The 576,716-nt window shown below is 47.7% G+C and overlaps 4 protein-coding genes and 2 long non-coding RNA genes across 13 annotated transcripts; 2 read left to right on the forward strand and 4 right to left on the reverse strand.

The window, feature by feature from the left end:
- Positions 1 to 20,482: 20,482 nt before the first annotated feature.
- On the reverse strand, positions 20,483 to 454,675 carry KSR2 (kinase suppressor of ras 2). Of its 5 annotated transcripts, none has more exons than XM_042909856.1 (20): positions 454,273 to 454,665; positions 364,629 to 364,769; positions 360,359 to 360,509; positions 281,246 to 281,759; positions 199,103 to 199,287; positions 136,863 to 136,932; positions 133,604 to 133,687; positions 115,153 to 115,220; positions 112,167 to 112,285; positions 102,682 to 102,847; positions 94,809 to 94,850; positions 94,074 to 94,146; positions 90,271 to 90,319; positions 87,983 to 88,350; positions 41,961 to 42,057; positions 40,797 to 40,930; positions 35,026 to 35,157; positions 30,141 to 30,270; positions 29,009 to 29,142; positions 20,483 to 23,429 (listed from the first exon to the last, which is right to left on the reverse strand). In XM_042909856.1, exons 1-20 carry the CDS (start codon positions 454,450 to 454,452, stop codon positions 23,423 to 23,425), a joined length of 2,844 nt encoding a protein of 947 aa, XP_042765790.1. In that variant the 5' UTR covers positions 454,453 to 454,665; the 3' UTR covers positions 20,483 to 23,422. The 5 variants fall into 5 exon arrangements, with proteins under 5 accessions (XP_042765790.1, XP_042765788.1, XP_042765789.1 ...); XM_042909854.1 differs by having other exon boundaries at positions 112,167 to 112,291; positions 454,273 to 454,664; XM_042909855.1 differs by lacking the exon at positions 20,483 to 23,429 and having other exon boundaries at positions 29,005 to 29,142; positions 112,167 to 112,291.
- Positions 281,473 to 285,973, forward strand: LOC122203242. Its single transcript, XR_006195102.1, has 3 exons — positions 281,473 to 281,548; positions 283,099 to 283,841; positions 285,178 to 285,973. It is a non-coding gene; the product is annotated as an uncharacterized LOC122203242 (long non-coding RNA).
- A 22,881-nt stretch (positions 454,676 to 477,556) lies between the features above and the next one.
- Positions 477,557 to 486,379, reverse strand: LOC122203184. Its single transcript, XR_006195079.1, has 3 exons — positions 486,018 to 486,379; positions 484,506 to 484,598; positions 477,557 to 478,172 (listed from the first exon to the last, which is right to left on the reverse strand). It is a non-coding gene; the product is annotated as an uncharacterized LOC122203184 (long non-coding RNA).
- A 98-nt stretch (positions 486,380 to 486,477) lies between these two features.
- Positions 486,478 to 498,248, forward strand: RFC5 (replication factor C subunit 5). Its single transcript, XM_042909737.1, has 11 exons — positions 486,478 to 486,643; positions 488,187 to 488,251; positions 488,521 to 488,657; positions 489,821 to 489,900; positions 491,002 to 491,075; positions 492,850 to 493,009; positions 493,749 to 493,830; positions 494,226 to 494,355; positions 495,130 to 495,207; positions 496,245 to 496,299; positions 497,360 to 498,248. Exons 1-11 carry the CDS (start codon positions 486,579 to 486,581, stop codon positions 497,454 to 497,456), a joined length of 1,023 nt encoding a protein of 340 aa, XP_042765671.1. The 5' UTR covers positions 486,478 to 486,578; the 3' UTR covers positions 497,457 to 498,248.
- An 836-nt stretch (positions 498,249 to 499,084) lies between these two features.
- WSB2 (WD repeat and SOCS box containing 2) lies at positions 499,085 to 520,440 on the reverse strand. 3 transcript variants are annotated; one of them, XM_042909735.1, is made up of 9 exons: positions 520,350 to 520,440; positions 514,281 to 514,449; positions 507,145 to 507,389; positions 506,855 to 506,986; positions 503,494 to 503,594; positions 501,880 to 502,052; positions 501,015 to 501,125; positions 500,784 to 500,891; positions 499,085 to 500,107 (listed from the first exon to the last, which is right to left on the reverse strand). In XM_042909735.1, the coding sequence occupies exons 1-9, from the start codon at positions 520,360 to 520,362 to the stop codon at positions 499,945 to 499,947; spliced, it is 1,215 nt and encodes a 404-aa protein (XP_042765669.1). In that variant the 5' UTR covers positions 520,363 to 520,440; the 3' UTR covers positions 499,085 to 499,944. The 3 variants fall into 3 exon arrangements, with proteins under 3 accessions (XP_042765669.1, XP_042765670.1, XP_042765668.1); XM_042909736.1 differs by lacking the exon at positions 520,350 to 520,440 and adding an exon at positions 508,246 to 508,391 and having other exon boundaries at positions 514,281 to 514,350; XM_042909734.1 differs by lacking the exon at positions 520,350 to 520,440 and having other exon boundaries at positions 514,281 to 514,483.
- Positions 520,441 to 522,682: 2,242 nt separating this feature from the next.
- On the reverse strand, positions 522,683 to 558,525 carry VSIG10 (V-set and immunoglobulin domain containing 10). 2 transcript variants are annotated; one of them, XM_042910549.1, is made up of 9 exons: positions 558,101 to 558,525; positions 551,918 to 552,199; positions 541,300 to 541,602; positions 539,384 to 539,644; positions 531,619 to 531,912; positions 529,108 to 529,218; positions 528,255 to 528,267; positions 526,611 to 526,828; positions 522,683 to 525,411 (listed from the first exon to the last, which is right to left on the reverse strand). In XM_042910549.1, exons 1-9 carry the CDS (start codon positions 558,177 to 558,179, stop codon positions 525,359 to 525,361), a joined length of 1,614 nt encoding a protein of 537 aa, XP_042766483.1. In that variant the 5' UTR covers positions 558,180 to 558,525; the 3' UTR covers positions 522,683 to 525,358. The 2 variants fall into 2 exon arrangements, with proteins under 2 accessions (XP_042766483.1, XP_042766482.1); XM_042910548.1 differs by having other exon boundaries at positions 522,685 to 525,411; positions 528,255 to 528,270.
- Between the last annotated feature and the right edge of the window lie 18,191 nt (positions 558,526 to 576,716).

A 576,716-nucleotide genomic window follows, 5' to 3' on the forward strand; every position in this document is an offset into this window, starting at 1 on the left:
AATCATGGAACGGACTGCCTTGTGAGTGAATGAGCTCCCCGTCAGTGAAAGTCATCTCCAGCGAGATGTAAAGGGGACTCCAGAAATTGGGAGAGGGTTCTGGGAAAGCTAGGTGATTTCTACGCCTTCTTCAGACCTAATTTTGGACATCACTTTCTCCTGGAAGCTTTTCCTGAGACCATCTCCCCCCCCACACCCCCCCACCCTGCCCCCGGCCAGGCAGAGGCGCTTTGCCTGAGTTCTAGTGCCCTGGGCTTCCCCCTGTGCAAGCCCACGGCGCCAGAATTGCCTGTTCACTTGCCCAATTAAGCCACAAGTCTGAGCTCCACCTCCTCTGTCTGTCCACTCTGTTACCCACCCAGTGCCGCCGATGCACCCATCAGCCGTCCCCTGTCTGGGATCTCACAGTGACTTCTCGTCCCAGTCCCCCCCCCCATGCTGCGCCCTCTTGCGGGCTGCAAGGCAGGGACGGGCACACAGTAGGTCTGTAGAGCAGCACCAGTCAGCACAAATACACCGTGAGCCACAGACCTAGCTGTCAATTCTCTGGTAGCCACATTCAAGAGGTGAACAGAAATAGGTGAAATGAATTATAACGTACTTTAACCCAGGAAGGTCGAAAAGGATCGTGTCAATGTGTAACGAACATAAACAAGTACGGATGAGATAGTGCACGTTCTTCCTGATTTTTTGAACATCTTAGAAATCTGGTGGGTATTTCACGCTTACATCTCAATTCAGACTTGCCACATTTCAAGGGCTCAAGGGCCACGCGTGGCCGGCTGTTCCTGCCTTGGGCAGGTCTGGAAAGTTTTGCTGACAGAATGAAGATAGGAGGGGGGATATTCTTAGCTTAGTGGGTAAGGTGTCCCTATGGGTTGCCATGTCATTCTTTTTTTGTTTTGTTTTGTTTTTACTCATCTCTCTCTTTTGCTTTGCTGGGCAGTTCTCTATGTCCTGTCTTTCTGTCCTTCAAGCCCAGCTCCGTGTTGAGCTGAAAATGAACCAGCTTTTCTAGAACTCTCTCCCAATTTCTGGACCGACTCCCCTTTACAACATCCGGCTAGAACACTCTGACAGGGAACTCATTCACTCACAAGGCAGTCCACTTGGTGATTTCTTACTGCTTCTTACTAGAATGTTCTCTTTACTTCTGACACTGGGTCTCCCGGCAGAAGAGGTGGTGCGGTCTGGTGGTTTGAACTCAGGGGGCTGAGTGCCAATCCTGGCTCGGTCACATAGTTGCATGACCCTGAGCCTCAGTTTCCTCCTCTGTAAAGGGGGGCCGATACCACTTTTAGACGACATATCATCACTGTTCAGAAGGACTTTCTGCCATGACGGACATGTGGACCCTAAGGTGGTAGCGTCTGTCCACACGTGGCTATCACGCACTTGAAATGTGGCGGGTGTGCCAGAGGAATCGACTTTTGGATTTTACCTGATTAATTACATTTGAATTTAAATAGCTATATGTGGCTGCTGGCTACCACATCAGAGAGCACAGCTTCCCCGGTGTCACGGGAGGATCGATTGGCTATAAAGCCCCAAGTGTAGACCAGGACTTCCCCACCTGGTGCCTAGTGTGTCTGTCCAGTGTGTCTATAAAGACTGTGGCAGCCCCTCTTGAGTAATCGCACATTCCGATAGTGAGTGTAAGGAAATCATCCAAGGCCGGGAAAGAAGCATCTGAGGGGGGTAAGGATGCAAAGGGGGCAAAAATCCCTCAACTCTCAGAAGAGCCTACTCTCCCGACATATTGGGGGACTGTAGGGTTGCTTACACTGTGACAAATGGAGACAGAGAGATGCCTCCCACCTAGAAGGAGCATTGACATTTGTCTGGGTGGCTCGTCCTAAAATTGCTTCCTGTGTGAGTGGTTTACATGTATTATCTCATTTAATAGTCACAGCAACCCTACAGTCTCCACGGCATGGAGACTGGTATTGTCTCCAATGATGTGAATGGTGAAACTGAGGCTCAGAGAGGTCATGCCGTCTGCCCAAAGTCACACAGCCAGTGAGGCACAGAGCTGGGATTCCAATGTTAAGTCTATGAAGCCCTTGCTCGTTCTCCATAGTGTAACACTATTCTCTGTCCAACCCTCGAAATGTCTCTACGGCTTCTCAGTAACTTTGCATCAGTCTTGACTTTCATCCTATAAGGTCATGTCATATCCCTATCTGGCAACGATGAAAAAAACTGGGCCGCCAATAGGCTCAACAAGTTACTTAATAAAATACTAGTTTAAGGGCATCTTTTTAATAAAATTGACTCAGAAATCATTTTGTACAATTTTCTTTTATATTTAAAAATAAGCCCTGAGTCATATTTTGCTCTGTTCAGAGCTTTCTAATTTACTTAGAACATAATTGTCTCCATCTTCATGGTTCTGGATGTTTTGCAATAAATACCTCTTTACGAGGCAAAATGGCATTGAGACCTGACTTGACATCGCATGGATTTTGAGCAGAGTTCTGGGCTAGAGACCAGGTCGCTCAGGTTTGTTTAGTTTGTAAGCGACGAGAGTGATTTTGAGCTTTGGAAGAATAAAGAGGAAGGGGGAGAATTAGTTAGAATACGGAGCATCTGGACAGTCCCAGGAATCAAGGAAATGACATCTGGGGATGTCAGCAGCAGAAATTCCCTGACCTTCTTTGAGTGAAAGATCTAGCTCCTAATACTACCCAATCACCCCTGCAAGTCCCAGGTCAGAATTCTAAATTCTCAGGAAAATAAATCTGATTGGTCCAGCATGGGTCACGTGTTTACCCCTAAACCAATAAGCGACCACGGGTGGACAGAATCATGCAGCGCTGCTGTAGAAACGAATGCTGGGATGCATACACCTGCAAGGAGGAGACAAGGTAGGCAGCCTCAAGAGAGGGACTGACGTCAGGGAAAGAATCTTCTTCCCAAGCACATTCCTTTGTGGCTTGATGTCCTCTCACTGTCCCATCTTGAACAGACTTGTCTTCTCCTTCCCTAGAGAGGGCTGACAATTCTGTAATGCAGGAGTCAGCAAACAATTTCTGTAAAGGGCCAGATAGTAAATATTTTTGGCTTCACAGACCATACCTTGGCCATGGCTATATTCCAATAAAACATTATTTATAGAGACTGAAATTTGAATTCCATAAAACTTCCATATGTCATGGAATGAATATTCTTCTGACTTTTTTTCCTCCCAACCATTTAAAATACAAGAATCAGGGACTCCTGGGTGGCTCAGTTGGTTGGGTGTCCGACTTCGGCTCAGGTCATGATCTTGTGGTTCGTGGGGTCGAGCCCCGTGTTGGGCTCTGTGCTGACAGCTCAGAGCCCAGAGCCTGCTTTGGATTCTGTGTCTCCTTCTCTCTCTGCCCTTCCCCACTCACGCTCTGTCTCTCTGTCTCTCTCTCTCTCTCAAAAACAAATAAACATTAAAAAAATAAAATAAATAAAATGAAATACAAGAATCAGCCTGGAAAAAAAAATAAAATATAAGAATCAGTCTGTACAGAAATAAGTGGCAGGCCAGACGGGGCTTGGGTGGGGGCTATAGTTTGCCAACTCCTGCTGTAGTGAAAAACAACACTAGGTCTTTCGATCTAAATTTTTACCTTGAGACACAGAAATCAGTAACAGAGCCAAATATTTCGAATATGTGGCAAGTGAAAACGAAAGCAGCCTTTTAAAAGGACTTAATTTAAAATGTAATAAAGTAATTGCAAATGGCATCAGCGAGTGATACTGATCGATCTACCTCTTCCCCCTGGTCAGCGTCCAGGGGACATCGTGTTTCATATCTGCCTCCTTGTCGAAGTGGCGTCAGCAATTAGCAATTTCTGGTTTCCTGAAGAACTTCTAGCCGTCGTTTCTGAAGTGGGATCTGACTTTCCTTCTTTAAAAGAATCTCATTGGGATCGGAAAATGTCGCAGAGAACAAAGAACCAGGGCAGAGCCGGTTCCGGCCGGGATCCCAAAGTGGGCCGGGACTCCATAGCCCGTCTTTCTTGTACCAAACTGATCTCTTGGGTTTGAGGACTGGGGAGAGTCAGCACAAACTCCAAACACACATAGGTTCCAAGGACAGTGTAAGAACAATGGCTATTACCAGCCTTTCTTGGATTGGGAGCTAGGCTCCCTGCTAAATGGCTCACATGGATCTCTCCCTGTAGTCTTGGCTTCCAGCTAGGAAGGTGGGTGCGATTCTTAGGGTGCATGTCCCTGTATGACGCCTAAGGAAACTGAAGCTCAGAATTTGCATAAGGTCTTAGTCTGGGTTCTCCCAGAACCTGAGATGGGGAGACTCACGCAAACCATTTATTAAGGAAGTGTTCCCAGCGGGGATGGGCAACAGAGGGCGCAATCGAGGAGCCATTTCAGGGGAGGTCCCAGCCTCAGCCTGTCGCTGTTGTGTAAGGTGCACCTCGGAAGTCGTCCTCCTTCAAGGGTTCCCACTGACTTCAGTCACTGCTAAGGGCTGCCCCCGGGGTGGGGGAGGCGGAAGCACCTCCTGCACCCTGAGGACGGTCTTCCCAAGTCACAGGAGCAGCCTTAGAAGCAAGGCACACGGAGGAGGGGGAGGGGCGCGCATAAGCGGCAACCACTCAGGGCCCAGGTCCCTGAGCGGGAGAGCTGGTTCAAAGCCCTGGCTTCCAACTCCAGAGCCTGGAACTGTAACATTAAGCTGGTGGTGCCCCTGGACATTGTATATGGAATCCTGCTGGTCTGTGCCAAAGTGTTCACTGGGCTTTGGGGAAATGAGAAAAATACGAGGGCGTTTGAATTTTTATTCCTCACATTATGGTCACCCTATTTATTTATTTATTCAGGTAATAAGCTAGCCTTTCTTTTTAGAAACAGTGGTGGCAGTAAACTGCAGGTGTTTTTGGATTTTGCTGTTTTCTTTTTTCTTTTCCTTCTTTCTTTCTTTCTGCTTCTTTTTTGATGTATTTACTTGGTAAAATAAAAAGCTGAGACAATGTATCAATTTCCCTAAAGATTTTTTTTTTTCCTTTTCATTTCATGGTCCAGGAAATATAAGCCAGTAGGCTATATGGTCTGTAAAGGGTCTAAGAATATACTTTGAGCTTTTTCCATGGGTGAGAGCGATGTTTCTCAAAGCATTCCATGAACCCTCTAAGACACAGTGAACAGAGGCGCCTGGGTGGCTCAGTCGGTTGAGCGTCTGACTTCGGCTCAGGTCATGATCTCGCAGTTCGGTGAGTTCGAGCCCCACATCGGGCTCTGTGCTGACGGCTCGGAGCCTGGAGCCTGCTTTGGATTCTGGGTCTCCCTCTCTCTCTGCCCCTGTCCTGCTCCCACTCTGTCTCTGTCTCTCTCTCAAAAATAAATAAACATTAAAAAAAAAATAAGATACAGTGAACAACATGTTCTGGGGATAGATCAGTTGAGAAACCTATATCCTCTAGTACCCCCTGGGAGAGTTTACAAGGTACATGAGCATATTAAAGTTTCTGACAAGTCCTGCATTAAAGAAATGTACTTAACATTGTTTCACCCAGTGCCCTTTTGCTTTTTGATTACACTAGCCTGCCATGAACATATTTCGGGAAAATTCCATATACCAGCTAAAGCCACGGTTCCTGGAGCCTAAGAATGTGTTTTTCCTTGTTTGACTTGCTGAAGTGGCATTTCATATGTACGTAACCCCCCAGGAGAGCTTCCTGAGTTATAAACGGTGTAGGGAAAACAATGACCCAATTGTCAGACGTGGTAATTTAGAGCCCTTGGAAGGCCAAGAACATTTATGACATGCATAGAGCTGGATGCTGGCAAGTCCCAGCCCGCCTGCCTGCCTGCAGCCCCAGAACCAGCCGCCCACTCCAGAAGCAATGATCCTGGATTGTTCAGACAAGCAGCGACCTTCAGGCACGTCTTGGTAACACACATGCAGAAGTCAGATAAGGCTTGCCCCTATCCAGCCCCAAGTGGAGGGAAGGGGTGGGGGGAGGGAGCGGGGGTGAGTGAGTGTGTGGGGATCAAGGGTTGTGTGGGCACGTGGGATAAGCAGTGGGAATTTGAGTATTCTAAAAGTGGGCGAGCAGGCGCGCGTGCATGCCCACGTGCGCGCGCCTGTGTGTATGTGTGTGCGGGCGCCTGTGTGTGTGTGCGCGCCTTGCGGGTGCTTATGCGCACACGTTTTCCTGTGAGCATGCGGGAGTCAGCTCTGCAAGGTAAAGCAGGGGCTTGAGAGGGGGACCGCCCCTGGAATCGTAGGCCAGTGAGAACACGGTCTGAGCCCGGGGGGGACGCCGGAGCCCTGCCTCTGCCCACTTCCACCCCTTCTGGAGCTCGAGCCACCTGCACAGGCCATATCTGCTCCATCCCCAACTTGGCGCTGCTGCCTGGACCTCCGGGAGCATCTCGGAAGATGTAGGAAAGGCCCAGGGGGCGTCCTCCCCGCACAGGGCTTGTTTCAGGAGGGAGGGAGGCTCACCCCAGGGCTGTGTGGGATTCATGACCACATCAACAGACTGGCGACCCCCAGATCCCCACCCCTCGTCAGGCCCAGCCCCCAGACCTCACCCTGGCAATCGAGGCCCTCCACAAATGTCCCCCCTCCAAGTCCCAACCCTATTTCCCAGAATGTCCCAAACTAAAACATGCCCCAAGGGCTCACCCTGTGCTAAACACTTTAAGGGTTTCACGAGTCGGGGAGTATTCATAAGGATCTCAAGAGGCACGGTCACGATCTCCATTTCGCAGAGGAGCACAAGGAGCCTGGGAGAGGCAAAGTGCCTTACCCGAGGCCGCAGGGCTGCTAAGTGGTTTACAGCGCAGACTCCAGCGCAAATCCAGGGGTTCCCCACCTGCCTATGCATCCAGATGCTCCTGGCTGGGGCGGCCGTGCGTGGGCGTGGCAGGCTCCCTGAGTGGCTGGCTTCAGTTTGTTCTCCAAGTGTGGCTGTGACTGGAGAACCAGGTTCCGGGCTTACCGGGGGGCCCTTCTGGCTGTGCAGCCTTGAGTAACTTTCCCCCTTCCTGAGCCAGCTTCCACAAGTAGGGAATGGGGGTGACGACTCCCACTTGCAAGGACTGTGACGTGGCAAGTTGATGTCTGAGTGAACGACTGTTAGCGCACGTTGGGGGCAGCCCCGGAACTAGGCCGGCCACACGGAAGGTGTTTAGTAACTGCAACTTGCATTTGAATCTGTCTTTTAATAATTTACGGAGCTTGGAAATGAAAGTGGTTGAATTGCCTTTTTCCAGGAAAGGTTTTTTTTTTAATTTTTTTAAACATTTATTTATTTTTGAAGGACAGAGAGACAGAGCACGAGTCGGGGAGGGGCAGAGAGAGAGACACACACACACACACACACACACACACAGAATCCGAAGCAGGCTTCAGGCTCTGAACTGTCAGCACAGAGCCCTGCGCGAGGCTTGAACCCTGAGATCAGGACCTGAGCCGAAGTCGGACGCTTCACCGACTGAGCCACCCAGGCGCCCCTAGGAAAGTTTTCTTAAATGCTCTGCCTGAGACCCAGCCAGCGCACCCTTCGCTGCCCTAATCGTGGCAACACTGAGAGCAGGGTTTCCTAACCTTGACACTACCGATAATTCTATGTCGTGGGCGGGGTTTCTGTCGGGTGCCCTGCAGGATGCTGGCCACCATCTCTGGCCTCTGGCCATTACCTGCCACTAGCATCCTCCAGCGGGCCACTGCCAGATGTCCCCAGGGGGCCACATTGGCCCGGGCTGAGAACCAGTGACTCATTGCAATTGCTTGAACGCATTGCAATCTGTCTTTGCTGGAGCCCATCCACCACTGCAGTTCAGAACACGGGCCCCAGACTCAAACTGTCTAGGTTTGGGACCCGGCTCCACACTCACCACTGTACAATTGAGGGCAAGTCGCTGAGCCTCAGCTGCTCCATCTGTATGAGGGGGGCAGGGAAGTGTTTGCTTCATAGGACGACGGTGACCATGGTATCAGATGGCAAATGTAACTTGCTTAGCGTCGTTGTCTGGGAACGAGCTGATGGCAGATGGGAGAAGAGGGGGGGGCTCTGGAGGGTCTTCATGTGGGCGAAGGTGAGGAGGAACCCAGGGGCCAGAAGGGCGGGAGAGCCCTTGTCCCTGCCACCTGGGCAGCCGGGTGGCCCTCCTCTGTGCCTTGTTTCTGGCTCCCAGGTACTTGCCCCGCAGCTTGTGCACGGAGGTTAATGAGCTGTTCAGTTCCGTTGACTTGAAAGGCCTCCTTCACTCAGTTCAACACCTGCTGTGCCTGATTAATGGTGGCCCTGCGGCCACAGAGGACCACAAGCCAGAACCGGGACAATCAATTAGTTCCAGGCCCCCGGAAGACTCTGGCTCCTTCTCTTCTGCCTGAAATAGGAGCGGTGGGGATGGAAGGTTCTGGTCTTGTCCCACACCTCCTCCCCACGTCAACACTGTCCCAGGCTAAATGTCAGAACTGGGCTTGAAATAACTAAGGTCTATCGGTTGTTTATGCCGGGAACGGTGTTCAATGTTTTACCTGCTTTCAGTTCGATCTCTGAAGTGAGAGCAGTTATCATCCAATTTCACAAATAAACCTGGGCTCTGAGAATCAGCATCCCTGGGCAGCCAGGCCACACAGCCTGTCTGAGTAGTACAGCCCAGGACTGAAGGTCAGAGGCTGCGTGAGGTTTTCACTTTGTGGAGCCTCAGTCTCCCCATCTGTAAAAATGGGGCACCCCAGACCCACCACCCTCTTCGATGGTGGTGAGTGGGAAGAAGTCACGCTTTGAAGGTTCGAGCGCCAGATCCCAGCTGCGATTCTCCGAGAAAGATCTTGGGGCATGGCGGGGGTGGGGGGGTCGGCTGGAACCCGGGTCAATGCTCAGCAGAGATTGGGCATTCTGGAGGGCGGAGACTCGGGATAGGGTTTGCTCTGCAGTCCCTACGGCTGATCCCACAGCATAGCCAGACTAGTAATAAGTACTAACACCTGGAAGTGCTTACTAGGGGTCGGCTCTGCTCCAAATACTCGTGTTAACTCACATAAGCCTCACAACGCTGGGAGGCAGGTGCTAGAGGGACAATCATCGTACTTATTCTACAGCTGGGGAAGTGGAGGTTCAGAGACGTTAAGCGGCCTGCCTGTAGCCTCACAGCTTGCATGTGGTAGCTAGAACTTGACTCCGGGTCCGTCGACGTGCTCTCCCTCCTGGAGCGTGTTCCTGGAAGAACTTTCTAGGTTGGATGAGGCCAGCTCTGCTCTCCCTCTCTTGGCAGCAGGGGCCCCCGGGGAGGCAGCTGGGAATTCAAACCCGAGTTGTCCCACAGCTTGTATCCCCGGCTCTCAATTCCTTCTGCTGCTGCAGGAGTTGAATGTTCCCTGCCCCACTCAGAAGAGATCTTGTTTGGCAAAAGCGCTTTGTCAAGTGTGCTTTAGCAGTCCCAGGTACCGAGGAGCTGCTGTGCTGTGCGTGTGTGCAACACAGCATAAGCTTTGGGTTCTCACCTCGGGTTGGGCCAATTAGTTCAGCCCCTGGCACCCAGCTTCCTCATCTCGCAAATGGAATTGGGACGTTGTAGGGATCGGTGAGACATAGCTAAGTACTTTCTGGCTTGGGCACAGAGCTCAATACGCAGAGCCCTAGTTGTATGTGCCTACGCATACGTGTACCTGTGTGTGCGTGTACGTGTGTATCTGTTTATTAACCCCACCATATTCACCCTGGGGGAGAAAACTCATCTCTGTCTGGCTGGAACAATACTGGGCCAGGCTACGATAATTTGCATTACGGCCCAGCAAACATTCACTTCCCTCCCCCACTCCCCTCCTCCTCTGGGTGAAGTTCGCCGCCCCGTCCTGTTGAGAAGCTGGGTCATAGGACTTGCTTGCGCTTTTCTGCGCTGGTGTCCTGCTGTAGGATGAACGTGCCCCAGGAAACTTCTCCTTCAGCCCGGGTCCTGAAACTGGGAGACAGGTGAAGCACACTTGAAGTTGACCAGAAGCCTACAGAGGAGACTTAGTTAAGCCTTCCAAGACCTACAGACCCAGGAGCATGAGAATAAATGCTAGTTGTTGTAAGCCATGGAGTTTTGGGGAAATTTGTTACATACCATCACTGTGGCAATAGCTGACTAATATACTGTGTCACGTCTCAAGATTCCTTCTGTACAACAAACAACAACAGAATTCATATCTGTTTTAGCGGCAGTGTGATGCAGATTCTCAAATTCTTTATTGGCATAAATAATTCAGACAATTGGATTCTCACTAAACATTGCACTAAACACAAGAAACAATAGGCTTGCCGGTGCAGAGGCTCACAACTTGTCCAACAGCCCAAATTAGAAATACTTTTTTGAGAAGTGTAGAAAACTTTATAAATGATTCTGTACAAATATACACAGTGGACCCTCCATCCATCTGGCCTTCCTTTCCTGGATGGCATCTGAATTGACTGTTCTTTCCCAGCAGCGAGATGTTGGCAATGAGTAAGAGAGAGACAGAGACTGAGACAGACAAAGATAGAAAGGGAAGAAAAGAAGTGGCCCCAAAAGGAAAACATGAAACCAACTTCTTACATTAACCCATTCAGCAACAGTCCGCACAAACATGGAGAAAACAATATGGGCCATTGGTCCGTGTTGGTCTGTACAAGAATTCATCTTATATATATATATATATATATGTATATATATATACACACATATATATATAATATATATATAATATATATGTATAATATTTATAGGTATATATACTTTTTGTATAGAAAAGGTAACATCATAGTTTACATAGAGAGAAAGCCTTTTTACAACTGAGAATTTTCCTAAGGTCAATAACTTTGATAGTAATCAACCAAATGAATCATGCGGTAAAGTTCACAGAGAGGACCCCGGTGCAAGGTCAAAGCACAGGGAGAGAGAAACGAGGAGCTCAGGGTGGGACTTGATGGCCCAAGTTTGGGATGTCCTCAGCCTTGGCCCTGTCATGGGCAAGGGTGCTCACTGCGCGTGACCAGACTCATCTGGCCCCCAGTGAATGCCCTTGGCCTCCATCTTGGGGCCTTGGAGGGGACTGGTCTTGCTGACTCCACAGCAGCTGGAAGGTGTTGTAGGAGACTTGGCCACCCCTCCCCATGTCCACCAGTGCATCAGTGCTTAAGAAAATGGATGACACCCACCACCTCGCCATTCCATTCCTCAGTTGTTTTTTTTTTCAGGAACATTTCCCTAGAGGTGGAGCTCCCGGGGACGTTTCAGTTGGGGTACTGAGAAGAGAAACCACATTTACTGAGCACCTACTGTGTGCCAGGTACTGTGCAATGCGATTGACATCCATTATTTCATTTACTCCCTCCAACAGCCTTGAGGGTTAGGGATATGCTAAGTGCTAGCAGGCTGCATGGAGCTTAGAAAACTCCAAGGAATATTTTGGGGGAAGTGCTGGCATTGAAAAATTGACGGTGAGGTCGTTATCCACAACAGGGAGTTGCTTAAGAAATGCATGTTGCGTCAAGTTGAAGCAGAGAAGCAAGCCCTGAAAATTTACAGCAACCACACACACATGCCGTGGGAGGTCCTATGGTCAGCAAAGAAGCTACGTTTCCTATCCTTCAAGCCCTGACATACATTTATAAGGACAGTAAGACACAACATCCCACCAAGAGGGTTGATACATTCTCTCCCATACTTTCTGATCTGGCCTGTGGCCACTATGATCCCCAGGTCTTCTTCAGCCACTCTGTAACCAACCAGTATTTTGCCCATCATACCTGTTATGTTCAGTTGGAAAACCTTAGGGTAGGGTCTTTCCATCAGTAAATTTCCATGTTCGTGCATGTCCTTGACCTCAACACTCCAGTGGCCTATGCACAGAGTGATACAAACCCTCCAGAAAAGAGGCCATGGTGAGACAGCTTTCTGGTGTGGCAAGACGGATGTGCGGGGCTCAGAGAGATCAGAGACACAGGTCACAAGAAGAGGTAGAAGGACTGTGAAGAGGAAGCAAAGACAGGGAAGGAAATGCCTTAGAGGAAGGGCTGATCACCAACCCATCCACAGCAGAGAGGCCTAGGGTCTGAAGGGCCCAATAAAGGAGCGATAAGAAACGGAGACAACGTGTGTGGGCAGATAGGAACACAGAGGGAGGCCCACAGGGCCAGAGAGAGATGCAGAGAGAATGTGAGGCAGCCTAAGTATGGCCTGACTCTAGCAAGTACAAAACCCTCCCGGGACATTGTCTTCTCTGGGATGCTAAGGCCAATCGCTGGGACCAGGACATGGGAGAAGTCGAGGTCTCTGTGTGTGAGCCAGGGCGCCTTCTGTTCAGGGATGGGGTCTCCCCGGACCCGATGCCATGCTTGGGGGAAAGCAGGTGAGAAAGAACAAGTGCTCAGGGTCAGGGCTGTTCCTTCTATCTGGCACACTGTTCCCTGCCTCCCACACCCACCCTCAAGGCAGGGTTCAGAAGTCCTCTGCTTTTGAGAAGACTTCCTCGAGGGCCCTTGTTGGGGTTGGGTGCTCCTCTGGGGCCTCGGGACATCTCTCAGGACTTGTCTACCTGCTCCTCTGGACTCAGGTTCCCTGAAGGCAGCCACCCTTACCACTGTTCTTCCCCATTTTTCCAGGAGCACAGGAGGCACTTACTAAATATTTACTGAACAAGTACATGACTTTCAGTCTTAGGGACTGACGGGAAAAGGGTTGCTGGATGCTGGGGGTCAGCGGAGGGTGTAATGAGTGTGGCTGGGGACACCAGCCTTGCAAATATGGGGAAGACTGTTCTAGAACCCTTCAGAAGCTCAAATGGTGGCATTTACAATCCACCAATAGGCCAAGAAGTTGGAGCTCCAGTGGTGCTAGAGGGACACGGCGGCAGTGCCTTCTGGAATGTGGGACTGACAGGGGGAGCCCATGGGGAGCAAAGGCTCCCAGCTGGACCACAGCTTGGCAGTGGGGGGTCGGAGGCTCTCAGTGACCGAATGCCTGACCGCCATCCCGCCATTTGGGCTTCCGGCCTCTGTGTGCCAAGGCCTGGGGCCTTCCGAGGGTTTATTCCTGACAGCAAGGTCGGGAGGTACGTGTGGGCTGGGAGGGGAAAAACACTCTCTGGGTCAGGGAGCACAGAGGCCCCCCCCTCCCCCCACCCAGGGGAGGGCTTCTTAGGAAGGGGGAGGAAGGAGCCAGAAAAGACTCTGGGCGTCTCACAGCTGTGCTCGGGCCTGGCCCAAGGTAGCCCACGGTGGCCCCGCCCCTCCCTTAGTGCCCAGTCCAGCCAGGCACGGCCCAGCTGGCTGCCCAGGGTTTGCAGGGCGCTGGCCAGCGCTCCGTAGGAGGCTGGTTGGGAGGCCAGTGGGCCAGGGTGGGAGCCTCGCTGGGGCTGGACCAGTACATGAGGGTAGCCTGGTGTCTACACTGTAGCTACGTAGCAGTTACTTGAACTTACACGAGTTCATATGTACCCATTTGATAATTATTATTATTATTATTATTAGCAACACAGATAGAAAAATAAACAAAGGAAAATGGCTACAATCTTGGATGACCAATGCATTGCATTAATTGTCCAAGACTGGGAACGGGACCCCAGTCGACTCAGCATCCTTCTTGGAAGGTGCTTGGCTGAGTATCCCCAGCTCCCAGAGCAGCTTTCCCAGCCCTGGTCCTTTGTGACGCCCAGCTGCCCCACAGCCCCACTGCCTGGTCCCGGGTCTGCTGGCGTCTGTGAGATCCGCTTCTAGGGTGGAGCCCCAGGCCCTACCGGGCTCGTCCACGCCCACCGCCTGCCCATGCCCACGTCAGCCACGGGGGACGGGTCCAGCCGCCGCCTCTTGACCATACCATCCACTTTACTGCCTTGTCTCCTGTGCCATGGTCACTCAAGGAGCTTCCTCCTCTGGTTTTCCCGTCTCCCTCTGTCAGGGCTCCTTTTCTCTCTCCCGTGAGGCTGCAGATGGCAGCCGCCTGATCTGGACCCTACTGATTTGGCCAAGGAGACGACACGCTCAAGACCGCACGCCGTGGCTCAGACCAGCGAAGATCAGATGGCGACACAGTGTTCCGGAAAACCCCCCGGTGCTTTGCCACTGCCCTCAGAAGACTTCTGAGACCCTCCCCAGCCTGGATGTTCCAACTCTCCGGCCCCCACGTCCCCGGTGCCACTCATCTGCTGTCCACCCCGCTCGCCAGCCCTGGCCTCCGTCCCCCCCGGTGGTCTTCGTGCTTGCAGCTTCTTCTGTCTAGAACGGTGGCTCTTGGGGCGCCCGGGTGGCTCAGTCATTTAAGTGTCTGACTTCAGCTCAGGTCATGATCTCATGCTCTGTGGGTTCGAGGCCTGCGTCGGGCCCTGTGCTGACAGCTCAGAGCCTGGAGCCTGCTTCCGATTCTGTGTCTCCCTCTCTCTCTGCCCCTCCCCTGCTCACACTCTGTCTCTCTCTCAAAAATAAATAAAAAACATAAAAAAAAAAAAAAGAATGACTTTGTTTCACTCACGACTGAATGCCCAGGGCCCAAGATGCAGTGATGTTCAATAAATAACCCAATGAACCCACTGCTGAAGAAACAGGCCTGCGGCACTCCCAACGGGCCCGGACGTCGGCATGGGTGTGAAGACGCAAAGACCCCTCTCTGACCTTCACCAGATCATCACTCTCCACTCCAAAAAGGCCTCTCTGTCTATTGCCTGCCTGTGTTTCTTCCTGCTATTCTAGCACCAGGCTTTCCAAAATCCTCACTCCAGCTCTGGAAGTCAGGGTATTTTTAAACGAGAAGAACTCGCCAAGCTGGTGGGTTGCTTTTTGTTTTTTTTTTTTAAGTGTCGAGAAAAGAAAAACTAAGATTTGTTTTTGATCATTAGACTTTCAAATCTAAGAAGGCACGATGCAAATAGCACGTTGGCATAAACAATTGCTGCCCGCTCAATGGAGGGAGGGAGCCTTTCTTCTGAGCTAATTTAAGCTAAATACATGGCAGCTATTTTCTCGTCTCTACTATTGTGTAACTTTCTCCTCGGCTCACGGTCCGGGGGGAGATGCTATCAAGCAGGGGGTGGTGGTGGTGGAGGATAAGAGGAGGAAGGAAATGAAGAGGGAGCGGGTGGAAAGCACTCTCAAGCCACCGAGCCATCGCAGCCGTTTCGGGAGCTCAGGAGTAGAGCTGGTGGTCCACTAGGGCCTCAGGGAATTTCACTGGGGTGACAATTTGATTTTGAGCCTTCCTTGCAGGGAAGAAACCAAAAGCAATTGGAGTCGGTTCCTCTTCCTCCCCTCTATATGCAACATCTCTTAACTTCAGAGATGTCTGTATGGAACCACAGAAACTTTGACAAACCGCTCCAAGCACAGCACTTCCTGCTCCCCTGCCTAGCACCATGCACACACACACACACACACACACACACACACACACCATATTTCCTTAAGGTCCCCAGGCCTTCCAGCCCAGCTGTTATGTGGTAGGTGGTAACATTCAGGCCTTGAGGAGAAGCAGTTCCCTGGAAGATAAATGATTTCTCCGCAAGCAGGCAGGTCACCCAATAGGATCATACTACAGGGTCTTAATGACAGAATCTTTCTTTCTGCATTTCCTAAATTTCCTGACCGAAAATGAAAGTCCGCAAGGGCCTTACAGACTGTCACCAGCTACAGCCAAAACTTCAAATGATTGGCCTTCTGGAAGCTTCCAAGGGCTCGGTACTAAACCCACCTCTGCCTCTAAGAAAGGACCAAGGCTGGGAGGCTTTACCTTCCTCCCGGGGCCTGAGCTCTGTCTCCGAAAGGAGAGGTGGCAGGAGATCAGGGATGGTTACTCTGATGCTCTAAGGCTGTATCTGTGCTCAGCAGAAAGGCATGCTGTGATTGATTAGTAATGTCTGCCAAGGGTATAGGAGGGAGCAGTGGTGGCAGGAATGGCACATGTTTGCCCTCCTTGGGCTAGATCACCCTTCTAGATCATTCTAGACATTCATCCCAATAACCTAGTCGAAGATAAAAATTCTGCTGAAGACCCAGCTGACACTCCTCCTCCCCTCGCTGAGGGCAGGACATCCTCTAATATTTCCACATTGGTTTCTGAGCCACGGTATGTTGGGACAGTCCCCAGCACATAGCAAATTCGGCCCCCTCCAGTGAAAGACACAATCAGCTAGAGTTTTCTACTCCGTGCATCCTTGTGCATGAAACCGCCGTCCACATGCATGGAACGGAGGTCTGCCCTCAGCAGGCCTGGGCAGAGCATGTGAGGTGACAGGGGCAAAGTTTTCTGGGACTCAGCGTTTCCCACCAGCATTGAAGGGAAACACAGGAGCATCTGGTGGCCAGTGGCCATCCCCAGCCTCGTCTCTCTGCCCAGATACATCTCATTTACCTTCCACGTTCATCATTCACAGTACCAGTCCCCGGGGAGGCCAACTCTTAGACAGGTGCTTGGTAAATCCTGGTGCTCTTTTCTGTGGGCCAGCACACTGGCCTTCGCCCTCAAAGTACCATGCAAGTAATCAAGGCAAATTCACAGAGGTTAGTCCTGTTGGGTTCAGAAACCAGTCTGGGAGAGCTTGGGAAGAGCAGCCTGCTGTCAGCCTTTTAAAGATTTCAAGCATACAGTAGTGTGGTTAAATGCTCTGGTAAGTCCTGCAACCAAGAAATAAATTTGATTTTGTTTTACGCAAGCATTTCCAATGCAAATTTGTCCCGGGACCCTTCTGATAATGCAACATTATTTCCATCTAGTTTGCTGTGAAATCAAAGGTCTATGGAACATGTTTGGTAAGCTAGGCCATAACCTAGATGAGGCAAACTTCAGGTAGAACCCATTTCCTCCAGCTCAGTCCTCAGTGGGACAGCAGACATCTCAGCCCCACAGAGATGAATCCTTCGTATTCTTGGTATTAAGGAAAGGGACTGTGTGATCCCAATGAGCAGGAAGAGAACCTTTTCCCACCCCTGAGAGGGAGGGGCACTCACTGGTGAGTTTCTTGGGACAGGGGATCACAAAAATGTCCAGTATAAGACAGGCAGAGGGCTGGGCTGATGGCACAGGCTGCTCACAGCAGGGGAGCTGGAGGGACCCAGGAACCCAGGGACCCAGGGACAGCCGCTGGCAGCCTGTATTCTGGGAGCACAAGTGAGAGCTTCTGTGCAAACTCCCCCGAGGGTCCCCACCCTTTCCTGTACCTTCCTTCAATCGCTTCCTGTTTTCCCTCCCTCTCTCCCGGTTACAAGCTGCACATGACGTCAGAGGCTGGTACAGTAATATCCCGATGGGCAGCTGGGCATAAGCCACTCACAATGGTGATGGGTTGCTGGGCGCGCATGAGTCCAAAGACTCCTGTTTAACATGTTGGCTCTACCACTTAATAGGCTGGCTTCCATCTATTTCCCACAGTTTCTTCACCTGCAGAATGTGCGTAATGGTACCTCGCTCCCAGGACTGTCCCGTCTTGGGGATTCAGGTGGCCTGGGACATAGTAAGTGCTCAGTGAACTGAGGCTCCAAGAGACGGATCACCACTCTTGCCTCTCAGGGCCCAGATGCCCCGGGACACCCGACCAATGGGTCTCTAGGAGTCAAGTGCATTGAACCTGGCAGATCCACTTGGGATGATGTGGGATCCACAGCACGGGCCTGGCTATGGGAATCCCATCGGCGCCGGGCCCTGTCTGTGGATCCGCTCTGCCTTCCCTGCAAGGAAGGGCATCTGGCCCCTTGTGCCCGTGCCTCGCTCTCACCCAGCAACTCTCCCTCTCTGCATCCCGTAGCCTCTACTATGTGCCAGGCAGTAGGCCAGGTGCTAGCACATAGGCGAGTCGAGGCGCTCAGGGTGAAGGCCTCCCACTCACGCTCTGCCTCATTAGAGAATGGCATGGCTGGCAGGACCTCAAGACAGAAGCCAGTCATTCGGGTTGATCGTCAGGAGCAGTGACTGGAGAGGCTCATGGTCCAGCTGGCACGACGCGGGGAGAGTCAGGAAGAACAAGAATCTTCAAGCCCCCAGGTCCCCATGTTCTGAAGCCCAGACTGCATTTGCCTCTCCTTCCCCTCCGAGGTCAGGACTACTCCCTCGCAGGTGCAGGCCGCAGTGGGGCGGCTAGGGGCGACTGGGGCCCAGGGGGCACATCCGCCTGAGCCTGCTCGAAACATCCTCCCTTCACAGGCATGGCCGAAAAAGGCTGCAGCAGGTGCACAGCTCGCCACAGTCTGTTCCTTTGCCACCGGGCAAGAGCATCCACTAAAGCAAGCATTGTGCCAGCAACCCCTTCAGACTGGGCTGAAACGAGTGCATTCGGTGGTCAAGTGACCACCACACCACAGACACGCTGCCCAGCCTCACCTGTGGAGACGAAGTCCGGGACTACAGGACCCAGGGAGGAAGGTGTCGGGTTTGAGAAGAGCCACCTCGGTGTCCTGACCCTCGTGGCCCAGGGATTCTGGGACCTTTGTCCTAGGGGGTCTGCTATGGAGGGACCAAGGTGACCAGTCAAGGCATGGGAGAAAGCTCCTTAGAGGGTGTTAGGGTTGAATCGTGTCCCTGCCACCAAAAAAAAAAAAAAAAAAAAAAAAAAAAAGATATGCTGAGGTCCTAGGCCTTGGTTACCTCAGAATGTGAGCTTACTTGGAAACAGGGTGGTTGAGGGTATAATGAGTTAAGGTGAGGTCAAACTCGAGCGGGATGGTGTCCTTCTATGACACAGCCACGCGAGACAGATGCGCAGCAAGGCCATGTGATGGTGGAGTCAGACGATGGAGGGATCCAGCCGCGGGCCAAGGAATGCTAAAGGCGACCAGCAAACCACCGGGAGTTAACAAGAGGCGGGCAGGAAGGGACACCCTTGCAGGGTGGGGGGATCAGAGCGCGGTCCTGCCGACACCTCGATTTTAGGGTTCCAGCCTCCAGAGCCGTGAGAGAATCCATGACACTCATTTTAAGCTGCCTGGTGTGTGGGCTTTGTTATGGCGGCCCCGGTCAGGAGGGGCCTGGGTGGTGGAATATTTGGAACGAGACCAGTCCTTGGGGGGCAGCTGGGTGAAGGCTGGCAGGGGGTGAGGACAGGGAGGGCAAATCTGGGGACTCCAGGTTGAGAACAGCATGGGAATGAGAGCCAGGAATAGGAGCATTGCCCAGAAGGCCCCTACCATCACGGTCTTAGCAATATCAAGGGTCTTTGTTAGGGACTGAACCGCTCCCCCCACCATAGCACACGCCTCACTGTATGTTCCTGAACTCGTATGTCGAAGCCCTAACCACCAAGGTGGTTGTGCTTGGAGATACGGCCTTTAAAGAGGTGATTAAGATGAAAAAGTCGTAAGGATAGGCTCCCACCCAATCAGACCGGTGTCCTAGAAGAGAGAGACACTGGGGATGTGCGTGCTCAGAGAAAAGGCCACGTGAGCACACAGCTAGAGGCTGAAAGCCAAGGAGGGTGGTCTTAGGAGAAACCATTCTTGCTGATACCTTGGTCTTGGACTTCCGGCCCCCAGAACTGCGAGAAAGAACTTTCTGTTGTCGAAGTCACCCATCTAAGATATTTTGTTATGGCAGGCTGGGCCCAATACAGTCTTAGAACCTGTCCCTCTATCCTCCAAAGCCTGAATTCCCTCTTTATCGTGTATGCCAAGTGGCCTCAATGTCTGCGCATCCCTCTCCAGGGACAGGGAGCTTTCCACCTCCCCAGGTGGCCCACTACATCTTGGGGCAAGCTGTTAGAAAGTTCTTCCCTCACTGGAACAAGTTCTCTGCCCCTGTAACTCCCAGCCTGGTTCCCGTTCTTCTCTTGGGCGCCATATGCTTCTTTGGGAAGACAGTCCCCTAGGGCAGAGGTTGGCAAAAGTCTTCTGTAAAGGTCAAGGTTATAAATATTTTCAGCTTTATGGGCCACACTGCGTCCATTACCAGTAGTCAACTGTGGCGCTGTAGCACAGAAGAAACCGTGGTTCATATGTAAATGAATGGCTGTGGCCCCGTGCCAATACAATTTTGTTGACTGTCATTGACATTTGCATTCTATGGGGTTTTGACGTATCATGAAATCTTCTTCTGGTTTTTCTCCAATTAGAGAAGGTGAAAACTATTTGGCGGGTTGGCCCAGGGCCATAATTTGCCAACCCTGGTTCTAGATTTCTCAAGATAGGGATTGGGCCTGGGCCGAGCATATGCCACCTTGTTCACGTTCCTGTGATGATCAGCCGCTGGTGGTGGTGGGGGGGACAATAATCGTGGGAGGTGATAAAGTCTGGTTTTGAGGGGGTGGGGTGGGAAAGAGGCAGAACCAGGTATCCTAGATACAAGAGTCTAGTCATCAGAGATCAGTCCAAGGTTTCTATGGATCAAGAATCCAGAAAGAGGGGGATGGTTTGTGGCAAGATGGGATTTTTTTTCTCTTTGACCAGCAAAAGGAAAACCAGGGCAAAACAGAATTAAGTAAAGACTTCGAGTCTTCAAGTTCATGCTGTGGAAGGTGACATGGGGATATCCCCACATATGGCCAAGGGGGTTCCCCCGGAAAGGAGTCCCCATTTTAGGAAATACACATGGCCCGGGGAGTTGGATGGAATTTAATGTGCAAATCCACAAGCCCTTCAAAGAAGGCAAAGTCAAGGCTTCCCTGTGAATCTTCACTCTGTGGACCGATGTACTTGGGAAGCTGGTGGGTACAAGGGTTTGCTCAAAGCAGGGCACAGAGATAAACAGCTCACGGCTGGGCATGGGGCACCTGCACACAGCTGTGACCAGCACAGGTGCACACACACAACTCTTGGTTGTGTGGAGTCTACAGAACGAGTCAAGCAATTATGATGTAAAAATACACACACCTCCCTTTTTCTTTCCTCGCAAAAGATTAATGAATATGACCTCCTCCCAATACTTGACTCATGAATAAGATTGAGGTCAGCAGGGAAAGCAGAGGTTTGGTTCCCACTGAATTGAAATGTCTGCAAATTAAAACTGCCCTCTAAACAATTCAAGGTGGTCGCCAGGAGGAGGGGTGGGAGGCGGCAGGGAGGGCTGGATACCTGGGGCAGCCTGGCTGCTGTGGAGACTGAGGAAGGTGGGAGCAAGGTAAGACTGTGGGAGAAGAGGGAGAAATCAAGATCAGGTGACTTGGGGCCCAGGACAGGCCCAGGGAACCCTGTTTTGCTAAGCAGAGAAGGTCCTAGGGAACCAGAAAGGCTGGGGTCTCTGCCTGGATTCCTCACACCTTGTCCTCAATCTTAAGCTGGTGGTCATGAACAGATGGAAAGAGCAGTCTTTGGAGACCCTGCAGGGTCTTGCCAAAGGCTCTGGGTGACCATGTTAGTGAATTCTGGAAATGAGAGCAGAAAGAAGGAGCCAGTTGCTGTCCTGGTGAGCATTTTGGCTTCGGGGTAGATGCGTCCTGCCCGCTTCCTCCCTTCCTCATTTCCTTTCCTGCGCTCAGGTCCACGACAAAGACTGGGGTGCACAGACCCCAAAGTCCTGGTTGGATTAAACAGAAGCCAGGGTTGGACTTCAGGCCTTGGAGGGGCCGCTGGGCAGAGCCCAGGCAGGTTCACACCCGTGTCTGGGGTTGGTCTGCCGAGTGGCTTGCTGGGATTTGTGCCAGCGTGTATAAAACGACCCTAAGATACACAAACGTTGAGCCAAGAGTCACAGAGTTACATACAGAAGCCTCAACAAGAGGACCATCCACTTAGGAACAGCCCACACGGGGGCCTTTAGTCTCCGGTCTTTTGCAGGTGGGAGTCCATTCAGGAAGGCCCCCTGGGAGGCTCGGGGTTTTCCCCTTGGCCAGGGTCTCGGGAAGCATGGCTAGCTCATCATTTTTCCCAGTTTGGAAGCAGGCTTGGCCCCTCAAGCATGAACCAGTCTGGAAATCACCCAAGGTGGGGAAGACCCGCGCATTCCCCTTACACCAGGTGGGATGTTGAATCTATACTCAGGCAAGGTTTTTGAAGTCTTTGGTCCCCTCTCTGAGAGGGGGCCATCGGGATAAGGTAGTGACCAGAAGAAAACCAAGCCTGGGAAGTGCCCGGGGAGTGTGGAGAGGCTATGGGCTGACCCTGGGTATCCTGCCTGCTGGCCAGCTGCCCTGCCACTGCCCTGCTGGGGGACAGATGTCCTTTTGGTGCCAGGTCAGAGGGGCTTTGGGAACAGGAGACACACCCTCGTAAGGAATGGAACGTAAGAACATAGGACCGAGGCCCCCCGCAGGACTCTGCACGCCCGACCTGCTTCCTGGATCTTTCCTATAGAACACGTGGTCCCGAGTGGCTGGGAAAAGCCACCAGCCCAGGAGGGAGCAAGAGGGAGGGATAGAAGGCATGGGCCCTGAGAGAGCGCAGGCAGACCTCTCATGGGGAAACCACTCAGGGCTCCACACCAGGCTGGAGCTGAGAATGAACGTCTATGACCTCCTTCCCCGCCTCCCCAACAGGACTTATTAAGGGTGAAAAGGGGGGATCCTTTGCAAACAGGATGCCATGCATATGCCGTGAAATCCAACATACATATATCAGGGACCCACGTCCATCGCCGTGGTGGACAAACTTAGCTGGTGTAGATGCCAGAACAGGAGGAGGGAGAAGGAATGTCCTAGAACTTCCTCCCCAGACCCCCAGTTCTCAGGGCCCAGGCTTCAGGGGGGTGTCGTGGGCGAAGGTAAGCTGCAAGGAGTCCCCGGAAGTCATCTCGGCCAGGAAGCCACTGTGCTTTTCAAATGGCAGGGGGAAGCATGGGGGCAAGGAGGCCAAAAGGGACGGTGCTCTCCCAGAACAGGCGAAGGCAGCAGAAATGGGAACCACACCCCAGAGAGACCCAGAGCTCAAAAGACATACGAGACTGTTCTGTGTACTTCGGAGCCATATGCAAAGAGGCCGAAACCCATGACAGGCCTGGGGGAACAGATGTTTACACAGGAGCAGTTTAGCCCCCCTGCCCAGGTCTGGGCCCCAAGGCCTCCACGAAGCTGGTGCTTAGCTCCCCACCCCACCCCATCTTTCCAGACAGCACAGCTGGAACCCGCCACCCAGGGACCAAGTCAGCAGAGCGGCGCTCCAGAGCCGGGGCGGCCTGGCTCTCGCTTGTCACAGGGGATCTAGAGCGAACGGCATCGTGCACGGGGACACACATGTACACACAGACCGGTCCTGCGAGCCTGCCCGCGTAGGCCTCGTGCCCTCGTCTCCGTGGCCCAGGGGCGCTCTGCATTCAGCCTCCAGTTCTCTTCTCCACGTGGCCCCCGGGGCCTCACGGATCAATTCCACGTCTCCCTGGCTGGTCCTGGTAAGTCCTAGCTCAGGGGTCCCCAACCCTGCCCGGGCAGAAGGGCACGGCAGTCTGGGGAGTGGGGAAGCTGCCGACCTCGGTCGTGCAGTGCTCCCAGGCCGGCCGGGGTCGGTACCCTCTGATGGTGAGCCTCTGGCCTCCTGAGCTGGCAGAGCGGGGAAGGAGAGGTGGCTCGGGGGCTGAGGCAGCTGAGTGCTGTCCCTTTGTCCAACGGTCACAGCCTGGAGTGGGGAGAGAAGAAGAGAGAGAGGCAAGAGGTCACATGGACACAGTAGTGTCATCTTTGGTAGATGAGCACCCTCTCGGCGGGCAAGGGGGTCTGAGATGAGCTGTTCCTGTCCCCTGCAAGAAGAGCTGAAGGGACACCCATTTGTACCGAGGTCCTACTACGTACTGGGTTCTGTGCCAAGCACCACAAATACCTGATCTCATTTAAACCCGAGAACAGCCTGCAAGATACACGCCTTGTACCCTTCTTACAGATGAGACAATGGAGGCCGAGAGAGGCTAAGTGTTTTGCCCAGGGGTGCACAGCCAGGAAGCCGCAGGGTCAGGATTTGAACCTAGAACTCCTCCCACTGGATCAGGTAGCCTCTGGACTAGGGAGGGTCACCAGCGTGGGGGCTGGGCTGAGGGCATGTGGTGCTGGAACACCCGCATTCGTGGCACGTGTAGCATGCTCAGTAAGGACTGGAAATAGAGGAAGTGGAGGGGAGACCAGGATCCACACCACAGACTCCTGCTACGGGCAGAGGCTTTGCTGACCACTGTCGAGCCAGGATCTGGGCAAGCACGGCAGATGTTTATGCCCGTTCTCCCAGCACGATTCTGGAAAGGGACCCTGAAGGTACTCTGGTAATCTGCGCCTAGAAGGCAGCAGAGGAGTTAATATCATGGGTTTAGGGTTCAGACCAACTTGGATTCCAAGGCCTGCTTTCCTCCTTACTAGCTGTGTGACCACTGGGAAGGCACTCAGCCTCTCTGTGCTTTGGTTGTCTTACGAGGAAAACAGTAACAGTGGTTGACTCCTAGGTGTGGGCTCTGAACTCCTAGGTGGGGGCTCTGAGGAGTCAGCAAGATAAGGCAGACAGAATGCCTAACACAGTACCTGTTACTAATGTTTTTATAAGCGGTACCCGGGGTGATGGAGATCACGCTGGCGGTCAAGGTGATGACCCAGACCAATGATGTGCGAGGGACCTACAACATTACTGAAAAGAATCGGAAGCAGGGACTCCAACAGATCCATGCACGCCACTGTTACCGCAACATTATTCACAGTAGCCAGGGTGCAAACAAACGAGTCCCCGCCAACAGATGAACAGAGAAACAACACGCGGCCGTGCATCCAACAGAACGGTGCTGAGCCGTAACAAGGAGTGACGTTCCAATACACGCCACACTGTGGACGAACCTTGGAGACATGCTAAGGGAAGACCCCAGACACAAAAGGACAAATATTGTATGATTCCACCTGTCTGAACTACCTAGGGCAGGCGAGTTCATAGGCACAGGGTGCAGGGGAGAGGTTACTGGGGGCCGGGAGGAAGAGGGATCAGGGGTTACTGTTTACGGGGTACAGTTTCTGCTCGGAGGGGGACAAAAGTTTTTGGGGATGGTGGCGGTGGCTACCCAACGCTGTGGATGTAATCAATGTCACTGAATCGTACCCTTAAAAGTGGCTAAAATGGCAAATCCATGTGATATATACCCTACCACAATTTTAAAAATGAGTAACGTAATATACCCAAACGCACTGAGTTGTATATTTTAAGGGGAGAGGATTATACCAGGTGTGGACTCTGGCTCGACAAAGCTGTTTTTTAAAAAAAGAAATACCATCCAAGTCATTGTAAATTTTCTAGTCATATTTTAAAAGGGTAAAAAAAAAAAAAGGTGAACTTAATAGTGTATTTTATTGAACCCACTATATCCCAAACACTGGAATTTCAACGTTATCACCAGTCCTGTGTGTGTTATGGGACAAATTACACTTTTTTTTTTTTAATCCCGAGTCTTCAAGATTTCGTGTGGATTTTACACACTCACAGGACATCCCGTCTTGCCACATTATGAGTGTTCAAGGGCCACATGAGGGGAGTGGCCACTATTGGGCAGCAAAGGTCTGGACCCTCGCTGCTCAAAGGGTGGTCCGCAGACCAGCCACACCAGCATCACCTTGGGGCTTGCTGAAAATACAAGATCTTGGGCCTCACTGCGGACATACAGAATGGGAATCTGCATTTTAAGAAATTCCCTGGATGTTGTGGACGCATATTAAATTTCGAGATGCACCGCTCTGGAATGCAGGCTTGTCCCCAGCCTTTCCTCTAGTTCCCCATGTGCTAACGCATACTGGGATTCTGGAAGCCCCCGCTCCTCAAGCGTGACCCACTGGAGGGGCAAACCCAAGACCCCAGAGGTAAGCCTGGAGTTAGCCGCTCGTATCCGCAACATGCTGGCTGCAGCTGGGACCTCCTGGTTGGTACCCTCCATGGATTACAAAGGCCTGGAAAGGACCCAGATCCTGAGTCTCCTTTGCCAAACCCTCTGCCGATCTGACGCTGACTCAGGAGGCTTCTAGAAGGACTCCAGCATTGACTACACCCACCAGGGTGACCACCTCAAAGCCAGATGAGTGTGACCAAGGGAACCATAAGGGCTGATGTTGTGGGGAGAGAAAATTCCGGATTAGGGAGCTGGAGCCTGACTTGTGTTCCCAACTTCGTTAACAACACCCCCTGCGGATGTGGTTGAGTTTCATGATTCATAGTTCCTCCATACGTAAAAGAAGGCTGGATCAATCTGGAATGGCCAAGGAAAGCATCCCGTGCATTGATTCTGAGTAACTGGCTCAGTAAGTGGCTAGCAGAAGGGCTGAGTGATGGTGGTTGTGCTGTGATAGATTCGCTATGTCTGCCACGGGTGCAGGAATAGGGCACAGACACCACACACATTTGCATCCACCAGGGAGGTAATCCCCAGGACTTTTCTACTTTGACGGTGAGAAGGAAAGAGGACTTCTGTTCCTTTCAGGTCTCGATTCATAGTGTCTTTTTATATTCCCTCTCCCTGAGGGGTTATGATGTGGCCAAGAAAATGGCCATGCTAGGCAATAAACAGAGTAGCAAAGTCAGTAGGGACAGAGGTGGGAATTGCCCTCAGATCTCTGGACCCCCAAACCCAATGTCAGCTATTCCACAAAGGAAAAGCCCTCCACATCCCCCCTCCCCCCGCCCCGACAACCTTCACTCAGTGGATGACCCTAGGGGGAGCAGGTGTGGGGCCACATGGCCTCTTGGGGGGGGGGGGGTCTTCCGGTTCTGAGGAAGTTTCTAGAATGCTCTGTCATCCTCTGAAAAAAAACCCAGTTCCTACCATGCCGATCTGGCCTCTGACCACTCCTGGGACCTCACCTCCTATTTCTCCCCCTCCGACTCACCACGGCCTGGTCGTACCCACTTCCTCTCTGTTCTACCAGCACTGCACGCTCACTCCTGCCTGGAGGGCTCGGATTTTCCACGTGGAGGCCTGGCTTCCCCTCAAGGGCTTTGCTTTTTTAAATTTTTTTTTAATGTTTACTTATTTTTGACACAGAGAGAGAGAGCATGAGCAGAGGAGGGGCAGAGAGAGAGGGAGACACAGAATCTGAAGCAGGCTCCAGGCTCTGAGCTGTCAGCACAGAGCCCGACGTGGGGCTCGAACTCACAAACCGTGAGATCATGACCCGAGCCGAAGTCGGACCCTCAACCGACTGAGCCACCCAGGCGCCCCAAGGGCTTTGTTTTAACAGGACCTCCTCTGAGGGGCATTCCCTGACCCTTCCCTTCCACCCTTCAACACAACTCCATCTGAAATGATGACCCTTTTTAAAACATGTTTACCTGCTTCTTGTGGCTGCTCTAGAATGTAAACCCTATGAGGCCAGGGGCTTATTAGTTTTGTTCACCACTGTATTTGCGTTCTACAATAGAGCCTAGCACATAGTAAGTATTCAATACACCCAGACGGAGTAAAAAAGCGAGTGAAGAGAAAATTTCACTGATCCTAGAATCCCATCCTGCCAGACCGCACGGTCTCTAGGGTCTCTGTTTTCTCAGCCCAACGGCATGGAAAAATACAGAAAAGAAGGCCCTCTGCTCTCCCTCTAACCAGGGAGCTTTAAGCCCCTCTGTTCAGCTAACTCCTGCCCTCTCCTCCTTGACCCCCAGGAAAGCAGAGACCACTGGTGATGGCCCAAACGACATTCGGGTTCTGTAACACCCGGTCACTCCTGGGACCCACCCAGAGCTCTGTCATTCGTTCTCCGACTTGCCTGAGGTCCGTTAGCTGGAGAGAGTCTTCACTTGTTAGAGCCTCCCTCCCTCCGTTTTCATGTTCAACCTGTACTCAATCCTGGAAGGCCAGCAGAATACCGCTTGTTCTCGCTCCTGGCAGACAAAGGCGGCTCAAGTATACAGAACACCTGCTAACGTGGGCGGCACCGCACCAAACGCCCCAGCGCACGACCTGACGGCATCGCCACGGTGCCCCCGCTAAAGCCGTTTACCGCCCTCCTTCTTTGGAGGCTGACGCTGCAGCTCAGAGAGGCCAAGGAACACGCCCAAGGCCACACAGCGATGAGGCGGGGGAGCGGGGGCTCCAATCCATGTCTGTCTGACATGGGAAGTCTGTGCTGCCTTCATTGTCTGGGAAAAGGCTGAGCCCCTGGGGGAAGAAGAGATCCTGTCCTCCAGGTACAGCAGGCTCAAATGGTGGGGGGAGGGGTAGCCGAGGGCCCCCCGGGGCCTCTGTTCCACAGGATGCTGCCTTGGGGATCCTTGCGGGGTCCCGTGCTGAGATGCTGACGAGCGCTCTGGTGTGCCTGTGCCCGCAGCTGGGGGTTTGGAGACGCGTGTACCTCCATTTGCGCGTCTGTGTGGAGGCGTGTGGTGGTGAAGTGCTGCTGTGTGCATGCGTGTGTCACGTAACGTAACCGTGTTTGTGTGTATGCCTGCGTCCGCCCACACGTGTGGGCTTGAGTACCGCGTGTGTTTGGGTGTGTTTTCACGTAATGGTCCTGTGTCGGGCGTGTGTGTGTACCTGAGTGCTCCCGTGCGCGTGCACACGTGCAGAGGTGTGTTTCCAGGTTCAGTTTCTATGTATGTGTGTGTGCAACCACATGTGCCTGGAACGGCAGGGCAGTGGGGAGCAGGGACCTCTCGGCAGCCTCATCTGGGCCAGCCTCACCTTCACCTTCTAGAGAAATTGCTGAGGCTGGGGCCTGGGAAGGAGGCCCCCAGAGAGATGCCTCATTCAGAACCACTGATCTCCATCCAAGAACAAGTAGGGGGAGGGGCACAGAGCCTCTAATGAGGAAGCCAGAGAGACACTTACAGCAAGGAGAAGCTGAGAACCCTTGCCTTCATGCAACAGAAAGTTCTGGAAGCTGAGAGATGCCGTGATGGGGAGAGGCTGCTGGCCCAGGGGGGAGATTTCCTGGAAGCCAGGCCCCCTGGAGGAGCATGCTTGAGTAGCTGACACAGGGGGCTGGGTGGGTTCGGGGTATTGCCTTGTACATGATGTTCAGACTCACTGGGGCATCAACCTTCATGAGGAGGACAAAGACCAAGACCCTGGAGGGCAGCCTCCAGGACCCGAATCCCAGAGCAGACTCCCCTGAATGGAAACCTGGTAGGGAAGGGTGGTGGCTGGGGGAGGGAGGCGGGTATATGGAAAGGAGATGGCAGGCAGCAGCAAAAAGGTGGCAAAAGCCAGAGGACAAAGGCAGTGGGGAGAGATGCTAAGCGAGAACACTTACTCTGCAGACTTCCAGAAATGTCCGGGGTGAGACAGGCGGCGGTTTCGCTTTGGCAGTTTCTCCAGCATGTCCATGAGCTTAGTGAAGGTAGGTCTTTCTTCTTGTTCAAAGGCCCAGCAAAAGAGAAGAATGTCCTAAAAGAAACCAACATGTGGTGATTTAACATAAACGATGATGTCTTTGGCATCTCATTGGGTCTGTCCATTTGTTTACCCATTTGCCCCACTTGCATATTCGTCCACCACCATCCACCCATCCATCCACCTACTCATCTATCCATCCGACCACTCATCCCAATTCATGCATTTCTCTCCATCTATCATCTTTCCATCCATCCATCTCTTTATCCATCCATTCTTCCACTCATCCAACTCACGAGCCCATATAGCAAACTAGGCAGGTCCTTTCTATTCTAGAAGGTCTGGAATATGCTAAAATCAATAATGCTCCCCGAGGAGTTTCTTGGGCATTTTTATTTCCTCGAAGGAAGGGAGAAAAGTGAATCCTGAGGTCTCTATCCACATCCCCATATCATAAGTGCTCTTCAAATTCAAAGAGTGGAAAGTTACTTTTAATAATCACCTCACCTCAGAAAAGAAACCTAGATACAGGTAATCCTTAGAAACATACCAGATTATTATTCCTCCCCTGACTTATCTGCCTTCTGATCAAAAGACAGGACTCTTCCTGCTGTGTTTTAGAGGGTGATTATGAATTTATACTCAGGCTTCTCTGATTCTGTGTATAGTGTTCTGAGTTGGATAATGCCTTAAAAATTTTTATGTAGGTACAAATAAAATTAGAATCATTAATATGGGTAGCATTTTAATGGATATCTTTTAAAAGTAACAGTAAAAGAGGAATTCACTGGTTCTACTTGATTCAGCAATTCATTGCTAGGAAAAATCTGGCCAAGTGCTACTGCACCCTTGAGGCAGGAACCTGAATTGCAGGCATAGTTCAGAAACTACACTTCCTAAGCTCCAAATCACTATCTGACAAGGCTGTGGGCATGCTATTGCGTCACCCTCTGGGGAAGCATTCATAACCTTAACACACAGGAAAAAGAAGGTCCAGAACCGTGTCTACCTTTCTCTTTGTTCCCAAGAGCTGGCACTGACCCAGGACTTACCGAGATTTCTTTTCCCATGCCGATCTGGCTGAGGTTGGGTTTCATGCCGGTGCCCATTTGCCAGATGATTGCCTCTGCTGGTTGGGTCTTGAAAGGCCACTCCCTGGCGTGGAGTTCATACCAAATTGTGCTGTTGGCAGATGTTGTTAAGGGGTGTTGATATGCTATGTCGCTCTTGACCCTGTATCTCAACACACACACACACACACACACACACACACACACACACACACCAGCCCTCTATTTCCTAGTTTCTTCCTCACAGGGCTTGTGTTTTGGTAGCAGAGATACACCTAAAGCTTTCTTGATGTCTTAGAAGTCATGCTTATCCCAGGACACCTTCCCTGGTGCCTGAATTAAAACGAGTCAAAACCTAGCACCTTGAAGTTTAATGGAACGTGGCTAGGATTTCTGACCCTAGACTTACACTTCCAGGAAACCACTGTAAGGAAATACTTAGGTATACAAAAATCCCCTTACAAAGATATTCTCTATAGCATCATATATAATATCAAATCAAGGAGAAACGACACAACCGTTCAACAAAAGGAATAGGTTGCATGTATTATGGTAACTCCATAAAACAACATGGAATATGATATTATTAAAACATTTCAAAGAAATTTTTCTCACATGAAAAAAAATGCTTAATATATAATTCTAAGGAAAAAAAGACTGTATATAAGGTAGTACCTACCCTTTTAAAAAATTACATATGTATAGACCGGAAAAAAAGAAATAGTAAAATGTTAACGATGGCTAACTCTGGGTGATAGGATAGGATTTTTTTTATAGTTTTGTTTTCTAAATATAAACTAGCTCATGGAATAGTGGGGAAAAATTGCTGGGGGGGATGTGGGTGGCAGTGAGGACATTGGCGGATGCCATGGGGTACTCACTGGGTGCTGGGGAGTTGCTGAGTTGTATCATAGGAATAGGTCTCAGCTCACTGGGAACAAAATTCCCAACTCAGGAAATATCTGAAACAATCCTAGGAAATGATCTTTCCTCTAATCTAAGATAATTTATGCAAATTTGCTTTAAAGAACACGAAGCACTCTGCTATCCTCTTTACTGATCAGAGGACTGTGTCAAACCAGCTATTTCTAGGGTCCCACTTCTCAGCATATTCTCCCCCTGCCAGCCTCATCCCTCCGGGGCAAGGAGCGGTGATGCCCGGGTGTTGGGGTGTTGCGTTAGATGGTCAGGAAGTTGCCACGTTAAGGTGCTAGATGGTTACTGTTGTCGTCGTAATAATCAATAACACTGACTGAGTTTTGACTCTGTGTTAGACACTATGCGAAGCCCTCTGCATTTGCAATGATTATGGGGGACGTATAGGAAGCATGCCTTTTCCTTTTGCTGATGTGACATCTGGGGGCCTCCCTGACCCTGGAGGGACTGCCACTCTCCGAAGGGCAAGCTTATTCCTAAAGATGGTAAGGGACTCTCCCGTGAGTATGCCTTTCATATGCAAACTAGCCAATCCAAAGCCCCCCGCCCCCCCACCTCCATCAGGCTTCCACTCAGGGTCAATATTCCCCTGCCCTACTGGGACAATCTTGCACTCCAGGGCCCGCTAAATTAGTCAAACTAGCCAATTCTAGCCTGCTTACCCTGCCTCACCAGTTCCTCCCCAAGTAAATCGTAATAAAGGCTCTTGCCCACATCTTCCTCCTCACTGACCCTGGTGATTCCCTGTGTGGCCCTGCTTGATACGATGTGCCCCCTCCTTTGGAAACCATGAATAACAAGCCATCTCTTCAATGACAGTTGTTTCCCCCATCTATTGCCATCAACACACCTGAACAAAAATAAGACCTACGTGTTCAAACAGGAGGCACAGAGGAGGAGACAGAGACTCAGGAAGGTTATATATCTTACTCAGGGTCACATAGCAAATAAGAGGTGCAAGCCAGAAGCTGAATCTAGTTGATCTGACTGTAGATTTGCACCATTGGCCATTATGCTATGAGAAACCTGCCCTCCATCCTGTTCCAGAGTCTTTCCTAATTGGGGCAGTGAAGGATTCAGGGTCGGCGGGGGGCAATCCTCCAGCTGATGGTTGGGGTCTGGGGAAGGAGGCACAGACAGATTGCAGGCAAGGGCTCATGTGAAAGGGGGAAGGGAGCCTATTAGGAGCTTGACCCCGTGCTGCATGCCTTACAGGTGTTTTCTCGCTCAATCCTCAGAAAGCTTCCCCGGTTTTATTCTCTTTGATTCACAGTTAAGGGAAACAGGGCTTTTCGTGGTAAAATGACTCTGAAATCCCCGTGGCTAAAAGCTCCAACTCTGAAGTTGGGATGTCCCAAGCTGGACTCCGGATCCACCCCTGACCATATGGCAAGTCACTGAGCCACCTGGAGCCTGTTTCCTCGCTGGTCATTTGGGAACAGCATTTGGTCCCTGCCACAAAGGATGCTTGTGAAGATTCCATGAGACAGCACCCACAAGAACCTTAGCATGATGCTCAATATGCTTTTAAAAGTCCAGTTTTGTTCTAAGTCCTGTCTGAGCATGATGTTCCCAAGCAACAAGAAGCACCTAATTGGCAGGAAACCAAGAGCACCAGGTCCCTTAGAATTCAGCAGTGTCAGGAATAAAAGCCTCATTAAAACTTCCTTTCAAACCCAACTTTCAAGAGAAACTCACACGAAGAAAAAAATAAACTGCTAAAGATTAAAACTCCAGTGGAAAACCAATTACCCACTTTGGTACATTTTGTTAATTACATTCTTTTTCCTTTCGCTAAATTTATACTAAAATATACCAACTTAATTATTGCAGTTTGGTTTCAGATTACAGTCTCTAACGAGGTAAAGATTTGGGCATAAACTCATCAGGGCAAATGACAACGTCGAAAGGGGTCCAAGTGATAGATGTCGAGAATCCTTACGGGCCAGCAAATGCCTCCCCCATCCCCCACCACCGAGATGTACAGAGAGGACAGAGTAGGGGTACTTTTCCGCAGAAGACGGTCCGACAGCTCATGGCGTTGCTAAGTCTAATTGCACACATCTGCAGGGCTGCAACTTTCCCAAACAGCTTCCCCAGTGCCGTCTCTGCTTGTAACCAACAATCTTTGCAACCACCTTGGTGGACAAGGTAAGGCGAGGACTAGCATGGCCGTTGGAGGGAGGGGAGCCTGGAAGCCTTCCCGGATGCACCTTCTCAGGGAGCTCTGTCCTGCACCTTCTATCCTTCTCTGCGCTTCCAAAGACATCCCATTCTCTTTCATGGGTGTGGTTTCTCTCTCCTTGCTCAGACGCCCTACACCCCTCTTTCCCAAATTCTACATGTGTAGATACAGCTGCCTTCTAGTTGGTTCCACTGGCCATTTCCAAGGTAGCCCAGGCTCACTGTGTCCAAATCTGCATTCTTTGCCTTCCCAGCATAGGCCAGGCCTCCCTTCCAGGGTCTCTCTCTTGGTGAAAGACATTAGTCTCCACCCAGCTGCCTAAGGTAGGGATCTGGGCACCTCCCACATTCTACCCATCATCAAACCCTATCCCATCCACCCCCCACCCCCCATTGCTTCTTATGTCCATTTCCAGCATCCAAACCCACTGGCAGTGATTTGGTAGAGATTGCCAGCATCCCCCCTGGATTGGTCTCCCAGCCCCTCAGTCTTGCCCTTCTCCTCTCCATTCTCTGCACGGCAGAGTGATTGTTCCAAAACTCAAAGTATGATTACATCACTCCCCCTGCTTAATAACCATCAATGGCTCCCCAGTGCTATGAAGATGAAAACTCCTCAGCCCAGCCTCTCAGTCCCTGCAGGATTGACCCCGATTCCCTCTCTAGTCTCTCGTGTCACCACCCCCAGCTCATTTTTTTTTCCCGATTCTCTATCTCTCAGTTCCCTCACCTCTCACTCCCCACATGTTCCTCCATTGTGGACAATTTGTTTTCTGTTACTCTGGGCCTGTTCACATGTTCCTTCTATCTAGACATCTTGCCCTGCCCTCATCTGGCCTACTTAGATTCAACCTCTCACTTAGGCTCAGGAGTCACCTCCTCTGGGAAGCCCTCTCTGATCTCCCAGGCTGAATTTAGTTCCTCTTTTATTCCCACAGTCCTGTGGGACTGCTGTGTTTATCCTCAGCATAGCATTTACCATACTCTGCTAAAATCGACGACCTCCTTGTCAGTCTTCTATTAGATAAGACAGAGGAGTCGTCTTTGGTGGTCTAAAACTATGTCTACAAGTTCTTAGATATCCCTTTCTAAAAAAGTAGAGCTTCATTCACCGCCTTGTGATTTAGAGGCTTGTTTCTAACACACACAATGTGGCAGAAACAACGATACGTAATTTCTGAGACCATCTCGTAAAGGCAATACAGCTTGTGAGGTCACTCAAGCAGCCTAAAGAAATGCCCACAGGGCAAGGAACTGAGGCCTCCTGCCAACAGCCATGTGGGTGGGCCATCTTGGAAGTGGATCATCAGCCCATTGAGCCTTCAGATGAGACCACAGCTCTAGCCAACATTTAGACCACAACCTTATGAGAAATTCTGAACCAGCTCAGAACCACTCAACTAAGTGACCCTCAAATTCCTGACCCCAGAAACTTGAGATGATCAATGTTTCTTTAATTCCCTAAGTTTTGAATAATTGTTAACAGCAGGCATTCCGTAGATATTCTGTGGTTATTGCTTCAGTGAATGAATGAATGAATGGGTCAAGCAACTTGCCATGGTCACATGGTTAGAAACCAGGCATGAAGGTTTGCTAGGGTCATCCCTCCGCCACACCCCACTTGGATACCCCCAAACTCACCCAGAAACCTAACCACCTTGGCCCCAGAAGATAAGTACCCTGTCTCTACCAAGAGCCATGGAAGAAAGGCTTGGGAAATGTCCCTCTGCCTGGGTGGGCCACCTACCCGAGTGCGAAGACATCTGAGTGCTTGGAGAAGGGGAGCTTGTCCTCCTCTGTGTCGGGGGACAGCTGGCGGATGATCTCTGGTGCCAGGTGGCACAGCCAGCCATTCTGGATGCGGAGTTTATCCTCTCGCCTGGAGAAGCAAAACACAGAGTGAGCCCCGTTTCACAGCCCAGGGAGGACCAGCCCCCCAGCACTGACCCTGAGTCTCTGGACCATCTCTGTCCCGGCCCCGCCCCCCTTCCCCCCCCCCCCCCCCCCCCCGCCACACACTGCTGGGCACTGTCCGACCTTGTACTTGAGGCTGAGACCCAGTGGAAGGGACAGGGAAGACTGGTCTGGAGAGAGACACCCAACACCAAACCATCATCAGGTCCCTCTACTTCTGAGGCACCCCCTTCTACATATTCATTCAACAACGACAGCTGAGTCTTGTTATCCATGGCAGTTATGTTTTATAAAGTCTCTGCAAATAGTGAGTTAGCAAATATGGAATCATTGCTCCTAGAGGAAATATGTCTTCACATGCACAGCTCACACAGATTGTAATCTTTAATCCTGAAAGCAACTCATCCTAGTACGTTCAATTTTCATTATCTTACAGAAGAGGAAAACGAGGCTCAGAAGCGTTGAGTGATGTGTCTGAGGCTGCCCCACAAGGAGATGCCAGAGTTGCAAAGCTCTGTCCAACTGGCCCAGGGTGGGGGGGCTTCCTGCCCTGCGCTGCACAGCCCCCTCCCATCTCTGTCCCCTGGTCATCTGTACGAGAGCCGAGGCGAGATCGCAGAGTGTCCCCTTGTTTGACCTCAGCTGGGAACACATGCATCAGGTGACTCAAATTTTCACCACCCTGTGCATGCCCATGAATGATTACAAATGTGAGGATTGATTTTTGGGGTGCAAACAGATGTGAGTAGGCAGATTCGCAAATCTGGAATCCACAAATGATGAGGATTGACTGTATTTATGGAGAACCCACTATGCCTAAACTCTGTTGTTTGTGGCACCGGGAGCATAGTGGTGAGGGAGTCCAGCAAGGTCCCTGCCCTCCTGGAGCCTCCGCTTTGGTAGGAGAAGGTGATGGCAGATGAATTAAATAAATAGGAAAAACACAGATAGTGATAAGCATTATGCAAAAAAAAAAAAAAAAAAAAAATTAAACAGGGGAATGTGTTAAAGATAAGAGGGAACTTACTTTAGGTAAAATGTGAGCTAAGATAGGACATAAAGGATCCAGCCATATGAATAAGGAGAAGAATATTCTAGGCAGAAAGGGAAGTTAGGACAAAGGTGTAAGGCAAACCCTGTCTGGGGTGTTCTAGAAACTTAAAGAAGGTGTGTGTAACTGGCACATTATCATGCTATCCTATGTGTTTCTTAAAATGTATACAGCCAACCCCTGGTTGATGGGCCTTAGGTAGCTCCTGCCCCTTCCATCATTTTGAGCAACGCTGTGAGGGACCTCTTTAGGTAGGTACTGTGAATGTATTCCCACTCAGATCTATGATTATTCCTTAAGATAAATTCCTGGAGGAGGAAATATGCTGGCTGCCTTCTTCACATTGTAAGTAGGTACAGACCTTTCCCTTTGGGACTGAAATCTGAACAGACCTCCTACAAGATTTCCCCTGATTCAAGACTCCCAGGGAAGGGCCAGTGGGCAGCGAAGGGAGAGGCGCATGGATGTCTCCAACCATCAAGAGTGAGGTTGTGACGGTCCAGAGCCTCCAAATGTGGGGACCTGGGGCCGGCTGGATTCTACAGTTCTCCTAGGGTGGCTTCTGAGCTATGTCAGGCCTGATGTTCTGTTCCCTGGACGGCACTCATTCATATCCCATGATCACGATTCTTGCTCTACCTGAACACCGTCTATAGCAGCCACACCCAATAGAGTTTTCCATGATGATGGAAATGTCTCTGTCTGGCTGGCTATCCAATATGGCAGCCACTAGCCATCATGGCTACTGGGCACTTGACATCCAGCTAGTGACGCTAAATAACTGAACATTTAATTTTATTTAATTTTAATTAAAGTTAAAATTCCATTGCTCTACGTGGCCGGGGGCTTTTGGACAGTGCTGCTCTAGACTATTATTTACTACAAATGGGTTTTTTTGTTTTCATTTACTTCTTAACATGACCATAAATGGAGACTAGCACTTTTTTTAGTACGCATGAAAATTAAGATGAAAAAGGCGTATTCACGTCATCCTTAAAGGTATCTTGTGGACCACACACTGGGGTCCACAAGGATCCCTGACAAGCAAGGCTCCAGGAGTTTGGGGGCTGGATAATTCTTTGTGGTGGAGGCTGTCCTGTGCACTGTAGGATCCCTGGCCGCTCCCCAGTACATCTCTTCCCCTGCTGTGATAACTAAAAATGTCTCCAGACATCACAAATATCCCAGGGGGGCGGGAGAGCCCCAGGTTGAGAGTCACCGCTCTAATTTATACATAAAATAAGGAGATGGTCCAAATTCCAGTCTTTTGGCATCAGTAACACAGGACTTACTCTGCACAGCAGACCTATTAGAACACATCCTCTGCTGGAAAGCAAGACTGAAACACATTGGCAAGCCCTCGAGTTGGCAGGTCCCAGTGAGTTCTTGCTTCCAGAAATGGGGATGCCTGCGGTAACTGAAGGACCTACCTGCTGCTGACTAGCCATGTGACCCTGAGCAGGCCTGAGTCTCCACTCTCCCATCTGTACAACGGGCACACAATTTCAAAGAAATTAACTTGTCCATCTTGAGGACTCAGAGACGGGGTTGAGACTAGAGCACAAAGAATATCACCCTTGAAGGAAGGGCGGTGGCCCGGGCCAGCCGACACTCTCCAGGTAGGACCAGGCCACTGGGGGTGCGGGGGCGTGGGCTGCTGCTTCCAGAAGGGAGAGCGTCTCCGTTCTGATCTCTTTCCAACAGTCCCTGCTGCCTCTTCTAGACTCGCTGGCTCAGTACAGGTTTGGAACTGCGGGCAGGGTCAGGAGGAGGGGTGCTGGCCACTCCCTAACCCTCAGCTTGGGGTGGGTGTGGGCACACACCTGGAAGGGGGCTGGACCCCAGGTCTGGCCCAGCCACTCCAGGGTATCCTGTTCCCATGGGGATGGGCCCACCGGGTGGCAAACTCAAATCATCTCCATGATGGTTATTATTGATTAATAATTGTCTGCACGTGGCCGGCATGATCGTGGCTGGCACCGAAAATGACACCTTTTCTCAATGATGGCAGAACAGCTGTAAGCAAGCAACGCTGGGGACGGGTCTGGGGGAAGCCCTGGGGTCTGGCTGCATGTTCAGGACACGCTCACTTCCCTGGGCGACCCCCACCCCTGCCCAGGCCCGGCAGATCTCCCCCCTGCTGGGAAGCCAGCATTGTGATCGACCCAAGCTCTGAGGGGAGGGCGGGACAGCAAGTAACCCCGCTGAGTGCCTACTGTGTGCCAGGCTGTCCATCCCACTTAATCCCCGCAAACCCATGACAGGATGAATAAAATCCCTGCTCTGTGGACGAGAGCACAGAGCTTCCAAGCACTTCAGTGACCTGCCCAAAGCCGTGGACGTAGTCACTCCAGAGACTCCCAGCCACAATTTTACAGTAATTCCTGGAGAAATAGCACCCTTACGGAGCAAAGTGAAGCCCTGCACTAAACTAAGCCCTGCGCACAACTGGAACGGGGAGATAAGCACAGGAGAAACCCCGTGGTGACAGGTGGGCAGCTGCGAAATGTGGATTTCCTCTGGGAGAGGTCGCTGGGGGCCCCCTGGCCTCTCCCAACACTACCCAGGTTTGTGTTGACACAATCAGGCCAGCTGCCGCCTTGCCCTTGACTTGAACTTGCCTCCTGGTTGACAGGGGGCCTCTAAGGATGAGGGAAAGGAAAGGAGGCCCACGTCATTCCATTTCCTTTCTTCCTTGTTACCCTGGGGCTTTAGCAGACCAAGAATCAAAAGGAAGAAAATCAGAGGGCCTGTCCCCTTTTCCTCTGCCAGTGAGAGAATCCACAGGCAAGGAGAAAGAGAGACAGTGTGGACATGGCTCCAGGGGGGAGGAATTGTCTTCTTGTTTTAATGTTTATTTATTTTTGAGAGCAGGAGGGAGGGGGAGGGAGGGGCAGAGACAGAGAGAGAGAGAGAGAGAGAGAGAGGATCCGAAATGGGCACTGCACTGTCAGCACAGAGTCCGATGCGGGGCTCGAACTCACAAACCACGAGATCATGACCTGAGCCCAAGTTGGACGCTTAACCGACTGAGCCACCCAGGTGCCCCAGGCACTGGGTTTTAAAGAGCCTTGAAGTCCGATAAGGAAAACATCTGCTGGGCCTCTTTTTGTCTGGACACAAATACCTGAGTGCATAGTGATGTTACCAATTGCTTTCTCAGACCCTCAGCCTGGAGTGATGGATGAATGTGTGTGTGTGTGTGTGTGTGTGTGTGTGTGTGTGTGTGTGTGTGTGAGTGTGTGTGCATGCAATCCCTCCACTAGCAAATTCGCAAGTAAGCGCTGCTGGGGAGACAGAGGGAAGAAGGAATTTGCACGAGTCAGCCCTCCTGGCTTCTTGGGTTCTAACTTGAGGGACTCTCTCCATTTATCTACCCATTGACCTATTTGCTCATTTACCTACTTCTTTTCTTAGCTCAGGTGCTATAGATAGTTTTGGAGACTGCACGGAATCTTTTTGGGCGGAGTAAAATCTAGAGAGCAACTTCGGCTTCTGTTGCGCTCTGTTTCTAGATCACACAGAAGCAGCCAGATCAAGTTTTGCTGATTTGGGGATGCTCTTCGATATTATAGGTATTATATAGCATGAACGAAGTTCACTTTGGGCGTGGGGGGGGGGCTGGGGTGTCACCCTCAAAGAGATCAGTGGTTCTCCAAAGCAACTGAAACGGAAGTAAAAGGAGAGTGTGAGTGAAGCTGCCGGTCGGAGGAGGCATGCATAGAAGAGGGGTGATTAGAGAGAACCGCAGGGTTTTTAAGTTTGCGAGCGAGCGCGAGAGTGTGGCTCAGGCTCCAAATGAAAAGTCACAGAGGGCAGACCTTCTGAATCATGGGTTGTTTATTTGGAATCAAGCTGTTTCTCCCGGTCAACTGCAGGCAGCTTGTCCTCGGGCGGGTGAGTGGCTCCTGAGAGTTAATTACTTAAGGATGGTTAATGATTCTCCTGGGTGACCCTGGGGGGAGGTATATGCAAATTAATCGTAATTACAACAGCTCAGCAGCAGCTACTCGGTAGTGTTTTCTGTGCTCCCGCACGGTGCAGGACGCTTGATTGTGTTATTTCATCCACACAAGAGTCCTATGAGGTAGGCATGATCAGACCCATCATTTTTCTTGCAGACAAGGAAACTCAAGTTCAGGGAACTGAAGTCACGATCAAGTGGGGCCACAGGTGGGTCTCACTCTAAATCCCTTAACTGACCCTCATGTTGTACTAACATGTAGGAACGCCCCAGAAAATGTGCAGCAAGGGCTCTTGGGTGAGGGTCTTCCAGGCAAAGGGGGAGTCTCCCTTTTAAGCTCAAGGGCAAGGGCTTTCAGGGCTTGGGGATGCTCCGTGCCCAGTAACCCACGTGCACTTAAAGGCACCGCTCGCAAGACAGGTCCCAAGGGAATCACAATGTGACCTGTCATTAGCAACAGCCTCACCGCTCAGCCAAGCGACCTCAGGCTCAACACCCGGTCTAGGTCCCCTGAAGCCATTTGGGTGACTTCTCACTCCCCGACTGTCATCCGTCAAGGACCCCTCTGTGCCCTTCCACCGCCGCTCACCTGCCGGCCTGCAGCACCCCGGAAATGCTGAAGAGCCCGAAGTCTGTGATCACCACTTTCCCGTTGTCGTAGAAGACATTCTTTGACTTGAGGTCCTTGTGAAGGATCCCCTTTGCGTGCAGGTAGCCCATGCCCTGGAAGGAGCCAGGAAACGGGATGTCGTCAGGGAACACGGAGCGCTCGCCGCTACCCTGGCTCGGGTTCAAGAGCACCCTGAACAGCTGCACTGCTTGGGGCCCAAACGCACAGGCTTGCAGGTGGGGCTGTGCGGGACCGGGCAGGGTCCTCAAGGCACACCTCTGCCACCGCCCTCAGACTACGGCCAAACTGTTCCCACCTGGCTCTGAAGCTTCCGGAAGAAGCCCCAGAGGAAGACATCCCTAGCGGGAGAAAAACTGAAAACGAACCAGAGAGGTGGTCCCCAGAGTAAGCTAAGGGATGCCATCAACGACCTCCCCGCACTTCCTCTTTGAAAAAAATAACTCCTCGGCAGGACGTTTGTTTTATAGCTACTTAACCCATATCAGCGCTGAAGGCACCACATTCCTCAAGGGACAGATCATGATCCAGTGATCAAGACCACGGAGGAGAAGCTAGCTCAAGGGTGAGTGTCTAGATTCTTTGTGTGTGTGTGTGTGTTGTTTTTTTTTTTTTTTGTTTTGCCTTTATGAGCTGTCACATTTTATCTCTTCTAACAGCCCAGTCCTAACACTTCCAATGGGAAATGAAAGTCCCAGTCAACTGACTAACGAGGCACCTGCCAGAAAACACAGGATGTTCCAGTTTGTTTTAAGCCCAAACAACAGTCCCAACAATTGGATGTTTCCCTGGCGGCTGCAGAGAGAGAGAGAGAGAGAGAGAGACAGAGAGAGACAGAGACAGAGGGCTTCCACTCATGGGAATTCAAGCATCCGAGGGGTGAGGGATTCTAACAACACAAGCTTCTCCTGGTACCCTACGTGCCCAATTATCATGATGATGAGGCACCAGACAGAAGCCAGACATCGGGAGACCATCCCTAATGGTGGTATCTGGGCAAAACTCTTACATACAGCGTGGTATTTTTCTGGTCAAGTCTAATTTTTTTTTTTTTTTTAAATCCAGACTGCTGGTCTGAAGCCAGACCCTGCATCTCTCGGGAGGGAGCCCCGGCTCCTGTGGTACCTTCACAATTTCTTGGGCAATCTGCCTCGTTTTGTTGACATCCAAGACGATTTTGGCATCCCTCACCACAGAGTAGAGAGTCCGTCCCTTACACAGGCTGAAAAGCAAAAGGAGAGGACACGTTATTGGCACTTGTTCAGATGAGAGTGACCCACGGCAGTTGTCCGGTGTGACAAATAATAGTGGATGTGCCACTAGGACGCCTGTTGGAGAACAAGCCTGTGAATGGACCTCAGGTCTGGCTCTCGGATGCAGATCTGGGAGCACGTTCTTTGGGGTTCTTCGGGGTCTTCACCGACACCCCCACCGCCAGCATCTCAGGACACCCGCAGAACCTAACACAGTCCAGAGGCAGGCTTGCCACGTTCCCTCCGTCCCAGGGTTGCACGGAAGGAAAGCTGTGCATGAACCAATAACTTCTGGGGTCCTGAGACGCCACTCAGACAGCACTCTGCCAGCCACCTGTCCCAGCTGCTCCCACTCGCCAGAAGCTGCTGGGGTGGGCGGTGGGGGCAGTGATGAAACCCCAGCAAGATGGTGGCTCATATCCACCAAGGACCATCAGCCAACGATGCATTCAAGCACCCGATGCATTACACACACATCCGTTGTGTGTAAACACGGATACCCTGTGTCCCAAACCAGACGCCCGTCTAGAGGGTTTTTTAAACTATGTTCAGACTCACTGAGTTCATTTTGAGGACCAGTGGTTTAAGATAAATGACAAGATGGAAAAGGACGTTAATGCAGCGACAGCGACACCTTCTCATTGAGTTGCCTGCTTGCTCACCCACCCGTCCCTTCTATGGTGAGCTCCGTTCCCGGCACACACACAGCAGGCACTCAATACGCGCTCACCGAATGAGGGAAAGAATGAATGAGTGAATGAATAAATGAATGCAGTCTATATTTGCCACAGCATTCCCTGCCTCTAGCGCCAAATCTAGCTCAGAGGAGCAAGTGTCGGCTGGAAAAGGAAGGAATGGCATTAGGGAAGTTCATGTTCCATCTTCTGTCAAAACTAATGGCTTGCATTTTTCTTTTAATCTATGATTTCACTGCTAAAATACTCTCAGCCCTTCCTTCAGTATTTTTCGAGCCCTTGTTATGTGCTACACTTGGCTGAGATTGTACAGTTGAAGCTAGATCCCGGCTCTGCTCCTTACTGTGTGTCTTTGGGTGGGTTACTTAACCCCTCTGGGCCTCGGATTCCTCAACTAGCAAAGAGAACGAGTGATACCTACCTTGTAGCGTCACTACGAGGACTGAGTGAGAGAAGGAACTGAGTGCCGTGCCTGGCACCTGGTGGGAAGTATAGCATCGTGGTGAGAATTTGTGGGTTAGAACCCTGGTGGCATCAGTGAGTAGCTGTGTGACCCTGGGCAGGTGAGTTAACCTCTCTGAGCCTCACTTTCACTATCTGTACAATGGAGTCAATAGTTCCTGCCTTACGAGGTGGTTAGGAGAACCCCATGAAATCAGGTGTGTAGAGGCATCTCTCCATGCCCAGCGCACAGAAGTACCCTACTCATGAAACGCTGGCTGTTAGGCGAGGTAGTAAGTGATCAATAAAATGCCAAATGTGTACGCACACTTGTGTACATATGTGCCATATATTCATACGCATACGACATCTGCGTGTCCATCCGTTGTATTCCTACCTGTCTACCTGGCCACGTACCTACCCATCCACCCACATACCCGTCCAAAATGCTACCTGTGACCTTTCACTAAGACTCATTTCTTAGTGAGATTCTCAGCATAGCTGATGCCCAGGGGGGTCTGATTCATCCGTCCAAGGTCGCCCCGTAAGCTGGTGGGAGGCAGCCACGGTGACTCAAGTCTGTCCCCTGTTGTTGCTGTCCTGGGGGGTACGTTTGCTGTGGCTACTGCAGGAGAGGGGGAGAGAGGCGGGCTGTGCAGCCAATTAAGCCACACTGACATTTAAATATGGGGGATTGGCGGAGACCGTGGGTGGACTCCCTCCCCTGGATACTCGGTTCTTGAACAGCCACCTACGCTCATTACAGGCCAGAGCCCAGAAAATACTGTTCCCGCTGCAGACGGCAGAGCAAATAATTGCAACAGGCTTCAAGACTCCCAGACTCTCCTTCCCGGGGTAACTGTGTGCAGGTCTCAGGCTTCAAACACCCATTCCATTTCCTTGCCTGCACCCAACTTCCTTTCTGGGAGCACCTGTGAAAATCTTTGCTTCTCTTGCTACCCTGTGGTTTCTGGGGCTGCTGGAGTACATCCATCGACTGGCGGGATGTAAATTCGCACGACCACAGCCTGGCACGTCTACCAAAGTGAAACATACAAACACCCCACGATCAGCGGTTCCTTCCCTAAGTATATATATACAGGCATGCGTACTCACATTCGCCCACAGACATGCCAGAAGGTACGAGAACGTTAACAGCAGCCCATTCATAATAGCCCCGCACTGGAGCCAATCCAAATGTTCATCAACAGAAAGATGGATTGATTGTGACAGAGCCAGATAACAGCATATATTCGTATTGTACTGTATAATAATCAACGAATTACTGCTAACTGCAAAAAACGTGACGTTCATAAACACAGTGTTAAACAAAGACGACTCAAGACTCGCACCGAATGATTCTATTTACACAAAGTGCAAAACCAGACAAAACTGACCCATGTGCTAGAAGTCAGTGTAGTGGTGACCCTTGGGGGCCGGGGAGGCTGGAAAGGGCGTGAGGGGTCCAATGTGGCTGGGGGGGGGGGGGATGCAGGCAATGTTTTGATTTGGGTGCTGGCTGGCACATGAGTGTGAATTGAGTGGAAATTCATCAGGTTGTGCTCTCAGGATCTGGACACTTTGCCAGACGTTATACTCAAAAAAGTCTGCTGTAAACAAATTGGCATGGTGTTGAAATTTAAAAGAAAATCTAAACCAACACTGATACCCCAGGTATCCATTTCTAAGCGCTTCACACAGTCCCAAGGGGCAGAGTCCACAGAGGAATTAGGTATTTATCCGGGGCTGAGCTGGAGAGCAGGTGCGGGGCGAAGGCTGAGCTCGAAGCAGGAGCAGGCATCGGGCAGGTATCCAGGGCGGAAGAGGCTCAGATACTCCAGACAAGTCAGTCCAAGTGTCTTTGGCAACTGTTCTGAGCTTGGGGCTTCTGTGGCTAACACTGGTGCCCAAAAGCCATTTGCAGCGTGGGAGGTGAGGAAGGGAAAGGAGAGGATGAAGGGTTACAACCCTCACAGCAACTTGCAGGAGCCACACTGTGGCCCCATTTCTACAGACGAGGATATGGAGACCCAGAGGGGCAGAGGACCTGCTCACGGACACACAGACATGGGATCAGCCCAGTCCTGATCTTTCTCTCATCTCCTCTTTGGTGTGGGTGCTGGACATGATCTGGGGGCCATTTAAGAGACACGCAGCCAAGTGAATCCAAATCCGACTCTCCCATTTACTACTTACGGGGTGACCTCGGGAAGTGACTCCAACCTCAGTTTCCTCATCTGTAAAATGGGAGTAATAGTAATAATTCCAGTTAATGTGTCTGAGCCCTTGTTATGTGCCAGGTACCGGGGTACTAAGCACAGGTACAGGTACTAAGCACGAGAGCCCCCCCCCCCCACACACACGGTGGGTACCCTTGCTGTATTCTATGGATTCTAAGATGCATGTTTCCTTGAAGTTTAACATCTCCGAAATCAGAATGTGTCTGATTGATGGACAGGTAACAGTTCTGTTGGCAGTGTATTTCTCTCTTTGTAGTACGTGAATACAACGTGCATATTGTAACTGACAGCATCTTGGATTTAATCAAGTCTTGGCTCAGCCACATTTTACAGATAAGGAAACTGAGGCTCAGAGAGGTTAAGTAGGGCTGGGATATGAACGCAGGCAGCCTGGCTTCAGAGCTGATGCTCCTGACCCCCATCTTTGGCTCCATAACTTTCTCTCAGACCCCAGCACGTCATATGCCCTCAGTAAATGGTAGCCATAATGTCATTGCTATGGCAACGAAGATTAATGAGGCCCGCTGGCCTTGGTAGCAGAGTCAGTCTGGAGGTCAGGAGGTGTTTTAGTGGCTTCAGGATATAGTGAGTACTTCTCTAGCTCCTGGGGCAGTACACACACACACATACACACACACACACACACACACACACACACACACACACACACACACACACACACACACCCCTCCATATCTCTCTCTGCTAAAAGATCACATTTCTCCAAGAAGAACAAGGCCCAGAAATGTCTCACTTTGTCTGCAGGCCGATACAGAGGTCTCTTCAGCCCTGACCCGAGACAGGTCATTCATACAATTCTGACCTTTGACCCCATGTCCCGGGTGACACAGTGAGCCTTCACTGTAAGTGGAAGATCCTTGTTGTAAACCAGCCCCAAAGAGGATTGTCAGTAACAATGAGATAAAACCATCTAGAAGGCTCATCTCCAAGGGCCTCCGTCCAAACTGGCTAATTCTGCCAGAACAGGGACTAGGAGAGAAATCTAGATGCCTGGGGTGGCCACTTCCCTTCCCTCCTCCAAACCCCTCAGCACCAAGCCCGGGGACCCAGGCCAGTGTGAATGAATGGTGGGGAGTGTGGGCTGGGGGCCACCTCCTCCGAAGACTGTCAGGCAGGCCCCCAGCCCAGTTCTGGCACCTCTCAGCCCACATGGCTTTGGAGACTCATCAGGGGCACAGGGTCCCCATCTGCTACTGTGGGCGTGGTCAGCTGAACAACGGTCCCCCAAAGCTGTCCACGTCCTCATCCTCAGAAACGGTGACTATTTCCCTTATATGGCACATGGAACTTTGCAGAGGCAACTACGGTTTTTGACGTGGGGAGACTGTCCTGGCTTATCTCAGTGGGTCCGCTGTCATCACAAGGGTCCTTAAGGTGAAGGGAGAGACAGAAGAGAGAGAGAGGCAGAGGGAGATGTGAGTAAAAGACTCAACCAGCCCTTGCTGGCTCTGAAGATGAGGAGGGCGTCATGAGCCAAGGGGTGCAGGCAGCTTCTAGAAGCCAGAAAAGGCAAGAACAGGTTTGTCCCCTACAGCAGCCAGGATGAACGCAGCGGACACCTTGATTTTAGCCCTGTGAGACCCATTTTAGACTTCCGGCCTCTAGAATCGTAAGATACATTTGTGTTGTTTCAGGCCACGAAGTCTGCGGTCCTTTGTTTCGGGAGCCCTGGGAAACTAACCCAGTGGGACAGGACGTACTGCATCGCAGGAGGGTGTGAGGTGGAGAGATCGCACAGGCACAGTGCTTGGCCCAGCGTCTGGCCAGAACCTATACTCCTTCAACAGCAGCTCATATCACTGCTAATAATATTACTGCTGATATTGTTGCTAGTGATCATACTTTCCTGCTTAGGTGACCCCAAGTGCCCTTCGCGGCCTCTCCAGCTTCCCTAATTTGGTCTCTATCCAGCACTCCTAGAGGCCACTTCAAAATGCAAAGCTGACCGGTCGCTCCCTGCTACAGTCCCCCCTCGACCTCTCTCCCACCCCCACCCCGGGGTCTCCGGACACAGACCCAACTCCTTCAGGGCCCACAGGTGTGATACAGACTGGCCCCGGCAGGCTGTTCCACCCCCTTCTTGTTGGGACTCTCCCCTTTGTTCACTGAGTTCCAGTCCCACACACCTACCTCAGGACCTTTGCCTGTGCTGTTTCCGCAGCCTGGAACCCTCTCCCCATTTGTCCTCAAAAGCCTTCCCTGGCCTCCCCAACTAGTTCCCTCGTGCCCTGTAGGTCCCTGCAGCACCACGGACCTCATCCCTGCAGCACTTGTCCTGGTTGGAATTGTACACACACTGGCTGGAATCTTTGATGACAGATTATCTCCTCCAGACTACTCTCCGTGAAGGCTGGGTCTAGGTGCTCCTGGCCACAGCTGCGCTCCCAACATACAGAAGGTCCTGAAGGAATCGGGGTATGCAATGCTACAGGCTGCCTCACACGGCCAGACCTCGCAGGGAGTGAGATCCCCACTGCAACACCACATCTAGTAAAACAGAAACTACCCCTCAGGGGTCTGCCTTCGCCTTTCTTGGCTTGTTTGCTCGGGGGCTTTATTTTGGGGCTCTCTGAGGGTAACAGATGGTCCCTTGGTGATGGAAGCCTGGTCTTAAACGGGAATGTCTTTAGACCGGGCATGTATAATCTCCTCCCTGCCTAGACCTCAGAGGTGTTTAAGCACAAGTCCAGTGGCTGATGAACCTGCATGGGCACCACAGTCCCTTGGAAGAGCCTGTTAAAACAAAGATGGCTGGTCCTACCCCAAGAAATTCTGATTCTGAGGGTCTGGATTGGGTCCAGAGAATTTGCATTTCTTTTTTTTTTTTTTTTTTTAATGTTTATTTTTCAGAGAGAGACAGAGCATGAGCAGAGGAGGGGCAGAGAGAGAGGGAGACACAGAATCCGAAGCAGGCTCCGGGCTCCGAGCTGTCGGCACAGAGCCCGGCGTGGGGCTCGCACTCATGGACTGCGAGATCGTGACCTGAGCCCAAGTCGAACGCTTAACCTAACCCACACGGGCGCCTGTGAGAATTTGCATTTCTAGTAAGTTCCCAGGTAATGCTAATGCTGGTGGTCCAGAGATTCCCACGTTGTGGAGCACCACTCAAGACCAATCTCATTTTACTGAGGCCCAGAGATCATCAGTTAAGTTCACAATCGATTTAGTGAGAGTGGCACCGTGGGCAGGGCAGTATTCTGTTTCAGGTGTGTGCAAGACAGGCCCAGTCCTTAATCTCATGGGGCTGACCGGCCAGGGGAGATGTCAGCCAATAAATAAGTCACTGAGCAAATAGAAAGATGTTCAGAGAAGCATAAGTGCTTAGAAGAGAATAAATAGATTTACTGGACAGAGAGTGGTGGGGCTGGGGGCTTCTTTCACTAGGATAGTCAGGGTAAGTCCCTCAGGGGAGGGGACCCTTATGCCAAGGGCTGAAGAAAGAAGGCAGCCATGTGAAAATCTGGAGGAAGAGAGTTCCAGGCTGAAGGACCAGCCAGTGCAAAGGCCCTGGGGTAGGACCAGGCTGGTACACTTGAGTAACACAGCAAAGGCCATATGGCTGGGCTCTAGAGAACATCTCCCAGGGCCTGCTTTCCTCAAGTGCTGATCTTCCAAATAAAAGAAACAGCTGGGTGGAAACAGTCCTTAGCTCTGCCTGATTTGTGTTCCCAAGGCAGTTGGTTTCAAAGTCAGCTGTTGTTTTAAAACACTCTCTTCCGTCAGACGGGATTTATAACTCTTTGGTTGTTCACTCACTTCTAAGCATTCTCCACCTCTCAAAACTCAAAACCCCCTTAAGTGCCCCTCTCTTTCCCCCTTCCCTTGAGCAAATAAATCACGCTTCAAGCGACAAGTTGCGTACTCCATCAAACTCCAGCCGCAGGCAATCTCTTAACTTCCAAGTCGTTCATGCATCTAACACTGAAGATATTAAACCTTGGGACTCTGGGGCTTTCTAATAAAAAATGCCAGGTTAGCTTCCTATTAAAAATGGGAAATGCCAGAAAGCAAGTGAGAAATGCCAGCTGCTCGCCACCTGCTTAACCTGATGTGCGTCCAGGAAATGAAGAGTTATAGAGTTCCATTTAGTAAGAGGTTGGTGGCAGAAGGCTCATGTCCCAGCCAGATGAGAAAGAAGATGGTGGCCTGCCAGACACCGGAATATGCAAAGCAGGAGCCTAGCTGCCCATGAGAGCAGGACTTACTTTTCCCCAACACACACTCCTGCCCTCCTCCAGCCTTTGATATTGCTGCAAAGGCCAGAGAAGTCGGGGGTTGGCCGGGGGGGCGGGGGGGAAGAGGAAGCTTAGACTCTGTCTTACTGGCTTCTTCTCTCCAGGGCTGGATCCAGTTTTGCTGGCCTCTGCTCTCCAGAGGCCAAAGGTTGGCTCCTCTGGGCCCTTTAAGTTCTGAGATGGGGCTGTGATAATCAGTGAGTGCTTCTGTCCCTGACTGTGACCTCAGGCTTTGGGGCATCTGGTGACAATCTGCCCTCCGTGGTCTGGGCTTTACAAGGGTAGGAATGCTCCAAGGGCGCAGGCAATCAGCTAGGGAAGCAGGAGCCTCTAGCTCACCACAGGAAGAACTTCCAGGAAATGGTAGCCTGGCTGGTCCTCTGCCTCTGGTCACATTGTGTGGTCTGGTCGCCATCTGAGACCTGTTCTTGACCTTGTCCAAAGACATGCCAGGACATGCTCCTCCCTCACTCTACACCATATATAAGTACACATATACATGTATACATATATGTATATATATGTAATCATGTATATTTTGTGTGTGTGTGTGTATTATCATTTCCTAAGGGTCAGACTGTGTATCTCACTGCAATCATTCCAGAATCACCTTAAGATTTTTGCCAGATTGGCATTATTTATCACTCACTAATACTTTTTCTTCAGATGCATTGCCTTGAAAAAATAAGTGTATTTTTTTTAACCACATAAAGGAAATTTATTTCAGAGTATACTGAAATTTATACTCTGAAATTTATTCAGAGTATAGTCTTAAACATGGAGAAGCTTATTTTGTGGGCTGCGAGAAAACTTAAGATAATTTACTGCCTCCAAGCAATGGTTCTACCTTTGATTTCTTCCTTAAACCCATCAGATGGCACTTTACTTCTTCTCTGTGTCATCGATCATTCCTCTGATGGCAAATTTCTGGCTCTGTTTATTTTTTTTTTAATTTTATTTTTTACTTTTAAAAATTTACATGCAAATTAGTTAGCATATAGTGCAACGATGATTTCAGGAATAGATTCCTTTGTGCCCCTTACCCATTTAGCCCATCCCCCCTCCCACCACCCCTCCAGTAACCCTCAGTTTGTTCTCCATATTTATGAGTCTCTTCTGTTTTGTCCCCCTCCCTGTTTTTATATGATTTTTGTTTCCTTTCCCTTATGTTCATCTGTTTTGTGTCTTAAAGTCCTCATATGAGTGAAGTCATGATTTTTGTCTTTCTCTAATTTCACTTAGCATAATACCCTCCAGTTCCATCCACATAGTTGCAAATGGCAAGATTTCATTCTTTTTGATTGCCGAGTAATACTCCATTGTATATGTATAACACATCTTCTTTATCCATTCATCCGTTGATGGACATTTGGGCTCTTTCCATAATTTGCCTATTGTCGATAGTGCTGCTATAAACATGGGGGTGCATGTGTCCCTTCGAAACAGCACACCTGTTGGGGCGCCTGGGTGGCTCAGTCGGTTAAGTGACCGACTTCAGCTCAGGTCATGATCTCACAGTCTGTGAGTTCGAGCCCCACGTCAGGCTCTGTGCTGACAGCTCAGAGCCTGGAGCCTGCTTTGGATTCTGTGTCTCCCTCTCTCTCTGCCCCTCCCCTGCTCATGCTCTGTCTCTCTCTCTGTCAAAAATAAATTTAAAAAACATTAAAATAAAAAAAAAAAAAAAAAGAAACAGCACACCTGTATCCCTTGGATAAATACCAAGTAGTGCAATTGCTGGGTCGTAGGGTAGTTCTATTTTTAGTTTTTTGAGGAACCTCCCTACTTTTTTCCAGAGTGGCTGCACCAGCTTGCATTCCCCCCAAAAATGAGTGTATTAAAAAAAATCTGTATCATTACTTTCTATCATTGCCAGGTAGAAAGCCTGTATCTCTAGCCCCAAATAAATGTAAAAAATAAGTACAGTGAAAGCCCATATGTCAAACAAAATGAAATCCTAGCTTGGCATTTGTGGCCAAATGCTCTGATCTTGAGGCCTCCTCTTTGTTTTAAAAGAGAAGTTTAGGACAAATCAGCCCTCAACAAAAAGATCGAGATCATACCATGCATATTTTCAGACCACAATGCTATGAAACTCGAAATCAACCACAAGAAAAACTTTGGAGAGATAACAAATACTTGGAGACTAAAGAACATCCTACTAAAGAATGAACGGGCTAACCATGAAGTTAAAGAGGAAATTAAAAAATACATGGAAACCAATGAAAATGGTAACACCACAGCCCAAAGCCTCTGGGACACAGCAAAGGCAGTCACAAGAGGGAAGTATATGGCAGTCCAGGCCTTCCTAAAGAAGGAAGAAAGATCTCAGATACACAACCTAACCTTACACCTTAAGGAGCTGGAAAAAGAACAGCAAATAAAACCCCAAACCAGCAGAAGGCGGGAGATAATAAAGATTAGAGCAGAAATCAATGTTATCAAAACCAAAAAAAAAAAAAAAAAAAAAACCCAGTAGAACAGATCAATGAAACTAGGAGCTGGTTCTTTGAAAGAATTAACAAAAGGGATAAACCTCTAGACAGTTTGATCAAAAAGAAAAAGGAAAGGACCCAAACAAATAAAATCAAGAATGACAGAGGAGAGATCACAACCAACACCGCAGAAATAAAAACAATAGTAAGAGAATATCAGGAGTAATTACACGCCAATAAAATGGGCAATCTGGAAGAAATGGACAAATTCCTAGAAACCTATAAACTACCAAAACTGGAACAGGAAGAAATAGAAAATTTGGACAGACCCATAACCATTAAAGAAATTGAATTAGTAATCAAAAATCTCCCAACAAACAAGAGCCCAGGGCTGGATGGCTTTCTGGGGGAATTCCACCAAACATTTAGAGAAGAGTTAACACCTATTCTTTTGAAACTGTTCCAAAAAATAGAAATGTGAGGAAAACTTCCAAACTCATTCTATGAAGCCAGCATCACCTTGATTCCAAAACCAGACAAAGACCCCACTAAAAAGGAGAACTATAGATCAATTTCCCTGATGAACATGGATACAAAAATCCTTCACAAGATACTAGCCAACCAAATCCAACAATACATTAAAAGAATTATTCACCACAACAAAGTGGGATTTATACCTGGGATGCAGGGCTGGTTCAGTATCTGTAAAACAATCAATGTGATTCACCTCATCAATAAAAGAAAGGACAAGAACAACATGATCCTCTAATATGCAGAGAAAGCATGTGACAAAATACAGCATCCTTTCTTGATAAAAACCCTCAAGAAAGTAGGGATAGAAGGATCATACCTCAAGATCATAAAAGCCATACATGAAAGACCCACCACTAATACAATTCTCAATGGGGAAAAACTGAGAGCTTTCCCCCTAAGGTCAGGAACACAACAGGGATGTCCACCCTTGCCACTGTTATTCAACATAGTACTGGAAATCCTAGCCTCAGCAATCAGACAACACAAAGGAAAAAAAAAAAACATCCAAATTGGCAAGGAGGAAGTCAAACTTTCACTCTTTGCAAATGACATGATACTCTATATGGAAAACCCAGAAGATTCCACCAAAAAACTGCTAGAACTGATCCATGAATTCAGCAAAGTCGCAAGATATAAAATCAAGGCACAGAAATCGGTTGCATTCCTATCCACCAACAATGAAGCAACACAAAGAGAAATCAAGGAACCGATCCCATTTAGAAGTGCACCAAAAACCATAAAATACCTAGGAATAATCCTAACCAAAGAGGTGAAAATCTATACACTGAAAACTATAGAAAGCTTGTTAAAGAAATTGAAGGAGACACAAAAGAATAGAAAAATAGTCCATGCTCCTGGATTGAAAGAACAAATATTGTTAAAGTGTCAATACTCCCCAAAGCAATCTACATATTCAATGCAATCCCTATCAAAATAACACCAGCTTTCTTTACAGAGATAGAACAATCCTAAAATTTGTATGGAACCAGAAAAGACCCTGAATAGCCAAAGCAATCTTGAAAAAGAAAACCAAAACAGGAGGCATCACAATCCCAGACTTCAAGCTATACTACAAAGCTGTAACCATCAAGACAGTATGGTACTGGCACAAGAAGAGACACTCAGATCAATGGAACAGAATAGAGAATCCAGAAATGGACCCACAAACGTATGGCCAACTAATCTTTGACAAAGCAGGAAAGAATATCCAATGGAATCAAGACAGTCTCTTCAGCAAGTGGTGCTGGGAAAATTGGTGAGTGACATGCAGAAGAATGAACCTGGCCCACTTTCTTACACCATACACAAAAATAAACTCAAAATGGGTGAAAGACCTAAATGTAAGACAGGAAGCCATCAAAATCCTAGAGGAGAAAGCAGGAAAAAACTTCTTTGATCTTGGCTGCAGCAACTTCTTACTCAACACGTCTCCAGAGGCAAGGGAAACAAAAGCAAAAATGAACTACTGGGACCTCATCAAAATAAAAAGCTTCTGCACAGTGAAGGAAACAATCAGCAAAACTAAAAGGCAATCGACAGAATGGGAGAAGATATTCAAAAACGACATATCACATAAAGGGTTAGTATCCAAAATCTATAAAGAACTTAGCAAACTCAACACCCAGAAAACAAATAATGCAGTCAAGAAATGGGCAAAAGACATGAATAGACACTTCTCCAAAGAAGACATCCAGATGGCCAACCAACACATGAAAAAAGCTCAACATCACTCATCATCAGGGAAATACAAATCAAAACCACAATGAGATACCACCTCACACCTGTCAGAATGGCTAACATTAACAACTCAGGCAACAACAGATGTTGGCAAGGATGCGGAGAAAGAGGATCTCTTTTGCATTGTTGGTGGCAATGCAAGCTGGTGCAGCCACTCCGGAAAACAGTATGGAGGTTCCTCAAAAAACTAAAAATAGAAGGACCCTACGACCCAGCAATTGCACTACTAGGTATTTATCTAATGGATACAGGTGTGCTGTTTCGAAGGGACACATGCACCCTCATGTTTACAGCAGCACTATCAACAATAGCCAAAGTATGGAAAGAGCCCAAATGTCCATCGATGGATGAATGGATAAAGAAGATGTGGTATATATATACAATGGAATATTACTCGGCAATGGAAAAGAATGAAATCTTGCCATTTGCAACATGGATGGAACTGGAGGGTATTATGCTAAGTGAAATTAGTCAGAGAAAGACAAAAATCGTATGAGTTCACTCATATGAGCACTTTAAGACACAGAACAGATGAACACAAGGGAAGGGAAACAAAAATCATATAAAAACAGGGAGGGGGACAAAACAGAAGAGACTCTTAAATATGGAGAACAAAACAGAGGGTTGCTGGAGGGGTGGTGGGAGGGGGGATGGGCTAAATGGGTAAGGGGCACTAAGGAATCTACTCCTGAAATCATCGTTGCACTATATGCTCACTAACTTGGATGTAGATTAAAAATTAATTAATTAATTAATAAAAAAGAAGTTGAGGGGTAAACTTCTAGGTGGCTCAGTTGGTTAAGCATCCAACTCCTGGTTTCAGCTCAGGTCGTGATCTCACAGTTCGTTAGTTCGAGCCCTGCCTTGTGCTCTCTGATGTTAGCACAGAGCTTGCTCTGGATCCTCTGTCTCTGTCTGCCCCTCCCCCACTTGCACCTGCATGCGCGCTCTCTCTCTCTCTCTCTCTCAAAAATAAATAAACTTAAAAAAAATTAGCAAGTCAGGGTTAAGAAGGTGTCAGATACCAGCACTGGATGGAGACTTTCTCCTTAATGTCACTGGAAGGAGGGAGAAAGGATTGAAGAGAAAAAGAATGGTCGCCCCCTATGTAATTCAATGCTATCTGGGGCCAGTGGAACCTGTCCCACCCTGTGGGAAACCTGTCAAGTAATCCCTCCAAGCTGCAAACCCTCCCCTCCTGCCAATTATGCAACAACCGAGCACTACAGGCCAGGTTTGTGCAGTGAAAGGGCCATCTCCTCCCTCTGATGGAACTGACATTCTCGTGGAGGACCAGATAACAGCAAATAGACTAAGTTCAAGTAACAAGCAGGACAGTGGGAAACTAACAAGGGTTAGGTAGCGACTAAGGGGAGAGGGGTGGGTGCCTCCGTTAATAATTGTCAGGCTGTCCTCTCAGGAGGGGACACCAGGGCCCCCCTTCCCACCACATCATGCTGTCTTAGGGCAAAGACTCTGCATTGATTTCTGGCAACTTCTCACCACGTGCCTCTTGTCTCATCTCTCCAAGAAGGGCAGGCATGTCTTGTTCAGGATGATGACCATCTCTGGAAGGCTGAGCAGGGGACCAGGGCAGAAGCAAAGGTTTCCAGGGATCATCTTATCCAATGCTTCAAAGCTCTCTCTAAAGTGGGTATGGTTATTCCCATCGTACAGATGGGAAACTGAGGCAGTAAGTCAGCCTGGATAGAACACACTTGAGAATCAGAACCACTTGGGATAAAGTTCTGCTCCTTCTGGCTGTGTGATCTCAGGCAAGCTTTCGGAAACTTCTGGAACTCGCAGTGCTTTGTGATCTGTGAGGTGGGGTAAGGAGGGAAGGGAGTTGGCTATATATGTATGTGGCCTCTGTGTCCAGTTTGAGTACCCACTACTCAGCACCGCTTGTAATGGGGCCAGGTGGGACAATGGTCTCCGTTTATGGAGCTTCCTCTGACAAGGCACTGAGCTGAGCACTTCTCAGGCCATCCTTCCCAGGAGGGCAGGCACTAGGCTACAAATGAGGCAATTCACGTGCAGGAAGGTTATGTGACCTGCCCAGGGTCCTACGGTTCAGTAGGTGACAGGCTCCGGATTTGAGGCCAGCTCTGAAACACCACATCCTTCCAGGATTTTATAAAATCCCTTGGGAAAAGATGGTGTGGCAAAGAGAAGTGAACTGAACCCACTGAAGATGGCCTGACTTCTGGAAAAGTTTGTCCGCTGAGCTCCGCTGAGACACCCTTCCCCCCAACTCAAGGCCAAATTCAGGGCCAGCCCATGTCTGGCCTCACTGTCCATTTGCCGCTTCTGTTTGGGAATTCCCAGCTGCCACCCAGAGATACGCTGGGCAGGCTGAAGAGGGTTCGGCCATGTGAAGGGGTCCTCAGAACTTCTGGATGCACCCTCGAGGCACACCGCTGGCCAGGCCCAGGGGAGGGGCTCCAGAAATGCTCCTGGAGCAAGCGAATGAACACACGACTCCTATCACCTTCCTTCTTCCCATCATCCACTGCAGCTGGAATAGCGGTGTTTTGTGCCAAGGCAGATCCTTCTTCCTGGCTCAGCACGCAAAACAGACCAGGAGCTGAGCCAGAGCAAGTTAGCGACGAAGCGTTCAGCCTCTTCCCTGTCTGTGCAGAGTACCGAAAGACCACACCGGTCCTCCCTTCCAGGGCTGGATGCCGAAACGTATCCGTTCTTGTTGCTCCCTGACCAGAACCACATTTTTCTTTTTTAAAGCTGAACAGTAAACTGAATTACCATTTTAAAAATGTATATGCATAGCCCCTAATTTATATGCATTAAAAACCCACAGAGGACAGGCTCCAAGGTATCAGCAGGGTCATTTGCAGGTAGTGGGATTAAGAGCTTTACAAGTTTTTTCCTTGCTGCTTATCTCTCTTTTCTCATTTTTCTCCCAATAAACACATTGACTTTTGTCAAATGAGAGAAAAAGGGGGGGAAAAAAAGGCGCCCCTGAGTCAGAGTGAAATGAAACCAGACGCACGTTTATTGTACAGACAGTTTGGAAAATACCGGACGGGTAACAAACTGGAATGAAGTACAGTGTGAACCACATCCATAAGCCTCTCTGGCTGTGACTCTTTCAAGGCAGGAAGCATTTTTTTTGTTTTGTTTTGTGTGTGTGTGTGTTTTGTTTTTATTTGTGTTTTTTGTTTGTTTGTTTTTGTGCCTTGTCTTCTGCACAGGGTTTAGCGTGTTGTGGGCACACAGCAAGTGACCTGTCCTTATCTGGAAGCCCCAGTAGCATTCTCACCCTGGAAAAGTTCAATCCCTAATGAAGAAGGCAGAGTTAACAATCTGATTTTTTTTTTTTTTTTAAATAACTGTGCCTGGTTAGAGAAGGAGGGGCAGACAATGAGTGGTGTGCATAACCCAACAAATGGCCGTGTCCTTTCTGCCCACAGGGTCCAGGTCCCGAGCAGGTGGAGGGACTTGGTGAGGTGGGGAGGGGGACACAGAAGGGGGATGGGAGAATTCTAGCCTCCCAGGAGATGGATCTCAGTGTGGCACCTACCTGGCCATGATGTAAGAGAACGTGTATAGCAACTTCTAGAATTCAGGCTGTAGACTAGCATTATAGATCACTGGGGCCACCTCCTTCATAGAAGAGATGGGGATGCCAAAACACAGAGGGAAATAGAATTTCCCACAGTCAGACTCGAACCCCAGATCTGCCTGAGGCTCTGTTCTGTGTCTGCAGCCACAGAGCCATGCTGCCTCCTAAGAATCATCAATACTATTCACTGAACCTTCCCACGACACCCTGCTAAGGGTTTTACATGAATGATCTTATTTACCACTGACCCTTGAACAACGTGGGGGTTGCACAGACTCCACACACGGTTGAAAATCCGCGTATAACTTCCGACTCCCTGAAAGCTTAGCTGCTAACAGCCTCTTGCTGCCTGGAAGCCTTCCTGATAATATAAACGGCCGATTGACACATGTTTTCTATGTTAAATGTCCCATATATGTATTCTCACAAAAAGGTAAGCTAGAGAAAAACAATGTTAAGAAAATTATAAAGAAAACACATTTGCCGTACTGTATTTCTCCAAAGGAAAAAAAAAACTCTGTATATAAGTGAACCTGTGCAGTTCAAACCGGTGCTGATCAAGGGTCAACCATAGTTGCGTCCCCAACCTCAACCTTGTTAGGAAAGCAGAATTCCTATTTCACAGGTGGGAAAAACTGAGACTCAGGGAGGTCAAGTTATCCGCTAAGCCCCTGCAGAGGAGACCTACGAAGCGGAACTGCCTACCCCCAGTCCGACACCAGCCCCTTGCTCTTAACCACTACGCTACATGGCCTCTTTGGGAAATACAAAGAACAGGGCTGAGGGCTGAGGGCACCAACATTTTCCAAGCTCCTGCGACAAGCCTGTGCTCACTTCAGCTCACTGGAGCCCCGTGGCGGAACTGTTCACCTCCCCACTTTTCTGATGAGGAAGCAAAGGTTCCAGGAAATTAACGACTTCCCCAAGACCCCTCCTGGCCAGGTTGTGGATCCAGTTTGCCCCAAACCCCTGGCCTTTTCACTGCCTCTCTTGTCTTTTCTTTCTTTCTTTGCACTTAAAAGATAATGTTTACTCAGTTTTGAGCGAGAGCATGGGAGCAGGGGAGGGGCAGAGAGCAAGGGGGACAGAGGATCCGAAGCGGGCTCTGGGCTGACAGCAGAGAGCCCGACACGGGGCTGGAACTCACCAACCATGTGATCATGATTACAGCCGAAGCGGGACACTCAACCCACTGAGCGGCCCAGGCGCCCCAGCCTCTCCCTTTCTTGACAAAGCCCGTGATACTGGGGCACCCCAGCATACACCCAACTAGCTCATTGTTCCAGGGTTCACCGAGGATTTGGAAGAGCATAGGTACAACGGCCTGGTAAATACCTAGTCAATCCTGTTTTATTAGAACACAGCCACACCCTCATTCTCTATAGACGCATCGCGCTATAATGGCAGAGTTGGGTACTCGAGATACAGATTGTATGGCAAAGCTAAAAATATTTACGGTCTGGCTCTTTGCAGAAAACATTTGCTCACCCTTGTTCTAAGAAACTGGGGTGGGGCAACAGAAGTTGGGCTATCAGAACTAGATAGAGCTTAACGAATTTGAACCCTTCTCCTTTGCCTTGGGAACTGGGTGTGGTCAAGGCCAAGTGGATCTCCCACTTGTTCAACCATTCGTCCATCCACGCGTGTGAGCCGAGGCTCCCAGCCAGGTGTGGGGATGTCGGAGTCTGGAGGGCAAGGCAGACACGACACAGGAGCGTCAGCCGGGGTCACAGGTGCAGGGACAGGGCTCTGTTTGGGCTTCGCTTGGGCCGATGAGGGAGGAGGAACTGGGTCAGCACGAACGCAAGCCAGGAATTTATCTGCGAGCCTGTGTTACACAACAGTGGTGACGGACTGAGCTGCCTCCTGGACGGGAGGAGGCTCCAGGGAGAGACACGCCCGGGTCAGCCATGCCGTGACTCAAACACGGGCACCCATGTCAAGCCTGCGTCCTCCTCTCCACAGTCCCTGCCCGAAACCTCCTACTGCACCCCACCAGAGCCTTCCCGGGCAGCCCCCTGGGCACGAGACTGGCGGGACGAATGTTCGTCCAAGCGAGGCAAATCCCAAATTGCTTCAGAACACCTCCCTTACAGACCCCTGGCTCGCGCAGGGCCACCACGGGGGAGATTCCTGAGCCTCTGACACCACGCAATGGGTCACCGTAGCTGAATCCAAAGCCTCAGGCACGACACAGGTCTGTGCGTACCCGTATGTGCGTGCACACTCTTGTTTCTGCGGGTGCCAGTGCCCCCTCCGCGTGCGTATGTTTCTGTGTACATGAACACGTGTGTGCATACGTAGTGAATCTGTGTGCACGGGTGCGTGCAGGTGGTACACGCGTGTGCACGTATTTATGTTTGTGTACATTTGTGTTTGCGTACGTGTGTCGGAGGGCGTCTTTGCATCTGTGTGCACGTCTATGCCCATCTCTGGGTATGTTTTTGTGACTGGCGTGGGGAGAGCCCTGCAGAACTGACCACAGCCTCTCCCCTCTCAGAAAGCACTCTGTCTGCAATTCCCTTGGCCTTTGACACGTTCCAACAGAAACATGGCTTCTCGGTCCGAAAATGGCAAGCTCAGTTGCCAGGGGCTGGGGGTTGGTAAGAGTGGGGGTAGGGAGTGACAGGGTTAATGGAGACAGGGGTTTTCTTTCTTTTTGTGTTTTTTTAAATAGTTATTCATTTTTGAGAGAGACAGAGCATGCGTGGGGGAGGGGCAGAGAAAGAGGGAGACACAGAATCCGAAGCAGGCTCCAGGCTCTGAGCTGTCAGCACAGAGCCCGATGTGGGGCTCGAACCCATGCACCGTGAGATCATGACCTGAGCCGGAGTCAGACGCTCAGCCGACTGATCCACCCAGGTGCCCCAGGGTTTGTTTGTTTGTTTGTTTGTTTGTTTGTTTGAGGTGATGAAAGGTGCTACAATTAGATTTGGTGAGAGTTGCACAATTTTGTAAATATACTAAAAACCACAGAACTGTATGGATACTTTAAATGAGCAAGCTTTAGGAGAGAATATAAATAAAATCAATACAGTTGTTTACAAAAGGAAGAAAATGGGGAGTTTACAAAAGTCCCCACTCATTTCTTCCTGCTGCAGGGCACAGAGGAGCCCTGGTGTGGGAAGCAGGAAAATCCCCTGGTTTCTCAGGCTTCTCAATCAATCGGGGAAGGAACTTGGCCCAGTTTCCACAACCTACAGGCCTCTGCCAGCCAGATGTGTCCTTTGTACTGGAAGCTTTTTAGATAGATCCAGAACACCGAGGGGATCTAGGGCAGGCTGGATGGGCAGCACTGGATGGGAACGAACTACCATTTCGTCACCCCAAGAGGGATGCGGACAGATCTAGAGACGGGGGGTGTACTGGGAGGAAGTGTTCCTTTTACATGTGGCGACAGAAAAAGAATGGAGGGGACAGAGAATGTAGCAGGAAGGCAGGAGCAGTAACCCTGTGGTTAGGAGCTCAGAACTTGCAGCTGGGCAGAACTGAGTTTCACATCCAGTCCGGGTACCCTTAAGCTTTTCGGTTAAAATAAGCTTTTCATTGCTTAAAATAAATGCAGATAGGCGAACCAGAATCTGCCTCTTGGGTCTGGGGGGATTAAGTTAGAAAATGTGCATGGAAGAGCCAACAGCCATGTGCTCACTCAATTCTGTTCTGTGTTGCTCCCTCTAGGACCCACCGGAGACCACACCGCCCAGTCTCTTTGCAGTTACGCAGCACCAGGCGACCGGTTCCGGCCAATGACAGGTAATCTCTGTCACTTTCTGTTTGGGATACTGAGAAGCCCATCTGTAATCTCTCTTTAAGATATTTTATTTTGAGAGAGAGAAAGAGAGAGAGAGAGGAGAGAGAGTGTGTGCTCACTAGCAGGCGGTGGGGCGGGGTGCAGAGGGGCAGAGGAGAGAGAGAGAGAGAGAGAGAGAGAGAGAGAGAGAGAGAGAGAGAATGAATCTCAAGCAGCCCCCATGCTCAGCATAGAGCCCGACCCAAGGCTGGATCCCATGACCCTGGGATCATGACCTGAGCCAAATTCAAGAGTTGGACATTTAACCAACTGAGCCACCCAGGTGTCCCTATAATCTCTGTTTAAATAGGACAGAGCCACAGATTGGAATATCCTGGATCCCTGAGTGACCGAATGGAAGACAGCCCTCCTGGAACATTGCCCAGCCTACAGCAAATCTATGTGGGTGAGAAGTAAATTTTCTTTTTTTTCTAATTTTTTTCAATCTTTATTTTTGAGAGGGACAGAGAGACAGCGTGCTAGCGGGGGAGGAGCAGACAGAGAGGGAGACACAGAATCGGAAGCGGGTTCCAGTCTCCGAGCCGTCAGCACAGAGCCCGACGCGGGGCTCGAACTCACAGGCTGCGAGTTCATGACGTGAGCTAAAGCTCGACGCGCCACCGACTGAGCCGCCCAGGCAGCCCCCCAGTAAATTTTTTGAATAAGCCATGAAGATTTCAGGATTGCTGCACAAGCCTATCCTCTCCTGACTACAGCTCCTGGTTAATACACAACTGGAAGAAGGGGAAGGTGTGCAGGTGTGGGGATTAAATGAATGAGGGTTTCCCAGAACGCAGGGTAGGTACCACCAGCCCCAGATAGCACGGAATCACATCCTAACACCACGAGTACGGGCACAAGAAGCGCAGGAAAGAGGAAGATAATAGCAACGTGCAAATGAGATACTCTGCCCGGGGTCACGCTTCCACGGTAAACATCACCGGGGAAACCGGTCTCTGGGATGCGATCTTCCACGTGCCCGCAGACGCCTCCATTTGTGTGTAACTGGGCAGCGCAGTGGTTTCAAAGAAGCAGAGGCGAAGGGGAACCTGTGCTCGGGGAGATTCAATTTCATGTTTTTGTTAATAGCTTTTTCTCCTGCTTCTCACAGATAGAAAACAAGTCGCCCTGGGATGTGACCTCACCTCTCAATCATTTAAGAACAGAAAATAAATGTCCAGAGAGATTAAACACACAGGTTCCGTGCCCTGAAAAGGTTGCCGTGTGACAGTGTTGCAACTTCTTGGGAAAGATGAAAAGTCCATGTAATCCTATTACCAATATTTCCATTAGTCACCAAGCCTCGCCTTGGTAATCTGTTTCAATTCAAAGTCCTGTCGTTCCCCCAAAACCCAGTTCAGGAGGTGCCCGAACAAAATGGAAGTCTGTGCCAATTTCTCAGGGATGGGCAAAAATCATCACTCGAGTTCATTTGGGGTTCCTCCCCCCCCGCCCCTTAAGCTCTTAACTCCAGGGCACCAAGAGAAGTCCTTCCCAACGTTCACCGGGTAATCTTGCCCTCTCAGGCTGGCTTAAATCTCTAGCTTCTATCCACAAAGCTTCCAGGGCAAAGAGGCAGAGATCTTAACACACCAGGGCCCCCAGCCACCTCAACTTGGGGACGCTCTGGGGAGGCTGGTGGGAGGGGATGTCCGGGCGGGGGCGGGGCTGGGATGGATACAAAAAGGACCAGCGAGGCCACTCATTCTCCACAGCTCGGGGCCAGAGCTCAGACATCATGGCAGTCTCTACACCGTCTTGTGAAGGAGGCATCAATCACATCACTGTAAAAATCACATCACGGTGAGGAAATGGAGGTCCAGGGTTTAACTCAAACCTGGAGCCAGCACGTGGTGATGCCGCCCCCTTCCCCTAAAACCAGGGACCAGACATTCTACTCCCATGTCCTTGCGAGTTTCATCCGCCCTCCCCAGACTCCTGCTTAAGCAGAGTTGTGCTTCTGTTGCTTATCCCACCCTGCCCCTGGGGGAGCCCCCAGACAAGAATGAAACTTCCCGGAGCCTGCTTATGGACTGAATGTCTGTGTTCACCCCAAATTCCTGTGGAAACCTAGTCCCCAAGGTGATGATATTTGCAGGAGGCGGGAGCTTTGGGAGGTGATTAGGTTATGATGGTGGAGCCCTCATGAATGGCATTAGTGCCCTTGTAAAAGAGACCCCAGAGAGTGACCTTGCCTCTTCCACAGTATGGGGTAGCAGTGGTAAGACAGACGTCTATGAGCCAAGAAGCAGGCTCTCACTAAACACTGAATCTGCCAGCACTTTGATGTTGGACTTCCCAGCCTCCAGAACGGTGGGAAATAACTGTTTATCAGGCACTCATTCTATGGTATTTTGTTATAGCAGCCCAAATGGACAAAGACGGAGCCTGATGTGTAAAAAGGTGATGAATAATCACAGTCACCTCCACGGACGGCTGTGAGCCTTCACTAACACAAAGTAGTATTTGATGATCCGTTCGGAACAGCGCCTGGCACCCACTAAGGCTCAGTAACGATCTACTCTTATTATTACGTTTACTCACCCCTGAGGGTCAAGATACGTATGCTTTGGGACGTTCCATACACCCCCTACCCTGTCGGGCACCATTCATTCCAATCCAACTGAACAACTGGTATTTGTCCAAATGTGGCATCTTCCCTCTCCTGCTTTCCGTCCTTTGCCTCTACTGTCCTCTCCACCAAGAACACCCCTCTCCTCCATCTCCCACTTCCAAAATGTCTTACTCATCAGGAAATAGCCCAGCTCCCCTCTCCACAGGCTCTCATCACACCCTGCCCACACCGGTGTTCCCACTGCTCCTTCCTGGAACAATGCTGAGTTTCTTGTCTGTGCCGGACGGCCGGCTGGATGGACAGGTGAGCGAATGAACACATACGTGAATTATTGACAGAGAAAGCCCTTTTTGAAAATTTCGACTGGGGACATAGGTTTTGAATGTCTATGACTGGGAAGGCGCCTTCAAAGTTGACACACATACCCCACCATATTGGGCCAACAAGACATCATCTCCATCAAAATTAGAAACTAAATGTCAAGGCTCTCAGATGTAATTTCATGAATTATTTCAACCAGGCAGCCCAGTAGAAATAGGCTATGGATTTTATTGGTTCTCTATATCATAGATTAATACCTTTTTGGAAGCCTGAAAATGACATTTCTCTTCTCAGCCAATATCCTCTCCTTTCCCACTTAGCAAACATTGTTTGTTTTCCCTGACTTGTCAGTTTCAGGTTGTAATTTCTATCCTTGTTTGGTGCATGCCTACCAGGAGCTGTTTGCTTCAGAGATTCAGAAATACTATTCTCTTGGTGTCAGAAGAGCTCCGTGTTGTCCACAAGCCTATCTGTCACCTCCTGATGCATCTTCAAAAACCACATAGGAGGTGGGAGAAGAGAGCCCGGTATGAGGGCCCTTCCAGGAGAAAAGCAGACAAGCAGACCTCAGGTTCTCTCTTGCAAGGGGAGCAGCTGGACAGAGGCCCAGAGACAGCTCACGGACTTCAGAGTGAACGGATGGGCTCGGGCGCTTCTCAGTCGAATAACAGAGGCACATTATTTAACCTCTGCTTCCTTATCTGCAAAGTAAGGGTGATGGTGCCTTCCTCATGAGCTGTCAAAGAAACGCCCAGATGTGAACCCTGCCTCTAGCACTACGTGTGGCTTTATCTTTCTGAGCCTCCGTTTATTTCATCCCTAAGCTGGATTTGATGAACTGAACTCACTGTGTTGAAAATTAAACAATTCATCTAAAGAGCTTACTGCTGTGCCTGGCACAGAGAGCGTCCCCACAAAAACGCAGCTCTTCCTCATAAGGATTAAACACAATAACGGCGTGTTCATTTCCTTTCTCCCTTTAAGTAATAACCACCCAAGGCATGCATTCATACAACAGATGGGTGACGGTCTCCTGGGTCCCAGGCTGAGTGCTAGACTCGGGTTGGTCACAGGGCTCAAGGAGACAATCCAGGACCTCCTGGAACTCGTGGTCTAATGGAGGAGGCAGGTCTAATGGAGGAGGGTGAAAACACCCTCCATCCCAAGCTCAGACCACAAATGGGAGGAGGGGCATAGAGGAGGAAGCAGGGCCTGCTGCGTGGGGCAAGGGGCGGCTGTGGAAGAGGGTTTCCAGAAGAGGTGTAGAGAAGGCAAAGGGAGAATGCGTCAGCCATCATTCAGGCATCGTCCCAATATCATCTGGACGTTGGGGCCCAGGGAGAGTCACCCCCTCCTCCCTCTGCTGTCAGGAAGCTCTAAGAGTCCTTCTTGTATGATGAACCCCAACGCTCTCTCACTGGCTCCCTCCTTCCCCACTTCCCTCCTTCTAATCTGTTCTGCACACAGCAGTGAAATGAGCTTTGTGACTGATTCAAAAGGGAAATCACATTATGAGCCCCAGCCACCGTCCCGATAAACGTCCTTCTAGAGTCGTCCGTAGCGGAATGAGGAAACCTTGTCCCATGGGACTTGGCTCCAACCTACTGCTACTCTGGCCTCGTAATGTGACACTCGTCCCTTGTCGCCAGTGGAAGTGAGCCCAAGATGGCGGGGCGGGGAGGGGGGCAATGAGGCAGTTACTCGTCTTGGGTACTTCTGGAGCCCAAATAGGCGATCACCTTCATAGAGGCAATCATCTGAGTGACAGGTAAGTGATGACCAGGGCAGTGCCTACATCCAGGGGAAAATAACTGCCAGATTTCACATCTGGATGACTCAGGGAATGGCGAACCCTTCTAAAGGAGGGAGTAAGGTCTCTGTGTCTTAAGACAGGCAGACAGACGGGTGGGCAAAGTCTCGGCCACTGCTGCGTTCCCAAAAGTCACATCACACCATGTCAAAGCCGTCAGACAGATGCTGTGGTGGAACAGCTAAAACCCAGGATATTCTAAGGGATACGTGTGCTACCTGAAAGCTAATATTCATTCATTCATTCATTCATTCATTCAATCATTCATTCGAGTATTTACTGAGCACCTACTATGGTGTCGGCTGCTGTTTTAGGTAGTAGAGAGGTTAAAAGGCAACACCTCTGCTCTCGTGGAACTTACATTTTAGTACAGGGTGTAAAATAAAAACAGACAGATGAATTAGGAATATATTAACGAGAACAACAATGGCGACCTAGATACGCCCTATGACATTCTGAGCATCTGAATATTTTGCGTGTTTTAATTCTCAACAGCCGTCTGATGAGGTGGGTCCTATACTGTCTTCACTGTACAGACGAAGAAAAGTACAGGCACAGAGAGGGCAGGTAAGTTGCCCAAGGATGCACAGCTAAGTGGTAGAGAGAAGTTCCGGGTCTGTGCAATCCCCACGAGAAACAGTATGGCTGAAATAATCACCAGCTTTCGTCAGCACTCCCCACGCGCACTGTTCTGCAACCTTCACTGGCATCACCACCTTGGATCTTCCGCATGATCCTGTGTATGCTCATCAGCCCCATTTTACAGGGAGGAGACTGAGGCTCAGAGAAGGGAAGAGACTGCCTGAGCACATTCAGCACTAAGTCGGGGAGCCTGGCCTAGAACCCAGGTCTCTACAGATGCTCTTGAAAAGACAAGGCGTGAGAATGGTCTCTTTGCTTCGGCAGAACCTGAAGGATCCCAGGCACATGCGTAACCACCCAGCGTCGGACCGCCATGCTCACTGCCTGTCTCCTCCTCAAGTCACAGTGCACAGGCTGCGGGCTCGACTCCCAGCCTTCCTGCCTCCTCCTTAGACGTCTTCATCTTGGGTCTTTCATCTGTAAAATGGGACTGACAGTCACACCTACTTCAGCAGGGGAGCTAGAAGATGGCCCCAAATCATCCGTTCAAGTAAAGGGTTTAGCAGGAGCTCTGGTACCCAGCAAGCGCTCAACCAATTGTAACTCTCGTTGCTATTGTTCTTCCCAGTCTTCTGGGAAGAAGCTTCGGCCGCTCTTTGGAAACTGAATTTTGTCCCTTAACTTCGTCTCGGGGAACCCCAAATGCCACTGGCAGCTGGCATTTTATTAGCCAACCCCTAACAAGTAACAACAGTGATGTTAGCTACCAATTATCAAGCCCAAACTGTGCTGTAGCCATCAAAGAAATGTACTTTAGCTGTGCTGGCACATTTATTCTTCTCGGTGACTCTGATAACTGAGACATGGTCTGCCCTTTTGAGGGAATGAATATAGCAGCCAGGAAGTCAAGACTCCAAGGTCCCTGTCACGACGCTCTCCTGATTTAGGGACAGGGGGAGAAGTCTGACGTGGCTCATTTGGGAACTGTACAGTGCTTCCTAATCCTGGTCCATGACAGAATTACCTGGAGAGGTTGAATGAAATGACGCCACAGAAAATGTGGATCAGGACCTTTTGGGGGTGGAGTCCTGCCATCACTCATTAAAACTTAGATTTAAAAAAGCTCCCCAATTTGGGGCGCCCGGGTGGCTTAGTCGGTTGAACGTCTGACTTTTGATCTCGGCTCAGGTCATGATCTCACCGTCAAGAGATCAAGCCCTATGCTGGGCTCCGCTCAGAACGTGGGGCCTGCTTGGGATTCTCTCTCTTCCTCTCTCTCTCTCTCTCTCTCTCTCTCTGTCTCTCCCCCACTCCCGTGTGCTTGCTCTCTCTCTCTCGAAATAAACAAACATTAAAAAAATTTTTTATAGGGGCGCCTGGGTGGCTCAGTCGGTTAAGCGTCCGACTTTGGCTCAGGTCACGATCTCGCGGTATGTGAGTTCGAGCCCCGCGTCGGGCTCTGTGCTGACTGCTCAGAGCCTGGAGCCTGTTTCAGATCCTGTGTCTCCCTCTCTCTCTGACCCTCCCCCGTTCATGCTCTGTCTCTCTCTGTCTCAAAAATAAATAAAAACGTTAAAAAAAATTAAAAAAAAATTTTTTTATAAAGCTCCCCATGTAATCCTAATGTTAACCAAGGTTCAGAATTATGAGGAAAACTGAAACCCCTCATTTTGACTCAATAAAGGAAAAAAAACCCTCACTGTTATTGACATCCATCTGAAAAACTATCTGTCCCTTCACATCTGTTTTGAATTTTTTTTGTTTACAAAACACTCTCATCTTTCTAGTGGGATAGGGGTCAGCGTGCCCATTCTACAGATGAGGAAGCAGAGGGTCCAGCACCATCCAGCATCCAGATGGGAAACCAGGTGTCCCGACATCAAGTCTAAGAGGCCGTCCTTAAACGAAAGGACCAGAGATCTTTAAGACATTTAAAGAAAGCTATGGCCATTCATGTCACAAGGGGAAGGAGCTCAAGGGACCTGGTTTTGACACTTGACCCCAAAGATATTCTCTTACTAGGGTTGACTGAAGGCTTTTACTGCCAGACTGAAAGGGCAACACAGAGCCAACTGTCAAATCTGGACTGCATGGGGCAGGGAAGGCGCGGGGAGATAGGTTCCTTAGAGAGAGGCCACTTAGAGATAAAGTGAACGTTTCTGGAATTGCAAGGCAGGAACCATTAAGGCCAGCGGGTACCCGTCTGTCCCCAGCAGCTCAGCCTGGAGACAATGATTGTGCTGAGGCATTTCCTCTGGTTGGTTTTCTTGAGTGGGTTAAATCTACCCCCCTGTGATCTTGTTTGAACTGATTTGCTTCGCAAACTCTTTCTCTACAAATAATGAATAAGTAAACTCCAGCCTGCCACTGATAAATTATTACAAGTTGAGAGTTAATGGTGTGTAAAGTAGGCAGGGAACAGCCCTGCATTTGGTTCCCTTCACCACCGCCAACCTTTGGAAAATGTACTGAGCCACCTCCGAGCCTACTAAATTGGCACCTTCTCCCCCAACCCCCGCTGCCCTGAATCGCCCTCTCTTCCTCCATGTATTTCCAGGGTCTCCGCTTCCATGCTCATCAGCATAGAATTCCATAAAAATCAGCACCAAAGGCAAGAAAACAGGAGGCAGAGAGGATTCTGAGACTTCCAGCCTTGCTGCCTGTTTTTTTTGTTTGTTTGTTTGGGCGGTCCATTTTCTTTTCATATCTGGGAATGTGACACCGTGGAAGTCCAGTCTCCGGCAATTCCCATCTAGGGATGTTTCCCCACCCGGCTCTGTCATCTTGCTTTGCTACAAGGAGCTGGCTTTAATTGTGACACGCTGTCTGACTGCATCAGGTCTCAGAAGGAAAGCTCCACATTGCTCATTTCCAGCACCTATCAGCGCCTAATGGGGTCTCAACTATTTGCTGAATGTCTAGACGGCTAGATCTTTATGTGACTGGGTGGATGGGCACATGGGTGGGTGGCAGGTGGGAGGATGAGTTAGTAGTAGGAGGGGTACTTGAGCTGGTGGATGTTGGACGGATGGATGGATGGGAAAGACAGGTGAATGTGAGATGAGTGGGGAGAAGGTGGGGTGGTGGATGTTGTGTGGGTACATCTGTAAAGTGGGGTAGGAGGTAGGATATGGACGGATGAATTGGTGAGAAGATGGATGGACGATGGATGGATGGATGGATGGGGGGATGGACGAACAAATGGATGGACGAGTGGTCATTCACTCCTAAGGGTTCAGTTTAGGCCAACCAGGCTGTCAAGGAAGTAAATGACCCAGATCATGATGAAGTAGGTAATGTTATAATCATCCACAAACAACTAAACTGAGAGCCAAACAGATTAAAGGGTTGTCTAAGGTCACAGCAGAAGTAGTACTTGAACTCCCGGCTCCTTCCTCCCCATGTCCTTTCGATGTCACATTCAGCATGTGATGATAGAAGGCCCATCCCTCCAGATGCCCTGTAAACAGCACCCGTTTTCCACCTCTATATCCTGCAGCTAGAGAGATAAGCTCCAGGGGTTTTTCAGCACCAAAGCTGAAAGCTGGAGAGGAAGAGCAGGGCAGGACAGCCACAGAAGGCAGAGTTCCTACAGGAGGAAGGGCTGTAAGGCCAGCTGAACCTGAGAAACAGAGGTTTATTAACAAGAAAGAATAATAATCCACTGGGTGAAGGCACAGCATCTCTGTTTCTGAGAGCCTGTCAAAGGGAGCCCTTGTTGCACAGAGAGAGATCAGACCCGGGTGACTGAGATGCCAGGACAGGTCTCACTGGTCTACAGACACTCCAGACAAGTCCACCGAGAATCCTTGATCTGTGCCCGGAAAGTCCCGAAAGGCTGCTCTAATAACTACCTTGGAGGGACGGGCCCCAGCTGCGGAAATTCTGAAGATGGCTGGGACCCCTTCCTCGCCTTTGAAGATACTTGGTCTGTTCCCTGCTCGGTGCGCTCCTTTGGGTCTTTTGAACACCTAGAAGAAACAGAATCCTCTTTTGAAGAGGACTGGGAGACAGAACCTTTGATTAAAGGCAAGAACAACTTCTCAGCCACAAGACTCTCTGTTTTTGTCGAAAGGAGATGACAGCTGGGGAGAGGTGGCCCTGCTTCTCATCAGTCGGTCACGGCACAGGGACGGTCACTGCCCAGGAGACCACTGAAGGGCTGGAGCCCCAAGAAGGGGAAACTGTTTGCCACATCCCTCGGCTGCAGTCCCAACTTTAAACTCGGGTCCCTGCCACCTGCCAATTCAACAAGAAAATTCTCCTCACCAATAAAGTGTTTATGTATACCTGCTTTGACAACAGCAGACAGGAGTTCAGATCCCAGCTCCACCAGTTCAAAAGTACCAACCTCACCCGGTAGCTGGGAAAAGGTCAAAGTGCTTAGAATAACACCACACATGCTGTCAATGCTTTGTAAACTTCTATTATTATTATGTGATTTTTTTTAAGTTATCCCACATTTCTCTAGTCCTGGTCATTTTATGATGGGTTTTCAGTCTTGCCATTCCATTTCCTCCTCCTAGCCACCCAGGGAAACATACACTGTTATCCCCACTTTATAGATGAAGACACGGAGGCTCAGAGAGGTGAAGTGATTTGTCCAAGGTCACACAGCCAGCATGTGACCAAGCTAGAATATTCATCCAGGACTCCTCACTCCACATCCAATGTTCTTCCTACTGCAGCACAGGATAGCACTGTATTTACATCACCTCCCTTGGGTACCCACGATACTGGGCTACTAGCAACAATCTCTGCAATGACAAGAATTGCCAGTACTTACATAGCACTTGATGTTAACCTTAAAAATAAAAATGTTATTTTTCGAGCAGACACAGGTTTATCTGAGAACAGCAGAGAATTGCAATCCCATATAAGCCAACGATGGTAAAATCATAGGCCAAGTCCAACAAACAAGAGAGAGGCACATTATTTTATGGAGAAGGAAGAGGAAGTTGGGAGGGACTGTTTGGAAAGGAAAGTTCACAGGAAAAAAAAAAGCTCAGGGTGATGACAGTTTCTCATCAGCTGAGTTCCAGGGGTAGTGGATCTTGTAGGAGAAGCAACGTACGTCTTTTCCCTGCCTGGAATTGAGGATTCTTTCCTGTTGAGATACTTCTGTTAGGGGTCTGTAATTGACAATTCTTCCTGTCATTGACATTGAGTGGTACAGCTCCCCCTTCCAGCCTCCCCTGCCAGCATCCTGAGTCCACTTTAGTGAGGCTTTCCTTTATCAATTTTCACAATGTGTAACAGCCTCAGTGCCTCCTATGTAGAAACTTACTTAATCCTTACAATAATCCCACAAGGTAGGGACTGTTATTCTCTCCATTGTATAGATGTAGAAACCCAGGCTCATGAAGGCTTTAAATAACTACCAATACAAAAGAAAAACTTATATCAACAAACCTGTATGAAAGAATAACTACTCAGATCTAGACAACTGGTAAACCAACATTTTTCTAGAGGCTATTTTGGTGAGCATCAGCTATCGTATTTTCTTTTCTCTTCTTTTCTTAAGAGAGAGAGAGAGAGAGAGAGACTAAGTGAGCAGGGGAGAGGGACAGAGGGAGGGAGAGTGAGTCCCAAGCAGGCTCCACACTCAACACAGAGCCTGATGTAGGGCTCAAATCCATGACCCCAGGATCATGACCTGAGCCAAAACCAGTAGTCTGATGCTCAACCGACTGACCCACCCAGGCGCCCCCAGCTTGTATTTGCTCATGAGCCACAAGGCCAGGCCCTGGGAGATACACAGAAGCTTGGCTTTGACATGCAAGAACTTTGCTTTTCCAGTTTAAAATTTCTATATAGGAAAAATTCTCATGAAATTTATTCTGTACTCAAGGATAAGAGAAGTGACCAGACCATGACAGTGATCTATGAAACTCATCCAGAGAGCCCTGGAAGACAGCCACAAAGAACATTCGAACAACAAATTAATTCAGTTCTTAAGAGGACCCAGTACAGCCTGGTGGGGTTAAGGCTCAAGCTCTGGGATCAGACAGGTCAACTTTATAGCCAGATTCAGCTTCACACTAGCTGGATGAGCCATCTCACCTCCCTAAGTCTGTAAGATGGGGACAAGAATTTAATGAAGCAGTATCTCTAAAGTCCCTAGAACTCTGCATACGGTAGTTGCTTAACACGTATGTTACCCTTAATTCTGGGAGTGCCGTTTCATAGCAAAGCCCTCTTTCCTATTAACAAGGATTCAACCAAGCAACCGACTTCCCTTCCTTCCTTTTAAAGGACCGTAATGGCTGAACATCAATGACTGGTTCTGAAAACAATACTAAGCCGTGCCCAGAGAGAACACCTCCCAGGAGTGGATTCATTTCCAGCCTCAGCGAATCCATACCGCCATTCTGATGAATGGCAGCTCTTTCCCGCTGGCAACTCTTCCTGGGACTGGATCTTCCAGCTGTGCCCCAGCCCCCTCTGAGACTGTCACTGGCATCACTGAAATGTCACCATCCTCCGGGTTCAGAGGGCGAAGAGATCCATTCCACCTGAACCCTAGCCCTAAGCTGGAAACTCACATGGTATACACCTAAGAGCACAGGTGGGGTTGGCAAACATCACCGGCAGGTTATCAGGGAAGTCTGCAAATAATGTAAAACCCCAGGCCGATGAAATGTGAAGGCTACAAGAGCTCCAGGGGACACTTTTCCAGCGGCATCTTGCCTGTTCTTTCCATACCGGCTTCCGAAACTGCTGACCACTCTCCCTTGCTGAACCCTAGGCTTCCACGATCACACTCCCTCCTGGTTTTCCTCGACCCCTGGCCCCTCTCAGGCTTCCTTACAGGAACACTCTGCCTTCTTCTCACGTAAATCTGTCCCCCAGGGGACCACTGGCTCTCCAAGTGGGGTTCCCACACCTGCAGCATCAGCATCACCTGGGAACGAGTTAAACATGCAAATTCAGGCCCCGCCCAGGAGGTCCCCTTTGGGAAGCGCTGCCCCAGACCATCTCCCCAGGCCCATGGCGCCTCATTTCTCCCAGCACAGGTGGCCGCCAGTGCTGTATCTCCTGTCCAGAACGGCACCCTGAACAGCCATCTATCTAACTGCCACCTTGACATCGCCTCTTAAAAGGCTCAGAGGCACCTCCCACCAGACGTGCTGACCAAACTCTTGGGATTTTGCTCCCTGTCCCTGATGGAGTTCGGCCATCTCTTTCTCAACAGGTGCCGCCTGCCTTGAAGCAGCCTGGTCTCTGTTCTCCATCATGTGCAGTCCTTCCCTCCTCCCTTTCCTTCCAGAACAGAGCAAGGCAGCCCACAGGCAGATGGGATTGCCGGGCACTCGCCATCCAGAGAATGGAAACAAGTAAACACTGAACACGGTTTCCCTTTAAAGCAGACCTTTCACTGGATTTCTGCAGTTCACCAAAAAATAAATAAGAAAATTAAAAAAAAAATGAATGGGCACCTAAGGTGTGCCAGGTACCTTGCTCGCATCCAGGGATACTGGCTGTGTCTATGCTCCCTGCCTCTCTGCTTCCCCTCTTCTGCCAAAACAAACTGTTATTTTGCATTCAAAGATATAGGCTCCCAATGCGTACTTTAATACACCTATTGATTTTCCTCTTGCCAGTCATTATCAAGATTTATTCATCCCCCTGGCTCCCCATTGATTGAGGAAAGCAGTATTCCCAGTGGTCAATCAATCCCGATAGACTCCATGACAAAGAGTCAATAGCTATTTATTATTTGATTTATGGGCTTAATTATCTTAAACACAACCAGGCAGGGACAAAGCAGAAGCTGAGCAGTGCTCAAGCAACCGTGGCCGGTTTGGAAATACATCAGACCAAAAGCCAGGGTCCGGCGAGTTCCCAGAGCAGTGGACACATACTGGTCTGACACTTGGCGTTCCCTGCCCACCCACGCCAGCCTGGAGGCCGCCACGAGGAGAGGGAAGGGACACATGCCAGGGTTTCGATTTGCACCTGCCAACTCAACAAGTCATAGGCCAGGCGTGTTTGGTGGTTTGGACAATGAACCTGGCCCAGAGGTAGGTCAGCGTTTTCCCCCACCTAGGGGGACAGGATCATCAGGGGAGGGTTCTAAGGGAACCGTGGGGCATTAAAAAGAAGGATGAAGGGGCTCCTGGGTGGCTCAGTCAGTTAAGCGTCCAACTCTGAATTTCAGCTCAGATCATCAGCTCATGGGTCATGAGTTTGAGCCCTGCACTGGGCTCCATGCTGGAAGTGGAACCTACTTAGGATATTCTCTCTCTCCTCTCCTCTCCTCTCTCTGCCACGCCCCAGCTCCCTCGCTCTCTGTCAAAGTAAATAAATAAACTTAAAAAAAAAAAAAAGAGTGACGGACTTAGGCACAGCTGGGAAGGGAAAGAAAAGGAGAGGGTAGTTCGATATGGACTTTGGTCTGCATCAGACAGTCCTGAGTTCAAATCCTGCCTCTCCGCAGCTTTATAACCTTAGGCACACTGCTTCATCTGCTTCCTTGTCCATAATCGGAGGAGTTGAAGAGTTCCTCCTTCAGAGGGTTGTTAAACTCATTCAAAAGACAGAAAAACCAGTATCTGCACGCAGGCTGATCAGATTGCAGGGAGCTAGCTTTTAATTACAACCTCGCCTCCCTCCATGAAGCTACCCCCGTGCTCCCAAATCTCTGTTTAACCACGGCCTGCCAGCAATGCTGAGCAAACCGTCCCTCTGGTTTCTGGAACACATGTTAAGGACCTGATGTTGCCCACACTTGCCTTCAAAACATGGGAGTGCAGCTGGCTATTTTTAACTTGGGTAAATAGTGAAAGCTGTTGAAAATGCCTTTGTTTCCAAAGGACTGCCAGCTTGCTGTTGCTGTCCCCTAAGGGAGTCCTGCCAAGTATCTTTCAGAACCTAGGGCATTCAAACCCGCATTTGTTCCCACTGATGCCTGATGAGAATCAACACGAACTGTCCACACCATTCTTGGAGGGGAGTGGGGGTGGGGGATAGAGGAACAATCCTGCCGCAAGCTCCTCTAAGAAAAGGGATTACCCCAAAGTGGTCTTTCTGAAATGCAAACCAGATTGTGTCCCTCCTCTGGCTAAAACTCTGGGTGGCTCCCCTTGCCTCTGGGAGAAAAGTCCAGATTCCTTAGTTTGGCTCACAAGGTCCTTTCAGACTGTCTCTAGCTTCTTATCTCTTGCTAGCACCCGTATGGACCCTATACCCCAGCTCCTGACTCCTCTGTCCCTTCCCTGTCTTGTTCCCTCCCATATCCAGCCCTTTGCATTATGGTTTTTATTGTTTAAGAAAAAAGTATTGGCATCCTTAAGTTTATTTATTTATTTTGAGGGAGAGAGTGAGCACACACAAGTGGGGGAAGGGCAGAGAGAGAGGGAGAGAGGGAATCCCAAACAGACTCCACACTGCCAGCATGGAGACCGACGCGGGGTTCGAACCCACAAACCGTGAGATCATGACCTAAGCCACAATCAAGAGCCGGATGCTTAAACCACTGAGCCACCTGGGTGCCCCAAGAATGCCAACACCTTCTTGTCCATCTGGCCAGTTCCTTGGTTGGGTATGGGGCCAGCTCTGGGTCCCCATAACCCCCTAGGTACTATTGCGGAGATTATGACACTGTTTGGGAATCATCCAGTGACCTGTCTGTGAGCTCCACGGGAGAGGTCGCGCCTTCCCTTCCTTACTCCCACCATCACACCCAGGAAGGACCTCGTATATGATGAATGTTTGGGGCCAATACCCCCTAATCGTGCAGTCTCTGTATTGTATTGTTATAATTCACATCGCATAATTGGCATCTCTTTCTTTTCATCCCTGTTAATTCTCCCACGTCCTATAGGCACACCCCCCCACCCGGTTTGTACTACATTTCACTTATGTCCCACTCATTTCTCGGTGATTCTGAATAAATAGTACCACTCATTGTCTGCTGCTATACTTGCCTAGAGGATCAGGCCGCGATAATATGTGTGAATGTATTTTTGGAAACAGTTATCCATTCATCCAACAAGTATTTAAGGAGGAGCTCGTGTTTTAGAGGCTGGGGATACAGAGGTGAGTCAAATAGCTGAGATTCTGCTTTCCTGGGGCTTATGTTCTAAGTTGGGAGAAGGGGTGTAGGGAAAACAGATGAAAGGCAAGCAGGCAAACTGAGGAACAAAACGTTATCTTATGGTGAGAAGCGCTCTAATGAAAATAAAACACAGTGATGTCATACAAGGGGATTGTCGGGGGTGGGGGTGGGCAGTGGGGCACCGCTTGGGACTGGCTTCAGGACCCCAGGCTCTTCTGGTTTCCTGTAGCCCTGCCTGCGCCTCCTCAGTCCCCTGTGCACGGGGACCCTTCCCCACCAAGACACACAGCGCTGGAATGCTCCAGGCTCCGTCCTTGGGCGACCTCCTGCTCCTCCCTGGATGGCCTCAGCTTCCACAGGAGCTTACGGCTTCAATCACCACTTCTATGCAGATGACTCACACACGGTTATTTCCAGCCGCAACCTTCCATCTGAGCTGGAGACCAGTATATCCAGCTCCTTTCTCAACACCTCCTTACGGATGGCTTGAAGCTTACAGAAGTTAGGTAACATGGCCAACGTACAAGCCAGGAGCAGAGCTGGGCTACAAGGCTAAGAGGTCAGACTACAGCCATCACCTCGTATCATCTGATATTATAATCAACGCAAAACACCTGCGGCTTGTAGGATGCCAAGGAGAAAAAATACTGCTACTCTTACTTGCTTCTGCTATCCTTATCGCCATCATCATCGTTAGAATATCATCATTATTACTATAGCAACTGGGAGACACAAGGTATTGAGCACCTCTGCTTATAGGAGGCATTGGGCTATAGCCTGATTTCTAATTCTTATCACTCCCTTGCAAGAGAGAAAAAGGTCATCCCACTTTACAGGTGAACAAACAGAGGTCCATCAAAGTGAAGAAATTTGCAATAGACTCAAGTCCCCCCAAAAGGGAGTGTTCATACATCTATTTGGTGAAACAAGCAAGTCATAGACCAGTGCTGCTGGGTGAGTCTGTCTTCAGTGGGTAGAAGATCTATCCACAAATGTGTGTCACAGAGCTGCTGGCTCGTCACCAAAACCCATGTCATTTTCCTACTGGGAATACAGCTGGCTGGCTCTTCCTCAGCCTCCCCTGCGGCCAGGTGTGGTCAAGGGACGGTGCCAGCCCGTGACGCATGGGTAGGATGCATGTGACCTCTATGTATTTTCTTCTTTCCTCAGCTGAGGCAGAGGTCCCTGAGCCTTAAGGATGGGTCCAAAAGATGGAATTGGTCTTGGATCCCCCCCCACACAAGGAAAAGCCACCTACCGCCCAGGAACACCCACCTTGGACTATTCTGTGAGCAAGAAATGGACTTCTATTGTGTAAAGCCGCCTAATGCTTTAAGGCTTATTTGTTACAGCAGCTACCATTACTCTGACAAATACAAACTGAGTTTGCACGCACACTGAGGGAACTGCCTGGAAGGATATACACCGAAATGCTAACGTGACTGCCTCTGGCTGCAGACATTACAGGTGAATTTCATGTTCTTCTTTTTGCTGACCCGCATTCTCACTAACAAACGAGTTTTCACTCGGGCGGTAAGACACACAAGTTACTTGTTAAGTGATGACAGATGGCACGCACGCTAATTTAGGATCTTTGAGATTCGAGGAACATGGTGGCCAGTGGCAAAGTCTTCACCCAGGCAAGTCCGCTGCTGGTCATGTGATCATTTACCAACAGGCGTATGCAATGTACATGCGATGATGCTAATAATAATAATGATAATGATGCAGTGCATTTATAGCGCTCCCTTCACAAAAGTCCCGGGGTGCTCTACATTCTAGCACAATTAAAGGCAGCCACAGACAAAAAACCTTTTCAGCTGTGCTTTATAAAGGGAAAGCAATTCAGCTCTTTGAACATGAAAGGAAGCCGATTCTAGTAGATGAGGGGGGACAGAGTCTCCATGTGCTCAGCGCCCCCTCCCCCACTCCCGTATGTTATATTTAGGACAATCAAACTGGCCCGGAGGGAAAAAAAACATCAGAAAGCCCACAAGTACAGAGTTACAGGAAAAGCAAGTCAAGATCTCATTCGGGCACGGAGCTGCTAGTGTCTTAGCAGAAGGCAGAGCCCTCCATTTGTCTGTTAAATACTGCAGCTTGGAGCTATTATGTTTGAAAGCATGAAAAACAAGAACTGATCTAGAGTTGAACATCGTCTATTAAATAGCTCCTGATATTGACCGATTTGGAATGATGTGCACATGAGGCCCCACGGGATTTCATTACTACCTTGTCCCCGAGAGACGGGTGCGGCTGGTTATCGCGTGCGTATGGGGGATACAGTCAGCCTCACGTGACCGCGAAACTGTACTCAGATTCTGGGCACCCGGCGACTGGGTGGGACAGAGGACACTAGCCCAATGAGACATGAAAACAAAAAAATCTTCCTGAAAGCAGTGGGGGAATCCTGTCCTTCCTTCTCTTTCCTGGGGCGCACATCCCAAGCCCTGTATCCCAATAAGATGTTTACGTAATGCCCCTGTTGTCCTGCTCCCTCCTACTCGCATCCCGGAGAAAGCATCTTCAACTTCACAAATGCAGAGCAACCGCTCAGGCGTCTTTCCTGAAGTCCCACGCAGGTGGGAACACCACACTGACGGTCAGGCCACCCCAGAGTCCTGTTTCCTCTGTGTGTGTCCTTCAGGGCTGGGCTGATGCTGTCACTGCTCTCAACCAAATGAGTCTGATACACCCAACCAACTAGCTCAGTGCAAGAGGAGGCAGCAAGCAGCCAGGCCATCAGGAAACTTCCAGGGGGGGTGTGAGGGACTCTGGTTTAAAATCTTTCATTGGCTTCCAGATGCAACAGAATAAACTCCACACCTTTATCCATACTTTTGAGGCCCCGCAGCCCCTTTCCTACCATCCTGCTTCCTTCTGGCCCACAAACGTGCCCATCTCATTCCCACCTCAGGACCTTTGCACCTGTTGTACCACTGCCTGGACTGCTCTTTCTCTGCTGCTCACCATTAGGTCTCAGTTAAATGTCACCTCCTCTAAGACACCTCTTCTGAGCCCCTCCTGTCACTCTGAACCTTCCCTGTTTGTGGCCCTCATAACACTTAACGCAATGCTTTATTATTGTACTTCATTGTCTGTTTCACTTGTTACTGACAGTCTCCTTAGCTGGAATGGAAAGTCTCTGTATGAACTCTAGGAACTGTGTTCTGAGCACCCAGCATGTGGTCTGGCACTCAGCCAGGGTCCCATACGTGTCTGCGGAAGGCGGTGAACTCACATTAGCACTGAAGCTAATCGGTGGCTGTCAGGCCCCTGCTGGTCTTCACCTTGGGACATTCCCGGCCCTCACCTCTTCTGGACCCAGCTGCTCACCTCTCAGTGCCGCCTGGCAGAATTGCTCGGTGAGGGTGCAGGAGGTATGGGGTGTGCAGCTCTCGGCAGCAGAAAAGTCTGCTCACTCAGGGTAGGAGGTGGGAACCCGTTTCTTTAGAGCAATGGCTCTGAGCTCGAGTGCACGGAAGCGGGTCCTGAAGGGTTTCCTAACACCCAGAGAGCTGGACCCACCCCCAGAGCTTCCGGTTGGGAGGGAGGGGATTCTTTATCTTACATTTGCCTTTCTCTCCCTTTTTTTTAAACAAATTTTCCCCCTTGCAGAGTAAGATAGCAAGCAGAGGAAAGGGGCAGAGAGAGAGAGAGAGAGAGAGAGAGAGAGAGAGAGAATCCCAAGCAAGCTCCATACTCCGCGAGGAGCCCGAAGCAGGGCTTGAACATGAGATCGTGCCCTGAGCCGAAATCAAGAGTGGGACACTTAACCATTAGCCACCCCGGCACCCCTTACATTTGCTTTTCTAAAAAGTCCCCAGGTGATGCTAGCCAGGGGTCCACACACTATGAAGCATGGCTTTAAACAATTTGGGGATTCTAGAAAAAGACTGGAGGAGGGCAATGGGGGGCTTATGGGCTATGGGAACTGTGTGAATTGCTGATGTTAATAAAATGAGTCTTTTGAAGGGAACAAGCAAGTGAGTAACTGTGTTTTGTAAGATGAAGAGCAAGAGAGGGAAAGTATGTAACATGGAGCGTATGTGCAAGACGTGTGTGTGTGTGTGTGTGTGTGTGTGTGCATGCGTGTGCGTGTGTGTGTGGTGGCCCCACAGCACTTAACAGGACATTTCAGTACATACACAGAATCAAAGCCACAAGAAATGAAACCAGTTTAAAACTCCAGTGGCTCTCAAACTGTGGTGTATCTCGTCCTCCAGAACGTAATCAAAAAGACAGAGGCTTTGGCTCGTTGAACTAAGATGCGGCCTCGCTCTCGTACGGTTACCAAGTCCCCCAGGTAAGTGTGACGTGATCAGCGGTGGTGAACGCCCGCGATAGATTCTTGCCTACTCCCTTTGCCCTGGCTGATGCAGGGCGGGGCAAAGAAGCAACACGCTGGCCTGATGTTTAGATACACGTTTGCTCCGTTCCAGGGTCTCTCAGTTATTTGTTCTATGACCCGGGCAGGGGGCTCCCTGCGCCCGTCTGACCTCAGTTTTCCCACTTGTTAAGTGGGCACAATCATAAATGGGAGAAGATCACCGCGCCTGGCCCGAAGCGAAGCGCTTGCTGAAGGCTGGTGGAATCTGCTGCTTTTTTTTGGTTTACTCTGGGTGCTCTGCATTTATCCACATTAAATATAAATGCCCCTCAAGCAGGGAAATGGTTTCAGACATGAGCATCAGCTGTGCCTCCTGCAGGTGCAAGGGAAGGAACCATGTGATGGAGCTGTAGTCTCTGCCCGGCCCCCCGAAGCTCACCGTCTCTTCCTTTCCAGAGAGGGGGCTGGAGGGGCTGCAGCGGGAGCTAATGAGGGCCTTGGGACATTGTGATACCTTTCTGGGAGGAATGGGGCGGCTTCTCCCTCCCTAGCGGTGGCTTCCCCCCGCTGCTGGTGCATACCTTCAAGACAGCAACCATGCACGCGGAGCTTCTCACAACCCAGCGCTTCCCAGTCTGGTCTGGCCTCGGGCAGCGGGCTGGGCTGCGGGGAAAGAACGCTGGCGCCTGGTGAAGTCATCTGCTCTGACCGTAGCGGGAAGCCGGGGCGATACATTGACATTTCCTTGAGCTTTGTTGCCTCGGCGGCTGTCAAAATACTCCCCTTGGGCCCCCGCCCTCTATTTTGGGAGTTTCTCAGGTTTTATTTGTCCTTGAAGACACCAGTTCCTGCCCGCCCCTCCCCCTTCCCCGGCCCACCACCCGCCTGGTTCCCTGAGCATAAAATCCAGACCTCTCGCCAGTGTTCCAGGCCATTCATTACAGGAGAGGGTCTCAGGGCGGGGTCTCCCAGCCGCCAGAAAGAGTCATGTGGGGAGGTTTTGTACAGAAACCCCAGGCCTATACAGACTAATTAAATCAGAGACTCTCAGGCACTGGTTGTCAGCTGGGGGGTGACTTTGCCCCAGGGGACACCTGGCAATATCTGAAGACATTTCGGGTTCTCACAACTAGGGACTTGGTACCATTGTATCTCATGGGCAGGGGGCAGGGATCCTGCTAACCATTCTACAGCGCACAGGCCAGACCCCTAAAAATGTCACAGAGCTGAGGCTGAGGGACTGTTGCAGGCATTGGTATTATTTTAAAAAGTGCCCGCCTCAACCAGGCGTGAGCACCCCTCCTGGCCCCAGGCTGGCTCCCGCCAGCCTCCTTCCTCACCTGCTACCCTCTCGTCCTTCTCTACCATGTTCTGCCACCACAGTCTTCTTTCCAGTCTGAAGCACATCCTGCTCATTCTACCCCCGGGCCTTTGCATGTGCTGTTCCCTCCACTGGGTGTGCCCTGCCCTGTCTGCACAGCTGGCTCCTCACACTCCGGTCCCTGCCCAAATGTCACTTCTTCAGAGAGGCTGCCTGGATCCTCCCACACACAATGCACCCCTAAGATAACTCCAGTCCCCCGGTCCCTCTGCGGCACAGCTCTGGCTTATTTCCTTCAACACACTCAAATGATCCTACTCAAACGATCTCATTACTACTTAGCAGTAGTCTGTCTCCCCCACTAGAATGACAGGACTCTGAGAACAAGGGCCACATCTGTCTTGCTCACCATCATCCCCTAGCATCCAGAGAAGTGTCTGCTACGTAATGTGTTTACTAAGTATCTGGTGAATGAATGAATGACTGAATGAATGAATGGACAAGCTTTGGGGGACGATGGGGTTTGCAAGCTGTCAGACGGTGAAGTGCATTCACAGAGACCTGTGCTCTTGCCCTGGCCCCACTTTCCTCTCTTGGCCTCAGTTTCCACATCTGTAACATGGCCCCGATGGTTCAGTGGGATCAGGCTCCCCCTAATGAGGCCCTCCTGGCGACGTCAACTGTAGCGTTTTGCTTTGGTTTTGTCTCCACGGCACCCAACTGAGGTAGGCTGGTCCATGTTCCTGTCACCACTGGATAAATAAATTTCTTCCCACCGAGATCCTGATTATTTCGTAATTTTGTCTGGTCTATTTTTGTTTTTGTGTTTTTGTTTTTTTTTTTCCAAAAACTTCCCTGTTTCCATTTCCCTCTGCACTATGCTGGGTACACAGTAGGTACTCCCTGGTAATACTCCCTAGGGTGTGGTTCCCAAATATTAGATTAGAATGGGCTGGGGGGCTTGGTTAGAAAGTCTTAACCTACAAACAGACTTGATTCACTAGGTCCAAGGTGATGTGACAGACTGAAAACTGGAGCCTGAAGATATCCAGGTTCTAATCCCTGGAAACTGTGACCTCAGTATTGCAGAAGGCACTTTGTAGATGTGATTTTAATTGAGGGTCTTGAGGGGTGCCTGAGTGGCTCTGTTGGTTAAGCGTCCGACTTCGGGTCAGGTTGTGATCTCGCGGTCCGTGGATTTGAGCCCCGCGTCGGGCTCTGTGCTGACAGCTGGGAGCCTGGAGCCTGCTTCGGATTCTGTGTCTCCCTCTCTCTCTGTCCCTTCCCCAGCTCACACACTGTCTCTTTCTCAAAAATAAATAAACATTAACAAAATTTTAAGTTGAGAGTCTTGAAATGAGAGGTGTTTCTGGGTGGCTGTGTCCTAAATGCAATCACGAGTGTCCTTGTAAGAGTGAGACCTGTGACCATGAAGAAGGCTATGTGACCATGGAAGCAAGAGGCTACGATGCTGCCTTTGAAGATGGAGGAAGGGGCCACAAGCCAAAGAATGCAAAGAATGTTTCTAGAAGCTGGAAAAGACAAGGAAACGTTCTACTCCAGAGCCTCCAGAAAGGAGAACAGCCCTTCACTTTAGAGACCCACTCTGGATTTCCCATCTCAGAACTGCAGAACAATAAGTGTGTGTTGTTTTAAAAATGTCTATTTGATTTTGAGAGAGAGAGAAAGAAAGAGAGAGGAGCAGAGACAGAGGGAGAGAGAAAACCCCAAGCAGATGCCAGGCTCAGCACAGAGTCCAACGTGGGGCTCAAACTCACAAACTGAGATCATGACCTGAGCCGAAATCAAGAGTAGGATGCTTAACCCACTGAGCCACCCAGGCATCCCTAAACGTGTGTCATTTTAAGCCACCAAGTATGTGCTAATCACAATGTCCCTGGGAAACTAATACAAGTATAGCACCCAGGCATCTGCATTTGAAAGACCTTCTTCCCTTTGCTGGCTCTGACGCAGGGGACCCCGGTGGACCATACTTCCAGAAGCCCTGCTCCAGAGCTGTTCCAGGCTGCTTCTCAAACCAGCCCATCCCCCGAGAACCAAAGCATTTTGTCAGAGTCAGAGGGACCCTGCCACAAGCGTCGATGTCTACCTCCTCATCAGCAGATGGGGACACTGAGGCCCGGGGAACGCCGCAGCAAGGCAGAACGATGGGAGGTGTTTTCATTCAACTCTGTCGGCTTTCAAATTCCATTTGGAGTTTTTAAAATGAGCGATGGCGCATTCTGCCAATAGCTTTAGCAATAATCTCATAATGACCCAATCGTGAAACGATTTAGCAATCCTGCGGCTAATTGTATTTGTGGGTATAGCAATTGGGTAACTAGTTGGTTATTACTCATTCCCCAAGAGCCATACACATCGCATTACAAGGAAGCTAATCTTAGAAATACTTGTTAACTTCGATGATAATTACTAAGTAATTGGCTAGAACACGCCATTGTGAATTTAGCCGGAATATGCCAGGTAATTATCTGGTCTTATGTTCTCTGTAAAATAAATCCAGGGTCCAAAAATTGTTCCAGTTGGTTGGCTATTGTCCAACCATCAACCTCTGCCAGCCAATTATGCGGATGCAGGTGATTAATCCAATTACTCGAATACCAGGTTTCAAACTGAACGTTCAGAGAAGAGACCTGATGGTCAACAAGTGGACGGTACTAAATGGGAGAGAGGGATGCACAGGGCCCCTCCCTAAGATAAATATGTAATGACACAATAATATGGTATAAATGCCACTTGGGGGCTCATCTGGCTTCTTCACGCAAAATACCAAAACACTTCAGAGACCAATTACATGTCCCAAAGCTGCAGAGTCTTTATCACGGTGCCAGGAAAAGGCTGCGCTATTTGCGAAATCTGCAGGCAGTTATGGCGCTCGGGGAGGGGGGGAGGGGAGTGCACAGAGTTTGTACATAATAGAAAAGGGCCAGAAACGCAGCTGGCTTACGGGATGAGTGACACATTTTCATAATGACCACTCGTTCTTCAAGGATGGTTGCTAACTGAATCTGTCCATTTCCAATTAGCCAGCCCTTGGGAAAGGGGTGAGGGAGGCTCGGGGAACTGGGATCCACCAATAACACCAAGCAAGTCAGAGGGCGGGAGGTGAGAGGTTCTCAGAAGAGCCAGGTAAGGAGAGGAGATCGTGGATTTCAAATTTTTAGCTTGGGGATGTACAAAAGAGGAGTTAACAAGCCAGAAGGTGAGGAGCTGACCAGAGAGAAATTTGGGGTGATGGACTGGTGGGAGCAGTGGGGCAGAAGGCCAGCGGCAGGCACCCCAAGTAAAGGGCTCTGCACAAGAATGACACATTCTAGATCACAGATGAGGAAAGGAGTGGTGGCAGGTTTTAGAAGTGGCCACAAACTGTCCCCCTCCCTGCATCTATGTCCCTGTAACGTGACATTGCAAATCCTCCCATGCAGAGGCAGAGTCTGTTTCTTCGTGCTGGGAATCTAGGTTGACCACGCAACTTGGTTTGGCCAATGTACGTCGGCCAATGCAACACAGACAGAGGAGGGAAAGGCCCTTGCCCATCAGGGCCTGACCTCTTCCTTCACTTGGAACCCTGAGACCACGATGGGAATGAGCCCAAGCTAAGCTGTTGGGGGAAAAGAGACCATCAGGAAGAGAATCGGGGCATGCCGGCTGATAACCTGCCAACGTGCAGACGTGTGCATGAGGCCATGCAAGAAGGACCAGCCCCCTGTCTGACCTGCCTGCTGACCACAGACATATCCAAGAGCCCAGCTACTGGGCCTGGCTCAGCACAGAACTGTCCATAGAAGAGAGGAAAACTCTGAGTGTTGGGGGTAATTTGTTACTCAGCAAAAGCTTACTGATACACTCACCTCATGGGAACAGCTCAGCCCCTAAATCTGATCTGAGCTGGTTATTTGAGAGCCTCTTCTGTCCTTTTTAGAGTGGAGGACGACCATTTTTACCCTGGTCTAAGGAGGACTGAAGAGCCATCTCCTGAAATCCAATCCTTTGAAAACATTTACCATCTGACATATGGGTTCCAGTCAATCCATCATCTGCATAATCAATGATGACAGACAATAACCCATTTTCTTCTGACCACTGAGATCTTGTAAATGGACTCAAGGATGCTCTGTATCACAAGGGAACAGACCCGAAACACACCAGCTCTTCCCTGAGCTCACAGCTCCTGCTACGCACCTGCCGAGAGGAGAGGCTTGCGTGTTTGAGATCTTATCGCTTGAGCTGAGAATGGGAAGCAGACAGCTCCTAAGTGACTCCTGGCATCACAGGCCATACCAAGAACAGCACTGCTGTGGCCAGTCCTGATGCAACGGGAGAACAGCAGCCAGAGGTGAAACACACACCAAAGGATAGTTTCACAGCTGTTCAACTGAAAGCAAAGCTATTTTTTTTTTTTCCAATGCATGTCACTGGGTGAGGTTAGACAGCAAGTGCAGGAAAGTTGCTATCATTTGACGTTTCCTTAATGTCAGTTCTCTGTTAATTACCCCTTCTGTGCAGGTATCGACCGCGGACCCTGGATATTTAAGATAGCAATGGTAAAGCTCTCCACATGTCATCTGCTGCTTTAACGAAAGCCAGAGTAACAGCTGTCAGAATCTTAGTCCAGAATCGGCACAGCAGGGACCGAGGGCCAAAACCAGCACGTTGCTAGCTTTTATAAGTAAAGTTTTATTGGCACCCGGCCACGCACATCCACTTACATCTTGTCTGGGGCTCCTTTCCCACCACAGTGGCAGAGTGGAGCAGTTGCTACAGAAACGGTCTGGCCCATAAAGCCGCAACTATTCTCTACTGGGCCCTTTACAGAAAAAGTCTGCCGACTTCCGATTTAGCCCAATCCGTTCAATTTACACGTGGAGACAGTGAGTCTCAGCGATATCGTTTCACAAATACTCGGGGCACAGGGGGGCATCTAGAACCAACTTTCCTAACTTCCGTTCAGTGCTCTCCCCGTGGCCCCGCTCTGCCAAAGAGTCTTACCATCAAAAGCACTTCCTGGACTCTCAAGTCTTAGAACCACACAATTATGAATCGGTAGAGCTGGAGACGCTCCATTCACCGGAACGACGAGTCAACCGGAAACCCCCACTTCTCAACTCTGCCAGAAGCACAGCTCTGGGGACGGACCCACGGGTGGGGATCCCTGGCAGGACTGACCTGGTGATGATGGCCAGGTGGGGTGGGCTCATGCAGGCACCCATGAAGAGCACCACGTTCTCATGCCGCGTCTGCCTGTAGGCCATCACCTCCCGCTTGAAGGCCTTGAGCTGTTCCTCATTATCCCTCTCGATGTCGATCAGCCGGATGGCCACCTCGCCATGCCAGCGGCCGTGATACACCTGCCCGAAGCGGCCCTTTCCAATGAGCTCGCCAATCTCCAGCTGCTCAAAAGGGATGTCCCACTCCTGCAGGAAGATGCTGGTCTGGCTGGCCTTGCGTGGGAAGCTCCGGGCTGAGAGCAGGGACAGGTTCATCTCCTCAAAATCGTCCTCCGACTCCTCGGCCTCGTCGTGGCCCTCTTCATTCTGTGGGCGGAAAGGGGAGAGCGGTCAGAGCGGCTCCTGACACTGCCCCGCCTTCCCACGAGGTCCCACTGGGTCCCAGTGGGACACGTCTCCATGTGCATTTTCGGCTGGTGTGCACACAGACCTCTTAGAGCAGGCCACTCTCGTCTAGAATCGTATACAATGAAGGGGCTGAAAGGGAGATCGTGGTAATCCCACGCTCCTGTGCTAAGGAGGAAACTGAGGTTCATGGAAGAGAGATGCTAGGGGGCCACCCATTCCGGTTTGCTGGGACTTTCCTGGTCTGGGCACTGAAAGTCCCCTTGGTGGGGGCACCTGACAGGCTCAGTCAGTATAGCATGTGATTCTTGATCTCAAGGTTGTAAGCTGGAGCCCCACACTGGGTGTAGAGATTACTCAAAGTCCCCTCGGGAAGCCCTTCAGTCCCAGCAAACAGAGTTGACTGGTCACCCTGGGAGATGCCCAGCTCTCTATCACACAGCCAGGCAGAGCTAGGGTTAAACCTCAGGTGTCTCAACTCCCAATATCCAACGCCCTCCTATTCTACCGTGATGTTGTGGCTTGTCTCCTTACGCGTGTGTGATAAAGGCAACAGGCACAACTGCGTGTGCCTCAGCTGTCTGCACAGAGCATGTGACGATCCTCAATGTAGAGTGCCTTTTTCCCCCAGGGAATTTGGAATGGATGAGTCAGAAAAAGGGAGAGGTCACAGCTACTCTGCACGGGCCAGACACCTGGGCTTCCTATGCAGCCGCGAGGGCAGAGAGGCTGGCTGATAGGATGGGCTTAACAATCAGAAGAAATGAGCGGAAATCTGGCCTCTGTGTGACTTTGGGCAAGCCACGGGACTTCTCTGAGACTTCCTTTTTCCCGTCATAAAGCAGAGCTGATAAAATCTGCCCCTGGGGATGGTGTGAGGTTTCCAATGACACGAAAGGCTGTTAAGTTCCTTGCACAGACCTGACCACCTGTATGCAACAGCGACTGGGCTTCCTGGGAAAATGCAGATTCCTGGGCCCCACCCAGAGCTGCTCAATCAGAAAGCAGCAGGCCAGGGCCAGAAATTCGCATTTTTATCCAGCACACCCACAGGGCCCCCGGACACTTAGGCATGACCACCCCGATCATTAGCCGCTCAAGGGCCAGGGACCCACCTTCCCAGCATGGGGGCTGGGAGTGTCCTGCCCCACGGCCTCTTTAGCTCCAGTGAGGGAGCAGCAGGCACCCCAGCCAGTGGGGATTCCCAGAGGCTTGGGGGCTGATTAAGCAGCCTGAGGCAGTGGCCCTTTGGCTGGCCGCTGGTCTTCCCGAGCCCAAACCTGAGCAAACTTGCCCCTCACGGCCCACTCAGGAGAAACAACACAGGAAACACTGGCTTCCCCAGGGATAATTTTTCAAGGACCACAATACCTGCCGAAAGGACCTGGTTTTCTCTGGAAACCCTGGCTCTATTCCTTTCAGTTCGGGGCACACCCACAGAGCTGAGGACTCCATGGTTCTTACCCAGGACACTTCGTTTATTCCTCCAGAAGTTCTGGCGGATGAGAAGAAGCCCCAGACCATTCTCAAAAGCCTGCCAGGCTCGGTGTCCCCAGGACTCTGCCTCCTCCCACGTGTTCTTTGGAAGGCAGTGGGGCACATCCCCCTTGGTACTCACCTGGCCCTAGGCCGATTTTTCCGCTAAGAATCTAAATCTCTTGCCAACGTCTGCACAGCTAGCTTTTCCGTGATGCGCGCCGTATAACGGCCCACTAGGCTTGGTGCCGGGAGGGGCCCCCGCTTGTTAGAACGTCCATCAAAAACAGGGCCACCCCACCGCCCGCCGCCCCAAGCCCTCCGCGTCATTAAAGACATCCACCGGCTCTGCCAAGCGCTGGGCAACCCCCGGGAAACAGGTGCGCCACTCTCTCCAAATCTCACCTCTGAGGTTGGCTCCAGTTCAATTTGAAGTAATGGATTTCCTTCCAAGCTTTAACGAAAAGAAAAATAGATGTGACCCTCGCGTGAAAAGGTAGGTCTGTGTATTGTCTAGCCACGTATCAAGAGTCCTTGAACGAGAAGCCCTGGCCATCAAGCCTTCATCTCAAAATCCACTTCAACACTTGCGTCGAAACTAATCCATAACCTCACCATGAAGAAGCGAGGACAAGGACACTGTTTTCAACAGGCTTTCTGGGCTGCTCAGGGCTCATTTTTCTTTCTTGCTTTGGTTTCCACTAATCTAGCAGCTTCCTTATAAACTGGCCTAATGCCACGGGTGGAAGAATCCTCAGAACTCTGGGTGTGTGCTAGGAAAGAATGAACGAGACCTCTAACGTTCACTTGGGTTCCGAATCTTCTGGAAGAACCTTAGCGTTCGGGATTACAGGTATCCCCCGCCCCCCCCCCCCGCCCCCCTGTTTTTTGAAAGTCAGCACCATGCCGCTTTGCTTTTATGAAAGATCTACACTGGTGTCTGTTTTGCTGACCAAAAGAAATTCCAAGAGGACTTTTGCTTTTGTGGAAAGGGGTGACAAGCGAAAGTTGCCTTCAGCTTTTGCTTTACTGCCGGCCATTACGGAGGCAGCGGGCACCCTGAGCAGTGTGAGTGATGCCTCCAAGCTCCTTCCCTGGGGCCCTACCCTCAGCATCTCAGCCTCAAGCCTCCACACCTTTGAGCAGTATCTATGAGCATCTGTGCTTTATCTCGATTTATTTTGTGCATCCGTTAGCAAGATGCGTCCTAAGGTATCAGAGAAGCCTAAGAGAGAAAGTTCTCAGGTCTGGGGACACCCGCCAATTTTTGCATTATAAATGAATGATAATCGCGTCTTCGCATGACACCATGTTGGCTTATGAAAGGTTTTGTAGGAATGCTCTACTTTCGGATAGTGGGGGAAACCTGCATGTGTCAGGAATGGGGCGAGGCCCTCCGAGGGATACAGAGTCGAAACCTGCGTGGCTCCTGACTTTGGGGACTATTATGTTACTACTGAAGGGACGAAAGCAAGTACGGAGATATCGTACAGGAAGGCTGAAAGTGACACGGGCCAAAAGTCAGGCATGAACTGAATAGATGGAGCATGATGGAAATTCCCCGGAGAGATTATGGGATGTGTTTTTGAAAACTCGCAGTGTTTGAGTTGGCTGGATGTTGCCAATCACGGTGAACCGGGATGGGTGGAGTGAGAACGAACAAAACCGTGTCTGGAAGGACTGGAAGACACAGGTGGGAGCACGTGCACGCGTACGCTTGGGTCCGTGCGCGAGTGTGATGCAGTCTTGAGCTCGTGAGCTGCAGCTGTTCTGAGCGTGGGCGCAGGCTGAGTGCAGGGCTGGGGAGGGATCAGTGTGTTTGCGTGTGTGAGTACTAAGTATAGATTGGGTACTGCGTGGGTCTTATGGGATGTGCTCTGTGCAGGGGTTGTTCTGGGCACACGTGAGTTGGGTGTACCCCGTGGGGGATGTGGGGGGCTCACCGTGTGTTGACAGCTGGGTACGTACTGGGGTGTGAGGGGAGTGTTGGAGCACGTGGCATGTGACGGGGACGTGGGGGACAGTGTGTGTTAGAGGTGTTTCTGGGGGTGTGTTTTCGGAGTAGAGGAGGTGTACATGTTTACGGAGTGCAGTGCGGAGACTGTAACTGGGCTGCTGAAGGCACAGAACCGGCGGCAGGAAGGAATCACAATGAGCACCTCTGGAAGCTTAGCAGGGGCCCCTACCCACCCCCTCACTTGAGGGGCCACCGCTCTCCTAACCCTGAGACCCCAAGAGGCTGCTGACCCTGCAGACAGAGCCAACCCACTTCCGGGAGGGGCTCTTGGCCAGAGGGAGTCTGAGAGGCTGCAAGAACGAAAGGGGGAGAGAAGGGTGGGTCACAAAGTGCCCTCTGCTTTCCTATCAACCAATCATTTACGGCCCGGCCGGCCCCGGGAACATCTGCCGGGAACTCGGCATTTTGGGGAGATCCGGGTGGAACAAGGCAGCTGGAGTCCCTCCTCACCCAAACACAAACCAGGCAGCCTTCCTCTGCCTGCATCAAGGCGTGATTACAGTCACTGGGCGATTAAATTACTTCTTCCTGTGAAGTGTTAGTGGCCGTCACTCCATGCACTTCTAAGCAGATCGCAAGCAGCTACCGACGCCGTATTTCGCGGGCGCTCCCTGACTGCCAGTTAATAACCCGGAGTTCGTCTTGCACACATTGTGGAATTGGCTTATGTGCAGAAGAGGAACGACCGGGAGCTGGAAGTCAGCACCATCTCCCTGGCAAACTGCTGCCCCCTTGATTTCACGGATGTACCACCTGGGTCTTTAACAAAGTCCGTAACATGGGGCAGGAAGGGTGCAGCAGTTAGCGGGGAGCCGGAGGAACAACCAAATGGGCAAAAGTGTGAGTTGGGAAACCGGTCGGATGGAAATTAGGTCTCCAGCATGCCCTACGCTTGGGCCACCGGCCGAAGAAGTTAAGTCAAGGAAGGTGGTTTCACTGCGGCTGCACAAACCATACCCCACCTAGAAAGAGAGTGTGTGTCCCAAGGACGCCAAAGGTGCCACGTACAGAGACATTCACTGCAGTGTTGTTTACAACAGTGAACTATGGGAAGATAGGAGATCTGGCAAGAGGGAAATGGTTAAGGCCATTGTTGTACATCGATAATAGTATTTTACAGCCATGGAGACCAAGGTCTATGAAGAGTCTGAGATCATATGAAAAATGCAATGCTATAGCTTTTTTAAGGGATAACAAAGCAGGCTGGAAAGGGCATATATCATGAGTCACAAGTATATAAAAACACGAGAGACAGAGCACACATCAAAATTCTAAGGGTGATATGATTATGAGTGATTAGTTTCCCCCCTTTTTTTTTTACAGAACAGTCCACATTTCCCAAAATTAGTTTGTATTATTTTTATAATGGTATAAACCAGGGGCCAGAAAACTTGGTCTGTAAAGGGCCAGAAAGTAAATCTTTTAGACTTTGCAGGCCGTATGGTCTCTGTTGGGAACGATTCAACTCTGCTGTTGTAGTCTGAGAGCCACCAGAGACAGTATGTCATAAACAAATGGGCATGGTTGTGTTGCAATAAAATTTTATTTATAATTTTTCCTAATCTTTATTTATTTCTGAGAGAGAGAGAGAGAGACAGAGTGTGAGTGAGGGAGGGGCAGAGACAGAGAGGGAGACACAGAATCTGAAGCGGCTCCAGGCTCCGAGCTGTCAGCCCAGAGCCCGACGCGGGGCTCAAATTCACCATGAGATCATGACCTGAGCCGAAGACAGACACTCAACCGACTGAGCCACCCAATAAAACCTTATTTATAAAAACAAGGGGCAAACAGGATTTGTCCCATAGACTGTAGTCTGCTGATCCCTGGTATCAGCCTAAATTATTCTTTTTAAAGGGAGGGACAATGACGTAGGATGACCGTTCTTTCATTAAGTTCTAGCTATTACCGAAAGTTAGCTTTCTGATCATAGAAAAATCTGGGGACCCCGAGGAAACGGCCCAGCCCCTGGAAATCACACTTGACAAGCAGGGTCAGGACACAAAGCACAGACGACTTGTTGGGCCTAGGCTGAGGGAGGCTGTCATCCTCTCCCTCTCCTTGAGTCATTCCCCATGTCTCTCTCTCCCTCAGTATCCCGCCCCATCAATTCCAGGACCAGGAAGACAGAAGACAGTGACCCTGAGCAGACTGAAGACCCAGGACAGGAGAAGGAGGTCTCTGTTCCACTTACATTGGATTCGAGGTCACCGGATGCAGGATGACCTGGGGCGCCCGGGTCGGCGTCTCTGGCACTGGCACTACATCTGAGAGGCAGACATGAGAGTCAGAAACCCAACATGGAGTCCACAGTCTCCCCCCAAAGACCTAATTGCTGGGAGATGGGGCAGCTAGTAACTTGTCACCAGATCACGGTGCCCCTGGGGCTGGCCAGTCCCCTCTGTCCCTTTCTCAATCACCTGTGCTTTTCCTGCTCAGAAGCACCAGTGTTCTAAGATGACATCCTGAACCAAATGCCCCACTCTTGACTAGGGGGCTGCCAGAACCCCAAGCCTCTGACCCGAAGCATCCACTGGTCACCTCCGAATCACCCCCCAACTCCTGAGTTCTCCTTGGGATGGTGAGGCCGCTTGGTTTCACGTCTCCCAGTGCCCAACTCACCTCTGACCACCTCTCCCCTGCCACGTGGGCTCTGGACCCCTCCTTACCCTGGCCTGTCCTTCTATTGCAGACCACCTCCTCAGGCCTTGCCCTTGAGCCTTGGGATCTCCTTGGTACCACTGTGCCCTTGGGGCCTCCCAGTCTTTCCTTTTCCACCTCTACGTCCCACCATTATCCTGGGGTCTAGTGGTCCCACCGCCATCCTCTTTGAGCTTGCCCATCCCAACAACCTTCGCCTTCGTCCATTCCAGCAACCCACGCACCTCAGCAGGCTCGTTCAGAAGGGCCTGAGCGTGCACGGACTCACCTGGGAAGATGAACTGCTGTTTGTACTTGTAGTAGTGGGACGCTGGCAAAAGAACGAAAATACCAACGTGAGCACCGCCCCGAGCTGTCCCTGCAAGTAACAGATTGGGTTCCCACAGCCACCACGTGGGTTCCCTGCCCACCCTCGAGGGGTTCCAGATTTCTGCAGACCTTCTCAATGACAAGGGGCTGAGAGCATGTATAAAGGAAGCAGAGCTCTGGACATCCAAGCCAACCCTCCCACGGGCAGCTCCCGGAGAACAGAGAGTCACCCAGAGCACAATCCCATTTTTTGTTAACTGCACAGGGACACATACACACAGAGAAAAGTCTGTGAAACCATAATCTAAAATAGTCGTTTTTTCCCCTCTTTGATTACAGACGCTTTCAAAAAATCCTTTAGGACACAATGAGATATCATCTCACACCTGTTAAGATGTCTACTATCAAAAAGAGAAAAGAGAAGTGTGGTGAGGGGAAGGAGAAAGGGGAAAGAGTGGGGTGCTGTGGGTAGGAATGCAAACTGGCACAGCCACTGGGGAAAACAGCATAGGGGTGCCGCAAAAAAAAAAAAAATAGCACTACCACGTGATCCAGCTTCTGGGAATATATCCGAAGGAAACGAAATCACTATCCTGGAACGATAATCTGCACCCCCGTGTTCACTGCAGCATTATTTACAAGAGCCAAGACACGGAAGCAACTCAAGGGTCCACTGATGGGTGAACGGATAAAGCAAATGGCACACGTACACACACACACACACACACACACACACACACAATATATGTACACATGTACATACAATGGAATGCTATTCAGTCTTAAAAAAAAGAAGGAAATCCTGCCACTGCAACATGGATGGACCTCGAGGGCACTGTGCTAAGTGAATTAAGTCAGACAGAGAAAGATACTGTATGAGATCACGTAACATGCGGAATTTGAAAAAAAAAAATTCATAGAAACAACCAGATGGGTTAGGGAACAGGCTGAAGCTGGCCAAAAGGTACAGACTTCCAATCAGAAGACAAATTAAGTCCTGGAGAGGTAATGCACATCATAGTGACTACAGTTCACAATTACTGTTCTGTATCTTTGAAAGTTGCTGAGAGTAGATCTTAAAAGTTCTCATCACAAGGAGGAAAATCTGTAACTGTGTGTGGTGATGGATAGAAACTTGGACTGTGGTGATCGTTTCCCAGCACACATATGTACCAAATCATTACCTTGTGCGCCTTAAGCATATACGATGTTATATGTCAATTACATCTCAACAAAATTGGGAAACTATGCATTTCCTGTGTTTTTCAAATTTTCTACATTGAGCATTGTATTAGTTTTCCTGTTGCTGCTGTAACAAATTATGACACACTTGGTGGCTTAAAATAACACATTTATCTTATAGTTCTGGAGGTCGGAGGTGCTGGAATAAGTCATAAGGGGCTAAAAGCAAGGTGTCGCCGGGGCTGGTTCTTTCCAGAAGCTCCAGAGGAGAATCCATGCCTTGCCTCTTCCAGATGTTAGAGCCTGCATGCACTTCTTGGCTCTGAGCCCACGACTCTAGTCTCTGCTCCCCTTGTCCTGACATCACCTCCTACCGTCTCCGACCTTCTTGTCTCCCTCTTATAAGGACCCTTGTGGTTACATTTAGGATCCATCTGGATAATCCAGGGTAATCTTCCCACCGCAGGATCCTTAACTTAATCATCCCTGCAAAGTCAAGTCACCTATAAAGTCACAGATCCACAGATTCTGGGGTTAGAGCGTGGTGAGTTTGGGGGTACCATTATTCTGCCTACCACAAGCATGGGTTAATTTCTGTATTTAGGGAAAAAAGAAATTTCCTCAACTTCACTGCTGATTCACCCACAATTCATTTTACTCCCAGTGCCAGTTCCGGACATCCCCGAGGTTTCTAATGTTTACCCCTTACTCCTGTGGGGTGGAGGGCCTGGAGCAGGGGTGGGGGACAAGGGTATCGTGGGCAGTGGAGAGGCCACACTGAGCAGGAACGGGGTCAGATAGCAGTCCAAACTGGTGAGCGTGCTTCCAGAAGCAATTTTATTACCTGCAGGGACAACCTACAACTGCACGCCGACTCACCAAGCATTACTGCAGTGGTTCAGAGGCTGGGCCCAGGGGTTGACAAGCCATGGCCCAGGGGCCAAATCTGGACCATCACCTGCTTTTGTCCATAAAGTTTTACTGGAACACAGTCACATTCATTCATTTGCATGCTGTCTCTGGCTGCCGACATGCTAGGACGTCAGAGCTGAATATGTGCAACAACAGAGACTATATGGCCCACAAAATCTAAAATATTACCATCCGGCCCGTGATAGAAAAAGTTTGTTGACTTCCGGTTTAAAGCAAAGATGAGCTGGACAGCAGGAGTAGGAGGCTGATCCTGCAGGGCTGAATCCTCACTCTTCCTTTGGCTGTTTGTAAAAGCTTTGGGCAACTCTCTCCGAGTCTCCGTTTCCACGGGATAATCACAGTCTTTCCCTCGCAGGGCTGAGATCATCATTCCATGAGATAAGAGTGCATAGCGGTGCTGAATAAGCATTCGCTGCAGCGAACAGGCCCATATCTTTCTAAGCTCTCTTAATAAACAGACAAGAATGATTTATAATTAAGAGAAAATCGGTTTCAAAGAGCGAAGTCATTAGCTGCCCCCGAGGCTGGAACTGATTTATGAACTCCCCAGGACAGAGAGGGGCCTGGTACCAGTGGGTGCACAACTCGTGTTTATTGAATTAATCAACTCTCTCCTAGCACAGCAATCCCCAAATATCCCAGATAGTTGGAATCCAAACGGACGCATTTCCTGATTCTGGAAAATGAGGTGCCCAGGGTGAGAAGCAACTCGGCCAAGGTCACAGAGCAAAGTTTTAAAACAAAACCAACCTCCAGGACTTCAAGGACCTTTCTTTCTTCTGTTAGATAACTTAGGTTTTGTTTTTTGTTTTTTCATTGCATGCAGTCAACAAGAGGCTAAAATTAAAAAAGAGAAAACCACCCAGGGTTCTCAAGAAGCTTAGCTGATCTCTTCCCTCCCCAGCGGGGACGGGGGATTCGGTGTCTGCAGCAAAGGATAGCCGGCAGTGACATTCTTTTATGGAGCGGCAGCTGGGCGAGGGACAGCAAAAACCGCTCTGACAAGGGACAGGGGTCAGGCAAAGGGACACTGGCGAAGGTCTCCACGCACAGAGCCAGCCCCCTCCCTCCTCAACCCCTCCGTGTGCCAGAGAACAGCTCGTTCCTGATGATGAATCCGAGCGGCTCCTGACTCCCTGGCATTGAAGAGGTCTTGGGAACTGGGAGTCCTCAGGTGGCTGGAGGCCAGAGAGATACGCAGGCCACTTTGAAGGCACTTCACTTCTACCCCGAAACCCTCCTTCCCTCCTTCCTTCCCTAAGGCCTCCCCCCCAAAGCAGCCTGGATCGTCTTCTAGAAGGAAGGATGGAGGGTAAGTCACCTTCTGCCTACACCCTTTAAAGAAAATCTGAATTCCTGCCGTGGCCCTGCAAGGCCCGGCCAAGCCTCATCCCTGTACCTCTGAGTCCTACCTGGTGCCACTTTTCCCTCATTCACGGCATTCGGGCCACGGGGACATTTTTGCAGCTCTTTCCTGGGGCAGGGCCTTTGCACATGCTCCCCTCCCTCTGCCCAGCCAACTCTCCCCCGTCTTCAGAACTCAGACGCCTCGGACCCTTCAACCTCAACCTGCTCTCCTCTTGAACTCGCTGTATGGCTGCTGTACCGCCGTTCTTTCCCTTCATGGCACTTGGTGCAACTCATTTCAGGTGTGCGTCTGTGTGGTTAACCCGTCTCTCCCGCGAAGCTATAGACTCCACGAGAACAGGGGCTGTGGCAGGCCGAGTGAGGCCGCTCTGCCCAAGACGTCCACAACCTAATCCCTGGAGACTGTGACTACATCCGCTTCCATGACAAGGGTCCTTCCAAGAGGGAGGCAGACGGGTCAGGGTTAGAGAGTCAGAGATGCGATCACGGAAACAGAGGTGGGAGTGGGGTGGAGCCGTGTGCAAAGGAACGCAGGCAGCCGCTGGAGGCTGGGGAAAGGCAAGGAAGTGGATTCCTCCCTGGCACCTCAGGAGCAACCAGCCCTGTGGACACCAGTGAAACGGATTTTGGACTTGGGACCTCCATCACTGTAAGATAGTACTTCTGGGCTGGTTTTTTTTTTAATATATGAAATTTATTGTCAAACTGTTTTCCATACAACACCCAGTGCTCATCCCAAAAGATACTTCTGGGCTGTTTTAAGCCACTAATCTTGTGACGATTTGTTACAGCAGCCATTGGAAACTCAAACAGGGCATGTCTGGTGGGCATACGGCTCTATACCTAGTGCCTTGTATACCACGGGTACATAGTAGATGTTCAATAAACATGTCTTATGATGGATGCAGTCTGAGGGCCAGAAAATGACTTGAAGAGAAAAATCTGCAGCCTTGGGCAGTGCATGAATTTCAAGTCATTCACTCATTCATTCATTCATTCATTCATTCATTCGAAAAAACCCCATTTAATTAGTGCCTTAAGCTGTAGGCAATGTGTTGGCCTTCAGGTGTAGAAGCGTGAATGAAGCAGACATGTTTCCCAGTCTCACGAAGCTGATAATTCTGATTGTCACAGAGGACACGGACACTAAATAAGTTAATAAATGAACAAAATCATGGTAGGGAAGGAGCACTGTGGAGCATAGAGACGGAATCAGGGCAGAGTGAAGGGAGGTAGGGGGTGCTGAAAGGGAGGAAGCACACCCATAAGCCACCTGCCATGTCAAACATGGCCCCAGGATTCAGAAACAAGTGGCTGAGAACAAGGAGGTCAATCATAAATCCTACCAAGCCTGTGCCTGACGCGCTTCATTTTCCAACTAAAAACCCTTCTTCCGTATGTCCTGAGGTCAACACGTGAGCCAGATGCCTGTTAACCCCATAGACCCTTCTGGAAAAGAATGTTCTAGGTATCAGTCAATGCTGAGAACATTATGATGCCTAGGTATTAGCCAGAATAGTCTTCAAAAACTCAACATTTGGCAGGGAACCATAACCACAGCTGCCTTTCCCATCAACAGAGGCTTGTAGTCAAGGGCGTGACGGGTGGCTAGGACCTTGTGTGAACAAGACAGGCACTTGTCATTGTGAGGGAATTTTGCTAAAACCTCCTAAGTCAAGGGAGAAGGTCTGGCTGCTCTTCTGGAAGGTCCCGTTTTGTTTTCCACTTCAATATTGCATTTTGTGATTATTGTTCAATTATGAAATGGGTGCGTTCCTTGATACTCTATACACTGTAGCAATGCATAAAATAAAATTTTTCTTCTTAGAAACAGCTGCCAGGAAGTTCTTGCAGGCTTTTTTGTGCATATACAAATAGACAAGTATATATACACATGCATATAAACATACAACTATATATAATTATTTTAGAATAAATAGGATTTTATTATACCGACTGCTTTGCAAATCACTTGTTTTCCCACTTACAAGACATTGTGTATACCTTGCATGTCAGGATATCCACAAAGAACCACCCCATCCTTTTTAAGGGTGGCTGAATATTTGGTTATGTAGATATATTACAGTGTATTCAACCATTCCTCTCTTGATTTGTATTTAACCATTCCCCACTTGGGTTGAGTCCAAAGTTTTCACTATCTCAATGAAATCCTTACGTACAGATCCCTGTACCCTATGCAAGCATATCTGTATATAAAGTCTTAGAAGTCATATCACTGGTCCACGGAATGTACCTATAAAACTTTGATAGACAATGTGAAATTACCTCCTCAAAAAGGATTAATTCGATCCCTGCTCTGAATGCCAGGGTATGTGAGGATTTCATCTTGATTTCCACAATTCGGATTACGCCCCTATTAATTAGCAGTGATGATGAGAAACACCAGAAATGGTAGCCATGGCAATTTGTTATTCTTATGTTTATGTAATAATGGAACCAGCTGGCATGTGTCAAGACCTTCAGCGAGACACTCGCTCTGTTCAACTCGGTACATGTATGATGAGGTTTGGTCCTTCCACGATTCTATGGAGTAGATGCTTTTATCATTATCCCCATTTTACAGATGAGGAAACAGAGGCACAGAGAGGTAACTGGTTTGCTCCAGCACGACGCCGAGATTGAGCAGTAGAGCTGGGATTTCAACCCAAGCAGCCCAGCTCCAGAGCTCATGCTCCTAACTGCTGTTCTAAAGTGCCTGCCCTCAGAGGACCCCTCAGCCCACACCCCAAATGACGTCACTGTCATGAGATGCTCTGGAGTAGGTGCGGATCGCTGGCAGGCTAGCAGCAAACGGGCAAGGACCCGTCCTCGGGGACCCTGCCCCAAAGAGTGAGGGAGCTAAGGGAAACAGTGATCACCCTTGGTTAGCCAGGTCTCTCGCCAGCAGAGTCTTCTAGGGATAGAAAGAGCTGTGGCACTCTGACATACAGGTCTCCCCTCAGAGGTCCCCTCCCAGCCCCTGGCCCATAAGGAAGCAGTGCAGCAGTTTCCGGGGAAATTCCCTGAAGTCAGTGTCTGGGAATGGGATGGAGCAGGGGTAAGAAAGCGCCCAGACCCGCTTCCCCCAGGTTTGGGGCGGAGGGACGGTCATGGAGTGTCAAAGCGCCCTTCTTGCATTTGCCCCCTTCCAGTGAAGCAGAAATGGACCATCCTGCAGGTGGCAGGGGGAGCACCCAGTCCGTGGACACAGCAGGCGGTTTTGCCTAATTGACTCTGGGAGGCACTCGCTGGAATGCTTCCAGCTGGTGACTCACATTATGGTCCTTGCTGGCTGCCCAGTGAGTGAGTGGTCCTCATACCAGACAGATACAAGACTTCCTCAGGCTTGAACGCAACCAAAAAATCCCAATCTTGCAAGACTTCAAAATGTGCCCTCCTCCTATGAACTTAGCCCAGATCAAAACAGTGCGGGTAGGTGACAGCTTGTCCTTAAACGGGTAGTTGTATCTGGGTTTGGCCAGGTGTGGGTTTGGGCCTTCATCTGCCTACTGGTCATTCCGTCATGGCTGGTGAGGCTTGGAAGTGTGACCCATGACCGCAGGACCTGGGATTTTTCCCTCTGCACGAAACCTGCAGGCTTAGGTGGAAATCAGTCCCTAGATCAGCACTGTCCAGTGGAACTTTCAGCGATGATAAAAATGTTCTGTGCTTGCACTGTCCAATATGGCAGCCACCAGCCACCAGTGGCTAATGGGTAATTAAAATGTGGCTACCGTGGCTGAGGAATTAAAATTTTAACTATATTTAATTTTAATTCATTTCAATTTAAACGGCCACAGGGGGCTAGAGAGTACCAGAGGGAACAACGCCGTTCTAGACTCTGGTTCCATGGCCAAGTCAGACCTCATCCCACCGGCCTCCTTCCTGACATCAGCTATGGTGCTGCAAATATGGCTGAGCTAGAAAATCCTTAGGGCCCTAGAAGAGGAAGTGGGCTGGGCAGGACCTCAGAAGAGGCAGGAAGACTCTTAGGTCTGGCCCACCTGAGCAGAGAAAGATCTCTTTCTTAGGTTGAATGACAAAGGAGGCCAAGAAGCCAGAACATCTCATGAGTGGCTTCTCCAGCGTCTCATATCCCGGTGCACAGTCTCAGATCCACAGCTAGGTACTCTGGAATTTATGAGCTGGGAGAACCTTCTGGATCCTCTCATCCATCTCATCCTCTGAGATCAGATAAAGTAATATGTGGTGACTGACCTGAACATAGTAAGACTCACCCGCATCTCTTCAACCCATCGCCTTTAAGCGTGGGCCGGCTGGACACGGCTCTGGTTCAAACCCAACCTCCCCCTCCCGCGGTCCCCGCGATTCCCCAAGTGCAAAGGTACCTGGCAGGTTGAAGTTCTTCTGCCTTGTGCACTGTGGGGAAGGATGCAGGGGAGAAGGTGGCGTGGCACTGGGAGGGAGGGGGGGTGCTGGCGAGGAGGGCGTGGAGGACGTCGTGGATGAGGGGTTGCTGCTCGAGTCCGGCTGGTAAGGGACAGGGATGTGGTCCTGTGGAAAGAAAACAGGGCAGGGGACAGGGGCAAGCACAGATGCAGAGACACGTGAGTGAGAGTGAGCAAGCAGGAAGGAACCCCACCCCGGCATCCTTAGTCCCCCCCCTTTCCTCAGCCACCAGAACCTTCCAAAGTCCCACCTGCTTCATCATCCCCACCTGCAAGCTGGGTTGCATCCAGCTGTGGAAGGAACAGTTTCTGGCATCAATTTCCTGTCCGCTGTTTGGACTCCGGACTGAAAGGTTACCACATAATGAAAGCCACGGAGGCGACAGCCAAGCTCCCTGTGCCTTTTTGATTTTGGAAAGTCCCACGCCGAGGTGCCCAGAGTGCTCTTTCCATCCTAACACCTCTCCTCCCAAGTGTTTATTAAAGAATCGACAGCCTGGCCGCTCCAGAGAGAACGCGAAAGCATCTTCCCTCACGTGTCAGGCAGAGCCGGCGTGGCCTCTGCTGGGCCCCGAACCTGCTCTAAGCAAACCCGAAGATGGAACCCCCGCGTGCACCCTCAGAAGGGCCCTGGCGGCGGTGGGATCGGGAGCAGGATAGTGGCTTGAATGGTGTCCCTCAAAAGACCTGCCCCCTGGGAAACTCAGAACGTGAGCCTATCTGGAAAAAAGGTCTTTGCAGATCTCATTAAGGTACAGATCTCAAGAGGAGATCATTCTGGATCAGGTGGGTCCTGAATCCCATTCCAGGTGTCCTTATAAGAAATGGAAAATGAGAGACACACACAGAGGAAAAGACCCCACGAAGACAGAGATAGAGACTGGATTGTCGCATCTATAAGCCAAGGAACACTTAGGATTGCCAGAGCCACCAGAGGTTAGGGAAGAGGCATGGAATGGATCCTCGCTCAGAGCCTCCAAAAGGAACCAATCCCACACTAACACCTTGATTTCGGACTTCCGGCCTCCAGAACTGCGAGGGGGTAAAAAGGTCTGTTGTTTAAGCTGCCCAGTTTGTGGTCATTTGTTAAGGCAGCCCCAGGAAACTAAAACCAGCAGGAGCCCGAGTCAGGCAAACCCAGATTCAAATCCCATAGCCACCCCTTCCCCATACATTCTGGACAAAACGCTTAACCTCTCCATCCCTCAGTTTTGCCTCCTGTAAAGTGGGAATAATGCCAGCAAACCTCAACATCATATAAAAGGGATTCCTGCCTCTCAATCCCAGCATCGCTGGAACTTTAATCTGTCCACTCACAAGACAGTGGTCACTTGGTCCCTCCATTACGCAGAGGTCCATCACTCTGACTGGTTCCGGGTGCCTGGGGATGGTTTTGTAGGACCTGGTTATTTTACAACAGGTACGTTTACCTGCCAAACTCCAGAGTCAGTGTAAGAAACACCAACCAGCATAGGAGGGCAAGAAGGGGGACAGGAAACGGGCGTTCTCCATCAGATGCCCAATGGGTGCCTATGCTGTGATGTCACCCTCCCAGAGCCCACTCACTCCCCCTGCCTCCAAGTAAGTGACTTTACTTCTGGGAATTTCAGTCTCTCCTTGTCCCTCACACGGGCTAAGAACACCCACCTGCTGGGTCCGCTGTGAAGTTTCAATGAGGTTATGAATGTACCTACACCCCTCCCACTGGGCTGAGGCACTTTGTTGTCAACCAATGGTTGCGATTATGTTGACGACATAATTTGCAATTGAGCTTTTTATTTGGGATAACTGTGGATTCACATGCAGTTTCTTTAAAGTTTATTTATTGGGGGGGGGGCAGGTAGAGAGAGAATCCCAAGCAGGCTCTGCGCTGTCAGCACAGAGCCCAACGTGGGGCTCGATCTCATGAACTGTGAGATCATGACCTGAGCCAAAACCAAGAGCTGGATGCTTGACTGAGCCACTCAGGTGCCCCCATACGCAGTTTTAAGAAGTAGTAGAGATCTGGGGTGCCTGGGTGGCTCAGTCAGTTGAGCGTCCAACTTCAGTTCAGGTCATGATCTTGAGGTTTGTGAGTTTGAGTCCCGCATCAGGCTCTGTGCTGACAGCTCAGAGCCTGGAACCTGCTTTGGATTCTGTGTCTCCCTCTCTCTGCCTCTCCCCCACTTTCATTCTGTCTCTCTCAAAAATAAATAAATTGTTTTTTAAAAAGAGAAGTAACGGAGATCTCATGCAGGCTTCACCAGCTTTCTCTGATGTTTGCATCTTGCAAAATGATAGCACAATATCACAACACAGATGGCGAGCGGATACAGTCCACATACAGAACATTTCCACCACCCCAGGGACCCCTCATGTTGTGCTTTTATAGCCACCCCACTTCCTTCTCTGTCTCCTCACATGTCTCCCTCCCATCTTTAACCCATGGCACCACTAGTCTGTTCCCCATTTCTATAATTTTGTCATTTCAAGAATGCTCTATGCATGGAATCATCCAGTATGGAACCTTTTTGGATTGGTGCTTTTTTTTCCCCACTCAGAAAAATTATCTGGAGATGCATCCAAGTTGTTGAATGTATCAATAGTTTGTTCCTTTTGATGGCTGAGTAGCATTTCATCACATGGATGTACCACAGTGTGTGTGACCATTCGCCCATTGAAGGACAGCTGGGTTGTTTCCCCTCCATGGCTACTGTGGATAAAGCTTCTATGAACATTCAGGTATAGGTTTTGTATGAACAAATGTTTATTTCTCTGGGATAAATGCCCAGGAGTGCAATTTCTTGACAGCACATTAACTGCTATGCTTAGTTTCAGTTTTGTATTTTTGTATTTTTATATTTTAATGTTTATGTATTTCTGAGAGACAGACAGAGAGTGAGTGGGGGAGAGGCAGAGAAGAGGAGACGCAGAATCCGAAACAGGCTCCAGGCTCCAAGCTGTCAGCACAGAGCCCGACAGGAGGCTTGAACTCATGAACTGCGAGATCATGACCTGAGCCGAAGTTGACTGCCCAACTGACTAAGCCACCCAGGCACCCCTGTCATGTTTAGTTTTTAAAGAAGATGCGAAAACCGTTCTCCAGAATGGGTACACTATTTTACACCAACAATGTATGAGAGACTGATTTTCTCTGCATCCTAGCCAATGTTTGGTATTGTCACTATTTTTTATTTTAGCCATTCTGATAGGAGTGCAGTGACATTTCACAGTAGTTTTAATTTGCATTTTAATGGCTAATGATATTGAACATCTTTTCATGTGTTTACTTGCCATCTGTATATCCTCTTTGGTCTTGATTACTGTTAACTATATAATAAGCTTTGAATTTGGGCAGACTGATTCCTCCCACGTTATTCTTTTTCAAAACTGTTTTTAGTTATTCAAGTTCCTTTGCCTTTTCATATAACATTTAGAATAATTTTGTCTTCATCTACAAAAAAAAATATTTTGCTGGGATTTTGATAGGAATTGGGCATCAATTTTGAGGAGAACTGACATCCTAACTATGTTGCATCTTCCAATCCATGAACATGGTATGCGTATCAGCTTCTGAATCAGAAAAACAGGAACAGGGGTTTATGTCTTTTGCCCATTTTGAGAAGTTTTTGCCCATTATTTCTTGGAGAATTTTTTCAGCCCTGCCCTCTTTATTCTTTCCTTCAGCATTCTGATGACACCAATGTTGGACTTTTATTGTTGTCCCCAGGGTCCCTGAGGTCCTACTCATTTTTTTTTTAGTCAATTGTCTTTCTGTTATCCAGACTGTGTAATTTCTACTGTTGTATCTTCAAGCTCACATATTCTTTCCTCTGTCCCTCCATTCTGTCACTGAGTCTCTCCACTGAGTTTTTACTTTTAATTCTTGCATTTCCCAGTTATATGTTCTGAAATTTTCATATCGTTCCTCTTTATATCTTCTATTCATTTGCTGAGACTTTGTATTTCTCTGCAGTGATTTCCTACTTTTTTCGTGTGTTTCAAGAGTGTTTGTAATTGCTTGCTGAAATAGTTTTATGACTGCTCTAACAATCTCTGTCAGATAATTCTGAAATCTCACTTGTCTCAATGTTGGCATCTATGGGTTGTCTTTTTTCATTCAGTTTGAGATCTTTCTGGCTCTTGGTGTGACAAGTGATTTTTCACTGAAGCCTGGACATCTGGGTATTAAGTTGTGAGACTCTGGTTCTTACTTAAACCTTTGGCTTTAGCTGGCTTCCCGTGACCCTGCCCTAGCAGGGAAGAGGGCGTGTGCTGTCTTGTTATTCCCAGGTAGGGCCAGATGCCTACGCCCTCTGCCTCTGTCGGCACCTGAGGACAGGAGGGGCTCCTAATTGTTGCTGGGTGGGGTGGGAATTCCAGCCCCTTCACAGGCCTCCACTGATACGCTCTTTCTGGGAGAGGTACTACTTCTACTAAGAGGTACTATTACCATTCCCTATGTAGCCTTCACGGACACCAAGCACAACAGAGTAGCCTCATTATTTGGGTGGTGGTAAAAGTTCTGACTCTCCACTAGGCTTCCACTGACCCTACCTCATCAGGTAGGGGTGCTACATTATTGCTGGATGAGGGGGCTCACGGTCCCCAACACCAACCAGGCCACTTCACATCTTCAAGGCTTGGGACATGCTGTTATTTCGACTTGGAATATCTGTCCATCCCTAGTCTGCCTAGAAGACACAGTTCACAGCTCCCCTCCTCTGGGAAGTTCCCTTGACCCTCTGCTCCACCAGGTCAAGCACATCGTTCGCTCCTGGTGCTGGCTCTTCCCACTCACTCGGCTTCAGCTGTTGCTTCTACCCAGTCGCTTCTCAGCCTACTTGTCTGTTTTGCCCTCTAGGCTGGGAGCTCCCTATTCCCAGCCACAGTGTGGTCCTTAAATAGATGGGTGCTAGATGAAGGAAAACAAGAAAGAAATGAAGGGAGGGAGCCTTGGAGGGATGGAGAGAAGGAGAGAGGGAGGGAAAGGTCTATCTCTTCCTACTAGATGGTGTCTTATTCATCTTGGAATCTGCAGAACTTAGCACAGAAACAAAAACGTAAGAGGTAGTAATAAGTGTTATATGAATGAGTGAATTAACAGAAAAGAAGGAGGATTGGAATGAGGAATTGCATTTATGGAGCAAGGAATTATCTCTACCTCCTTGAGGGAAGGATTTAGGTCTTTCTCATCTCTGTAGCTCAGGGCTGATGTGAATAAACAGAATCATCTCGAGAGATAGCTGCGTATGGTGCCCACATTCCTTGGCCAAATTGCTACAATAGGAGGGGAAATTCCTTCTTTGGGTCAGACTGAGGTCTATGGCCCAATGGGACCAGCAACGGGAGGTTTCATTCCATCGAGGGAAACTCAAACTCAAATCAGATCATTCCAGGAAGGGCTAGTGGCATAATTCCTCTTTCAGAGCACAGCTAAAATACAGAAACATCCTTCAGAGACCTCCCAGTCCAAATCCTTATTCTGTAGATGGGGACACTGGGACTCAGAGGGGGGGAGTGACTTACTGGTGTCATACAGAGAGTTAATGGCCTGGGTCCTTACCCCCAGCCCAGCAGCAGAAGCACAAGGTTGTCCCAAGTCACAAGAAACTCACATCTGACTCTGGGAATTGAACAAAAGCATGCTTATCTCCCATGTTCCCATTCCATTCCACCCAGCTGAGCACTGATCTGGACATGGTGGTGATGGTAACTGCCTCTCTCATGGACTTTTCCTAAGGAAACTGTCCCTACCCTCCAACCCAATAGACTGTGGTGAACAGACAGTCCTAAACAACCACACTTGTCTTGTGACCTCCACGGCCCACCCCCAACACAGGACCACAGGTCCAAACAAGATGGCAGCTGGCCCATGACTATGACATGGAATGAAAAGATGAGCTGGCCGACAGCATCAGGCGCACAGGCAGAGACGAGATGAGGTTCAAAGAGAACAGAAGAGCCACGACAGGCCAGAAAACAAAGAAGCCAAGGTTATGAGAAGTACATGGAGGCAGAAGCAATGACATGGAGAAGAGGGGAAGGTAGAGGACGAGACCAGTCAGCAGTAACAGACTGGAGCAGACCCAAGAAGAGCAGCTGAGTCACAATCTTGATGGAAGAACAGGACAGTGATCCACGGCCCTGCTGGAGGTCCATGGAGCTGGCCCGAGTGCAAGACCAACTGGAAAGGGCAAGCCGGCATGCAGCCATTTCGAATAGCGTCACTACAGCAGGCGCATCTTCAGCCTTGGACACCACTGCAGATGGGGTTCTGATGCCTTGACCTGGAGGGACAAGGGCTATAGCCTGGTCCCCCAAGGAGCTGGCAGATACTGCCGTTTCTTCTTCTCCTCTGCCTCCTCCCCCTCCCCCCCTCCCTCTTCCTCTTTCTGCCTCCTCTTCCTCCTTCCGTTCCTCTTTCCCCCATCAAGCCATTCCATGCCCTGACCATCCAGGGTCAGACTAAATCCTTGACGCCTATCACTGCATCTACTCCTTTCCACAATCCCAGTCATAGCTAGTGTGCTGCCCCTTTAATGGGGGAGGAGGGGAAGGAACCAAGGCAGAGAGAGCTTGCTATGACCACACGGTCAGTGAAGGAACGAAGTTCGAAGGCTGGGCCTTCTCACTCCAAAATGCACACTCTAAGTAACCATTACGTTGGGAGAAAAAGCCGGGCTTTTGTGAACTTGGATTGACTGAGCCAGACAGGAGAGGAGACAGAGCAATGAAAAGGAAGCCTTCAGACCAAATTGGCTCAGAAATCTATTGCACTAACCACATCATTGCCTGACAAAAAGAATCTGTGTGAAGCCAGTGAGAAGAGAAAGAGAGGAAAAAATAACCCGGCCCTGTGATAGATCCTGTCCACCTTCAAGTCAAAGCTGCTTTCTAAATAGAGGTTAATTTATTTCTCTTATCAAATTCTCCCGCTGGCAGACAAGCAGAACAATGTCACAGTCACTGATCTAGCTGACCCGTGTTTCTGTCCCATCTGATCAAGAGGCTCAGTATGTCGGCAAAGCCAGAGAGGAAGGTCTCGAGATGCTCTGAGCAGCCCGCCCCCTAAGATGTCACAAAGAAAAGGATGGGTTCTCTAGACATGCACAGTTACTTCTTAGGAACCGTACCATTTGAGCCTCCTAAGCACCCCCAGAGGTAGGGATCCCTTCTTCTAGAGACCTATACGTATCTTATGCAAATAACAAAGAAAAAGTGGACCCAACCTAAGATCTGGATTGGAAACCCAAGATTTAAGCTGAAAACAGTATCTAGAATTTTCTGGATGCTTAACATGTGCCATGAACCATACTAGATGCTTGTATGTGGATTACTTCATTTCATCCCCAAGACAACTCTCTGAGGCTGGTGCTCTTATTATAGCCACCGTGGACATTTTAAAACGTGGCCTCAAATTCCTTGGACTCCTCCCATCGGCAGGTGGTTTCTATGCCTCTTCCCCTTGAATCTGAGCAGGAGCGCGACAGCCCCCGTCAGCATGACAGAGCAGAACTGACACTACCGATCCCTGGCTAGTGACAAGCCAAGACAACGCACCAAGGTAATGCTAAGTTACAAAAGCCCAGGCAACTTCTGCCTTGTTGCTCAGTTGCTCGTCGAGCCCTGAGCTGCCAGGTGAGAAACCCGACCACCCTGAAGCCGCCATATTGTGAGGAACCCCAAACCATAAGGCAAGTCCGCATAGATGCTTCCGCTGGGTCTCTGCTGAACCCGGTCTCTGATGCACCACAGGCAGACACTAGACAGGTGACTGATGACGACTCTAGCTCAGAGGCTGGCATGCTTTTTTTTAACATGGCCAAATAGCAAATATTTTAGGCTTTGTGAGCCATGTGGTCCCCGTTGGAACCACTCAATTCTCAATCATAGTGTGAAAGCAGCCGTGGACAATATGGGTGTGGCTCATGCCAATATAACTTTATTCACAAAAACAGGTGCAGGTGCTGGGCTGGTTTGGCCTGTGAGCCATAGTGTGCCAATCTCTGCTCTAGAAGATTCCAGCCCCTAGCTGTGTAAGTTTTCCCAGTTCAGTCCCCACAGTTTCCACGAGCATAATTAAAAGGCTGTCGTGCTCCACTAAGTTTGAGGGGCTTTGCTGTGTAGCGGTAGATAACTGGAACGTACCCATTTCATATACAGGAAAACTGAGGCCAAGAGAAATTAGTGGCCTGCCCTGAGGCTCACCGCTAGTAAGTGGGAGAAGTCAGGGCTGACTGCAAGGTTCGCCTGCCTTCAGAGGCCAAGCTCTCAACTGCTTAGATGACGCCACAAGGAGCCAGATGGTGAATGGCTGAGAGCTAGTAGTAAAAACGGTGGGTGATAGTGTGTGAGAGAAAGAACATATGGGCTTTGGTGGGGAGACGTACACGGGGAGGTCAGAGACGGAGCGAGGGACCAAATTATGCACAGTCTTGCAGGCTGCAGAAGGAGCTTGATTTGTTTTCTCAATGCAGTAAAGAGCCACTGGGTGGTTTTGAGGCAGAGGGGGACAGGATTCAAATTGCATTCATTAGGAATCACTCTGGCTGCTCTCTGGAGGATGGACTGGGGAGAAGCAATACTCTCTCCAGCCTTATGCAGAGAAGCTAGACAGAGCCTTGCCAGTGAGAGGTCACCGAGCCATCGTGATGCTCATCTGGGTCCTGAACACAGGTGGTGACTTCCCACACGCTTGGATTGATTTGCACTTTACCCACCTTCAACACGGTGCACAGAAGCACTGGGGAGTTTGAGAAATCACCTGTTGGCACGTGCAGGCTTTGCCTCCCACCATAAGGCTGCACGTGTCCCTGGGAAGGTTCTGGTGCAGTCCAACCAACAGACCAAACACATGGAAATCACGCTGGAAATTTCCATGCCACAGTGGACAGGTGCATAGAGAGGCTGACCATCTGAGGACCAGCCAGAAGTCAACCAAACTGGCTGAGGCTCAGAGCTTGCCTCCCCCCCCACCTTGCCCCCCACATATCCATCTATCTAATCTCTAGCAGGAGCTCAAAAAACAGTCTTTCGTCCCTCGGTGGTCCGATTCAACAGATATGTCAACCCAGCCATCTGCAAGGTTAATCCCGGCAGGTTGGCAAAACATCTCACAGAGCAAAGGGAGCTGGGTCTGGATCACTCAGGAACCCTGCTTAGACTCTCCCGCAATCCCTACTGCTCCCTCCTCGACACATTCATTCATTCTCATTTCCATGTGCCCTCTCTCTAAATTAGACAGATTTCTGGCACACTCACTCTCCACGGAGGGCTGGATGCTTTCCGCTAAGCTTTCCTTACATAAACCACATGGAACAAGGAGAGCCCAGGTGGGCTGGGAGGTGAAGGTTTCCAGAGCAATTCGCTCAAGCCCCCCTCCCTGCCCCTCCCAGGCAGCGGCAGCCCCAGCATACCCCGACCCAGCAGGACCCCGCCCTCACCTTGCTGATTTTGTTGGTTTTGGGGAGCGTCTGGCTGATGTGCAGGTCCGAATACCGGGGTGGCTTTCGTAGAGGGTTGTTGATGTCACACGGGACGGACTCTGTCCGGACTAACCTTGCTGGATCCGTAGGGGTAAAAACAGCAATTTGGGAGTTTAAGTACCGCTTCGTGTTAAACCGTTCTGCCAGGAAAGCCTAGCTCAGACCCCATCTCGAAGGCCTGCCCCCAGGATGGGAAGGGAATCCTCCAAAAACGATAGTTGTCAGGTCATGGCGTTAAGATCAGGTGTCCTCTGTGCTTTCTAGAATGTTTATGTTGTTAAGAAATGACTTGACAACTGTACATCTTGATAATGAAGCCGAAGCTATCCATTTGTTTTCGATACCATAATTGTTTCACGTGGGCATCATTTCAGAATTGACCCTCCTTTGAAATATGAGAGGTTCCTGATTCCTTAAGATCTACAATCAATGGATAAGCTCAGAATGACCACCCGTCCTTGCCTCCATCTAACCTTTGTGTCGGGATCCTCTTTCGTCATTTGTGGGATTTCTCAGGCCCGGGCAGCCTGCTGCGTGTCAAAACACGTTTGTCCTAAACAAGGCCACAGGGATCCCTGGAAGGAAGGCTTAGTATCTCCAGACCTCCCCTCAATGTCCTCCCTGAAGCCGCACAAAAAGCTGGGCACACAGCTGATGCTAAATAAATCCAAACGACGTCATCCAAGCTTCTCTTCCCGTCACCCCTCTCTTATTATCACTTCTTATAGGGACCACAGGGAGGGGCAAACTGAGGAGCTCAAATTCAAATCTGATGCCTGGCAGTGTTACTTGTTAGTTGTTTTGTGTTGCGGGGGGAGGGGGGGCGGTGTTGGTGGAGAAGTTAAAGCTTTGGACTGACCCAGGAATTTAATTTCTCTGCTTAGCCTGAGCTGCCATCTCCATGGAAACCAACTATATTTTAAACTTCCTACCAACAAGGGTGGGGGATGGGGGGAAAGCAAGAAGCTGGAGGACTTCTGGCAAGTTCCACTGGCTTTGCATGTACGGGCACCTGCTGCCTTTGAGCAAAGGGGGCACGGCCATGAAGGCAGCACGTAGGGAGCCTTTCTTCAGGTGTCGGCCTCTGGAAGCGGGTCACCTTGCAGCAGGCTGGTTCTGGTCTCCGCATGGGAGTTGGACTCCGGCAAAGACCGCTAGGAGGTGGTTTCCCCAATGAAGCTGACCCAAGCAAGACAAGGGGTCAAGAGCTGTGAGAATTCAGCTTTAAAAAATAGCCTCACTGAGCATATACAGTTGTGCAAGGAACAGATGGTTCTTAATTAAGGATGGGTGGGAAGGGGCAGGAGGGCTGAAGACTTTTCCTTCCCGTGCCATTTCCTCCCCTCGTGGAGGTAAGCAATGCAAAGATCATCGAAAACCAACGGCCCAATGGCTTTGGAACACATCCCAAGGCTTTCGGCAGCAATTTGCTTCCTTCTTTGAGTTTCCCTTGGGCTCATTCTAAATCGGGGCAGATTCCCTGGAGCGTGCATTGACCAAGGCCAGGGGAGCTGAGAGGGACATAGCAGGGACAAGGAAGGACTCTGTCTCACATCAGCAGGTTGTGAACCTCAACATCGGCTCCAAGGCTCTAGCCCACCTATAGACGGGAGGGTGGGAGGGCAGGGAATTGGCCAGCAAGAATTTTAAAACTGTAATAAGTTGCTAATATCTGAAAATAATACAACTATTTGGGCTTTTCTTTGAAACATGAGAAAAATTCAGGTCCACGTTGTTTCTATCATTGCTGGAGTGGCTGTCCTCTCTAGAGGGTTCCTGGGCTCCCCTTCCACTTTGCATGGCCCCACCTGGCCACCTTCTCTTATTTAGGATCCTGGTTTGGCCCTGGAAGGTATCTGAGTTTGCAACTGGTACCCTAGAGTCTTGCCTTTTAAGGGGCAGAGGAACTGCCCACAGATTCGGTTAAAAATGCAGATTTTGATTCAGTAGGTCTCCTATACATTGAATAGCAAAGGTCAGAGCCAGTGATACCCAACAGAACTTTCTGTGATGATGAAAGTGTTGGCTGTCTGCACTATCCAATATGGTAGCCACCACCCGTGGCTACTGAGCCCTTAAAACGTGGCTGGTGTGACAGAATAATGGAATTTTTATTTTTATTTCATTTAAATTAATCTAAATCTAAATAGCCAGGGGTGGTTAGCAGCTACTGTATTGGACAGCACAGGCCCAGAGAGTCCCCTCCCCTGGTGAATGAATTGTAACGTAGATAACAGAAGCCAGAGATAACTCCCCCATGAGACAAGAATCAGGAGAACTATTTTGAAAGCTGGACTACAAGGTTTCCCCAGTTGAGTCCCTGGCAGGTAGGGAAAAGCCTCTCCTTCTGGTCTTTCCTTCGCACTAAATTGGTCTTGCTTTTTGTGCAAGATACAAGGCTGGCCACGGCTCTCCCAAGGGCAGCTGTTACCTCGCTGCTTGGACAGGTTGGCCAGGACACTCCCAGAGCCCCAGGGGACAGAACACAGATGGCCCAAAACCAACAGACCCAAGCCCGACCCCTCCCCATGCCCACCTCTGCAGGGCCAAATGATTGAGTCTGGAGAGCATGTGAGAGGAAACACTCAGCCAGCACTCTTTTTAAGTGGGAAGGAAAAGCAATGAGATTAGGGGGGAAAGAGAGGAGAGTGGAAATTAGGAGAGCAGACAAGAATGAGAGAAAAAGAGTTAGGAAGGGGGAGATGAATCTGGGGGCTAAAGTATCAGAGAGACCAGGAGTGGGGCAAGGAACAGGGAGAACAGGCACAGGAAGTGGATGAAGGGGACAGATGGCAGGAAGAAGAGCATCAGAAAGGAAAAAATTGGCAAATATCGGGGGATTAAGAGGTACGCAGAAATGGCCTGGATGGGACAGCTATCTCAGAGGGCCTGCAGGAGCCCCTGCGCCACCCTACCCGTAGGGCACCAAGTGTTAAATACTTACCTCCTCTGTGGATGATCAGGAGATGACAGGGTGGGGCTTCTTTGGTGCATTTGTTGTGGCACTTTAACCTGAGAGACAGAAAGAGAGAGAAGGATGGAAAGATGGGTGGCTGGGAGGCTGGGTGGGTGGGTGGATGGAATGGTGGGTGAGTGGGTGGATGGGTGGATGGATGGGTGGGTGGATGGGTGGATGGATGGGTGGGTGGATGGGTTGGTAAGTGGGTGGATGGACGGATGGATGGATGGATGGATGGATAGATGGATGGATGAATGGGGAGACGGATGGTGGTTGGATGGATGGATGGAATGGTGGGTAGATGGAATCGTGGCTGAGTGGGTGGATGGACGGATGGAAGGATGGATAGATGGATGAGTGGATGGACACATGGTGGTTGGATGGATGGATGGATAGATGAATGGATGGATGAATGGGTGGGTGGGTAGGTAGATGGATGAATAGATGGATGTGATGCCTTGGTGGTTTAGAAATCTCTAGAAGCTGTGGATACAAAAATCTGAGATGAGATAGGGCAGCTAAAGTATCTCCTTGGCACCTAGGAAATCAACTCTGAAGAGAGTCTGTTGCCATTCCCCTCACAGGTCAGTCCTGGGTGGTTCAGAGTGGGTAGCAACTCTTTCACCAACCATGTCCACTTGGACTTTATGCTTTGAAAGATATTTCCACTTTTGGTCTGTATTTTTAATCTTTATTGTCATCGTCATCATCCAATCCTAATAATCTTCCACTGTTTTCTTGTAAATTCATCTGGCAACCATGGCACTAAACATATTACATACACTATGTCATTGGACCTTTATAACAACCTTACACAATGGATATTATTATCATTCCCATTTTACAGATGGAAAAACAGATTAACTGAGCTTTCCTGGCAGAAACCTCAGGTCAGTGGTGCCAAAGGTGGTTTCTCGTTCTTCTTAAAGCCTCAAGCAACAGGACACAGCTAACCATGGCTTCCCCTTAGGATGAGATCAGTAACGGCTATTCAGTTTTAGACGTACGAAGAGTTTAGAGTCAAAATGTCCTACTTTGAGACAATGTCACCTTGCTCTCCCCCAAAGAGTTACCAGACTTGAAAAGGATAATAGATAATAGAAACCCCAAGTAATTTTGACCTGGCTTTGTCTTTTCCGTTTCGAGTTTTACGTCAGTAGGAAAGATACACGCTGTGGCAGATGCTGTGGGTACCCCACCTGCATCCTTTTGGGTTCCCTTATCATTTCTGTGCACGCCAGCCTAACTTCCAACAGCCAACATCTTTGCCAGAAGACACCCTTAGCCTGCTCAGAGGTTTAATATTAAAATACACAGAGAGGCACAGGAGCTTTAGATTTGCCCTCGACCTTCTTCCTCTCTAGGGATTTGACAGTTCTCTTTAACAGAATGGTCTCAACACCCAGTCATAGACTCAACTTTGACTCCCCCAATTAGTCTAGCTCAGTGGTTCTCAAAGTGGAGTCCTGAGACCAGTCACATCGGCACCATCCAGGAACTTTTCAGAAATGCCAATTTCTGGGACCCCCCCCCCCTCCCCGGATTGATGGATCTGAGACTCCAGAGCTGAAATGCAGTTCACAAGTTTGGAACAAGCCCTCCACCTGAGCGTGATATGTGCTCATGTGTGAGAACCACTGGTCTAGTTGATTGTTTTGGAACATCTATGCACATTTGCCCAATTATTTTTTTGTCTTCAGTCTTTTGGGCCCTAATAGGGCACTGAATTCCTCTCTCATATGGAAAGGTTAGCCCTGAGGCCGCCAGGAGTGCAGGGATGAAGCGGGGCAGGGGGGGGTAGGGGGTTGGGGGGGGGAATGCAGGCAGCATGGAACAATGCCGGATCACATCGTAAGAACATTAGTCCGTCTCCAAATCTCCTTCTCTCTGACTGCATCAGGGAACTCTCTGGTGCTAACACATCTTTATATCTCTCTACCACATGCTAAGCCCAGTCCCAGGTTTGGACAGGCGACAGTATCCACAGGAAATGTAATACATTTATTTTTCCGGGGCGCCTGCGTGGCTCCGTCAGTTAAGCATCCGACTTCGGCTCAGAGGTCATGATCTCGTGGTCTGTGAGTTCGAGCCCCGCGTCAGGTTCTGTGCTGACAGCTCAGAGCCTGGAGCCTGCTTCGGATTCTGTGTATGTCTCTCTCTCTGCCCCTCCCCTGCTTGTGCTCTGTCTCTCTCTCTCTCTTTCTCTCTCAAAAATAAATAAACATTAAAAAAATAAGTAAATTTATTTTTCCATTTTTCCATTTTTTTTCCTTGGTTGCCTTATATTAATGGAAGTGATGCTGATTTTCCACCCATGGTAATAAGACACATTTCCATCCTTAAATAAATGTATTGAAATGTAAAAGGCCATAAATAGTAAATAAATAAAAGGAAGGCTGCTACATACATATGACAAAATCATGACAGGGTCGTGAGCGAATGACTGAATCAACTCGGGACAAATTAGCTTAGACAATTCAGAATTGTCAAAAAAAGTGGCAGCTCTTGGCCCCTAAAAGTCTAAGATGATTGAAAAGCATTAAGAGGTGCTACTGGGGGGCACCTGGATGGCTCGGTCAGTTGAGTGTCTGACTTCAGCTCAGGTCATGATCTCACGTTTCACTGGTTCGAGCCCCACGTTGGGCTCACTGCTGTCAGACTGTCAGTACAGCCTGCTTCAGCTCCTCTGTCCCCACCCCCTTGGCCCCTCCCCAACCTGTGCTCTCCCCCAAAAAAAATACTAAAAAAGAAAAAAAGAGGTACAAGCTCTGAGAACAAGTGCTTGTGATGAGCCACGAAATGCCCCCGGGGCTTTATGCAATTTATTTAATCCTCATATCAATCTTAAAAAGTAGGAACTAGGGGCACCAGGGTGGCTCAGTCAGTTAAGCATCTGACTCTTGATTTTGACTCAGGTCGTGATCTCACAGTCCTGGGAGAGAGCCCTGCATTGGGTTCCATGCACGGAGCCTGGTTGGGATTCTCTATCTCCCTCTCTCTCTGCCCTTCCCCACCTCAAAAAAAAAAAAAAAAAAAAAAAAAAAGAATAAAAAGTAGGAACTATTGTTATCCCCATTTTACAGAGTGAAAAACTGAGGCTCGGCAAACTTGGATAACTTGCTGAAGGTCAAATAGCCAGTAACAGACAGAAGTCCCGAGCCCAGCTCTAACCACCACGCAGATGCCTGTAAAACCTTCATTCTTCTTCCTTTACATCTTGGGGGTGGGGTGAATAAGTGGGAAGGTTCCTAGGATCTCTAACCAGCACAATCAAAATGTCCTCCTTTGAGACAAGCCTGAGATGTCACTTTGCTCTTCCCCTGCAGTTGCCTGACCTCACAAGGATAATAAAAATCCCACCTTACTGCAAATTTGTCTTTTTCTTTTCTTTCTTTTTTTTTTTTTTAATTTTTTTGAATGTTTATTTTTGAGGAAGAGGGACAGAGCATGAGCAGGGGAGGGGCAGAGAGAGGGAGACACAGAATCCAAAGCAGGCTCCAGGCTCCGAGCCATCAGCACAGAGCCCGATGCGGGGCTCGAACTCACAAACCGCGAGATCATGACCTGAGTCGAAGTCGGACGCTTAACCGACTGAGCCACCCAGGCACCCCATGTCTTTTTCTTTTCTAAAGCTCCCCGGACTCTCAAGTCCCAGTTCCCCTGGAGGTCATTGGTATTGCATCCAAACCCTAGTTCGAAGCTCCAGGGAATGTGCAACTAGCCCTTCATTCATTCTGCAAACACTCAACGGGGCCTACTGGGCCCCAGGTCCTGGGGACACGCCGGGAACAGGGCAGATGAAGCTGCTATGCTTACGGGGAGGGATAAAAACCACGTAAACAAATATCAGATCATTGCAGGTGTGTTGAGATGGAAGAAAAAAATCATTCAGGGAAACCGGATGGAGGGTATGGAAGTGAGAAGGAAGGGCTTCCGGCCGGTGCAAAAGTGGGGGGCAGGAACAAGCTGGTGGGTTCAGGGGTCAGAGGTTAAAGGCCGATGAGGCCGAAGAGAACCACAAAGCGATAAAGACACGAGGAAGGGGAGGAAGACACGGACAGGGCCCCCGGCAACCCTGGCGAGCCGTCTATATTTGATTCTGCAGGCCCCGGGAAGCCACCGGAGGCCGTCACAGCCGGGATAGGTCAGACTGATGCTTGGGAAGCCCTGAGCTGGGGAATCCGCTGATGCCAAATGAGAGTGGAACCGAGAAGTTTCTGCACTCACTGCTGTTTGAAATCGCTTGATTCTGCCCTGGAAGCTTCCAGAAAGAAATTTTTCCTTTCTGCCTCTCCCGCCTACGAGTCTTCTCTAACGAGCGCAGCTGGAATGGTGACGTGCAGGTGTGGAGAAGCCCGGTCGCTGTCATGGGCAGCACTCTGAAGCAGGAGCAGACAGTCCCATGCCACCGCTGGACCCCGCCCGAACCAGGACGGGGCAGGCGGAGCCTCCTGTGACCTCAGCCCGTGTCCTGCCTCCCCCAGGCATTATCCCCTCCGGCATCCCTCGTTTGCTTGTCTTTTGCAGTTAGAGAAAAGCCTTCCTTCATCTCTGGCCAAAAGGTGGGAGATGGAACGCTTGTCCCTCTGGCCAGCGCTTCAAAGGGCGGACCTAGCAAGGGGGGCACAGCCACTGCTCTTGCAGAAAAGCCCAGAGAACTTTCACGCTAAGACACTTAACCCTTTGCACGGAGGTAGGTGGAGCACTGGCATCTACTAACTGAGTGGGCCGACTAGCCTAGCGCTGAAATGATACAGACCCTCAAGGGCAGGGGAAGAAGGAGCCAGAGAAGGAAATGCACAGGATTCCACCCAGATGAGACTTTTCCTTTCACTGCCCATAGAAGGGAAAACTAAGGCCGACCACCCGCTTCCAAATCAGACCCCCAAGGCTCAACCTCCAAGGCTCTGATTCGGTCTTTGCCAGGAACGTGGGTGTTGAGTGAGTGAATGCCAGAACCACTGAATGAGGAAGACACATTCTACTTCCCAAACAAGGGGTGTCTAGAAGCCTAGATCTTCCAGAATACAGCACCCTCCCCTCCAAAAAGGCGAAATGGGGTCAGGAAAATATGAAGCAGGGATCTGGGTTCAAGGTCCGGCATTATCACTTCCTGGCTGTGACAACTTGAGTAAGTCGCCGACCCGCTCTGAGCCAGTCTCCTCATCTGTAAAAGGGGGACAATCATAGTATCTGTAGCTGCAAAGAAACGTAGTATCCGCAGTTGCGTAGCTGCAGAGAAAACTAATGATATGACACACGCGGGTGCCCAGGACGATTACTTGAAGTAGCAGGTGCTGTTGTTTTTGTTATAGTCATTCTTACTATTGCTAGTTTGTGTCTCAAGCCCCCGAGACAGTGGAGGACTTTCTCTTGCTGAATTGGGGGCTGACTGCAATGCCTGGAGCTTTGAAACACCCACGGGTGGGACCTGGCTGGTGATGATCCCAGTCTCCTCCCCCTTGGGTGGGACGGCTCAGAGGTGTCAAAGGGGAGACTGGACCCCAGCTACCCAGAGCCGTTACCTGCCCGGCGAAGCACCCAGTACTGGCTTCCTTCCCTCCCTGCCTGGTCTCACTCCCCCGCTCCCCCGCTGGCATGGTCTGGATCACCTCTTCAATACACTTGCCCTCGAATCCTTGTTTTGAGGCCTTGAGAAAGAGGCGAGCCCAAACAGGACACCATGATCATGAAAGGAGGCTCAAAACCCAATGCGGCCGTCCCAAAGCTCTCACACCAAAGCCGAGCCTCTACTCCCTGTCCCTTGCGGGTCTGCGGCCCACGGTCCTTTAATGAATTTATTTCTCCAGGTGCTTCGTTCCACACAGAGAAAAGGGAGGGCTGGGGGGGCACACAGCTGACAGCACAAAGCTCCCCATCAAACTTGGCCCAGAGGAGCCCCATGAGTTAGCACCGTGGCTCTGAACAACGCCAGGCACCAGGGAAAGGTCATATGGGGTTCCCCAAGTAGTTAGAAGCTTGGGTTTCCGAGTCAAGCCAACATGAGCCTGAACCACAGTTCTGCCCTCCCCACACCAAGGGGACATCCGTCCGCCTTGCTGAGATCCAGGTTCCTCGTCTGCAAAACTGTAGTGAGGATCTCACCAAAAAATGCCCGAGTGGGGTCCACCAAAGCAGCACACAGGTCAAGGTTTCCGTAGACAGGCTGAAACACACTTGAGTGGACACAGGGAATGCCACGCGAACCCCACGCAGCCTGGAAACTTGCAAAGGATTTATTTAAGACTTTTCATTGAAGAAGGTTAATTTTTTTTTTTTTTTTAACTTTCAAAGCTAATAGGATAAGCTTCAGTTACGCAGAAAAGTTGCTTTCGTGGGAAATCTTGTTCCCCAAAGGAGCTGCTGGCTAAATGAGACATCCTCTCCGTCTGAAAGTTAAATGTGTGAATTTACCTTGAGGGCAAGACCTGGGTCTTCCTCATCCTTGTAGCCTCCCGTTCCTTCCCCCCTTTCAGTGCCTGGCCTGGGGGCTGGTGCATAATACATGCTGCATAAACACCACAGACAGGGAAGGAGAGAAAAGGAAAGACAAGGAAGGAAGGGCAGAAGGGAAAGCCATGGAATGCCACTGACCGCCCCCGGTGTGCCGGCGTGAATGGTCTCTATCAAAAGGCTTCTTGAAAAATGATTCCTATTTCTTATAAAAGGAATCTCTCACGGTTTGTGAAATGCAGGTGTGTCCGTCTCTGCATTCTTCTCTCGAGGTCCCCTCTCCCCCACAGTGAGGTCAGGACAGGGGTTGGGCCAGAAGCACATGGACTTGCATGGACCTTGCCCGGGAACGGTGGGGGACAAATGAGCAGCTGTGCTGTTTCCTTAATGGATCTGTCATGGCCCCCAGCCTTCCTGTGGGGCAGACGAGAGCCCAGAGACCCGTGTGGCGCTGGGATCAGAAGGCTAGCCTTCCCCGAAGGGGGGCGGGCAAAATTCCTGCTGGTGAACACAGTCATGTCCATTTCAAATGGTTCACTGGGCAGTTGTAACCCATTTAACAAAGTCTGCAGCCCAACTCCCTGACCCTGACTTTGTCTCGTCCACCCCAGCTTGCTTTGCAATCCATCTGAGCAGGGCACAGCCCTTCCTTACTGAGAACAAACGATGTTTTGAAAACCTGGCTCCCAGCATCTGAATGAGGGAACGTTAAAGAAACGCCTACCTCTTATATAACCTGTTTTTTCTGAACAGCACAGCCCTGAAGGGTGGAAACCATCATGCCCATTTCAAAGTCAGGAAGACTGAGGCTCAGGAAGCAGGCCACTCATACAGACGGTAAAGAGCAGAGTCAGGGTCATTCATTCATTCATGCACATAAAGATGTGCCTTCCTCCTCTGTGCCAGGTGCGGGGTGAGGCCCCAGGGTGTGTGTAATAAAACAGGGCAAGAATTCTCTCTTTAATCATCTCTCTTGCCAAGATCCAGCCCAGAGTTCGCCATCCAGGTATGTAAACCCATCTCTTACTATTCCGATCACGAACATTTTTCCATCCATCCCACTGCCTCAGAGTTGCCGCTTTTCTAGAAAGGATCCCCTGTGGATCGGAACTAGGTTCTCGGGGGCTTGGGTTGGCAAGAACCACTCTCCCTCCAGAAGCTCCTTTTGAGATCTACTCCACCAACAAACATTTCCTGAGCGCTTTCTACGTGCCAAGTACCGTGCCGGCCCTGGGGGTACAGAGAGTGAAGGACACGGGCAGAGCCCTACCCTCAACTAGTTTGAAGTCCGGTCAGAGAGACAGGCAGGTACACGGGCGAAGACAACGTAGTTACATTGCATGGGATGACGGTGAAGGACCGGGTGTGGCACTTTGGACCTGAGGGGAGTCGGGGAGGGCGTCCTGCAGGAAGAGGTGACAGAGCTGAGCCTGAAAGATAAATGGGAGCTGGCCGAAGTGTGCAAGGGAGATCCAGGCAGAAGCAACACAAGGCGGTGCGAGCATGTGTTGATTGGTGGGCAGGTGGCCTACTGCAGGGGCTGACACTTCAGTGATGCTGGAGTCCTGGGTTCAAGGAGGGAGGTAGTGAGAGGGGCAAAAGGACAGCTCAGTAAGGGACGGCACAGCGTATCACTGGGAGCCTGGATTTACCCTGACAGCAAGGGAGAACCAAGGAAGGATTTTAAGCGGGGAGGCAAGGCTGGATATGCATTTTGCAAAGACCCCCTCCCCCACTCCCCGCCCCGCCCCGCCCACTTCTACGGGCAGAATATGTACAATTAAAGGGCACAAAGCTCCCTCACGCATTATATTCCTGACTTCCTGCTTTCTGCTCTCCTTCTCCCAGGTCACCGCACTAAGTGCTCCTCAAGGCTTCTTGCAAAATCACAAAACCAAATCATTGCCCCCTTTATAGTGGGGCTTGTTTCACTGACTCCCCCAACTGAGCAGTTTTGTCTCATCTTGGTTCCCCTGTGGTCTCTCATTTAAGCCAATGCTTCGAGAAATGCCCCATATGCTCTCAGTGGAGGATATCAAAACACTTCTTCCCCTTCCCGCTGACAACTCAGTGAGGCTGAGCTCTTTGGCCCGCGACTGGGTAAGAAAAAAAAACGACAACAACAACAAAAAACCCAACAACAGAGATGAACAAGGTTGGTGGGGAGTGTTAACATATAAATCATACCGCAGGCTCCAAAAAATAATGAAAAATGATCAGGAAAACCCAGCACTTCTCTCCATAAGAGGATATACTGCAGGAAAGCTGTGGATTTATTAGCTGTTGGAGATGTCCCGCCCTCCCCATCCTGCAACTTCCCCAAGAGAGGAGAGAGTGACCACAGAGTTTTCTTGGTTCCTAGGACCCGCAGGTGTTCATCAGAACACAAAGACCCGTTTGCTATCTTCCTTTTTTTAATATATATTTTAATGTTTTTATTTATTTTTCAGAGAGAGAGAGACAGAAAGACAGAGCATGAGCGGGGGAGGGGCAGAAAGGAAGGGAGACACAGAATCCGAAACAGGCTCCATGCCCTGAGCTGTCAGCACAGAGCCTGACGCAGGGCTCGAACCCGTGAACTGCGAGATCATGACCTGAGATGAAGTCAGACGCTTAACCGACCGACTGATCCCCCCAGGCACCGCCCCCCACCTTCGCCATCTTTCAATTCAAGAAATAGAGGAGAGGGTAGCAGCCTCGGGGAATGAGGAGGAAAAAGATTACTAGCTCTGGTCTGAGGTCAGGTTGAGATCAGATTTGCATCTTCCATTCTGCCTGTTTAAGTCAAGGAGAAGCAGAGAGGGGGCTAGCATTTGTTGCTGGCCTACTGTGTGGCTGACCCTTTACCCACGTAAAGTGGCTAAGAGTCTGGGATGTTGAGTCAGAGAGACCGGTGGTTTGATGAGCAGATCTACCTACTGGGAGACTTTGCATTTACTCCTGAAGGCCTCCGTTCTTCATCTGTAAAATGGGGAGGAACAGACCCTACCTTCCAGGGTTGTTGCAAGGATTACATGAGCTCACGCATGCGAGCTGTTCAGCAAAATGTCCAGCACTTAGTAAGCCCTCAATACATGATCCCATCAGCACCATCCATCACACTCAATGCCCACCTCAGCGTCTAGCAGAATTATTATTTTTTAAGTTGTTTTCTTCACTTTTTTTTTTTGAGAGAGTGGGGTGGGGGCAGAGAGGGAGGGAGAGAGAGAATCCCAAACAGACTCTGCACTGTCAGCACGGAGCCCAAAGCAGGGCTTGATCTCATGAACCGTGAAATCATGACCTGAGATGAAATCGAGAGTCGGATGCTTACCTACTGGGCCACCCAGGTGCCCCTCCAGTAAAATAATCATCCTCCACATACAACTGTGATTGGACCCAAAGTTTTGCACGTACTAGGCAAAAACTCCCATGAGGGACTGTGAATTCCCATTCTGATTGTTGCAAAAACAGAAATGTTTCTATTAATGGAAAAGTAAGTTCAGGCTTCAAGCTGGTGATCTCTGAAATGCATGCTTATAATTATATCCTGCCAATATCCTGTGTGGGGTATAAATTCCCGAAGCTTCCAGGAACTTCACGGCAGCTGCAGCATCGTGTTCATCAACTCCTCAGTCTTTCCAGGGCCAGGAAAATGAGTGCACCCCGTTGCTCAAACCAACCATGGCTTACTCCACACTTCCACCTCATCACCTGTGGCTGGAGTCACTGTGCAAAACCAGGAAATTTTCAGATAAAACACGGTATTTTGATGCAAAAACACAGGTTACGAGAACATACAGCCCCAGAGAAGAACCAATAAGTACACAAAATCCAAATAGAAAGATCCAATAACAGAGCCACGGCTCATTGAAATGAAAATCAGTAGAGGCGCCGGGGTGGCTCAGTCGGTTGAGCATCCGACTTCAGCTCAGGTCATAATCTCACGATTCACAGGTTTGAGCCCCATGTCGGGCTCTGTGCTGACAGCTCAGAGCCTGGAGACTGCTTCAGATTCTGTGTCTCCCCTTCCCTCTTTGCCCCTCCCCTGCTCATGCTCTGTCTATCTGTCTCTCAAAAATAAATAAGAACATTAACAAAAATTTTTTTTAATGAAAATTAGTAAAGTGCCAGCTTATATGGAAAGAAATAAGTGCGAGCACATCCAGCCAAGCTACCGAAGGCAGAAGGAGAAGGAACGTGTTTAAAGGGCATTCAAACACTGGAATAAATTGAAAGGCTTGGGCTAGTTAACTCAGTTTTCTAAACTCACTTTTTACCTTCCCAGGGAAATGATTATGGGTCTCACCCCTACAGAAGTGGGCAGTGACCTAAATCAGAACACAGGAAATGTTTCTATTTGCACAGACATGCCCCAACCAACATGGGTGGGTCACCTGGGACATGGGACTTCCAGTGCTAAACCCAGGAAAGTCCCAGGCAAACCGAGATGTTTGATCTCATTATTGAATATTGTAATGGCACTCTAAAGTTGGCACTCCAGGGGCACCTGCGTGGCTCAGTCAGTTGAGCGTCCGACTTCAGCTCAGGTCATGATCTCACGGTTTGTGGGTTCGAGCCCTGCATCGGGCTCTGTACTGACAGCTCAGAGCCCGGAGCATGTTTCGGATTCTGTGTCTCCCTCTCTCTCTGCCCCCTCCTGTGCATGCACTCTCTCTCTCAAAAATAAATAAATATTAAAGCGGCACTCTAGAACTGAATTACAAGTATACCACGGTCCCATTGGTTGGCAATGACTGTTTCACTATATAAACAGAGGCAATTCCCCCAAGGGCAATTCTGCTCCCCCTGGGAAGATCTGGCAATGTCTGGAGACATTTTTGGTTGTCACAACTTGGGATGGAGTATGTGTCTGTGTGCACGTGTGCGCGCGTGTGTGTGTGCTGGGGGCGCTCCTGGCATTTGGGGGGTGGATGCCAGTGACGCTGCTAATTATCCTGCAATGCACAGGGCAGTTGCCCAAACAAGGAATTATCAGGCCCCAAATTTCAATGGTTCTGAGGTTGAGAAAGCCCATTATAAATGCTTGAACATGTCTCCCAAGAAGGATGGTTCAGAATATCCTAAAAGACAAATGGGGAACAAGAACTATGGAAAAGGAGGAAATGTGCTACATTTTCCAGAACTTTCCCTCACTTCAACCCACGCAGGTGATTTAGTGAGTAGGGTTCTCTTCCTTCTTTGCATTAATAGAAAATCCGTCTCTGCAACTTAATACGTGCTGACCAACTTATTGAAAGATTCTGATTTGAGGGAATCCTCAAGTCATTAATGCGATTGGTGCACTCACAGGTCCTATGACATCCAATTCAGAGAGGTTTAGAAACTTCCCCAGAATCACACAGCCAGGATGGGGCAGAGCCAGGACCTAAACAGCTCTCTCTGCCCCCTGCTGTTGTTTTATTATGCTAAGTTGGGTTCCTTAGAAGCAGATCCTGAGATGGGTGTTCTTGTGAGTGGAGAGAGTTCTCCAAGAGAGGCTGTTTCCTTTGCGGGGGAAGCTGGATAAGGAATGGGGGAGAAGCTAAGCAAAGATGTGGTTTCAGGTGACTCTAGTCTCAGCCTGATCCCCCCCGGGGCTCTGGGCTGCGAACCGCACCACAGAGCGTGTCTGCCTTGAGGCAAGCAGGCTGGCCTTCTGTACCCTGCACCTGGCTCTGAGCCACCCGGAGCAGGGGGAGGCTTCTTCCTGGGCACCTTGGGGTGAGGCAGCCACAATCACCCAAGGGCAACCCCCCCCCCCCCGGGGAGGTCTCAGGTATGAACTGTTTGCAGCGGCTCCCACAGCAACCGGTAAATGAGGTCGCCAGGAAGGTAAGCAGACCGTCGGGTCACATGTGGGTGAGGGAAGACTGTGCTCTGTGACCGCTAACTTCATCATTCTGTCTTCAAAGCAGAGGAGCGACTGCTCCCTGGTCTTAGAGAAAAAGGAGACTTAGCACCTGCCAGACATTCTGACTCCCAGACCCCTCGCGTCTCAGGCCGTAAGAGCAGGTGACCGGGAGAACATCAGAACTCCTGGCTTCTGCCTGCTCCTACTTTCCTGCAAGAAGCGAAGGCCACCTTGATACCAGCACTGTCCTCCCCAAGGCCTTGCCCTTGGCAAGTGACCCACTCCAGCAAGATGACTGCTCCAGGGTTTAAGGAACGGGGCTGGATGGGGAGCGAGCGGTCCCTACCCAGGCTGGGAGCCACAGGGAGTAGCACCCAAGAGTCACAGCGGCATGGCCTGGTGCCCTGTCTGCACAGAAGAATCGGTATTCCCCGGCCCCCAGGCCCCGCCCAGGACAAACAACTGAAAAATATGCTCGAGTCCTTCTAAGTCCTGATCCAGGCTTTGCCCGTGCCTGTGTCCTTGCCTGTGACCTCGCCCAGAACACCCTTCCCCCTGCTCCACCTGGCTACTTCCCACTCCTTCCTCAAGACTTCAAGGGCTTCTTTTTTTGTTTTCTTAATGTTTATTTATTTTTGAGAGAGAGAGACAGAGAGAGAGAGAGACAGAATCCAAAGCAGGCTTCCGGCTCTGAGCTGTCAGCACAGAGCCCGACATGGGGCTCGAACTCATGAGCCGCGAGATCATGACCTGAGCCAAAGTCAGACACTCAACCCACTGAGCCACCCAGGTGTCCCTCCTCCCTCAAGACTTCAAAGGCCTCCGGGACAGCCCCCCTGATGTGCATCATGTATGCACCCTTTCCCAGGCCTGGTGCAGCCTGGGCACATCCCCCTACAGTAATAATTACCTACCTGCTTCACCCCTCCTTCTAGAACCATGTTTCTCACTCACACCCCAGTGCAAATCTGAATCCTCTGGGAAGCTTATTAAAAATGCAGGTTTCAGGGCGCCTGGGTGGCTCGGTCGGTTAAGCGTCCGACCTCAGCTCAGGTCGTGATCTCACGGTCCGTGAGTTCAAGCCCCGCGTCGGGCTCTGTGCTGACAGCTCAGAGCCTGGAGCCTGTTTCCGATTCTGTGTCTCCCTCTCTCTCTGCCCCTCCCCTGCTCTCTCTCTCTCTCTCTCTCTCTCTGTCAATAAATAAACAAATAAAAAAAATGCAGGTTTCTATGCCCTATGGCCAGAGTCTGGGCCAAGAAGTCTTGGGAGGGACTCAGGTGTGATGATTTTAAGTTTTAAGTCACTAGCAGTGACCGTGAGCATCTGGAGGACAGCAACGGTGTCTCTTTCACCTTCGAACCCCAAGAGGTAGCACAGAAACGCCCCTCACAGCACACACCGAACCAGGGATGCTGACTGAACTGAGCCCAACCCAAAAGAAGGAGTGGGGAGAGGGGAGGCTAAAACACGCAGGAGAGACAGATAATTCAAATGCTACTTCTCCACTGACAGTTTTGAAAGACGTCCCCCTCCCTTCCATACTCAGCCCATGCAGTAAAAGCAAACAAAACAAAAAAAACAAAAAACACACATATGCACAAAAATACCTCGGTTCAAACTCTCCCTGCTTAGAGCACAAGCCACGGAATTCACCGCTGTGCACTATCCCGTAAGAAACGCAGATAGGGGTGGACGGGTTTCCAAGGAACCAGAACTCAGCTCTGCGGAAACCTGTGGAAGGACCCCGAGGAGGAAAGATGCAGACAAGGCATGAACGAGGGCTGGGAAACCCATCAGCACGTTCCTGCAGCTGAATCTGCAGTCAGCAGACAATACGTGGATGGTGCTGACATCCGACCACTTAGAACGAAAACTCCATTCCGCGCTCATGAACCTATTAGATGAAAAGTCCTCAATTCAGATAACTGCAAATTGCTTTCTGAGCATAATTTCCTATTAGTTCGCTAATCTCTCTATTCAGAACGCCAACAAGACAGCTGATGATAATTCCGGAGGAAGTGGCCATTAAGCCGAGGCAGGAGGAAAGGGGGTTAGACGTTCGCAAGTATCCTGGCTTCCTGGGTGGGGGGGGGGTACCCCAAAATTAATCCGTGAAGTTAGTAACAGCATTAGCTTTCGTTTATGAAGTTCTTATAATGTGCCAGGTACAGACTGAGCATCTTACCTTACGTATTAGCTCACTTAATTTTTGTTTTGTTTATTCGTTTGTATTTTTGTTGTTTTTTTAAACAGTCGAGTGAGGTAGATATTATTTGGACAGGAGAAGAAATGGGGCTCAGAAGTGGTCACACAGCTATTCGTGGAAGAGTCAGGATCCAAATGCAGGTGTGTGTGTCTGACCTACAGCCTGGGTTCCAGTCATGCCTTATCTGTTTGGCTTCTCACACAAATATTACTGGAGAGACGATGATGAAGAAGAATCAAGTTTATAGCACTGAGGCCAAGAGATGAAATGGCACAAAAGCCTGAAAAATAGTGAGCAAAGATCGACCAGTCTGTAAAAACAAAAAACAAAAAAAACAAAACCACAAAAAAAAAAACAACAAAAGCCCCAAACACAAACCTCATGTGCTGAAATGTCAGGCTGGAAAAGAAAGCTTGATGTTGGCAAACTACCACTTTTTTGTAGAGCAGTGGTCCCAGGACCAGCAGCATCAGCTGCACCGGGGAACTTACCGAAATGCAAATCCTGGGGCTCCACCCCAGACTCTGGGGCGGGCCCGGGAATCTGTGTTTTAACACACCCTCTAGGGGATTCTCATGCACACCCAAGTTTGAGACCCGTTATCTAGACAAAGAAAATCAGCTCTAACAGGGAATTTGGAGATCACTCAGAGGAGTGCTTCTCAGACCTTAATGCGTGCAAGAATCACCAGGACAGTCTTAAATTGCAGAGTCTGGTGCAGCAGGTCTGGGCATGGTCTGAGAGTCTGCATTTCTAAACAGCCCCCAGGTGCTGCTGCTGCTGGCCCAGGGACCACTGTAGAGTCACCAGGGTCCAATCCAATCCTTTTCACCCAGGGAGTTTCTAGCAACAACAGAACCAACATTGCTTTAGGTTTAAAAAACAAACAACAACAGCAACAAAAAGAACAAGCAAACTAAAAAAGTCATTGCCTTCAGGGCAGATTCAAATCCATGGCTCTGGAATGCTTCCAGAGAACAGGAAATGTCCAGTGCCACAGATCACGGCTTTTCCAAAGTTCCGGTTCAAGTATAAAGTCTTCCCTGAGCACTTTAATTAAAATCTTAGCCCTAAGCCCGGCCCTTCCTCTCTTCCTTCACTGCTTCCTTCTTCTCTTTAGTTTCTGGCACCCTCTGCACAGATGATCTGTTTTACTGGGTTGCTTACTGTCCCTCCCCTCCCCTAGCACGTAAGGTCCAGGAGGGCAGGGGTTTTGTGCGTTTTATTCACTGTGATCTCCCTGCTGCCTAGAAGAGCTCCTGGCACATTTATGGAGTAGCTGCTCATAAACAGCTGAGTAAATGAACAAGCAGTTCTGCCCATTTTTTTTCTAAAAAGCTGCCTCCCCATTCTCCGTGCCCCCTCTGTGCAATGCCATCTGTCACTCTCTTTATGCATGCACTTCAGTCCCCCCGAAATCCATTTCTCTGTAGGTGCGTCTTTCCCTAAACCCCTTGACAACGGCGTCTGTGCGTTACCCGTTTCTGTCCCCCATCCAACCCTTCTGTCAGCCCATCAGTGTGTCCCAAATTTTGCCCATCTTCAAAACCACGTAAAAACTGCAGTATTTGGTTCATGGAAGAGTGAATCCAAACTTCAGCTGGTGACAGCAGTAAAAATAAAGCCAGCTCATAATTACGTACTAGAGATAGCTCTAAGCTCTGTTGTAGTTAACACAAGTACAAAATTGTTGTCGTTACACAAGTGTCAAAAAAAACACCGGAAGCATGTCGGAACTTTCATAGCAGCTCCGGACTCTGCTTTCACTGCTCTGGCAGCTTTTCTGAGAGCTGAGCAAAGTGGTGAGATCGACGGTAAAATCCAAACATGGCTGGAATGCTGCCTCTTATCTAGCCGTCTCTGCGCAAGGTGGAGTGAGGAAGAACGTTCTCTGACGAAACACCGTAATCGAGGGCAAGAACATTCCACTGGCTCCTTCCAGTAGCTCTACTGAGGGCACCAGCGTCAACCCACTTTGCAGATCAGAAAACTGAGTCGCGAGATGACAACAAGCCTCTCGCTCAAGCTCATACAGAGAATGTAGCAATTGAGCTGGGGCTCAAACTCAGGTCTGGCTGCTTCCAAAGCCCGTGCTTCTCCCCCAGGTCCGCCCCCACCCACCGCCGCCACCCCTTCCCCAGAGGCCTCCCCCAACCCTTGGCAGGGTCTGAGTCTTTGTTCATTACTTCTGGAACAGAGAACAGGAGCAAAGGCCACCTCAGAGTTCCGCCTCTAGGGCTGAAAATTAAATGGCTCAGGAGGTGTTCAGCCTCACTGACTCCTGGCTGCGTCCCTGTCACCTAATTACCTGACTTCAAAGCCTCCACTCCGCAGGTGTGAGGATGTGAGGGCTGCCGCTTCCCCTCAGAACACGGTGTGACCACGCATGGATGACACAGCCCCCCCCACCCCCACCCCGCCCCGAGAAGCTGGGGTATGGGACGCATCAGACAGCCTTCAAGTTGGACCCCACCGCCTGGCCTTGGAGTCAGAAAGCCCAGAGGCCACCACCCTGAGGGCTCACCTGAGAACCAGGGTCTAAGGAAGACCAAGGTGGGGACGTGGGCCTCCAGATGGTAACAGTCTCCCCACCTTGCCTTATGCCGCTGCTGCTGTCCCCTCCCCCCTCCCTCAAGGGACAGGATGTTGGGGGGCCTGAAGGAGCCCGAATGGGAGTTCCCAGCCTGGGCTGGACAAGGACAGAGGGACTCCTACATTCTCTGAAACTAAATGGCTCCTATAAAGCAGACGGAAAGATGCACTGAATATTACTGACAATTTTCTAGGGATTGGACCAGGGAGGTATTTCACACAGGCTTAGGGAGAGAGAGAGGGAGGCCAGGCAAAAAGGCATTTGTGACCTCTGACCGAGGACAGAGATCAGAGGCTGGCACCGTGCTGTGTCCTTTCGTGCTGATTTACTGAATGCTTAGACCGTATTGGCCAGGTGTGACGATTATTCCTTTCGTGCAGATAAAGTGCACACGCGCACACACACACACACACACACACACACACACACACACACACACACAGGCAGGAACAGAAAGGTGAGGTGAACTGCCCAAGGTCACACAGCAAGAGCATCACAGAGCCGGGATTTGAACCTATCTTACTCTGACTCCAGAGCCCATACTGGACATCAGCTTTATTCTGTCACCTCCCTGCCTTTTGCCAGCTGTGACCTGGAATGCGTGTGTGGAGTTGGGGAGGGCTGGGAGAGCTCGAGAGCGACATGATGCCACAGAAGGAAGGGGAGTTAGGGGGTCGGGGCCGTGTGCCCGCAGGCAGGTGACTTCCCCTTGCCGAGACTCAGCGTTCACATCTGTAAAATGGGGAGCATCAGAACACCGCCCACCCACCCCCCCGCCACCGCCCCAACAACACAGAGGAGAAAAAATAAAGAGGAAAAGGACTTCACAAACTCTAACTCAGGAACTGGTAAACTAACCACAGCTGAGGAGCCAAAGCCAGCCGGCTGCGCAGTTATGGAAATAAGGTTTTACTAGAACAAATACATTGGTCACACCCCTTTGTTTACATATTGTCTCTGGTTGCTTTTGAGCTACAAGGCCTGGCTGAGTGGCTGTAACAGAGACCCCTGGGTCCACCAAGTCTAAAATACTTACTATCCGGTCACCTCTAGAAAAAAACTGTGCCAACCCCTCATGTTAAATGCTGTGACTATGCAGAGTACCGCCGTGGCCCCACACACCCCGTAAACATCTCCGGCACCATCCGTCAGCTCTGGTTTTCATTCACAATTGTGCTGCTTGACCCCTCGCCCAAAGGCAGAGGTTCACTTAGGACGCGGTTCTGAAACATAGGGCAAGCGATTCTCCCGAAAGCTAGGAAACCAAGCTTCCGCAAGCCAGTTCAAAGGCTAGCGTGGCTCTAGCTGACGTCAGGCACCCTGAAAACACTTCCTGGTGCAGCCACTTACTTGCAATTTTTACACTTGAGGCCAAAAAGCATTCCTTTTCCACAGACTGTGCACGTCTGAGACATCCAGTACTTGGTGGAAAACCTGTGGGAAAGAGACAGAAAACGTTCAGGGCCAAGGTGACGGTGACCCCCAGCTGTCTCGCAGGATGAACCACGTGAAGGGTGAGTGCACAGGCCCCGGCGTCCAGCCTGGCTTCTTCCGAGGAGCGTGACTTCATCAGGTTGTTTGGGCCGCTGGAGCCTCAGTCTCCCGCTCTGTAAAGTGGGGATGGTAAGCAGGACCGGCCTCACAGGTGCTGGGAGGATGAAACAGGTTGTGCACGGCAAGGGGCTTCACAGCGCCTGGCATGTAGTCAGTGCTCACTCGACTGGGCTGGGACTCTACTGTCCCCTGGACATTCATGACAATCCTGCGTTCGTTCAACAGGTATTGCCCAGTGGTCTGCTATATGCCAAGTTCAGTTCTGGGACAGAGTGACGGGTGGGGGGCTAGAACTGCCCTCAGAGGACCACAAGGCGAGGTGGAGCCTCCTGGGAGGCTGGCAGACCGGTGCCCCCTCTCTGCCAATCAAACCATCTGGGGAGCTTTGCCAGGGCCCCCCCTCCCCCGCCAAGAGCCGAGGCCTCAAACCTGAGTAGCAGAAGAGTCTCTAAAGTGAAAGCTCTTTTCAGACCGTCGGCTCATCTTCTCCCCCCACCCCCTGCCCCCCCCACCACTTGTTGCCAACAGAAGGCAGTTTGGACGCCCCTGATATACAGCTGCTGCCAGGAACAGAGGTGCGTACGATTAACTTCCAGGGGCTCCCGCGGCCGCTGGGGCGCTTTCTTCCCCCAAGAGATACCAGGCAGTGGCCGGGCTGCCCGAGAAAAGTATTGCAGGTTGCCGGGTCAGAGTTAATTTTCATTTTCAATTTTTGCCACTTTCAGCAGGAGTTGTAGCTAATCTCCACTGCCTCCGAGTGTCAAAATGAAAATCAGAAGTGATTATGTAACTTGGTGCTTGAGAATTTTGAGGGCAAGGTTGCAGCCCTCTGCTGCCCCAACTTGCTTGATTTGGGTCAGTCACTCTCCAAGCCGAATGAGGCGCAGCTCAAAGCCTCCGCATGGAGGCAAATGGCAACATTCTGAACGGAGACTCTTGTGGCTAAGAAGACTCCCTCTCCAGTTCTGGACTGGGGGTTGGTTGAGCCTTTGTCTGCCCCTTCCACGGGGCCAGTGAGTTTGGCAGGGTCTACTTTATGGGATTTGGCAGCTCTTAGGAATGGTGACTGGGCTTGTGGTCCACCCCCCTGGCCAGCAGTGTGGGGATGGAGGGGAGGCGGCACGAGCTTTGTAGCCGGGAGTTCTCTTTCCTCTCCAGTCCTCTCCCATCTCTGGGACCAGCTCTCTCTCTGAGCTCTGCCTGAGGTGACTCTGAGGACAGTGGATGGAATGGGATTTCAATTTCATTTCTTCACCAAGGCTGGGGTGAGTCTAGGTCTCCCGTCCTGGCATGGGGCCCGGGGTCACACTGAAGAGTAACAAGGCATCCCCAGTCCTGGCTCCACTAAGAAGACATTCCTGATGCCCAAGACCATCATCCTTCCTCTGAGAATCAGCATTCGAATATGAGGTACCACCAGATCTAAATTGCTAAAGCTGGGGGATGGGGCTGTGCCACCAGGGCTAGATGGAACTAGGGCAGGGTCAATCCAGGGATGAAGCTTCGTCAGGGGTGTGGCCAATCCGGAGGTGGAGCTGATCAGGAGTGAAGCCAATCCAGAGGGGGAGCTGAGCCAGGGGTGTGGCCAACCCAGGATGGAGCTGAACCAGAAGCGGAGTCAATCCAGGTGCGGAGCTGAGCCGGGGGCGTGGCCGATCCAGGGGCGGGGCTGAGCCAGGGGCGTGGCCGATCCAGGGACGGGGCTGAGCCAGGGGTGGGACCGATCCAGGGGTAGAACTGAGCCCGGGGTATTGGGAAGCACACAAAAAAGGCCCTTCTTTTTGATGCCTTTCTCTCTGCGGTTCACGGCCCGACCACGGACGTGTCTATCACGTATTTCTCACTGCTTCCTCCATCGTTTTCTCATTTGGGTCTTAACAACTATTCTGTCAACATATTTCTTTGAAAACCTGTTGACAAGGTGCCATTCCGGGAGACAGGGTGCTCATTCCTACCTCGGGCCCACCCGCCCATGGCGATATGTCTGCCCCTGGTACCGCCCACCCCCACCCCCCACCTTATAGCCCCAATGCCACACACTGTCATGGTCTGTTAAGCATCTAGCCCTCGACTGCACCGCGAGCTCCCCAAGGGCTCCCGGCGCCTTGCGCAGTGCTGAAACCAAGGCATGTAAATTCTCTACAAATACTAGTGCAAAGAATCCATGAATGAGTGAACTGGTCCCTCGGCTAGTTCCCAGACGCCTCTGGGTACATAGAAAGAAAACTCTGAGGAGCAGTGTCCAAAGAATACAGAGTGCCGAGGTCAATTAGCTTGTAGAACCATCCCTCAATCGTGCAGGGCCTCAGTTTCCCTATCTGTCAAATGGATATGATCACACTTGTGCTACTTACCCCAATGAGTTTGTGAAGAGACTGTGAGGGTAATGACATAAAATGTAGAAAGTTCAATCTGGAAAGTCAAAGAACTGCTTAGAAGGGATGTCTAGTAGATACAACGTCCTTCCTGATAGGACAGGTGTACCCCTGGTGAGGTTATTCCACGGACCCAACAGGGCTGGAGCTCTGGGCTGACCTACAGCTCACCAGAGAGTGAGTACCTCTGAGTTCAGAATTCAATCTTGTCTTCTGGGTAGGGAGACCCAAAATTAGGCTGTACAACATTTCTCTTGACAATGATACCGTTTAACCGAGTGGTTATTATGAGCCCTTTGCTTAGCACTTTACATATATTATGTCATTGATCCTTATGACACCCTAAGGGTAGGCAGAATTATCTGATGAGAAAACCGAGCCTCAGAGAGGTTAAGTAACTTCCTTCTGGTTGCAAAGCTTTATTCGCCAGGATGTGAACACAGGACAGTCTGACTCCAAATCCCTGGTTTTTAACCATTATGTGCTGATTTTATAAGGGCCAGGTTAATAAGAAGCCGACATCTCAGTCCCCAGGGGGCACACTGAGGTCTCGCTTGGCAGAGGAGAGAGAGGCATGATGACATAGGAACTGACGCAAAATATCTGCCTGGCCTTCCCCCACTCTGGGGGCCAGCTATCTACCGGAGGTGGGTACCGGTGCCCACAGGAATCCAGCCTACCTGTGCTTAATGGAGTTGCCGAGATCTCTACGAGGGATCTGCGGGGACCAGCGCGGCACCGACAGTGTGTCTGCAGGGAGAGAAGAGAGGAGAAGAGCCTGTTACACAGAGGATCAGAGTGGGGCGGGCTCCGGCCAAGCCCGAGAAGGAAGAGGGAGGCTCTCCAGCTTCAGGAAGGACAGTGACCTACCACCATCACTTGCTAAACCAAAGCCAAATGGAACACTGGTTTAACACGTGTCACCTTGACTTCAGCAAGGTCCCCTGGGCAGGGCAACCAGGGAATGCCTTGAAAGAAATCAGCTGTGGAAAGAATAAAATGAGCTCTGCTTCCATTTACAGAGTGCTTAGATTGTGCCAGGCATGTGTTAAGTGACTCACAGGCTTTAGTTCGTTACATCCTCAAAACCACCCCAAAGACAGGGGGTTGTTACCATCCCCACCTTACAGACAATGAAACCGAGGCTTGGAGAAAGGACGTCATTTGTGCGAGATCATACACGTTGGAGGCTGCACAGTAATGCGAGTCCAGATTTGAGGGAGTCTAGATCATATGCCCTTGTGTGCAAAGTTCCAATGCAGTAGATTTCCAAATGCCAGGCATGCACGTCCCACTTTCCCAGTCTTGTCGTGTCCTGTCCAGCCACAAAATTATTTTATTACTATTTTAAGTTAGCTCTTTTTGTTTAAACACACTTATGTTAAAAGCACACTCTATATAGAAAACTAGTATCACTTGCTGTATATTGTCAGTAACTATGTAAAACATGTCCAAACACATACCATCTAAATAAACTCATGTTAAAATAGGTAGATGGATTGATGAGGAGTGGAAGGAAGAGGGGGTGGATGGACAGATGGATGGATAGAGGGGTTGGTAAGTGAGTGGATGGATGAATGGTTGGATACGTGGGTGGATGGTCAGATGAGTGGGTAGATGGGCAGATGGGTAGGTGGGTGGTTGGCTAAATGAATGGCTGGCTGGCTGGCTGGCTGGCTGAATATCTGGATAGCTGGATGGATGAATGGTCGGACAGGTAGGTGGACAGACAGATGAGTGCGTAGATGGACAGGTGGGTAGATGGGTGGATAGAATAGTCAGTGGGTGGGTGGGTGGGTGGATGGATGGATGGATGGATGGATAGGTAGGTGGGTAGATGTATGTATTTATGTATGTATGTATGTATGTATGGATGGATGGATGGATGGATAGGTGGGTGGATGGATGGATGGATGGATGGATGGATGGATGGATGGATAGGTAGATGTATGTACGTATGTATGTATATATGGATGGATGGATAGGTAGGTGGGTAGATGGATGGATGGATGGATAGATAAATAAATGGATAGATAGGCTGATGGATGAATGGGAATGAGGAAGAAACAATAAATCATACAGACTTCAGACTGGGTACTTGCCCTCATCTGGTCTTCCCTTTCATGCTTTAGGTGAAATCCCAGCGACCTCTATTATCCCCTCACCTCTGACTATGTTCTGAGACTTCTTTCGCAGATGCTGAGCACCAGCCCCCACCTTGACTCCATGACCCGGCTGCCCTGGCATCCCTCCTCCCAGACCTCAAAGGCCCCAGGGCGGTGTGAAACGAAGCAGAAATGAAGCAGTTCTGCCCGTGGCATCTTCGCCAGCTAGGAAGACAGGGAACGACCGGCTGACCCACACACCAGCTCTCATTTCTCAGGCCAGATAGATGGAGCCCGCTTCTTATTTTCAGAGCTGCAAACACACACCTCATTTTTCACAGCGATTGCTATGGAGCGGTGTGCTCGCTGGGAGCCCGGCATGTCTGAACCGATCAGGGAGCATTTAACCCCAACCCACTCACTCCCCTCCTCTGTCTAATGACACTGCCCACAGTCCTCTGAAAGCTGTTCCCAGAAACCCCGATTCCACCCTTGTGAAACTGGGACCATTTCTAGGAGAGCTGGTGATTTTCCAAGCCCAAAGGGCAGAGAAAACCCATGAGAGAGACAGCATGATAGATCAATCAGCATCATCACCGGTGGAATCTCCTCTAGTTGGGCTAACCATTAAATGTCACCAAGTCCGAGCCATTTGACCATTTGTTTCAATTTCTGAGGGAAACTAAAAAGACAAGAAAGAAAAATGAATTTTAAAAAAGAGCGAAAGAGAGCTTTCTTTCCATTGCCACCTCCTTTGGAGACTTCACTCTGATTTGGAAAGACAGACGCTCCTTGCTAACTCTCTAAAATGCGTTCTCCTGCACCGGGGCAGGTACAGATGGGACAGCTGTGCTGGAGAGAGAGCGGTAGTGTGCACAGATACCCAGCCTCGTCGTGGGGAGTCTAGAAAACTAGGAGTGCCAAATGGGCTTCATCTCATGGGACATTGGTAGTGGCTGTCTAGAAAACCGTGTTAAGAAAGATCCTGAGGCCCAGTAGGAAAGAACACCACGATTGATTAGCAATGTCTGCCATGGGTGCAGAATAAGGGAGCACCAAGGAGTCTCTGTGTATCTGCCTCTCCCACAAGGACAGGGGCCACACCTTCACCTCTGCATCACAGAGCCAAAGTAAATACTTCAGATGTGTTTGCTGACTTCAAGAGTATTATAACAAAGCGCTGAGTTAGCTGATCGCTCAATATACATCAGGCATTATGCTGTGCAGTTCATCCCTGGAAACCACGCCCCTGTGCAGTCAGTGTTCGCGTTATTCCCTACAAGGAAGACACAAGGGCTCAGAGAAATGCAGTGACTTTGCTAAAGGTCGCACAGCTCAGTACCAGCAGAACCTCAAGGAGTAATTCTGTAATGGCTCCTAAGTCCTCCAAAGGCCCTACACCAGTGTCCTCCACCAAGGTGACTTCTGCCCCGCCCAGGGGACAAGTGGCAATATCTGGAAATAATTCTGGTTGTCACACTGGGGTTGGGAGGTGCTACTGACATCCAGTGGATAGCAGCCAGGGATGCTGCTCAACATCCTGCAACGTACAAGCCAGTCCCTACACCAAAGAATCAACCAGCCCCAAGTGTTGCAAATGCCAAGGTTGAGAATCCCTGATCTGGATGTCTTCCACAACTCTAGCCACCTCGCGCCCCCCCACCCCTGCCCCGAAAGAAACCAAAACGGTACTTCTGAGGCTCAAGTCTGCAGAGAACAAATCCTCTTTTATTATAAGCACATCTCACTTTTAGATTCATATCCCAGTTAGGCTGTTATTCTCAATTATAGCACCTTCTCAAGAAGTAGAAGTAATTAAGTTTAGTTGTTTGGTTTCATTTCCCAGTATCTGATGGAAGGGGTGATGGAAGGGGTGAATTCTGTCAATTACATTACGCAGCTACAGCATCATTAGTCTCAAGCAATAATAATCTCCGTGTGGTTTCGTCCGTGGGTGGGCAGATGTGAACTTTGAGATCCCCTCTTTCCTTTCTTCGTGTGGATTTCATTAAACTTGCCAACTCAAGCCTTAAAGCAAAGAGAAACTGTTTAAAGGGAAGGGGGGGGGAGAAATCTATGAAAATCCAGGCCTTATCATAACAGAGAAGGCAAACAGCATTTACAGCAATTAAACTGATACAGAAACTTCTGTTTAACAATCAAAGCGCCTATTAAGATGTCTCCATAGCTGAACAAAGCTTCTTTTCTACTCTAATTTTCTGATAACAAGCCATGCAGACGTGGAGGCAGAATTGTGTGCGTTCCTGGTGCCTTCAGTCCCAGGGGTAGAATAATAGAAATGTCTTCTCAGATGTTTCCATTTCTAGCATACAGAATGGGAGTATCGCAGGGAAGGAGGGTTCTTCTCTTCTACAAGTACCTGTCTACGCTCTCTCAGAAGTTCCTCCATACAGAAAGGGGATAAACCAGGAGCCCTAGTCTTTGAAACCCCCTCAGGAGCCAGACGGACATACAGAAGCCTCGACACAAGGAACCGACATTAATAAAGCACTCGCATTATGAAGAGCTTTAACATGAGAAACTCGGGCTCTGACCTGGTGGGAAGGAACTCAGGCTAACAGAAGAGCCAGGTGTTCAAAACACATCTATAAACATTTAACAGGTAGAGATCGAGCCCCACGTCGGGCTCTGTGCTGACAGTGCGGAGCCAGCTTGGGATTCTCTCTCCCCCCCTCTCTCTGCCTCTTCCCTGTTCGCACTCCCTCTCTCTCAAAATAAATACATGAAAAACTTTAAAAAGAAACAAAAAGAATTTAAAAACATTTAACAGGTAAAAACAGGTGATGATATAGCAAAGCAAGAGGAGGAGAAAAACATGCTGGAGACGAAGACGAAAAAGAAAAGAAATAAGAAAAATAAAAATAAGTATGCTATTTGTTGGGCATTATCGTACGCCAAGCACTATTGTCAAATAATCCCTTGACATATATTATCTCATGTAATCCATCTACTACGATACATGACGCGCAAGAATGCAGCAGCTGTTAGGATTAGCCTCATTTCACCAAGTAAATCAGGAAGCTATGCCATTTGCCCAAGGTCACACAGCAAATAAAGGCCAGGGCTGGGGTTTTTAATTCAGGTCACATAGCTTGGGCTCGAAAAATGACAACCAATTTCATCCCCATTTCATAGATGGGAATACTGAGGCTTAGAAGCAATAAGCAACTGTCTATAACTAAGAAGTCACTGAGTTAGGATTTGAACCACAGACAGAACAAACTGGATGTTTCTAGTCCAGACTGCTCTCCAGATACACGGAATTCAACCCACCCTGTATGTCCGTGCCTCCTCCCTCTGTCTGGAAAGAGCAAAGGAAATGGTGAACACTGACCCTTATAAGCTCAGGGAAGAGCTGCAGAGTCTTGGGAGGTGGTGTAACAGTATGTTGTTCATTTCAGCGGTCACTCCTGCAGTTTTTCAACAATATTTTGTTGAGTAGAATTATGCCCACATCCCTCCCCCAAGATGTCCTAATCCCTGGAACCCGTGAGTATGTCACCTAACAAGCAAAAGAGATTTTGCAGATTGATTAAATTAAAGCTTATCCAGGTGAGCCCAATGTAATCATAAGAGTCGTTATATATGGAAGGAGGAGGCAGGAGGGCCCAAGTTAGAGAAGGAGATGTGACAGTTGCTGTCTTTGGGGATAGAAAGGACAACAGCCAAGGAAGCTAGAAAAGGCAAGAGAACAGATTCTTCCCTAGAGCTTCCAGAAGGAGCCAGCCCTGCTGACACACCTCGACTTCAGCCCTGTGAGTCTGATTTTGGACGTCTAATCCCCAGAACTGTAAGGTAATAAACAGGTGTTGTTCGAAGCCACTGAGTTTCTGGAAATTTGTTACGGCAGCCATAGGAAACCAATACAGCGTCTGAGCCTGGAGTCCAGAGGGGGAGTCAGATAGTGAGTAAATAAATAAAAGCCCAAGGTAATTTCAGACAGCGATGCATTTCATGAGGGAAATAAAGCAGTGGGGGCTTTGGGATTTGCTTTAAAGCAAGGGGAAGGAACCCTGAAGTTCATTAGAACAGAGTCGGGATGCTGTGCTGGGGGGAGGGGGTCGGTGCGGGGGGGGGGGGGGGGGGGGGGGTCTCATGCATTTAAGAGCTCCCTCTGGTGGCCAAGGGGAGAATAGCCCAGTCCGGCTGGGACAAAAATAGGCGCTCCCTCCAATTTCTCCTCCCCCCTCCTCCAACTCTCCACCCCACCGAGGCTCAAAACATCAGCCCTGACCCTTACGAGGCCATTTTTTTCCCCAGCCCAGGCCTTTCCCACTTGAGCTGTCGTGATCCCACTTGCAGCCCCCAATAAAAAAAATCCACATCGCAGAATAATCAGTCCACAGAGGAGTAATGCTCGGGCTTGGTATGTATCCCAAGTGGGGATATGGCTCTTGGAGCCATTTCTTCACTTAATCCAAACAATCCTATGAGGCTGTATTCCTAGTTTAGAAGTAAGGAAAATGAAAACTTCATTGTTCAAAGTCCCACGACCAGTATCTGGTGTACTTCAGGATTGAACTCAGTTTCCAAAAAAATTAAAGCCTTGCAATCCATCCCTGATAATGTGTCTCCTTCTGAGCCAAATGTAAAAATTGTTTAAGCGATGCAGTCCTAGAACTGGAAAAGACCACAAGAAGCTGTCTGTTGCAGCCTCTAAGCTCTCTACCCTTTCAGACGCAAGCTACACTATCCTTAAATAGTGTTTCCATGGAGATAAAGACCTCTGGGCACAGAAAACTAGTGATAATCACGGCTAACATTTATTGAGCACCTACTGCATGGCAGGACTCAGATTAAGTGCTTTAGATGTATTATTTCATTTACTCGTCATAACTCCATTCTAGGTGGTACAGCTGGGGCTTGAGCAGGGGCACCAAATCTGAGAGCTCATTCTCAGAAACCCCCACAAATGAAATGGAAGCTCCGAGCTGCCTTTAAGCTTCCAGCCCAGGGGCACGACAGACTGAGTGAGTTCTTAGCAACAGCGCTGCGTTCAAATAAAGTGGCAAATTCTTTGGGCTCCAAGATACCAGCAACTAATAAGACTGAGACCGTTCAACTTTTCTTGTGGGGTCACAGGCCAGTCGCCGGCTAAAATCCTCCTGATTTATCCAAGGGGCCAACCAATTCTTGGCTAAAGCTGCTCATGTTATTATTCACATAGGAGGGAACAACTCTATTTGCTTTAATATACAATTCAAATATATGAGATCTAAAAGTTTTGTTTTTTTTTAAATTATGTGCTGTCTCTAAAGGTTACAGTTCCATGGTGTTTCGAGGCCAAGTTGAGTTTGTGTATTTGGGCATTATTTTCTCCCTGAGACAGCTACAACCCATTTCCCAAGGTCCAAATTTCATTGTTTAGGGCCCTTGATGGCTACAGAGGCATCCAGAGAACCACCTGGTGCTGGTCAGTATATACATAAGACTGCCTGGGTGCCTTGTCGCAGGGGAAGGAACAAGACAGAGGGGGCTGACATTGGTAAGAGATGGGAGGGATGAGCGAGGAGAGTGCTATTTGCTCCTGATGGAAGAGACCATTCAGGGGAGAGTCAGGGATTCCCATGGCGTTGACTCAAAACAAAGAGCAATGGCAAAGCTGCCTGTTTAGAACTAATAAGAGGACTGGGATGGAATGGAGGCATCAGGGTCAAATCAATTCACATGTATTTGGGGTTTAAACTAGGGACAAGGCCCTGAACGTGGGCTTCCCGAGGAGACAGAGCAGCATACTTCATTTCCGAATGGAAAGGGCCTCTAGGTCATCAAGTTGCCCCATGGAGTGTGGGCAAGGGTTCACTGCAGAGGTCCGGTCTGCCAACTACTAGCTAGGAGATTTGGGGCACTTTGACCTCTAGGTCTCAGTTTTGTCTCGTGGGGAAAAGGAGTCATAATATCTCCCTCCCAGGCTGGTTAGGAGGCTGAATGGGGTAATGTAGTTGGAAAAGGCCTGAGCTGAGTGCCTGACACATTATGGTTATTATTGTTTTTGTCATTGTCATCATCGCTCTGCCTCAAGGATTTATGCACCAGTTAGAACATGACAAAGCTATCCAAGGACCATGACTGAGTGCCTGGCTTGGCAAACTGTGACCCTCAGGCCAAAACCAGCCCATCACCTGCTTTCGTACATAAAGCTTGATTGGCATACAGCTTCACCCACTCATTTAATACATCGTCTGTGACTGCTTCCTCACTACGACAGCAGAGTTAAGTCGCTGTGACAGAGATGTTATGGCCCACAAAGCCGAAAATAATTATTACCTGGCCCTTTACAGAAAAAGTGCGTCAACCCCTTTTTTAGGGCGGTGCAACTCATTTCCTTAGCTGATTAGCAGAGAGATTTTTTCCCCCTTTTTCCCTTCTAGTCTTATTGAGTATACCTGACAAGTAAAGTGGTGAGATCTCCAAAGTATATAATGTGATTATTTGACATCCATATCCATTGTGGAGGCTTCCCCCACCCCCCACTCTGAAGTCAGAAGACCTGGATTGTAGACACATTTCTGCCACTTACATGGTGTGGATCCTTGGACAAATGACCTGCATTCTCCAGGCCAAAATGTGCGTGGCCACTTGGTGTCGTCCCTCTGCTCACCTGATCCCAGCATCCTGTGGCTTGTTTCATTTCACAGAAGAGCAGAGCAAGGCACAGGAGGACCAGTAAGCAGTCCAGCTAAGAATCTAACCCATACGGGTCTCACCCTGAGCCTGTGTTCTTCCCAGCCCTCCCTGTCTCCTGGTAGAATAATCCATGAGGAGGCAATGTCTCTGATTACCTGCCCACCGCTGAAATCCATGTCAGCTCGTGAAAGCAGAGGGGAAGGAAAATTAACTCTCTCCTCTCACTGCTTCTGACTGGGCTAATTAATCATATTACCCAGCTGTCACTTCATCGGGACAGAGAGAAGACCGTGAGGATCCCTAAGTTATAATTGGAGGCATGGTGGTGCCGGTCTCGGCCAAAGGGAGGAGACAGAGAAAGTGCCTTCTTGAGAGGGTCTCCGGGTAGAAGTCTACCTTGGCAGGACAGATGAGCAGTCAGGGCACTGAGCAAATGGTAGGACAGATGAGCAGTCAGGGCATTGAGCAAATGGTAGCACAGCTGACAGAGGGCTCATATGCGGGGCAAGAGGCAGGAAAGTGCAGACACAGGGTGACAGGGGCAGACAGGGAATCACAAAGTTCTCCACACCCATTCCTCCTGGCCCCAGGTTACAGATTTTTTTTTTTTTTTTAATATTGAAGCCAAACCAGAAGCACCTTCAAGATCCAGGGAACCCACTAAAATCATTCTCCCCCTTTGAAGAAGCCATTGCCACCTTGTGTCTGAGTCCTGGCAGGTCCCTGCTGAGCGGGGATCCCCTGAATTCCCCACAAGTTGACGGTGATGCCCTCACTCCCTCTCCCGGGGAGCAACATGAATCCCGGAGTCATCACCTGTGATTTATTTCAGCCCCTCAGGTGGCCTCAATTAAATTTCACCGCCGGTAAAGGAAGAGACGATGGCTGAGGCATTTAATTACATTTTATAATGTGCTCACTGCTGAATTTATTAAAGTGTATCAGGGATTTTTAACCTCGTAACCAAACAATGGGAGACCCCGTGCCACACGAGTAATTATCTTCCTTGTGGGGATGATGGATGGAGAATCCAAGATGTTAAAAGTAGGACGGGGATGCATGCGGGGTGGAGGAGGAGCAGGGGCTCGTGGGGGGCAGGACAGGGAAAGTGAGGCAATGGGGCTCTAATTCCGTGAGCTACCACCCCACAGATTGGAGTGGGGGGGGGGAGTGGTATTAATGATCAGTCTTCCCTCAACTCTAAAAAGATGTATTGGGAAAGCTTTCTTCTAGTATCCCTACCCGAAACTCTCCCCTCGAATTTCCCCTTGATATAATTTTACTGCTATGGTGTGGAAAGAGGCAGAGGGGGATCATCCTGAAATGTCAAAAGCAGCTTATAGAAAAAGATATTAAAATTAAAATACAAAAAGGGAATAAAATCTTATCTAGAAATCCAGAAGACTCTCATTAGGATAATGGATCCACCTTGGTTTATTTGGGAAATAAATTTTTAATAAGGAAATGCATGCGGTGGGAGTTTGGTGGGTGTTGGGGGGGGGTGTGGGTTCCTTAAATATGATCCTGAGAGTAGGCTTGGGGTATCCACAATCACTGCCTCAAGGACCTTTGTCATAGGTCATATCTACCACTCAAGTGACAGAGAAAGGCCCGATGGAGAGGAAGAATCTGCTGATCGTGGCCAAGGGGACAAAAATGCCCCATGCATCTGGAAGGCAGCAGAAGGTGAGGGCCAGTTGTGGGCTCCAAATTGCCCTTAGCCCCATGGCTGTCCCCAGCCCCCGCCCCAGCCCTCCCCCAGTCACATTCATACCATAGATCAGCTCTGTACCTCCCACCTTTAAAGATGCTGTTCTCTCTTCCCAGAACATGCTTCCCCTCCCCACTCCTCTTAGCCAGACTCATGCCAACTCCCCTTCCAAGATCCAGCTCAGGCATGGCTTCTCCAGGAAGCCCTCCCTGAATGCACAGGTGGGCAACGTCCCTGCCGTGACCCCCTCGGAGCATCCCGTGCTCACCCCTCCAGGCCAGCTGCCTCATCACATGGAGAGCTCTGCTTACGAATCTGTCCTCCCCACAGCCCTTGACCATGGGAGTGGGAGCCACCAATGATTCATCTTTATGTGTCCAGTGTCTCTTTCATTCCCTCCTGCCTCATTAACTAGCACAATGGTAGACACAGAGTGGCACTTCCACAAGTATATATTAAATAAAAGAACGAATGAATGACCAACCTGCCCTGTGAGTTAAGTACCAATGATCTCATTTTGCAAACAGGAAAACTGAGGCTGGGGGTCACCTAAGGAAAATGTTCTTCTGGCAGCTGAACCTAGATCTCCTTAACTGCGGGGCCCCACTTGGGAGCCTTATGGTCTCTCTTCAGATAATCAGGAAGAGAGACCACTAGCAAAGTTGGTAAGGGGTCTTCTTCTGCACCCTTCCTGGGAGAGAAGCCCCCAGCATGAGGACAGACAGCCTGGAGACCCGGAGAAGCTTAGGGGCCCGGCTAGCAATCCCAAGCCAGCTCGGACCACACAGATACAGGACCTGTCTCCTTGACCTGAAGGAAAATGCTAATTGGAAGAGGCTGGCTTACTGTGCCCGGCTCAGGCTTAAATGAGGACAAAACAAGAGTTGACAGACAGAGGCCCCACGCTGCCATCACCACAAATGTCCCTGTGAAGGGAGAAAAACAGCCAGCCCTGTGCTCCATCAATTTCAATTGTAAATGGTCTCACGTTGAAATAAACCAACAGAAACGGCAGATCAGTGACAGGCGTGGGGCGGGGAGAAGCAGGGGACATGCAGACCACAGGCTGGAATCTACAAGTTGGGCTTAACATCCGGACCCAGACACGGATGACAGGACACGTTTGTGGACGCAGTGCAGGCAACCCTGGGGCCCAAACCCCCTCTTTTTGCCTTAGAGGCAGACAGACAAAATGGAATGAAATTTACAGGGGCAGACCCGATTTGAATTCCTAATTCTGACCTTATGATTCTTTGTCTTCCCCTCTTCGGACTTCCTCCTCTGTAAAATGGGAGTGATAAAACCCATCTTGTAGAGTTTCCCTAAGGGCCACCCATGGATATGAAGCAAGTGCCTGGCACACAGTAGGTGTGTGCTTTCCCCCTGAGCAACCCAGGTGCCTGTTTGCAGCTTTGCTTAGCAGCTCTTTTCCCTGGCCTGAGAAGACAAAACCCGGGGACAAGACTCTTTAGGGAACGAGGCCATGACTCTGTGGAGAACAGCGATGAGTTATGGGGAGGGCAGAACTGTCTAGGTCCCTCTGGCCATTTATTCCTTTCCTCTCGTCCTGTTCTCCAAGCGTGTCCATAGCCCTTGCGTGCCCGAGTGTGATGGATGGGTCTTAAGTTCCTCGCACACTACATCATCAATTACTTACATATTTATTGCCTTGAACTGAGTTTATGGATCTTAAATCAGAGCCATTCTGAGTTGCTTGAGCTGAAGTTCTCCCCCAGTGGAAATGTGATGTTTTTTAATTATGCAGTCGCCCGGTAGTTAATGTTCAGTGGAAGTTAATTGTCCGTAGAACAAAGGGCCGCTGAGAAGTTCCCCACACAGAGCCATTTCATGGAATTTACTGCCTGAGTGGGCTCAGCAGGGACAGACCAGGCGAGCTTGCTGCGAAAGACCCCGGTCCGGCCTCAAGAAACCCAAAACACCAAGCATCTTCGGTCTCAACTCCAGGCAACAGACAGCCTCCCTCTCTCAGTCCCCTGATGCTCAAAGCACCATTTAGAGACGTGTCACATTGTCTGTGGTTGGCAGACTATGGGGGAGCCAGCCCCGTAACAGATCACATTCCAAGGTCAAGATGGGTACCCACTGTCTAAAGCATCCTTAGATGGGACTGAAATGCCAGAGACGTGACAGGTCCTGGTCTGGATGTGGCAGCTGTGAGAGAGGGGGCCGTGGTTTACCAGTGAGAAGTGCTGTCAGTAGAGGGGGTACAGAGAACTTGAAGGTAAGGAAAGAAGCTGGACCTCGGAGAGTGAAACTAGCCCAACTCCTAACGGATCGAAGGACCTAGAAACAACACTAACTGTGGTTCTCAACAGTGGGTGATGTTGCCTCCAGGGGACATTTGGGAATATCCGGAGACATTTTGGGCGGTAACTTCTCAGGGGGGATCTAATGGGTGGGTGCCGGGGATGCTGTAAAATGTCCTGCCATGTACAGGATAGCCCCCGCCACAAGAATTATCCAGCCGCAAATGGCAATCATTTTGCAGTTGAGAATCCCTGACCAAAGAGTTAGAAGGAACCCAGATCCACAGCCTGATACAACTGGAGTAAATATATGGACAGACTGAAAGAGGGTCTACTCCTTTCAGTGTACTATGAAAGGACCAGCAAGGGGAGTCGCAGGGGTTGGCTTGACCCTCCCAGCCCATCTGGGAGACGGGGGTCTTGCACTGGAGTCATTCCTTCTAGTAACAGCAGCCTGGTTTTCCAGTGGGAAACTCCCTTTCTGGCATCTCAAGGCAGGGCAGGCTGAATGTCCCTTCCGGTCCTGGGAGAGTGCATTTACTTAATCCAAGCGCGTGGTAAATCTAAAGCACCGCGATTGGTTCAGGGGTCAGTATGTGACCCAAAATGGGCCAATCAGAGTCCGTGAAATGCCCTGGGGGGTTTTCCCAGCCCCTCCCCCCCCCCACCTTTTTCTGTTAAGACACGCTCTATTGTCCGCAGTAGCTAAGCTGGTGGGTTGCACACCTGAGGTCCAGGGGCCACCTATGGGAAGGGCGCCCTGAGAGGGAGGCCAACACACTTAAAAAGCAGAGTAGAAAGATGGCGAGAAACCAAAGCCCCTGTCATCTGAACCCCTGGAGCTACTCCAGTCATTATCAGATCCTCATTTTGAAATATTTAAAGTTGTTTCACTTACAAGCAGGAGAATGTTGACCTCATGCAAGGTCATGAAGGCAGATGGAACTAGCAGATTTCTGATATCTACAGTCCCTAAGGCAACCCGATCATGAGATGGCTAATCATCGTAACGGTGGTGGTACCCACCATTTATGGGCCACGTACTGGGCAATAGTACCAAACACTTTGCAGGTATTGTCCCACTTTTTCCGCACAGTAGTCCTACGACATCTTCCTTATCGTCATCTCAAAAAGCAAAGCAGTTCAGAGAGGCTGAGCAACCTGCTCTAGGTCACACAGCTAGCAAGTGTTCAACCCAGGATCTAAGCTTGGGTCCCTCCCAGCCTGAGGCCTTCAGATATTCCCTACAACAAACTTGCCTTCTCCCTGTTCCATGCTCCCCAGGGAGCCTCCTGAAGAAAAGCTGGTGTTCAGGAAGGGTGGGCTACAGACGAAACGGGACAGTCACCAGGTCCTTGGGAAATGCAGCACCCATGACAGCAAGTTCTCACTGTACATTAACAAACGGACATTCCAGCTTCGTACATCAGTCTCCAAAGTCGGGTTCATGTGAATCGGACTCTAAGAGAATCTGTCTTCTGAACGGGCAGAGCAAGACCCACATGTCTGGATGCTGATGAATTCCCTGTAGCAGTTTCTTAAACTTGAGTATTCATGGCAGCATTATTTAGAAGAGCCCCAAAGTAGAAATGACCCAAATGTCCATCAGTTGATGAACGGAGAAACAAAATGTAGCACGTCCCTGCAACGGAATAGTATTTGGCCATAAAAAAGAACGAAGTACCGATTCATGCTGCAACACGGATGAGTCCTGAAATCATTGTGTTAAGTGAAAGAAGCCAGACACAAAAGGCCGCTCCTGTAGGATTCCATTTAGATGAGATGTCCAGAATAGGTAAATCCATAAGAGACAGAAAGTAGATTAGTGGTTGCCAGGGGCTTGAGGGAGGGACGATAGGCAGTGACAGCCCATAGGTGTGGGTTTTCTTTTTAGGGGAGTGATAAAACATTCTGGAGTTAGACAGGGGGGGATGGCTGCACAACACTGTGAATATACTAAAAACCAGTGAATTGTTTTAAAAGGGTTTAACATTCTTTAAAAGGGTGAGTTTTGCAGTATACGAACAAGCTCCAGGGACTCTGATGCCTGCTGGAGCTTTTTAAAAATAACAGCTTTATTTTTAAAACTTGAAGCATGTATCAGATTCACCTAGAGTTTGTGAAAAATACAGATTTCTGGGCTCTCTGCTGCCGGGGAATCAGATTCAGTGAAACCTGAGGATCTGCATTTTAACAAGTTCCCAGGTGATGCAAGGCTGTAGGACCAGGCCCCCTGCTCTGGGGACCACAAGGGGGTGTGTGCCTCCTCTGGATCAGAGATGCCACGTGTCCCGCTCCACATCAGAGATGTCAACAATACACAAGAGGAAGAGAGTCACTGAATGTGACCCCCAAACATCTTAGGGCTCTTGACCACAGTGCCAACTATTTATCAAGGGTGCAGGCTGACTGGTGAGCGCGGGGGTTGGGACAGGCTGCCTACACCTGTCACTGCTGCAGGCATCGCGCGGTCGGTCAGGCACCCGCATGTTCTACCAGCCAAATGGCTCTCCGTCTTCCCAAAGTTTCCCCAAGTTCTCAGAGAAGCCACCGCGCCCAGGTGAGTGACGCAGCCCAGCGACTAAGGACAGAAAGGCCAATCTTGGCCAATCACCGGAGAATGAGCCTGAGCCGGTGAAGGTGCTCAGGGCCAACGCTCAAAGTCGGTCTGATTGCAGATATCAAAGAGGAAAACAGAAATTCATAAAGCGGCCCTCGTCGCTGGTTCTCAAGCTCAGCAAACCAAATCCAAAGGTGCAATCTTCTCGGGCTTTTCAAAAGCCACGTGATTGATAGTGCGGAAGGGAAGAGGTGCTGAAAACTCTGAGCCTGATGGATGGGTGGGGATGCAATCAGATGCATTTTCAGAGCCTCTTCCCTCTGACACCTGCCCTCATTCTCCACGGAGCCGGGCTCCAAACGCACCCCTGGACCACACCCTCATCTCCTCTACCTGGTGCTCCTATTCTTGCGGGAAGGAACGCAGCCTCGTGATGGATGTGTTCAATGTGATCATCCTCGCTTATGCACCAAACAAAAGCAAGATTGATGAACTCCGGGGAAGCACATTCACTGGCCTGATCTACGCCTTTTACCTTGGAGCAGGCAGCACAGCCTCCAAGCGCATGTCAACATCTTTGGCATTTGTGTCAATAGGACCTTGATTCTCTAAAGGCTGAAAGGGGTTTTCATGGGTGAGCGCTCAGAGCCAGCTCAGGGTTTTTAGAGTCCCCGCTCAAAGCCTCCAGGTGACTTCTTTTGCATCTGTTGGCTCTTTTCATCTCTAGATACCACCCTCCGGTGAGGGCAGGGGAAAAAAAGACTTTCTCCACCTGCGTAAGGAAGAAATGGGATGTTAAAGGCATGGGGGTTGCGGGGAGGGGCTGCTCCCACGCGCTGGAAAGAGCAAGGTTCTGCTTCCCGAGTTCCCATCTCCGCTTTGCCCCTGGCCGCGTCTCTTACCCTGAGATCGTTCCCTTATTTACTTCCAATATGAGAATTTAAACAGCAGCCCTGCGAGGTGGGCTGTCAGAGTTAATAAAAACTCCTGAGTCCGTTGTGCTGTGCCTGGTTACCATCCTGGCTCGGCTACATGTCAGCTGTAAAACTTTGGGCAAATTCTTGCTGTGTCTCTTTGTGCCTCACCGGTTCCTCAGAGGCTTAACCAAGCACTTAGAATGATGCTTAGCACTTAGAAGGTGCTTAATTAAATATTTAATTTAGCACTTAATTAATATCCCTCTCCGCTTATTCCGTTCAGCCTCAGAGTACAGCAGATAAGGCATGAATAGTCCGTGCTCATTATTTGGAATCAAAAGTCTTGGGGGTGTCTAACTGTACTGGGTTGAGGTGCCCCCGCCCGGCCCCAGCAAGTAAATGTGTGTCCACCCAGAACACAGAGATACACAGAAGCAGCGGGACATGGTATCACAGGCACGGAGAACGCCTGGAAGGACAGGCAGAGACTGAAGTGGTGTTATCTACAAACCAGGGAATGCCACAGAGGGCTGGCAAGCACCAAAAGCTATAGGAAGAGTCAAGGAAGGATCCTGCTCCAGACGCATCAGAGAGAGGGCACCGCCTTGCCGGTAACCTGACCTCAGACCTTCAGCCCCGGAACCAGGAGAGAATAAATAAATGTCTTTTGTTTTCAGCGCCCCAGTTTGTGGCACTTTGTTGGGGCAGCCTCGGGGAAACCGCAACACCTAATACCAAGGGAAGCCCGGTTGTGCATCCCTGTACCTCCAGGCCCACGGGAGCCCGCTGACCACGCCCATCGGCCACGCCCACCGGCCACGCCCACCCCTCCATTCTTGCATCTGACTTCAGCCACCCGGTTGAGGGTTGAGAGGGGCCTAAAGTAGCGGTCAGCAAACTTGGAGAGTAAAGCACCAGAAAGAAATATTTCAGACTCTGTGGGCCGTTCAGTCTCGGTCGCAACTACTTAACTCTGCCGCTGTGGTGCAGAAGCACCCACGGACCATACGCCTGGCCGTTTTCCCATAAAACTGTTTATGGACGCTAAAATTAATTTCATATAATGTTCACACGTCATTAAATATTATTATTCTTTTGATTTTTACACGTATTTAAAAGTGTAAAACTACATTCTTAGCTTTTCAGCCATGCAAACACAGGCAGGGGGCCGGACTTTGTTTTTCAATGGAGGTGAAATTCACGTTAACAGAAAATGATCTTAGTATATGTGCTGCCGAAGCGAGCACAACAGAAAATGATTTTAATGTGTACGGTTCAGCGGCATTTAGTATCTCGACAGTGTCGTGAAAACGTCACGCTCTCTCTACGTCCAAACGGTAATCAGAACCCCCAAAGGAGACTGGTCAAGCAGCCGCTCCCCATTTTCTTCCCCCAGCCCCTGGCGACCACCAATCTGCTTTCTGTCTCTACCGATTCACATTTTCAGGACACTTCATATGAATGGAATCATTCTCTGTGTAGATTTTTGTCTGGCTTCTTAACTTAGAATAGTGTTGTTGTCATTTTTTTTAGGTTTATTTATTTTGAGAGAGAGAGAGAGAGCAGGGGAAGGGCAGAGAGAGCAGGAGAGAGAGAGAGAGAGAGAGAGAGAGAGAGAGAGAGAGAGAGAATCCCAAGCAGGCTCCACACTTGTCAGCACAGAGCCTGATGTGGGGCTCAAACTCATGAACCGGGAGATCATGACCTGAGCTGAAATCAAGAGTTGGATGCCCAACTGACTGGGGCCCCCAGATGTCCCCCCTAGCATGGTGTTTTTGAAGCACATCCATGTTGTTTCAGGTGTCTGGGCTCCGTTCCTTTTGATGACTGAATAACAGTCCATTGTAGGGAGAGACCGCATTTCATTTATTCCTTCACCCACTGATGGGTACGAGTGGTTTCCACCTTTCGACTACTGTGAATAATGCTGTTATGAACATTTGTGTACAAGTAAGTATTTGTTTAAAAACCTGTGTTCAGGGGTGCCTGGGTGGTTCCATTGGTTAAGCATCCGACCCTGGTTTCAGCTCAGGTCATGATCTCATGGTTCGTGGGTTCGAGCCCCATGTTGGGCTCTGTGCTGACATTGTGGAGCCTGTTCGGGATTCTCTCTCTCTCTCTCTCTCTCTCTCTCCCTCTCTGTCTCTGCTCCTCCCCTGCTCATGCTCATGCTCTCTCTCTGTCTCAAAAATAAACTTAAAAAATAAATCAATAAAAATAAAACAAAAGCCTGCTTTCAGTTCTTCTGGGTGCATATGTAGCAGTGGAATTACTGGGTTGTGTGGTCATTCTAAGGTCTCGCCTTCCGAGGAACCGTTTTCCACGGTGGCTGCACGCTGTGTTGCTGTCGATGGGCCAGATCTGACCCGCAAGCCAAACACGGTTTGCCAGTCCTCGATCTAGAGCGAGGATATGAAATCTCAGTGCCTGCAAGTCAGACAAGTGAGACAGACAAGTTAGAAAAAAAACATGGGCCCTCTCGGTTTTTCGATCGTTTTCCTAATTTTTATAGGGATATGGATGCAGGAAATTGTTCATGAACATTAATGCTACATATTATCAGTATGTATAATATAAAATCATACAGAATAGAATTAGAATAGAATAGAATAGAACAGAACAGAATATATATTACAACGGTATGTATATAGTACTAAGTGGCAGCTGACATTCTGCCTCGTTAATGGGGAGACACCAGGAATGGGAGGAACTGTAGCAAGTTGGAGACCATGTGCCAATGTAAAGGGGGGTGACAACCCCTGACCTCTGGTCCTTTATGGCCAAGCAGGAACATGCGTCCTGCTTGCTGGATTTTCTGGATTCTTCCACGAGAAACCGGAAATTCAGACTTTTATATGAAATTTCCTAACTTTTAAATGCTGACCATTAATTCAGGGAAAGATTAACTCGTTTGCAGGGACCAAGCAAAACATAACTGCAGGCCACATTCAAGACTTCCGATCTCTCGTGTTTTCTTCTAATATTGTTGGTGGCTTCTTCTCAAGAAGGAGTCAAACACATTCGCGGGGATTTCGGTGGCTCTGCATGTTCCGAGGTTCTCCCAAGAGTCTGTTGGCGGACAGACAGGTGCACCCTAACTTAGAGTGCGTGTTATCATGGCAACGATAACATTGGTTATCAATCAATCAAATCAACGATGGTTGATTTGAGTTTGAAGGACACTCTCAGCAAGCCAACAAGGTTCCTACGTCCACAAGGTCCTTCCAGTGTTGCCGACAAGGATCTCAAACTTCTTACCCCATCACTCGGAGGCAGGGAGTCCACCGGACTAAATTACAGTGGGTTTATTTTATGTCTCACATAGATTCCAGAAATAAGCAAAAGAAGCCAAAGAAGGAACAGTGAGGCTGAAGTGAAGAGGGTTCATCCATAAAAGGAAGAAGGGCTCTGAAATGTTAAGGGAGGGCATTGGGAGATCTGCAAAGAAGCTTTGCCTGTTGGCGGGAGCCCAGGGCTGGGGATCAGGCTGGGCTTTAGGGGTGCTCTGCTACTAACTAGAGCCAGTCACATCACCTCCCCGTGCCTCAGTTTCCTCAGCCGTTAAATGGAGACCATGGTAAGCATTCTTCTTGCTTCTCTGACTGCAAGTTGAAAGCATTTGGGGTTGTGAGATATAATTCAGCTTCTTCAGGTACTTCTCACATACACCACAATGACCCGAGAGATGCTCCATGAAGAAGACGGTGAATCCATGATCGTTAAGTTTTGAAAAGTCATAGTGGATATTAAGAATATTACAAGCTTTGTAAAGCCTTGTAGGAAAAGAGACCGCATTTAACTTGTTAGAACCCGGAATTTTTTTTAGAACTCAGGATCTTCAAACTTGTTTGAGCCTGGAATTCTCTCTTCTCCCCATGATGCCTATGAACATCCCATGTAACTACTCTTCAACAAACACAAGGGACGCTCAGGAGTACCACTCCTTGGATGTGGCTGGTCCACTTGGCCTGTGACCACCGGAAGCTTCTAGTCAGCTTTCATTTGCCCCGCGTTGCCTTTAGTCCCCAGCTCCTGGCTCCCCCCTCCAGCCATAACCCTCATCTCTGGAAAAGGAGGAAGGGTCAGAGAGGTTCCCTCTAGGGAAGGGCAGGATGGGAAAAGTCCCCCAAATGGACCCACTAATAAGGGTGACAGCAAGAGCTCACATGTCCCTGGGGCATGATGAGGAAGTTACTTCTCTCTCTTGTTCTGTCTCCTTGTTGTGGATGGTAATGTCTGCATCCCAGTGGGGTGGCCCTGGCTGGGGTGGGACCCCACGAGGTAACTATGTGTGCAAATGGTTAGGACAGAGCCTAGTGCCCAGGAGAGCTGAACAGATAAAAGTTGAACAGTTAAAAAATTTAAATAAAGCAGCAAATCCTTGGTACCCAAGCAAAACATCAATGGTCTCTGCTATGGGCTGAATATTTGCTTCCCCCCCAACCCCACCCCTAAATTCATATGTTGAAACCCTAACCCAGAATGTGATGGGTTTAGGAGACAGGGCCTTTGGGAGGCAACAAGGTGGTGAGGGTGGGGCCGTCATGAATGGGATTAGTGTCTTTACAGAACGACATGAGACAGTGCTTTGTCTCTCTGCTCTCTGCCAGGTGAGAATACAAGGAGAAGCCGGTCATCTGTAAACCAGGAAGCAGGTTCTCATCAGTTCTCATGTCTGCCAGCATCTTAATCTTGAACCCTCAGACTCCAGAACCGTGAGTGATGGATTTATGTCATTTAAGCCACCCATTCCCATTAAGCCACTGGGCTTGGATCTGGGAATATGAGGTCTCTTTCCTTTAGAAGCAAATAGTCCCTTCCGAACGTGTGTCTTCGCCACCAGGAAGCAAGGGGAAACTGATGTAGTAGTGATGAATGAACACAGGGGACAGGGGAAGACAGAGTCCCCAGCTGGGGAGGGAGAAGGTCCCTCTCTACCCACTCGGCTTCCCTGCTTGCCTCCCAGACTTCTGACCGGCCTGGAGTCCACGAGCACTTGTGTAGGTGACGGGACCCTGGGCAGCAGCCAGGCCTGTCCCAGGGCGGCACCTGCAGGCTGATGTGTCCTGTGTCACCGGGCTCAATGACCACACTCTCCTCAAGAACGAGAGATGTATCTGTTTCACCTCAGCCTCCCAGATGCTGGCCCAGGATCTGTGTGGCTCAGACTGGTCACTGCTGAAGGTCTATTTGCATTAAACTAAGGTAGGGGTTAGGTTACTTTGCACAGAGGAAATCCCTCTAATATTAACTAATGACCACAACTGAGATGTGCTCAGTATACTAACAGCTTAGTACGTATGACCCCATTTGGTCTTCCCAATGGCCGTGGGGAAGGGGCACGGATATCCCCCTCTGCAGACAACAAAACCGAGCTCAGAGAGGTGCACAGCTGGCGGAAGGCAGAGCCAGCATGAGACTCAGGGTGGAACCCTTCCAGAAGGCTCCAAACTGCAGGGTGTGTGGCAGCCTTGAGGGGTTTATGCCCCCCCCTGGTGTGAGGACCTGAGAGCCCTCACCTCTCTGAGCCCCCTGATCTCTCCCCCAGTGGAGGGGATCTCCGGGGGGATCAGGCAAAGCTCAGAGCTGCCTGGCCTCATGCTCCACCCCCCATCTTGCATCAGCAGACCTCCCTGGAAAGGAAACTTCAAAGAAGCAAAGGGCAGGCTTGATGGGCAGAGGGTGACAGTGTCGGGTGTTCGGCTGACAGGAGACTAACCCACGGGTTCTGTGGATCTGAGGCCAACCGACAGGTATGACAGACGGGTACAGGGTTTCTGACACCACTGGTGCCCCTCTGGAGAGAGCAGGGCAGAGTCTGGGCACAGTGGCTGCCACTGTGGGTTGTCGCTAAGGCCCCTGAAGCGTGAGCAATGGTTCCTCAGCCTGGGTGCCCAGCCCACAGGGACAGCACCGCGTGGGGCCAGCTCAACCCTGCAAGGGGAGCACCCCCCCCCACCAGGGAATATTATCTAACCTCCCTGAGCCTCAGTTTCTTCCTCTGTACAATGGAGCTGAAAACAGTGCCTACTTCCTGGCCTCGTTAAGGGCCTACCAAGTGCCTAATGATGGCTCACGCTTGCCAGTGTTGCATTACAAGCTCTCCTGGACCACAGGCTCCTCAAAGACGTGGCTGTGTCTTACTCCGTGCCTAGAGGTATCCGGCACATAGTAGCTGCTCAATTAAGGGAAAAATGCAAACAAATGAATGAAACCTTGGGTCATTTTTTTGTCACCTCCTGATGCAGATATATGAGGTGTCACAATTACAATTTTCAAGACAAGGACGTCTCAGCTCAGAGAACAGAGATACTTGCTCAAGAATGCAAGCCTGGCAGGTGTGACCAGATCCCAGAACTCTGAGAAAACAGCGTCAGGGCTGCTACTCCAGTCGGCACAGGAAGGACAGTGTCAGGGACCCACAAAAAGTGCTTTTTCATCTAAATTAGAAGAAAGAGGAGTATACTAACAATGAGTCTATAATAACGAAACCAGCATGGATCACAGCTGTCTTGAAGCCAACAAAGTCACAAAAAAACAATTTTAGAGTTAGAAACAAATTTAGAGTTAGAAAAAAAACCAATTTTAATGGAGGACAGTGCTCGTGAAAGTAAATGTGCCTTGGGCCCCCCCGGACAGTGTGGATCTCTGTGGGGACACCCCCATGAGAAACAGCATAGAGCTAAGCACTGTGAGGCCTGGGATGGACACGGCTGGGGGCCAACAGCTCAGACTGGGGTGCACAGGGGATTCTAGGAGCCTCTTTCTTACCTTCCAACAGCAGGAAGCAGAGCCTTCCCTGACATTTCCCCCACACCCTGCATTTCCCCACTACTCCGTACCCCCCACCCCTCTCCCTCTTTTCCCCGCTTCTCACGTCGGTCCTGACTTCAAACAGACACCTCTAGGCCTGGGGAAGAGGCATGTGATTTGGGAGCCAAGGGGCCTATTGATTTCATGCACTGGCTCCTGAAGAGGCTGAACCTGGGTTCAAATCCCAGCTCTGCTACTCTGTAACTGAGAGAGCCCGGGCAAATGACTTCATCTTCCCCTGCCTCAAGCTGCTCATCTTTAAAATGGGTATAAAGGGGTGCCTGGGTGGTTCAGTCGGTTAAGTGTCTGACTCTTTATGTCAGTTCAAGTCATGATCTCTCACTCGGGAGACCGAGCCCCGTGTCATGCTCCACACAGGGCGTGAAGCCTGCTTGAGATTCTCTCCTTCTGCCCCTCCCCAGCTTGAGCTTGTGCCCTCTCTCTCTCTCTCTCTCAAACAAACTAATTAATTAATTAATTAAATGGGGATAAGAACATTCTACAGGGGTGATACGAGACTAAACAAGATGACAATCCAGGTACAGTGGCTGGCATATAATAAACGTTCAATACATAGTATCTGTTCCCTCTGTCTGACAAGAATCTTCGAGCAATCTTCAAACCCAGCGGTTGGCAACCTGGCTGGAAGGCCTTCCTCTAAGAATAGTCCTTACACTTTTACATGGTTAAAAGCAAACCTTTTAGGGACGCCTGGGTGGCTCAGTCGGTTAAGCGTCTGACGTCACCAGTTCGAGCCCCGCGTCGGGCTCTGGGCTGACAGCTCAGAGCCTGGAGCCTCTTTTCCCTCTCTGTGTCTCCCCCTCTCTCTGCCCCTACCCTGCTCACGCTCTCTCCCGCTCTCAAAAATAAACATTAAAAACAATTAAAAACCAAACTTTTTAAAGGTTTTGTGACCTGCAAAAATTATACGAAATCCAAATTTCAGTGCCCACGAATAAAGTTTTTTTGGAACACAGTCACACCTCTTCCCTTCTGCCTTGTCTGCGGCTGCCTTTGCACTGTAGTGACAGAAACCATGTGGCAGCGTTTCTCAACTGTGGCACCACTGACATCTGGGGCTGGGTAAATCTTTGTGGTGACGGCCACCCTGTGCATCGTAGGATGTGGGTCTGTACCCAAGAGATGCCCCGTGGCATTCCTTCCCCACTTGTGATAACCAAAGACGTAGAAAAATCACCCCAGTTGAAAACTACCGCGTACGGTCCGCAAAACCTAAGCTATTCATTATCTGGCCCTTTATGGAAAAAGTCTGCCAGCTGGAGCTAACCCAGCTTCCTGGTTGCACGGTGAGTCACGGTGACTGGGGTGGGGAGCGGGTACAGACATGCCCAGACATACCCAGCTGGACAGTGGGAGACCCAGGACGGCTTTAGTGGTTTTCTTCTTTTTGTATGTTTTTCTGAGCATTCTCTCTACTATGTTACCCAGCCTCCTGGGTAGGAAGATTTTTAGCTTTCAGAGAGTATAAATCAATACAATTTTCATACGGTAATTTGGCAATATAATTCAATAGCTTTATAAACAGGCACACTCTGTGACACAGAAATTTCTCTACTAAAAAATGCCTCCTAAGGAAATAATCGTGGATGTATACCAAGCTCTGGAGCTATGCAGATTCTTTTGAAATTGTAGGACTAGTTCGAATGCCCCCAAATAGAACACAATCCAAACGTCAAACAATAAGGAAATGGGTAAATACAACACAGGACATATATTGATATGGCACTATGTGGTCATTAAAATTTATCCCAATTAGAAAAATTACTCTCTCTCTCTCTCTCTCTCTCTCCAGAGAGAGAAATAGAGAGATACTGAAGACATACACATTTCAAAATATTAACAAGAACTCTTGAGTGGTGAGGCTACTTTCACAATAGAGCATTATCAGTGTTGAGTGAAAAATGAGCTACTGTTGTTGACCATAATTTTTCAAAGAACCTGGAAACAATCCCTCTTCTCCCTCTTCCTCTGACCCGCAGCACCATGTATTAGCTTGAAACGAAGCCTGGGAAAGTATGAACTTGTGAGGTTGGGGGCAAGTGTCAAAAGGAAGCTGGGTGGGGCCACCATGACTTGGTTCAGATTTACAAAAGAAAGCTTAGAAAATCACGCAGGGTGTGGTAAGGCCAGGGTTCGCCTCTGGTCTCGAAACCAGTCAAATCAAGGTGTGCCCCTGCTATGGACAGAAATCAGTCAGTCCTTGAAACACACACACACACACACACACACACACACACACTCACACAATGTGTATCCACTGCAGACCCCTGCTATCAGCAAGCAGGTTGGCGAGAGGCTGGGTCATGGCATAGGTAGGCGTCCGCAAAGCTTATGTTCAGGGGGAAGCAGAAGGGAAAGGGACACTCTCTGGCCAGGAGCAGGTGCTGAGCAGAAGTGACAGGTGAACCGGTGCTCAAAGAACATGCTGGAACGTCTTCTAATAATCACTTCCTAAACCCCTGGTCTACTGGAGAACCATGGGTAATTCTAACCAGTAATAATTCAAAATCACATGTGTATCCAGCCTTAAAAAGGAAAGAAATTCTGACACGGGCTACAACATGGGTGAACCTTGAGGACATTATGCTGAAAGAAGCCAGTCACGAAAGGATAAATCTTATATGATTCCATGGATATGAAGTATTTAGAGTAGCCACGTTCTTAGAGACAGAAGCTATAACGGTGGTTGCCAGGGGCTGAGGGAGGGGAAAGTGGTCTTAGTCATTTAATGGGGACAGAGTTTCAGTTGGGGAAGGTGAGAAAGTTCTCAAGACGGATAGTGATAATGGCTGCACAACAATGTGAATGCATTCACAGTAAAAGCATTCTAGAAGCTCTCTAGAAAACAGAAATTTTAATTTGTTCTAAGATAGACAAATGGGAAGTCACAGAAGAAAATCCAACAGCCGATCTGTTTATGAAACAATGCTTAACTTCTTACTAATCCTTAAATAATTGCCCATTAACACCAAACTGTTTCCACCTATCAAGTTGGAAAATGTTGATGGAGACTGATAGTTCCCAGGGCTGGTGGAGGGATAGGAAAGGACTCTCTCATGCTTTCTTGGTGGGGCTGTAAATCAGCACAACCTTATTGGAAAGCAATTTGTTGGAATCTATCAAAATTCCATATGCACACACCCTCTGGCCTAACAGTTCTACTTCAGTAGAGACTGTTGTTTGTCAGACGCATCACTGGCCAGATTCTCCCAACTCCAATGCCTCCCAGACCCTCAGCTGCTCTCTCTGCCCCAGTGGCTACCCTGCAAGCTGATTCCACACGTCAGGTGTGGTTTAGCCACATCAGGCCGATTAACTGCACATCCAGAACCTCTGGAGTCTCCCACTCTGGATGCAGAGGAGACACCAAGCCACAAAGCACGGGGCCTGGCCTCTATGAGCACCTGTTAAATGGGCCGGATGATACAACCTAAACGTATAAGGAGATTAATGCACTGTGAGTGAACCATGACCCTTGAAGATGGATGGTGAGAAGCAGCTAGGCAGATCCATTTTCTCTCCCTTCCCTTCTTAGTGGACTGTTCTTGAGGCATGGTTGCTCTGCGACACCTGTCCTAGGACATCCCATGTGGAAGAACAGATGCACCTGCTGAATGACGGCCATGGCCCTTTGTGGCTCACAATGCATCAGTGGCTGGGGTGGGGGTAGGTAATGCATCACCTCGCACTGCCTCTCCTTCTGCCCTGCCTCATTTTCCATATCCCTCACTCTCAATGCCCTGGAACTGTACCTCCCTAATAAAGCATTAGCACTTAACCCTTGCCTCAGGCTCTGTGTTCAGAGGCAGGTTAAAACAAGTAGGATTGTGCTCAGAGACCTAGACACAAAACATCGTGGCACTGACACAGTGAAAAGCTGAGTAGAAGAGGGGAGCAAACAAGTTATGATGCATCCAAAGTATGAAATACTGTATGTTAATGCCATACACATATATGTATTGATATTAAAAGATGTCCTCCATAGATTAAGTGAAAACATACACGGTGTAGGATAACACATGTTTAACTCAATCTTAAAAGTAGAACACTTGTGTATAGAAAAACAATCAGGCAGAATTCACCCAAACTGGTTTAACTGGACATATTCTGGGATTGGAATTTGATCGTTTTACTTGATACTCTTGTTTATTGTTTAAATTTCTTGCAATAAGCATAAATGATCTTCTGCAGCTGAAATAAGTAAGCTGTAAAAATTTAGAGCAAACTTGTTCTAAGAAGGAGACACACAGAAGGAAGCACCACAAATGGGTAACTGAGAATTGACTGCACTTGTTCAGGCTCGACAAAAAATGCTCTGCAACTCTGGAACACAGCTCCCTCCGTGGGCTGCTCAGAACACTGATTCCTTATCTGATAAAATGTGAATTTAATCTCGCTATTAGGAGCAAATAATTGATCCTGTTGCAACAGGAAGCTACCAGAAGATAAAAGGGGAAGCTGTTGACATCTCCATGTGAGAAAGGCCTCTTAATATCTTGTGCCGTCCTTTTGTGCGTTCAACTGTGGGAACTTGGGGAGAGGAAAATGAATCAACATTACAGGGCTGGCTTTTCATTTACACCCATGAAATAATTTTGACGGTCGCTCATAAGTGTTTAACTAATGTTTATTCTGGAAATGTCACCACTGCCTCTGAAATTTACTTTGATATTCTCTGAGTGTTATCTCTCTATTAATAGGTGAGTATGGATAGACTTGTTCTCTGCTTCCTGTCCTGACATCTTTTTTGATGTGCTAAGACTCGGCCTGAATTTGATAGCAGTGGTGGCAGGTGAGATAAAATTTATCTTAAAAGAAAATCTGTTTAGTTCTCTTCTCCTCCCACCCCAAATACACACTGGGGATGTCCAGGGTACCGCTGGCTCCTGCGGTGTTCCCTACGCCAGTCTACCTGCAATGGCGGGGGGGGGGGGGGGCGGGGGGATGAATCTTGGGGTAACAGCAGAGGTGACCACCCACTCTGTTTTCTCCTGGTGCGACACACCCAGCGTGCATGAGAACAGGAGAGAAGCATGTTCCCTTCTCTCCAGTTACACACACCCACACAGGCATCATATCCCATTTTGGTCTAGAAGAACCTGTGCCTTCAAGACATTGTAGCAGCTCAGGGACAGGGGTTGCATCCTGCTCAATGACCCAGTGATATCTGTTAACCAATATCAAATGCGTTGCTCTTCTTTGCTACTCTTCCTCCACTACCTGCCCACCACCAAAGCCTCCAGTCTTCAGGAAAACACCAGCTTATGACCATGTCCACCTCGAGAAAGCAGACTGGAAAGACCAGTGCGACATAGACAGGTCGAGACGAGCTTGTGTGAAACTAGGGCTGCCATGGCACGAGGACACTCAAGCAGCCATAATGGAAGATTCTTGTGGGAGGACCAAAGCTGTCCTGCCAAAAGCCAGCACCAGCTTGCCAGCCATATGAGTGCACCATCTTGGAGGCGGGCCTTCCAGCCTCTGCTATGGTCACATGTTGAGATCCCAGCCTCCAAAGGTGATAGTATTAACTAGTGGGGTTTTGGGAAGGGCTTAAGCCTGAGGGTGGAGCCCCGATGAATGGAATTCATGCCTTATAAAAAGAGGCTCTGGGAAGCTCCCTAGCTCCTTCCACCATGTGAGGACATAGCAAGAAAGTGCTGGCTATGAACCAAGAAGAAGGTCTTCATCTGTCTATGCTGACACCATGATCCAGGACTTCCAGCCTCTAAAACTGGGAGAAGTAAATATGTGTTGTCTACAGACTACCTAGTAGTCTGTGTCATTTGGTGACGGCAGCCCCAGTGGAGGAAGACTGTTTTTGGTCAAGACTCAGGTGAGACCACAGCCCCAACAACACCTTGAATGTGCTTTCATAAAAGACCTTTATCCAAGACTGCTCAGCTCAGCTGCTCCAAAATTCCTTACAGAACTGGGAGATAATAAACCCATGCTGTTTCAAGCTACTAAGTTTCGAGATAATGTGTCATGCAACAGATAACACATACAGATTTTAAGGAGAAAGAATTCAGGGCCTGGTACAGTGCTTCAAAAGTATTTTTGTAAGTATTTCAATAATGATGAATCATTAAATGAGTGAATTTCAAAAAAAAAAAAGGGGAAGAAAATAGTCACCAAAATCCAGATAGGTAAGTGGCCCTCCACCCCCATGCACCATAAGAGAAATGTATTTTCTTCATTCACATAATACGAGGACTTAGGTTCTTGTATACGGGTGGAAGAAACTGAGTAACTCCAGAGGGCTATAGAATTTAGGGTGCTGGGTTCTCAGGCCTGCCTTTGTCTATGAGAATAAGGAATGCAAGGGGTACCAGTGAGCTTATGAGTACTATGATGTAGCACTCAGATACCCATTCCCAGCAACTGCCCTTAGCTAAAGAAAGCAGCCTTGCCCAAAATCATACTCCATCCCTGGAAACAGCCCACTAAAAGCTGGTCACATAGTGATGTCACATAAAGGGGTTCTTCAGCCCAGTTCAGAACAAGTCTGCATTGCCAGCCCAACCTCTGACTACTCTGTGAATCCAACGCGGTCCTTACTGAGACTGTATCATAGCCCAACTTCTGTCCAATTTTGCATCCTTCACTCCCTCACTGCTGTTGATTCCAAGAGTGCTCCTTAAGAAACTTCCTACATGCTAATTCCCATCTCAGATTCTGCTTCCCAGGGAACAATCTATAACACATGGCAAATCAGGGAAAGAAAGCTAGGCTCCATGACTCATCTCCCTTTCTTTTTTCTCTTCCTTCCTTCTTTCCTTTCCTTCCTTTCCTTCCTTCTTCCTTCCTCCCCTCCTTTACCCTCCCCTCCCACATGCATACTTGTAATGAGCAATGGCTGAGAGCCCTCCATGAACCAAGATTTGGTTATGTAGCCCACTGGTCCTAGCAGTTTTACAAGATGTCCTTGGGTATAGTTTTCTTTGTATTCATTCTGCTTGGGATTCAAGGCACTTCGTGAAGCTGTAACTGGATGTCTTTTGTCATTTTAGGAAAATTCTCCATTATTAGTTCTTCAAACTTTTTGTCCCAGTCTTTGTCTCCTTTCCCTCTGGAATCCCAATTATAAATATGTTAGACAATTCTGACATGTCCATAAATCTCATATGCATTCTCTTCAGTATTTTTTATCTTAATGTTCCCTTTGTGGCTCAGTCTGGATATTTTCTTCAGACTCATCTTCCAGTTCATTAATTCTCTCTTCCAGTGTGTCCGACTTGTTGTCAAATCTGCCATGCTGAATTATTAATTTCAGTCACAATATTTTTGAGTCCTAGAATGTCCATTTGATTTGTTTACAGTTTCTAGATCCCTGCTGAAATTCTCCACCTTGTCATTGAATTTCTTATGTATCTTAATCATAGTTATTTAAAATCCATGTCTTACCAGGAAATATGAGCTGATAACTACAATGACATAGATGAATTTCCAAAACATTATGCTGAGAGAAAGAAAAGAAGCCAGACACTAAAGAGTACATACTGTATAAATCAGTGTATATGAAACTCAAACACATAAAATAATGTACAGCGACAAAGAGAAGAGAAGTGGTTGATGGGACATGAGGAAAGGACAGACTAACTGCAAAGGTATATGAGAGAACTTTTTGGGGCGATGAAGATGTTCTGTTTCTTCATTGTGGTGGTGCTTACACAGGTGTGCATACACTTGTCAAAACGCATCCAATGGTAAATTTAAATGGGAGCAAATGATTACACCTCAATGGTGTTGGCTTTAGAAAACCTAAATTAGACCTAGACCATTTAGGGAGACAGCTCCTAATTCCAGCAAATCCCATAAAAAATGAATGAAGAAATTAACTCATGCAAACTAAAAGATAAAGCCCATGTTTGATAACTCATATATCTGGATCTCCTCTGGGTCTGCCTTTAGCTCCTGGTTTTAAGTCATGTGGTTTTGCCTCCTAATATGCCTGGTAATTTATACTTTTATTGAATTCCTAAAATTGTGTATGAAAATTGAGATAATTTGAGTTTCTGGATGATGTTATTTTTCTCCAGAGAGGGTTGAAATTTTGCTTTTGGCAGGCAGTTAAGAGAGGGCAAATCACATTAATCCAATCAGGGACCGAGCAGAGTTGAAGCTCAGCTTCATTTTTATAAGCACTGGCCTATTTCCATTTCTAGTTTCCCCTTCCTCCTAGAGTGCAGCCCCTCAGGATTCCTACTGGACACACTGGTATCTACCAGCACCCCCTTCTGCTTATCTTGAGCTCCAACGTTTGCTCCCCGGCTTCATGAGATGCAGGAAGTTCTCAGCTTTCTCAGTCTTTCAGCTGCCATTTTGGAAATCAGTCATACTTGGAGGGGAAAAGCAATGCCAAATGTTGGGCTCACTTCTCTGTGCTTCTTTTCTTTCTGGAACCCTCACTACTTGAGTAGCATGCTGATGCCTTCAACCAAATCTTAAAAACTGTTTTGTCAAACTTTTCTAGTTATTCTTGTGAGGAGGGTTGGTCCATGAAAGAACAGGGCACCATTGCTGAACACAGAAATTTCTGCTCGACCCTGGGGAGACACAGATCCCAAATCAGCCCCTGCCTTCAAGAAACTTACAACTTTCTTGATGAGGGGTGGGAGGGAGGGGAAAGTGGGTGATGGGCATGGAGGAGGGCGCCTGTTGGGACGAGCACTGGGTGTTGTATGGAAACCAACTTGACAATAAATTTCATATTAAAAAAAAAAAAGAAACTCACAACTTTCAATTTTCATTGACCCACTACAGTGATGTATGCTAGACTGCCAGGCTACCAAGCTGGTGCAATTGCTCTCTCCCAGAAACGTTTCCTGTGTGCTGTCAGCTGCGGAGAACGGTCGACTTCCAATTTTGAAAATGCTAATGATAATGCACGTGTGGACAGCATGTCATGATGTCTTAAGTGATGCCAATTCATCATCTCACTGGAGGCTCACAATTGAGACTTTTTTAAAACAGCTTTATTGAGGTAGAATTTACATATTGTAAAATTCACTCATTTTAAACGTACAGTTCGGTGCCTTTTGGTAAATTGGGAGCTGGGATCATCGTCACGATCCGGTTTTAGAACACTTCCATCATACTGGAAGACACCTTATGCCCATTTGCAGTCACTCCCTGCTCCTGTCCCCAGCCGCAGGCGACAGCTAATCTACCACCTTCCGTCTCTATATATTTACCTTTTCCGAGCATTTCATACAAATGAAATTGCATACTATGTGGTCTTTTACATCTGTCTTCTTTCATTTATCACAGCTGATCTTCAATGAATGTATTGTCGTCACTTTACAGATGAGAAAATTGAGGGTCAGGGAGCTTAAGAGACTTGCCCAAAGTTGATCAGCTGGTCAGTGCCATAGGCACTGGGATTTGAACCCGCGTCTCAGAGCTCCGTCCCTTTACCAAACTGCAGCCATCACATGCAAGGTGCTCTGGAGTCAGAGCTAAGGTCCCCTAGATCCTGAGCGGTGAGCGCAATATCTCGCCTGTCATGGGTGCACAGTCATTATTTGTTGAACTGGAATCAATCTGTCCTACTTGGTTTCTGCCCCCACTCATATTCACCACCTCCAGGTACCATTTTGTGGGACTTCGGGTCACCTGTCATTCACTGATATTTACCCAGGGACCACGCATTTGTGCGATGGCTGCTCAAAGGAAAACAAAGGGGGAAGAAATGAGGACATTATTGAGGTACGCACAGCAGAAAGCATTTGTGAATGAACTACGGCTGAAGCTTATGCCCTCTAGAGCCCCTGGCGAGCAGGTATCTGTGTCCTGATGGAGATAAGTTAGGTCCATTATGGGATGCCGGCTCCAGTATGAGCAGCAAAGGCCAGACAGGTGGACGCGTTCTCTGCCTACAAGCCTTAGGACGCTGGCATCATGTCAAGGCACTTCTCTGGGCCATGACAACGTGTAAGTATTTCCCATCCTTCTCTTTCTTTTCAGGCTCCTTCCTTCCCAGGTCGTGTGACGTAGACTCACCGGCAAGTTCCGAGAGAGCAGGGGGAGCCAATCTCATCATCCTGCATCATCCTTACCCATGTTTCCAAGCCAAACCTAAGCACACAGTGAGTCCCTACCATCTGCAAACCGCTGCAGCAAAATTAGGAAAACGCAGTCTCAGTCCCCACTTCCAGGAGGAAGCACAGAAGAACAAAATTCCGAGCGCAGGCCCTGGAGTCAGATTCCAGGTTTGTCTCACAGCTGCACCACCTCCTAGCTGCATGCACTTAGGCAGATTATGTACCCTCTCTGTGCCTCAGTCTCCCCATCTCTAGAATGGGGATAAAGACAGTATCCACCTAAAAGCACTCTTTTTTTTTTCCTCATGGAACCTTCAGTTTATTTTATTTTATTTTTTTATTTTTAACATATGAAATTTATTGTCAGGTTGGTTTCCATACAACACCCAGTGCTCATCCCAAAAGGTGCCCTTTTCAATACCCATCACCCACCTAAAAAGCACTCTTAAAAGGGTTTGAATGATATCAGTGTGTAAGGCGGTTGGCACAGATCCAGAATTCAGTTATTGCATCCACATATATGAGCGTGTAAACACAGAGACCTTCCCTGGTGGTTGGGTTCATTGTATCACGCCGGTGTCATTCTCCTGGTTTCGGTGATGTACTATGGTTAGGTAAGATTACGTCACTGGGAGAAGCTGGGTGAAGGATCCATGGAACCCCGTACCATTTTTGCCTCTTCCCATGAGTCTAAAGGTACGTCGACATTTAGAAAAAGCTTTCTTCTAAAATTCCAAAGCCAAATATAAAAGAATAATCATAATATGGACCTTCTCCCCACTCTTCAGCCTCTGCCTCTGACCGCCCCCTCCCCCATCACCTATACCTCTATGTTTCAGCCTCCACAACACAAGTTTGCAAAGGGAGACGGATGAGGGACCACAGACACGCCACACACATCCTGGGGATGTATCTGCATCCTATTCTATCAATTTAAGGAACTCAGGGATGATCTCATGCAGCACATGAAAGTTATATAACAGCTTTGGCCTCACAAGCAAGATGATGCCAGGGGCCAAACTCAACCATCTGATGGGAGAGTCTAAGACCATTCCCACCAACAACCTTAGGCGTGTCCCCATACCTCTCTGCACTTCTGATTTAAAAGTGGGGTTGGGGGGGATGGAAAAAGAACCCAATCCTCTGGGAATCCAGGATTTGGGATGTGATTTACTCAAGATTAAATCATCATTTCCTGCATCTAATTTTACATGTTACAATCAGCCTTCCCAGCCTCTGCACCCAAAACATCTGCGAAGCAAAAGAAAGATTCTCTTGCAGAGAGCCTCTTTGATAAGACAACAAAAGTTACTTTATTCAACTAGCAGCTCCTTCGGAATGAGCCTATTTGTGCAATTTGAGGGTTGTACAATTTAGTTATCAAGATTCTTTTCTCCCTGTCCCCGACAGAAAAGGTCAAGCAGAATTAAACTCATGTTAATACCGTTCCCTGCCTCAGACAAAGGTAACAGCATGCCTAACTCACGCTGGCTGGAGAGGTTTTCTCACCGCCACAGAAAATGTCCGGCACGTTACATACTGGCAAAAGCTTCCATTAGATAGAACTCTCAGAATCCCGAATTGCTTAGAGATGTTCTTCACTCCACTTTTTGGGATAAGAGAAAACTGTGCCCTCAAACCCAGCCCAAGCTGATGCCCACTCAACAAATATTTATGGAACCTCTTTTATATTTCAAATATCATGCCACATGCCAGAAATACAAGAGGCAAGCCAGGAATACTGCCCTCCCGGAACTCACAGGCTGGTCTCAGAGAAAGCCAAGGCGGCAAATAATTACAGGGCCCTGAGGTAGGCCAGTGCTCCAGAGGAAGCTTAAGGCAGTGGTTCAAAGCACAGGTTTTAAAGAACAGAGCTGACATTAAAACTCGACTCTGTGCAACAACAGATCCTGGCAAGGATGCGGAGAGAGGGGAACCCCCTTGCACTGCTGGTGGGAAGGCAAACTGGTGCAGCCGCTCTGGAAAACAGTGTGGAGGTTCCTCAAAAAATTAAAATTAGAACTACTCTACGACCCAGCAATTGCACTACTAGGTATTTATCCAAAGGATACAAAATTGCTGATTCGAAGGAGCACATGCACCCCCACAGAATCTGAAGCAGGTTCTAGGCTCTGAGCTGTCAGCACAGAGCCCGACGCGGGGCTCGAACTCACAGACCGCGAGATCGTGACCTGAGCCAAAGTCGGACGCTCAACCGACTGAGCCACCCAGGCGCCCCAAAGTTGGGGTTTTTTTAATGCTTACTTTTGAGAGAGCGCAAGCAGGGGAGAGTCAGAGAGGGGGGCGCAGAGGATCCGAAGTGGGCTCTATGCGGACAGCAATGAGTCTGATGTGGGGCTCGAACTCATGAACTACGAGATCATGACCTGAGCTGAAGCTGTATATTCAACTGACTGAGCCACCCAGGCGCCCCAGAAATAAAGTTTTTTGAACAAACTAACAAACAAACAAAAAAAAGCTGGGCCAGAAGGAAATAGGAAAAGAAAACAAATGTGGAACTAAGAAAGAGAACAGAAATAACACCTACACAATTCTAAGGCAGTAGTGTTACATATGCCTAATGTACCCCCATGAGTAACACCTCTCAGTATCCCCTTACGGAAACACTAATCTGCCATATTTCAGGCTGAGGGGTGACATGTATTCTGGGTGTTCAACTGATTCCAGGCTGAGTGAAGAGCATGTTCAAAAGTCCTGGGGTAGGAGAGAATACGGTGGCATGAGGGGCTGAAAGAAAATCAGTGTTGCTGGAAGAGAGAGGAGGTAAGGGAGAGAAAGAGAAAGGGAGGGAGAGAAAGAAAAAGGGAGGGAGAGACAACATATGTGCCTGTGTGCGTAGGGGGAGGAGGTGGTGGGCTGGGGGAGGTACAGAGTGAAATGAAACCCAGAGCATACAGAGCTCAGAGGCCACACTGAGGAGTGTTGTCTCTGGGGAGTCACAGAAGGGTTACAGGCAGGGAGTAACTGATCAGATCTGCCTTTTTGCACAGATCCCTTTGGCGGCAGTGTGGGGAATGAACTGGAAGAAGGCAAGCCGGGAGGCTGGGGCCGTGGTAGTCATGGCCTTGCCCCGGCAATGGGAACGTGGCTGGAGAGAAGCAATTTGGGGACTAGCTGGGAAGTGGAAATCGGCAGGAGTTGGGGACATAAGGTTTTCTGGGAGTTGCGGTCACTGAATGGGTGGAGGAGGGTGGTATTGATGGGTGGTACCCACAGGCTGCAGAAAGGGTAGGTCGAGACTGCATCTTCTGCAAAAAGCAGGAATCCTGCGATAAAGGACAAGGAACTATTTCCCGTTGGTGTCAATTCTCCTAAGACCTGGGGACTTACAACCCAAGCCAATGGCCTCCAGGAGAAGTAAAATTACTTCCTGGGCTGACAGGAGCCTGACAGTAGAACAAGACTCCAAATAAATGTTTGTTGAATGAAAGAACAGCTGAGCCTGGGGCTGCCCAAGAGATGCCACTTTAAAACCGTAAGCCTAGGGGCACCGTGTGGCTCAGTCGGTTAAGTGTCCGACTTCAGCTCAGGCCATGATCTCATGGGTCGTGGGTTCGAGCCCTGTGTCGGGCTCTGAGCTGGCAGCTCGGAGCCTAGAGCCTGCTTCAGAGTCTGTGTGTGTGTGTGTGTGTGTGTGTGTGTGTGTGTGTGTGTGTGTCTTTCTCTCTCTCTCGTGTGCGTGCTCTCAAAAATAAACAAACGTTAAAAAAAATTTTAAAACAAAAAGCAAACAAAACCTGTAAGCCTATGCTACGGCCTGACCTCCTATCTCTATTTTTGTGTTTGAAAAATATTTTAGACTCTTAACTTTATGACAAAACACAACTTTGAGATTTTGCTTTGTGATTACTATTAATCTAGGCCTGTTTTTCTCTATCGGGAAAAAAAAAAGACTTGACTTTTATCTACATTTTTCATGCTTGATTATTTTTCTTCATCTATATTCCAATATGCTAAATATTGTGATAATAAATCTAGATAATCTTTGGCTGGCTCCTTTTCTAAGCATACTAAGTGTTTATTAACACCCGGAATCCAAATGAAACCTCAGTGTTTTCTATGTACTCATGAAGAAAATGAATCAAGTTACTTGGGGGTAGGATGGGGATAATTATCATTATTTATCAGATGAGATAATACACAAAAAAAAGTACTTTTAAGCCAAAAAGCACTATACAAAATGTGAGCTGTTATTATCACTCATTAAACAAAATTCCAAAGTAAAAAAGGAAGTCATTAAAGCCCTCATAAAACATTTATTTATTCTGATGGAAGCAGAAAGGCAGGATGTGCAAGATGGGGCTTTAAAGGCCCCCACAAGGCTCAGGGCCCCTGTAGAGTCTGAGAGTCCCTGCTCCCACCAGGTGCTCCTTAGACACCAAATCGGCACAGGCCAAACATGAATGCAGAGAGTTGCCAGGCCAAGATTAAAAGGAGGAGAAAGTGCCCTCCAGGCAGAAAGGGGCTAGACGGAGATGCCCTCACGATGAAGTCACAAGGGAGTTACCTCTCCCACAGGCTACCGTTCAAACGCACCAGCAAGGAGGAATTTCTATTTCAACTCAAACGGCTGTTGCCCTGTGAACTGCCCACAGGGAAGGAAGGAACTCAGGGCTGTGTCCCCTGAGACCAGCCATGCCTAGCACCCATCGCCCCAGAAATGACCTGCCTCTGCCCTGAGAAATCTGTGATTGATCAGCCAGGGTTACCTCTGAGTAGATGGCATTTGTCAGTGTGGAGACAAATGATACCTATCTTCCTGGAAAACCTGAGTGGGGCCCAGAAGCAGACTCTCTGGCCATCCTGAAGCAGGGGATGTGAGAGCAGTGAGCTTGAGCCCATCCGAGGGAGGTAAGGGAGGCCCAAATACAACAGCTCCACGCACCCGGGCCCTGGATTTGCAGGAGGGGATGCCACACACAGAGCCTGCCCACGGCATTACGGACGTGGCTACTCCAGCAAAACAAACATCTCAGTCTGCAGACAGTTAACCCACAGCCTATCCTCTAGGGGTACAGGACCTCCTCCTTCACCAGAACCCAAGGCTGGGTTGCTAAAACCCAAGGCTGGAAGGAAGCAAGCCTCCTGTCTCCCCCATTCATGCGATCGCTCCTTAGTGTGTCCCCATGGCCGAGCTTTTACTGCTGCTACAGACAGGACCAAAAACGTAAAAATGTATTCAAAAAGAAGCAGAGGAGGGAAGAATCATATATCTTTTTTTTTGAAGTATACCTGACATACGACAGCCTATTAGTTTCAGGTATATATCATAGTGGTTTGATATTTTTATATATTAGGAAACGAGCCTCATGATAAGTCTAGTTAGCATCTGTTGCCACGTGGTGTTATTACACTACCATTGAGTGTGTCCCCTAGGCTATAAATTACAGCCCCATGACTTATGACAGATCTTAAATAATGGAGGGTAGGTGATCATGAAGACATAAAGCTGAGAGCAAATGAAAGATGAATAATTAAAAAAAAAACTTAAAAATGAGTTAGAATTCCCGCCTGGGTGGCTCAGTCGGTTAAGCGTCCAACTTCGGCTCAGGTCACGGTCTCACGGTTCGTGGGTTCAAGCCCCTCGTCGGGCTCTGTGCTGACAGCTCGGAGCCTGGAGCCTGTTTTGGATTCTGTGTCTCCCTCTCTTTGCCCCTTGTGCGCGCTCTCTCTCTCTCTCTCTCTCAAAAATAAAACGTTAAAAAAAAATTTTTAATGTATTAAAAAATGAGTTAGAATTCCAATACATAGAAGACATTAAGAATTTTTACCTTGAACAGTGAGATAAAAGAAAGGAGATTATTTACAAATTGCCAAGCAGATGCAAAAATGTAAAAGATGGGCCAAAGAAATAAAATGTAAATGATTTAAACCCCAGGGATGATAAATTAACAATGTAAAAGTAAGTGATGAATTTTAAGGATTTAAGAGAAGGTGTTAATTACAGAAAAGGCAAAAAAGTTTGTTTTTTTTTTTTTTAAGAAACGAGAGAAATCTTTTTACATCAAGGTTTTACTTGGGAATATTTTTCGATTGATGGAAAAGCCACAAACAGAGCCCAGAGAGTTCCCATCTACCTTGCACCCAGTGCCTGAACCTGGGGCATCTTCCATATACACAGTGCATCTGTCAAAGCCAAGAACCCAGTGTTGGTACGTTACCATTAAGCCAACATCAGACTTTATCTGGATTTCACTAGTGTTTTTCACCAACGTCCTTTTTCTGTTCTGGGATACCACAGCGGATTTAAAAGAGAAGTATTTTTCAAGTTTTTTTTAATGTTTATTTATTTCTTTTGGGGGGTGGGAGGGCAGAGAGAGAGGGAAACAGAGAATCCCAAGAAGTCTCCACACTGTCAGCAAGGAGCCCAACGTGGGGCTCAAACTCACAACCCATAAGATCATGGCCTGAGCCAGAATCAAGAGTCGGACGCTTAACCGACTGAGCCGCTCAGGCGTGCCAAGAGAAAACGATTTTTAAAAGAAAATTAATGCAAAATTTAAAAAACGACCCAGATACCTATGAAAAAGGAAAAGCAAAGGACATAAATGAATGACAACCAGTGGAACAGAGTAAAAAGCAGAAGAACGGTCCTGATGAACTCAGACGACCTGATCAATGACCAGCTGGCACGGCAGATCAGTGCGGGCAACGGAAGGTTGTTTGATAAATGGTGTTGGGAAACTGGCTATCCGTTTAGAGGGAAAAAAAAAAAAAATAATGCCCTACCTTACACCGAATACCAAAATCAATTCCAGGTGGATTAAGGACTTAAATGGGAAAGGCAAGACTTCACAACTTTTAGAGGAATATCTAGGACAATATGTTTATGACCTCAGGGCAGAAAGAATTGATTAAATACGATTTTTTTAAAGCAAAACCATAAAGGGAAGAAATGATATATGTGACTACATGAATGCTAAAAACTTCTATTCATCAAAAGAGACAATAAGGAGAAGATTTGCCACACATCACAAGAAGATTTGCCACACACATAACAAAGATTTAGAATCCAGAATGTTTTTGAGTTCCTACATATCAATAAGAAAAAAGAAAGACAACTCAACAGGAAAAAAAAAAAAAAGAGCCAAGACATGGACATTTCACAGAGGATGAAACACGAGACACCAATATACTTGGGACAAAATCTATAACCTCATCAACCATCGGGGAAATACTAACCGAACCTGAGCTAAGACACCATTTTCTTCTCACCAGACGGGCAAAATAGTTAAACAGCTCTGGCCATAGGAAAGCTGGCAAAAATATAGAGCAACTGGGACACCTACGTACTGCTGGTGAACATATAAATTGATGCCACCATTTTGACAACTGATTATACATCATCTAGTCCAGTGGTTCTCAGCCAGGGCTGATACTGTCCCGCAGGGGACCATGTGGCCATGTCTGGAGATACTCCGACTTCTCTGGGGTTGAGGGAGAGAGGCCGCTGGCATCTCAGGGGTAGAGGCCACGGATGCTGCTACACATCCTCCATTGCACACGACGGTCCCCACCACAAAGAATTAATCAGCCCCAAATGCCAACCGTGCTGAAGTTGAGAAACTCTGATCTCGTCTAGGGAAGACACACAGACTCTGACCTAGCAGATGTTCTCCCAGGAATATCGCCTTGATCAGACTTTCCAACACTTTCCTGATAAACATGAAGGAGGGCACTTGCACCGAGGACTAAGTCCCAGACTTCTCCCCAGAGAGATTCAGATGACTCAGGATGAGACCCACAAGCCAGGGTTTTTTAATAAACCCTCCACAAATAAACGATACCTCCAGAGAAGTTTGGGGAACTGTCCTAGATGCTCAAGCACACCAGGAGAATATCCAAAAGCAAATACTTCAAGGTAAAAAACTGGGAAAGAATCCAAATGTCCATCAGCCGAAGGAATGCATGCGTGAGTTGTGGTCTCTTCCCACAATGGAATATTACCATATTTCATGGACTTTTAAGATGCCACTGAATGTAAGGTCATCAATTTATGAGCCACTAAGAAAGAAAGAGGCTGCCAATTAATCTATCAGGTGGTGCTTTTTTTCACAGTTAAATCTTTAAATTTAGTGTTATTTTCCAACCTCTTTTAGACTGATTTAGACATACTGGATCATGTATCACGCTGCTCCGTGCCCATGACTTTCTGTGTAGATGATACGCATAGAAGAGGGGTTTTTTTTTGTCTCAAGGCCAAGGTATAGTGTGATATTTCTGAAGACCCTTCAAACGTCAATTAAATTCAACTCACGCAAGATCAATAATGCACCATGGCTCAGAAGTGACGACATAACCAAAGTCACATCCGTGTGCACTGGAAGGGCAAAAGCAGTGACAGCTATGGCCTGACCCTGCCAGACAGACAGCGACTGTAAGGTGCCGTAGATTGCAAATATCCACAAGCCGACTGCAGAGAGGCTCATCTGTGGGGAGATCTATGCGTTGCAGAGTTGGTAAAACGGCATGAGACAGCATAAAAATGAATGAACTGCAATTATTCCCATAGACTTGAATGAATCTCACAACCAGAATATTCACTTAAAAAAGCAGACCACGTGCAGTATGATCCCACCTTTATGAAGTTCAAAAACATGCAGAACTAAACTGTGCATTGTTTCCAGACAGACACAGGAGGTGTCCCACAAAGAAAAGTAAGACGTGGTCAAACAAATACTGGACAGCTCCATCTCTGGGGGGAAAGGAAGAAATGCAATCAGGCGTGCACATAAAGGGCTTTCAGAAACTTGCGATATTCTATTTCTCAAGTCGAAGTTCAGTTTCTGAGTATTTTTATCAGGGCCAGGACTAAGGGGAGGGGCTAGCCTGGGGTTGGGGTAGTTAAGGGAGTGGCCAAACACTCAGGTATCAAGGTAAAAATATTTTAATGCAATTGTTTTTTAAGTCAATGCAAAAAGTCCATGATGAACAAAATATCAAACGTTTATAGGACAGAGAGAGACAGAGCATGAACGGGGGAAGGTCAGAGAGAGAGAGGGAGACACAGAATCCGAAGCAGGCTCCAGGCTCTGAGCTGTCAGCACAGAGCCCGACGCGGGGCTCAAACTCACGGACCGCGAGATCGTGACCTGAGCCGAAGTTGGACGCTTAACCGACCGAGCCACCTAGGCACCCCACATAAAACTTTATTAACAAAAACAGGTAGCCATCCCACAGGCCATAGTTGCCATTGGATTTTTTTAAATATTGCATTAAAATTTTATTATTTGGTAAAGTGCTGTTGATTATAAACATGCACATAACAGCACATATACATACATATACATATGCAAATACACCATTTTTTATTTTTGACATATATTTCTTTAAAAATTTTTGCAGAGGGGCGCCTGGGTGGCTAAGTCAGTTAAGTATCCGACTTCTGCTCAGGTCATGATCTTACGGTTTGTGAGTTCAAGCCCCATCAGACTCTGAGCTGACAGTCGTGGGCCTGGAGCCTGCTTCAAACTTCTTTCTTTCCTGGCCTAGGAACCTTCTCAGTCAGCCTCCCCCACTGGGACAGCACTCTAGTTTAGAAGCCCTTTTGCCACTCATTTTTTAAAAATGTTTATTTATTTTTGAGAGACAGAGCGCGGGCATGAGCAGGGGAGGGTCAGAGAGAGAGGGAGACAGAGGATCTGAAGCAGGCTCTGTCCTGTCAGTGCAGAGCCCAATGTGGGGCTCGAACCCACAAACCATGAGATCATGACCTGAGCCGAAGTCGGATGCTTAACCAACTGAGCCACCCCTTGCCATCCATTTTTTAATTTAATCTTTATCTTAGTGCTTTGAGGGAGGCAGAAGAATCCTCAATTTCCAGATGGGGAAACTGAGTCTCGGAGATGTTAACTAGTCCAGCCAAACATTACACTGGATGTAATGGGATGGCAGAACTTGGCTCATACTGGGGTTTTGAATCCATTCAACGCTCATCCCGTCAAATGCCAACTGACTGGTGGCCTTTCTGAATCAAGAAGTGCCTTGCCTAGTTCACTATTAAATCAGAAAGCAGGGTGACAAGTAGCAAAGGGGATGCCAGTGAAGCTCTTTAGGCTGGGAAAATGGTTTAATCTGAAGAGCCTGTTACCACAGTGTGGCAGGCAGTATAGACCCGCGTGTCTGAGGATGGGTGACAACAGCTGTGTCTAATGGCCTCCCACCCTCTCCTCCACCAAGAGCCCCCATGGGCTACCTGTCGAGATTCTCTTCCAAGGCAAACAGCCATCCAGGGAGCCAGTGGGGCATTTTGGGAAGCAGCACTTAACTCTTTATGGTCACTAGGAGGCCATCTGCGAGGCGATCACTCGAACGCATGACTGATGAGCAATTTCACAGCTGAGAAGAGCTCATGGCATTTTCACAAAAGCACCCAGTTTACTCCCAGACTGATTACGCAGTCACCGGGAGACTGACTCATCAGCATGGCAGCCGCATACTTCGGGGCTGAAGACATACCCCGTGTAGACGCTTGTTAGTTTCCTACGGCCGCCAGAACACAATCTAGGTGGCTCCAAATGGCAGAAATGCATTCTCGCTGTTACAGAGGTCGGGAGTCTGGTATCCAGGTGCCGGCTCCCTCGGAGACTCCGTGGAATCCTCCCTCGCCTCTTCCAGGGTCTGGCGCTGGCTGCCGGTCAGCCCTCGGCGCTCCTTGGCTTGTAGCGTCATCCCTCCAATCTTCACCTGCATGGTCACGGGGCATTCTCCTTGTGTGTTTCTGTCTCTATGTCCAGATTTCCCTGTACTTATAAGGACACTAGTCATAATCAGGGGCCCACATTACTCCTCTATGATCTCATCTTTAAATTCTTTTAAGTTTATTTATTTCTTTAGAGAGAGGGGCGGGGAGAGGGGCAGAGAGAGAGGGAGAGAGAGAATCCCAAGCAGGTTGCACGCTGTCAGCTCTGAACCCAACATGGGGCTCGAACTCACGAACCGTGAGATCATGACCTGAGCTGAAAACAAAAGTCGGACCTTTAACTGACTGAGCCACCCAGGCATCCCTGTATGACCTCGTATGAACTTCACCAATTACATTTGCAACAACCCTGTTTCCAAATAGGAACATCCTATGGTGCTAGGAGTCAGGAACTCAACCTATCTGTTGGGGGAACTCATTCCAACTGGAAACAGATGCACCTGTCAGGTAGAACTTGCCACTGGAGGGAAATGCAGGAACCGCACAGGCAAGGTACAGCACCTGAGCCTGAGGCTTGGAAGTTTCCCCCAGCACTGCGATTAACCCCCAGCCACCAAACTAAATCCCCAGATCTGGCTCCTGCTCACCTCTCCCTTTCTTCCCTGCTCCATCCAGACTCTTGTGTGCCGCAAACCTGTCCAACGCCTTCAGCACAGGGGTTCCTTCTGCCTTAAATGCACATCCACCCCTGTTGTCATCTGGCCAACCCTTCGAGTCTCAGTGTGAGTGGCGGGGTTGGGTGTCCCTGCTCCCCCACCATCACTGCTCCCGTTTTAATGTTCATAGCATCCCAGACATGCACTCACCACCACCATAACTGGCTCAGTTCTATCTGTCTCCCTACAGGCTGGATGTTCCACGAGGACGGAGATCTTGAATGTCTAGTCATCCCCATACCCTTGGAGCCCACACAGGGAGTACGCACTCAAGAATATTTCCGGTTGGATGGATAGATGGAGGGATGATTCTTGAAGACATCAACTCAAGACACCGTAAGGAAAGCTGGAGTTCCTGGACACCGATTTTCCTGCTACCCGAAAGCTCTAGGCAAAAGAAATCCCAAGAGGTTTTTTGCTTTTACAAGATCGTCATTGCTTCTGTGCTTTACACGCTTTTGGCTCCCGAAAGGTGTCACAGGAACACTTTACTTTCGGGTAGCAGGAGAGCCTGTATTTCCAAAGCTCCCTCCGAGACTTGAGAGCTGGCCCTGTAGCAGAATGAAAAGAGTGCAGAAGCCCTGGATCTCAAGGTAGACATATGTGACCCCAAGCCCTTCCTCTCTCTCGGTGACCCTGAGAGAGCCACATAACTCCCCTGGACCACGTTCTCCTTTCTCAAAGTAAGAAAATCAGCCTCCTCCCAGGGCTGTTACAAGGAGATTTGCAACCCTTGGCACCTACAGGTGCTAAATCCATATTGGGGTTAGAAATGGGTCTCTTTAATTCGTCAATGACACATCAGCCTCGGAATGATTGAACCCACTTAGGAATCAGGACTTTGGGAAAATATTCTGTCTCCTCAGGGCCCCGGGTTCCCCATTCATTCATAACATTTACAGAAATGCCTAGGGTAGCAGTTTCCAAACTGAGTTTCAAAGAAGTGTTTCAGGGCCCCCACCTTCAGGGGACAGGATGAAGGGACAGGGACAGGACATCACGCCCCCTGCTGCGCACAGGGGCATAACAACACTACTTTCATTACCTGCTGATTCATATACTGGGGGTTTATGTCCGATCCCTTTTGAAAGGGTCTGTTTCTAAATAACATTAATCATCCACCTCTAGAACTCCAATCCCGAGAAAAGGTTCCTGACTTGCATTTAATGGACCAGGAAATGTAATAAATAGGGGCCCAAAGTTGGCAATGTTTGCTTCCAAGGAAAGAAACATTAAAAAAAAAAACAACAAAACACCATCTATATAATTACCCATCATTTCATTTTAAAAAGAACATTTAACACCAAAAAGATATGAAGGATATTATCTCCAACCAAAGGGCTTTTTAGTTCATAAACATACATGATGGAAAAACTACTTGTTTTTTATTTTCACCTGGCTGGCAGCTGGTTGAAAACATCACCAGGTCCCCAGCCTGGTCTGGGGGCTGGTCTCTGGTCCTAATTCCAAGGGAGCTTTTGTTAAATCCCCACCCTCAGAGAATGGGGTGGGAACGGGGATTCTGATGCACATAACCCACAGAGCCAGCACTTAGAACTGGCAGGGCCTTCTCTAGTCCTAAACCTTAGGAACGGGAGGGGCGCCTGGGTGGCTCAGTCTGTTAAACGTCTGACTTTAACTCAGGTCATGATCTCACGGGTTTGTGGGTTTGAGCCCCTTTGAGCCCCGCGTCCGCCTCTGAGCTGTCAGCACAGAAGCCTGCTTGGGATTCTGTGTCTCCCTCTCTCTCTCTCTGCCCTTCCCCCGCTCATGCTCTGTCTCTTTCAAAAATAAATAAATGCTAAAAAAAAATTTTTTTAACCTTAGGTATGGGGTCAGCAATTTTATTCTGACACTGCCACACAGCCCCTGACTTTGTAGGTCCTCCACAAGCACCTGATCGATGAATGAATGACCCCTGGGGGGAGAGGGGCAGGTAGGCTAGGCCCTCTGGACACCTACTGAAGGCTCCTCATTGGCCCTGTCCCCACGGCCCGATCTGTGTGTCATCCACAGGAACCACAGCTCCGTCTGGATCTCACACCTGCCCGCCCACCCGCTTCCTCTACCTCTGCAAATGTGCCTTCTGGGGCTTCAGCAGATGCTCTGATGCCAGACCGGGTGAAGATGGCAGCAAGGGGACCAGATAACCTGACAGCCATCAGTGTTTCAGTAAGCACAAACAAGTGCCGGTGAAATATGGCCCCTGCGGGGCCCCAGCATCTGTAAATCACACGGGATCACATCTCAGCGCAAAGCCCGTCTCCTACTTATTTCTGGGGCTTGAGGTGAGAAAAAGAAAGTGCATCCCCTGCACGGAGGTGGTAGGTGTTCAGAAAATCCTGCAAGAGCCTGGCTTTACCCATTTAGGATAGCTCTGAACACACTGGCTACTTCAGCTGGATCTTGACCCTGGCTGCACGTTCCAATCACCCAGGGATCTTTAAAAAGTACCAATGGTGGGGCGCCTGGGTGGCTCGGTCGGTTAAGCCTCTGACTCCTGGCTTCAGCTCAGGTTGTGATCTCATGGTCCATGAGTTGGAGCCCCGCGTCGGGCTCTGTGCTGACAGCGTGGAGCCCGCTTGGGATTCTCTGTCTCCCCCCTCTCTCTCTCTCTCTCTCTGCTCCTCCCCTGCTCATTCTTTCTCTCAAAAAAACAAACTTAAAAAAAGATTAAAAATAAATAAATAAGTTAAAAGTACTGACGCCTGGGCCCCACCCTCCAGCAGGTTTGATATCATTGGACTGGGTGGGGGCGGGGGGGCAGCCTGGGAATCAGAACTTTGAAAAGCTACCACCCCCAACCCAGGTGACCTGAATGCACAACTAATGGAACCACCAGGCTAGAAGCAGTTCCTTCTTTCATGCCAGCTGAAAACTGACAGGGAAAGGGCAAAAAGAGATTCCTGACACTCTCTAAAATAGAAATCTCAAATAAGCAGAAAGGGTACTACTCATCACATAGGTTCCCACTCCGCTTCTGAATAAATAATCATTCACATTTCCCTCTGGCTACTCAATGCAAAGAGAAGCAGACAGCAGCATGAATCACAGGTGCGCTGCCCACGGCGGGTTCTTGTAAGGGTCAGTCGTTGATCTTGCCTGCTCAGTATCCCTACGCTGGGAGTTCCATCCCCCTGGTGTTTCTTGAAGATCCATTCCCTTTAATTGCAACCTAACTGGATTCCACCCCAGGGATTCAGGCCACACAAGTGTATTGTCTCCAACTGACTAGAGGGATCAGTTCAGGACACACATGTATGTGCCCCCATCAGACCAATCAGATCTAATGGTGAAACTCCTTTTCCTGATGCGCTCAGGCCTGTAATGATGGAAACCTGGAACAACCAAAGGCCACCACGAATGGGGAGCCTAACTAAGAACGAAACCCGCAAGGAAGAAAGCAGGACTGTGAGACAGAGAAAGAACATGCCCTGATGATACTGAGCTCCTGGTTCCAGCCATTCCTGAAGCTCTTGTTTATATCTAGATTGCTTTTCTTCAGTACGCAAACTAGCAACTTCCTACTTCACCACTTCACTACTGCTGAAGCCAGTATGTGATGGGTATCTATTACTTGCACCAGAAAAAACCCTGACAAATGCAATCTTGAAGATCTCTAAGCCAGGCACCCCTCTTTTGCCAATAACCGCCCCCCCCCACTCCCCTATCCAGGTTCTGTGGGGTTTCCAAGAGGGAGAGAAACTGGGTAAGGGCAGACTGCCTCCTCCCTCTAGACCCCTGGATCCCCCACACTGTAGGTCTACTTTCAGAATTAAGTTTACACACGTGCAGAGGCTATACTGTTTCTTGAGCAAACCTCTATTTCATAGTTCCAACCACTGTCCCTAAAAACAGAATCCAAGACTTTTTGGAAGGGGCTGTGATGGAGCAGTCACCCCACTGCGGATAAGCTGAGCCGCGGGCATGGTGGCCCTGACAGAAGAAACAGGCCCTCAGATGAATACCTTCTCACGAGGGCCATCGGCGAAGCGGACGCGTTAAATAAGGTGGGATGAAAAGCCTCGCCAAAAACCATCCTACCTCTGCTCTTGCAATTCCACACCCAGCACTGAAAACAGTCACATCTCCTTGAATGAATACATCTGTGTGTGTATACATGTATAACGCACCTGACATACACGTGTATTAGTAACGTTACGTGAACGACAAATGCTGGGATTCAGTCCCTACTCACCACGTGCCTGGCATTGTGCTAGAAATGTACCCGCGTCCTCTCGTTTAATCTTGCAATCACCCCACGAGGCAAGTCTGACTATTCTCCTAGCTTTGCAGGTGAGAAACCGAGGCTCAGAGACATCACCTACCCAAGGCCCCACGGCCTGTAGGGGGCAGAGCTGGGACCTGAAACCAGGCCTTGTTTAGCTCTGAAGTCTGAGCCAAACCCGGCCTGCCACCCGTATTTATAAATAAAGCTTTACTGAAACACAGCCCTGCCCACTCGATTATGTAAGGCTGCCCTTTAGAGAAAAAGCAGCCAACCTCTGGCACCGGCCTAAACGTTCACACAGCGTTTTACGGCCTGGAACAGCTCACGCGTATCCATGGCTCGTTGGATCTCCACTGCAGATCTGTGAGGTCAGGGAGACTTACACCGTCATTAGCCCATTTCATAGACAGGAAAACAGGGGAGGTGGCGGCCCAAGGTGGCCTGGCTGCTCAGGGCCAGGCTGCAGCACACTGCCTCCAAACCCAGAAGGTCCTGACACGGCTTAGCCCCCCCCCCCCCCCCCCCCCCCCCCACCCAGAGAGAGCCGCCGTGGGAGGCAAGGTCAGGGCCTTGAGGCACTGGTGCCCCTCCCAGCGGCTCCCGGAGCTCCCAGAGAACAGGGAGCCCAAAGGCTGCTGGGAAGGCCTAGGGAAACAGAAAATAAAGACTGCTGGCAGCAAGGCTGGGTGTGCCGATGAACACCTAAGGGCCTACGACGAGGCACTGTCGTGAGGGGATCAGCAAGGGCATTCATCCGAAGGAGGATGCCAGCTCCTGCCACAGACAGGACACTTTGGCCACCTGCTCCTCAGTCCCTCTGTTCAGCACTTAACACTAAAGGCTAGGCCTTCCTCCCACAGCTCTGGTTTCTGGGTGGGGCGGGGGGTGGTCCTCCCTCCCTCCAGCCCCCCTTCACCTGTCCAGATTCTCTCTACCAAGGAACGTGGCACTCACAGTGGCTGGCTGAGCTCAGGAGGCTGGGAAAGTTGGGTCACTGGAGGCAGGAGGGAGAAGAGAGAGAGAAAGGGATGGTGACAGGCAAAAGGAGAGACAGAGAGGAGGGGCAGACACACATGAAGACGGACAGAGGAGGAGGGCAGGGGAGAATAAACAGGGGAGAGAACAGGAGGGGGAGGGGGAGGGGGATGCGGGCGCCAAGTGCCCACCCGCACCTGCTCGGCGATGCCCTGACTTTCAACAGGGGGAAGGACTGCTTTACCGGCCTCGAACGCAGCAGCATGGGGCCTGGTGAGACGCTTGCCACTTTTATCCCCAGCCAAGGAGAATGAGGCCTGAGACGAAAAGCAGGTTCTCTGATCTTGCCCAGCAGCTGGCGGGGCCCGGGCATCAGAGCGAGGGTCTGTGCTGGTAATCAGCCCAGATCCCGGCCACCATCGGTGGGGGGCTGGGACAAGGCTATCTGAGGGCTGGGAAGCAGCCTGTTATTTGCAGGAAGAGGACTCTCCCCGTTCGAAAGGAGAAACAAATAAGCAAAAGGCCCAGCATGAAAATCAGTTTCCAAAGCTACACCCTAGGAGCAGAGGTGTGGCGAGGAGGATAGAATTTGTGGCATGTGGGTGACAGAGGAGGTCAGGAGGGGAACCCAGGAGCACATTCCTGAGGGTGGAAAGAAAGGCTGACCCCACCTCTTTTTTTTTTTTTTAATTTTTATTTATTTTTGAGAAAGAGAGAGAGACAGACAGAGCATGAGCAGGGGAGGGGCAGAGAGAGGGAGACACAGAATCCGAAGCAGGCTCCAGGCTCTGAGCCGTCAGCACAGAGCCCGACGCGGGGCTCGAACTCACAAACTCTGAGATCATGACCTGAGCCAAAGCCGGACGCTCAACTGACTGAGCCACCCGGGCGCCCCTGACCCCACCTCTTTGAAAAGTTCCTGTCACAAGAAATAGCAAAGGACATTCCATATATGGCAGGTATGGTCACAAGTTGGGGGCATCCCGTATAAATGTTGCTTAACATATGATGGAATTGTTAAGGCGTTTTCTCTGTTGCCACTAGGCTAAAAACTGTGGAACTGCCCACGAAAATCTACATGTCTGGCCTCTCTTGGAAAATGTGGATAATCTGGTGACACCCTGTCCCCTTTTTTTTTTCTTTAATTTTTTTTTTAACGTTTATTTATTTTTGAGACAGAGAGAGACAGAGCATGAACGGGCGAGGGGCAGAGAGAGAGGGAGACACAGAGTCTGAAGCAGGCTCCAGGCTCTCAGCTGTCAGCACAGAGCCTGATGCAGGGCTTGAACTCACGAACTGTGAGATCATGACCTGAGCTGGAGTTGGACACTCAACCGACTGAGCCACCCAGGTGCCCCTATTTTCTGTCTATTTTATTTTTTTTAATTTTTTTTAAGGTTTTATTTATTTTTGAGACAGAGAGAGACAGAGCATGAACGGGGGAGGGGCAGAGAGAGAGAGAGACACAGAATCGGAAGCAGGCTCCAGGCTCTGAGCCGTCAGCACAGAGCCCGATGCGGGGCTCGAACCCACGGACCGCGAGATCGTGACCTGAGCTGAAGTCGGACGCTTAACCGACTGAGCCACCCAGGCACCCCCCCGTCCCCTTCTTATAGAGGGGCTGGAAGTGAGTGGTGGCTGCCTTCTTTAGAAGGGGTGGGTGCTCTGTGTTTTTCCACAGTCCTCACCTCTCTCTACTGCCCGACGGCAAGTGCATCCTTCACCCCTGATGTCCTCAATCGAGATTTACTGAGTAACAACCATGCCCCTCGCATGAGGCACAGGGCTTAATTTATTCACTCAAAACACACTTTTTCAGCATCTACGATGTGCCAGACCTTGAGGATACAGCGGTGAACAAGATGGACAAGTCACTGCCTTTATGGAGGAAGGTGACCTCAGTGCAACAGCACTTCATCTCCTACAGCCTTCACAACAACCTTGCGAGGACAATATGGTTCTACTTGCTTTACATATCAGGAAACTGAGGCTTGAAGATTTTCTTATGCTTAGTGAAGCAGGCACTTCTGTTTGGAGGGGTGGGGGGGGGGCGGTCTGAGACTATTTAACAATCGTTATGGGATGGGCACTGGCCAATCAGAGCACTCGTCCAACCAATCAGAACACAGGCCCGGCCAATCAGGAGACAGGCTCAGCCAATCAGAACATGCACCCAACCAATCAGAACAGAAGCCAGGACAATCAGATTAAATAGTGTTACAAATGCGTAACAGCTGCCTGTCTGTATTGCTTTGTACTGGGCAGGGATTATGACATTTTGTCCATCCGAACAATTCCTAGTTTTCCGACGGTGGTCACTGACCTCCCAACAATCAACATTCCTGTGAGATGAGCACGTATCACTGACATGCCCATTTGCCAGATAAAGAAACTAGGGCTCCGAACTGTTGAGCAAAATCTGACAAAGGGGCACATTACCAGGGGTAGCAACCCTCAGGGAAGAAGCCAGATCTCCCAACTCCTGGCCCAGAGCTTCCGGCTGTGTCTTATGTGGCTCCTAGCCAACCACACTACAAATTCCCCGAGGTCAGGGGCTGTAGCAGACATTTCCTTGACGCTTTCATGATACTCAGTGCTATGGTCTGCGTGTTTGTGTCCCTCCAAAATTCATATGTTGAAATCCTAACCCCCAGTGTGGTGGTCTTAGGAGGTGGGGTCTTTGGGAGGTACTTGGGTCACGAGAACAGACCTTCATGAAGGAATTGTGCACACACAAAAGGGGACCCAGAGAGCTTGCTTGCCCTCTTCCACCATGCAAGATACAGCAAGAACCAGGAGAGGGTCCTCACCAGATGGCCATAGAGGCACCTTGATCTTGGACTTCCCAGCCTCCAGAACTAAGAGAAATAAATGTCTGTTGTTTACACAGCCACCCAGTCTGTGGAATTCTGTTATGGCAGCCCCAGTGGACTAAGACACTTTGCCTATCAGGAACTCACTCGGTACGGATTACTCCATTCAGATATGGGGGCAGGTGTGATGTCGTCCAGCAGAAACCAATGAGGATCAAAACTGACCCAAACCCAAACACCATACATCATACAGTAGTATTGACGGCCACAACAATGGTGGTCACCATCGTGATGACTGCCACATTATGCCCATCTTAAAGATGGGAAAACTGGGGCACCTGGGTGGCTCAGTCGGTTAAGCGGCCGACTTCAGCTCAGGTCATGATCTCACGGTCTGTGAGTTCGAGCCCCGCGTCAGGCTCTGTGCTGATAGCTCAGAGCCTGGAGCCTGTTTCAGATTCTGTGTCTCCCTCTCTCTGACCCTCCCCCGTTCATGCTCTGTCTCTCTCTGTCTCAAAAATAAATAAATGTTAAAAAAAAAAAAATTTTTAAAGATGGGAAAACTGAGGCTACAGATGTTAGGTAATAAAATGGCAGAGACAAGATTTCAAACCCAAGCTTATCCAATTCTCACCTTGGCGCTTGGCCACTGGTGGGATGCTATCTGCCTTGGGAATGGCACTGAGCCTCTACCTGGTACCATGGGTTAACCTCCTCTGCCAGGCTGTGTGCTGCCTAGAGACTCCCAAGGAATGTCGGAGGGATAGCAAAGCAACTGCTTGCCAGGGATCATAGAGAAATGCAGTTCAAGGGAGATGTTTGGCGAACCGCAAGTGTTTTCTGTACCATGTGGAGATGTGTCCCCACTAATTTGGCTCATGAACTAATCTGGCCAGGGGGATGCTCCTCAAAGCCCCTGAGGACAGAGACCCCCGTTACTCACTGTTACTTTAGGACACTGGTTATCAGCTTCCCTGGCATTCATTCTCCATTCTTAGGCACACCCCTCCATTTCTAAGCCCAAAGGTAAAGCTCACAGTCTAGGATTAAGCCAATAAATTAGCATCCCACATGTTTGACCCCACTGATTGGTTTACAGGTGAGCATACGGTCATGCTGGTTGAATCAGTGAATCTCAGACCTAAACATTCTCACTCTTCCATTCTGGACCAGAGCAGGGAAGGGACTTCTGGGATCATCTTACTGCCACATGGAGCCTAAAAGCGTAGCCATCATGGAGAAGAACAAAGTCAAGACATACAGAGAGACTGAGGCTTGACATGAACTGAGCCCCCTGATCCAGCCATACCTGAAGCCTACCTTAGTAGCCCCTGGACCTTTCAGTTACATGTGCTAATAAATGACCTTCATACTAAAAACAACAACTCAACTTGGATTGTTTGTCACTTGTGTCAAGTTCTATGTTAGTCCTACCACCACCAGGCAGTGACAAAGACCTGCTTGTTTCTAATCAACAAAATCGTTATTGAGAGTTTTGTTTGAGTGCCTGTTTCTTTGGCCAGTTAAGGTAGCAGACCACCCATGACATCCCAAAGACTGCATCAAAGTCCAGCAACTTCAGTTCCTGCCTCGATGATGCCAAATTCAGCCGGCTCTGCAGCTCTGGAGGGCAACAAGCAAAATCCTTTCTCCTTTGTCCTCTAGATTCTGAGTAGCTGAAGGCTCACAGTGCTGGCTGCAAAGTGAATGCTCAAAAATGTTACTTTCCTTTTGAAAATATTGATGTGTGCCAGCTCCATGCAAGGCACAGTGGAAACAGTGATGAGCAAGAGAAATGCGGTCACAGCCCTTGTGGAACTGATAATGGGGGAACAGGGCATTAAGCAAATACTCAGAAATAAACAGATGGCTGTGGACTGCGGGAAGTGCTTCAGAAGGAAAGCGCAAGAGATGAGACGAGATGCAACTGACACCCACTTGGGGAGGTAGGAAATGCTTTCCCAAGGAAGTAGAAGTTCAGATAAAGTGACGACAATGGCAGGGTGTCCAGGACCCCACGGGTTCAAAGCAGGAGAGAACACAGTTCACTTAAGGTCGTGGTAGAATCTTAACCCTGGTTTGGGAGCCAGATTCTAATTAGCGGAAGATCACTCTGGTGGACTGGATATGGGACTGAAATGAATATGGAAAGATCCATGTGGAGACTACTGAATAGTTTGGACCAGGGTGTTGGTGATGGAGGAGGATATGGAAAAAAAAAAAACCCGGAAGAACAGAACTCACAGTCTACAACCTATGAGCCAAATCTGCCCCCTTGACAGTTTTTGTAAATAAAGTTTTATTGGAACACAGCCACACCCATTCTGTTGGAAGAAAGTCTATGGCTCTACATGCTATAGACTAAATCATATGATGATTTAGAAGATCAACTCAATAAGACTTGGAAATGGGGCATCGTGGAGAGGAAGGGCCAAGGATCACACCTAGATAAAATACAGGCTTGCTCAACTGAGGAGATGTGCAAGATGGGGTCACTAGGGACGAATTAGCTTTATCAGGGAAAGAAACAACTTTGATGAAAACAACCCACCATGTCCCTACTACCTAATGGAAATGAAGTCTGGCCAAATCGTGTGCAGAGTGCACATGCAACCTGGATGGAGCCTGAAGGTTCTAGTCTTAGCTCTGATGTGCTGTGTAACTTGCAGCCATGCATGGATTTCTCCTCCTGGAACATCAGTTTCTTCATCCGCAGAATGGGGATACAGAGGTACGAGGAAGGAATATGAAATGCCTGGTGTGTCCTGCATCGTTCGAGGGCAACTCTGTTTGTTACTTCTGGTCTTGTTGCTATGAAATCAGTTGAGGTACTCACCAGGGATGGCGGCGGGTGTGGGGGGGGGGGATGTTACTGGGACAAAGGTACAGTCAGACACAGGTCCTCGTGACAGGGAACGGGACTGCCCACGCCAACAGTGTGTACCTGCCCAGGGATCAGGACTCACTCCAATAGCTATAAATGACCCCCTGGCTGCTAATGCCAACCACTTACCGACCAATTTTTGCTGCTACGATTCCTGGTGGGAGCAATCATAACAAAAGGTCTAAGGTTGTCTATTGCATGCTGAGCCCAAACTGTCTGTGCTCAGGCAAGGACTGCAAAATTACAGAGAAGAAAGGGTTGATGATAAAAACCCAGAAGGTGCCTCCTCTACGACATTCATAACTACATGCATCACACACACACACACACCACCAGCCCTCCTTGCACACAGAAGATGTCACCTTTTCAAGGAAGGCACTGTTTCCTTCCCCTAGAGCACCGTCAGTAGCAGCAGAAGGGCTGACTTTGCAACCATCCTGGCATAATAGAGAGAGCTATCAGCTGGGCATCAGGAGATCCAAGTTCAAATCCCAGCTCTGAAACCCTAGGCAAGTTCCTTCTACTTTCTGGCCTCAGTTTCTCCATCTTTAAAACAAGGGCTTGGATTCTGTGATTTCTGAGCTCCCTATCAGTTCTGACCTCTACGCTTTTATTTATGTTTTTAAATTTTTTTAAGTTTATTTATTTATTTTGAGAGAGAGAATGAGAGGGGAAGGGGCAGAGAAAGGGCAGGAAGAGAGAATTCTAATCAGGCTCCTCGCTGGACAGCACGGAGCCTGATGTAGGGGTTCTGATCCCATGAACCACGAGGTCATGACCTGAGCTGAAACCAAGAGTGAGAAGTTTAACAGACTGAGCCACCCAGGTTCCTTTTGACCTCTACGATTTCAGAACAGAAGTTACAAACTGGGAGCTCTAAGACCAAATACAACCCACAACCCGGTGGGATTATTTAATACCACCTCACACAGTGTTAAGAGATTTTTCATTGGATGCTAGCATTTTACAACTGGGAGATTTCTCATAAAAGTCACAGTTGCTGACTTCTTCAGAAAAATTCAAACACCTGGCAGCTCGGATGCACTGAAAAAGACACACCAGCATGTAAGTAACAGTTGTGCCCAAACCACACAGCCTGGGTCTAACACGAAGAAACACACACAGACAAGCCCCAATTGAGAAGCGTTCTGTGGAGAAGCCGGCCCCCATTCTTCAAAGGCGTCAAAGTCGCAAACAAGGAAGAAAGGCTGATGAACTATTCAAGCCTGACACAAGAACTTAATGCAATATGTGATCCTGGAGCGCATCCGCACCAGAAAAATAAATTGCTATGAAATATACTATTGAGACAATTGTTGAAACAGGAATATGGGTAGATGAAAGTCTCGAGTCAATGTCAAGTTTACTGAATCCGGTACCTGTGTGTGGTTATGCAACCCACTCCCAAATGGCTCACAAGAATGAAAGAGAGGAAGTGAATGCACGGAGATGTTTAAAATGAATGAGGGGCGCCTGGGTGGCGCAGTCGGTTAAGCGTCCGACTTCAGCCAGGTCACGATCTCGCGGTCCGTGAGTTCGAGCCCCGCGTCAGGCTCTGGGCTGATGGCTTGGAGCCTGGAGCCTGTTTCCGATTCTGTGTCTCCCTCTCTCTCTGCCCCTCCCCCGTTCATGCTCTGTCTCTCTCTGTCCCAAAAATAAATTAAAAAAAAAAAACAAAAAAAAAAACGTTGAAAAAAAAAAAAATGAATGAATCTGGGGGCACCTGGGAGGCTCAGTCAGTTATGCGTCTGACTTCAGCTCAGGTCATGATCTCATGGTTCATGGGTTCGAGCCCTGCGTCGGCTCTGTGCCCGACGGCTCAGGGCCTGGAGCCTGCTTCGGATTCTGTGTCTACCCCCCCTCTCTGCCCCTCCCCCACTCGTGCTCTGTCTCTCTTTGTCTCTCTCTTTCAAAAATAAACATTAAAAAAGTAAGTAAATAAAAATACAAATGGACGAATCTGAGTAAAGGGGGTACAGGAGTCCTTTGCAGTGTTCTGTAACTTTTCTGTAAGTTTGAAATTATTTCAAAATTAAAAGTTGTTTGTTTTTTTTTAAAGACTGTCATATAACCAAGCAATTCTCAAATGTTAGTGTGCGGAATCCCCTGGAGGTTTGGTGAAAATTCAGATTGCTGAACCTCCCTCAGGGCGGCTGCTGCTTTTTTTAATGTTTATTTCTTTATTATTGAGGGGGGAGAGGGGCAGAGACAGAATCCCATGTCGGCTCCCCGCTCAGCGCCGAGCCCAACGCGGGGCTTGATCCCACAACCTGAGCTGAAACCAAGAGTCGGATGCAACCGACTGAGCCACCCAGGCACCCCTCCCCAGAGCTTCCGATACAGTAGGTCTGAAGGGGGAAAGTAAGAATGTGCATTTCTAATAAGCTCACGTGTGATACACACGCTGCTGGCCTTGGACACACTTTGAGAAGCCCTGGGACACTAGTTTAAACGGTGAAAGTGACCGTCAAAACACAGGAGTTTTTAAAAGGCAGGATAGACAGAGGGATGGTACAGGGGACTAGTGTTTTCCATCATGAGCCTTTTTGGATCATTTTCTTTGTTTCCAGGAATACACAGCTTCATGCCTATAAAGCACCCGGACCAAGGCCTGCCTGGCAAGCAGCAGGTGGTCAGTACGTGTCAGGGACCCGCTGGTATTTGAGTTTCTAAAATACAGCAAAGATGCCAGGCAATACGGGTGCTTCCTGTACTTGCTGGGGAGGGGGGAAGAAGGGATAAGGAACAGCACTTTGACCTGCTCAGTGCGGGGGAGACACATCCTTTGGGGTGCCCCAATGTGACCTACGGGGGGTCCCCCTTTCAGACCGCCACCACAGAGTCAGGTCAGGCACAAATGCCTCAAAAATCTCTCCTGATTCTGAGACAAGAACGTGGTTCAGGCTGCAAAGTTGTGTCAAGACACGCAGCTCCCCCTCGTCCTCTTCCGGGGGGTAATGAACCTTGGCCTCAAGCCTCATTAAACCCCATGATATAATCACCCCTGTCCCGAGTCTCTTTGCAACCCTTCCAGAGGCTGGTTTCTTGGGAGCACGCAGTTCAGCTTCATCGGTCTGTAGTGCTACCTGCTGCCTCCCTCAACAAATCAGCCTTCTGACTCAGCCTCGAGGCACATGAGGCCAGGCCCTCAACGGAGGGTCAACTATCTGCCGCCTTGTGTCTAAGAAAAAGCGCAGGAGATGTTTGGCAAAAAGAGGAGGAGAGACAGGGCGGCGAGACAGGGCAAGGTGAGGGCCACGCCGTCTTTCAAGGCACCTCGCGCGGGACAGTACTTTGTAAGACGGGGGCCTGGTGTAAAACTCCAGCTGGTGCCATCAGGACCAAGAGGGGGAAGTGTGGGAATCATCAGTCACTTGTTCCCTTTGGTAACTGCTGCCCTCAAGGGCTAGACCCCCACAGACAGCTAATAAAGAAACACCCAGAAAACTGCAGGTGGTCAAAGTTGCCTGTTATTCCTCATCTTCTACCGGAGATGCCCTGGCCGCCTTCTGCAGCTGCCTGGCCCCCACAGGGACGGCTACCACCTGGGACAATGGATCCCCTGAGTATCAACACCGGAGTCTGGCAGGGCAGTGGTTTGTTAGCCAGCGTGGGTGCTGCTCTCTGAGTGAGCACAGCATGCTCACAAACGTGACGCTCCTTGGAGCAAGGCTGACCCCCAACACCACAATCCCCCCAGGAGGCGGGGGTGCCAGAGAGGGAACTGGAACGAGTTAAGGTCTCTATCTGATGAGCAAACAGGTCTTGGTGAAGAGCGTCACAACCGCATTTCCTCTGCATTACAGAACGAGGCATTCAGAATGGGTGCAAACTCCACTTCCTGCTTGCCCTTGTGATCTTGGGCCAGCTACTCAAATGCTCTCAGCCTCAGTTTCTTCATCTGCAAAATGGGGAGAAGAAGAGAAACTACCTGATGGAGCACTGTGAGGCTTAGGCGAAATAGTACAAGTAAACTGCTTTGCCTGAATTGAAGCTGCCTGTACCACTGTCAACACACCACAAATGCCAATTGCTATTATTATCACCATTTCCATCATTGTTACAAGTTATGCCATCATCTAACGAGCCCCGATAGCTGCCAAAGCTACCCTTTGTGGAGACCCAGTGCTCTAAGCACTCCCCGACCCCGACTGCGCTGGGAAATCTACACTCATTCCTCATTTTGTCCTCACTACATCCTTGCCAGGTTGAAACAGACACTGGGGGTTCGGTGATTTGCCCAACAATATGTCAGCAACCACTTAGTGGCTACACTCCCCAAGTCACTTCCACCAGCCGGTAATGAACGATGATGAGTAATTACTCCTTCCCATCTAGCCGGTATTTTTTCATTCTGAAGAAGATGCTTTACTGGGGATGAGAGCGGCAGCCTGACCCAGTTCGGCCCGAATCAGAGATACCCTACAAGGAGCCAGCAGCACCCAGCTTGTTGGACCAAAACTGGTCCATGGGTGGAGGGCATCCGATCAGACACCACCTGGGCAGCACGGCATGCCCAAATGAAATGCTGAATAAATGCAGCAAGGACGGACAGGTAAGTCCACTGCTCTCTACTCCTTCGGGAAGTAGAGTCACTCCTGAGTCACCATCTTCCAACGTTGAGCAGTAGGGCTTAATAACTCGTGTTTTGTGCAGAGTCAGCCTTAGAGAAAGGTTCCTCTGCAAGCTGGGGCTCCTGCCGTCATGGCATGCCCAAAGATTTGCCCAGGAAAAGCTCGCTGGGTAAGCCTTAGAAACACAGAGTTTCTAAGCTCTGGAATGGACCCTTACAGAGTGTTTTGTTGTACAACTGGGGAATCTGAGACCCAGACAGAGAGAGGAATTTGCTTTACCAAAGTGCAGGGATATAGGCTTAAGTTGGATCTGGATTCAAAACCTAGGACATGGGCAAGACCATTCACCCTTCTGAGCCTCTGTTTCCTTATCTACAGAATGGGAATTATAATGCCTGCCTCAAAGTGTGTGGTGAGCCTTAACCAGGGAGGGACAGAGGTCGCACGAGCACTCGGTGGCATCCTGGAGACTGTGTTTCCTAACCTGGAGCCTGTTCCACCGGGCTGCCTCTGTCTCTGTCACGTGTTAGCATCAGTGGAAATGGGACTGGTCCATGGGATTCCAGCTAATATTTGAGTTACATACTCCTTCTCCTGCTGAGACTCAGATGCTACTTTCTTCCTTTATGGAAGATCAGAGGGTGACCTCTCTGCACACAAGGACCAGGACTGTCCAAACAGGCAACTGTGCTTCTAGGGTCTCGGTGCTAAGGGCTGATTTTAATTAGGGACTTTGCTCATGCCCACAGAGGAGAGAAGTCTCTCTTCTCACGTGGAGACCAGGGCAGGCATGAAAAGTTGGGAGTCATGGGGAATCCTCACAAAACTTTCCAGCAGGAGAGGAGGGATCTAAATGTGCAAGTCTGTGGTTATTTAAGCACGCTGAAGATGTTTCTATTCTGGAAAGAACTCAAGTGCAGAGTTGTGGTCAAACCCCCAGAGATGGCCATGCTAACATCACTCGTGGGATGGCGATGCCCGGAGACAGATGCAACCACCCGGCGTCATGCCAAGGTAAATTCCAAGCACTCTTAGGGCCATAGGGAAGTGGGGGGAGAACTGAAAGGCATTTACCCACAGCCCTCGGATTAACCATCAAGCCAGAGGATGTCAACACTGCCTGGAAAAAGGAGCTAACAAACATCATGATGATAGCTAGCACTTATTAAGCACTTACTGTGTGCCAGGCACCGTGCAGATGACCTGACATGCAGCAGCTGATCTAGTGAATCTATTATTATTCCCATTTTACAGACGGAGACACTGAGGCTCAGAAAGGCTCTGCCCTGCTCGAGGTCAGGCACGCTGCTCAAAAGGAAACAGAGCTGGGACTGGCACCCAGGCGCCTCCCTCCAGGGCCTCTCACCCTGTTGCTAGGACACATTTGATACGTCATCACCCCCTTTTCCTCGTCTGAGCTCCCAAGCCACCCTCTGACTGCACACAGGCTCACCCCCACGGAGCATTTACGGTCTCTCTGACCGTGATTTCTCTCGACAAATTAATAAATTGGCCTTCTGGCGTTGATATGTGTCATGACTGCTATTTTAGTTTGCCTGATGCAGGGCCTGCTCCCCCTGGGCACTGAAATAAGCCAGGTTCTGGAACTTCTAACTGACGTCCACACGGGCCTCTTCTGGCTCTGGACCCTCAGTGGATTCCTGCGGCGGACGCATGATGCACATGTGCAGACGGTAAACTGAGCTCACCGTTCTGCCCAGGCCCACCATCTAGCGGTGCTACGTTGACTGTGTTAGCAGTCTTGACCTCAAGACACCGTGTTGGGGGTTACGTGTGCCATTTTCCAGGGAGAGAAACAACAGATTGCATGAAATTTTCACAGGGTCCATAGCCCCCCCTAAAAAAAGTCCAAAAACCCTTCTGGCAAAGGTAAAGGATCGAACCCCACATTTAGAGAAAGGCCCCCCGCTGAATATTTGGGGGATCCCGGATCAAATCGTGTGTGATGGTGAAGCGTATCCACTCTGGAGCGAGAAGGAACCAGGTTCAAACCCTGGCTCCACTACTCAATAGCTGTGTGGCTTTCGCCAAGTTCTTTGAGGCCCCTGAGCCTCAGTTTCCTCATCTGTACAATGGGAATAACTCGTCTGCACAATGGCTTGTCGCGAGAACTAAATGAGGTCAGGCACGTGGGTGATAAGGACGCACAGGCGCTCAGTAAACACTGCTGCTCATTTATCAGACCAGCAACACGATCACCCTGTGGTTGTGCTGGGGGCCAGGGGCTTATTTCCCTCGCACTCTGGCAGCCCTCTCCTCCTCCTCAGCTCCCGGCCAATAAAAGTTGATGTCTTGGCTGGAGGACTGGCTGGGCTTTTTTCAGGGGCTCCCCTCTGACTACATCTGTGCCTGTTCAGCAAAACGGGCCTCTGGGCAGAGAAGATTAAACGCCTTCTGAAACCTCCACCCTTGATCACCAGAAAGTTCCATTTCCACTCCAAGTAATAACCATTTTGTCTCCGGCAGAAATTCGTGGGAGCAGAGTGTAAAACACCCCAGGCCGTGCTCAGCCTAGTTTGAACCCTAATACGTCTTTGAGATGAAAGGTTATACGTGTTGACCCGAGCGGGAGGAAAAAAAAAATTACAAAATTCAATCATAGATGCCTTATCCACAGTGACCCAAGAGAAATCCTGTGACCGGGCAGCAGAGAAGCAGAGAGAAAAAGCTGATGTCTCCTTTAATGCCCTGCATGCTTGCTTCCCTCTGTTATCCCTCCACACCTGCAGACAGAAAGAGTAGGAACAGGGGGACCAATGACAACAGCCAGTCAACCCCCCAAGTGCTAATTACGCCCCTTCCCTTCAAACCATCCCAAGGGGCGTGAACGGTGCAGGTGGGAGGGAGATGAGCCTCGCGTTCCAAGCATCTTACGAGCATCTTCTCAGAACGGGGAGCATACACCTGGCAGACAAGAGGGTTCAGCAGCCCCGGCGGGGCGGGCGGGTGACTTACTTGCAGAGAAGTTGGCCTCGGTGTGGACAGGAGGGGTGGAGGGCAGGAAAGGTGCATGTCCCACAAAGAAAGAGCGGAGAGAGCGCTCCGACAGGAGCGGCGAGCGCTGCTGAGACGGAATGTTCTCGCAGCTGCCCACGCTGCTGTGAATCTTGAGGTTCAAGGGCTTGCTTTTCTTCTTGGCTCTGAAAGGGAGACAGAAGCAGACGAGAGGGCAACGTGTCCGTCATTGCACACGAACTGAGAGGGGGTGGCCCCCATGTCGTTCAGCTGGTACCAATGTCCACCTCCCATGTTGACCTGGCCCTGATGCTGTCCTATCCAGACTTCACTGAGCTCCAGTCACCAGCTAGCTGGGTGCTGTTTCTCCCCTGTGAACCTTGGCTGGTGCTGTCCGCACTGCCCAGAATACCCTCCCCGTCCCTGCCTGGCTAATCCCCATCTGTCTTCTCTGACTCCGCTCTGGTGTCCTCTCCTCCAGGAAGCCTTCCCTGATACTCCCCTTCCCTTCTTGCCTGGGTCGGGTGTTCCTCTTCCATTCTTCTACGATATTCTGTATGTATCCCTGTGGCTGTACTTGCCTATTTTCCCAAATTTGTTCTTTTAGTGTCTGTCTCCCAAGTGAACTGTGGGTCTTTGAGGGCAATGACTCTGTAGTGTTTGTTTCTCTGTCCTTGGCAACTAGCACAGAACCTGGCACACAGTAGGTGCTCATTAAAAGCTTATGAAATGACCAATCTGGATTATGACTGGCACTGATCATGCTGCCTTCTAATTCCTTGAAGGCAGGAACCCTGTCGTTTTCGTTGCTGGATCTCTCAGACCCTGGCTCAGCACCAGCTGAATGGAATGAACCTCTGGGGTTGGTTTGGAAAATTTCTCCCCTTCCCAAGGAGCAGTTTAAGAGGGTGTGATTTGGCACAGCATCCAGAACAAACCACTCTGCCCTCCCCCCACCCCCATCCTTCCCCTTCCTCCACCCCCCACCAAGGCCCCATTCAGGTCGGGCCCAGAGTTGGGCGCCATCTTGTGGCCAAAGTGAACCCTCCTTGCAAATTTTCTCTGTAGGTGGGGAGCCCAGGAAGGTGCCTTAATTAAAGGCTGGAGGCCTCCCACACACAGGCAGCCTAAAAGTCACCCTCTCCAGGAGGTCTGCTGCTCATCAGCTTTAAGGAATCTAAGTGCGCCCGCAGAGTCTCTCCCTCACTGCGTTGGGCTGGCAGCCCCACTTATTATCTCCCTGGGGGTCTGAAGCAAGGCCCAGGAAAGTACTTCCTGTTACAGCAGCACACGTTAGCTGGCTCTCCCTGCCCGAGAGGGAAACAAGGCATTTCATTCCACAAGTCTCCAAATGGGGGAGATTCACAGCGTAGGCATCTACACCGAGGCAATCTAATTTTGGAGTTAAACTCGGCAAGCTTCGGGATCAGTGAGACCGGGGCTCAGGTCCTGATAGTGACCTCAGGAAAGTGATCTCCTTTCTTTGTGCCTTAGTTTCCCTACCTGGACAATGGGGAAATCAATAGCACCTACCTAAGAAGGATGTCGTGACAATTCTACGAGATGACGTGCTTGGCACAGGGCCCTGCACAGAGCAAGGTTGCCTGTTGGGAACATCACTGTGACCATGTTAAACTGGGTGTCTATATAGCATGGAATTAACCTTGAAGAAGCCAAAAGTTGAAGCCAAGCCGTGTTTTTCACCTGAAACATCCAGCAACTCTCAGCCCACCGCTACTCTTGGCAGGTGAATAGGATGCAGTCATATCCTCTGGCAAGAGATCCCATCATTAGTTCCAAAACACTAACAGGAGCCTTGAGGCACTGGGCCACCAAATGACAAGCCAGATCCCTTGTATAAGGAGAACCAAGTCTAAGCCCAAGTTTAACAGTAGTTCAGTGACTGCAGAGAGTCAATTTGCTTTACCAACTCAGGGCCACAGACGGAGCAGAGAAGGGGTATATATAAATAAATGTTAGTTGGGTAGATGGATGGATAAAAAGGTGGATGGATGGATGGATGAAGAGATGGATAGATGGAAGGAAGGAAGGAAGGGATGTAAGAAGGATGGGTGGATGGATGGATGGGTGGATGGACAGATAGATGGATGGGTGGATGGATGGATGGGTGGATGGATGGATGGATGGATGGATGGATGGATGGATGGATTGGTGGATGGATGGATGGATGGATGGATGGATGGATGGATGGATGAACAGGTGGATGGACGAAAAGGCTGAAGAACAGAAGGCTTATGGATGGATGGATGGATGGATGGATGGATAGATGGATGGATGGGTGGATGGATGGATGGGTGGATGGATGGATAGATGGATGGGTGGATGGATGGATGGATGGATGGATGGATGGATGGATGCGTGGATGGATGGATGGATTGGTGGATGGATGGATGGATGGATGGATGAATGAACAGGTGGATGGATGAAAAAGCTGAAGAACAGAAGGCTTATGGATGGATGGATGGATGGATGGATGTGTGGATGGATGGATGGATGGATGGATGAATGAACAGGTGGATGGATGAAAAGGCTGAAGAACAGAAGGCTTATGGATGGATGGATGGATGCGTGGATGGATGGATGGATGGATGGATTGGTGGATGGATGGATGGATGGATGGATGAATGAACAGGTGGATGGATGAAAAGGCTGAAGAACAGAAGGCTTATGGATGGATGGATGGATGGATGGATGGGTGGATGGATGTGTGGATGGATGCGTGGATGGATGGATGGATTGGTGGATGGATGGATGGATGGATGGATGGATGAACAGGTGGATGGATGAAAAGGCTGAAGAACAGAAGGATTATGGATGGATGGAAAGGTGGATGTAATGAAGGAAGAGAGGATGGGAGGATGGAAAGACAGACAGGAGGAAGAGAGGGGAGGAGTAAGAGAACGTGGAGAATGAATGGCTTCTTGATCGAAGTAGGTGGAGGGAAATCACATATCACTTCCTGCCCATCGAGGAAGCCTTCATGGACAGAATACGGGACTCACCTTTACCATTTGTCCTCATTACCCAGCACACTCAGAGGAGAAAACAGACACAAATGACTGTGTCTAATGACTGTGACTGTGTAAGATTCAGTGCATATTTTGCAGTATATCCTGCAGGTGTAATTAAAAAGAACATCCTCTCCAAGATCTCAGGATATCAGAAACCTATTGCATAAATGTCTTCCCTGGACTCGGGGCCAGTTTGGGGGAAAGCAGCAAAATGGGATGGCACAAAGCATCGGCGAGGGCAGCTCCATCCTTTGGGGCCGTATGAGCCCCGGGTGGACCATGCTGCTGTCTACACAGGCGGGCAAGTCGGAGCTCCCTGACATGGCAGGCTGTCCTGACAGCAGCCCCAGAGCCGGGTAGAGCAGAAGCTGAATGTCTAATTCAGCTCAGGGGCCATAATCTGTGCTTAGGGAAAATGCACTTGTTTCACCAGGTACCGCAAAGGATTATTCATTCCAGTGCTGGAATCGAACAAAGTTCTTCTGACCTTCCTGGAGCCTAATTTGCATGGACTAAGCGAAAAGGATCCTGAGAAAACTCTACCTCTTCGAATTGGTTCATTAGTCTCCATCTGCGGCCACACAGCTCTGGGCCAAGCCACTCTCCTCCCTCAACTCAGCTGCTGCTGCTGTGTCGGAATCAGACCCTCAATCCCACTGCTTTTTGGGTTTTTTTGTTTTATTTTATTTTTTATGGTCTTTGCCTTTTATTTATATTGAGGTGAAATTCACATCATATGTAGTAACCACTTTAAAGTGAGCAATCCGGTGGCATAAAGCACATTCACAGTGTTGTGCAACAACCATCCCTATCCAGTTCCAAAATAGTTTCATCACCCCCAAACAAAACCCTGTACCCACTAGGCAGTTTCTCTCCGCGCCCTGCCCTCCAGCCCACGACAACTACCGACCTGCTTCCTGTCCCTTTAGATTTGTCGATTCAGGGTATTTCGTACAAATGGATTTACACAAGATGTGAACTTCTGCGTCTGGCTTCTTTCACTGAACCTAACGTTTCTGAGATTCATCCATGTGGTAACAGTGTATCAAAACTTCATTCCTTTCCACGGTTGAATAATCCCATCCCACTTTCGATTCTTTATAATCTGTTCTCCACCCAGGCACCCAAGCGAGGTTTTAAAGAGCCCGCATTGTAACATGTCACTCCTCCGTGCCCCCACCCCTACCTCCACCCCCGCCCCCGTGCTTAAAAACTTCCAAAGGTTTCCTTACAAAAAGCTTCAAGAGACCCTCAGGGATCACCCTCTGGACCATCCTGTCAGTGGAGATCCACTTTAGGCATCCCTTCCTCAGAGACACAGTCCTCAACCCTCAGAACTAGTCAGATCTCCAGGTCACATGTGCTCCCAGCACTAAATGCTTTTCCTTCACACAGTGCATCCCGGTTGGAGTTCTGCTGCTGCTTAGGTGGTTACTGAGTGGATGTGCGTCTCCCCCCACCCCAGTTTGTGCCCACCAAACACGGGATGGACCTGTAGCCCAGCACCTAACACAAAGCAGGCAACCCACGGTTGCAGAGCTAAGACCAGAAGCCAGGCCTATGGACTCTCACCCAAGCTCACGTGCCTCAACTCGAGCAAAGACAACCCGGCACCTTCTGTCTTGGGAGGATTCTAAAGGAATGCAGCCCGGTTTCGATCTACAAGGCAGGAGCCCTGCTCTGCCAGCATCTTCCCCATTAACTCCAGCTGTGGGCTCCTTGAGGGCAGAGGCACACCTGATTTCTTGTGCCACCCCTGGCCTAGGTCTGGCAGACAGCCCTGTACTCCAAAGGCTCTTGATCAGTGCCCACTGGTCAGCCAGTACCTCAGAGCCTTGGCTGCAAAGATCACGGAGGGGGTCCCAAACTGATGATTAGTCTGTCCACTTTTTTTAATTTTTTTTCCCATTGGATATTCTTTCCTGCTTTGTCAAAGATCAGTTGGCCATATGTTTGTGGGTCTAGTTCTGGGGTTTCTATTCTATTCCATTGGTCTCTGTGTCTGTTTTTGTGCCAATACCGTGCTGTCTTGATGATGACAGCTTTGTAGTAGAGGCTAAAGTCTGGGATTGTGATGCCTCCTGCTTTGGTCTTCTTCTTCAAAATTACTTTGGCTATTCGGGGCCTTTTGTGGTTCCATATGAATTTTAGGATTGCTCGTTCTAGTTTCGAGAAGAATGCTGGTGCAATTTTGATTGGGATTGCACTGAATGTGTAGATAGCTTTGGGTAGTTTTAATTTTTTTTTTTTTTTTAATATTAGAGGGAGAGAGCACGCAAGCAGGGGAGAGGGGCAGAGAGCGAGGGAGGGAGAATCCCAAGCAGGCTCCACACTCAGCACAGAGCCCGACGCAGGGGCTTGATCCTACAGCTCTGGGATCATGACCTGAGCCGAAATCAAGAGTCGGGCGCCCAACCGACGGAGCCCCCCAGGTGCCTCTGCACTACTTTCTATTCCCAAAGTTTGATGGGTGCCAAGTCAAGCAGAGCTGCTGGCTCCTGTGGTCTCTTTACCCTCACTTCCTCGAATGTGGGGTTGTGTCCGCTTGAACTCGGATGCCTTCACCCAGCTACAAACGTCAGCGTCTCATTAACGGTGTCTGGGGCATCCAGCTTGGCCAGTTGGTAGGAAATGAGCGAGCTGGGGGTGGACGAGCTCCTCGCAAGCATGGCTGGAGGACAGGCACAGCACACATTCTCACACCCCGCTCTGTGCAGCAAAGCACTTGACCATAACCGTTTTCCCAGAGAGGAAAACAATGCCCGCTGGTCTTACACGGGGCTGCACGAGCTGTCCCTTCTTCCCAGATGGGGCCATTTAAGTCGTCTGCAGCTGACATGATCTGATTACCCAAAAATGAGGCCTCCAGGCAAGACCCTTTTCTTCTTAAAAAAAAAAAAATTTTTTTAACCTTTATTTATTTTTGAGACAGAGAGAGACAGAGCATGAGTGGGGGAGGGTCAGAGAGAGAGAGGGAGACACAGAATCTGAAACAGGCTCCAGGCTCTGGCTGTCAGCACAGAGCCCGACATGAGGCTCGAACTCACAGACTGCATGATCACGACCTGAGCCGAAGTTGGATGCTTAACCGACTGAGCCACCCAGGCGCCCCAGCAAGACCCTTTTCAAAACCAAATAATAGCACCAAGTTCTTGGGTGGGAAGGGGGCGGGGGGGGGGGGGGCGGTGCACAGAGCCCAGGGAAGGAGAGAATTTGGAAAAGCAAAGGCCTGTAAGTCTAACACCAGGAGAATGTTTGGTAGCATATGCTCTTGACCACAGACTACAACCCTCAATTCTGGCTCGAACACACCCCAAGCATGACATTGATCTACGAGAGCACTCGGAAAAAGGAAGCATGAGTAAGTCAATCAAACACCGTAAGCTGCATTTCCCCAGGTGTGGATGAATATGAAATGCCTTCAGACGAGGCAAGAGTGAAATTTTTGTCTTTTAACAGTTAAAATTTTAAAAATGAACTTGCACATCAACTGCATAATCTCACAGCAATGATTTCCTGGTAGACAGCTTTATGTAAAATGTACTAAGAAGAAAAAGCAGGTGAAACAGAAGGAGAAAGAGGAGAAAGGGGCAGAGAAGAGGGAGAGGAAGAGACACTGATTGGAAAGCATGTGAAGTACATTCCAGAACGCGTCCCGCCAGAATGGCTAAAGAGAGAGTCTGAGGTACCAAAAGTGGGCCAGGATAGAGAGCAACCAGAAGTCCCCTCCCCCCACCCTCCCCCCTCCCCCCCTCCCCCCCCTCCCCTGCCAATTCTGGTAAAACTGTAAAGTGGTACAACCATTTTGAAAACCTATCAACTAAAGTGAATATACCCTCTAAGCAAAAGATTTACCCCCTGGGTATGTACCCAACCAAAATGAGTGCCCACATCCACAAAAGAATGCCCATGGCAACAATATTCATGTGGCCAAACACTGGAAACAGTCTCCATGTCCATCAGTAACAGAAAGCACAAAGTATAGTATGCTCATACAATTGATCACCGCATGGCAATGAAAAAGAGAAAACTACACCTTATACTATAACGTGGCTGAATCTCAATGACAGAATGTCGAGCAAAGAAAACCACCCACAGAAACGCTTGTATTGTATGACTCCATTATGATTCTATTTACATGATGTTCGAGAACAGGCCAAATTAATCAATGCTGGAGAGGCTAGAAGAGTGATTTTTTTAAATTCTCTAATGTTTATTCATTTATTTTTGAGGCGGGGGGGGGTGGGTAGCAGGGGGAGGGACAGAGAGAGAGAGAAAGACACAGAATCTGAAGCAGGCTCCAGGCTCCAAGCTGTCAGCACAGACCCCGACGTGGGGCTTGAATCCACAAACCGTGAGATCACGACCTGAGCCAAAGTCAGACACTTAATCGACTGAGCCACCAGGTGCCCTAGAATATGAAGAAACCAGAACCCTTGCACCTTGCTGGTGGGATTGTCCAGAGGGGCAGCCACTGTGGGAGAAACACCATATGATGGGGCAATTCCACTCCTAGATACAGACCCCGGAGAACCGAAACCAGATGTTCAAACAAAAAACTGTGCACGATGTTTAGAGCACCATCATTCACAAGAGTCAAAAGGTATAAACCACCCAAAAGTCCATCAACAAATGAATGGATAAACATTCAAGTTGTGGTCGACCCGTGCGAAGGAAGACAATCCAGTATTACAAAGTACTGATTCGCGCTACATTGTGGGGAAACCTCAAAAACATTAGCTAGTGCAACACACATGCACACCAAAGACCACACGTTATGACTCCATGTATATGAAATCTCCAGAAAAGGCAAATCCACAGAGACAGAAAGCAGATTAGTGGTCGTCCAGGGGGCAGGAGGACTTAAAAAGTAACTGGTTAATGGGCTTGGGGTTTCCGCTTGGGGTGACGAGGAAGTTCTAGAGCTGGACAGTGGTGATCCAGCTGAACTGTACAGTTTAAACTGGTTAAAATGGGGGTAGCTGGGTGGCTCAGTCGGTTAAGCGTCCGACTTCAGCTCAGGTCATGAACTCGCAGTTCGTGGGTTCGAGCCCCACGTCAGGCTCTGTGCTGATAGCTCAGAGCCTGGAGCCTGCTTCAGATTCTCTCTCTCTCTCTCTCTCTCTCTCTCTCTCTCTGCCCCTCCCCCGCTCATGCTCTGTCTCTCTCTTTCTCTCTCAAAAAGAAATAAACATTTTTTAAAAAGTTACAAAAAAATAAATAAAATAAACTGGTTAAAATGGTAAATTTTATGCTCTAAGTATTTTCCTACAGTTAGAAAAATGTATAATAGTAATGCAGGACCTAGATCTCTCCCTCTTACTAGCTGTGTGACTTTCAAGAAGTCATTATCCTCTCTGAACCTCAATGTCCTCACCTGTAAAAATGCATAATAATTCCTCTATTTCACAAGATTGTATGAGGTCTAATGAAATAACGTACTTGGAGTGTCTGAGAGAGTGTGTGGCACCTGCTAGGTAAATCCTCTTTCCTGCACTGGTCCCTGGCCAAGATGCCTCCTTCCCTCTAGACAGACTGAGGCTCTTTATGGGCAAAGATGATGTGAAAGTCAGGCTCAAAATCAAGAGAAAATGGACAAGCATCCATGAAGAGGACCAAAGAATTCCTCTTTACCCTGGACCTCTTTCCTCAGGGGAAACACACGATGGTCTGCGGACCACACGGACTGAGGAGGGAGGCTGCCCATCACTGGGATTCAGCGATGACCAGATTGAGCAGACATGAAACATTCCTGAAAGAGGGAAAGCTACAACAAGGTTTCCAAAGGCCTTCCTGGGGACACAGTATTAGAACTGAATGTCAAAAAAGAAGCCAGAATGCAAAGATCTTGAGGGAGAGGGGACCAGGCAGGGAGGCAAAGTCGATGCTGGGGAGTCCAAGGCCAGGGCAGGTCAATTCGTTGTGAGCAAGGAGTAGAGAAGCAGAAGGCACAAGCAGGGGCCATGGGGCCAGATCACTGCGATCGGTGGGTGCCACGTGGGTGCTTGCCACTGTAGGGAGGTGGGGTTTATTTGAGAGCAACAGGCACCTGCCAGCAGGTTTTAAGAAGGAAGAGGACAAAACCTAATTCTGTTCTGGGAAGACCACTCTGTCAGTGTGTAGAGAGTTGACTGTTGTGTGGGCAAGAATGGGATTACGGGATCCCGAGGGGAGGCTGTGGCAGTCACCCAGGCAAAAGATGATGACGGCACAGACCGAGGTCTGGGCATCAGAGGGGAGGAAAGGGAAGCATCTGGAACACAGCTCTTCTGGGACTTGCCAGCCAAGAGTGTGGCGGGATCAGAGAAAGAGACCTCTGACGTCTCCTAAATAAGTTGTGCCGTGTGAATGCCCGGTCTTAGCTGGACAGTCTCCCATGTAGAGAAACATTTCCTGGAAGAATTTACAAGATGGGGTGGGCAGGCTGGCGGAGGGGAGGCAGGCTGATTTGGGGAGTAGGTACTTTGTTACTTTGAAGCTTTGAACTTAGTAGCCATTTGAACTTAGTAACAAGAGTATTCTTTGATAATAATTAAAAAAAACATAACTGTAAAATGGCATACAGTATTTTTGGCTTGAATTTTTCTCTTTGTTTTATTAAAAAAAACTCTAGAAGACAGAGGAACAAACATGGAATAATGTGGTCAAACATTATTTAATATTTCAATGATGTTTCATTATTTTTTCAATAAGTTTTAAATTGAAGATCAAATTTGAGATGGATTTTGTTTCCTAAATGGCTTCTATCAGTCACTTAGTAACTGGTATCTCAGATTTAGTTGACAGATATAAAAATGTGGTTGTTTATAGATTCCTAGAAATTAAACATATATATATGTGTGTATCATTGTATACATAATATGCATTATATATTAACTTATGTATTTATAGTACATGACATATAATACATGTACATAATATATATAATACACTATATCACAGTATGAGTACTACATATACATATGTAAATCTATATATCCATATATAATATATAATGTAGTATATGTTATATTTATGTGTACGAATTTATATATGTATATATACCATATAATAGTATAATATATAGTATAGTATAGTATATATTTATATATGTATTATAGTATGTGATTAAACATGTTATATATACACATACATACTTAACTGTTTTCTTAAAAATAGATACACAGTATTTTATTTTTTTTAATATTTATTTTTGAGAGAGAGAGAGAGAGAGAGAACAGGAGTGGCAGAGAGAGAGGGAGACACAGAATCCGAAGCAGGGTCCAGGCTCTGAGCTGTCAGCACAGAGCCCGATGCGGGGCTCGAACCCACAAGCCGTGAGATCATGACCTGAGTCGAAGTCGGATGCTTAACCAACTGAGCCACCCAGGTGCCCCATGTCTTTTTTTTTTTAAGGTTAAACCTTGCTCAGTAACAGATCAGTTCTCAATATCAAACAGATCTTCTACCGAGACCTGATTGGGAAAAGAGCATGTGCGTGTGTGTGTGTGTGTGTGTGTGTGTACGCATGTGTGCGTGTGTGTGTGTGTGTGTATACACACACACACTAAGACACCACTTCACTTCTTCAGAGCCAGGACGAGTACGAGAGGAAGAAGGAATGAGAGAGGAAAGGAAAGATATTCTAGTGCAGAGGTTGGTGAATTCTTTTCTGTAAAGGCCTCTGCAAGTCCTACGTTCTCTGTCACAACGCCTCAGTCCTGCCGACGCAGCATGCAGTTAGTCCGAGACCACGTGTGGATGAACAGATGTGGCTTGTTCCAACAAAACTACCTACAGAAATAGGCAGTGGGCTGAATTTGGCCTGTGGGCTCCAGTCCGCTAGCCCTGTTCTAGTAGGGTCTGGACTTACCTGAAAGTTAGGAAAAGTAAAGCAAACCACCCAAAGCAACCCCTGAATCCCATTCCCCCATCACGCGGCTCACCCCGAGAGCTGCTAGTCCCACCACCCGGGGTCTTTCCTCATCCCCACCTCTCCTGGGTTAGACCGGGTCCTGCCACGGCCCCTCTACGTTTCTTCAAGGTCTGGCCACATTCTGGAGTACACCCTCGTTTTTCTGATGATTCGATGAGCGTGAGTCCCTCCCACCCACGGAGGGATCCTGTGCAACTTGCTCCCTGTGGATCCCCAGAATCCACGACAGGACCCAGCACGGAGCGGGAGTTGACTTAAGTAAACGAATGCACGAAAAGTCCGTGTGCTTCCATCGCACCAGCACATGAACGCTGGCGGGCTTCTGGAGGAGGTGAGTTGGGGAGAGGGTGGCCCTCCCATGCATCCGCTTTGCCTCCATGCTATCGGGGCTAATAGGAGGCGTGTGCTGCCTCCAGTGGCTGAGGCGGGAGTGGGAGTCCACCTGCAGGGAAGGTGAAGCGCCTGTATTAGCCCACCTGGGGCTGTGAATGCCAGTAATCGCAGGACCGCTGATGTCAGCACAAGATGGGTCTGGCCGAGACGCTGGGAGCAGGTGACCTGCCTGGGACGTGCTATCTCATCTGGGGTAGGAGCAAGGATAACCTCCCTTTTGCAGTTGAGGTAACCGGTGTTCTCTATAAAGTACCCAGGTCACAACTCCATGAAGGCCTGGGGTGCGAATACAGATTTCACCGACTGATTCAAAGCCTGTTCCAAATTGCTCTATTAATTCCACTATAATGGCTGACTGCATATATTCCCATCTTACAGGGATGTCTGTGCACGCTTAGGGTTGTTTGGGTGGCTGACTTCAGGGCTCGCTGGCAAGAGCCAGTCTTGGGCTTGCAAACTGGGCATCTTGCCACAAAGCTGGTCCCACCCAGTTCTTGACATGCCCATGGACAATGCTGCTTCTCTCTGCCCATTATGATGGAATAATCCAGAAGCCCGCAGCCCCCTCTCCAAGTGAATACCACTGCACAGCCTGGCCCAGCCTCCCCCTAACCCCATCTGAGCTCACCCAGACAGCCAACCTCAATTCTGCCTTCCAGGCCCGTTGATTTTCCTGCATCCCTGTGATTAGCGACTAATCTTATTTTTTTGTTCCCCAACCCATAAATCAGTTACAGACCAAATATTTACACAGGCCATCATTTCCGACTGAACCAGGGCTCTGACAGCCCTCATTATTAAAAAGGATGACTGATTTTGGGCAGAGATTTCACAAGCATGTGGCTGGATGTTTTCTTTTAGGCTTCCTTCCCCCTCCCCTTGCCTGAAGAAAGGCAATTTCCGAGACAAATTGGCAGAGAGGTCTGCTCTTGCTGTCTCCCTGGGGCCAGGGGGACATGGGCAGCTTCCATCAGCCCACTAAGTGATGACCAACATTGGCTTCTGCCCCCTTTGCTCGGCCTCCCCATGGGCAGGGAGTCGTTTGACTCATAAACATCCCCTAAAATCAGAAACCCTAAAGGAGACTGAGAGGGGAGGGGCCAGGAAGGGTGAATCAGCAGCACCACTACCCTCTGCCCGTAACACCCGCCCTACTGAGTGACCCCGAGGGAGGCCATGTGTTGGGTTGATAAGATGACTGGATGAGGAAAGCAGGAGGCTGAGTTCCTGACCTGGCTCTGTTGTTACTTAGCAAGTCATGGTGGGTTTTGATGCTGATTTCCCCTCTTGGCTAAAGCAAGGATCCTCGGGGCGCCTGGGTGGCTCAGTTGGTTGGGCATCCGACTTCGGCGCAGGTCATGATCTCACGGTTTGTGGGTTCGAGCCCAACATCGGGCTCTGTGCTGACAGCTAGGAGCCTGGAGCTGGCTTCAGATTCCATGTCTCCTTTCTCTCTGCTCTTCCCTTACTTGCGCTCTATCTCTGCCTCTCAAAAATGAATAAACATTAAAAAAATAAATAAAACAAGGATTCTCTAATCTAGGTATAATGGTATCTTGGTTCCGATCGTGATAGCTGCCGTTCATTGAGCCCTTACTTTGTACCTGGTCATGTGCTAAGCATTTTCTATGCATTAGCTCATTTTATGTTTTAAGATGGGGATCATCTCCAGGTGAAGAAACAGAGAGTCAGAAAGGCTAAGCAACTTACCCAAGGTCACAGAGCATCTAAAAGGCAGAGCCAGGAACTGAACTTGGTTCTGTCTGACCCCAATGCTCTGAGTCCTAAAACATACGGCAGCCTCCGTAGGACCTGGATTTGCTTGGGACGCTTCGGCAAGGAAGCATGCTGTCATTTGGATCCTCAACGCCCCAGACATCTCCATATAAAGTCATCCAGGGTCAGCATCCTAAGCAAATGCAGAATGCACAACTGTCTGCTCAAGTGTTGAGCCAGCAAAGGGCCTTCTCTCTCGGCAAGCTGGAGTCGGCTAGAAATATTTATTCAGGGGAACTGAGTATTTCGCCACCTACGGAATACTTCAAAGACGCTTCCTTTACCCCGAGGAAAGCGAACTGACAGTGAGTCTTTATGGACATGCCCGAAGAGGCCCAGAGTTCAACCTGGTTGTTCTAGGAGATCCATGCTGAAATGCTTCCATCACAGCCTGACAGACAGGCAGCTGCTGATGGCTCGGGAAGGACGCGCCATACCAGGGGTCAGCTGGGGGCTCCGGGCCAGCCGCTTAAGCTGCCGTGATCTCGGCTTCCTTCCTTGTAAAATGAGGGCCTAGAGCAGACCAGCCCCCAAATCTCATCCATCCTCGCTGTGACGATTCTGCGATGCGACTCCCTCTCCTCCAGACTTAGAGCGTGACCTTGGGCGGGTCAGAATCTGTGAGGTTTTCAGTCTTCTTGTTTATCCAGTGGGGTACAACCTCTCCAGACCCTCCGTCTGCCCCTAGCTGCTGCGGGGGGCAAATGAGTCAGCATGAGCTGAACAAAAACTTCAGCTAGCGTGATCCCAGCAGTGTGGAATTTCCAATAAGTCATTCGTGATTGTCCTACAGTGACTCCAAGAAGTAAGTCTGAAACTCTTTTTTCCATAGGAGTTTGAAGAATTATTGCCTGAAATCAGTGGGGTTTTTTTTTTTCTTTTACAAACCAAGGCCTTTGACCTGCTTTCAACTTTCGCATCCAGCAGTGACTTGTTATGATGCAAAATGTGTTCATTTGGGATGAAGTAATATAGGGGAGGGGCCCCGTTGGGAACTGTTACTTGACCTTCTAATCCCGGTGCTTCTCCCTGCCCCAAGGGCTCGTGTACTTAATGTCTTGGCCAATGACCTGTCCTGTTTCTTTGCAGTGGGTTATTTGACCGTCCAGCATTCACCCCCCTCCCTTTGAGGGAATTTTCTCTCCTCTGAGCACAGTCTGGTTAGGGGAATCGACCAAGGGACAGAGGTTACCATCCCCAAGCCACCAGGTGCCAAGTCAGACCAGTCAGACTCTGTCTGAAGAACAGGAATCCTGACTGGCGTAACAATGATGGAAAACATCTCTGACGCTCAGTTCATCTCCTGGTGGCTCCCCCCAAAACTTGTCAAGCCACTCCTGCTACCTGGACTCCCTAGGATGTTCTGGATCCTGCTCCTTTCTCAACTTTCCCGTCTATCCCAAGAGTTACCCCAGAATCTTCCACAGAAATTCATTCTCTGCTTAAACCAACCAGTTTGCAACCAAAGACCCCTGATGCATCCTTGAGGCCACCGAGGCCACTAAGGCTGAATTTCTCTTTCAGAAAGTCTACAGCTCAATTTTTCTCTAAGTCAGACTAAGCACCCTGAGCCCCAGAGTCTCTCAAATCCTTTGGGGGCAGGGACCTGACATGTGCACTTTAACGAGCTCCCCAGAAATGCCTCCCCACTCCTGAGAACCACTGCTCTGCTCGGCAAGTCTACATGCATGACGCCTGCCTGCACTGTTACCAGCGGCTCTGGCACAGACTGATGCTCTGAAACAAAATACCACTCCCTTTGCTAGCCTCTCCTCGGGGTCTCCACAAACCACACATCAGGGCTGAGCGTTTAGGCTAAATCAGGGCTGGAGCACGCCAGAAGGAAAAAGGAAATGTAGCAGCAAAGGATATTCTCTGAAACAGCCACAGGCACACAACCACACATGCTGTGAAATCCATCACCGCCCCCAGCTCTGGAAACCCAAGCTCCACCCCGCTCTGCATCAGAGAAGTGCGTAGTATTTATGATAATCCCAGGCACCCCAGAGCCAGTCCCACCTAGCAGGTCCCCAGAGGACTATGTAGAGAGAGCAAGGCGGGAGACGTCTTAAAAAGGGAGGGACTGAATAAAACAAGATGGATCCATACTTTAGAATATGATGCAGTCGTTAAAAAGAATGAGGTGGTTCAACGGCTGGAGACTGCAAACTTCTGAAAAAAGCCAGATGGTCAACATTGTGGACTTTGTAGTCCGTACGGTCTCCACCACGACCACTCAGTTCTGCCACTGAAGCACAAAGCCATCCCAGGCGATATATAAACACGTGGGCGTGGCTATGGCTCAATAAAACTTTATTTACAAAAACAAGGGGCGGGCCAGCTTTGGCCCAAGGGCCATGGTTTGCCAGCTCCTGCTCTCCACAAGCAGACACGTAAAACCCTACAACACACGGACTTGTGAAGAAAACTGCCAGGCAACACATATAGTATGATCTCATTTATATAAATACGTAAGCGTAAATATGTATAAATATACTTACAAAATGTTTGAATGTACTTCCTATATAGTCACATGATGTATCTAAGGTGTGGAAGGTGACATAAATGGGAGTCAGTAATGGCAAGGGGTTTTAACACGAAGCCGGGAGGCCATTAAGAAGGTGGCTCGTATGTCCATCATCATCAGGTAGAACCGTGAACTTGTGAACTGGACCAAATGGCAAGTAGTCCAAGGACTCGGCTAAAACACTTGCAACTTGCTACAGTAAGAGACTTCGCTCAGTGGAAGCCTTAGCAACCAGTGATGTTCAGCCAAAATTAGTTTTCTGCCACCAACACGAATCAAAATTCTTTGTAAACAATGCATCCAAGCATTCCTTGCTGCCTTTAAAAACCCCTGACTCGTGCTCCCTAGTGGGACACAAATGGGGTTGCTACCTGAATCCCTTGCTCCCCAAATTGCAATTCTAAGACCTCACGTAAATGCTTTTATTTCAGTTCTGCCTGTTTTCTTGTTCCACGAGGCCACAGAAAAACAACTGGAAGGGTTTCCACTGAGAAAAACAGTGGGAGGAAGGGCGTTGGGGAAACTTCCACATTTGACTATGTGTGATCCTTTTACAATAAAATGCCTACCATCAGTGTAACGTGTGTGTAACTTGGAAGGAAGGCAAAAAGGAGAGAGAGAAGAATGAATGGAGAGAAGCAGGAAGGAGGGAGGGAGGGAAGGGAAGAAGGAAGGCTGTGTTCCAATAAAACTTCATTTGCAAAACAGGCAAGGGGCCACACCTGGCCCACGGGCCCTCGTTTCTGATCCCTGATCTAGACTATCAACTTCAAGAGGGCAGGGTCATGGCAGTTTTGTTCATCTCTCCCTGCTAACCTGGAAAACCAACAATCCATCTATTACCTTATGCTTTTGACACAAGCATGTATAAAGAGAATTTGGCTGTGTGTTACTTATTTAAGCATCTTGAACTAATTGCTGCCAGCACACAGGTTAATTAAATGGCAGTGATCTCAAAAAAAAAATTCAGTTCTCATTCTCACATTATCGCATCAAAGGGGCCTCATTCTGTGGCACTTTGCAGGCTTAAAAAAGAAAAAGAGGGCTGATGGCTTCTGCTCTGCATCTAGAGATCTGTTTTCTAGATCCTGCCAGGCACGAAAGCTGGTCTGTGGTCGTGCAGGTTCCCAGATCTGCGGGCAGATGTTCCCATCTCCAAGGAAACCACATCTCGAAATGCCACGCAGTGTTTTCCAACCACAGGCAAACAGATTCTGATTCGGAGGAAAAGCTGCAAACCTTCTCGCGAAAATAGGAACAGGGCTTCGGGGAGGACCTGACATGGCTTGGTGATGCTGCAGAAGACTTTCAAAAGAAATCAGGGCTGTATTCTTGAGGGCATGGGAGGAAAAACGCGACGCTGTGCAAGTGGGTTTTTAGAGTAGAAAGAAAACTGCTGCACTTTGGGACACTGTTTCATGGGAATCAAGGGCAACTGGTGTCTCCACTGGCGGACCGGAGGAGCAACGTCAAAGGCAGCCTTTAAGTCGCTGGGAGATGATACAACCTGGAGTCCTACTGCCTGCAAAGAAAGACCACGGCAGTGGACACCGAGTCACTGGTCCTCACCTTGAGCCACAGGGACCTGGGGAGCTGGACAGGAGGCTCCCGTCTTGCCCCTGAATATGCCTGCCCTTCCGGTGCTAACTGCCTTCAGCGCGACTTCAGCATCAAGATGAATTATGCATCAGAGAGGTTCCGCAGGTTGACAGAGACCGACGGCTGCCCACCAGAGGCCATGCTGGGTGCAGACACAGCCATCACATCGAGGTGTTCCGGGAGGCCCTTGCCTGCCCCTTGTTTGCTGGGGTGCAGAGTCCCCATGCTGTGCGGCTGTCTCCCTCACGCTCTCGGGTCCACACCAGATCTCTTGTGGACCCAAAAGCATCCAGGAAGGCAGGATGCGTCACGGGCCAAGCCATGAACCACAAATAAAATTGAGAAGCAGGAGTAAAAAACCAAGCTACTAAGAAGCTTTACTGTCTCCTGGGGGCCTCCCCATGCTGAATGCAAGGACACACGTCTCCTACATGACCTCCAATCTTCAGAGGTCTAATCTTCCTCCAATGTGGGAGGTAAAGGACCATGTCCCCATCGTACAGACTAGGAAAATGAGGCACAGAGAATGGAAGCGGCTTGCCCAAGGGCGCACAGAGGTGGCATTCTACCCAGAGTCTGTACTTATTCCCCTCTGCAGATGTCACCACGACAATCAGGCTGGTGGAGTTCAAGGGAAGGAAAGATGATGAATGTGAAACAGACAAACTACCCAATGAACGTATGCACAAAAGACCTGGGGTGCCTGGGTGGCTCAGTCAGTTGAGCGTCCGACTTCAGTTCAGGTCATGATCTTGCGGTTCATGAGTTCAAGCCCCACGTTGGCCTCTGTGCTGACAGCTCAGAGGCTGGAGCCTGCTTCGGATTCTGTGTCTCCCTCTCTCTCTGCTCCTTCCCCCCACTCTGCTCTGTCTCTCTCTCTCTCTCAAAAAAAAAATAAATAAACATTAAAAAAAAGTTTTTTAATGTACAGAAGACCTGAATGGGCATTTCTTCAAAGAAGATATACAAACAGTGGCCAACAAGCCCACGAAAAGACGTTACACATCCTTAATGCAATGCAAATGAAAACCACAGAGATAACCCTTCACACCCACTAGGATAGCTATAAATTTTTTTAAAAAATGGAAAAGAGGGGTTCCCGGGTGGCTCAGTTGGTTAAGCGTCCAACTCAATTTCAGTTCAGGTCACGATCTCACGGTTTCTGGATGCGGAGCCTGCTGGGGAATTCTCCACTCTCCCCCCACCCCCCACTCTCTCTCTCTCTCAAAAGTGATAAAAAGATTTAAAAAAATAAAATAAAACAAAATAAAATAAATAGAATAAAATAAAATAAATAAAATAAAATAAAATATAAAATAAAATAAAATAAAATAAAATAAAATAAAATATAAAATAAAATAAATGGAAGAGAACAAGTGTCTATGAGGATGTGGAGAAAAGTGAGAACAGGCATATGAGTTGATTCTGATTAAGCCAATGGGCACAGTGGGCTGGATGGTGCCCCTGACCCGCAAAGGGACCTCGCCCCGGAAGGGGACCCCCATGCACGAGGGTCACGGCTCCTGCCGAACTGCATTCAGTCCCAGGTGATTCCGGGAGCAGGGACACCGTTTGCTATTCCTCCGCCTGCGTCCGGAGGCTCTTGGGGCTTTACTCTGCCAAAGGAGACCAGCTGCGTCAGAAATCCCTGCAAATAACCACTGGTCCGGGCCTCGGGCAGGCAGGAAGCAACTTCACGCAGCCTCCCCGCCCCCCCCCCCCCCCCCCCCCCCCCCCCCCCCCCCCCCCCCCCCCCCCCCCCCCCCCCCCCCCCCCCCCCGCCAAGTGGCTTCAAGGCAAAGCGTTAGTTGAGCCGACGGGATTCCGGATTCGGATTCGCAGTGCAGGGGGACAGGAAGCGGCGGGGAGAGGAAGATGGGGAAGGCTGAGAAAGGAAAGGGGAAGGGGAAGGGGAAGGCGAGCCGCTACCAGATGCGGGAGGCAGCCAGGTGCCGCTCTGCCGCTTACTAAGCTGTGGGCTCCGGTGAGTCACTCCAAGTACACCGACCCTCCACTTCCTCGTCTCTACACTGGGGATGGAAATAGCGCCTGTCTCCGAGGCTAAGGAGTAAAACTGGGGATGTGCGTAAAGAGCATGTGCCTGGCACTTCGTAAGCGTTTCAAGCGCTCCCTATCTACAAACCATCCCCAGTCCCCGGAGCCCCATATTATATTGCAAACAGCACCGTAAGCCCTCGAAAATAACACTGACTCAGGGTTTCCTATGTGCCCGGCACTGTCCTTACAAGAGTTTACTGTGTGCTCTTCATTAATTCTCCCAAACACCCTGTAAGGTAGGTACTATTGCTGTTGAACCCATTGTACGGATAAGGAAACTGAGGCAGTATCCAGTCTTCTATTCATTCTCTGAGCACATATTTACTGAAAGATAGGGCAGAATAACATGTCCAGGGGCATGGAGAAACATATGTCAAGACATCTGCCCTCAAGCTGCTAACAGTCTAGTTAAGGAGCCAAGACAAAGTCCCCCCTACCCCCACCGCAAAGAAGTTACACAGAACGGGGGCGCCTGGGTGGCTCAGTCGGTTAAGCGTCTGACTTCGGCTCAAGTCATGATCTCACAGTCCGAGAGTTCGAGCCCCGCGTCGGGCTCTGTGCTGACAGCTCGGAGCCTGAAGCCTGCTTCGGATCCTGTGTCTCCCTCTCTCTCTGCCCCTCCCCTGCTCACGCTCTATCTCTCAAAAATAAATAAACATAAATTTTTTTAAGGGGCACCTGAGTGGCTTAGTCAGTTGAGCATCTGACTTCAGCTGGGGTTATCATCTCACAGTTCATGGGTTTGAGCCCCAGGTCAGGCTCTGTGCTGACAGCTCAGAGCTTGGAGCCTGCTTTGGACCCTGCGTCTCCCTCGCTCTCTGCCCCTCCCCCACTCGCGCTCTGTCTCTTAAACAAAAAAAATTTTTTTTTTAATTTTTAATAAAAATAAGTTAGATTTCCTTCCTCAACCCCGTCTCTGCTCAGGTCACTGAAGATGATGAGTAGCTGCTTCTAAGAACCCTTGCATGTTAAGGACCAGGTCTTGAGAAGCAAAGGTCACAACAATCCGTGCCTCTGTGATAAGCAGGTGGCCGATAAATCCTGCGTAAATACCTCCCGTCTTCAGTGACATTCGCAGAGTGCCGATCTCCTGTGAGGCCCCAGGCTAGATGCTTTAGAGGGACAACCTCACGTCCTCCCTACTCCAGGAAGCAGGTCCTGTTTAGTGTCCCCATTGACAAGTGACACCTGAGGCTCACAGAGGACAGTCATTTGTTCAAGTCATCTGCCCCGTGAGCAAAAAATGTAGGCTTCAGCTACCCCGTCTCTGACTCCGATGCCTCCGGGCTGAACCACTCTGCTCTTCCTTCTCGAATTATTTCCTTTCCCCAATTCCATGTTCCCTGAGCTCCGCTGGCTGAAGGGTCATCACTCGGCCCTTGAACTTTGTCTGAGAGGAGGAATTAAAAGGGAACCAAGGGGCCGAAAAATATGCAGAAATTGGAGCCCTGGCACACTGCTGGTGGAAATGTAAGTGCTGTAGCTGCTGGAGAACGTAGCTAAGGCAGTTTCTCAAAAAACTAAATGCAAAATTGCCATGTGACCCAGCAATGCGACTCTAGATATATACCCCAAAAGAACTGAAAGCAAGATCTCAAAAAGATATTTATACCCCTGTGTTCACATCAGCATTATTCACAATGGCGGAAAAGCAGAAGCAGCCACCCAAGTGTTCGCCCACAGGGGAGTAGATAAACAACATATGCTCTATCCACACAGTGGAATATTACTGAGCCTTAAAAAAAGGAAGGGGATTCTGACACCTGACGCAGCATGGATGAACCTTCAAGATACCAGGTCAAGTGAAATAAGAAAGTCACAAAAGGATAAATCTCGTTATGAGGCCACTTACGTGAGGCTCGTAGACCAGTCCAAATCATAGGGACAGAGAGTGGAATCATGGTTGGCAGGGGCTGGAGAGGGAAAGGGGGTGAGGAGCTGGCGTGTAATGGCTACAGTGTTTCAATCTGAGAAGACGAAACAGTTCTGGGGATGGATGGTGGTGATGGCTGAATGTGCCTAATGCCACTGAACTACACACCTAAAAACAACTTTCACATTATGTATATTTTATCACAATTAAAAAACACGTGTTGATAAGTGTCTAACCCATCTTCTGATAATGGAGAGCTGATACGGGGGTGGAGAGTCCTGAGGGGGGAGAGCGAGAGACAGAGAGAGAGAGAGACTTGGAGAGGTAACTGCTTTTCTCTAAGAAGACCCACGGGAAGGCCACGAGGCTCCCAGTACGGACAGGGCGCCCTCCCTTGGGAAAAGGAGGCCAAGCCTGTGCGAGAGGATGCTGACAGCCAGCCCAGCCGGCTGAGTCTGGTTCCCTTCCACCTTCCCTGCAGCTGTTAAATATCTTCTGCAGCTGAGTGCTCTCTCCACCTGCTCAGATCCAATTTAATTAGAGGGTCAGGGCTCCCCGAGTACCAGAGCGAATGCCAAGTTTATGACCATTAACAAAGGAGCCGTAAAAGCCAGGCTGGCTGAGTGCAGAGCAGGGCCACCTGCCACCCTGGACAGGTTGCCAGGCCCCAGCGTGGGCTCCTTTGGGGTCCCACCGCACCCACGATCAACACATTATCTGCATCATAAGAAAACCAGCGGACGGTGAACCCCAAATGAGAGTGGGTTTCTCAGACGCACAACTTGTACAGACTTTCAGAAGTGATCATGGCGATAACGGTCCTCGCGTAACCTGAGTTGTCCTTACAGCCACGTTGCACGGTCGACGCCAAGAAAAATGTGGATTTGGACTCAGAGAGATCTGGGATTTGCTCCTTTGCACCCTGGGTTTCCCTTCCGCGAGAAGGGAGGACCTACATCCTAACACTGTTGGAGGCAGCTGACGAAGTCATCTGGGGTGTGGGCTCAGGGGTCGGGATGGGAATCAGAACCCACCTCTGCAGCAGACCAGCTATGGTAGCGTAGCAAGGTTGCTTAATCTCTCTTGTAAAGAGACTGGCTTGGGTTAGACAGTGCCTTTCCCAAAAAGGACCCTTCTCACCCCAATCCTCCCTACGACTAACTAGTATGTCAACTACTGAGTGATTCCAGATGATCCAAAGACATCCGTGACCTCCCCTTGCCCCATCCAGATGATGGCCGAGACAACCCCTAAGCAACTGGACCTGGGAGGTCACCTTGCAGAGCCTCAGCCTTCACCCCTGCTCCCCTGGGTGGCTGAGAGGGTTTCCTGAGATAGTCCGTGTCAGGCTGGACTCCTCAACCGTTTTAAACCTCCAGACACGGAAAGTGATACAAGGCGTGCACCGGGGTAACAGATGAGGGGGTTCCAGCTGCCCTGGGCAGCCAGGGGACTGAGCTGATCGATACTTGCATGTACCTTTAACCACTCTGCGGGACACCGCTTGGGAAGCTTCCCTGAAAAGCACCCAGCACGGAGACCAAAGGAAGCAGCTCTCCTTCCCGGGTGATGGAGGGATCTGTATCAGCTCTTTCTCCCTGGATGTCCACAGGCTAAGCCTCTTTATTTTTTTAAAAACACACTGTGCTCTCTCTTTTTTTTTTTAAGTTTATGTATTTATTTTGAGACAGAGAGCTCAGGAGGGGCAGAGAGAGAAGGAGAGAGAGAGAGAATCCCAGGCAGGCTCCACACCATCAGCACAGAGCCCAATGCAGAGCTCGAACTCACGAACCATGAGATCATGACCTGAGCCAAAGTCAGACGCTTAACCGACTGAGCCACCCAGGCACCCCAGAATGTGACCTTTTGTGGGAAGAGAGTCATTGCAAATGTAATTCGTTACATTTAGATGCGGTCATGCTAGGGTAGGTGGGCCCCTAATCTAACAGGACTTGTGGCTCTTATGAAAAAGCAAAACTTGGACACAGACACACAGAGGGAAGATGATGTGAGGAGACACAGGGAGAAGCCACATGAAGATAAGGCAGAGATCAGGGTGATGCTTCCACAGGCCAAGGAACACCAAAGATGGCCAGCACGCCACGAGAGGCGAGAGGCGTGGTTCCCGCAGAGCCCTCAGAAGGAACACAGACCTGCAGATGCCCTGACTGGGGGCTTATGGCTCTGGAACTGTGGGACTACCGATCTCTATCACTGACGCTGCCCTGTTTCAGCCCAAAGACACTAATACGCTCCCCCGTCCCTTCCTCGGATCCTTGGTCCAGTTCCCGAGAGGTCCCCACTGTAATGACCTCCTGTGTCATTTGTTTTCATCACTGGGTGCATCTGTCACCCCGTCTTAGCTTTGTCCACAGCTTGGCTGTGAGACGTTATGCACACCTGGATTCAGAGCTCTGGGCCCCCTTGCACAGAATGGACCCTGGCGGGGGCCTCTGGGGCAGCAACCCACAGCTCAGAGCAGCCACCCCCCACCCCTGAGCTGAGATCACAGCCACCATCAACACCGAAGAGCGGGAAGGGCTCCACACAGCAGTTTCCCATAGCCAGCTGTCTAGAATGTGCACAGCTTTGATATCAAGATCCTCAGAGAGACCTTTTCTTGACCACCACCCACAAAAGCCTCCAGGGGCCACCCATGCTTACGTCCTGTCCCCTCACTCACCTTATTTTGCTCCTTGTTTTCTCCTACCACCACCTGACATTATGTTACTTCTTGTTTATTGATCTCCACCTGTCTCCTGACTGGGGCCATCACAGTCCTTCCTGGCTACCTCAGGGCCTTTGCACATACGATTCCCGTAGCCTCAAAGATTCTTCCTACAGAAATCCATACGGCTTGTTCCATTATTTCACACAGTTCTGTGCCCCAGTGTGCCCTCATCAGAGAGCCCGTCCCAACCACCGCATCTAAAACGGCAGTCTGCTCCCCGAGTTCTCGGCCTCCTCACCTTGGGTCTCATTTCCTTTATGGCAGTTAGCACCACCCAACATTATGCATGTAGCTTCTACGTAAAACGTCAGCGATAATTATCACTACCGTTTTCCCGAGTGTTGTTGATGCGTTATCCCGTTTAATTGTCCCAGGAGCCCAGTAAAGTAGGTACGCGTCTCCCATTCCACAGGTGGGATACAGAGTGGCTAAGTGACCTACCCACAGCCATGCAGCTACAGGCTGGGGGTGGTAGGGGTCGACCATGAGACGTCACATCCCAAAGCCCGTGGGCTAGACCATACGCCTCGCTCTCTGCTCACCTCCTGTGCATTCCACATGACAGTGACCATTAACCACCTACCACCCTGCCTCCCCAGCCGCGATCTGACCTCAGCATCAGAGGAGAGTGAGGTCCTTAATGCAATGCAAACCTTAAATGCAACCAACAAGCACCAGATTGCCCTTCTCATTTCTTTTTTCCTGCACAGGACTGTCCTGACTGTTGTAAAAATAATAATAATAATAACAAGCCACTGAAAAATAATGATGCCGCACGGATGCCATGGAGATATATGGAGATATAGAAAGCCTGCCCGAGCTTTAATTGGCTTCCTGCCACTGTGTGCACTTAAGTGGATGAGAATGTTATTAACTGCACTGAAGAAAACATTTATTCACAAGAAAGCCACATAATGAGGGAATTGTCAACATGGGAGCAAATGTCAGCATCTCCCAGATAAGGGACAATGGCTCGTTCAAACAGCAGAGGCGTCCTCTTACCAGGTCTTTGTACGATTCTCAACATCGGGGCCATCACGCAGGGGGGACACTGAACAAATGATTCAAGCTGGTAAAAACGAGCTTCCAGTTATTTCCATCCACTCCTCAACATCATCTCCTCCACCGCTCCAGGATGAGCCCCCATCACCTCTCACCAGGTGATTGAGAAAAACACCTCTTCGCTGCACCTGAATGCTCACCGACCCTCTCTCCGCACTGAGAAGAGAAAGCTTCTGAAAAGTTTAAATCTCATCACACCACATGTCTGCTTAAAACCCCTCAGTGCCTTCCCAAGGCTCATAAGATAAATATCAAATTCTGGGGCACCTGGGTGGCTCAGTCGGTAACGCGTCCGACTTCGGCTCGGGTCATGATCTCGCGGTTTGTGAGTTTGAGTCCCGCATCGGGCTCTGTGCTGACAGCTCAGAGCCGGGAGCCTGCTTCGGATTCTGTCTCCCCCCCCTCTCTGCCCCTCCCATGCTCATGCTCTGTCTCTGTCTCTCAATAATAAATAAATGTTAAAAAAAAAAAAAAGATAAATATCAAATTCTTCACCACTGTCTCTGCGGTGGGTTGAATGGTATACACACCTTCCTCCAAATATGTATCCTCCAGGACCTGTGAATGTTGCCCTATTGGGGGGGGGGGGTGGGGAAAGGTCTGTGTAGATGTAATTACGTTAAGAATCTTTAAGTGAAATTATCCTGGATTATCCAGCTGGGCCCTATATCTAATGATAAGTGTCCTTAGAAGAGAAAGGCAGAGGGAGATTTGACACAGAAGAGGAGAAGACACAGAGGGGAAGGCCGTGTGAACAGGAGGAGAGACTGGGGTGATGTAGCCACAAGCCAGGAATAACGCATTCCAAAAGTTGGGGGAAACCAGGAAGGATGCTCCCCTAGAGCCTTTGGAGGGAGCACGGCCTTGGTGATGCCTTGTGCAGACTTCTGCCCTCCAGAACGATACAGAATGAACTTCTATTGTTTGAAGTCACCCAGTTTGGTACAGCAACTGCAGGAAGGTGACACAGCCTCCAAAGTCTCCACGTGATCTGGCCCCTCACGCTTGCTCTCTCCTCTGCCACACTGCCCATCTCCAGCCACTCAAATGCGACATGCTTCCCACACACCCCAGGACCTCTGCACATGCTGTTGCCCCCGCCCGCTCCCAGTTAATTTCTTCTACACTTTCAGGTAGCAGTGCAATTACCACTCCCCTGAGGAAGCCCTTCCTGATGTCAATGGCCACACGTTCCCCATCGGATTCCCCATTACAGACCCCATTAAAGATCCTCCAAATACCAAGTAGCTCCTGCCAGCTGCCGTTGCCAAGGTGCGGGACTCAGTCATCTCCCTCTTCAGAACTGCTCTGCAAGGGTGGGGATCACGTTCACTTCCTTCATTCCTATCTCCAGAGCTATGCACACAGTGCCTGACACATAATGGATACCCACACACGTGAATGAGTGAAGGGAAGAGTGATTTAGAGAATCTCAAACACAGGTGCCATAGGCAGATCTCAAATAAACCCATCAAACTAAAAAGGGAAAGACAAACAAACAAAAAAGGTCTCTGGGGTGAGCGGGCAAGTTAGCCCAACTTGTTTTCCCAAAACCACATCAGTTTTCAGAAACAACTTCCGGAGCCTATGGATGGTGTCAAACCAAGACTCCTTGTCTTCCAGATTCCCCAGGGTTGGCAGGACTAATTTCCTCATTAAGGATCATTTTCAGCCCTGCCCGGCACCCCCCGCCCCCCCTGAACTGGAATATTCCCAGAGAACAAGTCGAAGGCTTCAGCCACTTGCAGAAAGATGGAAACATTCAGCGAAGTGGGCGGCCAGCACACCGTGGCCCTTTGAAAAGCTCCTCTCAGGCTAATGGGATGTTCAGCTCAAAAGATCTTCCACAGCGACATTAGCACGCGTTTGGGGCCATTTTTCTCTGCTCGCGGCTGGACGATAGACTGGAAGGGAAACCAGCCAGCTCGCTGGGGGACTCGGGGAGAAGCAGGGAGGAAGGGCAGTTTTCCAGCCATTCCTTGTCTCCTTCGCATTCTCTTCACACTCAAACTCATCAATCCCCTACAAAAAGCCAACCCAGAAACGAAGGGGCACAGAAGAAAGCCAGGATCGAGCTGAGGTCAGGAAGAGAGACAGAGAGAGACAGAGAGAGAGACAGAGAGAGAGAGAGAGAGAGAGAGACATGGTTCAGGAGTCAGGCCTATGTCAAATCCCAAACTCAAGATCTGCCATGTGCCAAGTCTTGAGCAAGTTATTTAACCTGTTTTATTCTTGTTCTCTCACCCACAGAGCAGGGTTTACTGTGTGCATTCAGCAAATACTTATGGAGTACCAGCAGTGTGCCAGGTGGGGCCGGGACCCAGGTGAGGTCAGTGGATGCCTGCAGCACAGAATTAAGGCACCACGACCCTCAGTCACATGCCCGACCCCAAAGCGAACGCCTTGAATGTTGGTCTCCATGCTCCTATGTACCTTGCCCTGGTCCTGGTGGCTAGCTGCTGGGGGTCGCCGATGGCCACCAACAAGGCCATTTGGCTGTTCCGCATAAAGTCCACGGAGCCGAATGGGAGGACACTTGCCTGCCCCTCGTGACACTGATCCCCTGGCCACAACAACAGCAAAGAAACTGTACCTTGAAGTTCTTAAAAGGCCCACCTCCCGCTGAAAAACCACTCGTGTGTCTCAGGCTAGGCTGAATTTATTAAACACACACAGCTACCCAGCAATCTTCCCAGAGAGCGGGATTAGAGGCCAAAGGAAATGAACACAAACAGACCCCATGAAGATCAGTCTCTCCCAGATCTGCTCTGCCGGGGCGGACGTCCTCCCAATCTGAGTGCGGTGCAATCCAACCACAAGGTGGGGGAGGGTGGGTCTAGACTGCAGAGCACTGAAATTACCTCCACTCCATGCGGTGTAAATAAAACAGGCTGAAATCAGCTAGTCTCTTTACTTTGCAAAGAAACCGTGGAGAAAAAGGACAAAACAGCACATTGCTACAACCGGGATGTATTCACATAAACAGAAGGCGTTTGGGCAATTTCTGGGTAAAAGCCGAGTCTCGTTTCGGGGTATGATTTGATCTGCGCACTGCTTCATATGGGGTGTTCCAACAGAAGACCTAGAATCTTTGGGATTATCTGGATGTCGAGGAGGATAGTTCACATTCGTGAGTGGAGGAAATTCACATTCGAACCTTCACGGTGAATGGTTCCTGAGCTGCAGGTGCCCCTGGAAAGATCTTTTTGCATCAATTGTTTTCAGTTATGGAAACTCAGCTTTCCAAACAACTACAGCCACTAAAACCCTATCCCACCCACCACCTCCTCCAGCCAAGAGGGCAAGTGGAAAACCACATTTCCAGCATGGATGGGGAAACTGGTCACGGGTAAAGCCAAAAGAATCCAACTGCCCCCGATCTCGGATCTGCCTTCAGTGTCTCTTCAACAACTGGGCCCCTGCTTGCAACCAGACCAGTGGGGAGAGAAGGAATCCCCGAGGAACACTAAATTGGGTCCCTGGAAGGCCAAGAAGCAAGACTGTCAAAAAGCATGGGTTCCCCAATCACATGCTTGGGTCCAAACCCCTGGTCCACTCTTTACTAACTTAAACAAGATACTCAGTCTCTCTAGACCTCGATTTCCTCATCTGTAGGATGGGAGTGAAAATGGTATCCACGTCACCGGGCCATTGTGACAATTGCATGAGATTATGCATGGAAAGCCCTCAGTGCCTCTGAGTGTATCGGCCACGTTAGCTAATGATACTTCTGAGCAGATAGCTAACGACCTGTGTTAGTTTCCTTGGGGTGCCGTAAACAACTCCCACAAATCACGTGGCTTAAAACAACACGTATTTATTTTCTCACATTTCTGCAGGCTGAAAGCTTAACATCCAGGTGTTGACAGGGGCCACCCTCCTTCCAAAGAACCCTTCCTGGCCTCCAGCATCTTCCAATGGCTCCTGGCGATCCCTGGTGTTTCTCAGCTTGTAGCGGCTCACTCCAGTGCCTGTCTCTGTCTTCACACAGCCTCCTCCTCGGTGCGTCTGTGTCTGACTGTCCCTCTCCTCGCTTTTTTTTTTTTTTTTTTTTTTTGTCTCTCTCTTATTTTTTTAAAATATGATTTATTGTCAAATTGGCTAACATACAGTGTGTAAAGTGTGCTCTTGGTTTCGGGGGTAGATTCTTGGGATTCGTTGCTTACATATGACACCCAGTGCTCATCCCAACAAGTGCCCTCCTCAATGCCCATCACTCATTTTCCCCTCTCCCCTCTATCAACCCTCAGTTTGTTCTCTGTATTTAAGAGTCTCTTATGGTTTGCCTCCCTCCCTCTCGGTTTGTAACTATTTTTTCCCCTTCCCCTCCCCCAGGCTCTTCTGTTAAGTTTCTCAAGATCCACATATGAGTGAAAACATATGGCATCTGTCTTTCTCTGACTTATTTCACTCAGCATAATACCCTCCACTTCCATCCACGTTGCTGCAAATGGCAGGATTTCATTCTTTCTCATTGCCAAGTAGTATTCCATTGTATATATAAACCACATCTTCATCCATTCATGAGTTGATGGACATTTAGGCTCTTTCCATAATTTGGCTATTGTTGAAAGCACTGCTTGAACATTGGGGTACATGTGCCCCCTATGAATCAGCACTCCTGCATCCTTTGGATAAATTCCTAGTAGTGCTATTGCTGGGTCGTAGGGTAGTTCTATTTTTAATTTTGTAAGAACCCTCCACCCTGTTTTCCCGGGCGGCTGCATCAGTTTGCATTCCCACCAACAGTGCAAGACCTCTCTTCGTTTTCTAAAAACACCAGTCAGCAGATTTAGGGCTGACCCTAATCTAGAATGACCTCCTCTTAACTTGATTACATGCAAAGTCTTGTATTCCAAATGTGGTCCTATTCTGAGGTTCTGGGTGGGCATCGCTATGGAGTGATACTACTCAACCCACTCACCACTCATGCTCTCCCTAATCCTGACAGTCACCGGGAAGAAGACCCCGGCACCTCCGTTTAGCACACATCTTTCAAGACGCCTACACGACCCCCATCCTCCCCCGTCCGACGACGTCCACCACCTGCAACGGAGCTTGCGCGAAACGGACCCGACCCCCGCCCCCCCCCGGCAAGAGGTGATTGGATGAGTGCGGACGCCTGACCGAGGATGGGCCAATCAGAGTCTCTCTCTTGGGATTCCGGAGCTGGGACCCAGCGCGTCTGGTTGGCTGGCTGCAAACCCTGTGCTATGAAGGTGTGTGAACTTGGGGGCTGAGGCTGCCACACCGGCGCCCACCTCCTGCTGTGTGCAGAGCCGGGCAGGCCGACCTGCAGAGGGGCAAGCGGGTAAAAAGAGGCACAGAGAGGCAACAGTCTCCTGGATTCCGGGCCCTACTTAGTTCCTGGTGCAACTCTAGCCTCAGGTTCCCTTTTTCCAACAAACCTCACCTTTTTTTTTTTTTTTTTTTTTGCATAATTATGAATTTTCTTGACAACGGGATTTCTGCTCCTTGCATGAATTAGAGCTCTGACTGAGACACAATGCTCTCTAAGCCCTTATTCCCTTACAGCCATGAATTCTTTATTTCTAACCAGAGGCCGTCTAACCTGGGTATATTTCACTTGTTCTGGCCTCAACCATGGAAGTCACTGGATAGGTCTGCTATGTTGAACACACACACACACACACACACACACACACACACACACACACACACATAGCAACCCCTTTCCAAGCCCACACACATAATCTGGATCACCTTCCTTTCCCGAGCCCAGGCTCTACAATGCCAGATCTTGCAATTTTTCAACGACAGTCCTCCACACCTGAGGTCAGCAAACTGTGGGCTTCCCGCCAAATGTGGCCACCACTTTGTTTTTATAAATAAAGATCTCTTGGAACACAGCCACATTTGCTCACTGACCTATTGTCCAGGACTGCTCTCACACGGTAAGGCTGGCATTTGTTGCAACAGAGACCGTATGACTTGCAAAGCCTAAAATACTTACTACCTGGCCCTTCACAGAACAAGTTTGCCGGCCTCTGCATTACACCAAGCTCGGGACACAATGGAAAAGAATGTCAAGCTCAAATGATTTTAGTCCGAAGCTACCAAGCCTAAGATTAGAGAGTAGGGCATGGTCAGAAGGGCTCGTGCATCTGGGCTTTTGTTTAGTGATGAGCCCCACAAATATTCCTTATGGGCCTCCTCTGTCTGTGCCAGACCTGGGGCCAGATGCTGGCAAGAGGACTGTGAACCGGACCAGCCAGGCACTGCCCTCGAGAGACTTCGAGTTCATTCAAGGATGTTTAATTCCAACTATAGAAAGTGCTACGGAAGGGCAGTCCTGGGTGCTGTGGGAGCTGGTCTGGGCCATGAACCCCAGTGAAGGAAGAATGAAGGCTCCCTGAGGAAGGTAAGGCCAGTGGGGGGAGCAGAGACCAGTCAGGCAAAGGATACTCCCCTAGAGGGGGAGACGCATGTGCCATTTCTCCCCTGCACTGAAAAACGTCAGCTTTGTCTATCTATTCCAATGCTTTTCCAGTTAGGCAATAAACCCATTTCTGTAACAAGAATTGGGGACACGGACGCAGGACACTGTGATTCAGGGAAACCATTTCTTAGCTCCTCTGGGCACAGTGGCAGGTGCTCTGATGGGATCCCAGAGACACCAAGCAGAGGTCCCTAACCCAGTCTTTATCCTGATAACTTCAGGTCCTAAAGCCCCAGCCTCAAGTGTGGCCTCAGCTTGTGGCAAACAGCTGCATGTGGCCTTTTGCCGCTGGGTGACAGTTTCCATCTGCTTCATTACCATCAGCCCCAGAAACCACACTTGCAGCTAAGTGCTCTCAGCCCTAATTGGTTCCTGATAGACTGGGCCATAACAAAGCACTTAGACCCCGCCAGGCAAGGTTGGGGCCAGGGATTGCCCTCCTTTGCAGGAACTCTTGCTGGGAAATCTAGGCTGCTGGTGAGGTGAGAGGGCCCAGGCCCAGGGGGAATCCACCCATCTGGAATTCATTCCCAGCACCTCCCCCCGCTGTTCTGAGCCTCAGTGTATTCATCTATAAAATGGGATGATGACACCTGCCTCCCAGAGCTGCTGCAACGTGACCGCAGTGTCTAAAATTCACTGAGCGTCCGCCGTGTGCACAGCATTAAGGTGAGTGTTTCAAGTGCGTTCACCAATTACGACTTCTAACCCTGTAAAACCATCTGCAATGATCAACCCCACTGCACAGATAAGGAGACAAGACTCAAAGAGGTGAGCTCACTCGTCCACATTCTCCACATTCCCATAAGGGATAGACATTCAGAAAGCGGAACGTCTTCTAGTGGTCACTCTGCTTGGAAAACAGATTTAAAAGTGTCTCAGTTGCATATGTAGAGACAGAAAGCAGATCAGTGGTCGTATGGAAGGGGGACAGAAGCAGGGATTAATGGCAAAGGGGCACAAGAGGTCTTTTTAGGGTGGTGGACGTGTTCTAAAACTGGGGTATGGCGAAGGGTACATATTCCATAAATTTACTAAAATGCCTTGAGTTGTACTTAAAATGGGTGAATTTAGGGGCGCCAGAGTGGCTCAGTCAGTTAAGTGTCCAACTTCAGCTCAGGTCATGATCTCACCGTTCGTGGGTTTGAGTCCCATGTCAGGCTCTGTGCTGACAGCTCGGAGCCTGGAGCCAGTTTCAGATTCTGTATCTCCCTCTCTCTCTGCCTCTCCCCCATTCGCACTCTCGCTCTCTCTCTCAAAAGTAAATAAACATTTTAAAAAATGGGTGAATTTCACTGTATGTAAATTAACACATAAACAAATATGATTATGCTTTTAAAAAGTAGCCTGGTCCAATGTCATGGCTGTAGATACGAAACAGACATTGTAATCAATAAAATGCATACGAAAACCACACAAAACCTTGTGTATCAGTGTTTACAGCAGCACTATTTAAAAACAATTTTTTTTAATGCTTATTTGTTATTGAGAGAGAGAGACAGAGCATGAACAGGGGAGGGACAGAGAGAGGAGGAAACACAGAATCCGAAGCAGGCTCCAGGCTCCGAGCTGTCAGCACAGAGCCCGACGTGGGGCTCGAACCCACGAACTGCGAGATCATGACCTGAGCCGAAGTCGGACGCTCAGCCGACTGAGCCACCCAGGCACCCCCAGAGCAGCACTATTGACAGCAGCCAAAAAGTAGAAACAACCCAAATGCCTATCTACTGATGAATGGATACAAAATGTGGTCTATCCATACACTGGAATATTATTTAGCCATAAAAAAAAGTACTGACTACCTGCTATGCAGATGAACCTCCAAAACACTTTTCTAAATGAAAGCAGCCAGACAAGGGTCACACAGTGTATGATCCGGTTTATACAAAATGACCAGAACAGGCAAATCCATAGACACAGAAAGGAGATTAATGGTTGTCAGGGGCAGCACTGGGGAGGTGGCCGGGAGCCTGCAGGGACTCCTACGGTAAGGAGCGACTGCTCACGGGCACAGAGTTTATTTTCAGGATGACAAAAATGTCCTGATATCAGATGGTGATGATGGTTACACAACACTGTGACGATACTAAAAACTACTGAGTTGCACAGTTTATAAACAGGTGAACTGGATGGCATGAGAGTATTATTTCAATAAAGTTGTTAAAAACATAAAATAGGGGCGCCTGGGTGGCTCAGTCGGTTAAGCGTCCGACTTCGGCTCAGGTCACGATCTCGCGGTCCGTGAGTTCGAGCCCCGCATCAGGCTCTGTGCTGACAGCTCAGAGCCTGGAGCCTGCTTCTGATTCTGTGTCTCCCTCTTTCTCTGACCCTCCCCCATTCATGCTGTCTCTCCCTGTCTCAAAAATAAATAAACATTAAAAAAAATTTTTTTAATAAATAAAATAAATAAATAAAAACATAAAGTGAATAGGAGGGTTATTTGTAATCTTGGACAGCCACGGTTCAAAGCTGAGCTGTCCCCCCTCCTAGCTATGTGACCCTGAGCTAGTTAGTGCCTTGGCCTCTCTGAGCCCTGGTTGCATCGTATACAAAATGGATGGTATGAATAATAAGAGGTGAGGACAGCAGAGTCCCCTGACTGGTCCCACAGTCACCCACCAATTGCAACTGGGATTCTGGCTCTAAAACCAGCAACAAGGAGTGACCATCTGGGGAGGGCTGGTAACAGGCCACAAATGTTCCTAAGCCCAAGTCACTCCGGATCAATGATCTCCGGCAGTATTTCCCCCAGGAGGCTCCTCAGAACACCAGTTCCAATAGAGCTGGATAGTTATTATATGAATAAAAAGGTCCCCGAGGCAAATTAGTCTGAGAACTTCCTAGTTTAAGTGCAGTGAAATGGGCCTCTTTACTTGCAGGCCTCATCAGGGCCTTTAATTCACATATTTGTGCACCAAATCGTTACACAAGGAGATGGCACCCAGAATTTTCAAAACTAACTTGGCCACAAACCAATTTTGAGAACTTCTGGTGGTACGACACCTTGGCAAAACAAAACACAACAAAACAAAACAAACCATTCCTTTAGGAAACAGTGATCTCCGGCTTCAGTCAAACCTCCGTGAACCTACTGTTGGGTGTTAAATCAACAGTAATTGAAAACTCAAGCCAGGACTCCATTCTCCCATGATTCCCATGCCCGGCTCTCTGTGCCTTCTCTCACGGGATCCTCTCGAGAACAGGGAAGTAGGGGCTGGGATTTCCCCTCCTTTCTATGGGTCAGGGGGCTTGCTCAGCTGCTGAGTGGCTGTGCTAAAACTTGAACCTCTTTCGGGGTCAGGCCACACCTGAAGACGGATCGATCGCTCCAACGTGGAGCGCACTCCAGCACCAACCTCCCCGTAGGGCTGCCTACGACCTCTGCTGAGGCTCCTGTCCGCTCCTGTCCACCACCACCCCGTTTCTGTTGCTGCTGTAACAATGACCGCAACCTTAATGGCTTTAAACAACACAGATGTGCTATCGTGCAGTCCTGGAAGTCAGACGTCTGCTTTAGGTCTCGCAGGACTAAAATCAATTCCGGCTTCTAGAGGCTGCCTGGGTCTCTTGGCTCATGACCCCTCCCTCCACCCTCAGAGTGCATCGCTCCGGCCTCTGCTTCTGTGGTCACACTTATGACTCTCCTCCCCCTACCTTCCTCTTACAAGGACCCATGTCCTTATAGTCTCCCCATCACAAGAGTCTCAATCACATCTGACCAAGTCCTCTGACCACGTAAGAGTAGCCTATTCACACCCTCCAGGATGTGGACATCTTTGCGGGGGCATTATTCTGCCTCCCCCATCCATCTTGCTTTCCAACCTTTTCTTCCCCAGGTGTTGATCCCAAGAGCACTTCCTAATAAATGTCACGTTCCCTATTTTCCATCTCAGAGGCTGTTTCTCAAGGAACCTCCCCTGCCCATCGAATGATCGTTGGGCTCCATGCTCGTTATGTTTTATCGGCTTGTGACCCAGTGGGGACTCCAAGGGGTCAAGTACCTTGTCTAAGATCATCGGGCTAGTTGGTAGCAAGTTGACTTGACCTCAAGCATCTATAGTGGGTTGAACTGTGTCCCTCAAAAAGATATGTCTGGGTCCCAACCCCCAGTACCTGTGAATGGGACCTGATTTGGAAATAAGCTTTTTGCAGATATGATTAAGTTAAGGATCTCAAGAGGAGATCACTCTGGATTTAGGGTGGGCCCCAAATCCAATGACTGACTGGTGTCTTTAAAGAGGAAGAGAGGTGCCTGGGTGGCTCAGTCGGTTAAGTATCTGACTCTTGATTTCGTCTCAGGTCATGATCTCATGGTTCATGGGATCGAGCCCCCACATCAAGCTCTGTGCCCTGAGACAGAGCCTGTTTGGGATTCTCTCTCCCCCGCTCTCTCTCTCTGCCCCTCCCCTGTTTGCATGTGCACATACGTGCTCTCTCTCTCTCTCTCCTTCAAAATAAACAAACTTTTTAAAAATGTTAAAAATAGAGAGGAAGATCTGAGATACACAGAGGGGACACAGCCAGGGGAAAGTGGAGGGAAAGATGTGAGTGATGTGTTTACAAGCTGAGGGACGTCAAGGATTGCCAGCAACCACCAGAAGCCAGGAGACAGGCATGTGATGGATTCTCACTCAGGGCCTGCAGAAGGAAGTAACCTTGAAGCCACCTTGCTTTTGGACTCCCAGCCTCCTGAACCGTGAGAGAATCAATGTCTGTTATTTAAACCACGCACTTTGTGGGCATTTGTTATGGCGGCAAACACAGCTCCCAACTCCTAAAATGTCCGTTCTGAATCTCTATGTGATTTTTTTTTCCCCTTAGGAAGAATTCTGAGGGAATGTCAGGGGACGACGGTCATCAGGAATAGGAAGCCGGGTCAGGTTACGATACAGATGGGCCACTGGGGAGGCACGGGGCTGCATCTATCCACAACCTGATGGATTTCACATGGTGATGAGCACTACGACTGGGTGGGCAGAAAGTGTGATAGGGTTCGGAGGAGGGAAGCCGGCACACCTGGGGAAGTCAAGGAAGGCTTCCCGGAGGAGGTGACATCTGGCTTGAGTGTTAAAGAATGCAATGGGAGTTAGCCAGGGGAAAAGGACAAGAGCAAGCATGGAGAAAGGAGCAAGTCAAGGAATTACACGTGGTTGAGGGTTGCTGGAGAGGAATGGGGAAGGAAGGGACACACAGATGCAGAAGCAGATGTAGCTATCCCCAAACTCCTGGCTGAGAGCAGCCAAACGAGATCACTGACTCGACCAACTTTTATGGAGTTTCTACAGAGTGCAGGCACCAGACTGGGGACAAGGCAGCAGACGGGACAGCTTCCGACAGGAATCACGATCTGACGGTCTTTCAGACTCGGCGCTGTTGACATCTGGGGCCAGACAACCGTCCGCTGTGAAGGGCTGTCCTGTGCATTGCAGGACATCAAGCAGCATCTCTGGTCTCTACCCATGGGATGCTGGTAGCATTTCCCTTCCCGATCGTGACAACCAAAATTGACTGCAGGCACTGCCCAGTGACTCCTGGGAGCAAATCACCCAGATGAAGAGCCAGTGGCCTGGAGCAGACAGACACTAAATTCACCTGACCGTAGAGAGTCTAGGTTCATATCGAGTTCTCACCCTCGGGGGAAAATAAAAGGTCACAGGGTAGGTTTGCTCCCACCTCTCAAGGGGGCAGGTTTGGATAGGACCTTGGCATCCGAAAGTTATCTGAAAAATCATCTGCAAGGCAGGCGGAATATTGAATCCCAGCCCCGCATCCAAGGAGAGAAACAAGTGAATAAACCAGAGCCAGACCCGACAGATAATGATGCCATTTGAATACGGCCTCTTGCTCCGAACCATCAAACCTCGCTTCTGTTTTGTTTAAAGAAAAAAAAAATGACCAACAGAAAAACTGGCAGGTGACATCAAGGGCCTCGGGGGCATCTGGATTTCATTATCTGCCTCTCATCTTTTATTTAACAAGCAATGGGAATGTTTCCAAGCATTTGGGGGGATGGAAATAATGGAGCATTCAAGCGCATGATGAAGAAGCCTATGTATGAAGGCTTTGGGGCGGTGGGGGGGATGCTGGGTTCCTGGGGTGGATTACGGGGGAGCCTGGGGGTGCTCACACTTCCCTGTACCCCAGGTGGCCTTGGAGACTGGGGCACAGGAACCTGATACAGGAACACAGCGTAGACAGAAGCAAGTTTAAAATGAACTCGGAGTCCCAAGTTCAAAACTGATCTGCCCCTGCAGGGTGCCGGGTGGGGCTTTGGGGATGTTACCTTAACCTCTGGAGTTCTCCGTTCCTTCATCTCAACCCTGAGAATAATCATACCCGTGGTTGTAAGAAGAGGAGCTGTATGGAGCTTTTAGCTCAGGGCCTAACACGTAACAGGGCGGAAAAAATGGGATGTACCATCACACTGGTCATTTTTTAACAAACGCAAGATTTGTCCCTGGCCTACCTCCCTAGCGCCATGACCCATCTCCCCCCTCACCATGCTTCATCCATGCCAACCCTCCTTCCATGAACACACTAACACTGTTCCTGCCTCCAGACCTCTGCACGTGCTGTCCCCTCTGGGTAGGGCAGGCCACTCCGCCTGGTACTTAGCCAATGTCTACACGTCCTTGAGAGCTTGTCTTAAATGTCATTCAATTGTAACACTTTCTTCAACTGTCCCGCCTAAGCCAGATCCTCCTGACCTCTGGGGCCCTTTATTTCCCTTCCTATCCCTTATCGCTATTTTAGGACTTATATAATTCTATGAGCAATTACCTGTTTACAGACTATTGCTGCCTCTGTGCTCTGCGAGAGCTGGGACATGGGTTGGCCGACAGGCTGACAAGCAAATACATAAAATCATTTCCAAGTGCTATAAAGGAAGCACCCAGGGTGCTGATTGAGGATGATCAGGTGGTCAGGAAGACCTAAGCAGCTGAAGGATTAGAAGGAGTCAGCCCTGCAAAGAGTGGGGGCGGAGATGGAGGAGGCACTCCAGGGAGAGAGAAGGCATGTGCAAAGGCCCTGAGGCAGGAAGCGCTTAATGCTCCAGGAACTCTCTGGAGAAAGGCGTGGAGAAGGACAATCATGACTGGGAGGCAGTCAGTGAGCCAACGGGAATAGCCACCCAACGGGTGGATGGAATCAAGACAGATGTTGGCTTTGTCACGACCTTAAGCTCTTGCAGGGATGCCCTTTGCTGCCTCCCATCATATACAAACCAGTGGGCAATCCTGTGGTGAAGAAGAAAGCCCGAGGAGCCCCTTGTGGCGAGGGGGCATGGGGATGAGGGACACTGACAGCTGACCCACACCCTTTCTCTGCTCCTCCCACCACCTGCCCGGCACGGAGCAGGCAGAGTTCAGCCCACCACCCACCTCCCTTTCCATGCAGGCTGCATACGCGTGAGGCTTGCCGGGGTGTAAGTCACCCACTCTAACCCTCCCAGGCTCACAAGAAGGCTGCCGTTGGGTTTGTGAGTGTCTTATCCCCACGTCGGCAGTGACCAGGGCTCTCGATCCTCCTCCTTCTCGGCGAGAGGCAGCGGTGGGGAAGAAGCCCAAACCTTCCTTACCTTCCCGGCGGCAAAAAAAAAAAAAAAAAAAAATCTCGTCTCCACTCACGAGAGACTCCCAAGCTCCTCTCCAGGGGACAGGCCTTGGGAAGTGAGGGCAACTTTTCCTTCTAAGAAAGGATGAAGTCTGTGGGACAGGGTCTCAGAGTGAGACTGGGGAGGGGGGGAGGGGGGAAGGGCCACAAAGGCCACCACCAGGAACAAGACAGGGGCTCCACAGCAGACACCCTCAGAGACACCACTGGCTGGAGTCCGCAGAAGCGGCTCCCACCTGGGCTTCCTTCCTTCCACCCGTAAGATGAGGCAATGAGCTTAACCTCTACCCTTGAGAGTAAGCGATACAATGCTGGCAAAGGGCTTAACACAGCACCTGCCACGTGGGAGGGAATTCGGCCTCCAGACTCCCTCCCCACCCAAGACTGCAACATCGGCTCCTGCTGAGACTGTCGGCCTGCTGCCTTGTCGTGCAGATTTGGGACTCGCCAGCCTGAACGACTGCATGAGTCAAGTCCCTAAAATCTCTCGGATAGAGATAACGGTAATAAAGACAGAGAGACAGAGATGGAGAGATTTACACACACACATCCTCTGGGTGTGTTCCTCCAGAGGACCCTGACAGACTTCGGCACGTTCCCTGTTACCCTCCAAATGCACTGCAGAGGGTTAAAAGCAGTTGCTCAGGGACTACAATTAGGGCAGGAGGAAAGGGAGGCTTTCATTACTCTACGCGCTTTCGTATAATTCGAACGTGTTACGCCAGCACAGATTCATTACATTTAAATACATTGTGTTAAAATAGGGGAAGGTGGGGCGTCTGATAGGGTGGGTCAGTCGGTGAGGCTTAAGCGTCCAACTTTGGCTCAGGTCATGATCTCGCGGTTCGTGAGTTCGAGCCCTGCGCTGGGCTCTGCACGGACAGTGCGGAACCTGCCTGGGATTCTCTCTCTCTCCTCTCTCTGCCTCTCCCCCACGTGCACACACGCACTCTCTCGCTCTCTCTCAAAATAAATAAACTTAAAAAGATAAAACAGGGGAAGGTGAGGGACAGGAACAGGAGGACAGGGCAGGACAAGGAAAGGGAAGCACGTCCAGCCTCCGCACTTATATTCTTTGCTCTCTCTTCCTTCCCATCTTCTGCAAGCCCTGATGAGCAGGTACCAGAGAAAGGGCTTCTAGAGTGGGGCGAGATGGGGCTGCTCCCCAGGGAATGAGGCAAAAACACAAATTACTCCCGGAGGCTGACTTCATTTCAAGTGCCTGAGCTCCTTGGAAGCCAGCAACCCACTGCTTCTAAGGCAGAACTAAATGAGTTCGGCACAGCATTACTTGTGATGTTTGGGGGCTGGGGAGGGCAAATTATTCCCCAATCTTTTACTTGATGCTTCTCGCATTCATCCACGGGGCCAGAATGAAGAAGAGGAATTCTCTTTCCTGATTTGGGGACAGGGCTGGGGGGGGGGGGGGGGGAGTAGCAGCTCTTCATTATCAAAGCCAGTATCGTTAAATATTCATCCACATACCTGTCACCCATCCAGGAGGATGAGCGGATTTAAGGTTCGGATCTCACTGATCTATTATTCTTTTTGGAGCCCCAGGTGGGACTCTTTCATGCAGCTGCAAATTATAAGACCGTGCCATTCTCTGAAGGGAACTTTAAGTAATCAAACTCAACTTTTTCTTCACCCTGACACGTGACCTCCAGCGCTGAATCTCATGAAGAAAGGCAAGAGAAGGAGCAGGGAGAAACCTGGAGGCTGGCGTGTGCCCACTGGCCCCTAGCGACCAGTTCAGAGGGTGAAGGATTCTCAGAGTACAGGGAGAAGGGAGGAAGGAGAAAAGGAGGAGGAGGGGAGGAGGGCAGCCAGGAGAGAAGGAAATTGACACCTGCAGAGAAATCTACTTTGTGCACACACTTCACGGACCCCATCCCACTTCATCTCTGCAACAACCTCTGAGGCGGGAGTTATGCTCTGAGCGGTTAAGTGACCTGCCCAACGTCACACAGCTGGCTGAGCACACCCCGGTCAAGGGGACCTCTAAGCCCCGTGCCCTATACCAGCTGTCTCCGGACTCACGAAGACATCCGACGGGTCCCTCGTCACCGGTACTTCTCAACAAGGGATGATTTTGCCCTCCGGGGGACAATGGGCAATGTCAGGAGACCTCTTTTGTTGTCACAACCTGGGGAGGGGCGTGCTACTGGCATCTAGTGGGTAGCCGGTGGGGAAGCTGTTAAACACCCACCACAGAAGAACGATGTAATCCCCAAACGCCAGTGGTGTGGAGGGCACTTACCATCACCCTCATGAATCCCAGGCTTCCGGCTTTCACCCTGAGAATCTAGAAACGCTCCCCAGCACTCAGCTTTTTGCCCAGCGCCCAGGACAACACTCACCTGGTGGCAAGCAGGTATTTGGGGGATTCTTGCCTCTCTGCGTTGCCCCTGGATACATAAATTCTCATCTAAATTCGTGTTCACGCTCGCAACTTCACGGTGGCGAGACAGGCACAACGTTCTCATTAAGGGGCATGGTCTAAGTTTCTCTCCACTGAGAGCAGTAAGAATCTGGGCTCCTCAGAAGGGAAGCGTGGCCGAAATTAATATTAACGAAACCCCTAAGTCGGCCCACGTGCCAACGAAAGAGGGTCACCGCAGCAGGGTCTACGAGCCACAGCCACCCCATCCTACCCGCCTCGTGCAAGTAAAATGTTAACATGCAGGAAGAACTGAGGTATCCAAAGAGGAAACTTGATCTCCCATTTCAGCTGCCTAGAAACACGAAAGGTCCGCAGGAGCACTGGACCAGGAGCTCGGAGAAGGATTTGGGGGAATTCAGGGAAGAAAACTCAGCTCTGTTGAGAGTACACAGAGACCAGTCTCTGGGGCAGGCAAGGCACATCCTCCTCTAATTTAAAACCCACAACTCTTAAAAGAAGTTAATCTTACTGTTGTCCCCATTTTATAAATAAGAAGTCAACATGCTTTTTTTCAGTAAAGGGCCAGATATATATTTTTGGCTTTGTAAGCTATAGAATCTCCACTCAACTACTCAGCTCTGCCATTTTAGCACCAAAGCAACCAGAGACAACGTGTAAGGAATGTACCCTCTGTCCATCCATTCATCCATCCATCTATCCGTCCAACCAACAAATATTCACTCACAATCTACCAAGTGTCAAGCACTCTGGATATCAGGGCAAGTGAGTCTCCTCCAAGCCATTCTCCAGATAGCTTTGGCCACACTGGTCTTCATTCAGCTCCTGGAACATGCAGCTGCTTTCCTGCCTCAGGGCCTTTGCACATATCTTTTCTCCCACTAAAACACCCTCTTCTTTTTTTTAATGTTTATATGTTTTTATATAAACAAGCAGCGGAGAGGCAGAGAGAGGGGAACAGAGGACCCAAAGTGAGCTTTGCGCTGACAGCAGTGAGCAGATGTGGGGCTGGAACTCGCCAACCATGAGATCGTGACCCGAGCCAAAGTCAGAAGCTCAACTGATGGAAAAACCCAGATGCCCCTAAAATACCCTCTTCTATCTTCCCCGCCCCTAACTCTTTGTATGGCCACTCCTGTGATCCTTCTGATCTCAGCTTCAGTAGCACAGAGAGACCTTCCTGACCCCCCCTATCGTTCTCAGTCTCAGTACGCTGTGTGTGTCTTTCCTAGCGCTGGGGACAATTTGAAACATTTTATGTCTTTCATTTTGAATTTGTCTTGTGGCAGCCTCCCTCATTAGAATATGAATTCCATGAGGGTGGAGACCAAGCCTTTCTCATTTGTCATTATAACCTCAGCAGCTGGCACAAAACATATGTTCCTCAGGTAGTCACTAAACCGAAGTAGTGAGTTTGAACCCAGAAAGGCCGGGTTCCAAAGTATGGCTTCCACCCATTCAACCTAACACAGCTCAGGCTGCATCATCCAATATGGCAGCCGTCGGCCACATGTGGCTAGTGAGCACTTAAAACGTGGCTACTCTGAATTGAGATGTGCCAGAAATATACAACACACGCCAGATTTTGACATCTGAAAAAAATAATAATAATGTAAAATACCTCAGGCTTTTATATTGATTATATGTTGAAATGGAGTTTTGGATTTAATGGGTAAAAAATGAAAGAAATTACTAAAATCAATTTCAGCCGTTTCTTTTTCCTTTTTTTAACGCGGCTACTACAGCATTCGCAGTTGTGTGTGTGGTTTGCGTGACAGGTCTGTTGAGCGTCACTGGTCTCGAACCTCTCGGATTCTATTCCCAGACTTCTTACCAATTAGCTCTCTGATGCTGATCCAGTCAATTAACCTCAACAGGCCTTGGTTTCTTTATGCAATAAATGAGTATAAGGATTTCTGACCTGCCAACCACACGGGTTGTGGTACAGCTCAAGTAAGATAATGGGTATGGAAGTGCCCGGGGGAAAAAGTCTACACAAACGGAAGCTCCTCTGTAATGAGATTTTCGGACTCTGTCTCCACCTCCCCTAGTGTGTTCTCCCCTCCCTCACTGCCTCTTGGATGTGACCTGACTCCTATCTTTCCCGCCTTCGATCGATCGTCATGGTCCGACTTCTGGAGTCAAGACTGGTCCTTCCTCTCAAGTGACACGCTGCCCCTCCCCGCCCAGCCCTCGGGATGGGATTTCAGAACGGAAGAGTTCAGCAAGACGTGCCCATTGTCAGACTCCTCAAGTTGACCAAAGTCATTGTCTACTTTCCCGCTCTGCTTCAGGTGATCATTCAAGTAACGACGGCACCACGGAAAACTCGATAATTCAGACAACTTCTTATCTTACAGCTGCACATTGCCAACTATGCCTTCAAGAGAGCCTTTTACAGTTTAGGCTGACCTGGGGTTGAGGTTTTAATTATTTTAAAAATGTAGATAAGCTATATTGGTCTAGTCTGCCTACCATCCATCTCCTCTCCTTTGGCTCCCATAAAGCAGGGTCATTTCACTTTTGAGGACCCACTCCTTCCTGGGTCTCCACCCACATGGTTTGTATGGAGCAGACAGGTGTGTGTGTACCTGTACCAATCAGCTTGTTCCACCTCCCTGGACACAGGAGTGGTTTCAAGGATGGGCATGAAACCCAAGCTGATTTAGTGAAGGCCAATCCCAGGGCTTTGTAGGAACCTTCAAAAACCTTGCTTTTACCACTGAGCCTGGAGGCCTGGAACTATTTGAGGCCTGGAGCTGGGGGAAGCCGACCACCACAGGAAAGCAAAGCGTTCACGGAGAAAGAATCAAGACAGAGTCCTTTCCACATTGTTTAAGCACCTAGATCCAACTATACCTGAAGCTGGTCATCCCTCTGAAGTTCGCAGTCACAAAAGCCAACAAATTCATTGTGTGGGGAAAGCCAGTCTGAGACTTAATCACTTACGACCAAAAGAATCCTGTCTAATGCAAAGAGAGTTCAAGTGCAATGCATTTTAAAATAAATTTACTTTCATGACTTTTAATTAAGGTAGTAACTCCCTCTGGGTTAACAGAGTGTTGTCTGGAGGAGCTGCTAAGAATCTTTTATAACTAGATTATGAATTAAGTATAAAGAGGCTCTTCTCGGGTCACTGGAAATGCACAGAGGTCCTCGAGAAGGGCACTTTCTCCGGGACTATTTTACTAAAATCTGACTATTCGCTGTCCGTGGAAGAAACACTGTGCCTGGCCAAACCAAACTTTAAATTAATGTGGCCTTCAGGGTTTTACTCTTATTACTTGAGAGAAACCTCCGGTCAGCAAACTACCCAGAAAACCTCCACCTTTACCTTGAAATCCTGGCCCCAGGTCACCTGGTCAGCCAGTCCACGAGGTTAGTGAGTGGCTGGCTCATGAGTCGATGGGGAGACTGAGGGTCACACGGGCCCAGGCAGAATTAAGTGTGTGAACTTCGAAGCCCAACTTTGCCCTCCAAGCCAGACTCCCCATCATGAAGATTAATGAGGTGGCAGTCGTCAAGGGCCTGGAGGCGGTTAAAACAAAACAGCCACCCATACACCTGAGACTATTTTCAGCCTCTTTGGCATGGGGCTTGAATACATATGTCAACAGCAGCCTTGGCAAAGCGTGGCCTTTCAGGTGTGTGCTGATCTCTGCTGTATTCCCTCTGCCATATATAATTTGAATATGGAGACACTGACAAGGTCCAAGGTAATGACACAGTGTCACCATCTCCCTAAAAGAGAGGACTTCTAACCTCCTGACCAACGGCCCAACAACGGACCCAGCGGGCTTTCTATTTTGGTGGACTTCATGGAAAGAACTTATTAAATGGGTTTGTGGGGGCTCGAATGCAGTACGCAAAGGGGTGAACTGTAGAGTAAACATCTGGACAGCAGACAGATTTTATCTGGCTCTAGCGAGGCTTACGTACGGATTTGTTGGCAGCATTTTTTTTTTCAAATAGAGAAATTCCACATTAGAAATTCCATAATCTGGCTTCTCGTGATAAGTGGAAGTAATTCAGGACCTGCATTCTACAGGGCAATGGTGAACTGGTCTGTAGGTGGGGCATGAACTTGCCCGTTTGCCCCACTCTCTACCGTGCCCTATCGTGACTCCTTGAGTCGAAGCAATGTCAACTGCCATTCATCACCTTACACCAGAGCCTCTTCATCCATCTGAGGTTCCTGACTGGTCCTACAAAGTGCTGGAATTTGCAAGCTCTGCAAAACACACATGAATTTATTGCATGGTACACTGTCTAGGTAAAATCCAGGGGTGCCTGGGTGGCTCAGTCAGTTAAGCGTCCAACTTCGGCTCAGGTCATGATCTCGCGGTTTGTGAGTTCGAGTCCCGCGTCGGGCTCTGTGCTGACAGCTCAGATTCTGCTTCGGATTCTGTGTCTCCCTCTCTCTCTGCCCTCCCCTGCTCGCGCTCTGTCTCTCTCTGTCTCTCAAAAATAAATAAACGTAAAAAAAAATTTTTTAAGAAGATGTTTCTAAGGTCCTTTCTAGCTTTAGCCTTGTGTGATTATAGGAAGAGGCAGATTCAGAATAGAAGAAGTATAAGGGCTTCTGAGGTCACTATTGAGGGGCGTGTGGGGAACAGGTGTCTCCCGCCCTTAATGTTTCTTCCCATGTGCAAGGGGGTCCCTCTGCACCCCCAATCAGTCCCTCCACGGAGGGAGGGTGACTGAGTGACACGGAGTCTGGACGTCTGGCAGAGGAGCTGGCAACACGTAACCCCTCTCCTTCCACGTTGTTCGGATTGGGAGCAAACCACCTGCAGGAAGTACAGATGCCCATGTCCCCCTCCAGGCCTGAAGTTCTACAAGTACAGGCTTCGCCCCTGCCGAGGGAGGCCTTCCCTGATCGGGCAGTGCCAGGGACTGGGTGGCTCTGATCAATCTGGGGGGCGGCCAGTGACCGCTCCTCAGGTTGTTCATCCACAGATGAAAGTCATACTGTCCAATCTCTCCGAGTAGCAAAGGGTATATTTTCAGCCCGATCCCCATCTCCATCATCCTTTAGCCCTATTTCTCAACTAACTCAGAGCTCAGGCAGAGAGTGGGGGAAGGAGCGCTAGACAGTGAGTGTCCCAAAGACGCCAACAAGCATCCAGGCTGACGGTCATTATCACTTGGAGGGTTCATTACCCTTTATAAAATCTGATGAAGGCTGCGGACCCTCTACTGCCTTCCCCTCCTGAACACCCCTATCTACACCACACTTCTGTATCTAATATCAAGGTGTTTACAGACTGCTGAAGTCAGACTTTGAAAGCCCTGATTTTGTTTCCATCCCCAAGGAGGAGTCAAAGCGAGACAAGACAGAGGCAAGACTGATAAAAATCCCCGACGTCCCGACTGGCATCCTCCCTGCTCTGCAGCCTCAGATGGAATTCTTCATACAGCAAACTCTAAACGCCCAGGTGCCAGAGGCTCACTGGGCATGCCGTGATGAGCTCCACCGTCAGTCCTAACCAGGGACTCGAACATCAGCCACTTATTACACAAATAAATGTCTGAGCACACATCATGATGAAAGCTATCAGGGAAAAGAACGGTGCGTGATAAGGGAGGCTGACATTTGAAGGTGGTGAAGAAAGGAGAGATTTCATGAAAAAAGTGACACTTCCGCCCGGATCTGAGATCTAAGGAATAAACAGGAATGAATGAAAGAGGGGGAAAGGCACAGAGAAGAGGCATCCAGACAGAGGGAAGGATGTGGGCAAAGTCCCTGAGCAGACAGGCGGGGAAGGAGAGGGGCAGGATATGCAGCTGGAAAGAGAAGAGGTGTATGTAGGTGCAGATGACATGTAGCAGTGTTGACCAGATAGCCCCCCATAGGTCCCCATGAGCCGTCACAGCTGCAAGTTGGCTGTATTTCGTAGGGGGAGGGGGCGCGGGGCAAGAGGGCGCTAATTTAAGCTCTGACAGAGACTGAAGAGGTTTGCAAACTCAACCCCACCTCCCACTTCCAGGAAATCTTCAAAGGAAAGAAGTCATTGAAAGCAAGGAGTTACGTGCATGAGCCCAGGTGTTCACAGCGGTGCTACCTGCTATCTGCATGTAACATTAAAGTTCTGGAAATCAGTGGAAACCCCCAAGTAAAAGAGGAATCATTTGAGAACCACGGGTCTCCACACGATGCAATGCTATGTGCCAATCTAAAAAATGGAAACTATAGGGGCCCCTGGGTGGCTCAGTCAGCTAAGCACCCGACTTCAGCTCAGGTCATGATCTCGCGGTCTGTGGCTTCGAGCCCCGCGTCGGACTCTGTGCTGACAGCTCGGAACCTGGAGCCTGCTTCAGATTCTGTGTCTCCCTCTCTCTCTGCCCCTCCCCCACCAACACACTGTCTCTCTCTCTCTCTCTCAAAAATAAATAAGCATTAAAAAATTAGAAAAGAGGGGCGCGTGGGTGGCTCAGTTGGTTAAGCGGCCGACTTCGGCTCAGGTCATGATCTCGCGGTCCGTGAGTTCGAGCCCCGCGTCAGGCTCTGTGCTGACAACTCAGAGCCTGGAGCCTGTTTCAGATTCTGTGTCTCCCTCTCTCTGACCCTCCCCTGTTCATGCTCTGTCTCTCTCTGTCTCAAAAATAAATAAACGTTAAAAAAAATTTTTTTTAATAAAAAAAATTTAAAAATTTAAAAAAAATTTTTAAAAATTAGAAAAGAATAATAATAATAAATGGAAATTATAGTCAAAGTAGACATCTTGGGGAAATGTTTATGATAAATGAGGGCTATATATGAACGCAGACAAGAAACACTAGGTAATATCCTTCCATACATATAGGTTAAGTCTAAAAGGTTATATGGTCAGCATGATACTGTTCCTAGTAACAGTATGATAGCAGATAGGATTTCTCCTATTATCCCAGAATTATGGGTATGGCCCAAAGTTAAAAATAAAAGATGTAAATAACTCCACTTATTTTTTATTGTAAATTGTATTTTTAATGTTTATTTTTGAGAGAGACAGAACATGAGTTGGGGATGGGCAGAGAGACAGAGAGAGAGAGGGAGCCATAGAATGTGAAACAGGTTCCAGGCTCTGAGCTGTCAGCACAGAGCCCGACACAGGGCTCAAACTCAGGAACGGAGAGATCATAACCTGAGTTGAAGATGGACACTTAACCAACTGAGTCACACAGGTGCCCCTAAATAACTCCGCTTTCTTAAAGAGAGCTGTCAATGAGCCAGAGTTGGGACCAGACTCCTTCCCACAAGGGTAACAAAGAGGGGGCAGAGTCAGCCCTATACCCCACTTCTCACGGTCCCCTCCTCCCCAGTCTATATAAGAAGAGGCAGGGGGATGGGTCAGGTTTTGGTCTCCACTTTGTGAGGGCATAGGATTCGCAAAGAGAGCCCATTCCTGCTCCCCAGGAGTGCCTGCAACAAAGAACAACTGTTATCTCATTTCCTGGTTGTACGAGAGAATGGTTATTACGTATTTCTGGCATAGAAATACTAGCATATGCTTTAAGGAAGCTGATCATTTGAAGATCCATGAAATCCTAAATTTTTATTATCGAAGTATTTTAGACTCAAGCTGTCTCTAAAGCCTGCTCTGACTATTGATTTCAATGTATTCTTTAAAACAGAATATGTGTTGGGGATAGGATTTAACGTATATCTTTTAAACTATACCTGGACATAAGCAGCAACACCCCTCAGATACCAAGGAATCACTACAGGCTCTGATCTATCATTTGCATATACAAAAACTGGACTTTCCCTAAATTGTGATGTGATGAGCAGTAGAACTTTTCCATTCGGTCCTGAAGAGTCATGAGACTTTAGGTGGTTTTGCTGCTGATAGCTACCCAACAAGCATCGTTTCTCTGGATCATTAGCAAAAAAAAATAGTCTTGGCCCCCCACTTCCCCTCCAAGCAGTTTTGGGCTACTAGATGCTCCATGATCCACGTCAAGCAGGCAGGGGGGCTGCAATGCCAGGACACAGCCAATGGCATCATCCCAGATGCACAAGGACATGCCAGGAATAAATGGGAGAATCAACAGAGACAAGAAACATTTTCGATCCCTTACAGAGATGGCTGTGAGTCTCCAGCCCTGGCCTGATGAGTCAGTCATTAGGAAGAAGAAACCTGACCTTTTCGTATTGATTCCAGGAAGACTTGGGGGTGGGTGGGGGGACGAGATTTCAAGATGTCGACAGAGTCAAAGGCAAGGGGAAGAATAAGACTTGGCCAATCTGTTTAGATATGAGGTTCTTGGGACCGTGAGAACTAAGGTGCTGACCAAAAGATAAGAACACTGGTTAACAAGAACAGGGATGCTGGGTACAGTCATTTAAAGCTTGTTACTCCTGGCTTAATCAATTTACACACACACACACACACACACACACACACACACACACACACGATGGAAAGGGAGACAGACTGCAAAGAGGCAGGAAAGAAGAGGAAATTAGCTTGGTTTTTCTCTCCCAAATACCCAGTGGAAGGAGGGAAGTTGAGAGAGAAACAGAAGGGGTAGACAAGGAGAGAAGAGACCAGGCAGACTTCAGTAATCAAGACAGTGTGGTGCTGGTGTAAGAACAGAACAGGGTCTGGAAATAGAGTCACGTGTAAATGACCAATTCATAACTGACAAAGGTGTCAGGTAACTCAATGGGCAGCGGGTGGTTTTTTCAACAAACGGGACGGGAACTACTGGATGTTTGAATGGAAAATAATGAACCTTGACCCTTACCTCACACCATATGCAAAAGCTAACGTGATATGGATAATATGCCCACCATAAAAGCTAAAATTATAAAGCTTCTAGAAGAAAATAAGAGAGTACCTTGGTGTCTTTGGGATTTGCAAAGATTTCTTAGGTTATAAAAAGCACTAAGCATAAATGAAAAAAATGTGATAAATTGGACTCCATTTAAAATGGAAAACTTTGCCTCTTTGAAAGAGAATCGCGAGAAAGTGTTAAAGGAAGCTCCAGACCGAGAGGAAACAGCTACAATACATACACTGACAAAGGACCTACAACATGGTATTAAAAAGAAAAACAATCTGGGGGGCCTGGGTGGCTCAGTGGGTTGAGCGTCCGACTTCGGCTCAGGTCATGATCTCACGGTCCGTGAGTTCGAGCCCTGCGTCGGACTCTGTGCGGACAGCTCAGAGCCTGGAGCCTGCTTCAGATTATGTCTCTCTCTCTCTCTCTGCCCCTCCCCCACTTACGCTCTGTCTCTCTCTCTCAAAAATAAATACACATTAAAAAAATTTTTTTAAAGAAAAACAACCTAATTTATAAACAGGCAAAAGATGAACAGATCATTAAAAAGAGAGAGAGAAACGGCTAGTAAGTCCACAAAAAGACATTCACCATCTTTAGTCATCAGGGAAATGCAAATTAATGAATTAATTAAGTCAAATTAAAATACAATGAGATACCACTTTCTATTGATATTTCTGATTGGATAATCTTTTAATGTTTATTTTGGAGAGTGAGAGAGAGAGAGCATGAGCAGGGGAGGGGGAGAGAGAGCGGAGGACAGAGAATCCAAAGTGGGCTCTGTGCTGACGGTAGAGAGCCCGATGTGGGGTTCAAACCCATGAACTGTGAGATCATGACCTAAGCCAAAGTCGGATGCCCCCCGCCAGGCACCTCTGGGTTGGATAATTCTTTCCTGGAGGCTGAAGGTGGGGGCTGTTCTATGCACTATAGGATGTCTATCAGCATCCTTGGTCTCTACCCCAGGTGCTAGATGCTAATAGCCCCTTCTCCCAAGTTAAGACAACCAAAAACATCTCCGGACAATGCCAAATGTCTGAGAGACAAAACTGCTCCACGCTGGGAACCATAGACGCAAGCCATGGACTTCTCTGGTGGGTTTGTAAAATGTACAAGCACTCTGGAAAATAGTTTGCCGGTTTCTTATAAAGGTAAACACGTTATTACACTATGACCTAGAAATTCTATCGGTAGGTATTTACCCAAGAGAAAGGAAAAATGTATATTGACCAAAAAAAGAAAAACAAACTTGTAAAGAATGTTTGTAACAGATTCCTTCTCAATGCTCCCAGACTGGAAACACTCCAAATGTCCATCAATGTGTGTGGACGGGGCTGAACTGTGTCCTCAAAGGGATATCCTGAAGTCCTAACCCCCCAGTACCTGTGAATGTGACCTTATTTGCAAACAGGGTCTTTACAGATCTAATCAAGTTAAGAGACTCTCATCCTGGATTAGGGCGGGCATGAAATCTAAACACTGGCATCCTTATAAGAGAGAATGTACAGAGGGAAGAGGCATAGGTAGAAAGAGGCAGAGATTGGAACAATATAGCTATATGCCAAAAACAAAAACAAAAACAAAAACAAAAAAACAAGGGTTGCTGGGAGCCCCCAGAAGCTGGAAAAGGCAAGGAAGTCAGTCTCCAGATCCCTCAGAAGAAGCAAGGTTAACACTTTGATTTTGCACTTCTGGCCTCCAGAACTGTGAGATAATACATTTCTGGTTTTTTTAAGCCACCAAATTTGTGATATGTTGTTACAGTGATCCCAGGAAACTATCCCAGGGAGGATGGGTAAATAAACCCTGGCGTATTCACACAATGAAACATTATTGCTATAGAGTAATAAAGTAATACAAAGGAATGAACTACTCATATATACAATAAGATGGATTCATCTCAGGAAGATTCTGTTGAGTAAAAAAAAAGCCAGACGCAAGAGCATAAGTGATGCATGATTCCGTTTATATGAAGTTCTATACGAGATCTAAACTATGTGATAAAAATCAGAACGCTGGTTGCCTTCAAGGTGGGGAGATGATTGGACACGAGAGACATGAGAGAACTTTCTAGAGTGCGTAGGAAATGTTCTATATGTTGACTGAGGAGGTGGGTCCCTGGGGATATACACAGACGAAAATTCATTTAAATTAAAGCCTGTTTTTATTTGTATATAAACTAATACTCAATTTTAGAAACTGCAAATCAAGAGGCTAAGAAGAGAGGTGCCTGGGTGGCTCAACTGGTTAAGCATTTGACTTTGGCTCGGGTCACGATCTCACGGGTTGTGAGCTTAAGCCCTGCGTGGGGCTTTGTGCTGACAGCTCAGAGCCTGAAGCCTGCTTCGGATTCTGTGTCTCCCTCTCTCTCTGCCCCTCCCCTGTTCACGCTCTGTCTCTTTCTCCTTCAAAAATAAATAAACATTAAAAAAAATTTTTTTAAAGAAGCTAAGGAGAAGAGGAAAAAAATGGGGGAGCATGTGACCCTTTCCCAATGAGAAGGGGCAAATAAGGAAAAGAGAGGGAGAAGGCACGGGGTCACATGAGAAAAAGACAAACTGCAGAACCCTGGAAACTTTGAACAGTTCCAGCAAGTTCTATCATTTTGTTACACCTGCACTCGCCACCATGGCTAAATGAACTCACAAATTCTCCACTGGAGGCCAAGTTTGCCCAGCCGCTCACAGCAAATTGGCCCAGGCGGACATCCCAGCTGCTGTCCATTATAACCTGGAATGCAACATTAACTTCTGAGAGGCCCCTCTGGCTCCCACAGAGCCCCTAGATGCCCCACACTTCAGGAGTATTCTTCAAAATCTAAATGGACAACTGAGGGAAAACTGGGAATGCAGTGCCTGGTGAGCAACCCATGTGCCATGTGTATCCCCCAGGCCGTGAAACAGTCCAAGTGGGGAGGACAGTCCTACAGCTCTCACCCTGCCCCACCCAAGCCCCCCACAGCACCAGGCTCTCATTGCATATGCAGACCCGGCCAGAGCAAGCTGCTGGCACACCAGGGCTCAGGTAAGAAGTAGCAGCCAGGGGCCAGAGGCTCCCATGCTGTCCCACTCACAGCAGAACCACACCAGAGGCTCACTGCAAATGTGGGGGGAGGCCAACATCATTAACTTTGCCTCCAGACAGTCCAGAGTTCAAGGGCGGAGACTGTTTCTTCCCTGGGATCTTTATGCCATCAATTCCTCGGCTGGGAATTGGGAAGAACGTTATGTGGTTTAACACATGCGTGCATATCAGGAACGGGAGCCCACTAGCTGCCGGTATCTTTTTGTGAAATGCAGTCAGGAGCACCCTTGACATTAGGTTGCAAACTGCACACCAATTATATCCTTCACTTATAGAAAAGTACCCCGCCGGGGACTTGCTTTTCTGGAGCCTTGGCATTTGATAAAAACACGTCTATGCACATCGCCGAGTCTGGGCTCGTCGCAGCCCTTTCAAAAAGGTGATGCTGTTTTGCCTCTCTCTGGACTTCCTTCCCGGCTGGCTTAGCAAAAGAGTACCCCTCTCGTGCAGATGTCTTGCAGCAGCTCTAGGGAAGGGCCCCCATGAATTCACACTCAGGACTGTGCTTGCCATGTGACTCGGTAAGTATTGCTTGAAGACAATGGTGTTTTAGTAATGCTCAGAAAACTGAATTCCAGGCAAGGACAACTCTAAGAGGCTTGTGTCAAAAAACAGTAAAGAACGCTTCCTCTGTGGGGCGCCTGGGTGACTTAGTGGGTTAAGCATCCAACTCTTGGTTTCAGCTCAGGTCATGATCTCATGGTTCGTGGGTTCAAGCCCTATACCAGGCTCTGTGCTGACAGCTCGGAGCCTGGAGCCTGCCTCGGATTCTGTGTCTGCTCTCTCTCTCTGCTCCTCCCCGCTCACACTCTCTCTTAAAAATAAACACTTAAAATTCTTTTTTAATTTTTAAAAAATGTTTATTTATCTTCAAGAGAGAGAGATAGACTGTGAGTGGGGAGGGGCAGAGAGAGAGGAAGACACAAAATTCAAAGCAGTTTCAGGCTCCAAGCTATCTGCATAGGGCCCGACATAGGGCCTGACCCCATAAACTGCAAGATCATGACCTGAGCCAAAGTTGGACATCTAACCAACTGAGCCACCCAGGCACCCCCAAAAATTTTTTTTAAAAAGGAGCATAACTGGAAAAGGGCCACCCTGTACAGCTTCTCTTATATTCACTGTGTAATAGAGAGAACACTAGACCAAGAGTTAGGAGGGATGGCTTCCAATGAAGTGGGGGGGGGGGGGCAGTGCTGAGAAAGTCATCCATCTATCCATCCATCCACACATCCATCCATCCACTTGGCAATCATCCAACCATCCAACCATCTACCCATCCACTCATCCATCCATCCATCCATCCATCCACTCATCCATTCATACATTCATCCATCCATCCATCCATCCACCCATGCATCCACTTACCAATCCATCCATCCATCCATCCATCCATCCGTCCATCCACCCATCCATCCATCCACATTCATCGAGCCTTTAACTTTGTACCCAATGCTGTGGGTACATCCATCCACTTACCAATCCACCCATCCATCCATCCACTCATTCACTCATACATACATACACACACCCGTCCATCCACATTCCCTGACCCTTTAACTATGTACCCAATGCTGTGTTAAGTAAAGAAGTGACAGAAATGAGTAAGACAGGGTCTGACTGAAAGAATTCACAGGCTAGCAGTCTGGAAAACAACAGGGACTTAAAACCTGCTGGAAGAACAGATGACAGGCATGGGCACGACAACCACAGAGACAGCCTGCCATACGTATCGTCATGAGTTCAGCCCGTGGGTCAGATTTATATCCCATTTGCCACTTCAGCTAAGGCTAGGAGTCTGCAAACATTTTCTGGAAGGGCTAGATAGCATATATTTTAGGCTGCGCCGAGCATACAGTCTCAGGTGTAACTACTCAAATGTGCCATTGCACTGTGAAAGCAGCCACAGGCCGTGTGACCGTGTTCTAATAATACTTTATTTACAAAAACAGGCGGCGGGGCGGGGGGGGAGGGGGGGTGTATGGAAAGGGGCAGATTGGGTCTTCAGGTGGTTGTTTGCCAATCCCTGAGAGAGAAGGTGTGATCCTAGGTGAGTTTTATAATCTCCCTACACCTCAGTCTCTTTTACTATAAAGGAGAGTTACTGATAACAGCTACTTCACAGGGTGATATAAGCTGATACTCCATGTAAATCACAGTGCCCGTAACATGGCAGAGATGTAATCGATGTTATTAGCTCTTCCTATTATTATTAATTGCACTGTAGCGTGATAACAGAAGCATTCAGACAGAGCCAAAGAGGAGTGGGGGGGTCAGCTCCACGTGAGGGAAACCACAGCTAACAGTGTCGCCCTGAACCTCTCTCTGTTCACCTGTCAGAACAAGGTCAAAGCCCCACTAACTTCCCCGCAGGGCTGGATTGCTATTCAAAAAGCTTCCTGAAGACGGGAAAACCGTCCGGTTCTCAAACACAGGGTTTCTGCAACACGAGGATGTAAGGAAATGAACCCGTTTGTTCCCTGAGCGAAGAACGTGTCTCTTACCCATCTCTCCACATCTTCCCTGAAAACTAAACATTTTAAGTCGCAACCTCTTGGAGAGTCCAGTCAAAGCTGGTACCAACCCCAGGTCCCGTGAGATGACATCCAACACAGCTTGCCTCGCCCCCGGATATATCCCACCCCAACTCGGTGATTAAAGCCCAAGGTGGTGAGGCGGCAACTGCTAACCCAGTGACGGATGCAGCTGACAGACACAGAAGGGCCACCTCCCCAAGGTACGCATCATGATCCTGGAGCACTGCCAGGCTGCAAGGAACGACCTCGGTGACTGTCTCCTAAAAATCATTAAGCACCACTCTAGAAAACTAACCTGGCCTGCTCTCCTTGGAGCTTCCGGAAGCCCAGCTATGGTGGAGGGAGCCCCGGCTGGAGGCCTAGAGAGTTGTTAATATTTTTGTTCTTCCTCTATTAAGTCAAGTTAATAAATACCTCCAGCCTAAAGGGAACAGGAGGAGGGGGTGGAGAGCTCATTGCTAGTGACCAGACAGTCCCTGGCCATGTTCATTTTGAATTACAGAGTCCCAGCAGGGCCCATCAGGAGCCACAGGCTGAGAGGCCATTGGAGGTGACACACGTGGGGAAGCAAGCAGCACTAGGACAGGGGTCAGGGGCTCCCTTATCTGCCACCAGTCACCCAGAGCAGACAGCACTGTCTCCCGTTAACCTCTGCTCAGCCGTGTCACCAGAGCCACACTCTCCTGTGTTCTGGAAGGCACACCGCATACCTGAGAGAATTAATTAATGGGAAACAGGATGAAAGGGGCTCCGAGCAACTGGCCTGAGGCCCTGAGGCCAAAATGCGCCTCCCTGGAAGTGATACAGGCAAGTCATGCCGCCCCTAGCCTTTGCAGTGGTTCCCTACTGACAGCCGCCAGGACAAACTCCAAAGTGCCCAAGAGCGCTTCCTTAAACCTCCCCTCCCTCCTTACCCCATGCCCCCCACACACACACATGCACACACACACACACACATGCACACACATGCACACGCGCGCACACACACACAGTCTAGCCCCAAAACTATTTTCAGTTCTCCAACCAGTCCTGGCTCCCAGGCCTTTCCACCTCCTATTGTCCCCCCTGGACACTTTCCCTCTCTTCACCCGGCCAACTCCCACTGACTCTTCAGGTCTCATCTTAGGTCAGGGGTTGGCAAACTATAGCCTCAGGGCCAAATCTGGCCCCCTACTTGTTTTTGTAAACAAAGTTTCATTGGAAAACCACCAGGCTCATCCACTGGCAAACCACCTATGGCTGTTTCTGCTTCACTGCTGCAGAGTTAGGTGGATGTAAGACAGACTACAGGGCTGCAGAGCCTGCTGTATTTACTACCGGAGCCCTTACAGGGACAGTTTTCTCACCTCTGTCTGAGATGACAGGTCCTCTAGGAAGCTGCCCCTGGCTCCCTCGAATGTTTTAGGGGTTCCTCATCGCGGCTTCCTCAGCCCTAGTGTTACTTCCTCTCCCCTAGACCTTACCTTACTGAATTAGAAATTGATGCTTCCATTTAAAAAATAAAAAATGAAATTGAAAGAAAGAAAGAAAGAAAGAAAGAAAGAAAGAAAGAAAGAAAGAAAGAAAGAAGTTGATGCTTCCATGCTAGCCACAGCAATCAGACAACAACAACAGCAAGAAAAAAAACCCCAAGAGGCATCCAAATCAGCAAGGAAGAAATAAAGCTTTCACTATTTGCAGATAACATGATACTATATATAGGAAACCCAAAAGACGCCACCCCAAAACTGCTAGAACTGATAAGTGAATTCAGTAAAGTCACAGGATACAAAATCCACACACAGAATGAATCTGTTGCGTTTCTATACACCAATGACGAAGCAGCAGAAAGAGAAATTAAGGAATCAGTCTTACAACTGCACCAAAAACAATTAGATGCCTAGCAATAAACCTAACCAAAGAGGTAAAAGACCCGTACACTGAAAACTATAAAACACTGATGGAAGAAACGGAAGACATCAAGAAGCAGAAAGGCATTCCACGTTCACAGAATTGGAACAACAAATACTGTTAAAATGTGTATACTACCCAAAGCAACTGATACATTTCACGCAATCCCTATCAAAATATCACCAGCATTTTTCACAGAGCTAGAACAAACAATCCCAAAATGTGTATGGAAGCACAGAAGACCCAGGATAGCCAAAGCAAATTTGAAAAAGAGAAACAAAGCCGGCAGCAACACAATCCCAGACTTCAAGTTGTATTAGAAAGCTGGCTGTCGTGATCAAACAGTATGGGACTGGCACAAAAACAGACATGGATCAATGGAACAGAATAGAAAACCCAGAAATGAACCTACAACTCTACGGGCAATTAATCTTTGACGAAGCAGGAAAGAATAACCAATGAGGAAAAGACCGTCTCTTCAACAAAGGGTGTTCAGAAAACTGGACAGCAACATGCAAAAGAATGAAACTGGACCACTTTCTTACACTATACACAAAAATAAATCCCAAAAGGATTAAAGGCCTAAATGTGGGACTCAGGTCGTGATCTCCCATTTCTTGGGTTCGAGCCCTGCGTTGGGCCCCACAGTGGCCGTATGGAGCCTGCTTGGGATTCCCTCTCTCTTCCTCTCTCTCTCTCTGCTCCTCCCCCATGCATTCTCTCTCTCTCTCTCTCTCTCAAAATTAATTAATTAATTAACTTAAAAAAAAAGGAGGGCACTTCTGATAAGCCCCAGGTGTTACATGGAAATGCCTGAAACTAATATCATACTGCATGTTAACCAACTGGAATTTAAATAAAAACTTAAATAATAAACAAACTGATGCTTCCAGTCTGTCTCTTCTCTAAATTCTGAGCTCTGCAAGAGGAAGGCTGGGTTTTTTGCCACTCTGCACCCCGGATCTCTCACACACCATAAACACTGAAAACAGAGTCTGCAGAATGAAAGAATGGACAAATGAGTGAGGGTTTTGATGCGGTGCGAGAGCCCAAGGACACCACTAAAGACAGTGTAACTGATGCACACCATTGATGCCTGATCAGGAAGCCTCACGGCAGCGGTATTTCTTTGGGATGAACTGAGAAGAGAGAAGTCCCGAGCATCCGCGTGTCCAAAGAACAAAAAAAGCCCCCAAGTATCTCCTGGGGAACTGTTCCCAGAGCACACAAAGGAAGAGAGAGGGAAGGTTCACTAACAGCTGGGGCCTGGACTATTATTCCAAGTCGGGACCCGAACTCTAAATCCTACCGTTGCTTCCAACCACTGGTCCTCTTTCTCTGGTACAACACACATTACAAGCCTGCTGATAAATAGCTCTTTTTTGCTCAGTTGTCAGCTCCTGGAAAACAGGGGTCATTTGCTCACCAGGGTCCCTGCAGGACTTTTGCAACATGTGGGCAAAAATACATGACGAATGAATGAATGAATGAATGAATGAAATTCAATTATCAAAGCCTTCCATCTGGCATATAATGGTATAGAGTTTCAGCTGGGGCCAGATTTCACTCTGGGGTGGATCCAGGCCTGGCCCCTGACCCAATAAGGAACACAGAAGAGCCCTACGTAAGGGTGGTCATGACTGGTTCGTGGCTACCCTCCAACTGGCATGCTAAGGCCACTCCCTTGGCTTTGAACAGCTTCTCTCTCATGGCCCTCAGGTTCTGAATGCGTTTCTGCAGTCTCAGCCGTCCCCGGCCTTGCTCCTAACCTCTGCCTTGGCTTTCAAAGGCCTCACATACTGCCCACCTCGGTGTGACTGCCCCACATGATGCTGATATCATACCTCCATCCAGGCCCCCATTATCTTAAATCAAAGTGCTGGGCAGATGCCCTCTGTGACTCAAGGTGCCATCCAGGAGCCAAAGCACAGTGGAGAAGTTAGCCCTGGAAGGAGTTTTTATGTCTCCCCATTTATCACACTAAAAGGTTCATTTCAAATTCCATCAACTAGGTCAAATATCAAGATAGAGAGCAGGGCCTTCTCTCTCCAGAAATGGCACCACTCTCTAGAGTGAGTGGATGTGGGGCATTTAATTTGGCAGCCAAATGGCACCGCTTCCCAGAAGGCTGGCGCCTGCCAGTGCCGAGGAAAGCTGGAGAAGCAAAAACTCAACATGACTGCCACTAGGAGAGATAAAAAGAAACCATAAATTCTACCAGACGAATGAAGTCTCTTAGGAAACCCTGAACTGTCCTGCCCACGAGACGGGCGTTTATTCCTGGGCACCTCAAACCGAATCTAATCCTCATACTTTTCCTTTGATCAGGGTAATAACAATAACTATAATTATGCATTCAAGATACCAGCGCCATGCAAAACATTCGTTTCACTTGTGGTTAAGCAGCCTGTGGCTTGCATAAACAGGCCTGGAGGATGATGCTTCTGGATGATTTGGGGATAAGTGCATCTATAACATAATCACAGTGCCATAAAACCACAGGGTGTCCTAAATCGTAGCTAAAAAATGATGTTTACCAGCTTAAGGAAAGGACGCTCTCCCTCCAGTTCTTTCTTACCTATCTTAGTTTCACATTCTAAGTCCCATCTCCATCGAGAGAAGAACTATTTGCTCTAACCTCCAGAATGGAAGGGCCCTGGGAAAGGATGGAAATCAGATATTAGTCAAACATTGCACCTTCCACTGACCGAGAGCGACTCTCCCGGAATGTGTTAAGGATTCCTGAAGTCATACCAGGGTCTGTGAAAAATGCCTGCCCGTGGAACTGGAGGGGCAACAGCCAGCCTTAGACTTACCAGACATGTGGCCACAGCTGAGCCAGGTCAAAATGGGTACCAAAATGTCTCCCCATCTCTGTGCCCAGCCAACAACTCTAACACACCTGCACAAGGTCCTGTTAAAATGTCACTTCCTCACTTCTGCTCAGAGGAAATAAACTCCCTCCGTCGTTCAAACACGACAAGGGATCAAATCTGTAAACTCTATGTCTGCCTCTACCCCAGCACTTCTGACACTGACCAGGGGAATCTGCGTCCACATCCATCTCTGTATCCCTATTCTCACCCTAGTGCCTGGTCCACGGTCGGGGCCCAGAAAATGTTTCCTGGATTCACATTCCATGTGAACAAATTCCATACATCTTTGTCTCATCCCGAGAATTTTTAACACTGATAAGGGGTACAGATATATTTCCACAAAGGGGAGACTCCAACAAGCTTGCTCCAGAGTAGGAAGGCTTCTTCCCCCCTCCAAGAACCAGGCTCTGCAGCAGAGAGGGAGGCAGGGAAATTAACACAAAGTGGAAAACCACAGGGGAAAACTGCACACCTCCCCCACCAGTTATCCAAACCCTTCCATCTACAACTCTAGACACTGCCTCCTCCCTCTGTGAACTTGTGTGTTTCATCCACTTTAGAAAGTTAAACCTGACCTTTTGTGGTCGGAAGATAACTTTGAGGTGGTACTCCCCAAACTTCATTCGCTGTCTGAACTGCTTTCTGAAGCCATATCGAAGTACCATCGTTTTTTACTAGTTTGTTAAACTGACTTTTTATGGGGTGCCTGGGTGGCTCCGTTGGTCAAGCGTCAAACTCTGGATTTCGGCTCAGGTTGTGATCTCCCGGTTCATGAGTTTAAGCCCCACGTTGGGCTCCTCTCTGACAGAGTGGAGCCCTCTTGGGATTCTCTCTCCCTCTCTCTCTGCCCTTCCTCCACTTTCTCTCTCTCTCTCTCTCTCTCTCTCTCTCTCTCTCTCAAAGTAAATATACTTAAAAAAAATTAGGGGCACCTGAGTGGCTCAGTCAGTTAAGCGTCTGGCTTCGGCTCAGGTCATGATCTCACGGTTCATGAGTTGAAGCCCTGCATCAGGCTCTGTGCTGACAGCTCGGAGCGTAGAGCCTGCTTCGGATTCTGTGTCTCCCTCTCTCTCTGCCCCTTCCCCGCTCGTACTCTGTCTCTCACTCAAAAACAAATAAACATTAAAAAAATAATAATAATAATAAACTAAAAATAAATTGACATTTATTTATTTATTTGCTTGCTTGCTTGCCAGCCTCATCTTAAGCAACGAACAGCTTCTAATGAATCCTGGATCTGATGTGCCAACCATACTTTTTTTGAATAGCCCTTAAATGTTGACATAATTTGAAAGGTTTCAAGTTGCCCCATGGGCCTCCCGAAGTCATCTTGCCCGCCTGAGCGGTTGGAGTCCCAGAGTATCTAAATCACTGCCCTAAAGTATTGTTCCACAAACACACAGATACAAGGTAGCAACCTGTTGTATCCGGACTACCATCACCAGAGATTCGAACCCGAGTCTCTCTTGGGCAGAATTCTGTCAACACTATCCAGGAAGCGGTAAGGTGCAGCAGTTAAGGGATCTGGGGTCAGGGCTGAGTCTGATCTCTCGGCTCCCACTTACTGGCTGCGACACTAAGCGGTTTCTCTACCCCCTCTGAGACTCTGTTTCTTCGTGCGTAATATGGGGATGAGGACAATGCCCGCCTCACATGGGGTGCTGTGGAAATAAACAAGAAAATGCCTGAGGCCTCACTGGCACTCAACACATCACTGATGCTGATATTGCTACTACCAACATCCATTCATTCAACAGATGCCCACCAAGGCTCTACTGAATCCTCACTAAGAACCTCGTGCTGAGAAAAGACCAGCAGGGCTCTCCCAGAGCTAAGAGTGGCGGCAAAGGCAATCTAGGGAATGAGCCAGATGGGAAACAACTGTACAGGGCGACTGGAGACCAGATGAGGTGAGCCATGGCGGGGCCACCTTCGGGGACCTGGGAGCCGACACAATCCCCCAAATCTGCCCAGGACACAGATCAGGGAGGGAGAGAGGCACATGGTTAGATGGGCATATTTTAGATATGCCTTTTTTTTAATGTTTATTTATTTTTGAGACAGAGAGAGAGACAGAGCACGAGCAGGGGAGGGGCAGAGAGAGAGGGAGACACAGAACTCGAAGCAGGCTCCAGGCTCCGTGCTGTCAGTACAGAGCCTGACCTGGGGCTCGAACTCAACCAACTGCGAGATCATGACCTGAGCCGAAGTCTGACACTCAACCAACTGAGCCACCCGGGCGCTCCTGACTATTTTTAATAGAACCTGGCACATTCCAGACAGATGCTAATAATGAAAGTGGTAAGGGTAAGAAAGGCAACATTAGCTCCATGCAAACTGTCTCCCAGCAAGCTTGGCCTCCTCAGTAACTGTGCCTGGGGGCCCTCTGGGGCAGCCCCTCTCGGAGCACCTCCAGTCTGGTCATCTGTCCAGGATAAAGAGAAAGGAGTGAGGAGAGAAGCACATCGCTTCCCCCTCTGGCTCTGAATACTTCCCCCCTCTGTCTCTGGTGGTCGAGAACAAGGGGCAACAGGTGCAGTACCAGCCTTCTTAGACACTTCATTTGATGGACTCCAGAAAAACCCACTGCCACCAAAATGCCTGCCCCCTCCCCAGTCTTAGTGCCTGAGCCTTCCTTTGACTCATTCAAAAAAAAAAAATTTTTAACGTTTATTGTTGGGAGACAGAGAGAGACAGAGCATGAGCATGGGAGGGGCAGAGACAGGGGGAGACACAGAATCGGAAGCAGGCTCCAGGCTCTGAGCTGTCACCACAGAGCCCAATGTGGGCTCGAACCCACGACCCGCGAGATCATGACCCGAGCCAAAGTCGGACGCTCGACCGACTGAGCCACCCAGGCGCCGCCCCTTTGATTCTTGAAAGCCCTGCCATCTTAAAGCGATCCTCCCTCCCCTAAAATACAATTTTAATGTATTAAATACATTGGCCCAGCCATTCCACTTTGAAGGATGCCTCTTAGAGAAACGCTTGCACCTGGGCACAAGGAAACACGCGCTGCGGCTCCGGTGACAACGGTAAAGCCGTGGGAGCAACTGAGATATCCATCAACAGGGGACTCAGCAAACCACAGGGGACTCAGTTGTGTGTTCATACAATGGGATATTACACAGCAGATGAAAGCGAATGACTAAGAAGCTACGTGTGTATCAACAAGGATGGATTTCAAACGAATCTCATCATTGTTGTGTCAGGGTAGGGGGCAGAAATGGCAGAACAAATAGAACACGATGTTCCTATGCGTTCATTCTGAGCAATGGTTGGGACCCAAAGGTCCATTCCATTAGTCACTGCACTTTTCTATGTACTCGGTAATTTCTCAGAAAATTACACCTCTCAGGGGACAAGCCCTGAAGACTGTATCCTTGTGAGGTAAGGGTCTGGGTACCAGAAAAGAACAGATACTGCGTGTTTTCATGACACCCAGCTGAGCTCTGGCGGAGCCTGCCCGTCCACGGCTCCTAGAAAAAGATCAGGAGGTCTGAGGGTCTGTCAAGGGCTAGCACATCATCGTAAGAGTAATGATATTAATAAGAGCCAACACTTACTTTGCACCAAGCACAGCGCCAAGCTCTTTACAAACAGTATCTTATACATGAGAAAAAAAAAAGAAAGAACATCCACCTTCGGGTAGAAATTCCGTATCTTCTTGTGCCAGAAAATAAAGCAATGTTCAAAGAAAGCGAAGAACATGTCTAAAGGATGCAGGAACCAGCTTGAAGGGGCTTCCACCGGCCACACTGAAGATAAGTAACTGAGCGTCAAAATAGATAATAATAACAAGGGACTGTAACCTATGGAATCAAATAAGAATCCGTGAGACCACACTGATACAAACAAGGAAGGAAAAAGGGGAAGTTTTATCCTTCCGGTATAAAGCTGACCGGCAAATGTGGAAGAAATGACAGAATTAGATAATGACCATTTGGAAACCATCATAGTAATAATTAATTCAGGCAAGAATCATCGTAAAATCAGTGGTGAAACCTTGAGGAGTAAACAAAATATTTACATGGTTTCCAAGTATCGCCCCACAAGATATGTATTAACTTCAATGGGTACAAGGGTAACCATCCAGGGCAGAAATCGCACAGAGGGCGCCTTCACCAAGTGATCATAAGTAGCACCACCGGTAATGGGTCAAATCAACAAGCGTTTCCTGCTCTGATGCACTGGGGATGCCACCATATCTCTGCTAAAATTGTATAATCTGAATATAATCATAAAGAAACACCAGACAAACCCAAATTGAGACATGGTCTATAAAATGGAGCACGTCCCATGGACATTTCACAGCAAGAGAAACTAAGGGGTGGTGATATTTGGATTCACTGCATGGTCTCCATTTTTCTTTTGCACGACTGGGACACTGAAATCGGAATAAAGGCACACAACTGGGAAGTGGTAAAGTCCGGCTGCAAACCCAGGCCACCTGGCTCCAGAGCCCATGCCCTTACCCACCCCATCCTCCAGTGTCCCCAGGGACTGTGGGGGAGAACGAACTCCAACTCCAGTACTTAATTAGTCTGAATGAGCTTGGACGACGCATGTTCTCTTTTAAAGCCTATTTCCTCACCTGCAAAATGGGAGTCAATAAAATAAACCATGTAAAAAATGCCGGTATGCCAGAAGTGTTCAGTAAGTGATGGCCGTCATGCATATTATTACAGTGATTATTCCATCAACAAACCTTTTCATTCAGTGGAAATGCGCTGTGTATCGAGCTTAATGCAAGTATATTAATAATGACCTGTGTTAGCTTGGGTCCCCCCAAAATCAGACCCCAAGAGAAATTTTGGGGGTGCAAACGGTGTATTTGGAAGGTGGTCCCAGGAAGCATGATAAAGTCGAGACGTGAGGCAGGAAGGAAGGAAAGCCCATAAAGGATGTGACGTGGAGGGTGGGGTGGGGGTGCAGGCTGTACCATCACGGGCAACTGGGGCTCGGTCCCTCTGGACACCCTCCAAGAGAGCATGTAGAACACAAGACTGAGGCGGGGGCCACATAAGTAAAACTTCTTAACTTAACAGGATCAAATCTCACCAGAAGAGCATCTTCCTTGTAAATAACCAGGTACTTCCGACAAAACGCCAGGTTACCCAGCTCACAGCACACATGACCACAATAATTTCTGATACAATAAGCACACGGCTAAGCTAATTTTTCATGACGGAACTTGAGAGCTGCGACGTCAGTGGGAATGTGGCCATGAATGATGCCTCGCTGGTGCTTTCATAAGCCTCGGGGGCAAGGGCACCTGGGTGACTCGGTTGGTTGAGTGCCCAACTCTTGATTTTAGCTCAGGTCATGATCCCACAGTTCATGGGTTCGAGACCCACACTGGGCTCTGTGCTGACAGTGCGGAACCTGCTTAGGATCCTCTCTCTCCCTCTCTGGGAGAGGGGGCCCTGTGTCAATGCTGATTAGGAAGACAGGGCTGCGGATGTCACTTTCTTATGCAAAGTAATAGCGACACTTTAAAAAATTGATAAGCATAGATTTTACTGGAGATATTTACAAATTATATAATATAAATACATATATATTTACTATATATTATATAATTTAATATATAATTTACTAGTATATTAATTAATGTATTATAAGTTAATAATATAAATTTTATATAATTATATAATATATAAATATAAATACATATATATACATATATATATTGTATGGTAGTATATAAATTGTAAAAGATCTTGTTAAAGACCTCCCTGATTCAAAATGAGAAGAAATTCAGTGTGAATTGGTGACAAGTACACCCTACAAGACTTTTAAAGAGAAGCTACGGAAAAGAGCGAACGTAACCTCTTTGTCTTCTGTAAATGGACATTTGACCTTGAGCTGATTCTCTAGCTCTGATCCTCTGAACATCCCTAAAAGGGAAATGTCAACTGTTTTAAGACACCACACTGCTCGCGGTAGAATCGCCTCTTGTTGGCAGATTGCGTGTGCCCTGGGAGTTCTCGCCGTGAACTTGAAATACCTGAGGAGGGCTCCACAGCCTCGGGGACTCCGAGCTGCAGGACTGCTACGACTGGGCACATCTCCTGCGGGACCCCTGGAAGCTACATAGATGGAGCTGTTACAAGAGCTACTGCCCCCTAAGTCGGGATGGCTTCCATACCTCCTTAAACGTAGGTCTCATCACCTTGCCCTTGAGGGGGAGGTGCATGGAAGAGTAGCCCCTGAGGACCCACAGAAGAGACACCTGATGCTACCCTGCACCTTCCCAGGTCAATCTCGTGACTTATATTAATCTCGTTTGTCTGAATGCTTAATTAGACCTAAAAGGACCTTTTGCAGGAGCATGGCAGAACCATCCTTTTTTTTTTTAAAGTTTTATTTATTCTTAGAGAGAGAGAGACAGACAGAGCGGGGGAAGGGCAGAGTGAGAGAAGGACACAGAATCTGAAGCAGGCTCCATGCTCTGAGCTGTCAGCACAGCCCAACGCGGAGCTCGAACCCACAAGCTGTAAGATCATGACCTGAGCCAAAGTCAGACGCCCAACCGACTGAGCCACCCGGGTGCCCCCAGAACCTTCCTTTTCAAGGAATATACTATTATGTACAAATAATCACTCCGCTCTTGCCCTTAGGATGGGGGCGCCTGGATGGCTCACTCGGTTAAGCATCTGACTCTTGATTTTGGCTCAGGTCATGATCTCATGGCTTGTGGGACCAAGCCCCACATCTGGCTCTTCACTGACAGCGGGGAGCCTGCTTAGGATTCTCTCTCTCTGCCCCTCCCTCTCTCTCTCTCTCTCTTTCTCCTCTCTCTCAATAAATAAATAAAGTTAAAAAAAACCTGAAAAATAAATAATTAGCACAATGATCTATAGATGCGTGTCAGGGAGTTTGAGTGCTTGCATGTAATTAGTTTTCTAAGATAAACAAAAAGATCCCTCCTGAAATCCCATGCACATAATTAACTTGTTGAGCAAAGCCTGCTCTTACTGGCTATAAATGATCCAGCCCAGGCCACACACAGAATCTGAATTTGCAGCAACCAGGAGCGTGAGGATGAAGGTCAGTCTCATCCAGCCTGGTTCCCTCGCTCACTGGCCAGCTGAGGGTTTTCAGAAGGGCAGCGGTGGAATGTGTCACCCATAAACAGTACAGAGGCCTCAGAGCAGAGACCTTGCACAACGGCACCTCCCAGATGTGCCTGGGGGAAAATAGAATATCTCAAAGGGATCGAGCATGAGAAAGTCGTAAATGGAATACTCATATTCATGCAGGGCTGACAAAGGTAAGTCACACGGGTAAAAGAGTGTGGTTCGGATTATGAAGAAAGTAAACTAAATATATTATATATGCAATACAAATATATGTGTTTCTGCAAGGATTCCTATCAAAGTATTAACAGTTGGAGCCTCTCTCTATGGCAAGGGAAAGGGGGACTTCGGCCCTGTATGGCTTACACCTCTATTGCTTGTATTTTCAAAATAAAGATGTATCTGGGAATCACTTCTGTCGTTAAAACAAAATTGTAATTGAAAATTACCTTTAAAGGGGTGCCTAGGTGGCTCAGTTGGCTAAGCGTCTGACTTACGGTTCAGGTCATGATCTCATAGTTCGTGAATTCGAGCCCCGGATCTGACAGCTCAGAGCCTGGAGGCGGCTTCACATCCTGTGTCTCCCTCTCTCTTTCTGCCCTACCCCCACCCTGCTCACACGCTTGCTCGCTCGCTCTCTCTCTCTCTCTCTCTCTCAAAAAAATAAACATTTCAAAAATTTTTTTCCAAGAAAGAAAATTACCTTTAAAAAAGATCTGCAAAAAAGGGAAGGGGTTCACAATAGAATTCCTGTGGAACACAGAGCTTCTCTCATGCATTTACAATGTGATCAGTTTTCAGGAATCCAATTGACCCTTTCAGATGCTCTGACAAGAGAAAGCAAGCCTTTGTATCATGGGCAAACGGAGGAATGTGAAGACATACAACTCATTCCACACATAAGAACTGTTACGTTTTTCCTTCTTCCAACACCAATGCCATGGCACCTCTGGGCTGAAGGTCAGATGACCAGAAGAATCCCTGAGATTGCACGGATTTAATTTTCCAAACGGCTGATAAGGAATCGGTGCCAGCTGACCCATGTAAGTGTGGCCACAAAACCAGAGAGAGAAAAGACTGGTAAGAATACGGGGGACCCTTGATAACTCCCAATGTATAAGCCTAACTGTATCTATAGGATTACATCCATAGAGCCATGTCAGTCTTTTTCGATCTTTTTGTCATTATGAACCTTCAAGGAAACTTTTTGGATTTTTGTTCTAATTGTCATCCCTAACCTCCAATGAAAATTGTAATACCACAGATATACAATATATCTGTTTACATAAGTGGCTCTTTGGAGGGCCACAAACTATTGTAATATCAAGGGTTTTATTTTGTCTTCCTCCACCAAGAAACAATTTTTGCTCCCTTGGAGACGATTGAGCCCTGTTGATAAAACACACTCTGTGTGTGTATGTATGTATACATTCTATAAACACATATACACATATATAGAAAACAAAGGGTCAGCATGTACTTTCCACTTTCTTCATCACACGTCCTGTGTTGTCTCAATTTCCACAATAATCAAGTACTGATTTTAGCAGGGGAGGAAAAAACAGAGTAGTTCTTTGTCCCTGCGTACATACGTGTGTACGTGCGTGAGTTTTAGTAATGCCAGGTAAGTAAAACCACACACCTAAATGCAAAAAAAAAAAAAAAAAAGGAAAAGAAGAAAGCAAACAGACTTTGAGAATGAATACTAAGTAAGAAAAATGGTTTTGATTAAAACCAATCACAGCAATTCTGATATTTTCCAACATACCAAGGCTCCCAATAGAGGTGAGAGATGTGTTACGGATAATATTTTCTTTCCCTGGGGCGCCTGGGTGCCTCAGTCGGTTGAGTGTCTGACTTCGGCTCAGGTGATGATCTCACAGTCCATGAGTTCAAGCCCCGCATCGGGCTCTGTGCTGACAGCTCAGAGCCTGGAACCTGCTTCGGATTCTGTGTCTCCCTCTCTCTCTGCCCCTCCCCCATTCATGCTCTCTCTCTGTCTCAAAAATAAACAAATATTTTAAAAATATATTTTATTTTCTTGCTATGCTTTTTTTCTAAAAATGCCCATGGTATACTACTAGGGGCAGGATTCAAACCCAAACAGACCATCTGATACTCACCACCATGGGTGTGCCAAGGATAAAGTGTCTAAAACCCAGCCTTCCTCCAAACTGAAACCTACCAGGGTGCTGGAGCTTGAAAACTTAACAAGAATCAACAGCCTTGAAATACTCAGATATGTTAAGAAAGACCTGTCACTTCTGAAGCTCTTCTTTACCCATTAAGGAGAAATAAAGGTAGACTTAGGATGGCCAAGTTGATAACAAAAAAACATGCCCAGCAGGGGGTACAGGGTTGAAGGAGAGAGAAGAAACCAGATATGAGACAGACAATGGAAACCAGAACAAGCCCAGTAATTCAGGATGAAGGGCTGGCTTCTCAAACCTTCTCACCTAATCACTGATGGGGTTTATTCTAGAATCAAAGCTGCCCAGAGTAGAAAGAGCTCCCAGAGTATGTATAATATTCATACATACATATATGTGTGTTTCACAAAACAACACTAATAATTAGGCTCACCATATGCAATACGTCCTGATACCTAAGGCTACCCTATTTCATTACTTTAATGCTGGTCACAGCCCATTAAAATAGTGCCACCATCCACAAATGGGTCATGACCACAGATTAAATAGCACACACATATTCCAAACCCTTTGGTTCACAGATGAGAAAACTAAGTCTCAGGTTAAATCCAAAGTCACAAGGCTACTCCCTTGCAGAACCAGGAGGAGCTCAGACCAAAGCAAATTTTGGCTGTTAAGTCTACTTATGGGAACTCAACTCAACTAATTAGTGTCTCTCTAAAATCTCTTCCTAAATCTCACTGATTATATTTAATCCCTTCCCCTGTTCCTTCTCCCTACATAGTCCAAGGTACCATGTCTCTGGCTTGGATTTTTTTTTTTAAACTCCCAAAGGCCAAGTGCCCTAATATCCCTGTAGATTTCATAGCAGGGTCCCGGGCCAAGTGGTCACCCTGCACCTTCACACCATGAATCTCAGAATCTCCTGAGGTGAGCCACCAGCAACAAGTGTTGAGCTTGCTAAACTGGATAAAAGAACCCTGATGAACAAGGCTAAACTTGGCCTGAAAATGATAGACAATTTCCAAAACAACTGACGGTGGATGAGTCGATTTGGAAGGTCTCGAAAAAGTTGGTGATTCAACTCTATCCAAAGTAAATCCCTCAGGAGTCTGGGGAAACGCTCACATTTAAAGTGTGGTACTGGCGTAAAAATAGACACAAAGGCCAATGGAACAGAATCAAAAGTCCAGAAATAAACCCAAGTATATATGGTCAACTAATATTTGACAAGGGAGCCAAGAACACTCAATGAGGAAGGATAATCTCTTCAATAAATGGCCCTGGGGAAATGGAATATTCACACGCAGTAGAATGAAACTGGATCCCTATTTTACACCGCTCACAAAAAATTAACTTGAAATCGATTAAAGACTTAAAATGGAAGACTTGAAACTATAAATCCTAGAAGAAAACGTAGGGAAAGAGCCCTTGGTTGACTTCTTTAGATATGATACCAAAAGTACAAACAACAAAAGCAAAAATCAACAAATGGAATTATATCAAACTAAAAAGCTTCTGCACAGCAAAAGAAACAATTAAAAAAATGATAAAGTAACCTAAAAAATGGGAGAAAATATTTGCAAATCTGGTAAGGCATTAATATCCAAATTATGTAAGAAACTCTTACAACTCATTCTGGACTCTTATTTATTGGGAGTTTTTTGATAACTGACTCGATTTCTTTGCTGGTTATGGGTGTGTTCAAATTTTCTATTTCTTCCTGTTTGAGTTTTCAAAGTGTGTGGGTGCTTAGGAATTTGTCCATTTCTTCCAGGTTGTCCAGTTTGTTGGCATATAATTTTTCATAGTATTCCCTGATAACTGCTTGTATTTCTGAGGGATTGGTTGTAATAATTCCATTTTCATTCATAATTTTATCTATTTGGGTCCTCTCCCTTTTCTTTTTGAGAAGCCTGGCTAAAGGTTTATCAATTTTGTTTATTTTTTTCAAAAAAACAACTCTTGGTATAACTGATCTGCTCTACTGTTTTTTTAGACTCTATATTGTTTATTTCTGCTCTGATCTTTATTATTTCTCTTCTTCTGCTGGGTTTGGAGTGTCTTTGCTAAAGATGCTGGAGAGGATGTGGACAAACGGGAACCCTCTTGCACTGTCGGTGGGAATGCAAACTGGTGCAGCCACTCTGGAAAACAGTGTGGAGGTTCCTCAAAAAATTAAAAATAGATCTACCCTGTGACCCAGGAATAGCACTGCTAGGAATTTACCCAAGGGACACAGGAGTGCTGATGCACAGGGGCACTTATACCCCAATGTTTATAGCAGCACTTTCAACAATAGCCAAATTATGGAAAGAGCCTAAATGTCCATCAACTGATGAATGGATAAAGAAGTTGTGGTTTATATACACAATGGAATACTACTTGGCAATGAGAAAGAATGAAATATGGCTTATTGTAGCAACGTGGATGGAATTGGAGAGTGTTATGCTAAGTGAAATAAGTTATACAGAGACAGACATATACCATATGTTTTCACTTTTTTTATTTTTTTTAATTTACATCCAAATTAGTTAGCATATAGTGCAACAATGATTTCAGGAGTAGATTCCTTAGTGCCCCTTACCCATTTAGCCCATCCCCCCTCCCACAACCCCTCCAGCAACACTCAGTTTGTTCTCCATACTTATGAGTCTCTTCTGTTTGTCCCCCTCCCTGTTTTTATATTATTTTTGTTTCCCTTCCCTTATGTTCATCTGTTTTGTCTCTTCAAGTCCTCAAAGGAGTGAAGTCATATAATTTTTGTCTTTCTCTAATTTCACTTAGCATAATACCCTCCAGTTCTATCCACATAGTTGCAAATGGCAAGATTTCATTCTTTTTGATTGCTGAGTAATACTCCATTGTGTATATATACCACATCTTCTTTATCCATTCATCCATCGATGGACATTTGGGCTCTTTCCATACTTTGGCTATTGTTCATAGTGCTGCTATAAATATGGGGGTGCATGTGTCCCTTTGAAACAGCACACCTGTATCCTGTGGGATAAATGCCTAGTAGTGCAGTTGCTGGGTTGTAGGGTTCTTCTATTTTTAGTTTTTTTTTTTTTTATTTTTTTTTTTTACGTTTATTTATTTTTGGGACAGAGAGAGACTAGAGCATGAACGGGGGAGGGGCAGAGAGAGAGGGAGACACAGAATCGGAAGCAGGCTCCAGGCTCTGAGCCATCAGCCCAGAGCCCAACGCGGGGCTCGAACTCATGGACCGCGAGATCGTGACCTGAGCCGAAGTCGGACGCTCAACCGACTGAGCCACCCAGGCGCACCTATTTTTAGTTTTTTGAGGAACCTCCATACTGTTTTCCAGACTGGCTGTATCAGTTTGCATTGCCACCAACAATGCAAAAGAGATCCTCTTTCTCCGCATCCTTGCCAACATCTGTTGTTGTCTGAGTTGTTAATGTTAGCCATTCTGACAGGTGTAACATGGTATCTCATTGTGGTTTTGGTTTTGATTTCCCTGATGATGAATGATGTTGAGCACTTTTTCATGTGTTGGCTGGCCATCTGGATGTCTTCTTTGGAGAAGTGTCTATTCATGTCTTTTACCCATTTCTTCACTGCATTATTTGTTTTTTGGTTGTTGAGTTTGATAAGGTCTTTATAGATTTTGGATACTAACCCTTTATCTAATATATCATTTCCAAGTATCTCCTCCCATTCTGTCGGTTGCCTTTTAGTTTTGCTGACTGTTTCCTTCACTGTGCAGAAGCTTTTTATTTTGATGAGGTCCCAGTAGTTCATTTTTGCTTTTGTTTCCCTTGCCTCTGGAGACGTGTTGAGTAAGAAGTTGCTGCAGCCGCCGCTCTGGAAAGCAGTGTGGAGGTTCCTCAGAAAATTAAAAATAGACCTACCCTATGACCCAGCAATAGCACTGCTAGGAATTTATCCAAGGGATACAGGAGTACTGATGCATAGGGGCACCTGTACCCCAATGTTTATAGCGGCACTCTCAACAATAGCCAAATTATGGAAAGAGCCTAAATGTCCATCAACTGATGAATGGATAAAGAAATTGTGGTTTATATACACAATGGAATACTACGTGGCAATGAGAAAAAATGAAATATGGCCTTTTGTAGCAACATGGATGGAACTGGAGAGTGTGATGCTAAGTGAAATAAGCCATACAGAGAAAGACAGATACCATATGGTTTCACTCTTATGTGGATCCTGAGAAACATAACAGAAACCCATGGGGGAGGGGAAGGAAAAAAAGGAAAAAAAAAAAAAAAAAAAGAGGTTAGAGTGGGAGAGAGCCAAAGCATTAGAGACTGTTAAAAACTGAGAACAAACTGAGGGTTGATGGGGGGTGGGAGGGAGGGCAGGGTGGGTGATGGGTATTGAGGAGGGCACCTTTTGGGATGAGCACTGGGTGTTGTATGGAAACCAATTTGACAGTAAATTTCATATATTAAAAAATAAAAAAAAAATAAAATAATAAAATAAAAAAAAAAAAAAAAAAAAAAGAAGTTGCTGCAGCCAAGATCAAAGAGGTTTTTGCCTGCTTTGTCCTCTAGGATTTTGATGGCTTCCTGTCTTACATTTAGGTCTTTCATCCATTTTGAATTTATTTTTGTGTATGATGTAAGAAAGTGATCCAGGTTCATTCTTCTGCATGTCGCTGTCCAGTTTTCCCAGCACCACTTGCTGAAGAGACTGTCTTGATTCCATTGGATATTCTTTCCTGCTTTGTCAAAGATTAGTTGGCCATATGTTTGTGGGTCCATTTCTGGGTTCTCTATTCTGTTCCATTGATCTGAGTGTCTGTTCTTGTGCCAGTACCATACTGTCTTGATGGTTACAACTTTGTAGTATAGCTTGAAGTCTGGGATTGTGATGCCTCCTGCTTTGGTTTTCTGTTTTCAAGACTGTTTTAGCTATTCAGGGTCTTTTCTGGTTCCATACAATTTTTAGGATTATTTGTTCTAGATCTGTGAAGAATGCTGGTGTTATCTTGATAGGGATTGCATTGAATATGTAGATTGCTTTGGGTAGTATCGACATTTTAACGATATTTGTTCTTCCTATCCAGGAACATGGAATCTTTTTCCATTTTTTTTTTTTTTTGTGTCTTCTTCAATTTCTTTCATAAGCTTTCTATAGTCTTCAGTGTATAGATTTTTCACCTCTTTGGTTAGATTTATTCCTAGGTATTTTATGGTTTTTGGTGCAACTGTAAATGGGATTGATTCCTTGATTTCTCTGTCGCTTCATTGTTGGTGTATAGGAATGCAACCAGGGTGGGAGGGAGGGCAGGGTGGGTGATGGGTATTGAGGAGGGCACCTTTTGGGATGAGCACTGGGTGTTGTATGGAAACCAATTTGACAGTAAATTTCATATATTAAAAAATAAATTTAAAAAATTAAAAAAAAAAAGGAATGCAACCAATTTCTGTGTATTGACTTTATATCCTGCAACTTTGCTGAATTCATGAATCAATTCTAGCAGTTTTTTGGTGGAATCTTTTGGGTTTTCCATATAGAGTATCATGTCATCTGCAAAGAGTGAAAGTTTGACCTCCTCCTGGCCAATTTGGATGCCTTTTATTTCTTTGTGTTGTCTAATTGCAGAGGCTAAGACTTTCAATACTATGTTGAATAACAGTGGTGAGAGTGGACATCCCTGTCTTGTTCCTGACCATAGGGGGAAAGCTCTCAGTTTTTCCCCATTGAGAATTATATTAGTGGTGGGTCTTTCATGTATGGCTTTTATGATCTTGAGGTATGATCCTTCTATCTCTACTTTCTTGAGGGTTTTTATCAAGAAAGGATGCTGTATTTTGTCAAATGCTTTCTCTGCATCTATTGAGAGGATCATATGGTTCTTGTCCTTTCTTTTATTGATGTGATGAATCACGTTAATTGTTTTGCGGATATTGAACCAGCCCTGCATCCCAGGTATAAATCCCACTTGGTCCTGGTGAATAGTTTTTTTAATGTATTGTTGGATCCAGTTGGCTAATACCTTGTTGAGGATTTTTGCATCCATGTTCATCAGGGAAACTGGTCTATAGTTCTCCTTTTTAGTGGGGTCTCTGTCTGGTTTTGGAATCAAGGTAATGCTGGCTTCACAGAAAGAGTTTGGAAGTTTTCCTTCCATTTCTATTTTTTGGAACTCCTTAAAGAGATTAGGTGTTAACTCTTCCTTAAATGTTTGGTAGAATTCCCCTGGAAAGCCATGTGGCCCTGGACTATTGTTTTTTCTGGCAGATTTTTTATTACTAATTCGATTTCCTTACTGGTTATGGGTCTGTTCAATTTTTTTATTTCTTCCTGTCCCAGTTTTGGTAGTGTATATGTTTCTAGGAATTTGTCCATTTCTTCCAGATTGCCCATTTTATTGGCATATAATTGCTCATGATATTCTCTTTTTTTTTATTATTTTTTTAATGTTTTATTTATTTTTGAGACAGGGAGAGACAGAACATGAACAGGGGAGGGTCAGAGAGAGGGAGACACAGAATCCGAAACAGGCTCCAGGCTCTGAGCTGTCAGCACAGAGCCCGATGCGGGGCTCGAACTCACGGACCGTGAGATCATGACTTGAGCCGAAGTCAGCCGCTTAACCGACTGAGCCACCCAGGTGCCCCATGATATTCTCTTGTTATTGTTTTTATTTCTGCTGTGTTGGTTGTGATCTCTCCTCTCTCATTCTTGATTTTATTTGTTTGGGTCCTTTCCTTTTTCTTTTTGATCAAAGTGGCTAGTGGTTTATCATCATATGTTTTCAGTCTTACGTGGATCCTGAGAAACTTAACAGAAGACCATGGGGGAAGGGAAGGGGAAAAAAGTTACAGAGAGGGAAGGAGGCAAACCATAAGAGACTCTTAAAAACTGAGAATAAACTGAGGGTTGATGGGGGGTAGGAGGGAGGGGAAAGTGGGTGATGGGCATTGAGGAGGGCATCTGTTGGGATGAGCACTGGGTGTGGGTGTTGAATGGAAACCAATTTCACAATAAGTTTCATATTTAAAAAATAAACAAAAATAAATAAAAGAAGAAACTCTTACAACTCAATAGCAAAAAATCATCATCATCATCCTCTGATTTTTAAATGGGCAGAGAACCTGAATAGACATTTTTTTTTCCAAAGAAGATATACAAATGGCCACCAGGTATATGAAAAGCGCTTAACAATGTCAGTAATCATCAGCGAAATGCAGATCAAAACTGCAATGAGACATCCCCCTCACACCCATTAGAATGGCTATTATCAAAAAAGACAAGAGATGGTAAGCTCTGGTAGGGATACGGAGAAAAGGGAACCCTCGTGCACTGCTGGTTGGAATGTAAGTTGTTGCAACCACTATGGAAAACAGTATGGAGGCTCCTCAAAATAATTAAAATGGAAATTACCAGTATGATCCAGTAATTCTACTTCTCGGTGTGTATCCAAAGGAAATGAAATTACCATCTTGAAGAGATACCTGCACCCCCATGTTTGTAGCAGCATTATTCACAGGAGCCAAGACATGGAAGCAACCTCAGTGCCTATCAATAGATGAATGGATAAAGAAAATGATACCCACATGTGTGTGCACACAATGGAATATTATTCAGCCCTGAAGAAGGAAGGCAATCCTTCCATTACAACATGGATGGACCTTGAGGGGGCATGATGTTGAGTGAAATAAGCCAGAGAAAGACAAATACTGCATGATACCACTTACATGTAGAATCTCAAACCATCAAACATAGAAACAGAGTTGAATGTGGCTGCCAGAAGTTAGGGGTGAGGGAAATGGGGAAACACTGGCCAAAGGATAAAAACTTCTCATTGGAAGGTGAATAAGTTCTGGGGACCTAGTGCACAGCCTAGTCACTGTAGTTAGCAACACCGTAGTATATACGTGAAAGTTGTTGAGAGAACAAATCTTAAATGTTCTCATCACAGAAAAAAAAATTATGTGAGGTGAGGTGACGGATATGTTAACAAAACCTAATTGTGGTATCATTTCACAATACCTATGTGTTAGACCATCACCTTGCACACCTTAAACGTACATGATGTTATATGTCAACTAAAGCTCAAGACAGCTGGAGAAAACCCCCAAAGGTCAGCCTCTCTCACTTCACCTGTTCAACGTAGAGCAAAGATCATGTGTCCAAAGAGCACAGGGAGAGGGGAGGAAGATGCACAGTTGGGAGAAACCACAGCTTCAGACTATGAGTGACCGTCATATATGATCGCGCCTTCCACCAAAATCACTTAAAGACCTTCCAGTGCCTTATCAAGGGAGAAGAATCACTGTCTACAGCATGGCTTCTGACAGGGCAAACTATAGCCTGGGACACCAAACCCAGCCCGGCGGCTATTTTGACAAATAAAGTTTTATTGAAACATCACCATGTCCATGTATTTACCTATTGCCTACGGCTGCTTTTGCTACCATACCACATGGCCCGCACGGCCTGAAATATTCACTGTCTGGCCCCTTACAGAAAAAGTGTGCCAACCTCTAGCTTTCCTGCCTAATTTTAATTTTTTAAATGTTTATTTATATTTTAGAGAGAGAGAGAGAGAGAGAGAGAGAGAGAGACAGAGCGTGAGTGGGGGGAGGGGCAGAGAGAGAGGGAGACACAGAATCCGAAGCAGGCTCCAGGCTCTGAGCTGTCGGCACAGAGCCCGATGAGGGGCTCAAACCCACGAGCTGTAAGATCATGACCTCAGCTGAAGTCAGACGGTTGACCGGCTGAGCCACCCAGGCACCTCCCCCCAACTTTTTTTTAACTTTTTTTAATGTTTACTTATATTTGAGAGAGAGACAGAGCACGCTTCCTGCCTAATTTTTTGTCGTTGTTACTGTAAAATATATATAACATAAAATTTACCATTTTAGCCATTTCTAAGGCTACAGTTTCAGCAGCATTAGGTACATTCACATGTTGTGTGACCATCATCACCATCCACCTCCAGAACCTTTTCATTTCCAAAACTGCAACCCTGTACCCAGTAAACACAAACTCCCAGTAAACACAAACTCCCAGTAAACACGAACTCCCCGTTCCCCTCCCCCAGCCCCCGGCACCCACCCTTCTACTTTTCCTTTTGTGACTGGCTTCTCCTACTTAGCATACCGTGCTTGAGATGCATCCACATCGAAGCATGTGTCACAATTTCATTCCTTTTGACGGCTGAATAATATTCCACCGGGTAGAGAGGCCACATTTTGTTTCTCCACTCATCCGCCCATGGGCACCTAGGCTGCTGCCACCTTGGGGCTGTTGTGAATAGTGCTGCCTCCTGCCTAACTCGAGTCGCCTCCTGCATCACATGCCTCGGTCCCTTAGCCACAGACACCTTCTGTCACCTTCTGTCAATTCCTCAAATGTATCGTGCCCCCTCCCGCCTCTCGGTTAGAATACCCTCCACCTCTACCCCTTCATCATCTTAGCTGCGCCTTAGCCTTCAGTCTAAATTATCACTTCTGGGAACTCGCCCTGACCAGACCCTCCCTAGTCCTCCCCCCCTCCACCTCCCTGCCAGTTCAAACTCGATCAGCTCTATCTGGTCATGAGCTCTGATGGTGTCCTGCCCTGCATCTTTATAGCCTGTAACACTGTGCATAAGCACCGGATACAATTTTATAATACTTCTGTGTGGTTATTTGATTAATGTCAGACTTCAAGAAGCCAAGGCTATGTCTTTTTTTTGCTTCCCATTATACCCCCACCGACTAGCCCAGAGCCTAGAACAAACCACATTTCATTCATTCTAAGAGACACGTATTTTTACATTTATAGCAGGATGCAACCGATAACCAATGTCTTACATCCACCTGCATAAGGCGATGAGCACTCACAAAACACTGGCTCAATCGGTGAAGACGCTCAGAGACAGGTGCCACTCTGAACCCCCAAAGGGGTGGCTGATGCAACAGAAGTGGTCAGGTGGGAGTCCAAGAGAGTCCTGGGACCATGTCAAAAAAGCAACACTTCACAGGCATGTGGGTTCGCTATTGCTTAAGACAGGAGGAAGGGAGAGGGTCTGAGATTGGGACAGGCCCCCTGAGTCCTTCTGCATACCTGCCCAGGCTGGAGAGCCAGCCCTGGATAAAGGCCCGAGTCAAAGGCAAACGAGCACAGCTAGGGAGTGGGGGTCAGGAAATCCCCGAGAGCCCTTGCAATGTCACAAGAAGCCAAAGTGAAGGTCAGATTCAGTCAGGGCCTCTGCACTTTGCTTCCTACAGAAGTCTGGGCCAGGCCTGCTTGCCTTTGGCTCCTCCCAGGACACTCTATGGTGTCTGTGGCTGGTCTCAGCCCTCACATGGGCCTCCACGTACTAGGAATGCGAGGAAACTCTCTCCACTGCCCCCCCACATCCTAGCTGCAGGGATCCCGGAGCAGGGATGCAGGGCTCTTACATACACCAGGTGCCAGATTCAGACTCCTTATGGTATCTCCCGGCAAGATCACAAACTATCATTTTATCTTCTATGCCTTCATGGCGATTTTGTCCGGTGTAAAATTTTAAAACATGCTACCCACTTTCGTAAGCCTGCTTAGCATGTTTTCCCATTTTTAAGACACTGAGAACCAGGGCGCCTGGGTGGCTCAGTCGGTTGGGCGCCTGGGTGGCTCAGTCGGTTGAGCGTCTGACTTCGGCTCAGGTCATGATCTCACAATTTGTGGGTTCGAGTCCCGCATCAGGCTCTGTGCTGACAGCTCGGAGCCTGGAGCCTGCTTCCAATTCTGTGTCTCCCTCTCTCTCTGCACCTAACCTACTCGCATTCTCTTTCTCAAAAATAAATAAACATTTAAAAAATCTTTAAAAAAAGACACTGAGAACCTCCAAAGACTGCAAGGCACCTGGCCACAGTCAGCCTCTGAGGGGCCCTGCAGAGAGCTTCCCGTCCCCTCCTAGCAGCCAGTATGTAGCTACAGACACCATATCACCTTGCCAGCAGCAAGATCCTCCCCAAACCAGAGCCGGGTGCACACGGTACCCACTTTCATGATTTTCTCCCCTGTAGGCTGACCCTAAGCTTCTGTACCAAGACCTCTGCTCCGATAGTCTGGTTCTACTCTCTGACCCACCCCGACCTGGACGTGCCTTTTCATTATAAGCACCGAGCGCGTCCCGTACACATGCGGCCCAGCACGGCAGCCACTTGCCCTAAGGGGCCACTGCACACTTAGAATGCAGGGAGTCTGGACTGAGAGGAGCTGTGGGTGCAAAACACACACTGGATGTCGAAGACTTTGTATGAAAAAGAGAATGCAAAACATTTCCGTGTTATCATCTTACAGTGATTCTATGTTGACGTGGTAATATTTTGATATACTGAGTTAAATGGCACCTATTATAAAAACATCACTTGCTTTGGGGCGCCTGGGTGGCTCCGTCAGTTGAGCGTCCGACTTCGGCTCAGGTCATGATCTCGCGGTCCGTGAGTTCGAGCCCGGCGTCGGGCTCTGTGCTAACAGCTCAGAGCCTGGAGCCTGTTTCAGATTCTGCGTCTCCCTCTCTCTCTGACCCTCCCCTGTTCATGCTGTCTCTTCCTGTCTCAAAAATAAATAAATATTTAAAAAAAAATTTTTTTTTTTTTAAAAACATCACTTGTTTCTTTTTACTCTTTTTAATGCAATATTAGAAAATGGAAGGGTAGGTGTGCAGCTCACAGCCTATTTCTAGGAGCATCCTTGGGATAGACTCCGCAGGGGCCGGCCAGCTTTCCCTGTCAAGGGCCAGATGGCAAACAGTTTCGGCTTTGCAGACCACACTCAACTCAGCCTTGCAGCACAAACCAGCCACAGACCACACACACCGGAACGGTCCTGGCTGTGTTGCCATCAATGCAGATTTGGCCCTCAGGCTGTAGTTTGCTGACCCCAACTGAGGAGGACCCATACTGTAAAAAGGGTCATTTCTGGGGCACCGGGGCGGCTCAGTCGGTTAAGCCCCAGACTCTTGATTTCAGTTCAGGTCATGATCTCAGGGTCATGAAATGGAGCCCTGAATCCGGCTCTGCACCGAGTATGGAGCCGAAGACTCTCTCTCTCCCTCTCTCTCTCTCTACCCCTCCTCTGCCTGCACCACCACGTACGCTCTCTCTCAAAAACAAAATAAAACCTTAAATGAAAATAAAACGTTTTTAAAGGGTCACTTCCGGGAAATGCTATTCATCTTCTCACGGGCCCTCCATGAAAAGCCACCTTTCATTCAAGTGAAGAAGAGAAACACAAGCGCATTCGAGGCTCCCCTAACCTGGCACGGTCCTGGGGCCATGAAGCAGCCCCCAGAAGCCCCGGGGCTCAGCGGCCCCAGGGCACCCACCAAACACACTTACTTGGGCGTGTGGGCCTCGTCTACACGGTGACCCAGCTGGAATTCGTGGGACTTGCTCCGATGCAGGGCGGTGAAACCTGGAATCAAGTGGATCAGTTTCCGGGAGGAGGGCGGCGGGGTCCCCGGGGGCTTCAGCTTGTTCTTCCTCCTCATGGGTGGTGTGCCGGGAGGGGTCACGGTGGTGACGATATTAGGGGTGCGCGGCGGGGTGCGGACCGCGTGCCGCTGCCGGGGCGACGGGGGCAGGGAACGGTGGCCTGACTCCAGCGGCGGTGGCGGGCACAGGCCCGGGTAGGGGTCCACGGTAAGCCTGTCCACATGGGTGTACACGGGGACCCCGGGCGAGGGGCTGGCGTGACAGTAGTGCTGGACGCACTTGGTCTGGACCCTGGGGCTCTGGGAGAGGTGGGTGCGGATCCACGGCGTGGGCTCCGGGGGGCACACGGGGTTGTTCTCCTTCCCCGTCTCCGTGGTGGGCCACTGGATGGTCCAGTCTTGTTTGGAAAGGTTGCCTCCTGAGTTGGAATAAAGGAGCAGAGAGACAACAGATAAGCCTTGAGAAAGCCTGGCAAGTTACCCCACGTGCACGTTCCAGCGTATGTACGTTCCAGCGTATGCACGTTCCAGCGAACGTACCTTACGGCGTATGCACGCTACAGAGAACGTACTTTACACATGCACGTTACCGCGAACGTATCATACGGCGTATTCACGTTACAGCGTATGCACGTTACAGCGAATGCACTTTACAGCATGTGCACGTCACGCTCTATCCACACTGCACTGTGCGTGCATGCTACGCCTTATAGACCTTACGGCCTATGCACATTACATCCTATATACGCTGCGCTGTGTATGAACACCACACCGTGTTCGTACTATACTGCACACACATTTACATAAATTCATCCCCCTTTGGCTCCTCCAGAGAATGAAATCCCTTTGCTGACTCTCTCACTACAACCCCCACTCCACAGCCTTGCCCACCTGCTCTCCTGTAGTTGTGGAGCCCACAAGTCAAATATCCAGAAAAGCAAAGGAGTGAATTCTCGCTTTTGAATTTCCAAGGATCTTAATTCCAGCAGTTTCAGGATGATTGATAGGATTTTCGAGGATAACCTTTCCCTTACGTAGCAATTTTAACAGCTAGCCCTTATATGAGATACAGGAATTCTGCAGAAGTCAAATTTGCCCTGACCTCTTTCTCAGACACTGCACCAACTTCTCCCAGATCTGCTGTGGCTGTGTGCTCGGTCAACCCTCATCCAACACTTTTTTTCTTTCTTTCTTTTTCTTTCTTTCTTTCTTTCTTTCTTTCTCTTTCTTTCTTTCTTTCTTTCTTTCTTTTCTTCCTTCCTTTCTTTCTTCCTTCCTCTTTCTTTCTTTCTTTCTTTCTTTCCTTCTTTCTATGTTTATTTTTGAGAGACAGACACAGAGCACAAGCAGAGGAGGGGCAGAGAGGGACGGAGACCCAGAATCTGAAGCACACTCCAGGCTCTGTGCTGACAGCAGAGAGCCTGATGTAGGGCTCGAACCCAAAAACCATGAGATCATGACCTGAGCCAAAGTCGGGCGCTTAACCACTGAGCCACCCAGGTGTCCCATCATCCAACGCTTTGTGAATGCACCAGGCACTATGCTCCAGAAAGGCATAGCAGACCACACCCAGTCCGGGCTCTCTGGTACCCTAGGTTTAATATTCCACTTAAGGAGAGACACAATAGACCAGAAAACACAGTCATGAAAGGATTTCAGAGGGTGATGAGTGCCGGGAGCGGGGACAACCAGAATGGATGTGATAAGAGAATTAGTAATGGTGAATGGTTACCAAGCTGTGGTTCCTGCCCACTGCAGAACACGACTCAGCCACAAAACGGAATGAACTACTGAGCATGCAGCAACCTGGGTGACTTTCCAGACAACTGCGCTGAGCAGAGAAAGCCAATCCCAGAAGATCCCATTCATATTGCATTTTTGAAATGGCCACATTTTAGAAATGGAGGATAGATTGGTGGTTGCCAGGGTTTAGGGCTGGAGGACACAGGCAGGAGGGACACACACAAGGGACCCTTAGAGCATTGGAACTGTCCAGTATCTTCAACCGTGGTGAAGGACACGTGATCCCACACAGGTGATAAAGTTGCATAGAACTAAATACACACACACACACACACACACACACACACGAGTACACATAAAACTGGGGAGACCCGGACAAGATCAGGAGGTTGCATCAATGTCAATAACCTGGCTGTGACATGGCACTACAATTTTACCAAAAGTTACCAACTGGGAGAAACTGAGCAAACTCGACAAGGGATCTGTTGCGGGCTGAATGTTTGTGTCCCTCCAAAACCCTGACATTGACATCCTAACCCCCTACAGTGATGGCCTTTGGAGGTGGGGCCTTTGGGAGGTAACTGGGTTAAGAGAGGTGGTGAAGGTGGAGCCCTTATAAGGAGATGGAGAGACAGGAAGTCCGAGGAAGGAAAGGCCGTGTGAGACCACAAAAGTGGCTGTCTATCAGCCAGGAAGAAGACTCTCCACAAGAAAACATCTGCCAGCACCTTGATCTTGGACGTCCAGCCTCTAGAACGGTAAGAAATAATGTCTGTTGGTTAAGCCACCCAGTCTGTGGTATTTGTTTTAGCATCAGGATCACTCTGTATTATTTTTTTACAACTGCATGGCAATCTACAATTAGCTCAATACAAATTTCAACTGAAAAAAAACTAAAAGTAAAAGGGTTGGGGGTGGGGCTGGCTTTAGGTAGAGCATTCAGCTCCCTAAGGAAGCCCCATTTAAGCTGGCATTGAGGACAAGAAGGGGATCGCCAACAGCCAAGGAAAGAGCATACAGGTAGGAAGGAGCTTTTTTTTTTTAAGTCCTACAGCCGTTTATTAGGGAAAGAATGGAGGCGTTAAAAAAAATCCCCACTGTCTGAATGCAGCTTGGGATTTTCAGCTCTGGTATAAGTTAAACCAAAAAATAAAAATAAAAATTCCAATTGTGCATTAACATTTTCTCACTCCTCCGCCATACTGAAAGGGTAAATATCAATGTGGTCTACATGCACAGACTCCATGCTAAGTGGACTCCTATCTACGTTAGGGCAGGCACTTTCCTAGGTCCCTTTTTGGGGTGCCTTCTCAAAGGCAGTGTGCCCAAGGTGTGGCAACAATAGGGTGGGTGGCTCAAGGAGAGGCTGAAGGGACAGGTGAGGGACAGACCACCAGGACCGTGCACCAAAATGCAGTGTGGGTTATATGCCAAGTTCAGGGGGAAGCCATTGAGAGTTCTGATGGGAGGTTCCTTTCTCGAACATCCTGCTTGGACAGGGAGAGCCCAAGAAAGGTTTTGCAGGGCTCCAGGCGAGAGGTGTCGCTGGTCCCCACGTGGGTGGTGGCTGCGAAAAGAGAAACCAGTGGGGACCACTGCATGCAAAAGCAGGACCTGGCAGAAGGCGATCGAGTGGCCCCCCCCATCATGGGCCAAGGAAGAGATGAGGGGCAGAAAGAAATTCCAGCTCGTGGCCAACTAGCAATAACGAGAATAATTACTATAAGGACCATAACAAGAGCTGATTTATAGAACATTTGACAGTTTGCAAAGTGCTTTCGTGAAGACTGACTCACTGCCCCATTTTTAATTAAAACTACCCATTTGGTTATTATATATTCATTATAGAAAAATTAGAAAATTCAGATAAGGAAAAAGGCAATGTTGGTCTACAGCCCAGCCATCATCCCTATTAACGTTTGGCTGTGGAGCCTGCCAAATGGTTTGCTGTGCATATTTTTTTAAGAAGTGCGGTAAGATCTTGTTTAATGGTTCGCCTCTGCTTTCTTCACTTGTAATATTAGGACTGCTTTACATCTTATTTAATATTCGTAACTCTGTGGGCAGAGGGCCATTTTGATCTCTACTTTGTAGATAAGGTCATGGGTGTGCAGAGACGAAGATGTACCGATGTCACACCAGAGATGGGGACTGGCAGCTGGGATTCAAACCCAGGGCCTGGGCCACCTCAACAACCAGGACCCTGGGGCATCGACACAGAGGGCTGGGATCCGCATTCACCGAAGGCCCTAGGCCATCATGGATGAGCCAGATGGGAATAGATACCAGAGCAAGGACTCATTTCTGACATGGCTCTCCCTTTTCCCTTCTCCCAGACTTTGCCAGAACATTCTACCAAAGTCACCAACACTATGGTGGTGCGTAAATCTCGAAATTCAGACATAAATACTATTAGCCCAGTGACTAAGAGAGCCAGCTCTGGAGTCTTATGACTTGGCCCTATGTCTGGCTGTGCAGCCCTGGGGCACTCGCCTAACCTCTCTGAGTCAGCTTTATCACCTGCGAAATGGGACAGTAGGACCTGCCTCCGGAGAATCGTATGAGGACATATGTGATAGCACAGGACAGCACCTGACACATGGCAGGAACTCCATAAATGTCAGCTACTCGTATTGTGATTCTCAACACCGTGGTGCTAAGTTGTTACCTCCCCTTTAAAGAGTGTGCACTTGTGTGGAGACGTGTCGTGCCACAGATGTTACCACCATCCTGTGCACCTTCCGGAAGCTGATGCTCAGAGAGGCTGAAGAACTCTGAGCACTGGAGGCAGACAGAGTCAAGCCCAGACCAGCTTCTCTGTTACCCGGAAAGCTCTGGCTTGATGTATTTGCTCAGAAAATATAAACTCATTGTCCGATTCACCTAAATAAAATATGTTTAAGAGAATAAATCTATTTTTTAAATTGTCTGAATCATACACTTCGTTCTAAGGCCACAGAAAAGTACCGTGGGTGTTCTTGCTAGAGCTCTTCCCCCCACCTCCAGGGAAATGGACAAAAATATGGGATTGGGACTCTGAGAGATCTGGTTTAGAACTCTGGTGCCACCAAGGACCAGCTCTGTGACCTCTCTGAGCCTCAGTGTTGGGGTCTGTAAAATGAGAATGATCATAGTTCCCTTGTACGGTAAAGATTAAATGCATTCATTCATCTGAGTATTTCACAAATATTTTTTTAAGTTTATTTTTAAAATTTTGTTTTTGAGAGAGAGAGACAGAGCATGAGCGGGGGAGAAGCAGAGAGAGAAAGAGAGGGAGACACAGAATCTGAAGCAGGCTCCAGGCTCTGAGCTGTCAGCACAGAGCCTGATGCAGGGCTCGAACCCATGGACCATAAGATCATGACCTGAGCCAAAGTCAGAAGCTTAACTGACTGAGCCACACAGGCGCCCCTATTTCATAAATATTGGAATGCCTCTCATATACCAGCCGCTGTTCTAGGCACTGTGATAGGCCGATGAAGTTAAAAAGACCAAGATCCCTGTCCTCTAACAGAACACATGTTCTTAGTGGGGAAACAGATTAAAGGGGGGATGAACAAATAAATGACATATATAATACATTGTCTATAAGATGTCATATAAAATATCTCATCTGTAAGCCAGTGGTAATAAGTGCTATGGAGGAAAAGAAAGTGGGCGTGGCCACAAAAATGTGCTGGGGGACTACTTCAGACAGACCAGGGTGAGGAGGGACAGTGGACACAAGCAAGTATCAGAGTGAGTGAGGAGTGAGTCAATGAGATAAAATGAGTCGCGTCATCAGCACAGAGCCTGGACCACCACATGAGGCAGGCCAACGGGCAGATGGTTGAGGGTGCTGGAGACGTCTATTCTGGATGCCTGCGACTCATCCAATCTGCTCCTCGGGTACTCACTGTGCCAGCCCCTGGGGTGGAGGGTCTGTCTTTCCCCTGCCCTCAGGATGCTCATGGTCTGGCAGGAAGACCGATAATGAAATAATCGCTGTAATTCCACTCTCAGGTACAGACCCAAAGGAAGTGAAAGCAGACACCTGAACGCTTGTATGTGAATGTTCACAGCAGCATGAAGCACAACAGGCAAAAGGTAGAAACAACCCAAATGTCCACTGATCTGACAAATGGATACACAAAATGTGGTATGCCCATGCAATGGAATGCTATTCAGCCGTGAAAAATAAAGTACTGGCAGGTGCTACAGTTTGGATGAACCTCAAACACATTATGCTATGTGTAAGAAGCCACATTACATACGATCCCGTTTATGAAGTGTCCAGAACAGATAGATCTATAGAGACAGAAAGCAGATTTGTGGCTGCCAGGGGCTGGAGGGAAGGCGGAATGGGGAGCTAGTGTTTAATGGGTCCCGGGTTTCCTCTGGGGTGACAAAAATGTTTGGGAACTGGAGAGAGGTGGGTGGTTGAATGCATGAAATGCCACGGAATTATTCACGTTACAATGGCCATTGTTCGGGGTGCCTGGGTGGCTCACTTTAGCGTCTGACTTCAGCTCAGGTTATGACTGGCCATTGTTCTGTGAGCTTCACCTCGATTACATAAGTAAGTAAGTACCCACAATGTGGCAGAGAATCTGACGTCAGAGGAAGTGCAGGTGGGAGCACACGTGAGCGACCCAGCTCCCGGTGGAAGGGTAGAGATAGGCATCCCAGAGGACATGGTACCTACACCCAAACCTTGAGGTTGAAAGAGAACTTGCTAGGAAAGGAATGGAGTTCAGGGTGGAGGAAGGAAGGTCAAGACAGAACAGCAGGGTCAAGGCCAGGAGATGATCAAACATGATGGGTTTGGAGGAAAAGCAGCTCAGTGTGGCTGGAGCTCTCTGGAGGGAGGAAGAAACTCAAGCCAAGACTGGAAATAACGACTAAGGAGGACCATGCAGGGACTTGCTCTCCTAAGTGCAGGGGGCTATTGAGAGGGAGGGGTCAACATGACGGGATCCCCTGCGGCTAGCCTCCCAAAGGAAGGTGGTCCCCTGCAGAGCTCCTTCAGACCTGCAGCAGCCGTCAAACTGGGGAACAGAGGAGGCTAACGCTCTGGTCCGCCACACCACGCAGCTGTGAGCCCAAGGCCCGGACTTCAGCCCTATGCTCATGCCAAGGGAGGGGCTGGAACTTCCCCCAACCATCAACGATCGAAGCCAAGTTCCTTCCTGGCCATACGGCTAGATCCACAAGACCTGAGCCCCCAAATCCCTGCTCATGCCAAGGGAAGGGCTGGCTTTCCCAACAGACAAATGTTGAGAAGTAGTCTGGGGCTGGAAGTCAAAGTTCTGCCCGTCATATCACTGTTATATCCCAGCCCCTGATCACACCCGGGCAGGGGCTGGTGCTTCCCCGATCACGTGGCTTAAAAATCACATAGCCCAATGGGGTCCATTTGCCATCAAGTCCTGCTGGAGCCCAGTGGGATGGCCTTGTCCCTTTGTGATTAAAGCTGTCCCAGAGACCCGGGGGCACGGCTGTGTGGCCATCCATTCTTTGTTTCTCTAATTCCAGTATAGTTAACACACGGTGTTGTATTCGGCTCAGGTGTACAATATAATGATTCAGCAGTCCCATACGTCACCCTGTGCTCATCATGACAAGTGTGCTTCTTAATCCCTATCACCTAGTTCCCCCATCCCTCCACCCACCTCCCCTCTGGTAACCATCAGTTTGTTCTAGATAATTTAGAGTCTCTTACTTGGCTTCTCTCTCTCTCTTTGTTTCCCTTGTTCATTTATTTTGTTTCTTCAATTCCACATGAGTGAAATCATATGGTACTTGTCTTTCTCGTATGTCACTTAGCATTATACTCTCTAGCTCCATCCATGTTGCTGCAAATGGCAGGCTTTCATTCTTTTTTTATGGCTGAGTATTTCATTGTATATATACCACATCTCCCTCATCCATTCATCAATCATTGGACACTTGGGCTGCTTCCATATCTTGGCTATCGTAAATAGTGCTGTTATAAACAGAGGGGTGCATATAATTCCTCTGAATTCGTGTTTTTGTATTCTTTGGATAAATACCCAGAAGTGTGACTGCTGGATTGTAGGGCAGTTCTATTTTTAACTTTTTGAGGAACCTCCATACTGTTTTCCAAAGTGGCTGCACCAGTTTGCATTCCTACCAACAGTGCATGAGGGGTCCCCTTTCTTCACATCCTCGCCATCCAGCTGTTGTTTCTTGCATGTGTTGATTTTAGCCATCCTGACAAGTGTGAGGTGATGTCCCGTTGTGGTTGTGATTTGCATTTGCCTGATGATGAGTGACGATGAGCATCTTTTCATGTGTAGGCAACCATTATTGTGGCCCAACAGGACATGATCAGGGAAGGGGAGGGAAGGGACACGATCAGATGAGCGTTAGGAAAGCTATATGGGCCAGAGTACGGAGGAAGCACTGGACAGATCAGAGGTAGCAGCAAGCCCAGCCTGAGGCCACCGAAGGCATCTAGATGGGAGATGATAAGGACCTGGGGCAGGGTTGGGAGAAGAAGAGACATGGATTGAATGGGCACAAGCAGAGGAGAAAAAAATAGCTAACATTTATTGGAAACATACTGCGTTTTTGACACTGTTGTGTAATTTACATGTAAAAGAATTACATAGCTACACAACAATTCTAGGTAGTAAGCCAAGATCACTCTATTTTATAGATGAGAAAACTGAGGCACAGAGAGGTTAAGTGACTTGTTCAAGACCACACAGCTAGAAGGAAGACAGCTGGGGTTGGAGTCCACATCTTTAAACATGACACTACACCAAGGCTGACCTCCTGATTTCCAGCCTGGGTCACACGGTGGCTGGTGGCACTGATCACAGCGACAGGAGGTACAGGAGAGGGAAACTGCAAAAAGGAGGTGGCAAGCTCAGGGTCACACAGCCTGAGCCCAAGGTTCCTGCAGGACATCAAGGGGAGATGCCTGGGATGTTACAGAACTTCCTGCCACCCCTTCTGCTCCCTAGGAGTCCTAAGACCGCTCCTCAGGAAGAAGTTATTTTTCTAGACTGAGAAAAATGGATCATGAGATTGTAAAACCTCCTGTGTCTGTCCAGAAGTCAGGCTCATCTTAGATTTTTTTTTTTTTTAACAAAGACATGATATGATTGAATCATGTTCTCCCTCTGTCTCCTCTCCCACCGGATCCCCAAGTCTCCAGAGCAGACATTCCATGGCCCTGAATTACAGGTCAGGGACGGGAGGTAATGAGCACATCGCCCCACTCCGTGGCTCCCTCATAAGACAGAGAGACAGCTCTGTGTTTGGAAGACTGGCTTTCGGAACGGAAAGAACAAGAATGAATTCTAAACAAACACCAAGCAAGGAAGTAGAACACCTCAACTTTGCAACACGATGCTTAGAAGTTAACTTGCTCTGACCTTGCCTTGCCATGACTCTGCTTCTTCAGCTGTAAGAGAGGAATCACGCGGAGCTTTTCCCCTAGGCTTGTTCTGAAGATGATAAAGACAACACAAGTAGAGCGTTTAGCGTAATCTCTGGCACCCAGCCAATGTTTCATAAATGTTTATGTAAAATGGGAGTAAAACCATACATTTCACAAGACGCCGGAGAGGATTAAATAAAATAAGCAGATAAATAAACTTGCATCCGGTGACTATATCCCTGACCCTGCCCTACAGAAAACAAATCCATGAAGCCAAAGCCAATGAGTCCTTATGGTAGTTAAACTGTAACCACCAAAAAGACACGTTGAAGCCCTATCCCTCAGTACCCGTGAGTGTGACCTTTGCTAATAAGTTCTCTGCAGATGTAATCAAGTGAAGATGAAGTAACACTGGGTTGGGGGTCCATAAAGGCAATGATTGGTGGCCTTATAAGAAAAGGACACAGGGGTGCCTGGGTGGCTCAGTCGGTTAAGCGTCCAACTTGAGCTCAGGTCATGATCTCACGGTCTGTGAGTTCGAGCCCCACGTCAGGCTCTGTGCTGACAGCTTGGAGCCTGGAGCCTGTTTCAGATTATGTGTCTCTCTCTTTCTCCCTCCTCCCCTGCTCGTGCTCTGTCTCTCTCTTCTCAAAAATAAATAAACGTTAAAAAAAATTTTTTTTAAAAAGAAAAGGACACAAAGGAGACACCATGTGAAGACAGAGGCACAGATTAAAGAGGTGAAGATACGAACCAAGGAACGCCAAAGATTACCAGCAACCCCCAGAAGCTAAGAGACGGGTGGGGAACAGATTCTCCCCCCTGAGACTTCCGAGGGAGCACGACCCTGCCCATACCTTGATTTTAAACTTGGAGCCCCCAGAACTGTGAAGAAATATATTTCTGCTGGTGTTACTTATTTATTTATTTTGAGAGAGACAGAGATAGCATGAGCAGGGGGAGGGGCAGAAAGAGAGGGAGACAGAGGATCCCAAACAGGCTCCACACCGTCAGTGTCCATGCCTGGTGCGGGGCTTGAACTCACAAAGGGTGAGATCACGACCTGAGCCAAACCTAAGAGTTGGATGCTTAACTGAGCCACCCGGGCACCCTTGTTTCTGCTGTTTTCAAGCACCTACTTTGGGTGGCTTTGTTATGGCAGCCCTAAGAAATGAATACAGTCCTCAGCCAGGAGCCAGGGACATTCACTGACTACAGGCTGGGGAGTTACGATATATAAGTTAGCATTTGGAGGGCACCGGCCAGACTCAGGGGGTTCAGTGCTCATCTTACCTGCCCTGTAAGGTAGGTGTTATTGACCCATTTTATAAATGAGCTCTGGGGGGCACCTGGGGGGCTCAGTTGGTTAACCGTCTGACTCTGGCTCAGGTCACGATCTTGCAGTTCGTGAGTCTGAGCCCCGCATCGGGCCCTGTGCTGACAGCTCAGAGCCTGGAGCCTGCTTCCTCAGATTCTGTGTCTCCCTCTCGGTCTCCCCTCCCCCACTTGTGCTCTGTCTCCCCCCCCCCTCACACAAATAAAAATAAACATAAAAAATAAAAAAAAAATTGAAAAGAAAATAAATGAGCTCTGGATGAGAGCTAGGATGTGGCTAATGTCCCATAGTGGATAATAAACCTACACCTTCTCTTCCGTCTTTGTCACATGGCATCCTGCAATTGTGCTGGGACCCACCTTCCCCCGAAGCTTAAGAGTTCCTCCAAACACACACACACACACACACACACACACACACCCTCCACCAGGTTCAAGAAAGCACCGAGTTGCCCCCAAGAATCCCTGCCCTAAAGTTGTTTTAAGTCAGAAAGATGAGCAGAGAGCAAGCAAGCTTTACCCCTACCAAATTCTCCTCTCCATCAATTACTCTTCCTCTCCACCCCTGCATTTCAAAATCAGAAGTTTGGGAATGAAGAAGCCAAGTGCCTCATTTCATTATCCAAATTGCCAGCTGCTCGATTGACAGGGATGCAGCTTCTCTCTGCTGCAGCTTCAGAAGTGTGTTCACTGATGGGCTGTATTATATCAACTCTTCCCCTCTCTCCTTTGATCCTCTTTTTAATAAAGTCTGAGGGAAAAAGGTAATTTTTCATTTTAAATAGGGAAGGTGTGGTACCAAGGTGCTCCGGGGGTTATTAATCGTGGCTTTTGCTATCTTGTCATCCGTTTCTGGAAAATCGTTTTATTTCAAGTCTTGAAATGGGCGGGGAGAAGGGAATAGGTTTTAAGAAATGAAAGGTCTGAGGATTGATTAAAGACATTTCAAGGTGTAAGGGTTTTTCTTTTGACATTCTCCGATAAGGGACTAACAGAAATAAAAGCCATTCTCAAGGGAGAAAATGATTTCAGAAGGTCTAGGCAAGTGTCTAACTTCTTTGTCCCTTCCCATTAAAATTTTATAAACAGGCAAACGTGTGACTTAGAACTTGTCTGAATTTCAGAGCCGGCATCAGAATGCGTATGTGCTTTAGCCCTTCAGAAGCAGAACTGGAAAAAGTCTGCTATTCCAGTAGCTATTACACTACTTGTAATTTTCGTGACTATTTCAAAGCACTTGTTAGTTTAATCCTTACAACTTCCTAACAAGAAACACAGCTTTCAGATGTTGGCTGAATATATTAGATTGAAGTCACTGGAGGAACAACAAAAAAGTTTTTACTTTAATCCTCATAACTTTGCGGCAAGAAACAGAACTTTTAGAGGTAGTTGAAAATGTTTCACTGGAGGGGCGCTGCCTGGGTGGCTCAGTCGATGAAGCAATCAACTCTCGGTTTCAGCTCAGGTCACGATCTCGTGGTTTCATGAGTTCAAGCCCCGCATCGGGCTCGGCACTGACAGCGTGGAGACTGCTTGGGATTCTCTCTTTCTCCCTCTCTCTCTGCCCCTTCCCTGCTCACACTGTCTCTGTCTCTTTCAAAATAAATAAGTATACTTTAAAGAGTTAAAAAAAGAAAATATTTCACTGGAGTCATTGGTAAAGAGAAAAAGTAACAACAATTGTTACTGACACTGATGACAGTTACTATTTATCGAACACTATGTGTCAGATAGTGTTCTAAGTATTTTATATGCATACCTTCACATCATCCTCGTAAGACCCTGGGAGGAAACTTCTGCCGCTGTCTCCATTTCACAGTGAAGGAAGTGGCAATTATCTGAGAGGCTGAGTTACCCAAGATCACACAGCTAGTAAGTGATGGAGTGTGGTTTCCAGTCCGGGTCTATACCCGTCACCATCACAACCTTCCAGGGAGCCTCCTGACACCCTCTGGAAATGAGAGAACTATCCAGAAGGCCCTGGAAAGGCTGAACCGTTTTACACAGACCTTCTAGATCAGCACCAGAAGCAATGCTGTCTGACCCTCCAAAAGTCAAAGATGACACCCGTGTTAGCCACAATTCCTGAAAAAGTGAAACCTGAAGCCCAGGAAGAATGTTTGCGTTTCTGGAAGCAATTGCAAAAAGAAGCAAATAAGGACAAATGAAAAACACAAAGTTGCCAAAGCAATTCAACACTGGCAAGAATCTTAATCTAAGATCTCATTAAAGAGCTCGGCGTCTAGCCAAGCCGTGGGTCCCACTGGGCACTGTTGCCCCCCCACCCCCCACCCCAGTGTCCCCACGTAGGAGCAAAAAAAAATGCATGGACCCCAGTCTGGGCAAGTTATCTGGGAGAATAGACAGGGCAGGGAGCTTGGACTCTGACCCAGTAATGCCTCTCACACCCTGCTCGATACAGCATTTGCGACTTGATTACCCAACGAAACATCCAGAGAGATGAGCCTTTCAGTTACTAACTTCAGGGAAGCTTTCCCGTTCTAATGAAGTTTCTTCTCTATTTGCTAAATTTTAAACACAGAGGCGCAACTCACATCAACCATTTCAAAGTGTAGAATCCAGCGGCATCTGGTACATTTGCAATGTTGCCTCTATCAATTCCAAAAAAAATTTTCATCGCCCCAAGAGACTCCCGTACCCATGAAGCAGCCACTCCTCCTTCCCCCACCTCTTCCCAGCCCCTGGCCACCACCCATCTGTTTTCTGTCTCTCTGGATTTACCTATTCTGGATGTTTCGTGTAAATGGAATCATATAATATGCGGTCTTAGGTAACTGGCTTCTTTCACTTTGAATAAATGTTTTCATCCATGGTGTAGTAGGTGTCTCAGAATCTCCATTCATTCTCGCAGCTGAATAATACTCCATTGTCTGGCTATACCACATACTGTTTATCCGGTCATCACACTTAAGCTGTTTCCACCTGTGGCTATTATGAACAGTGCTGCTATGAATATTTGCATACAACTTATTTGTTCAAACACCTAGTTTTTAATTCTTCGGGGGTATATATCCAGGAGTGGAACTGCTGGGTCCTGTGGTATTTCGACGTTTTAACCTTCTGAAAAACCACTGAACTTTTTCTATAGCAAGCAAGCACCATTTCACATTCCCACCGGCAATTACAAGGTTCTGATTTCTTTTCCTTTATGTTTACTTATTTTTGAGAGCGAGCGAGCTTGCACACAAACAGGGGAGGGACAGAGAGAGAGAAAAAGAGAGAGAGAGAGAATCGGAAGCAGACTCCAGGCTCTGAGCTGTCAGCACAGAGCCCATTGCGGGGCTCGAACCCACAAACTGTGAGATCATGACCCGAGCTGAAGTCGGATGCTCAACCCACTGAGGCACCCAGGCGCCCCAAGGGTTCTGACTTCTATACATCCTAGCCGACTTGTGATTTGTCTTCAATGATGATGACGATGGTGGTGACGACTGCCATCCCAGTGAGCATTTAAGAAAGCACTTTTCATAATGACCCCATAGCTAACGTTCACTGAGTGCTTATTGTGCTCACACACCCTCTTAACCTCATGCCTTGTTACATTTAATTCTCGTTAACAACCCTGTGAGGCTGGTGAGGAGATCGGAGCTTGGAAAAGTTGAAACGCTTGCCCAAGGCCAAGATCTAAACTCTGGCAGTCTGACCCCAGAGCATGTTATCTTGGCTGCTCCATGACAATGACATACGGCATATCTGGATTGATCCTCACAGCCCCCTGGGCGGATACAGGTTATCAGCCCCATTTTTCAGAAGTTGAAACTGAGTCTTGGAGAAGAGCAGGGACCTTCCCCGTGTCCACCCATCTAAAAAGTTTCAGGTCTATCCTCCTCCAAACCCTACGGTGTTTCGCCTCCACTGTGTAAATACTCTGACAATATTTAAGTGTTTTAATTGTCAAGAACAATTAAAATTGTGACCGGGCTGCTTCCTGTCTCCAGATTGAAGAGAACAACTGCGACCATCTGTTGGACATTTGACACTGAAAACGAGGCTTCCTGGTTAATTTCACAGTTAGCATCTATACAGGGAATTTTGCAATAAAACACATCCCAGAGCATCTCGCGGTTAGGACGTTTGATAGAGCCGTGAGCAGCAAGCCCTGGAAGAACTGACGGAAGCCCAAATTCACACGAGTCCAGATCTAGGGGCTCAAGGATAGAAGCAGCACTCAGGGCACCATCTTTAACATCCACGCTGTTGGTAGTAATGGGGCCTGACATTGGGTACTGCAGTCTTGTGGGAACCCTGGTTCTGAACCCCAGTGGCTGTCAGCATCACACTGCAGCCCGCAACAGCCCAATGTGGACAGTGAGCGGAGTAGATTGCACAGTGCGCTAGACCAACACCACGACTGCTGGGATCCACGCGGCCTCGGGCATGGCCCTGCCTGCCTTCCCACTGTGCTGAGCCCTCATCATCATCATTCACCACCTCCACCCTCCTTGTCTGTCTGTCGTCGTCGTCCTCCTCCTCCATTTCCTCAAACCCTCACCACTCAGTGGAATTATTTTGTTATACAGTCAATTTACATTCTTCGCAGTTACACAGTCAAATTTCGTTATTCTACAGGGATGCTGCAAACACTGAACCGTTGTTCCTCATGGAAACACAAGATTAGGTTCCCACAAGCCTCTGCCCCACTTTTGTCAACTGATCCATATGTCATCTCCTTTTATGTGAGTTTCTGTTTAAAGACACCTTATTGAGTATAGATAGTTGATTCATTAACACTGAACTCATGGCCAACAGCACCATCGCTCGTGATAGGGAGCTTGAGCAAAGCATCTGTAACAACGTATTTTTCTCCATAAGGCACCTCGCAGCTTTCTTGTGCTCAGGAACGTGAGACAGCACATCAGTCCTCTGCTCAGGGGTCATTTTAAACACTGAAAACCCCGACAGAAAAAAAACCACAAGAACTGTGGGGAAAGTGGCACTAAATTTAAGACCTCAGAAAGGACTCTTGTTTGCAAACCACTGTAAGAGCAAGCAGACAGTGTTGCCTCCTTGGACCTCAGCTGAGGATGTGAGCAGCACGGGACTCAAATTTTTCACCACACAAATATGGATTTGGGAGATACAAATACACTGTATTTGCAACAAGGAGAATTTGCAAATATGGACTCCAAGAATGATGAGGATTGATGGGAACTGTCTGTTTATTTGCTTACCATCTGTTTTCCCTGCTAAAATACACGTTCTCAGAAGGCAGAGGCCCAGACTTTCTTACCACTGTACTGCCCAGCATCTAACACGGTGCCTGGCAATAAACAAACACAGATTTTTTTTTTTTACGACATATGTGTATATCAAATCATCACATCGTACACTTTAAACCTATACACTGTTATTGGTCAATTACATCTCCACGAATCTGGGGAAAAATTAATAAATATAGATATTTTGTCATGATGCATAAATGACATGTTGCCTCAATGAATATTTGTGACATGAATCAATTGCTGAACACTCATAAATCCTAACGGCCATGACGGATATTATTACTGGTACCACCCATCCTGAATGCAGGAAACAAAGGAGGTGGGAAATGCCTTGTTAGAGCCGAAGTTCCTTTCAAGCCTGGGGTTGCCCTGGGTGGATAAAGTCTTGAGAAATAAAGGTCTGGTGGGACCAAAGAAAGCAGGTGGGAAGATGTCCTTATCCCTGCAGAAGAACGGGCTGCCCCTGGGGCCTCTGAGGAAGGCAAAGGGGGTAACGCTAGGAGGCCCGTCTGGCTCCCATCAGCTCTGAGGGATACGGCAGGAGAGCGTCCACACCAGGAGAGGCCACATTCGAAAAGATAACCTCTGAGGTTCCTCGAATTCCAGCGCTCGGCCCGCCTTTGATTGACAGGCATGCTGTTAGCTTCATAACCTCTTGTGTTGGCAAATTCGAGAAAGCTCAAAGCAACATTAGATCACCTTGCACGCTGCAGAGCACCTTATTTTTATCTCCGGGCAACTGACTTGGAGAACAGCTTTCCCCAATCCTTCCGTCTTCTCCCTCGCCACGTGGATCCAGCGGGGCGGGCAGCTGCCTTCCTCTCTCTCCCAATTTCGCTCTACAGGGACAGTGCTTGTGAGGGCTTTGCAGCCTGGCGCGGTGGGAGGTATATCTTTTGAGGTCATCTTCACAGTCTTGACCCAGAGGCAAAGAGAAATGCGGATCCTCCAGGAAACGGGTGTTGGGTAAACCTTCGTTTCCTCCTCCACCGCTGTTAACAAAGGCGAACACCACCCATGGGCACCATGGGGCTTCTCCAAGACATCTAGATTTAGTGCCTCCTGAGATAACTCCTTGCCCCAGGACAACAGAACCCAGCCAGCTTTGAATCCCAGCTGTGTGACCTGAGGTACGTGGCTTGAGGTCTCTGAACGGCAGTTTCCGCATCTACAACTGAATAATAATGGTACGCACTTTAGAGACGCCCGGGGGCTCAGCCGGTTAAGCGTCTGACTTCGGCTCAGGTCACAATCTCGCGATTCGTGGGTTCGAGCCCCGCGTCGGGCTCTGTGCTGACGGCTCGGAGCCCAGAGCCTGCTTCGGATTCTGTGTCTCCCACTCTCTCTCTCTCTCTGCCCCTCCCCCGCTCAAGCTCTGTCTCCTTCTGTCTCTCAAAGATGAATAAATGTTAAAAAAAAAAAAAAAAAAAAGTATCTGCTTTATAGGCTTGTTTTGAGAATTCATGAAAATAAAGGGCCTTGCACACAGTAGGCCTGTCATTATTGTTACTATCACGGCTGCTGCTGTTTAGCCATCATTCTGTGCCCCCCGCAGGTAGCTATGTGTATACATCTTCGGGTTAGACACCCACTGTGTACAAGGCACTCGGGTCCACAAGATGGATGGCTTCCCCAGCCACACAGAGCTTACGCCCTGCACGCCACATCATAAAGACTTCGCGTGAAAATGAAGCAAAATTGCTCATCAATAATTTTTAGATTGATTATGCGTTGAAATGATACCTTTCTGGAAATACTGGGTTACAGAAAATATAACATAAAATTTAACCTCGTTCCTCAAAAGGCTAAACACAGAATTACCCCCACGATCCAGCAATCCCTAGGTATATACCCCATAAAAATAGAAAGCTGGGACTCAAACAGATACCTGTACACCCATGTTCAAAACAGCACTCATCACAATATCTAAAAGACACAACCCAAGTGTCCATCGACCGATGCATGGATAAACAAAACATAATATATCCATACGGTGGAATATTATTCAGCCATAAAAGAGCATTTTGATACATGCTACCACATGGATGAACCTTGACATTCCCGAACATTGAACACTATGCTGAGATAAGCCAGAAACAAAAAGGACACATATTGTTATGTTTTCCACTTAAACGTGGTACCCAGCGCAGACAACTTCACAGACGGAAGCAGAATAGAGGTTACCAGGGGCTGGGTTGCTGAATGGGTAGAGTTCCAGTTTGAGATGATGGAAAAGATCTGGGGAGGGGCAGTGAACTTACTTAATGCCACTGAATGCACACTTAACAATAAGTTAAAATGGTAAGTTTTATGCTGTGTACATTTACCACAGTAAAAAAAAATTAATGTCACCTATTTCTTTGTGTTTTTTAAATGTGGTTAACTAGAAAATTTTAAGTTACATACATGGTTGGTATTATCTTCCCCTCAGACACACAGTGTCCCACGCGGGTCTAGAAGAGGACGCAGGCACTAAATGCAGAATCATACTTCAGTTACTTAGTTACGAGAGAACAGAAGAAGCTGAGGGCTGGGGAGAGGTTCCTAAGGAGTAACCTTTGAGCTGGGGTCACGTGAACCAGGTAAAGGACGAGAGCAGGTGTCCCAGCCAGAACCGGCATGTGCAAGGAGGGGACCCACAGGAGGAAATGCAAGGGGCCAGTGGGGCCAGGGTGAGGGAAACTGAGGCAGGGGAGGCCAGCAGGGACCTACAGGCCAAGGTGGGGATTTGAGGATTTATCCAGAGGACGAGCACAGATGTTCCCATGACCCTGCAGACCACCCGCTGCACTTGAGTAGCGGATCTGTCCACGTCTGTAGCTCGACCGTGAACTCGGAGGCCACGTCTTGGCATTCTCCATCTCAGCCCGTGGCACAACACTGGCACCAATAAATATTTGCCGGCTCAATCTGGAAGAGGCCCACACAAGTGGGTCCGTCCCCCTAACACCTAACCTTGCCCCGCACCCCGCCTGTCACTGGAGCCCAAACACCCTGTCGAGGATGCTTCCACAGGAATCTCCTAAACCAGAAGCTGCCAAGCCCAGGGGTAAGGAACAAATGCGAAAACTCAAGATATCCCCCCAGGTCTCAACAATAATTAAACCATCTACATTGGTAAAAATCACAGACCAAGATGAAAACAAGAGAGTCTAGATATTAGCAATGGGGGTGCTCTGCCCCAGTTACTGACCCCAGGGGGCAGTCTGATGCTGACAGATAAGGCATCAAGTCTGAGCCGTCCAGGCACTTATTCATCCCACAGGCATTTGCACGGCACTTACCAGGGAGTGAGGACTGGGGAGGTGCTGAGGTCTTGCTCAGCCAGCTTCCTGCCAGCTGTATCTAGACCAGAACCCCCGGCTCAGATCTGGAGTAACTGCTCTTCCGTTGCAGCAGGAACTCCTGGCTATCATATTATCAAGGGTAAATAAGGACGCTAACAGGGGCGCCTGGGTGGCTCAGTTGTTTCAGCATCCGACTTCGGCTCAGGTCATGATCTCCAAGTTCGTGGGTTTGAGCCCCGCATCAGGCTCTGTGCTGACAGCTCAGAGCCTGGAGCCTGCTTCGGATTCTGTGTCTCCTTCTCTCTCTGCCCCTCTCCCGCTTGTACTCTCCCCCAACCTGCCTCTCAAAAATAAATAAATAAACATTTAGGGGCACCTGGGTGGCTCAGTCAGTTGAGCATCCGACTTCAGCTCAGGTCATGATCTCATGGTTCGGGAGTTCGAGCCCCACCTTGGGCTCTGTGCTGACAGCTTAGAGCCTGGAGCCTGCTTCGAATTCTGTGTCTCGATCTCTCTCTGCCCCTCCCCCCCCCTTCTCTCTCTCTTAAAAATAAACATTAGGGGGCGCCTGGGTGGCTCAGTCGGTTAAGCGGCCGACTTCGGCTCAGGTCATGATCTCTCAGTCCGTGAGTTCGAGCCCCGCGTCGGGCTCTGTGCTGACAGCTCGGAGCCTGGAGCCTGTTTCAGATTCTGTGTCTCCCTCTCTCTGACCCTCCCCCGTTCATGCTCTGTCTCTCTGTCTCAAAAATAAATAAACGTTAAAAAAAAAATTTTTTTAATAAATAAACATTAGAAATAAACATTTAAAAAAGAGAGAAAGAAACAAACAAACAAACATTTTTTCAGGACCCACTATGCACCAGAAGCTATGCAGACACCTTGCCTGTACTATCTCATTTTACTCCTCATAGCATTATGAGGTAGAAAATCATTCACAAGGTTCAGATGAGATGGGGGGAGAGGGGGTCCTAAGTTTTACTTGTTTAAGCTATACAGCTACTAAATGAAAAAGCCATTTGGAATCCAGGAACCCAGGAACCCAGAGCTGCTCCTTATCCCTCTTGTGGTGGAGGGACACAGAAGAAGTCCAACTGACAAAAAATTAAAAAAAAAAAAGGATAAACACAGGGAAAGAGCAGGGATGGGAACAAGCCCTCCAGTGCAAGCCTCCCCAGGGCCACCCGAGGATAGTTCAACAGCTGGGCAAGGAAACAGGGTAATGGCCAAAAAATGCCGACATATTTCTGAAAAAAGAAACGACAAAGTAAAATGCACTGTGTTTTAAGGGGAAAATGTTCTCAGGGTGCCTGGGTACCTCATCCGACTCTTCATTTTGACTCAGGTCATGATCTCACAGTTTGTGAGCTCGAGCACCCCATCAGGCTCAGCACTGACAGCACAGAGCCTGCTTGGGATTCTCTGTCTCTCCGTCTCTCTCTGCCCCTCCCCTGCTCGCACCGTCTCTGTCTCTCTCAAAATAAGTAAATAAACTTTCAAAGAAAGGGTAAAATGGTCTCACAAATGACTGAACTCCATAAATATTTCAACGAATACTTACAGAGCCTTCTGTATGCGGATTGCTGTGTTGCTCAGCACTCGGTATACAAGGAACAAATGATAACAGTGACAATGACCACAGCCACCCTTCACTGACAGCTTCCCACTGCGTGCCAGACACGACTCTCAACACTTGCTTACGTTTCCTAACCCAGTCCTTGCAATGGTGCCACAAGGGAGATGCTAAGATTTCCCCATGCTATAGATGAAGGACAGGGGGCATGTGGCCCCTGACCCAAGAGTCCCCTAGCAGGAGAGGGAGGCAAGGGGCCCAGGGAAGCAGCTTTGACACCATGTACATGCTTTAGGCAAGACCCCAGGTAGCGTGACGATGCCCAGGCGAGGGTTTAGATCCTGACTTCACCTCTCTGCGCCTCTGTTTTCTCACCTCTACAATGGGGATAGCATCACCTACCTCACGGGATTGTTATGAGGGTCTAGTGAGCGAACACATAGAAAATACCCACCCCGGTTCTGGTTTTGGCACTGATGGAGGGTGTCCATGGTGGCACCCTATCGTCCCCACTGGGGCCCCCAAAAACTCTGGGAAAAACACAAAGGCAGCTTCCTGAAGGTTCAAAGAATGTAAGTTAACAGCAGGGTGATAGGGGACAGAGATAAAAACGTGAAGAATGACAATTATACGGCAAATGATGCGTTCCCTTCAATTCCCACCCCTGCCTTGAAAGCGGGCAGAACTGTGCATGAGGGTGGGGTGGGGAGTCAATGTTCCAGGGCAGCCCTGCCTTCCATGCAGAGCACCCCAAAACGAGTCCCTGCATGCAGAAGAATGTGAAGAGAATCTTTTTTTTTTTTTTTATTCCCTCTCTCTCAGCCCTGCCCCCATGTCAGCTTAGCCATAAAACTGCACCCACATGAAACAGAAACAACTCAGACACCTAGGCCCCAAGAGAAAACCCGTTCCTTTGGACAGAGGAACTGGGAATAGGGGCCAATAATGGGAGGGAGAATCCACAGGGCTTTTCTCGCCCTCTTTTGTCTCAACACTTCACCGCAAGGACAGGGTCAGCCTCTTAGAACCAGGCAACGGGGCAGGAGGCAAAAGCTTTTGGCCAGAAGAACCAGAGAAAGAAGCCCCTGGGAACCAGAGAATGTGGAAAGGATCCCCAAAAGGCAAGAGCTGGAGAAGGCACTCCCTGACTCTGTATGAGAAACACTCCATGTGCTTAGAACTAACCCAAAGAAGCCTCGCAAAAACTTCGAGAAATGATCTGGCATTGGACCACCACCCACAGAAGGCAAGACAGAATGTGCAGCCTGAACCTAACAGATTGACTACTTAAGAAAATCAAAACAAAACAAACAAACAAAAATCAGTGTTCTCCACGCTCTGGAAAACAGTGTGGAGGTTCCTCAAAAAATTAAAAATAGAACGACCCTACGACCCAGCAATAGCACTGCTAGGAATTTATCCAAAGGACAGAGGAGTGCCGATGCATAGGGGCACATGTACCCCAATGTTTATGGCAGCGCTTTCAACACTAGCCAGATTATGGAAAGAGCCCAAATGTCTATCAAATGATAAATGGATAAAGAAGTTGTGGTTTATACATACAATGGAATACTACTTGGCAATGAGAAAGAATGAAATCTGGCCATTTGCAGCAACGTGGATGGAACTGGAGGGTATTGTGCTAAGTGAAATAAGTCAGTCAGAGAAAGACAGATACCATATGTTTTCACTCATATGTGGGTCTTGAGAAACTTAACAGAAGACCATGGGGGAGGGGAAGGGGGAAAAATAGTTACAGAGAGGGAGGGAGGCAAACCATAAGAGACTCTTAGGTACAGAGAACAAACTGAGGGTTGATCGGAGGGCGGGGGAGAGGGGAAGTGGGTGATGGGCAGGGAGGAGGGCACTTGTTGGGATGAGCACCGGGTGTTGTATGTAAGCCAACTTGACAATAAATTATATATTTTTTTTTATTTAAATTTTTTTTTTAACATTTATTTATTTTTGAGACAGAGAGAGACAGAGCATGAACGGGGGAGGGTCAGAGAGAGAGGGAGACACAGAATCTGAAACAGGCTCCAGGCTCTGAGCAGTCAGCACAGAGCCTGATGCGGGGCTCGAACTCACAAACCGCGAGATCGTGACCTGAGCCGAAGTCAGACGCTTAACCGACTGAGCCACCCAGGCGCCCCAACAATAAATTATATTTTAAAAAAATCAATGTTCTCCAAAGGAGACTCAGAATCTCACAACAGATATTCCAAATGCCCAGGAGATACTCCAAAAACTACTCCAATGTGTATTCATATGATACATACGACAGCTATAATATGAAGAAAGGAGAGCAAAAACCACGATGACTATGTCTTTATACTAAGCACAATATGAAAAACTGGTTCCCACCCTCTGGGTCCTAATAATCTAAGTCTGATTATAATGATACAAACAATCAAATAGAATCAAGAAGCCAAAAGCAATGGGTTACAGCTCCATCAGCCCTCAGTTCCGACATCAAGCATCCTTCCCTGACCACCTCACTGGGGCTGGTCTCCACCCCTCGTTACTCTCCATCCCTGCCTTCCCACTTAGCACAAATTCAAAAGGCGTTATTTGCGGGTTTTGTTTTTAATTTTATCATCGTTCTTCTCCCTATAGACCGTAAGGTCCGTGCACATCAAATTGGTCTTGCTCAGCCTTGGCTCTGGAGCACCTAGTGGAAACTTGGCAGAGAGGTGCTGGAATGAATACGTGGACAAATGGAAAAAAAAAAAAAAGGAAGTCAATCAATCAATTGATTCGTTAGTGAAAGTGAAGTGCAAATGTAGTTTAGGAATGGAAGGGTAGTAACCACGTGGCTAGGCATAAGGAAGCTTCACAGGAGCAAAACTTCTGGACTTCACCGAAACAGGTTAACGAGAAAGGCTGTGATCTCCCCCAGATCTTTAGGCTGGACCTACTAACTGTGGTAAATAGACAGAATGGGGACAAATTACAACAGAAGAGTCTTAAACTACCTCTCTGCTCAATGATATTACCTTTGTGCTTTGTAATCACTTCTAGGACCCTGCACACGGGCCAGAAGCCATTTAAAAGAAGCAATGGGGTGCCTGGGTGGCTCAGTCGGTTGAGCATCCGACTCCGGCTCAGGTCATGATCTCGCGGTCCGTGACTTCGAGCCCCGCGTCAGGCTCTGTGCTGATGGCTCAGCGCCTGGACACTGTTTCAGATTCTGTGTCTCCCTCTCTCTCTGCCCCTCCCCCGTTCATGCTCTGTCTCTCTCTGTCTCAAAAATGAATAAACATTAAAAAAAATTAAAAGAAGCAATTCCCCAATACTTCACTAGCTACCAAAGACAGACCATGTCCATGGAAGGGGAAGAACCATGAGAGAGAAGTCTCTGGAAGACATGGCGGATAGACAGGCAGATTTGGCTTAGTATAAGGCAAATGCTAACAGTTGCTAACAGCCCTTCTGAAAAAGAATATGAGAGGCCTCATAAAGTCAACAACTCCCTGTCTCTAGATGCCTTGGGGAAAAGGTTGCAGAATCATAAATTTAGAGATAAGATTGTCCATTGGATGGGAGATTGGGCTAGATCCATCTTTCCCAAACTGTGTGCCATGGAACACAAATCCTGAAAGTAAGTTTGAGAAAGAACGTGTGCTCTACCCTCCCACTGGAGATTCACAAAGCATATTAGCATCTTAAAGGCTCTGATAAGTCCTACAGAGGAGGACTTGAGCTCTGTGACACTTTGCATCTTTCAAACTTATTTGATCATGGAACTCGAGTCACCGAGTTTCCACCACACGTGGGGGAAACTAATGTTCTACAGAGCACTTTCTTTTTTTTTTTTTTTTTTAATTTTTTTTTTTCAACGTTTTTTATTTATTTTTGGGACAGAGAGAGACAGAGCATGAACGGGGGAGGGGCAGAGAGAGAGGGAGACACAGAATCGGAAACAGGCTCCAGGCTCCGAGCCATCAGCCCAGAGCCTGACGCGGGGCTCGAACTCACAGACCGCGAGATCGTGACCTGGCTGAAGTCGGACGCTTAACCGACTGCGCCACCCAGGCGCCCCTCTACAGAGCACTTTCAAATAACCTGGACTAGAAGATAACTCTGACCTCAACCTGAACATTCTGATCCTCTCCCCATGAAAGAGAAAGACGTACTACAGGCTGGAAGCTCTAGGCCAGTGGGTCTCAAACCTGAGTGTGCGTCTGGATTCCCTGGAGGGTTGTTGAAATACTTATCACGGGGTCCACGCCCAAGGTCCCGATGCCTTGGGCCTGAGGCAGAGTCTGAGATTTTGCACCTCCAACGAGTGTCCCCAGATGGTACCCGTGCTGCTGGTCCAGGGACTTCCATTTGGAAATCATTTATCCAGATGTCGAGATTAAGACCTTTTAGTGTCCCAAACAACCTGAAGTCAGAAAGCTTCATACATCTCACAGTTAGACTCCAAGCCCTATAATTCATTCCAAACACAGGAGGTCATGAAGGAAGGCAAAAAAAAAAAAAAAAAAAAAGAAGAATCTGATCCTTAAGGATGGAGACACAGTCTACAAAGTCCTCTCCAGGCAGAGAAAACCCAGGTGGCATTACAGGGGGAGGCCGATCACTGCCAGCCTGTGCTCAGACCTCTCAGGCTCTAGTGCCATCAGATACTTCCTCATTCCCCCAGACTCTGTGTAGATGCTTTCACTCACGCTGCCTCATCTTTGCCAACAGCTACCACGATTCTCTTCCTACCAGTGGTGAAACTAAGGTTCAGGAGGTAGAGTGGTTGACTAAGGTCACACGGTACAAAGACGAGGAACTGGGGTTTGAACCCAGACCATCTGAGACCGTGTTTGGGACTCTTGCTACTACCTGACTCTCTTCTCACCAGTAGGATGCCCCCCTCTTGGCTACGCTCCAATCCCTGTCTTTACGTCGGGAATGCATTCTTGAGGGAAGCCCCTCCCTTCCACTGACTTCTATAATCAGTTCTGCTCACTTCCACAAAAAGTTACTAAGCGTCAGGTACCCGGAGACACAGCTGTGAGAAAGACAGACGAGGCACCCGTCCCCGCTGGGGTCAGAGCAAAGTCACGCGGACAGACGAATGTCACAAAGCGTGCAACGCCTCATCCACGCACAGACACGTGGCCTGTTTGGCAGCTCAGACGGTGTTTCCGAGAGGAGATGGCGTCAGCGGAACCTTGGAGGGGAGGGACAGTCAGCTGGGGGCTCACTCTCCCAGCGGAGCTCTGGGTGGACCCCTCCACCGTCACCCCTGGCCCCCTGCAACTCCCCCACAACTCTCCAGCCCCATACACAGCACCGCCATCCACTCAGCTGCTTGCGGCCAAAATCTGAGAGCCTTCTGGACGCATCTCTGTCCCTCTCATCCCTCAGAACGCCTGTCCATGCTACCTCCATACACATCCGGAATCCTGCTCTCTTCATCAGTGTTGCCACTGCCTGGTCCAAAGCACCATCAGCTCATGCCTCCTGGCTGGCCTCCTTGCCTCCCCCCCCCCCCACACCCCTCCAACACACTGTCCAACAACTGATCTGGCATGGGTCATATAACAGGCCTTCCCTCACTCCTCTACTGTAAACCTCAATGGCTCCCTATTACGCTTAGAATTCAAATTCCTTCTGGCACCTACAAGCTTCTCTCTCATCCGCAACTCTCCCCTCTCCTCCCTGCCTCCTCCCCCACCCTCTTGCCTCCTGCCACACTGGCCTTCTTTCTCTCCTTCCAATATACTGACTCACCTCAGGGCCTTTGCACTTGCTCATCCCTATCTGGAAAGCTCTTCCCCCCAGATCCTTCAAGAACTGGCTCCCTGTCCTGGAGCTCATTAGCTTCCATGTCACCTTCTCCGGACGGCCTCCCCTCTCCTCCCACTCCCCCCCCCCCCCCCACATTATATCAAAGCTGTATTGTTTCAAAGTACTGAGTCATTCGCTGATTTTTTCTGGTTTATTCATTTACTGTCTGTCTCCCCCAGCTGGAATATAAGCTCCATAAAAACAGGAACTTTATCTTGTTTACTGTTCTCCCACCTAGAACTGAACTTGGCACATAATAGGTCCTCAAATAGCTACTGAATGAGTGAGCGGCCAAAAAACAAAACAAAACAAAACACCTCTGTTTGATGGGACACTGGGCTGATAATGGAGGGAGAGGTACAGCACGCATCTTTCTCAAATGTATTTTCCGGACCCCTACTCTATGGCACACAGTTCTGGAAACACGGATCTACGCTTATCTCCCGTCGAACGGACTGCTGGTGGAAGGCGGGTGCCCTTGATGGCAGGGAGAGCCTTCTGGAGACTGGCAGGGAAGCCAGCAGAGAGATGAGGCCGGCCAGACTAGCCGCGGGTGTAGGGGAGGAGGGACGCAGGTCAACTCGAGAGACATCTGGACGGAACGCGTGACGGATGGGCGTGGACGAGGCAGGGAAGGGAGCCTCACCAATCAAAAGGCCCACGGGCCATCCCACCGCACCGCCCAGATGTGGACGCCGCGTCCAGGCATGGGCTCAACTGGTCCTTATTGACGAACCAGACACGCCTTTTCCGTGTCCCTGTCTGTACTTCTCTCCACCCCCAGGAGATAAGCTGCCCAGCTCGGTGTCCACAGCGAGCGACCGCTTTGTAACCAGGCGGATGTTGACAAAGGGGAAGGACGTGGTGTTTCCGCAATAAACCTATGAGCAGACGCGATGCCTCAGAAGTGAGGCTCTGGGCTCGGACGCAGCCCGCGACACTCCAGGAGACACCTCGGCAGGCCGCCGGACTCTGTGCGCCAGTGGCCACACTCGCAACAGAGATCACGGGAGTCCCTACCTCGAGGATGCTCGTGCCGAGTCCCTGGGACCCCACGTGCCGCGTGCGAGGCGCTGGGCCTGGTGCAGAGCAAGCCCTCGAGCAAGGGGGCTCTTATCAGGGGTCCCGGTCACTCGAGTCAGATCAGCAGCCACTCGCGGCCCTGCGGCCCCTCGCCCTCTGCCCTTGCCCCCGTGTCTGACTCACACCGCGTCCTTCCCCCGTCTTCACTGCTGTTGGCCGCTATTTCTCCAGAGCCGGGATATGTCATAATGTGATTGACGCTCCCAATAGTAAAAATAGCCAGTTATTTTGATGGTGGACGCGTCATCCCTAAAAATAACCGGGTGTCCTGGAAGTGAAGGCGCCACGGCAAACACTGGGTTGCATCAGGCACACACACACACACACATTCATAACACTCACATCAACACACACGTCAATAACACACACATCAATTCTCACATCTCCACACACACAACAGTCACTCTACATGGGCTGGGAAGGCACACCAACTGCAACCAAGGGGCAGAAGGTCCTCTCCTCCTTTATCAAGCTCGCTGGGTCGACAGTGGTGATGTTTTACTAGAGGGCTCTTGTCAGAAGGCAGCCGGACGGGGACAGAACGAGGCAGCCTAACTAACTGGGGATCAGAGAACACCGCTGGTGAACAGCTGTCCCCCAGCCGCGGCGAAGCACTGACTTCCACTCTACCAGCCTCCCTGGACATCATCTGCCACAAGAGAGCCCCTTGTTCTGAGCTGGTGTCAGGCTTCCTTGCTTTAGCAGAGAAATGCCCCCCAGACATATCCTTCTGGCCTGCACTGCAAAGGGATACCGACTCATCATCCTTCAGCCACTGGAAATCCGTCCCTTGCTGTTGGAAGAGCCTGGAAAACCAGGCCTGTGTGCTTCTCTCCCACACACTGCAGAGGCTATGGGCACAGAGTTGTAAAATCTCTAGTATTTTCTGGAAAATAGACGAGGCCCGGCTTGTCGGGGTGGCATCTTTCCAGCAGCAACCCCCACCCTCCTGGCCTCCTTGCAACACCCACTCTGGAAAACGCTGCCACCTTTTCACACAGAGATCTGCACGCCAAGTGGAACGGGCTAGAACACGGGGGAGACGTGACAAGGTTTGCATTTCCAGGACACTGAGACTTTCTGGGAGTGATCCGGAAAGATCCAGATCCCCTCTGGCACCTGGAGAAAATCACCAGCCTCCAAGATGCATGGAAGAGGCCACACCAGCCTGCTGGCAGGAGAACATGAGTTTAGGAGGAGCGCAGGTCAGGGTCAGAAGCCTGTGTTTATTTTTTTAATATTATTTTTACTTCAACTTGCTTTTTTTTTTTTTTTTTTTAATGTTTATTTTTGAGAGAAAGAGAGACAGAATGTGAGCCAGGGAGGGGCTGCGAGAGAGGCAGACACAGAATCCAAAACAGGCTCCAGGCTCTGAGCCATCAGCACAGAGCCCAAGGCGGGGCTCGAACTCACAAACTACGAGATCATGACCTGAGCTGAACTGGGATCCTTAACCCACTGAGCCACCCGGGCGCCCCAGGAAGCCCGTGTTTAAATACCAGCTCTGCTTGTTGCTAGTTAAGCTTTTGTGAGCAAGAGATTGCGTGAGCCTCAGTTTGCTCGTCTGTAAGTCAGGGCAAATGATATCTACCCAGTAAGGTGGTGAGTGAGGACTCAAGGACATAATGCAAGGAAATCACCTAGGATCACATAGTAAGGAGCGAGGTTCCATCCTCTCCATTCCCGACGAAACATGGAAGAGATATAAGCTGTCCCGCACATTTCCACACTCGTATTACACTCCTGAAAGGGCCCAGTGAAGCTGTTTACCCACAAGAGCACATTTTGTTGGGCAAGGAGCACGCTCTTCAGAGTCAAACAGATGTAGGTTCAAATCCAAGCCCTGCCATTTACCAGGCATGTGCCCTTAATTCCAAGCCTCAGTTTCCTCAGTAGTGAAATGGAGCCAGTAATGACCCCCCCACCTCGCTCAACTTGACCCCCTCCACAGATCTCCAATCCAACCCATTTGCCAACAGAGCCAAAAGGTCACAGATCCACTGCTCAGCCCCCAAAGTGCCCGGGATCCCTCTGCACAGGAGGCTCAGCCTACAGTCCCTTTATTCACCGCTCACTCACCGGACAAGCATTTGCGAAACGCTGTCTCTGTGTCGAGTTCAGAACCAGAAGCTGGGAACACACCAGAGAGCAGACACAAGACAGCCCCTGCTTCTCGCGGGACAAACTGCCATCGTGAAAGAAATCGTCACACAAAGACTGGATTTGGGTTCCTCGGAAAGTTAAACATAGGGTTACCACATGCCTCAGCAATTTCGCCGTGAGGTATAAGCACCAGAAATTGAAAGCAGGTATTTACACGACGCCTTATGCACAAATGTTCACGGTCGTTAAAAGCGGGGAAACCACCCAAATGTCCATCGATGGACGAATGGATAAATCAAATGTGTCTCCATCCACACAATGGGGTTTTATTCAGCCATAAACAGGACTGAAACACCGATTCATGCTACAACGTGGATATACCTCGAAAACACACAAAGTGAAAGAAGCCAGACCCAAAAGGGAAAATATTGTAGGATTCCACTTATGTGAAACGTCCAGAACAGACAAATCTAGAGACAGAAAGCAGATTGGTAGCTGCCAGGGACTGGGTGGGGGAGGAAATGGGGAGCGGCTGCTTAATGGGTGTGGTGTTTTGTTTGGGATTAATGAAAATGTTCTGGAATTAGAGGGAGGCGGCAGTGGCACAATATCGTGAATGTACTAAATACCACTGAATGGTTCACTTCAGTTATTGTTCATTTATTTTTTTTTTAGATTCCATTCTTTTGAAGTCATCTCGACACCCAACGTGGGGCTCGAACTCACAACCCTGAGATCAAGAGTCACGTGCTCCATGGGGTGCCTGGGTGGCTCAGTCGGTTAAGCAACCAACTTTTGATTTCGGCTCAGGTCATGATTTCGGGGTTCGTGGGATTGAGACCCGCTTCTGGCTCTGTGCTGACGGCCCAGAGCCTGCTTGAGATTCTCTCTCTCTCTGCCCCTCACCTGCTCACGCATGTGTGTGCTCTCTTCTCTCAATCTCTCTCTCTTAAAATAAATAAACATTAAAAAGAGGGGGAGGGGGGAACAGAGGCTCCAATGGCCTTCTGGACACCACGTCAGATGGTCACAAGAACGAGGAACCGAGATGGCTCTTCTATAGGCATTACTGGGCCCTCACCTGTGCCCAGCCCTGGGGGAGCAGGGACCTCTGAGGAAGGAGTTCCTGTTGGTGCCTCCTCACCTGCTGTTCCTAATTAGCAAACCATAAACCCCCAAGAGTCACAGAGGCCTGGGTGCATGTTCTTTGCAGAGCTGGGGAGGCCAAGCCTCGCTGGCCACTCAGTTGGACAAAAGCAGATCCAGCTGGATGGAGAAGAGGTGGGAAGGGTCTGGGGAGCAGGAAGTGCCTACAGCTGAGGAAAGGCCATGAGGCACCTGCATGGGACTCCTGAGGGGCCCTGGGGCTGAGGAATGTTACGCAATCTGCGTTTCTTACCACGGAAATTGCCCTGGAGGAAGGTAACTGAGAAGTACAGAAGGGGTATGAGATATGCTTGCAGAAGGGGTGCTGAGCAGAGCCACCTGCCGGCCGGGTAACCTCGGACAGGCATGTCAGTCCCCAGCGGCTGCTGTAACACATCACCATAGACTCAGGGGCTCAGCGGAGCACACATCCATTATCTTAAGAGTTCTGGACAGCACAAGTCCAGAATGGGTCTTCCTGGCCTAAAGTCAAAGTGTCGCCAGAGTGGAGGTCCTAGGGAAGAATATTTCCTTGCTGTTTCCAGCTTCTGCAGGCCCCTGTGTTCCTTGACTCACGCCCCCCCCCCCCCCCCCCCCCCCGCTCCACCTTCTAAACCAACCGCATTCATCTTGCAAGCCGGCTCTCTCTTACCCTCCTGCCTTCCCCTTCCTCTTGTAGGGACCCTTGAGATGACACGGGGCCCACTGGATGAGCCAGGATAATCTCTGCATCTCAAGATCCTTAACTTAATCCCGTCTGCAAGGTCCCTTTGGCCATGGAAGATAACATATTCTCAGGGTCCAGAGATTAAGGTGTGGACATCTCTGGGAGGTGGGGGTGGGGGGCATTGTTCTGCTACCACAGCACGCAGCTACCTTCTCCACACTGAGCCTCCGTTTTCTCACCTGTAAAATGGGGACGATACGACAAATAATAGTAATAAATAGCACCAATGTCTGGGTTTGCGTGAGGACAGCGGGAATGATATGATCTCTGAGCACAGCAGCTGAAACACGAGATGTGGGGGGGAGGGGGTGAGTTGGGGTCCCTCTCCTCTTTTCTCCCCCCCTCCCCTACTCTTTACCAGAAAACCCCAGGAGTCTTGGCGCATGTCTGAAATCAGCGTTTGCCAACCTTCTTGTCCAGGTCTGAGGCTCAGGAAGGAGTTCCAGCTGACTCCCAGCCCCAGCTCTGACAAGAGGGTATCATTCTTCATATAAAACTGAAAAATGGATTTCACACCCTCCAATCTGGGAGCAAATGGGATTTTCTAGGCAGCCTTCATTACAGTGTCCCGGTGCCATTCGACTGATAATTGCAATCTGAAACCGGAATTGATAAATCGCCTGTGCATTGTCATTATTGGATGTTTACCTGATCTATCTGATGAATATTAATCCACAAAAAAAAATATTTCCATTCCCGAAGCAATTCAGGGCCAAAGGATGCTTTTCTCCGCCCGCCTCCCCCTCCCACTCCTACAGCAACTGCCGAAACAAGGTACAGAGTTAAGTAATAACAAGCCCTTGTCAGGGTGATTTATTGGGCATGAAAACAAGGAGGGAAGGACTTGAGCTTCTCCTTCATTAAGCAAAACCTGGGGGAAGGAACGCCGCGTTCCTTCCCGGGGGGGTGCGTCTGTCGCACAGATAGGTAGAGTCTGCAGGTTGGGGAGACAGTTTGGACAACACAGATCATAGTCCTGTCGCCGCGGCTTCTGAAGGAGGTACCAGTTACCTCCCGTGTACCCCGTGCCACCCTGGGGAGCTTATACACAAGCACCTGCTGTGACGCAGGTCTTCTGGACGAGCATTCATCCTCACTGCTTAATCTGTGAGACTGGGCCCATCACTGTCCCCATTTTACAGATGTGCATACTGAGGCTCAGGGAGGACAAGGTTCCACTGCTAGAAAGCGGCAGAGCTGTATGGGGGACCCAAGTTTGACTCCCCAAGACAGTGCTCCTTCCACTACACTGGCAGTTTGGCAAACTGCAGCCTGAGACCAGACTACCTATTTTCGTGGGGGGGATGTTTCCGGAACACGGCCACGTTGGTTCGTTTACATATTGCATATGGCCGACTTCACCAAACTGCAACGGCAGAGGTGAGGAGCTGCGACTGAGACCACACGGCTTTGAAAACCTACAGTATCACTGTCCAGTCCTTTAAGGAAAAGCGTGCTGACCCCTGCCGGGATACCACCTGCCAGCACGCAGACAGTCCACTTGGAGCACCCCCCGCTCAGCAAATAGTAGCCAGAATAATCATTGTCGTTATTACCGATTTTGTGGTTTTGTCGTCATGGTTATCATTGTGCTGCTCTCACTATCTTTACCTCCTCGGGAAAGACAAATCTTTCCGACCGTCCCATCACGTAACCAGCCTTCAAGATAATAAGTGTCGTGTTTCCTGCAGTAAATCAGAAGACCCTTCAACATAGTTAGCAATAGTTTAAGTCGCTCCCTGCTTCTGGGTCCTTACTAGGAATCGAGACCACAGCTGTGGCCTTCAAGAGGCTCTTCCGAAAGCGTGAGCAGGGCTCTCCTTCCCATCACAGACCAATGCCAGGGGTGCCCAAAGGCACACAGTTAGAAAAGGTGAAAGCTAGTCACTGGGGCAGGCCATAGGTGGGAATGGCTCAGAGTAGGGGCATCTTCAGACGTCCTGCCTTGCTGGCCTTGGCCAACCTAGCCACCTTGGAAGCTGGGAAAGAACTCTTGAATCCTGAGCTGGGGATCGATCATCCCGGGGAGTCAAGGACTTGGGGGATGATCTCTAGGGATGCGGGACTCTCTCTGCTCAAACCAGGAAAGTCCCAGGCAAACCAGAAGGAGTTGGCCATCCACTGCCCGAGACATCTGGGGCTCACCTCATCAGAAACAGACGGGAAGCCCTGGGGTGCATGGCCGGGGCGGGGGCGGGTGTGGGGGCTCAGTTGGTTAAGCGTCCAACTCTTGATTTCAGCTCAGGTCATGATCTCATGGTTCGTGAGTTTGAGCCCCAAGTTGGGCTCTGTGCTGACAGTGCGTAACCTGCTTAGGATCCTCTCTCTCCCTCTCTGCCCCTCCCTCACTTATGCTCTCTATCTCTCTCTCTCTCTCAAAAATAAGTAAACAAAAAAAAAAGGAAGGAAGGAAGGAAGGAAGGAAGGAAGGAAGGAGGAAAGATGGGAAGCTCTAATGAAGCCAACCATAAACTCTTAATTTAAGGGACCCACTTGTTGAATCCTAACCCCCCCCCCCCCCCCCACAGACACACCTTTGTCAGGACTGGCTAAGCTGTGCTCAATTTGAATTCTGAACATCAAAGGGCCCCCTCTGAGCCATCTTGGGCCAAGAGGAGCAGGTCTGGCCCTCCCCGTCACTCTGGGAGCAGAGACAGGGAAGAGTTGAAAGTACAGAACCCCCTTCTCCCCCCCACCACTTCCACTTGCTAGTTGAACGAGTGTGGGCAAGTTACTCCTGCCTCTGAGCCCCAGCGCCCTCCTCTGCAAAACAGGGTCAATCAAAATACTTATTTCATAGAACTGGTGTCAGGATTAAATGAGTTAAAATGACCAGAGGACATACAAGAGAGCTTGATTCTCAATCAGTACCTTGTGCTGGGTGGGCTTAAAAAAGATCTCTCTGGGGCGCCTGGGTGGCGCAGTCGGTTAAGCGTCCGACTTCAGCCAGGTCACGATCTTGCGGTCTGTGAGTTCGAGCCCCGCATCGGGCTCTGGGCTGATGGCTCGGAGCCTGGAGCCTGTTTCCGATTCTGTGTCTCCCTCTCTCTCTGCCCCTCCCCCGTTCATGCTCTGTCTCTCTCTGTTCCAAAAATAAATAAAAAACGTTGAAAAAAAAAAAAAATTAAAAAAGATCTCTGCACCTGAACTTGTGTCTGTGTTGATTTATTTGCATTTCAGGCCCCGGCTAAGTGTGGTCCCGGGACCAGTGGCAGCAGCATCACACAGGAGCTGGTTAAGCGTGAAGATTCTCACACCCCATCCGGAACCTGCTGAACCTGCCCCTTCCCTGGAACATGCTCCCTGAGTGATTCACGTGCACAATAGAACATGAGCGCTGTTTTAAAGTCTGGCATTTCCTGACCGTTGAAACTCAGGAGGGATGTGGGTATAAAGAAGGAACGCGGGAGGGGAGGGCGGGATTCAGGAGACACTTGCTCTGGCCCTGGTTTTGCTGCTCACCTGCCGACATGTTCTAATCCCCTGCTTCCTGCTGCCCTGACCCCACCAAAGACCAATTATATCAGCTCTGGGGGGTGGAGCTCAGGCAGCCAGGGTTTTAAAAGATCCCCAGGTCGTTGCAATCGTAGCCTGGGGTGAGACTCCCTGTTCCAGTCCAGAATGGATCCCCAAATCCGTTCAGTTCTATGTCCCGCTGTCCACACTGACAGAGTCAGACTGAGGACTTTTTTAAATTGAGGTGAAATTCACATAACATAAAATTCACCATTTTAACGTACACACTTCAGCAGTATTTACATTCACAATGCTGTGCAACCAACACCTCTATCTAGATCCAGAACGTTTCCATCACCCCCAAAGGAGAGACCATACCCATTAGCAGTCACTCCCCAACCCCCCTTCCCCAGCCCCTGGCAACCAGCCATCTGCTTTCTGCCTCTATGGGTTTATCTGTTCTGGACTTTTCACAGAAATGGAATCATACAATACGTGGCCTTTCGTGACTGGCTTCGGTCACTCAGCCTAATGTTTTTGAGGTTCACCCACATTTTAGCAGGTGTCGAAACGCCACTCCTTTTAAATCACATTCAGACTCTAGTGTTCTGTGAATCAAAACTCAAATTAATCCCTGTGGAGGCTTCAAGCCTGTAGAACAGGCTTCACTGTAGAACATTCCCCAAGCTGGACCTCAAGAACAGGCATCTTGCTTTCCAGAGTGACTGTGCCCCCACGCCTGTCACCTACCTTCCCCCCCACCGCACCCCCTCCCCGTCAGGATCCATTACAAGAGGGATGTGGGTCACGCAAACCTGTTCCGCTCAGCCCCACTCAGACTCAGCCAGAGCAACTGTGACACTTCCTTTTCATGGTGGGGAATGCGCAGGGCCACAAGGAGGCTTCGAGGCCCTGATGAAACCCGACAGCTGATCATTCTCACATGCCTGCTCCAGAAACAAAGGGAGGAGAAAACGAAGCAGACGTTTCCTGGGCCTCTCAGGGAAACTCACGGCTGTACTGTATCTTAGAAACCCTCCTCCCAATTGCACCTGACCACCAGGATGTCCCCTTGCCACCTGAAAACCACGGAGTGGGGACTTGAGTGTGATGTAGACAAAAGAGAGACGGGGGGGAGAAGATGCACAATAAAACCACTCTCACTGTAGAACATTCCCCAAACTGGACTCCGCCAAATAAAACTCCTCCACAATGCATCGACAGGTGCCATGGGAAAGAGAGATCCAATGCTCTAACAATTTTGGGTATCACTGTATGTCAGCAACTCACTCTGGAGAGTCTCCAAGCAAGTTTGTAAATTAAAGGCTCTGACAAGTCCTGCAAGAAAGGAAATTATACTCATTTTATTTAATGCATCTGATCAAGGAAATATTTCTCTGTGTGAGGGAACCCTCATCTATAAATGCATCTTAGGAGTCCCTACACAGAATGAATCCTTTGTTTAACAAGTGTTTCTTGAGAACCTACTATATGCCAGGCACGATTCGAGGGATTAAGGGTGTGGTGGTAGAAAAGATAGTTACAATCCTGCACCCAAAGAGCTTCCATTCTAGTAGGTGGAAATGGATAATAAAAAAGTAAATCAATAAACCAGAAAATCCTGAAATCCACTCTTTCAGTGGAAAAGAAAGATCTCTATTCAAACCTTCCCTGCCTCCTCCAATCAGGGGTAACGGCTCCCTCTTTTAGCTCCTACAATATTTGCGATCTGCACCATTCAGAAGGTAATTAATTGTGCTCTGCCTATGACAGCACCCTAATAATTATGCCAAGATTTCATAATCTCTCGGGTTATTAAGTTTCCCTGTTTTATGTCTTGTTTTCTCTGTCACACTGAAAACTCCTTTTGGGGAAGGAAAGTAGTCTCTGCTTGCACCCTCCTGACCCCCCACTGTGTGCAGTCCAAAGAAGGTGTTCTGGAAGTCTCTCTGCGTGGAGTATGATGAATCTATATGACATATACGGCCCTCTCCTAGGGCCCTCAGATCTACCACTGCAGAACCACAGAGGTGGGGCCCCGCCGTCTGCATTTTAGCCGGCCTTCCAGATGATTCTGAGGCACACTCAAGTTCAGGAACCACTAGCCTAAGGTCTCCACCACGGCCTCTTAGAGACTGGGGTCAAATCCCGGATCCAACCTTCATTCGTTGTGTGACCATGAGCAAGTTCTACAACGTCGCTAAACCTCAGTTTTCCTCATCTCTGAAATGGGGATACAAATAGTACCGAACTCAGAGGGCTAGTATGAGGATCAGGTGAGCTTTTCACTGAAAGAGGCTTAGCCCAGGGCTGGGCACACAGCTGAGGCCCAATCCCGGCTAGATCTCACCGACCAATATTATTACTAAGAAAACAGGGCATGTCTGTCTAATTGCATCTCGAACTGAGGCCCCTGCCCATCTCCCCTCTCCCCCAACCCCATTCCGGGGAACAACTTGCTGAGCCTCCAACACACCAGCTCATCCCCACCCTGGCTGGCCAAACACAGAAAAACTCCTCTCTTTCCTCCGAAGCCAACATTACACATCATTTCCCAGACTCCTTTGCAGTTAACGCTCTGGCCAACAGAACAGGGACAGAACTGAGACCTGGTCCCTCAAAACATCCACTGCAACCTCCGACTCCCACCCCATCGCCCACCTTCCCTCTGGGTGCCAATATCCAGGGCAGCCTGGTAGCTACATGTTGAAGACAGTGGCTCCCGGGTCCCGGGCTCTGAATGACCCTTTGGAGCAGAGCACTTGCCCTGCCTCCAAAGCACAAGCAACCAATTTGGATTTTACGTGACTTAGAAATTAAGGGGCGCCTGGGTGGCTCATGTGGTTACGCGTCCGACTTCAGCTCAGGCCATGATCTCACAGCTCATGAGTTCAAGCCCCGCGTGGGGTTCTGTGCCGACAGCTCGGAGCCTGGAGCCTGCTTCAGATTCTGTGTCTCCCTCTCTCTCTGCCCCTCCCCTGCTCACGCTCTGTCTTTCAAAAATAAATAAACGTTATAAAGAAATTAACTCCTACTCTGTTTAGCTCCTGAGACTTACCTTCACCGACAGCCAGCATTGCCTTAATTAATACATCACCTTAGAGGTTTATAGTTGTTCTTCCCTTTTCCAGAAGTTTCTTCCAGGATTCTGTAGATGCTGCATGTACTGCAGTACTGTTGACATCTGGGGCTGGGTGATGCTTTGTGAGGGGGGTTGTCCTGTGCACAGCAGCACCCCGGGCCTGTACCCACTAGAGACTGGGAACTCTCCCATCCCCAAGCTGTGACAACCAAAACTGCGTCCCGAGACTGCCAAGCTGAGGCACTGCTGACTTCTCAGAAAGCACTTCCCTGGCTGCCCAACCTAAACGTGATCCGCTCACCTCATCCACACCCCCCTCCATCCCCTCACCCTGCCTGTTGGTTGTCGTTCGTTCATAAAACGTGCCAGTGGGTGGCACCAGGCTATTCGTTAGTTTACTTGTCTGTGGACTCTCTGCCCTGCTCCAACATGAGTCCCGTGCGAGCCCTGCCCATCCTGTTCTGCACTTTGTCCCTCCCGCTAGCTCAGCACCCCGTACCCAGTGGGGGGACTCCATACATATCTGCTGAAGGAACGACAGGTGAATGGGACGTCAAGGTGGCCAGTGGGCTGGGACGGCAGGGCTGGAACTCAGGGGAAAGATCCCATGGTTTGACCCCAGTTAACGCAATGATTCACAAAGCACAAGTTGACTCAGGTAATTGGGAAGCAAGAATCAGCATCCATTTCGTCAGCCATGGAGCATTTGTGAGGTTCAATCCCTGTGGCTCTATCCACAGCCGCTGGAAGGAAAAGGTGTCCAGCCTGCCTCTCCATCAAGGCCACGACCCCTCGGGGACTGAGCACCGGTGAGCGGCTAGCCAAGGGGACCCACCCAGCTGTCCTGGTTTTCAACCTCCCTGTCAAACAGCAAAGTCCACGTCATTCATGAGCTAGGACTCCATTAATCCAGACTCTGCAGCGTCTCGACCCAACACCGGTTTAATATAAAATGAATCATTTCTTATTCTGGAGGAGATACCTGACTGGCAATCCAACGATCACAGCTTCCCCTGCCCCCCACCTTAACATTCCCAGCTAGTATGCAGAAGGAAGGAAGGGCAGATGGAAGGAAGGAAGGGCAGAAGGAAGGAAGGAAGGAAGGACAGAAGGAAGGGCAGAAGGAAGGAAGGAAAGAAGGAAGGAAGGGCAGAAGGAAGGAAGGAAGGAAAGAAGGAAGGGCGGAAGGAAGGAAGGAAAGAAGGAAGGAAGGGCAGAAGGAAGGAAGGAAGGAAAGAAGGAAGGAAGGAAGGGCAGAAGGAAGGAAGGGCAGAAGGAAGGAAGGGCAGATGGAAGGAAGGAAGGGCAGAAGGAAGGGCAGAAGGAAGGAAAGAAGGAAGGGCGAAAGGAAGGAAGGAAGGAAGGAAGGAAGGAAGGAAGGAAGGGCAGAAGGAAGGAAGGAAGGAAGGAAGGAAGGAAGGAAGGAAGGAAGGGCAGTCACAGCATTATGGGGATGGTCACACCACACTTAACCATCCCAGACCTTCAGCAAAGTCCTCATTTTGTTTCTGTTGTGGGGAATTATTTTTGGTTGCTTTTAGAAAAGAGAAAACAGAAACTAAAAACAAAACAAGTAGAGTTAATGAGCTTATAAAAACGAAGCTAAAAATAAGTGAACAAATAATGTTGTGAAACAAAATACAATTAAATCAAAATTAAGATGCGCTGGGATGTTTTTTTAAAGAGTGTCAAACTCAAGAAATTGATGAGTCCTCACAGAATCCACCAAAGAAGGGATTTCTCCCCTGCTCTCCAACTGATGCCAGGTCTCAGCTCAAACCCTCTTGGCCCCGGGTACTTTAGAGGCCCCTCGCGTGGAGGGCAGGCCTGGCTAAGAGAAAGTTCTTCCCTGTACGAAGCCCAACTCCAGGTAAGGTGACTGCCACCCTCCTGCCCCTGCTCTGCCCTCTACACGCACAGCGCACAGCCCCCTCTGCCCTGTGACAGCCCTTCTTCTCTGTGACAGTGCAGTGTGAGTGTGTCCCCACTTCTGCTTCAGAATAAAGCCCTTGAGTTCCTTCAACCATCCTGCAAGCGAAGCAACTTGGGGGAAGGGCTAACTTTAGCTCAGTGCTTCTCAAACTGGGGCTCCCGAACCGGCAGCATCGGCATCATGTGGGAACTCATTAACAATGCAAGCTCCCAGGCCCCACCCCAGAACTAGCGAATCAGGAATTCTTGTGGTAGAGCCCAGCAGTCTGTTTTTTTTACAGGCCCTCCTGGGAATTCCTTTTTTTTTTCTTTAAGTTTATTCATTTATTTTGAGAGAGAGAGAGAGAGAGAGAGAGAGAGAGAGAAAGCACAAGCAGGGGAGGAGAAGAGGCAGAGAGAGAGAGAGAGAGAGAATCCCAAGCAGGCTCCGTGCTGTCAGCGCAGAGCCTGATGTGGGGCTCGAACTCACGAACTGTGAGATCGTGACCTGAGCTGAAACCAAGAGTCAGATGCTTAACCGACTGAGCCACCCAGGCGTCCCCACGGCTCAAGTTTGAAAACCACTCCTTCACATCGGGACAGCTCTTAGCAAGCTACTTTAACCTCTCTCTGCCTCAGTTTCCTCTCTATAAAATGGGGATCTTAGAAGGATCCACGTCACAGGGTGGTGTGAATATCCGTGCGATAAGGTATGTATGATGGGGTTAACACCGTGCCTGGCGCCTGGTTAGAAGGTCAGTAAAAGGTGCTTCTCGTGACTGCTATTGTCACCAGCTGTTTGCTAAGGCTGAGCAGCCACAGAGAGGAGGGGTCCTAAGGTGGCGGAGGGCGTCTTAGGTTTGCCTGTTTAGAAGAGGAGAGGCTTTGGCGATTCTGCAGGAATTGAGAGCATCTCCTGGACAGTTCACAGCCCCGCCTGGAACTTGGAAAAGGCCTTCATTATTCTCATCTCCTTCAGCAGGCCGCTGGGGGCCAGACCACTGAGTTCTGCATGAAATAGGTTAAAGTCCCCAGCGTGACAAATTCCTTGTTCATTTTCACAAACTACTTACCTTTGGAAGCTCTGAAGGCTCCCTGTCCATTAGGGAAACCACCAGCCACACAAGACTACGGAGGACTCGACATGTGGCTCCTTGAACTGAGATGGGCTATAAGTATAAATCTACACCAGACTGCAAAGTCTTAGCAAGAAATAAAAGAATGTAAAATATCTCAATAATTTTTTATCTTCGTGACATAATACAAGTATATCTTGCAGGTACTTTGGTTAAATAAAACATATTAAGGTTACCTGTCCATACATTTCATCGCAATCCCTATCAAAATTCAAATGCACTTTCCACAGAAATAGAAACAAAAAAGGAAACAATCTTAAAATGTATCTGAAACCACAAAAGATCCCAAAGAGCCAAAGCAGTCTTGAGAAAGAACAAAGCTGGAGGCATCATGTCTCCCGATTTCAAATTATACTACAAAATGGCATTAAAAACAGATACACAGACCAATGGAACAGAAGCGAGAGCCCAGAAATAAACCCATGCGTGTGTGGTCAACTAATATTTGACAAGGGAGCCAAGAATACACAACGGAAAAAGAACAGTCTCTTCAATACATGGTATTGGGAGAACTGGACATCCATATACAAAGGAATGAAATTGAGTTCCTAACTCACACCTATCACAAAAATTAACACTAAATGGATAAAGGATTTAAATGTAAAATGTGAGGGGTGCCTGGGTGGCTCAGTCAGTTAAGTGTCCAACTTCGGCTCAGGTCATGATCTCAAGGTTCATGAGTTCGAGCCCCGCATCGGGCTCTGCGCTGACAGCTCAGAGCCTGGAACCTGCTTCACATTCTGTGTCTCCCTCTCTCTCTGCCCCTCCCCTGCTCATGCTCACACTCCCTATCTCTCTCTCTCTCTCTCTCAAAAAGAAATATACATTAAAAAATGTTAATGTAAAATGTGAAACAATAAAACTCCTAGAAGAAAATATAAAGGAAAAAGTCCCTTGACATTGGTCTTGGGAATGATTTTTTTTGACGTGGCACCAAAATCACAAGCAACAAAGGCAAAAATCAATAGGATGACACCAAACTAAAAATCTTCTATACAGCAAAAGAAACAATCAACCAAATGAAAAGGCAACCTATGGAACAGGAGAAAATATTTCCAAACCGAAATGTGTAAGGAACTCCAATGAACTTGATGGCCAAAAAGGAAAACATCTGATTAAAAAATGGGCAGAGGACTCAGACATTTTTCCAAAGACATACAACTGGCCAATAAGTACAAGAAAGGGTGTTTCAACATCACCCATCATCTGGGAACTGCAAATCAAAACTGCATGAAGGTATTACCTCCCACCTGTTAGATTGGATATTACCAAAAACAACAACAACAACAACAAAACACACACAAAAACAAAAACAAAACAAAAAAGAGAGATAACAAGTATTAACGAGCATGTGGAGAAAAGGGAGCCCTCGTGCACTGTTGGTGGGAATGCAAACTGGTGCAGCCACTATGGAAAACAGTACGAAGGTTCCTCCAAAAAATTAAAGGGAGGACCACCCCGCGAGCCAACAATCTCACTTTTAGGTGTACATCCAAAGGAGATGAAATCACTTCCTCAAACAGGTATCTGTACCCCCACCTGCACCACAGCATTATTCGTAATAGGCAAGTTAACCTCAGTGTTCATCAATGAATGGATAAAGAAAATGTGATTGATGATTGATAGATAGATAGATAGATAGATAGACGACATAGAGATAAATGGAATATTATTCACCCACAAAAAAGGAAGGAAATCCTGTCATTTGCAACAACACGGATGAACCTTGAGGGCCTTATGCTAAGTGAAATAAGCCAGTCAGAGAAAGACAAACACTAAATACTGCATGAGCTCACTTTTATGTGGAATCTGGACACATCAGACTCAGGAACAGAGAGTCAAAAATGGTGGTTGCCAGGGACTCGAGGCGTGGGGGCAGTGGGGAGACGTCGGTCAGGGTATAAACTTTCAGTTACAAATGAATACGTTTCTGACATCTAACGGACGGCCTGGTGACTACGGCTTACGGGGCTCCATCATATCCTCCAGTTGCTATGAGAGCAGAGCTGTGGTTTACTCACCATGGCAACAGCAACAACAAAATGGTGACTACGCGAGGTGAAGGAGGTGCTAACTAACCTTGCTGTGGTCATCATTTCGCAATACATGTGCAGATTAAATCATCACATCATACACCCCCAACTTACGCAATGTCATATGCCGATTATAGGTCAATAACGCTGGGAGAAAAAACTGTTGCCTATTTCTTTATTCTTTTTTAATGTGATGACCAGAAAATGCAGGACTGTGTTTGTGGGCATGCCATAAGGAACACCACAGAGGAGCGAGCTGAGCTTTCTTTCAGTCAACAGCCAGCAACAATCTCCAGACATGCGAGTGTGGGTCAGCTTTTAGATGTTTCCAGCCCCTAGACATCATGGGGCAGAGACAAGCCATCCTCACCATACCCTCTCCCAGTTCCTGACCCTCAAAATCCATCCACACAATAAAAGGGTTTCGCACCGCGTTTGGAGTGATTTGTTACACAGAAGGAGCAGTAACATTTTCCAAGGATCTGTGAACTGGCTTTGTCTTTTCTTCGTCATCACGGAACCTCTGGTAGATCATGATGGTTGAGGGGGCAAGTCCTGGACCACAGCAGGTGTAACTCTTCATTCCATTTAATAGTATACACATATGTCTCCTACAGAAACCTGTGTGTTCCTTAAAAGTAAGGTCCAGGGGGCACCTGGGTGGCTCAAACAGTTAAGCATCCAACTCTTGATTTTGGCTCAGGTCATGATCTCATGGCTCATGAGATCAAGCCTCGCATCGGGCTCTGCACTAACAGTACAGAGCCTGCTTGGGATTCTCTCTCTCCCTCTCTCTGCCCCTCCCTCCCCTCAAACATTTAAAAAAAAATTTTTTAATTTTATTTTATTTTTGAGAGAGAGCGAGAGAGAGACAGAGTGCAAGTGGAGGAGGGGCAAAGAGAGAGAGAGGGAGACACAGAATCCAAAACAGGCTTCAGGCTCTGAGCTGTCAGCACAGAGCCTGATGCGGGGCTCGAACCCCCAAACGGCGAGATCATGACCTGAGCCAAAGTCGACACTCAACCAACTGAGCCACCCACGTGCCCCATAAATAAACATGTTTTTTTGTTGTTTTTTTTTAAGTAAGGTTCATATCACAGACCTTCTCACATCCTCATTTCCCCACACTCTGAACCATTGCACAACGCGGCACAAGGAAGCCTCGGGAAAAACGAATGGCCAAACAGCTCTGGCCAAATTCCCGCAATGGGTGGGTCACAGGACAGAATGCCCTTTTGCCAAATGTTGCCAGGAATCCCCCAACTCGGCTTTCAACCACGTTCAGTTCCTATTCGTGGAAGTATTAACAAACCATTGAAGAACTTTTGGTCTTTCCATAGAAGTTTCTATTGCTATGGAAAAGAAAGTCTGCTGACAAAGAGAAGTCCCTTAAGACCTAACTGTCCGTTCACATCTGAATTTCTAAACCATTCTAGCAAAACTTCATTAGGCTCGGAGCGTGGCATGGGAGATAATGATCTGATTTCTCCTTCCTTCAAACACCCTCCTCGCGTTCCCAAATAAGAACAGCACGGGAAATTAGACAGCTCTAATTAATGACTCAATAAACAGAGAAAAGGGGGAAAAGTTGGCACAACACTCACTCCAGATCATCAATACACATTTTGGCCCCTGCTGAGTTCCCTTCCGACAGCAGGCTCACTGCTCTTTCGAGGCGCCCCATTCCAGATCTGAACTGGGGTTCTCGCTAATGGCTCTCTCGCAATCTTCCTTGTCTGGGTGCTAACACTCATGCTGCCCACGAGGCCCAGAGTGGACCCTGGGGACTGTGGCAACGGATAAACAAAGACTCCCTTCTCCCTACAGAGGCTGGGACCTCACTCACCCAACCTCCTTTTCCTCCAGATGTTCCTTCAAAGAGGAGGTAAAACAGAACAGGGATTAAGGGTGACCTCTGGAGTCACACTGCTGGGGCCAACTCCCAATGTCACCATTTGGCCCTGGGAGGCTTCCGGACCCCACCGAGCCTTAATTTCCTCACCTGGAGCCACAGCAGAGGCCGTCTAGAGCATCAGTCGCTCCAACCACTGACCCGGAGGGTCTGAACCCAGCTGTGTGGCCTGGGGCAAGTTGCTTAACCTGTCTGCCTCAACTTCCTCATCTGTAAAGAGGAGATAATAAAAATACCCACCTCGTAAGGTTGCTATAAGAATTAAGTGAGCAAAGATGCCTAAACCACTCACAACAGAGCCTTCACACCGCAGGCGCTGTACAGGGCTGGCGCTTATTATATGATCATTGGGAGTATTATCAGAACATGTGCATGGAAATGCTCAGTACAGGGAAGAGAAGCATGTGATAAATACTCCGGAGTGTTGTTGTTTCATTGTGGTTACTGTTGCTTCTAAGCTAGCCTTTGATCCTGCTGAAGATGTCCTGGGGCTGGAACAGGAACCATTAAAGCAAGGACTGGCCGTATGATTAGGCAAATCTTGTCCCTGGAGGCTGGGCTCTCCATGCCCTCTGGTCATGTGGCACAAAGACCATGAAGAACAGGCAGGGGATTGAGAGGTCTGAAGGTCCAGCCCACTGAGAAATGGCCAAAGGAACTGAAAATGTTTCGTCCAGAGAAAAGAACTGAAAAGAACCATATACGATGCTATCTTCCAACAAGCAAAAGGCAAGTTAACCATCACTTTCCATGGAGGTCCTCCCTGACCGTGGCATTTCCCACCCCACCCCCCAAGAAAGGCCAGATCCCTATTACAAGCTCTCATAGCTCACTCCAGGGGTTAAATCATTATTTACATAATTAGTTGCTGAATGTCTTTTCTCCGACCCAACTGAGCTCTACTGGGTGTGTCCCACTCATCACCTTGGTCAAACTCACATCGGCCCCAGGGAAAGATGAAAAGGAAAGCAGCAGTGGTCGGGAGGGAGGCCAGGGGTACACCCCGTGGGGTCTGGGGGTCAGAAGCACATCTTTCCAGAGGGCGTAAGATGTGCTGGGAGGCCACTTTGAGACTGCTCAGCGGTGGGCCAGGCACACAGCCACGGAAAGGGGCTGGCTGACTTATGTGGGAGTGAGCTCCCTGTCACTGAAGGCATTCATGGCCAGCAGCTGCCTACACCAAACGGGAGTTTAACTTACATTCACCAAGAAAGCATCCGCCAAGACATCTCCCATGTGCAGGACATGCCCTAGGGTGTGTTGCAGGCCCCCTGGGGGGGATCCAGAGTTGCCGAGAACATTCTAGACCACAGGAGGTCATTTAAAGTGCAGCGAGAACAAAGGTACTACTCATAGACAATTTGGAGATGGCAGGTGCATTCACTGTCTTGATTCATGATGATGGTTCCCCATGTGGATCATATGTCAAAACTCATTAAATTGTATACTTTGTGCAGTTCATTATATGCTGATTATATCAGCTCTTAAAAAAAGACCATCTTTTATGGCTGGCTGACTCAGCCAGTAGAGCGTGCGACTCTTGATCTCGGAGTCGTGAGACTGGGGTGTAGAGATTACTAAAAAAAATAAATAAAACTTAAAAAATAGACCATCTTTTTTTTAAGTTTATTTATTTTTCAGAGAGAGAGAGAGAGAGAGAGAGAGAGAGAGAGCGCACGAGCTAGAGAGGGTCAGAGACAGAGAGGGAGACACAGAATCCAAAGCAGGCTCCAGGCTCCGAGCTGTCAGCACAGAGCCCAATGTGGGGCTCAAACTCATGAACTGTGAGATCATGACCTGAGCCAATGTCAGATGCTCAACTGACTGAGCCATCCAGGCGTCCCCCAAAATAGACTATCTTTTTAAAAAGTGGAATAGCAGCAAATGATACAAAGATGTTCAGGGCGGTGAACATCACCAGAAAGCACAACATAACCAAAAGCCAATGGTTATGTAAATTCACTACATCCACAGGAAGAAATAGGGTGTAGCTATTAAATGTGATGTTTTCAAAAGCTAAATATTGACATGACCCTCCATCAGAAAAAAAGGGGGGGAAGAAAAAAGGATATAGGAGAATCTATATAATTTGATATTGTTTCTATTTTGTTAAAAATGCATTTTAAAATTTTTAATGTTTATTTTTGAGAGAGAGAGAGAGAGAGAGAGAGAGAGAGAGAGAGTGAGTGTGAGCCGGGAGGGGCAGAGAGAGAGACGCACAGAATTGGAAGCAGGCTCCAGGCTCCCAGCTGTCAGCACAGAGCCTGACACGGGGCTTGCAGCCACGAACCGCGAGATCATGACCTGAGCCAAACCTGGATGCTTAACCAACTGAGCCACCTAGGTGCCCCTAAAAATGCATTAAAAAAAAAAAAAGCAATTAAAATGGAATCCTGTGTTACTTAGGTCATTTTGAAATCATTTTTGAATACTGAAAGGACCCACCATAAAATGTGAATCTGGACAAGATGATGAGTGATTTGGGTTTTCTTTCATACTTTTTCTTTTCCAGAATTTTTACGAATAAAAATGATTTTAGTATCAAAAAGGGAAATCAATATTACTTTAAAACAATAAATAAAGGGTAAGTAAGGTCTTCTCTGCATACCAGTTCTCGAGGAGGGAGAATCCAGAGGACTGCTAAAGTCCCAAAGACCAACCCCTACAACCTCCAGACAGAGGTCTAGGGAGCACTGCGGTTGTGGGCAGGAGGCAGGGGATGTGCTGCCTGAAACAGATGCCGATTGGATTAGGGCCTGCTTCTGTTTTCCTCTAAGTAGATTACGCTTTTCTTGAACTTGCTCCAGTGGGTCCCGGAAATTCACCCCAGGACAGTCCTGTGGTTCATTTTCAGAGCTCACTGGAATATGTTGAAGCATGTAATAAATACATTTAAGTCTAATCGGATAAATCGCTAAATCAAATCGTTATCTTGCAATTTGAAAACCAGGCTCTGCTTCCAGATCCCGGGGGCAGGACAAATAGGAAGAAACAGAAGGGCTTGGGGCAGAGAACAAGGTCACCCAACACCAAGGGCAGAGAAGCATGCTACCACCGCCCCGGCCCAACCAGATGTTCAACAGCTGCACACCGCCCTCAAATTTGCGACCAAAGTTGGCAGAAGCCACAGTAGGTGGGAAAACACATCTACCTGGGCACTACCTGCCCTGGTAGGACCTTCCGGGGAAGGCCAGTGCTGGACTTCCAGGTGTGGTTCATCTGGTCTACCTCCCTGTCTTGAAGCAAAAGAGCCCTCAAGTTCTCCGCCAAGACCACCTAAAGAGCCTCGCCCTGTTTCTGGTCTGGAAACCTGTACTGAGCTTCTGTTATGTTAAAGCCCTAGAAAGCGGAGACTGAGGGGCAAGAACTCTAGATTCAGACAGATCTGGTCCAGATCCCGGCTCGGCCATGAACTGCGTGTGAGACCAGAACAGGCTCAGCCTTCCTGTGCCTCAATCTCTTCATCTGTAAAATGAGCACCTATCTCAGAGTGAGTGCTATGGGATTAAATGAGATAATACATACAAAGCGCTTAGCACAATGCCAGATACAGAGTAATTAATCCAAGTTAGATACTGTTATTGTCTGAATTACCTTTATAGAATTTCCTACCTAGTATATTTTTATGCAAACTTATCATATCCTTATATGATATAAGCTCTGTGAGAACATTTTCATCTTATTTTAATAAATGTTAACCGAGAGCCAGTCTCTGGAAGAAGTGATAGGGACACAATGGTGAACAAAACAGAGATGGTTTTTGGCCTCAGGGAGTTCTACAGTACTATGATCTTAAACAAATAAGCATCCAAATATATATGTAATTAAAAACTGGGGCATGTGCTACAAAGAAAAGGAATGGGGTAGTCCAAGGGAAAACAGAGGGGTGCTCTTTTGAGCTGGGAGTGGGCGGGGACAGGAAGACTCTCCAGAGGAAATACTTTCTTTAATTTTTTTTAAGGCTTGTTTATTTTTGAGAGAGAGAAAGAGACAGAAAGAGAGTGCAAGTGTGATAGGGGCAGACAGAGAGAGAGAGACACAGAATCCAAAGCAGACTCCAGGCTCTGAGCTGTCAGCATAGAGCCTGCTGTGGGGCTCAAACCCACAAACCGTAAGATCATGACCTGAGCCAAAGTCGGACGCTCAACCGACTTTGATGGCTCTGGGGGCCACCCAGGTGCCCCCAGAGGAAAAACTTTTAAGCCAGAATGTAACTCCCTAGGAGTCAGCTAGGGAAAAAGAAGGGAGAGAAGGCTCCAGACAGGGCACAGCATATGCAAAGGTCCTGACATGAGAAAAGCATTCCAAGGACTGGGGAAAAAAGCTCAGTGTGACTGAACGGTTTTGAGTAAGAGAGAAAATAGAAAGAGATGAGGCCATTGAGGTAGACAGGGAGACGGAGGGTTTTAAGCAGGGGAGTCATGGAGAAGGCATTGAGGGGAGCAAGTCTGAAAGTAAGGAAACCAGATAGGAGGCTGCTACAGTCATTCAAGCAAGACTAGGGTACTGGTGGGGAAAAGCAGAAAGACTTGACATACATTTTAAGGACAAAACTAACATGACCTGGGGCCATAAAGCATGTGAGGAGGAGGATAGGGCTGGAATCACAATGGCGCCCAGACTTGCAGCTTAAGCAACTAGAAAGATGAACCTGCCATCTTCTTCTTACTAAGAAGAAAAAACTCGAATGGAAGAGCAATTCTGGGGGAAGAGGAGTCCATTCAGTTTTAGGCACGGAAGTAAGGGACAGATAAGGTAAGAGTAAAACCAGAGAGAGTGTGTTCTCGGTAGCCGAGAGAAGAGAATGTTTCCAAAAGAGAAAAGTGGTCAGTTGTTCATGCTGGTAGGAGATCAAGTAAGAGAAAACGGATGTGTCTGACATATAATAGGTTGTCAATGAATGTCCGTTAGATGTATAGACAGGCGGATGAGTACATGGATGGACAGATGCATACATGAATGGGTACACAGGTACATGGATCTGTGCATGGGTGGATGGGGCATAGATGGATACATGACTCGAGGGATGGATGCATGGGTGCGTGGCTGTGCACACAGATGAATGGACAGATGCATAGATGGCCAGGTACGTGCTTGGATACATGTATAGGTAAACGTATGGATGCACACATCCACGGATGTGCATATGGCTGGATGGGTACATGGATGGAGCATGGATGTAATAGCCTCACCCACAGAGAACTCTAGTTAGCTCCTCAAGCAGGAACCACTTCTCTCCTTCATGCAACCATTCCCTTAGTCTAGAAAATTCTTTTATGCCATTTCCTCTCCCCTTCACCTTCTCCAAAGCTCAGTTCAAGTGTTACTTACTCAGAGAGACCATCTCTGACTACTCTAGCTAACATGGCTCTCTCACTACTTTTTTCAAAGTGTTTATCAAATTTTCAAATCATCTCCTTTCTTTGTTTAAAGGTCTGTCTCCCTCATTAGACAGTTTGGTCCACGAGAGCAGGGACTTGTTCATAATTTCTAAATCTCCAGCACTCAGCAGAGCACCTGGTGCATAGAAGGGACTGTGAGGGACTCTGTGCCCATAAAATAGATGAGGGATGGGCGGGTGGAGGAGGAAGTGAATGTATAGGTGAGTAATAGACAGATGAGTGGCTGGATGGAAGATGGGTGGGTGAGGGAATTGATAGGTGGAGGAATGGATGGATAGATAGATGTGTGGAGGGATAGATGAATGTTTGGATGGATACGTGGGTGGGCTGAGTGAATGAGTGGGGGGGATATATGGATGGATGGATATATGGATGGGTGGTGGATGGAAGGATGGAAGGATGGATGGATGGATGGATGAATGGATAAATGAATGGCTGGATATATGGATGGAAAGATGGATGGACAGATGGATGGATGGATGGATGGATGGATGGATGGATGGATGGATGGAAGGAGCAAAGAAGAGGATAGAAAGAAAGAATGTTGGAGGGGGAGGGAGGAAGAATGGATGGGTGAATGGATAAATGAATGAATGTACCCCACTCCCTAACAACCTATGCTCAGGACAACCACCCCCTTGACCTAGTCTCACCCTGATCCTGTGTTCAGCCACCTTCTGAGAAGAGGCACAACCCTTCCAGGTGCTAAAATACCAAATTCTCTCTCTGCAAAGGCCACTCAGCCACAGCTGCAGCAACATCCTGTCCCTGGGGGTTGACATTAGCTCCTGTTTTACTGTCTGAGATAAGCAAGGCAGGGTCAGGCTACCAGGCACCGGGAAGGAGGAGAAAGGGAGTTTTTAAGAGACAAGGAGGAAAAAAACACTCTAATAGGCAGACAAACAACAACAATGAAGCATTTTTAAAATATGCTGTTTCTTGGGGAAAGGGTCGGGCGCCCCACACTCAAAATATTCAGAAGATGACAAGCATGAGACACATGAACTGTAAAGGGACCTCGATAAATCACTGCCTGACATTAGCAGAGGCAGGTGTTAGTACTTGGCAAGATCTTTTTAAAGATACACACACACACACACACACACACACACACACACACACACACACACGGAAATGATTAAAGTATCTGGGTTCACATTTTCTTGTGGAAAGTAGCTCTCTCTTTTACAGATCTGTTCTCAGGAGCCCTGAACTCTGCTTCTGCCTTCAGAAAGCCATCCCAAAGGCTAAAGGAGGAAGAAAGAGAATCAAGTCTGCGTCTTTGAAAAAGAGAAAGGAGAAGGTGTACCTGTTCCCAGAAGTCTGAACGCTGGACCTGGGTGGCCTCATAAATGCTAAACCGAATGCAGCAAGCCCCCTCATCAGTTCTGGGCTCCCCTCTCCATGCCCACCTGGAAGGTGACCTCTGCCTGGTGGCCATGTCCTGCCTCCAAAATAACCGGGGCAGTGTCCATTAACCAGATTTAACATTTAGTTGTTTCCTCGTTACATACCCTTGTCAGTGGCTTAACTCTAAGCCTCAGTTTTCTAATCTGTTAAATGGGGATAATAACAATACCACATAAAGTCATTGTGAGGAATAAATTAGACAATCCATGTTAAGCGCCTGGCACAGAGTAAAGAGTGGGTCAGTGTTGGCCATTATTAATATTATTGTAATTCTTACAAAGCACTTTGTATATGTCAGTGCCTTACAACTCATTGAACCCTCATAACAAATCCTATGAGGTAGTCGTAGTTCGCCCCTCGTTTGGTAGAAGAAAAGACAGAGATGCAGCGAGGTTAAGGTACTTGCATAAGGTCACACATGGCCGTCCCCAACCTCAGCCAACTGATTCCAGAGTCTGTGCTCTTAGTTCCTGCATGATGCTTATGTATGCCCCCTCCACAGTTCAGTTTCATTAACCCCTTTCCCAAGCCAGTATCTCATACGATCTTCCAAACTCCCTAGTGAGATAAAATGCAGCAGGGTTCCTACTGTTCCCATTTTACAGACTCTAACACTGAGGAGCAGAGCAGTTCAGGACTCTCATGTTAGCTCTAGGAGCTATCCCCAAAGTCCGTGAGGCCAGAACTGTGTACTTTTTGTTCACTCTTGTGTCCCCAGAGCCCAGCACGGTGCCTGGCAGAGAGGAAATCCTCAGTAGATATCACCCCAATACCCACTGTTTCCTTAAATAGCATTTCCCAAAGCCTGCTTCATGAGATACTAGGTAGCCAAGTTCAGGTGGAATCATGATGTTGTAAGTAAAAGCACATGCACAACAACATACAAACGACACCAAGGAGTCCTACAGAGAAGAAACCAGTTTGCTTTGTTTTTTCTAAGTGACAATCCTAACATCATTTAGAAAATGCTTCCCTGGACAGTATTTATTTACTAAGTCATGTTATCGAGAGCTTACTATATACCATGCACTTGGTTTATATATTGCAACTCATTAAATTCTTAAAATAATCACAAGAAGGGAGTATTCTAATTGTCCTCATTTCACAGATGAAGAAGCACAGATCTCCAAACCTCAGTATCAAAGCAAATGTACAAACCATGGACCTGCCCTTGTGGCCAAGCTGTCCTGAGTTACAAGGGCAGCCAGCATCTGAGGTCAACTAATCTGAATCTTGTCAACTCTGGGACCTCTCAGCCCTGACCTCAGGCCCTCGAAGGGCATCCAGTATCCAGACACATGGCTGACCCTCTGGGACTTGCTCAGACATTCTATGGAACATACCAGACTGCAGGTCCTTGTCCCCTGGCCAGTCTCCCAACTGCCATCTGCACTCCATTGTGAAAACAGGAACCGTGCCTTGGATAATTCTGGTGCTAACATTTCCATTGGCCTTAGAAGGCGAGGAGTAAATTCCAAAAAGATGAAGTCATTCTGAACGTCTGGGAGACCTTTGAGACATCTGAGATGGGTATAAAAGTGGAAAGCCAACCTGGATCCAGATCAGTCAGCAACACAGTTACCCGCAGATGAAGTGACCTTGGGGTCCCCCCAGTCTAATGAATCCCATCAACTACACACTGCTCATGAGCTGTGGCTTAGAGCTAAACACCATGGAACTACACAGAAGTCATCATTCCTGTCCACAGAGTGCTCCTCATGTGGCTCCTCACCTATGTCACTAACCTCATCTCTTTCCTCATCCCCCAAACCCTCCTCCAGGTTGACCTCCACTTCCTGAGCTGGTCTCATTTTATCACAACTACATGCCTCACTACTGGCTACTCCCATACCTGGGAGGTCATAGTCCCCCAGCCTTTTGGTAACTTTCCATTTTTATACCCAACTCAAATATCTCCTCTCTTCTACGAAGGCTTTCCCAGCTTTCTCTGGCACTCAGCCTCCAAAACATTCCCTGTTTCCTCCTTTGTGTCACCACTGCAACCATATGGTCCTCTGTGCCCTACTGCATTGCAATAATTCTTCAAAGAAAAGAAACCCCTGCACCTAACATGGAGCTTGGCACAAAGAGTTTCCTAAATGCTTGATGAATGAATAAGTGAAAGAGCCTACTTGTTTACAAGCATACATAGCAGGAAAACAACAGTCAAGGACTAGAACAGTCAAGGACTAGAACAGAGGCTGGTAAACTTTCTCTATAAAGGACACGACAATAATCATTTCACCTTGTGAGCCACATGGCCTCTGTTATAACTCAACTCTGCCGTTATAGAGCAAAAGCACCCTCTGACCATACATTAATGAATAGGTATAGCTGTATTCCAATAAAATTTGATTTTAAAAAGTGGGAAGCTGACCAGATTTGACCTGCAGGGCACAGTCTGCCAATACCTGGATTAGATGATTTAATACATCTCGAAGTGGCATAAAGGAGACAGGCTCATCCTTACCAAATCATTCTCCATTTCCCCCCAGAGAGAGCTGGTCAGGCTAGAATAGGGAAAGGAAGGAAGGAAGGAAAGAAGGAGCGAGGGAAGGAAGGAAAGAGGGAAGGAAGGAAAGAGGGAAGGAAGGAAGGAAGGAAGGAAGGAAGGAAGGAAGGTAGGTTGGAGGGAGGGAAAGAAGGTTGGAGGGAGGGAAGGAAGGAAGGAAGGCTAGAGGGAAGGAAGGTTGAAGGGAAGGAAGGGGGAGGGAAGGAAGGTTGAAGGGAAGGAAGGGGGAGGGAAGGAAGGTTGGGGGAGGGAAGGAAAGAGGGTGGGAAGGAAGGAGGGAGGGAAGGAAGGAGGGAAGGAAGGAGAGAGGGAGGGAAGGAAGGATGGAGGGAAGGAAAGAGAGAAGGAAAGAGGGAGGGAGGGAAGGAAGGAGGGAGGGAAGAAAGGAGGAATGGAGGGAAGGAGGGATGGAGGGAAGGAAGGTTGGAGGGAGGGAAGGAAGGTTGGAGGGAAGGAAGGGGAGAGAAGGAAGGTTGGAGGGAGGGAAGGAAGGAGGGAGGAAAGGAAAGAGGGAAGTAAGGAGGGAAGGAAAGAGGGAGGGAAGGAAAGAGGGAAGGAGGGAGGGAAGGAAAGAGGGAAAGAAGGAGGGACGGAAGGGAAGAGGGAAGAAAGAAGGGAAGGAAGGAGGAGGGAAGGAAGGAGGATATGCCAGCTCCTAAGAAAGCCTGAATAATTCCTGGATGATTAAAAAGATTTTCTCAGAACTCTCTTAGATCTCAAGCTTCAAACCCTTGAGGCAGACATGAAAATAAAATCTAAGTGAGCTACGAGCTAACGACCGATTCCTCTGAAGAGACAGAGGCGACTTCACAGACTTAAGGTAACAGAGGATGTGGGTGCTGTTTGGGTTTTATTACCATTTTTTTCTATTATTACTAATACTGTCATTTCTATTGATAAATTCTGCCCTGACCGATGTCTTAGGAAAGAAACAAAACAGAAGAGAAAATTAGCTCAAGGGAAAAAACGAACTCAAAGGAAATTTAATTAAATAAATAGATTTCTCGACTGTAAAAGAAAAGAGATGTGACATGTCCCCAAATCTGACTTCCTCCCATGCCCCTGTCTCCAGGGGAACTGGCAGAGCACGAGAAATCCAAATACTTGCCCCAGAGCAAGAAACTCCTTGATAGTATTGTCAATACGCCCCGGCCGCATTCAATCACGTCCATTCAGACAGAACCTGTTTTCTTTTGCTCTTTCTTTCCCTTCCCAATAAATACACTCGAAAAGAAAGTTTGGGTTGATTTCTCAGCTCCTCCCTCTTCTATCCTACTTTTTGGCTGATAATCTCTCTCCACCAACACTTGGCCGTCTCTTTCCTTAGATGATAAGTTTTGTGCCAGCATCACACTGGCAGAATCGTCCAACCCGGTGCGTCTCCCTAGAGGCAGGCGAGGGACCCCTCTTCTGTGCCTCTCCAAGATCAGGCGGTGTTGCTTTGACAGCTCTCCTTCTTTCTTCGTCTATAAATCGGGGCCGTGAACGCCAGGCACTTAATTCACACAGAAGACAGTGTGCGAAAACGAAGTGGCATCGGAAGAGAAGTCAGAGCATCCTTGGAGGACTGCCGGAAGCACTAAATGAGATCAGACGGGTGGAGAAACCTGACGGTAACAATTAGAGCTCCGTGATAATAACAGCAAGGACCAGTTACTGTAACTCTATGCCAGGCTCTGCGCTTTGCATATTTGGTCTCATTTCACCCCCACAACGAGCCGAGAAGTAGGAACAACCACGGCCGAATTTTCACGCCAGGAATGATGTCTCAAAGGGATGAAATGACTCACCCGGGGCCACATGGCTGGGAACACAGTAGGTATCTAATAAATTCTGGATACGGCCAAGTGTGCGAGTGAACTGACTCTTAGGTATCGTATCTTGGGGCACCTGGCTGGCTCAGTCAGAAGGGTGTACAACTCTTTTTTTTTTTTTTTTTTTAATTTTTTTAAGGTTTATTTTTGAGAGAGAAAAAAACAGAGCATGAGCAGGGGAGGGGCAGACAGAGACAGGGAGACACAGAATCCGAAGCAGGCTCCAGGCTCTGAGCTGTCGGCACAGAGCCCAACATGGGGCTCAAACCCACGAATTGCAAGATCACGATCTGAGCCGAAGTCGGGCGCTCAACCGACTGAGCCACCCAGGCGCCCCAAGGGTATGCAACTCTTGATCTCAGGGTCTTGAGTTCAAGCCCCAGGTGGGGTGTAGACAGTACTTAAATAAATAACAAGTAAAATAAATAAATAAACAAAATACCATTGTCTCTTGACTGCCAAGACCTCTGTAGACAGCTAACCTGGCTCTTTTCAAGGGCATGCCGTTAAAGACCCTCAAGTGTGTGTCTGTAAAATCTGTATCGTGTCTGCATGCACATGTTTTGGGGTCGGCAGCTAGAGGTCCAAGGACTTTATTCCAACAGAGAGATTCCACCTCTTCATCGCTAATGGCCCCGGAGAACACTGAGGCTTCAGAAGCAGCCATCTCGGCACGGTGCCTCCTGACTCCCTGCCCTTGACAGCTCGCAAAGCACTTTTGGGACCTCGCCTTGTTTAGTCCTCGCCAAGGTCCCAGCAGGAAAGGAGAACGAGAATTCCAGTTCTCGTTTTTAAAGACAGTGACATGACTTCCCTTCCTGACCCGGGAAGTGGGCACAAGGGATTCAAGGTAGGTTTGGGGTCCAAATCCAGGGTTCTCTGCCCTGTCCTAAGCTGTTTTTCCACCACGGGAAGCCGTTGCCCACAGCCCAAGTCTGAGAGGACGCCAGTGAGTCAGAGAGAGAAGCAGCTGGCGGTCAGAGAATCCAGGGATATCCTGTGGCCCCGAGAAGCCGTCAAACCCACAGTGCGGCCACAAGATGCAAGCAGGTGGCGAGTGGCATCCATGCTGACCTTTGTCCCTGTGCACCCTGACCTTGTGGCACTGTTCCCCGTGTCCCCTGCCTGCTTTGCTGGGCCCTCTCCAGCTTGCAAAGCCACCAGGTGCCGTCTGCTCACACAGTCCCTCCTCCACGGCCTCCCCCAAGTGCCCAGCCTCATCCCCACCGTGCAGGTGGGGACACCGAGGCCTGAAGGGACAAACCGACTCCCCGAGGTTACAAGCAAGTCCCTCGCGGGAGCCCAGACACCGAGACCAGGACCACGTGACGGCAGAGTCGGTGCTGCCCGTCTCACGGGACCGCCCGACACTTCTTCCTTTTGCTCTCCCCCTCAGCGGCGCCCACCCTAGACCCTCCGCACGTACCTGGGCTCCCATCGGCTTGCCAGCACTGAGGCACAGAGCCCTCGGGCCTCAAAACTGGCTGAAAGTTGGACTCAGCCCACTGGGAAAGGAAAATGTCACAATCAGGCAGACAAGGGCGATGCCCCCTCGCTGCATGGACCTCAGGTCTTCCCTTCACCGGATGCTTCATTTAAAGGAACGTTCCCAGGCAGTGGCCACTCATACCTGCCCCTGGGAAACCTCTGTTTGAGCCAGAGCCCTAGAAGTAATACAGTGAAGGTGGCATCTGTCATTTATTGAGCACATACTACACACAGGTGCAGAGCTGCAAGTTCTCACATGCACCACCTCATGGTATCTGCCTTTTACGGGAGATACACAGGCACCCTGATTCTGTTTCTATCAGAGAGCCACGCCCAGGCCAGAAGTTGCCTGAAATCGCAGAGCAGGGCTCTCCTTCAGACTCCAGGCTTTGTCCCCACCTCCTCCTGGCATCACCTCGCCTCTCCCTGCTCCTCACCTCCCTCTCCCTCCAGGCCTAACTGCTGAGCTGCTCTGGTCCAGTCTACTCGTAGGGCATCAAATTACCCGCCGGGATTAGCCTGGATGTGAGCCAGCAGGTCACTGCTACGCCATGGTGCCTCTTCCCCAAGTCCTGGGTTTTCTTTCAGCAGACCTGGCGGAATCCACTCGGGTGACTTCTGTAGAGCCCCTGGGTTCTCAATAAATGCCGCCCTCTTCCGAGCTCTCCTTCAGAGCCTCGGGGTATGCTGCAAAGCAGCGGTCACGGTCACGTGCCAAATGCGATGCCGGCTTTGGCTTCGAGACTTGTCAAAGCTGTGCAGCCCTGGGCAAATTCATCCACCTCTCCGAAGGCCACCTCATCCCTTTTTAAAGGGCAGCTCCGACCTTACAAAGTTGTGAAAAGAATGAAAGAGGGCCACCCGTGCAAAGCCCTTGCACACATCACGCCTAGCGCATCGCAAACATGGAGCGATGCCCTGCACGAAGCAGGAATGCCAGACTTCGGCACAGGGAGAGACTCGCAAAAGGCGGGCACCACGAGGGGGTAGATCCTTCTTTCCACATGCACTGGCGCCATGAATATCTAGAAAAATCCACTGGACACCAAGCCCTTCCTTCAGAAAGAAACCTCTAATCTCCTCCACTCCAACGTTCTTGGCCCCACCATGATGACATAATGCCCCTTTGCCAAAAGCTCAGTGTCTTGTCATAGAATTAACAAGAACCTGAAACGTCCTGCTGAATAAAGCCCATGGTCAGGGGTGACAAGGGATTCCATTTAGAATTCCTCATTCACCTTCTGGTCTTTGCTACAAGGATGAAGTCCAAGTTGGGTAAGGTTTTGGCATTTTCCCTACATACTACCTTCTTCTTTCCAGAAAAGGGAAAGGAAGGGAAGGAGAAAGGAGGGGAGGCAAGAAGAAGAAAAGAAAAGAAAAGAAAAGAAAAGAAAAGAAAAGAAAAGAAAAGAAAAGGAAAGAGAAGGGAAAAGAAAAGAAGAAAAGAAAATGAAAGAAAAAAGAAAAGAGAAAAGAAGAAAAGAAAAGAAAAGAAAATGAAAGAAAAAAGAAAAGAAAAGAAAAAAGAAAAGAAAAGAAAAGAAAAGAAAAGAAAAGAAAAGGCACACTTTCCATAGAACATGCACGTTAAGGACTTCAGCACTGAAAGTCTGCAGATAGATTTTACAACACAAAATGGTCCAAAAAGATATTGCAAAAAAAAAAAAAAAATTCCAAAAAGATATTGCAGGGGGGAAAGAAAGAGTTTTTGAGCCATGATGATTTGAAAGAAAACAAATCCACCCTTGGCAGATTTGAGATTTGGCATCTGGTGGGCAGTAAAGCAAAATAACGCAGGAAGCAAGGAAGAAGCCCAAACAGCCTGTCAACCTTGGCACCAAATGTAGTGGGTCCTTCTTCTAGAAAGTGTCGCCTGGACTCACCTGGCTGCATCCAGGCCTTCCCCTGGGCTCTCTCGGCCCCCGTGCTTCCCCGTCTATGACAAATAATGATGGCAAAGGTAATCATACTGTGTGTTGAACGCTTCCTAAGGCATTGGAGCCGAGACTAGTGAGAAAGGGGGCAGCCCACAGCCTCTGTTGCAGGCAGAAGAAACAATGCCACATAATTTCTTATGTTCAAAGGCCCAACTCCACCATGGAGTTGATACGAGGGGTCAATGTAATGCTAGTATCAGTCGGAGGCCACAGTGTGAGCTGTCTATGAGCGTGGGGACATGGTTACTGCTGTCGGTTCACTGGCCTGGCATGAAGGTCAAACCTCAGAGAAGGAGTCACTGGGGAAAGATTCATTGACCATCCTTCCTCTCCCCGGGGCATTTTACAGACCAGGACACCAGGCTCAGCTAGGCCATGTGGCTCGTCCAGACTCCCCTATCCAGAGAAAGCAGGGCGGGGCTGATCCAAGCATCTGGGCTCCGGCCCTGAGCAATGTCCACAATCGTCCCCCTTCACGGAATCTCTCTTCAAGGAAAAGCATGCTTGGGAGCTGTTTACCTGCAACACTGAAGTTGTAACAAGGTCCCTAGGAAGAGAGGGGGAGATTGTGTAAGTGTGTGTGTGTGTGTGTGTGTGTGTGTGTGTGGCACATCAAAGCTCCTAGCTTTCATCTGGTTCCTGTAAATGTGACTAAGGACCCCTGGGAAAATCATGCTCCCAACTCAATTATGGTTTTCTGTGCTTTTACAGAACCTCAGTCCACAAAAATCTCCTGGCTTTCGTCTGGCCTCAGAATACTTACGTTGTCATCATCAGACCCGGAGCATCATCCAGGCAGTGGCTCTCAACCAGGAGCATTTGACAATTTCTAGAGGCATTTTTGATTTTGCAGCTTAAGACTGGGGGGGGTGGGGGGGTGGGGGGGTGCTACTGACATCTAGTGGTAAAGGCCAGGAATGCCACCAAACACCCTATAATGCACAGGACAGCCCCACCACAAAGGATTATCCATCCCAGGGCATCAATGGTGCTGAGGCTGAGAAACCCTGTGCTATCCCTTTACATGCTGTGCTCCCCAAGATCTCCTACCTGGGCCCTGAGATCTGGTGACGTCCGATGGCATTAACAGACAAGGATCACATTCCTAAGCATGGCTCCCCCACCCCTCACATGGCCACTGATCTCCTGCCTAAAAGCCCCTTAGTCTAAAAGCTTGCTCATTTGGGGGGAATAAATATAGTCCCATGGTTCTATAAAAGACTCTGGGAACTTTTCCAACCTCCCAAATATGTTAAGGGAAGATTGTGATTGGTCGTTACCTTTTGTCTGCTCCAAAATACTAAGAAGGTCACAACGCCCCCCACCCAAGGGGCACCAGCTCTGTCAAATTCAGGGGCTTAACCCAACAAAGTCTTGGCAAAACCCTCAGCTGCCCACACCCATCACAGAGCAGGATGGCTCCAGCTCCTGGGCCCCATGGCCAGTCAGCTCCTGAGGAACCTGTCTTCCAGAAGCAGGCTGGTGACAGAACAGAACAGGGAGAGAAATCTTTGACTTAGCCCATTCATTTAGGTCATATGATTTCCAATTCACTCGAGCCAAAAGAACCAAAGTAAGGTCCTGCTGAAACATGGCGGGGCGGGGCGGGGGGGGGGGGGGGGACGGGGAGGCAGGCCCAGACAGGGGAAAGTGTACCTCATCTCACCCCTACTGACAACACCAAATGGTTAAGCATCTTTACGCCTGTTTCAAAGACAAGCTGGGAGGGGGGAGGGGGCAGGCCCAGGTTCACTACAGCCCGGGGGTCTCTACAGCCCAGGGGTCTCCCACACCAACTATGGCTGTGTCTTTTTTGATCTATGTGCCCTAGGGCCAGGCACGCGCAAAAGTGAAAGTCAGACTGTTCCTCTTCATAGCCATTCTATGGACAGGCTCCAGGAAGCTTCCTGTCGCAGGAGTCACCCCACATCTGGCCCCAAGCTCTTTCGAGATGTCTCCCAAGGAAATGAAGCCATTGTCTCTTTGAACTCCCTTTGCATCTCCAGCAGCTATGATTTGGAGCCTGCTTTTCAAGGCTTCTTCTTTTACAGCTCATTTTCTTGTCTTAATTGGTCTTACAGCATGGCAGGGAGACCGACAAGAGACAGAGACAGAGAGAGAGAGAGAGAGCGCACAAGCGACAGTGACATGAGCCCCGCAGTAAGGTTAGCAGGAGCAAGACCCCTGCTGAGCCGATGGGAGGCAGGAAGGAACCAGCAGCCTGTGCTGAGACCGGGCAGCTCTCTCGAGTCCAGACTAAAGGTCCCCCACCCACCTGTGTTCAGCCTGCCCAGAATGCTCTGTGGGTAGCACAGAATTCCCAGAATTAAGCCCACACTTGCTCCCTGCCGTGGCTGGGCCACGCCTTTCTCCTCTCGGGGACTCAGCTTTTCCCTATTTGAAAGTTGAGAGGATCAGACCGAGGTTCCTCGTCGTTGGCACATCAGTGTAGATCTTTTCAGTGGCACTTGAGCCAATTCTTTGGCGGCTCGGCAAAAGGAAGATTAGCGGGCAGCACCCCCTGGTGGCCGTCGGGAATCATCACAAGGTGGTCCCGGTGGGGTGGTGTTTCCAGGGCAATAAACACTGGGAGGAAAAAGCATCCAAGTGTCTGCAGCTGAGCAGCTATTTGACCCTCACTTTTTCGAGCAAGGAGTCTAGGGCTTAAAGCAAAACCACAGCCGCGTGCGTCTCAAGCCCTCCAACCTCTGTGACAATAAAGGCAGAAGGTCCTCAGAAGGGAGAGCTGGAAGACCAGGGTCAGCCTCACTTCTGGAGGGCATCCCTGTATCCGGTGACACAGCCCGCCCGCCTCGTTTCTCCTCCACAAAGCACCAGACAGAGAAGGAAACAAAAGCGCTAAAGAAAGCACACGATCAGATGATAGAGCTAAACTGAGCTTGTTCCCAAGGACGGGGCTGACGTGCAGGTGTCAACACGCCCTCTATGTGGCTGCGGGAAGGGAGGCCGTTTCGCATTTCCTCTTCCAAGTGAGGGGTGAGGTCAGGAGGGAGATCTGGAGCGTGAGGCGCCCCACACTCAGAATCCCACTGGGCCAGCGGGACGCCTCGCAGACACTGGTCTGAAGGTGCTCCAGAGATAACGAGCCGTGGTCCCCACCCCCAGAGAACCCACAGTCTGGCGGAGACAGGCAAGAAAAGTCAGCATTTGGGGCGCCTGGGGGGCTCAGTCGGTTGAGCGTCCGACTTCAGCTCAGGTTATGATCTCACAGTTCGTGGGTTCGAGCCCCGCCTCAGGCTCTGTGCTGACAGCTCGGAGCCTGGAGCCTGCTTCCGATTCTGTGTCTCCCTCTCTGCTCCTCCCCCACTCGTGCTCGCTCGCTCTCTCTCTCTCTCTCTCTCTCTCCCTCTCAAAAATGAATAAACATTAAAAATTTTTTCTTTAAAGAAAGAAAAGTTAGCATTTAAAACTCTGCGTGATGACAGTGCATGCTTTGGGTGAGACTGGCATGAGTCTGAGTGCAGGCAGGCTCTAACAGGTCCGAGGTGTGTGACCCTGGGCAAGTTACTTAACCTCTCTGAGCATGCCCATCCTTCACGCCCTTTCTTCCTTCCCCTGAGCACATAGTACTGTAAAGCATTCAGAAAGGATAGCTCCACGTAAAGGCTGAACCACGGTGCAAGCTGTAATTTATCCTCACCGTAGAGCTCTCCAGGGACAATGTCCCTCCTCCAGCCTGGGGACCGCTTTGCTTACTGACTCCCCTATTCCCAAAGGCGGATCCTCTTTACATCAGACCGAGACCTCTCCCGGTTTCAAGCCTGTGTGTATTTGTTTGAGCCGACGGTCCTCTCCTGCCTAGTCTTTCATCGCAAAGGGTACCACATTTTTTTCTGTAAGAAGTCAGACAGTATTTCAGGTTTTCTGGGCCCTACCCACCCCTGCCACATAGCTCAGCTCTGCTACTACAGTGTGAAAACAGCCACAGATGTTGTCAACAAGTGGGTGTGGTGGTGTTCCAATAAAGCTTTATTTACAAAAGTAGAGGGAGAACGTGGCGGTGGCCTGTTTGCCAACGTCTAGAGAGAATTCTCTCTCATGATCTGTTCCTCATCTCTACTGAGGGAGCCCACCGCTGACATCTAGACAGAAACTGTCTTCCGCTCCCTACTCTCTCCTGGGGCAAATCTAAAAATGCTTCAACCTTCTGCTCCAAGGGCATCATTTCCATGATTAAATCGTGACGGCTCATTTGCTTGTTAATTCATCCAATGCTACTTTGCTGCGGTGAGGAAGACTTTCTAGAAAACAAAAGAAGCACCTGTTTGTGTTTCAAGGGTGTGGTCAGCAGAGCTCAAGTCCTGGCCCCTGCAGTTTACTGGCCACGTGACCTTGGACCCCTTCGTTCACCCACTGTGCCTCCGTTCGATCACTGGAAAACAAAACAAAAGTCCCTCTCTCGTGGGGAAGTTCTGAAGAGTAAGTGGAGTTTTCCTTAAAATCAGCGCAGGATAATCCCTGACACAAACTATGCACTTAATCATTTCCTGTTATTATTTTTGTTTTGGCCAAGAGAGGGTACCTGCTGTCTGGGAATTTATAATCTGACATGGGAGGCTTATATATTTATATATCAAAACAACTACAGGATAACTTGATAACAAGAGAAGAGCAGGGGCAATCAAGGCAGGCTTCCTGGCAGCGGTGGCATTTAAGTGGCACCTTGAGGCGTCATCAGGAGTTGTCTAAGCCATGGGAAGGTTTGCTTCAGGAACATGCAGCCAGGAAGTTTTTCTTTTGAACAGACACAAAGAGGAGAGGTTTGATGAATAGATAAAATCACTGAACTCTACAGGGTCTGGGCGAACAGCCCCAACAGGCACCAGCAGCCGGGGGAGGAACATATGACAAGGGGGACAGAACAAGGTAAACAAACTGGGTTCAAGGAGGAGTTTTTTCCTTCAAATTTTTTTTCTAGGAAGTTACACAACTGGTTGCTTCGTGCCCAGAAAGATAGAAAATGCAGACAACCTAAAGAGAAATCATAACCACCCCTAATCCAAAACAACGATGCTACAATATCCAAGATGCTAAAATATCCAAGCGTATCTCCTTCTGGAACTGTTTGCTATGTATCCGTTTTGAAAATAATAAGTAACACGTGAGCTGGGTCCAAATGTTGCCTTGTCTCCCCCCTCCCCCAAACAATAGCTTTGGGTTACTTCTCGTGCAAGATTTTTAAATCGGTAATCAGGGAAATAATTAAACAACGCCTTAAAAGGCCACCTGAGTGAAAAGCATGACCATAACAAACTGAGACCATCTCATTTCCAGCAATGCCATCCCAATATTGGGACACTGGGGGCGTGAAGTGGGGGTGGGTAGGGAATATGGTTCCTAAAAATAACACCCGATAACGCTTCTCTCCATCCTCCCTGCCCTCCCGGCTTCCTCCTGCATATTGACTCAGCTTTTCAAATATAATCGCATGCCCAAGGATCACATACCCACTCTCTCTCAGAACCATTGCTAAGAACAGCGCAGAAATACTCACTGAGGGAGACTGACCCTTGCTGGGAGAAAGGGGAGCCTCCCAGGGCTCTGAGGAGTCTCAAGGGACTTCGGACCCTTCCCAGCCACACCCACCGCAGGGCAGCGTCCTGGCTGTGCAGCTCTGGGATTCAACCTGGAGGGGCGACGAGGTCCCGGCCAGCATCCCCAAACAGCCCACAGCAGAAAGGGCTCTGCACTGAGAAGCAGGAACGGGTTCTGCAGTTCCAACCCCTGCTCTGCAGCAAGTCAAGGTGTCCCTCTGCTGGCCTCAGTTTTCCCACCTGTGAAATGGGTGCTCATCCTGGTCTACCCACCACTGGTACATCTGTGAGGATCAAATAAGATCACCGGCAGGCAGGGGCTTCCTAAAACTGAAGGGTTCTGTGGACAGGCAATGCCGTTGTTATTCAGTATGTATACGGGGGCTCTAAATAAGGCCTTTTTATCTCATTTCTGGTTTAAGCTGCTTTACCCTGCATAACCACCAGGGGGATGCACACTCAAACTGAGCAAATGGAAATATACGGACCAACCCCGCCCGAAGGGTTAAGGAGAAGCCATCTCTTAATGGCTTTCTTACGGGAGGAGACTTGGCTTAACAGCAGCCAGACCTACCTGGGCTCCAACCCGGGCTCTGACACTCACTCAGTTGCTACGTGACCCGGGCCAAGGAGGCTACCTCACTGGTCCTCAGTTTTCTTACCAGTAAACAGAAAGAATAATCATATGAACCTCATGAGGTTGCTGAAAGGATTAAATGAGGGGGCGCCGGGGTGGGTGGCTCAGTCCGCTGTGTGTCCGACTTCGGCCTGGGACATGATCTCGCGGTTCATGAGTTCGAGCCCCACGTCGGGCTCTGTGCCGTCAGCTTGGAGCCTGGAGCCTGCTTCGGATTCGGTGTCTCCCTCTCTCTCTCTGCCCCTCCCCTGCTCGCGCTCTGTCTCTCTCTGCCTCTCAAAATTAAATAAATATTTAAAAAAGTTGAAAGGATTAAATGAGCCCGTGCTGCATGTCAATTATCTGGCACATCACTTGCCTCTGTAAGGACCCAACCAATATCTGCTCTTAACTATTTTCATGGGTCTCCATCATTCATCTGATCACTCACTGACTACTTTTTGCTCGACAGTTCTGAGCCAGGCTCTGGAACAATTCTGGCACAGCAGCTCCCAAAGTGGCATCCCCAAACTAGCAGCACCCAGGGAACTCGTTACAAAACGCAGGTGTCTGGGTGCTTCTCCAGACCAGCTGAAACACAAAGTCCGGGAGCCCTACCGGGGATTCTGATGCACATTCAGGTCTGAGCACCACTGCTCTGGTGAGGAGTAGAGAAACAAACAAATAAACAAAATCGTTTCAGATGTGATAGGAACCGTGAAGAAAATAAAACAGAGTAATGGGACTATGAGTGACTGAGAAGGATGTGGGACTCTCTGGGAAGGTGGCATTTGAGCTGAGAACAAAATGACAAGGAACCAGCCACAGAAAGATGAGGGGAGAACACTTCGGGCAGAAAGGATGACCTGTGCAAAGGCCCTGCGGCAGGCTTTTCAAGGAAATGCAATTAGGTCAGGGTAGCTGGTGTGAGGAGCTAATGAAGACATCTGGAGATGGACCAACCAGGAGCCTGGGGGAAGGAGCTGGGGTCTGATTCTAAGATTTAACAGTTTGGATCTGATTCAGTTCATCTGGTTTAGTGGACGCGGGACCCACGATCCTCAAACATTTCGGCCCCTGCAGACTACACAGTACAAGTTCTGTGCCCAATGCTTCCGCTCTTTTACCTCCCAGGTGCAAGGAATACAGAGAAGGAGGACCATGGCTCAGATCAGAGATGATAGCCAGGAGCCAGGCCCTCTTTGTTCCCACTGGGGGTTTCCCACAAAAGCCAGAGCGGACCGCATGAAGTGGCAGGGGGCTAAAGAGAAGGGTCAAAGGTGGCCTGCAAGAAAGTGAGAGTAGCAGCTATATCGGGAAGGGCAGGTTAAGCCCTGGACCAGGTTTCTCAGAGAGGGGTCTGCTTCCCTGGCTGTAAGACAAAGGCTGGCGGGCGGGGTGGGGGCTCTGACTTTCAAAATAATAATAAAGATAATCATAGCCAACTATGTAGTAAGCATGCAATTTGCCAGACATCTGGCTGTGTGTTTATTTATATTAACTCACTTCTTTTCTGGCAGTAGTGTCATAATTATGGAAGATACTACCAGAGCCTCCATTTTACAGATAAGGAAGGTAAGGTAGACTCAAATAAACAGGGCAAGTTGAGGCCAAGCCCAAGGGAAGCAGAACTAAGGGATGAAGGAGGAGAAAGGGAGAGTGGCCAATGGACAAAACGTACCTAAGTCCCATCCGTCCTTGACTTAGGAGTTGAATGAAATCAAGTCAAGACAATTCCCTTTTTTTTTTTTTAATGTTTGTTTTTGACAGAGAGAGAGAGAGAGAGAGAGAGAGCGAGCATGAGAGGGGGAGGGGCAGAGAGAGAGGGAGACACAGAATCCGAAGCAGGCTCCAGGCTCTGAGCTGTCCGCACAGAGCCTGACGCAGGGCTCGAACTCACGAACCGTGAGATCACGACTTGAGCTGAAGTCGGTCACATAACCGACTGAGCCACCCAGGTGCCCCAAGACAATCCCCTTCTTAAAACCTCTCCAACAGCTTCCCATTCTGCTTTGAAGAAACCCAAGCTTTTTGCCATGGCTCCGAGGCTCCTGAGCTGGTCCCTGCCTGTCTCTCCCCCGTACCTTCTCTCCAGCCGCCCCTGCTCCCTGCACTAGTCTAGGGTGTTGTCAGCTTGGCTATGCTGGCACCCTCGTCTCCAGATTCCTCTTCTCTGTATGGTTCCGGGTTAAAATCGGCCAAAGTTGCACAGAATTTGGGAAGTGAAGTAAAGCTGCAGCTGTGATGCTCTGATGCGCGGGTCAGGGACAGCAGGAGACAGATGCAGGGGTGCTGGTCTGGTTTATCCTCTCTTCCTCCTGCTCCACGGCCAACTCTCTTCATCCTGACACGGGGCCCTGGGGACCAACAGCGACCTCAAATCCAACACCAGACACTGGCCTGCAAACTCACAGAGGCAACAGCTCCAAAGATCTAAGAAACTTCCAGAGGCGTCTACACCAGTCGTCTTCTTGGTTTCCCTCCAGATGTCCCCAGGCGGGCTTACCCGCATCAGGACAGGTTAGAGACCTTTCTCTGAATCTTCAGTCTCCCCTCCTGAACTTTTACTTCCTGAGCTCTTCCTACAGTTGTATAAGGTCTGGAGTCCCACGATAAATTCCTTTTTCCATTACACTCGCAGCGTTCCTGCTCTCCCACTGCCCCCCGCTGATACAGTTACCAGCAGAAGCAACACCATATCTGTTCCAGAACTAGCTTCTAAGATACCTGGCAGCTTCCACTTGCCCCCTCTTGGAACGCTTACTCCCGCTATAAGCAGCCCAAGCCACACGGAAAGGCAACATGTGGGTGCCCCAGCAGACAGCCCAAACTCAACTCCCACCAGCTACCACCGCCAGCTGGCATCCATGGGCGTGAGCCGTCTTGAATGTTCCAGCCCAGCCAACAGAAAACGTGGAACCACAGAACTACCCAGCTGAGCCCAGGCAACCCAGAGAATCGTGAAGAGATAACAATGCACGTGTTGTTCTAAGTCACTAAGTTTGGGGGTCGACGGTCACACAGCAACAAGTCACCAGAGCACAGCCTATGGTTCAGCCACGAGGGCCTCTTTTCTGCTTCTTAAAAATGCTTTGGAGGGGCGCCTGGGTGGCTCAGTCGGTTAAGCATCCGACTTCGGCTCAGGTCATGATCTCGCGGTTCGTGAGTTCGAGCCCCGCGTCGGGCTCTGTGCTGACAGCTCAGAGCCCGAAGCCTGTTTCGGATTCTGTGTCTCCCTCTCTCTCTCTGACCCTCCCCCGTTCATGCTCTGTCTCTCTCTGTCTCAAAAATAAATAAACGTTAAAAAAAAAATGCTTTGGAGGTTGGCATGACTCATTTGCTCTTCTCAAAATGTTCTTCTCCCCATCTTTTCACACCTGGTAACTTCTGGTCATTCGAGACTTCGTTTCAATGGCACCTTCTCAGAGAGGTTCACTGTGACGGTCAGTTCGCTGTGTCGACGTGGCTGTAGTCCCCACTTATTCAGTCCAACGTCAATGTGGGTGAGGCTGTGCAGGTGTTTTGTAGATGTGATTAAAGTCAGCAGCCAGCCGACTTTATTAAGTAAGGGGGATTATCCTCAATAATCTGGATAGGCCTGATTCAGTCCTTCGCAAGGAGGGGAACACAGGGGGACAGCAATGTGGATGCCAGCCAGCCCTTCCTGAGAGTCTAACCTACCAGCCCCAACAATCCCCCTAAGCCAAGCCTTTGCGATAATCTCTTCACTGTACTTATCTTACTGGTTCTGCCTCGCTGGTTTGTTCTGACACAGCCACTGTGACCACCCCATCGAAGCCAGGCCCCTGGTCACCATGATATCACCCCACTTTAATTCTCTACGTGAAACTGGTCACCATTTGTCATTTTTCCTATTTTATCATTTCTCTCAATACATTCTAGAGCGGCCCTGTCCAGTAGAACCTTCTGCAGTGATGGGAATGCCTGACATCGTGCTGCTCCATGGATCTCTAGAAAGGTGGCTGATGAGGGGCTCTTGGGTAATTCAGTTGGTTAAGCATCCAACTTTGGCTCAGGTCACGATCTCATGGTTCGTGAGTTCGAGCCCCGCGTTGTGCTCTGTGCAGACAGCTCAGAGCCTGGAGCCTGCTTCAGATTCTGTCTCTCTCTCTCTCTCTCTCTCTCTCTCTCTCTCTCTCTTTCTCTGCCCCTCCCCCACTCATGCTCTGTGTCTCTCTGTCTCTCTCAAAAATAAATAGACATTAAAAAGAATTTTTAAGGTGGCTGGTGAGACGGAAAAAGTGAATCTGTTCACTTTTGATTAAGTGAAAAATTGAGTGAAAATTTTTATTAAGTGAAAACTTTTTTCACTTTTTATTAACTGTACAAAATTCATTTCATTTCATTTTCATGAATGTAAGTTTCACTCATCACATGAATCTAGCTAGCCTAGAATATGAGGTCCATGAGAGCGGGAAGCCGGTGGGTTTTAGCCACCACTATGTCCTCGTCCCCGACAGCGACTCAGACAGGAAGTTAGACTGGGATGCATCCTGGGAGCAAATGAGCCATTTGCACGTAAGGTGGCATTCGGTGCCTCTCCCTTGTGCTACGTCTGTGTAAGCAGCCCCCGAGAACCTACGGATCAGGGCTGGGGAGCGAACAATGAGGGAAAGAGAGGAACTCAGGTGTGGTACACACCAGCCGCTTCGGGCGGGGCCCTCTCCCTGGGCTGCCCGGCCAGCCCAAAGTTAGAAGCAAGTGCAACAATGGGGCAATCAAGACGGCTCTTAGTCTTTGTTCCAGTCTAAGGAAGGCTGTAGTGAAGGCAGGGTTCTAGTGGCCTCCGTTCAAAGCCCAAACTGGGAAGAAACAAGAGAGCATCTGAGGCTGTCCTATTTCAGGGCCATTTTGCATCCTGTTTTCCTCCTGGCTGCCAGTTCTCCCTCTGGACGTGCCCGATGAGGAGCTGGCAGGGAGGGGAGCTGACAAAAGGGAGCTCCGAGAGGCTGCAGGGGTATGGGGTGCCCCGGCCTCTTCTCTCTCCCTGTGATGAGGGGCAGAAGCAGAAAAACGTTCACCCTTAGCTCAGCAGGCTGAACTTCAGCCTGCGCAGTTCCGATAAGGATCAGATACGTGCCGGTGGCTACATTCTTCAAGGGTCTCATGACTGCCTGCACATCTCACCCATAATTAACGTCAAGCTCAATGAGAAGCACGGGAAAAATCTTGTGAAAGCGGTTTTATGAGTAGAGATTCGAAGACATTTATGATCTACTATTCCCTGCACGCAGCATATAATCCCCTCGAGCACTAAGCGTATAATCACCAGCTTCGTACAGCAAAAGTGCAGCCCTTTGGGCCCACGGGTCCTGTCCGCGAGCTACTCAAATAAGCTTACAAAGTTGCACCATACAACCTCTCAAGAATTCCTTCCTGACCTTTGCGCGCCACAATCCTGCAACACCCGCACGCCCCCACCCCCAGCCTCCTCCTGCACTTCCCAAAAACTCAGTCTAGGCCACCCTCTGCAGCCAGAGTGTTGGTCTGCAAACTGGATGATCATGCATCTTCGGCTCAAAACCCTGCAGTGCAAGCTCCGTGCAGTTCCACTGGGCTCTCTGAGCCTAGGATGCCACCTGATCCCTCCTGCCCCAAGGCACTTCTGCGTGCTCCCACTGCACCCCCCCCCCCCCCCCCGCACCGAGTCATTAGGAGAATTCCTCCTCCTGCTTTTGGGTCCCAGCTCTACCCTGAAGCCTGAGAAAGTCCCCAAGCCCTGGAAACTAGCACAGCACCTGATAGACACTGAGTGCTTGATAAGGAAGTGTGGAAGAAAGGAAGGAGAAAAGCAAGGTCTTCCATCATCTGGAACCTGGGGTTTTTTCCTTGGGAAAGCAAACATGCAAATGACTGCCCATTATTGGCCTGAAAGCAGCCCAAAGACCAAGAAGAATAAGGGCAAAGAGGAAACAAGAGAGAGAAAAAGCACAGCATCTGTATTCTGATATCTGAGCCTTGTCCCTTCCAGGCCCTTCTTTGATACCCAGCTGTGTGTGTGACCCAGAGAGGAAAGGAGGGAGCCTATTGTCTTCAGGCCTGAGGTCTCCGGTCTGGGGCTGGAGGGGGCAGGGGGAGCAAAGGGCAGGAACACACTCTTCCAGAAACAAATCAATTTCACCCTAGGACCTTAGCTCTGTGGCGACCATGATGGAGAAAATGGGGCTGTGTGCCATGGAAAAATTGCTTGGGCTTCTCTGTTTAATGTTTTTGGCCAGGGAAAGGTGGGTCACCTCTAGAGAGCAATGAAGTCAAACAGAGGGGGTAAACAGGTTCTAAAGAAGCAGCAGTGTTGAGGGAGACAGTGGCTCAGAGGGAAGGGAATTAGAGAAAACCGAAGGCCAGAGGCCCTTGGGAGAAAAAAAGAGAGAAGGATGGAAAGAAGGTTGAGGGAAACGAGTTGGAGGCAGAAAAAGGCCAGAGGACCCCGGTGATGGTGGTGGGGATGGGGATGGGGACAGCGACAATGTTGGTGGAAATGCAGTACAGGGGGCAGGGGTGATGGTATGACAATGACAGTAACGGTAACAGTGAGACTTACCGTGCATCGAATCCAAGCCAGGCCCTGTGCTTTGCCCGTATCGCCTCATGCAATCCTACCAATGACCCATGGGTGAAAATGCTCATCATGTTTATCCTCATACCGAGAAAACTAAGCTCCGAACCGCGAGATGCCGTACTCAAAATCGTACAGCTAATAGGGGGCTGACCCAGAATTTAGCAGAACCCGGGTTCGTCTCATTCCAGACTCCATTCTGCTGGCAGACACTGAAGGACTGAGAAGGGGAAGCAGAAAGGAAAACGGAAGAGGAAGGAGGCTTGCCCTCATCATGCTATTTCATAGGACAACCTGCCCCCTTCCTGTTCCTGGAGGGCACGGCCACCCCCCCTGACACTGCTCCACTTTTTCTTTCCCCCACAGCACTCATCCTAACACACTTTGTAATGTACTTGCTTATTACGATTATAATGTGTCATCTGTCTCCCCCCCCCCCCCATAGCATGTAAGCCCCTTGAGGACAGACATGAAGTGTGCACTTTCAGAGATCAGAACAGTGCCTGACATACTGCAGGCATTCAATACATTTTGAATGGATTTATGAATGGTTTTTTTGGTTTCAGGCCACATCTGATATGACAAGAAAAGATTAAGGCATTATGGCTTTGGGGTCCCCTGAACCTGTTGAAAGAACAATTGGGTATTCTTCGGTTTCAGGCTCAGGCTGATCTAACACGCTCACAGATGGGAGGAAGGGGTAGTTTTTTTCCTAACTTCGAGGCTTCTTGGACACTGGGAAATAAAGAAACCCCCAACATCCAAGGAGGAAACTAAGATTAGAGTCCCAAGTCTAAAATAAAAGATGCTCGATCCTCTAAGAGAGAGACAGGCCAAGATTATACACTTTGCCAGGCATAAAGCTTCCCGCTCTCCATTTGATTCCACGACTTTCTCAATATGACCTGTATTCCTTCAGTGATTTAACAAACATGCGTTGAATCACCACTACCCACCAGAATGTAAGATATCTGACTTCACCACTGTGAAGGACCCCAGTCCTCTGGCTGAGAGCTGGGGCCACCAAGGCCAATAAATACGGTATGACGCTTAAGTCTAAAAGTCTGGTGAGAAAGACACTAGCTTGTTCCCTAGCTTGGGACATTTTTGGTTAAAGTGAAGGGCAGGGAATGGTGGAACCACACAGCTCCTGAGATCATTAGAAGTTTCTAAGGAATGATGATCGTCTCTGAGAGAATATTTAAAAGCACTGGTCGAGGATGGCTCACTGCTTCCCCCTGGTGGAGAGCGGTAGCAAGCACATCAAGCAGCTTCCCGGATCTTTCCTCCACCTGGGCAATCTGAGCCAGGAGCAAGGCTCAGATTTGATACATCCATTCAAAGGGTGACTAGCAGGGTGCCTGCCCTAGGGAAGATCACAGTCGCATGAGGGAGTAAGGAGAGGAGACTGACAATCGCTGTAAGATACGGTCAGCTGGTGACAGAAGTATTCATTCATTCACCCATTCAACAAAGTGCAGAGGCTTTGAGGCAGGAGTCAGGTCTGAGGAGGGATTAACTGGGAGAACAAAGAGAAAGGGGATTCCAGGTAGTGGTGCCTGTGCCAAGGTGTGAAATCCGTGCATGACCTGGGAAACGCTAAGTAACCAGTAGACTCGTCCAATACGTTTAAGGCTTGAGGGGGAAATGGGAATGGTGGGGCTCCAAATAGAAGCCAAGTCCTGAGCTACTTTGCAAACCATGCAAAAGACCATGCACTTTAAGCCACTCGTGATCTGCATGGGTTTCAGGTAGCAATTCAGAAATATTTACTAAGTCCCTACAGATATTGACGTCTGGCCGGGAATAAAATGGTTCACAAGAAGAGGTACGATCCCTGTCCTGTGGAGGGGGAGACAGGCATCCCAGGACACCCTGGTTGAGCCTCCAACTTCAGCTCAGGTCATGATCTCACAGTTCCTGAGTTCAAGCCCCACATCGGGCTCACTGCTGTCAGCCTGTCAACACAGAGCCCACTACTTGTGCTCTCTCAAAAATAAATAAACATTTTTTTAATTAAAAAAAAAACGGGGCACCTGGGTGGCTCAGTGGGTTAAGTGTCCGACTTCGGCTCGGGTCACGATCTCATGGTTCGTGGGTTCAAGCCCCGCGTTGGGCTCTGTGCTGACAGCTCGGAGCCTGGAGCCTGCTTCGGATTCTGTGTCTCCCTCTCTCTCTGCCCCGCCCCTACTTGTGCTCTGCCTCCCTCTCAAAAATAAAATTACAAAAATTAGAAAATTTTAAAAACTCACCCCCCCCCCCAAAGGCTGAAATTTAAATTAAAATGTGACAAGTGTCCCCGCTGTGTACAGGAAGAGGAGAAATAAAATACGACATTAAGGGAACTTGGAGTTGAGTGTGTAGACAAGACAGAGTGAGGGGTCCCCAGAGAAGACGAGATACAGCTTTCTTAACATCAGAGAAGCCAGGTTAGGACCCCAGCCATTTTGTGATCGACGCCTGACAGGCACCTCTTCGCACAAGCACTTTTCTTGCAGAACCCCCTGCGATACATAAAAATTGCAGAAAAACATACCTCAGTAGTTAATGACTTTAGGGGAACAAAAGAATGTAAAAAACAAACAGCCACTACCAAGCTGCGACAGAGTCCAGCCGCTACAGAGACAGTAAATCAGTGGTAAAACTCCCAGTGCTGTTTCGAAAGTAAAGACTGACCTAATGCCCACTCTTGTGTTGTTTTTGCAGGATTCCAGTCCCTGTGGGCACGCGGACATAGGACTCACTGGAGCCAGAGTACGGAGGATGCCGACCCTGGCTGGCCCCGTGACTTCCATCAACCAGGACCTGGACTCTGTCTTTCGCCCCAATTCTAGACCGAAACGTCCTTTGCCAAGCTCCTCCGTGAATACGCACGCGCCCGCGGCTCCAAACTCCCCCGGTTTCGTTGTTGGGAGAGGCAATGCTTCGAGGGCTCCCCTTACTTGTAACAAGTAATAAAGAGTTCTTTGGGTTGTATTCAATGTGACGCACCCCGTGCGGTACTGAGTGGAGCTGCCCCTCATGCCGACCTGTGCGCTAAGCGCCACGGGGTTTGGGCAAACGCACAGCACCTGGCCACTGCCGTCAAGGCCCCCAGAGGCCGTAAGGCCGGCATCAGAGGCAGGACCCGTAGACGGAATCTGAGCCGCCTGGGAAAGAGTTGGTAGAGGCATGGAGGGTGAAGGGGAACTGAACCGGCCACCCCAAAGCATGTCTCTTCGGCATAAGGGTTATTTTAGGCTGATCATCTTTTTTAATTGTTAATGTTTTCTATTTATTGTTGAGACAGAGACAGAACACGAGGGGAGGGGGGAGAGAGAGAGGGAGACACAGAATCAGAAGCAGGCTCCGGGCTCTGAGCTGTCAGCACAGAGCCTGATGCAGGGGTCGAATTCACGAACTGTGAGATCATGACCTGAGCCAAAGTCGGACACTTACTGAGCCACCCAGGTCCCCCTAGGCTGGTTATTTTTAAGAAACAGCAGACACAGGTGAAGCTCTGAAAACGGATTAGAAGTCACGCTTTTATAAAAGACGTTGACATTTACAAGGGAAACCTCCACAAGTCAGCATCAGAAACGTGACTCTAAATCTCTACAAACTCCTATCAGTGGAGACGGCAGAGACTTCTTTCGCACAACCACCTTACCCTTGTTAATTGTGCTTTTCCTGGTCACGTCCCATAACTGCCTCCCACACCCCATCTAACACCCTCTTTTGTCTTTAGCTAGAGACGGGCCACTCTGACGAGCTACTCAGTTTTCCTGGGCTCTTCCATGTATATAGACCTTGTTTGTTTTTCTCCTGTTAATCTGTCTTATATTATAGAGGCCCTCCCAGCCCAGTACCAAGAAGGGTAGGGGGAAATTTTCTTCTTCCCCACAAGGATCAAAGAGATCAGTGTTTCCCAAACCATGGCTCACAACCTGTAAGTGACGTGTGACATAAAAGTGGCAGTCATTACCAGTATTTGGTAAGTGACACAGAATAAAAAAGCAAAGAATATTAAATAGTGTGCATGGTAAGAATGAGTTTGATGGTAATTCCTTATTCCGTGAGACTCATTTCAGTTACGTACCTGTGTGGGTACATTGTGTATATGTGTGTATAATGTAAATCTGATTCATTTCTGTGTATCTTTATCATTATTATTCTAATTTTTTTAATGTTTATTTATTTTTGCCAGAGAGAGAGAGAGACAGAGTATGAGCGGGGGAGGGGCAGAGAGAGAGAGAGAGGGAGACACAGAATTCGAAGCAGCTCCCGGCTCTGAGCTGTCAGCACAGAGCCCGAGGCGGGGCTCGAACTCACAGACTGTGAGATCATGACCTGAGCCGAAGTCGGACGCTCAACCGACTGAGCCACCCAGGTGCCCCTATTATTATTATTTTAAAGAGAAAGAATCTTAAGTAGGCTCCACGCTCAGTGCCGAGCCCGACGCAGGGCTCGATCCTGCAACCCTGGGATCGTGACCTGAGCCAAAATCACGAGTCGGATCCTCAACCAACTGAGCCACCCAGGCGCCCCTCATTTCTGCGCATCTAGATCAAAACTGAAAAACAGCAGATTAGAGGCCCTCTCAAGGTTTCACCCAGCCCAGGATGTCACAAAGGCTGAGTGTTCAACCCACGGAGGGCAGCTCCACTTACAAGGGCTTCTCCAAACTCAGTAGCACAACTCTGTGAGAAGATGCAAACTGAACTCTGGAAAGCAATTAAGAACCTAACCTCAGTCCTCACTCTCCTGCATTGTAGGGGGCAAGGAGGAAGGACAGGGGAGGGGCATAAATTGAGACGAACTTTCTGGAAAGCTACGTGGCAATGTTCACCAGACTATCTGGAGGCATTTTTGTTTGTCATGACCGGGACTGGGGGAAGAGAGGGTGTTCCTGGTATCTAGCAGGTAGAGGCGAGGGATGCTACCATATCCTTCAATGACAGGACAGCCCCCAACTCAGGGTCCCTTTGTAGCTTGGATAAGGATCTGCTAGGAAGAAAGAATACAAAAGGGCATGCATGGGGATCTGGGCCAATAACCTGTGTCATAAATGTTCTCTTTCCTTCACTGCTGTATTCCAGCCCTGCTGGAACAGAACACAGTAGTCAGTAAATACTTGTTGAATGCGCCACGTTGAATCCAGCAAAGGCATCTGTGAATAAGCACCTGCCTGACTGCCCCAGACTAAAGTTCTACAGTGACACCTTGTGGCCAAAACGGAAACAAGCAGGCAGACGGACCAATAACCCTTTGGCTGGTGTTTGCCCAGCTGACCCCTTAGGACTGCAAAGGCCCCAGAATTTGTGGGGAAATCATGAGGTTAGGGAGAAGCAGGAGGCCTCAAGAGGATGACATCTGATGTCCCACTAATGAAGGCAAACAGGGGTCTGAGCAATTAATGGGAAAGATCAAAGAAAGAAGATGTTAAGAAAGAAAAAAACATGCCCCAAACTGAGTCATTCTCCCAAGATAGCAAACCCGGACTTAGTTTTAACCTCTACTGAAACAATCTTCCTTTTTGTTTTGTTAAGAACTCCCTTGTCCCTCCCTCCTGCCTGTAAAAACCTTCCATTTTGTACAACTTCTCTACTTGCTGGAAAGGATGCCGCCTGATTCGCAACTGATCTCCAGTTGAATTTATTTCTTAACAATTTGGACCCCAAACTGATGAAACAAGTCACAGAAGTTATTTCATGAGGTCAAAAAAAAAACAGGTTTCAAAATGTGCATGGATAATCCTAATTCTATTGTTTAAAAATAGTTATGTGGGGCGCCTGGGTGGCTCAGTTGGTTAAGCGTCCAACTTCAGCTCAGGTCATGATCTCACCGCTCGTGAGTTGGAGTCCCGCATCGGGCTCTGTGCTGACAGCTCAGAGCCTGGATCCCGCTTCGTTTTCTGTGTCCCTCTCTCGCTGTGCCCCTCCCTCACTCATGCTCTGTCTCTCTTTCTCTCAAAAATAAATAAAGCATTAAAAAATAATAATAATAAATAAATAAATAAATAAAGCATTAAAAAAAATTTTTTTAAATAGTTACGTGGGGCACCTGGGTGGCTCAGTCGGTTGAGAGTCCGACTTCGGCTCAGATCATGATCTCGTGGATCGTGAGTTCGAGCCCCACACCAGGCTCTGTGCTGACAGCTCAGAGCCTGGAGCCTGCCTCCAATTCTGTGTCTCCCCCCTCTCTCTGCCCCTCCCGTGCTCATGCTCTGTCTCTCTCTGTCTCTTAATAATAAATAAACATTAAAAAAATTTTTTAAATAGTTATGCACATACCCACTTGTCTGTAATGATTACACCAAAACACTTACCAAAATGACAACAGTAAGTTCCCTAGGGGGTAGAGCTTGGACAGTCATTTTCTTTTGATCTATTTTCTGTTTTGTTTTACAATGAATGTCTATGGTTTAGGTAAAATAATAATAATAATAATAAGATAAAATAAGAAGTTAGATGGATGCAGACCCAAATACAAAGGCATTTAAGAATGTCTCTGGTAAAAAGACGCTGATCACCTATGCACACCCTGTGTTTCCACATCTGGGCCCTTATTATCCAGATCCAAATGCTCTCTGACCTCAGCTCTTCCTTGAGCAAGAGCTTCCAAGAGTTGACCCCACCACTGCCCTTCTCTCCTCTGCTCATGAGTGGAATTTACCATCCAAAGCTGACTCCGTCTCATCCTGGCCTGCAGAGTGGGCACAGAAATCTGGAGGAACCGAGGCAGATGTGCTGGGGAGGGGTCTCCATCCCCGAGGCCCGCTCACCTGACATGTGGACGTTGCGGAGGCAGGAGAGGGAGGCATTGAGGCGGGCACACTCCTCCCGGTTGGCTCCGTATTTCTCCACGGTCTCACACACCTGCTCATCTGTCATCTCCAAGAGGTCCTCCAGACTCAGCTGGCCAGGGGTGATTTCCTGCAGGAGGGAAGTAAGGAGCTCGGTGAACGTGAAGGGACCTCAAGCACCCAGAGGGAAGGAAAGTGGGCTGAGCCTCCGTGCTGCCCTCTAGTGGTACCCAGTGGAACACCCGGCCCTGTGTGGAAGGTTGGGCCTCTGACTCCTGGGTCCAACAAGGCCTCCGTTTGAGGTTTGAATCTCAGCTTTGCCACTCATTGCCTCGGGCAAGTCACTTACCCTCTCTGAACCTCACTTTACTCACCTTTACAATGGGTGTCTTAAGTGCTTGTACTTTGTAAGGTAGTGCCTATCTTTAGCACATAGCTAGCGCTCCATAGATGGTGATAGTTAATTATCTGTCCCCCTGGGTAGCTTCTGAAGTCTTTATGGGCAGGGCTCTACTTTCCTTGCCTTTGGATGGCCCTCTGTGTCTCCTGTTCAGCTTGGCTTGTCCCCAGTCCAGGGCAAACTTGGAGCAGAGCAAACTGGATAGCCCAAGTCTCTTGGTGGCTGTCCTCCCCAGCCACCCATTCGAGATTCCAGACTGGGGCTTTAGGAACCCTAAGGGGCAGTAATCTGGAACACTGTGGGTATGTGCTGGAAATGAAACTGGACTGGTGACTGAGCCCCCCAGGGCATGGGTCTGTATTCTAAGACAAAATGGTAAGGCTGGGGTATAGCACGGGGTGGGGACAGGGACACCTCTGGAGAGATCAGCTGGGAACAGAACCAGTAGGATTGCCAGCTATAAATGTCTTGGGCAGGTGTCCCTTCCCACACCCCCTTTCCCAAAATGATGTGTCCCTGGACACCATAATATAGATAGATGTACCTTTAAATTTGTCAAACTTCGATACTTATGCATCTTCATGCATTTATGCATATTTATGCATTGACATCTATACCTGTGTATCAAATGGATAGCCTTCGTTTTATAGCAGTTAATGGTATCCAATGTTTTTACATATATTACTATTTAAATAAGAATTTTAAATACCTAAAGATGGAGACTCTAGGACAACATTGTGGATTACTTCTGTCCTCTTGTGGCCATACCTGTGTATTACAACAAAATCGGACACCTACCCCGCCCCCCCACCCCCTCCACACACACACACACACACACACACACACACACACACACACACACACACACATCCCCAATGCACACACATAAACTGGCAGCCAGAAGGGGGAAAACCGCATTAGTAAAAAAAAAAATCCACCACCACCCCCCCACAAAACAGAGGCAGGGCAAAAGCCACGAAGCCCAATCAGTGCCCTTCCAGCGCACTAGGGCAGGGAGCAGGAGAGAACGGTAATCGGGGTTTCTCATATAGGGACACAGTGCACATAAACCCCACTTTAAGAAAAGTGATAGTCCAGGATCTGAAGGTACAAAATGAATCATATTTAGAAGAACTCATTCACAACATTAAAGAATTCTCCTCTTCGCTGCAGGACTCACTTGTGCACTGTAATCCCATAATTTACCCCCCAAATATCCGATTTTCACTGAAAAGTTGGGGTCACAGAAAAAAAATCACAGAAGTAATAATGACATCAAAAATGGACAAAGCCTTAACAACCCAGACTAAAAGCGAAGATGCACGTCTGTTTGATAAAAGAATAATAATAAATGAAAATGAAGTGGATGGAGCACCGTTTTAAGTGCTTTTCCTGGATTTTCTTTTGTCACAAAGACCACATAAAGTAAGTATTTTTATCAGCACCATTAGTCTGTAATTAGGATGCTAAAATTCAGAGAGGTTAGTCCACTTGCCCAGGGTCACACAGGAAGAAAGGAACTCAGGCAGTTGCTTGGGAGCCTTTTCCATACTGTTGGTTCCTCCTCAGAAAGGGGACCTGGGAGGGGAGGGGGGGGGGCACTCACACAGGAGCTGCAGTCAGAGGGCTGGAAGCCCAGCTCCCTCCCTATCCCCCGGTTAGTGGCCTTGGACCCAGGACGGGAACAGACTACTGTAGGAGCCAGAGCTGGGGCACCTGCAGGCCAGGTAAATGTACATGAGCAAAACTGCTAACCAGTAGGGACCTGTAAGATCCACGGGGCAGCAAAATTCAGCTCATTGCCACCAGACGGGAATTTAGGTCGGTGTGTTCAGCAATTCGAATTTTTTTCAGGAGAAGTCAGAGATCTGGGTTTTTTAATGCAAACTCTTTAGCTGTTAAATATTAGCTGAAAAAAAAAATTTTGAGAATGCTGTATCAGACAAAGAAAAAATGTCTGTGTATCGCATACAGCTTAGGGGCCACCAGTTTTCAACCCCTGGCCTAGAAGACTGTGTTTCTGTATTGATCCCACTTGATAAATACATGGTCCCAAAAGCCTCCCAGAAGTGAATTGGCTCGTGCAAGTAAGATGTACTATCTGGGGGTGCCTGGGGGGGAGTCAGTCGGTTAAGCGCCTGACTCTTGGTTTCGGTGGCGTCATGATCTCGCGGCTTCATGGGTTCAAGCCCCGCCTCCGGCTCTGAGGACAGCATAGAGCCTCCTTGAGATTCTCCCTCTCTCCCTCTCTCCCCCACCGCCCCCACTCGTGCTTTGTCTCTCTCAAAATAAATAAACTTAAAATAAAATAAGATGTTCTGCCTGTAGTTATATGTGACCTTTCATTTTAAGAATATTCACATGAAACCTCCATCCTGGGAATGAAATAACATAGAATCAAACACCATCTAGTGCGCATGCGTGAAATGGGGGGCAGGGATGGGGCAATGTGCGGGTCCTCTGTCTAGCTCAGGATCCGGGGCGGGGGGGGGGGGGGGCGGGGGGGGGGGGGGGGATTCAGGTGACCTGTCATAGAGGTCAAGGTCTGGAAAAAACAAAGGCCGTTTCAAGCAAGAAGTGTGCACTGAGAGAAATGGCATTTGGTCCTGCAGGTGGTGGGAGGGGGGGGGCCTCTCCTTTTTATTCATGTTTATTCATTTTATTCATGTTTATTCATTTTTATTCATGTTTATTCATTTTATTCATGTTTACTCATTTTTGAGAATAAACATTCATGTTTATTCATTCATTCATTCATCCCCCTCTGGAAGTAGAGGCGGACAGAGGATCTGAAGCCAGCTCTGAGCTGACAGCAGTCAGCTTCCCAAACTTCCCAAGTTAGAAGCTTAACTGACTGAGCCACCCAGGGGCCCCCAGCACCCTCGCTCCTACCCAGCTCAGAGAGTCCCAGGCCAGAGGAAGAGGGAGATAAATCACAGTGCCTCCCACATGCTCCAGAGTCCTTCCAAGCTTCCAGACCCATCCACCCACTAGCAAGGGAAGCCGCTTCATCTCTGAGCCTCAGATTCCAGATCCACACGATGGGGAGAACGGTCCCCACCTCAAAAGGTCATTGTGAGGGTCTGAACAGCCTCAACAGTTGAGATCCTGGGTGTAAAACCCTTAGGACAATGCCTGGCCCCATGTGTTCAACGAAGTGGGTTTCACTGGGACGGGCTGGACTGGCTACTGGAAACAGCCGTGACCTGGGATCCAAGAGGGTAGGACAAAATCTCACCCTCCTTGAGATTTTCAGGACGTGGTCCACTCCTATTACTACCAAAGTTTTCAACAATAATAACAAGCTGATACTTGCTGAATGCTACTAGGTGCCAGAGAGCGAGTGTAACATTTTAGATGGATCATCTCATTTTGTCATACGAGCTACTTCAGAAGAGGAGACCATCATTACCCCACTTAACAGATGAGAAAAGTAATGCCCTCAGTCTGGGGTGCCCAATATGGTGGCCACTGGCCACACTAATGACACACGCACTAATCACAATACAAGTGTTCAAGAGCAAACACGTGGCCGTGGCTACCGTATCAGACAGCACAGGTACAAAACATTTCCACCATAGCAGAAGGTTCTTCTGGGCAGCACTGGTCTGAGAGGTAACGTGATTTGGCCACGGTGACTGAGCTAATGAGTAGCAGGGCTGGAAGAGGACCCAGTTGAATGGAGACCCACACTCTTAACCATCTGGACAGCATCGAAGATCCTCTGTGCCTTCACCCAACGCATATTTATGGAGGGCCTACCGTGTGCCAGGCACAGGCAAAACCATCTCTCCGAGGGACTAGCATCGGCCAGTAAGGGGCAGGGGACAGGGGACAGTCTCTAGTCACCTCTAGGACTTCCTTGCGCACATCGACGATCCGGAACCAGTGCCGGAGCTGGGGGAAGCCGTCCAGCTCGGCGTTGCGTTCCTGCAGGGCCACCTTCTTCTTGCAGGACAGCTGTCGGCTGAAGTATTTCACCAGCTTGCTCTGGGGAGACACGGAGGAGAACAGAGGACACATCTCAGAGACACCACCATAGGAGAACAAGCAAGAATCTCCCCATTGCCTTCACCCTGCCCGAAAACCATCCAACTCCTATTCTATTTTTTTTAGTTTATTTACTTTGACAGACAGAGAAAGAGAGCAAGCAGGGGGAAGGGCAGAAAAAGAGAGACAGAGACAGAGACAGAGACAGAGAGAATCCCAAGCAGGCTCCACACTGTCAGCACATAGTCCTACGTGGGGCTCGAACTCACCAACCGTGAGATCATGATCTGAGTCGAAATCAAGAGTCAGTTGCCTGACCCACTGAGCCACCCACGCGCTGCTCCCCTGCAACTCCTATTTTAAAGACTGGTGTCACAGCAGTGAGGAGGGACACACACTGGTAGCACTTTATTGAGGGGAGCCTTTTGGCTGCAATCTTCCACATTTCCACTGCACAAATCCTTGGACCCAACAATTGCACTTCTAAGAACTCACCTAGAGACACCATCCTGTGCAAAGTGACTGTAAAAAGAATATTTCTTACGGTTCTACTTACAATGGGAAAAGATGGAAAACACCCTGGGTCCATCAGCAGGAGATTCATAAATGCAGGTATATGCACACAAGGAAACTATGCAGCTATAAAATAAAATGAGGAAGCATGCTACCTACTCATACAGAGCAGTCTCTGAGATACATTGATAAATAAAAATAAATAGTTTCCCATGCATGTGGGAAATGTTTACATTTACATATCTTTAAATCTTTTTTTAAACTTTTTTAATGTTTATTTATTTTTGAGAGAGACAGAGCATGAGTGGGGAAGTGGCAGACAGAGAGGGAGACACAGAATCCAAAGAAGGCTCCAGGCTCTGAGCTATCAGCACAGCGCCCGACGCAGGGCTCAAACCCACGAACTGTAAGATCATGACCTGAGCCAAAGTCAGACGCTTAACCGACTGAGCCACCCAGGCACCCCTACATATCTTTATACCTGCAGACACTCTCTGGGAGGATTCCTAATATTCCAGGGAAGGGAAGAGTGAGGAGTGGGAAAGAAAGGTGGGAGAAACATTTTTTTTGCTTTTTTTTTTTTTTTTTAGTTTTTAACTGAAGTATAATCAACCTACAGTATTGGATTCGTTTCAAGTGTACAACCCAGTGATTCAACAATTCTATGTATTATGCACTATCATAAGTGGGGAAGGGCAGTGACATCTGTCACCGTACAAAGTGATCACGATATTATTAACTATATTCCCAATGCTGCATTTTTCATGGGATTAAGAGGTACAAACTTCCAGGTATAAAATAAATAAGCCACGGAGATGAAAAGTACAGCAGAGAAACGTTTCATTTAAACCCTCTTGCACTATGTGAATCTTAATTCACATGCAAATATTCACAAATTCACAAATTCTTTTAGAAATAGATGGACGTGAACCCACACTTATAGAGAGATGCCTTGACACAAGAAAGGAAAACTAGTTATATAAAAACTAGCAACATTAACAAAAGAAAGGCAATCCACGTGCGCGTGAGCAGAGAACGGTTCGGAAGACACGCCCCCGGCTGCTAACGAGCGACAGGAGACTCTGTGGATGGGGTGAGGAAAAGTGGTTAAACGTAAATATATTTTTGCTTGGTTTCACTCGTTACCCAAAGCATACTGTCATCGTTATAACTTAAAATATATTTGCAGGCTCCTGGGTGGCTCCATCAGTTAAGCGTCCGACTCTTGATTTCGGTTCAAGTCATGATCTCACGGTTGGTGAGGCACAGCCCAGCAACTCTCAATCCCTCGCTCTCTGCCCCTTCCCTGCACGTGAGCACACGTGCTCTCTCTCTCTCTCTCTCAAGATAAACATTTAAAAATAAAATAAATTTAATAAAGATCATTAAATGAAACAAAAATGAAATCCGTAGGTGTGTAAATGCCTTTGGCATTTCAAAGCACTGTCAGCCAACATTTATTAGGGAGGCAATCCTGGAATTCTAAGACCACAAAATTCGGAGCAGGGGATGATGGGAGTGGGCATCCGTTGCTTCTGTTCGGCCAGTCTGCGTTCCCCTCTTGCTGAAAAGAGTATTTCAACTTTCTTTGGGGAACCTTCCTTCTTGGGATCCCAGTCCATATGGTTCCGGTAAGGCTGGTTTCACCAACCCACTTCACCCGGGTTGCAGGGTGGGCATGTGACCCAGGCCTGGCCACGGCATTTGGATCAAGGATAACAAGTGAGCCAGACTGGGTCCCACAAGGACCCTCCCCAGCTACCCTTCCCAAGTGCTCAGGAGACAGCCCTCACTTCCCTTTTCAGTTGGGGGTGGGGGAGGGATATCATCAGAGCAGAAGGTGCCCAGGGCCAGCCCTGCTGACATATGGGAGAGCTTGCCTGAGACTGAAGCCCATTGGAAGAAACCAGAAAACTCATTTTTCTTCAAGAGTCTTTTGTTTATCTTGGGGACAGCACAAGCTGGGAAGGGGCAGAGAGAAGGGGACAGAGAATCTGAAGCGGGCTCTGCGCTGACAGGCTGACCAGCAGCGAGCCCGATGTGGGGCTAGAACTCACAAGATCATGACCTGACCCAAAGTCAGACGCTCAACCGAGGGAGTCACCCAGGTCCCCCCTGAAAGCTCATTTTTAAGTTAATATTAATTTGATTCATCTTACTAATAAAATGAAAGTCGCATTCTTCTCGGTAAGTCTACGTTCCATTGCAATAGTGGCACAAAATTACATCAAGCTAATGTATCAATGTTCCAATTCTCATTTGAAATCTCAATCTAGAGTTTTGGGAGTTTTTTAAGTTTATTTATTTTGAAAGAGAGTGTGTGCACAACAGGGAAGGGACAGAGAGAGAGCGGGGGGGGGGGGGGGGGAGGGGGAATCCCAAGTAGGCTCCACACTGTCAGCACAGAGTCCAAGGTGGGGCTTAATCTCACGAACCATCAGATCATGACTTGAGCCAAAATCAAGAGTCGAACATTTAAATGACTGAGCCATTCAGATGCCTCTCAATCTAGAGCTTTAGAATCAAAAATGCCAAAAAGAATGTTTTTTCTCTAACTTACTTCTGAATGAATAGGGTCTGATCTATCAGTACATCAGAGCAAGGCTTTCGACTAAGATGTCTACAGAACTCTCCCATCTGTCTTTTCATTTTCTGACTAGTTTTAACCATTTTCTTTACACAGGTACAAAAAAACAAAACCAAAAACACTTGAAAGAAATATATTTTCATGTGTACACAATCATTCTTTGATTTCTAACACAAAAATTTTCCAGCCCCAGCTATGGAATCAGCCCTCTCTCCAAGGGAGCACTGACTGGTTCCTCTAAGTGGGAAATGGTATTTAGAAGCCAAGATTTGGGTGCTTGGTGTGCTTACTGATGTTGGGGTATCATCATTTCCAATCCCCTCAGTGGACAACCTAGGCAATATATGTGTGCATGTGAAATGCATCTACGTATATGTCGATGTGCAAGTTTATGCCTATATTTATTTTTTCATCTATATGCATCAATAATCAATACCTCCAATCACAATCCAACACCATAGGGTTTATTCTATTTTTTTTCTTCCCACATCTGTATCACTCTTCTCAGGCAGTGAGAAAAACAATCCTCAGTATTTTTATTTATTTGCTCAATCTGCTGAATTTAGTTAACTTCCCAGTGCATTGGACCATTGTCCTGCTTGGATGTTCCCATCATGGGCCTCTGTTCCTGCTGGACTGACTTCTTACTCAAGCATCACTGCCTGTCTTGTGGAGATTTTCACATATGTCTGATTTGTACAAAGTTTTCTTACTTTTTGCCTATTTACCCTAATGAATAGAATTTCCTTTTTTCCTCATCCTTTCCTGAGTTCTGTCACCTCATTTTTGAGATTAAGTTATTTTTTCAGATCCTGACACATGTCAGTGGATTCTCAGATCCTAAACCCAGACATACTCCCATCTCTGCTTTGGTTTATAAAAATTAAATTGATCTAATGTCTGTGTGAAATGTCCAAAATGGTATTTTAAATTTTATTTCACTGAAATTAAAAAATGGAAGCCAGGGGCACCTGGGTGGCTCAGTTGGTTAAGCATCCGACTTTGGCTCAGGTCATGATCTCATGGTTTGTGAGTTCAAGCCTCGCATCGGGCTCTGTGCTGACAGCTCAGAGCCTGGAGCCTGCTTTGGATTCTGTGTCTCCTTCTCTCTCTCTGCCCCTCCCTGCTTGTGCTCTGTCTCTCAAAAATAAACATTAAAAATTTTTTTTTCTAATAAAAAAATGGAAGCCATATAAAATATTTTTCTGCTAAATATAACTGCTATTTTAATAGACATACACTTTACTTTAAAATGAAATTTTAGGGGTGCCTGGGTGGCTCAGTTGGGGAGTGTCTAACTCTTGATTTCGGCTTAGGTCATGATCCAGGATGATGGAATTGAGCCCTGCGTCAGGCTCCATGGTTAGCATGGAGCCTGCTTGGGATTCTCTCTCTGTGTCTCTCCCTCTACCCCTCCCCCACTCACATGCTCACACATGCTCTCTCTCAAAAAACAAATAAATAAATACAATTGAAATTTTAGCACCTGAATTGAGACGTGCCAAAAGTGTAAAATCCATACCACATTTCAAAGACTTAGTAGGAAAAAAAATAATGTAAAATATCCCATTAATATTTTTATACTGATTACATGTTTAAATGATAGTATTTTGCATATACCAGATTAAATAAAATACATTAAAATGAACTTCATCTGTTTCTTTTTAATGTTTATGTTTGAGAGAGAGAGAGAAAGAGACAAAGCATGAATGGGTGAGGGACAAAAAGAGAGGGAGACACAGAATCCGAAGCAGGCTCCAGGCTCCAAGCTGTCAGCACAGAGCCCGGCACAGGGCTTGAACTCATGGACCAAGAGGTCATGACCTGAGCCGAAGTAGAGGCTTAACCTATTGAGCCATCCAGGCTCCCCTCATCTGTTTCTTTGTTAATGTGGCTACTAGGAAATTTAAAATTATACACTTGGCACACATCTGGCACTCTCAATGTATTTCTAAACGACAGTGTTGCTGTAGGGTTTTATACTAAAGAAATAAGTAAGTATATTCATGAAGCTTTGCTCTAAATTGATAATAGCCATGAAAGATTGGAAACAATCCAACTCTTCAACAATAGGGGATGATGTAAATAAATTACAATGTGTCCATATGATCGCATATCATTAAAAACAATATATAAAATATGTATAATATTTATAATGTATAAATAATGCATGAATTTTATAAAACTATACATGTACAGGTGCATAGAAAAAGACAGGTGACTAAGATTACTAAGATTAATAACAATTATGATTAAGATCAAGATTATTAATAATGAGATTACTAATAAGTATTAAGATCACTAAAATTATTATAATTAAGATTAGTAAAGATTATTAACAATGAGATTAATAAATATTAAGATTATTTATTGAGGGGCACCTGGGTGGCTCAGTCAGTTAAGTGTCCAACTTCAGCTCAGGTCATGATCTTGACGTTCAGAGTTCAAGCCCCGCATCGGGCTCTGTGCTGACAGCTCGGAGCCTGGAGCCTGCTTCGGATTCTGTGTCTCCCGCTCTCTCTGCCCCTCCCCCACTCACATTCTGTCCGTCTCTCTCTCAAAAGTAAATAAATATTTAAAAAGTTTTCTAGGATTATTGATAGAGATTTCTATTTGCTTCTCAATAGCGAAATTAGAAAATACAATGTATAGGGGAGCCTGGGTGGCTCAGTCGGTTAAGCAGCCAACTTCGGCTCTGGTCAAGATCTCACAGTTCATGAGTTCGAGCCCCGCATCAGGCTCTGAGCTGTCAGCAGAGCTGAGCTGGAGCCTGCTTTGGATTCTGTGTCTCCCTCTCTCTCTGCCCCTTGCCCACCCTTGCTCATGCTCTGTGTTTCTCTCTCTTTCAAAAACAAACATTAACAAAAACACAAAGGAACTGGTGTCATATGAGACAATGCTAAAAAAGAAAACACAATGTATATGTGTTACCTGCTTATTAATGGAAAAATGTTTAAAATGAGCAATGGTTTTTTTTAGCACCTATGCTATCTAGTTCCAGCAAGAGGGGGACAAACCATTGAGAATGCCACAAGAAGGCAATTTGATTTTAGTCTCAGTTTTAATAGTCACTCACTTTGATTCAGGGATTGCACTTCTAGGAATGCACCCTACAGAAATACTTATACACATGCACACATGGGATAACGGCTGGCTTGTTACTGAAGCAGAGTTAGTCATTTTAAAACTTGAAAACAGTGTTTTAAAAAGTACATTGGTGCGCCTGGGTGGCTCGGTTGGTGAAGCGTCCAACTCTTGATCTTGGCTCAGGTCATGATCCCACGATTGTGAGATGGAACCCCAGGTCGGGCTCCACATCGACAGCACAGAGCCTGCTTGGGATTCTCTCTCCCTCTCTCTCTCTGCCCCTGCCTGGCTTGTGTGCATGCATATTCTCTCTCTCTCTCTCTCTCTCTCTCTCTCTCTCTCTCTCTCTCTCAAATTAAATAAATAAACATTAAAAAAAAAAGGTACAGGGGTGCCTGGGTGGCTCAGTCAGTTAAACGTCCAACTTCGACTCAGGTCATGATCTCACAGTTCGTGAGTTCGAGCCCCGCGTCGGGCTCTGTGCTGACAGCTCGGACCCTGGAGCCTGCTTGGGATTCTGTGTCTCCTTCTCTCTCTGCCCCTTCCCAGCTTGCAGTCTGTCTCTCTCTGTCTCTCTCTCTCAAAAATAAACATTAAAAGAGAGAGAGAGAGAGAGAGAGAGAGAGAGAGAAGAAAGAGCACAGCGGATCTCTCAGACCCTGAGATCACACTATCTTTTACTGGCAGTAAGTGCACTTTGCAGACTCGCTTCCTTTGCACTGATTTGAGGGCTCATTAATAACTGAAAAACCAGAAGAGCACAATATAGAACCAGAGGAAGATGACGCTACTGTGTCAGTCTTTCAGTTTTCATTTCATGCTAGCGTGTTGGAGTAAGAGGCAGTGTCTTACTCCAGGGAAGAGCCAGAACCTTCGGCACCAGAACCAGGCTACCCTGAGCTCCAATCCCTGCTGCACTGCTCACAACCTCACATACGTTTCAAAACTGCTCTAAACCTCGTTTTTTTTCACCTGAAAAATGAAGATTAAAGGGCACCTACTTCACAGGATTGTGGAGAGGGTTAAAAGGGATTTTTCGTGCAAAGTGGCACTGAAGAACCACTCCGAATCATAGCTGTGGTGCTGATTTTGTGCTACATAAGTCACAAGCATCTTCCACAGTTACCTTGGAGGGGTTATGCTCCAAATTTACTAACTACCACCATCCCCAAAAGCATTTCCAAAAAGTTAAAATTAATCTGTTTCAAAGGTATATTCTTTTTTTAAAAGATTTTTTTAATGTTTATTTATTTGAGAGAGAGAGAGAGAGTGGGGAGGGGCAGAGAAGGGCAGGGTGGGGGGGGGGGGGACAGGGGTTCCGTGCTGATAGCACAGAGCCCAATGCAGAGCTTGAACCGTGAGATCGTGACCTGAGCTAAAGTCAGATGCTTAACCTAAGCCACCCAGGCACCTTTCAAAATGTATATTCTTTAAAGATCAAATGTATCCTTTCTCCAAAGTTTAAAACGTACAAAGTTATACTGTAAGAAAATGTGCTTTTGGTTGCGTTTAAAAAAAAAAAAAAACTGTCGGGGCGCCTGGGTGGCTCGGTCGGTTAAGCGTCTGACTTCGGCTCAGGTCATGGTCTCACGGTCCATGAGTTCGAGCCCCGCATCGGGCTCTGTGCTGACTGCTCAGAGCCTGGAGCCTGTTTCGGATTCTGTGTCTCCCTCTCTCTCTGCCCCTCCCCTGTTCATGCTCTGTCTCTCTCTGTCTCAAAAATAAATAAACGTTAAAAAAAAAATAAAAAAAAAACTGTCTTCCTAATTCATCATTTAAATCTTGATTCTGAAATTCATACGATTTAAGTCCACCCAACTTAGAGAAATTGCTTAAAAGTAATACATGCTTACTTTGTTAACAATACCTATAAAGTTGGGATTTTTGCTAACTGGCCTTCCTCAGGCTTTTCTCCTAAATAAAGAGTTTTACTGTTTATTATTCTATGCCTATATATGCCCGTGTTGGATTTCAAATATGGCAAAAGAAATAAGAATGTGCTGGGGCGCCTGGGTGGCTCAGTCGGTTGAGCGTCCGACTTCGGCTCAGGTCACGATCTCGCGGTCCGTGAGTTCGAGCCCCACGTCAGGCTCTGGGCTGATGGCTCAGAGCCTGGAGCCTGCTTCCGATTCTGTGTCTCCCTCTCTCTCTGCCCCTCCCCCATTCATGCTCTGTCTCTCTCTGTCTCAAAAATAAATAAACGTTAAAAAAAATAAAATAAAAAAAAAAAAAGAAATAAGAATGTGGCTTCTTGACATAAATAAAAACAATGCTATCTCAACTTCTTTTTTTAAGTTTATTTATTTATTTTGAGAGAGGGAGAGAGTGCACACACACAAGAACAGGGAAGACAGAGACAGAGAGAACCCCAAGCAGGCTCTGCACGGTCAGCACAGAGCCCGACACAGGGCTCAGTATCACAACCCCAAGACCAAGAGTCGCACGCTCTTCTGAGACAGCCAGATGCCCCAGGTTTCTTATACCTTTAATTAAGCATTCAGTGTCACAGAAGATTGAAAAACCAGACTAAGCCCTGATGTTGAATGGCAGGAGTGGGGGGGGGGGGGCATGTCAATACCCTGCTCAAACACCCATTCTTGAATAACAGCACCTCCCAAGTGTGGGTACCACTGATAACTTGAGGAGTTCCCCAGGCGTGACTTTAAGTAACAATAGATCCCATAGTAAGAGTGTCCGTCTCTATCCAAATCTCTCCTCACCCCTCTGACCATATATCCAGGAAGCAATCTCTACTCGGTGACACTGCATCTCTAACATTTGCTAATCTCTCTTTACCATAGAGAACAGGACACAGCCTTGGGCAGGTAACTAGTGAGCACAAAGTAATGACACTTTTGTTTTCATTGTGTTTATTTTCTTGACTGCCTTCCATTTAGGGCAAGTGGTACCAGTTTTCCATTATGCTAGTTGCATAATGTTTTCTTTTTAAATATATGTATGTTTTTAAAAATTGAGTTGGCTTGGGGTGCCTGGGTGGCTTGGTCAGTTAAGCGTTCGACTCCTGGTTTCGGCTCAGGTCGTGATCTCGCGGTTCCTGAGCTCGAGCCCTGCATCCGGCACCACAATGAGCATGGAGCCCGCTTGGGATTCTCTTTCTCTCTCTCTCTCTCTCTCTCTCTCTCTCTCTCTCTCTCTCTCTCTCTCTCAAAATAAATAAACTTAAATTTCTTTTAATAAAAAGTAAAATAAAATTCAGTTGGCTTAAAGTCCATACGAAGATATGGCAAAAAGCACAATGGTGGTATCCAACTAATGAGTTTGGGAAATACTGTTCTATAGAATAACATTCGAATTCAGACATTATCCGGGGCTCAACCGCAGTCCATTTCTCCTTCCTCATCTCTTTCATTTCCATCCAATTCCCTAACATAGCACCTCAAATGTCGCCTCTCTATGATTTTGCTCAGGCTCCCCCCTCTGGAAGTCCTTTCTATGCCTCCCTGTGGAAGATTATACAGATGCCCCAATTCCTCTACGCCTCCTGCCTCCGTACCTTTGCAATGTGCCTCTACAATTAGCTCACAAGACAGGCAGAGTCTGCGCCCATAACTCTTCCATCAGTTGGCAACGCTTCTTGCCTCAGCAGTAGAAAAAGGCGTTGCATGTTTCTGCTTGCTGTCTTAGACCTGCCATCTCCAAGAGGATGCGTCCAGGCTAATCGGTGAACCAGCTGAAGGAGGAGATACTACACAGAGCCAAGTCAAGTCTGCCCGAACATCCCAGACAAAGCCATCTCAACTCAGGCAACAGTCAACTGTTGCCTGGCTGTTGGCTGTGAGCGAGCGCAGCCAAGATCAGAAGAACTGGGAGTCTGCAGTTGACCCCTGAAGCATGGTCAGTGAATGTGTACGTTGTATGCAACTAAGGCTTTGTGGTTGTTTGTTACACAGCACTAGTGGGATACACAGCTAACTGAGACACCGCTCCATCCACTCATAGAAATCTGACTTTTTCTCCAGAGTCCATCTCAAATGTCACCTTCTTCAGCAAACCCTTATCAAATCTTCCCTGGCAATTTCCTTTTACCTATTCTGTCATAAAATTTATCCCAGTTTTTCTTGCATTTTAACCAGTTGATAATGGGGGTACCTGGGCGGCTCAGTCGGTTAAGCATCTAACTCTTAATTTTGGCTCAGGTCATGATCTCACAGTTGTTCTGAGATTGAGCCACACTGAGTGTGGACCCTGTGCGGGATTCTCTCTCTCTGCCCCTTCCCCATTCATGTGCTGTCTCTCTCTCTCTCTCTCTCTCTCTCAAAATAAATTAATAAGCATTAAAAAAATAACTGGTTAACAATGAAGACATTGGATATCTTAAAGGGTGAAGGAGCCCTTTCTAGATCTGGAAGTGTAAACGAAGTAAGCATGAGTGTGGAAATAAAAGGCCCATTATTGTGCACTTTCACGTGCCAAGCCCCGGCTGAAGGGCTAACATGCACCCTAGCAGGATATCCACCCATTCTCAGAAGTGGATGTTGTGAAGATCTACAATTTACAGGTGGAGAAATTAGGCACAGAGAAGTTAAGTCGTCTGTTTATAATCGCACAGCTAGTAAGTAGAGAGCTGAGATTCAAACCCAAGTCTGATTCCAAAGCCGCAATATTGCAGAAAGGATAACTTTAATTACTTAACAAGCATTTTTTGTTTAAAAAAAAAAAAAGCTAGACCATCTCAGGTAAGGCCAAGCCAGGCTCCCTTTGCTCACTCAGCTAAGGCTGGCTGTCTTCTCCCTGGAGGTAATGGAGGTAACTACTGAGACCAGTTTGTCCAGCCCTTTTTCTATGTACATTCATATGTGTGTGTGTGTGTGTGTGTGTGTGTGTGTGTGTGTGTGTGTTGTGTTGTGTGTGTGTGTGTGTGTGTGTGTGTGTGTGTGTGTAAACTCTGCAGCAGAACTGGATGTGTAGGGTTGTTTTTTCTTTTTTTTTCATGTAAATTGTACCTAATTTTTTGTTCTCAGTAGCAAGCCTCGAGAATCTTTCCCTGTTAGTTCATACAGATCTATCTCATTCTTTTTTAATCTTCTGCATGAAGGATTCCTTTGATAGCAGGGTCAAAAGCCCATGATGGGAGCAGTTCTGTGATGTCTGCTGGGGGCATCTTTGTCGGCTATGACAAAGCATTTTCAGGAATAATAGCCGGGAGAGCAGCCACCATTTACTAAATACTTGCGGTGAGCCTGGCGCGGTGGGGTGAGTGCTTTGAGTGTGTTTGTTCATGTTTAATCCCATGCAACAATGCTAGCGGTGAGGCTGGGGTTCTGAGCCCATTCTGTGAACAAGAAGACTGAGGTGTCCACAGGTTAAACGACTTACCCAGATCCACACAACAATTTAAGTAAGGGAGCCACGGCATGATCTAGAGCTCCCTCCCTGAACGAGGATGCTGCACTAGGGGTTGCTCACGGGTCCTTCCCACAGAAGTGGAAATCCAAAGTTGGCATGGACCCTTCACGCATCTTGGGAAGGTCCCCACGTATCGTGGGAGAAGTGAGTTTCTAAATTCCAGTTCCGAGACTTTGGCAGGTCATGTCAGCTCCCTGAGCCCCTACTTTCTCATTGGTAAGATGGACATATTCCTCCCAGGCCTGCCGAGACATCACGTGAGATACTGTCTGTGCAGAAGGCAGGCTGAGCCCTCCCCCGACACAAATACCGTGCCCTAACTCTCTGTTGAAGGAATGTTTGAATTCTGGGAGGTGTTTCCAGAGTCACCCAGAGACCAGACCCACACCTGCCCAGGACCAAGAACCCAGGGGCATCCCTCACTCTGATGCATTAGGAACGAGGCACAGAGATGGGTTTAGGAAGCAGACGGAGTAGGGAAGAAGGGCAAGGAGGGCAGCCACAGGACCAGGGCTTCCCCTTGAGGCAAAGAGGAACAAGAATTCCTTGTCCTTTCAGGACAAGAGCGCAACTCATCCAAGCAGGGGGAAATCCCAGAAACCCACCCTAAGCGTGAAGCTGGACTAGGCAGAGAGTGAACAACACTTCCCAAATGGGTACCCTGGGAATCAGCAGCTGCCCCCACCAGGTCCCCAAGATTGGTGGTTAGAATACCAGCAGCGATCAGCCAACAGGGGTTCTCCCTGAGCCAAATGCTGCGATAAACACTCCTTATGAATTGTCTATTTAATTTTCACAGTGACACGGCCATACAGGTCCAATTGATGCCCCGTTTAAAGTTGAGAAATGGTTACGTTGCATCTCTGGGTTATCGCAGGTGAGATTTACTTACTTATTTCTGTGCATGTATATCTTACAATTTTTCCATAAGCTTGAATTAATTATATGATAAGTGGCTGCATATCTCATGAAACTCAGACATTTACCAACAAGAGAGACACAGGCATTGTCAGCCATTTCATTAAGTTTTATATTTTTACTGTATTTCTGAAGATTACATGAAATCACGTGTATCAATACTTGATATCTATCTATAGATATAGATATAGATATAGATATAGACATATGATAGGTAAAATGTCAACCATTTCATTAAATAAGTTTGCATATAAACGTTTATGGGGTGCCTGGGTGGCTTAGTCACTTAAGCGTCTGACTCTGGATTTGGGCTCAGGTCATGATCTCACGGTTTGTGGGACTGAGCCCCATGTCGGGCTCTGGGCTGACACACAGAGCCTGCTTGGGATTCTGTCTCTCTCTGTCTCTCTGCTCCACCCCACTTGCTCCCTCTCTCAAAATAAACATTAAAAAAATTTATATATAAAAATTCATATATAGGGGCGCCTGGGTGGCTCAGTCGGTTAAGCGTCCGACTTCGGCTCAGGTCATGATCTCACGGTCCGTGAGTTCGAGCCCCGCATCGGGCTCTGTGCTGTCAGTTCAGAGCCTGGAGCCTGTTTCAGATTCTGTGTTTCCCTCTCTCTGACCCTCCCCCGTTCGTGCTCTGTCTCTCTCTGTCTCAAAAATAAATAAACGTTAAAAAAAATTTTTTTTTAATTCATATATATAACTCTGTTATACATGTAATAATTTATACTGCGTAGAACTATAGACATAACTATATAACTATATATAATATATATAGTTGCATATCTACTAAGCATTTCATAGACATTATTTCATTGAATCTTTACAAAGTGATATCCCATTTTACAGATGAGGAGACTGAGGGCCATAGAGTCTTTGCAGCTCTCCAAGGTATCAGATGATTTTACATATTAGCTTCCTCCTTCCCCAAGTTCCTGACCATAAGAATCATCTGGAGGTGTCTGTTCAAAAATCAACCTTCCAGACCCATTCCCTAGAAAGTCTGATTCAGTGAATCTGGGGAAGGGCCAAGAATTCATAAAAAACACAAGCATCCCAATGACTCTGAGGGTCAGGCAAGCATAAGAGACATCCATCTACTGTTGCATTATGTAATGAAAGCAGTTTATTTCCCTGATACGCTTAAGCATCCGGATCCTTAGGCAATAAAACCAGGGCACAAACTGAGTTCTGGAAGACGGTGCAGCACCCTAGCCATGCAGTTCCCTTCCAGAGCTGTGGGTTCCTGTGAGCAGCAGGCATTTACAGAGCAGCACTGAGGCACACGACCCCGTCCAGGGCCCCGGGGATCCCAAGAGCAGCCTGTACCAATCCAGGCCTGAAGGAGCTCCCAGTGGGGCAGATGAGACAGACGGGCAAACACAAATCCTGAGGCCAGCTAAGAGGAGCCAGAACAGCAGAGCAGCCAGGGTTTAGCCTAGGTACCAAGGATGCAAAATTAAGAGACCAACGTGCCACGATCACAGGATGATGATTATGAGAGTTCTATGTTTAGTCTAGAAGCAAGGCTTGTCATTCATTCGTTTACAGTGTGTGTGTGTATGTGGTGGTGTTGGTTTTTTTTAAGGTGCTTTCTAAATACCAAGAGCTAGGGATACAAAATCAATTATACATCCTCCCTGCCCTAAGGCAAGGCTACACCAGCTATTCAGCTATTACAGCTGAGGAGTCCTCAGCTGTGGCCTGAGGACTCCTGCCCCAAGGCCAGCCGCCTGCCGATAAATACAGAAATTGAGAGCATTTAGTTACTTCGATAGCTATTTGACAGAGTGCTTTTATGTCTGTTGAATCTAATATTTTCAAAGTGAGGCTCGTACTTTGTTTGGGTATTTCGGTCCCTTTCATCTTTCCGCTAAGTCATTTTATGTTTTCCAAAAGCGTTGGCTACAAAGTATCGGGAAAACAAAAACGCTGATTCTTTGCCCCAGAGGGTGTGAGGGGCACTGACCTCCACACTCGGGGGTGGGAGGGGGACGGTGGGGGTTGGGGAGGGGGAATTTCAGTGATAAAGCTTCATCCGTCTACGTCAGTAAATAAATTACTTTCCACAATGGTTTCGAGAATTCTCCCTTATAAGAGCACCACAACAATGCTGAAGTAGGTGTTAGATTGTTATTAACATGCTACAGATGGGGAACTGAGGCTCAGAGACATTGGAATCCTGCCGAGGTCACACAACTGAAGAAGCACCACGTCAGAATTTAAACTCAGGGTCTGATTACCAGTCATGTGCCTTCTTCACAAGAACTGTGTTGAAGCAGAGGGTCCGAACAGCCTAGAGGTCAAGTTTGAGACGCGCAACTGGAAATGGTCTTTGTATGTCCTCACCCTGCCGGGTGCCCTAATTTATTTTTAGGTCACCCTCAATTCAAGTCCATGCAGAGCTGAACTGTAAAAGGTCCAAAGATTCCACCTGCAAGTGACGAAACACAGCACTCCTGGAAATAGCACATCCATGCCGAGCCCACCACCTGCCTTTGCAGGGAGGGTGCAAAATAAGGTCTCTGGGCCTTGGGGTCCTAAGGATCCCGGGAGTCTCAAGAGAGAAGAATGCAGAGATGTAGTTCTCTGTCTGCACACCAGGGGGCAGCCTGGCACCTTCCACTGCAGATGGAAAAATTTTTCAGACCCTCCTGGATCTGAGCATCGTCAGTGCCTTATTACTGTACTCTGTATTAGCATGATGGGAAATTTAGCCGCATAAACAACAAAAAAATTGTTTAAAGTCAAGACATGTGACAGAGCTATAAATAATCATGTCTGAAATCTCTAATGTGAAATGGGGGAACTTTTCACTTAGAATCTCAACCAAGATAAACCCTACCACCCATGGACAAGCCCCTGGGGTTTGGTTTGCTGGGGCCCAAAACCATCAGTGCTTAGGTACTATTTTGTTTTGTTTTATTATTTTTTAAGTAATCTCTACACCCAATGTGGGGTTCGAACTCACAGCCCAGAGATCAAGAGTTACATGCTCTTCCAACTCAGCCAGCCAGGTGCCCCTTAGGGGCTTTTTTTTTTTTTTTTTTTTTTTTTTTTTTGAAAATAACTGAAGCAAGGGTGCCTGGGTGGCTCAGTCGGTTAAGCATCAGACTTCAGCTCAGGTCATGATCTCACAGTTCATGGGTTCGAGCCGTGCCTTGGGCTTTGTGCTGACAGCTTAGAGCCTGGAGCCTGCTTCAGACTCTGTGTCTCCCTCTCTCTCTGCCCCTCCCTCACTCATGCTCGCTGTCTCTCTCTCTCTCTCTCTCCCTCTCTCAAAAATAAATAAATGCTTAAAAATTTTTTTAATAAAATAACAAAAGCAGAGTATGTGAAAGCTGGAAGGGAGGGAAGGGCAGATTGAGCATCTATCTTCTAGTGACCTTTCACAAATCACCTTCACATAAACCTCACGGCAACACCAAGGGGAGGGTCTCATCTCCTACCCATTTTACACACGAGGAAACTGAGGCTCAGAAATGTGGCATCCCGGGCCTTAAAATCACACGGAGGAAGAGGCAGGCTCCAGAATGCTCTGTACCGCTCAGGGCTGCCTGTCGGCAAGCACCCCACTATTGCTGCCTTCTGGCTACCAGGCACCGGCCAGCAGCAGAACACTGGAGCCATGAACCCACAGCACCCCACCTCTGCACTTCTTCCTGCTGCCCGGAGCTCCTCCAGCTGCAGGCACAAATGGCACTTTCCTACCCTTCGGGTGCCACCCCTTCCCACCCCCCACCCCCCCGCGAATGTCACCATCACACCACCCTGCTTTTTTCCTCGGTAGCACTTATCGTTAGCCCACAAATGATCCTGTTGATTGGTTTCCATGGTTACGCCCCCCCATCAGCCCCATCACACACACCCATCAGAATGCCAGCTCAAAAGAGCACCACAGGCTTTGCCCCCCCCCATCCCCCCCAGCAGGCAGAGCAACGCCTGGCACACAGTCAGTACTCAAGACATTTTTCTTGGTGGTTCATTGCGAGTGAGGGCCAGGCCTCTCCCAGTGAGTCCCAACCCCTCTTCCAGCGGGCGCTGCACGTTCAGAACCAGGGCCCTGGCTCTAAGGCCAAGGCTGTGGGTTCCCAGGGCCCGCAGCAGGCTCAGCCACCCGACGCCTTCCCGCGGTTGCCAGGGCGACCATTGTCATAACATCCCCAGCGTTCTCTCTCGGTGGTGGGGCCAGCTGACAGGGGAGAGAATTATTCCACTGGATAACATCTCAAGTAACCCGCCCAATATGCATCCGCAGGCAAATTCCCTGCTGAGGGCTGGAGGCCTGGGGGATGCGCCCTTCCTCCTCTCTCCACCCCAGTTCCCAGTGAGGGCAGCATCCCTCAGGCAGGAGCACACAGGACCCCCAGTCCAGGCTGTCCACCAGGCCAGGGATGCTGCCGAAGCCACCTCCTTCTGCCGGAAAATGTCCGCTGCATGCCCGCTTGGAGTCAAAACCCTCATTGCTGCTGGTGGCTTTTCCTTTTCTTTACATTATTATTGCTAACAAACATTATAACAATAGGAGGAAAAGAGAGCTCACGGATTTAATGAGCACTTACTAGATGCCAGGCCCACTGGTAACTTTCTCACATAATCATTATTATAATTTTAACATGTATGCTATAACTCGGGATGCCTGGGTGGCTCAGTCATTGAGCATCCCACTTTGGCTCAGGCCACGATCTCGTAGTTGGTGGGTTCGAGCCCCACCTCAGGCTCTGTGCCGACAGCTTAGAGCCTGGAGCCTGTTTCCATTCTGTGTCTCCCTCTCTCTCTGCCCCTCCCCTGTTTGCACTCTGTCTCTCTCTCCCTCAAAAATAAACATTAAAAAAATTTTTTTAATATTTATGCTATAACAAAACATGCTAAAATACAGAATACAGTAGTATACATACTATATAATATATATTTGTATATAAATCATAGATAGGAATTCATAGACCTATAATATATAATTAGAAATATAACAGTATTTATAGGATGTATTTCGAATGATAAAACTGACATTTGCTGATACTTCTTATATGCCAGCCTGAGCCTACTGTTTTGCTACATCATTATGCGAATAGTGATGCTGTTATCAATACACTATTCTATACAACAGAGTCCCAAACATAACCATAGCTAAGTTTTACTGAGCACTTATTATGTGCCAGGCATTGTACTAAGTGCTTCATTAATATTTTCTTGCATTCACACACTAAGGGCTAAGAGCCCAGTTTTTCCCATCATGAAAATAGAAACTGGAGGCACAGAGTGACAATGTAACTTGCCTAAAAGTCCCCTGGCAAACAAGCAGAGGCCGCAGCGGCCTCCATGCCTCCTATCCCGTTCCTGATTTTCAGAACACACTTGAAAATGGTCCCGCTTTACTTCCAGCGGAACCCCCTGGGGACAGTGTTAAAAATACACATGCTGAGCCCCTGCTTGCCCCAACCCACACATGCAGGATCAAATACACTCAGGGCCACAGGGGGGCTTCTCATTTCTTTTAAACAAGATCCCCAGATAGTTCCGACAAAGGCAAAAAGTCTAGAACCACTGCCTTCGGGGGTTTTTGTGTTGTTGGGTGTTTTTTTTTTTTGTTTTTTTTTAATCACTCATTACCACTGCAGTGCCAATTAGGTGATCTGATTAAATTAATGAGTCTTGAGGGGCTGAAATTCCAGAGAGGACAGTTTCGAGTGATGTATGGAGTACCTACAATCCTAAAAAGGAGAAGAAGAAGGGAGAAAAATAAGATGCAGTGCCCCCTAAGGCAATCTTAGGCTGGCGACAGGTGGAAATGCTCCCAACCTTTCTGGAACGAGGAGGGCCTGGGTGAAGAGTGATAAGTAATAACACACATTTTGTCCGGGGCTGACTTTTTAGGGGAGCAAAAAGCCAGCCATCTAAATCACCTCCCACTGCCCACCCCTCTGCCCTCTGCAATCATTCACCAGGGACCAAGCTGGGCAGAGAAACATAAGCTCTTAAGGTGGGGGCCCACCCTCGGAACCTACATTTTTAAAAAATCATTTATTTATTTTGAGAGAGAGATGGTGCAAGCAGGGGAGGGACAGAGGAAAGAGCGGGGACAGAGGATCCAAAGCAGTCTCTATGTTGAGAGCAAAGGCCCAACGCAGGGCTCGAACTCACAAACCGTGAGAGCATGACCTGAGCCGAAGTCAAAAGCTTAACCGACGAGCCACCCAGGCGCCCCTGCACCTACATTTTGAACCATGAGACTTCTGGGTAACAAAGATAGATGTGAAAGAAAGAAAGAAAGAAAGAAAGAAAGAAAGAAAGAAAGAAAGAAAGAAAGAAAGAAAGGAAGAAAGAAGGAAAGGAAGGAAGGAAGGAGCAGGTATTGCACTAGAGGAAGCATGGCTAGGGAGGAATCAGGCAGAAGTTCTAGATGCCATATCTGTCATCAACGGACAGCCGGGAGACAAAGGTAGATGCAATCAGTAGCCAAAAATATCCGTGGAGGGGTTGCCCTAAGCAATATGTTGCCTTATTACCCGCTGCTTAAACTACAGGAAAAGTAGAACTAGATCCCAGAAATAAAGACCAGAAGCATCAGGGGAAAAACACAAAACACACGGCACTAAAAGGAAGTCTCTTTTAGGCAACAACTTAACTTTGACCATGGAAGCCTGTTCTGTCCACAGCTGCACTGCTCAGTAGTCCAGCCAGCGACTCAACATATGTGGCTACACACAAGGAAATTAAAATGAACAAAAGTAGATAAATATTTAGCACAGTGAATAAACAGTGTCAGGGCAGCTTATGGGCACCCCTGACCAAAAATCCAGAAAGTGAGAAAAAAAAAAATCCAGAAAGCACCTCTCCTAGTCATTATGTGACATCAGGCAATCAGAGAATTCAATTCCCAAAGAACGTCCTTAGAATTTGAGCTTAGAATTGTGTGAGATAAACTAATTTCCAGAATGGGTTGGCATCTTTAAGTTCTGGAAAAATCTAGGATGAATAACAGACATATGAGATAATTAAACCCATAGTATTAATATTTGAATTAAAGAGCTCGAGCCTTTGGAGTATTTATTTTCTATTCCCTTAAAGTTTTAAATAATTTGGCCAGTTAGAATAAGACTTCACCTTTCTGGTTTGAAATGTGTAACTGAATAACTGACTTAGACGTGCATTTTACATTGAAATTGTGTCCAATTTATGTACACTATTGGGAAGGGGCTTAAGTAAGGCCCAGCATATTTTTATAAGCTTGATATTTTAAGATTTATACGTGCTATGTAAATAGTTGGGAAGGCTTGTTTGTCAACAATTAGAGCATGGCTTTTTTTTTTATTATTTATTCCTTTTTAAATGTTTCTTTATTTTTGAGAGAGACAGAGACAGAGTATGAGCCAGGGAGGGGCAGAGAGAAAGGGAGACAGAATCTGAGGCAGGCTCCAGGCCTCAAACTCACAAACTGTGAGATCATGACCTGAATGTAGGCTCCCAAGCAGGCTCCACACTGTCAGCACAGAGCCCAACGCGGGGCTCAATCTCACGAACCATGAGATCATGACCTGAGCCAAGGTGGGATGCTTAACCAACTGAGCCACCCAGGTGCCCCTAGAGTATGTTTAAAAAAAAAAAAACAAATCCTGTATATTAAATTTACAAATACGGTTTAAATTGTTTGACAATGCTTAAATTCACTACAGTTGTCAGCGGAAGCAAAGATGATGCAAAATCCCCTCTATAGGACCGCCGAATTTGCTAGACTTACACAAACAGGGTAATACTATATAGAAGCTGAACTAAAAGCATAACGACAGTGAGAGTATGGAACTTTTCCATAAAGGGTATGGCTTTAATAAACTGTTAATTTTAAAACCAGAAAAGAATTACATAAAAGGGAACATTCAGTTCTTCAGCTGCCTTAACCACATTTTAAGCACTCAGTAGCCACACATGGCTGTGGCTATTGCGTTGGACCCCACAGATACAAAATATGTCCATCATCTCATGGTGGGGAGGGGGGAGGATTCTTCTAAACCACACACCCAATTTTAGCAGATCTCTTAGGAAATGAACACCCCAAAGCCCTTTCCCTTGAACACACAATATAACTCTTTCCAAGATTTGCAGGATTATCCCTATGGCAAACGCAGGCTCCTGAAGGAAATGGGGCATAGGCATGGAGCAGATCTGAGTGGGAGAGGTGGAGAACAGAGCAGGGGCTGTGAAATTTACCCCAGAATGAGGGGAATCTGTAAAATCCCTCAGGAAGAAGCACAAAGGCTATAAACGCATCCACTAACCTCGTTCCCGTTTTATTTTATAAGGATTTTTGCCAAACTCTCAATATTACTGTCACCCTGACCCTTGCTTTATACTGAGCAGCTCTGGATGGGAAATCAGGGAGTGGTTTAAGTGATTTTTATGTTTTTTCCCCAGTTGGTAAATTTCACACACACAGGAAAGGATTCTGACCCCAAAATACAGCTGGAAATGTTCAAATAAGCCAGAAAATGGTCCAGCCAAGATGAACCATACAATATCACTATGCTTTTTGGGGTTTTTTTAAGAGGTTTTTTATTTATTTTGAGACAGAGAGAGAGAGCACAGGAGGGGCAGAGAGAATCCCAAGCAGGCTCTGCACTGCCAGCTCAGAGCCCGATGTGGGGTTTGAACCCACAAACTATGAGATCATGACCTGAGCTGAAATCAAGAGTCCAATGCTTAATGGACTGAGCCACCCAGACACCCCTCACTAGGCTTTTTGAACACACAAGTGACAAAAGACTAACATAAAAGACAGCCCCTCCCCCCCAATTCAACTCCCTGTCCTTCAATTAAGTGGCTGTGGGACGTCTCATGGGCTCATTTTTCTATTGAATGAGAGGTTAAAAAATGGCTGCTCTCCAGAGTGACTCCAACTTCAAAAATTCCACGATCATTCTCATAGGTGACACCAACGGGGCAAGGGCAAAAGTATCCCACGTAGGTTTACACTAGTCTCGGCTCTGCTGGGCAAGGAAAAGCATTTTTCTGTGTCTCTGCGTTGCACCCGGGACCTTGGCAACAGGGTCAGTGTTCAGAGGAGAATACTTGCCAGGCGGGTGGGGCGCAGGGTTGGAGCGTGACCCCCGGTTTTGTTCTACAAGCACACAAAGCTCCAAGCAGGGAGACTTGGACACACGTGGCTACCACGGATCAGCAAAGTGAAGTCAGGGAGTACAAAGAGCGCCACGCCGAGAGCTGTTCCAAAGACCAGGTTCCCAGCTGGCTCTCTCCTGAACAAGCTGACAGAACCTCGCTCAGCAAATCACTTAAGCCAGCACCGTCCAATGGAACTTTCTCTGCTGAGGGCAATGTTCTGTATCTGCGCTGTCCACGATGGTAGCCAGTGGCCCCATGTGGCTGTTGAATACTTGAAATGTGGCTTTTGCGTGTAACTGAGAAGCTGAATTCCAAGTTGTATTTACTATTAATTAATTTAGCTTTCAATAGCCATGTGCAACTAATCAGTGGCCACCATCTTGGACAGCAAGATGGAACCCTTTCTCCAAGGTATTTCTTCCCCCAACCCCCGTTTCTTCCCCCTCAGCGAAAAGCCATTCCTGTTCCTTTCCACTTTCCAGGTGTGTTTAGGGGTTGAACAAAGGGATGACTACAGAGGGCTGAGGATTTGCTGAGAGAAGGTCCCTTCAGAAGCGTGGTGCCGTTGAGCCAAGCTGGGGGCATTCTCCCACTTGCTGTGGTGGTGGACAGAGGCCCAAGGTCCTGAGGATGTCACCCAAGGAAGCTTTCCGGTGGCCTACATGCTTTCCCTTTCTCCCCAAAAGACGCATTCCATAGATCCCCAACGCATGCTGATGACCATCCCAATGCCTTACCTTGGCCAGCGGGGCCCTGCCCACTTCTCCCCCATCATGAACCCCACAGCCTCTCACTCCAAGTCCACAAGAAGACCCACTGAATGAAACTCTGATGGCGACACAGTAGTGTGTCTTCTACAAGGTAATTCTGATGCACATGCTGGTTTGAGAGGTCCTGCTCTAGAACTTTCTGTGCTTCTGAAATGACATCCCTGTCCCTTGACCTTCTGCTCATCCTTCAAGTTCTAGCTCAAATGCTCACTCTCCCCGGAAGCTCTCTTTCTTCCCTACCCAGAAGTATAATCCTCATCTTACCACCCTCAACTCCTAAGGCACAATGTTTACGCCTGCCCCCTAAAACGTATTCCCTTGTATTAGAGTTATTTATATTCACGTCCTAATTCCTCCACCAGATTTTACATATCGAAGGGCAGGGGGCCTTGTCTTTTTTCATCTCTGCATTCTCCCCACTCTGAGCGCAGTGATTTCCCCCTGCTGGGAAGCCATTAATCCACAGAATGGATCCACGAATGAATGAAGGAGATGACCAAATGAACAAATGAAAGGCCTTCTCCATGCACAAAACCCGCAGCCGCCCAATCGGTCCTGGGTTTGGATTCCCAGCCTGGACTCTGGAGTACTTTTTTTGTTTTGTTTGTTTTGGCTTGTTTGGGGGGGTGCGGCGGGGGTTTGGTGAAAAAGAGATGCAAACACAACAGATTGGCAACTCCAACCATCTGCTACCAACCTAGCGATGAGGTTGTTGACAGCAAAGAGAAGTGAAAAGCTACTTTCCACAGAGAAAGAGAGAAAGAGAGAGAGAGAGAGAGAGAGAAGTTGTTTTCCTCTTGTGACCCCCTTTCATATAGTAACTGTGCTACCACACTGCTGCCCCACAGCCCCTCCTTGGGGCAGGTGCCTCCCAACTGTCCCAGCAACTAAAATATGGCAACAGCAGGCTCCATGTTCCAGGCTCTTCATGTATACTCTCTTGAACCTGCCAGATTGGCCTCACTGTCAACATGACAAAAGCAAGAGGTCAACTGACTTGCTTGGCACGAGTCTGGCCAGACGGTGGCACAGCTGACCCCGGGGCCATCTGGCTCCGAAGCTGCAGCCCTTTCACGAGCCATGGCAGCCAGCTGAGCTGGTAAAAGAGGGACCCAGAGGCCAAGGTTGTGGGTTCAAGTCCAGCAGGGTCCATTAGTGACTATCTATCTTAGAACAAGTCGTATCCCTCAAGCTCGTGAGAACAGAGGGAACAGGAGACTGAATAGCTTAGGGGTCCCCACCCTCTGTACCACAATCCTATTCAGAGCCCCTCTAAGAAGATGCCATAGTGTCCTGTGCATGTTTACAGAGGACACATGTTTCCCTGAAATCTCAAAGGCAGCTACAGGCCTCAGCAGGAAAACACTGTGCAGCTGTAAGAGGCCAGACCACCTAAGGAGGAAAGAAGCTTGCAGCTCCGAACAAGATCCTCCTCTCAAGGAGCTCAGAACCTAGAGAAGCGAATAGGTATGTACACAGCTCCTTCACCTGATTGTAGAGGGCAGTGGGCACTGTAGTAGAGGCATAAGCAAAGTACTCTAAGGATAGAGAGATGATGTCTGGGAGGGACAATCTGAGCTAATTCCCTGGAGGAAGTGACATCCAAACAGGTCTTGACAGATACTTATAACTTCCTGTGTTCCAAATTACCATTCATTGCCCCCTACACACCCATGAACACACCCATACTGGCTTCTTTCTACTTGAGCAGACAGGAATCACGTGTAGGTGGGAGGTTGAATTAGATGAGTCTTGATGTTCCTTTCAACCCTGGAATCCTATGATTTCAGAGATCTGGGGCCTAACCTATCTTCTATCCACCTATCCATCCACGGAACCATCCACCCACCATTTGTCCATCCACCCATCCATCTATCCACGCAACAATCCATCCACCATCTACCCACAGACCCATCCATCCACGCAACCATCCACCCACTATCTGTCCATCCACCCATCCGTGCAACCATCTATCCATCACATATGCATTTCACGCATGGTACCTGCCTAGCACCAAAAAGTGAATATACAAGGAAGCCAGGATTGGCTCCTATCTTGAAAGTGAATGACATTGGGGCGCCTGGGTGGCTCAGTCGGTTAAGTATCCAACTTCGGCTCAGGTCATGATCTCATGGTTTGTGAGTTCAAGCCCCACATCAGGCTCTGTGCTAACAGCTCAGAGCCTGGAGTCTACTTTGGATTCTGTGTCTCCCTCTCTCTTTCCTACCCACCCCCCCCTTGCACTCTGACTGTATCTCTCAAAAATAAATAAACATTAAAAATTTTTTAAAAAGCCAATGACATCATAATGGGTATATCAGGCTATGTGTAGTTATTACATCTAACTGATTTCTACTAATTTCTACTAATTTCTACTAATTTCTAACTGATTTCTAAATTTCTACTACTACTCTTAATAATAAGGTTAGTTTATAACCAAACACATAGTGGAATAAGATAATGTTTTCAAGTGCTTCTCATAATAACTGTCATATAGACAACAATGAATAATAGTTGATTTCCCACAACTGTCAACCACTGTGCTAAGCCCTAGGATAACAAGGTCGACTTGATCCCTGCCCTTATGGAACTTCTATTTTTGTGAGAAAAAGTGATGACAAGTAAACAATAAAAAAGATAACCACAGATTGTGATCAATGCAATGGTTTCAACAAAGAGCTTCGAGCACATAACAGGGAAGGATGGTTTGTGACCCGAACCAGGCAAAGAAATCTCCCTACAGAGAGGGCCGGAGGTCAAGCACAGCATGTACAAAGGTCTTGAGGTGGGAAAGCACTTGGCATGTTTCAAGAACTAAGGGCTGGAATATCGTGGGTGAAGGAAAAAGGAGATGAGGTCAAAGATACAAGCAGGGGCTAGATCATGGAGGTCCTATTATAGTCATGGCAAGGAGGCAGATATGGGGAACTGCAGAAGTCTTGTTAAGTGTGCAGTGACATTATTTGATAAAATGAGTAAAAAACCTCATCTGTCCTGAAAAGCAACTTTGTGAGAGATGCTCTCAGCCAACGTCATCATCAGACCCATTTTACAAAGGGAGAGAGAAAAGCACCAGTTGACCCACCTTCACAAGACCTATAATTCTGTAATCCACCCAGCTGGCCCTCTGGGTCTCCTCCCGCCTCTAAATGGTGAAGCCCTTCCAAGAGATTACACCTCGGCCCAATCCCCAATCCCACAGCAGAACAACACGACAAAAGAGAGAAGCAAAGAAGGCATGAGACCAAGGAGGAGGAGAAATCCTGTCTCTAGCAAGGCCTCTGCACAACATTCATTAACGAATGCATGTTCACCTGGAACGGACATTTTCAGCTCTGTATCAGAGAAGCAAAACCCTCGACGATGCCAGCTACCGCCAGAACTAACAATGGTCTTCTCAAAGGGAAATTTCTGAAATTCCATACCTTGGAATTGGTGGGTGGAAGGAGTCATCCCAGAATCCTGATGGCCAGCCAGGCCCACATATTTGGTTTCCACCAAAAGGTGATAATTGGAAGAGATGTCTGGCTCGGTCGGTTAAGCATATGACTCTGGATTTCGGCAGCTCAGGTCACGATTTCATGGTTCGTGAGTTTGAGCCCCACATCAGGCACTGCACTGACAGCTTCGAACCTGCTTGAGATTCTCTCTCCCTCTCTCTCTGCCCCTCCCCTACTCGGGCTCTCTCTCTTCCCCCCTCTCAAAAACAAACTTTAATTTTTTTAATGTTTATTTTTGAGAGACAGAGGCAGATGCAAGCAGGGGAGGGGAAGAGAGAGAGGGAGAGAAAGAATCAGAATCAGGCTCCAGGCTCTGCGCTGTCAGCACAGAGCCTGACGTGGGGCTCGAACCCACGAACTGTGAGATCATGACCTGAGCCGAAGTTGGATGCTCAACCAACTGAGCCACCCAGGTGCCCCATCAAAATAAGTAAACTTAAAAAAAAAAAAAAGAAGAGGAGATGTCATCAAAAAAGCTGCCTCAAGACCACGGAAACACACAACCTTTTATTTCTATTGGTTGTGCATCAGATGGTCAACCAATGACTGCAAGGAAGACATCATTGGCTTAGACCATTCCTGAGTGAGCTGTTTTAGGGCATGCTACTCAGACAGCAGGAACAAAATCAGATTAGGATTCGGGAAGCAAGAAGGAAGGTACATGGCTTTGGAAAAGCAAGCAAGACTGTCTGCCCCACTCAGCGCTTGACTCAAGGAAGGCTGAATCTTTGGGACCAAATTTCAAATCATTTGCAGCCTCGTTCCAGCCCCAAAGAACTTCTGGCCTAAACCCCTATTGAGGATGATTATAAAACACCAACATTGTTTTTCTCTTTTTCAGTTTTCATTCAGATATGTGACCTTTGGCTTTTCCCCAGGGCGCATCACTTCCAAACTTTCCGCAGGCCAGACTCAGCCCTGGAGGTTCCTGGGAAGACTCAAAGGGAGTCAAATACTACAAATAAAAGCTTCCACCATATCAAAATTACGTTCCCCAAAAGGACAGATATTGTATGATTCCACTTAATATAAGGTACCTAGAGTAGTCAAATTCCCAGAGGCAGAAAGTAGTTTAGAGAGTGCCAGGGGAGGGTGGGGGTAGGGAGTATTATGGACAGCCTATATCTCCCCTAAATTCATATGTTGATGCCCTAATCCTCAGTGTGATGCTATTTGGAGGGCGGCCCTTTGGGAAGTAATTAGATTCAGATGAGGTCACAAGAGCCAGGCCTCCATGATGGGATCAGCATAAGGACATAAGGATATAAGCATCCTTATAAGGATAAATGGAATATGATTCAGCCATAAAAAAGAAGGAAACCCTGCCATTTGCAACAACATGGATGGATCTCGAGGGTGTTATACTAAGTGAAATAAGTCAAATACTATATGATCTCATATGTGGAATCTTTTTTTTTAATGTTTATTTATTTTTGAGACAGAGACAGAGTGTGAGCTGGGGAGGGCAGAGAGAAGAGGGAGACACAGAATCCGAAATAGGCTCCAAGGTCCGAGTTGTTAGCACAGAGCCAGACACGGGACTCGAACCCATGAACCGCAAGATCATGATCGGAGCCGAAGTCAGACACTTAACCCACTGAGCCACCCAGGCGTCCCTATACATGGAATCTTAAAACAAAACAAAACTCATAGAAAAAAAGATCTGATTTGTGGTCACCAGAGGTTAAGGGCAAGGGGGAGTCGGGAAGGAAACCCTACATGCTCTTATCACAAAGAAAAACCATTTTCTTCTTTTGTTTGTTGTATCTACATGAGATGATGGATGTTAACTTATTGTGTACAAGTCATTATGCTGTACAGATTAAATTTATACAGTCTGTGTGTCAATTCTATCTCAATAAAACTAAAGCAGGAGGCGTGCCTGGGTGGCTCAGTCGGACGAGTATCCGACTCTTGATTTCGGCTCAGGTCATGATCTCACGGTCTGTGGGATCAGCCCCGCATCAGGCTCTGTGCAGACAGTGAAGAGCCTGCTTGGGATTCTCTGCAAGCCAGGAAGAGGGCTCTCACCAGAACCCTGCCCTGCTGGCTCCCTGATCTCAGATTTCCAGTCTCCAGAACCGTGACAGAATAAGTTTCTGTTGCTTGAACCCCTCCCACCCCCAGCCTGTGGTATTTTAAGGCAGCCTGAGCTGACGGAGAGTGATTGTTGGTCGGGTGCAGAGTTTCAGATCAGGATGTTGCAAAAGTTCTAGAGATGGAGGATGGTGATCGCTGCGCAACACTGTGAACCTACTTAAGGCCACAGGACCGTGCACTTAAGATGGTTAAAATGGCAAATTTTATGCTACTGTATGTAACAGAATAGTTTGCCATAAAAAAAAAAAAAAAAAAAGATATGTCACAGTGCCCATTTTGCAGATGTAGACACAGAAGCACAAAGACTTGGCCGGCATCTCCTGCACAACTTGGGCAGCAGAGGAAGAAGCAGAACCCGGCTCATCCAACTCCAAGGCAAGCCACGGGGACACTGCCTCCTTTCCCAGCCTCAGATGCCTGTTCAAACCCGGGTCTCGTGTGGAAGGAGAATCCAGGCACGAGAGACAGTTCACCGGCACAGGAAGACGGATCTCTCCTGGTTACTATTAGTGAGGTGAGGCAGCCGGCTGTGGAGGGCACCAGCTGTGTGGTTTCCACGGGAGAGGAGCCCAAGGTGAAGTGGATGGACCGTGTGCCCGCGCATCTGGGCAGCAAGCCCTGTGGTCACGGAGGCCTAAAACTTTCCACCAAAATCCCCACGCGCAGCTACTTAGCTCTTCGGGGAGAATTAACACGAGTCCCCAGGGCTGAGATTTTCCGTGGTTAGCTTCAACCCAGAGGAAAATGTTGTTAGAAAGTTTAAAGGGTGTGACTATTTTTAAATGAGACATCAGGCCACCGTGTCAGCACGCACACAGAAGTAGGAAGGCTGGCATCTCGCCTCTTTTTTTTTTTTTTCTTTTTTTCCTATCATGATTCAAATGGCCAAACTGCCAAAGAAAGTAAAGATAATTAATGCTTTGAGCCTCCCGGAGGCCAGGAACTCACTTTATCCTAAACTGGTGGCTCTCGACTAGGGGTGATTTGGGTCCCCAGGAGACAATGGGCCATGTCTGGAGACATTTTTGGTTGTCACAGCTTGGTGGGGAGAGGTTGTTACTGGCATCTGGTGAGTAGAGGCCCGACACGCTGCTCACAGGACGGCATCTCCTCCCTTGCAACAAAGAATTACCCAGCCCCAAATATCCATGGTGTTGAGGTGAGAAGTCCACTCCTAGGCCAATGGTTCTCCAACTGGAGCGTGTATTAGAATCCCCTGGAGGGCCTGGTAAGATATAGATTGTGGAGGTGGGGGCACAGACAACATGGGGAACGGGAGTGGGAGACACAGACTTTCAGCCATGGAATGAACACATCACGGGGATGAGAGGTACAGCATAGAGAATATAGTCAATGGTATTTTAATAGTGTCATGTGGTGACAGCTGGTGACACACATGTGATGCACCTGTCCAATCACTATGTTGTACACTATGAAGCTAATGTAACATTGTGTGTCAACTATACTTAAATTAAAAAAAAATCTTTTCCCTCAAAAAAAAAAAACAAAAAACTGGGGTGTCTGGGTGGTTCAGTCAGTTGAGCTACTCTTGATTTCAGCTCAGGTCATGATCCCAGGGTTGTGGGATCCAACCCTGCATCAGGCTCCATGCTGAGTATGGAGCCTGCTTAAGATTCTCTGGCTCTCTCTCTCTCTCTCTCTCTCTCTCTCTTCCCCTCCTCTCTCTCTCTCTCTCAAATAAAATAATAAAAAAAACTAGATTGCCGACCTCAGCCCCAGAATTGTCATTCAGCAGGTCTGGGGAGATGCCCAACTTTGCATTCCTGACAAGTTCCCAGGTGATGCTGATGCTCCCGGTCCAGGGACTACAGTGTGAGAAACAAGGTCTTGGGTTATCCTCACAACAGTCTGTTGTGAGGCATTGGCACTGTCCTTCCTATCCTGCCTTAGAGATGCAAGTCCCTAAGCCTTCAAAGGGGGACAAGTGTTGTCCAAAGTCACTCCAGCTGTTACTGGCAGAACCAGTATTCAAACTCAGATCGGTACAACGTGCAGCCATTTTGGGTGCCCACAGGCTTCAGTGTTCAGCCAAGTGTCCTAGGAGCCCAGAATGGTACCTTTGCCATGTGTTTCCTCCAACCATGATCATCCCCTGTCAACGGAACTTGTAAGTTTCAGGCTAAGGAGCTCGACTTCAGAATTCCACAACAGAGTTAATTCTCCTGGAAACAGTGCTTATAAATCTAGTATTTTCAAGTAAGATCACCATTTAAAAAGGTCCTCTCTGTGTTAAAGCCCTTTGCAGGTTCTAGAAACTTTTTATATAAAAAATATTTTATCCATGGTTTCACTGATTTACTTTATATGGAGACCCCGCCCCCTCATGCTTCATTCAGATCCATTTCACTGCATTTGAAGTTGTGTATATACCCATAAACCATAGTTGTGTTTTTTTTTTTTTCCTCTTCCCACTTGGATCCACCCTGGGACATTTTTCTGCCAAACCTTGCATCACACTTGAATGGTGTAATGGAAATAATGCTGGACCGGGAGCCAGGAGACTTGAGTTCCAACAGATGGGAAAAGGAGGTCTCAAAGTGGAATATTGCAACATCCCAACTTCTACCTCGAAGGGCTACTGGATTCCCTTGTTGATGAGGAATTACCACTGGGTCACCTTGCTACGTGGTTCAGCACGGTCATCTCTCACTTGAGAAAAGCAAAATCGTTCAAAAGTCACACGAGAAGTGTGCGGAGCAGGGGAACGGGAGATTCCTACATTCTCAGCCCTACGGTCTCAATCACTAGAGCTCACTTCTTAAATTAGCAATGTCTTGTTCAAAAGCGATCTTTAAAACATTGGTCGGGGGGAATGAGGAAATGAGAAGTTGCTAATCAACAGGCATAAGATTTCAGTTATGCAAAATGAATACATCCCAGAATCTGACGCACACCCTTGTGCCTACAGATATCTAACAGCACTGTGTTGTGCCCTTAATATCTGTTAAAAGGGTGGATCTCATGTCAAATGTTCTCACCACAGTGAAATTTAAAAATAATAATTAAAAAAGGAAGATGAGAGTCAAAGGGGGAAAAGTAGCAGCCTATATGTCCTTTTAAACATATCTGTTCTAACTCAGGTTTTTTTTTTTTCCTATTTAAAATTCAAGAATAAATTAAAAGCAACCCCCCCCCCAAATTTTTTTTTTAATTGGCTGGGTTTTTTTTTTTGATTTCTCATTCCTCCGCATGCCTCCCAGACTGAGGACTCTCACAACACAATATTCCCACTTCTCCCATTTCTTCCTATCTTGTTTCCTGTCTTTCAAGATTCTGTCTTCTTCATCGGCCAATTTCAGGCTCTTCCAAGCATTTTCTCCCACACTAGCTTCTATTCAAAGGTACATCTTCCTCTACAGATAGCAAACTACTGCCCAAAAGCCAAACTCAGACCTCAGCCTGTTTTTACAAATAAAGTTTTATTGGAACACAGGCACACCTATTAGTTTACATACTGTCTATGGCTGCTTTTGTGCTACAACTGCAGAGTTGAGTAGCTATAAGAGACTGCATTACCTGGTAAGCTCAAAATATTTACTACCTGGTTTTTTATAGAAAAGTTTGCGAGGGGGTCGCCCAGATAGCTCAGTCAAACATCCAACTCTTGACTCTAGCTCAGGTCATGATCTCACAGTTCACGAGATCGAGCCCTGTGTTGGGCTCCACACTAACAGTGCAGAGCCTGCTTGGGATTCTCTCTCCCTCCCTCTCTCTGCCCCTCTCCGGCTCGTGCACACTCTCTCTCTCTCAAAATAAAAAAATAAACTAAAAAAAAAAAAAAAAAAGAAGAGGAGTTTGGGGACCCCTGCTCTACATACAAAAAAAAAAAAAATCAATTTCATGAGAAGTTGCTTATAAAGTGAATTTTAACGAATAGTACTACATCTCTACTCCACATGCAGGACTGTGGCTATCTGGTCCCTGCCCCAGAATCAACATAAGACAGGACACACAGCTGGGCTCAATAATTATTTGCTGAGCCAAGTCAATGAATTGCTAATGAAATTCAAGGAAAAACTGGAATGAGATTCTATGTCAACCAAAAAGCCTTTTCAAAAATAGTGAGCAAGTGTCCAATGAATTAGGGACTCAGGCTCAGTGTTCTCATCTTTGTCCTTTGGAAGGGTTGGTTGAGGCTTGTGAACTTGAACATGTCCCATAATGTGCGAAAAGCATCATCTCTGGGCTCAAAATCTGGGTCCAAATCTAGGTTCACCACATACTAGCCGAGTGATCTGGGTTATGTCACATGGTGTCTCTGAACCTTGTATCTTCACCTATAAACTGAGAATTCTACCATCTACATTCAAATGGATTGTTACAAGAATTAGGTGTAATACAATGAGATCACAAACAATAACTAAAAGTACCCAAACCATAGTGGGTGTTTAATTAAGTATCTGGAAGCAGGAAAAGGCAAGGCCAGTAGAAGAGGTGACAACAATGAGGAATTCACCCCCAGGTGCAAAACTGAACGAAGCACACACACACACACACACACAAAATCAACCAATAATCAAGATGAATTCTATTTTAATGCAATTAATTTTGTAAATCAAAATTAATATTCCCCTCTGGGGCGCCTGGGTGGCTCAGTCGGTTAAGTGTCCTGCTTTGGCTCAGGTCATGATCTCACGGTTCATGGGTTCGAGCCCTGTGACAGCTCACAGCCTGGAGCTGCTTTGGATTCTGTGTTTCTCTCTCTCTGCCCCTCCCCCCCCACACACACACACTCTCTCTCTCTCTCTCTCTCTCTCTCTCTCAAAAATAAAGAAACATTAAAAAAACTTTTTTAATTAATACTCCCCCCAAAAATCTATGGAGAACAAACTTTCACAATTTTAAATAAAGGCAGGATCAAACTGTGCCCGATCTAGGGTAAGGAGAGAGACATTAAATCATACAAATGCTGGGTCGTGACTGTCTTTATAGAAAATGTTATCTTATTTATCATGACTTCTTGCAATAATTTTTTAAAAAAAATTTTGAGACAACAAGCACAAGCGAGGGAGGGGCAGAGAGAGAGAGAATCTTAAGCAGGCTCCGTGCCCAGCACGCAGCCCGATGCAGGGCTCGATCTCACATCTGTGAGATCGTGACCTGAGCCAAAATCAACAGTTGGACGCTTAACCGAGTCAGCTACCCAGACGCCCCAATTTTGATTTTTAAATATTGCATTAAAAAAGGATATGCCTTGATCACTCACTTTTTTTTTTTTTCCCTCTGCCCCTTACACTTTGCACCCAAGGGTGGTGCCTAGTCCCAGCCCTGGGTAGAGGCCTACTAACTATCTCATCGGCCCAGTGGTTCTCAGACCTGGCTGTACATAAGACTCAACCAGGGGAATTAAAAATATAGTAATAACAAAAGCAATGCCTACAACCTATCCCCAAACCAGTTAATCAGAAGTAGAGAGGTGGTGGTATTTTTAAAAAGTTCTCCAAACTACCTCACACCCACTAGGTTGTCTATAATCAAAAAGAGAGACAGTAACAAGTTCTGGCAAGGACGTGGTGAACTGGAACCCTCGTACCCTCCTGGCGGGAAAGTAATAGGGCACCAGCCACGGCAGAACACAGCTTGGCAGTCCCTCCAAAGCTAAACATAGAGTTACCGCACAACCCAGAAACGCCACTCGTAGGTATATGCTAAGAAAATTGAAAACGCACGTGCATACAGAAACTAATACACAAATGAACACAGACAGCAGCACTATTCGCAATCACCAAAAAGCAGAAAGAGCCAAAATGTCCGTCCACCGCGAAATGTATGAATGAAATGTGCACATCCATACAATGGAGTATTATTTGCTCATGAAATAGGACTGAAGCACTGATACGTGCTACCACATGGATGAACCTTGAAAATGTCATGCCAAGTGAGAGGAGTCAGAGGCAAAAAGCCACATACTATATGATTCCATTTTATGAGACATCCAGAATAGGCAAATAGAGAGGGCCAGAAAGCTGATTAGTGGCTGCCAAGGGCTGGTGAGAGGGAGGTAGGGGAGCGACTGCCAATGGGCAGCGTGTTTCTTCTGGGGTGAGGGAAGTTCTGGAATTGGATAGCGGTGATGGTTATACAACCCTGTGAATATACTAAAACCATTGAACTGTACACTTTTAAAGGGGGGATTTTATAGGATGTAAACTATACCTCGACTTATTTTTTCTTAAAGTAGGCGCGACACCCAGTGTGGAGCCCAACGCAGGGCTCGAACTCATGACCTCGAGATCAAGACCTGAGCTGAGATCAAGAGTCAGACACTGAGGGGTGCCTCAGTGGCTCAGTGGGTTAAGCAACCAACTCCTGATCACGGCTCAGGTCATGATCTCACAGTTCATGGGTCAGAGCCCTGAGTCAGGCTCCATGTTGACAGCAAAGAGCCTGCTTGGGATTCTCTCTCTCCCTCTCCCTCTCTCTCTTTCTCTCTCTCTCTCTCTTTCAAGATAAATACACTTAAAAAAAAAAAAAAAAAGAGAAAGAGACACTTAACCCACTGAGCCACCCAGGTGTCCCAAATTATACCTCAATTAAAACAAAGCTCAGGTGTGATTCAAACACACAGCCAAGGAATTCGGTCTCCATCTCTACAAAATGGGTACTCTGGTAGCTGGCTTCCTGTCAGCAAGGTCAAGGATCTGCTAGGGTTCAGACGCAGAGAGCTTGACAAGGCAGGTGCAGTGCCAAGCAGGGCTGAGACACTTCCCCCAGAGAACCATGAGGTGCCACAGGGGAGTGGTTTCCTCCCCTCTGCCCTGTTCCTCTTTGCCCAGGTCAACAGAGATTGGTGCTCAGCTCGGAAGGCATCCAGCACCCACGCTTTCGTTATCGGGAATTAATGCCTCATTAGTATCTACCTCCCGAGCTGTGGCAAATGCCAGTTTCAAGCCACATGATGCACAGCAGGAACGATCTGGAGGAAAAAAAAAAATACCAAGGTATGGGTGCCAAGGAAATACACATGAACTAAGAATAGCTCTGGCACTCAGCATGCTGTGCAGAAGAAAGGTGAGGAGGTTGCTCTCCCTGACCCAGCAAGTCTGAGATCTCGGCTTCTTTTAGGAGAAAAAGAAAGCACTCCAGTCTGTCCAGCAGTTTCCATTATCAGGTGGCATGAAAGGTTGACTAGGAAACCACACCAGCTTTGCAGTGTCCAAAAATACAATCAAAGCCTTGCTGGCACCTCCTGTGAGTCCCATACAAGGGGCTGCATTCTGGTTTCCTTCTGTCTTCATGTCGTCCCCATTACCTGGCTGAACAGACATGCCTTTGAGGTAGAACGGCCTTCAGAGGGGAGGAAAATTCTCCCCCCGTGGAAATCCCCTTTGGTACAAAAATAAGCACTCGGTTGGTAATTTTCCTATTTTTTTTTAACATGAGCTAGGTGACTTGGGTGCTAGCTTTGTGCAGTGCAAAGATACCCAGTGATGCCAGATCATTAATGCAGCAGAAACCACCAAGCAGATGCCCTACAAATATAATGGGCTCAAGTCCCCAAATTGTTGGGAATACTGTTTTATTTTGCAGTCTCCTATGAAAACACCCCCGCAGAAGTTTCAGTTGGCTTGAGAATATGTCCACCCACACAAAAAGGTTGGCAGTCTGTTGTGCACACCGTGTGTGTGTGTGTGTGTGTGTGTGTGTGTGTGCGTGTGTGTGTGTGTGTGTGCGCGCGCTCACGCTTGCAAACACTCATATATTACACTCCACTCAGCAACCTGACACCTCTCCCGGGTCGCTTCCTGCGGATCCTCCCTTCTGCACATCAGCCGCTTCCAACCTGTTCCCCCACACCCCCACCCGCATCTTGAGGGTTGGGAGACTCAAATGCACTTCAAAAGGGTGACGGATTGTGAACACAGACAATGATGGCCAAACTCCCACCTCTCCACAACTGTCTTAGCAGAGAGCCAAATGCAATCACACTTCAAAAGTCCTCCAGCTCGAGAAGGGGTTAGTGAAGCTTTTCTTTTTCCCCTTTCTTGAAGAAAACAGTAGGCGGTTTTTAAGGGGCTGTTTGGTCTCCTGGATTCTTTTTGTTTGGGAAGGGTAAGTTCCATCTAAAGTAAATCCCTGCTAGGAGGCAGAAAGCAGGATCAGATGACCCCAGGCTATGTAAACTCTTGTTAAAAGTCCTTCCTTTCAGGTTCCTCAGAAAGCTAAGAACAGAACTACTCTACCATCCAGCAAATGCACTACTGGGTATTTACCCAAAGAATCCAAAACATGAATTCAAAGGGATACATGCACCTCTATGTTTATAGCAGCATTATTTACAGTAGCCAAACTATGGAAGCAGCCCAAGTGTCCATCAATAGAGGGATGGATAAAGAAGATATATATTCACAATGGAATATTACTCAGCCATAAGAAATAATGAAACCTTGCCATTTGCAATGACATGGATGGAACTAAAGAGTATAATGCTAAGCGCAGTCAGTCAGTCAGAGAAAGACAAATACCATATGATTACACTCATATGTGGAATTTAAGAAACAAAACAAATGAGCAAAGGGGGGAAAAAGAGAGACAGTGGGGCAAACCAAGAAACAGACTCTTAACTACAGAGAATAAACTGATGGTTACAAGGGAGGTGGTTGGGGGTACGGGGGAAATAGGTGATGGGGATTAAGGAGTGCACCTGTCGTGATGAGCACTGGGTGTGACAGAAGTGCTGAATCACTATATTGCATACCTGAAACTAATATTACACTGTAGGTTAACTAACTGGAATTTAAATTAAAACTTAAAAAAAAAAGTCCTTCCCTTTTACAGGACCTCGAAACTATTGATCCCCAGCATCTTACAAGCACAGACTATCTCAACAATTTCACGAATGCGATTGGTGTATCATGAACACTCAGCATGTGATAAAAACACAAATCTCTACTTATCCCAAGGCTACACTTCCATCAACTCCCCACCCCTTTGAGACACAATCACAAAATAAATTGTAAATAAAGTCTTATGAGAGGTTAAAGAAAGCCAACACACTAACATCAAAGTGTTTTCTCCAAGGAGGCCATGGTAAGCAGAATTCTAAGGTGGCCTCATGATCTGTTATGATCTTGTACAAGCCTTGCCCTTCATGGGTTGACATGGTGGCAGAACACCATGACTTGCTTTCTAATCAAAAGAATAGGGCAAAAGTGATGGAATGTCATTGCCATAATTAGGACTCATTATATAAAACTGCATCTTAGCAGATTGGAGAGAAAGGCTTCCCTGCTGGTCTTGAAGAAGCAAATAGCCATAGTGTAAACTGCCTACAGAGATAGCCATATGGTCAGGGAACAATGAGCAACTTCTAGGATGTGAGGGTGGCCTTCAGGCAACAGTCAGCAAGAAGGTGGGGCCCTCCATCCCAAAGATGCAAGGCAATCCATTCTGCCAACAATGTGAATGAGCTCGGGACCAGATTCTTCTCCAGTCCAACCTTCAGAGGAGAATGCAGCCAGTCAACACCGTAACTGCAGCCCCGCGAGATTCTGAGCACAGAACTTAGAAGCCACTAAGTTTGTGACAATTTGTAGGCAGCAATATAAAAGTAATACGAAAGTCCTTCACTACTTATTCAGAGGTTTACTGACTCTTACCTAATATCCAATACAGAGGCTTATTAGTTCTTATTCAATACCTAAATTTGGGTGTATATTTTTCTGGAACACAACGAGTAAGAAACGTAGTACTAAAAAGACATACCCATTAAGAACAGACCCTCTATGAAAGAGACTCTGCCTGTAGGCAAGGTGCTATAATTAGTCTTTGACACACGGTGGGTACTCAAAGAACATTTAATGGATGCATCAAAAAAAGGTGAGAAAAACAGAAAATACATATAAAATTCAAAATAATAGTGACTACCATTATTGAAAACTCAGCACGCACCAGGCACGGTGCTAGGGAGTTTATATACATGTATGTTTCCTCTTCACTGTAGGTATAACAAGCTGGTTATTTTCATTATTATTGATTGGGTTTTTGAGATATCACAGATAGGCAAGCCCAACCTACAACTTGTAACCCACTGCTTTCTTTTTTTTAATGTTTATTTATTTTTGAGACAGAGAGAGCCAGAGCATGAGCAGGGGAGGGGAGACAAGGAGTCACAGAATCCAAAGCAGATTCTGCTCCAGACTCCGAGCTGTCAGCACAGAACCCACCACAGGGCTCAAACCCACGAACTATGAGATCGTGACCTGAGCCAAAGTCAGACATTTAACCAACTGAGCCACCCAGGCACCCCTGTAACCCACTGCATTTTATTATCTTTCATATCATTAGAACATCGGCATCAAGACTGAAACCCATATTTAAGAACGCACCCAACACTGATAAGGTGTTCAGTCAACTGGTACTAGACCCTACTATTAACTGTGAAAAGCAAATGTGACGGGCCAGAGTGAGAGGAGGATGAGCTCTGAGCTGCACGGATGCCTGATGTGACACCACAAATTCACATGCCTCCAAACCACCAGTGATTCTGGCAAAGGCACCTTTTCTCTTCAAAGTGCTTAGAACAGCATGGCAACACATCAAATCACTGAGACCAAAAGGTGGTTTCATCTTTCCCAGCAAAGAACCTATTGGCATAATAAATTCAGAAACATGAAGGGCTCTTCCAAAAAAGTCAGCTTCTGAGGAGATTATGATTGTGACAAATGTTCAAGAAGAGAGCACGTGGGGGGGGGGGGGGGTCGCTACGTGGGGGGACCAGGGCTGGGGTAAGGTAAGTGAGGCAGTTACCTTGGGTGCAAAGTTTAAGGGGTGCCAAAAAATTTAGGACTAGAATAGATAAGTAACAAAATATAAATAAAATACACATTAAATATTCAATGCAATAATAAATATATACAAAAACATAACATAAATAAAATTACGGTATTTTAATGCAATGCTTTCCAAAATCAATGTGAAAAAAATTCATGGTAAACAAAATACTCAAACAAAAAACAAAAAAAAAAAAAAAAACAAGCTGTGGTTGAAAATTAAAAAAAAAACAAAAACAACAAGCTGGGGTTGATTGTTCATTTCGAGACCCTGTGTCACTGTGCAATAGGAATTGTCCCTCCTGGTCAGCCCGCAGTTCCTACACCCACAGGGTCATCACGTCCCCCAGCGGGCTGGTTAATGAGGGTTGATGATGGCCTGCAAACAGACTGGACAATGCAGAGCTTTTACAAACTCTCCCACTTGGCTCAGGATATGGGAAGATAGTTTGATAAGGGCATATAGGGGCACACATTTTTCCTTTTTCCGATATGGCTCTGATCCTCACGAAGAGAAACTGTCACAACTACCTTTTCCCCGGGCCAGCATGTTATTTGTGATCAAAGACTTCTATCTTCCAGGTGCCTGGGTGGCTCAGTCAGTTGAGCATCCGGCTTTGGCTCAGGTCATGATCTTGCTGTCTGTGAGTTCGAGCCCCATGTCGGGCTCTGTGCAGACAGTTCAGAGCCTGGAGCCTGCTTCCAATTCTGTGTCTCCCTCTCTCTCTGCCCCTCCCCTGCTTGTACTCTTTCTCTCTCTCAAAAATAAATAAACATTGAAAAAAATTTTTTTTAATTTCTATCTTCATAAACACTGAATGGGCAAACATAATGAACATAATTTTGAGCTTGGTTTGAAAATTTGAAAATTCTGCAATGTAACAAATGTCTACACTTGCTAAAGGTAATGTACCAGGAAATGTACCAGGAAAGGAAAAAGGGGATTTTCAGTATAAAGGTCAACAAATTCCCATTATAAAATGTCTCTGTTAAGCCAGCCCCGATTAAAAAAAAAAAAAAGTTCCTCCAAAGTTTCCACACGTTTTATTTACAAGTTCATCACACATATATACTGAACAATGCGGAGAGGTCAAAACTGTCTCTGCAGTCAGACCGCTTGGGTTCAAACCCTGACTACCACGTATGAGCTGTGTGACCTTGGGCAAGTGCCTTAACTTTTCTGAGCTGAGAAACAGAGGGTGATCATCATCTCTACTTCACAGTGTTGTCATGAGGAGGACCCAATGAACAGATAGGCTTGAAGCACCCAGGACAGAGGCCAGCACAGAGCGAGCCGTGTTGACAAGGGCAAGAGTTTGGTCTTCATACTTAACACGTATTTAGAAAGACTTTTCCCTTTGGTTTTCTTTTCAGTTACATTTGTCACCACTTTGGACAAAATCACGGTTGAGAAAGGCTACAATTTATAAATAAAGCACCTCTAAAAATAAGGGTTTGACTTACATCTTACGATTCTCTGGGGTCATAAAACAGGCTGGCCAGCAGCTGACCCTGGTTTAGATAGCTAAAGTACAGGAAAGTGGGCTTTCTATCCAAAAGCACAGTGGCAAATATTGTAGGACTACAGAGTTGCCAGATTTAGCAAATCAAAATAGAGGACATCTAGTCAAATGTGAGTTTTGGATAAATAAATCGGGTTTTTTGTTTTTTTTTTTTTAGCATATGTCCCAAATATTGCATGGGACATCCTTAAACTAGAAAATATCATTCATTGTGGCACCTGGGTGGCCCAGTCAGTTGAGCGTCCAACTCTTGGTTTCGGCTCAAGCCGTGATCTCACTGTTTGTGAGTTTGAGCCCCAAGTCAAGCCCCACGACGACATCAGAGCACCTGCTTGGGATTCTCTTCCTCTTTCTCTGCCCCTCCCCTGCTCGTTCTCACTCTCTCGCTCTCAAAATAAATAAATAAACCTTAAAAAAAAATTAGGGGTGCCTGGGTGGCTCAGTTGGTTAAACGTCTGACTTTGGCTCAGGTCATGATCTCACATCTCGTGAGTTTGAGCCCCACGTCGGGCTCTGTGTGGACAGCTCAGACCCTGGAGCCTGCTTCAGATTCTGTGTCTCCCTCTCTCTGCCCCTCCCCTGCTTGCACTCTGTCTCCCTCTCTGTCCCTCTCTGCCGTGCTCTCTCTTTCTCTCAAAAATAAACATTTAAAAAATTTTTTTTAATAAAATTTTAATCTTTTAAAAAACTGTAGACTGTCTTTTAAAAAATAGAAACCAGACTCTAGTGGCATCATAATCCCCTTCCTCTACTAAACATACAGAGCTTCCATATACTGGGAGGAGGGAAAAATTATTAGTCACATTTTATGAACGAGAAAACATTGTTTAAGGATGTTAAATGGCTTAGCCAAGGTCACAGAGCTGGTAAATGGCAGATCCTGAACTCAAACCCAGCTGTGTTGAACCCTAAAGATTAATGCTCCCAGGCCCTGGACCAGTGTTTTTTCCAACCTTGCTACCTGCTTACCACCTTTCTGACCTTTGCCCCAGCCACTGCTGTTTATTTAAAATCAGTGATTTTCGGCGTGCCTGGGTGGCTCAGTCGGTTGTGTTCGATTTCAGCTTAGGTCATGATCTCACGGTTTGTGAATTGGAACCCCACTTCAGGCTCTGAGCTGTCACAGAGCCTGGAGCTTGCTTCAGATTCTGTGTCTCCCTCTCCCGCTCTCTGCCCTCCCCTGCTTGTGCCCTCTCTCTCTCTACGATAAATAAACTTTAAAAAATTAAATAAATAAAATCAGTGATTTTTACGTCTGTCAAATTTGTATTCAAGCTAATGAACACCTGCTATCACGACTCATGTTAGTGCTATCCTACATCTGGGCAGCCATAATTTTGATGTGCTAGTTATGTATTTTCTAACAACAAATAAAATGGAACACATAGCTATTAAAATGCAAAATGTTTTGCTCACATGCCACACGCAGCCCCAAATCACCGTGTGCGCACCAGTGGTCAATGCAACTTACTCTGGGACGCTCAGAACTCCAGAAGCAGCAAAAGCGATGCAGGAGGGCAGGTGTTCAGAGGAGGAAGGAGAAAAGGCTTCTTCACAGGCTACGTACCATAGCTACGGTACACGAGTAATGGAAAATTAGGCAGAACCGAGAACTACTGTGAATGTATTCTCCTCCCAAAAAGGACAGCACCTTGTAGCAGAAAAACACATTATGCGGAAGAGCCGGGTGACAAGGGTCGGAATCACAGCGCTGCCTTATGCCTGGGGACGAGACACGGAGCCATAGTGAAAGGAAAATACTAAATAAAATAACCACAAAGGACAAACCATACACCCTCGTCTTTCTGAAGAGATTTGGATTAAATTACACCAAGTTTCCCTTTTTCTGATCTGATCCCATGATTTAAAAAGTAGGAAGATAGTATGTCATAATTAGTAATAAAAAAGCAATAGGGTGACCATGATCATAATTAACATTCATTTATTCATTCCACAAATATTTAACATTCATTCATTCATTCCACAAATATTTACTGAGTACCTACAATGTGCCAGGCACTGTTCCAGGATGATACACATTTAAAAATCAATTGCCTTCAACTTATAGAATTATTGAATCATTGTATCGCCCACCGGAAACTAATATAACACTATATGTTAATTTTACTGGAATTAAACTTTTTAAAAATCACTTGCCTTCACACAGCTTCTACCTTGGGCAGGGATAAGCTTTGGGTGTGTCCACGATCACCTCACTGACTCTTACAGCAGTGGTTCTCAAAGGTTAGGGCAGACCAAATCCCTTGGAGGACTGGTTAATACACAGATCACCGGGCCCCACTCTAGAGTTGCTGATTCAGTAAGTCTGGGGTGGGATCTGAAAAATCTGTGTTTCTAACAAGTGCCCAGCTGATACTAATTCATGCTGCTGGCCGGGGACCTCCCTCAGAGAGCCACTGCCCTTCCACAATTCTATGAGGCAGGTACTTTTATTTTCCTCGTTGGGCAGATAGGGAAACTGAGGCTCAGAGAGGTTAAATTACCCGCTCAGCTTAACACAGGAAGTGACCACACCAAGATTCATGCTTGGTTCTTTCTGACTCCATCTATGAGATTAGCCACCATGATTTGTCTTTGTTCAGAATGGGGAGCCCTGCCACACTGATGCAGCAGAGACTGAACAGGTGTGCTTTCTTTAGCCAGAATTTCTAAAATTCAAAGAAATGAGTCCTCCGTCCTATGAAGCTGGATGTGCCAGATCTGGGAGCTCAAGACGGCGCTCGCCAGGCACCTCAGGTGAGATCTGGTCTCCAGGTAAATGCACAACAGCTGCACCTCTCTCCCAACACCCTCTGCTAACTAATCTGCAGGGCTGGACTGACGTCAGCCCCAATGGAAACTGCTCTCCTGCCCTGACCTGTTTAGAGATTAAGAGAACACAGAACACAGAGAGAGAGAGAAAATATCAGAAAAAGTGAATGGAAAAATCTGCAAGCAAACCAGCCACCTCTAAGAGGGCAAGGTTAAAGTAAGTTGACCTCACAGGTTTCGTCACGAAATTCAAAGGAAGAGAAATTAATGTGATAGCTTTCCAGAAGTATCTGGAGGGGGGATTTTAGCCACATCTTTCCTGCATTAAAAAAAAAAAAAAGCATGTTTCCTTTTGTCTTCCTATAAAGCGATATAACACTGGCATTATAATCATCCTTTCACTGACCCTCTTTGGGAGCTGATGGCTTACTGAGAAGGTATTCAATATAATCATACTACTTGTCTTCTAGAGAGAAAGAATCAGGTGGAAGCTCCTGGTGAGACCCGGAAAACACTGAAGATTCAGGTTGGGTAAAAGTGAAGTGACAATTAGTTCCCAAGAAAGAAGAAGGTAATAAGAAAAAAAAAACAAAAACAAAGCAAGACATCGGGGGTGGGTATTTGCAAGACAGTGGCTGACAGCAATCAATCTACAGCGTGTCTTCAATACCTTCAATTCTATTACGTGTGGAAATGAAAGCAATTCATCAATGGAAAAGCGAAGCACAGAACAGATTTCCGTGAGCTTGTGGTATATCCATTTACACACATTTCCAAATAAACATCGAGAACAAATAACTAGAAGACTCGTGAACTTTGGCTCTGTTCACGCTTGTTTGCGAGACTCATTATTTACCGAGTTGAGCTTTCTTCTGGATTACATTTTCGAATCCACTGGCAGGTTTTCTGAGCGAGGCAGCTTTGTGAGAAAAACAAGGCTTCTAAAATCTGAACAAATGAGAAATACACACCCACCTTCACCTTTAAGGGAAATCATCAAGGCAAAATATTCCCAAGCACCCAGCCTCAGTAGTAGAACCGTAAACAGAAGCACGATTCATGAAATTTGCCCTACCTGGAGGATGTCTACAGTGTAGCTCTTAAGTATCACTATGACGCAAATACATAAAGATAGGACTCAATCTTTGGGATCTGAATAGAGAATTCATAGAATTCTGAGGCCAAAGAGACTTCGATGTCTGCTCTGATTCACACAGGAACGGAGGATCCTACTGTCTTAAGTCATACACTACCATACACAAACAAACCTTCTAACACCACCCGGAGAAAAGCTATCTACTCTGAATAAGTCACACTCGGGTTTCCACACCAAGCTGCAGGCTATTCATTCGAGCTGTTCAGGCGATGAGGCAGTTGAGCAAGGAAACGTCCTGTGCAATTCCAGTATTTAATTCACTGTGGCCTTCGATATTTAGAATACCGAAACGAAAAGTGAGCCAACCCAATTTTGCAGGTAAGGAAAGTAAGACGTGGAGGAGGGGCATGACGTGCAAAGCCAAGAAGCAAGTTAGTCTCAGCATCAAGACTCAAACGTGGTTTTGACTCCCAAGACCAAGAAGCACGGCCTTCTACTCATGGTTTTCAAACTGGGTTCCATGGACCCCTCAGGGGTTCCATGCAGAGCCTAAAAGGCAGGATTCCAGTATCCTAGTAGTGGTACTTTACCTACTTTCTATGTTCGAATCTTTGTAAGATCTCACTTAGAAAGAGGGACTCCACCGCCTGAACAAGATCTGGACATCACTACCCCTACTGTTGTCTTTTATCAAACAAATTTCCTTCCTACCAGGTCTAAGTTACCTGACCTCGTTTACCAAAAGGACAGTGGCAAAGCCTCTCCAGGTCCCCTTCCACTGCCCCCAAACCCGGCTCCTATATTTTTTTAACTGGCTTTATCCTCCAGCACAATTACCTGAGATGCCATTTCCCAAAGTGTAGTATGTGTGCACCTGTTAATATCAGGGAATACTGTTGCTGGAATGTGCACATGGCATTAAATAATCCCGAATCACGTGGCATGAAAGTTACCCCCTTTTCTAATTCTTTTGCCCTTACATCAAGTTTATACCAAGAAAGCCTCAGTTTAGTGCTATTATACCCTTAACAACTCCCCAGTGGTTGCTTTGTACTTATTCCTGCAAAAGGCTCAGGAAGGCAGGTTTGAATAATGCTCCTGCCCTCAGAGGGCATACCCCAGCCATGGCAGTATTTTCTATGTTATCACAATTTAAACTTCCGTCGCTTTTAGAAAAGCTTCAAGATTTTACAAGATCCCTTAGAGACAACTAGAGGAATGCTCTGAGTGCCACGGGCAGGGCCAAAGCTTCACCTGTATCCTCTTATTATGGGACACAGTGTTATATAGCACCATGGGATTCTTGAAAGGAGGCTCTGAAGTGTGTTTCTTTGGGAAATCTTTCTTCGTCAAATGTCAGTTTAAAAGGCAGGCATGAGTTGAGCGGGAAGCACACCACAGTGTGATCCTAAGAAAACAGGTGGGCACCTGTGTGCTCATTTCTGCTGCTTCGTCCCTAGCAAAGGGAAGAATATCATTCACAAAGACCAGAGCGCACACTGCCTCCTATAACTGATCAGGTTTGAAATTCACTACCGACACTCCTGCCACATAGGCCCCATAGGCCCCACTAGACGAAGCGGTTGTAGTAGTCACGACTTTGTCTTTAACATGCCATGTGTTTCTACACTTCCATGAATCAGTCATGCCTGATGAACTTCTATGCATCCTTCAAAACCCAGTTGAAGGTTATCTCCTCTGTTAAATCTTCTCTATGGTAGATTATTGATTGGCAGACATTCTCTCTCTCTCTCTCTCTCTCTCTCTTTTATACACACAAACGGAGAACAATCCCCCTACCCCATTAATGACGGGCTTGGTCACGTGACTTGCTTTGGCCAATGGAGTGTGAATTGATACGATGTTTGCCACACTGAGCATACACCTAGCTTGGTTCGGCCTCTTGTACCCCCGTGATCTGTCGTGAGAAGATGCCCAGGTAACTGCTGTTCATACAACCTGGGTCCCAGAAGGAGAGTCCCATGAAGCAGACTTGAACCCAAGCCACAGCCTTCCAGCACAGCTGCTGTACTGACTCACAGACTAATGAGCAAGAAATGAGAGTGTCTGTTGTAGTAATCACTGAAACTGCAGACTGTTTGTTTCTGCAGCAAAAGCTGACTAATACATTCTCCAAGCAAGACCTCCCTCCTCTGCTTATCACAGTTCTTGAATGTAGAACTCTCAAGAACTTGGTTGGAGAACCAAGGACTTCTTATCACACTTTAAATTTTTTTCTTTACAAGTCCATGTCCTCCTGAGATAGTTAATTCCTTGAAGACAGGAACCGTATCTCTTCCAGAAATACGCTATTCAATACACTTGCTGAATACGTTGTAGTACTCACCAGAGAAATACGATTCACAGTGATCGCAAACTCTCCATCACTACAAGCATAAGTAGCACACACAGGACATTTTAAAACCCACCATATTGCTTGGCAAGAAGCCAGGGCTTGGGGCACCTGGGTGGCTCAGTCAGTTAAGCATCTGACTCTTGATTTTGGCTCAGGTCATGATCTCACAGTTAGTGAGTTCAAGCCCCACATGGGGCTCTGCACGGGCAGCATGGAGTCTGCTTGGGATTCCCTCTCTCCCTCTCCTTCTGCCCCTCCCCCGCTTGCTCTCTATCTCTGTCTCTCCCTCAAAAATAAACAAACATAAAAAAAAAAAAAAAGCTAGGGCTTATGCTTCTTAGACCAAGAGGACCAACTGTCCAGAGCCCTGAAGCCAGAAATGATGAGCTCAGACATCTGATGCCATCTCAAAAGGCCGTGTGAATCGTTAGTCACTGTATCGTATGTGATAAACATGTTGCTTTTCTAAGTGAAAACATTTAAAATATACACCCAATTTGCATAATTCTGTTTGGGCCTTTCCTAACGAAAAGAACAGAAGTGGGCTAGGCCTCTCTCAACCCCTGGGAGGTGACGCAATAAACAACACTCTTAGATTTCTGATGCCGTTATGTACTGAATATGAAAATTAACTTCTCCCAAGATCTAATTAAGCAGCCACGTTGAGTGGGAAAAGCTACTTTGCTGGTATTTAGCTGTTTGGATCTTGAACCTTGCTTGGTCCTGTACCTTGGCTTCCTCGTTAAAATAAAAGTAGAGATTAATATTATTCAAATGATGGTACATTATATTGTTCTGGGAAACAAAAAAAATATACCTGTGGCCTTCAGACCATTTGGAACCCTGGACACTTACAGCAAAACCTTGTCAGTATAGAAGGATTGCGTTCTAATGAATGCCCTTATGGAAAACTGTCATTCCATTTGTCCACAGGGATTTAAAGTTGTCTGAGAGGGTTTTTTTAATGTTTATTTATTTTTGAGACAGAGAGAGAGCACAAGTGAGGGGCGGGCAGAGAGAGAGGGAAACAGAATCGGAAGCAGGCTCCAGGCTCTGAGCTGTCAGCGCAGAGCCCGATGTGGGGCTCAAATCCATGAACTGTGACATCATGACCTGAGCCGAAGCAGGACGTTTAACTGGCCAAGCCACCCAGGCGCCCCACTGTCTGAGAGTTTTGAAATGATACAGAAATGCTAATAAGGTAAGGTCAAGCCAGAAAAACCAGATACAAAGCATTGAATGTAGATGACCCCGATACATAAAAAGGAAAAAACAAATACCAAAACTGTTTCAGTGAAGGCTTTTGGGTGGTGGGATTATGGAACTGTTTTGTACTTCTTAACACTTTTGCATGCTGTCTAAATGTTCGACAAGGAGCCAGATTTTAAAACACAAAGTAGAGAGAAAAGCTCAACACTCCAGAGGACAGAATTTTCTCTGATCGCGGCTCTTTGAATGTTGTATTTAGGAAGAGAGCAATCGGGGGCCTGTAAAGACAGTGAAATGACAGCTAGGGAGTCTTACCTAGTTAAAAAAAATTCATTGGCAGTCAGTCCCCTCAGGGCAGACACTGTTTCCAGCAGTTCTGAAAACAGTTTGTTCCAAATTAACCTTTTGATGAGAGTCTCCAGCGGGCCCAGAGGTGAGAGGCCCTACCCGGGGCAGGGGAGCCGAGCCCGGGAATAAAGATGGGGTGCCTGTGACATCTTTGACTAGACAATGAATGGCATCTCTTGACCCCTCGCTGAGGCAGCTTCAGAAGCAGAGTGCTTGATCCCCAGGGGGCCCGAAAGGAGAAACATCCCTGGGATTCGTACAGTGAGTTTCTAGACCAGGACGCAGGGACCTGGTTTCTTTCTGCTGTGAGCCGCTCACACGTCAGGGGGTTGGGGGAGCTTCGAAATCCCCCCAAGGAAGCAGTTACCACCACCAAGTGCCACGCCACCCCCCACGGGTCTTCCACTTAAATCTGTCTGTCCTACTGCAGTGGGTTGAATAGTGTCTCCCCAAAATTCACGTCCCCCTGGGACCTCAGGATGTGACCTTCTTTGGAAATAGGATCTCTGCAGATGTAACTAAGGTAAGACTTGAGAGGAGGTCATATTAAATTGGAGTGGGCCCTAAATCCGATGAGAGTGTCCTTATAAAAGACAAAACTAGGACACACAGAGGGAAGGCCATATGAAGATGGAAGGGGGGAGGGGAGGGAGACTACAGGGATACGGCCACCAACCACGGGAGCCACCAGGAGCCGGAAGGGGCAAGGAAGGATCCTCCCTCTACAGCTTCTAGAAGGAGGCAGGCCCTGCTGACAGCTGGCATCAGCCTTCTGGCCTCCAGAACCGTGAGAGAACACATTTCCATTGTATTCACCACCTGGTCTGTGGAATTTTGTTTTGGCAGCCCCAGGAAACTAATACACCTACCTTCACCCATGTTCTCCACCCCTGCCTCTTGAAACTGGCTCTTAACCACCTGTGACCATCTCCTGTGACTTTTCTTCTTTGTCCCTCTTTTTACTCTCAGTGGGGCCACCGGCTCCAAAAAGGTCCTGAGCCGGTCCTGCCACTTACTGGCCGTGTGGCTCTGGACATCAGACTCTCGGTGCATCAGATTTCCCATCTGCAAACTGGGATGAATGGGATACTGGCATTCACTGTCCCTGGGGGGGAGCGGGCGGGGGGGTTGGGGAGTCAAAGAAGTAATCCATGCAAAGCACTTCAGCACACTGGACACTTGGGAAACACTCAACTGGCTTTACCTGTGGGAATCTGCAGTGCTTTTCCTCAGCTGCTTATGGCCCTTTTATCGGCACTCCCTCCTGGGTCCATCTGCACAGCCGTGGACAAAAGCAGAACCGAGAGAACAGTGAAGGATTCTGGGCTCCCCGGAAGGATGTAGAGAAATTCACGGGTACTAAATGCCCAATCCCAGAGATGTTACCCACGTTAGAGTTTGCAAACCACTTCCACTCTGTGTGATCTGTTTGATTCTTGTCATGACTTCGTGGAGAAGTCTTCACCCCCGTCGTATGGATAAAGAAAACAGAAGCTCAGATTGTTGAATTCACGTTCAACTGACGTCTATGGCCATTCCTCTGCTTTCTTGCAAATCAGATTTGTAATATCACAAAGAGATTATAAGATCTCTGATTTCTCTCCCCTTCCATCCCTGCGCCTGTCTCCGTGGCTGGCAATACCAAGTGCTTTGCTATTTAGTAGTCGTGCTTTGACACTGCTTCGATGAAAGCGGCAGGTGAGCCACGTTCATACGCGTAAGCTAAATACAGTGTGGAGTTAGGGACAGATCCACGTGTGGAGGGCTGTGGGTCAGCAGAACATCTCAGAGAGACAAGACCATGGGGTGAGAATCGGCAACGTCCCATGTCAGCTGGGGTACAAGGTCATACAAAACCACTACTGTCCCAGGAATAGTCTGTGTCTGCAGTGAATTTTTTCCTCCCCCAGAACCAAGATTCCGGGTCTGACAAGCCCCTCAAGAAGACATTAGGGCAGGGAACTTTGAGCCAAGATGACCACGCATTCATTCTTCTAAGCAATATGCAATGACCTGCTTGCATGTATTGTGTATGCATACCTGCCAGGCAGGGGGGAAATAGTGGTAACCAACACTGATGTGACCACTGCTGTGAGGCTGACCTCACAGGCTAAACTTTCCCCAGGGAATCCGAGGAAAACTGTCATATCTGCGTGTTCATGGATCCTGACAAATTTAGAAGCTTTGGCCTGCGATATATCTGTAAAAGTTTTCCTGTTTTTATTTTCAAGACCTGATTCAAATATCTCTTCCTCCTTGAAGCTTCTCCAAGACTTGAAGAAGATCAACGATCTCTTGCCTACACACCCAGAACACCCTCCCGCCATCTAAACGCCCCCCACCCCCGCAGAATTACCAAAACCTTTCCTATCACTAAGCAGACTTTGAGGAAATGGCCAATTTATGACTTTGCCAGGTGAATGATTTCTTTTTTCCCCAACCCCACGTATCCTGACACTGTCCACGTTAGTGCTGCTCAACCTAGGATACGTGGAAACTTGAGGGTCCTCGGGTGAATTCTCAGAATTCTCCATAAGTTCCATACGAGAAGTTTTTGAGTTTTCACTTCAAAGGTAATTTTTAAAAATGGAACATAGAATATACACCTGCTGGATGATCTGGAGGCCCACTTTATAAACCAGTCCTCCCCGGCAAGTTTAATGCCTGTAATTTATGAGCCTTTGGTGCCGGGTTGTTTTACTTTAATTATTACAAGCTAATGAAAACAGATAATGAGTCCCCCCCCACCCCGCCCCCGCCAGTAAAAGCCAAATGAGGTCATGCCTAGCGCTCCTCCTTCCTTGTACTACAGGAGCACAAAGCCACCAAGGGCACACACACAAGGCTCACCAAAGACAAAACAACCTGTGTGAGAGTAGGTGATGTCTTGTGCAAGTTTTACTGAGCGGCTGACTTTCAGTAAAATATCATTGACGTTATCCATTGGAATGTACTGGGCTTGCAAAATAGTTTGCATTTAATTTTTGCAAATTTCTTTTGCCTTCATAACTGTTTAACATCTATAAACAAAAGACTTTTATACATAAGTTTCTGTAGGGATTCTCCATATGGGCACTATTGATATTTGAGGCCAGACAATTTTTTTTAATTTTTTAATGTTTATTTATTTTTGAGAGAGAGAGATTGGGGGAGGGGCAGAGAGAGAGAGGAGGAGACACAGACTCCAAAGCAGGCTCCAGGCTCTGAGCTGTCAGCACAGAGCCCAATGTGGGGCTGGAACTCACCAACCACAAGATCATGACCTGAGCCGAAGTCAGACATTAATCAACTGAGCCACCCACACGCCCCTGGGCCAGACAATTCTCCGTTGTGGGGGCCATCCTATGCAGTACAGGATGTTGGTCAGCATCCCCTGGCCTTTACTCTCTAGATGCTGGTGGCACGACATGGTCCCCAAAATCATAACAACCAAAAATGTCTCCAGACATTTGCCAAATGACCTCTGGGAGGGAGCAGGAGCAGATTCATTGCTGGTTGAGAACCAGTCTGATGTTGGAAGAGATTTAAGTAGCATTAAATTAATTAAGTCTATATAACATATCTAAAAGTCTTTTTTTTTTCCTTTATAAGAGGAATATTCTTTGGGTTTGAGAAACCCCAACTGACATGGTAGCAGCACCCACGGATGAACATATCTGTGGGTCTACCGAAATATAATCAATACGCTGAATCCTTATATCCTTATATGGCCTGTGTCCTTCTCTCCCCAGCAGCAGAGAATGAAAATGGACCATTCACAGGCCACACCCAGCCCACAAAAGTGTTCTTTCAATTTAACATCGGTTTGCAACCTTTAAAAATTGGGAGAAATTGGGGTGCCTGGGTGGCCCAGTCGGGTAAGCATCTGACTCTTGATTTTGGCTCAGGCCATGACCTCGCCGCTCAGGAGTTCGAGTCCCGGTTGGGGAGTTCAAGCCCCGTGTCGGGCTCTGCACGCAGCATGGAGCCTGCTTAGGACTCTCTCTCTCCCTCTATCTCTCTCTCTCTCTGCCCTTCTCCTGCTCATGCTCTCTCTCTCTCTCTCTCTCTCTCAAAATAAATAAGTAAACTTACAAAATTAGCAGGAATCCCCTAAAATCTGGATGTTTGGCCTCTCTTGAAAGACAACAGAAGATCTGGCAATTCAGAGCCTGCATTTCTGCACAGAAACCTCAGTGGGCATGTGGTAGTGGCTGTCCTCCTCTCCCAGCGCGTCCCATCTCCTCCCCACACCCTCACTCCTTATCATCTTACACCCAGTCCAGGGCAACTCCATTAGGAATGGCTTCCTGACTGAAAGAGGAGGACTGAAAATTGACTTGTGCTGCCCTGGCCTAGCAGGCAAGCTACTGTTATTCAGACTGTAGGTTTATCTCCAGCAACACTGCCCCATTCATCATCATGGCCTCTTTGGCACCTCTAAGCATTTGACTTTGCAAACGGAAGCCCTACGTGGTGCCTTGGGCAGCATCCCAAGACACACTTGTGATCATGCCCATCTCCTGTTCATGAACTTTCAGTGGCTCCCCATGCCCATCCCACGAAGTATTTAAAGCGCTTGACAATGGGGCCCCAGTCTTGACGATCAACTCCCATGCAATCCAGCTACAAACCCTGCGCTCCCTTGCCCTGTTTCTTGCTTGCGACCTCTATTCCTTCCCCCTTATCATCGCCTAACAACCTTTCAATACCCATTTCAAACACTGTTTCTTATCAACCTTCTCTGGTCCTTCAAACCAGGCATGCTCCTGCCCCTGCATTGAACAACCCCTGTGCTCTAACTGTAGCTTATTGGTAAACAAGTCCCGGAGGCCCAGGCTGCTCAGCCCCCAACAGTGAAGAGAGATTTGGGATTGCTACCTTGGTCCTAGGCACAGAATTGCTTTGCAGGGCCTTTGTGTCTCTTTGTGACTATCAACTGCCTTGAACAGAGTAACAGGTGAGAGGAACATTCCAAGGAATGGGTCAGGGTACGCATTAGCTTTAAACACAATGTGGCAGAAGGCAAATCCTCAGGTAGGCATGTACCAGGCTACCTGTTGCAGCACTGTGTACAATAACAAAACAATTAGAAATGTCCTAAATGGGGGCGCCTGGGTGGCTTCGTCAGTTAAGTGCCCAACTCTTGATCTCAGATCTTGATCTCAGGGTTGTGAGTTCAAGTCTCACACTGGGCTCACAGTGGGCGTGGAGCCTACTTAAAAACAAATAAACAAATAAACCTCCTAAATGACTTTTAATAGGAAAATGGTTAAATAAGCTATTGAACATCCATATGATGGTTGCCATTAGTGCTACTCACTAATCCCTTGTTCATTTCTCATAAAAGACTATATACCTCTCCATGTCCTTCAAAGTAAGGCACGGCCATGTGACCTGCTCTAGCCAATGAAACAAGAGTAGAAATGACAGATAACACATCCAAATAGAAGCTTTCAAGAGTCAGTGTGGGAGCCTTTACAGCCCCTGTTTCTGCCTCAGTGACTGAGAGGCTGAAGCCCCCACCAGCCTAAGCCCACAAGCTCTTGTTACCAGAGACCCCTGCTGACCTGCACTGAACATACACCATGAGAGGAAAACACACTGTTATTGTGTTAGGCTACTGAAACTTGAGGGTTGTTTGTTACTGCATACCCTCACCCCTGCTGACTGGTATACATTCCATAGAGTATAATGCAGCACTCTAAAGATGGGACTAACATCTATAAACATATACGTGCCTAACAACAAAGCCCCAAAATACATGAAATAAAAAACTCTCAGAACTGGTGGGAGAAACAATGTAATAATAGTTGAAAACCCTTTTTTTTAATGTTTATTTACTTTTGAGACAGAGAGAGACAGAACATGACCAGGGGAGGGGGAGAGAGAGAGAGGGAGACACAGAATCCTAAGCAGTCTCCAGGTTCTGAGCTGTCAGCACAGAGCCCCATGCGGGGCTTGACTCGTCAACGTCAGCACAGAGCCCGATGCGGGGCTTGACTCGTCAACCGTGAGATCATGACCTGAGCCGAAGTTGGACGCTCAACCAACTGAACCACCCAGGCACCCCACTAGTTGAATACTCTTTATACTCTAAATATTTAATAATACTTTAATATTCCACTCTCAATAAACGATAGAAGAAATGCACAAAATCAGCAAAAACAGAGATTCTTGAAAAAGAAGGAATGATAGGGAATATTACTAAGTGAAAAAAGAGAATTACAGAATGACGTACATAGTAAATGTGTAAAATATGTATTTTTACACAAAACGATGTACATGCAAATACACAGAAAACAGTCTAGAAGGATACACAGCAAACTGGCAATGCTGGTTAATTTGGGGGAGCAGGGAGTAAGCCCCCAGAATTGGAAGGGTGGTCAAGGATATTTTAGTGCTTGCTTTCTGTAATATTCTAATTTTTAACCAGGAGAATGAGTCATGCATTCTATCAGTACTTTTTAACGACTTAAATGATAAAAAATAATAAAGGAGTTTCTATGACGGTGGATTTGACCTGGAATCAAGACTAATAACGGGCGCCTGGGTGGCTCAGTCGGTTGAGCGGCCGACTTCAGCTCATGATCTCGCGGTCTGTGAGTTCTAGCCCCGCATCAGGCTCTGTGCCGACAGCTCGGAGCCTGGAACCTGCTTCTGATTCTGTGTCTCCCTCTCTCTCTGCCCCTCCCCTACTCATGCTCTGTCTCTCTCTCTCTGTCAAAAATAAACATTAAATAATAATAATAATAATAATAATAATAAGAGCATTGCCTATACTGAAATAGAACAGATCAATAATAGTAATGCATTGGTGCCATTTACTGAGCACTTACTATAGGCCAGGCACTAAACCAACTACTTCATATGCGTTTAACTTGAAACCTCACAAGAGCCTCCTGAGACAGGTGCAGTTATGATTTTCAATTTTTAAATAAAGAAAGAGCATCTCAGGGAGGTGAAACGCCTTTCCTACACTTACATCCTATAATGCAGTCTCTTAACGTTAGTAAATAAACTCGGTGCTTAGGGTGGGCATGGCAGGTTCCCAGAGTGGCTGCTCACAGCACAGAACAGGGTGGAGGGGAGGAAGGACTGGAGCACAAAGCAGCACTGTTTCTGAGGCGCCTGGGTGGCTCAGCCGGGGAGCGTCCGACTTCGGCTCAGGTCATGATCTCACGGTTCATGAGTTCAAGCCCCACACTGGGCTCGCTGCTGTGAGCCTGTCAGTGCAGAGCCTGCTTCAGATCCTCTGTCCCACATCTCTCTCCCTCTCCCCCACTTGCATTCCCCCCAAAATTAAAGAGGGGGAAAAAATAGAAGCAGAGTTTCTGAATTTAGGGCCGACCTGGCTTCAAAACGGATTTTCAGACAACAGGTAGCAAAGTGCTAGGAGGGAAACTTATGAAACTGTGGACGCGCCGCAGGGGGACACACAACAACCCTTCTCATTTAATTACAGCTACTTAGGTCCTGTCCTTACTCCTGATGCTACTGTTTTATTTCTCTTTGAGAGGCAGTTAACAGTGGAGTGGTCTAGCTCAGAGACCCCGGTGCCTGAGTATGAATCCTGGCTGCTATTCATTCACTGTGTGGCTTTAACTTCTGATTTAACCTCTCTGGGCCTCAGTTTCCTCCTCTGTAAAATGAGTATGACAATCAGGCCTCCCTCATCTACGGCCATACCACCCTGAACACGCCCGATCTCGTCTGATCTCGGAAGCTAAGCAGGGTTGGGCCTGGTTAGTACTTGGATGGGAGACAATCAGGCCTCCCTCAAATGGTGGTTATGATGATTACATGAGCCAATATGTGTAAAATCTTCACAACAGTACTGGGCACATTAAAAACTAAGTGCTGGCTGCTGCCACTGCTATTCTCAATTGCACAAATGCCACCCGTGATGTCTGGCACATGATAAACGCTCAGAAATATTAAGCAAGTTGAATGAGGCTGTCGTTGAGGCCACACAGTGAGACCTTATCACAAAGAAACTTTTAGAGGCACTTCTAACCAAGGCGGTTAGCACACAGGCTTTAGAGTCAGGAAGTCCTAGACTCTGCCACTAACAGGCTGTGTGCCTCTGGGTAGGTTGCTTCACCTCTCTGAACCTCAGCTTACTCATCTGCAAAATGGAGATGTTGATACGATCTGCTCAGAACTGCTGTGAGGGCTAAATTCAATCAATGTTAAGCTCTTTGCACCATGCCTAGCACGTGACACATACTCATTAAGTGACAGTAATTATTATCAATCACTAAGTCAATACACTGGACTCACTTGACCCTATGCCTTCCCATCACAAATAATGTTGTAACGGCATCCACAGAGGAATGCACAGCTAGTAAAGCAGTTTGAACCTTTGAAAGTAAGAAGTAATCAGTAAATAGTAGATGCTCTTCTTACATATACGAATGCAAATCCCTGAAGAGTTTAGCAAATGTATGTTTGTGTGACAGCTATTTATGGAGGCTGTATACTTTTATTTGCCTAGAATTTGATGCACTAAATGTAAACAAAGTATGATGGAGACTCTAATAGAAGCACTCCCCAGACAGCAGCCAGGGCTCCTTCCCAAGCTCCTTGGAAGCTTAGCTCCTCTGCAGGCATGTTGATGTGGTATATTTAGGCTGTTAATCACACCCAGAAATGTTCCCACCTATCTGAAGACAGGGCAAACCCAGCGAGTCTCAAATTAGCAACATCCTACAAAATCTCATCAGCCAATCTAATGCAAATGCTTTAACTTCTGCTCAGAGAATTCTGTGAGAAATTCTCCCGAACCGGCTAAAGTTCATGGCTCCATATCAGCTATGAGGACGATGGAACGAGCCTGTTGGTCAGAGTCTCTGTGGCTGAAGGAGGACATGTCAGTCACCTTCGGGTGAATGAAAGCACAGTTTGCACAGACTAGGAGAGTTCCCTAGTTAAAAAAAATCCAAGCAGATCATGTGGTAGGGTGAACAACAGTCCCAAATAAAGAACTTGGGGGAATTTTACATGAGTTTGACTTTGTGTACGTCATTTCTAAAGACCCAGAATTAACAGTTCAGAGATGTGATGACTGTTGTGCCCGACCAGTGTCTTATTGACAATGAACTACTATTTCAGAAGCATGGAAACACAAATTAAACACAAGTATTTAGAGCTATAAGAGTAGAAAATATCCATTCTCACTTGGGGAGTCATTCATCCGTCATTATTAAGCCTCCCCCGTCCACCAGACACACACAAGCATGGTCTCTCCCCTCATGGGGCTTACAATTTTTTGGAGAGGGAGGGGGAAAAAAAAGTGAAGATCAACAAATAAAATACAATTCATCCTTGTTATTCATGGATTTCCTATTGCAGATTTTCCCACTTGCTAAAATGTGTTCGTAACCCCAAAATCAATTCACATGGTGTTTTCAGTCATTTGGGGACATACGCAGAGCAAATAAACAATTTGAGTTGCTCACTGAGGTCAGAGAAAGTGACGATCTGGCCTCCCGTTTCAGCTCTCTTTCTACGGTCTATTTAGAGACACATTTTTGTGCTTTTTTTGTGATTTCACTGTTAAAAATGGTCCCCAAGCATAGTGGTGACGTGCTGTCTAGTGTTCCTAAGCACAAGAAGGCTGTGATGTGCCTTACAGAGAAAAATTGTGTTACAGAAGCTTCGTTCAAGCATGAGTAACAGTAGTGTTGGCCATGAGTTCAACATTAATGTACATTAACTAAGGTGTCTTTAAGCAGAAACACACATAAAACAAGGCTGTGTGTTGATCAGTTGGTGAAAACGTGACCAGAGTGTTGCAGGAACCCACCCCTGGACCCCCTGGAGCAATGGTTCAGTGCTCATTAATTCAGTGATGACTTTATAGAACATAACTACTATGAATAATGAGAATCGACTGCAACCCAAATCTATAAATGCAAAGATGCAAATAACTAAGGTGAAGTAGAAGTAAGCAAGGGGTGCCCTACTTTAGATTATTAGAGTATGTAGTGCACAATGGACTCTAGTTTTCGTGTAAGAAAGAGGTACTATTAATACGTTTTAATATATCTATTTGCTTTGTTGACAAAGGCTAAAACTAAAATTTAAAACCTCAGCAAATGAACCTATCTGTATGACAAGTTGGTGACACAGCTAAAGAGAGGAAAAAAAGGTGTTCTTTTAAAACAGTGTTTTGAGTGTACAGGTATCTAGCAGGATGTATCCCAATGACCAACAAAATTGCAAAATTATTAATTCTATTAAGTATTACTAAGTATTCCTATTTAAATAGTAACAGTATAAATATCACTATTTTGAAACATATGTAAGTATCCAGGTCAATGTAGTTAGAAACCAAGATGCTTAGCTTAAGAGAAATGAGATACAAATATAAAATCAAAAGTTAAGTAAAATCATAATAATCTTACATTTAAGTTGAAAATATCATTATGATTCATTTTTCTCTTTCTAAAAAAATATGTCTGGAAAAGACAGATCTACTACTATCTACATATCTATCTACTGGAATGATAACCCACTAGCAATGAGCACCACTGATGCCCACCTGTGGTTCCTAAATACCATTCTCTCTAAAAAGAATCAGGGCTTCTTCAAGAAACAGCTGATTCCAGAGGTAAGGGGAACAAAATAATCCTGGGACAACTTATTGTACCAAAAGGCATGGAAACCATTCAAGACAACTGAGATCATATCCAAAGAACTTTGGAGGCAACTTAAAGTGGTTCCCAGTAGCCAAAAATGTATATTTTGAGCTTCAAAAAGAGTAATGTCTGTAATGGGTCGAAACATATCAAGTCAATTTTTTTCAATCCATTAACTTATAATAATACTCTTAAGAATCACTGGTCATCTTTGGATGTTGCTGGTGTACCAACTCTATATTTGAAATTTTGGTAGGTAAAGGGAAAGAATAGATAGGCATGTACCCTGCCTTTACATATACACTGGATTTCAGGGTAATCACAGGTAACCACAAAGGTGATAAACAAAAGTTATTTGTAAAGTAATCATAGCTTAAAATACAGAAGGAATGATAGAATTTGGAAAGCATCATACCGCAACCCCTAATGGAATAAGAGATTTAGATACAGTTGTCAGTGGATGCAGTCATTGGGTAAAAGCCTATAGGGACACATTATAATGGGTAGATTGGGCTGACAACACCTGATCCCGTAGGATCAATCTCAGCATCACTAAAAGTGCAATCTGTGTGCCTTCTGGTGTAAGCATTACAAATACCAGGATTCTTGCAAAAGAAAAATAAATAAATATGCCCGAACCTAATCAACCGTCTCTAGATTTAGCTATTGTTTGGCAGGAAATATGGGGATACAGGAACAAGGTGAACCACAGACCAAGGAGGCATGGAAATGCCATGGGACAAATGACTCCGTTTCTTCAACAAATAAGTGATGAGGGGAAAATAGATGGGACATGTGAAGATTAAGAATTTAAGAGACATATCAACCAAATGCAATGTGACCTCCTCTTATGGATCCTCATCTAAACCAATCACCTGCAAAAGATGTTTAAAAAATCTATGGAGAAATTTAGACATGGGTTGTGTATTAAATATATTAAGAAGTTAGCCTTTTTTATTTTGTAAGCTGGGGTAACAGCTTTGTGTTTATATAAACGTCTTTATCTGTTTGAGATGCAGGTTGAAGTATTTACAGATAAAAGTCTATAATCATAGGGATTTGCTTTAAAATTCTCTCTCTGGGCGCCTGGGTGGTTCAGTTGGTTAAGTGACTGACTCTTGGTTTCTGCTCAGGTCATGATCTCACGGCTCATGAGTCCGAGCCCTGCATCAGGCTCTACTCTGACAGTGCAGATTTGGGATTTTCTCTCTCTCCCTCTCTCTCTGCCCCTCTCACACTCACTTGCTCTCTCTCTCTTTCTCTCAAAATAAATACACTTAAAAAAATATGTTTATAAATAAAATAAGGGTGCCTGGTGGCTCAGTCAGTTAAGCATCTGACTTTGGCTCAGGCCATGATCTCATGGCTCGTGAGTTCAAGCCCCGTGTTGGGCTCTGTGCTGACAGCTCAGAGCCTGGAGCCTGCTTCAGATTCTGTCTCAGTCTCTCTCTGCCCCTTCCCCCACCTCTCTCAAATATAAATAAACATTTAAAAAATAAAACAAAAATAAAAAAATAAAATTCTCTCTCTCTCTCTCTCTCTCACACACACACACACACACACACACACACACACACACACATAGTGTGATGGAGACAAGTGAAACAAGATTGCCAGCTATTAAGTATTGTTAAATCTGGGTGATACACAAAAGCTCATTCTACTATTTTTTCTTTTTATGTTAAAATTTTCTGTTAAAAAGGACTTCAAAACTAATAAATTGTAGGGGTGCCTGGGTAGCTCAGTCCGTTAAGCTCCAACTCTGGATTTCAGCTCAGGTCATGATCTTGTAGTTCATGAGACTGATCCCCACGTGGGGCTGATAGTGTGGAGCCTGCTTGGGATTCTCTGTCTCCCTCTCTCTCTGCCCCTCCCCCTGCTCATGCTCTCTCTCTCAAAATAAACAAATAAACAGGGGCGCCTGGGTGGCTCAGTCAGTTAAGTGTCCAACTTTGGCTCAGGTCATGATCTCTCAGTTTGTGAGTTCAAGCCCCGCCCTGGGTTCTGTGCTGACAGCTCAGAGCCTGGAGCCTGCTTTGGATTCTGTGTCTGTCTTTCTTTCTTTCTTTCTTTCTTTCTTTCTCTCTCTCTCTCTCTCCCTCTCTCAAAAATAAGTAAACATTTTAAAAATTTTAAATAAATATTAAAATAATAATAATAACAATAATAATAATAATAAATTGTCTATTGACCTTACTCCTTAAAGGGGAAGAGAGTTCATGCTAATAATTTTTAATGTAGTGGCATCTTACACAATAACTACATAAGACTGGGCGCAGCCATAAGCTATTCATATCATTGCTTCCTCCATGCCTGACATAGGGCTAAGCATTTTACATGTATTATCTCATTAAATCCTAACCCTGAGAGATAGGTCCTGTGATTATCTGCATTCTACAGATGGAAAAACTGAGACACGGGGCTGTTCATAGACACACAACAAATAAAGAACAAATCTGGGATCCGGACGCAGGCCCGATTCCAAAGTGTGCGCTGATCTACCGTGCGACGTGGGCCAACGCAGCCTTTTCAGAAACGAAGTAATGGCCGCCTCGTGATCTTTCTCGTGTGTGTGTGGAATCGAACAACAGAGAAAAGGGAAGAAAAACCAGCTCTCTCCCCATCCTCGCCTTGGTTTCGTACTTAGGGAACCACGCAAAGCTTCACCGGCCCATCATATTTTCTGGAACAAAAACAGGAGTCTCGATAACTTGTTGACAGGGGTGTTATAAGCACCGAACATCGTGTGCAGTGCATGCCCAAGGATGACGAGCAGTCCATAATTCCTAATTAGCATCTCTCAATTAGGAGTCTGGAAGCTGCTGCTTTGGAGGTGAGTTACGAGTTTGATTTGCATATGTCAGGGCTGCTTTCGATGGAGGAAACTGGTGGGTCTCTCCCAGAAGGGACCCTACTGGTGTCGTTTCCAAGAGCACTTTCTGGCACTGAGGAAGTTTCCCTGAACATCCGTTCTCCTCATCATGTGTTTATACCAACCCAGAGGAGAAAAATCGCTTAGCAGCCACTGGCAGTGAAAGCCACAGATGGCCTTGCTTTTGGCAGAGGTGGCCCAGTGACCGTCACCACCCACCCTTCCCCGGCAATGTGGAGGCATAATTAAGATCAAAGAGTTCCCCTGGTAAATCGCCCATGAGCAGGCATCCCAGGAGGCACCACAGGGTGGCCTGCAGGAGGGCACATCCCAAGGCCCTAAAATCCTGCTCCCACCAATGACTACCCAGAAAACGCACTTCGTCTCTCAACTGTGGCACCTAGCTCACGGTGGCACCTAGCTCACGGGCTACTGCGTGGAGGAAAACAGGGTAACATACGGGAAGTGTTTTACCCAGTCTCCGACACATGGTCAGCATCAAATAACAACACTGATCACTTATGGGTGATGATTTTATCACCATTATATTATTAAAAAAAAAAAAGAACCAGGCCTTTCTCAGGCACCAAACACTGGTAGTAAAGGCAAGGTAATCAATGCAGCCCCATATAAAATAAGTACCTGGAAAAAGTCATTCTTCCCTTCTTTCAGTCTCCTTATTTTTGCGCTGTAGTAAAAGATACCTAACATAAAATGTACAGTTTTGACCATTGGTAAGTGGACCGTTCAGTGGCATTACGTACATTCACATCATTGCGTGACCATCACCACCATGCATCTCCAGAAATTTCCATTTTCCCAACCTGAAACTCTGTCCCCAGGAAAACGCAGACTCCTCATCGCCCCCTCCGGCAGCCCCGGGCAACCACAGTGTTGCCTCTATGACTGATCACGCTAGCTTTCTCACGTAAACAGAATTAATATAGTACAGCTGCCCCTAAAACAACATGGCTTTGAACTGTGTGGGTCCACTGATACATGGATTTTTTTTGCAATAAATACAGTACTGTCAATGTATTTTCTCTTCCTTGTGATTTTCTCAGTAGCGTTTTTTTCTAGCCTTTGTTATTAGAATGTGGTATACAATACACAACACATACAAAATATTACTAATTGACTTTTTATGTTACCGATACGGCTTCTGGTCAACAGTAGGCTATTAGTAGTTAAGTCTGGGGGGGAGTCAAAAGTTATATGTGAGTTTTGAAATGCGTGGCGGGGGGGGAGGGGTCAGTTTCCCTAACCTCTGTGTTGTTCAAGGATCTACTGTATTTGTCTTTTGGTGTCTGACTTATTTCACTTAGCTTAATATTTTCTTGGGTCATCCATGTTGTAGCCTCCTCCTGTTCGTGGCTGAATACTACTCCACTGTGTGTATGTATCGCATTTTATTTATCCATTTGTCCATCAATGGACATTTGGGTTGTTTTCACACTTTGGCTACTGGAAATAATGCTGCTATAAACAGTTGTGTACAAATATCTGTTCAAGTCCCTGCTTTCAATTCTTTTGGGTATATACCCAGAAGTGAAGCTGCTGGATCATATGGTACCTCTGTGTATAACTGTTTTTTTTTTTTTTTAGGAACTTCCTTATTTCTTTTAAAAAAAAATTTTTTTTTAACATTTATTTATTTTTGAGACAGAGAGAGACAGAGCATGAACAGGGGACGGGCAGAGAGAGAGGGAGACACAGAATCTGAAACAGGCTCCAGGCTCTGAGCTGTCAGCCCAGAGCCCGACGCGGGGCTCGAACTCACGGACCGCGAGATCGTGACCTGAGCCGAAGTCGGCCGCTTAACCGACTGAGCCACCCAGGCACCCCAGGAACTTCCTTATTTCTACTAACATGCAGAATTATTCTACTTGCTGAATACTTATAAGTCAGGCACTTGGATTATTTTTCCCCTCATTTAATCCTCACAGAAATTGCCGTAGGCACATTATCTCAATTTTATAGATGAGAAAACGGACCTCAGGACCTACCTGAAATTGGGTAGGTAACGTGTGCATGACACCAAACTTAGCCAGGGCAAGTGCTGGGATCTGAACTCAGATCTGGAAGATTCTGAAGCCCAAGATTTCCCAGAAGGCTGTGCTGTCACCACTAGAAAGGAAGAAAAACATCCAACCTTCTCTTTAAAGTGCACGTGCCTGGGGCCTTGGGGGTCAAGAAGAGGGACCGCGGAAATGCAGAAAGTCAGCATCGCTACCAAACCGCTGTGTTATTCCAGACAAGTCCTTGTCATTTTGCATCTCAATCTCTTCATAGGCAAAGGGAGTTAATACTCCTAGGAGTGCACCCAAAAGAACTGAAATCAAGGACTCAACAGATACACGTACACTCATGTTCATAACAGCATTATTCCCAAATCAAGAAAGTGGAACCAACCCAAATGTCCATCAACAGATGAGCGGATAAACAAAACGTGGTCTGTTCGTACAATGGAATGTTATTCAGCCATAAAAGGGAATAAGGTGATGATAAACGCTAGAACCACACAGCTGAACTTTGAAAACAGCATGCTATGGGGGCGCCTGGGTGGCTCAGTCAGTTAAGCGTCCGACTTCGGCTCAGGTCATGATCTCATGGTCGGTAAGTTCAAGCTCCACGTTGGGCTCTGTGCTGACAGCTCAGAGCCTGGAGCCTGCTCCAGATTCTGTCTCCCTTTCTCTCTGCCCCTCCCTGGCTCATACTCTATCTCTGTCTCTCTCAAAAATAAATAAGCATTAAAATTAAAAAAAAACAGCATGCTATGTTTAATATGCCAGATGAAAGGACAAATATTGTATGATTCTATTTATACAAGGTACCTAGAATGTACAAGCGCATAAAGACAGAAAGTACAGGTCACCAGGCACTGGGGGAAGAAGGAGAAGGGTGCTATTTCACAGGTACAGAGTTTGTGCGGGGGATGATAAAAACGTTTTGGGTATAGGGGCGCCTGGGTGGTTCAGTCGGTTGAGCATCCAACTGTTGATTTCAGCTGAGTTCATGATCTCATGGTTTGTGAGATCGAGCCCCACATTGGGCTCACTGCTGACAACATGGAACCTGCTGAGAATTCTCTCTGGCTCTCTCTCTCCCTCTCTTTCTGCCCCTACCCTGCTCTCTCCCTCTCACTCTCTTGCTCTCTCTCAACATCAATAAATAAACATTTATTTTAAAAAACACTTTGGTTACAGCCAGTGATAATGATTATACCACACTGTCAACGTACTTAACATCACTGAATCATACACTCACCAATGGTTAAAATGATAAATAGTATGTATGTTTTACCACAATAAAAATTTTAATGGAGTGGCGCCTGTGTGGCTCAGTCGGTTAAGTGTCTGACTTCAGCTCAGGTCATGATCTCGCGGTTTGTGAGTTCGAGCTCCATGTCCGGCTCTGTGCTGACAGCTCAGCACCTGGAGGCTGCTTCAGATTCTGTGTCTGTCTGTCTCTCTCTCTCTCTGCCCCTCCCCCACTCACACTCTGTCTCTCTCTCTCTCTCAAAAATAAACATTAAAAAAAAATTTTTAATAAAAATAAATAAAAATAAAAATTTTAATGCAATGTGTAACACTGGGCTGTTCGGAGGGTTCAATCGGTGTTCCTCAAACTTCACTGTGCACACAAATCACCTGGCTGTATTAAGATGCGATTCGATGAGTCTGAGCCAGGTTCTGAGGCTCTGTGTGTCACCAGCTCCCGGTGGCACCAGTGCCACGCCCTCAAGGACCACACTTTGGGCAGCCACGCACAGAAAGGGCAGGCAAGTGCCCAGGATTCAGTAGGAGCCAAGCAAATGCTAGCTATGGTTACAAGATTAACACTGAAGTCAATCCAGACTTTTCAAACAACTTGGTCTTTCACTGGTAAAATGCTCATTTCAAGAAAAAAGCAGCACATTTTGACCTGCCTCTTGAAATTTCATAACCCCCAAGCACCTTCTTTTTACAGAAGCTATGAGAGTCTTGCAGAACAGAGACTTCAGCGGCTGTGTCTCCCACAGTCCTCTAAAAACATTTCTCTCTAAGCAGCACACGGATAAAAACACCAAGCTTGAAAAACATTTCCATTTTAAATGATCTCAAGCAAAAGGAAGCATATGTAACACACAGGGTGAACCTTGGGCTAGCCCCGTCTACCCCTGTTCTTGGGCAACCCTGGACATCATTCATTTTTACCTAACCCCAGCATTTGCTCAGGGCCTCCAAGTGCGGAGGAATAGATGGAAATAGTTAGGGACCAGGGCTGAAGACATTGGCTCAAAAGGGGACACGTGTCCATGGCTCGGCTTAAAGGCAGGCTTCGATGCCCATCCCCCTTGCTAACCACCGCATGCCTGTTTGCACCTGGGGCAGAATGTACAGTCAAGACCGACAAAATCATGCCCACCAAACCTAGAGGCAACAGTCCTCCCCTTCCTTCCTTCTCCCCCCAGTTTGGAGCTGAAAGTTTCCCATACGTGTCAAGTTCAACACTGCATCCTGTTATTCTGCTTTAGGGGTTCAACCTGCTAAGCACAAGCCCAAACCATAGGAACGATTCAACCAGAAAACTTCCAAAGAGAACTGAGAAGTTAATTTGGAACACCGATTATAGAGCAGCCAGATTAATCTCTATAGGTTTACTATGCCTGCAGCAGCTAACACTTAAGAGCACAGTCATATGCCAGATGCTGAGCTAAGCACTCTACACATATTAGCTAACCCTCATGACCACATTATGAGGTAGGCACTGTCATTATCCTATGTGTACAGATGGGGAAACTGAGATGCTGAGAGGAGTAAGACCAAAGTTATGGCTCGAAACTGGAAGAGCCAAGGGGTGCCTGGGTGGCTCAGTCAGTTAAGAATCTGACTTTGGCTCAGGTCATGATCTCACCGTTTGTGACTTTGAGCCCCGTGACGGGCTCTGTGCTGAAAGCTCAGAGCCTGGAGCCTGCTTCGGATTCTGTGTCTCCCTCTCTCTGCTCCTCCCCTGCTCACACTCTATCTCTCTCTCCTACAAAAATAAATAACATTCAAAGAAAAAATAAAAGAAAAAAACCTGGAAGACCCAACACTGTTACCCAAAACTTAAACCTATCTCAAAATGAAGAAATTCTTTAATGTTTATTTATTTTTGAGAAAGAGAGAGAACACAGGGGAGGGGCAGAGAAAGAGAGAGGGATAGACCATCTGAAGTGGGCTCTGCACTGACAGCAGAGAGAGCCTGATGCAGTGTTCGAACTCACCAACCGTGAGATCATGACCTGTGTGAAGTTGGATGCTTAACTGACTGAGCCACCGAGAGCCACCAAGGTGTCCCTCAAAAGGAAAATTTTTAAATGTGATATTATAGGACTGACATATGTATACAGTCAAATTTGAGAATCCAGACTTGGCCATAAACCTGTAGTCAAAAGACAGTACAAGACGTTCATTCACATCCAATATAAAAACATTAATGATGCAGGCGCCTGGGTGGCTCAGTCAGTTAAGCATCCGACTTCAGCTCAGGTCATGATCTCACAGTCCGTGAGTTCGAGCCCCGCGTTGGGCTCTGTGCTGACAGCTCAGAGCCTGGAGTCTGCTTCAGATTCTGTGTCTCCTTCTCTCTCTGCCCCTCCCCCATTCATGCTCTGTCTCTCTCTCAAAAATAAATTAAAAAACATTAAAAAAAACCATTAATGATGTCTACACTCTGGAGTCCCATCGTTCCTGGTCCTACCTAGCATGAAGTGGTTACCACGGAGCAGTCATGAGTGATTGGTAACAATAACACATCTCCCTTGTTATGATCATCTTGTGCCACCAGATTTGGCAAATAAAGGGTACTCATGTAGATCTGAGTTTCAGATAAATAAAAATAATATTTTCGTGTAAGTATGTCCTATGCAATATTTGGGTATACTTATATTGAAATAGTATTCATTATTTACCTGGCATTCAAGTTTAACTGAGCATCCTGTATCTTCTCTGGAAACCCTAACTCTGGTTAGTGAATGTTAAGCATTCATTAACCAGAAGCAATGCAGTCAGGCCCTGCCTTGTGGGTCCACAATCTCCCAAGCACTTTTCTTTTCTTAAAACATTTATTTATTTATTTATTTATTCATTCATTCATTCATTCATTCATTCATTCATTTATTTTTGAGAGAGAAAGAGCACAAGCAAGGAGGGGCAGAGAGAGGGTGACACAGAATCTGAAGCAGGCTTCAGGTTCTGAGCCATCAGCACAGAGCCCGATGCGGGGCTCAAACTCATGAGCTGGGAGATCATGACCTGAGCTGAACGTTTAACCCAGTGCTTAACCGGCTGGGCCATCCAGGAGCCCCTCCCGAGCACTGTTTAAAAACCCTTTTTTCCCAGGCACCTGTGTGGCTCAGTTGGTTAAGCTTCTGACTTGGGCTCAGGTCATGACCTCATGGTTCATGGGTTTGAGTCCCCATCAGGCTCTGTGCTGCCAGCTCAGGGCCTGGAGCCTGCTTCAGATTCTGTGTCTCCCTCTCTCTCTGCTCCTCCGCCACTCATGTGCTCTCTCTCTCTCTCCCTCAAAACTAAACAAACAAAAATAAAAATCCTTTTTTCCCTAGATTCTCCCAGTATCCTCTATGACTCAGTAAAGTTATATGACTTGCAAAGCCAGATAGTGGCAAGAGGCTGGTGGAGCTGGGACTCGGGCACCATGTCCTAGCCCTCCAGCCAATTACTAACCCAACAAAGACACATGGCCCATCTTGGGAGGCCAGACAGGAGAACACGCTGGAAGCAAAGGTTTCTTGCTCCTGGAATGGACTAGTGGTGTGAGTCTATTATGTAGATCCAGCTGACTTTGTGAATGCTGAGTTGAAAGGTCTCTGAAATACCCCACTTTGAACTTCCAGACATCCCCGGGATATGCTTTACGCTTTCGATCCTTACACCCTGCTTCGACTTTCCTGCATTTGCTGGAATTCTGGGTTAAGAATTCCAGCTATGCTGGGATGACAAAATCTATTGTTTCCTCCGACCAAGCTGATTACTTTTTGGATACGACATCCCAGCTTTTATTTGGAGAACCTCCCTGCTCAGTCCACAGGAGCTTGGGAAGAGCTGATCTCCCTCCAGAACTGAACTGGAGAACACAGTGCCCTCCTGACTACAGGAGTAGAGAAATGAACCACGTGTGACCGACAAAAAGGACATCTATCAGAGACACCAGAAAATAGTCGTGCTCAGGGCACCTGGGTGGCTCAGTCGGTTAAAGCGTCTGACTTGGGCTCAGGTCATGATCTCACAGTTCTTGAGTGCGAACCCCACGTTGGGCTCTGTGCTGACAGCTCAGAGCCTGGAGCCTGCTTCGGATACTGTGTTTCCCTCGCTCTCTGCCCCTCCCCTACTCATGCTCTGTCTCTCTCTCTCTCAAAAATAAACATTAAAAAAAATTATTTTAAACACAAAAAAAGAAAATAGTCATGCTCTTCCTCCACAGCAGCTAAGGTGATAAGATGTAGGAGTCGCATTTCCAGTGGCCGTCCTGCTACCACCAGGAAAGGCCACCTGAATGAAAGTAGCAGAGCAAGAGAGCTGAGCTCAGGGACAGACAGAAGCATCCCTGCCTTTAAGTACCTGGATCCAGCCATGTGGAAGCGAGTGCTACCCATAAACTTCTCAATTGTATAAGGAAGGAGAATTCCTTCTTTTTGCAAAAGCAATCTGAGGTACGTTTCTGTTACTTGCGACCAAGAGTTCGGGTTCACGCAACCAGTAAATACCATCATTTTTCACATCGATCAACAGGCAAGATGAAAGAAGCATCTGGAAATCCTTACAGCATGGGGAATATAGTCAATGTATTGTAATAGCGTCGTATGCGGACAGATAGCAGCTATACTTGTGGTTGGCACGGCGTAACGTACAGAAATGACGAATCGCTGTGCTGTACACCTGAAACTAGTGGAATGTTGTGTGTCGACTGTACACAAATATAAATTTTTTTCAATCTGGAAATCCTGTTTGCTGTAATTTCGAAATATATCCAAAATCCAACCATGGCTCACCAGTTTGGTGTGAGACACCTTCATCTCTCACATACATAGTCTTCTAACTCCTCTGTCTGCTTCTACTACACAATCTATTCTCAACCATGAGCTAAATGAGTAATATTTGTTTGAGTTTATTTATTTTGAGAGAGAGAGAGAGCTCACGTGCACACAAGCAGGGGAGTGGCAGAGAAAGAAGGACAGAGAAAATCCTAAGCAGGCTCTGCACTGTCAGCACAGAGTCCAACATAGCGCTCGACCCCACGAACCGTGAGATCATGGTCTGAACCTAAATCAAGAGTCAGATGTTTAACCGACGGAGTCATCCAGGAGCCCCTAGAAGGATAACATTAAAACTCAAGTCAGATCATGTTACTCCTCTGTGCAAAGACCTTCAACGCACCTCATTTCACTTAGTAAAACTCTCTATACTGGTCTTACTTCCCTGCTCTGACCTGATCCTCAATGCTCCACTCTGGTCACACAAGCTTCCTGGCTGTTCCTCCAAGACCTCAGGACCTTTGCATGAGCTGTTGCCTTACTCTGAATGTTCTTCTGCCTGCCCTGGATATCTTCACTTGCTCACTTCCTTTCAATCTTTGCTCAAATGTCACCTTTTCCATGAAGCCTGCTCTATTTTGTTTGGGGTTTTTTTTTGCTATAATACTTAGCACCTTCAATTAGTTTTTCTTATTCTTATGTTTATTTATTGTCTGTCTCCCCTGAGTAGGCACAACAGCAGGACTCTTTGCCTGTTTTACTCAAAGGATGTATCCCCTGCACCTAGAAAGCTGTATGGCACGCTGTGGGTACTCAATGCTGGGATATTGTACTTGGGATGAAGCAGACCCAGGAAGAAGGAAAGGGGTCTGGAAAAGAGAAGAGCGGTGTCAGGGAGACGAGGCAAAAGCTGGAGCCCAGGGACTCTTGCTCCATCGGACCCTGGTTTCAAGATGGTATCTGGGCTCAGCGCACCCTTGGCCGGCCCGGTTCCACCTTTGCAAAAAGCCCCTCGTTCCCATCTTAGCAGACAACTAGGGGCAACTGGCTGTGAGAAAATGTGATTATACACATATGACTGAACAGTAAGGGGGAGAGTCCTCCTCTTAATCTGAGTTAATTTAAGACTGCTCTCATTAGCGTTAATCTGATCAAATAATGACCAGCATCTCAGACCTGTAGCATGCTACTAATGAATTTTTCATAACTCTGTAGAGACATTTTCTGCCCCGCTGTTAATAATAAACCACAAAGCATGGGGTTTTAAACGTATTTCCATTTCGCCACCTCTCTCCTCCCGGCTTTATGCTCCCTCCCCCTCCCCCCTGCCCGGCTGGAGGTCTTGCCCATGTACCATTATTAAGGGATGGCTTGTGTTGTTGCGGTGTTCAAGGACCTGCCTCCACCTTGGGGGACCAATAAATTCATGTTATGCTTTCAAATCGTATTTCAGAAATGGAGATCATAGATTAGACTTTTATTCAATTTGGCAAATGAGACCGCCTCATTTTTCTATAATGAGGAGGAGAGGAGGCAGGGAAAGGATGCAAAGGAACCCAGTTTAGAGAAAGGAAGCAGAGCTGTCCCATTCCCTCGCCTACAAATGGGCCTGAATTACTCTATAATCCCGCCACGCTGGACTTACGTGGTCCTTCAAGTACCCCGTGATCTTTCTACCCCTTGGCTTTTGCACACATCATCCTTCTGCCTGGAACAGCCTGTCCTCATCTCCAGTTAGTTCCATCATCCTTCAAGTCTTATCTTTAGTCTCACATCCCTGGAACCTTGAGCAAATACTGTGTCCCCATACCTAGCACAGTACCTAGTACTCAGCACCTAGCACAGCGCCTGACACGCGAAACATGTATTTGTACGTTGTAAGCCCCACATGGGCAGGATGGCTTTGTAGGTCTAACGCATGTAACACAAAGCGGGATGATTGAAGAAGAGAGTGGATCTGTGCTGGAGCTAACCGACCGGGGGCCCTTTTGGAGCAGACACTAGAAATGGCTGAAGACGTACCCCAGGGCCAAAGCCATGACTCTCCTATTGGAGTTTCCCTTCAGTCACCGTGCCCAGGACATTGTCATGACTGCAGATGCCATGGCAACACATCTTGTTCGTGGAGAGCAGGTTTGAATATTTTCATGTTTTAAACAGACAAAAGTCATTGGGAATCAAACAGCCACCATCAAGGCCACTACTGGGGATAAAGAAAAAATCAAGAGACTTGCTTTCTTGTAAAGTGACTTGAAAGATGACTTTCAAGGATGTCTTTAAGGAATGCCAGCAGAATAAGGACAAGGCAATGCCTTCCACTGTGGCTGCTTCAAAAGTGCAGCCCTCTTGGGGCACTTGGGTGGCTCAGTGGGTTAAGCGTCCAACTTTGGCTCAAGTCATGATCTCACAGTTCGTGGGTTCGAGCCCCACATCATGCTCTGTGCTGACAGCCTGGAACCTGCTTCAGATTCTATGTCTCCCTCTCTCTCACCCCTCCCCCACTTGTGCGTGCTCTCTCTCTCTCAAAAAATGAATAAAGATTAACAAAATTTTTTTTTAAAAATTGTGTATAAGTATTTTGTGTATAAGTATTTTGTGTTTAAGTATTTTGATCTGTGGCTTAGGAAAATAAGTGACTAAGGAATTATTAATGCCATAATAGTTATATGGTTATGTTTAAAACAGAGTACTTGGTATTTATTAGAAATATACATTGAGGGTGCCTGGAGGCTCAGTCAGTTCAGCGGCTGACTCTTGGTTTCAGCTCAGGTCATATCTCATGGTTCATAAGTTCAAGCCCTGCATTAGGCTCTGTGCTGATGGTGCAGAGTCTGCTTGGGATTCTCTCTCTCAATCTCTCTCTCTGCCCCTCCTACACCCTCTCTCTCTCAAAATGAATAAATATACTTAAAAGAAAAAGAAATACACATTGAAATATTTGAGGATGCAATGTTGTGATGGTTTAGGAATTGCTTCAAAATAATCTAGGCATGATGGGGGAGGAGTTATTGGCTATAATTTAATATTATTGAGTTTGTGTGATGGGTACATAAGGGTCCATTATGCTCTTCTCCCTACTTTCGTATAGGTGTGAAGTGTGTGTATGTGTGGCCCCAGTCACCTCTCTTACTCTGCCATCATTATAGACTGAAAATAAGCAAACATCATCAAATCAACAGGTAACTGGTCATCCCACCTTCTCCAGGCTAAGCGGTATAACCTTAATTTTTTTCAAACCATGAATGGGTGGGACTGGGAGGAAAACATCTGAAATAGCAATTAACAAACCATTGGTGTTCACAAATTATTTCAGTAGTGTTGATTATCTGTACCTCCCTTTTCCTCACTCAGTATTATTTAAACGTATACACACACATGTGAATTAAAGACGGGAATGGTGAAGGTCTCGATCAGATAACAATGAGGCAATGTCTGCTTTTTATTCATAGTTTTGATTCTAGGGTTCCATAGGAAAATGGAAACATCCAAAAATATTAGGTCTAAATACTATCCATTGGCAATGTTGACATATGTTGATGTGACACAGGCTCTCCAATTAACCATGGCCCTTATATGTCACCTCCCAAATATCCTACCCCTGGCCTATTTTCCTTTCCTGCCCGGTCCCAGAAACCGACCGACTGTGTGATCCCTGGAAATCAGAAGCCTCCTCTATAAAACCTGCATCCCTTCATGATGTCGTTTCAGAAAAATCTCATCTCACATGAGGCTTCCTTGTCATTGACATGATTCTAACTGTATTTATTTCAAAGGAAAGTGTGCATTTTTAAAAACCAGGCCCACCTCAAGCCTCTCGGCTCATTACAAGTTGACTCACAGATGCAGTAAAGTGACTTTATATGTTTTTTATTAAGTTGATGATTTGCTGGAAACACTTCCCTCTCGCCGTTGTCATTCCTGAAGACACAAAGCTACAGGCTACTCTCCTCAACTCTTATAAGTAGGCTATATAAACAGGTATCCTTCTAAAGGACCATTGGGCCCAAGAGGAAAAAAAAGCCTTATAAGCACACAGTAATTCTACCTTACATATACTTGTTAGGGAAACCAATGAAAGAGCTTCACAAAGATTTCATTTCAAAAGTAGTCATTAAGGCTGTGTTTATGAGAGTAAAAACAAACAAACAAACAAAATCCCCAAATAAGTCACCAAAGGTGGGCAGTCAACTCAATTATGCTCTATCTTTATGCTGGAATATTACGAGTCATTTGAAATGCTTTTGACAGGGAAAGACATTCATGTCTTAAACCAACTTTAAGATGAAAAGAGGAGACTATGAAATATGTAAAGTATAGTTATTCTTAACTAAAACATAAAAACACAAGTTTGTGTGAGGTAAAGTCTGTAAGACTCCATAACAAGATGTTAACAAATGTTCATCTATGGGTGGTGGGAGGAGTGTGTTCATTTTTCTTTTTAATGAAGCACATATTCTATTTTTCCTATAATGAATATGATTTGCTTTCATGTCCATAAAAGTCTTTAAAATGACATTTTTGTTTAATGACTTCTATTTCTGAAGTCTATGTAAACAATTCATAACCTGGTATATAGAACCTAAATAGCCAACCAAGAACCTATAAAGTGTCCAGGAAAGTGTCGTACAATCACAAAAAAGTAGGAACTTCTGACTCTGGAGTTCCTTCCTGCGTTCAAGCCTGAACCTGGGAACATTTCTTTAGTTTCTGGCAGAGGCAAAACAGTTCACTCCCAAAGTGCCCCATGCCCCTGGCCAAACAAATGTTCACAGCGCCACTATTCACATTAGCTACAAGATGGAAACAACCCAAATGTCCACTGATGGGTGGATAAACCCATACAATGGGATTTTATTCAGCCACAAAAAGGGATGAAGTACGGATACACGATTCAAATGGATGAACTACGAAGATATTATGCTAAGTGAAAAAAAGCCAGACAGAGAAGATCACATATTGTATAATTCCATATATGTGAAACACCCAGAAAAGAAGAAAAATGTAGCGACAGAAAATAGATGAATGGTTGCCAGGGGATGGAGGGCAAGGAAACTGTGGTTGATTGCTAACAAATAGGTACGAACACACTTCATTTAGTTGCGCTTCACAGATGTTGCATGTAGTTGTGTTTGTTTGTTTGTTTGTTACAAATTAAAGGTGTAGCCATCCTGTATTGAGGAAGTCTATCGGCGCCATTTTTCCAACAGCATTTGCCTACTTGCTGTCTCTGTGTCACATTTTGGAAACTCTCACGATATTTCAAAGTTTTTCATAATTATTATATTTGTTATGATGATCTGTGATCAGTGATCTTTGATGTTACTAGTGTAATTGTTTTGGCGTGCCACAAAACGTACCCACGTAAGATGGCAAAATAACTGATAAATGAGTGTGTTGTGACTGCCCCACTGACGGCCATTCCCCCGTCTCTCTCCCTCTCCTCAGGCCTCCCTATTCCCTGAGACACCACAATACTGAAATTAGGCCAATTATAACCCTACAGTGGCCTCGAAGTGTTCAAGTAAAAGGAAGAGCTGCGCATCTCTCACTTTAAATCAAAAGCTAGAAATGATTAAGCTTAGTCAGGAAGGCACATCAAAAGCTGAACAAGGCCAAAAGCTAGGCCTCTTGCACCAACCATCAGCCAAGGGGTGGATTCGGAGGAAGAGATCTTGAAGGAAATGACAAGTACTACTCCAGTGAACACACGAATGATAAGGAAAGAAACGGCCTTATTGCCGATCTGGAGAAAGTTTCAGCGGTCTGGATGGCAGAACAAACCTGGCACAGCACTCCCTTAAGCCAAAGCTGATCCAGAGCAAGGCCCGAACTGTCTTCAGTTCCGTGAAGGCTGAGAGAGGTGAGGAAGCCGCAGAAGAAACGTGTGGCACTAGCAGAGGTTGGTTCACGGGGCTTAAGGAAAGAAGCCATCTCCATAACACAGAAGTGCAGGGTGAAGCGGCAGGTGTCCGTGTAGAAGCTGCAGCAAGTTATCCAGAAGATCTAGCTCAGATCATTCATGAAGGTGGCTACACTAAACCGCAGATGTTCAGTCCAGGTGGAAGCGCCGGTCGGGGGAAGATGCCGTGTAGGGCTTTGGTAGCCAGAGAGGAGAAGTCAACGCCTGACCTCAAAGCTTCAAGGGACAGGCTGACTCCCTTGTTAGGGGCTAGCGCAGCTGGTGTCTTTGAGTGGAAGCCACTGCTCGTTTACTGTTCTGAAAATCCGAGGGTCCCTAAGAGTTATGCTGAGCCTACTCTGCCCGTGCTCTGCAGATGGAACAACAAAGCCTGGATGACAGCACATCTGTTTACAACATGGTTTGTTGAATATCTTAAGCCGGCTGTGGAGACCCACTGCTCAGAAAACAAAGATTCCTTTCAAAACATTAGTGCTCACTGGCAGTGCACCTGGTCACCCAAGAGCTCTGATGGCGTGGAGATGTACGACGAGATTAATGCTGTTTTCATGACGTCCACTCTGCAGCCCGTGGACCAAGGAGTCATTTCCACATTCAGGTCTTATTATTGAAGAAATACATCTGGCTAGACGAGCTGCCGTAGACAGTGAGTCCTCTGACGGATCTGGGCCAAGTCAACTGGAAACCTTCACCGTTCTAGAGAACACTGAGAACATTCCTGATTCACGGGAGAGGTCAAGATAGTGACGTTAACAGGAGCGTGGGAAAAGTGGATTCCAACCTTCATGGAGGAGTGGGGAGGGTTCTAGACTTGAGTGGGGGAAGGAGCTGCAGATGGGGTGGAGACAGCGGGTGAGCTGGGATTGGAAGTGGAGCCTGAAGATGGGACTGAATTGCTAGAAACTCATGGTAAATGTGAACAGAGGAGGAGTTGCTTCTCATGGAAAGAGAGCGGCTCCTGGAGATGGAATCTGTTCCCGGTGAAGATGCCGTGAAGACTGCTGACGTGACAACGAAGCACTCAGAATGTTCTGTACACTTAAGTGAGAAAGCAGCGGTGGGGTTTGGGAGCACGGACTCCAATTCTGAAAGAGGTTCCACTGTGGCTAAAATGCTATCAAGCAGCATCACCTGCTGCAGAGAAACTGCTCATGAAAGGGAGAGTCAATCAATGGGGCCAACTTCATTGTTGTCTTATTTTAAGAAACTGCCACAGCCACCCCCAACTCAGCGACCCCCACCCTGATCAGTCAGCAGCCACCACCATCAAGGCAAGACCCTCCCCCAGCAAAGAGGCTGCCGAAAGCTCAGATGAGGATCAGCATTTTTTAGCAATAAACTATTTTAATTTTTTTAAGTTGATTTATTTTGAGAGAGAGACAGAGAGTGAGAGAGAGAGGGCATTAGCTGGGGAGGAGCAGGGGGTATGGGGGGGACAAAGGATCTAAAGCAGGCCCCACACCTTCAGCACAGAGCCCGATGTGGGGCTTGAGCTCATGAACCTCGAGATCATGACCTGAGCCGAAATCAAGAGTCAGACACTCAACCGACTGAGCCACTCAGGTGCCCAGACAATAAACTATTTTTTAATTAAGGGGCATATACATTGCTCGCTTAGACATAATGCTATTGCACGCTTAAACTGTAGTGTAGTGTAAACATAACTTTTATGTGCACTGGAAAACCCGAAAAATCATTTGACCCACTTTATTGCAATATTCACTTTATTGCAGCGGTCTGGAACTGAAACCCACAATATGTCTGAGGTGTACCTGTATAAGGTAAGGAGTGTGTATGTGGTGATGGAAGTGTTCTAGAATTAGATAGGGGTGATGGCTGTACAACAGTTAGCATATACTAAAAAACATTCTATTGTATACTATAAAGTAGTTAACATGTTGAATTTGATGTTATATGAATTTTACATTAATTTTTATTTATTTTTTTTTAATTTTTTTTTTTAACGTTTATTTACTTTTGCGACAGAGAGAGACAGAGCATGAACAGGGGAGGGTCAGAGAGAGGGAGACACAGAATCTGAAACAGGCTCCAGGCTCTGAGCCGTCAGCACAGAGCCCGACGTGGGGCTCGAACCCATGGACAGTGAGATCGTGACCTGAGCCGAAGTTGGACGCTTAGCCGACTGAGCCACCCAGGCGCCCCTTTTTAATTTTTTTAAGTTTGTTTATTTATTTATGTATTTATTTTGAGAGAGAGAGAGAGCATGAGCTGGGGAGAGGCAGAGAGAGAGGGCGACAGAGAGAATTCCAAGCAGGCGCAATGCTGTCGGCACAGAGCCCGATGCAGGACTCAAACCCACAAACCATGAGATCATGACCTGAGCCGAGATCAAGAGTCAAATGCTCAACTGACTGAGCCACCCAGGCACCCCTTCCCTCAATTTTTAAAAACCTACAAAAATAAAAGCTAGGGTGGTTATATTATTATCAGAGAAAATAGTTTCCAGAGCAAGAAAAAGTACTAGGAATAAATGGTAACTTTACACAATGAAAAGGGGCAAGTCACTAAGAAAACAAGTGTATACACTGAACAAAACAGCTCAAAATACATGAAGCGAAAACTGATGGATCTGCAAGAAGAATTGGGACAAATCCACCATGACGGGAGGAGCCGTCAACACTCCTCTCAGTGTAATCGGTGAAACAACTTGAGAGAAAATCAACAAGGATATAGAGGATCTCAACAATACCATCAACCAACTGGATCCAATTGGTGGTTCTACAACACCGTACCCGTCAACAGCAGGACGCACATTCTTTGCAAGGGCACACGTTACATTCACCAAGACAGAAGATATTCTGGGTCATAAAATAAACCCTAAGCTTTTTAAAACAATTGAGACCACATAAAATGTCCTCATGGACCATAAGTGAATTAAACCAGAAGTCAAGAACAGAAAATATCCACAACCCTTGAAAACTGAACAACACTGCGCCTGAAAAATATACATGCGTCGGAGAGGAAGAAATGAAAATACAACGTATCAAAATTTGTGGGGTGCGGTTAAAGCGGTCTTTCAAGGGAAAGTGGTGGCAATAAATACTCAGAGAAGGAGAAAGGCCTCACATCAACAGTCTAAGCATCTCAGGAAAACAGAAAAAGAAAAGCAAAATAAAGCCAAAACAGGCAGAAGGCAATAATAATGAAAACAAAAATTAACCAAATTGAATGCAGAACAACAGAGACAATAAATAAAGCCAAAACCTGATTTTCTGAAAAGGTGACTAAAACTGATAAACCAGACTGGCAAAGAATAAAAGAGAAAAAACACACATTACTGACATCAGCAATGAAAGATCCCACAGACACTAAAAGGATAATAAGGGAATACTAGGAGCAACTCTAGGCATGTAAATTCACCAATTTAGATAAAATGTGCCAATTCCTTAAGAGCCACAAACTTCTGAAATTCACCCAAGAATAAATTTTTTTTAAAAAATGTTTCATGTTTATTTATTTTTGACAGAGACAGACAGAGCGCAAGTAGGGGAGGGGCAGAGAGAGAGGGAGGCAACAGAATCCGACGCAGGCTCCAGGCTCCGAGCTGTCAGCACAGAGCCCAGCATGGGGTTCAAACCCACGAACCATGAGATCATAACCTGAGCAAAAGTCAAATGCTTAACCGACTGAGCCACCCAGGCACCCCAAGAATAAATTTTTTTAATTTAATTTATAGTTCAAAAACTTCCACACCCCAAAAATAGCAAGGATAATCTCTAGGTCCATATAGTTTCACTGCTGAATTCTACCAGCATTTAAAATATGTTAAGATGAAATAAAACCAATTGTACACAATGTCTTCCAGAGACAGAAGTATAGGGAATGCTTCCCAATTCATTTTATGAGGCCAGTGTACCTGATACAGAAACTAAACAAACATGGTACAAAAAAAGGAAACCACAGCAACATCCTTCATAAACATGGACACAAAAACCCTCAACAAAATATTAATGGGTTAAATCCAGCAACATATTAAAATAATATTGCTTTTAGGGTTTATCACAAAGCTCTGTTTCTCCAAGCCAGATAAAGGTAAAAATACAAAAAGGGGCATCTAAATGTGCTCTGCCTCCTAACTAATAAAGTCCCAAAATGCCCTCACTTGATTGATGAGTTCTTTTCTATACCTATTTCCCTTACTGCTGGAGTCCAAGCCACCCAACCCCGCCCAAGCACCACGCCAGCGCCTTTGAGGATGAGCACACAGAGAAACATTCACAACTACTTCTTAGAAGCATGATTCTCTGGCTAGGAGAGGTGCACACGCAAAGGGGGAAATTCGCCATTGCCAATGACTCCAGATTCTGGAATTTTGTACTGGAACTAACAGAGGATACAGCAGAGAGGTGGTGCCTGCAGAATTTGGGCCAGAGACTTGTCAGGAGTCTGTGCGCACAGCTATCTCTTGTCTCTACCTGGTGGGTTCCAGATCTTAGATGCAGACTCTTCTTGAGGCTGTTTTCTCAGCCAGAAGAAGGAGTGGCCTCATTCTCTCTGTTCCAGAGACTAGAGCCACAGGATCTAAGTCATCAGAGAGCAGACTCAACTCAAAAGACAGAGAATAATTCCAACCACTATAACTCACCCCAATCAAAAGGCTGCCCTTGTGAAAGAATTTGAATTTTTCCCAAGAAGACATACAAATGGCCAATATGCACATGAAAATATGCCTAACATCATTAGTCATCAGGAAACTATAAATCAAAACCACAATGAGATACCACTTCATACCCAGTAGGAAAGCTATAATTTTAAAAAAATTAATGAAAAAATAATCCGAAATAGGAGGTGTTGGCAACGATGTAGGGAAATTGGAACCCTGGTACCTTGCCAATGGAAACGTAAAATGGTGTAGCCACTGTGGAAAATAGTACGGCAGTTCCTCAAAAAATGAAACAGAGATTCACCATATGACCCAACAATTCCACTCCTAGATACAGACCCAAAAGAATTCAAAGCGGGGACTCAAACAGATACTTGTACATCGAAGTTTCTAAGCAGCATTATTCACAATAGTCAAAAGGTGAAAGCGACTCAAAAGTGTCTATCAACAGATGACTGGATAAACAGAATATGGACTATACATACAATGGAATATTAGTCAACCATGTAAAGAAATGAAGAACTGACACCTACTACAATGTGGATGAACCTTAGAAACATAATGCCAGGGGAAAGAAGCCAGACACAAAAGGTACAGGGCATACGATTCAACTCACACGAGATACCCAATAGTCAAATTCGTACAGACAGGAAAGCAGGGTTACCATGCAGCTGGGGAGAGTCATTCATTGCCCAATGGCACAGGATTTCTATCTGCGATGATGAAAAGGTTCTGCAGATAAATAGCGATGACGGTTGCACGACACTGTAAATGTATTTTGTGCCACCAAGTTGCACACTTTAAAATGGTTACAATGGGGGGCGCCTGGGTGGCGCAGTCGGTTAAGCGTCCGACTTCAGCCAGGTCACGATCTCGCGGTCCGTGAGTTCGAGCCCCGCGTCAGGCTCTGGGCTGATGGCTCGGAGCCTGGAGCCTGTTTCCGATTCTGTGTCTCCCTCTCTCTCTGCCCCTCCCCCGTTCATGCTCTGTCTCTCTCTGTCCCAAAAATAAATAAAAAATGTTGGAAAAAAAAAAAAAATTTTAAAATGGTTACAATGGTAAATTTTATGCTATGTATATTTTACTGCCATTAAAAAATGAATTTTTTAAGAGGCCACCATAGGAGGTAGTGCTCACCCCAAATCACCACGCTGGACACTGGCCAAAAGATAAGCCTAGCCAACCCCTTAAGCATCCTTCTATCTTGAGAGAATATAGAGAATATGATTTTCGAGCAATTGGATACCACCGTTCTCTTCACCTCATAAGCTTAAGAGAAGTTCAGGAGCTACAAGGCCCAACCCCGTAACTGTTATCCAGCTTGGAGGTGAGCTGAGCACACGGTTTAAAGACTAAAGCCTGCCAGGCACTGATGGGGAGTGAGTCATCTGTGGGCGAATTCAAAGATCCATACCTAGTATCAGAATGTTGTTCCCTTACGTCACCTGCAGCCCAGCAGGTGTGCCGTCATCCCATGGAAGGATGGAAAGCTTCTACGGGTTTCTTCTCACTCCTTGCTCTCACACATTGGGAGTTCAGTCAGATCCACTGAATAAATGAAGGATACACTCAAGGGTGGCACCTCCCTGGATACCTGAGATCCCCTAACCTCCCCAAGCCAATCTATTGGCAGGGATGGGGGGATGATCATGAAACCCATCAAAGTTAACAACCTTTAAGCATTTGCCTTGTGCCAGGCGCTCGGCTCAATTCCTTAATGCAAGATCCCATGTAATCAGCATAACAATCCTATGCAAAGTGATCCCAATTTTATAAGCCAGGAAACTGAAGCTCAGAAAAGGAGAGCTCATTTGCCCAAGGTTACTTAAGCTAGTGTACCTTGAACTCAGGCTGGAATCCAAGCAATCTTACTGTGGATCCCAAGCCGTCCTAACCGTTAAGTTATACTACTTCAAGAATCCATGAAAATTTCTAGAGACTCAATTAAGTTATTATTTCTGAGCCTTCATATCACTTTCCTACTGATCCAGGGAAACTCAGGGCATGTGTCTTTGGAATGCATCCACTGCTCTAATCAATGGCTGACTAGTAACCCTGGGGGGGGGGGGGGCCCATATTCTCAGTCTTTATCAAGAACAAGATTTCTACTACAGCAAAACAGAGAAACCACCTCAATGGCCAAAAGCAGCACTGTCCAGCTGAAATATACAGTGAGCCAGCTGTGTAATTTAAAATTCTGTAGTAGCCTCAGGGGAAAAAAGAGGGATAAGATACAGTCGAAATTCATTTTAAGAAATTTTACTTAACCCAATCTCTCTGAAATAATATCATGGCAGCATGTCGTCAATATAAAATATTATTAATGGTGGAGCTCCTGAGTGGCTCAGTCAGTGGAACATCCAACTTCAGCTCAGGTCATGCTCTTGCAGTTCACGAGTTCAAGCCCCACATCAGGCTCTCTGCTCTGGGCACGGAGCCTGCTTCAGATCCTCTCTCCCCCCCCACCCCGCCCCTCCCCTGCTCACTCTCTCTGTCTCTCTCAAAATAAATAAAGAAACTTAAAAACATTATTAATGAGATCTTCCTTCATATGAGATCTTTTCTTCATACTAAGAGGTCGGAACTTGGTGTGTATTTTATACCAACAGAATCACACCATTTATACCATTTCAGTCAGAAGTCACCACTCAGGTCTGTTTCCCTCTCTGTTTCTCATTCTTCCTTGTCTCTGTGGATGCCCTACTCTGTCTCCATTGGTTCTATGTTTCTCTCCAATAGTTTTCATCTATAAAGTCACCCATGAACTCAAAGTATATGAGCAGCAGAGGGAGCCACCATGATGATTCTCATTAACTCAATCACCAGCACTTCCCCTTTGCCCTCTGTTTGCTCTCGTCTTCCCTTCCAGGCCATGCCACCTTTGGGGAGTCCACAGTAGAGCAGTAAACCTCTTCCTGTATCTGGGGCTGTCTTAACCTCCACACTGGGTCACACTGGGTCACATCAGTGACTCTAAACCTCAGTAAACTCACTTGTAAAACAGGAACAACCACTGTTGCAGTCACTGCCCACTGGAGAGATGTTGCAAGGGTCACAGAAACCCTGCAGACAATGAGTCCCTGCTTTGACTTTCTCCTCCCCGTCCCTCAGCTTCTCCATCCTCTGTCGCAGCTGCCCTGTGTCCCTTGTCTTCCTCAGCTTCTGGACACCTCCCCATTCCCCAGCTCCAAAGCAGCACTCTGAGGGCAAGGAGGAAGGCCAGGTCCCAAGACTTGGGGCCCAGAGGGTGGGAGCCCAAAAAATGACCGATTCTCTGGAGGGAGGAGGAAGACTCCTCAGTATTCTGTCCATTCGAGGATGAAAAATCACAAGCTCCCTAACGGGATCCGTTCCAAAAACCCAGATGGGATAGTGAACCCTTCCGAAATAACTTCTGCCACTAACTCGGAGCTGTGAGACCACCTCCTGCCATATCTTTATGACAACAAGGCAGAAGGGGGTAAGGCTGGGCCGCTTTGTATGGAAAACCAAGTATTCCTCTTATGTCCACAGGTCCCCAGCTCCTTCCCAACTAGAAACAGGAAGAATGAGATTCTAACCTGAAGCAACTGCCTCCTTAAACCCTGAGCTCTCAGTCATCAAAACATAGGCAACCAAAAAAATAAAGCATAAACCCATACTGAGGATGGGGGGGAACAGGCCCTTTTCACACGGCTGGGGGAAGGTAATTTGGCAAAACCTACCAAAAGTCCTGAAACTTGGCATAGCCTTGGATTCAGCAATTGGGCTGGAATCAAAGGACCGCTACAAACCACAAGGATATCTACTGTGGCGTTATTTATAATGACAGAAAGTTGTAAATGTACACGATCTGACAATAGGATTTGTTAAATTATGGTACGTCCATAGAATAGCACGCGGCCACTAATAATATTTAATGATATGAAAAGCTGTTCCTGACATTTTAAGTGCATTTTGTATCTCCAGCATTCCTCAAGAGTTGTAGGATGGAATATCCAACTGCCTACTTGACAAATGGAACATGTCCAAACAGGACCTGACCATCAAGCCCAACCTATCCCACTTCTAGTCCTCATGTTTCAAATAAAGGCACCACCATTCGCTCAGTTCTTAAGCCAAACACCCAGGGATAACCCTCCCTTCTTTATTTTCCCCATATCTGATTCATGAACGCCTCGTGCACACCTGACCTTCTGAATCCAGCCGCCGGCCCCATCCCGCCAACCACCTTAATAGTCCCGAGCACAGTGACTCCTGCACACCAATCTCCCAAACTGTATCCCTGCCCCCATTCTTAATCCCTACAGTCTATTTTCCCTGAAGCAATCAGAAGGATCTTTTAAAAATCTAAGTCAGTCACCTCCCCGTTCACACTCAGGACAAAATCCAAGTATCTTATCAAAGCTATCACCAGGGCCCTGATTCTGTCTCCCACTGTGTCCCTCACCCCTTGCCCGTCCACCCACTCAACTCCAACCACAGTGGTCTGCTTGCTGTTCTAACGACACTCCAAGGACGTTCCCACCCAAGAAATTTGCTCTTCCCTCTGCCTGGTCCCTTCCCCAGATACGTCTTGGTTTGCTTCCTCAAGTCAGTAAAACCTCAAGGGGGCCTCTGCTGACCATCCCATGACCCTCCCTCTTTCCCATGCTCTTTTGGTTTTATTTTGGGGTTTGGGTTTTTTTTTTCTTCCATAGCTGTTACATGATTACAGGAGATTGTTCATTGGCTTCCGATGAAGCACACCTCCTAGAATCCATACCCTTAGATAGACATTTCCACATTGATTTTGGGCTTATCCACTTAACGTGCTTTGGCATATGGGACACTGGCAAAGGTTACAGAAGCAGAGGCCTCAGAGGGGCTGTGCAAAGGGGCTTGTTCTCTTGGAACATGGCTGCTTCCACGAGGTAAGGAATCCAGCTGTCCTTTTGGAAAGCCATGTGCAGAAAAACTGACGTCCCCCCACCAACCACCAGCCATGTGAGCAAGGCCACCTTGGGCCATCCAGCCCAGCGAGCCATCTGATGACCACACAACCACATGAGTGATGTGGGCAAGATCAGCAGAACCGCATCATCCACCCTAGAGGTCAGAGATCAGGAAGCTAGCCCTTGGGCCAAATCTGACCCACCACCTGTTTTCATAAGGCCCCACAACCTAAGAATAGTTTTTACATTTTTAAACATAAAAAAAGGGGGGGTGGGGGGTAATAGTATTTCGTGACATGTGAAGATTACATCGAATTTCAATTTCAGGGGCGATAAATGAAGTTGCAGTGGAAAACTGTCCGTCTGCGGCTGCTACGCACTACAACGGCAGAGCTGAGAGGCTGTGATGCAGTCTGTATGACCCACAAAGCCTAAACTATTTACTACCTGTCCCTTTACAGAAAGAGTTTGCTGGCCCTTGCTGCAGGCTGCTGGCAGGCTAACCTTTAAACAACTTTTTATTGTGTTCACTCCAAAACCTTTGAAGACTTCTATCTCCTTCCTCAAAGGAGTGAAACTTTGTCAGTCTGGCTCCCTTGTCCTTAGTCAGATCTCAAGAGTTTGTGACCTAAATTCATTTCCTATGACATTCTATCAGGTACTCTCCATTCTAGACCAACTGGTCTCTCAGCTGCCCCACGAAGGCACGAACTGGTGTGAAATACCTTTATCTGGTTAGCTGTTCTTGCTGAGCGAGCTCTCTCCGCCTGCCAGCTCTCCCCATCCTTCTCTGCGCTCAGGGTCCCCAGCTCCCCAACCAAGAGAGCTACCCTAACTGCTTTGCCAAATGATTCCCTGGGTGTATTCTATGGAACATCAATCCCAAGGGATATCCTTGGAAAAAGGAAACACCGCAGACTCCACACTCTCTCGGAGTCACCGTGCACATAGATGGTATCGTTAACGGCTCTGAGAAGTCTCTGCAATAAAGATGCCTGTTTCCCTTTGTTTAGCTCAACCTTTGCCAAATTCTCCAAGGAATTCGTTTTGTCTACAGAGTACTTGTTGACCACCAGCACGTAGTACAGGGCCCGGATTTCAGTACTCGCCGGAAGAATGAAAAATGCTAATTTTTCAGACCAAGGGACCCAAAGAACACACTTCGGAAATGCTGTTCAAACTCTTCCCTTTCTACCCCTGATCTGAGCTGTTCCCTTCCATGTCATCTATTCCACACCACGTAATGTTAATCATACCACCATCATCATCATGACTATCAATTATTCAGCATCTGCAGCTGTGTTACAAATGGCACCAGGCCCTTGAAAATGTCCTCCCTTTCGATCTTCGTAACTACTGAAATAGGTAATGTTATTCTTTTATTGCCACTTTGCCAAAAATTAAACCATGGGTCAGAAAATTTAAATCACTAGCCCAAGATAAAGTAAGTAGAAAAGCTACAATTTACAACTTTACTTGTCTAACTCCAAAGGTCATGGTCTTTCTTCTCTGCTAGACTACCTCCTGATAACACGCCATGGCCCTTGTTGTTGGCTATCCACCCAATATCCCTTCATGCTTTCTTCCATGCCAGCATGTATGGGGTGGCAACCAGTCAACCCAGGCGATGGACCATGACTCATCTAAACCACTTACCATGGTGTCCCCACGTCCCCACCTCCCAGCATTGAGGCAAGGACTGGCCATCTGAGCAAGTTTTGGCCAAGAAGAGATAATTCAACATCATCTGTGGGGTAGGTAGCGAAACAAAGACATGAACCCTTTATCCCTGCTTGCTCCTCGCCCGGTCCCCCTCCTCCCTGCCTTGAACCTGAGTGAGACAGCTAAAGCTTTAGAAGACATCTTGCAACCAAAAGGAAGAGGCCATTGAGAACTCAAAGAGACAACGGTCCCGAGATTACTAACTTGCTGACCCAACTCAAGCAGCCATATACCTTCATACTTTTTGCGATACAAGAAAAAGAAGCCATCATTTGCTTTAAAACTGCGCTTGGATTTTCCATTTCGTGTAGCTTGAACACGTTCCTAATGGACCTACATGCTGTCTCCCATATTATTTGCTGTTTGGATTTCATCATTATTTCACACGTATATTATTATTAGCCTTGTCTCCCTAACCATGCAGTACACATCTTGAAGGCTAAGTCCATGCTGTATATGGGGTGATATGCACGCTACTAACTTTTGCTTATTATCACGGTTTTCAGGGATGGTCTGTTCAATTCACTACTTACTCCAGTGTTTGTGAGCAGGGAGTCCTTACCATCAAAGAGCAGAAACATGCCACCCACCTCCTATTATGGTGGTATTTTTCAAAGTGTCGATGTGAAAACATGCATCAGAAACACCTGGACTGTTTATGAAATGCAGATTCCTGGGCCTCCTGCCAGTCCCACCTGAATTAGAGTCTCTGGGGTTAGAGGCTGAGAATGTGCATTTTCAATGAGCTCCCTCAGACTGTTTTAACATACAAAATGTGACAGTTTGGGGGATAAAAAAAAAAAAAAGCCTCGGGTCCAAAGCCTAGATGAGGTTTGGCAGGACTTGGCTGCACCCAGGGTCTTCAGCCCCTCCTCAGTGTCCCCACCCCAGCCCCAGAGACCTGAGAAGCAAGAAGCTGGCCTGACTGCTGGAGACCCTTCCCTGAGCAATCTCGAAACCAGGGATCTGTGGCATCCCGGAACCAGGAAACTAACACCCAGATGCACTCCCAATAACTCTAACCTCCGGCAACTCCATCCCCCAGTTTGCAAAGAAAACCTCTATGCAGAAAAGAAGCCATGGAGTCCAGGATATGCTGTGACCATCACCATCATCAAGGAGTTATCAGAGGATGGGGCATGTTGAAAAGAGGAAAAGAAAACAGGAGAAACGCGCACAGTAATACATGAACTAGCACCTGGGACTCCTGACTCCAAGGGCCAGAAGAGAACTCAGGTGGCCCTTTTGAGTTATTTAGTTACTCACCACCCGCAGTTCTGAACAGAATCTTATCCTGGGCACTGCTCACACCAAGACGGAAATTTTCCCAGATGACAGGGGCACACAGACATGCATTGTAGGGTAGCAAACAGCATATTACACACACACACACACACACACACACACACACACACGCTCCACTTTCAAACTGATGACCTTTCTGTGTGCTGACAACCAAAGTTAAAATCATGGAGGAAAAAAAAAAAAAAGACTTAAAAGTAAATCAGACAGCGGTGCTCATCCGTGCTGGAACCCAGGCACAGGGCTCCAAGATTCAGTAGGGGCTGAAGAGTTCAGGCCTTGGAAACTCGTGGGCTGGAAACAGGGAACCTCCCCAGCACTGCACATGCCTGCTTCGCCAGAGGGAGAACCCCTTTACTTTGCTTCCAGCCCCACAGCCACCACCCTCAGCAAATGCCAGCTAATAGGAGTTCCCAAATTTAATCAAGCCGTGTGTACAGCTGGTTTGAAGGAGAAGTGAGTGGAACCCTTCGGATGTTTCCAACAAACGTGGATGCCCAGTGATTACGTGCACACCAGACATTTTCTAAGGCTCTTGAAACCTTCCTCCTTTGACCAAATGGCCTTCGGAAGAAATAAATTCTGCCATCTTCTGTCTGAGTAACTTTGCATCGAACCCCACCCCCCAAACTGCTTCAAACTCCCCCTCAAGTTCTGTTGGAGACAATGTTACAACTCGCCAGCGATGACTCCTCCTCCGACCCCTCTCCTCACCGTCCTATGGAGATTCAAGAGTATTTTCCTACACCACTTGTGTGTGCTGATCCAGGCATATTTTTTTGTTATCTTTTTACACGTTTCAGGCCTGCAACAGCTCCCTGCATCAAACGATTTGATTTGGAAACGGGTAGCTCAAAGGGGATTTTTTTTTTTTTTAATGCATCTTGCCTCCTGACATGTATATCACTGAAATAAAACAAAAACAAAAGCAAAAACAAATTCCAAGGAGCAATCGTGGAGTTGCGAAGGAGGCCCAGAGCAGAAGAGGTCTATATTTATAGGCAGCCCCGTTCTGGGAGCAAAAACCACCTTTTGACCACCTGCAGAATGCGCAAGGTCACGTGGGTTCTCTGCAGCGCCTTAATGTCTTACCCAGCACACAAGCCCCCGTGGCATATAAACAAATCCAGAAGCGGAAAAAAGAGAGAACTCACTCCTCGGAGAGGAAGCAAATGATAATAACAGCCGCAGGAATAATAATACATAAAGAATAACAATTACTACTACTACTACCAACATCCAGCCAAGCGTAGATGACAGCGGTACAGTCAAGGGACATCCAGTGCAGGCTTTGCAAAGAAGATAAATCACAGAAAACCAAATCGTGCCCGCCCTGCCACCCTCCCACACCCTCCCCCCCCCCAACAAACAGAATCAAAGGAAAGGGGGTGGTGGGGAGCAAGGAAAGGGAAGGAAAGATTGCCTTTTCCCCCCATAGGCGACACCTACCTCCAGGGTCCGGATCTCTTTTTGTGTGAGGTCGTTGGAGGTGGCACATTTGGTCCTAAGCCCTTCCAGGTTGGAGATGCTCAGGTCTATCATGTTTTGGACCAACTCGCACTGCTGTAAGGCTTTTTGCAAACTCAGAGGCTGCTGCTCCTCGCTTTTCGTCATGTTTTCCTCATCCATCGCTTGCTCGGCAAGCCCCCTTCCCCTCCTCCTCCTCCCAGAGAGAAAAAAGAGGGGGGGGGGGGAGTAGAGGTAGTCTACCCCCTACGCTCTCCAACCACTGCGACTTCTCAACAATGTCTCATGAAGAAGAAACCCAACATCTCACACAGGGCTGAGGGGGTGGAGTGGGAGGAGGGGACAAGAGCCAAAATTTATTATTTTATTTTGGGGTATCAAGCAGACTCCATTAGAATGTCTCCTCTCTCTGAGTCTCTGGTCCCTGAAAAGGAGAGATGCTGTTTCTCAGAAGCAAACCAGGTGATGTGATGCTGTCTGTACACTTAGGGAGGAGGGGGAGGAGGGAGGGGGGAGGGGGAGGAGGAGGAGGAGGAGGAGGAGGAGGAGGAGGAGGAGGAGGGGGAGGAGGAAAAAGAGGAGAAGGGGGGGAGGAGAGGAGGAGGAGGAGAGGAGGAGGCGAAGGAAAACAGCGCTCACTCTTTACACACCGGCTCCGTGAAGGGCAAATTTATATATTTTTGGCTGGCTGGCTTTTATGTCAAAAAAAATCTGCTTTGCCCCCCTCCCAGTTGCAGTGACACGGCATTGTCCACCGTTTGGGGTGCTTTAGCGCGTCCTCAAGATGCTGTCTGCATTGCTCCCGCGGCTGCGGCGGCGACTGCGGCTGGCTGCTGTCTCCTCCTCGCGCTGCTGCTGCTGCTGCTGCTGCTGCTGCTGCTGCCGCCGCCGGGCTCCGGGGGTGACGGCTGCTGCATTCGCTCCTGCCTCGCTCCACACCGACATCTTGCCTGTCAATCAAAGGGCGGGGGGGGGGGGGGGGGGGGAGCGAGCGCCGGCGAGGGATGGAGAGCGAGCGAGGGACCTGCGGGGAGCGGGTTGGTGGAGCGGCGCCGTGCGCGCAGCCGCCCCGGCCCGGCGCGCCAGGGACCCGCGGGAGGAGGCGGCCGCGGCGCGCGCAGGCTCGCGCACCTGCCCGCGGAGGGGCCGGCTCCCGGCGCGGGCCGGGGCGCGGTGGGGCTGGGGGCGGGCTTCGCGGGGCTGCGGAGCTCGCGTGGAAATTACTACCGGGCGTGCGTGCGTGCGGGCCGGCGGGCGGGGGCGCGGGGGAGGAGCGCGCGGCGGGGCAGCCGGCGGGGAGTGCCCCCGGCCTCGGGGGCTGGGCGCGGGGGCGGGAGGGGGAGGGGGAGGGGCGGGGGTGGAGGCCACTACTACGGCACGCTCTCGCGAGACGAGGCCGGAGTACCGCTCAGCAGGTGCGCTGGGGCTGGGAGCAGGTGTGCACCCAACTTTGAAACCTTTAGTGCGTGCTGGAGAAACGTCAGCGTGAACCTGTTCACGTCCTCTCTGGCTCGGTGTGCGTGTGTGCGTGTGTGTGTGTGTGTGTGTGTGTGTGTTATGAAACAAACCTGATCGTCTTCCTTGAGCCTTGTGTGCGTCTGTCTGTCTGCCTGTCTTTTTGTTCGTTTGTTCTTTCTCGTGAATGGGAAAAAATAAAACAAACCTGATCATCTTCCATGAGCTGTAGGAAGCTGCATCTCCGGTTTGGTACCCTGGCCTGCAGTTACCCTGACGAATGGCTTTCCATTTGGAGGGGGAAAGGGGCTTGGCCTTAACCTGATTGTTACCATGTCTGAAATGTCCTCCACGATCTGATACCAGCCTACCTAAACGACCTTATACCAGCAAACTATGGCCCCAGAGCTAAGAATGGTTTTTATATTTTTAAATGGTTGGGGGGAAAAAATCAAAAGAAGGTTTTGTGACGTGTGGAAATTAGAAGAAATTCTACATTTCAGTGCCCATAAAGTTTTACTGGACAACTGCCACCCATTCCTTTTATGTCGGTGTTTACTGTTGTAACAGCAAAAGTGAGTAGTTGCAGAAGGAACTGTGTGACTTGAAAGCCTAAAATATGTGCTATCTGGCCCTTTCCAGAAAAGCTTGTCCACCCCTGACTGATCACCAAACATATTCTTGCCTCAGAGTTCTTTACTCTCTCTGTCCGCTCTGCCCAGACCACATTTCCTAGTTCTCTCCTGGTTGGTTCCTTGTCACTTGGTGTCAACTCAAAGGTCATCCCAGAGAGGCTTCAACTTCTTGAACATCTTAACTACTAGTATTCCCAACAGTATCCCTTCGAGTATTGCTCGAAGGATGTATTTAGGATAATTAGCAAAAGGCTCCTCTTTCTCCAGGTAAACAGAGCTCCATGCCAGGCAACTGAGTTTGTGGAGCAGAGTGACTCAGAACACATTGTACAGTACGTGTCCCTTAAAGGAAGCCACTTGAGAGGTACAGAGAATGACAGCCAGTGATGGCAGACTTTTTTTTTTCCCCTCAGACTCTGGGCCATAAGGTTTTCCAGCTCATATAGATCTGAATCAGCATTTTCAAAATCCCTCTGCTGGTGAGGAGCTCAAATGCGTTCTCTATATTCTCAGTCTCTTGGACTATGAAGTTCATAGATTCCAATTCTCTAGTAAAATTCTCTTTTCATCTATTTTCTCCTTCTCTTGCTTTGTTTCTCTTAAATACATTAATCATGGTTATTTTAAAGCCCTGGTTTACTTCCAGTACTTTAGTCACCTGCACAGTCTGTTTCTATTGCCTGTTTTTCTATTTATTTTCAGTCATTTGGTCCTGTCTCTTGTCAGGCCTTGTAATTTTTGTTGAATGCCATACAACATTTGTGTATGAAAAAATATATATAAAGTCTCCAGGTAATATCTAACTCTGGAGAGGGCTCCCCACCCTCTGGAAGCAGATGGCAAGGGGACTGAGCATCTTAGCTAAGCTGGGTAGAGGCTGGGTTGTGGTTTTGATAAGATATCATCTAACTTTGGCTCCTGCGTCTAAGGCTTTGCCTTTTAGAGATTCCAACTAAGGTCTTTAGGTGTTCACCAAGGCCCCTCCCCCCCCCCCCCCCCCCAGCCCTGTGTTCTAACCTTATAGCCAGAGTATGGCAAGACTGCTGGACACTCTCCTCTGTTTTTCAGGGGCTTTCTGTTTGGCTTCTAGCCTCTTGGCCTGCACAGTTTCAGAATTTGCCAAATGTCTTAAGGGGAAAACCACCATCTATCAAGCTCACTTTACTACCCTTCCCTTTGCTCTAGGATAGTCCCTAATTTTGTCTCTCCAGCCCTAGGACACTGCCAAAATTCTGCTGGTTTCTCTGTCCCCCAGCAGCAGCAGCCTTACCTGGGAAAAGTCTAGATTCCAAGTCCCCCAATTTACAAGTTCCGCAAGGGGAAAAGTGGCAGCAGTATACGTCAGCTCACCTCAACATTGTTTCAGAATCTTGGCCCCTCTAGTCCCGGTGGCTGCGGCAGCAATGTGAATGCCTTTAAATAGGTGATGATGATGATGATGATGATGATGATGATGATTTGATTTGGCTTTTCTAGTTGTCCTCAGAGCAAGTAGAAATTGCAAAAAATGAAAGTAGCCCATAGTTCAGAAGTCATCCACTGGCAGGGCTGTAAGCAGCACACAAATGCGTTGTTTGACATCCCCCCCCACACAACTACCACCCCTCCTTTGCAATTAATTGTTATAGTGGACATTTGTTATACTTTGCATCCATCCAGCCCTTCTCAAGAGAAACCAAAGCACTTTTCCAGAACCTTCCTTGCAACTGAGTTTCATATGACCTAAGCACTTCTATTAAACATGTCACATGAGATTTATACTTGCAAATGAACAACAAAGAGGAGTCTATCTGATATAAGCATGACAGCCAGTGCACCTTGCTTCCAGGTGTCCTGCCCCTGTGTAAGCTTGGGGTCTGTGCTGAAAGGCACGGCACGGTATTCACAGGGGTGGTTTGGGCATCATTCCTAGCTGTGCAGCCCGAGCCTACAACTCTTGTCCTTCTGGAGATTCTACAGGCTTTCTAACTACCTGTCTTAGTCTGTCTTGGCTGACATAACAAAATTCCATTGATGGGTGGCTTCAACAAAATAAATTGGGGCTTCTGGGTGACTCAGTCGATTGAGCATTCGACTCTTGATTTCGACTCAGGTCATGATCTCTCAGTTCGTGGGTTCGAGCCCTGTGTCGGGCTCTGTGCTGACAGCATGGAGCCTGCTTTGGATCCTCTCTCTCCTTCTTTTTCTGCCCCTCCCCCCGCTGTCATGCATTCTCTCTCTCTCTCTCTCTCTCTCTCTCTCTCAAAATAAGTAATTAAAAAAACCTTTTAAAAAACACAGATCTGTGTTTTTCTCACAGTTCTGGAGACTGGAGATCACAGTGCCAGCATGTTCAGGTTCTGGTGAGAGACCTCTTCCTGGATTCAGAGGGCGTCTTCTTGCTGTGTCCTCACATACAGGCATGGTTTACATGGCTTTCTCTTCTTATTAGGCTATCCCCCTTTTGAATTAGGACCTCACCCTTTGGCTTCCCCTAGCCCCGATTACCTCCTAAACATCGCAAAGGTACATTAAGGAGAAGAGCTGAAACATATGAATTTGGGTGTGGTGGGGGGGGATGCAATTCAGTCCATAGCACCACTCTGTTAAAGCACTTTTGCTTGAACTACCTGGAGTAGATTGTATCATTGTAACAAAGAACCTTGGCTAATAACCTTACCAAAAATTCCAAAATCAGGAGACACTACCAAAAATGGAGATTTCTGGCATTTCTAGGAAATCAGGAAGATCTGGCCTCATTGGGCAGCAACTGGCTGGATGTGAGAGACAGCAACCGCTTTCAGATGGGACACAGCTCCCTCCAGTTCACCATGACCTCCACTAAGCCCCTTCATTCATTATTTATATTTCTTGCCTAGCCCCTGAAGGCATTTGCATTTGCTGCCCCTGGGATAGCTTAAAGTAGTTTGCACCTGGGATCCATAGGAATCCCCCCAATTCCAACTAGTTTCAACTGTAAGAATAGTCTCATATTAGAAGTCCAGTCCAATCAAAGCTCTATTCTCATATCCAGTTTAATACCTCCTCCCCACCTGCCCTGGTCTGACCCAAAGATGGCTCAGGAATCTGCAACAGGGACTAGGGCAGGTGTGTCCTCTCCTGCCCCTTCCTGGCTCTGCCGGAGTATGGGAGCAGGGGAGCGTGTGGGAAAGGGAAAGTGTTCTCTGCTGAGAACAGGTGACTTCAGGGATAGTTCTCTCTGGTGTTAGATGACCCCACCACCACCACCACCTCCATGTCCTGGCAAGCACTCACATGCTGGCTCTTTTACTTGGGCACACTGGGGGATCACTGGAGACCTCTGTGGGGACCTTGTGGGGACTCAGTGTGCATACTGGGTGACCTCTTGCACACCCTCTTTTTCATTCATACCCCAGGAAGTACCCCGCATTCTCTTTTGAGGTCCTGGAGGCCACCCTCTCGGGTGAGTCTTTTCAGGATGACTCAGACCTCCAGACATACACCCTGGCCCATGGGAAATAGGATACACCTTTGCCCTTTGCCCTCGCTCCTCGCCCTGCTGTCATGGACAGCCCCAGGCAGCCTTCAGCTGGCAGTGAGATGCCAGCCACCCCCTGCTTGCTGCCCCCAGTCTCACAAGTGATTCTTTGAGCTCTTCTCTCTTGGCTTAGAGATCAGAGGGGAGAAGAAAACCCCCTACAAAGACCTGTCAGAGAAACCTGGATAAAATCTGCCCTGGATAAAATCTGACCTTGTTTTATATAGGCTGGAGGCTGATGGTTATTGATGGTCAGGGGACCAGTCTGGCCACCTCTTGACAGGAGGAAGTATTGTTACCCACTGCCCTTAGCTTTGAAGCTTTAGCTGAAGTTCTGGGTCAACAGGAAAAGTCTCATTCCACATCTTGTTATATTAATGATAAGCTGTCCCCAGTATTTTCTAAGTTGCCTTGTGAATAGGGACCCAAACTGGAAAGTAGGGGGGTGACCGATACCCCTGGCACTGAACAAAACTAACACTGACTTCTTGAAGGGCTCAACACACTGTGTTCCCAGGGCATTTCTTTTTTTTTTTTTTTTTTTCTTTTTTCTTTTTCCTTTTTCCTACTGATTCTGAGGTGGGGAAGAAATCTCAGAATGCGAGCCCCCAGGACACAACCAAATCTTCTGGTTGTGAAAGGAGTATTACTGTTCTGTTCTCATTGATCCCCAAAACATAAATGGCTTAAAAAAAATACCTTTTATGAGTGCAGGCAGAACTCTCCTAGCTTTAACCTTGTGAAGTTTTTCCAACATCAGAAAACTGACTTTTCTAGAGTTCTTCTCCTTTTGGCCTTTTGCCTCTTTGTCTCTTAATTTTCCACTGCAAGCGAAGCAACCAGATCACTCTTGTGATGGCAAGATAACTTCGGCTCACGATAATGGACAATTTAGTCCAGTGATTTATGCCAGCTTTACACAGTAAGCACTCAACGACGCACTGTGAATTTTCAGTTACAGCAGCACCCTCAGGATGGGAGAGGATGTGTGCTGTGGCACGCACTGACTACTTCGGGCACGGTGAAGGAGCAGCATCGAAAATTGCAGTGAAGTCGTGCCATCAACCAAACTGGCTTCCTTCTTATACCATCTGGTCTAGGAAGCTCTGCATTAGGCTGAATGGTAAGGAGAAGAAAGGCATCTGCCCCGCACAGGTCCCAGGGGTCATGGCTCGTGGGGCAGAGCACAGTCTGGGCACCTGATAAAGGACACCCCCCACATGGCATTCATCTGTGGCAGCCTGGGTGAAGGTCCTGATTCTTCTGTTTTGTTTTGACTGCAGTACAGTGCACATAAGGTTGACCACTAAGTGACATCTATTATACTCACAGCGCCATGGGATCATCACCACTCTCTAGAGTCCCAGAATTTTTTCATCACCCCAGAGGGAGGTCCTGTACATATTTAGCAACCACTCCACATTCCCTCCTTCTCCCAGCCTCTCACGACCACTAATCTACTTTTTGTCTCTACAGATTTACCTGTTCTGGATGTTCCATACAAGTGGAACCTTACAGTACCTGTCCTTCTGTGTCTGGCTTCTTTCGCTGTAGCATAATGTGTTTGAGGGTCGTCCATGTCATAGCAGGTGTCAGTTCTTCATTCCTTTTTATGGCTGAGTAATATTCCATTGTGTAGATAAACCGCATTGATTACCCATTCATCTGCTGGTACATATTTGAGTTTTTCCACCCAAATATGCTTGGCTATTGGGAATAGTGCTGCTGCGGACATTTGTGTACGATGGGTTGTTTCAACACCTGTTATCTATTCTTTGAGGCATGCAAGTGTACCTTGGGGGCATTGCAGTTTTGGTTCCAGACCAGCAAGTATTGCAATAAAGCAAGTCAAATGAATTTTGTGGTTTCCCAGTGCATATAAAAGTTATGTTTACACAATACTGTGGTGTATTTAGTGTGTAATAGCATTGTGTCTTAAAAAAAGCAATGGACATACTTTAATTAAAAACTACTTTCTTGCTAAAACATGCCAGCCATCATCTGAGCTTTCAGTGTGGTGTAATCACTGATCACATTCCCCATGACAAATATAATAATAATGAAAGAGTCGAAAATATTGCAAGAATTACCCAGATGTGACACAGAGACACAAAGTGAGCAAATGTGTTGGGAAAATGGCACCCGCAGACTTGCTTGATGTAGGGTTGCCACAAACCATCAATTTGTTAAAAACACAGTATCTGCAAAGCTCGGTAAGGGAAGTGCAATAAAACGAGGTATGCCTGTACATCCGGGAGTGGGATTCATGGGTCATACGATAATTCTGTTTAACTTTTCGAGAACTGCCAAACTGCTTTCCATAGCTGTTTGCCCCATTTAATGTTCCCGCCAGCCATGTGGGAGGCCTCCAACTTCTCCACAACCCCCTTCCCGACTCTTCCTGCATCGATATTATTTCATTACGAAAACAACCTAGTGACGGTATACTTCCGAAAGTCTGCATTGACACGCACATTTCTTGAGTGCCTATGATGTGCTAGGACGATGCTATAGTATGGGACTTAAACATTAATACAACACAGTGCATTCTTCAGTTTTCTTTTCACTGCAAGAGATGAAAACCCACAGCAACCCAGTTTAAGCAAAAAAAGTGATTCATATAACCAGGAAGTCCAAGGGAGGAAACTCACAGCAGCCCGGCACCATCCCTTTCTCTCTCTGTCCCTCTGTTCTGCTTTCTTCTGTGCTGGCTGCACTTTTAGGTGGCTTTCCCCTAGGATGTGGCAAAGGTGGCCACAGAGAGCTCCGCAACCCTATCACAAATAGAGTTCCTTCCTGCTTAGTTCCAACGTAGTTCCCACCAGCTCCAGCATAAGCTGCGGCGGTGGTTTTGCACTAACCTGGTGGAGGCCGCCTGTTCCTGAGCCAGTTGTGTGAGCCAAGGGGATGGAATATGAGGACAGGCGAGGTCTAGGTTGTGGGGAAGTGGTATCAACTCTACCCAAACTGTGTTGTAGGAGATTAGGGGAGGGCTTTCCTCTGGGGAAGGGGAATTCCTTTGGGAACTCCCAAAGGAAAGGGGGAATGCTATTGTCAGAAGAGGAGTTGGATGTTGGGCCGACCAAACCATCAGCAACATTCCACCATCCTTGAGGGAGTCCTGGTCTAATGGGGAGACCCATGCACATGCATCCGGTAACTATAACTATGCTCTGGGAGTAAAGAAGAGGCGTTCTTTACCCCCGTGCAAGGGAAGGGGCTCTGGGAAGGCTCTGTTGAGGAGGTAATTCTGAAGCTGAGACTAAAGGAATGGAATCCTCCGGGTGCACGTAAAGGAACTGGCTGGTACCAAAGCACAGCGTCCTGAAATCATTGTGATTGCAGACACCTGCAAGAAACCCATACTTGTCACAATGATTTCCGAAGTCACAGTCAAAATATGAAAACTATTAGGCCTTGCCTTGAGAAGACTTTTACTGGTGGACAAGTTGAGGCACTGCCAGACCTCCCTCTACTGATTCACTGGATGTGGGGCTTTCAGTGCCAAAACCGGGACAATCTAAGGCAAAGCGGGACAATTCGGTCCCCCTATAGTTAAGTCCCCGACTCGTGAGTACCTTTTAGTGTGCACAAAGTTGGGACAAGTGCTATGGGGGCATCTGTTATGTAAGGATGATCCCTCTGTTGAAACAAAACTGTGCCCACAAAGGTTCACAGCAGCACTATTCACAACAGCCAAAAGGTGGAAACCACCCAACTACCCATCATCTAATGAGTGGATAAACAAAATGTGGCATATCCATACAATGGAATTGTATTCAGCCTTAAAAAGGAATGAAGCACTGAGGCGTGCTCCAGCTCCGGCTCCGACATGGATGAGCTTGAAAACATTATGCAAAGGGAAAGAAGCCAGACATAAAAGGCCATGGTCTGTAGGATTCCATCGATAAGAAATATCCAGAATAGGCAAATCCATAGAGATGGAAAGCAGATTGGTGGTTGCCAGGGGGCCGGAGGAGGGGATTAATATGTGTGGGGTTTTCCAACTGGGGTAATGGAAAAGTTCTAGAACTAGACAGAGGTGACGGGTGCAAAACACCATGAATGTACTTACTGCCAATGAATTGTACACATGAAAATGGTTTAAAATAGGGGCGCCTGGGTGGCTCGGTAGGTTAGGTGTCCGACTTCAGCTCAGGTCATGATCTCACGGTTCGTGGGTTTGAGCCCCGAGTAGGGGTCTTTCTATCAGCACAGAGTCCGCTTCTGATCCTCTGTCCCTCTCTCTCTCTGCCCCTCCCCCGCTCATGGTCTCTCTCTCTCTCTCTCTCTCTCTCTCTCTCTCTCTCAAAAATAAAAATAAACATTAAAAAATAATAAAATAAAATAAAATAAAATGGTTAAGACGGTAAATCTTATGGCAAGTGTATTTTACCACAATAATATAAAGAAGAAGAATCCCGGCTCCCTAAAAGGCATCTAAACCAGGTGAATTGGAAGGCAGCCAAATTTGGCTTGTACATGAGTTTCATTGGGCTGCATGGAGTTAAAAAAAATTTTTTTTTAATCTGTGGCTAACATATCTAAAATGGGATATTTCACATACAAAAATTCTGATGAGCAATTTATTTGGAAATCAAAAACCCTGGCCCCACTTGAGCTGTGTCTGCCCCCACCCCCACCCCCCTCCCCCCCCCCCCCCCCCCCCACGTCAGGAGGAGAGCAGGGCTGCTACTCAACTTTGGGGCTCACACTCTCTGATCCCCTCCAGTCCCCTTTCCCCCAATCTTCCCTTGGGATCTTCATCTGCTCTGTTTGGTCCCCATTGGCACTAAAGTGCAGGATTTCCAATACTCGCATAAAACGATTAGAAACGAGGCAGAAAACAAAATGCGGAAATTAGGCAAATGGTATGGTGATTTCTGTTTTCATTCCCTTGTAAATGAGATGTCAATGGATACTGTTTTCCCCAAAAGTGTTACTCCACTTTCAAAACAGTAAGGAAATATCCCCTTAAAGCAATGATTCATAACCTCAACTGCACATGAGAATCCACTGGGAAACTTTTAGAACTATTGGTGCCTAGGTCCTACCCCCCACCTTGGAGATTCTGATTTGTTTGGTCTGGAGTGTGGCCCCCTGGGCAATTCTGGTGTGGAGCCAAAGTTGAGAACTCCTGCTTTACATTTTCCCTTTAGAGACATGCCTTCTTCTGGCCTCAGATGTCACAGATCAAACTGCACACACGTTGAGAATCTTTAAAGTTTTTAAAGTCAGTATCTTTTGTTGTTCTTGGTAACTACTCCTACAAACACATGCTATCTTCAGCTGCTCAACAGGTATCTTGACAGATACAAGAAACACAGGAATAAAAAATCTGTTTTTTGTAGGGGAGTCCACTGCTTCATTACCAAAAACAGCATCGAAAGCACCTCATAGAAAACTGAAAAGTTAACCCCGTGTTTGTTTAATTGGCGTGAAGGGCCCTAGCCTGTAGCTCGCCATACACTAAGGAGGCCGTCTGATAAAGAACACCCGCTGTTTACCCAGGCTGGAGTCTTAATGGATTGTCATGTGAATGCGTGTGCGTTGTTCAAAGTGATCACCCCTTTCCAGAGTGCAACCGTGACGTGATTGCTGACATCCTGGCCATGTATTTTCCATGTGCTCCTATGTGCTGTTTCTTCCACCAAGCTCTTCAACGCTACAAAAAAGCATCTGCTGGCAGAAAAAACAAAACCTGTTCCACAGTCCGGGGCATATTCAAGGCACGCTATCCTACCCTGGCGCATACCTTCCCCACAGACAGCCCAGGTCAGAAACGAAGCCCACACCTGCCTTCCGGCTCACGATCGGAAGGGCTGTCTGGTCAGTTTCATCAGGCACATTCTGTGCCTCCTCTCCATACCCCACCACAGCTGTCTGCACCTCAGGGCACGGTGTTGGCTCGGCTTCCAGCACCCATCTGTGACTTGGCGAGGAGGGGAAGGAAGAAAAGAAAAAGAAAAAAGAAATTCATGTGGTGAGTGAGCAAAATTGCCCACGTTGTCCCGGATGAGCCTCAAATCATCCACAATTTGATTGCCTTCTGAAAGGCCAGACCCTGGGGTTATTGAACCTCTTTTTGCATTTGAGTCTGAAAGATGGAACGGATGGTCCTTTACAAGTCTCTTCTGTAATTTTTAAGACTTTCCTTTCCTTTGAAGAAATGGGGAAAAAATTAGAAATGCTGAGTGGGACAGATCACAGGTTTTCCCCTGTCTTGTGCTTCTGTGCACAGAATCAGATAAATCAGTACCAGTTTAGTTTACCTGGTAAATTGAGAACACTTTTTATTTTCGTCATAGGAAGTACAGATGTTGGCTTTTAGTTTTTGAAGACAGGCCTAGTCCACCATTTCAACTGAGCTGGAATGTCAGGAGTCCTCAGCCCATCTCAGATCTACCTACCAAGGCTCTTTGGTTAAAGTCCTGGGAATCCGCATTTATAACAAGCGTCCCAGGAAAACCTGGGTGGCTCAGTCGGTTGAGCGTCTGACTTCGGCTCAGGTCATGATCTCACAGTTCGTGGTTCAAGCCACGCGTCGGGCTCTGTGCTGACAGCTCAGAGCCTGGAGCCTGCTTCAGATTCTCTGTCTCCCTCTCTCTCTCTCTCTCTGTCCCTCCTCTGCTCATGCTCTATCTCTTTCTCTCTCTCTTAAAAATAAATAAACATTTAAAAAATTAGAAAAAAAAGGTTATAACAAGCATCCCATGTGATATAATGTATCCAGTCAGGCAAGTATGAATAGAGTTAACAAACAGTGACACCCATGGAGCTTAGATATTGCTCTTATGAACCCAGGGAGCAGTGTCTCCAAAACTTCACTCAAGTGTTACCTTTATTCACAATTTTGTCCAGTTATTTTATAATTGGTAACAGTGTATGCTTACAATTTTCTGTAAAGTGAGTCACTATTTTTACAAAAGTAAATTCATTTTAAAAGAGAAATTTGCTTTATTAGTTCAAATGAGAAACAGACATCTTGCCACAATGAGATGATGAATGTAAAGGTAAATATCATTTTTTTAAAAATGCTATGAAATTCTACCTAGACATTAGTACCTGCTGAAGCACTGAGTCTGTGGCAGCATCTGTTGAAAAGACAGTATCAGCAAGTGCCAAAGAGGTGTTACAGACTTGGGAGCACCACGTGGAGACTCTCTCCTTGATGAGATGATTGACAGGGACAGAAGGAGAATAACTTCCTCACTGAGTGATTCAGTCCCATTGAATGTTGCCTAAGCACCACCTGAAGTCATTTCCCAGTGAATCACGGCACACACTTTAGCAGAACTGCAATAAAGTCCTCTCCCGAAAGTCTACTGACTCTGGATTTGCAAAAACAAAACAGAACAAACAAACAAACACACACAAGAACAAAAACAAAAGCAAAGGCCTGTACTATTTGGGACACTGGTAAGCATAGTACACGTGGTCCATGAGTCTCCAGGACCTCCCTCAGATGTCACTCTCAAAGGGTGAGGGTGTCACCAATTTGGATTAGGACCCAACTACCCACTCACTGCGGTTTGTGACCTTGGGCAAGCCTCCAGAAACCTTCCTTTCTACAACATAAAATGACCCGATACTTGTTCAAGCCAAGATGAAATAAAATGATGTTTGAAAAGCCTTAACACAGAGGATGACGCATGGTTGATGTTCAATAAATGGCAGCTTTTAAAAATTACTAAGACTTCATATTTTTAACCGTTTTTGATAGAACTCTTTGTAGAACACTATTCTACTTCCTAAATGCAGTGTAACTTGATGACTCAAGGTAATCATCTTGAATGTCTCTGCAGTCATTTTATTGTCATTGGATGCATTTCTAACACTTTCCCATATTCATCTTCTTGTTTGGCCATTCCACATACGCAGTGGGTTGACAAGCCAAAGGTCCTCAGACAGAGACCTGATTAAAACACAGCGAAATTTCATGGGTAGCCAATAAAAATGCAAAAAAGATACTCTAATGGTAATCAGAAAAATACAAATTTATGCAATGAGATATTTTCGGTCCACCAGCATAACAAATTTTAAAGAGTGCAGTTATCTAAGGTTGGTGAGAATATGGCAGATAAGCACTTTCATATACCAAGAGTGGTGATGTCAATGGTTACAACTCTTCTGGAGGGCATATATCCTTTGGCCTGGCAATTCTATTTCTAAAAATCTGTGCAACAGAATCTCTTCCTTATGGACCCAGGATTGGATGTGCAAAACCCCTAGTGGTGGTGAGGATGGGGAGAAGTTATAACCCCGGTGCGCTGCTGCAGAAAACAGTATAGCGGCTCCTCAAAAAATTAAACGTAGAATTACCACGCGATCCAGCAATTTCACTTTTGGCTATACACCCAAAAGAATTGAAAGCAAGGACTCAAACAGACATCTGTACCTGCATGTATCATAGCAACATTATGCATGATAGCCAAGAGGGGAAATAACCCAAGTGTCCGCTGATGGACGAATAACAAAATGTGGCGTATAGTGCGATGGAGTGTTATTCGGCCGTGAAAAAGAATGAAGTTTGGAGAGATGCTACAACATGGGTGAAAACATTATGCTAAGTTTATTGAACTTAGTCAGACATAAAATGACAAACACCACTTGTAGGATATACCCATCACGGTCAAATTCATAGAAGCAGAAAGTAGAATTGTGGCTGCCCGTGGCTGGGGGAGGGGGCCATGAGGAGTTAGTGTTTAAGGGGGATGGAGTCTCAGTGTGGGAAGATGAAAAGTTCTGGAGAAGGACGGTGATGGTCACACAGCAATGGGAATGTGCTACATGCCACTCAACTAAACATGGTTAAAATGGTAAATCTCATGTTAAGTATATTTTACCACAATTTTATTTTTTGTAAGTAATCTCTATATCCAACCTGGGGCTCAAACTCCCAACCCTGAGATCAAGAGTCCCATGCTCTACTGACTGAGCCAGTCAGACACACCTACCATGGTTAAATAAAACAATGCAATGGGGCACCTGGGTGGCTCAGTTGGTTAAATAAAACAATGCAGAGCTAAACAAAAAAAGTGTCACTTGTGAACAGAACTTTGATGTTCTGGCGACTTCCTTCTTCTTATTTCACATTCAACACTATGTGTAATAGGGGGACAGAGGATATCACAGATCTGGCCTCAAAGTAAGCAGAATGTTACTGAGTTTGTCTTTTTTTTTTCATTCTCTTTCTCCTATTCATCTTCATGCCCATAAAAATACTAATAGAAAACCGCTGATGTTTATTAAATAATTAGTAATTAAACAGTTAGGCATTATGATGTCTACTCTTCACAAAATTTACAGATTATGAAGATTCAGTAAGATAATATGTACAAAATGCTCAGCACAGTTCCTTAATTGTTATTGTTCTGATTTTTATCTCATTTAATTCTCAAATCATTCCTATGACATAGGTATTATTGATAACCACATTGTATGGCAATAAAAATCAAGGTTCAGAGAAGTTAAGTGATTTATCTAAGGTCACATAGCACATGGCAGAGTTAAGGCTAAAAAGCAAACTGTCAGACCCCAAAGTCTAAGTTCTTGACCACTATTCTGAGAATATTTTCTCAAGTCTTCATTTTCATGAGAAGATTCTGTTTCTAAAAGTGCACCAAAGCAAGTTTTAATTAATGTTTTAAATTTCAAAATATCTTTTTTTTTAATATAACTTACTGTCAAGTTGACTAACATACAGTGTATACAGTGTGCTCTTGGTTTTGGGGGTAGATTCCTGTGATTCATCACTTATATACAACACTCAGTGCTCATCCCATCAAGTACCCTCCTCAATGCCCATCTTCCCCTCTCCCCCCCCCCCGCCCCCCCCGCCACCCATCAACCCTCAGTTTGTTCTCTATATTTAAAGAGTCTCTTATGGTTTGCCTCCCTCTCTGTTTGAAACTATTTTTCCCCTTCCCTTCCCCCATGGTCTTCTGTTAAGTTTCTCAAGTTCCAAATGTGAGTGAAAACATATGATATCTGTCTTTCTCTGACTGACTTATTATTATGGTCTAATATAGTATATATTGCTATCTTCAATATCTAATGATTTATTCAAAATAATAGAGTTGAAAAGCACATAATTTAAAAGAACCCCTCTATCCTACCCTTCCCCATCTTAGTTTTCATATCCTATTCTCCAGAGGCAACCATCCCCAAACCTTATACATTTTTCCCTGGTACTTATTACCATCCTTCTAAATAAGAAACTTAAACTACTGTTTCTTGATTTATCAATTTTAGAATGTCTACTGGTTCATTTCCCCCACACTAACACCACTCCTTACTTGGCCTCTCCTATCTCTCCAACATCATTACACAGCAATTTGAAGGTAGGAAATGTTTATATTATGACCATATAAATATTGTTTTCTACCAAACCAAGTAGATGCTCTATGACCATGCTTCCTCTCTTATAAAACCCTTTGCTTTTCCTAGAGTTAATTATTGACTTGGTTTTTTTATTTCTCTGGTTTTCTAAGTATTGTTTCTAAGTAATTTTCCAAGGGCTCCAACATTTCTGTCATAGGTTTATCAACAATATGTTCTCTACATTCAAAGAATCAGTTCCGTGTTTTTCCAAGATCTCTCAGATTTTGTTTTCTTACTCCAATCAGGACATGTTATTCTCTAGGGCCTACTGCACAGCTGTCATTTTGAATCATCCCTTTGCCATTGTCCTCTGAATTTCCTTTGCTTCTTCCTCACTTTGAATCTCTTCTTCCTTAGAGTCTTATCTCACTCTTTCTTATTTTACTCACATTTTGTTGGAGTACATTTCCAAAAGTTTATTGAAAGAGGGTAAATGGGAGATAGTTTTTTTACGTCCTTGCATGTCTGAAAATATCTTTGCTCTGTTACTCTGGTGACAGCTTGGCTGGGTATAAAAATTCTAGATGGAAAGCTGGTGACTGCTCTCCCCTCAGGTGTGGCACATCTATATCTAATACATAGATTTTTTATTCCTTTATGTTGTTTTATTTTTTTTAATTAAAAAAATTTTTTTAAGTAATCTCTACACCCAATGTGGGGCTCAAACTTACAACCTTGAGATCAAGAGTCGTTATGTTCTACTGATGGGGCTGGCAAGATGCCCCAATATATTTTTTAAGTAAGTTCTATGCCCAGTGTGGAGCCTGAAATGACCCCAAGATCAAGAGCAATGTGCCCTACTGACTGAGCCAGCAAAGTGCCCCTCCTTCATGTTGTTTTAGTGGGGTTTCTGGAAGAAGCAAAGACAAATGTAGAGTATTAGTTTGCCATGTTTACCAGAAATCCCCCCAACAACTTTTTGTCTTCCAGTATTTGTTGAAATCTCTTATCCACTATTGTCTCTTCTCCCACTCTCTTTGTCCTTGTGAGTTAGTACTTTCTCATCCCTTTATTGTCTTTCAGTCAGATTTTGGGAGGAAGAGGAAATAAAGGTGTCTCCCAATATACTGGCTTTAATTGGAAATTTCACAATGGTTTATTAAATAAAACTCAAATGTCTTGAATCAGGTAATAAAATATCCATACATATGAACAGAGGGTGAGCCCTCCAAAGGATGAATTTTGTGCCCTCTTTTGCATCTGAGGAGACAAGACCACTTTATACTTTCCTATGAGATCTCTACTCCTCAGCTGAACTTGGCTAGCACCTAAACACTGCAAATTACTACCTGCGCACATAAAATTACAAATGCAATTATACTTGGCTTTCCTATTTACAACATGAGCAGGTTATGTTATCCCCAGATCTAAATAAGATTTTTTTAATGTTTACTTATTTTTGAGAGAGAGAGAGAGAGAGAGAGAGAGAAAGAGACAGACAGACCAAGTCAGGGAGGAGCAGAGAGAGGGAGACACAGAATCCAAAGCAGGTTCCAGGCTCTGAGCTGTCAGCACAGAGTCTGACATGGGACTTGAACTAACAAACTGCAAGATCATGACCTGAGCCAAAGTCAGACACTTAACTGAACCACTCAGGTGCCCCTCTAACTCAGATTTTTGCTTTTATTTCTATTTTATTTATGTTATGTTACGTTCCCTTATGTTATATTATGTTATGTTATGTTATGTTATGTTATGTTATGTTACGCTACGTTATGTTATTTTATGTTTTAAGAAAGGGACAGAAGAGCAGTGAAACACACTGGTGAAAGAATTATGGATGAAATACTACTATTCTCTATTTTTAAAGAAATTAAAAGTTTTAAAAAATCCAGACAGTTAAATAGTGACCTACAATCTCAAAGATATAGTTCTTCCCTGTCAGATGGGTTTCTGATACAGGTTGATTTTCCTGGAAGTAGAATACCGAAACAGAGTTTGAAGTACAACAGTTAGGACTCAACATCTGTGGAAACAAGTGGAAGGAAGCATGTGGGATAATTGGAAATATAAAAGCTGGTCTCTTCCCTAGCTCCTGGCACAGAGCTCCTGAAACCCTTGTAATTTCCTAAGCTATAAGAGCTCCGGGAGCATCTTTTGATCCAAAGAGGCGACTCTGTGTAGCCTCCCGAATGGGTTCCTGGATGGGGGCTGGTCACTAGAAAGACCATGCCAGGATTAGAAGCTTGGAATTTTCAGCCCCACTCCCTGTTCTCTAGAGAGGGCAGAGGGGCTAGAAATGGAGTTAATAATTAAGCATGCTGCATGAGGAAGCGTCCATAAAATCCCACTATTCTGGGGTTTGGAAAGCTTACAGTTTGGTGTGCACATCCACATGCTGGGAGGCTGACACACCCCAGCTCCTCAAGGACAGAAGCTCCTGCACTCAGGACACTCCCAGACCTCGCCCTATGTATCTCTCCATCTGCCTGCTCATCTGTATCCTTTATCACGTCCTTTCATAAGCTGGTAAATGTAAGTAACTATTTTCCTGAGTTCTGTGAGATACTCTAGCAAATTGATTGAACCTGAGAAGGGAATTGCAAGAACTCTGATTTACAGCCAGTCAGTCAGAAGTATAGGTGACGAGCTGGACTTGTAGCAGGCATCTTGGGTGGCGGTTGAGGGGGCAGTCTGGCAAGACTGAGCGCTGAACCCGTGGGATGTGATGCTATCTGCATATAGTGTCAGAATTGAGTTGAATTGTAGGACACCCAGCTGGTGTTGCAGAATTGCTTGGTGCGGGGAAAACCCCCATGTATCTGGTGTCAGAAGTGTTGTGAGTGTGGTAGTATGAGAGTAAAGGAGAAACACAGGAGGGAGAACTGGTTTTTTTTTTTCTAAACAAAGCAGAACTGGGCAGAGAGAAAAGCCCAACCATGGTGCACGTCCAACAAAGCCTCCGCCAAACCCACAGGAAGCTCTGTGGCAATGATTGCCTGTCAGAGTTTCTGAGTTGAGCCAAAGTAACAGGCTTGCACAGCCCCATCCCACTCTTGCCTCCCTCAGTCACCTGGTGTGAGCTGCCCCAAAAAGGACATGACCTTGGATGAACAGCTCTCCGCAGCTAAGGCAGAAGCCAAAGGAGCCGACAGCAGAGGCCATCTCTTGATTGCGTTCCCGGCAACGGGACAGCAAGTCTTTCCTTGAATACGGTCTGGGCAGCCCATCTCTTTGTCCATCATTACTGTATGAGTCTCCTATGGCTGCTGTAACAAATTAGCATAAAGATAGTGGCTCAAAGCAACACAAGTTTATTATCTTACAATTCTAGAGGTCAGGAGTCCAAAATCATCTTGTTGGGCTAAAGTCAAGGTATTGGCTCCAGGGGAGAATCCACTGCTTTGCCTTTCCCATCTTCTAAAGACTGTTCACAATTCTTGACCTGTGACCTCCGGCCAGCAACACAGCACTCCAACCTCTGCTTCCACCGCCATACCTTTCTCTGATTTCCCTGCCTCCCTCTTTCACTTATAAAGACTCTCATGATGACACAGGACCCACTGGATAACCCAGGATAATCTCTGCATCTCAAGATCCTTAACTTAACCCCATCTGCAAAGACTCTTTTGCCATGGAAGGTAACATATTCTCAGAATCCAGGGATTAGGCTATGAACATCTTTGGGGGACCATTATTCTCCCTACCAAAGTTACCAAAGAGATATTCTAGAGTAACTGGCAAGAGTAGCACCAAGCAGACACACTCATCTGAGCCCTACATTTGTCTACAGTAATATCTCATGTGAACCGAGAGCTTACTCTGTCCCAAGGACTGTGCTAAGTGCACAACATGAATATCTCATTTCTGTCTCTCAACATTCTGAGGTGGGCACTATTATCATAATCTTTATTTTGCAGATAAGGAAGTGGAGGACCAAAGAGGTTAAGCTTTTTATGTTTGGTCAAACCGCTGGTCAGTGGAAGAATCCTAATTTAAACCCCAGTCTGCCTAACTCCAAAGCTGCTAGGTACCCTTGACCATGTCTTTCTAATCCTCCTTTGCTTGTTGCTAAGGTTAGGACTTTAAGCTGCTAGACACAACCGCCTCCCCTCACCCTACATGCCAGCTCAGGGTGGCACACGACAAAGGCTTGATAAATATGTGTTGAACTGAACTCTCCAAAATGTAATCTCTGGCCAGTTTCTGCATAACCTTTAGGGCATTCCCAAATTCCCATATTCTTATTCTCACATCCAATAAACTTTTATTGGGCACTTACATGCCAGGGACTGGGGAAATTCAAAGATGAATAAAACATGTGGCTTATTTCCAGGAAGCTCACTTTCCAGTGAGGGAGTCATGATTTTGACCTTGGAGCAATTTTGAGTTTTCCTCCTTTTTCATTCCTTTAGACAATCAGCAGTGAATTTGAAAACAGGAAGCATCGTTGTTATTGTTTTCAACACCTATCCACAATAGGAGCCTGAAGAATAAGAAGAGGGGGCTGGAAGTTTTTGAGCTTTTCTTTCATATTAATATATATTTTTTACTGCGCACACACATGTATGCAGGGATGACTTTAGGTTTTATTTCTCTTTGTAAAAATGTAAGTGTGTTCTATATATTATTCTTATGCTTGTCTTTGCATTTAGGAATGCACAGTGGATGTATTTCCAAGCTTACGTCCTCTTAACTGTTTTATTCCCCCACTGATGCTTATCAAAATAGTTCAAGTATTTTCCCCCAAAACTTGGAGGATAAGAACTTCCTTTTGTTGTGGTTACAACAACCTTGAGGAATGACGGGTCTACCTTTTTCTAAACCATCTAGCTCCTCATCCCCAGAAAGGTCTTTTCCAAAGCCTAAATTTGACGGGTCTTTTCTCTCCCAAATTTCCCCAGTGCCTGCAGGATAAATCCAAATCTGAACTGGTTGGCCTAGCATATAATGATATTCAGAACATGGCCCCTAGAGCTATTCAGCCTCACATGGTGACTCTACACATACACCTTACACCCCCACTGGTTTTTTCATTCCACCTTAGTGGCCTTCTTGCAGACTCTCAAAGGTACTAGCCTATCTTGAATCCAGGCCTTCCAACATCCTCTCCTCTCTGCTTGGACAGCTTCCTCTACTCCCTCCATCAGGATAAATTCTACTCATCCTTTGGATTTCTGCTGAAGCATCATTTCCTTAGGGTTTTCCTAGGCCCCTCCTAGCCTGGGTCTTTGTTTTCTTCCCTTCATCCTGGGTACATGCATCACGCTAGAAATTAATTTAAATGTCTGTTTTGCCTGCAATTCTCTCTGCTCCTCTGGAGAGTCTGTCTCCTTCACCTGCTGAACACTCCCCACGCCCCCAATCCAGGCCCTGCACAATTGGTGGCACATTGCAGATATTGATAAATGTTTGCTAAATGAGTGAAAATGGATGACTCATGGGGAAACTTTACTGCTTCTGGTTAATATACAATGCGTAGGTGCAGTCTCATGTTGAATATTTGGTTCCACTGACAATGATAAAGGGAAAAATCGCTTACCAAGGTGAAGGCACCCTAGTTTCTTTTTCAAAACTACTGTAAGAGTCGTTCTTTTCTTGTGTTTATTCATTTATTTGTGGCTTTAATCATTGTCAACCAATGTATTTTAAATGGGTCTTTAATAAACCAATTATCTGAAGTGTTGGGGATCTGATCTTGTTGTTGGTTGTTTCTGTTGACTCTCGCTCATGGTGGACTGTTTCCTTGTGTGTTTTGTAATTTTCAACAAATAGATCTTTGTTTGTGGGCATCTGGTACATCTAGGCTGAAGGTTTGTCCTTTCAGAGTTTGTTTAGCTCATTTCCCCGTTGTATAAATTTGAACTCTAAACCTATGTTAGTATAGTCCTGTTGTGACGAATTCAGAGGGGGCATTTCTTTCCTACTCAGGGTCCAGAAAAAAAAGAGATAAGCTTCCTTATTATCTATGTTGGCTGGATGAGTTTTTCTAATCCCTCCACCCTTTCCCTAAGGGTGTAGCTCTTTGAGGGTCCTTGTCTATGTGGAGGCCACAGTTCCATCCCCCCAGTCTTGTCCCCTGTCCTTTGGGACTTTTACAACTGAAACCCCTCCCCAGCTCCATGAAGATAGTCCTTACCAGTTTGGTTTTCACCCTCTGTTTTGCTAACTCCTAAAGATTATCCCCTTTTTTTCTGGTGTCATTATATTTTATCCAGCATTATCTAGATGACTATCAAATGTGGGAAAAGTTTTTACATGATCTAATCCAAAATATTAACCAAAAATGGAAACCCAGTAGACTAGTTTATAGATCTTTCCTTCATTCTGTGTGCATGAGTCTGGTTTTCTAAAAACTCACTTTGTTCTCTTCTTATTTTCTGTATATTTACCACTTTTCTCCTATTCTCTTCCTACATTTACAACAGTTACATTACAGAACAAAATGCCTTATGCTAATAATGTCTTATGTATAAACTAGACTTTTCTTCCCTTTAGTATTTGGCTCCTTTTGCTGGTTCTTTTTCACCTCCTTTCCTAACTATCCTTTTATGTAATTTTCTAGTGAACAGGCACCAAATATAGCTAGTATCTGATCCATATGTCACCTGCTAATTTAAATGTTCTTTTCTTAAAAAAAAATCTATCCCAATTTTGCAGATAAAAAAAAAATCTCGAGGTCGACAAAACTGCCAGCAATGTTTCCACACACACCATTGTCAAAAGGCTGGCAAATTTGGTAACGTGAGGTGGCCAAGTTTTTAAAAATTCAGTACTAGTATTGCAAGTCATATTTATAATTTGAATAACAATTCTGACTCGCTTAAAGCATGTTCTAGCCCTAGGTAAATTGCTTTTGGTCTTAGGTCCAGGTATACACGCACACAAGTATTTCTATTAATATACGTGTGTGTCGGGTGTGCTCTATAGAGATAACATTTGCAGCCTCAGACTGCTTAGCAGAGGGCCCAGTTTGTAATGCTGTTTTTCATTATTCCCACCTTCCTTGGAATTTCGCATTTACATAACACCAAGTGAAAATGAAGTGAGTATCGAAGTAACTACTCTTGTCATTGCTATGGTCAAGGTTACACATTAGCTAACTTACAAACAAATCCCTCTCGGTGACAGAAATATTAGCAACTGAGATAGTTTATAAACACAGCCACAAAACTTTTTCAAAAGGACTTTTAAAAAATTCCCTTAGTTATGACAGCTTTGGCTAATGAATATTCTACTAGCCTTTTCCTTTCAGCCTCCGAAATGTTTTAAGATTTAGTAAACCCCAATTTTAAGGATTTAGAAAGTTGTCGCTGTGAGGTTATCTACTGGGATGTAACAGACAGACCACATCTAAATGTGATGGCTTAAAATAACAACCATTTTATTTGCTCATGAGTGTGTGGGTCAGGAATTAGGGCCGGGCATGGAGGGACAGTTCTTCCGTGTTCCATGTGGTGTTAGCTGGGGTGGGTTCACGAGGGGCTGAAAGACCCACGATGGCCTCACTCACAGGGCTGGCGCTTTAGCCAAAATGGCTTGAACAACTGGGGACTGCATAGGACAGCTGGGCCTCTTTTCTTGTGGTGTTGGCTGGACTCCCTCATGTCTCCGGGGCCTTCTGGCTGTCAGCTGAGTTCCTGGAGTCCCCTCCCATTGGCTTCTTTCTCCAGCAGGAATCCCTGGACTTCTTGACACAGCAGATGGTATTCCCTCTAGCTGAAGTGTAAACTTCCAGGCCTCAGCTTGGAAGTTCCGGGATAGCATTGCCACCATGTTCTCGTGGTCAAAGCAAGTCAAAGGCCAGCCTTCGAGAAGTGAGGAAATAGACTCCATCTCTTGAGAGGAGGAGCTTCATGCACCCATAGGGATGGGAGGAATGGCCAGCAACCATCTTTGCAGACAATCTACCACGGTCACTTTATTTATGTGTTTATAAATAATTGGCACCCATTCTGTTTATACAGTTGCTACAAATCAAAGGAGAAGTGAATTAACTATAGCTCAATACTAGTATTGGGATAGTTTATAGTACTTGGACTAAAGATGTCAAGGTATTTTTCCAATATAAACATACTTAGGGCACGGTTTGAATGTCAGTGTTATTTTTTCAGCGCTTACAATTTCAGGTGAGAAGGTCTCATTTGGCTAACAGTAAAACTTAAGCTAACGTCACCTAGTCCTCAGAATCTGGGGCGTTACCTTTAGTTCATAACTTCTGCGTGCACCTTCTCCCTGGCGGTCACACAGGAGTACAGGGAGACGTGAATAAAGGATCTCGTTTTCTTGTTCTCATAACACCATATTGCAGGCTTGGACCAACTTGCTAATCCCACTAATTGTTTTTTAAAGAAATAACACGATTTTGATTTTGCAAATTTTATCACACCAAGTTCTCCACAATTGGGTACACCAAGATCTTACCATTGAAACCCTTCCTGGTGTTGAGCAGATGGATAATTTTGAAATATGTACGTATGGAATTAAGTTCCATGACTATCCAAATACGCCAACCATTTCCATGGCATTTGGAATTATGCAATGGAAAATGTTTCCAGTGATGCCCTTTTATGTGTTAATTTTGTGAAATTTATTCTCAATTATAATTTCAAATCACCTGAGAAACAGAAGAAAATTAGACGTTGTATCAAAACCAAGAACTTATTTGAATTTAGCATTAAGAAAACATTTTAAATTAATTAATTGGCACAAACTGAAGATAACCCATGTTTAACAAGCCAGTTCTGGTTGACATTTGCCAAAATATGACATACTGAGCATGTTGTTTTTGTCCAACATCCCTTAAATTTAAGAACAAGATTAAAGCAGAGGGCACAAAATCATTTACTCCCATGAGATTCGTGAAAATTTAATTAGATACCCCTTTAAGAAAGAAATTTGCTTTCCTTAAATTTTTTTTAAATCTGTACCTTTAAATGGCCTTTAAATGTTATGACTTTTTCAAGACACGACTGTCCAATCTTCATATTAATGAACATGCCAGATATTTTAATTTCCTGCACATCTGCCAAGTATTTTCAGTTTGGAACACGACTGAATTCTAAGGTGGCTCCCTTTAAAAAAAATACACTTTCTCTTAAGTTGAAAGAAGTTTTTAAAATATATTTTGAACCCTATATCTTCGAAACACTTAAAATATCTTCAGGCTTAAAACTTCTCCTCCACGTTGACTTGGGGCAAGCCTGGCTCTTCAATTTTCAGTACTGCTCTCTCGTTTGATTTTTCGGCACTGCATTTATTTGAGATAAATGCATTTTTCTTAGCACATTGCCATTGAACTTGGGCCAAATGCTTTGAAAGAGTGGGTTTAGGGGGATTGGAGGAACAGGACAAAATGTCTATAAATAGCAGTGCTTTGTGTAGCATCTACTGTATAATAAAGTGTTGTGTAACTCTGCCATGCAACGTAAGTAATGATAGTAATTTGCATTTTCTTATTACTATTCATCCTCGAATTGAATCTACGGTCTTTTGCCAATATTAAGGTCTATTTCTCACATCCTTACATCTCCCAGGGTCCCTGCTATGACGAGAGAGGGGAGATAAACAGTCCCCTCATTCTGCACACAGATTGTGCGACAGGTACGCACCAACTGCTTTTGGCCTCTGCGTTTCCACCTCATAGACCCAAAGGCGGTGTGTTCCATGGGCAGACCAGCACCAAACAGAGCCAGCATAATGTAACTACACTGCCAGCCCCTCCTTATTAACTAACGCCTGTTCCTCTTTTTGTAATCATGATGACCCCAGAGATTCTAGCCCAGGGCAATTAGGCGGGTCTCAAACTCGAGAGAATCAGGAAAGACTCCAGAAGAAGAAATATTTTTAAAACTTCACCAGCCTGGAGGGCCTGTTACAAAATAATGTATGTGACAAAATAATGTGACTGAGAAATTAACTGGACTTAACTTTCTACTGTAGACTCATCACTGAAGACTAAGGGTTTTTGTTTTTGGTTTTGTTTTTTTCTTTTCCCCAAGCAGTTAAGCCTCAGAGTCCTGGGGGTTAGGTTTTGGGTTTGCCTGGCTCAGGGGAGCTTGGATGCCTAGGAACTTTGGGACTGGGAGTTGAATTATCAAAATGTGAGGAGGTGGGAGTGTTACTTGAGAGAGCAGAGGTCTGACTCCCTGAATTCCACGCTAGAGATGCAGAACGGTGGCAGTGAGGAGCACAATGGTGGGAGAGAGATACATTATGTGGTATCTGGGGCTTCTCGGCGAAAATCTGCACACCAGCTGCTTGGAGACCTGGTTAAAATGCAACTCTGATTCAGGAGCTCTGGAGTGGGTCCAGAGACCCTGCATTTCTAACAAATTCCCAAAGAGTGTTGCTACTGGTGATCCCGGGACCTCGCTTTGAGTTAGTAGGTGAGGAGGAGAAGGTGGAAGAATTTTGAAGGAGGGGTACAGGGAAGCCTGAACCTCAAATCTGTGGCAAGGAGCATCTATTCCGATAGACTGCAGAAAAAAATAAACACTAGAAGGCCCTCACTCAAATTTCCTGGCCTCTTTCCCCACAACCTCCTAGGCTTTTAGAATGATCCCGGGAAAGTCAAGGAACCCAACAACTCCAACCGAATGCGTTTCCAAACTCCCTTGACTTGAGGCAGAAACAGTGGAGGAACTTGTGCCAGGTTATATTTAATTTAGAAAAAATTCAGAAACGTGAAATTTTTTGAGCCCATGGAGCAAACTCACATGAATCACCCTTTCAATCTCAAAGAGAATCAGATTTAGGAATCGATAAATAACCATTCCTTAGTTACTCAATTAACACATGTTAGGGGGTGATGAGTGGTTTTCCTAAACCCTGATGTGGGGCGTTTGGGGGCTTCTGACAAGAGAAACTCATTGAAGGGAACAAGTGCCCCAAAAGATCTGAGGATTCACATTCCTTATCAGTCGATGATTTTGCCGTGGTCACCAAAGAAGATGGCCCTTCCTCTACACACACTCTTCAATAGCCCTTGGGAGATCTTTCCCTCCTTCGAGTCCTTGCTCTTCATTTAAACATGATTTCACCAGTATAAACATGTTCAGAAGAAAGACCCAGTTTGATTTTCTTCTGCCAGCATCTTCCAAAGATAGCCTCGCAGCCCATTCTCTCATAAGAACAAATCTTAAAAATAAACTAAGGCAGTAAGTACTGTGTCCAAAGCCAAGTTTGTTCCAAAGCTGAGAGTAATAAAATCCAGGGCTCCCTTTCCCTAATTCAATTTTAAGAGCAAATGCCTTTCGTTGCTAATTTTGTTTGTAACTTCTGATCCTGCCATCTCTAGGAGCTGCTCTTTTGCAAAGCCCTCCCACATCTGGTTCTGATTACGTAAGAAAAGGGTTTTGTTGTTGTTGTTGTTTGTTTTGTCTTTTATTTTTTAAGTACTTATTTATTTTTGAGAGGGAGAGAGAGAGACAGAGACAGAGAGACAGAGCACAAGCAGGGGAGGGGCAGAGAGAGATCGACACAGTATCAGAAGCAGGCTCCAGGCTCCAGGCTCCCAGCTGGCAGCACAGAGCCCCGCCAGGGGCTCGAACGAACGCACCAACCTCAAGATCATGACCTGAGCCGAAGTCGGACACTCAACCGACTGAGCCACCCAGGTGTCCCTACCTAAGAAAAGTTTGTGGCTATGCTCATCAATGTCATAATTCACAGAGAGATACCAGTATGATTTACCCTTAATCCTCCCAGAATGTCTACAATCTAGGCATAGCGTAAGGAGTGACTGCATCTTTTGCCTGATCATCTGTCCACAGGAAATAAAAAGTCATAAAGTAATCCAACATTTTTGCTTGACCAGGTGTCTTTTTTTTTTTTTTTTTTTTAATTAGTTGCCTGGGCGCCTGGGTGGCTCAGTCGGTTAAGCCGTTAAGCGTCCGACTTCGGCTCAGGTCATGATCTCCCCATTTGTGAGTGGGAGCCCCGCTTCCCGCTCTGTGCTGACAGCTCAGAGCCTGGAGCCTGCTTCCGATTCTGTGTGTCCCTCTCTTTCTGCCCCTCCCATGCCCATGCTCTGTCTCTCTTGTCTCTCAATAATAAATAAACGTTAAAAAAAAAAAAGAAATTTAATTAGTTGCCCATGTTTACAGTAATTTCACATAAACATCTAAATTTCTGATTTCCTTTAAAAAATCAGAAGTGCTGGCGACATTGGAGGCCGTCCCTCGTGGCCAAATACTGGCAGAGTGGACGTTTGTGTGGACGTTTATGATCTTTTGGCCACCGGTATCTGCACCCTTGCCCTATATTCAAGGATGTCCTCAGTTTACAAGTCCTGGTGGGAGGCGGGGTCATTTCCCGACATTCAAGCTACATACCGGGGATTCACTAGCATGTGACCTGGGCCTGGACAATTACGCATGTCTCCCCCAGGCTTTTAATGGGGCGCTAGCTTTAGTTAGCATCCAGTGCAGGAGACAATTGGTGAATTCTCCCTGACAGCAGAAATGGTGAAAGCGACATCCAGTTTCTAGCGGCAGCGTGGGTAGTAGCCTCCGAAGGTCCGCAGGAGCTGCACTTTCCTTACTGGCTTGGTTCCGTGGCCTACTTTTGACCTTGGTTGCAGTTCCTTGGCCCGTCTTTGCCCCATTTGCGAAGTCGGGGTCTCCAGTCTTGTGACTGATGGTGAGCCATCCAGTACTTCCTTACTACAGTCCTTTCCTGCTTAAATCTTTCATCTACAAACTCCGCCACCCTAGACGCAGGCCGTAGTTAACTCCCAGGCTGCTTAGAGACATGTGAGTTTGTAATTTTGGTCTTTATCTCTTTCTCTTTAAAGCTAAAGATCACCCAGGGCAAGGATCCACAGAGTTCAAACGGGGAAAATTTTCCCACAGGGACCTCTTCCCACCCCCACCCCCTGCCACCTTGCCATTTTCCCTTACATCTCATTGGGCAGAACTGGGTCACATGCTCACCTTTACGCCAATCAGGGGACGAAGATTGCTGTGATTGGTTTAGGAGAGGCCCTAGTTCAACTTTGGCTGTTAGAACCACCTCGGAGGCTTTTTAAAATGCCAATCCCTGGTCCCACCCCACACCGAGGCCAAATTTAATGGGTCTGGCCGGACTTCAGGTACTGGAATTTTGTAAAATCTTCAGATGCTTTTAATGCCATCCTTGTCTCTAGTCCAGCCCCCTACCCCTGCCCATTTTACAAATGCCAAGACTGAGGTCCAAAGGCATTAAGTAACTTGCCCAAAGTTACTATACCTTCAATTAATAACAAAAACAAACACAAACACACTCACAACATTAAATGGACACCTTTGTTCTTCCAGCATTCGCACGTGAGTGGCATTCTCTTTCTTAGAAAGTGAAGTGATCAGATGTTCAGGAACTGAAAAGCAGTAGAGGGTAGGGCAGTGGTTCTCAAACTTGAGTGCATCAGAATTCCCTGGAGGGCCTGTTACAACACAGATGGCTGGGCCCACCCCCAGAGTTGCACATTCAGTGGGTTTGGGTGGGGAGAAGAATAATTACCATTTCTAACAAGTTCCCAGGGGATGCTGCTGCTGGTCCCAGGACCATACAAGCTTAGCAGCTAAGAGTTCGGGCTATAGAATCACACTGTCCTGGCAAGATCCAGTTGTGCCCCTTATACCGAGCCACAAAACCTACTAAACTATTGGGCAAGTGACTCAACACGTCTATGAAATGGGGCCAACGGTAGATGCTTTGGCTTATCACAACAACTGAGTGGGTATGATAAATGTAAAGCACTTAGAACACTGTCTGGCCCATAGTAACTGTCTAATGAATAGTAGCTATTATCATTCATTCATTCATTCATTCATGGAACAATGATTAATTGAGTGCTTCCTTTGAGCCATGCACAATTCTAGGCACCAGGAATACAGTGCTGAATAAATCAAAGCGTTGCCTCCCAATGAGCTTACGATCCACTGGGGAGGCACACAATACTTGACCTCATAACTATATAATATTACTCAGAAGAACTCTGCATTCCAAGCAAACTGAACAACAGTGCACACAGCGTTTTATGAGAACTCGGTCCAGTCTCATTCATGTCTTCCAGCTCAAGGAGATGGTAGCATCACGTTTCTAATGCAAAGGCCCCTTAGCACAATGGCTATCTATGTGTAATTTATATCTATATTTATGTAGATTTAAAAAACATATATATGACATCATATGTACTATTTATATATCATATATTACATCAGTAACATTTATTTAGAGTCAATATTATATATTTTTATGTTTTTATGTTCCATATTTTTATATTCATATTTATATTTTATATACCACAGGGATAGGCTTACGTGATTCTGGAGGCCAAGAAGTCCCACGATCTGCTGTCTTCCAGCTGAAAACCCAGGAAAGCTGGTGGTAGAATTCAGTCTGAATCCAAAGGCCTGAGAATCAAGAGCGCCGATGTCTGAGGGCTAGAGAAGATGGCTGTCCCAGCTCAAAAGAGAGCACATTCACCCTTCCTCTGCCTTTTTGTTCCATTCAGGGCCCCAGTGGATTGCGGGATACCCACCCGCACTGGTGAGGTGATCTTCTTTACTCAGTCCACCCGTTCAAATGCCAATGTCTTTCAGAAATGCCCTCAGAGACACCAAAATAATATTTTACCACCTTTCTGGGCATCCAGACTCCAGTCACGTAACCCATAAAATGAACCCTCACGGGCATACTCAGACCAGCCAATTCTTGAGGACGTTTGGCTTGAGAGGAAGCTTTTGAAGCAAGAACAGGGTGGGTGGAGAGTGTGCTAGAAGGGAAGGAGAGAGTAAGGTGGCAATGTACTGGATGCTTTACATGTGTTCCTTAATCCTCACAGACACCTTTGGAGTAGAGATTATTGGACAAGGAGAGAAGCAAGCTGGCCAAAGCTCAGCGGCGGAGTGAACACGAAGGAACTGAACAAAGTTAAGAGTTGGCTGGGGACGAAGCAGAGAATATGGGCACTGTCATATCACACACAAGCCACATCTGACCAGATTCAGATGAATCCCCAGGCAGGCGCTAGAGTAAAGCATAACTGCCATCATGTATTTGCCCCAGTGTCCCTCTACTGTGTTCCTAGAGCAGGTGTCAGTGATGTAATAAGGTGGAAGGAGCGGCTACTTCTGAATCAGAACACTTCTGGGGCCCCTGGGTGGCTCAGTCGGTTGGGCGTCCCGCTTCCGCTCAGGTCATGTTCTCACGGTTCGTGGTTCGAGCCCCTGGTGGGCTCTGGGCTGACAGCTCAGAGCCTGGAGGCTGCTTCTGATTCTGTGTCTCCCTCTTTCTGGCCCTCCCCCGCTCACGCTCTCACTCTCTCTCTCAAGAATAAACAATAAAAATAAATAAATTTAAAAAAAAAAAAAAAGAACACTTCTGAATCCAGGCCAGCCTCATCTTGTCTCCATATTGTCTTTCTCAAACGTTAATAAACAAAACAAACAAACAAAACCACTTATTATGGATGTAATACATACTCATTGCCGGGAAATACAGATCAGCAGGAGAGAAGAAAATAAAAGTGATCTATAATCACCTCATCTCAGAAAAAACAAAAACAAAAAAACACCCCCACCCCCCACCCCCCAACCAAAATTTTAGTACTGATTCTCTGATCTTCAGATCAGGGACCCTGCCCTCTGTGCTTAATAACTAGCCCTTTCCAGGTACACATATTCACCTAGCTGGAAGTTTATTTTTTGTTTTCACTGTGGACTTGTTTCTGGAGCTTGGTTCTCTAGATTTTGTTGGGCGAGGGACATGGATTTGGGCGGTAGATTGGAAATGTATGTGTTTGGAGTCGTTTATCAGTTCAAAGTACTCACCTCCCAGCTTTGGGGCCAAAAGGTATTTCAAGCCTTTTTTCCTAGGGCATCTATATTCAAGAACTGGCCCCATCATTTGGGGTTGTTTTTTCCTCCGGATTTTTTTTTTTTTTTTTTTTAGCGCTGGCGGCTTTCTGTTCCTTTGAACGGTAGGTGTTTGAACTTTGGTGGTGGCTGGAATTGGCACTGACCGTGAGACTTTAGTTTGTAACGTTGACTGGCGGCTGCAAGGGGTGGCCCTGCCTCTCCAGCTCCCCCACATCCCGGGGTTCGGGAAGCCCAGCCGCACCGGCTAGAGGGCAGCGCGGGTCTAAAAGGGCGGACCCGGAGGGAGGCTGGCAGCCGGCGCCTACCGGTAACGTGGTAACCGGCGCCTTGGCAACGGAGAGGGGGCGGGACTCAGGGAGGAAGTCGGAAGCTGGCGGCTAAATCTCGCGAGAGTTGCTTTTGCGCGCGAACTCTAAGTGCCAGGGTCCCGGGGTCCGCTTGTGGCTAGTGGCTGTGCAGGCCCCCGGGGGACGCGACGACTCCAGCGGACCCGGACACCTTCTTCACCCCGCCATGGAGACCTCAGCGAAGAAGGAGCAGCAGCAGCCCGCGGAGGCCAAGATCAGAAACCTGCCCTGGTAGGAGGAGGCCCGGCTGCCGCGGGGAAGGGGATCGGTGGCCTGGGTGGTCAAGTGGAGCGGCCGCAGCCCGACTTCGCTCCACCGCCCCCGACCTGCAGCCGAACTGAGCCCCAGAAGTTCGCCTTGGCGCCCGCAACTCCCCTGTCCCCTCCGTTCTTTTAGAACTTTTGTCATGTCTTCCGCTGCCCTAATCCCACCGCCCCCATCCCTTTTACGCGGTGGGTGACAGCGTAGCGGTTCGGTCCCTTCCGACTTTGCATCGGCTTCCGTGCCAAAATGCCCTCTACTCTTGCGTAATCTTCAATGCAGTTATTGTTCAAATTCTAAACTGAAATAATGGTGATGATAACGCTCCCTAGGTAAGTGGTATTTAAATGGCTTCCTGTTAGATCACCAAGGACCCTGTTAGATGTTTGATCTTTACAAGGACCCTAGGAGGTATGTGCTGTTATTATTCCAGTTGTAATACTGCAAGGTTAAATGACTTGCCTAAGGTCCAGAGCTTGAAAATAGGTTTGGATTTGAACCCAGGTGAATTCAGAGCTTGCACTCCAAACCGTCTTACTTTCACAGCTGCATCTGAATGATGGTTAGAAACTGATAGGATTTGGCTCGATTTCGCAAAGCTCCAAGTTGGTCTTGTCTAGTAAGGAGTTCAGTTTGTTTCTATCGTGGAAAAAACACACAACATACAGTTTACACTCGTGAACATTTTAAAGTGCATAGTTCAGTGACACTAAGTACACTGAGGATGTCGTGCTACCATCTCACTGCCTGGTTCCAAAACTTTTCGTCACCCCAATGGAAACTCCATACCCGTTGGCAGTGACTCCCCCATTACCACCCCATCCCCTTGCACCCCTGGCAGCCACTGATCCACTTTCTCTCTCTGAATTTGCTTATTGCGGGTATTCATATAAATAGAATCAATCTGTGGCCTTTTGTGACTGGCTGCTTTCACTTAGCACCATGTTTTCAAGGTTCATCCATGTTGTCGCAGGTATCAGTGCATCAGTCGTTTTTATGGCTGAATAGCCTTCCCTTGTATGGATAGACCGCCATTTATCTATCCATTCATCTTTGATGTGTATTTGGGAACGAGTTCAGTTTTTAATTTACTTTGAAATGATAGGTGCCCAGCCAGGTTGAGATTATTTATAGACAGACAGCTGGAGAGGGGAAATCAGAGCAGGGTTTATCAACCTCAGCACTATTGGTATTTTGGGCTAGATATTTGGTGGGTGTGCACATGGTGACTATCCTGTGCATCGTAGGATGTTTAGTGACATCCCTGGGGCCTGTCCATTGGAGGCCCGTAGCACCCTCTACCCAGTTGTGACAACTGAAAATGTCTCCAGATATCACCGAGTGTTTCCTGGAGGACAAAATTGCCCCTGGTTGAGAACCAGGGGTCTGTATTCAAACTTAAAGGGTTTTGCTTCTCTTCCTCTTTTTGTTAGGATATGAAAGGATTCTTTTGCACGTAACAGCATGTCCTTACATTTGTATATGTTATAATCCATGCTAAATTGTATTTCAGGGTTGAAAAATACCGGCCACAGACACTGAATGATCTGATTTCTCATCAGGACATTTTGAGTACCAGTAAGCATCCATGTGTCATTTGCTGTTAGTCTGGTTGGAGGACCCGTATGAATTTCTTGGTGATGTCTCTGCTGAGTCATAACCTTGAAAGATCTGATTGAGCTTTATGGAATGTTGCTCTAAGAGCTGAGTCCTTCCCATTTTTCATTCCTGCATCTGCCTCTGAGTTGGATGTGAGGTTGATGTGCATTCAGCCCAACTCAAGGGCCCACGGCGAATGAGGCAACTCCCGGAAACTGATGGGGTCTCTCTTTCCTCCCAATCCTCAGTTCAGAAATTTATTAGCGAAGACCGACTGCCGCACCTGCTTCTCTATGGTCCTCCAGGGACAGGAAAGACCTCTACTATCCTAGCTTGTGCTAAACAGCTATACAAAGATAAGGAATTTGGCTCCATGGTCTTGGAGGTAAATAGGATTATTCTTAGTCTACAAAGGAGAGTCTCTTAGTTCTCTTAGATTTGTTGTCGTTTGTTTGTTTTTCTTAGATTTGTTTTACTTTACAAGTAAGTTGCTTTGCTGGACATAAAATATTTCGAGTCACTTTTCCTGGAATTGATGTTTCGCTCTGGATTGGCATTAGATAGGGGCAGCTGTAGGGCTAGATAAATATCTCTGCCGTTGCCAACTTCTACTCAAACACTCAGTGGTCACTCGGGGAGTGGTCGCTCAGTAGCTTGCTGTCCAGATTTGTTCTTCATGTTGTTCCACCCCGTTCTTGCCCTGGAAGGCCAAGCTATATTGACTGCAGGCTGCCTGGTCCTCGGGCTCCTGGTTAGGTTTGGCTAATAGGGGTCCTGGCTGGAGTCAGAGGAGAACGATGCCTGGTTCTGCCCTGGGGGCCACCACAGGCTGACAGCATCCTGAACCACAGAGCAAGTCGCACTGCCTTCTCCAGATGCCGACATCACCCCCCAACTCATTTCTGAGGACCTGGGTCTGGTAACGGGCCCCGATAGTCCCAGAGAGATTGCGTAGCCCTCGTGGTTTCCCCACACCCCACCAATACCTTTTAAAATCTCTCTTCACGGAATTCTCTTCAAACCACTGAGTTTTGAGTCTGCCATCTGCTGCTGAGATTTGACTGATAGACTTAGATCACAGAATTCTAAATATTGTCTATTCCAAAAAAAAAAATGTTTAACTTTTTTTGTTGTCAGAGATCTTAGAACCTTGCTGCCACCAGTGTTCTTAATTCCATGCATTAAAGACTTGGTAACTTCGGGGTTGCTCTGGATTGCGGTAGCTAAAACTGAACACGATTCTGCTCATGCCAGAGGTGTTCACTGTGACCAGGCCAATTAGTTATTCCTCCAGAGTATGTCGGTGATTGTCCTCAAAAGGGGGAGGAAACACAGTTGTTGGCCTTTCAGAATGTAATGTACCAATCTAGTGAGTTGTGAGTTTTAAATACAATTGTGATCTTGGTTTTTTAATAGTGTTTATCTCTTAGCAGTTGTTAGACCTAGAGACCTAGCTTGCCGAGCTGGACTGATGAAAAGATAAATTAATTCCCAGAGAATTCACCAACATGTGTCTAATTTATTTCGGCTTCTCTTTTCCACATTCAGCTGAATGCTTCAGACGACCGAGGAATAGATATCGTTCGGGGACCAATCCTGAGCTTTGCCAGCACAAGGACAATATTTAAGTAAGAATTATTTGTATAATTTCTCTCCCTAGAGGTTTTGATCAGTGAGATGACAGAGCTTAATGTTTTAAATCCTCCCCCTTTGCCAGTCTATAAAGGTAAACAATGCCTTTGTCAAAAGTAGCCATTAAAAAGAGATAAAGTACAAGGATGGTGGTAAGATATAATGCAAATGTGAAAATAAAACATCATCTCAGAACTTGCTATATTAGCAAGTTCCTTGGGGAAGCATTAACTTTGTTTTAGTAGTTAACTGAAGACCGATTACATCCTAGGACCAGGTGAGCTAGTTTGAATTTATTATTATTTTTTTATTTAATTTATTTCTTTTTGAGAGAGAGAGGACAAGCAGGGGAGGGTCAGAGAGTGGGGGGAGACACAGAATCCGAAGCAGGCTCCAGGCTCTGAGCTGTCAGCACAGAGCCCGACGTGGGGCTCGAACTCACGAACCGTGAGATCATGACCTGAGCCAAAGTCAGATGCTTACCCGACTAAGCCACCCAGGTGCCCCTAAGCTAGTTTGAATTTAAACAAAAATAAATTGTGATCAGGATGGATAAAAAGGGAAAGGTGAAGGCAGGCAGGAGTGGAGGTGGTGGAAAAAAGCAAGGCCAGAGCAACAGGACATGGAGTGGAGACAAAGGTGAAGGTGCCAGAGGCAGCAGCGTGACAAAAAGTGCAAAAGTCAGACCTCAGTTCCCTTTAAGAGTTGAAAGAGTGATGGGCATGTCCTCTGCACAGCCACACTTGTTTGCTTCACTCAGAGGTCAAGGAGGAGTGGACTCTCTGAGGCCCGGCCTGATGGCACAAATGTGAACATGTAGGTTTCGGCCTGGAGATTGGAGGGAGATTAAAGACATCTTCGGGGGCGCCTGGGTGGTTCTGTTGGTTGAGCGTCTGATTCTTGATTTTTGCTCAGATCATGATCCCAGAGTCGTGGGGTCGAGCCCCGTGTCGGGCTCAGTGCCGAGTGTGGAGCCTGCCTGGGATTCTCTCTCTCCCTCCACCCCCTCCTCCACTTGCACAGGTGCACACGGTCTCTGTCTCTCTAAAATAAAAAAATAATAATAAATCTTCATATGGTACCATTTGTTTTCCTAGGAAAGGCTTCAAACTAGTGATCTTGGATGAAGCTGACGCCATGACTCAAGACGCCCAGAACGCCTTGAGGAGAGGTAGGAAGACCTGTCAGGTATAGTGTGTTGGCTCATGAGTGCATTAGAAGGAGAATTAGGCACTTTGGACATGAGATAATGACATGGGCTGTTGACAATTTTTGTTCATCTTCTGGCCCAGAGAAATCGGTTTCCCTTTCTCTGTGTAATCCCACCCGACGGTCTAGAACAAAAATCTCCCTGTAGTGGGGGTTTCCCCTTGCAGCAGCTTAAAGGGAGAAGCCCTGTTGGGACTTTCAAGTCCTACCAGACACAGGTGTTGCATCCTCCTTTTCCACTGGGTTCATTTTGGGGCTGAGAATTTGCATTCTTCGATGAGGAGAGGGGGTACGGAAAGTCTTGTATTCCTCAGCTGCTAGGTAGACCTTTCTGCTCTCAGTACCCCGAGATACACAGTAGCCAAGAAAATAATACTGGAAATGTTGTCGCACTCAGAAAGCTGACGTGACTTCTCTATTTGCCAAGGGAATGATTTGGCAGGGAAGGAGAGTATCACGCTAGTTGTCTGTCTTAAGGGGCCCGGTGCAGTTGATTTCTCTGAAAGGACATTGGTAATCTCTGGCATTAAGATTCTGAGGTAACGGGGGCACCTGGATGGCTCAGTCTGTTGAGTGTCTGACTTCAGCTCAAGTCATGATCTCCCGGTTCGTGGGTTCGAGCCCCACGTCAGGCTCTGTGTTGACTGTTTGCTCAGAGCCTGGAGGCTGCTTCAGATTCTGTGTCTCCTTCCCTCTCTGCCCTTCCCCTTCTCCCTCTCTGTCTCACTCTGTCTCTCAAAAATAAATAAATGTAAAAAAAAAAAAAAAAAGATTCTGAGGTAACCAACTAGGAGAGAAGAACAATCTTTCGGAGTTCTGGGGGAGAAGGAGTGGATTGCAGCCCATGTTTGGGAGGAGGAGGAGGAGGACAGTTAGAGTATCTTCTGATCTTAAAAGCCTTGGCAGCCTTTCTTCAGCATTTGCTCCGTGGAATGGCTGTCAGTCTGGGCAGATCCCCATGCGAGAGTACTGGGAAACTGCAGAGTGAAACTGGTGTTTCATAAGCCTCTCTGAATTCATCACTCTCTCGAATGCTCTAAGGCTTCGAGACAAAGTGCACCAGACAGTCCACACGGAGGTACCCCCGGCCCTGCCATTAGAAGGTGGGGCATCACCAACCTGCCATAGAATTTTATGCAAAAGGACAGGGGTGCTATGGAGGGGGATGGCAGGGGCAGGGTGCTATGGAGGGGGATAGCAGGGACAGGGGTGCTCTGGAGGGGGATGGCAGGGACAGGGGTGCTGGGGAGGGGGATGGCAGGGGCAGGGTGCTATGGAGGGGGATGGCAGGGACGGGGTTGCTACGGAGGGGGATGGCAGGGACAGGGTTGCTATGCAGGGGGATGGCAGGGGCAGGGGTGCTATGGAGGGGGATGGCAGGGGTGCTGGGGAGGGCGATGGCAGGGGCAGGGTGCTATGGAGGGGGATGGCAGGGGCAGGGTGCTATGGAGGGCAATGGTAGGGGTGCTAGAATCAGGGCAAGTCATCAAAAAGGATGCATTTTATAAAATCCTGTAGAGATGACCGGTTCACCAGCTTTTCGGAAGAGAGTGGCCGGTGCCCCCGTCCTGACCACCACAGGGACCGCCTCTCTTGTTACAGTAGCGTCCCCTCCATGCTTGCAATCTGCACCTCTTGTTTCCTGTACCCTTCACGTGACCATGGAAGAGTTCAGGGTTTCCAGGTCTTTTGAAGAATCCGAATGGACACGAGGTTGTTTTCTTTTCCCTTGCCAGTGATTGAGAAATTTACCGAAAATACCCGCTTTTGCCTCATCTGTAACTATCTGTCAAAGATCATCCCCGCCTTGCAGTCCCGCTGTACGAGGTTCCGATTCGGTCCTCTGACTCCTGAACTCATGGTTCCCCGCCTGGAACATGTTGTAGATGTAGAGAAGTAAGTACATCGGAAAGCAGGGAATGTGAGGGCCCTGGGGACTGAGCAGCGTAGGCCGGGTTCTGGGATGGCTGGCCGGTTGACATTTACAGGTGTCATGTGTGTAGACAACGAAGTAGGGTGCCGGGCACAGAGGAAGCATCGGGCTGTCAGCTGTCGTCATCCTCTCTGGTATCTCCTGGACTTTCTTCGTAAACGGCACTTGGTTCTTCTCCTGATTCCATCCTCCTCCCCCGTGGAAGCTGTCCCGATTTCCTCCTACTCTCCTTTTGTCATTGGAGACTGCATGCTGCCAGGTCCCTTCTGCTAAGATGCCTCTAGCCTTTTTTGACTAGAAGGGAAGGTACCGAGACTTTGCCTTCTGTAGAATCAATCGGTTGCCAAGTAGCCAACCCCAGCTGCTGCCTGTTGAAGGGGGTGCTCTGGCTTCGTGCTCCGGGTCTCGCCGGTGCTCTTTCCTCTCAGAACAGAACTCAAAGCCCGTCGCTCAGCATGGCGATGCCTGGTCCTAAATACGGGTCTTTCTAGACTCTGAGTGGGCTGTGACTGCTAATGCGAAGCCCACATTCCTTAAAACCAGAGTGAATTCTGGGTCCTATAGATCAGGAGAGTTCTGCTCCTTCCGTCCTTCCCTTTCTTTCGTTACTTCAAAGCCTTAATCATTCCAGGCCATCTCGTTCCCTTGGTGAACGCTCGCGCTCTCCAGGCCCCTGAGTTCCTCCTGCCTCTCTCCTTTCAGGGTGGACATAAGTGAGGACGGGATGAAAGCACTTGTGACTCTTTCCAGCGGAGATATGCGAAGGGCTCTGAACATTCTGCAGGTATGGTACTACTCCTAGCAAATCTTTAGGCACTGCTTTGGAATAGTTTCTCAAGAAAGACAGAAGCAGCAGCACAGCCAACCTAGAAATTCAGAAATCTACACCTGGTAAGATCTCCGTCTCACAACATACCAAAGATTTCCCCCTAACCTTTGTGTTTTGAAAAATTGCAAGAATAATTTGCTGGAGACAAGGGAAAGCTAGGGAAGGACGCTGCAGCTGTAACACCACAGTGGCATCCTCTCACGAGGCCAGGTCTTCCCAGGGTACACCGTGCGGGGTTCGAGCTGCCCTGCACCCACATAACATTACCGCCTACCTGAATCGCTGCCTCCGGTTTCCTCCTGACCCGCCGTGGTGATGCCCACCATGATTCTTCCCCTCTATCTGCACAGAGCACCAATATGGCCTTTGGGAAGGTGACAGAGGAGACCGTCTACACCTGCACTGGGCACCCACTCAAGTCAGACATCGCCAACATTCTGGACTGGATGTTGAATCAAGACTTCACGACAGCCTACAGAAGTATCCTTTCTCACGTCCTACCGACGGCACATTAGGTACCTCAGGCCAGAACTTGGCCCAGGAGCCCAGGCTGCAGCCGGTGTCTACACCCTACTGGCAAAAGGCAGTTGGCTGTGTATGTATCTGGTCAGCTTTTAGTGGGAACAACAGGTCTCTGGGTGGAGTGGCTCCCTGCCTTTAAAGCCCTTCCTCCTGAAGGGCTCTGACCTGGGTATGGCTTGAAGCCACTTTCCTCACGGATGAGAGAAGCAGTTAGACTTTGGGGTGGCAGATGTGATCATTTTCAAGTGGCCACTGTTATTCTCATTTTGCGGTGAAATGGAAAGCTAGGGGTAGCCTTCTGGGAGATGCATTTAGCTCTGTTCTCTACGAGACAGAAGGAGGCTCTTGTTGAAGATAAAAACAATTTTTTAGAAGGGGGGAGTGGCATCTGGGTGGCTCAGTCGCTGGAGCGTCTGACTCTTGATTTCGGTTCAGGTCATGACCTCAGGGTCTTGGGATCAAGCCGTGTCAGGTTCTGAGCTGAGCAGGTGGCCTGCTTGGGATTCTCTCTCCGTCTCCTTCTGCCCTTCTCCCTTACACACTCTCGCTCTACAATAAAATAATGATAAGAATTGGGGCCCAACATATGCAGGTTCAAATCGAAAGAAACAGCCGTGTCAGGATTAAAAACCCTACTTCCCAAAGTGACTCTGACCAGAGTCTGCCTTCAAAATTGTGTGCAGCGGGTTTCTCCTGGAATTTGTGCCTTTTGCCGTAACCATTCCTCTCTAGATATTACAGAGTTGAAAACGCTGAAGGGGTTGGCGTTACAGGACATCCTGACAGAGATACACTTGTTTGTGCACAGAGGTAAGTCAGGCTCTTCCTAGCTGAGAAGCTGAGGGGGAGGCGTGTGGCGGGCTTTAAGGGTGGTGGGGGGGGAACACGAGGCTCCACTTTGGAAGCTAAGAAACAGGAATGAAGTATGGACCTGACCCCTCAGTTTTAGTTTTGTCTTGTTGCTATTTGAAACTTTGTTCCCCAACTACTCTCTCAACCTCTAAAACTGCTGGGGAAAGAAACTCTTGAGGGCCAACTTTCATTCCTCCAAGGGTTTGTACTTTATAGCAGCAAATAGTATGCTGTAATTCACCCTGTAATTTCTAAGGGTATCTTACCCCAAAAGGAGAGGAGTAGGAACATCTGTCTTCAGTGTAAACCAAAGCAGTCTGAAGCGAACCACATGAAGTTCCACACTTGGTCGTAACTTCTGTACAGAGAAGTGGTTCTCCTCCTTGGCAGTGTATAGGAAGCCCCCCAGACCAATTCAGTTGGCCTTTTGGAGGGAACTGGGCATCAGGATTTTCTCAGGCGCTGCAGGCGATCTGCTGTGTGGCCTTTTCGGGCAAACCCTTCCTTCCGCGACAGCCAACTACAGACACTCGTCCTGCCGGTCCGCCATCGTCCTGCCGGGGCCTCTCCAGGCCTCACTGGGCCAACCGGCACAACCGCTGCCCGAGAACATGGTCCACTCAAGCCCAGCTCTGCCCTTTGTGGGAAATGAGTGTGAATAGATGTTTAAAATTCAGTGGATTACATTTGTTTGTAAAACCGGGACAGCAAGTGAGAACTGGGCTTTCCAGTTCCCTTCTAGAGCTGCCCCCTTGCTAAAGCAGTGCTGCCGATCTTGTGTCCTTGTGACCACTTTGGAACCTGCTCACAAAATGCGTAAAAACTGAAAACCTGTAGTGTTCACTTCTTCGGAAGTGCGGTCCCTGGTGACCTGAGGCCTCCAGACAAGTTTAGTGTCACCTGATGTTTAAATTCCTAATCATGGTGTGATTTTTTTTTTTTTTAGTAGCAGCGAGTGGCAGACCTCACTCAGTTGATTTTGTTTTTTCCCCCAGTTGACTTTCCATCTTCAGTTCGAGTACATTTATTGACCAAAATGGCAGACATTGAGTGAGTATTTCCCAATATTCTTTTCCTTTTTTTACCCTGTAGTGTTTTTTTTCCCTCCTACTTGCATGGTTGCAATTTTGTCTACGTCATTCATAAATGGCACAATCTCGTTTGTGGTGAGATCGCTGAAAGAAACATGGGGAAGGGCATGATTTGCGTATCTAAAGAACATACAAATAAACATAAGGACAGGTTCAGCTCAGTTACATATTTGAGATAAAGGCTTCTCCTTAGGCCTCAGAGGCCTGGTCCACGTTGGTTCTAGAAATGCTGTTATTTGGAAGGCCTGCTTCGGTTCCGACATCCAGGTCACTTGGGGACAAGCGGCTATCCAGCTGTTATTAAAGCATTTTGGCATAGCAAAGCATATTGGGGGGAAAAGTAAACATAAACTCAATTTTCCACTTTGCCTGGCTCCATAAACACAGTTATTAGCCCCCAGTGAAGCTGGCAGCTATCATTTAAGTAGACAAAAGCATTGGGTTCAAAACAGAGGCCAACACAGGGCCAGCTCTAATTTGCTATCACTGGCTTTCCACATGCGCACTTTAGGTCCCTTAGCCCCACGCTGTGAATGTCGTGATTTTGCCTTCGCTGGCTGGGCGCCTGAAAGGTGGCAAGATAGACTGCCGGTGTCCTGCTTTACCTTTTACTAGAGCACAGAACCACAGTCAGCCATACTTCCCAGTGAATTAAGAGGAAGGGAATCTGAATGGTAATTTCTCTCAATTCATTTTGCGAGTGAAGAAGTAATCCTTAGTCATGTAAATTCTGCATACCCCTGTACAGCTAGAACAAAGTTAAGTTCAGGACGCTGCCGTTGACAACTAACAATTTTTTTATTTAATTTTTCCTCACCAGTTTGGATCGAATTATAAATGAGTGTTCAGGGTAGAGAAGAAAATGTGAGGGGACACATTCAAGATGACTTCACGATAAAGTTTTACTGCCTCCTTTCCTCCTTCAGCAGATGTTCCGTCTTTGATCTCCACTGTTCTCTTGTCAAAAGGTAGCCGTCCGTGATATTCTCTATTCTTACCTTTTGTTTGATTTCTTTTAGGTACAGACTTTCTGTTGGCACCAACGAGAAGATTCAGCTGAGTTCCCTCATAGCCGCTTTCCAGGTCACCAGGGACCTGATCGTCACAGAGGCCTAAATGCTGAGGACCATTCGCCACCATTCGCGGGCCCCACAGTGACTGGAGAAGAGGGGACTCTGTCACGGGATGACCTGCTGTGCGGGCTGGGGGATGAAGCCACAGTCACCCCGAGTTTTGGAAAACTGTTCCAGACACGGGTGGGGCAAAGGTTTAAAAAGTACCATGTTTGTGTTTGTTTGGAGCAGGTATATACCAAACAGTTTTAATATACAGCTCTCTTATTGCACTGCCCATTTGTGTTTTACAGGAAAAAAGAGTAAAATGCTTTCTTTTAGCCTTAAGGCTTTTTACCATTCAACTGCTTAGATGGCAGGAAATTGGCCTACCCCATTTTGGTCTAGAACAAAAGGCTTCCAAATCTCATGTGGTACCAATGTCTTCTATCACTCAAGGTAAACTGAACATCTCCAGAATCAAGTGTGTAAATCTAACTTGTGGCACCATCTCCATATCTACTTTATAAAGGTGTTAATGAAGAAAAAAATAGGTGTTAATGGATTTCTGGCCCATTAACCTGAGGCACAGGGCCTCAGGTTCCCTTACTTGAAAAGTATCTATTTCTCCTCTTAAAGTAGGTTCCTAACTGCGGTGTGGACAGTGAAGAGTCACTTTGTGCCCGTGGGGGCCAGGCCTAGGACTCCCTCCTTAATGCAAGGAGGGCAGGCAAGCGTGGGCCGGACTCGAAGCCGCAAGGACGAGGCCCTGTGCAGTGTGGCAGTTTATTTTAGAGCCAACAGGCTGCATTTATGATAGTGTTCTTCTCAATAAAAATAAAGCAGGTTGCGTGTTGGCTGTGTTACGAGTGACTCCTTCGCCGATTATAAACACGCGGTCATTCAACTTGCATCTGTGTGAAAAGCCTCCCCCGTCTCTGGTATCACAGAATAAGCTCTCCTCGGAGGCTATTCTTTACAAAGGTGTCCGGTTCTTATACTATTCAAAAGGGAGAAGGTGGTTACTTCCATCATTGGCGTTCAACCCGCTCCCCGAGGACACCAAGCAAAGTTTGCAGCTAATGGCAAAGTGGGGCCTCGGGGAAGCCGCCCAGAGCCTCTCAGACTACGCTGTGACATTTCAAGATAACCACAAAATTGAAAATTGGCCCCAGCCATTCCCCGCTGTCCTGCTGTACTCACTTGGTTTGAGAGGTGGTATTTTTTTCTTAGTGGAAAAAATGAAACGGTGAGCCAAAAGCTTTTTAACTTTCCCTTCAATGGAAGCCTCTCATCTTGAAAAGAAATGTTTTTCTTCGGCAACAAAGGTGGTAGAGGGGACTCTCATACTTTTGCAACAAGTTTTATCATGTTACACTGGCCTCCAAAAAGCACCTAGTAAGAAAGCCAAAGGATAAGGTGTTGTGTTTCTTTTAAAATAATTTAAAATATATTAAATTTTCCAAAGGCAGATTTCATTGGAATGAGGTGTCTTGATCAGATAATGACATGCCACTGAAGGAAGGAGAACAGTACTTTCAAGGAGCTATTTCTGTGAAGGGGCGGAGGTGACACCGGCTGAGGAGTCCGATGAGGTGACGCAGCAGAGGCAGACCGCGTACACGAGAATCAGCTGAAGGGGCGGCCACACCAATTCTCTACACAATCAAGAAGAGACATCTTCACAACTGGTCGGCTTAACAACTATGGTTTTTAGATACCGTGGAGGGAAACACAGTTGTACCTTAACATCTGCTGAGAAAATACAAATAAATATGCTACAAATGGCAAACACCTGCAACGCGGTGGCCATCTGAACAGTCATGCAGTTTAGGGGGACATCTGTGTGGGACCGGACATACACATCTGTCATCGCCTGCACATGCACACCACTGTTTATAAAAAAAAAAAAAAAAAAAAAAGCCATTTATAGTGTATCAGTCGGGAGCACGGCCTCTGAGTCAGCTGCAATTTAGTCAATACCTCACGGCACACGGCTCCGTGAAAACTTTGTCCTGCCGGTCAGAGGGGAGCCAGAGGAAGGACGGCACCTGCCAATATCAAAGCCACTCTGACACAGCAGGAGAGAACTTCAGAACAGTGTCACCACTGTGTGTGAAACACGACAACGCTTAAGTACGGGGCAGAAGCCACGCTTGCCAGTCGAGGGACCCAACTCCGCCCCGACACAGAGGCTCCTGAGGCCTGCTGACCCTTCTTACCGAATCAACATGAGTAACTGCGCTTGAATCAAAACCATGACTTTAAAAGGTGTTGGGCACTGCTGTCTGTAAGCGGACTCAGGATTTAAGGGAAGGCTCAGCTGTCGCGGAGCCGGAGTCCCCCTCTGTGACTGACCTCCCCATGTCACGGAGAAAATCCCTGGTGACTAGTCCACTGGTATCTGGTTTCGCTACATTCTGTTCACAGTCCCAAAAAGAAATGATCTTCGGAGCCAAGACCTGACGACTGGCCCCTGGTTCCAGCTGCTCCCCTGCCAGGGAGGTTTATCCTGCTACCAAGAAAACAAGTATAAGACTATGGGGCGTGGCTTAAAAAGTCCTGTATGTGAGGAACTCTTTCATTTTCTTGGGGATCGGCAGTGCTAGCACTTGGTAGGTGGTTAGGAAACTTCGAAGGGCTTTCCGGCATAAGTGCTTCAGTGAGGACAGGACCCTCGGAGCTGTCCAGAACTGGACGTGGCCATCTCTTGTCCTGAAACAAAACAGAGACGACGCTTTAAGGCCGACCTCAGAAATACATGTTTTCACTGTGACGGGTATTCACGTTCCTCCTCTGACTTGCATCGGCAGGAGACACCCAGAGAGTGAACTGCAACGCTTAAGTGCAACCCTGATGGTTGGAATCGATGTGAAGGCTGTAATGCTGAATAATTAAGGCTGCGGGGAGGATGAGAGGAACTCAAGACACCTTTGGTACCAAAGGTGGGCTACCAAAGGGGTACCTTTGGTACCAAAGGTGGGCTACCAAAGGGCTATCTGGGAGCACAGCCCTTCTGGATCACACCGTGAGTTCAAATGTAACGGAGGGAAGAGCGCCACCTCCTGAATTATGGACGTTCCCTGTAAGGTGGTCTCTGCCCTAAATGGTTTCCCATATAAATTTCTGCATCGTCTCAATTTCTGCTTCCTTGTGAACTTGGCCCATTAAGTGGCATGAATCACAGCTCTTTAATTACATTTAGATTGAACATTAAGAGTAAATGATAACCTGTATTGGCAGGACAGAATATTAGAATTTTGTGTCCTCTTGGATTTCTTTAAAGGCTTCACCGTAGGCAAGAAAATTCTAGAGGCTTTCTTCCCTTAAAAAGCTGCATAGTACACTCAGCAGAAACTGCTACCCATCTGTTCAGCTATCAGATACATACCCTGTGGCAATAACTCCACCATGTGGAAAAAATGTGCAGCAAAGACCATTGGTCATAGGAGCAAATGCGATTGGAGTTTTCAGTTCCAGGGCCCAGATCCTGAGGAGTCTGGACGGAGAGAGAAAAGACACGTTTGCGCATCAGCAGACCTGAGGCCAGGCCAGAAGGTAATGCTACAATTACTTGCGGGGACTTGCTCCGAGGCCCCGTACAGAGGTGTCTCTTCGTTACCTGTCATCCGCCACCGTGGCGAGGTACAAGCCTTCGGGAGAGAAGCACACGGACCTCAGGGAGCTAATGTGGACATCGCTGTCGTCCATGGGGGGGTCAAGCTGGGTGTGGCTGAGGAGAAAGGAACAGGATGACAGGCCTGGAGTGATGGGCCACTCTCCACCCTTCATCTTCTTTCCCAGGCAGGAGGCCAAAATGGTGCGACTAGGAAAGGCTCAAGACCCGTCTCGTACCCCATCTGGAAAACCTCAGGATAAGCAGACTGGGGGGAAAAAGCGCCTTTCCTAAGGCTCCAGGTGTCTCGTGGAAGGGGCTGAAGGGTTAGTCGCGCTCCCTGCGCTGATTTCCTTATGCAAAGTAGGTCAGCCCTCACTTTAATACCACAGTACAAACTGAAAGCCTTTTTTAGGTTAAGATACATGATAATTATAGGACTGCCTATTATTTGCTTCAGAAAACAACAGAGACAAAGAGAAAAAGACCAAGTTTGTGAGAACATGAAAATTCATTTTGGAAATACCAGTTTCAGTAAGAAGACTGTTCTGAATTTGCTCCTACAGTTATTAGTAAATGGAAAGAAAGAGTCATTTTGAGGTTTCGTTAACGCTGACTCCAGAGTACACACCGCCTCCTGTATCAGGAGCCCTGAAGCCCTCGGGTCTAATTTGAGAATGTAACTGACGGCGAGGTGCCCCTGCAAGCCAACGCCTGGGAAACACCGAGCCCACTGTGCCTTTTACCCAGACTGTCCCCTCCCATGCCCTGGACTCTGCGAGGGACGTGCCTAACCCAAGGCAGCTTTCTCATCAGTCACCCACCCCACCCCCCCCCCCAAGAAAGTCCTAAGCAGGGAGTCCGTCCTTACTGGAGTGACCTCAGCCTCTCGCCAGTATAGGGGTCCCACATGATCACGTTGGTATCGTAAGAAGCCGTGACGAGCAAGGCGGAGTCAGGTGAGAAGTCACAAGAGACAACACTGCTTTGGTGGCCCTCTAGCTTCCGGATTAACGTGTAGGACCGCATGCTCCACAGAAAGACCTGTGGAAAGGAACAGGTGCCTGGTCAGGGGTGGCAGCAAACTGCTTAGAATGTGAACGGTGAGCGGGCGACACAGCGATGCCCACGTCAGGCCCCGTGGCCAGGTGAAGCCAAGCTCTCCACTCCCGCTTTGTACAGCTCTTCCAGAACGCATCATAAAGGTCTAAGTAAAGAAACAGGTCTGAATTCTGGAGGCACTCAACCAACGTACACGTTCGAGGAGCTTACTGTAAGGGAGAATAAACCCAGCCAAGCTCAGGAAGACCACCAGCTAAATGTTCTCTGAGTTCTGCTTCTGAACCCTGTCTGCAAGATCACAGTATATGCTAATGCAGACCTAAGCCAAGAATTATCTTGTCCTTTCACTTAAAACCAAACAGCAGGGTCCGAGGTGAACACCAGGGCTCCCAACAAAGCGATCGTACCCTGTCGAGCCATTTTACACCACGAGTTCACAGAATGGTGGAAATCTGCCCCACGATCGTGCGTACGTCTGACACAGTTCATCACTTTAAACCTTTAATCGTTAAAAACGGGATTTTATTCTCTTCCCTTTAAGAAAACTCGGTTTCACGTAGTTCCAAACCCCAAACGAATGATTAACCAACCACCTGGGCTGTACCATATAGTGAACTCTTAACCTTTGGTTGATCATAGCAAATAGCTCAATACAGATCTAAACTTCAAACAAACCGTTCCCAAACTGTTCTTGGGTTTCTAATACTTTCTGAAATAACGGACAGGATTTCAGGACAAAGTTCCACACGTAACTGTCCATTCTGATTTGAAATGGCATTCCCAATTCTGTAGATTCAAGTTAAATGGTTCAAAGGAAGTTAGACCCATACATGGGCTGCAACTTTTAAATTCTTTTTTTTTCAACGTTTTTTTTTTTTTTTTTTTTTTTTTTAATTTATTTTTGGGACAGAGAGAGACAGAGCATGAACGGGGGAGGGTCAGAGAGAGAGGGAGACACAGAATCGGAAACAGGCTCCAGCCTCCGAGCCATCAGCCCAGAGCCTGACGCGGGGCTCGAACTCACGGACCGCAAGATTGTGACCTGGCTGAAGTCGGACGCTTAACCGACTGCGCCACCCAGGCGCCCCAACAACTTTTAAATTCTTAAGACTCTGGGGAGGGGAAAGAAATTTAAAAAGCACACCTTTACCATTTTGTGAAGGCAGACAGCCCTCATCCAGTGGTGAGAGCAACCACCCACTTCCAACATCTCCTCTCTTCTGGTTTGTGTCAAAGTGCGTATCAGAAGAGAGGTGTGCAAGAGGAGGTCACGGCCCACAAGCGCGCCTTCTGTCGGGGGTGGTCTGCACATGAATCTTGAGGCACTGGGCCTACTTTCCCTCTCACGCGAGGCCCATTCAGACCTCCAGGTCTCGCAGAACTCAGGCGGCAGAGAAAATGGTACCCAACGTTTGAGACTTACCGACTTCTCTCCAGCTGCAGAGCACAGCATGCTGCAGTCCGGGGAGACAGAGCAGCAGTAAACCCACTGCAGGTGGCCCGATAACACCTGGATCTGTTTACCTGGCACAGAAAAGGAGCGAATGGTGAGCCAGTTCCCGAAACCACAAAGTCAGAAGACCGGAGAGCTGGTGGTCACCCACCTGCCCAGTACACCCATCTGGTTCTCTGTCAGCTGAGCCCGAAGGCCCACTTTTTTCACGCAGAGGAAGAAGACAGGATTTGTCATTCAACGCTGAAATCGATTCATACGATATTCTGATCCCCGAGGAAATCACTACTTTCTGTTTCACCAAAACCCACCAGATCAATGGGGGAAAGGCTATACATAGATCAGATCTGACAGATCCCTTTGACATGAGAGAACATTCTTTTTAGGTCCCTCAACCACCTCTAGAACTTTGAAGCATCCTCCCAAATTTGAGACTGTCTTATCTGTACTTCTGTCATTTACACTCTGTAATGGCTTCCCCCTCTCCTGCTCTCTCACCCTCCCCAGAGTGTCTGGATGAGCAACGGTGCAGAGTAATGAGGGCCACGTGCTCTGCTGTCAGGCGAACTTGGGTCTGAACCCTGACTCCACGGTTTCCTCAGCACATAAGGGCCACTTACATAACCTCTCCAGTTCTGTTTTGGGGAAAAACTAAAATGTCCATCCATAAGCATAAGAGAATGGGTAAATATATGGAATACATCTACCCCGTTAATTCAGATGGCATTAGGGACCTAGAATTTCCACGGAAGGGGCGCCTGGGTGGCTCAGTCAGTTGAGCGTCTGAGCGTCTGACATCGGCTCAGGTCACATGATCTTGCGGTTCATGAATTCGAGCCCCATGTCGGGCTCCGTGCTGGCAGCTCAGGGCCTGAAGCCTGCTTCGGATTCTGTGTGTCCCTCTCCCTCTACCCCTCCCCTGCTTACGCTCTGTTTCTCTCTCAAAGACAAATAAACATTAAGAAAAAAAATTAGAATTTCCATGGAGTACTATTTGCAGAAAATATGCGAATAACATGAATCTTTTTGTGGAACGATGACTCCCAAATCCATAACTGACCCCTGATTCCAAGCAGGAATATGCAAGTAAGTATACAGGGGAATGCGGAAGGCTGCGAGCATGGGCCAGGAGGTTGCCGGGGGAATACAGGGAAGGATGCAATGGGAGGGGAGGATGAGATGGGGAAAGAGACGGGGTAGGAGGAGGTACCAAGACGAACTCGGGTTTGAAAGGGGAAAAAGGGGGGAAAAAGTTTACATGAACAAAGAGAGTCATGCATTGAAGAGTTTACATATATGTATGTGGGTCCATATAATTTTTTTTTTTTAGGTAAGTCATGGTTTCTTCAGCTATCATATCAGAGCAGCACCTATCCCCAGGGTGGCTGTGAGTGTTGAACAAATTCAGGCAGAAGGGTAGGGCCAGGCCCAGGACCTGGGAACACGACTTCATCCCCTCCCCTCCTGGGAATGCCCTAGTGCACTGGCCTGCTCCCAGTCCCCTTCAGCTAGTCCTGCCTTCCCAACCACTGAAAGGTTTTATTATTTAAAAGAAATTTTTTTTCTAATTTTTTTATTTTTGAGAGAGCGAGAGACAGAATGTGAGCAGGGGAGGGGCAGAGAAAGAGACGGAGACACATAATCCGAAGCAGGCTCCAGGCTCTGAGCACAGAGCCCGAGGCAGGGCTCGAACTCACAAACCGCGAGATCATGACCTGAACCGAAGTCGGATGCTCAACCCACAAAGCCACCCAGGAGCACCTAACCACCGAAAGACTTTCAAGTCGCTTCAAGAACCTTCCTTACATGGTGGCAACAAGCTGCCCCAGGATGCATTAAAAATGGCGCCACCTTGGAGGAAGAAGCCTTCCCAGGCAGCAGACCTATCTTATGACTTCACGTGCCACAGCCAAGGGCAGAAACTGCCAGAGTTCTCTTGGTGACCAGATGCCCCTGGATAAGGACACCACAAGCACCTCCTTGGCTGTTTGACAAGTCAGTGGGCTCGTTTCTTTTCTTTAATGTTTTTATTTATTTTTGACAGAGAGAGAGAGACAGAGCATGAGCAGGGGAGGGGCAAAGAGAGAGGGAGACACAGAATCTGAAACAAGCTCCGCGGGGCTCGAACTCACAGACCGCGAGATCATGACCTGAGCTGAAGTCGGACGCTCAACAGACTGAGCCACCGAGGCGCCCCCAGCAGGCTTGTTTCTAAGAGGGCAGGAGTAGCTCATGGTTGTGGGGAGCTGGCCCCGTCACGGCTGAGGCAGGAATACCGGTCCCTCTGCGTTATCAGGGATGAACGCCCTCTTCATCAACTGTCCACGTCGCCATTTCCTCCCTCCAGCCCCTGACTCCCTGCCCACGTGGGGAAGAAGTGGCCTGGAGATAAATTCCCCTTCCCTATGTCACCTTTCCAGTTAAAGCTCAATACTGGAGATGTATGGAATTCTTTGCTGGCCACCCCTGTATGCGGTTCTGCTCACAGCAAAATTCCACGAAAGTTGACCCTCTCAAGTCTAAGAGATTTCTTCTAGGCAAAGATTCTGCTTCACAGAGAAACATGATTTCTGACAGGAAGTATCCCACACGGAGGACTTCTAGATCTGTGGTTCCTAACCTGGGGAGACTCTGCCCTTCACATGGACAGGGCGTGGTGTCTGGACACATTTTGGTTGTCAGAACAAGAAAAGGTGCACCTGGTATCTAATGGGCAGGGGTCAGGGGTGCTGCTCAACTCCCAGAACGCACGGGACGGCCTGGAACAAAGAATTATCATGCACAGGGGCGCCTGGGTGGCTAAGTCAGTTAAGCGTCCAACTTAGGCTCAGGTCCCGATCTCGCAGTTCATGGGTTCGAGCCCTAAGTCAGGCCCTGTGCTGACCGCTCAGAGCCTGGAGCCTGCAGCCTGCTTTGGATTCTGTGTCTCCCTCTCTCTCTTCCTCTCTGCCCCTCTCCTGCTTGTGCGCTCTCTCTCTCTCTCTCTCAAAAATAAACATTAAAAAAAAAACAAAAACGAAAGAATTACTGTGCCCAAAATGTCAACGATGCCGTGGTTGAGAAAACCTATGCTCTATCATGTATTTTCAATAGGGGTGGAGTCTTACTTTTTTTATGTGCACAGATACGCACTCAGTGCCTAAGTAAATGGTATATTCTCAATACTAGTATCTCATGGGGATGAGGAAGGTTAGGAAAAAATGTCTTAAAAGACCCCTTAGGAAAACTGGTTGCGAAACACTGTTCTAGATAAAGGTGACATGGGTCACGTGGAGAAAGGGGCAAATATGGTTATCTGCGGAGCCGCTCGGTGGTGCCATCACCTCCATACCATGTCTGTTCAGGTCCCAGATGCGAAGAGTCTTATCCCGAGATGCTGACACCAAAATCAAACTGCCGCTGGGCGTGAAGCTTAGATCTCTCACAACATCTTGGTGGCCGGAAAGATTCAAAAGCAGGAGCCCTGGCGTGGGAGCAGGAGCAGTCGGTCAGTGGGAAGGAGGAGGCACCCGGTCTGCTGGTCACAGCCACACCCCTCAGCCGGCTGGGGGCCTGGCGGCCCCCGTGATCCCTGATGAGAACATGCACACCCAGACCCTGTCGCGGGCAGAAATGACCTACCTGTCTGCACCTCCCAAATCTTGATCTGCCCATCATTGAGTCCTGTAGCGAGGATCAGGCAAGAGATGTCTGGCACCTGGGGATGGTGGCGTGCCCAGAGCTTCCTGCTGGGTGGAGAAGGCCACGGGCTGAAGGCCAAACCCCAGACAATCTGCCCACAGTCCAGAGTCTTCTCCTTTGGGCTGCCTCGCCCTTTTGTGTCATTTTTGCTGCTCCGGCTTTTGGCTTCAAACCCTTTAGGGATGCTGGAGGAAGCAGAGATCCCTTCATGAGTCTAAAATTGTCACCAAGGCAACCAACCAACTTCTCATTTTAGGGTATCTGAGACATTAAAGTTCTAGAAACAAATTGGCCTTCCGTGAATTCTGGCATGACTTTTCATTTCTTTTTAGAATCCATGTAACAGAGACTTCATGAGCCTTGGTTCAACCCATTTGTGATAGCCCTGCAACGGGGTGACCCGCCTTGTGGGATAACTAGATCACAGAAGCCCCAGGGAGCCATACGCTTCCTCAGAAAGTTCTCTCGGGTTTGGTGCACGGAAGGAAAGATGCACTCAGTGTTTCCCATGAGGAAGAAGGCATGCCGTAGCTTTGGAACTAGGACAGATCTTAGAACTTGAAATACCCATCTGCTACTCCCCTGCCTGATGAGCCCCTTTATCTCGAGCTTAGAAAGCCCCAAGGAGCGGGAAAATAAACCCTCTTCCGGCCAACACAGTTTGCTTGGTACACGCTGATTTCCACCTTCACTCGCTTTGTGTTCCAACCAATCAGTGAGGCTCTTTCGCTTACCTCTCTGACGGTATGTCCAGCACAGGAACCGACCAGTGAGGTGATCAAGGAGAGAAAGAGCCCACCGAATTGTGCAGAAGTGCACTGACCTCAAAGATCCCGTGGCCGGACCCCCCGCTTTTACCTTCTACTTGACGGTAAAACACAGGCCCAGATGAGTCACAGAAGACACAGGCCCCGCCCACCATTCCCCCCAGTAGACACCACCTCACGGGCTTGAGAAGTTGGACAGCCCCGGGGGTTCAGCCCCCAACATCAAAGTTTCCCATCTGCAGTATACTTTATCAGTGCAAGTGTTAAGTCCTACCTTTCTGGGTGGCCCTGACCATACTCCGGGCATACCAAACTGGGGGAAATGGAGATGAGGAAGCTGGAACTCCATTCCATGAAAAATCCCATACTCAGCGTGTACATAACAGGACGTCTTTATGTATTAGATTTGTTCCCCCAAAGCTGTAAGTAAATCATATTTTTGCCAAGTGTGTGGCTGAAATCTATTACAAAATTTTCACTAAGCTCACCTGTAAAATTAGAAGGGAGGGGATGGAATTGAGGCAAACATAGGCTCCTCCAGCTCTAAAACTCTATTAGCTGAAATCAGAGGTTGGCAAACTATGCCCAGGCCAGCAATCTGTTTTCAGAGACGAAGTTTTATCGGAAACCACCACATTCATTCCTTCACATACCATCAATGGCTGCCTTCCGCTGTTAACGGCAGAGCTGAGTAGTCTCGACGGACCGTATGGCCCCCAAAGCCAAAAATATTTAACATCTGCACCTTCACAGTAAAAGTCTGCTGACCCCAGGTCTCAATGGCCAATGCAGTTTGAAAACCTGTCGTCCTGACAAACATCTGAATATGATAATGTCTTTTCGACTGACCCTGCTCAACCCACACGCTTTGTAGACCTGTCTGGCCCAGGCACAGGGGCCTGAGTCTGCCATCCAGGGAAGAAGCATAGAAAAGGCAAGACGCAGGGAAAGCTTTATAGGACACCCGGGAACCACCGAAGTTCCATTTGTTTTATTTTTTTATAGAATCCTAACTTTTGCCTTTGAATTAAGGAATAATCTGTAGTAGCTATTTTATTCCAAAGGAATTAAGGCATATCTGCACATTTTTAAAAAAATGTTTATTTTTTGAGAGAGAGGAAAACAGAGTGTGAACAGGAGAGGGTCAGAGAGAGAGGGAGACATAGAATCCAAAGCGGGATCCAGGGCTCAAACTCAGGACCATGAGATCATGACCTGAGCCGAAGTCGGACACTTAACTGACTGAGCCACCCAGGCGCCCCAAGGCATAGCTGCAGATTAATTCATTTAAGTATCATAAATTTACTTTCTCTCTTTTTTTTTTTTAATGTACTTTCTCTAGAAAGAGATACTGGGGCGCCTGGATGGCTCAGTTGGTTAAGCGTCCGACTTGGCTCAGGTCATGATCTCGCAGTTTGTGTGTTCGAGCCCCACCTCAGGCTTTGTGCTGGCAGCTCGGAGCCTGGAGCTTGCTTCAGATTCTGTGTCTCCTCCTCTCTCTGCCTCTCCCATGCTCATGCTCTGTCTCTCTCTGTCTCTCAATAATAAATAAAACGTTAAAAAAATTTTTTTTACATTAAAAAAAGAATGAGGATAGATTTTCCACGTAAAGGAGCTTGGGACAGGGTCTTCTGTGGAGAACAGGAAGGAACACAGTGGTGTTGAGAGGTGTGATCGGTGCACACTGAGGGCGGGGGGCCGCACAGTGGAGAGCAAGCACCCTCCTGTGCATCCCTGTCAGTGCCTGGCCGCGTTGTTCGACTCTCATCCCACTACCGTGAGGACCCACTGGAATTGTGTAAGCAGCTACGGGACCTAATCAGACCTGTGTTTCAGAAGAATGGAGGAGGAGAGCTGAAGACAGGGAGAGACCATTCATCTGCCAGACCTGTTCTAGAGTCCCGTGGTACAGCAGGGAACCATGCCCTCAAGGACCTGACATTTTAGTTGAGAGAGAATGAAAAAAAAATTATATATATACACATGTATGTATGTATATATATGTGTGTGTGCGCATATATATGTATACATACATACATAGACACACGCACACATACGGCATATGTCAGATTTTGAGAGGTACAAGAGAAAAAGGCCAGGATAGAAGAATGAATTGCTGAGTAAATAAAAGGGGGCTTAATCCTGGGTATGGGCAGACGCTAAAGTCAGGAGCAAGGAGGAAGTATCCTCAGGGATGGGGGAGACAGGAAACAGAGCTAAGAAGTCCTAAACTGGGCCTGGCTTAGAGCTTTATCATTCAAAAAAAAATTTTTTTAAGAGAGCACGTGCACATGGGTGAGTGGCAGAGGGAGGGAGGGAATCTTTTTTTTTTTTTTTTTAATTTTTTTTTTCAACGTTTTTTATTTATTTTTGGGACAGAGAGAGACAGAGCATGAACGGGGAGGGGCAGAGAGAGAGAGGGAGACACAGAATCGGAAACAGGCTCCAGGCTCCGAGCCATCAGCCCAGAGCCCGACGCGGGGCTTGAACTCACGGACGCGGGGCTTGAACTCACGGACCGCGAGATCGTGACCTGGCTGAAGTCGGACGCTTAACCGACTGCGCCACCCAGGCGCCCCAGAGGGAGGGAATCTTAAGCAGGCTCCATGGTCAGCACTGAGATCGACACGGGGCAATATCCTACAACCCTTGGCTCATGACCTGAGCTGAAATTAAGAGTTGGACACTCGGGGTGCCTGGGTGGCTTAGTCGGTTGCGCGACCGACTTTGGCCCAGGTCATGATCTCACAGTTCCTGAGTTTGAGCCCCACGTCAGGCTCTGTGCTGACAGCTCAGAGCCTGGAGCCTGCTTTGGATTCTGTGTCTCCTCCTCTCTCTGCCTCTCCCATGCTCATGCTCTGTCTCTCTCTGTCTCTTAATAATAAATAAAATGTTAGGGTACCTGGGTGGCTCAGTCGGTTAAGCGGCCGACTTCGGCTCAGGTCATGATCTCGCGTTCCGTGAGTTTGAGCCCCGCGTCAGGCTCTGTGCTGACAGCTCAGAACCTGGAGCCTGTTTCAGATTCTGTGTCTCCCTCTCTCTGACCCTCCCCCGTTCATGCTCTGTCTCTCTCTGTCTCAAAAATAAATAAATGTTAAAAAAAAAATTTAAAAAAAAATAATAAATAAAATGTTTAAAAAAAAATTTAGAAAGAGATACTAAGACCTCTATCATGGGGTCACAAAATCTGGGGCAGAACTAGAACTTAAGTCTTGGGTATCCAAGCCTACTACTCGACAGATCCCCTGGACTTTGGAGTTTGCCACTGAATCAACTCCCTTGAGTTACATCGGGGGGTGGGGTGGGGGGGGGGTGGGGGGGGTTGGAGGTGGTGCATGCATAGGGAGGGGATGGCTAGCGGCAAGGGAGGGTCATAGGGGGAATTTAACTTCACTGCAATTTAAGCTTCTAAAAACTTTATTTCTAAAATTATTAAAATACAATTCTCTGGTTAGTATCGATTATTTGCTCAATACCAAAGGTGCTATTAATTTTTTTTAATGTGTAACAATCCAAACAAGAATATAAAGACCTCAGAGTTCCCCTTTTAAAGGACTTTAAGAATATCAATTATTTTAAATTATAAAAATAATAGAGAACTATGGGAAAAATTTGGAAGGGAGACAAATAAAATAAAAATTACCCATAATCCTAACACCACTCTAACCAGAGTAAACATTTCAGATCAGTTTTTTTATTTACGTGTATGTACATACATTAAAAAATTTTTTTTTCTTTAACATTTATTCATTTTTGACAGAGAAAGACAGAGTTTAAGTGGGGGAGGGACAGAGAGAGGGAGAGGGAGACACGGAATCCAAAGCAAGCTCCGGCTCTGAGCTGTCAGCACAGAGCCCGACACGGGGCTCAAACTCACAAACTGCGAGATCACGACCTGAGCCGAAGTTGGCCGCTTAACCGACTGAGCCACCCAGGCACCCCCACATTTTTTAAAGACAAATTTGGGACCATATTACATATATGGTTTTATAGCTTACTTTTTTCAGTAAGCCTTCCTTATATTATTAAGCATTATCCTAAGTTACTATTCTTCACAATGTGTGATTTTTCCCTAAAACAAGTAACTTCTCATTTAACATACTAAACAATAACATTTCTCTCGTTATATTTAAAGAACAGAGACACAAAAAGGATTAATACTCCAATTTCCGTTTTCCTAAGTTCATACTAGAAGGATATATTTACCTGTGGTAATGCAGATGTTTGGATAGGAGTGATTTTTGGAAAAAGTTTCCATTTTTATGCTTTTTTAAAAAATTCTTTTTCTGACTAAATTCGTACCGGACTGGATATACAGTTGAGTCTCTTACATTTACAGTAGGAGCTCAATAAGAAAAAAGAATGGCTTTGGCATTCTCATGAAACTGATTACACAGAAGAAACTGAGTATCATGATTAAAGCAAAAAAATCTCTCATGGCTGCAAAAATACCCTATAGCAATGCCGTAAGTTCCTGCACCATCCTCTCATCACTGGATTTTAAGGGATTTCTGTTTTGTCACTACTACAGAACCAACTCCGGGACAAAAATCAGCGTATGTAAATAAAAACAGATGACCCCATATCCCAGATCCCCGGTAGCCGGAGAACAGTTTCAAGGTCCTTGATGCATCCTGCCAAACAGCCAAATGGACATCCCTCAAACCCAGCAGCGTGCAGAGGACCGTCTCAGCGAGTTCTCTTCGGCGGTGCCTGTCATCAAGGCAAGGAGCTTCAGACTCCACTTAGGAAACATTAAACGTTAAATCTAATGCGCGATGTGAAGAAACGCCTAATACGAAACAAATGAGACCCTCAAGGGCAGGGGCCTTGCTGGGTTTCTTTCAGGATTCTCAGACCCTGGCTCGGTGTGAGGCCAAAAAAGATTTCCAACAATACTGGCTGAATAAATAAAGGCAGACATGGAACTGCCCTGCCACAAATGAGAAAATGCAGACGCTGGGCCCTTTGACCAGGCGCTCACAGCATTCGGATGCTGGGACCTGTCCAACCCCACAGAAAGAAACTAGTTAACATCAGAAAAAAACCAAACACCCAATTTAAAAATGGGCAGGGGCACCTGGGTGGCTCACTCGGTTGAGCAACAGACTTCAGCTCAAGTCACGATCCCAGAGTCATGAGTTCAAGCCCCACATCGGGCTCACTGCTGTCGGCACAAAGCCCGCTTCAGATTCTCTGTCCCCCTTTGTCTGCCCCTCCCAGACTTGCACTCTCTCAAAAATAAATAAACATCTCAAAGCAAAATGGGCAAAGAATGTGTATGGACATTTCTCCAAAGAAGATTTGCGATGGATCAAGAAGCATAAGGAAAAAAAAAAAAAAAAAAAAAGCATAAGTAAAGGTGCTTGGCGTCAGAAGCCATCGGGAAATGCAAATCCAAACAATGAGTTGCCACTTCCTGCCCCACCAGGACGGCTATGCCACAATCAGAAAGACAGACAACAAGTGTTGGTGAGGATGGGGAAGTAGCACGTTGCTGGTGGGACTGCAGAGTGCTACAGCCCCCTGCTCAACAGTCTGTTTCTCATGCAGCGAAACACTGAAAGCATACGTCCACGCCAAAACCTACACATAAATGTTCACAGCAGCGTCATTCCTAATAGCCAGAAAGGGAAAGCCACCTAAGTGTCTACCAATGGACAGATTATACACAAAACGTGCCGTCTCCACATTATGGAGTATTATCTGGCAATAAAAGGAAAGGAAGTAGGAATACATGCTGTAACACGGATAACTGAAAACAAAATCCTAAATGCGAGAAAGCAGTCAGAAAAGACTACACGGTGTACAATTCAATTTATGTGAGATGTCCAGGAGAAGCAAACGGGTAAAGACAGAAAGTGGATTAGCGGCCGCTCGGCGCTGGAGAACAGAGTGAGACTGGAGGACGACAACTAAGGGATGCGAGCTCTCTCTCTCTGGGGCAAGGACAGTGGTTTTGAGATTGATAGTGGTGATGGTTGCACAACTCCGTCAATCTACTGGAAGCCACTGAACTGTACTCTTTAGATGGGCAGATTGTATGCGGGGTAAATGACAGCTCACTAAAGCTGTTAAAAAATGACAGTGCGGATAACATCATCTCCACTGGATTGATTTTCACACATACCAAACGTGAGGGGGCTCCAGAAACCCCAATGATCAATTCCTGGTTTTCAGCCACTCCCTCTCTCCTGCTCCTGGGCAGGGAGACCCACAAAGGGTAGGGAGTAATCTGGGAAAGCACTCTCAAGTTCCCCACCGTGAGGACTCCCTCGCTCCTCTGGGTCTGGGTACGAGAGAACTTACAAGTGCTCCTCCAGCGGCCAGGGGATCAGCTTGACGATGCAGTGTCCTTGAGACCACGCGAACCACGAACCATCTGGGGAGAAGGCCACGCTCCAGGTTTCGCAGCTCGACTTCCAATCGAACTGGTGGGGACGCCCGGGCTTGAGCTCAGCCAGCAGCAGCGGTTCCTCTGAGACGGGAGACAGCATGCTTCAGACAAACACCCTCACTTCCCTGGGAAAGTGGGGAGCCGGGCTCCGGACCGCCCCGCTGACTCAGACCCAGGAAAGCCGCGGTCTCCCCAAGGCAATGGGTGATATTCTGGATTCCGGGAGGGAGTTGTCATTTAAATGACCTGCCGCAATAGCAGTAGCCACAGGCCACATTCCAGTGCGGTTACTCAGTTCTGGCACTGGCCACCGCTGGTTAACCGTGACTCACAGTAACCTTTGTGCCAGTGAACCCAGTGAATGGAGGCCTCGTTTTCCTATGAATGCTCGAAGAGGAAGAAAGAGGAGAGACGGACCAGGCTGGACCACGCTAGCTAGACAGTGCAGATCAGGAGGCCTTCAAATGTATTTAAAGTCTCCTTAAAAGAACCTGCCACTGGGAAGCAGGTGAAAGAAGGAATATCCGACACGAGAAGGTTCCCTCTCATTCACCGGCATCCTCCCCATCGCGGAGGCTAAAATGTTCAGCGCTTGCCCAGCTTCCTGCCGCTCAGACCTCTTGATCTGGCCTTCCACTTCCATCTCCGGTCTGTTCTGGTTTTAAACCTTCATCCCATCTTGCCCAGATCTTTTTTACAAGACTCTCCTGATTTTCCTCCCCGCCCCAGGGAACTCCGCTAAAGCTGAAACACACATCACATCAGGACATTTCTCTCAAACACATTCCAGGCTCCCACCTGTGTACACAGAACAGCAGTGGAGCCTGGGCCTTGAACCCCAGACCACCGGCCCCGCCTCCTTTCCATGACCTCTGGCCACACGAGTCTCACCTGGCCAGGCCGCACACAGCTCACTGGTATGCACACCTGAGCTTCTGAGAATCCCTAGCACACATCCCTATCTCTATGATCTCTACTAAAGCGGAAGTGAGTCCCACCCTGCTGACTTCATTCTCTCCTATAGTTTACTAATTTCCTTCTGGTCCACCCGCCACCAGGATTTAAGCGCCCTTGTTCAAACACCAAAAGGAGTTCATTTTCATTTCTCTCAGGGCCCCAGCACAGTGCCTTGTGAACAGCACGTGCTGCGCTGGTGTTTCTTCCTCCACCTGAAGGGCATTTCCTAGTTCAAGCCTCTACTCCAGAGGAAGGTTCTCAATGGAAGCTCGTAAGCTAAAGGCATTCAGAATTGATTTTCTGACTACTAATTATGATTATGATATATACTAATATAAAAACTGGCTTCCACTCCGAATGAGGTCATTTCCTGATGTCTATGTTCCACTTCACTAGTTTCAAGACCTTGACCCTTTTTATACCTGTTACCAGATAGATACTGATTTAAACCGCCCCTATTTCATATATTTTAGGAGACATCTTTATAGGTCTTTTCACATATATGACCACTGAAATCAGGATATATCCTACAAACGGTGAATTTTTATAGCTAAATAGGCAGCATTTTTTCTCAGTGATACATATGAACCTTGGTATCTTGTGTTCAATGAAACGGGTGGTAAACATGTATACATAGAGAGATGCATGTCTGTATACATAGAATATCTCCTGGTATATGCATTATAGATGTGGGTATGATCTTGTGTTATAAAATAAATGTGCTGCTGAAGATTCTCTCTTTAAATAGCATTTTAATCCTATCAAGCCTTTGGTGGCTTTGCTATTTAAAGAAAATTTAAGAAGTTTCCTTTGCAAAGAGAATAGTCATTTCCTGAGGTTCTATGTATAAATCTAGGTTTTAATACATTGGGTCTGTCTAAACTGTTATTTGTATAGGTAATTCCTCCTAGAAATCTGTACGTGAGATCTTTTCATCTACACAAGCACTGGTCTACGGGAGCATATTCCTTTGGATGGGACTATCTGCATGGTAAGAAGTTACTTTATATTTTAAATCCGAAACCGGTCTCTCAGTGTTACCCAGCCACCCCCTGTGGTGTTGTCTTCATTCTCGTTATTCCTGGATATTTTCTTGTGGTGGCCTGGCCCTAATCTCTGTCAATGCCCCCTTCCCGTAATCCAGTGGTTCTCCACGGACTTTGCCCCCTGGGGACACGTGGCGCTGTCTGGAGACATTTTGGCCATCGTGATTGGGGGTGGTGCTACCGGTATCTAATGAACAGAAGCCGCGGAGGCTGCCAAGCATCCTCCGGTGCACAAGACAGCCCCACAACTAAGGACTATCTCGCTGAAAATGTCGGGAGAGCGAAGGGGGAGCAACTTGGATGTCATCGACTGATGCGGAGGCACATTCTTTCCTGTTAGACGGAAACGTCTCTATCCCACCCTGAGAATATTCACACTTGGGTCACTTCTCCCACAACCTGCACTGTGGAGGCTTTGCACAACATAAAAAGGGGTCCCCCTTGACTCCTTTTCTTTCCTTCCCAAACCAAATCCATTAACTAGTTTTATCAGGGCTGTTTCCAAAACACTTGGCAAACCTAACTTCTCTATCTCCATGGCTACTATTCTAATCTATGCAAACCATTTCATCAACATCACCTCTCACCGAGCAGTCTTCCAACTGCTCTCCTAGCTTCCACTCTGGCCCCCGCCATCCATTCTCCTCACTTCCTAGAGTGATCAGTTTCAGCCACTCTTAAAAATTCAAACTCCTTACTGTGCCCTTGAAGTCCTACATAACCTGGCCCCTTGCCTTCAACCCCACCTGGGCTTATGACTCTCCTCTCCCTGCCCCTGACTCCAGCCTTCACTCACCCCTTCACAGTGCCCAATTAGTTCCGAACTCAGGGCCTTTGCACCAGCTGGTCTCTTCGCCTGGAATGCCCTTCCATGACTGGCCCTTCTCTTCATTCAGTCTTGGCTCAAATAACAACTCCTTACAGTGCTCTTCTCTGCCCCAAGTCAATCTCCTTCACAACTCCTCAACATCATGTTCTTTATAGCACAATCACCACGATGAGGAGTATCTGTCTCCCCTCAACCAGGACACCAACTCCATGCTAAAAGGGACCTTGTATGTTTCTCTTCAGTGCGTAGCGGAGTTCCTGGCAGAGAGCAGGCAGTCAGTCAGTATTTGCTGAAAAAAATATATGTGGTATACCTCTTTAAATATAAACAAGATGAAGCCCCTTAAAGTATTATGACGCTTATGCCAAACATTTCATACGAAATGCTTCTTAAACATGAGCCATACCCAGATTTCACACTCTATTTCCGTGATATGGAGATTTAATCTCCTGCTATTTCAGGCTCAGGAATCCAGGAGCCAAAAGAAGAAAAGAACTCACTGACTCCTATCTCTTCGTTTCTAGAGTTAAAGAAATTCTGAAGGGGAGTCTGAACCCAAACTAAACTTGGCTGCTGGGGGGAAAAAGCCACAATTAGTGCAGAACTTAAAAAGCAAAACAAAACAAAAAGACCCCCACAAAAACAAAAAACAGAGCCGAGAGGATCCAGCTCTCATCCGGGATTGCACCTGCCGTGGCCCTTCTTAGTGAAAAGGCCCACGGATCAGGGTTTTTGTACATCCCATCATTGGGATGTACTTGGACAAACAGACTGAATGGAAAGATACTTATTATGGGCTGCTTCTGTGCAAGGAGATTCACCTGAGCACAGACAAGAAAGCTAGGACTCCAGCCAGCGGGAAGCTTGCTGGTTTGTCCAGCCTTGCGATCTTGACATTAGCTGTTCCCTGGGCCTGGAAAACAGCCTGGCAGGCCCCAGATCTTTGCCTGCTGCATCCTACCATTCAGGGGCTCAGTGTCAATGTCACATTCTGAGACCTTCCTGGTCTTACTATCAGTCAGTCTCTTTCCGTTCACCCCATTTAATTTTATGGGCACCACTCACTCGTCTTTTCTTGATTGTTTACTTGTTTTCATGTATTCACTGCCTCTCTCTTCCCCACCCACACCCCAAACTTGCCTATCTGCTCGCTATTGAGCCGTACTGTCCAATACAGTAACTACTAGCCACAGTTGACCACTGACCATCTGAAATATGCCAAGTCCGAATTAAGATGGGCTGTTAAGTATATAACATACACCAGATTTTGAACTTAGTACCAAAAAAAAAAAAAAACCCTAAAATAAGTCAATCATGTTGACATGATATATTTTAGATATGCTGGATTGACACATACAATTTTAAAATTGGTTTCACTTTTTTTTCACGCAGCCGGTAGAACATTCTAAATTACAGATGTGGCATTATATTTCTATCGGTCAGTGCTGGCCTAGAGAATGCCTGGCACACAGTAGATACTCAATAAATATTTGTCGAAAGAATAAGTGAATTCTAACCACTGCTCTGAAGATACCTACTGTTGTCCATTGTAATCCCATTACAATGGGCTTTATTCAGTTTCAAAAGAACATAAAACTCTCTGGCCTTTTTTTTTTTTTTTTTTTTTTTTAACAGTAACTTGGCAGCTCTCAACAGCTCTGCCCACACCCCAAAACACAGTCGTCAATCATCAGGAAAAACTCAGAACTGGAAACAGATTCCAGCTAAAAAGGGAGACTAACTACAGATCGCTTTCAGTTTTAAGTATAAGGAGTCAATGGAAACAACAGCGGAAGCTATAAAAAGATTCACATAAGATTCAGACAAACAGTAGGGGCCATTTAAAAAGTGGTAACACACTCACTGAAAAGAAAGCCCTTATCTGGATGGGAAGGCAGAGAGAGCTGCCTCTACACCTTTTACTGAATGCCTGACTGCGGCAAACAAAGAAATGTCATTTCCCAAATTAAAAAAAGTTACACCACCCCAGGGAATACCCTGATTTGAACCTACCCACCCACAATCCCTGGCTCCATCAAATAAGCCTGGGAAACACAAACATCAACAATCAGAATTCTCCAGACCAAGAAGAAGCGTGAACTTCGCTGGAAGAATACCAAGAGGTTCTGGAACAAATTCTGAACCCTAGGCCTTGACCCCTTCTGAGAATTTTCTCTAAAGACACTGCCTTTAAGCACGGGGGTATATATTCAAGAGTTGGAACTCCCAGAATAAACCCCAAGCCCACCCCAAATTTCTGTACAGGTAGGGTTTAAAGGCAAGGTGGGTGGAAGGGAGGAGACGGAGGGATAACCTGGAGGTTTTGCCTTTGCCATAACAAGCACACATAACAAGCACTCCGAGATTACATGTTCATTTGGACTGACTCTCCAAGTGTATCTGATATTCTCAGACTTCCACACCGTCTTCTGATGACAGCTGTTAACAAGGGTAGAAGCATGAACCCCACCCATCAGTATTTCCTACACTTGCCCTATCAAACACGCCAGCAAGGATCAACATCCCCAGCCCCACCCCACCTCTACCAATCAGTCTCCACCGGGAGAGGCTCGCAATAGATTTTTTTTAATAGGGACCCCAGACCCCATTCTTATGACTATGCAAGTTTGGGAAGCTCCCAACCACCCGCTGGGGCACGTGCTATTATTATCCCATTTTGCAGATACAAAACAGACTCGACTTATGCGGTCCGTCCAAGAGCACACTGCTCGTAAGGGGCAGAGCGGACTCCCATCCAGACCTGCGTCACCTGGCACCTGGGCACCCACCCCCCTGGGTATCACCCTCCCCCCGAGGGCCTGGCGAACCCCCGCGTTCTCCCTGGGCGTAGGCGTCGGGCCTCGGGAGCCCCCCACTGTCCTGGGGGACGGGGATCCCCGGCACGCAACGGCCCGTGCTCCTCGGGTCGCTTCGGCAGCGGGCGGGAGACCGGGTGGCGGCCGCTGACAGCGAAAGTGAAACAAAGCTGGGCGCCGGGCGCGCCCCCAGCCGCCTGCCCGCGCGGACCGCCCAGGCCCCGCGCCCCCCGCCGCGCCCCTCCCACGGCCGAGCCCGCGCCCCCGCCCGCCCCCGGGGAGAACGGCCCCGGCCCCGCCCGGCGGGAAGCCGCGCACCCCAACCCCGCTCACCTCCGGCCTCCATGGAGGACGCGTGCGGCCCCGCGGCAGGCGGCGGGCGCCTCAGCCCCCCGGGCCGCCGGCCCTCATACCGCCCCCACGCCGCCCGCCCCGGCCCCGGCCCTGGCCCCGGCCCCGCCGCCGCCGCGCCCGCCGCCGCCGCCGCCGCCGCCGCCGCCCGGAGAGGCCATCAGCTGCTTCCCGTCACATGGCGGCGGCCGCGGGCGGGGACGCGCGGGGGGCGGGGCGACGGGAGGCGGGGCCTGGGGGAAAACTGTGGAGTGGGGGCAAGATAAAACCGAAGGGGGACCTAAAGGAAACCGGGGTGCAAGATAAAACAGAGGGGAGGGTTACGCGGCTGAGAGGAAAGCGGGGTGGGGCGCAGACAGGACAAAACGGGGGGGGCGGGGCCTGAGGGAAAGCGGGGAGGGGGGACCGGGCAGGTGAACGCTGACCGGATACAAACCGGGGGGCGGGGTTGAGGGAAAGAGGTGGGGGGGGGGGGGCAGGTGAGCGGAGCAGGCTAAAACCGGGGGGCAGCGGGGATGAAGAGAAGAGAGGGAGGGGTAGGAACGGAGTGGGAAGGAATGGGGCGGAAGGGAAACCGGGAGCGGAAGGAATGCGGCTGGTGACAATGGGGGGGGGAGGGCGGGGGGATAGTGAAGGGGTTACAGGAGGTGTGGGTAGAAAAGGGGGTGCGGCAAGGAGATGGGGCGGGAAGAAAACCGGAGGGGGTGGGAACCAGGTGAAGAGGAAGGGGGAGCGAATGGACAGGAGACTGTCGCGTGAAAACGAGGACCTGAAGACACCGGGGATCAGGGATACTGGGGGGAAGGGAGACAAAAAGCGAAGACCTAGGACAGAATTGGGGGAGGGGGTCCGGGAACTCCCGGGCGGTTAAGAAGGTGGCAGGGAAGGAACGAGCCTGGCGAATAAAGTGGGGGCGCTGAGGCCCGGAGCTCAAAGCTTAAATGGGAGCCCAGGTAGAGGAGCTGAGCCTAGGGGGCGGGAGGAAAGCCGAGGGCCAGAGGAAGGCGTAAGCTGCAGGTTTTTAAAAATGGGAATCAAAGACAAGCCCAGTGGACAGTTGGGGCGGGTGTGTGTGTGTGTGTGTGTGTGTGTGTGTGTGTGTGTGTGTGTGAGAAAACGACCAGGTCAAGATTAAAATGGGCGGTGAGAAAGGGGCAGCCGGCCAGAAAAAAAGGGGGGATCCAAGAAGAGTGGGGGTCCAAAAATGGACAAGCTGGGTAAAAATGGCTGTGACCTAGGAGGACTGAAGGTCATGAAAGGGGGTGCTCAGGAACAGCAGGAGAGAAGTGAAACAGCCAGAAGTCCAAGTGGGGGCTCAGAAATCAGCTCTGATTAAACCCATACATATTAAAATGGAGTGGCTGGGGATGCCTGGGTGGCTCAGTCCAGTGAAACATGCGACTTTGGCTCAGGTCATGATGTAAGTTGGTGAGATGGAGCCCCGAGCCCCACATTGGGCTGTGCTGACAGCTCAGAGCCTGGGACCTGTTTCAGATTCTGTCTCCCGGAGCTCTCTCTGCCCCTCTGCTTGTGTTCTCTCTCTCTCTCTCTCTCAAAAACAAGTAAACGTTAAAAAAAAAAAAGAGGGGGGAGGGGCTGGGTTGGAAGGAACATGGGGATACTGGGGTTAAGGTAGGAAGCATGGGTTTGGTTAGCAAGGAAGGAAGTTAAGGTGGGACAGCTGTGATAAAGAGCTGGGCGATGGGGAGGGAGCCTGGGGGGCAGTGAAGAAAGGGAGTGTGAGGGGTTGGAGGAGGGATGACCTAAGAAGGAGACTGACCTGAAGCTTCCTCTAAGAACTGAGGGGGGGGGGGGGGGTAGTCTGGGCCTAGAATAGGAAAGGGGTATGAGTGGTTCCACCTCAAGTGTGAGGTGAAGTGAGACACTATGGGGGCTCCAGTTAGCTGAGCCCAGTGAAGAAATCCAAGACCAGCCACAACTACAGGGACAGCTGATACATAGTCATCTTTTCAGACAGTCCAGCAGATCTGTGGTCTCCACGATGATTGCTCCTCTCATGTTAGGGTGCATGCAATCTGACCAAAACAGAGGTGTATACAGGGAGAAAAAAAAAAAAATAATGGAAGAACAAGTTTCTCAGGGAGGGTGGGAAAGGTGATGGTGTCTCAGTAAGCGTAAGAGAGTACCTATAAGGAAAGGAATAAAATGGCAAAGAGACCGCTATTGTTACCAATATGGGGAAAGCTAGTAAAAAAATAAATAAATAAAACAAAAAAACTGGGGGAGGTAAACCCATTTCTCCAAATCTCTCAGTTTTATTAATCAGGTCTAAATCAAGACCATTAAAATATTTATTTAAAAATAACTTTATTCCATAATCTTTTTTAAAAAATCCACATTATAACCTCAGAATAAATTTCTCTTACCCATTCCCCCCCCCCCCCCCACACACACACCAAATATTAAAATGTAAATAACGCAGAGGGATCTGCTAATTTTTCTTTGCAGCAGTTCCTGGTCAGTCCCATGGCGGGAACTACCAGTTGGCACTTACTGCATCATGATAGACTTTACCCGGCAGGAATGATTTTCCAGGTGTTGGTGCGTGGGTTCTGGAGTTTTCCATCACGGGCTTTCTGCAGTAATAGGGCCTGCGTGTACTTGTGAGAATTAGGACTAATATCAAAGCCACAGGATTGCCAGAGCCCTTCCCCAGTGTCCCCTGCTGAAACGTCAGTTGTGATAGCCCTTCAGTATTTATCTTCCTGCTTCTGATAAGGAGATCTTGGGAGTTCACAATGCATTCAGTTAAGATTGTGTAACAGCGCAATGTAACAACTTGGACTTTGCCACACAGATTTTGTAACCACTGTTAACATGCTTGTAATTTGGGGGGTGGGGGTCGACTTAAAATAAAAGCAAGCCCTAATTCTGTAAAAATCCTTAAAGCTTGAAGAACCCCAGCACCTGCGCTCTTAATTGACCCAGCTATATTAATGTGCACATAGGGCTCAGATATAAGTGACAGAAGTCATGGGTCAGCTAATCTAGGCTGTATAGTGTTTGAAGCCCCCTATTGATAGTGGAACAACCCCTCCCCGAAGATTTTCGATCATCAAGTGCGTGTGCAAGAGAAGAGGGAAGTTCTGGAAAGCATCTCAGTGATCTTACAAATCATTCTCTGTGTTCCTACCTAAGGATTTTTTTTTTCCTGTTTCTTTTCTTATTCTCTTTTTAAACATGGTTGCCTCTGCAGAGTCGGCTCCTCAGGAATTTAATTATGGAAGATTCTAAAGGGAGACAAGCTCAGTGTTCAGTGACGTTAGCGGCAACTCAACTCAAGTCTCCTGTTCTGAAACAATGCTAACTCAGGCTGGCCAGAGTGGTTAAGTACTGAAATAGAATGCAGCAAAAGACCCAGCACACAAGGACTGTTAGCAGGTCACAGCTATTCCTGAGGGGTAGAAATTGCAGCCAGCTCCTGTGATTGCCAGGGTTCTGAGCTGGGAACAGGGCTCACTTCTAGTGATTTTGCTCAGTTCAGTCTTTTCATCCAAGAAAGTAGACCTGTCCCAACCACACCTCCAGGGTAATCCTGCAGATAACCAGCTTCTTGTCTCACAGGAGTCCCAGTCCCTATTGCTGGAGAAAGGAAGTTCTCCATTAAGCCCCACATCTTGCCCATTAGGCAGGATATGAACAGTAAAGAGTGCAAACTCAAGTCATCAGATTTTCAGGTTTAGCACACATCTTTTGCACCCTTAGTAGGTCCCTGACGTTTAAGAGATTTGGATGAAATCAGAGAAACAAAAATCTCTGAACTGTCCAGGGATCTGGAAACAGCAGCTTAAACTCATCATATGTTATTTTCAGTCCAAACTTCGCATTATTGATCAACGTAGCCTCGTAATCTACTTCTTTAGGAAGTGGGAAGGAAACAAGTTTTCTCATTCCCATTTCCAAGATCTAGAAACTGAGGCCGGATGAACTTGTGTGCCCAAGGAGTACTTCTCACCAGATACTCCCCTGCAAAACATTTCTCCTGCCTTCTTTCAAAGCCACAGGAGAAAGGAAGAATGGGAAATTCTGAAAACCAATAGGGTGTCACCTAAGAGGCTTTTGTATAAATATGAAGCTCTGCAAAATGAGAGGTTCTAGTGAAAGGCACTTCCTCTTATGGGCCCCTACCTCTTTTGAAAAGAACTATACCTCCAGGGAAGCAAATACCATCAGGAGAGCTCTCATCTGAAACCATTCAACAAAGAACGGGAGGCCAAGGTGGCAGCTTGTAATTTACAGTTGACCTTGTTTCTTCCACCAGGGAGGGCAAAAGAGAAGATAACCAACATCTACTGAACACCTCCTGGGCACTTTCACACCTACAAGTACCTCATTTAGGACCCACCGCACCCTGTACGGCCGGTATGATTCCACCTATTTTGTAGATGAGGAAAACTGAGGTCCCGGGGAGAGGTAAAGCAACGTGCCCGAGCCCATGAAACAAGAAACAGGGCCCAGATTCAAGCGTCCAAAACCTGAGCCAAACTGCCTCCCTCTGACTTGCATCGGCAACTGACCTCTCCTCACTTTTTCCAGGGAGGTGACGTCCACCCGGATCTCCAGCTTACCTGGGCCATGACCCCACATTATTCCCTTGTGTGTTGGGGCAAGCTGATCACTGACCTTTCATGGTGCACTGAGAGCCCTGAGCACAGAGCTCAAGTGCCTCCCCCCAGATCAGCATCAGTCAAGCTGGATAAAGCCAGAAGTCACAGTGAAAAGGGGCACCTCAGATGCCGAACGCACCTTTCCCCCCCATACTGCCCGTTCCTGATACTTTTTAACGTCAATGAGAAAACTTACAGCAAGTCAACCGATTTAGGGAAAAAAAGGGAGGGGGGCAGGAAATATACGTGTGTGTGTTTTTTTTTTTTTTTTGCTGAGAGTCCCAAACCATTTTAAGTCCTCAGGCAGGGGTGCGAGTCAAGTCAAAGCTTTCAAGACAGGATAACGAAGGACAGTTCTCTTCTTCAAACTGGCCTATCTTCTTGAACGATGTCACTCTGCTCCTCGCTGCTGTCATCTGTACAGGAGGGAAAAGCCAATCTGAGTCTGAGTGAGGTCGACAAGAGGGGACTCCATTTCCACCGTCAGGTTTCAGTCATTGCAATTTCTAGTCCTTTACTGGAGAGCCTCAGAACTGGATTTCATGGGGGAGCAGGTGGGGCAGGGTATGTGTTCCCCTTTTTCTCCTGTTCTTTTCTTTTTTTAAATGCTTTTATTTATGTATTTAGAGAAGAGAGGAGGGGCAGAGAGAGAGGAGAGAAAGAATCCTGAGGAGGGGCAGAGAGAGGAGAGAGAGAATCTCTCTTGATGTGGGGCTTGATCTCACGAACCGTGAGATCATGACCTGAGTCAACATCAAGAGTCAGACGCTCAACCAACTGAGCCACCCAGGCGCCCTCTCCCATTCTTTTCACTGTCTACCCTGCATAAACTTGGGTATGCTGTCTAACCTGCATAAACTTGTTCTCTTCACCCGGAATACTCTCTCCTTTCTGCTTATTCAAACACTGCCCTGAAAGACGTGCCTCATATCCTACTTGTGCCATTAAGCTCTTCCTAACTAATGTGCCCCTCAAGGCACTCGACTCTCTCTGAGGTCCTGTTATTTTTAAACCCATCATCCATCTGGCAAAATTAACCCAATTCCTCCTCTGCTACTCTCTCAAAATGGTGGTTAAATCTTGCTTCCATTTTGGGGTGCCTGGGGTGGCTCAGTCAGTTAAGCAACTGACTCTCGATTGGGGCTCAGGTCATGATCTCACAGTTCGTAAGATCGAGCCCCGCGTCGGACTCTGTGCTGACAGCTCAGAGCCTGCTTGGGATTCTCTCTCCCTCTCTCTCTGCCTTTCCCCCAATTGTGCATGCTCTCTTTCTCTCTCTCAGAATAAATCAATGTTAAAAAAAAAAAAAAATCTTGCTTCCATTTTAAATCTTCCCCAGCTTTCACTCTGTGCACCCTAACTGGTCTTGCAAAGCTCCCAGCTTACAGTTATCATCGGTCCTTTGTATTCCTCTAAACAGGGCCGATATCGCACCTTCCCCAGAGTAGGTCTTTGATAAATGTTTGGCAGTTTAATTGTGGTGTCAGGAGTTGATAGCAGATGCTAGATTAAACTTTAACTGTCTTCCCCACCCTTGGAAAAACCCACACTCAAAGATTCTTACTGGGAATCTCACTGCAACCTAGCAGGGTGGTTTTAAGGAAAAAGAGCTTACCTTGCAGAGCCTGGAGTCCATTCCCCATCCAGTCTACGTTCCCATTCACCAGTGCGGTCACTCTATGGATGTGGCCATGCTTATGTATTTCTTTTGGCGACTCCTCCCTCTCATCTGCTTCCTCCTCCTCTTCTTCCTCCTCTTCGGCCACATCTTCCTCCTCTACTTCCTCTTCTTCTGAATCCACCAAAACCATGACATCACCCATGTCTTGCCCCCTAATATCCAAAGGGGGAGAAATAATCAAGAAGATACCTTTTTCCAATATCAGCCCTTACCGAATACAAAACACTAGATTTATCGCAACCTCTTTTGTAATGTGGAAAAATCTTTGTGCGTTCCACACACGAATCTCTCAAAGCGATGCTGCCATAGATTCCTACAGACAATCACGTGTTCCTGGGTGGGTTTTATTATCTCCCCCTGCTCCTTGGGTAGGTGACTCTTTGTCCCAGGAACTTACCATCCGAGTACCTCTCACAGCACATACACGAATGCTACTACGTTCCTTTCCTGAAGTGCCCTTTATTTCTGCTCTACTTCCTGAAATTTCTCCTCCTACTCGTTATTCAAGGCCCAGGTAAAGTCCTCTTCCTCCCTGAAAGCCCTGAACCACGACTGCACTTGGGAATGCCCAGCGGTTTGGCATTTAATTGTTGTCTGATTCATTACTGGCTCTGCCTACCCGGCTGGAGTGTACGTTTCTCATTCGTGCCATGGGCCAGTCACAGTGCTGGGAGCATTACATTGTCATCTGATCTTTTCAGTCTCCCTCTGGGAAACAGATGAGGAGACAGAGGCTCAGAGAGGGTCAAGGATTTTCCACGAGCACAGGGATTGAGAACGGCAGAGTTGCAATTTGAACCCAGGCCCACTAATTCCAAAGCGTTTTGCCGCTATGCCTTGCTGTCTCCTCCTATGAGAAAATAAGCCCAGGGAACCAAAGTGAGTCTTTCACGGCCCTCAAATATAGGGCAATAAAGGTGACGTTTCCCCAGGAAAGATCACCCCAGAACAGTAATACCACCGGTTGAGAGGAACAAAGAGAAGAGTTCTTTGCTCCCACCCAGACTCTCCTTAGGAAATGAAATACCCAAGTTCCATTTAGTTGCTTTGTCCCGAATGAGGTTTCCTTTTGGGAGGGGCTTCTGGGCAAGCTCAGACCAGTCTCCCAAAACATGCTGTAAGACCAGGACTTAGGCTTCCTTTTAGCTCTTTTTAGAAAATGACATGAAATAAATGCACAAACGGCCAGGCTTCATGCATACACACACCGTCTTTACGCTTCAGTAACAGCCCAGCAATGTGCCCCACCCTGAGACCGGGCCTTGTAAAACGAGCATAGACTTTGGAATCAGTCAGACCGGGATCTGAATGCAGGCGCAGCCCTCCGTTTCCTGGACGAGCTTGCAGACATTACTTCACCGAGGGTCCATCTCCTTATCTGGACAATGGAGATGCCACCACCATCCAGAAGAGTTTACGACAGAGTTTATAATCACGCCTAATGAAGCCCCTCACCCAGTGTCCGGCACATGGCGGGTCCTCAACCGTGGCTGCTATTATTGCTCTTACGAGAGAAAAAAACTGCAGTGAAGACAGATCACAGAAATGGCTTTTTGACTCAATGCTAGGAACACTCACCTGAAAGTGTTTCCTACTGAAGGGAGAAAGGAAAAAAATTAATATCCAATAACATCTACTTCGGCCTCAAAAACATTTTTTTTTAATATTTGTATAATCTTTTTTTTAATATGAAATTTATTGTCAAATTGGTTTCCATACAACACCCAGTGCTCATCCCAACAGGTGTCCTTCTCAATACCCATCACCCACCCTCCCCTCCCTCCCACCCCCATCAACCCTCAGTTTGTTCTCAGTTTTTAAGAGTCTCTTATGCTTTGGCTCTCTCCCTCTCTAACTTTTTTTTCCTTCCCCTCCCCCATGGTCTTCTGTTAAGTTTCTCAGGATCCGCATAAGATTGAAAACATATGGTATCTGTCTTTCCAAAAATGTTTTTAATCTAACATTTACAAAAGGACAGAGAAATGAGAAGACTGACCCAACATGAGAGGTGACGGGGTATTCAGGAATGGTACTTAGGATATTCATTATTGCACATCATCTGGACCCAAGGAAGAAGCCTATAGAATGGGACCTCAGGTGGCAGCACAGTTAGGGCCTCCTTCCCCCACCCACACCCTTTTTTTTTTTTTAAGTTTCTTTATTTTGAGAGAAAGAGAAAGAGAGAGAGAGAGAGAGAGAGAGAGAGGATGCATGCATGTAAGCAGGAGAGTGGGAAGAGAAGGAGGGAGAGAGAGAATCCCAGGTAGGCTTCACGCTGTCAGGGCAGAGCTGTTCCTGGCAAGCCATGAGATCGTGACCTGAGCAGATGCCAAGAGTCAGATGTTTAACCAACTGAGCCACCCAGGTGACCCCCACCCACACCCTTTCGAGAAGCCTAAAAGGTAAGCAAAAGGACCCAAGAAATCCTTACCTTTCCAGCAGAACACAGGGCTGTAATACAACATAAGCCCTGAGATAATGGCCAGTCCCAGCAGAAGGAGGCTCACGATGGTGCCCACAATCCCACCAATATTCCAAGGTTCTACAAAGACAAATCACACTGTTGACTCTTCCACTGGATACACCTGTAGGTAGTGCTCGCTTGGGCAGCATGTATTAAAATTGATACACAGGCAGGTGAAAGAGCGACATCGCCCTTCCTCTGCCTGGGTCCTAGTCTTCCTTTGGTTCCATAAGCTTGGGCAAAGCATGTGACCTCTCCATAAGGCAAGATAAAGATCTCATTTCCTCAATTTGTGGGAATCAAATGAAGCACGTGATACAAAAGAACACTGGAAAGTTGGGGCGCCTGGGTGGCTCAGTCATTTAGGCGTCCAACTTCAACTCAGGTCATGATCTCGAGTTTCATGAGTTTGAGCCCTGTGTCGGGCTCCATGCTGACAGCTCAGAGCCTGGAGCCTGCTTTGGATTCTGTGTCTCCCTGTCTGTCTGACCCTTACCCACTCGCACTCTTTCTCCCTCAAAAATAAATAAACATTAAAAAAAAAAAAAAAAACAAAACACTGGAAAGTTAACATCTCCATCTACCAGACATCAAGACTGTTTACAACGTCACAGAAATTAAGAGTACGAGTTATTAGTGCTGTCATAAACAGTGATGAATGGAACAGAATCAAGAATCTAAGAACAGACCTACACATAAAAGAAAATTTGATTTATGACAGATTAGTGGGTAAAAGAGGAATTATTCAAGAATGGTGCTGGGATAAATGGCTATCCAAATTTGGGTGGTGTTGGGTGGGGGAGAATCTGGACCCTTACCTCACACCATTCACAAAAATCAATTCTAGATGGATTAAAGATTTAACTGTGAAAGGCAAAACATTAAAACTTTTTAGAAGAAAATATAGGATAGCACTTTTGCAGCCATGGGGGAGACAGGATATCTTAAGACATAAAAATTGCTAATGATATAAGACTCATAAAATTAACTACTAAAAGAACGCTCATGAAAGGATAGCATAAAGAAAGAAAAAAAAAAAAGACAAACTAAAAGGAGATATTTGTAACATGTAACACTAAGAAGGATTAGTAAGCAGAATTTCTAAAGAACTTGTACATATCTATAAGAAAGGAGGAAATGTCAAAAGACACACGTGTATTTCGCAGAAGAAACACAAATAGCAAATACACATATGAAATAATGCTCAATCTTCTTAGAAACCAGAGAAAGGCAAATTAGAATAACAGTGAGATTCCACCCCCACACATACTTGATGGGCAAAAATCACAAAGCCTGATAGCGAAAATGTAGAACAACTCAATACTCCTACATACTGCTGTTGTGAATGGAAATCAGTACGACCACTTTGGACAATAATTTGGTATTATCCAATAAAGATACAAATGCACATGCCCTATAACCCTTCATTTGTACTCCTTCTACATATATTCCAGAGAAGTATTTGCCTGGGGACCTGCTGTAAAAGTACAGGAGAAACTGGGTAAAAGATTGTCATAGTAACACTTCTGTTCATCACAACAACAAAAAATCAGAAACAATGCAAATGTCCATCGCAGGAAAATTAGTGACTTAGTTGTGTAATCGTGACACAACAGAAAATCCTACAGCAGTGAGGAGGTATGAAGTATAATTACACATAATTGGCATGAATAAATCCTAGGAACAAAAACGTGGAGTGAAAAAAGCAGGTGTTTCACTTATGTAGTAAAATTTTTCTTGAATAGTGACTACGTTTTTCAGGAGGCCCAGGATGAGACTGGAAAGGAGTCTACAGGTAGTCGCCTGATAAAATACAGCATGCCCACTTAAATTTGGGTTTCAGGTAAAAAATGAATCATGTTTTAGAATAGGCATCTCCCATGCAAAATGTGGGGCACACTTACGCTAAAAAAATTCTTTGTTTTTCTGACATGCAAATTTAAGAGGGCATCCTAGGTTTTTTAGCTTTGTTCTAATTTCCTAAATCTAGCCACACTACCTACAAGTAACTTCGGCATTGTTGGCGCTGCTCTGTATCTTAAGCAGGCTGGTAGTTTCTTGGGCGTTCATTTTGCTCTTAGGCGTCACAACTTACACTTTTTATATTTTTAAAATATATTTTATGATATATATTCTTAGGGATGTAACAGATTATTTTGTTAAGCTTTATTTTATATTTTCTTTACTAATCTCTATGCCAACGTGGGGCTTGAACTCACAACCCCGAGATCAAGAGTCACGTGCTCTTCCAACTGAGCCTGCCACGTGCCTCAACATAAATTACTTTTTTCTCCCCATGCAATGTTGGAAATGTAGGAGTGGATAATAATTTTTCCACCTTGTCAAGTCGTAGTCAAGCAGATAGGCCTTCTCCCAGATGGCAGTGACCACCTGGTCATATATGGAAGCACCGAACCGTCCTCGTGCTAGTGGAAGGTCCTCTGAAGCTCTCAACCGTCCTCCTTTGGGGCCACTCACCTTTCACACTCAGCCAGATGTCCACCTCCCGCACCCCCACGGGGTTCTTGGCCTGACAGACGTAGTAGCCCTCATCCAGGACCTGGGAGCAGTTGCGGATGGTGAGTGTGGAGCTCTGGCCATTCTGGGTGATGAGATAGTGGCCGTTGGGCTGGATGACCACCTCGGGCTGGGTGAGGTTCCTCAGCCACAGGATCTTGGCAGGGGGGTAGGCTCCAGACACTTGGCAGGTGAGCGTCACATTGCCCCCCACGAAGCAAGTCTTCATGGGCTCAGAGACAAGGGAGGCACTCCCTGGCGAGCAGAAGGTAAAGAAAGAAGACAAATGTTCAAGGAGACTCAAGCAGTGGCCTGAGATTTTCAGGAATATTATTACCTTCCTAATGAAACACCTACAGGAAGTTCTGTACCACACTTGTTCTCATGTGATAATAAAAGCTAACATTTATTTAGCATCTACTATGGGATAGGCACAGTTACGCTTATTAACCCAATTAGTTCTCACAAAAACCCTGTCCTTTTCCCCTTTTTGCAGATGAGGAAATGGAGGCCCAGAGAAGGTTAAGTAACTTGCTCAAAGTCACACAATGAGTTAAGTGGTACAGCTAGGATTAGGATGAACAAGAGTCCTGGTTTGCTCGACTGAGGGGGTTCCTAGGACACGGGGCTTTCAGGGAGAAAAAGGGAAAAGTCTCGGGCAAACCAGGATGAGTTGGGCAAACCAGCCAAGTTGCCAGGCTTTTGTAGCCCATGCTCCTTATGTCTATGCTATAGGCTTCTATGCGTAATAACCAGATTGCTCATATGAAAAATGGGCACGCAGCCTGCCAAGAGTGTTTGAGGGGACAGTAAAGCAGCTGTCATTTCCTATCGCCGCAGTTAACAAATTGCTACAAACCGCGTGGTTTAAAACACCACAAATTGATTCTTTTATAGTTCTGGAGGCCAGAAGTTGTAAATGATCTTATGGGGTTCAAATCAAGCCGTTGGCTGAGCGCATTCCTTCTGGAGGCTCTGGGGGCCAAATCCACGTCCTTTTCAGCTTTTTGAAGCCATCTGCATTCCGTGGCTCGTGGCCCCTCCTTGACCCGCTCTTACACCTGTCGTCACATCTCCTGCTGCTGACTCTGACCCTCCTGTCTCCTTTTCAGAAGGTCCGTGTCATCACAACGGCCCCACCCCGATAATCCAGGATGATCTCCCCATCCCAAGATCTTAAATCACAGCTTCAAAGTCTCTCTTGCCACGTAAGGTAACAGTCACAGGGATGAGGACACGGACATCTTGGGGGAGCATCAGTCTATCACAGGTGTGTCGTAGACAACTCAGAATGCAGCGTCCCTGTGGCCTCAGGGTCTGACTTGAGTGGGCCATGGGGAACTCTAAGGTGCACCCTAGCAATCCGTTTCTTTCCTTTTGTAAAATTTTTTTGAGACAGAGAGACAGTGTGAGCAGGGGAGGCAGAGAGGGAGACACAGAATCCGAAGCGGGCTCCAGGCTCTGAGCCGTCAGCACAGAGCCCGACGCGGGGCTCAAACCCACGAATCGCGAGATCATGACCTGAGCCGAAGTCTTAACTGGTTGAGCCACCCAGGTGCCCCCGATCCATTTATTTTCTTTGCAGCAGAAAGCCTTTCCCAAAATGCACACTATCCTGGAAAGGGTGGCAAATTCATCTTGGGTGATATATTAAGCCCTTATTTTCAGCAGCTGAAGGGCACAGACTGGCACACTGGGTTCCTGCCTGGGAGAGTGAAACCACACGCTTCCCACAGGCGGTTGTCCCAAGAGAGAACCTAGGGTTTCAGTGTTGGCGCCCTGGAGAGACAGAAGGGGCAATGTACACGGGGGACAGGGTGGGGGTATAGAGCAGCCCAAAGGCTCTCCCTCTAAATTAGGTCAGCAAAAGAGACCCAAACGTAGGTTTCCTCAGGAAACTCAGGTGCTCCACCCCCTTCTGGATCAATTGTCAGGTTCCTGCCATGTTGCCAAATTGTGCCTTCCCCTTCTCTGTGGTTAACTCCTGTGTCCTTTGGGGTCACAAAGCCAGCAGCAGTGACATGCCTCATCTGTATGTTGCAATTCAGGGGTCCCCAAACCTAAGTTTGAGACACAGCCTCCTCATCCTGCATAAAAAGCAAAGCAAACAGTCCCCCTAGTGCCCCCTTCCCCAGCAAACAGAGGTCATGTACGTAAATCCGCTTCTGCCAAACAGCATTTGCCCCTCAAAAAGCTGAGTCACCCAAACAGTGAGTGTGGCACCTATAAATTCAGAGTTTCTTTCACCTAAGAGGATGCTGTGTGCAGGGGTGGGGTCAGGGGTGGGGGTGAGGGGATGCAGGGCCCTCAGAGATCTGCAAGAGATGGAATAGACACCAGGGCCTTCACATAATGGGCTGGTTAGTGCTTCAGCTTATCACGATTTGAGTGGATTTCTTCCGTGTAGGGGCCTACAAGCAATTTAAAGAGATGTGGGCAGCAGGAATCCCCAAAAGTATCACTTTTCATCATTTGGGGAGCTATGCTGTTCTGTACCCAAAAGGTGAGCATTAACATTACTTTTCAATGACTTACTAGTCCTCCCGAGGGCAATGATCCAGAGACTTCTCCCCCAAGGGCATTGCTATTCAAAGTATGTTCTCAGGACCAGCAGCAACAGCACTTCCTAGGATCTGGTTAGAAATGCAGAGTATTGGGCCCACCCCAAGCCCAGAGAGACAGAATTTGCCTTTTAACCAGACCCGCAGGTGACCTGTATGGACATCAAGGCTGAGAAGCTCTGGGCTCAAATGACCAAGAGGAAAGAGGGGAGAATTGGACAATGTCAGAGTCAGTCAGGAAGGTTCTAGGCCCTTGTGCCTGCTTCCCTATGCTCCTGGAATTGGGAAAAGGGTCCACCCAGTTCTCTTCTCCAGACACATTTCTTAATCCTGAGCACATATTTAGACTCAAATTACTGGCCAGGACTCAGGGGCCACAAGAATGATGAGTCAGACAAGATCTGCAGGAAAAATACGAAGGGGTGGGGGAAAAACAACACCAAACCTGTCAGCTGCCTCTGCCATTTTCACCCTGTCTCAGGGTCAGTCCATAATTTAGCCATTTCCTGGGAGTTGCCATCCACGGCACACTTTGGGCGTCTTCATTACCCGCCACTCGGAACGCGTGCCCTCCTTCCGGCTGCAGGAATCGGGTCAAGCCCATTGCTTCTGCTTCATCATCCATAACGGGGAGTGCAGTGGATTGAATAGCGTCCGCCCAAAATTCACGTGGGACCCCAGAACGTGACCTTATTTGGAAACAGGATCTTTGCAGATGTAACTAGTTCAGGATCTCAAGATGTAATCATCCTGGATTCAGGGTGGGCCCTAAGCCCACCAGCAGGTGTCTTACAAGAGGAGTGGATCCAGAGAGACACGGACACAGAGAAGACATGAAGACAGAGGCAGAGACTGGAGGAACGTAGCCACAAGCCAAGGAATGCCTGGCAGCACTAGAAGCCGGGAGAGGCAGGGAAGGACTCTCCCCTGGAGCCTTCGACGGGAACACCACACACCAACACCCCAATTTCAAACTTCCAGCCTCCAGAGCTAGGAGAGAATACATTTCTGTTTTATTTATTTATTTTTCGTTTTTCTTAACGTTTATTTATTTTTGAGACAGAGAGAGACAGAGCGCAAAAAGGTGAGGGGCAGAGAGAGAGGGGGACACAGAATCGGAAGCAGGCTCCAGGCTCTGAGCTGTCAGCACAGAGCCCGACGCGGGGCTCGAACTCACAAACTGCGAGATCAGGACCTGAGGCGAAGTCGGACGCTCAACCGACTGAACCACCCAGGCGCCCCAATATCTGTTGCTTTAAAACACCAAGTTTGTGGGGCACCTGGGTGGCTCAGTCGGTTAGGCGTCCGACTTCAGCTTAGGTCACGATCTTGTGGTCCGTGAGTTCGAGTCCCGCGTCGGGCTCTGGGCTGATGGCTCAGAGCCTGGAGCCTGCTTCCGATTCTGTGTCTCCCTCTCTCTCTGCCCCTCCCCCGTTCATGCTCTGTCTCTCCCTGTCTCAAAAATAAATAAACGTTAAAAAAAAAAAAAAAAAACAACACCAAGTTTGAGGTGCTTTGTTATGGCAGCCCCAGGAAATGAATGTATGAGGATAACATGAACACCTAGCTCCCAGGGTGATCGTGAGCACTAAGCAAGGTACTGTGTGGAAAACACCCAGCACAGCACCTTGTACACGGTTTGCGCTCAACAAATATCGAGGTCACTACTGCGATATTGCCAGTTCCCTACTTCACGTTTCTATGACTTATCTTTCCGAGGAAATTTTAAGTCCTTTGAAGGTTAAGGACTCGGTACTCCTACAGTACCTGACACCATACTGAGTATGTAACTCTTCCCCGAAAGGACTTGCTGGGTTAAGTGAGGAAGGGGTTCCTGAGGGAGGCAAGGGTTCTGGAGTCAGATCAGCCTGGGCCAGGTGCCAGCTCAGTCACTTACGAGCTGGGTGATCGTGGGTAAGTTAGTTCACACGATGTCCCCTCTGCAACTTACAAACTGTCGTGTCTAATCTGCGGGCTACTGTGAGGGTTCAAACGTCGTGTCAGCAATTTGGAAACAGGAAAAGAACTTCTGAGCCCAGAAACCTAAAAGTACAGGACTGACATGGGTAGGTGACCCCTTCACAATCAGAAACTGCTGATAACTAGCAGAAATGAAGCACAAATGCAGTTTAGGAGCCAAGTAGGACAGAAAAATATCCATGGCATGCAATGACAGTTCTCTGAAATTAACTGACTAGGTGAATATAAAATACTCTTAGGGAATAATAAGAAAAGATGAACCCAGTAGAAAAATGGACAAGACAGTGGGTGTCGTATGGAAACAAATTTGACAATGTATTTCATATTTAAAAAAAAAGAAAGACAAATGGACAAGATATGAACAGACAATTCGCAGAAAATATATAGGAACCAATTAGTACATAGGTATTATGTACCAATTAGTATATAAAAATTGTCAACTCCCCTAGGATCAAAGAAACCCAAATTAAAAATTATGCCATGTCTTAACAAACAAATAGGAAAAGTCTAAAAAATTAAAGATAACACTCAATGTCAGTGGAAATCCCGGCCCAGTCTTCCTAGAGGGGACTTGCCAGTGGGTACAGGGATTCTTTGTGGAACGATGGAAATGTTCTGGAAGTAGACAGTGGTGATGATAGTACAACATTGTGAATATACTAAAAACCACCATTATACGCTTTAAAATAATGAAGTTTATGCTGTGTGAATTATATCTCATTAAAAATAAAATTGCGAGGCGCCTGGGTGGCTTAGTCAGTTGAGTGTCCGACTTTGGCTCAGGTCATGATCTCACGGTCTGTGGGTTCAAGCCAGGCGACACGCTCTGTGCTGACAGCTCAGAGCCTGGAGCCTGCTTCTGATTCTGTGTCTCCCTCTCTCTCTGCCCCTCCCCTGCTCATGCTCTGTCTGTTTCTCTCAAAAATAAATAAACACTAAAAAAAAATTTTTTTTAATACAATTGCAAAAAACCAGTGGGGCCGGGTGTAGCCCACGGGCCATCGTTTGCCAACCCCTGTTCTAATGTAGAAAGTGAGTCTTGGTCCCTTCTGTTGCCCGGGGCCAGCCAGGTACCGGACACAGATGAGCCACTCGGGGCATGTTTGCTGAATGAGTCACTGGGGAAGGGTCAACCATGGGGATGCCACTTGCCTGGGAAAACACGCATCTCCTGGCATAACAGCGCTCACTTCTCAGCAGGTCAGCCCTCCGTGGCCGCACCTCTGAGGATCGTCCTGACACACTAGGAGGAAAATCCTCACCGTGGCCAGCCAAGCCCAACACCCTCAGGTCCTTGCTTCCAGTGGTATTCGTTTCCTGGGGCTGCTCTCACAAAGTACCACAAAGTGGGTAGCCTAGAACAACAGAGATCTTTTCTCTCACAGTGCAGAAACTCAGAGGTCTGAAATTAAGGCGTCAGCAGGCTTGATGCCTCTGGAGGATCCCCAGGGAGAAACCATCCCGTGCCCCTCTCTTAGCTTCTGGTGGTCACCGGCGACCATGGACATTCTCGGCTCGTAGATGGACTACAAGTCCCACTACAGTCCCTGCCTCCATTATCACGTGACATTCTCGCGTGTCTGTGTCCAGATGTCCCTCTTCTTGTAAGGATGTCGGTCACTGGAATACAGCCCGCCCCACTCCAGCATGGCCTTATCTTAACTTAATCACACCCACAAAGGCTCTTATCCCAAATATGGTCACATCCACTGGGACCCAGGATTAGGACTTGAACATATCTTTTTTGGGAGACACAATTCAACCCACAATAGCCATCTAGCCTAGTCAAGGCCTCATGCACAGTGGTCTACTCTCAGTTCCTCAAGTGCCAGATAAGTTTCCACCTCAGGGCCTTAGCATCTGCTATTCCCTCTGCCAGGAATACTCAGCCCACCTAGCTAGCTCCTTCTCATCCTACAGCTCTCTGCTCAAAATACTACTACCACAGGAGACCTCCCTACCCTCTAGGAAGAGTAGCCCTCTTCCTATGATAGACTCTTTAAAACACCCCATTTTATTCTCTTCATAGCTATTATCACTGGGGTGCTTGGGTGGCTCAGTTGATTAAGCATCCGACTTCAACTCAGGTCATGATCTCGCAGTGTGTGGGTTCGAGCCCCGCGTCAGGCTCGTACTGACAGCTCAGAGCCTGGAGCCGCTTCAGATTCTGTGCTTCCCTCTCTCTCTGCCCCTCCCCTGCTCATGAGCGCATGTGTACTCTCTCTCAAAATTAAAATAAAAACATTAAAAAAATAATTATCAGTATCCCTATCTGAACCTATCTTACTTGTTTTTGGATTTTCTATCTTCCTCTGACCCCCACCCCCACACAGAAAAATTTAAGCCCTAGGAAAGAGGAATGGTCGTGATTTCAAAAACGTTACCAGAAATCATTTGACACTCTTCCCTTCAAAAAGTGGAACCTAATTCCACCCACTCCCCCGTGAAAGTGGAGCCAGACTGAGTGTCTCCCTTCTAATGAACAGAATATGGCAGAAGGGATGCCGTGCGACTTGTGAGGCTAGGTAGGTCAGAGGAAGGCTTGCAATTGTCTGGCTTGCTCCCTCTTGCATCACTTGCTCTGGGGAAAGCCAGTGCCATGTTGCAAAGACAGTCAAGGGGCTCTGTAGAGAGGCCCCCGTGGAGAGGAAGCAAAGCTGCCAAGCATATGGGTGAGCACCTTGGAAGCAGATCCTTCAGACAATTCAGCCCTCCCAACGAAGTCTTGCAGCTGAGACCCAGGTATCACGGAGCCAAGACAGACCATCCCCACTGTGCCCTGTCCGAATTCCTGGCCCACAGAAATCATAAGATAAATAAAGGATTTGTTGTTTTAAGCCATTAAGTCTGGGGGTGTTTGTTACATAACAGGAGATAGCTAATAAATGAACCACGTACTTCTTGTTCACTGTTCCACCTCCAGTACCTAGAAACTGTGCCTGGCACACAACACGTGCTTAGTTAGGATGCATCAGGTAGAAAACGGCTTGGATGAGAACCAAGAAGGTTGGTGAAGCATCTTTAAAGTTTGAAAGGAAGGAGATACAAAGCAAAAGAAAGGAAGAAACAGAACCCCGTTCATTAGACATCTTCGGATTTCTTTCCCAGACCTTCTTGCAGAAGGTTCTCTTGGAATAAAGGAAGATGGGTGGACCCCAACCCGGGACAAGGCAGGCCAGACTCACTGATCTGTACCACACAGCTGGCTCCCAACTCCGGACCCACTATGTGGCTCCCGACACACTTGAACTTCTTGCCATCTGACAGCTGGGACTGGTTCAGCATCTCCACCCCCAGCTTGGACGTCCCCACGGCCACACCTCCTGGCTCTTCTGTCCATAGGAAGTCCGGGTCTGGGTATCCCCCGTCCCAGCGACAGGTGAGCTGCAGCGTGAGCTGTCCTTGTGACATCTCTGCCCGGCACTGAGGGGCTGACGGAGGGGGTGCTGCAAAACAGCAGAGGATGTGGGCTTAATCAGAGACTCCAAAATCAGCCACTGAGCTGGCCCTAAGGATTACAGAACCAGTGTATCAGAGAAACAGTCACGCTCAGCTAGTGTGCCCCGAAATAGCTCCTTAGCACAAATTAGTGCATGACAGTAGTCCGGGTTTCCTCTGCGGAGTGCCCAGTCTCCAAGGGCGTGGGCCTCATTCGTCTTTGCAATTCTCCCTAGCCACGATGACCTTTACATGTGGCTATTTAAATTTAAGGGCTCCGTAACTATATGCGGTGGGTGGCTACTGTATTGGACCACAAAGAATAGAACATTTCGATCATCATTAAAAGCTCTACTGGACAGTGCTGGTCCCCAGGGGGGGTGACAGGTGGGATTCGCCCCCACCCTTAACATATACTTCCTTTTTACTCTGTGCAGGCATTACTAAGAACACACAGACATTTAGCAAGTTACAAACCTGTAAATCCTATGTAACCCTTGTGTTAACAGCTATATGTGAAAATTCACATATATATGTATATTGTGCATATATTCTATATGTATATTATGTATGTATTAAACATATTGTACGTGCTTTATAGATTTTATATAATACACACAAATAGAATTTGGATCTTACATGGATGGGTAGGTACATGTCATCTACAAGAAAAATTATCAATAATATGCCAAAATGACGGTGAGAATATTCTTTTCTTTCCACTCATGTTTCCTCTAATAAGCACATATGACTTCGTCTACAATAAATGCCATTTTATGAGAGAACACAGAGACGTATAAAGGCTCTGAATAACGTATGAATTAAGTTAGGTGTTATTATCCTGTTCACTAATTTGCTGTTCTGATGCTTCCTGTCGTTAGCATGGGTTATGAGCACACTCTATGTGTCTACAGTGGTTTTCACCCAAGGAATTTGTTTTCTCACTCCCTCAAGAAAGGTTCACAAACTGCTGGTTCCTAACGGTGCTAAAGGGCCCAAGTTCATGCATAGAATGAGGATGGTCAAATGCATACACAAATTTTGGTCTTTCCATGCAGTGGGATATTAACTCCATCACAAAACGGAGGAACCTTGAATACGTAATGCCAAGCAGAAGAAGCTAGTCACGAAAGGCCACATTGGTAGGAGTCCATTGATAGGACACATCCAGAATAAGCAAGCGCATAGAGATAGAACACAGACAGATCGGTGGTTGCCAGGGGGTGGAGAAGACGAGGTAGTGACTGCTCGATGGGGATGGGATTTCCATTTGGGGTGATGAAAATGTTTGAAACTACACAGAGGTGATGATCGCACAACGCTGTGAATGTATCAAATGCCACGGAGTTGTACATCTTTAAACGGCTGTTCTGTACTTTCACCTCAATTTAAAAAAAAGAAAAGCAAGCATTAGGCTTGGCATTAATTTCCTTCTGTGGCTCACAGGGACTCTCCTGTGTCCCCCACTTAGCAGCAAGCTTCTAGAAGTGACTCCTCTCTGACACGGAGCCCTGGGTGTGTACGTGTGTGTTGAGGGAACCGCAGAAGCACGTTCGGGCCCGTGCAGCAGGCATGCCTTTGTAGACAGGAGGAAGAAGCACAAACATGCAGCTCACGAAGGGTCGAGGTGAGGACATGGGGGAGGGGAGCGCCTCTTACGCACAGTAGACCAGGAGCTCGGTGGTCACCTTCCGCTGTCTCCCACTGAGCGTGTTCGTGGCCAAACACGTGTAGTTCCCTTGGAGGTTTTGCGACATGAGCAGCAGAATGAAGCTGCTGACCGTCAGATTGTTTCCGAAGGGCTCAGTGCTGGAATCGGGGGCCCGGAACTGCCACTCAACCACTGGCGGAGGCCAAGAGCGACTGCTGCAGCTGAAGTCCACCTGGGAGCCTTTGGCTGCATAGAGGGTGCCATTGGGGAGCGTGCCGGTGCTGGAGATGTTGACCTCAACCTCATAGGGACCGCCTGAGAATGACGGGGGGAATGGGGAAAGTATTCATTACTTAAGAGTTAACTTGAGCTCCTTACCAGATCTGACAGACGCAGAAATGATCAGGAAGCAACAATGAGGATGTCAGTATCTATCGAATACTTACTATGTGACAAATGCTATGCTTAAATGCCCTTATGCGTTCTAATCCTGAGATAAACGTCGATTTATTGGGGGAGGGGTTCAATCCTTATAGGAAGGGGGAAACTGCAAACCGCTCCTTTTCAGAAACACTGGTGAGGGGATAGGCTACCTGTGCATTAGAGCTAACACGGCAGGCCCAAGTGCTTTCCTTAAAAAGACCTGTGCTTGTAAGGTTGGCCTTGGCTGGCGACTGGAACTTGGATTTCAGGAGGGTTTCGCCATTTCTAGACCTGACAAGAGGGAGGCTCATGGGCCTGAACCATTTGCACAAACAGCATGGTTTACGCTGTACAGCTGCTCCCCTGAGAGTCTGGAATTTGGGTACGTGCTAGGCGAGGGTGCCACGTGATTAGCCCCCAGTAAAAATCCAGGGTGCTGGGTGTCTCGTGGGCTTCCTAACACATTTCACCCATGTTGCCACAACTCGTTCCTGGAGGAATTAAGCGTGTTCCATGGGACTCCCCTGGAAAAGGAGTCTTGGAGGCTTGCTCCTGGTTTTCCTCGGACTTAACCCCATGTGCCTTTTGCCCTTTGCTGATTTTGCTTTGTATCCTTTCGCTGTAATAAATCAAATTACAAATGCTGAGTCCTGTGAGTTCTCCCAGAGAAATCACTGAGCCTGGGGGTGGGCTGGGGGACTCCTAGCACAACTTCACACTGAAACACAAGAAACATTGGTTCCAGGCCCAACTATGGCCTCTATTCACTAGCTGTGTGACCTTGGGAAAATTACTTAACCTCTCTTAGCCTCCACTTCCACATCTGTAAAATGGGGGCAAAGCTAGAACCCATTGCAAGGAGCTATGGTGATACTCAAGTAGTACAGCAGAACAGTGCTGGTCAGGTTGGAAGCATGGTAAGTGCTGGGTCTTCTCCGGATCCCCCTTACGTTTCTGAACTTCTTTCTTATCCCCAGAAATGCCATCCCATGGCTGGTGGCCAGTGCATCCAAGCTGAGGCATCTCTTTTGATGAAAAGAATATATTTAACACCTATTTATCCCAAAGTCATTTAGTGTGTTACCTCTCCCCTTTCAGAAAGAAGAATCCGGGAAGGGCAACCCTTAGCCAAAGGAATAAATCTGTGACTGTAGAATTTGAACAGAAATAGGCCAGTGGGAAAAATTATTCTGGGGAGGAAAAGGCTTTCCCAGAACCCCTCAAAGTACAGCATCTATTTCACCTGTGTCTGAGGCTATTTGTAGGACTCTAGAAATTGTCATTTCCGGGGCACCTGGGTGGCTCACTCTTTTGGGTGTCCGACTTCGGCTCAGGTCATGATCTCGCAGATCGCAGGTTTGAGCCCCATGTTGGACTCTGTGCTGACAGCTCAGAGCCTGGAGCCTGCTTCAGATTCTGTGTCTCACTCTCTCTCTCTCTCTCTCTCTCTCTCTCTCTGTCCCTCCCCCACTCACGCTCTATCTCTCTCAAAAATAAATAAACATTTTAAAAAAGAAAGAAAAAAAAAAAAGAAATTGTGCATTTCCCAGGTCAGAATTCTTGACATATCCTTCTCAGGTTGGGGCTGGTTCCCAACAGTTGCATTGATCTGCTGGAACCATGTCACCTGCCATAGAGGGTCTGTTTTTAAAATGATGCCATTAGTATGGGAGGTACCACTTACTGTTGCTGGCTAGCTGGTTAGGTATGCAGACCAACAGGTAATAGGGCGTGCCCACAGTTGGCGGGCATCCAATTAAACAGAGGGTACCTCTGCAGCACTGACAGCCAAAGCCCAGGCCAGCAAAGAGGTAGTGTGTTAGATTGGCCAGCCTGAGTCTTCCGACTTGTGGTCTGAAGGGCCATTAGTGGCCTAGAATGGATACTGTGGACCCCCAGAAACTGGGTGGGAGGGGCTTCTGACCAGTACAATTCTCCTCAAGAAACAGGGTTGGATACAGGGAATGGATGAGAAGGAACAGGTGGAAGGATTAGAAAAAGAAATCAAATGAAAGAACCTGAGAGGCCTCCTGAATGAAGTGTTCAGAGGTTACATCTCATCTATAAAGCCCTTGGGTGAGTCTGCTTTTTTTTTTTTTTTTTTTAATTTTTTAATGTTTATTTATTTTTGAAGGAGAGAGAGAGAGAGACAAAGCGTGAGCAGGGGAGGGGCAGAGAGAGAGGGAGACACAGAATCCGAAGCAGGCTCCAGGCTCCGAGCTGTCAGCACAGAGCCCAACACGGGGCTCAAACCCACAAACCATGAGATCATGACCTGAGCCAAAGTTGGACAGCTAACCGACTGAGCCACCCAGGTGCCCCGAGTCTGCTTTCTTAATTAAAGCTGACGCCATCTTGAGTCCCTGGGGTTCCTCCCTTGCTCTGACTTTACTACACAGGAGAAGGTGCCCACTTCCTTCCCTTCCACTGCTCTCTCCACCCGCTTGATAATTTATTCCCAAACAGAAACTACCAGCCCTTTTTGCCTGCAGGGTGATGGTGACAATCACTCAAAGAGAAAGAGAGATGGGGAACAAAAATAAAACAGCCAATAAATAAAAATATAAAGTGGTTACAAAGGCTCGGCATCTTACTGAGGCCTTGGTCATTGGAGTTTGAGTTCTCAGCTCTATCTTGGATGGGTGCCTTTGCCTGGGGGCCATGAGCTTGTCCTCTGAATTCAGAGACCTGGGTGTAAATCCTACTGCCACTTACAGATAGACAACCTTGGGTAAGTGCCCATCCTTCTCATTCTCTCCTGCCTTTCCTATGAAACGAAAAGAACAGTAAAAACATCTATCACCAGGTTACTGAAGGACCCAATAAGAAAATACAAGCAGCACACTTAGCCTGGTGTTTGACCTTGGTCAGTGTTCTATAAATGTTACCTGACATTATTATCGGTAGTATCCTTGTTGATTGATTCAATAGGCATCAGCAAACCGTGGCCTACTATCTGTTTTTGTACAGCTCACAGGCTAAAAATGGTTTTCACAGATGAATATTTGCGATCGATCTGATGAGAGAGAACGCTAACTTTGAATCACAATTAAGTGAAATGTTATCCCCCCAAAAAAGGAATTCTATTTTTCTCATTACACTATACTCTAAAAAAAGTATTCATTTATTATTATACTTTGAATTTTGTCAATTAAAAAATGTGGTAATGCGTTTACACTCTTGTTTTGGACGTTTTTAACCTTATCAGTTGGGCCAGAACATCTGAAATATTTATCATCTGGCCCTCTACAGAAAAAGTTCGATTCCTGTTCTAGAACAACGTACCAGTGCCACTGCCTTCCTCTTCTCTGCTAACACCCATTTTTTTTTAATGTTTATTTTTGAGAGAGAGAGAGCGAAAGAGTGTGAGTGGGGGAGGGTCAGAGAAAAGGGGACAGAGGATCTGCCGTGGGCTCTGCACTGATAGCAGTGAGCCCGACGTGGGCTCAAACTCACAAACCGTGAGATCATGACCCGAGCCGAAGTCGGACGCTCAACTAACTGAGCCACCCAGATGCCCCTCTGCCAATATTCTTGATGTTGGAACTCACTTCTTTCCTTCCCCACCCCCCGACCCCTATAACCATAGTTTGGCCAGTCAAGGGTCTCGAAGAGTTGACTTACGACTCAGGGACCCACAAAATGGGAGATTTCCACCTCAGTATCTTGGGTTCCCTGCCAATTAGAAGAGTTATCTTCAGGCATTTCTCTTTATACCAGCATTTTGATTTAAAAATGACCTAAGAATAGGGGCACCTGGGTGGCTAAGTTGGCTAAGCAACTGACTCCAGCTCAGGTCATGATCTCACAGTTCGTGGGTTCGAGCCCTGCGTTGGGCTCGGTACTGACAGCTCAGAGCCTGGAGCCTACTTCAGATTCTGTGTCTCCCTGTCTCTGCCCCTCTCCTGCTCACTCTCGGTCTCTCTCTTTCTCTCTCTCTCTCTCAAAAATAATAAAAAACATTAAAAAAAATGACCTAAGAATATATCAGGTAGTCTCTGCTAATCAGTGGGCATACCTATGATTCTAGAGTGAGATAAGATCCTTGGGAAAATTCAGAGAGACTGTTCTGACACCACTTTTAGAGACTGAATATAGAGACATATGTGACAACCCCACTGCCTCCCGATTTCCCTAGTGATTGCCAATCCCATCCACAAAGCCGGAACCCAGAGATCTTCAGCTTCTTATAGGGACGCATCTCTGCTTCAGATGAGTTTGGTGAGACTCAAATTAATCGCGCTCCGGGCAAGGATCCTCCATTTTCTGAAAGGGGCCAACAATGCTTCTTCAACTTGCCCAACATACTCTTTCCCTAGGACCTTATGTTATCATGAGGCAGAGTGTCACCGCCAGCATCATAGAATGAGTGCAAATAGATTAGCTCAATTAGCCAGGGAACATGGGACTTTCCTGGAAGTCTGGAATGGTGGCCACATCACTTGCTAGACAAAAGTGCTCCCCATCTCCCAAACCCCAGCTGATTCCAAAGACAGTCTTGGAGGTTGATACAAACCAGCTTCCTCACTGTCCGTGTGCCATCCGGCTCAAATGTTCCCTCAACACTTGCTTGGCCTCAGAAAAACAGACACAGGGAGAGTTTGGCACCATGTGCCATGAGATCTGACTGTGGCTTTCATGGGCTTATCTGATTGCTCAGCTCCCCCGTGCATGAGAGATGATATCTTTAAAGAAGAACAAAGTCTAGTGGAATGTGTTAAGGTCTCTGCTACCTTGCCCATCCCTCCAGCAGGGAACACACAGGAGTTCTACCCTCATACCCACCCCAATTTGGAGGCAGAAGAGGATGGGTAAGTCAATGAAATAAACAGCCTTGGCAGCCCTGAACTGCTCCGGACTAAGGGATTTCTGTATTTTCGGGAGCGCCGGTCCCAATCTGGAGGGCAAGGCTTTTCAACTGCACCATTAAATTAACAAGTAATAGTACAGTTTTCATTCTGAGACAAACGACAAAATCACATTGCAATCCCCATTCCTGGCACATTAAATCACTCCAGGCTTGTAAAAAACCTGACTCCCTGGAAGGCAGAGGTACAAAACGCCCCCTGATCAATAGGCAGACGTCCAAACAGTAAGGAGGGAGAGGCTACTGGCTTCATAGCTTGTGTCTCTACAGCATCTCTGTCCGTTCACGCACTCAAACTCACAGATAACAACTTGTCACATCTCAGAATTTGTTTTCCTAGCTTCCAAGGCCATGTTGAAATGTTTCCAAACTTTTCTCTTAAGAGACTAAGTTATCAACCATGTCAGTGAAAAGACGGGAAAAGCAAGATCTGGACACACGGAGTCCCTGACCCACAGAAGGTCCTGTTCAAAAGGCTTCGATATGCACGGATTACAGGGAACCTGAGATGCAGTTTTCCCACAGGAATCCCATCACCTGCTTGACCAGTTGGTCAAGATAACATAGACCAAGTGCGTATAGCGTGCCCAGTTCTGTGCTGAGGGCTGTGCATGTTAATGTCACGAATGTGCGCAGTGAATCTGTGCCTCGTTTCCACCGTTATCCCTGATTCACACGTGACAAAACTGAAGTGAGAGATGTTCAAGTGATTTCCCCAAGGTCACAAGGACAATAGCCAGCAGCACCTGGATTTGAACTTAGGCAGCTGGACCTCAGTGTATGCTCGTAGCCACTCAGCAATACCATGGCCCTCCCAGAAATAGTGATTGGATCAGACCTAATCCGTATTCCAAAATCTTCCATGCAAAATGAGGGCTGAGTCCAATCTGAGATGTCAAGGCTTCTCCTTCAGCCACTGTCTGAGGAGGAGCAGGGAGAGGCTCCCTGATGCCCAGAGGGGTCTGGTGTTTGTCTGGGCCTCTCCTAGAACGGGAGCAAGACCTTAGATTCTGGAGGGCTCCAGTATACGTGGAACCAGAGGACATCTGTGCTACAGACTGAATGTTTGTAACCCTTCCAAGATTCATGCTGAAACCTAATCCTCAGTATGATGGTTTTTGGAGGTGGGGCCTTTGGGGGAGGTGAGAAGGCCCTAAGAGTCGAGTCCTCGTGAATGGGACTGGCGCCTTCTGAGGAGAGACCCCGGAGAGATTGCTTCCTCTCTCTCTCCCCTCTGCCAAGTGAGGACACAATGAGAAGACTTTATCTACAAACCAAGAAGCAAGCCTCACCGGACACTGGGTCTGCCGGCACCTTGATCTTCGACTTCCTAGCCTCCGGAATTGCCAGAAGTATTTGTTGTTGAAACCATCCAGCCTAGGTTACTTTTGTTACAGCAGCCCAAACTAAGACAGTCGGTGTCCTGTTTTCACAAACGAGCCTACACCAGTTGAGGACACTGAAGAAGTGTCCATACTATGAATCACATCACAGTAACTCAGGAAGCCCCAAAAGCTATTTGCATTTAGGGATTCTTTTTTTTTTTTTTTTAATTTTTATTCAGTTTTTAGAGACAGAGACACAGCGCAAACAGGGGAGGGACAGAGAGAGAGGGAGACACAGAATCCGAAGCAGCCTCCAGGCTCTGTCAGCAGCCCGGACGCAGGGCTTGAACTCACGAACATTGAGATCATGACCTGAGCCGAAGTCAGATGCTTAACCGACTGAGCCACCCAGGCGCGCCTTTAGGGATTCTTTTAAAATTGGGGCGCCTGGGTGGCTCAGTCGGTTAAGCGTCCGACTTCGGCTCAGGTCATGATCTCACGGTCCGTGAGTTCGAGCCCCGCGTCGGGCTCTGTGCTGACAGCTCAGAGCCTGGCGCCTATTTCCGATTCTGTGTCTCTCTCTCTCTCTGACCCTCCCCTGTTCATGCTCTGTCTCTCTCTGTCTCACAAATAAATAAACGTTAAAAAAAAATTAAATTAAAAAAAAAATAAAATTAAGTTCACATTCATCATAAAAAGGCCTTGCGTTTATCTCCCTACAGGGCAATAATGAAACTAATCCACCCTCCAGTAAACTTAGCCAATGATTAATCAATGTCAGATAAAGTCATCATAAACTGGAGGGAGTGATGATAATTTTTTAAAAAGTAACAAGCTGTATTGCCATCTTACTTGGGGGTCAGAAGAGAAGATACGTATTGAGCAGACTGACATGAGGAGTTATTAATGACCGGCAGTTGGAGTGACCTGCCCATGGGAGCACAGTGAGCACTGAATAGAGCTGGGCCAAGGTGGGCGACATTTTTAATACACCCACATTCATCCCAGGCAATTCAGCAGTTCAACTACGGCATCTCCAGACACGAAAACACTGTATTCCAAAATCCTATAAGCCTCAAGGGTTGGGGGCAACCTTGGAGACCATCGAAAAACCTAGAAGTGTCCTTGAAGCCTTGCTTTTCCTCATCCTCCACTCCCAATCCCCCCCCAACAGGTCTTACTGGCCTACCTCCAAAATAGTCTGAAGCTGTGCATTGTCACCAAGGACACTGCCACCACCGTGGTTCTGGCCACCAACATCTTGTGTGCCTCCAACTGGCTTCCCTATTTGCATCGGTCCTTCTTGAGATCACGCACAGACTTTCTGCATGTGTTAGTGAAATAATGCCACACACATGCTTAAAGTTCCAGGAGTTTCCTCTGGCATCCAGAACAACCACAACAACAAAAATCTCAATTCCTTGCCAGGTATATTAGTTTCTTGGGGCCGCCTTACCAAGTGCCATGAACTTGGTGGCTTAAAACCATACAAGTGAGTTCTCTCACAGAAGTCTGAAATTGAGGAGTCAGGAGGGCAACTCTTGCTCCAAAGGGCCCAGGGGACCAAGAGAGACTCCTTCCTTGCTTTTTTCCAGGGAGCTGGCCATGGGTCCCTGGCATTCCTTCCAGCTGCATCCCCCACTTCCTGCCTCTGTCATCAGATGATGTTCTCCTTGTGTGTCTCTGCATTTTCCTCTTTAAAAAAAAAACCAACTTTTTTTACATCTATTTATTTTTGAGACAGGGCACAAGTGGGGGAGGGGCAAAGAAAGAGGGAGGCACAGAATCCGAAGCAGGCTCCAGGCTCTGAGCTGTCAGCACAGAGCCCGACATGGGGCTTGAACTTACACACAGTGAGATCATGACCTGAGCGGAAGTTGGACACTTAACCAACTCGGCCACCCAGGTGCCCCAGCATTTTCCTCTCCTTAGGATGATACCAGTCAGTTTGGATTAGGGCCCACCCCAATGACTTCATCTCAACACAATTTCATCTGCAAAGACCCTATTTCCAAATAAGACCATGTTCACAGATACCAGGAGTTAGGACTTCAATATTGGCGGGGGGGGGGGGGGCGGTGGCAAGGGGGGAAGGACAAGGATATAATTCAACCCATAACACAAGTCCTACCGGGCCCTACCTCACACGTCCCACGCCCTCACACACTGGGCTCGCACCACACAGCCTTGTCTCGTGAGCACACACACCACACTCAACTCACCTTGCACTGGATATCGTTCTGCCTGGATCACTCTTATCTTTGCATGACTGGTTCCTACTTATCATTCAGCTTAAACGTCATTTCCTCTAAAAGGTTCTCTCTGACTCCCCTAATTTTTTTTTAATGTTTTGTTTATTTTTGAGAGAGAGACAGACACGGAGAGATGGAGTGTGAGTGGGGGAGGGGCACAGAAAGGGGGAGACACAGAATCTGAAGCGGGCTCCAGGCCCCGAGCTGTCAGCACAGCGCCCGACGTGGAGCTCGAACCCACGATCTGCAAGATCATGACCTGAGCCGAAGTCGGTCGCTTAACCAACTGAGCCACCCTAGAGCCCTGACCCCCCTAATTTAAAGTGTTTCGGGGGTGCCTGAGTGGCTCAGTTAAGCGGCCCGCTTCAGCTCAGGTCATGATTTTGCGGTTCACAAGTTCAAACCCCTCTGTGCTGACAGCTCAGAGCCTGGAGCCTGCTTTGGGATCTGTGTCTCCCCCTCTCTCTGCCCCTCTCCCACTCGCACTCTGTCTCTGTCTCTCCTCTCTCAAAAAAATAAATAAACATTAAAAAATAAGTAGATAGATAGATAGATAAAAATAAAATGTTTTGGAGAATCACCCAGACTCAATGCTCTGCATAGCCCTCATCACTGTGATATCTCCTGATGCATTTATGTACTTGCTTATTATCTACCTTTTTTCCCCCACCACAGTGTCAGCTCCACGAGGGCAGGGGCCTTGTCTGTCCTATTCACTCCTGTGGCCGGGGCCTTGAACAGTACCTGGCATTGGGCTTTCAATCAATCTGTGTTGAATAAAGAAATAAGTAAATCATTTCACAGATGAGGAAACGAGGGAGCAGTGATCACACGTATATTTCTACACGGATACCCGTCGAAACCAGTGAGCAGCACACTGTCTTTGTAAAGGGCTATCGAGCACGTATTTTAGGCTCTGCAGGCCATACGATCTGCATCGCTGCCACTCAAGTCTGCCGTGGCAGCACCAGAGGCAGTCAGAGATAAGATGTACATGGATGAGTGAGTGTGGCTGTGTTCCAATAAAACTCCATTGATGGCCACTGGAATTTCATATAATTTTTACATGTCACAAATATTCTTCTTTTGGTTTTGTTTTCCCCAACCATTTAAAAATGTAAAAAATACTCACAGCCTGCAGGCCAGATACGGCCCACAGATATGGCTATAGTTTGCCACCCCCCTTCTAAATTCATGGGTGTATATCAACAGATAAGACGGTGTTTTTGGAACGTGCACTATGTAATATAATAGCAGCTCATGTCAAGCCCCGTGGTCAGCACTATAGCATAAGAGCACGAGGCCTTACAAGGTACGTAATGCATTATCCCCAATTAACAAGTGAGAAAAACTAGTGCTCAGAGATATTAAGCTACTTCCTCAAGGTGACGTAACTTTAGGATTGGAACTCAGGCAAGACTGACTCCATCATATGTCACACTCTGACTCTGGTGCACAAACCATATTAAACAGCAAGGATGATACTAACTAGCCGAAAGTAATCGCTAACTACTCTGCCAGGAGCCATTAACAGCAATTTATCTAGATAAACCAGAATCTAGTTTTCACAGGAATTCTAGGACGCAAGAATTCTTTCTGTCCCCATTTTACAGATAAGGAAATCCAGGCGTGAGAGGTCACTCGGCGAGCAGGAAGCAGAGCCAGGGATGAAACCCAGGCATCAACTCCAAAGCCCTCCTCCCTCCAGTCCAAGGCTCCGAGCGCCCGGCCAGCTGACCCCAGTGTCCCGCCACCGCACTTACCGGCCACCCGCAGCCACACTCGGAACCACCGCGTCTCATTCAGGACCTCCCGGCAGGTGTAGCTCCCCTCATCCTGCAGCCTCAGCGCCTTGATGTGCAGCGAGCTGGCATTGGCCAGAGAGAAGCGCGGCTCAGCCGGCCGGAAGCTGGAATTGGAGGACAGGAGGAAGACAGGCTCCGAGTCATTCCGGTACCAGGTCACGAGGCCCCTTGGTCCCGAGATGTTGCCACAGTGCAGAGTAACGTTCTCGTGAACCTCTCCGATGACCGGAGCCTCTAATCCTGCACAAGGAAAGGTCAGGCCGTTACTACATTTCTTCATCTCGGAACACCCTCCCTTGTGCACACTCTCTCTGCATTAGGATTTTTAAAAAATCAGGTGTGTGTTTTTAAGAGCCTCCACTCTGGGGGGGGGGGGGGGGGATTACTGGCCAGTGCTGATTTTAATGAACGTGGGGTAAATGGCAATTGCAGAGACAGCCCCAATGTCCCCCTCCCCCACTACCCGGGCCCCTCACTGCCCTTCACCGCCTGACCGCACTGCCCTCCCACCCTGACGCTTGCTCTGGCCAATAAGATGTTAGCAAATGTGATGCAAACACGGGCTTAAAAAGCACTTGTGTAATTGGGCTTGCTCACTGTCACTCCTGCCGGCACCTTGAGAAGGAGGTGCCCAGGTTAGATCCCAGGAGGAAGATGGAAGCTAGGTGTGCAGACCCCAGTGGTCCCAATCACCTGAGCTGAGGCCATTCCAGATCAGCCTTCAGCCGCTGAGTCGATGCCCCAACATGCCAGTGAGCCCAGGCAAGATCAGCAGAGCTGATTAACCCCAGCCCTTGAGCAATAAGCACTTACTGTCATTTTGTGATTATTATGCAGCACCTTTGTGGCAATAAATAACCGATACAGAACCCAAATGGTTTTATTTGCCTAGAAATCCAGAAGGGATGAAAGGAAGAGGGCCTGGGCTTTGTTCCCACAGTCCTTTCTCCATCTGAGGTGCGAATGATCCTGGAGTCAAAGCTCTCTTGCAGCTCCGACTTTGGGCATGCCCTATGCTAGGTACTGGGGAGCCAAGGATAAGCAATACAGAGGGAGACGTCCGGGATCTCCCAGGCTAGTGGGGAAAACAGACAATAAACTGGCAATTACAATACAGTGTGATAAGTACTATGACAGGGCCTCCGAGAAGAGGCTCCTAAGTCCAGCTGTGGTGACTGCCAGGGAAGGTTTCCTCCAGGAGGCCACACTGAGATCTGATGGACAGGTAGGAATTAGCCAGGTAGAGGGAACAGCAAGTTCATAAACCCAGACCAGCAGCAGCAGCCACAGGGCGGTGGCTCTGTTAGAAATGCAAATGATCGGGTCCCACCCCAGAACATTTAAATCAGATAAATCACCCATCTGGGTGTGGCAGTGGAAGGTAGGCTGCATTTTAACAAACCATCCAGGTGATTCTGATGCTCACTCACGACTGACAGTTGGCTAAGGGCCACTGATCTGGCACAGACGGTCACCAGGTAACAAGAAGCAAATGCAGCCCATTTTGCTGAGAAGTGTGGAAATTTTCCAGCCCTCCCCCCGCCCTGCCCCCCACAGTCAACAACCAAATACAAAGAGGCCACAGGCACAGGAATAATCGGCAGAACCTGTGAGGAATCTTTGACTCATGCTGTCACACTCAGTAGAGGAGAAAAGTGTGATGCCAAGAAGGAGAGTGGGCTAACTCCAAGTCCTGCAGTGAGAAGGCAGCAGGGTGGGACCAGAAGCTAGACTTCTTGCCATCCTCCAGCACATTCTCTTTCCGCCACCTCGGAAGCTTCCAAAGTACGTGAATCTACAGGATTTGTGAAAGGTGGTATTTCATCACAAAATAAATTGCCTTTGACAACAGTACTGGCACAACTGAATGAAGGTGGACCCCTTACCTCACACCATATGTGAGAAATTAACTCAACTGGACCACAGATCTAAATGTAAGAGCTAAAACTATACAGTGCTTAGGAAAAAAAATAAAAGAATAAGTCTTTGTCACTTTGGGTTAAGCAATGGTTTCTCAGGACACCAAAAGCACAAGCAAGGAAAGAAAAACGGATAAATTGGACTTTGTCAGAATTAAACACTTCTGTGCATCCAATGACACCATCAAGAAAGTGAAAAGACAATGTACAGACCGGGAGAAAATATGTACAAATCACTTATCTGATGAGAGGTTTGTACCCAGAACATATAAAGAACTCTCAGAATTCAACAATATAAAGATAAATAATACAGCTTAAAAATGGGCAAAGGATCTGAACACATGTCTCCAAAAAGATCTACAAAAGGCCAGTAAGCACATGAGAAGATGCTCATCATAAGTCACTAAAGAAATGCAAATCAGAACCACAGTAAGGGACCTACCACGGTATACCTACTAGAATAGCTGGAATCAAAGAGAATAGCAAATTAACAAATACTGGAAAAGATGCAGAGACTGGAACCCTTCTGCATTGTCGGTAGGGTTCTTAAACGGTGTGGCGACTTTGGAAAACAGGTTGGCATTTCCTGACAAGGTTAAAGTAACAGGATGACTCAGCAATGCGACTCCTGAGTGGACATCCAGGAGAAAGGAAAACGTGTCTACGCAAAGACTTCACACATACATTCACAGCAGTATTATTCATAATGGCCAAAAGATGGAAATGCCCATCAAATGCCCATCAGCTGATGAGTAGATAAATGGTATATCCATATGGTGGGAACATTATTTGGCCATAAAAAGGGATGAATGAATGGCATGGATGGATCCTGAAAACATTATAGTAAGTGAAAGAATGCAGTCATAAAAGACGACATATCGTGAGTCCGTTTATATGAAATGTCCGAAATGAGCAAGTCTACAAAGATAAAAAGTAGGGTAGCAGGTGTCTAGGGCTGAGGAAAGTGGCCTGGCGGGGGTGGGGGGAGAGGGGGGAAGAAGGAGGTAGTGAGGCGTTAACTGCTAACACTCAAGCCTGACGCTTCTTCTTAGAGTGATAAAAACATTCTGGACTTAATTAGTGGTGATGGTTGCATAATCTTGTGAATATACTCAAAACCACTGACTGACATAGTTTAAAAGGGTGCATTTTATCGTAGGTAAGTTATATCTCAATAAAGTGGTAGAAAAATAAATAAACTGCCACCTGCCTCTGACAACCCTTCCCGATTATAAAAGAAAGAGCAACAGTGATTTGTCTTTGGCCCTTTGTATGGTTAGAAGGGGCTCCCTTTGAAAGACTGGAAGCCAGCCTGGAGCCATGGGACCTTCCACTCTCCCTCATCCTAGCTGCACCACTCCCACATGCCGGGACAGCACGGAAAAAATAAACAAAACAAAACAAAACAACTCTAAGTCAGTCACTGGAAGGCGGAGAATGTCGTCTAATGATAGAGATTCCAAAACAGCAAGAAATCTTTCTGAAAGATCACTTGGAAAGGCAGGTAAGAATTAGTTTAAGTGATTAGGCCTGAGGACCCAGGTCCTCAGCGGCAATCCCCACAGAGGAGAGAAGACGGGCTGTAGCATTACAGACGCAGTAGGTGTTCATGAGACCTGCAGACCTGCCCCTTCCTGGGCTCCCTGGCAAAGGAAGAAAGAAAGAACTTGGAAAAACCCCGGCAAAACTTGAATCTCGGAACTTGAGCTAACATTGTCTTCTCCTCCAAGGAGCAGAATGACACAATCACAAAAGAGACCATTTGGAAGCATTCCCCTTCTGGCTTCGCTCACTCCGTTCTTTTTAACCACTGAAGCTGAAGGTGACCTTGGAGGTCATTTAATCCTGAGATGCGGCAGTCCTGAGTGCTGGGGTCAAGATGAGGCGGGCTAAGTCCTCATTTTACAGATGAGAAAACTGAGGTTCACAAAGCTTCTGTGATTTACTTAAGGGCCCACACAAGTCACTGGGAGAGCTGGGACTGCCATTGAGGTCTTCATACTTCTGGTCACCCAACCAGACAAGATGAGACAATGAGACAACTGTGTCACTAGAAGCTGTCCCCACGGTATCTAGAGTGTCCTCGAATGCCCCCTCTCCCCACCCCGGGCCACCAACCTTAAATTCAGAATATGGACCCAAAAACAACATGAGCAACCACTTCCCAGTGCTGCCCTCATATTATCATCATTTACAGAGTTGGGGGATTGTACCCACTTATTTTCCTACCAACTTCTCCCCAAGAATGACCTGGGATTGATAAGCTCAGTTGACAGTGCAGGCATGAAGACTGTCTAGAGTTAGGTGACAAGAGAAAGTTTTTTTTTTTCCCCCTAAGATAACTCCCAATTTGAAAGATAAACAACAAAAATACACCAAGCTACGGAAGCCCTCCTGGCACTACACACGAAGGTGAACTTAGCCTGGGTATCAAAATGACTGGGCATGGCGGTAGAGAAAGTGTCCCTGTGTGGTGAGCTGCAGACAGCCTAAAAGCTGGTTCATTCCAGTACGATGATATCAACGCAGAGGTCTGATGTCCCCAGGTCCCTGATATTCACAGAGCAGTAAACACCGCAGACAGCCAGAGAGAAGGGAACAATCACCTTTAACTTCTGGACACAATCAGTTGGAGACTGTCTGGCCTCTCCTTTTCTCCATTAGCACAGTGGCCATTAAGTCCAATGCCTACAGGGGTCAGCACATAAGGTCCATCACTGAAGGGGGTTAGGGGTAACTACAACAGGAGAGATGGGACAAATTTGGGGTCACATGCCCTAGAGAGAAGGGGTGACCACTGCTCAGTTCCAGGTGGAAAAGTAGGCCCTGTGCTGCCAGATCATCTGATTTTTCCAGATAAACCAGAAACCTAGACTATGGGAAATTTTACTGCTTTTAAATGATTGCTGAAAACAAAACAAAATAAAATCTTTTTTAATGTTTATTTATTTTTGAGAGAGACAGAGAGACTGTGAGAGCGTGAGTGGGGGAGGGGCAGAGAGAGAGGGAGACACAGAATCTGAAGCAGGCTCCAGGCTCCGAGCTGTCAGCAAAGAGCCCGACGCAGGGCTCCAACTCACGAACCGTGAGATTGTGACCTGAGCTGAAGTTGGATGCTCAACCGACTGAATCACCCAAGCGCCCCAAAACAAAAAATCTTATGAGAGCCTGACCATTAGGAACTTTTGGCACTTGCTGCTAGGAAGCTCAAAGTGCAATTCCTCTAAGAACCTACAAGAGGAGATCAGCAGTGTGAGCTGCACTGGGAAACACAGAAAATAAGGCTCCAAGTATTCTGGAAAATTACATCACCTCCTGGGCCCATCTCCTTTCCCTCTACCTGAGCCCTCACTCTCACTGCTCATCACCCTGCCCTGCACACAAAAGACATGCATTCACTGGTGAATTAATTCAAAAATGCTTTTTTAATGTTTTTTACCCTATATATTTTCTCAAGCAACGCTCCGATCTTATTATTACAAGGGAGAGCACAGATGGAGCATTTAAGACTTTCTGCCAATCATGTCAAGTGGAAGAGGTCATGTCAAGTGCAAGGGCAAGTTTTTTGTAAGTGAAATTACATCAAAATAAAACAGTTTTGTTTGTTTTTTAGGTGAAGTTGGAAGGCAGGGTTCTGAATGTGCTAGTCTGCACAGGTCGGCTTGCAGGGGTGTGCAGGGGTGTGTTTCTCTGTGTAGGGAAAGCCACAGGTTACAAGTGTAAGGCGAGTTCAACCTTGGGCAGAGGAAGGAGAGAAAAATAAAGGAGCCTAGAGTTTGAGCCCCAACACAGCAGGTAAAACCAGAACGCAAATTTACATCCGACGCCTTAAAAAAAAAAAAAAAAAAAAAAAAAAAAAACACCAAAACAAAACACCACTCTGCCCCCTACACGTGTCTCTTCAATTTTTCTATCTTCAAAATTTCCCTCTTCAAATTCCCCAATTTTCCCATCACCTCTCCGCAGGCCCTCCGCAGCCTCGCTGGCTGCCCACTCCAAGGGACTGGGGCTATCTTGCCCTCCATCAGGCGCCCGGGAAAATTCCTTCCTGCAAAGAGAGCCGAGCAGCGAGCAGGAAACTCAAGACCCTCCCGGGGCGGCTGCGGGGCCGCGGCCACAACGGGCTCCCGCGGAGTCGGAGGGAATTGGGTCCCCCGGCTCTCCCCTCCCCTACCGTGGCCCGGCGAAGCTCAACTTCTCCCTCGGGATCGCGGCCCCTTACCTGCGGCGACCCAGCGGGCCAGCAGCACCCCGAGGCAGACGAGGACCTGCGGCCGGGACGCCCGGACGCCCGCGGCCATCTCGCCCCCGATGCCGGCCGGGGGCTCCTCAGGAAGCGCAGGCGCCGGCTGGGTGGACGTGCGCCCCCGCCCCTAGGGCCCCGGCCCCCGGGGTACTGAGCGCTCCTCCCGAGTCCTCGGAACGACCGAGTAGCTCCGCTTTCCGCAGCCCCCAGGAAGGATGCTTGGGCTGAGCCCTTAGTCCGGGGCTGGGAGCTGCGCCGGGCTCCCGGCGAGGTTCTGGCCCCGGAGCGCCCGGCCCGGGGTGGGAGGGCGCACCCCGCCCTCTGCGCCCGCCACCCACTCCCGCTCGCGGAAAACAACAGGAGCCGGACTCCCTCCCGCCTCCCTTCCAGGCGGGAGCCCAACTTCCTCTACCTTGGCCGGGGAGGAGGGCTTTATGCAAAGGGCGCGCGCCCGGGCGCGCCGAGCCGAGTCCGGCCCGGTCGGGGGTGGAGCGCGGAGGCCGGTCCCTCCCCGAGCCCACTGCGCCCGGGACGGCAGCCTGGAGTCGCGGGGACCGCTGGGCCGTGCAGAGCCCTGCGGCAGCCGCAGGACGGCACCCCGGCCCCCGGCCCGCCGGGCGCTCCGGCTGCAGCACCCGGAGAGGCGGGCCGTCCGGCTGCAGGATTCAGGGTCCCCTCGGCGTCCCAGCTTAGCTCTTCCAGGGTGCTCCCGTGCTCTCCTGTGCTCCGGGCGGACGCCAGGACCGCCATGGCTGTCCCCGCCTACCCTTTGCAGAACGAAGGCAAGTCTACGGCAGGAGAAAGATGATCCCTTAGACCTCCAGCCAAAAGCGGCCACGAGACTCCTGTTCTCCTGTTAACTAGCTGAGACCACACAGCGAGAGCTGGGATCAGCAGAACTTGTTCTCGGAAGCTTTCTGCGCCCCCCCTCCGCCCCCCACCACGCTCAACCGCATCCAGTGTGATTCCCAGAGAGCTGAAATCCCTCTTCCCTGCCACATCCTCACCCCATCCCGTCCTAGGAAAACCAAGGTTTCTATATCCTCAGGAAGAGCTGACACTTGAAACTGCCCTAGGAGGAAGCCCCTTTAAAAAAAAAATTGTGGGGTGCCTGGGTGGCTCAATGGGTTAAGCGTGGACTCTTGGTTCTGGCTCAGGTCATGATCTCACGGTTGGTGAGTTCCAGCCCCGCCTGGGGCTCTGCACTGACAGCGCTGAGCCTACATGGGATTTCTCTCCCCCTCTTTCTCTGCCCCTCCCTGGCTTGCTCTCTCTCTTTCTAAGTAAACACAATTTTTTTTTTAATTGCCATTAGTACAGTAAAATATTACTCTAGACTCTAGGAGGGGGGTATATGGGTGCCTGCCTTCCTGCAACTTTTCTGTGTTTGAAAATGTTCATCATAAAATATTGGGACAAAACCCACGAGTTCCTATTGATAAAAATCATTTGTTCTGTTGCCCAAAGGCCCCTTACTGAAATACTTCTTCCATGATGAAATCCTCTTGAAACTAATGAAACGTGTGCTTTGCCTGATGAACTGAGCCATAAAGTTGTACGGCTCTTCCCTTTCCCCTCTTTCCCGCAGTGATTTAACTCTTCAGCCAGCTGCTGACAGTTTTCTTCCTTTCCCTTCAGTTTTGTTGGTTCATCTTCTACCTTGTGATGGAAAGTAAATTTCATCCTCATTGACCTCTTCCTGTTTCCTCAGTGCCTGGCACCTCTGAACCACCCACTATGTATTTGTTAAATAAACAAAGGAGAGGTTCATTGGTTTTGGTCTTGGAGCTCTGCAGGCTTTTCTGACAAACTCCTGACCTCACCTTCCCGACCTGAAGCTAACAAGATAGAGGTAAAATAAATAGCTGGCAAGTTTCCAGCTGAGGCTCTGGAATTTTCTGTGACCCTGGTGGTACCTCAAGAGAGGAATTGCACAGAGCCGGCCCTCCTGATATATTTGCTGAGTCAAAGGTGAGGTTCTCCTGACCAGTTAGTTCTCCGCCCCCACAAGGATCAACTTCCTTCAGGATGGTTGACAATGCTGAGTAGTTTGCATGGCTGGGGACTTTTTCCAAGGCCCCTTTAGAAACTTAATCTCATTGGGCCCTCCCTACAACCCTTGTGCAAGCAATCCCACTTGATAGATGAGATACCTAGAGATCCGGGAGGGTAAGCTCCCAGTCACAAAGCTGGTTGGTGGCAAAGCCAGGACTGGAGCCCATCTCTGTCCCACACCAAGTCCTGCCAAGCAAAATTCAATTTTGTCACTTATGCATGAGCTGCCATGGTCCAGATGCTTTGGGTGTTACCGGGCCAGCCGACGTGGGCACGTCCCTGAACGGGTCTCAAGACAGCTCTGTAGCCCAGGAAAACCCCCCACCCTCCCTGGTCTGGGTACAGGTTGTGGCCAACCCTGAGACAGGAGCTGTCAGGAAATGCCCTGCCCTGGTGTCCCATAGCATCTCAGGTGGCTCTGGACAGGAGAAAGCTCCCTGTCTAGAACAGTGACCAGTGACGTGGGGGTTCACTGTGGGGTCCTTAACAAGGTAGGGACCTTTCAGAGCCTTAGTTTTATGATCTGCACCTCGTGGGTCATTGGAAAGATAGAGTCGACTTGTAGGAAGGGACTCAATGAGGTGTCGTTAAGGCATCGACCCCCATCTACAGTCACATGTTAATCCTAAATCCCACAATCACATATTAAACATGAGACTCAAACACCTCTCTGCTCAGGCTGCTACACATGGCTGGTTTTGTTTTGTTTCCTTTTCACCTCCTGTAAATTGAAAAGTTACTGTGGCTAAGCGCTTTACTTACATTAATTCATTGACTGCTTAGCACAACCCTGAGAGGTAGGCATTCTCACTCAGGATTTACACAGAAGGCTCAGCGAGGCCAGGTAGCCTAACAAATGAATGGAGGGGGGCTGATTTGAACCCAGGTCTGAGGCACAGTTGTCTTGTTTGGTGTCTGAGGGAGAGACAGGATGCCTGACTCCATAGCCAGCCCTCCTGCAGCCTGGGTCTCTGAAGCCATCAGGTTACCTATTATTTCTGCCTCACTACTCCTCCTCTGTCCTCTCCCTGGAGGCAATGCTGAAAGGTTTCTTAGCAACAATCTGCTTCTCTGTTCCACCTCGAGATATTCTCCTGGGGGCTTCAGAGAGGGCAGGCCAGTCGGGAGGGAGCAGCTCAGGTAGCAGCCTGGCCCTTCAGTCAGCTGGGCACCCCTCACTTCAACAGGTATAAACAGGTGGATGACAGAATCCCACCCACACCCACTTGGATGGGCCTGGGACCCACAGGCTGGCACCTCAGGGGAAAAGGAACAACAAAAGCAACCCGGCTTGTTCTCTGGGAAAGAAAGCCTGATAAACCTTCCCCAGACACTCCCTCCTCCCATTTCCCCTCCTGCCTTCTGCCCAGAAGAAAAGAACCGGAACACAGAGCCTGTAGCAAGAAAGTTCCTGAAACCTGGAGAAGTTCTAAGAAGAGGCTGGCAGGATGAAATGAGCAAATGGAAACATGGAGAGCCGTCAAATGAGTCTACTATGGGTTTGTTTGTTTTTTTTCCAGTTTATTTATTTTGAGAGAGAGAGGGAGAAAGAGCATGAGTAGGGGAGGGGCAGAGAGAAAGGGAGAGAGAGAGAGAGAGAGAGAGAGAGAGAATCCCAAGCTGACTCTGCACTGTCATTGTGGAGCCCGACACGGGGCTCGAACTCACAAACTGTGACATCATGACCTGAGCTGAAATCAAGAGTTGGCCCCTTAACTGACTGAGCCACCCAAGCACCCTGATGAGTCTACTATTTTTTTTTAATGTTTATTTTTGAGAGAGACAGAGACAGAAAGAGAGAGACAGAGTGTGAGTCAGGGAGGGGCAGAGAGAGAGGGAGACACAGAATCCAAAGCAGAGCAGGCTCCAGGCTCTGAGCTGTCAGCACAGAGCCCAATGCAGGGCACGAACCCATGAACTGTGCAATCCTGACCCGACCCGAAGTCGGACGCTTAACCGACCGAGCCCCCTGGCGCCCATTTTTGACGGAGCCCAGCCTCTCCTCTCTGGACTCGAGACAGGAGGGTGAAGTTTGGTGTCTGAGAGGCAAAGAACCACAGAATGTGGAAGCCTGATCCAAACACAGAAAGCAAAATGGTGCTAACAGACGGATCAAGGAAATGGCCATCTGGTGCCCTGAGAAACAAGCAGCCAGGGACTGAAGGGAAGGGGAATGGCTCACCCACCTGAGTCAGGTGTGTTTGCACCTAGCAGTACCTGGCAAATATTTCACCACAGATTCTCTAGCTGGTAGTGAGGGGAGGCCAGGGCAGGGGCGAGGGTTGACTTGTAGTGTTTGCCAATTTCCATGGTGTAAATACCTCGGCCGTAACCAGTTCCAGGCTGTCACTGTGACGTCACTACACTGTATCTACAATCAGCTCTCCCGAGAGCCAGTACCCCTGGAAGACACCACTTTCCCCCAGTGACACAACTTCAAACTTCTGGCTGGATTTCCCAGGAGCAAAACAGATAACTCAGGTAGAAAAGACTCTTTGATTGGTCTCTTGTTCTTTGATCTCACACTCACCGATTGAATGCCATTTGTTGGCCAAAATAAATGTGATGTTCCTAACTTCCAATTGGGACATGTAGATTCATGGCTGCAAGTATATTTAATTTGTGGCAATAGAAGAACTTAGTAAACTCAGGGTTTCCAAAGGAAACTTGGATGAAACATTTTTCCAAAGTTGACATACCTGTTTCTTAGATGGCATTTGCTTTTTCCTGATTATAAGCCTGTCGGTCTCATCATGGAACAATGAAAAACAGAAAAATAGGAAATAAAATGTAACTATGACCCATCTATAAATAGTCACTAACGTCACTAGAAACTTCCAGTTGTTTCTGCTGAGTTCCAACGTGTGTGATTTTTTTTTCCCCACAAAGCTGTGATGACATTTTACACTAAGTTTTGATTTCTGCTTTTTCCTTTAGTCTTATAAGTCGGCACTGTGATTTTTTTTGACAAGTAATTACTAGTCTTTTTAACCAGAAAAGTAATAAAACATTAATGGTACAAAAAAGAAAATTCAAACGAACCTTGCTGACATTGTGCTAAATGAAATAAGCCAGTCACAAAAAAACAAATACTGTTTCCACTTACCTGAGGTGCCTAGTGCACTCACATTCCTAAGAAAGAGTTAGAAAGATGGTTGCCAGAGGCTGGGGAAGGAAGTGGGGGTTAGTGTTCACTGGGTATGGGTTTCAGTTTTGCAAGATGAAAAGCGTTCTGGAGACAGAATGTGGTGATGGTTGACTGACAGGGTGAATATACTTAGTGCCAGTGAACTACATACTTAAATAGGTTAAGACGGTAAGTTTTATGTTATGTATATTGTACCACAATTTAAAAAATGTTTAAATGCAGGGGTGGCTCAGTCAGTTAAGCATCTGACTTCAGCTCAGGTCATGATCTCGGAGTTCGTGAGTTCAAGCCCAGCATCAGGCTCTGCGCTGACAACTCAGAGCCCCCTTCAGATCCTGTCTCCCTCTCTGTCTGCCCCACCCCTGCTTGCTCTCTCTCTCTCTCTCTGTCTCTCAATAAACAAACATAAAAAAAATTTAATGCAGGAAAAAATGGGAAAGTGGGAGAACGATGAGAAAAAAATAATATACACATGGGATAGAGAACAGAGATATTTCATTGGTTATTTGTGAATTACCCAAAAAATCCAAACAATTTTATAGTGAAATTGTATCTTAAGAGTAAGTCTTCTGCCCACCTTCCCCCATTCCCAGTCTGCTTCCCATGAGAAGTGTGGAGATAATAACAATAAATTCAATAAACATTTAAGCTACTAAGTGACTCAGAGAACTCAGGGCACCTCTTTCCTAGTTTCTTCTCTATCTTACTTATCCATCACTCCATGTATGTCTTCTGGAAAGAAAATGTTCTTCCTTCCCTCACTGCTCTACTGTGAGCAGACTGGCCTTTACAAAAGCCTGTGTCTCTTTACTTAGTTTGGTCTCTGCATTTGCCAAGGCACCTGAATGCAAATTCGATCAGGCAGAATTTCATGCCATTATTTTTCCTTTTCCTTAAGATTTCAGTCAAACTCCTTTGGGGGTATAGAAGCAGAAATTCCCAACTTTTTAGGGTTCCAGCATCTGAGTATTGTTTGTGTCAGTTCTGTCTCCCCAACCTGCAAACGTTCCATCCCATTTCTCGACACCAAATGTGTTAACCTTAATTCAACCTTAAGATTCTTGCATTCCATGTCCAGGAGAACTAAGTCTTGCTAAACTGGTAAATACATGGTCATCTCTCACATCCTTTCTTTCCCAGTGGATGGCTGACTTCCTGTCAGATTTCCAGAAAGTTCCCTCATAATATATACTATTTGCTCCTGCCATGCCCAATCTTCATTGGAATGTCTCCTTCCATCCTCTGCACAGACTTCTGAAGTGGGTACTATTCTTACCTACATTTTACTAGTGAGCAAGCTAAGGCTCAGAGAGGTGAAATAACTTTCCAAATAAAGTCACGGCCTCATGCCCATATTTATAAAATGAATCACTTCTGTTCTGGGCCTCACATTTACTCAGAGTAGTAAAAACTTGGATTGGGTGGGGGGAATGCTTCAAGGATTAAGAAATTTGTGATGAGGGGCGCCTGGCTGTCTCAGTCAGAAGAGCATGCAACTCTTGACATTGGGGTTGTGAGTTCAAGCCCCACACTGGGTGTAGAGATTACTTAAAAATAAAATCTTTTTAAAAAAATTTTTTTTAACGTTTATTTATATTTGAGACAGAGAGAGACAGAGCATGAACGGGGGAGGGTCAGAGAGAGAGGGAGACACAGAATCTGAAACAGGCTCTGACAGCTCAGAGCCCTACGCCGGGGTTGAACTCACGGACCACGAGATCATGACCTGAGCCGAAGTCGGACGTTCAAACGACTGAGCCACCCAGGTGCCCCCAAAATAAAATCTTTTTTAAAAAAGAACAAAAAGAACCTTGTGGTGAAAACTTTGTACCTTCTTCCTAGGAAAATGCACATGTTTCCAACATTTAAAAGCAAATGCAAGGGGTTAGGAAAAGAGCAAAACAGACTATCTCTTAGTTTTAACCTGGAATTGTTGGCTGGGCCCAGGAGGAAGGGGAAAATCTCACTTAGGAACTTGAATCACCAGGTGGCGCTCTCAGCCCTGAGTGGACTTTGGGTCCCACAGCCAAGGTCTTCTAAAAGATAAGAGTTGGTCCAAGCTGCGTGGAACTCAAAGAATTTCAGAGATTATTGGTTCCAACAATAACCCTCACCATCTAGAGGAGGAGAGGAGGCCCAGCGTTGTCAAGGAGCTTGCTCAAGGTCACAGCTCATGGACAAAGCCAGGACTCACCCACTTATCCAAGTTCACATATTTCTGAAATGTATCACATAGTTCCCTTACTCTGAACAGGGCCCAGTGGACACAATGCAGTATTTTCTCATGACGGTTCAAGCAATGAGCTTTTGTGTGTGTGGACATTCTGAACACTGGGTCCTGTCCTGTGCTATCTGTAAAAACTAGAGGGACTTATCACCCACACAAAATGGCTCCAGATTGCTTGCTTTTTTTTTTTTTTTTTTAATGTGTATTTATTTATTTTGAGAGAGAGCATACGAGCAGGGGAGGGGCGGAGAGAGAGAGACAAAATCCCAAGCAGGCTCTGTGCTGTCAGCACAGAGCCCCACTCGGAGCTCGAACTCACAAACTGTGAGATAATGACCTGAGCCATAATCAAGAGCCGGACGTTTAACTGACTGAGCCACCCAATGCACCCCACCAGACTGCTGTTTCTCTGTTTATGCTGCTTGTGGGTGAGGCACTGAATACAGATTTCAGTCCTCCTATGCATCAGATTTGCTGATGTTTCTATGTGTCCCTATCCTCTCCTTTCTGAGCCTCAGTTTCCGGAAGTTACTGGGCGGATTTCATGAGGCATGTGCCAATAAAGCCCCCAGCATGTAGTAGATATCCGATTATTGGTAACTATTAATATGATGGTGCTTCTTTCTCCAGTCAATATGCTACTTTAATTGCTACTTATGTACAATCTTCCTTGGAACCCAGATGACTAAGTTTGTTACAACACTCTGTAAAACCAGAACACGTAGGCACTGAAAGAGAAAAGTGCCCATCCCTTCATGGGCTCTGGGACAGTGGTTCTGTGACTTGGCAGTCCTGGCTCTCAGCTGGGTTCTGGAGAGGCAGGGTGCCAGCTGGGTGCTTTCAAAGCATAGAGGGCATTTGTGGAAACAGAAGGGAGATGGAACATTAGACTCTTGGAAAAGTAAGTTGCCCTGAGGTTCAATATCCCTAGATCCCCTTTTTCTTTTCAACATGTATTCCTGCCCATTCCAAGGGTAAAATAGTAGTGACATTGTATTTTTACAAATATGAAACCTCCGGGGTGCCTGGGTGGCTCAGTCGTTTAAGCTCCTGACTCTTGGTTTCAACTCAGGTCATGATTTCATGGTTTGTGAGTTCCATCCCCTCATCGGGCTCTCTGCTGACAGTGCGGAGCCTGCTTGGGATTCTCTCTCTCTCCTTCTCTTTCTAACCTTCCCCAGCTCTCCCCACCTCTCTCTATCTCTGAAAATAAACTTTAAAAAATAACTCTTTAAAAAAACTTTAAAAAAACTTTTAAAGAACTGTAAAAAATAACTCTTTACTGGAATTCTGACCTTGACCGGATACCAGGCACTGTGCTGGATACTGGGGAACAAACACAGCATGGCCTCTGTCTCGCGGAGCTCCTCCTTATCCCCAAACTCCAGCCACATCAGACAACAGCTGTTTCAACCAAACCAAGTTTTCTCTCATCTCCCTAGCCCCCGACCTTGTTCTTGCTCTATCCACTACAAGGGATGCCCTTTGCTCCCTTCTTCATCTGGATAGTTACCAGCAATTCTTCAAGCTCACGGGGTCACCTCTTCCTGGAAGTGTTCCATGGTGTATACAGGAGGGGCAGGTGCCGTTCCCCTGCATTCCCCTAGCACCCTGCAGAAATTTATATCTGAATTGTAATCATTGCTTTCCATGTCTGTCTTCCTGCTCCAGCCTGAGGCCTCCTTGAAGGTATGGACAGTGTCTCATCTATTCCTGCATCCCCAGAATCTAGCATAAGACTTGGCACATAATAGATGGTCAGTAAATGGCAAGTGAACAAATTGAAAGCTAGCCCCAGCCCAAGCAGACACTGAATGTAGTACTGGGAGAGGATTTGTTCTGGCAACTCTTGCTCACAAAACTCTCGAATCTTGGGGCACCTGGGTGGCTCATTCAGCTAAGTGACTGGCTTCAGCTCAGGTCATGATCTCACGGTTCATGGGTTTGAGCCCCACATCTGGCTCTGTGCTGAATGCTTGCTCAGAGCCTGGAGCTTGTCTCAGATTCTGTGTCTCCTTCTCTCTCTGCCCCTCTTCCGCTCGTGCTCTGTCTCACTTTGTCTCTCAAAAATAAATAAATGTAAAAAAACAAAACAACTCTCGAATCTTGCAGATGGTTCTTATTTGACAGAAACTATCTTCTTGGTAATCAACTTACTTTCTCTTTCCAGGGGGCATCTGGTCTCCCTTCAGTTGCTTATCTTCTCTACTTCAGGGTACACTCTGTCTTTTGGGAGCCATCTTTTTTTAATGTTTATTTATTTTGGAGAGAAAGAGAGAGAGAGAGAGTGCAACTGGGAGAGGGGCAGAGAGAGAGGGAGACACAGAATCCGAAGCGGGCTCCAGGCTCTGAGCTGTCAGCACAGAGCCCGTCATGGGGCTCGAACTCATGAACAGTGAGAGACCATGACCTGAGCCAAAGTCGAAAGCTTAACCAACTGAGCCAGCCACCCAGGCACCCCAGCGGCCATCTTTCCTGGGCATCTTCACCTAAGTAAATATCAAGTCACCAATTTCACTGCTCTTGTCCTCAACATCTACCTCCTTAGTGACTTCTTCATTTTCTCATGCTCTCTGTTTCTCATACCACATTCCACTCTTTTCTGACTGACTACAGGAGAAAGCCCTGGTTTCTCGTATCAAACGCACTTGGATTTATAGCCAGCCCACTGCTTCTAAGCTACAAGATCTCTCTGAGCCTCAGTTTCCTGCATTTTTAAATGGGAATAACTGTTGCCCTTACCTCTTAGCATGGAAGCTGGCAAAGAAGAAAACCGGATAAATACCATCATGCCATCTGGGAATGCAGAATATGTATCCATATTATTTTATTTTATGATTTATTATATTATAATCATATGAAAATATATTAATACAATATAATGTACTAATTATATTATATAAATTATATTATAGCTCGTTGTAATGTATAGTCTTTTATGATTATAATTATAAAAATTATAATTTCTCTACACTTGATATATCAAATAATCAATTAGCCATGCTAATTATCTGGCTTACTTTAGTCTCCTAGCTTTTATTGTTATTTATTTTGAGAGAGAGAGTGTGTGTGAATGAAGAAGGGGCAGACAGAAAGAAAGAGAGAGAGAGAGAGGATGCCAAGCAGTCTCCATGTTCTGTGAGGAGCCTGATACCAGGCTCGGTCTCACAACCATGAGATCATGACCTGAGCAAGAGTGAGATGCTTAACCAACTGAGCCACCAGGTGCCCCTAGTCTCCTACCTTTTAAAACCCTTTCTGCTAGTCAAGTTAGAAGAAGTTAAGTTCATTGTTTTGAAAGGAATATTTGTGAAAATATAATTTAAAACAATTGAGTCCATTTGTGGGAAGTGAAAGTCCCTGTAACAAGTCTTCTTAAATTCTGTATTCCTCCCTAAAGAAAACCACAGTAAACCATTTGTTGTTTATCCTTTCAGCTATGCATTTACATACGTATGCATTATAGACGGCATATAAAGATACAACTTTAAAAAAGCTATGTATTTTTAACACTATATATTTTTAAGTTACTTGCTTAAAAAATGCTTTTGCATAAAGTGTACAGTTCAGTGGGTTTTGGTGTATTCACAGAGGGTTTTGGTATATTGTGCACTCATCACCACTAGCCAATTCCAGATTATTTTTATCCCCTCAAGAAGAACCCCATACCCATTGATAGTCACCTCCCAATTCCCCTCCTCATACACCCCAACCACTGGCAACCATTTCCTGTCTTTATGGATCTGCCTCTTCGGGACGTGTCATATACGTGGAATCATACAACATTGGCCTTTTGCATCTGGCTTCTTTCCCTTAACATTTTCAAGATTCATCCACATCGTAGCATGTATCAGTACCTCATTCCTTTTTTTGTTGTTCATGTAAAAATATTTAAAAAATTTATTTAATGTCTATTTATTTTTGAGAGAGAGAGAGAAACAGAGTGTGAGCGGGGGAGGGACAGAGAGACAGGGAGACACAGAGTCTGAAGCAGGCTCCAGGCTCTGAGCTGTCGGCACAGAGCCTGATGTGGGGCTCGAACCCATGAGCTGTGAGATCATGACCTGAGCCAAAGTCACACACTCAACTGCCTGGGCCACCCAGGCGCCCCTAAAATTTTTTTTAATTGTAGTAAAAAACATATAAAATTTACCATTTTAACTGTTTTTTAAGTGCATGGTTCAGTAGTAGTTAGGCATATTCACATTGTCATGCACACTAAAAGAAGCTTACCATCACAAATCATCAGGGAAATGCAAATCAAAATCACAATGCGGTATCACCTTGCCCATTAGGATGGCTATTCCAAACCCCTCCCCCCACCACCAAAAATAGCCAAGTAGTGGTGATGATGTGGAGAAATTGGAACCCCCATACAGTGTTGCTGGAACTGTATAAGGATGCCATTGCTATGAAAAACAATTTGGCAGTTCATCCAGCAATTAAAAATAGTAGAACTATTGGGGATCCTGGCTGGCTCAGCTGGTAGAGCATCAGACCCTTGATCCCAGGGTCATGTGTTCAAGCCCCATGTTGGGCATGGAGCCTACTTAAAAAAAAAATAGTAGAACTACCATGTGAACCAGTGACCCTACTTCTGGGTATATATCCACAATAATTGAAAGCATGGTCTCGATATTTGCACACTTATGTCCATGGAAGGGTTATTCACAGTAGCCAAGAGGTGGGAAATCCCCCCAAATGTCCACTGACAATGCAGTATATACATACAGCGGACTAGTATTCAGCCTTAGAAAGGAAGGAAATTCTGTCACATGCTACCACATGAGTGAGCCTTGAGGACATTATGCTAAGTAAAATATGCTAGTCATAAAAAGACGAATACTGTATGCTTCCACTTCCAAGAGGTATCTAAAGTAGTCAAACTCGGAGCGCCTGCGTGGCTCAGTCAGTTAAACATCTGACTGGCTCAGGTCATGATCTCGTGGTTTGTGAGTTCGAGCCCCCTGTCGCGCTCTGTGCTGACAGCTCCAAGCCTGGAGTCTGCTTCCGATTCTGTGTCTCCTCCTCTCTCTGCCCTGCCCCTCTCATGCTCATGCTCTGTCTCTCAATAATAAATAAATGTTAAAAAAAATTTTTTTTAAATAAAATAAAATAAAGTAGTCAAACTCACAGGAACAGGATGTAGAATGGTGGTGGTCACCAGGGGCTGCAGGGAGAGCGAGACGGGAGTTAGTGTTTAATGGGTATAGAGTTTTAGTTCTGCAAGAATGAAAAAGTTCCAGAGATTGGTTGAACAATGGGAATATACATTTTTGAAAGTTTTTATTTATTTGTGTTTTTAGTAATCTCTACACCCAACATGGGTCTTGAACTCACGACCCCAAGATCAAGGGCTGCACACTCCTTTGACTGAGCCAGCCAGGCACCCACAATGTGAATATACTTAACACTCCTGAACGGTACAGTTGAAACAGTTAAAATGGTGTTATATGTTTTTTACCACAGTTAATTTAATTATTTTCTGTTAATTGATTAATTAATTAATTTTTTACTATTTCTATGTGTTTGAAGCAGGAGAAGGCCTGCATTAGTTCAGTATGCCCATGTGACTGATATGATTCTAAATTGGATTTTTAATATCTGAGATATCTGAGTTTTATTTTTATTTTTTAATGTTTTTTATTTATTTTTGAGAGACAGTATGCAGAGGAGAGGTGAAGAGAGGGAGACAGAGGATCTGAAGCAGGCTCCACGCTGTGAGTGCAGAGCCCGATGTGGGGCTCAAACCCACGAACCGTGAGATCATGACCTAAGCTGAAATCAAGTCAGCTGTTTAACCAGCTGAGCCACCCAGGTGCCCCTCTGAGTTTTGAAACTAGAGAGACTTTTCTTTGCCTGAGAAATGTTCCATATGCTAACCCTATCCCATCTGCAGTCTATTTTCGATAGTTTTTAAAGATTTGTTATTATTTTTAAGTAATCTCCACACCCATCATGGGGCTTGAACTCACAACCCCCGAGATCAAAAGTCACACGCTCTGCCGACTGAGCCAGCCAGGTGTCCCTATTTTGGGTACTGTTTACTGTGCAATAGAGATACATCATCTACATATATAACTTAGGTGAATTCCACTATATTCACTTAGAAAAGAGAGAAATGTAAGTTTACTTAAACAGAAATGTGCTTTTCAAATGTACATTTACTACAATTTAAACAGGTTAGGGGAGCTCCACCTGCTATTGGCCTTATGCACTGACATTGGATCCTAACTTCTATGTAAGATATGGTGCACTGTTCTCAGATGCCCATGAGATTCCGTGACTGTGCTTTTACTTAATTTTTTAAATGTTTATTTATTTTTGAGAGAGAGAGCGAGAGAATGCACGTGCGAGTGGGGGAGGAGCAGAGAGAGGGAGAGACAAAACCAGAAGCAGGCACCAGGCTCCGAGCTGTCAGCACAGAGCCCGACATGGGGCTTGAACTCATGAACCTTGAGATCCTGACCCGAGCCAAAGTTGGACGCTTAACTGACTGAGCCACCCAGGAGCCCCCCTTAACTGTGAATTTATATCTCAAGTCACTACAAAGGCAAGTAAGATGCTATATTTCACTGAAATGTCTTCCGTTTCTCACACTCAACCCCTCCCACCGCAAAAAGTGCAAATAAACTCCCAAATCATCAACACCCTAGTGTTCAAAGCAGCTAGTGTCCCTGACTGGATTCATCTATTGGTAAAACAGATGACGATGAAAGATAGATACACAGATACGTTTCTATGCATGCGACATTTGCCCTTCTGGGACTTTGACTCAACCACAGGGAAGTGGTTTAGGACCCTTTTGTTATCTATTCTCTCTGTTCACTTTCCTTGGACCTCTAGACAGCAAAAACTAATTCAAATGGGTTGAGGAAGTCAAAATAAATTCTAGGCTCGTGTGTGATAATAAATGTATTCATTTCTGGAGCAGGCAGAAAGTTCTAGTAAGCTCATAAAATGTCAGTAAGTAGGGATGGAGTTGACTAAAGTGACCAAAATTATATGTAATTAGTATTAGATGTGTATTCATGCAAGACACTTGTCAACACAGGGCCTCCTGTGGCTCTGTTGACCTGGTGACCAGAATCTCTGTGCAGGTGTGAACAATACTCATTTGCTCCTCATAGAGGACGTCTCTTGCTTTTGCTTTTCTTGTCTCTATTTCTCTTCTTGCTGGTATCAGCACAATTGTTTTCCTTTGGAGAGCAGCCCCAACCCTAAGAAAGCACGAATGGGATCGAGCTATGGGGATGGGTAAGAACCCAGGCATGGTGGGAGTTGAGTTGATGAGGGCTGGGTGCACAACCTTGTCTGGACTGGTGAGAAGCAGTCCCTGGATGTTGCTAGAGGTGCTGAGCAATGGAAGCCTCCTTTCTGCTGGGGTTGCTAACCCTAGTCAGTGTGAGCCTGAAGCTGTTGGTGGCTATTACTGGTTATCCATTCCTGCAGAACAAATGGCCACTAACTTTGTGGCATACAACAGTATACATAGGGGCGCCTGGGTGGCTCAGTCGGTTAACTGTCTGGCTTTAGCTCAGGTCATGATCTCATGGTTCATGAGTTCAAGCCCCGCATCAGGCTCTGTGCTGACAGCTCGGAGCCTGGAACCTGTTTCGGATTCTGCGTCTCCCTCTCTCTCTGCCCCTTCCCTCCCCAAATAAATACATATTTAAAAAAGAAAAATAAATAAAACAACGTACATTTATTATCTCACAATTTCTGTGGATTAGGGGCTTGGGTGTGACTGAGCTGGGAACTGTGAATCAGGGTGTCTCAAGGTGTCAGACAAGGCTGGGTCTCGTTTTCAGGAGCTCAGTCATTTGGCCTGAAGTGTCAGGCCAAAAATGAAAGCATCAAGCCTCTACTCTTGGCGTGATGGTGTAAGCAAGAGGCTGAAACTGGCGAAAGTACCTTGTCTCCCTGTTGCATTTTCCCCCATGGAATGCCACAGGGGGATCAGCACAGACGTGGGGGTCATCTTGCTGTTGAAAGAACCTGAATGAAAGGCTCCAGTTGTTTTATGGATCTTAGAGATTGGGAGGTGGGAGTGCAGAGGGTGAGAGAGCAGGGCTGGAGGTGGAAAATGACTGGTACTGACTCACGATGGAGGAAGTGTCTGCAAGGTCCTGTCCTCCCTCCAGAAGGAGGTCTTGGCACAGGTATCTGAAAAGGACCTCTGCCCAAGAACTCAGATGAAGAGACCTAGGAACGAAGGCACCAGGCCTAGGAATGACTGCAGACATGTGCAAGAGCATGACTGGCCAGAGGGGTGTGGTCCTTGATGCGTCTCCCTTCAGAGACTGCCGTGTGCCTGCCGTGCACCAGGGCTGGTGTGGGGAGGGCAGCTTTCCCCTGTGAGACCTGCCAGGTGAAGCCTTTGTCACTGCCTCTGGGCAGGCCTGAGAAGTCACACGTAGGCTTTTAACCAGGAGCTGGACACCCTATTCATCAGAAGCCTTGACTGGAGAATCATTGGCATCCAATCTCTCTTGGTGGTTGTTGGTAGGAGTCAGTTCCTTGTGGGCGGTTGGACAGAGGACCTCAGCTCCTCGCTGGCTGTTGGCCAGAGGCTGCCTTCAGTTCCTTGCCATATGCCTTTCCACGTGGCAGTTTATTTCATGAAAGCCTGCAAGCTGAGAAGGCAATATAGAAAGTGTGCTAGCAAGCCGTAAGTCACAATCTCATGTAACCTGATCACAGAAGTGCCATTCCATTAACATTTCTGTATGCTATTGGTTAAGCTTGGGTTACTCAAGGGGAAGGGACTATACAAGGCCATGAATACCAGGAGGTGGGAATTTCCAGGGCCTTCTTAGAAGCTGCCATCACAATGGCTTTCTGGCAACATAAAGGGAGAGTCTACTTGAGATTGAAACAAGCCCAGAGGCAAACAAAGCTGAGAAATAGGAGGGAGACAGATACTTATGGCACCACTTAAGCCCCTGGATCCAGATACTTCCGAAGCCAAGCACCTATTGGCGAGGGGGACAGAGGATCTGCAGTGGGCTCTGTGCTGACAGCAGAGAGCCCGATGTGGGGCTCGAATTCACCAACTATGAGGTCATGACCTGAGCCGCGTCTGACGCTTAACCAACTGAGCCACCCAGGCGCCCCTAAAGATTCCAGTTTGCACTTGATTCCAGTTTTAGTCGCTTGAGTCTTGAGACTTGAAAAGACTTTTCAGTTTTATGTTTTCCTGATTAACATAAAAATAAGTTGGCCAAATTCTTTGGGTGTCTTGGGATAGAGATGTGCTGAGGTCACGTCAAGGACAAAGTGTTTGCTGAAGGGATGCTGGTGGTCTGGCACCCACCTGGAGCCCTGTTGTGGAGTAGGTCAGTTTTGGAGCTCAGAGGTCTCTGTCTCTCCAGGTGCCTCTTTCTCTCTGTGAATCTGTTGTTTTTGCACTGGTGATGAGCCATTTCTCCTCTATTCTCTGTATGTTTTTACCCAAACTCCCTGCTGCCTCTGATTTTCAGCCTGTGCAAGACTCTCAATGGCCCCTTTACGCCCCCTGTACAGCTTCTTTCTGCATTAGCTCCTGCCATTTACACCTGCCTGTTTCTCCTTATATACCAGTGAAGATTCAAGAGGTCAAATCTGATTGGTCCAGGTCATCCTGTGGAGCAAGTCTGTTCCATAGGTGATTTGTTTGACAAGTTTGTGGACTGGCGGTCAGGTGGGTTGGGTCGGACTCCTGGGGCTTCCTAGGAGCTGTGGGCACGGCAGGCACAAAGACACAAAGCAAGCTGTTTTTCATGAAGATGGTCGAGATTCCAGTTTGAACAATCACTAATTTGATAGCACTAAAACCTGAATGAATGAGGCTTCACTGAGTTTTAGCATGATTTGGGAGAACTGGTTTCTATTTCTGGCTCCTTTTTAATAAGGAGATTATCTGCATTAACTAAGGACTCTTTCTGTTGCAAATGAACAACATCCAATTTAAACAGGCACAGATCCAACATGGAATTTGCTGGCTCATGTATCTGCAAAGTCCAAGGGTAGTTCTTGCTTCAGGCTTCGTGCCATCCAGAGGTCAAACAGTGTCAATGTCATCATGTCATGATCTCTCTCTCTCTCTCTCTCTCTCTAGGAGCTACCTTCCTCTGTGTTGGCTCATTCTCAAGCAGCCTCTTTTGTCTTGGGGACAAGATGATCCCCTGCAGCCCCAGGCCGACATCCTCTCTCCTTGGCAGCCCTGGCTGGAAGAGAGATTCCTTCTTCCCGGTGGTCCTACCCAAGGTTCCCAAATAGAGTCTCATTGGCCTGGCTTGGTCACCTGTGCATCCCAGAACCAATGGCTAGAGGAGAGGGATGCAATGCTTTGATTGGCCAGTCTCTGGTCACATGACCATCCCCGTGCCTGCCACCTAAACCGTAAGCAATGAGAGTGACAGAGGAGTGGGCTGTTAGTAGTACTTGAAAGAGAAATGAATGCTAGCAAAAACAACACTAGTGTCTACACCTGCTAACCTGTCCGTTTCTGCCTCCCAGTCTCTAAAAGCGTGTGTTGTTTGTGGACGGATCCTGCTAACATCCTCTGAGCCTACCAACATGTTTGCAGGTGACTTCCAGAACTTGCTCTTTCTTTTTTTCTTTTTTGTAATTGAAGTGAGCTTCACATAACCTAAAATTTACCATTTTAGAGTCAACAAAGCGGTGGCACTCAGTGTGCAACTACCACCTCTGTCTAGTTCCAGAACATTTTTCATCCTCTCAAAATAAAGCCCCATGCCCATTAAACAGTTGCTCCTCAGTCGTTCCTCCTTGCACTCCTGGTGACCACCAGTCTGCATTCTGTGTCTACCTATTCTGGGTGTTTCGTATAAATGGTGTCATAAAATATATGGCCTTTGTTTGGTGTGTGGCTTCTTTCACTTAGCATAATGTTTTCAAAGATTTTTTTTTTAAATAATGTTTTTTATTTATTTTGAGAGAGGCAGAGAGAGAGAGAGAGAATCCTAAGCAAGGTCCGTGCTGTCAGCACAGAGCCTGACGCAGGGCTTGATCTCACAAACCACGAGATCATGACCTGAGCTGAAATCAAGAGTTGGATGCTTAACCGACTGACACACACCCAATGCCCTGAGCATAATGTTTTCAAGGTTCATCTACATTGTAGCAAAGTATGGGTGTTTCACTCCTTTTTATGGGCT

Source organism: Panthera leo, chromosome D3, assembly GCF_018350215.1.
Source record: "Panthera leo isolate Ple1 chromosome D3, P.leo_Ple1_pat1.1, whole genome shotgun sequence".
NCBI classification, from domain to species: domain Eukaryota; kingdom Metazoa; phylum Chordata; class Mammalia; order Carnivora; family Felidae; genus Panthera; species Panthera leo.

Coding starts and splice junctions, on each gene's coding strand:
- VSIG10 (XM_042910548.1), bottom strand. CDS start 558,179: ATGGCCGCGGGCGTCCGGGCGTCCCGGCCGCAGGTCCTCGTCTGCCTC. Junction 541,603..551,917: donor AGTGTGGCTGCGGGTGGCCG/GTAAGTGCGGTG, acceptor CGTCATTCTCAG/GCGGTCCCTATGAGGTTGAG. Junction 525,412..526,610: donor TGGACTCCAGGCTCTGCAAG/GTAAGCTCTTTT, acceptor CCTCCTGTACAG/ATGACAGCAGCGAGGAGCAG.
- KSR2 (XM_042909854.1), bottom strand. CDS start 454,452: ATGGATGAGGAAAACATGACGAAAAGCGAGGAGCAGCAGCCTCTGAGT. Junction 364,770..454,272: donor AAGAGATCCGGACCCTGGAG/GTAGGTGTCGCC, acceptor GTGTCTCCCCAG/AGCAAGCTGGTGAAATACTT. Junction 115,221..133,603: donor CTCAAGTGTAAAAATTGCAA/GTAAGTGGCTGC, acceptor TCTGTCTCTCAG/GTTAAAGTGCCACAACAAAT.
- WSB2 (XM_042909734.1), bottom strand. CDS start 514,468: ATGCTGTCTCCCGTCTCAGAGGAACCGCTGCTGCTGGCTGAGCTCAAG. Junction 502,053..503,493: donor CTGCAGCTGGAGAGAAGTCG/GTAAGTCTCAAA, acceptor TCCTTTCCACAG/GTCTTTCTGTGGAGCATGCG. Junction 501,126..501,879: donor GAGAGGCTGAGGTCACTCCA/GTAAGGACGGAC, acceptor CTTTCTCCTCAG/CCACACCCAGCTTGACCCCC.
- RFC5 (XM_042909737.1), top strand. CDS start 486,579: ATGGAGACCTCAGCGAAGAAGGAGCAGCAGCAGCCCGCGGAGGCCAAG. Junction 486,644..488,186: donor AAGATCAGAAACCTGCCCTG/GTAGGAGGAGGC, acceptor ATTGTATTTCAG/GGTTGAAAAATACCGGCCAC. Junction 496,300..497,359: donor ACCAAAATGGCAGACATTGA/GTGAGTATTTCC, acceptor GATTTCTTTTAG/GTACAGACTTTCTGTTGGCA.